At 38.3% G+C, this 576,716-nt stretch overlaps 10 protein-coding genes and 3 long non-coding RNA genes across 57 annotated transcripts in view; 4 read left to right on the forward strand and 9 right to left on the reverse strand.

Annotated features, from left to right (window-relative positions):
- Nucleotides 1-4,655: 4,655 nt before the first annotated feature.
- On the reverse strand, nt 4,656-100,622 carry LOC103559386 (uncharacterized). 5 transcript variants are annotated; one of them, XR_011539993.1, is made up of 12 exons: nt 100,513-100,601; nt 54,614-54,720; nt 47,709-47,826; nt 46,731-47,065; nt 38,015-40,145; nt 22,194-22,285; nt 21,035-21,184; nt 19,271-19,387; nt 10,117-10,242; nt 9,011-9,141; nt 5,248-5,341; nt 4,656-4,835 (listed from the first exon to the last, which is right to left on the reverse strand). It is a non-coding gene; the product is annotated as an uncharacterized lncRNA (long non-coding RNA). The 5 variants fall into 5 exon arrangements; XR_011539994.1 differs by lacking the exons at nt 46,731-47,065; nt 47,709-47,826; nt 54,614-54,720; nt 100,513-100,601 and adding an exon at nt 41,728-43,134; XR_546967.2 differs by lacking the exons at nt 4,656-4,835; nt 5,248-5,341; nt 9,011-9,141; nt 54,614-54,720 and adding an exon at nt 9,414-9,873 and having other exon boundaries at nt 100,589-100,622.
- LOC103559385 (uncharacterized) lies at nt 55,373-60,841 on the reverse strand. Its single transcript, XR_546958.2, has 2 exons — nt 60,724-60,841; nt 55,373-57,049 (listed from the first exon to the last, which is right to left on the reverse strand). It is a non-coding gene; the product is annotated as an uncharacterized lncRNA (long non-coding RNA).
- ATF7IP (activating transcription factor 7 interacting protein) lies at nt 100,499-214,256 on the forward strand. Of its 35 annotated transcripts, none has more exons than XM_070619149.1 (18): nt 100,784-100,931; nt 102,511-102,582; nt 104,516-104,596; nt 146,501-146,600; nt 150,638-152,160; nt 157,502-157,585; nt 158,600-158,745; nt 160,165-160,302; nt 168,822-168,887; nt 184,849-184,922; nt 186,033-186,121; nt 188,452-189,090; nt 193,776-193,840; nt 200,759-200,837; nt 202,892-203,047; nt 204,673-204,855; nt 206,028-206,140; nt 209,616-214,256. In XM_070619149.1, exons 5-18 carry the CDS (start codon nt 150,645-150,647, stop codon nt 210,033-210,035), a joined length of 3,768 nt encoding a protein of 1,255 aa, XP_070475250.1. In that variant the 5' UTR covers nt 100,784-100,931; nt 102,511-102,582; nt 104,516-104,596; nt 146,501-146,600; nt 150,638-150,644; the 3' UTR covers nt 210,036-214,256. The 35 variants fall into 35 exon arrangements, with proteins under 35 accessions (XP_008531161.2, XP_070475261.1, XP_070475256.1 ...); XM_070619162.1 differs by having other exon boundaries at nt 100,790-100,931; nt 102,511-102,657; nt 104,539-104,596; nt 157,505-157,585; XM_070619165.1 differs by having other exon boundaries at nt 100,790-100,931; nt 157,505-157,585.
- A 708-nt stretch (nt 214,257-214,964) lies between these two features.
- Nucleotides 214,965-265,246, reverse strand: PLBD1 (phospholipase B domain containing 1). The gene is made up of 11 exons (XM_070619174.1): nt 264,452-265,246; nt 254,092-254,311; nt 243,168-243,251; nt 241,682-241,820; nt 236,835-236,975; nt 236,263-236,407; nt 222,402-222,602; nt 222,156-222,296; nt 217,971-218,156; nt 217,197-217,303; nt 214,965-215,254 (listed from the first exon to the last, which is right to left on the reverse strand). The coding sequence occupies exons 1-11, from the start codon at nt 264,561-264,563 to the stop codon at nt 215,063-215,065; spliced, it is 1,668 nt and encodes a 555-aa protein (XP_070475275.1). The 5' UTR covers nt 264,564-265,246; the 3' UTR covers nt 214,965-215,062.
- A 121-nt stretch (nt 265,247-265,367) lies between these two features.
- Nucleotides 265,368-278,290, forward strand: LOC139083352 (uncharacterized). The gene is made up of 3 exons (XR_011539997.1): nt 265,368-265,498; nt 276,256-276,341; nt 277,582-278,290. It is a non-coding gene; the product is annotated as an uncharacterized lncRNA (long non-coding RNA).
- A 30,757-nt stretch (nt 278,291-309,047) lies between these two features.
- GUCY2C (guanylate cyclase 2C) lies at nt 309,048-466,300 on the reverse strand. 3 transcript variants are annotated; one of them, XM_070619177.1, is made up of 28 exons: nt 466,060-466,265; nt 383,780-383,940; nt 378,405-378,517; nt 376,974-377,038; nt 373,430-373,645; nt 372,183-372,304; nt 370,710-370,806; nt 368,526-368,643; nt 367,831-367,966; nt 351,993-352,078; nt 349,507-349,618; nt 344,069-344,150; nt 340,994-341,099; nt 337,315-337,377; nt 336,615-336,686; nt 336,051-336,155; nt 332,231-332,317; nt 330,962-331,094; nt 328,749-328,886; nt 327,858-327,946; nt 324,954-325,045; nt 322,402-322,560; nt 318,239-318,431; nt 316,351-316,525; nt 313,746-313,844; nt 312,201-312,295; nt 310,547-310,623; nt 309,048-309,514 (listed from the first exon to the last, which is right to left on the reverse strand). In XM_070619177.1, the coding sequence occupies exons 4-28, from the start codon at nt 377,024-377,026 to the stop codon at nt 309,340-309,342; spliced, it is 2,880 nt and encodes a 959-aa protein (XP_070475278.1). In that variant the 5' UTR covers nt 377,027-377,038; nt 378,405-378,517; nt 383,780-383,940; nt 466,060-466,265; the 3' UTR covers nt 309,048-309,339. The 3 variants fall into 3 exon arrangements, with proteins under 3 accessions (XP_070475278.1, XP_070475276.1, XP_070475277.1); XM_070619175.1 differs by having other exon boundaries at nt 383,560-383,940; XM_070619176.1 differs by lacking the exon at nt 383,780-383,940 and having other exon boundaries at nt 466,060-466,300.
- A 577-nt stretch (nt 466,301-466,877) lies between these two features.
- On the reverse strand, nt 466,878-469,845 carry H4C16 (H4 histone 16). The gene has a single exon (XM_070619178.1). The coding sequence runs from the start codon at nt 467,241-467,243 to the stop codon at nt 466,932-466,934; it is 312 nt and encodes a 103-aa protein (XP_070475279.1). The 5' UTR covers nt 467,244-469,845; the 3' UTR covers nt 466,878-466,931.
- A 590-nt stretch (nt 469,846-470,435) lies between these two features.
- Nucleotides 470,436-471,313, forward strand: H2AJ (H2A.J histone). Its single transcript, XM_008541537.2, has one exon. It carries the CDS (start codon nt 470,754-470,756, stop codon nt 471,141-471,143), a length of 390 nt encoding a protein of 129 aa, XP_008539759.1. The 5' UTR covers nt 470,436-470,753; the 3' UTR covers nt 471,144-471,313.
- Nucleotides 471,314-485,612: 14,299 nt separating this feature from the next.
- Nucleotides 485,613-501,106, reverse strand: WBP11 (WW domain binding protein 11). 2 transcript variants are annotated; one of them, XM_008541545.2, is made up of 12 exons: nt 500,951-501,106; nt 498,911-499,017; nt 498,358-498,389; nt 497,181-497,274; nt 494,377-494,573; nt 493,141-493,274; nt 492,730-492,929; nt 492,012-492,203; nt 489,718-489,819; nt 489,000-489,293; nt 487,812-487,994; nt 485,613-486,633 (listed from the first exon to the last, which is right to left on the reverse strand). In XM_008541545.2, the coding sequence occupies exons 2-12, from the start codon at nt 498,972-498,974 to the stop codon at nt 486,200-486,202; spliced, it is 1,926 nt and encodes a 641-aa protein (XP_008539767.1). In that variant the 5' UTR covers nt 498,975-499,017; nt 500,951-501,106; the 3' UTR covers nt 485,613-486,199. The 2 variants fall into 2 exon arrangements, with proteins under 2 accessions (XP_008539767.1, XP_070475280.1); XM_070619179.1 differs by lacking the exon at nt 498,358-498,389 and having other exon boundaries at nt 500,951-501,088.
- A 1,225-nt stretch (nt 501,107-502,331) lies between these two features.
- SMCO3 (single-pass membrane protein with coiled-coil domains 3) lies at nt 502,332-519,426 on the reverse strand. The gene is made up of 3 exons (XM_008541539.2): nt 519,250-519,426; nt 510,642-510,838; nt 502,332-504,252 (listed from the first exon to the last, which is right to left on the reverse strand). Exon 3 carries the CDS (start codon nt 504,234-504,236, stop codon nt 503,559-503,561), a length of 678 nt encoding a protein of 225 aa, XP_008539761.1. The 5' UTR covers nt 504,237-504,252; nt 510,642-510,838; nt 519,250-519,426; the 3' UTR covers nt 502,332-503,558.
- Nucleotides 514,744-515,663, forward strand: C5H12orf60 (chromosome 5 C12orf60 homolog). The gene has a single exon (XM_008541544.2). It carries the CDS (start codon nt 514,744-514,746, stop codon nt 515,473-515,475), a length of 732 nt encoding a protein of 243 aa, XP_008539766.1. The 3' UTR covers nt 515,476-515,663.
- Nucleotides 519,427-520,447: 1,021 nt separating the features above from the next.
- Nucleotides 520,448-533,325, reverse strand: ART4 (ADP-ribosyltransferase 4 (inactive) (Dombrock blood group)). Of its 2 annotated transcripts, XM_008541547.2 has the most exons (4): nt 532,667-533,253; nt 530,158-530,863; nt 521,237-521,330; nt 520,448-520,536 (listed from the first exon to the last, which is right to left on the reverse strand). In XM_008541547.2, the coding sequence occupies exons 1-3, from the start codon at nt 532,844-532,846 to the stop codon at nt 521,239-521,241; spliced, it is 978 nt and encodes a 325-aa protein (XP_008539769.1). In that variant the 5' UTR covers nt 532,847-533,253; the 3' UTR covers nt 520,448-520,536; nt 521,237-521,238. The 2 variants fall into 2 exon arrangements, with proteins under 2 accessions (XP_008539769.1, XP_008539768.1); XM_008541546.2 differs by having other exon boundaries at nt 520,448-521,330; nt 532,667-533,325.
- A 40,931-nt stretch (nt 533,326-574,256) lies between these two features.
- Nucleotides 574,257-576,716, reverse strand: part of MGP (matrix Gla protein) — a 14,162-nt gene continuing 11,702 nt past the window's right edge. For all 3 annotated transcript variants that reach the window (XM_008541549.2, XM_070619186.1, XM_070619187.1), the window contains 3 exons: nt 575,965-575,997; nt 575,059-575,134; nt 574,257-574,634 (listed from right to left, as the gene is read on the reverse strand). In XM_008541549.2, coding sequence (XP_008539771.1) covers nt 574,493-574,634; nt 575,059-575,134; nt 575,965-575,997 — 251 coding nt within the window. In that variant the 3' untranslated portion in view covers nt 574,257-574,492. The remainder of the gene's footprint in view (nt 574,635-575,058; nt 575,135-575,964; nt 575,998-576,716) is intronic.

A 576,716-nucleotide genomic window follows, 5' to 3' on the forward strand; every position in this document is an offset into this window, starting at 1 on the left:
AGTAAAACTGAGCAGAGAGAAAAGTTGAACAGTGACACAGTCACAACAAAGGCCTCAGCTAATCCTAAAGGGAACTCTAGGGACAGGATGACACTCCAGAGTTACTCCAAACTGGGCAAGAGGATCAGGATTTTATATCCCCACAACAACCAGACATTGGGTATGAGCTACGCCTGGGACGGGGGAGGCCTCCGGCAAGGCAGCACTCTTCAACCAAGGCCGGGTCCTGGAGAAAGGCTCGGCAGAGAACTGTTGGCTGACACCATTCTCAGCAGCTGGGGGACTCGGAGCTTCCGTCCTGCCTTTGGGGGTCTGGGTGGTCCACAGTCCATCCCTGGGCTTCTCGGATCCACTCGCTTCAAATAAGTTCTAAGAGCAGCTCCTCCAGGATTTTAAAGGACCTGTTGGAAGCAGGGAGTTGGGGAAAGAATTGTGAGAGAAAGGTTAGTGAAATGCACTCCAGCACCCACCGTGCAGCTTAGCTCAAGACCATAACTAACACTCATCATCATTGTCCGCTACTACCACTTCTAGATTCCCTTTACCCCTTCTGGCCTACGTGGTTTACCTAGGTGGGGTGACCCAGAACCTCATTCCTGTGGGGTCTAAGACCCTGGTCATCATCCCCTTCTCCAGATGTGCTTATTTTACTTGTTCATTCACAGCCAAAACTGGGGGGCCGGCCCAGTGGCACAGCAGTTAAGTGTACACGTTCCGCTTTGGTGCTTCCGATCCGGGGTGCGGACATAGCACTGCTTGGCAAGCCATGCTGTGGCAGGTGTTCCACATATAAAGTAGAGGAAGATGGTCACAGATGTTAGTTCAGGGCCAGTCTTCCTCAGCAAAAAGAGGAGGATTGGCAGCAGATGTTAGCTCAGGGCTAATCTTCCTCAAAAAAAAAAAATTGGGCAAGGGAGTATCAAGAAGCCAAGTAGATCACATGGTTGCCAAACATATTCTTTCCTGATGATGAGAGTTAATTACTTCTCCCAGGATGGTGAATCCTTTCCTTGACTGCAAGTCTTTTGGCACAATGAGTTTGAAGAAACTGAGTGACAGCTATAGCTTAAGGTTTAATGAAACACTTGCTGTGTCCCCTAGTGTTTCCTCTTTGAGAAGCAGGATCTCAAATCTGCAGAGTTTCAGAGACAGTGAACACAGCTTCCCCAGTGCGTTACTGGGGAGTGATGGTTAGTGGAGCCAATCCTGCACTCATCCATTGGTTCCCAGACCCATATATTTTACTGCAAAGATTTCCCAAGTTCAGAGATTTGAAAGGACTAAGCAGACTCACTTACGGCTTTTATTTAAAGGCAAATAATACGTTGCAGTAAGAGATGGCAAGCTTGAGCATACATTGGAAGTCTCAGAGATATTGCATATATAACTTCCCAGGGTCCTTATTCGAACACAATTGCACTCTGAATCTGGGTCAAACCACCAAATATCTGTGCAAGGAAGCTTAGCTTTGGGAAGTCTAAATGCAGAAGTTCCCAATGGAGTTTTCATGCACTCTTGGCCAGGCTTGTCAAGCCGGTTAGGCCAGTTGAAGACTGTCAGTAAAGAAATTGGCCTTGGGAGTTTCAGGCCTTTGACAGCACATCATAAATCCCACTGCTCTTATCTTGGCTAAGAGTCGAAAACCAGACACCTCCAGAGACAAAGAGACAGTCTTTCCAGTCCAGCTGTAAATGACTCTATCACATCTGCTTACTGGAGACTCAACATTATACAATGCTAGCTGATTTAAGATATATACTGAGGGGCCTGGCTGGTGGCGCAGCAGTTAAGTTCACACGTTCCGCTTCTCGGCAGCCCCGGGTTCGTCGGTTCGGATCCCGGGTACGGACACGGCACGGCTTAGCACGCCATGCGGTGGTAGGGGTCCCACATATAAAGTAAAGGAAGATGGGCACGGATGTTAGCTCAGGGCCAGGCTTCCTCAGCAAAAGAGAGGAGGACTGGCAGTAGTTAGCTCAGGGCTAATCTTCCTCAAAAAAAAAAAAAAGATATATACTGATCCTGGAGACTGGTGCCCACATCCTCTCTGAGTTCTCTCCAAGCTGGCACCTCAATGGGTTTTATTACATCTGTTTTTAATCAAAGCTGTTCCATCACTTTATCAAACCAGCAGCCTCTCTGTGGAATAGTATGTGATAGGGCTAGCGGATCTTAAGATCATGTATGAACTGCTATATCTCCTATGCTGTAACATGGGTCCCCTAGTCCAATGAGATGTCACCCAGGATCCCATGTCAGCAATGAAACACTTTGTATGCTCTCAGATAATGATGCTGGATGAGGTCCTATAGACACGAGTGGTACCCAGAATGTGTGTCAGTTCCAGTCGAGATGAATTGCTGAAATAGATCCAATGTAGTTAACTTGCCACCAAGTGGCATATCAGGGGCCTAGGGTTGGTCTCAGCAGCATTTGGCAGCAACAACAGCTGGATCAGTCCTGGTATGTGGCAACCCATTCTGTAGGACCAGGGCGTGGGCTCTGTCCTTGCTACCATGTCTACCCTGTTCCTGTACGCAGTACCCAGCACTGGGGTGACTGATGACAGAGCCTGGGTGACATAAACAGTCATTGTCTACTTGCTTATTTAGGGAGAGAACTGTCTACTTCCCTGAAGGGAGAGAATTAGCCTTTAACAGAGTGAGCCACGTCTGGAGAGGAATCTGAGGATTTAATACTGTCAAGTGCATCAAGCCAGACATCTCCATCCCCTATCTCAGGAGCCTGCTCCTCCCCAGTCAGAGCCCTGACTTGAGCAGAGCAGACTTGCTGTGGCTGAGAATTTAATTCTCTCTAGAGCTCTGCTACTCTTGTCACCCTCAGCTTTTTGGGGACCTACAGCTGCAGAAGATGAGTCTCTTTTATGCTACCAAGGAGGCCCTCTGGCTTTCGTACTTAGCCTTTAATTGATAACTAATCACCCTTTCATTATGTTTCTTCAGAGATTCCATGGCCCTCAGAAATAACCAACCAATTTCATTGTCCTTGTATTTATTATTTCCTCTGTCATTCTGAAATGAGTGTTACTTTGAATCCATCAGTGCATTCCTTCCGCTGATATACGATCCAAGTTCACCATTGGTGAAAGTTTTAAACATTGTCCTGCTACAGCATGCCATGGACTATTTGCTATTTCTACCAACATGGACGGGGCTCCCGTTGATACTTGGCCCATGAGTGATCCATTTCCAAAGTCCCCTCTTAGAGTCTGCTATCTCAGACACTCAGGCACCAGTTGTTGCGGGATGAATTCACCATGAACCAAATTCTGAGGCAGAGATTTGCCTGCGGGAGCTTTATCGGGGATTACTCTTAGAATCAACTCCTGTGGGGAAATAAAGAAACAAGGTTGTGCAATGAGAAAAGCTGAACTGTGATTCAGACGAAACAAATGCCACAGGCCATCCTATCAGGAGCTCTGGAGTCGGGATGAGTTCTCCAGAGTTGCCCAAGTTGAAACAACAAGGCTAGGTCTGTATATCTCCGCATTCACCAGTTTTTGGACATGAATTGCCTCCCGGAAGGAGGCCTGGCCTTGGACTAGGAAGCACTCTTTAGCCAAGGAAAATTCTGAGAGAGACTCAGCTGAAACACATCAGCTGCCAGTACTCCCAGCGGCTGGAGGAATGAGTTCTTCAGGCTTGGGCTGGGAGAGGGTGTCTGGACTACAAACCACACCATCCACTACACAGACCAAGATAGATCTGTGTCTCTTTCACTAAACAAAGATGGATTCAATATTTTTCTATATTCCAGCAATTGCCCATCTTTTATTCCTTAGTTTAAGTCAGATTTACTCAGATCCATTATATGTGCTAGGGACTAGGAATATAATGATGAATAAGATTTCTATATTCAAAAAGCCAATTATTTCCTGCTTGTCCCCATATCTCCTATAAGAGAACATGCCCATTCTCTTTCTCTAAGAGTTTACTCCCATAATCCCTTTCAACTACTCCATGTCTCCTGTCCTCTTAGCCTCAGCTGATTGGTTCAAGGGTGCTAACCAGACCCAAGCTGCACCAATCTGGCTTTCTCTTCTGAGATTTTGGAATTGGCACATATGGACCCAAATATGTCTTTTTAAATTATTTTCCTAGAAACCCCATCTAAAGGCAAGGATGCAATAGAAACAACTGGCTTCTGTGCCCTGAGAAACAGAAAACAAGTGACAAAGCAGCATAGAGAAGTCTTGCAGAGGGGCCAGCCCCATGGCCAAGTGGATAAGTTTGCACCCTCCGCTTCGGTGGCCCAGGGTTTCACCAGTTCAGATTCTGGGTGGGGACATGGCATTGCTCATCAAGCCATGCTGAGATGGCATCTCACATAGCACAGCCAGAGGGACCTACAGCTAGAATATACAACTATGTACTGTGGGGCTTTGGGGAGGAGAAGACGAAGAAGAAGAAAAAGAAGGCTGGCAACAGATGTTAGCTCCGGTGACAATCTTAAAAAAAAAAAAAGACTTGCAGAAAGGGGCAGGGAAGGAGATCACGAATATCCTGTGTCAAAATGATTCTGGCTGCAAGTAATAGAAAATCTCAACTCAACATTTCTTAAGCAGTGAGAAAATGTATTACCTTATGTATTAGTCTGCTGGGGCTAACGAAACAAAACACCACAAACTGGAGGGCTAAAGCAACAGAAATTTATTCCTCACAGCTCTGGAGGCTGGAAGTCCAAGATCAAGGTGTCAACAGGGCTGGTTTCTCCTGAGGCCTCTCTCCTGGGCTTGCAGATGGTCCCCATCTTCTTGCTGTGTCCTCACATGGCCTTTCATCTGTGCTCATGTATCCCTAGTGTCTCTCTTTCTTCTTACAAGGACAGAAGTCATATTGGATTAGGGCCCACCCTTAGGACTTCATTTAACCTTAATTATCTCCAAATACAGTGCCATTCTAAAGTACTAGGGATCAGGACTTCAACCTACAAATTTGGAGTGAACACAGTTCAGTCCATAACACTCTATATAACAGGAAGTCCTCCTAATGTAGGCTCCAGGTGGAGCTCAACGACATAATCAAGGTCTCAGGTGTCTGTTCCTCTTGGCATAGGGTTCATCCTATGGCTGGTTCCCCTTGTAGTTGAAAGATGACTGCCAAGGGCAACTGGGAGTATAGGCTTCCTTTTTAAGTCTGGCAATAGAAAAGGATAACTTCTCACCAAGCATGGAATATAAGTCCCTCCCTTCAATCTGTTTGGGCAAACTTAGGTCACCATGCTTACCCCTGGACCAATTGTAGCCAGAGGAATGTCATCTGTTGATTGGCTTAAACTAATGACGATCTACCTCCAGAAGTGAGGGTGTGGTTGTCTTCTCCTGAAATTAGAAAGGGGAAAGGATGGTTATCTGAGCATAATCAAGAATCTGTTAGGAAGGAAGAGGGGGGAATGGATGCTGAGTAGCTTTGCTGTCAAGGCTGTAGCTATGAGAGAGAATCCCCTGTGGGGACAGGAAAGGCAGGGAGACTCCTGCGTTACACCATTACCTGTCAGCACTGTCTTTCTTTCCCTTCCTCTCTCTCCATCCACACATCTCAGAAAAAAATCAAATTACACTTTCCACACCTGTTTCTTTCCCCTCTCCTTGCCCGCTCTTCTCCCTGCTAACTTTCCAATGGTCTACAGAGCTCTAACAGGGAAATACAAAGTAACCTTCTCTCCCCATCCACAACAGAATTCAGTTTCAGCTTCTGTTGCAGAAAACAAACTTGATGTTCCAGAACACGTGTTCTTCAGGACTTTTAAAAGCTCTTGCCCAAAATTATAATAAATAACAGGGAAAGCCAGGTTTTGTATCACTGATCCTCAGTTCTTCTGATGGTGAGTTAGGTTCCCTCTTTCCACTTAACCACACTCCTTCTTCTCGTTGGTTGTATGTAGACCGGACTCTTGATTTTAGGGAACAGTTAGCATAAACCCAGCTTTTTCTCTCCTTTAAAGAGACAGCTGTTCAACAATTAGCAGTATGGGGGCTGGCCCGGTGGAACAGCGGTTAGGTTCGCACGTTATACTTCGGCGGCCTGGGGTTTGCCGGTTCGGATCCCAGGTGCAGACCTATGCACTGCTTGTCAGGCCCTGCTGTGGTAGGCACCACACATATAAAGTAGAGGAAGATGGGCACAGATGTTAGCTCAGAGCCAGTCTTCCTCAGCAAAAAAGAGGAGGATTGGCAGCAGATGTTAGTTCAGGGCTAATCTTCCTCAAAAAAACAAAACAAAACAAAACAATTAGCAGTATGTTTACACTGAAAATATTAACATATAAAATTAGGTTTCCCATCTGAGGTCACACATCATTAGATTTAGAAGTTTTTTCTCTTTCTTTCTGGGTGAAAACTTCAATAATCCACGACTTCGTGTACATGCGAGGACTTTCCCACATTGTTTCCAGGTATCGGCTAAAGATTAATTTTTCAGATTACTTTTGAATCCAGACAGACTAAAGGATTTTGTCTTTTCTAAGCATCTGTGGCCATAAAATGTGCACTTTATGTGGTTAATAGGGTGTGAATGGAAGGGGAGCTCTACTGCAGGTGTGAATTTGCAAATATATGCGATTGCATTGCTTTGTGCTGGGAGCATGGGTGTGGATTTGTGGGGAACTGACATGGATATGAATCTGGATACGAATGGAAAAATCAGGGTAGGTGGCTTTAAACTGGGTCAGTACACGTCTTCATTCTGAAGAAGAAGCAAGTTGCTTTTCAGTTTCCCAGTGACCTCAGTGGAGCCTGTTGAAAAGAAGTTTGGCTTCTCGTCCAGCAGCCTCTGACTTCTGTCCCAGGAACTCCTTCCTTTCAGCTTCCTTTGCCTGAGAATTCCCTGCCTATTCCTTTTACGTCCACCTCAGTGAGGCTGAAACTCCGCTCTGCTCCTTACACGGCCCCAGAGCAGGCTTCGCTATTCAGAAACTAATGGGAACAACAGGAAAGAGTAGGGAGGTGGCATACATGACCGATACTTTCCTCCTTGCTCCTGACCCACATCTGCCGTGAACTAAGTCCCCGTTACAGTTCCTTATCACAATACCCCCCACAGTCATACAGGATGCCTGGCTCTGAAATGCCCAGGGGAATGCCTGGGTCTGACTCTCCTCTAAATGCAAATGAGCCTCACCACAGCCCTTTCTTTACCCAAAGCTTCACCATAAAACTCCCCTACTCAACTTAAGTAAAAAGAAGGAAGTGAGAATACAGGAGAAAATGGGTGGGGCGGGGGGGAGAAGGGGTTAACTAACTATTTGTTTTTCATTGTTAGTAGCCTCAAAACAAAATAAAAATAGTGAAAAATTAAAATTAAAAATCCCCAAAGTGCCTCAGGATCAGGTAAGTAGGGAAAAGCTTTTAGATTTTTGGTTTTGGTTCTGTACATTTCTGTGCAGTAGTGAGCAAGTAAAAGATGTAAAACCATCAGAAGAGGAAGCAAGTGGGCCAATCCTGAGGCCTCAGGAGAAAGTCTCAGATGGGACGTTATCACCGCTTACACCAGCAGCTGGCCTAAAATGGACATTGGGATTGACTCCCCAGCAGCCATTATCTATCAGATTATAAATTATGGTAATTCCATGTTCTTTGCTACTGCTTGGTTTAGACATGGACTCATGACCAAATTCTGGTCATTGAGACATGAGGGGAAGTTTGCTGTGGGAATTCTGGGAAATTTTTCCTTTGTCTTGCTACCAGCTTGGAAATGAAGTCAATACTCGGAGCAGCAGAGCATAAAAACTGAGCGTCTTGGTCCTTGTTAAAACAGTTAAGCCACTGGAATAGCCCTTCCCGAGATTTATTGCTATGTGAGTTAACGAAATTTCTCATTATTTAGGAATTCCGACAGCATCCTAACAGATATATGCTCCTCTATTATAATCCCCTGGAGCTCTCCCCACACCCACCCCCTGCCCTGCTACAGGCATGAGAGCTCCCACTAGCAAGTTCGAATTGGACGGTGTCTCCTTACTGTGTCCCCAAAGATGAAGCAGGAGATGAAAGGGAGTCCTAGAGCAACATCAGGGGACACAGTGTTGTACATAAAAGCCAAGTTCAGCTGTAGCAGCAATAGTGAAAGACTATTTGTCAAGCACAATATTAACAAAACAAAGGTTTTTTTATTACTATTATATGACATGGTTTTCATGAAAATGAATTCTCAGTTTGAAACAACTGATTTAGAGAATACAACTTATGGTAAATTTGAGATTGCATTTGTGTTCTAGTTTTAATTGAAATCCTTACGTGAAGAATAACCTGGCTTGACCCAGATGTTTGGAGATTATTGTCCTAACATCAGGGGTTTGAGGAAACAGACGACTCCGTGCCACTTCCTAGGAAGGGCTTGGCTTGGCCCAGTGTGTGCGTGGGAGGGGAGGGGCTGGAAAGGAGGAGAAGCACAGGCCAATCTCATGGTGTCCCCTGACCCTCCAGTGTTGTTATTCAAGCAAAATAAGGTTAAAAGGAACTTTGTGGGCTGTCTTGAATATTAAAGAGTTAGAAAAGACCAATTGTACCCTGTTGAGGGTCCATTTCCTAGTACGAATGTGATAAAAGAGGCACATACAGGCTAAGTGCATGTGCATGAATCTCAGACATAGCTTTAGACCCAGGTAGAAGATCCTTTCTTTCTCTGCCTGTCCCATCTCTACCCCAGGACAGCAGTGCCTATGAGTAGGAGGAATAGTTTGTGTGGCTGACTCAACCAGGTATCATCCTACAAAGAGAGGACCAAGTGGGAAATAACCTAATTTTCCCACAGTCCTCATGACAAAGATTTCCCCCCGACTAAAGTACTAGCCAGTGGAGAATATGTCTTAACAATCTTTGTATTCCTACACCCCTTACCCCACCGTGATATTAATAGCTACCTTTAACTAAACACATGCCAGGCACATTTCTTACATTATCTCATTTAATACGCACACCAATACTGTAACATAGATGTTATTACGCTAGTTTTAATTATGCAGAAATAGAGGGGCAATTTGATGGACTAACTTGATCAAGATCCACACAGCAGCTGGGGCATTGTACTGGCGCAGTGGTTAAGTGTGTACGTTCTGCTTCCGCGGCCGAGGTTTGCCGGTTCAGATCCCGGGTGCAGACATGGCACTGCTTGGCAAGCTATGCTGTGGTAGGTGTCCCACATATAAAGTAGAGGAAGATGGGCACGGATGTTAGCTCAGGGCCAGTCTTCCTCAGCAAAAAGAGGAGGATTGGCAGCAGATGTTAGCTCAGGGCTAATCTTCCTCAAAAAACAAAAAAAAGATCCACACAGCAGTCTTAAACCCATGCAAATAATCTCAAAGTCCATTCCTTTTCTAAGCAGCTGTGACAGGGGTCCTCAAGACCACCCTCAGATTCAATGATTCTCTAGAAGGACTCATATAAAGCAGAAAAGATGTTATACTCATGGTTACCGTTTATTATAGTGAAAGGCTACAGATTAAAATGAGCAAAGGTAGAAAGTCCACAGGGTGGAGTCCAGGGGAGACCAGGAATAAGCTTTTAGTTTTCCTTTCCCATTGGAGTCATATGTGTTACTGAGCAATGGGCTCTGCTCATCGGGATCTGAGCCAATAAATCACCACGAGTGAGGGATGAAGAAAGGAAGCTTTAACTGGATTAGCGGGCAAAATCAGAAGATGGGTGACTAAAGTCTCAAAAAACCCATCTTCAACAATTACCGAATCTTGAGGTAGTTATATAGGGAAAATAGGGATTAAGGAGGAGGTTTGGAAAAGTAAGCCTTCAGGCATGACAGAATCCAGGGTCTTTTATTGTTCCATTCTTCCGTCAGCTGTGATGGATAACTTGTAGGTGTATTTCCCGCCTGTGGTCAGCCTGTTCCTGGAAAGAAACTTGTAGAACAAATTTTTAATTGATCAAGCTATAGGGCAGTACATACGTAAGCAGAGGCCATAAATCAGGAGAGCATGTGAATTATTTTAGAGTACGTGCAGAGCAGTGAGTAGTCACACAGAGTCACATAAAAGATGGCCTCACTTACATTCACTTACAATATAATCAGCACTTACAGACATTTGCTTCCCTCAGCAGCAATGTGTGACAAGTGTGGAATAATGCCAACCAGGGAAGCTCACCTCAGCCTTGGCGTCCATGGTTTCTATTAGAGATTGGTCACAGCAGCATAGAGCACCCACGTGACTGCCTTTATTCAGTCTCCAGTCCCTCCAGAAGTCAAACTGATTCAGCGTGGATCAAGGCTCCTGCCATAAATCACACTGTTAGCATAAACTATCTGGTGTAGTTCAAATGCTTGATGAATAGACTTGAGTATCAATTTGGGATCAGTTTACATTCCCAGGGCAACACTCAACAGGCTAGACTTTCATTATTATATTATATTTCAGGGTCATTGCAGTGCTTTGTCATTCACAAGGCAGAAGGCATAAGTGAATTTTAGAGGAATATTAGAGTCTTATCAGTTCCAAGTAATTGAGAATAAAGTGAGACATTAGATCGAAAACAATAAGAATATATATTTTTTTACACTTTTTTTTTTTTTTTGAGGAAGATTGGCTCTGAGCTAACATCTGCGCCCATCTCCCTCTACTTTATATGTGGGACACCTGCCAGAGCATGGCTTGACAGCAGTGCTAGGTCCATGCCAGGCATCCGAAGTGGAGAGCAGCAACTTAACTGCTGCACCACCGGCCGGCCCCAAAAACAATCAGAATGTTTTAATACAAGGATAATACAAAGAGAAAAGGAAATGTACTTAAATATTCATAAAAACAAATGTGCTTTTTAAAAATTGTAAGGTACTCTGGACCTACAAGTGGTATGACTGGGTTTAAATGAGCTTCAGTTTCCTCATTTATTAAAAAATAATAATAATAGAAACAATATACATCCACATTCACACACCTTGCTCGGTTTTTTGCTGATTAAACCGTGTAATATTTACTGGCTACCTACTACGATCTAATCACTGAACTAGGCTATAAGAATTCAGTAACAAGCTTCCTGCTTTCAGGGAACTCAGTCCTGTGGGAAAGACAGAAACCAATTAATTGATCACACTGATGCTGAGTTACAAATCTAGATAAGTGCCCCGAAGTGAGGGAACATAGTCGTGCAGGAGTGTATACCGATGATTTAAACTGAGGGGAGGGGTGGCAGTTCAGAGAAGGCTCTCCTGGGCTGAGATCTAAAGGATGAGAAAGAGCTAACTAACCAAGGGGAAGAGATGGGCAGGAATGGAACATTCCAGGCGGTGGGAACAGCAGAGACACGACAAACACATGAGGAACTAGAAGAAGGTGAAAGGGGCTGTAGTGGAGAGAATGAAGGAAAGCAGCCTTGTAAGAGATGAACCCAGAGAGGTGAACAGGGCCAGAACATTCAGGTTCTTAGAGGCCGATGGAAGAATTTTGGTCTATATCTTAAGAGCAATAAGAAGTCTTAGGATTTTAAGCAGAGAAGAGACCAATCAGATTTTCATTTTTAAAAGATCATTTTGACTATAGTTTGGAATTAATGGTTGGGGAGAGGACGAGATGTTGCTGGGAAGAATGGATGCAAGGAGATGAGATAACATTGTGAAGGTGCCAGCAGAATTAGTAACACACAATATAAAAAAGAAAATTAAACTATCACTAAGTATTCGCCGTGTACTAAGTGTTTTACATATATTTGCTGGGGCATTAACTCTCAGTCTGACTCTAATACTCACATGCTTTCTATTCTATCATGTACCCTCAGTACACATTATATGAATCCAATTTTTAAAAAATAGAAGCGTCAAGTGCTTAGCATCCTGATCAATAAACTTTTGTAATATACAAACTTTTGACATCACATAGGGAGGGGGCAGAAAAAAAAGGAAACATTATCTAAATGGGGTTTCCTAAAGAAAATGATTCTTAACCCACTTCTATTCAAGTGAGGTAATGGATCAGAAATACTTTGTGGCTCAGTAATAATTATTCATAAATTTTTAATGAATTGCATCCACTTTAAAACGACAGAAAAATTAAATAAAAAATCCCAGCACAGTTTCTCGAATGGAAGTGAAAATGGCCCATCAGAGCTGTCCCACACTGGATTAAAAAGGCCAGGCCTTTATACCCCAACCTCGACCAGTCACTGGAGGTCGGCTGTCCGGGGACAGGCGTGACCTTGGCTGAGGCAGCTCTTTACAGCTGAAGCCATCCCTGAAGACAGCGCCAGCCGAAGCCGTCCGCTGACACCACTCCCAGCAGCTGGGACAACCAGTCCTTCACTGAAGCAGGATCTAGTCAACACATCACCACGGCCACTGTGTTCCCACACAATATCAGTGGATCCTTCGAGATCGCCTTCATGCAGTTCCTCTCTATTTGGAGGAGAGGGAAATGCCTTAAATAGTTTAAAAAGATTTCAGCATAAATTTGAAAGAGAAAGGCAAGCATTTATTGACCATCTACTTGCTACACTGTGCTAGAACCAGATACAAAAGTACCGAAAATACAGAACCAGAGTCAAGCCAGATACATAAACATTTACAACAGAAGGCAGTATGACAATGCTTTGTGAGTGGTACAAACTGAGTACTACAAGAATGGAAAGGTGGAATCAGGGGGGAATCATGGAGGAGGAGGCATACTGGGGAAAGATGAAAGGAACAAATTTTTCCAGGCCTTAATGGTACAATACACATATCCTGCCACCCGCTCCCTCCCCTATACCAACCCTCTTTCAGAAGCCCTTTGCAGGAATACTAGAAATAAGGACTCTGCTGAAGTAAGCTTTGCACAGCTGGGATCTCAAAAAAGCTCCTTCCACTCCAAGTACTCCTAGGGTCTATTTTCCTAAGTCTGTAGCAATAATCTTATTCTATAGAGACCATGCTACCAATTACCGTCACTAAAGGCATATTAGAGTGAAAGAAACCTGGGTTATAAAGTTGAGAGAAACCTGGGGTTCATATTCAGAGTTGGTCACTTGCTGAGGCAAATTACACACTCTACGTGCTGTAAAATTGCCATAATTATACCTATGTCACATCTTAAAGGTATTAAGTAAAAATATGCAATGGCTAAATGTAGGAGCTCAAAACATATTTGCTTCCTGTCTTCCTCTTATCCCCGTTACACCCACTACTGAGGAAGATGAGCCTACAGCTAGAGTCCCCGCAGACCAGTCTTTCCCAATCGTTCATTCATGCAGGTTGTTTTCACGTGCCCTGCGCATGCCAGTTACTGGGTGCTGGGGATACAAAGTAGAATATGACATGGTCCTGATCTCAAGCAGCTCACAGTTTGGTGAGCAGGCAGGCAGGGAGAGGCACAAGTGCCACCCAGGATGTCAGTTATTAGAACCCAGCGTGGTTAGTGTTAGAGAGACGTAAGCCAGGGCGCCAGAGAGGAAGAGGCGCTCCAAGGCCCTAGAGAGCATATAACTCATCACACCTTCTGAACATTGAAAAACTGAAACTATCAGCCCAGTGCTCCCTTCCTGTTTCTACACACCTTCTCCCCCAGACATAAGGGCTGCGGAAGGGTTTTCTCACTTCAGATAACTTGTCTAAGTGTCTAAGACCCTCTCATTTTCAGGAGGTCAAAGCCTTTCCCTGAATTTACCTTCTCCGACAATACCTTGCTTTCATCCTCACTATGAGCACCAGTCAACACACCCAGGTGAGAAAAGCCTAGAAAGGCCCTCTTGAAGAAATCACTTGTTGAAAGTCTTTCTCTTCATTATGCTGAGTGTCAGTAAAATCACTAGGACCCCAGGAATGAGCTATGATTTCCAAGCTAGAATTTTAAAGCCTCAGAAGATAGAGAAAACTCAAGGAAAATATTAAGAAGACAAACAAACAAACATTCATAATCTTTTTTCCTCGTTCTCTAATTAATAGTGGCAGTGCTAAGAGGGGCACTAGGAGTCTAGGCGTGCAGTGGTGACCGAGCATTCACACACCCTCTGCCTCACCACAGCACGACAGGGACAAACCGTCTTCACGTGCAGCACCGTGGTTGATGAAGGCATCACTGAATTGCCTAGTTAGTTTAGTGCCCCATATTTCACACATCATTAACATAGTTTAAGAAGCATTTACAAATGGGCTCCATTCATTAATACTCTTTCACTTGGAAGCCAGAGCTTTTAGAATTCTCTTTGAAAATATATGCATAATAATAAAGACTGGATGTATGTTACTTCAAACATTTAATTAAATCATAAAATAACAATAATGAGCTAATTGAAATTGGTACAGTGATTATGACTCAAATATTTACATCTGCTGAGGTTAGCTCTGGTATCAACTATTCTCAGGATTATTTCATATACCTCATCCAGATAAATTTAGTATTGACTTTAACAGTGATTCTTACAAAAATAAATTAGAGTCTTTTCTGACTGTAAGGGAATACATTTTTACTATAAGTAATGGAAAATATTAAAAAGCACAAAAGTAAAAAGATTACCCAGGGGCTGGCTCCGTGGTCGAGTGGTTAAGTTCATGCGCTCTGCTGCAGCGGCCCAGGGTTCGGATCCTGGGCACGGACATGGCACCACTCATCAGGCCACGTTGAGGTGGCGTCCCACATCCCACAACTAGAAGGATGTGCAATTAAGATATACAACTGTGTACAGGCGGGGTTTGGGGAGATAAAGCAGGGGGAAAAAAAAAAGATTGGCAACAGTTGTTAGCCCAGGTGCCAATCTTTGAAAAAGAAAAAGGAAGATTGGCAACAGTTGTTAGCCCAGGTGCCAATCTTTAAGAAAAAAAAAATTACCCATAATCACACAACCAGGTAATAACCAATTCAACATTGTAATACATATTTGTATATATTTTATACACATATAAACATATATATTTTAATTATTATGCTATACATAAATATTTCTAACTAACTGTTTTTTTAATTACATTTTGAAACTCCTGGGGGAATGTCAGAGAGTTGTGCTACTATCAAAAATCTGAGAGGTTCTAGGATAATGACTCCTATTATATTACTATTTAACTTGCCTTTATGACATATTCAGAAGACTGAAGTATCTTAGAGAATGACTATGGATTATCATAAAATTAATTAGGTGGTGACTTCAACCACAGCTACTATTTCAGATTTGGCTTCTTTCATGGAATGAATTAATATAGCCCCTCCCATCTACTATGAAGTTATTGACACATCCTTTGCTTATTTCAGTATGACAAAGTATAAAAGTAAGCACGAGCAGTTTGCTTTCACCTGGTAGGGTCAGCAATATGCTTTCATTGTTTGCCGCAGTTGTCTATGGCAATTTTCTTGCTCTCTGCCATAATTCAATCCAGCTGTCAGCAAGTGGCAACCTATAGGCCAAAACCAGCCCGCCATTTATTTTCGTATGGCCCACAAGCTAAGAATGATTTTTACATTTTTAAAGGGTTGACAAAAATCCAAAAATGAATAATATGTCATGACACATGAAAATTATATGAAATTCAAATTTCAGCGTTTATTAACAAAGTGTTATTGACACACACTCACATTCATGTGGTAGCTATGTATTACCTACAGCTGTTTTCATGCTACAACCACAGAGGTGAACAGTTGCGACAGAGATCGTATGGCTCACAAAGCCTAAAATATCCACTATTTGGCTCTTTACAGAAAATATCAATCTCTGGTCTGGTTCACAGAGACTCCGATTATCTTGAAATACCACAGAACATCTTGCCAGTCTACAACATGGATGACATCATGCTGAGTCAACCTGATACCCGAGAAATAATAAGCATCCTATTTACCAGAGTGACACACGTAGGTGGCATCGGATGGGAGATAAACCCCACTAAAATCACGGTCCTGCCACCTAAGAGAAGTTTCTAGGGATTGAGTGGTCTGGGTCATGTAGGACAGCTCCTCCAAAATAAGGGACAAGTTGCTGAACAAAGCACTTCTCGAGGAGAAAAGGGATATACTTTTTGGGTCTCTCTTGATTTTGAGGGTGATAAATACATATTTGAGTGTGCTGCCAGTTTGAAGGGGCCCGCAAGCAATAAAAAACTCTGCAACAGGTCCTGGATGTAATGAAGGAAGCTGTTCTGCCACTTAGGCCTTATGGCTGAGCAGAGCCAATGATACCCAGCTTTTGCAGCAGCTTGAGTATTATTCAGATCGAACGCTGGAAAGTAGCAATAGGAGAATTACAGTGTAGCCATCTAAAGTAGTGGGGAAGAGCCATGTTTCCTCCTGCAGCTAACATCTCTGAAGAAATGTGTCCTGGAGTTCTAAGGAGCCTTGGTAAAGATTAAATGCCTAATCATCAGCCTCAAATGACCAAAGGAACTGAGCTGCTCGTCACAAATATTGTGTTGAGCAGACACAACGGCCATCACAGTACATATAATATCAGTCTCAAAAATGTACTGAGCATAAGCTATTGGCTTGAACAGGTGGTGGCAGATTTTCAGAACACCTAGTCCTACTTCATTGCCTTTATCTTCACACATCTTCCCTCCGCACAGATCAGTGTCCAAATTCCCTCTTCTTATAAGGACACAGTCATATTGGACTAGGATGCACCCTAATAACTTCATTTTAACTTAATTACCCCTATAAAGACCCTATCACCAAACACAGTCATATTCTGCAGTACTGGGACCAGGACTTTAACACATGAATTTGAGTGAGGGAGGGCACAATTCAGCCCATAACAGCTGGCTATAATTTTGTGTATGGAATCCTATTTATTTGAGCCCATATTAACATATTATATAATGGAGATGTATGAGCATAAACAAGTAAGGGTAAAAATACACCGTGTAAACTTTTGAGTCTTTTTTCACAACCAAGGATGACGTCCCTGACAAATGGTACATGTCTCTGAAGATTGAAAAAAGGGGGTGCATGACTTCAAATACATGGTTTAGTTCACAAATTACAAGCATTGTGTCATTTTACCAGGTATTTTCTAAAAACATGTTTATAATTTGTTTAATAGATAAGCTTTTACCATCATGGTACAATATACACTGATGACCACAGATAAAATTAAGACTCCCTTAGGAATGCCTATTGTGAAATACAATATTCCAAAAATAGACATCTTTTAATCAAGGAATTCCCTGACACTAAGGAAAGCTGTATTTGGTTATAATCTTGTGTCATCTTTCCCTTAGAATTTTGTAGACCTTAATGTCTTCTGGAATTAAATATTAGTATAAACCAATCTTTTATTTTTCCTCCTCATAGGGGACTCTTTTTTAGGGGGAGCTGGTTGCTTAAAGAATTCTTTCTTTTTCTCATGTCTTATTGTTGATCATCCCAAAGCTGTTTTTCTTGTACAGCGTGAACTTTTCATCTGCCGATTCAGCTACACCTTTATAGCAGGAAATCTTTTTTCTTGTATATCTCTGAATCTTTTCTATAAAGATATTTCAATATAAGTATTCCATTTTGGGGGGCTTCTAACCACTGAAGGATAGCAATTATCTTAGTATTGCAACATCTTTTTCCTCCATCATTATCATTTTCTGTCCCACTGCCTTCATCTTTATCTCTTTTCTCAGCCATTATTTAAGCTCTAGCCAGGTCTTAGTTTATTTAACCCTTATAACACACCTCTGGGTTAACTGCTATTATTATTCCCACTGTTTTGGTCAGTGTCCCAACAGGAAATATACTCAAGCTGGGTGATTTAAGGAATATTTAATGAAAGGATCATTTACAAAGGTATGAGCAGAATGTAGGGAACCACAGGGGATGTGAAGTGTCTAGGTTTCATAACAGCCCTGAAGAATACAAGGAGGAAGTGACTACTACTTCCCTAAGGCAGACTGACCTATTTTGGTAAGGCCCTTGCCGGGAGATATGACCTTCAGTTAAGGGACAGAGCCCTGTGACCTCATATGAGGGACCCAGCTCTACTCCCTTCTCCCCATTTGATTTCCTTTGAATGCTTCTTATGGCCCAGATCCAGTTAGAAGTTGAAAGTCAAGGAATCTTGTTACTATAGTCCATATAGGTCAGCCTCTGCCTCCCAAGACACAAAGCAGAGTAGAAAGCGTGGATAACAGATCCAGAGGGGCAAAATTAAGACGTTTAGCATATCCATTTTACACCCTATACCATTCTGACTTCAGCAGTACATGGTTAGGAAAGTAAGGAGATAGTCAAGTATTTTATGAGGGTAATCGAAAAAATATATATATCCAGGCTTTTTTCAAACTAAAAAAAGAAAAAAGAAAGAAAATGAAAGCTTTTTTTTATCACTACATACACATTACTTTTGGAAACCACTCTGCACTGTCAGCTCCTCTGACTGTTACAGTGCTTAATGGCGTCCAGAAGATGGCAGCATTGGCAAAGTATAGCACTACATAGAAATGTTCAAAGGATTTTTAACAATTATCACCAATAGATAACAAACTTCCTAAATAAAAATACCTTTTTACTTTCTTTTTTTTGAGGAAGATTAGCCCTGAGCTAACATCTGCTGCCAATCCTCCTCTTTTTGCTGAGGAAGATTGGCCCTGAGCCAACATCTGTGCCCATCTTCCTCTATTTCACGTGGGACACCTGCCACAGCATGGCTTGACAAGCATTGTGTAGGTCCACACCCAGGATCTGAACCAGCAAACCCTGGACCACTGAACTGAAACGTGTGAACTTAACCACTGTGCCACAGGGCTGGCCCCTAAAAATACCTTTTTTAAGCATGGTTGGTCCTAAATAACAAAAGGCAGAAATACCAAATTATTGTCAAATAACTGTATGGCTCTGGGAAGGTGGTTATTCAAAAGTACATGTATCCCATGACTTTCCATATAAAATCCTCAAATTGAAAAGAGACATGGATCTAACATACATAGTATTATACAGTATCTTTATAAGATTTACATAAATTGTTTAGTTTTAAAAGCTTGGGTGTAGATATGCAAGACAATCTATAAATTGTATTCAAAAGCAAGTTTAATAATTACAGGCAACTATTCACAAAATATATACGAAGTATCATATTTCAGATGCAATGACAAATTAAAACCTGGATATGATGGACATCACATCAGCTAAGACAAAAAAATTAACTTGCCTTTAAATGTCTTTTCTAAATTGCTTTAACCCAACACTCAAACTTGTAAAGTTTTAAAGATGCACATAGATATTGTTAATATTTTCAGCCAGGTACTTATCAATTAGGTACTGAGGACAAAATGTTAAAACACAGTCTGGCCCTCTAAACCTCGGTCTGATATGGAGATAGGCAAACCAAAAGAATTAGAATACAATTGGACCCTGCTCTAAAGGGCCAGCTCACCGAACTCTCCACCTTGGGAGTTGTGGAAGACTTCACCAAGGAAGCAGGACTGAGCGGAGATGCTGAGAGACGAGCAGGCGTTGTCCAGGATGGTCACAGGCAGACGGTCTCTCCATGCTGAAAGAATAGAAAGGGAGGGCGGACACGACACAGCACGCCTCATCCCAGTGTTTAACCAAAGGCGATTCTGATCCCCAGGGGCTATTTGGCAGTCTGGAAGCATTCTTGGTTGTCACAACTGGGTACGCGCTACCAGTATCTAGTTGGTACAGGTCAGGAATGCACCTAGACATCCTACAACGCACAAGACAGCCTCCACGACAAATAAATTATCTGAGCCAAAATAGTGCTGCTGCTGAGAAACTCGGCTCTGACCACGAATTGCATATCTTGGAATGGCCAGGGTGCAAGGAGGGATAGCAAAGAGGCAAGAGATGAGGCCAAAATGATAAAGAGGGCAAAAAATTAGGGAAGCCTCATTGGTCAAAAAAAAAATTAAAAAGTTTATATTTTATTCTGAAGGGGAGAGAAAGCTGAACAGGATCAGACTTGCATAGTAGAAAAATTGCTGTGGCTGCAGGAGAAGGAGATTGGAGACAGCTGAGTTGAGAAAGGACTAAGAAAATGGAATTTTAACAATTTCACTTCTGATTTCTTTATCAATGGGAATATCTTCAGAATGAAAAAAATGGAAGACTGGTAAAAGGAAATTGAAACCCAAGACTGATGACAAGATTGTGGGAGAGCAAGAAGCTGCTCTGAATGATTGCAAGATTTCTAACTCAGATAAAGTAAACTGCCCGCATCTGCACCTCATTTCCTGAATCCCTCTCTCCCGCAGGCCAGCACTGCTGCCCCTTCCGCCCTCTTGTTGGGCCTGGGGCCTCAAAGCCCTTCCCTTGGCTCCATATCTTGGCTCCCTTTTCTTTATTTATCCTACTAGACTGGCAACCCAGATCTGACTTGCTCTTCCAGTTTTCACTTGGAAACTATGCACTTAATCCTTTGTGCCACCAATGAAGGTTAGAGATACTCCACCCTTCAGCCTCAAGGATAGGGAGACTACTCATCAGGGTGGTGGAGAGAGGGAGGAAGAGGATTTGACAAATTCCCTCCCAAGTGATAAGAGAATTTGCAGAGGAGTTTAGCAAAACAATTTTGTCAGTTCAGAGATCAGAGGAAGAGCCAAAATCCTTTCAATTTCTTATAGTGTCCCGCTTCACTCCCCCCCCCCACCTTTACTTCTCACCTCTGCTTCTACTACCCTGCCACTCAGTCACTCAGCTCCAGCCACACGGGCCTCCTGCCTCAAAGAGTTTGCATTGGCTGTTCCGTCTAGATGAGAAACAGAATTCCCTATGGAGCTTTAACAAAATGCCCAGATCCAACTATTAGATCTTTTTTTCTTTTCTTTTTTGTTGAGGAAGATTAGCCCTGAGCTAACATGTGCTGCCAATCCTCCTCTTTTTGCTGAGGAAGATTGGCCCTGAGCTAACATCTGTGCCCATCTCCCTCTATTTTATAAGTGGGACGCCTGCCACAGCATGGCTTGAATCTTATTTTTCCTTCTGGGTTTGGCTCCTCTTCCTTCTTTCCCTCCCTTTCACCTGTATCAGCACCTCCACCCCATCCCACTTCCACCATAACCCATGTCAACCACCTAGTCAGGATCTGCCATATCTTCTGTATGCTTTTGTAGAATATTTAAGTAAATAAGAAAACACTAAGTAAAATAGAAACATGAGGATGACACCCGAGCCTTACTCTTTTCCTGCCCTCTGATGTCCTTTGGATGCTCCCCCCTGGCCAGATCCAATAGGAAGCCAGAGAGCAAGGAAGCTTGTTGGTACAGTTCATATAGGCCAGCCTCTGCCTCTCAGAGCACACAGCAGTCTAGAGAAGGAGACCTTGAATCTAGAGAGGAAAAATAAAGATATTCAGCACAGGCTATTTTCAGACCATGATATCTGTGCTCTACCACACAACTTAAGAAATGAAGCTTTACAGACGTCACTGATGCTCCCAACAGACTCTGCTGCTGAGATTTCGTTTTCCTTCCTCTCTCTCCAAAGGAAACTAGCTTGAAGTATGTACTTCCCAAAATATTTTTATATTCCCAAAAATATTTTTATATTTCTACTATAAATGCATATATCCAGAAATTTGGATGATGTTGTTTTTCTATATTTGTAAAGTTTATATAAATGGCTGTGTACAATATGAGTTTCTCTGCTACTACTGTTTTTGCTCCACTGGATCACTTTGAGAACTAGCCCTCCATGTTATAGTTACACATGCAGCTCCTGTTCCTTTATTTTCAATGAGGTATATTATCCCCTTGTATAAATCACCACAGTAATAGTTAATTGTTTATAAATTTTTCCTATTACAAACAAGGCTATAATCAATATTCTTATAGATGTCTGCTTATGCACATATGTAAGGTCTCTATGGTTTGGAACCAGGAGTAGAATTGTAAGTATCTCAGCCTGAGTCCTGAGAAAACAGAGCCTAAGGGGGCTGGCCCGGTGGTGCAGAGGTTAAGTTTGCACGATCTGCTTCAGCGGCCCGGGGTTCACCAGTTTGGATCCCAGGTGTGGACCTATGCACCACTTGCCAAGCCATGCTGTGGTAGGTGTCCCACGTATAAAGTAGAGGAAGATGGGCATGGATGTTAGCTCAAGGCCAGTCTTCCTCAGCAAAAAAAGAGGAGGATTGGTGGCAGATGTGAGATCAGGGCTAATCTTCCTCAAAAAAAAATACAATAAAATAAATAAATAAATAAATAAATAAATAACAGAGCCTGAGGCAAGGATTAAGGTACTGCCACTTCATTTAGAAGGTGCAAGACCAGGGCGGTGAGAAAAGGAAACAGGGAAGGGACACAAGAAAAGATACAAAGCAATACAATGCAATTCATTACCATGCTCACCCCTCCATCACAAGAAGCCACAAAAAAATAGTGGATCACTTAGCAGATGTGTTCACACAGATTTGAATCTTTCTCCAGAATATCTGAAAGAGAAAGAGCATCACAGCATAATCTATAGAATCTACCCATCTCTCTCCCCTTCTCCCTCTCCCCATAGGTCAAGGTTCACCCCACAAGGAGTTGACTACCTTTCCTGCCCCTGCATTTCTGGGTTGCATCACCTGGCGTCCTGGAAGTCTCTCTGAAAGCCAAATCCTATAACCTGTGTGTAGCATCATATCCAAGTCTGGAAGTGGAGAGACCACTCCTTGTGAATAGGGCTTGGCATAAGTATGTGGGCCATGTAAGTCTGGGCTTTCAACTCAGACTCCAGCCAGCTCAGGGAGCTTGGCAAGGTCGCCAGCAAAGGCAGTAATATCAGTAAAAACTAGGAGACAGAGGTGCCTTGAGAAAGAAGGATGTGGTCACAGGAATCTGAGGAACTGCACAAGGTTTGGGTCCAATATAGTATGCATATTTTCAGCTTTAGCTTATGTTGCAAAATTGCTCTCCACAGTGACTGTACCAATTTTACTCCCACCAGCAGTCTATAAAAATTCCAGTTGTTCTGCATCCTTGTCAACACTTAGTATTGTCATGCTTCAGAAATTTAGCTAATCTGATGGATATATAATGGTATTTCACATTGTTTTAATTTACACTTAATTTATTAATAGTGATACTAAGTATCTTTTTATTCATTAAATTATCTGTTCAAATCTTTTGCCAGTTTTGCTTTCAGGTTCTTTGTCTTTTACATACTGATTTGTAGAAGTTCTTTAAGTCTTCCAAATAAGAATTCTTTTCCATATTGCAAACTTTTTCTCTAAGTCTGTAGATTATATTTTCACTTTGCATGTGGTATCCTTCAATAGACAGAAGTTTTCATTTTACTATAGTCAAATGTATAAATTCTTTTCTTCTTTAAAAAATTTTTTAATTTTTATTTATTTATTTTTTTTTTGAGGAAGATTAGCCCTAAGCTCACATCTGCCACCAATCTTCCTCTTTTTGCTGAGCAAGACTGGCCCTGAGCTAACACCTGTGCCCATCTTCCTCTACTTTGTAGGTGGGACGCCTGCCACAGCATGGCTTGCCAAGCAGTGCATAGGTCTGCACCTGGGATCCAAACTGGTGAACCCCGGGCCACCAAAGCAGAAGTGTGAACTTAACTGCTACACCACTGGGCCAGCCCCTAAATTCTTTTCTTTACTTCAGAGTTCTATTAGGAATGGCTAATGAAATTTATCAATTATCTCTTCAAAATCTATTGATATGATTTCTTAAAACTTATTAATATAATTACTTATATTGATAGTTTTCCTAATATTGAACTATCACTGTGTTCCTACAATAAACCTGAATTGGGCATTCTTTATTATTAATAGGATATATTGCTGGATTATATTTATTAATATTTTTGTACAATTTTTGCATCTATATTCATAAGTGATAATATTCTCCAGTTTTGTTTATTGTAGTATCCTTATCAAGTACTGTTAAAGTCATCCGAATTTATAAAAATAATCAGAGAGATTTCCAGCTTTTCCATGTTTGCCTGATGCCAAAGGCTTCAGTTAAATTAAGTGTAACTATATAAACCTACCTTCCTAAAATTCTGTTTCCTATAAATTTTCTGTCTCTTTCTTCAAATTGCCCAGCTCCAAAAAATACTCTGTCCAGAACACACGCTGAACACATCTCTTTTGGGGGCCCTCACAAAACATTCCTTTCACTCTAGTGAGAAGACATCCCTTCAACAGCAATCTAAGCAGTGGTATATGGCTAAATGCTTACCTGGCTCTCAAAAACAAAAATCAGAAAAGCATGATTTGTAGCATTTGCCAATAAGCCACCATGACAAATTTCAAGCTACCAGAGTGACATCACTGAACGTGGAATTATGCCCACAGTTGGCTCTTGGGAGCCAGTGGGAACTAGCTCGAGCATCCTGCTGAATCAAGGTCCTTCCACACCTGTTAGAGAACCACGCCAGACTGTGGAAGAATTAAAACATTAAACAAGGAAAGCTGGACTTTACCTTGTAGATAACAGGAAGACCAGTACTGACCTTTGACCCCAGCAAGTGAAGCTTCTCTCCTTGGTCCTAAGCCTTAGGACCTCCCTTCCCCACCCTCCATGCTTGAAGTGTGTTCTCAGACGTTTTCCAAGTCCCCATCTAGTTCCTGGAACCAGCCACGGTTACAGTGCTCTATGCCCATTTCTTGCCTTGAGAGTACTCTCCAATACCCGCCCTGTCATGTCCCCCCTCTTTTCCCCTCCCCTAGCTCGGGTTGCCCAGCTGTCTAAAGGAGTTCTTAGACTCGTGCCTATGGGATTATACAGGAGCCCTCATGGCTGTGCCTATAACCAGCTCAGTTTCTGAAAGGCGCCTGGTGAGAGCTGCATTATTTTCTGGGATCCCAGAAGACTGAGCTGCCAGAATAAGGTGAACATGCTGATTTGGGGTAACTCAAATTGTTTATAGGGACAGGGACTCTTGCATAAAAAACTCTGCCTTTCACAATTAAGCCAAGTATAAAGCCATAGGGTTGGTGCTAGAATAGTGTACAAGAAAGGCAAGATGACTGAAATGAAATGTAGGGCTTAAGGACCAATAGATGCCTGTTAGAGCGGGATGGGGAAGAGACACTGATTTAAATCATCTGTCTAGAAGTAACACGAGAAGCCCTCACAGCAAATAGCCCTCTAAAGAAGCTAGTGTAGAAAAAGGAAAGCAACAGAGCCTCAACCTTAAAGTTTAAACACATTTGGGAAGTGGAACAAAAAGAGAAACTGGGAAAGTGTACAAAGAATGGATAGTCAAAAGGTTAAGAATTGTTAAGGACACGGAGCAATCCTCATCAATTACTGCTTGTTTTATTTTGTTTTAACTAAGTCACGTTTGTGGTATAAAAAAAAAAAAAGAAAAAAGAATTAGTATAAAAGTTTATAAGATAAAATGATGAAAAACTTTTTCTAGAAGCATTGCTTATAAAAATTAAAAACTGAAAGCAATGAAAAAATAAATTGTGGTTACAATGCAAAACTATACAGCAACAACTATGTGAGTACAGGGGCTGGCGCCATGGCTGAGTGGTTAAGTTTGCGTGCTCCGCCTTGGCGTCGCAGGGGGTCACTGGTTCGGATCCTGTACTCAGATCTAGCACCGCTCATCAAGCCATGCTGAGGCAGCGTCCCCATAGCACAACCAGAAGTACTTAGAACTAGAATATACAACCACGTACTGGGGGGCTTTGGGGAGAAGAAAAAAAAGGAAGATTGGCAACAGATGTTAGCTCAGAGCCAATCTTTAAAAAAAAATATGTGGGGCCAGCCCGGTGGCGCAGCGGTTAAGTTCGAACGTTTTGCTTCAGCCGCCTGGGGTTCGCCAGTTCGGATCCCGGGTATGGACATAGCACTGCTTGGCAAGCCATGCTGTGGTAGGCATCCCACGTATAAAGTAGAGGAAGATGGGCATGGATGTTAGCTCAGGACCAGTCTTCCTCAGCAAAAAGAGGATTGGCAGCAGATGTTAGCTCAGGGCTGATCTTCCTCAAAAAAAAAAAAAAATTAAAAAATAAAAACAAAAAAAATGTGAGTGCATACAATAAAATACATCTATTCTCACTAATAGAATGTTGAGTGAAAAACATCAGACACAAGGAATAAAATTCACATAAAGTTCCCAAACAGGCCAATGAATCTAGATAGTACTTTTAATGCTCAGCACGGCTGTTACTTTTTGCAGGGGAGGGAGTATGACCGGGAGGAACACAAGAAGAGCTTGGGGTGCTGTTAATGTGCTATTTTGTGGCTTAGGGATAGTCAAAGGAGTGTGTTCACCTTGTAAAAATTCATAAAATCATTGTCCTGTATACTTAAAATGTGTGTAATCTGTGAATACAAATTATACTTTAATCTGAAAGTTTATTTTTTAATGTAAAAGATACCACCAACTTTCCAGCCACCCTAATCTATTCTTAATCCCCAGAGAGAAACAATATTAACAGGATATTGTCCATTTCTGTCCACAGATTATGCTAAACAAAGTATTAGTTAAGGTGCTGTGCCAAATTTCATTTCTCTTTTTTTTTTTGAGGAAGATTAGCCCTGAGCTAACAACTGCTACTGATCCTCCTCTTTTTTTTTTTTCTGAAGAAGATTGGCCCTGAGCTAACATCCGTGCCCATCTTCCTCTACTTTATATGTGGGACACCTGCCACAGCATGGCTTGCCAAGTGGTGCCATGTCTGCACCTGGGATCTGAACCGGCAAACTCCTGGCAACCGAAGTGGAACGTGCAAACTTAACCGCTGCGTCACCAGGCTGGCCCCCTTTGTTTTTTTTAATTTTTTTTTGATATATTTTTTTTTTTTTTTGAGGAAGATTAGCCCTGAGCTAACTGCTGCCAATCCTCCTCTTTTTTTCCGAGGAAGACTGGCCCTGAGCTAACATCCATGCCCATCATCCTCCACTCTATACGTGGGATGCCTACCACAGCATGGCATGCCAAGTGGTGCAATGTCCACACCTGGGATCTGAACCGGTGAACCCCGGGCCGCCAAAGCGGAATGCAGGCACTTAACTGCTGCGCTAGTGGGCTGGCCCCTAAATGTTTTTTTTTTTTAAACATTTCATTTTTCCTTTTTCTCCCCAAAGCCCCCCAGTACAAAGTTGTATGTTTTTAGTTGTCGGTCCTTCTAGCTGTGGCATGTGGGATGCCACCTCAGCATGGCTTGGTGAGCCGTGCCATGTCGACGCCCAGGATCGGAACTGGCGAAACCCTGTGCCGCCAAAGCACAGCGCGCTAACTTAACCACTCGGCCACAGGGCCGGCCCCAAATTTCATTTCTGTTCACTTGAAGTTAGCCATCCTGTTAGTCAGTACAGATGGAGACAGAAAATAGGAAAAAAATAATCCCCCAAATAATGCTAATTAGTTCCCTAAAGTTTAATTGGGGGGGGGGGGGCATCTCTTGGTGGAGTATATTTTGCTGAAGAGATATATCTCTTATCTTTGGTCATATAGAGAAGAGAAAGGCAGTGACCACACAGAAGTAATGACAAGATTAGAGATTAAACTCACAATTTAGGAAAAGGAGATAACACATGAAACCAACAGCTCACACCAGAGAAAACAAAGTGGGGTATCCGACACTTATAAACTTTTGCCAAAATGTGGAACCTTCCATATAGCCTATAGTCCTCAGAACCATTCCACTTCTATATAATAGCTTATACTAGGGACAACATAAGTGGTAAAAAGAATAACCATATCCTAATGGGACAGTCCCTGGATTTTGATGAATATTGGTGATGTTGCTATGATAATGGGACAGTCCCTGGATTTTGATGAACATTGGTGATGTCGCTATGAACAGAAGGAAAACAAAAGCATCATATAAGAGGGAACAGTTTTGCAAAACAAAGAAGTAGAATAACAAATATCCACAGAATTTGTAACCAGAAGCTGGAACTAAAAAAGAAAATAATAGATTAATATTTACCTGTACTAATGAGCACTGAGATTTTTCAGAAAAACAGAAAAATAATTATTAATAAACTATCTTGAATCCAGAAGACATCCACATCAATATATCCTAATTAATAAATAAGTTCCTTGTTCCCCCTATGTGAAGATTAGTGTTCTGTTTAGGCAGCCATTTGCACGTTTGAAGAAGTCTATTTTTATGGCTACCAGCAGAGGACCATCTTAGAAAACGATCCTTTCTGAACGAGGATTCTTTACAGTGAAGTTCACCTTTGTATTTCTTAAAATGACAGCTGGTGCATGGTTCCTCCGAGGGTCCAATTTAGCATTTTTAGTAGAGGACGTTACTTCAGTACACTTCTGAATTCAAAAGCAATGACACGTTTCCCTTACTCTTCCAAGAATTATGGAAAGAACTCTGAATTTTATAAACAATGCCAGCACTGTCCTATAAAACAGTGGATCTGCATGGTTCAAAAAACCCAGTGACTCAGGATTAAGTCACAGAATATTGGCATTAAAAAAAATTTAGATGTCATGGCATAGCATTTGTTGAACTTTGCCTGCTGTCGTCTATTCCCCATTCTCTTGATAGCAAAGTCTTAATTTTCCTTTGGAGAAATCCCTTCTTCCCTACTCTGAGTTCCTGTGGTTCAAGTTAGGGCACTTCAACCTGACCCTGGGTCCAGGGGTGGGTGTCTGGTCCAGGACTGGACAATCAACACATCCTATTGCCCTGGCTCTAGTGATTGGTCCAAGGAGATGCACATGTCCCATTCAAGGCCAATAGGCAACCACAGAATTTTTTGCTGGAATCATGGAGAAAAAGATGTTATCTTCCCACTGGAGTTATTAAATCATAAGAGCATAATCAAGAGTTGTCAAAGGGCCACCACATGGAGCCCTTCTTGAAGATAAAACCAGCAGAGGAAAAAAGTAAAGGTAAGAATTAGAGAATCTTGATGACCTCATTGTGGCCCTCAATCCAAATGCATGTGAAAATAGTACTGATATAGACTAAATCATGTGTCACCAAATTCATACGTTGAAGCCTTAACCCCCACTGAGACTGTATTTGGAGACAGGGCCTTTAAAGAGGTGATTAAGGTTAAATGAAGTCATAAGGGTGGGCCCTAATCCAACGTAACTCATGTTCTTTTAAGAAGAGGAAGAGACACCAGGGATACATACACACAGAGAAAAGACCCCATGAGGACACAGCGAGAAGATGACCGTCTGCAAGCCCAGGAGAGAGGCCTCAGGAGAAACCAGCCCTGCTGACACCTTGATCTTGGACTTCCAGCCTCCAGAACTATGAGAAATAAATTTCTGTTTTTAAGCTGCCCATTCGGTGGTATTTTGTTACAGTACCCCTAGCAGACTAAGACAAATGCTATCCCTGGACTTTTCACTTACAAGAGTCAATACATTACCTTTTTTTGTGTAACACAATTCGAGTGGATGTTTTGACTCTTATAAGGGAGACAGAATTGCTTCAAATGGTATCAGGTATATGGTATTAAAAACAACAGACCCTAAAATATAGAATTGGTTAATTGAGGTAAGGTGCAGGGTTAGTGACGATTCTGCCATTCCCCAGATAGGAAAGATTATCCATTCTTGCTTTTTGATAGGAAATTAACTGGTTAAATTACTGCCAATTTTATTTTAGGATCCTCCCAGTATCAAACAAACAATGCTGGATGGTTAGAGACTTGATAGAAAATATGTTTAGAGGACTTTACAGAAAATTCATTATGTTGGAATGTTTATTTTTGAGTGAGGTCCAAAAAGGAAGAGCCAAGCTTTCTTTGAAGTTGGTTTGTCTAAAAATAGACAAGACAGAAAATACAATTGTTCCTATGGTTAATAGTCCAAAATGGCCGAGAGTCAGACAGCCTTGGCCTTCCAGGATTAGAATCCAAATTCTATACCCCAAGCTAAAGTGACTACAGATGAAGCCAGGATACTGATCCCCACAGATTACTCCCAGTGACTTCCTGTTATTCATTCCCAGCCTGACAAAGGGGACAATTGTTCTAATTGTAAAGATCTAGTCACTGGAAAGTAGCCAGAAAAGAAGGGGTTGATTAACTCTGTCACCCCACCTCAGATAGGGCCATAATAAAGGTCAACAAGCTATAGGCTAGTGGGGGGCCAAGCACCAATGTTTGTTTCTAAGAGAGAAGAAAAAAAGAATTCTGGTTTTGGTCACCCACTCAGGAAACGTGAATAGAAACAAATGCACCAATGTTATAATGGAGTTGTATTGCCTTAGAAACCTCAGGCCTGGCACACAAAGCACTGGGATCACTCAACCCCTAAGGCAACTAATACTCAAGTCCCTCAGACCTGCCTCACGGGAATCTGACTGCTGAAAAAAAAAAAGGAATCTTCCCTAATGACCACCTCAACCGCGGCCACAAAGGGCAGTGGAGAAGGAAAGGCTTTTCCGATGGCAGAGCCCCGTGACAAAGAGACTAGTTGACCAAGGAACTCACGCCACTGTCAGGGCAAGGATTTCTGCTCCTCCTCCTCTTCAAGATGTTACATACGCCACAGACCAGTAGCCATTATATATTGTCTCCCTTTCTTTTCCTTTGAAAATGGTAGTTTTTAATCCTGATAAGTCTCTTTTCCTTTCATAATTGTGGAAGAAATGTGTCAGAATGGTCAGAAATATTATTTACCTATAGATTCCAAAATCTCGAGGAGACACCTGTAAGTCTAAACAAGAGGAATTTGTGACTTCTAGGTATTGTGAACTTTGAGCTGAATAAGGTTACTAAATGACAGCTTGAGTCATTGTCCCTTGGAAACGACAGTTTGTCTTTGATCTACGCGAATGGCGGCAGGATGTTACATGGGAGAGCTAGGGGAGGAAGATGCTGAGCAGCCAAGGGGTCGAGCGCCTGGTTGGCATCTGTCTGACTGGAACGCATCCCCCGTCCCACTTTCAGCGTGTGTCCTTCAGGTGAGGCCGCCTGTGCTTCCAGTCCTGGCTCCACAGCAGGCCTCTGGCCTAAAACTGGCCAAGTGTACTTTCCATCTCTCAGTCACCATCAGTTCAAGTGTGAGATATGCCTGCACTGGGCTTTGGCTAAAACCAGATGGAAAGTAATGCTCTCCTGCTGCTGTGACTATTTTAAGCTGTTAGGATGTAAGTCTAGAACCGACTGCAAGGGGCCTGCACGTGGAGATAACCTGCTTCAGGATGAAGCCACAAGAAGGAAAACAGAGCCAAGAGTTGGAAGAAGAACTTGAGTGCCAGTGAACTCATTTCAGCTCAAAAACCCAGCTGTGCTTGAGGCAATGCTACTCTTGAACTTTTCAGCTACATTAACCAACATATTCTCTTTTTAAGTCAGTTTGAGGAGTTTCTTTTTTTTTAAATTTTTTTTTTTTTGAGGAAGATTAGCCCTGAGCTAACATCCACTGCCAATCCTCCTCTTTTCCTGAGGAAGATTGGCCCTGAGCTAACATCCATGCCCAGCTTCCTCTATTTCATATGTGGGGCGCCTGCCACAGCATGGCTTGATAAGCAGTGTGTAGGTCTGCACCCAGGATTCGAACCAGCAAACCCTGGACCACCAAAGTGGAGCCCACAAACTCAACTGCTGTGCCACTGGGCTGGCCCTAAGGAGTTTCTGATACTTACAACTAAAAAGAGTTTTGAGGCAAACAGCTTTTAGGTAAAGCTCCCACCCAAGGGAGAACACCTTGCTCTTGTTATATTCTTGTCAGTGCTGCTAACGTGAGGTGGGTCTGCTTTTGCTTCTCAGAAGAAAAGACCATTCAATAAGAAAAAGTGGGGCCGGCCTGGTGGCTCAGAGATTAAGTTCGCATGTTCTGCTTTGGCGGCCCTGGGTTTGCTGGTTTGGATCCTAGGTGCAGATCTACGCACTGTTTGTCAAGCCATGCTGTGGCGGGTGGCCCACATATCAAAAAAAAAGTAGAGGAAGATGGGCACAGATGTTAGCTCAGGGCCAGTCTTCCTCAGCAAAAAGAGGAGGACTGGTGGCAGATGTTAGCTCAGGGCTAATCATCCTCAAAAAAAAAAAAAAAAAAGAAAAAGTAGATAAAACCAATATAATCTCGTTTGCTTTTCACCATTCTAGTGCATTTTTGACCCTACAAAAACTACTATAGTTCTGGTTTCTAACGATATTAAAGCCCTCAGAACCGATTTAAAAAAAAATGTTGTTTGAATTTATTCAAATACAGATTCTGTACTTGGCAGAATTTTGTACCATACCACAAGTGAAGTGAGATTGTAACATCGGAGGAAAAAAAATTAGAAAGTCTGGTATGAAAGTTTACTTTACCCAGACATGAGGAAAGTGACATAGTTATGCTACTTTGAAGATATGCAGCGGGGCTGGTCCGGTGGTGCAGCGGTTAAGTTTGCACGTTCTGCTTCAGCAGCCCAGTGTTCGCTGGTTCAGATCCCAAGTGCGGACATGGCACTGCTTGTCAGGCCATTCTGTGGTAGGCATCCCACATACAAAGTAGAGGAAGATGGGCATGGATGTTAGCTCAGGGCCAGTCTTCCTTAGCAAAAAGGGGAGGATTGATGGCAGATGTTAGCTCAGGGCTAATCTTCCGCAAAAAAAAAAAAAAAAAAAGGAAAGAAGAATTGGAGCAATTCTTTGTGAAAAAGAGATTTTGCAAGGACATGAGAAGTTGCTGCCAGCTTCTTCTCTATTTCTCCAGTCAGAGTAATTCTTCTTATAACTCAGCACTATTAGATACGGTAAGGACAGTGCAGACGAATTAGGGGGAGAGCTATGAAGATGTGACTTATAGATCCAGCCTCATTAAAAATCTAATTATAGAAATGAAGCAGACGTGAACAGATGTGAAGATGAAAAAAGAAAGAGTTTGGGGTCAGCCCCGTGGTATACTGGATAAGTCTGACTGCTTCAGCGGCCAGGTTCATGGGTTCAGATCCCAGGCTGGGACCTGCGCCACTCATCAGCCATGCTTTGCTGGCAACCCACACATAAAGTAGAGGAACATTGGCACAGACGTTAGCTCAGAGCTAATCTTCCTCAGCAGAAAAAAAAAAGAGTTTTGATGGTCTTAATATCCTTTGTCCTATCACACCTTAAGGCCACCTCCATTCCTGCATTTCCTGAGGTTGGGTTATGTGAACCAATAAAAATCCATCTTTCTCTTAAGTTGCTTGGATTTATATCTCTGTCCCTTGTGACCAGAGAACCTTGACTCTTAAAAATGGCTTTCCATTACTCCTGGGATAAACGGGAGAATCCCCGACTGACGGCAAAGCTTTCTCCTCCAATCTTGTTTCAGGGCACTCTCTCTCTTACCTACCAGACTCCAAGCGCTCAGGCATCTTGCAGTTCCCTGAACACCTAGGATTCTTTTCTACCTCAGCACCAATACATGTCATTCCTTTTTCTTAAAATGATCTTAAGTCCCACTTATCCTTCAGATTTCAGCTTAAACATCACATCATAGAAAATGCTTTCCTGACCTCTCAATCTAAATAATATATCTTGTGGGGGAGGAAGACAAATCCTCTACCCCGGGGTCCTTCGGGCTGGGCTACAAATTAAATTGACATGAGACAGAATAAGAGGAGAAAATCAAACAAAGCCCTATAACATGTATGTATGGGAGAAACTCAGGAAAACTGAGCAACTCAGCAAAACGTCCAAGCTGCCACCTTAAACATCATCTTCAGCTAAAATCAAAGGAAGGTGTTGGGAGTAGTAGTTTGGGGCTTCAAAGAGGAGGAAGGCAATTCACATGGAAATGGACAAGCAAATGTCTGGTAGATAGAACTTTGATAAGAATGGGCTTAACAAGGACCCTCACAGTCTAACGACACCCAGAGTTATCTGCAGTGATGGCCTGTCCTGGGGACAGGCCTTTGATCATAAATTCTTTTAGGCAGATAGGGGGAGGTCAAAGTTTCTTTCAGAGCCTTTTGTTCTATCAAGGCAAAGAGACACATTTTTGGGTGGCCAATTCTGATCCCCCACAATCTCTTCTGTGTTGATCTTAGTATTTTGTTGTCATTGGTGGGGGATGTTTTGCTTTGTATTTGCGCCTTCAGAGCACTCCTACCATTTTTAACATATATTTGATCGTTTACTTTTTAATCAGCTGTCTCCCTTTCTAGACTGTAGTCTCCCATCCATATAGTTTGGTTCATCACCACGTTCTCTGGATAAAGCACAGGCACACAACAGAGGCTCAGTAAAGATTTATCGTATGAGCGCCTTACTTTTCCAGAGACTAATTACGCTTGCTGTCTCTCCTTCTTTCACATCTCTCACGGTATCACAGTTCAACCAGAGAAACAGAACCCCTACAAGATATAGATACATATATAGACATACATATATGATACACACAAAATATGGACCTTACACAACTGTGAGATCTAGGCAAACAGTCTCTGTAAGGCTGTTGGTTTCGTGTTTGATGCTGGTGTGTGACAACTGTAGGTCAAGCAATTGGAAAGAGAAGATGGACATAAAGTGGGGAGAGCAAGCTGGAACCCCCAAGCACAAACCAGAAGCCTTGTCAGTTCTTGCTATCTTCAGTCTTGGTGATGTGGGTGTCCTACAACAGAAACCGATACTCTTCATCATGGGCTTAAATACACAAGCGGCCCAGGAATCAGAGAAGCCGAAGGAAGATTCCAGGGAGAGTGGAGCAGCTGCAGGCCCGGCTGGTGCCCCACGCCAAGGAGGTGAGCCAGCAGCTAAGAGACAATTTATGGGAGCTACAAGAGCGCCTGCTCCCATCTTCTGAACATGGCTGCCGTTTCACTTCAGCTGTCCAAATCTTCCACATGAATCTCTCTTGTGGGCCACCCTTCAAGGGAAACATACAGAGAAGGGAAGTCTGAGAAATATACTTCAGCCTAGCCAATTTGACATCACAGAGACAACACACTTGCTTAGTCCAAGCCTTCCGCCTGAAACGGTTCATTAACAGCCTCCTAATACTGACTTCAGTGATCCTTCCACAGTCCTCCTTGTCCTCAGCTTCCACCATATTTGACGCTCGGGGTCACCTTTTCCTTTGTGAAATCACCTTTCCCATTTTCTTTGATCAAACTCCACTCTCCTGGCTTCTCTCTTCCTCTCTTCTCTTCATGGCTTCTTCTCTCTTCCTTGCATCATATGGGATATGGTTCCTTTTCTCTTCCCATCCCTAAATGTAGATATTCATCACTACTCTGTGTTTGCCCTCTCTTCTTCCCCTACATTTTCATTCACCCTACCATCTCTACAGTTTTAAGTAGTAGTCTCTTGTTGCCTCCAGGGACCTCCCCTTGGATACCACGAATAGGCCTTGGGGTACTGGATTCAAACAGCCCTGGATCCACATCCCTGTGGGGCCACTCATTGCTGCATCACCTTGGACAAGTTAAACTTTCTGAGTTTCAGTTTCTGTCTTAGTAAACTAAGATAAACAATGCCTAGCTATCATACAGGGAGGGCACGGACACCCCTCTGGGACAGAACACTATCCAATGACTGTTAGGTCCTTTACACTTCTTCCTTTTGCTTCCCCATTGCATCCTCCAAATGGCTACTAGAGTCATTTTCACGCTAGATGTTACATTCCTGCCTAAAACTGGAGCACCTAACTCATCCGCGTTTTAAAACTGAAAGCTCTTCACCCAGGGACTCCCCCTTAGTCCTGGGCAAACCTAGAACTCTCCAGTGGCTCCACTTTGCCTGCTATAATTACAACACTATGTTAGCCACACCTCTACGGTACTGTGAGGCGGCTTCAGTGGCTTCTGTAAATGAATGTCCTGGAATCCTACAAAATGCCCATTCTTTAGAAGTGTTCTGCCAAAAACCCCAGGCCTAGAGGAAAGCACTCAAACGTCATTGTGTGGCACCAAAGGCCCTTGGTGATCGAGCCTGCGTGCCTCTCCAGCCTTGCTCCCCACTGCTCTCCCCTTTTGATCCCATACTCCACTCACATGGCTTCTCATATTCCCCAGGTGCAACATTCCATTTCAGATCTCTGTGTCTTTAATATTCCGTTCCCTCTGACGAACATGGCCCTCCCCACCTTGTCAATAGTGCAAACTCCTACTTCTCCTTCAATGCCCAGCTCTAGCAATACTTCTGTTAACTCTTCCTCGAGATTGCCTTTCCCCTTCCGCCTTCTCAGCTCCTCATCTCAGATAATCGTTCTCCGCACTGTGACACACTGCAGTCTGAACCTGTCTCTATTACAGCTCTGAGGGCGAGGACCTACAATTTTGGGTCTCCTTCTGTCTCTCTTTGTAGACTATCGGTTCCTAGAAAGGAATCGTGCCTTCTCTGTGAGGGCTCAGGCAATTTGCCTAAGTCTGTTTCCCCATCTTTCAAGTTGTGTATGATGACTATATTTTATAGCATATGAAAAAAAAAATCTGGCACGTTGTAGAAACTCAATAATTTTTTTAACATATTGTTAAAATCAGGAACTTCCACTATCTGGACCTAACCTATATTTTCAAACTTATTTCTCACTAATACTTATCATCATCAAGTAATCCAGCCAGAAGCTCCCTTTATTGCTCTCTTCACTTCGCTAAAAGGCGGGGGGGGGGGGGGGGGGGGGGGGAGGGGGGGGGGCGGGAGAGGAGGAGGAGGAAAAAAAGAAGAAGAAAGAACTCAATTTCTTATTCTGTGATAGTAAAAGCATAAATTTCCTTTGAAATTTATATTTTCTGTGTTGACAGCATAACACTACATGTTGTGGCCTTTTAGAATAGTGCTGTTGAAAGGCTGTAAAGCTTTGTCGCACTTTTGCAACTACAGACATACAGAGTCACGCATCGCTTAATGACAGGGATACGTTCTGAGAAATGCATGGGTAGGTAATTTTGTCATTGTGCGAAAATTATAGAGTGTGCTTGCACAAACCTAGATGGTATAGCCTACTACACACCTAGGCTACGTGATACTAATTTTACGGGGCCACTGTCACATACACGGTCCATCGTTAACTGAAACGTCGTTACGTGGCTCATGACTGTATGTGATACTTAGAATTTTTATTTTAAGCCAAACAAAATAAAGCAAAACATTGTAGTCTCTTGACCTTTGTCACAGTACTTCTTCACGGCCAAGCCAAAATTCCTTGTGATTCTCAGGAAACATAATATTTCAGACAACTCTGAGAAAATTATGGCTAACTCAGACTAAATAAATTATGCAAAGGTGTATTGTGAGAGAATGGCACGATGAAGACAGGAATTCAGGGCTTTCTCTATTGTTCTCAATGGGGGGAAAAGACTACTACAGACAGCTACTCACAACCTAACTTACTACCCCTATTTCTGTCCAGAGTTGAATTTTTATTAGGGTACACACCAGTACTCCTAATCCAGGGAGGGGACTAGAGAGCTGGAACCAGAAACGAGTAGGGAAGAGATCAAGGGGGAAAAGAGCGAGGGAAAATACAGGCGCGAGCTGACTCATTTTCCCCTCTCCTGGCGTTGCCAGTGGCAAACTCCAGCTCGCTCCCTCTGTGTGCTCTGGCAGAGAAGCAGCACATTCCATTTCCTTAAGTCTCCGCTAGTGCGGCCTGTGTTACGGAATTGCAGAAAACTAAGTGGGGGGGAGGAGGGAGATTCATAGAAGGGAGTTTTTTCCTTTTTCTTCAAAAATGGTAGGAGGAAGGAAATAAATAGCACACATCAATATGGAGAACTTAGATTAGTGAGGGGAGTTAAGCCACACAGTGCAAATGGTTCAAGCTTTTTGGACTTCCATTTCCTCATCTGAACAAGCAGGGATGCGTGTTAGTTCTAAATTTCTATGGTTTTGTAGTAAGACACCTTGAGAAAGTAATGACTGCTTTCATGGAAATAAAGGAGGAGATAAGAAACTAACAATTAGCAATATTCATCTTTTGCCAAGTAAATGGGACTAGGGTTTTTTAAAAAATTCTTTTGGGAAGATTAGCTCTGAGCTAACATCTGCCACCAAGCCTTTTTTTTTTTTTTTTTTTGCTGAGGAAGATTGGCCCTGAGCCAACATCTGTGCCAATCTTCCTTACTTTATATATGGGATGCCTGCTACAGCATGATTTGATAAGCCGTACATAGGTCCACACCCAGGATCGGAACTGGCAAACCCAGGGCCACGGAAGCAGAGCATGCAAATTTAACCACTGTGCCACAGGGTCAGCCAGGGACTAGGGTCTTAAAAGCATAGACTTGCAACTCAAACAGCCTGTGTTTGTGTATGTGTTCTGCCATCTACTACCTGTGTTACATTGGGCAACTTACCTAACCTCTCTGTGCCTCCATGTCCTCCACAGTAAAACAAGGACAATAGTACCTATCCCAAAGGGGGCCTGGAATTAAATATACATAAATTTATTTGTATATAAAATCAGATATTTCATATGTGAATATATGACAGTAGTATTATATATATAGAACAGTACCTAGCATAATGTAGTTGCTCTATAAATGCTATATAACGATTATTACAAGTTTGTAAAGTGACAGCCCCTTTTTGTAGAGGAAAAACAAAATGGGTGAGAAAACCAAGACCTTAGAGCTTTGAGTTTTTCTGACCTTCATGTTTAGTCTCTTAACTATTACCCAATACCAGTTAAAAGGAGAGAAAGTCACAGCATTTTGTAGGCAGCTAGGGCAATTCTAACAGTTACATAACCATCAGTCAATCAAAATCTTTCAATGAATACAGAATAAAGCCACATGTCACAAAAGTCCTCCAAACCCTAGCACAACTCTCGGGACAGAGTAATAACAGCTATTTTGCCTAGGTAAAGAAATGCCCCGGAGGGATTACTCTTGTGTTGGGCTTGAAGTCCAAAGAAATGACTGACATCTAGTCTAAAGGTTCTCAGAAATGCAAATCGCCTACTTGAAATTCCAGGGAATTTAAACCTCTGCTTGGAGGAGTCTGTCTCTGGACAGGAGGAAGAGACTTTTCTGAAGAGGGAATCGTACACCTTTCCCCAGTTGGAGGGAAGGTTTTGGTGGGAGGGGAGGGAGCACCATGTGGACAACTCCAGACTCAGAAGTCAAAGCCCAGGGGGACCCCATCTCAGAATAAAATGAAGTACAACAGATGAGAAAACACAGACTGTAAGAATTACAGGATTAGTCTATTTCTCTTTTTTTTTAGGAACCGTGAAGATTCCATTACACTCAGTGGCTCTCGCATTATGGGAAGAGGAATCCTAAAACAAATCAGCTGTTACTGAGAGTTCACAAGAGAAAAAGAACACAGACTAAGTCTTGAAAAAGCTACAAGATATGAAAGAAGAATCCAGAAAGTAGTAAACTGGGGATCGAGATACAGTATCTGAATTTAACTTATCTGTTCAACAAATATTTATTCCTTGTTTACTTTTTGCCAAGTACTATTCCAAAAACTGGTTATACAGTTCTGATCAGACAGCCTATGACCCTTAGGGGATTTAGAAAGCTCGTGAGGGTGAAAGAGAATATACAAGAAAACACACATATATATATAATTGTGAGTCATCGTGGTACTGCAACAGGAAAAGAGGATGCCCTGGAGAAGATAACACAGCGTAAAGAATCTACTTCCGACCAAGTGTTCAGGAAGGCTTCTCTGAGGCGGTGACAGGTAAGGGGAGGTCTGACCAAGGAGTAGGAGGAGCTGGGAGAGGGAGCAGCATTTTCAGCATGTGAAGTGGTAGGTGTGAAGACCCCACAGTGAGAGCTGATCTAACCACGAGAAGGCGGTCTGGGTTACTTGACCTCAACAGAGCAGACACCGCTTTTTCTTCCCACAGTAATTACTGAAGATTTTTAAATCTCATGAAAACAAATTCAATCAATGGCTTCACGTTTTTTACAAACCTTTCAAAGATTATCTTAGCCCAAACCCCCGTCTTTCTCAGATTACGGACTCACTTAGGCAAGGCCAGCCTTCCCCCTCTTGAGAATAAAAATAGCTTTTTTCAGATCTACTGTTATAATTGGCTTTTTTCCAGGGCTTTATGCTCTACTGAAACTAAACACTTAAATGAGCAATTTAACTCTGGCTTTTAACCTAGGAGAAACAACCACCTTTTTGGTTCTGCTTTCAGATTTGGGGGCCAATTTTAAATCGTTAATTTCTAATTAACCCCTTGTAATACTATAGAAGCAAAACATCTGTGGTCCTCTTTCAAACAGCCCTGTACTATGCACATGGGTAAAGCAAATAAAATGCAGAAGAAACAAGGTATTGAGGACGCTTCTTAGGAAAGCAGCCTGGTTTTCGTGCTTCCACGTATAATTGAGACATGCTCTAAAGGCCTTCGGACATGGTGACGCGTTGCTTCATTCGGCCAGCAGAGGGAGACGAGTGAGTCGTCAAGCACCAAACGGAGCCACACCCAGATGATGGTTGCTTATTGTCCAAGTGTCTCCCCTGATTTTTCAAAAACACAAAAAGAAAATGGGAAATTCTTGTCAAGGAACACAACTTTTTAAAATTGAGGCCAAAGTCACATAACATCAAATTAGCCATTTTAAAGTGTACAATTTAGTGGCACACATCCACAAGCTTGTGCAAACATCCCTTTATCTAGTTTCAAAACGTAAGGAATGCTTAAATTGTACAGAAAGAGCACTTCCAAAGGCCCAGCCCCGTTCTATCCTTATTTCGTCACACTCCCCGTTTTGCGTCCACCTGCATCGTGTTAGGAATGGTTCCCGCGCATTCCCCAAACAGACTCCTTCCCTATACAATTTCCAGAATCTGCTCCAGGGTTAAAATTACACGTTCGAAAACCAAAACCATCTCAATTCTTCCGTTCTTTCTCTAGGAATCGCGCAATTGCAATACACAGCCAGTATGGGTGACTGTTGAAAAATTTTATACATATTATGTTTGTCAATTCTTAGCAAAAAAAAACCAAACCCGAATAAATTAATTTAAATATAGCTACAAAACGGAAATTAACAACGTGCTGCACCAACACTCTTCAGCTTTTGATGTGAACCCTTCAGAATGAAAATTTAAGATAGTTCTAGGTTAGAAGGAGAGCCAAAATTTTAAGGGCACCATGTCAATAGGTTAGAGGACAAATTTGAAAAAAGCAGAACTAAATAGTTAATGTAATAAAAGCTGGAGGTTTACAACCTAAATCCACTATTTCATTAAAGAATTTAATCTACTTCATGGGGCCTTGGCCCAGGGAAGAGCAAAAAAATGCCAAAGTGGAGAGGCAGGGGGAGGGGAGTCGCTGGTGGTGACTGGGAAAACGGGGGGAGGGAAGCAGAAGAGCGAATGAGGCCGGATCCGCCCGAACAAAGAGGCAGCAACTCTGTCTCAACAGCCACCAAATCCAGTTCAGGGCGGTTTGAGCCAGTTTCTGAGCTGGATTGAGCACAACAGCCTCGGCTGAGAGTTGCCTAGGGTGAAATAGAAAATACAAAATGGACTTCGCAGAAAGAAGTGGATTCGGCCTGGACTGCAGGAGCCTAAAGCTGTTTCCTGGAGTAGCAAAGTCAGTTCAAATGTAAGGCCTGGAGCCGGAACAGGGGCGTGTTACAGAAGGAAAAAGTACAGAACACTGCCTCTGTGCCGCGATCCAGTCCGCATTTTCTCTCTTACCGCCCCTAATTGTGGCTGGTAAGGGAAAAGGGCCTCAGGGTATCAGTTTTCAGAGAAAGCGGGCTGCAGTGTTGGGGGAGGGGAGGATTATGTGTCTTGGGTAGTTTAATGTGTGTGCGAGGTGGGGGGGCAATGTGTGAGAGGGTCTAAAGGAGAAGGAACCACACTTCACACCCTTCAGTTCACACCACCTTTCCGCACCTTTGCTGCATTATTACACAACCTCAAAATACACTGCACATAGGTGTTGTGGGAGCGCCCAACATACAAATGGCACTTGTACGTGTAATTACCAGGCTTTTTCAGCCCTATGCATTAATGACAATAAATGTACTCAATACTGACAAGATGCCTTTTTCATTCGTGTCCTAAAATACATACAAGCTGTACATACCTTCTCGACCAGGAGACGCAGCAGTATTAGGTAACAGGGGAATGATAATCCTGTCCTCGCCTCCCCTCCCCCCGGGATGCCAGAACCTCCTGACATCTGATCGCTCCCACCGTTAGGTTGCTCCTCTGAGAGTCTCATAGTCTGAACTGTCGTCCGCAGCTGTTGAGGATGTGCACATCCTGCGGCCAGGTTCGGCTCAGAACCTTGAAGGACCAGTTACATCTCCTGACTCCCCAGAACTCCAAAGGCTCCACAGGAATTGTAGACTAAGTCTGGGCGTGCTTGGTAGTGGGGGAGCGGCAAAGCAAATTTGGGGTGGAGAGTCCTAAATTCCCTCTCCCCTGAATGTCCAGAGATGTTTAGAATCTTCCAGAGGCACCAGGGGAGTACCTGCAGACTCCAGGGCTTGTGACTTGGAAGGCAGCCCTGGTGTGGGGAGGCCTGTGCGGGCCTCTGTGGGGCCGGTACAGCTCACATACACACATTCAATTACAACTGGGTCTGTAGGTTTCAGAAATTCCCTAAGAGATTGGGGGAGGAGAAGGGGAAAGGTCAAACTGAAAGAGGTCACAGTGCTATTTTAATCTCTTTCCCATAGATACATGGTGGACAATAGAAACACACTCACTTCGCATTATTCATGTGCAACCATCTACCACAAATGAAGGTTGTTACTGACATGTTCTATTTGACACTCATTACACAAATAACTAACTTACACAGCACTTCTATATTCATTTCATTAACCGTTAGCCCTGGGCTGCTACAGACTCTGCTGGAAGGTTTTTTGTTGTTTGGGATTTTGTTTGTTTTTCAGTAGGGGACAACGTTTCTCCCCACACGAAGGTACAGGAGACTACAGAAGAGATGACGGTAACAGTAGTAATCATAATCAATCCTGAGAGCTCGCTGGAAGTCAGACACGGTACCAAGTGTTTCGTGTATTAAATTATCTGATTCAAGACCCATTGTATACCTCTGAGTTAGATGTTACTGTCCCCATTTTAGAGATGAGGAAAATGAAGCTCAGAAAGTTGAGGTATTTTATCTAAGTAGCAGACCAAGATTCCGGCTCCAGAGTTGATGCTTTTAACCGGCTGCTGAGCTGCCCCCTCACTGGCAAATAGTTATACACCTTTTTCCAGATCCTACTATGTGTCGGCCTACTTAGGGCTGGGGGGGAAGATGGTCACAGTGAGAGGGGAGGAATTGGTTCAGCGACGAGAACGTGGTTCCTGCCTTCAACAAGCTTTCAATCGAATGGCTGTTTTTTCAAGGACAATTCAGGACTGTCTGACAAGGGATTATTTTTTTCTGCCTCTGGGCCTCAGAGGCCATCTGGGAAATACAGTTTGGAATTTCCCTGCCATTTCCGTGCTGTGCGGGAGGAACATTTGAAGTCAGGACTGCCCTGCTACTAGCAGGCAGCACAGGCAGGCAGGCGGGGCGGAAAGGGGCAGGGCCGGGCCGCCGGGAGCGGTAGCCATGGCAACGCAGCTGCTTTCCAGAACAAAGTCTCTAACCAGGAAAACAGCTCCAGAGAGCGCTGTCTTCATAATCCCCGCGGCCAGGCCAGTCGGGCCAGGGAATGCACAAAGGGGATTCTTTTTTTGTAGAGAAATGACTCTTTACAAGACCCAGAACAAAGGAAAACATTTGTTGTATGGGGTCTCTCTTTGTATTTGGCTGGAATAAAAGCAACAAAGCACAGTTACTTAGTTCCTCTCCACTCTTCGCAGGAAATGAACACAGCTTTGTTACGCAAGCTTCCTATTTTTAGATAATATTTGTTTAATTTTTATTTTATCCCCATTTTACAGATGAGAGATTAGTAAGCATGAATGGACTTGCTCTCTGTAAGACTATAATTAAAACACCAGGACATCCTTTCCGAAGGCTTTGTGAAGCTGGCCCTGCCTTTTGCCTATTTTATGATAATCCTACCGGATACTGTGAAGAGGGATCATGCGCACGTGCTCGGGTGGCTTGGGAGCTACCATGGCTCCTTGGCCTCTGATCCTCCCACTCTCTGCTTCCAGCCACTCACCCCTCCCCGCCAGGCATCCATAGCCTGGAGGAGGAGGGGGAAAGGGAAGGGAGGAGGAGAGGGGAGGGGAGGAAGAGGGGGGAGGAGAGGGGAGGGGGGAGGAGGGGGGAGAGGAGAAAAGCCGAGGGGGAGGAGGGAGAGGTGAGGAGGAGGAGGGAGAGGAGGAAGAAGGGGAGAGGGAGGAAAGGAAAGAGGAGGGGGAGGGTAGAAGGAGGATGAGGGGAGGGGGAGGGGGAGGGAAGTGAGAAGAGAAGGAGGAGGAATGCGGAAGGCATTCCAGCCCCACCCCTGCAGTCTCCACTCCAGCAAGTCCGGAAACTCGGGCTAAGAGGGCTAAAAGAAAACAGTGTGCTGAGGGTGACTGTACAACTCCAGGCTTTCAAGTGATCTACCGCCAGACTACACCCTGTGCATTGAAGATTGTCCCTAGCTTTGCTTAGCCAGAGTAAGACCTCCCTAGAGATGACAGCAGGGCCAAGGTTGTTAATCCTCACCCACAATCCAAGAACAAAAGCAGTTACTCTAAGCTGAATAACAAACAATCTTCCATAAATGCCCACACCTATAAGTAGTGTAATTTTTAACAGTTAAAAACCAGGAGGAGTAAGAGCTCAGCCACCTGGTGGGGGGGGGGGCCCTAATCCATCATATCTCCAAGACCAAAATCAAACTGGCCCACACCTTAACATCAGTCCCTTTGCGTGGTGATATGGAGGAAGGAAAATGGATCATATTCTTCTGGGGGTGAATTTGTAGGAATTGCTTGAGGGGCTGCTTCAAACTACACTTTCCACCCCATCCCTAGAGTCTGTTGCCATAGGATTACTTGATGGGAATTGTCACCCCCCATACCAACAAAGTTGAGAAACACTGCCAATGTCACCCTTGTAAGGAGTTAATTGGATGAAATGTTGATATTAAATTAAGGCCTAAATTTGTTGTACTTCCCACAGTTATTCATATTTCAATAGATATGCTTAGCTTACCCTACTTTAGGAAGTAAAAAAATGGATCTTTATAGTGAATTTTAAAAGATTCTGTTAGAGTATTGGAAATTTTTAGAATGCAGGAACATATAATCCCCCTCCTTGGAGTTTGATCTTTTGTAATATTCATTATTCATTCAACATTCATCGAACACTTCCTATAATCAGGCACTATGGTACTATTCACTACACTGGACCTGTGAATTTTAAAAATCACATAAAACATGGAACTTACTTTCAAAGAACTTACAGGCTGGGGTGGAAGATACCCAGGAAATCAGTTTCTGCAGAGTGGTATGATATATGCTTTATAGAGAAAGGAACTAGAAGATGTGCTGTGGGAGAAGAAAGGAGGGACATGAAAAACAGCAAGGCTGGGTGGAGCAGTGAGATGGTGAGCTTCTTGGAAAGAGCTGAAAAATGAGATGGAATTAGCTAGAATGATACTAGAACTAGGAGTCAGAAAAACGGAGCTGTGGTTCCAGATTTATCAATAGGTCAGCTCTCAGACAGACATAAAAGAACTCAAAAGATGAAGGCAAAGCAGAGAACCTGAAGGCCAGTTGGTCAGGAGCTTTGCAGGACTGAAACGGGAAGACTAGCTCAGTAGGAGAATCGATCTGTTTCCTTGGCCAGGAGGCTTCCGTGCAGCTGATTAGCATAATAGCCACTCCACAAGCGCGAAGAATCCTGAGAAAAGGTGAGCCATTGACCTGCAGACTTACACACCGAAGCACTTTAAAATTTCAACATGTTGTTTATAACTTGAGGATGATTAGCAAATTACACATTATTGGACCTGATATCATAGCTGCGAGTAAATACCTGATGCTGAGTCAATACTGTTTTCACTGAAATTTGCAAGCCGTCTGCTAAGACCTGTTCACACATGCTAGGAAAGATCTAGCACCAGCTATTAAGCTAGGATCTCTCCCTGTGCCGGTTCTGCTAACAATATGTGGTACGATACTCTCTCATGATTCTGGGCAATGGCAGCCAGCCACAGCTCCCAGTCAGCCACGTGATCATGAGGGTAAACAACCAATACCCTTACAACCATTCTGCACCCTACACCCATTCTGCTTTTCACTTTCAGTACAGTATTCAATGAGTTACATGAGATATTTGGCACTTTATTATAAAATAGGCTTTGTGTTATATGATTTTGCCCAACTGTAGGCTGAGTAAGGGTTCTGAGCATGTTTGAAGTACACTAGGCTAAGCCATATGTCCAGTAGGTTAGGTGCATTTTTGGCTTACGTTATTTTCAACTTATGTAGGGTTTATGGGGACATAACCCCATCATAAGTTGAGGGAAATCTGTATTCACTGTGGTCAATAAGATAGGAGAGGAGGTGATGGGTGTCACTTCCAGGAAGATGGTTTAGGACCCAGTAAACAATTTGCCGCTTTCCCATCCCACCTTTGAGGAGATCATAGAAGCAAGCGTTGAGCTGAATCCTCTTTCAGTGAGGGTCTCCTTGCCAAACCACATTAGACAGGTTGTATGAGAAAGAAATGAACTTCTGGTGTGTTACACCAATGAGAATTGGTGGATATTTGTTACACAGCACGATCTAGACTATCTTGATGACGTCACCTCCATATCCATTCTTCTACCCTACTTCCTTCCTAACAGAGGTCACTGTCCTCTACACAGTCTTCTATTTCAGAGGAGCTGCCTCCAGCTCCAGCTCCAGGGGGTGGATCTTACTCAGCATAAGCCAATCGTGGGTAATATTCTCTTACCAGTCACTGAGTAAGAAATTGAATGTGACCCAAGTCTGCCCAGTGAAAGGCGAAAAGAAGTCTGCTGGGAAGCCTCAGAAAAAAGAAAGAAGAGAGACAGAGGGAGAAAGAGAGAGGGATTGGTTCCTTCTCCCCCTAGATGTTGTCATATATTGTTATTGCCCTGGTTGTCTAGTGCCATGTTACAAATTACATTGGTTACCTCAACAAACATTTATTACCTCACAGTTTCCATGAGTCAGGAATTCAGGAGCAGCTTAGCTGGGTGGTTCAGGCTCAGAGCCTCTCATGAGATTGCAGTCAAGACATTTGCTATTGCTACAGTCATCTGAAGGCTTGACTAGGGCTGGAGGATTTACTTCCAAGATGGCTCCCTCACATGGCTGTTGGCAGAAGGTCTCAGTTCATTGCTGGCTCTTGGTCAGAGGCTTCAGTTACTTGCCATGGGAACCTCTCCATGAGGTTAACTGAGTGTTCTCAAGACATGGTAACTGGCTTTCCCCAGAGTGAGTGATCCAAGAGAAAGAGTAAGGAGGAAACCCAATGCCTTTGTGTCCTAATTTCAGGAGAAACACACTGTCATTTCTATCACATTCTAATCATTAAAAGTGAATCACTAAATACAGCCCACATTTAAGAGGAGGGAAATTATGCTCCACTTTTGCAAGGAGGAGTATGAAAACATTTGTGGCTATATTTTAAACCAACACAGATGTGACAGCAGGAAGTCCTGTGGCCATATTGAGATTATGAGGGACTCCAGCCTAAGGGTAAATCCTTGCACTAAGGAAAACAGAACAGATACGGAAAGGACCTGGGTGACATTACTAAACCTTCACCCTACCCTGGACTTATGTTGGAAAAAATAAATTTCTTTCCTTACCAGTTCAGCCTCTTTGAGATGAGATTGGCTGATATTTGCAGCCAAGGATGATATTCAACATATTTAACCATCACTGTATATTGTAAATTAATCTATATATCGATATATAAATGTAAAAAAATTTAAATATATTTTCCTTCATTTCTAAATTATGTAAGTTATATATATGTATAAAACTGTTTATTCAATTACATATGTACATATGTAGGTGTGTATAAAGCTGCTTACCATATGATAAAAGCTTGGTGCAAATTGTTCTTCAAATTATACAATATTTCTAAATAATTCGTTGATTTTTAGAAATATTTGATATTACCTTTCTATGCAGCTCTCACTGGCTAAATGATGCTCCAGTATGAGCCATGATTTCATGGAAAGAACTGCATAAAACTCTTCCAACAATATTTCAATTGAATCGATAGTCATTACGTGACCTGTAATATAAACAAGTTTTAAATTTGTCTTACAACCAGCAGTTTTATTCATGGTGCTGATTTCTCAGTTTCCATTGAACTAAAGCAAATCCATTCAAAATTTTTCAGTAAAATTTTTTTCCTAATAATTAGACTTTTATATAATCAATATACATATTATCAACAATCAAATAGAAAATGCCATTTAAAAAATAAGACAAAGATAATCCTTCAGGCCAGAAGAAAGGCAGTTAAATGTGTGCTCATGTGCCAGGTTGCCTGGGTTCATGCTGGCTTGCTAGATAAATTTTAAATAATTTTCTGTACCTCAGTTTTCTCATTTGTAAAATATGGTTGATGATGATTTCTTAAATGAGTTAATATAGTTTTAGAATAGAACCTGACACAGAGAAAATGCTCTGTAAGTATTAGTTAACATATTTATTAATAAAATTAATGTTAATGTCCTTGGTCAGTAGGCATTCAGTGAGTTTTAATGAATTCATCACATCGAGCAGAGGTGAAATTCAACAAGGATATTGAAAACTGGTACCCATACCCCAGGTCACCCTTGGCTCCAAACTTCCCTAAGAGCCTTGTCTTTTCCTGCACCCTCCCTCCTGTTTTGGCAGTATCTGCAATGCCAGCGGAGAATACAGAGCTCTCTCTATCCATGGCTGCATTTGCCTGGACTATGACCTACCCAACTGCGTTTTCTCTCCTTCTTTTGCTCAGAGCCAAAATTCTACAGAAATTGCAGCTTCCAACAACAGTCATATGAGGGCCACTCAGAGGGATCATCAGCAAGGGGTGCCTAGATGGACCCTAAGTCTTTAACGCTGGAGTGCCAGCACCAAATCAGAGGCCCTGTCTTCCTCACTGGGCTTAGGATCTAACTCTCACTAAGGCAGGGGCACCGTAGGACAGGAGACGTGGGCGTCAGAGCCCAGCCCAGTAGTGACTGGCATGGACATCAACCAATCAGAAAGGACAGTGGTCACAATTCTGAAGCAGGGTCATTAACCCTTTAGTTGCTTGACCTTAGGAAGTCTGAGAGGTTCTAGGGAAGAGGCCAGAATAGTCAGGGATGCAAGGATGAGGAGAGACTCATGGGCTTAAGGCAGTGGTTTTTTATTTATTGCCAGAGAAGTGGGTCTTTTGGTTTTTTTAAAAACAACCAGTGCTTCCACACCAGTGCATCACTGGGCTTCATACAGAGAGAAACGTGTTTGAGGATGACAAACGTTACGTTACCTCCACAACTCTTCACCATACCTCCGACTGCTGACCCGGAAAACCTGTATTATGGGAGATATTCTGGAAGATCTCCACATGGGGCTTAGCAAAGAATTTTTTTTAACATTTATTATTTTATTGTTTATATTTTTATATTTATAAACAAAGAGTACTAAAGTATTACAACTGTTATCCTTAAGCAAAGTAGCTCAAGGTCACAGAGTCCTTTCTTGGAATATATTTGCATATTTGCACCAAGAGAGAATGAATAATCTATGCAAATCCACTGCTTGAGGCTCTTTCCCTAAGGCGAATATCTTCCCAAAAAGAGAGAGACAGAAAACTTATCCCTTCAAACCCCAAATAGAACAAAAGAAAGATGCACTGAGATTTCACTATGGGTAGAATTCTAACTGGATGTCACCACTGAGGATCTTTATCATTCAGTATGCAATTAGGAAAACAAAAACCACTCTAGTTATTTCAACCAGAAGAGATTTACATAAAGGAATTGGTTCAAGTTTGTTGAGAAGTCTGAAGAAGGGAAGGTTACTCAATGAGTAGTAAAGGACTACGATTTCTAGGCTGAGGGAACAAAATGGTTAAGCACAGACCAAGGGTATGTGCAGCTAGGGCGTGTTACTAGAATCCAGCTACCTGAGCTGCAGTCCAGGAGCCTGCAAGCCTGGGCTGCTTTTGGAGTCATTGTAGCTTCCTCTGCCCCACACATTGTTACTACTGTTGCCTCTGCCGCCAATGCTATTGCCACCTCCATTCTTTTTATCACGGATGCAGTCTTTGTTGTTTCAACTGCTGTTTGAAACGAAAAGAAGAGTCACATCTGTCCTCCTCCTGTCTTTTAATCTCCCTCCATTGGCAGAATCTGATCAAAAAACCAGCTAGTAAAAGTAGGTTACAGAATCTAAGCACCTTACAACAAACAGCAGAGCACTAAGTGTGAGAACGAGGGTTGAAAACAAATAAATAAATAACCAGCCTAGGAGGTTATAAGGCAGTTACACCACATGGACCCTAACAGGGTTAAGACACTGCTTCACGTCCCCTGGAAGGTTCTGTAAAGAGACACAACAGCAAAGCTGCAGGCAGCCACGTTAGAGTCTTCAGCCCTCAGATGCTGAGGATGCAGGATGATAGGAACTAGGAACTAGGAAACTTCAGACAGTTGAAGATTCCCACCTCAGGCAAAGGATGAGGGACAAATGCAATACTGGTAATGTCTAAATATTGTTTTTGTGAGTGAATTTGATAGGGGGAAAAGGATATGTGAATTCCTATTGCCTTTATCTCTTTGTGTCCTAAAATTGCAGTATTGCTGAGATTAAAGTGCAATCTTATCCAGGGATAGAAAACATCCTTATATTTGGAACTTTAAAACAGCAAGGCATTCATATTAGGACAATGTAGATGGAGAGAATAAGGTATAATTACTAAGGTCAGCACTGTGGAAATAAACAAAGACCAACCAAATGAGAACAAGTGAAGGCTACTTATTCAGAGCTTGCTATAGCAAGGGAGTCAACCACCATTACTGTGTTTTGGCAGTGATGAATAAATGACAAGCAATAGGATGTATTGGACTATATGTGGAGGCCATTTGGTTTAAAACTAATTCGGCCTGACATTTTTTCCCCAGAGAGGCCTGCCATGGCCTGTTGAGCATGCACTGTACATCTGCTTTAAACTTTTACAATGTCCCAAAGCCAAAAATGATGACCTTACAGATAGGGATGTTGCCTCCCCCATATCAGCATTTCTTTAAGGATAAGCATTTTTTTTCCCAGAAACTAAGGATTAATTACTGACCTGCTTTAACTCATCTCCTGACCACTGAGCTGCTGATCACCCACTTGCTGTGCTCACCTCGTGACCACTGAACTGCTGTGCCAGCAAGATAGCTCATGACTGTTGTAAAAAGGATACTCCTGTCATATGTGATGTATGCTCTTTGTTACAAGATAGTATGTAACCACTCTGTATACCCCATTTCTTTGGAGGGCTTCCTTCCTTGGTGAAGGTCGTCTTCAACCTGGCTCATATAATAAACTCACCCCAATTTTGACTTGTAGATTGATTGTGGATTATTTGTATCAACAGCAGAGACTCAAAGGCAGGCAAACAAGTGGAAAACTTCATAGTGGAAAACGGGGAAGGTTTCAAATATACCCTAAATAAAGGCTGTTGGCATGGGGAACCTGTAGGTGGCCTGATTAGAAGTGAGGCAGGTTATGTGATTGGTTAGGGATGCATATATCGCTTTCTCTGGCTGGTTGTAAGTTGGAATTGGGGACAAAAATTAGGGAAGCCTTCAGTTATTAATCAAGTCCTGGCCATTTGAGGCTGGTTGTCACAGGATTAGGTGTTAGTTTCTCGAACTATCAGTAGAGATAGCAGTCTGACTTCCTGCAAGTCTGACTTATAGCATGCCAGCTTTCTGAGCTGGCCATTGTAAATAATAGATCGGTTTCCTGGGCAGTTTGCTTCAGGTTGTTGGCATATAGGAGGACAAACTTTTCCCCTGCCCTCTTATGTTCAGTGACTGGGCCCTGAAAATTAAGCTAACGAAAGACCAAGTAAGAGGAGAAAAGCGTACAAATTGTATTTGATGTGAATATTTTTACGTGCCATGGGGGCTTCATAGTGAAGAACTGAATACCCCAAAGAAGTGGTTAGACTCAGAGCCTGATATACCCTTTTAACCAAGGGCTATAATATGCAGGGAAATGACTAGACAAAGAAAAGGGGTTTAGGTTTCTACGGGCAGTAAATTGTGGGAAAGTGACTCTCTGTCTCTGGTGATAAGAATGTTCTCTTCTTCCTGGTGCCAGGAGGCCACCTTTCTAACGGGAAGTTTGTGACCTGCTTTTAGGCGGAAAGGGAGAGGGCACAGAGTCCTTCCGGCATCACTCTTTCTCAATTGCCTTCAGCTCACAAATATGCCAAATGGCATATTTTGGGTGGCATGTTTTGATCCCCTTCATGGGTCAAAAGATGTGTTTTTATATATGATCTGGCCATTGTCTATCTGTATATTCAGTCTCTCAACTCCAGATTGCAGATGTAGAGTTGAGATCATACTCCTTCATAAACAACTCTATCAAGCCTGCTCCAGAATGAGGCAGTAGGAATTTACTTACATCTTGGTGGTTAATGATTCTTCTGAGCAATACTGAGGCCAGGTTGAATATTAATAAAAGGAAAGCAATGTAACCAACTAATTTTCCCTAAGATATTAAAAAATATAACAGCCACTTTTTAATCCTGCACAGGGTGTTTGAATTTCCCAAGTTAATACTGACACCCCATATGCATTTCCAAGGGGTAGAATTTCAAGCTTGATGAAATGGAGACGTTTAGCCAATTATGTTGGGGCAGCCTCGCAACTGAGCTGCCTTAGGGCAGACTTTTTAGAAGCAGACCCTAAGCAAAAGATTTCAAAGCAAGTAGTTTGAGAGGTGATCCTAGGAAGCGTTCTTAGGAGAGTGGGGAACTGAGATATGCAAGGGAGGAAGCCTAGACCAGTTACATTAATTACCAAGCTACCACTGGGGGAACTGAGGCTCAATCATTTTGGGAGCCTCTGGGAGTTGTCCCACCAGGGGGAGAGAAAGCTGGGGTATTTATCCTCTAATTCTTATCAGTCATTAGCTGAGAGTTGCTCCCAGGGGTAACTCCTCAGCGCTCAGAACCTGCTGTGCACCTGGGCTGAGAGAAAGTCCTCAGTCAGAGTCATGCCCTAGCATAGGACGTTGTCTGTATGTATAGAAACAGTAAGTGTTGTGGGGATACAGGCATGGTACTGACAGTATCTTCCACGCTGGCCAAGAAAATGAGGTGTCTGACTCCCTATAAAGTACTGAGATCTAGAAGATTTCAGAAGTACTTTCTAGCAGCTCTCCAGGTTGCCTACCTTCTTCTTCCCTTCCCTGTGGGTATGTGTGTATAGTATATCCCAAAAATGTCCGACCGGTCTGACTTCCTTTTCCTGTACATCCCAATTTCAGGCTCTGACCTGCTCTTTTGTTCTTTCAGAATTGATTGTGGCTGGGTTTGGGGGGAAAAACTATATGCACCACAGTAGAAAGCAATGGGAATAAAACCAAGTATTAGATAGTATGCCCACCAGCACTGATATCCTGAGAAGGACTCATGACTGGTTATTTTTCAGTCAGAAATGCGTAAACTGAATCAAATCATGAGGAAACATAAGACAAACCCAAATTGAGAAACGTGCTATAAAATAGAATGGATTCTTAAAAAATGTTGATATTATGAAAAGCAAAGAAAGAATAAGGAACTTTTCCAGATTGAAGGAGACGAAAGAGACATGACAACTAAATGTAATATGTGATCCTCAACACTATCCTCAAAGAAAAAAAGTCCCATAAAGGACATTACTGGGACAAAATCAGAATATGAGTCACAGAATAAGGTATCAATGTTAAATTTTTGAATTGGATTAACTGTGCAATCGTTACATAAGACAATATTCTTGTTCCTAGGAAATACACACTAAAATGTTGAGACAAAGGGCTATGAGGTATGCAAATGTGTCTGTTCTCAAGTGTAGCTTCTTTAAAGAGTTAAGTTGTTTTGAAACTCTTGAATTCAGGGTGATTTAATAAAAATTATGAGAATTAATGCTTCTTTTTGTACACACACACACACACACATGCAAGAACTGATTGTGACAACTTAGCCTAAAGTCTCTGCTTCAGTAGGCAGTATGCCAAGGATGTGACATTAATCTTTCCTCCGCTTTTAAATGTTAGTTAAAACCAAAAAATGGACCCTAGCTCTTGCCTTGAGTGGAGCTCTACCTAATCAGGGGTTTTGCTTTTGGGGAGCTGAAGTGGAAATAAACTAACAGACTGTCAATAAAACTGATTCCTTCCCAAGCCATTAACTAAACCTTGGAGACATATTGGCAATCTTTATTGATTGTTGCTCATATAATATGGTTCTCTGCTCAGCATGGTGGACTTTCAAGATAAAAACTCTAAAGCAACAAGGGATAAGAATCAGAGTAGTACTCCTGGACAGTAGGTGTATATGTATCGAGGTATAGAGGTTAAGCCCTCGGGCTCTTGCAGGGAGATTGGGTTACAAACGCGGCTTCACCACTTACTTGCTGCATGACAGTGAGAATGTTACTTAACTTCTCTAAACCTGTTTCCACATCAGTAAAATGGAGATAATAACAGTGCCACCTTCCTATGGTTCTTAGGAAGATTTAATGAGATAATCTAAGTGTCTCCATTCGCGTAAAGGTGGCCTACATATGCTTTAAAACCTAATGTATCAGTCAGGGTTTAGTGAGGGAATAGAGTCACTATGTGTATTATGAGACGACGGACTTATTACAGAATTAGAGCTTATACAACCGTGGGAGGAGCTGAGGAAGTAAAGATCCGGAAGGGGAAGCTGGAGGAACAGTAACTAAGCAATCCTCCCAAAGCTCTTGGGGGTGGGTGGACAAGTTGAAGCTTGAAAGGAAATCAGAGAAGCCAAGCACATCCGTCAGCCAAAATGGGACTGCAAATGGGGAGCTCACTCAGCACTCTGGGAAGCTACGCCTCTCCACAGCTACAATCCCTGTATGTCCACTGCTGGGAATCTGGTGGTTGTTGATCAGCAGGGCCAGCGATTGAGAAAAAGAGCCTGCAACAGAACAGAGGAGAGTGGACAAGCTGAGCCCACTGAGCACCTTGACGTCTGCCCATCATCACTTGGGACAATGAAGGCCTTCAGAGGGGTGGATACTGTTTCACTTCTGCCTCCCAGATTATGAGCAAATTCCTCTGTGGTCAACTCTAACCTGGAATCATAGAGGAAAGGGGATTCTGGGAAACACATTTCCCAGGTTAGCCAAACTGACAACAGAATAATCCAGCATACCCCAAATAATACTGGCTTTAAAAGTATAGTTTATTTCTGTCTCATGTAAAAGAAGCCTAGAGGTAGTCCTTCCATAGTGACAGGGATCTAGCTCTTTAGATCTTTTTGCTCCGCTGTGCACAGCAGGCAGCTTTACTCTATAGTCTAAGATGGGTAATGAAGCTCCAAAAATCATGTCCTCATTCCAGCTAGCAGGAAGGAGAAAAAGTAAGGTAGGGTTTGACCATTCTTTTTAAAAACACTTCCTGGAAAAATTACACAGCTGCAAGGAATGCTGGGAAATGTAGTCTTTATTTCAAGAAACAAAGCAGGAGACAAGTAGCAGTCCTTGCCACAGTCCACTCATCCACACATGCTCTTTCTTTCCACATATAGACCCCCTCCCTGTGAGACATAACTCCAAAGTGTCATCTGGTTACTGCATTAAACTCAAAGCCCAGAATCTCTGGGTGCCAATTCATTCATCCCCATCATGGCAAGATGTAGCCACTCACAGTCCAGAAACCCACAAACTAAAAGTTATTTGCCCTATCCCTTCACTCTTACTCAATATATAATGGTAAAACAGGACTAGGATAACTTTAACTAAAATTCCAGTTGACTAAGGAGAAAACAGGAAACTTTCACACAACCCCGTCGGCACTGGTCCATAGAAATTATTGAACTCTGCTGGGCAGGAATCGCAAAGGCTGCCTGGCCTGGGAATGGAGTTCCTTGATTAGCCTACCAGGCAGCCCTTGGGTCTGCCCTCTATGATGAACTCTTTCACTTACTGTCCTTCATATGTTGACATACTGTCTTTCACATGTTGAAGCCCCAACCCCCAATGTGACTACATTTGGAGATAGGGCCTTTAAGGAAGTAATTAAGGTTAAATGAGGTCAAAATGGTGGTGCCCTAATCCAATATGATGGTAGTCCTTGAAAGAAAAGAGAAAGAGTCATGAGAGGAAAGGCCACATGAGGACACAGTGAGAAGGTGGCTGTCTACACAGCAAGGAGAGAGACCTCAGGAGAAGCCAAATGTGCTGACATCTTCACCCTGGACTTCTAGCTTCCTGAACTGTGAGAAAATACATTTCTGTTGTTTAAGCCCCCCAGTCAGTGGTATTTTTTGATGGCAGCCCCAGAAGACTAATCCAGTCCTCCTGGCCTCTAGCTTTGCTATTTCAGAAGTTCTTCCTTGCAGGCAATATAATTCTTTCAAATAGGAAGGCATTTTTATTTACTTTCTGTCAATTCTCTGTCCTTGTAATCACAGCCAAAGAGCCTGTCGAGACATTGAGTTTTTTGTTTTTAAGCCTGAAGACTTGTCTTTTACTTATCGGTTGTGGTATTCTGCCCATCCGTTTCTCTCTCATCTTAATGGCAGCTACCTCGAAGTTGTTTACAACAGGCTTGAGTGCGAAGAAACAACCCTTAATCTACTCTCTGCCAGCTGGTCGATGCTTTTGTATAATGAGGCACTAGTTTTATCTCCTGCCAAAGCTGTAGGTTTTCAGCCACTGCTTACACCTGGTTGAGCTGGGGTGCAGAAGCTGTTGCTCTTCTCATCCCTGCAAGGGCCCAAATTATCAACTTGGACTGCAGGCCTCTTGTAGCAAAACTGTAGGCCCTTCTGTCTGTTTCTATACTGCCTGTCTTAAGCCTGGAAGGCTTTGCTGAAAGTGTCAAGAAAGAGCCAATACACACAGAAATCATTCATCTTTCCTGTCATTGGCCCTAAAGTTACAGCCTCGGTCAGCACATGGTCTCTTTTCCAAGCCAAAGCAGGGAAATGTTTGCCATCAAATCATCAGGCTGCAATTTGGAGTCTATACCACCTGCTGCCCAGCTTCTAGGCCAGTACCCCGACTTTAGTTCTTGTTAGGTACAGTACCCACTTCCAAGTGCTTAATGGATTCCAAGGATCCGTTTAGTATGAAACACAGAAACCTAAAAACAAGAGACAATTCAATCAGATGCAAGTTCTTCTCTTTCACGCATATTATGCTGGAAGTAAGTGGGGCAGCGGCAGTCCTCAAGGTCCCAGTCTTCTATCTTGTTGCTCTTCCATCCTCACAATCTTCCTGCAAATCTGCTGAAGCTTCTAGCTAGTAGAAAGAACAAAGGTGTAAAGAAGACGATGCCTCCACCCTTTAAAGACAATTTTCCAGAATGCTACCTTTGCTGACACCTGTCAGTTAGAAGTTAGTTCTATGGCAGCACCTAGTGAGAGGGGGTGCTTTCAGCTAAGTGTGGGAACACAGCTGAACGGCCAAACTGCTAGAAAGAAGAGGCCAGAAAAGATACGCTCTCTCCCTTTGGTTCACTGCCCAGAAAAAGTACTCACCAATTCCAGTTGTGCCCTATGGGTAGAAATTTAGTTATTTGGCACACCTACCTGCAAAGGCAGCTAGGAAATAAAGCCTTTATGCTAGGGAGCCAAATGCCCAGCTAAAAACGGAGAGTTTTATTACTAAGTGGAAGACAAGAACAGATATCTGGTGACAAATAGCAGTCGTGCCTATGGCATGTGGCACAGTGTCTATCACATAGTTCAAAACTGAAAAAATGTTAACTATTATTTACATCAAAACGTGACTCAGGGAAGACCCTACACAGGTACCTTGTTTCACTCCTACTCGGATAACTTTTTTTTAAACAGGTTTTTTTTTTTTTTAAATTTTAGAGCAGTTTTAGGCTTACAGCAAAATTTAGCGGCAAGTACAGAGAGTTCCCGTGTACCTCTGCCCCACACATGCATAGCCTCCCCCACCTTCAGTGAATAATCTTTTATGTTCACTATACAGAAGTGAAACCTAACTCCCCATTTCTTGATATCCTTCTATTGTCATCACCAGCACAAAAAACTCAGCTGATATTTTGAGTATGACGCTACTTTACTATCACTTGAAGAAATCTTAGGGTACAAACTATTATATACATAAAGAAAACTGGAGTGGAAGTTTAAGGAATAACATCAATGTTCTCTATACTTTCTCAAGTTTATATTATTAGCATATTTCATGAGTGTTAAAGAATGAAAAGCAAAGCATAGATCAATAGAATATTTATTGTACCTCTGAGGGTATGCGCAGTGTGAATAAGTATATTTTATATTATAATTTTCTATTTGGAGAGCCAATAAAAATTAATATTGCTTTAATAACACACAGAACAGGATGTTAAACTTGATCAAATCTTTGCTAATGGTAAAGCAGAAGATTTAGTGGTTCTCAACTGGGTACAGGGGTCAGATGAGGAACATTTCAGGAGCCATGGGAAAGGTACCCTACTCACTACTCTACTCCTCAAATACTCTTCTTTCTCTCCCTTAACATCTGAAATTCCTTTCAAAAGAGATAAAGCCTTTTACTTCACAAAGGTTTTAAAGAAAAAAAATATATTATTAGAGACCAAAGCTTGAAAGCTCAGTGAAAAAGGTTGCTACCAAGTGGGGAAACCATTTGGACACTCTAAGTAGGCTCTTGGAAATGAGCCCTGAGGGAGGAAAAGTGCGATGGTCTTTGATGTCAAAACATCATAAACTCTATCTTCCCATATTAGAAAAGCAAATTCTCTGATTCCCTGCTTCCTGGGCTTATCAGTTGTGTAAGCACTGAGCTGGCTGGAAGGGATCTACTGTGCATTTGGAGCCCATCTCGGGATTATAGCATCCAACCACCTCTGCTGAGTACATGAGGTCCTCCTTTGGGATTAGAGTGCCTATCTTTCATTTGACATGAATCAGGATTATTTAACTCAGTCAAGTCTGCATCAGGGCCACAGGCTAGGTGTCCAAGTCTGTTAGGTGAAGGTTTATCAAAAGTAAAAGATAAATGCAATTAAGTATGGGAGTGGCAGAATAATGTAAATAGGCTTCAGTCAAGGTATAAATAACTGATAACAGATTCTGTCATATTCTGTTTGGAAAGAAGAAAGGAAAACAAGAACTTAACAAAATTCCAATACTTTATCTATTTATTTATTTATTTTGGTGAGGAAGATTGGCCCTGAGCAAACATCTGTTGCCAATCTTCCTCTTTTTTTTTTCCTCCCCAAAGTCCCAGTACGTAGTTGTATATTCTAGCTGTAAGTCATTCTAGTGCTTCTATGTAGGATGCTGCCACAGGATAGTTTGATGAGCAGTGCGTAGGTCTGTGCCCAGGATCTGAACCTGCAAACACTGGGTTGCTGAAGCAGACACTCAGCCACAGGGCTGGCCCCTCCAACACTTTAAATAGGAGGTGAGCCAATAGCAATTGTAGATGTGTGGCAGTGAGTAAGCAAACTTAAGAAGAAACAAGAAGCAGAAAGGAGGATTGCTCACATATTAGAATATGAGGCATTCAGACAGAATCTCTCCTGCAGGTTGCCATGTTACCTGAATTCCACCACTAGTCTTTCCTTTACCTCTATAAGTGTTTTCATGTTTAAAAATCCACTTTTAAATTACAGTAATGTGCTGCATAACAATGTTTCAATCAAAAACTGACCACATATCCCATTCACAACAACATGGATGGACCTTGAGGGTATTATGTTAAGTGAAATAAGCCAGATGGAGAAAGATGAACTCTGTATGACTCCACTCATAGGTGGAAGTTAAACATAGAGACAAAGTGAACTGATTGGTGGTTACCAGGGGAAAGGGGGTGGGGGGAGGGCACAAAGGGTGAAGTGGTGCAGCTACAACATGACTGACAATAATGTACAACTGGAATTTCACAAGGTTGTAAACTACCATAATCTTAATAAAAAGTTAAAAAAAAAACCTGACCACATATATATGACTGTTGTCCCACAAGATTAGTACCAAATAGTCTAGGTGTGCAGCAGGCTATACCATCTAAGTTCGTGTAAGTACTCTCCATGATGTTCACAAAACAGTGAAACCGCCTGACGACACACTTCTCAGAATGTGCACCTCTTGCCAAGTAACATACAACTGTATTAATAACTTAGGAATAACATTACCAGAAATTAGCTAACTGAGAAGGAATGGAAAATAAAAGATGTTGGACAATAAAGAAACTTGAAGGGGATGAAAGCATCAGAAGGGGAAAGATGTCAAACGTAAGCTTCACCTCCCTCACGGTCCCATCCACAGCTCTCCTGGTAGTTAAGTTGCAGTCTTCAATTACTCAATTTACTTCGCTGCAGAATCACACAAAACATTGTTTGCATGTTGTTCGAGTATCAGGTAGTGCCCCTAATTTAATACCCAGAGTAATTTCTTTAGTCACAGCAGAGCAAGGTCTTTTCTGACTCCAACCCGAGGAGACCCCTTTCTCCCTAAGGGAACTGCTTTTCAGTTAGGTGCCCAGTATTCAACTTCATCTCAGTTTGTAAAGAATTTCTTTCTTTCTTTCTTTCTTTTTTTTTTTTTGAGGAAGATTAGCCCTGAGCTAACTACTGCCAGTCCTCCTCTCTTTTGCTGAGGAAGCCTGGCCCTGGGCTAACATCCGTGCCCATCTTCCTCTACTTTATATGTGGGACGCCTACCACAGCATGGGGTGCCAAGCGATGCCGTGTCCGCACCCGAGATTCAAACCGGCGAACCCTGGGCCGCGGAGAAGCAGAATGTGCGAACTTAACCGCTGCGCCACCGGGCTGGCCCTGTGAAGAATTTCTTAAACGAAATTCTCATATTACTGGGCAAAATTTTCCACAATCAGCATTTTTTAGCTTCTCTTAATTTTAAAGATTTATTTGTCTTTCAAAATTTAAACTACAACTGAGAGTTTTTTCCTCCACTCTTTCCGAAAGGAAGTAACTCACCCACCTGAGATTATATTGGTCTCCCTTTTGCAAGAGGATTCTGCCCGAACAAGGAAAAGTTCCAGGAGTTCTTAAAAATGTAAATGACCACTTGTACCAAAGAGATACCTACTCTTACACCAGGATTTTATCTTCAGGTTTCATTTATATCTAAATGTGGAGTAAGAGGGCAGGGCAGCAGGAAAACTCCACCCTTCCACTCCATTTGAGAAATAAAAGTAGAGGGGAGAAATCCTAAAATTACTTGCCACTTGTCATTTGCTAAGTCGGAAACTAGTCTACCGTAAGAACACTGTAGCTTCCTTTTTTTCTGTCATGGTTTTTCATGCTAATTTAGTTCCTGGTAGTGATTAACAACAAAACTTCTGAAGAGGAAAATCCCTTGTCGTGGGTTTGTCTTCAGAGCCTGAGACAACAGTGTGAGATGGCAGCACCGGAAGGCGAGAAAGAAGGCTACAGCCTCCACAACAAGGAAGAAGGGACAACAGGGGCTGGCACTGAGACAGGGCCCTGTGGCTGAGCAGTCCTAAGACCCATGTGTGTGTTCTCAGCTGGCTGTCATAACATCCTGAATTTGTTATCTATGATCGTCAGTCTTACATTTATCTCCTAGAGCACGCCTAAGCATTCAGGCAGCTGTTGGAGATGGGAGATCCGTGGTCAGTGATTGGTCTCCTCACTCAGACTGGACCAGCTAATCTCTGTGGCCGACATGCTTGCCCAACCCCCACACTCAGCTCCCAGGAAGAACTTCTGTTTTCATTGTCTCATTATTAGCTGGATTTATGTGGGTGCTTAGCAGCCTCCACTATCAGGTCACTATTATCCTTTATCCTTTCATGTTAAATGTGGCTTTACATGGGGCTGGGAGGAGGGATGGGGAAAAGAAAAAAAAAAACGATAGAATTAGCTCATTTTCTCTCTTTTGTGCATGCAAATTCCCAGTTTTAAAGGCTTTTTTCTTTATATATAAAAAATACAACATAAGTGATATTTATTATGTAGTTGTTCATATGCATTATAGAGATTTTTAAATCTTCCTGACATATGATAATAGCAAAGCCTCAAATGCTTGATAGTGAGTTCAGCGGCACACATTTATTAGATCAAAGAATCTTCAGTTTCTGATTATTCCAGATGGCAGGCTAGGGTGTTTATTTTTAGTTTATGTTGTTGTCATTGTTTCAAATCTTTAAACAGTCACAAATTTATTTCAATTTGTTAACTTCGAGCAACCAATTAGCAAATACTGATTTGCTCTAACCTACTTCATTTTGTTTTTAAAGCTTGGCACCTGAGCTAACATCTGTTGCCAGTCTTCTTGTTTTTTTCCTTCTCCCCAAAGCTCCACCAGTACACAGTTCTGTACTCTAGTTGTAGGTCCTTCTGGTTCTGCTATGTGGGACGCCACCTCAGCACGGCTCGATGAGCGGCCCAGGATCTGAACTGGCGAAACCCTGGGCTGCCGAAGTGGAGAGCTCGAACTTAACCACTTGGCCACAGGGCCAGCCCCCTCTAACCTACTTCTTACAACACACTTTGTGAAGGGCAGCTGGGCATCAGGCAAGTTTCCTGTACTTGAGTGGCTAAAATCTGATTGGGGAGATTAGATATAGGGGGCTCTGTTATCCTTTGGTCACCAGGGTTGATTCGGCCTTTGTAACAACAGGAGTGCTTGTGTCCTTGCACAGGTGCAGGCCTTTCAGAAAGAGGCTAACTTTCTCACACAAAGATATGAGAAACACTCTCCTTCATACAGGAAGCATTTGTTTACCAGTATGGGGAAACACTTAAGATGTTGGAATAAGCAAAAGAGATTCCTGGACATACTTTCAATGAAATAAATAAGCAAAAGAAATTACTGTATATACTTCCAATGAAATGCTATAATGCTAAGATTAGCTGATCATATAGAGACATTCACTTTTGTCTTTGACTAGGCTATTTTACAACTTTTTAGAGAACTGAAATTAACTTGTGGAAAACAAGTAATAATGCAAATAATTCTTGCCCAGAGCCATACATATAAATTCCGTCCAGTGGGTGACAACTCTCCCTCTCTCACAAAAGCCAGTTTTGCATCCACTTGCAAATTCATTTCAATATCCCTGATCAATAAATATGTCTGTTTAAATTCTCCTTTGAACATACTTTAACATCTGGTTTCGAAATTTAACTAAAGAGTTCGTAAAATCTTTGATACATGTTATTTTTCTATTTCTATGAGAATCATGATTTTATCATTTAAAAAAATTATTCTTTAACACTAGTAACAAAAATCTGCTGAAACTAACTTGGACAAATGGGGAAATACAATAAGAATACACAAACCCGTTTCAAGGAAAACCAAAGCAGAATGCCTTCGGACCTCACTGGATCTGGAACAGGAAAATCTTCAGCAGCCCAAAGTGGGTCATCTCACTATCTCTCCAGATTCATGTGACCTTTTTGTCTCTGCTTTTCACCTCTTTCAGCAGACTGATTTTCTCTGTTTTTCTATGTACATGAGGAAATCGCCCCCAAGCCCTATAGTTACAGAAACTTCTCATTTATTCATTCAACAAAAATCTATTGAGTACTTACTATGCCAGATACCTCATGCTCCAGCACCACCAACCAACGGATTAACATTTCAGTGTTCCCATACACATTCCTGGAAGACAGAATCTTACTGGTTCAGCTGGGTCATATATCCACTCTGATTAGTTGTACCCAGAGGGAAAAAATCACATAGTCCACTGCCACATAGTTCTCTCCTATAGGAGAGAATTCCTGAGAAGACGGCCAAAGCAGACAAATGGAATAGCATGCTTTCTCCATACATGAAATGTAAGCTATTAACATAATACATTGTTAGAAATACACTCTGTTGCAATCCCAAATGGAGTATACTGCAATACAATTCTGACACTAACCACCCAGAGTTAGTACAGGCTCCACAGGTTTAGAGCTCAGTCCTCCACAGACTGCCCTTATTTCAGTTGCCAACCACAAGTTCCAGAGGTCCTCAGCCCACCTGTACTTCTCACTGACTTGACTATATATTCAGGGGTTCCTGTAACCTCCTCACTTTGATAATTCACTGGAACAACTCAGGCAAGTGCTGTATTTAGGATTAGTTTCATTATAAAGGATACAACTCAGAAACAGTCAAATGAAGACATGTATAGGGTGAAGTCTGGGAGGAAATGCAGAGCTTCTGTGGCCTCTCTTCATGGACTCCAGGTAGCACATCAATGTGTACACCAACTAGGAAACTCCACTTGGTGTCCAGAGTTTTTATTGGGGTTTCATTACACATTATTGAGTAAATCATTGGCCACATGTTTAACTCAATCTCTAGCCCCTCTTGCTTCCCTGGAGGACAGGCTGGCTCAAAGGCCAAAGCATCTAATCCTCTAATCACATGGTCTTTCTGGTTACCTGTCCCCATCCTGAGGCTATCGAGGGGCCTACTGTAAGTTACCCACTAGTATAACAAAGACACTCCTCTCAGGAAGTTCCAAGGGTTTTTGAAGCTTTGTATCAGGAACCAGGGACAAAGACCAGATATATCTTTATTATACCACAATATATCTTTATTCATGTTGTATTAAATGCTATCAGAGTTCAGGCATTTACTTCCCACGGGGGGTTACTAGCTAAGATAAAATAAGCTGGCTTGCAGGAATAGAAGTTTCAAGAGGGGAAGAGGACAGATAAAGCAATTCAGATGAGATTTTTTTAATTTCATTGTTTTACTATGACATATTGGTTAAAAAAAAAAAGGTACTTTATTTTTGTTTGACCGAAATGAGATTTTGTGTGGAAGATAAGGTGCTAAAGACACCTGGAGTTCAAAAGTGAAGGATTGTGTATGCTAGGCTAATGACTTTAGTAAAATTATCCTGTCGATAGGATATTTCATCAAGGAGGGGAGAGTATCATAAGTGGTATTTTAGGTAATCAGATTGACAGCAGTATGTAGTTTGAACTAGAATAGGTAAATTAGAGAAGCTATTAGGGAGTGTCAAAATCTAATTTTAAAAAAGTATAATTTTTTAAAACATGATTTTTTTACAAACATAGAATGAACAAGTGTCAATGATTATTATTTAATTTACCCGTGAGTTGGGTGGTTAGTTAGTTCAAATGAGAATTAAATGAATGGAGGATATATTACAGTCCATCTGAAAAGCATACAGAATTACATTTGCTAGGTTTGAAATAAAACTTTGGATTTATTTTTTTCTTTGGGAAAGAAATCATTTTCCTCTCTCCCTGAAGAAATTTACAACTTAACCTGCAACTTCACAAAGTCTGGGCTCTGATCAACAGTAAATATTAAATCACACAAAAGTATATTCCCTAGAAAATTAAATAATCTGGGGGGCGGGGGAGTTTGTTAGACATTAAGGGACATGCAGTCATTTTTTTGTCTTGTTTCTGAGTTTTGGATAATTTTTCTTACTAGTTCTCCTTATGATTAGAAAAAGTTTCTGAAGATTGGTCTTGATAACATATATTTTTACAAGCTAGACATTGTATTTCAGCCTGATTCATTTATGTGTGTGGTTTCCACAGATTAAGAACCATTCTAGTTCCTTCATTGTAGGCTTGTCACAGCTGATGAAATGAGATTCATTCTCTAAAACGATACTCCAGTACAGCCCTGAAAGAAAAGCTGATTTGTTCAGGTGTATCTTGATAGAGAGTAGGAGAGATTCTTATTGAATGTCTGCAAATTACTATATTGACATGCAAAATAAAGAGATTCAGCAGAAGTATTTGTTCTTGAATGCCCGAGGGGTCAGGGAGAACAAAGTATCATTTAAACAATGTTTCATTTCAGTTAATAAGCATAGTCTACGCCATTCCGGGTTGGAGATAGAATTTGAAGAAAGAGAAAGGGCTTCCTGGTAGGCTCACAGAAAACAGGACATTATGAATAATACAACAATATTCCCCCCAAAATAAAATATTAGGTTTTTCTCATCAGTTCACACAGTACTATGTAGATCTTGTTGCACAGGATCTTGGGTTAGTAGGTTTTCACAGTCATGCCTTCTGATCTAAAAATAATTTGGAAATTACAGTTCAGCCCTCTGGTACAGTCTGACAGGGTGTAAACAGTGCTGGCTCAGAAGCCTGTGCCGATGAGTCTATTCACTGCAGTACTAATAATTAGAGTAGATGGGACAGTCCTGTTCTTGAGGCTCTGAGGCTGAAGACCCAATTTGTACTTGTAGCATATGGCAAAGCCCTTAGGCAAGCAGGAGAGGAAAACAGAAACCACATGTTGATGATAAGACTCAATGGCTCTGATTAATTAATAACACTAGCCAATAATATCAGAATGGAGAATAAAATTTTTTATAGGATAAAATATATAACAATTTCATTAAATATTGCTCAATGTTTTCCTGAAGATAAGAACATATTAGGGGCAGTAAGAACATTGGCAAGTCTTCCAGATAAAGTATACACAGTATCTGAAACAGATTTATATTAATACTTTACCTCTTCAAAATTCATCAAGGTAAAGGTGCTCAGCATCGCTAATCATCAGGGAAATGCAAACCAAAACCACAATGAGATATCACCTCACATCTGTTTGGATGGCTATTATCAAAAAGACAAAAGATAACAAATGTTGGCAAGGATGTGGAGAAAGGAAACTCTTATACACTGTGGGTGGGAATGTAAATTGGTACAGCCATTATGGAAAACAGTATGAAAGTTCCTCAGAAAATTAAAAATATAACTACCATGTGATCTAGCAATCCCTCTTCTGGGTATATACAAAAAGGAAATGAAATCAGTATCTCAAAGAGATATCTGTGGTTTCATGTTTATTGCAGCATTATTCACAATAGCCAAGATACGGAAGCAACCTAAGTATCTGTCAACAGAAGAAAGGATGAAGAAATTGTCATATACATATACTATAGACTATTATTCATCCTTAGAAAAGAAGGAAATCCTGCCATTTTCAACAGGATTGTGACAGTGTGGCTGAACCTGGAGGACATTATGTGAAGACACACAAAGAAACACACTGCGTGATCTCACTGATAGATGAAATCTAGAAATGGCAGATTCATAGAAGCAGAGAGTAGAATGGTGGTTACCAAGGGCAGGGAGGTGGGGGAAATCGGGAGATGTCTGTCAAAGGGTGCGAAGTTTTAGTTATGGAGGATGAATTTTAGTTCTAGAGATAGAATGTGCTACATGGTTACTATAGTTAATAGTACTGTATTGTATACTTGAAATTTGCTAAGAAAGTAGATCTCAGGTATTCTTAACACACACACACACACACACACACACACACACACACACACAACTATGTGAGGAGATAGATATGTTAATTACCTTGACTGTTGCTATCATTTTATTATGTATATCAGAATATAATGTTGTACACCTTAAATATATGCAATTTTTATTTTAAAGTGTAAAAAACAATAAAATTAACCAAGAGAAAGTTACACTTCTGTATTGACAGGGAAGGTCTTCCTAAGCACTTTTTAAGATAGTGTGAAAATAATTACAAAATCTAGAGCATACCAAATAAACTTCAGTTTTAGATTTCTCTTTCAATAAGATAAAAGAACAAATCTTTGTGATTGCCAAGGGGCCCTCTGGGAAACCCCCACCACAGTGTAAATGTGAAAAACATCTTGAGGTTTTTTTCCTGAATTTAGGCTCTAATCTTGGCAGGAAAAAAATAAAAAACTATCAGAGGAGATGTGCTCACTTGATTAAATAGGAGCATATATACCTTAGAACAATAAATGATTAGAGCTTGGCTGCCTATTAATCAAAGTGTCAATACGGTAATTAAAAATAAACACAGCAGAAGGTAACACAATTGGTAGGAACTTTAGCTTTTTCAGAATTGAGACGCTAAAAAACAATTAAGTACAGCACAAACCACAGAACATTATTTTAGTGAGATAACGAATCTCTTCTATCTGGGCAGAAGGTAAAAAATAACATTTTATTTTTGCAGAAATAGAAAAATCCATCCTAAAATTCACATGGAACCTCAAGGGACTTCAAATAGCCAAAACAATCTTGAAAAAGAAAAACAAAGTTGGAGGACTCATACTTCCTTATTTCAAAACTTATTACAAAGCTACAGTAATCAAAACAGTGTGTTACTGTCATAAAGACAGACAGACAGACCAATGGAATAGAATAGAAAGCCCAGAAATAAACCCTCCATATATGCTCAAATGTCTTTTGACAAGGATCCCAAGCCATTCAATGTGAAAAGGACAGTCTTTTCAACAAATGGTGTTGGGATAACTGGATATCCACATGCAAAAGAGTGAAGTTGGGTCTTACCTTACACCATACACAAAGCTTTCATTCCATTGCTTGTTTCCTTTGGTCCACAGAAGTTTAAATTTTGATGTAGTATAATTTATTTATTTATTTATTGTTTTTTTGAGGAAGATTAGAACTGAGCTAACATCTGCCACCAAGCCTCCTCTTTTTGCTGAGGAAGACTGGCCCTGAGCTAATATCCACACTCATCTTCCTCTACTTTATATGTGGGACGCCTGCCACAGCATGGCTTGACAAGCAGTGTGTAGGTCCGCACCACGGATGCAAACCGGCAAACCTCCCCCCCACTGAAGTGGAATGTGTGAACTTAACCGCTGTGCCACTAGGCCAGCCCCCCAATTTAGTTTTTGAGATTTCATGTGAGTTTTAGGAAGGCTTTTTCTATTTCTGCAAAAATAAAATGTTATTTTTTACCTTCTTCTTTTTACTTTCTCCCAGATGTGGGAGAAATACAGGAGAAAAGCTTCATGACATTAGATTTGGCAATAATCTCCTGGATATACACCAAAAGCACAGACAACAAAAGAAAAAATAAATCAGACTACATCAAAATTTAAAACTTCTATGCACCAAAGGAAACAATCAACAGAATGGAAAAGGCAACCAATGGAAGGGAGAAAATATTTTCAAACCATGCATCTGATAAGGGGTAAATATCCAGCACATATAAAGAACTCCTAGAACTCAATAACAGTAACCATAAACAAATAACCCAATTAAAAGATGAGGAAAGGACTTGAATAGACATTTCTCCAAAGAAGATATACAAATGGCCAAGAAGCATATGAAAAGATGATCAACATCCCTGATCATCAGAGAAACGCAAATAAAAAAATGAAAACCACTGAGATATGCCTTACACCCATCAGGATGGCTCCTATGAAAAACAAACTAAAAATGGAAAATAACCAGTCTTGGCAAGGATGTAGAGAAACTGGAATGCTTGTGTACTAGTGATGCGAATGTAAAAAGGTGCAGCTGCTATGGAAAACAGTATGGTGGTTCCTTAAAAAATTAAAAATGGAGTTACCATGTGATCCAGTGATCCCACTTCTGGGTATATATCCAAAAGAACTAAAAGCAAGGTCCTGAAGAGCTATTTGTACAACCATGTTCATAGCAGCATTTTTCACAATAGCCAAAGGGCGGAAGCAACTGAAATGTTTGATAACAGAGAAAGTGATAAACAAAACGTGGTATATACATACGAAGAAATATTATTCAGTCTGAAAAAGGAAGGAAATTCTGACACATGCGACAACATGGATGAATCTTGAGAACATTATGCTAAGCAAAATAAGCCAGTCACAAAACACAAATACTGTATGATTTCACTTAAATGAGGAATGTAGAGTAGTCAAACTCATAAAAACAGTAACTAGAATGGTGATCGCCAGAAGCTGGGGAGAGGAGAGAATGGGGGGTTTTTGAATGGGTATAGAGTTTCAGTTTTGCATAATGAAAAATTCTGGAGCCTGCTTACACAAAAATGTGAATCTATTTAAAACTACTGAACTGTGCACTTAAAAATGTTTAAGATGGTAAATTTTATGTTATATGTATTTTATCACAGTTAGAAATTTTTTTTAATTTAAATAACATTTTACTACCTCTAAATCTGCCAAGACTAAACTTTGGCATTTTAGCAGAAAGAAAACCAAATTCTACTTTCCATTAATATTTAGCAGGAAATGATTCATTACTCCTTATAAAATGTTGCTTTTGAATAAGACCATCAAAACTGAGCAAACTTTGCAGGTTTTTTTTTAACACATTCATCACTGTTTTTCAGATTCATTGCTTCTTTTCAGACATTGCAGGTATTAGAAACTATTGCAAATAAAGTTCACATTCTGCACACCATTTACAATTTTCTGAAACTAAGTTTCATCATTAGATTTCTTCTCACATTCTCTGTCAACCAGGGACATTAGGACAAAACTAATTTCAATTTCCCTTGATAAACAAAACACATCCTATTACCTTGCATACCTGGTTCTATTTCTCTGCCACTATTGTTTCTAGAATAGTGTACTAGTTATTAAGTTACTGTCTTCTAGCTCCAAATCCACCCTTCTATATTTTGCTCTGTGATGCTACAGCTAGGATTCTTCAAATAAGATATCTGCATGCCAGATGGCTCCATTTTAGGCTCTGTCTACAGAACTTGTTAGAAGGAGACGGCAAGGCTAGAAGAAGAAGAAAGGACTCACCACTTCCTGTCTGCTTCCTGTCTCCTTGTGGTTCCTGTGAGCATCACCCCAACAATGCTTCTTCACCCTGGCAGCAGCAGTGCCTGCTTGTAGAAGCAGCTGAATCTAGTTTGCAGACTTCCCAGCAGTAGCAGAATGAACTTAATTTGCCTCCAATACCCTCAGAGACACCAGCAGCAACTGACTGCGGCCCCCTCAGCGCCTATTCCTCAGAAGTCTAGATTTTAGCTCCACATGGAGTTTTCTCTAAACTTTTAAGTTTTAATAATTCCAACCTCTTTCCTTGGTTTCAGCATTAAGGGTGTTAGCTGCTTATTGCAATGCTACTCCTATGATATGCGCAGTGATCCGTCACCGACAGACTTTGAAGAAGTGACGTGATTGGTCACTGATGATGATGTGCGTCTGTTATTTACATAGTGATTTTTGTGCTGAAGACTGTTAAAAGATAAACGGAGGTATATTAAAAATTTTGAGTTTATTTGAACAAAAATCAATTTGAATCGGGCAGCATCCGATCTAACAGACAGAAAGGAGCTCTGAGGAGCGGTACAAAATGAAAGACTTTTATAGGCAGAAGGGAGCAGGAACAAGGAAGTTATACTAGGCAAAAAAGTGAGTTGGTTACAGCAAGGTTACTTTCCTTTGGGAGATGGCAGGGTTCTATCAGCAGATTACTAACTAGTGCTATCAGCTGATCCCTGACTGACTGGTTTAAGATTCCATTTCGGGGAGAGCTGAAACTGTAATTCGGTCAAGTCTCAGCTTGGTGATCTGGGGCTTAGAATAAACAACTCCATTTGGGGCCCGTTGCCTTGTTTTTAACAAAAGCTATCAGCACGGTTTTTACTTTATGCAATTACTCACAGTTAATATACCATGGTAACTGAAATGTGAAACATGTTGTTGGGGGACTGGTGTTATTTAGTGAAACCGTTGTGCTGTGAGTTGAATGGTGATCCTGAAAAATAATTTGAAGTCTTAACCCCTCGTCCTTTAGAATGTGAACTTATTTGGAAACAGAGTTGTTGTAGATGTAATTAGTTCAGATGAGGTCATCCTGGAATAGGATGGGCCATTAATCCAGCATGACTCATGTCCTTGTAAGAAGACAACGTGAAGATGGGTAGGAAGAACATCGTGTGAAGATGGAGGCAGAGATTGGAGTTATGTGGCTATTAACCAAGGAGCACCTGGGGCTGCCAGAAGCTCTAAGGGGCAAGGAATGAGGGCTCTGCCGACACCAGACTTCTACCTCCAGAAAAACTCTAAGAGAATAAATTTCGGTTGTTTTAAGTCACTCAGTTTGTGGCACTTTGTTACAGCAGCACTAGGAAACTAATACACTTGGTGACTGTATTGCAGAAACCTTCAGTTCTCCTCCTGTGCCCTTCTCCTTTACTTTCACACAGGACGCTTTACTGCTGACACTTCCGGCCACCAAACATGTGGGGTTTTTTCCCCACATGAAGCAATTCTGCGACACCAGCTGGGTGTCATCCTACTATTTAATTCTGACACTATTACCTGGAGATAGCATCACATCCCACAGGTTAAGGGCTCAGTCCCACAAGAGTGCCCCTACTTTAGATGTCAATCGCAAGTAGTAGGACCCCAGCTTATCCACAACTTCTGTGTGACTTGGCTACAAATCGACTTTCCCATGACCTCCTGCCCCATGGACTTGATTATTTGCTAGAACAGTTTGCAAGAACTCAGGGAAACACTGACATCTACTAGTTTATTGAAAGATCTGATGAAGAGATACATAGGGTGAGGTCTGGGACGGTCTGGAGCACAGGAGCTTCTGTCCCCGTGGAGTTGATGTGTGTCACCCTCCTTGTACGTGGATGTGTTCACTGACCTGGAAGCTCTCTGGACCCCATACTATTGGGATTTTTATGGAGGCTTCATCATGTAGGAATGATCGATAATTAACTCTATTTTCAGCCCTTCTTCCTTCTCAAGAGAATAGGGGGAGGGGCTGAAAATTCCAAGCATCTAATTATGACTTATTCTTTCCCGTGACCAGCCCTCATGCAGGTGCCCACCCAGAGTTGCCTCATTAGAACGAAAGACACTCCTTTCACTCAGGAAATTACAATGGTTTCAGGAGCCCTGTGCCAGGAACTTGGTGGCAGAGACCAATATATATTTTCTCTTATCTCACAGTAAGTAAAATTATAAAATGTTACACATGGTAAAATAAAATGTGGTAACTAAAATTCATGCATGTCAGAACTGTGCAAAGGAATGACTACCTGTAGTCTTTATTACCATATTATGTATACATTTTAAACAAATATATCTAACTGCTATTTCACAGAGAGAACCAGGAGGTAGAGTATTAAGACCTATTATATGTAAGCATTTTAGCACATCAGTGGAGCATATCTGTGATGACCCTCATGGCCACATACACACATCATTTTAACACTTTCTTAAGGCCGCAGAAGTGAATACTGCCAGCTGTTTAATAACATATAAACATAAGAAGCAAAAGTATATATACTTCATATATAAATATATATTTTATATATAATGACCAATATTCATTATTCTATCATATTCAGAAATTATCCGGGTAAGCAAAGATGAACCATTAATTTACTAATATTAGTGTCGTAAAGTTAACTAAGGGTCTTGGAGATTTTGTTTAAGTCGACATGCTACGGAACATAATTACTATTGATATGAAAAAGTTGTCAGAACTATAATTCAACTTATAATTTAATAATTTAAATTATAATTTAATTCAGAAACAAAAACAAAACAAAGTCAGAAAAAAAAGAGCGAGACGCAGGACAGTCAGTGAAGGCAAGATTACATTGCTGCTTGGAATTCACTCCAAAGATCAAAAAGAGAAATGCCTTAAATAACCCATGAGGTGCACGTCCTGAGCAAGACAGTTTCACCGGCTCTCGTGAGCGGGTGAATCCACTTGGGCCTCTAGGTGGAACAACTTCCGTAACTGCCAAAGTATAATTTTATTTCCAAAAAGTTAAAAATGACTCAAACACACATAGAATGACACCATCAAGAATTTATTTCTTTAAAGAGGGAACTAGCAGGATTGTAAAGTTGATTTAAGGGAAAATTAGAGAAATTAAGGACTATATAATAAATCATCAGGAAAGACATATTGAAATAAATTTGTTAAGTTTAAGACAAAAGTGGTTAAATTCCTACTGGCCAATAATGCTATAACTTATAATGGTATCTTTTCTACAGAACATTAATTATTTCTATCTCTGCCAGGAAAAAAAATCTACAAGGTGATATGTACCTTCACAGTCTTAAACCATAGTAACTAAATAATCCTAGAACTAGAGAGATCCTGTTAACAGGATAAAGTATAACATCGAACGGATATGCAACCATCTTTTGCTTTAATTCCAAGTTCAGGATAATTTTTCTTAACAAGAAAGAGAACCAGAGTAAAGTGTGAAAAAAAATATTAGTTCAAATTTATTTCTTATCTAGACGTTCATTTATTTCTTAGTTACTTCTGCCACATTTTTGCAAATTGCTAGGATCCCAAGCCAGGTGGAGACTGTAGGTCATCTAAAATTGCTTTTGGGGCCGTCCTTGTGGCCGACTAGTTAAGTTCGCACTCTCTGCTTTGGTGGTCCAGGGTTTCGCCAGTTTGGATCCCGGGCGCGGACATGGCACAGCTCATCAAGCCATGCTGAGGCTGTGTCCCACATAGAAGAACTAGAAGAACCTACAACTAGGAGTATATAACCATGTACTGGGGAGTTTTGGGGAGAAAAACAAAACAAAAACGAGCAAGATTGGCAACAGATGTTAGCTCAGGGCCAATCTTTAAAATAAAAATAAATAAATAGATAAATAAATAAATAAATAAATAAAATTGCTTTCACTGAGAATTTTCCCTTAATTTATTAGCAAAGGCAAGAATTCTAACACCTTTAATTTCCTTTTAAGCAGGTAAATACTAATGTTTCTTCAATGGGAATGCTTTTAGCTGAGTTTCTAAAAATGGAGAAATGGAGTTTGAGGCAGATGAGGTTCTAATATAACTCTCACACTCCATACCTCCCCACAAATAAATATGAATAATTTTTTACATTTATTTATACCTGTATCATATGCAAAACTTACTTTTGGTTGTTACAGTCAACTACAACTTAGTTATATGTTTTGTTTTGTTTTTTCCCCAAGGAAGATTAGCCCTGAGCTAACTACTGCCAGTCCTCCTCTTTTTGCTGAGGAAGGCTGGCCCCGAGCTAACATCCATGCCCATCTTCCTCTACTTTATATGTGGGACGCCTACCACAGCATGGCATGCCAAGCAGTGCCATGTCCGCACCCGGGATCAGAACCAGTGAACCCCCGGCCGCTGAGAAGCAGAACATGCACACTTAACCGCTGCGCCACAGGGCTGGCCCAGTTATATGTTTTGAAGTACACATTCTTCGGTCTTCCCAAAGACCCTATCTTTTTCAGCATAGAGCAGTGGTTAAGAGGGCAGCATAACTCCTTCTAGCTCTAACCTAGGTCTGCTAATCTGTGATTAACCCTTTTTTGTCTCACTTTCTTTATCTGGTTTTATGCTGAAAAGGAATACAAATCTTCCCCAAGAAGGAATATTACACTGGTTCTTCACTGCCCCATCAAATTCATAAATCAAGGTTCAATTATTTACCGCTCTCTCTAGCCATTTGGAGTCAAGTGATAAACAGCCGTCCAGGCAGTTGTTCTCATAGTACATGAGGGTCACTAAGAAACTTGTTAAAGTGAGGATTCCTGGCCCTGTATGCAGACACTCTGATTCTATAGAACTGAAATCAGCTCAGGAGTCTGCATTTTTTTACCCAGACTTCCCAAGGAATTCTTAGGCACATGGACCATATAATTTTGAGAATAGGAACAGAAAACTAGTTTTCTATACCAACTGATATGGAGGCAGAAACCAAAATAGGATTATTGGTAACTATATTATTGGGAGGATTTGGGGTTGGCTTGGCCCAAGTGGCAACTTTAAGAAAATAAAACAGGTGTAATGATTCAGGCACAGCAGTTACTGAGGTTAAAAGAAAAGCAGCAGACAATTAGGCACTGTAATATAAGTGCTACCGAAAGATACCTCACTCCAGATAGCAATGGTTTTAGCTTCAGAACAGTGGTATTTACAAGAAAAATTTGACAACTAGCTTGCTAAGATGTTTCTTAATGTGTATTTTAGAAAAACACTGGTCCTAACAAAGAATGCTTTAAATCACCAGAATAGAATGACAGGCACAGACGCAGTTCTCTGATTTAAAGAAGTTTATAAAAGTAGGACATCTGAAGGAATGAGAGATGACGAACCCCACAGAAAAGATGATATAATATCATACACTGGGAGAAGGCAAATAGCAAAACTTTTTATGAAGTTTTGATACTGAATATGACCTAAGATAGTAAGTCCTTAGGACCCAAGACATCACTAATTCCACTGGTCAGAATATGGGCTTGGAGAGATCATATGAGAGTTAGAACTCTGGTATAAATTTGTTGCACAGTTGGCCCAATCAGATTCTGAATTGATCCTGAGGTTTCAGAGAGTCCTTGCCTAAAACATGATGGCTGGTTATTTAGTTGGATGGTATGACCCATATTGTGGTTATCAATCATCCTTGGCCTTGTTGGCCACAGTGATCAGAGAACAATTAGAAGGAAAATAGAGAGAGAGCCCATCCATACTTTAAGGGGAATGCTATCAACCTGATTGTAGGTCAACTTCACTAGGCTCTTCCTGACATGTAGAAGACAATGTTTTGTTCTCACCTAGACTCCCTCTGGTGTGTATTCATTTCCATGGTTATAGTGCCATCATCTATAAATTTATTGGATGCATTATACACCACTATGATATTCTAGCCACATTGCCTCAGACCATTCTTCACGGCAAAAGAAATGAGGCTGAAGCCCAGGGTATTTATCGTTATCATACTTTCTTGTGCCCACAAGTTAGGTATATAAGAAAGTGGAATATTTTATTGAAAATCCAATCAGGTATCAGATTGGGAACCTCATTTTGAAAAGTTAGAGTCCAGTATTGCAGAATGTGATATATGTTCTGAACCAGTGACCCAAAATGATACTTTCTCTCCCATAGTAAGGAATGAGATTCTAGGAGACTAGCAATGTACTAGAGAGTGGCACTGCTCATGATGACATCTAATGATCAAGTTTCAGAATTTTTCTCTCCTGATCTTGAAACAACGGACTTTTCAGCTCTCAAATCTTAGTAACTGAGGAGAAGATGGGATGTGGTAATAGTAGAAATAAGTTTAAAGAAGAAACTGCCATTTGCTCCTTATGCCACCAAAGCAAGAGGCAGAAAAGAAGGTAATGACTTTAGCTAGATGATGGATCATGATTATAAAGGAGAAATGAAAAGTATAGCAAGAATCCTAGGGAACTCCTGAGGTCATCTCTTTTTTACTATTATCTAGTGGTACCAGAGTACCAGAGACATGTACAGGCAGGATCACAAATGATTCATTACCCTCAGAATTGAAGGTGTGAGTCACTCAACTGGGGGTGGGGTGAGTAGGCAAGGGAAGAGAGGAAAGGGAAGAGAAAACAGTGCAAGCTTAAGTGCTGCCAGAAGGCAAGGAACACACAGTGTAGCTAAAGGGAGACGTAAGTCATCAATCATAAATACGAGCTATTGCCTCATGACCAATTACAGACATGAGGGCTTTAGCTATAGTCTCTACATCAGATTGATCGTTATTGCTATTTTGTTTTTTTACTAATTATAATAGAAATTACCAATTGTCCTCCACCATCTCTTCCTCCTGTCCTTTCTTTGTAACAGAATACCCAGTTTTTATCTAGGCTCATGACTTCTCAAAATAAAGACTGCTTTTCCTTATCTCTCTTTAAGCTGGGTATGTCCATGTGAGTAAGTTCTGACCAGTGGAATAGAAGCAGAAATGTTTGTCAAAGTCCTTAAGTGGGGGTAGGGGGGACATATAATTTTCACTTCCTTGTTTTTCTTGTTGACTGAAATAACGTGTTTGCTGTATTATTTGAGAATATTCAATTCTTCCACACATGGTAAGACAAACAAATGAGATATTTGAAACTCATAAGAAGTATTAAGCCTAGATAACAGGTAAGCTAGTAACTTATGAGATACAGGTGAAACTCATAGAATGTGTTAATTACAGATAATGTATAAGCCAGTAGCTTGTGAGACAGGCAGGATTTATAAAAAATGTTAAATATAGATTTTAAGTAAGTTAGTAACTTGTAAGACACATTAAAGTTACAAAATAATAAATGGAGTATGTGACAGGACAAACAAGAATGTTATTTACAGGCAGAAAGAGGTGGAAAGATCAGGTCACGAGGTACAGATGTATCTCCAGACTGACAGCTATGCCATCCTTACGCTGGCTACTGTGGTAGACAGAATTATAAAATGGCCCCCAAATTTCTGGCCCCGGTGTATATATATATCTTCTCTTAGTTATTCATCAAACACTAATTTAGGTGTTGTTGTGAAGGGATTTTTACAGATGTATTTAAGATCCCAAATTAGTTGACCTTAAGATAAGGAGACTATCCAGGTGGGCCTCACCTAACTCCAAGAGCCCTTTATTTTTTATTATTATTATTTAAAGATTTTATTTTTTTCCTTTTTCTCCCCAAAGCCCCCTGGTACATAGTTGTATATTCTTCGTTGTGGGTCCTTCTAGTTGTGGCATGTGGGACGCTGCCTGAGCGTGGTTTGATGAGCAGTGCCATGTCCGCGCCCAGGATTCGAACCAACGAAACACTGGGCTGCCTGCAGCAGAGCGCGCGACCTTAACCACTCGGCCACGGGGCCAGGCTCCAAGAGTCCTTTAAATCTGGGCCTAGACAGCACAGAAGAGAGCCAGAGATTCAAAGCATGAGCAGTTGATGCACCATTCCTGCCTTGAAGATGGAGCGGGTCACATGGCAAGGAATGTGAGCAGCCTCTAGGAGCCAAGAGCAGCCCCTGGTTGACAATCAGTGAGGAAATGGGGACCTCAATCCCGTAGCTTCAAGGAACAGAATTCTGTCAACAAGAAGAATGAGCTTGAAAGTAGATTTTTCCACAGAGCCTCAGATAAGAACTCAGCCCAGCTGAACCTTGATTTCAGACTTGTGATACCTTGAGCAGAGAACCTAGTCATACAGTGCCAGACTTCTGACCTACAGAACTATGACTAGCAGATGGACATTGTTTTAAGCTGCCAAATTTGTGGTAATTTGTCACACAGCAATAGGAAATTAATAGTTACTCATTATTGATATTCTTCATGGTCCCCTTCTGGCCCCACATGTGCTCTACCCTACAAACATGGATAACACTTATAGTTGTTCAGCAAGCTAAATAGGGAGCTACAATTGCATCCAGGCATATTCACCCTTGCCCCTTGCTGATAGAGCAAATGAGTGTGTTGGTTCCAGTTACCTTCTGTGTGCCAAGCTCCCTTGCTCAAATTCCAGTTCTGCTCCTCATAATCACACCATCAAAAGGGAAGACTGATGTTGTAGAGAGAAAGAGAGGATATATGAGCATTGTGTAACCCAGAATACAGGTAGTGTGGTCCTTCCACTCCACTTGCATCCTATCGTAAGTATGTTAACTGTTATCCCCTTTCTCTTTCCTTCTCATTCCGTGTTTTAAGTTTATTTAATAAACCACATAATTTTGAGCATCTTCATGTGGTCTGCAGGCCTTTTTTATACCATGATATCTGTGATAGCTTGCACGGTAGTGTACTTAGAGGCTACTGTTGCATCAAGGTAATTTCCCACAAGACAAACGTGGACATAATGGTTGGCACTCAAGTAGCCATCTTGGACCCATGAGGTGAAAGGTCCATGGTGACGATGGAGTGGCCATAAGACAGAAGGAGGAAGAATTTAGAAGGAGCCTGAGTTCCTTACATAATGGAGGGCTGTAACAGCCCTGGATTGCCTACCTCTGACTACACTAGTCCCCATTATCCACGGGTGACACGCTCCAAGAACCCCAGTGGATGCCTGAAAGTGCAAATAGTACCAACTCTATATATACTACGTTTCCTCCTATGCATAATACCTATGATAAAGCTTAATTTATAAATTAGGCACAGCAAAAGATTAACAACAATAACTAACAATAAAGAAATTATAACAATATACTGTAATAAAAGTCACCATAGATCTTAGCAACCTCAGCACACGATTTTTTTTCTTTCCTTAAGTCGAGAACTTTCACCTTTTCACTTAAAGGAAGCACTCTACAGCTTCTCTTTGGCATGTCTGAATTGTCAGCACCACTACTCTTGCACTTTGGGGTCATTATTAAGTCAAATAAGGGTTACTTGAACACAAGCATTGTAATACTGTGACAGTCCATATCTGATAACCGAGACACCTACTAAGTGACTCACAGGAGGGTAGCGTATACAGCGTGGATACACTGGACAAAGGGATGAGTTATGTTCTAGGTGGGACAGAGTGGGACGGTGAGAGATTTCATCACGCTACTCAGAGTGCTATTTAAAACTTATGAACTGTTTATTTCTGGAATTTTCCACTTAATATTTTCGGACTGCAGTTGACCGTGGGTAATTGAAACCATGGAAAGCAAAACTGTGGATGGAGGGAACTATTGTACATTACATGTGTGAGAGAACTAAACTTCTATCTTTTAAAACTCAGTATTATTGATTTTCTGTCACTCACAGCAGAACCTAACTCTATTTGTACTAATGTTTCATGTTTCCTCCACTATTTTAAATAACTGGTTGTCAAAGTGTGGTCCAAGGCCATCGAAATGATCTGAGCTACTTGTCAAAAATTTAGTTTCTTAGATGCTCCCCTAAGGTTCTGGTGGGGCCCAAGGATTTGCACCAGTGATGAGCCTCCTATTATGCCACTAATATTGGTAAGCCACTGATCAATAGGGAACGACTGTGGTGTTTACATTCAGAATTTAGTCCAAAGACTAAAGAGCGGCTAGGGGTAAAACCTGTATGGGTCCCCAAAGGAATTAGAGGGCTAATATAAACTACCTGGAGATTTTGAATTGAAGGGAATAAACAACTTTGAAAATTACCCCTTGTATTAGTTTAGTGTGGCTGCCATAGCAAATCGCTACAACTTGCTGGCTTAAAACAACATACATTTATTTTCTCACAGTGCTGGAGACTACAAGTACAAAATTAAGGTGTCAGAAGGGCCACACTTCCTGCAGAGGCTCCGGGGGAGAACTGATCCCTTGCCTAGCTGCTGGTGGCTGCCTGCCATTCCTTGGCTGGTGCCCACATCACTGCAAACCCTACCTCTGTCTTCACATTGCCTTCTCCTCTGTGTGTCTTTCTAATCTCCCTCTGCCTCTTTCTTAGAAGGATGCATATGATGGTGTTTAGGACCCACCCGGATAACACAGGGTCAATGCTGCCTCTGAAGGTCCTTAACTTAATCACATCTTTTGCCACACAAGGCAATAGTCACTCTTGGGCCATATAAGGTAGTAGTCACAGGTTCTGGGGATTAGGAAGTAAATATATCTTTTTGTTGGAGGGGGGACATTTTTTTCTCCTACTACATACCTTCATATCACTTTTGGATAGAGAGTTATTCCTGTGTATTAAGGACAGTTCGAATACATTTATAGTTTTTCATATGATAGATCATCTTTGGAATTATAAGGAGACATTCCATGCATTACACCCAAGAAGTGAAATATATTGGACATAAATGCATACTAGCTGCCACACTCACTGTCCTTTTTTAACTCAAGCCCTGCTCAGAGCAGCTGCTTTGAGTTGCATTCCAGTTTTCACTGATTAGATTAGGGTAGAGACATGATTCAAGGGAAGCTACCTTACAACCTATGAGATTACCTCTAGAAATGATTGTAAGTATTCAAGACAAACACATTAGCTTCCTCTGTAATTTGGACTATGGAGTTTGAAATATGGAGAAGAGAGATTTAGATTTAGTGGGACCTAAACTCAGGGTGAGACATAGATTTGGGGTGGGACCGACCTGAGTTCTCTCTTTCTTTTTTTACCCAGCTTTCCACTAGTTCCTATGCACTCCATAATTGGAGATGTCTGTTGTACTGAAAGGATTATGGTATATTGAGTCAAGTATTTAAATCTTGTCCCTACCACCTAATAGCTCTGTGATTGTCACTTGGTCTCTCTGATCTTTAATTTTGTCCACCATGAAGATTATGTTTACCTATCAGGGTTGTGAAGATTACACGACACAATATATTTGAGATACCTAGCACAGTACTAGGCACACTGAAAATCCACAGTAATTGGAATATGGTAAGGGCTTTACTGCCCTTTCTAAAGAGAAATAGGTAGGGTGAGTAAAACTACAAACATAGTCAAGTCACAAAGAAATCTGACAAAGATTTTACAGTCTTTTGTAACTCTTTTTATGAAATGTTATCAAGAACCCATTGGATTGCTACTTTCCAGATTCAGTCTAGTTCAACACATGTAATTTTGTTAAAATTTCTCTTCCTATCAGGTGTGATTATATCATAATAATAAGGAATAACTAACTTTTGTTCAGGCGCCCCCTTATCTCTGAGCAGAAACTGGCATTTCTGACCATCTATAGATTGCAGGCCCTATGTGACTATGTCCTGGTCCTATTGGGGCATTTCTTGGTTATATATGGTAGTGATATTATATTGCAGCCCTAATTGACATTAACAAGACTATTTTTATGTAGTAAAAAAGGGTATTCATATGAGTCCAGCATCATAGATCTCTTCAAAGACAAGCAGAACTAAATCTGGACCAGGAAGCTCTGGATAAGTCCTTACTGCCTCACTAATACTATACTTGGATTTCTGCTATAACTAGAGACATCCATTCTTGAAAAATTTCTCGTTTAGCAAAACTATGCACTAAAAATACTCACTGAAAGCTCATGCAACATTTTAACAAGAGCAGTAGCAAAAAATGCTAATAAAAATAATAGCATAGTTAAAAACATATACTAAATCCCTAACAAATAAATACTACAAAAAATATATGGGGGGAAAAACCATGAGAAGGTAGCATGAAGGAAGAAGGTTAAAAGAAGGATCTTAATAAGGGTTTAAATTATGAAGACGTGCGCAGAGCTACATTATCAGAATTTCCGAGTAGAGAAGCTGTTGCTAACTTTGCACAGAATGTAGTGATGCCAAGACTTTGGCTCATTTTATCGCGTTTGTTTGTTTGCACAGACCCTGGGAAGAATTGCATATTAAGCACTTTCAAGATGGAGTCTGGGCCACATAGAGCTAAACAGAAGAACTTGTGAAGTATGGGCATCTTGCACTCTTACCTTCCCTTGCAGCTTTCTGTGTTCCACAGAGTTTGCGTATTACACATTCAGCTGTTGGTACCTGGTGCCCAAACAAACTGGGGGTGAATCAACCTCTACTTATGGAAACTGAGAGTCTGCCCGGAACAAATGCCTCCCTCATGTCCATATGCAAGTACTAATTGAAGTGAAATATAAATAGGAAGTAATTCAACAAAAGTTATACCAACATTTAAAGAGATATCACTTTTAAAACCATCCCTTGCGTTAGCCACATAGAATGTCGTTCCGGTAACTTGAAACCTAACATTTTTAACCCTAATTTCTCTTTTATGAACCTCTTTAGATCTCTCTTCACCTTTTTGTTCTCAAAGCCTTCATCCTTAAGCAATCTAGCACTTCAGTTCTATCTAATGATAGACATTCATTTTTTTACACATATATTTTATACAAATATGGTTTATGAAATAAAATGAATAGCCATATGCACAGCACTTTCTTTATATTTGATACAGCTGAACTGTGATAAAATCTCATACATAATCTCTTTATTTTCAACTCTAAGCCTGGAGGTATTCTTTGTATCCATGCCAGCTAGCAAGTTTTCTTTACCTCAGTTTACTTTCCTTCTCTCTAACAATCGATGTAAGGTATAGCGATTGAAGGGCTGTTTTGCTAATACACCCATTCAATTAACTATTTGGTTATGTGCCATAAAAAATTAATTTAATGTATTTAAATAAAAATATTTTTCGTATAAGAAAAAGCAAAAGATATATTTAGTACATTGAAAAAATGCATCTTTTAAAAAAATCATATCAAGACACTTTTAAAAGCTCTACGGAAATAAGTAAATATATAAAGTTTTTCATTTACCAAACCAATAAACACTAATAATGTTAGTCAAGGCTCTAAAAATTTAGGCTATAAACGTTGCCTATTATTTTCCCCTTTTCTCTGTTATTGGAATATTTGGAGAAAAAATTGACTCCAATGGAAATGATAGCTTATTTATTTATCTGTGAGCTGCCCTTTAATATTAATTGAATTTTCCAGCTTTTATTTCCCTTAAAACACACATGCACACACACACAATGCACACGCACGGTTCTCCACATACATATGAGTTTTGAAAAGTAAACTCAGACACACAGCAACTGGGAACATGAATGGTTCCATCAAGTTCCTTTTAGTAGGAGACCAAAAATTTTGGTTGGAAATCTCGACCCTTTTTCAAATCAATAGTTTCTATATATTCGTTCTATATATGTGTTATTTTTCTCATTATTTCATTTATTTATTTGTTTGTTTACTTATGGTAAAAACACATAACATAAAATTGACCATCTTAGCCATTAAGTGTACACTAGTGTGAAGTATATTCACATTGTTGTGCAACTGATCTCCAGAACTTTTCATCCTGCAAAACTGAAACTCTATACCCATTGAACAGCTCCCCAGTTTCCTCTTCCCCAGCCCCTGGCAACTACCATTCTACTTTCCATTTCTATGAGTTTGACTACTTTAGATACCTCATATAAGTGAGATCATATAGTGTTTGTCTTTTTGCGACTGGTATATTTCACTTAGCATAATTTTCTCAAAGTTCATCCATGTTGTAGCATGTAACAAAATTTCCTTCTTTTTAAAGGCTGAATAGCATTCCATTGTGTGAGAAAGAAAATCCACATTTTCTTTATCTATTAGTCTATCAATGGACATTTGGGTTGCTTCTACCTCTTGGCTATTGTGAATAATGCTGCAATGAACATGGGTGTGCAAATATCTCTTTGAGATACTCTTTTCAATTCTTTTGGATATATACCCACAAAGTGGGGTTGCTGGATCATATGGTAATTCTATTTTTAATTTTTTGAGGAACCTCCATACTGTTTTCCCTAGTGGACATTACCATTTTACATTTACATTCCCACCAATAGTGCTCAAGTGTTTTGATTTCTCCAAATCCTTGCCAAGACTTGGTTATTTTCTACTTTTTTTTTTTTTTAAGGAAGATTAGCCCTGAGCTAACATCTGCTGCCAATCTTCCTCTTTTTGCTGAGGAAGACTGGCTCTGAGCAAACACTGGTGCCCATATTCCTCTACTTTATATGTGGGATGCCTGTCAGAGTGTGGCTTGACAAGTGGTGCATACTCCACACTCGGGATCTGAACTGGCAAACCTCGGGCTGCCAAAGCAGAACATGTCAACTTAACCGCTGTGCTACCAGGCTGGTCCCTATTTTCTACTTTTTTGTTAGTGGTCATCCTAATGGGTATGAGGTGATATCTGACTCTGGTTTTGATTTACATTTCTTTAAGGATTAGTGATGTTGCATGTCTTTTCATGTTTATCAGCTATTCATCATCTTATTTTAAAAAATCGGTAAAATATGTGTAAGTCAGAAAGCAGGTGTACTCTAACGTCTTTTGTCCTGTCTTCTTGTGAACTCACTTGGCAAAAACATGCAAGAACTCCCTATCCCATTCTCTGTGTTTGCATCTTGGGCAGCTCATTGCTGCAAAATGTACACCTATTGTGTCTTCAAAGAATTGTAAATCTTCTCTGGAGAAAATAACATCATCTGGAGATTTTATAACTTCTAAACATGACTTAGCACCTGATCAAGAATTACTAGGTATGCCAAGAGACAAGACCATAAGATAGATAAGTGAAGACAAAATAGAGGACAGAAATAGATCCATAGCCAATCCAGACATTGAAAACAGCAGACAACAACTTAAAAATAATATGCTCAAGAATATCAAAGTAGAGATGGGCAAAATCAATGAAAGAATGGAGAATTTAATCAGAAAAGTGTAATCTATATGAAGGAATCAAATGGAATTTCTAATTCTAAACTGTAATTGACCTTAGCAATTACAGTTGGCCAACTCAGTAGAAGTCTGGGCCAAACTCAATAGAAGGTCAGATTAGCATAGAAGAGATCACTAGTGAACTGAAAATAGAAAATTCTTTTTGAAGTACAGAAAGAAAAAAAAAGAATGGAAAATACAGAAAAGAACATAAGAGAATTGTTGGTCTAATTAAAAAGTCTAACATACATCTAAATGGTGTTCCAGAAGGAGAAGAGAAAGAGTATGTGGCAGAAAAAATATTTGAAGAGATAATGGCAAGGAATTTTCCAAAATTCTCTCATTGCTCTCTTCTCCTTCTCTTCCTCCCACTCTTCCATCTCTTTTTTCTTCTTTTCTCCATGTTTCACTTTGGATAATATATATTTGCTCTTCTTCAAGTTCTCTGATCCTTTATCTTATGTGCAGTGTGCTCTTAAGACTGTACAATGAATTCTTAATTTCAGTTATTGTATCTTCCAGTTCTAGAATCTCTATTTGCTTTTTGTAGAGATTCATTTTTATTACTTAAATTCTATATATTTGCACCTGTTTTATATATCTTTTCTTTCGTTTTCCTTAATACATTCATAATAGAAATTTAAAAGTCCTTGTCTGCCAATTTCAACATCTGGGTCACTCTGTGAGTCTGCTTCTAATGACTATATTTTCTCTTGATTACAAGTCACATTTTCCTTCATATTTGTATGTCTTGTTTTTTTTTTATTGTATCTGGAACATTGTATATCCAAAAACTTATGGGAACTAAAATATTATTTTGTCCCAGAGAGTGCATGTCTTTTCCACTGTCAGGAAGCTAGAACGAGGGACACTGCCTTGATACAGTCAGGCATTTTGCTCTGCTGGGGTCTGAATTCCAGGTGTATCCTGTTTGAGTTCATCTCAGGTTTCAAACATCTTGAGGGTGAGATTTGGAGTTCTCGCCTGTGTATATAACATACCTATTCCTCTAGCAGGACTCTGAAACTAGTCATTGTGAGACTACCAACATCTTATCTGGAAGCAGAACTCCTGCAATTAACAAATTTATAATCTGTTCATGAAAGACAATTTGAAAAATATCCCAAATAGAAAGAAACAACAATCAAAACACCATCACTTCAATAAAGCTACATCATTATTTTGACGTATTTTTTAATAGAAGTTGTCCTGGGACTAGATAGTTTATAATTGTTTCATTATTTGAGATTCTGAAATTAAGTATGTACTTTGATGAAGGGTGAGGCTACCTAAGAAACATTTTTTTGCCAGATCCTAAAGGAAAATAATATTCATAATGATACTGCTTGCTTTTAAATTTTGTCCAAATTTCACTGAGAAGGAGGCATTCATACTTTTACATTCTTGAAAGATCATTAGTGTGGTAGTTAATCTGGTGTGGCTTGTTGAATTATTAGTCTCAGAATTCTTGTTGGGAGTTGTGTGCTGTGCCTATCAATGGTTCTTTTAAACAACTCTTTTTAATTAATACCCAAATTTTCTGGTTCTGGAGGTATTAATTTTGGTTAATCTCTTAGGTAAGTAGGTCCATAGCTGTTAGTAATTTTTTTAAAAGGGTAGATAGTTCATATATTTTCCGAAGCTTTGAGTATCTAAGAATAAATGTGTTGCTTTTCAACATGAAAGACAATTTAAACATAAATTCTAATGTCCCATCTTTTCCCCCTCAAAACTCTTATGATATTGCTCTATTAAGTATTTGGTATTTAATATAACAGAGGAGAAGTCTGATGTCAATGTGATTTTTGTTTCTTCAAATATAGCATGTTGTATCTCCATCCTTCACCCAACCACCAAATACCCATCCATGGCATATACACCCTTTTAACCCCATCCTCAGCTAAAACTCATAAAGTTTTTCTTTATCTTGCCTATTATTCAAACATGCTAAATATTTTTAAATTTAGGTCTCTTTTTTTTATTAATATCATTTGAAATGTACTTCAGAAGGCCAAAGTGAAGTCCTGGCCATTCCTCTCTGAAGGTCATCTTAATCACATGTGGTGACAGACAAAGAGGTGCTTGGCAAGTTCTGGATTGCCTTCACTCTCCTTCACTTCACCTCAGCTTGTCTTCCTGTCTCCCAAACCTGTTTATGAGCAACAGACACTTGGTTTGGACCCATAGAGGCAATAACAAACAGAGACAATAGCTTTCGCTTTGCAGTCCCAATTAGACAGCTATATATGTTTGACTTTTCAGATTAAATAGTTGGTGACTCCTTCTCTATTCCTCCAACTAGCCTGCTTGGATTACTTCCTCAGCTTCTACTACAGGTGTAGAAGGTTTAAATACTATAACAAATCTGTTATTCCATATGACTCATTATGGTCTCCAGTTCTCTTACTAAACCCTAGCTGATACTGTTATTGGTACTGGAAATTGGTCCAGGGGAACAGAAACATGATGATGGGACTTTAGAATTGATTCTCTGACCTGCCTACATTTAGGATTAATGACACTGTTGTCGGTAGTAAATGGTAGCCCATTGCATGAAGTGGCAAAGTATTACTTAAATTTATAACACATGGTCACCGGCAATCAAGTGCCTATAGAAAGAGCTATTGCGGTAGTTTATGACAGGAGAAAAATAATAGCATTAATGGGTTCATTCTAGGTGCACTGTAGAACTTGAAGAAAGAAAATAATGAGTTCAGAGCTTTAAATTCCTAGCTTTAGATCCAGATAGGGAACCAGAGGGCTTCTTGATTGCCCAAAAACAAACCTTTATCTCTTTCAGTTGTGGAGTGTCAAGATTTCTGAACAAGCTCAAAGGCTGAGATAATGTCCTCCAATTTGTGGCATATGCTCTGATTCAGTGACAAAACTAGGATGCATGAGTCTTAAAATCAAGGGCTGGAAATAAGAGTGCTTCCTTTTGCAATTATGGTTAATGTTCCAAAAGTGAATTCTCTTGTTTCCTATCCCACAACTTTGGGCTTTGCGGGTCTGGAGGTTTTGGCTCCCAAGGGAAGAATGTTCCACCACTGGACACATTGATTCCATTAAACTGGAAATTACCTGGCTTTTTAGGCAACTCATACCAACAGACCTAAAGGTAAAAGGAAATTACTGGACTCTTTGGGGTAATTGACTCTATTAAGGGAAAATAAAGTTATTGCTACATAATGGACATAAAGAGAGGTATCTCTGGAACACAGGAGATACTCTGGAGGTGCCTCTTTGTGCTCCCATATTCTATGATAAAAATTAATGGGACACTACAACAAACCAATAAAGTCAGGACCATTAATGGCTCAGACCCTTCAGAAATAAAGATTTGGACCATTCCATCAGGTAAGGAAACACAACCAGTTGAGGGCAATGGCAACACATACTGAGTAGTAGAACAAGGCAGTTAGAAATACCAAGTGATCAATTGTTATAAATACTGTTTACAAGCATATAACCAATTGTTATCCTATCCTAACACTTATTAGTGATTATTCTCCCTTCACTGAACCCCAAATGATTAACTTCTCTTACCAGAAGGAGGAGGAATGACTGTGGACAAACAAAAACAACTATTGTGAACTACGAAAACTTTCATTAGAAGGGATTATGGACTGGCTCTGTGCTTAATAACTGTAATTCAACCTTACAGTCATAAAGACAGAATCAGGTTACCACTCTTATGCTTAGGATATTTTACCTCAGAAACTGAATGTTTTTATTTTAGATTAGGGATAATATCTACTATGTATTATTAATTATAATTTTTAAAAGCACTCAATGTAGGGCCAGCATATAGTATATTAGTTTTCTTTGTTCCTTCCCCTTCCATAACTACTTCCTTGCTGAATATGTGTATATATATTATCCTCTTTAACATCCTGAAAAACCTTGTTCTTTTTCTTTGGTTTGTTCATTTCTTCCCCTATAAACTTTAAATACAGGTTTTCCTTTTCTTATAAAAAATATTAATTTGGGTCTTGTAGATGGGAGCTTCCTAACTGATGTACCAAGGTACAATGATGAGCCAAGGCCCAGTGATGTGCCATGTATAGGTTACAGGTGTGCAGCTACACGGACCCTCTCAGCTATCAGTGCAGCCAACTTGGGTCTGGGGCAGCTGGAATCCCCATTATTTTTGTTCTCCCCGGACCATGAGCAGCGTCTTTTATTTACCACAATGTTCCATACAAAAGCAGCAGCATCAATTTTTAATTTGTACTATGACCGAAAATATTATAATTCTACAAAAGGGAATTAGGGAGATTGATTCTTGGAATTAATATTATCAAAAGTGATTTGATTGATATAGATTGGATAAGAGCTGGGATATGAAAATTAGTACAAGATGCTTTGATGCCATTTTGACATCGCTCTTTTACTGAGGCCATTTTGGTGTCGTGAACATTTGGACTCTGTATTTTTATTCCAGGAATTTTATACCTTATCCAATTATTCTGTGTTCTTCAGCTCAATACACAGCAGTTAAGCAAAAACCTTGCTTAACATGTGGAAAGGGAAAGAACTAAAAAAGCTCTAAGAAATTCCTCCAACGAAGAGGGTATTTGCTGCCTATGTAATTTAGTGCGGTGCTCTCATTTTACTAGTGATGGTAGAAGCTCTATATTTGTCAATAGCTGAACATTTAATAATTTGATTTCTCTTATCCTATTATGATTTTTATTCTTTTATTTGCTGAAATTATTTCTTAAAATTATTCATTTTATTTTTGCCAAACTAATACATGGATATAGTTTTAAAAACCTAATAGTGCTGAAAGTCTTAGAATAAAAACAGCACTCCACTATCCCTCCCCTCCCTACTCCATCTCTCTTTCCAAAAACAGCTACTTGCAACTTGGAAGCTCTATTTTTCTGTCATTTGGCTAAATATTTCTAAGTGACATTCACATGTCGCTATCACTGTGTTTACCCATTTACTTATTAACTTACTGGTATGGTAGATTATGATTCGTCTCACTTATACTCCATTCCTCCAAAGCACCCGAATCTTTATTCTCTGAATATAGCTAAAGCACTATGAAGTCAACATCAAGTATTTACACTATTAAGACCAGGTAAATATTATTCGCTGTTGAACCAAACAGTACCTTATGATTATATCTCCGTTTTTCTCTAAATTAATTTTTCTTATGGATAGTAATTGGCCTGTTTTTCATTTGTTTGCTGTCCTTTTTATTAAGGATTATATTCCCATCTCCTCAATCATATATCTTGAAAATTTCCTCCCCTCTCTTGGATCTTTTCTTTTCTGAATTATCAGTTGGAGGCAGGACCTCCTGAACTGATCCTCTTTTTAAGAATTCTTTTTCTCCTATTTTCCATTCTTTATCTTTCTTCAATTTGACTGCTTAACATTCCAAAAACTCTTATTTTTTTAAAGATTTTATTTTTCCTTTTTCTCCCTGAAGCCTCCCTGTACATAGTTGTGTATTTTTAGTTGTGGGTCCTTCTAGTTGTGGCATGTCGGACGCCGCCTCAGCATGGCTTGATGAGTGGTGCCAGGTCTGCACCCAGGATTTCAACCGGTGAAACCATGGGCTGCCCAAGCAGAGGGTGCGAACTTAACCACTTGGCCATCGGGTGGCCCCCACATTCCAGAAACTCTTAATTTTTAAAATTTTGATGATGATATTTATAATATTCAAGATCTTATTCTTGTTCTCTGTTCTTTTTTTAATCATGGGAAAATATACATAACCTAAAATTTACCATTTTAACCATTTTTAAGTGTACAATTCAGTGGCATTAAGTACATCCACAATTTTGTGTAACCATCACCACGATCCATTTTCAGAACATTTTCATCATCCCCAAATAAACTCTGTACTCATTAAACAATAACGTTCGATTCCTTATTTCCCCGAGTCCCTAGTAACCTTTATTCTACTTTCTCTCTCCATGAGTTTCCCTACTTTAGGTACTTCATATAAGTGGAATCATACAATATTTGTCCTTTTGTGTCTGGCTTATTTTATTTAGCAGAATGTTTTCAAGGTTTACCCATGTTGTAGCATGTATCAGAGTTTCACTCTTTTTTATGGGTGAATAATATTCCAGTGTATATATATATATATATATATATATATATATATATGTATATATATACATATATATATATACCATGTTTTGCTTATCCATTCACCTGTTGATGGACACTTGGGTTTTTTCCACCTTTTGGTTATTGCAACTAATGCTACTATGAACAGTGGTATATAAGTTTCTCTTTGAGTCCTTGCTATCAGTTTTTTTTGTATATAACCTAGGAATGGAATTGTTGAATCCTATGGTAATTCCATGTTTAACTTTTTGAGGAAATGCCAAACTGTTTTCCATAGAGGCTGTACCATTTTACATACCTACCAGCAATGCATGAGAGTTTCAATTTCTTCAGTTTCTTGCCAACCCTTGTCATTTTCCTTTTTTTGTTGGTGATAGCCCTCCTAATTGGTATGATGTGATATGTTATTGTGATTTTGATTTGCATTTTCCTAATCACTAATGGTGTTGAGTATGTTTTCATGTGCTTATTGGCTATTTGTATATCTTTTTTGGAGATGTAGCTATCTATTCAAATCCTTTGCCCATTTTTGAATTGGGTTTTGTTGTTGTTGTTGTGATATAGGAATTTTTTATATATTCTGGATATTAATTCATATTTTCAAAGGTTGTCCCATTAGGTGGGCTGACTTTTCACTCTCCTGATATTGTCCTTTGATGCACAAAAGTTTTTAATTTTTTAAATTGAGATATAATTGACATATAACATTGTATTAGTTTCAGGTATACAACATAATGATTTGATATTTGTATATATTGCAAAGTAGTTGCCACAATAAGTCTAGTTAACATCCATCACCACATAGTTGCAAATTTTCTTTTATTGTGGTGAGAACTTTTAAGATTTACTCTATTAGCATCTTTCAAATATACATTAACTATAGTCACCACGGTGTACACTACATCCCCATTACTTGTGGCAAGATTTCATTCTTTTTTACGGCTGAGTAATATTCTGTTCTATATATATATATATATATATATATATATATATACACCACAGTTTCTTTATCAATTCACCCACTGATGAACACTTATGTTGTTTCTGTGTGTAGGCTATTGTAAATAATGCCCCAATGAACATAAGGTGCACATATCTTTTTAAGTTAGTGTTTTCATTTCCTTCGATAAATACCCAGAAGTGGAATTGCTGGATCATATGGTAGTTCTATAGCACTTTTTGAGGAAGCTTATACTGTTTTCCACAGTGGCTGCATCAATTTACCTTCCTACCAACCGTGCAAAAGGGTTCCCTTTCCTCCACATCCTTGCCAACACTCGTTATTTCTTATCTTTTTGATAATAGCCATTCCAAAAGGTATGAGGTCATATCTTACTATGGTTAAAAAATTTTTTTTTTCTTATCCCCAAAGCCCCCCAGTATATGGTTGTTTATTCTAGTTGTGAGTGCCTCTGGTTGTGTTATTGTGGTTTTGATTTTTATTTCCCTGGTGATTCGTGATGTTGAGCACCTTTTGGTCATCTGTATGTCTTCTTTGCAAAAATGTCTATTCAGATCCTCTGCTCATTTTTAAATTGGATTGTTTGGAGGGTTTTTTTGCTATTTAATTATATGAGTTCTTTATATATTTTGGATATTAACCTCTTATCAAATATATGATTTGCAAATATTATCTCCCATTCTGTAGATTGCCTTTTGATTTGGTTGATGATTTCCCTTGTTGTGCAGAGGCTTTTTATTTTGATGTAGTCCCATTTGTTTATTGTTGCTTTTGCTTTTGGTATCAAATCCAAAAAATCATCACCAAGATTGATGTCAAAGAGCTTACTGCCTATGTTTTCTTCTAAAAGTTTCATGGTTTCAGGTCTTATGTTCAAGTCTAATCCATTTGAGTTAATTTTTCTGTATGGTGTAAGATAGTGGTCCAGTTTCACTCCTTTGCATGTGGCTGTCCAGATTTCCCAACACTATTTATTGATGAGACTCTCCTTTCCCCATTGTATATTCTTGGCTCCTTTGTCATAAATTAACTGACCATATATGCATGGGTTTATTTCTGGACTGTCTATTCTGTTCCATTGTTCTATGTGTCTGTTTCTATGCCAATACCATACTGTTTTGATTATGATAGCTTTGTAATATAGTTTGAAATCAGGGCACGTGATGCCTCCAGCTTTGTTCTTCTTTCTTAAGATTGGCTATTAGAGTTTTTTTGGTTCCACACAAATTTTAGGATTATTTGTTCTATTTCTGTGAAAAACGTCACTGGAATTTTGATAGGGATTGCACTGAATTTGTAGATTGCTTTGGGGACTATGGACAGTTTAACAATATTAATTCTTCTAATCTTCTAATCCATAAACATAGAATATCTCTCCATTTATTTATGTCTTCTTCAATTTTTTCATCAATGTCTTACAGTTTTCAGTGTACAGATCTTTCACCTCCTTGGTTCAATTTATTCTCTGGTATTTTTATTCTTTTTGATGCAATTTTAAATGAGATTCTGTTCATAATATCTCTTTGTGATACTTTGCTATCAGTGTATACAAATGCAACAGATTTTTGTGTATTGATTTTGTATCCAGCAACTTTACTGAATTTATTAGTTCTAACAGTTTTTTGGTAGAGTCTGTATGCTTTTCTGTATATAATATCATGTCATCTGCAAATAGTGACAGTTCTACTTATTTCCTGATTTGGATAAATTTTATTTCTTTTTCTTGCCTAATTGCTCTGGCTAGGCCTTCCAATACGATGTTGAATAAAACTGGTGAGAGTGGCCATCTTTGTCTTGTTTCTGATCTTAGAGAAGAAGCTTTCAGCTTTTCACCATTGAGGATGATGTTGATTGCTGTCTTGTCATATAGAGGCTTTATTATACTGAGATATGTTCCGTCTATACACACTTTGTTGAGCATTTTTATCATAAAACAACATTGACTTCTGTCAAATACTTTTCTGCATCTATTGAGATGATCACATGATTTTTATCCTTCATTTTCTTAATGTGGTGTAGCACATTGATTGCTTTGCTGATGTTGAACCATCCTTGCATTCCTTGAATAAATCCACTTGATTACGGTATATGATCCTTTTATTGTATTGTTGAATTTGGTTTGCTAATATTTTGTTGAGGATTTTTGCATCTACGTTTATCAGGGATATTGGCCTGTAATTTTCTTTTCTTGTGGCATCCTTGTCTGATTTTGGTATCAGTGTAATGCTGGCCTCCTAACATGAGTTTGGAAGTGGTCCCTCCTCTTCTGTCTTTTGGAAAATTTTGAGAATGATTGGTATTAACTCATCTTTAAATGTTTGGTAGAATTCACCAGCAAAGCTATCTCGTCCTGGACTTTTGTTGTTGGGAGGTTTTTGATGACTAATTCAATCTCCTTACTCATAATCAGTGTGTGTTCAGATTTTCTATTTCTTCAGGCTTTAGTCTTGGTAGGTTGTATGTTTCTGGAAATTTATCCATTTCTTCTAGGTGATCTAACTTCTTGGTTTATAGTTGTTCATATAAGTGTCTTATGATTCTTTGTATTTCTGTGACACTGGTTGTAATGTCTCCTCTTTCATTTCTGATTCTATTTATTTGAGTCTTTTCTCTTTTTTTTTTGGTGAGTCTAGCTAATGGTTTGTCAATTTTGCTCATCTTTCTAAAAAAAACAGCTCTTAGTTTCATTGATGTTTTCTATTTTCTTTTTAATCTCTACCTCATTTACTTTTGCTCTGATCTTTGTTATTTCCTTCCTTCTGCTAACTTTGGGCTTCATTTGTTCATCTCTTTCTAGTTCTTTGAAGTGTAAAGTTAGGTTGTGGAAATTCTTCTTTTTTCTTGATGTAGGCATTTAGTGCAATGAACTTCCCTTTTAGAACTGCTTTTGTTGTATCCCATAAGTTTTGATATGTTGTATTTCCAATTTCATTTGTCTCAGGTATTTTTTTTTGATGAGGAAGATTCGCCCTGAGGTGACATCCACTGTCAATCTTCCTCTTTTTATTTTTTGCTTGAAGAAGAGTAGCTCTGAGCTAACATCTGTGCCAGTCTTCCTCTATTTTGTATGTGGGTAGCCACTTCAGCATGGCTGACAGGCGGTGTAGGTCCATGCCCAGGATCCAAACTCATGAACCCCAGGCCACCAAAATGGTGCATGCCACACTTAATCACTATGCCACAGGGCTGGCCCCTGTCTCAGGTATTTTTAAATTTTGCTTTTGATTTCTTCTTTGACCTATTTTTTCAGAAATGAAATATTTTTATTAAAATGAAATCAGTTACAATTCTAGAACTCAATGCTGTTTAGTTGCTAGCTTAAAAATTGAATATCATGTTTCATTTATGTTATTTGACATCTACATGTATGGCATACAAATAGGAGTAATGTGGATTATTTAATATTTCAAACATTTTCCCAGAAGCTACATACAAATGTTGGGAATGCTGCAATAAGTTCTGAGTACCTACACAACCACAAACTAGAAAATGCAAAAACTCAAGAAAAATGGAGGATTGACATTACTGTCAAATGAGTGTGTTATGCAAAAATCTATTGAATCAGTACTAATAGAGAAGAAGGATCTAATTTGCTGCTCAACTTTTTTACATACTCTAAGCTGTGTGTATGCTCAACCCACTGACCTTCACAGCATCTGATAGATGCCTTTTTTCCTTTTTGAGGACACAATGCAAGAAATATGGAGAAGCATTCTCCTGAGGCCTTGAATAATATTAGGAGAGCAGATGTTTAAGGTTACAGTTCCTATTATGGTAGTGCTGAGTGTCAGATTATGAGTGACAAAGGCACCAGTGTATTCTTTAAATGTGTGTGTATGTTATGATATGTAGGGGCCCTCTAAAATATGGGGATGAGGACTGAGGCCTTCGTTACCCAGGTATAACTACAGTACTGGTTCTATCATTTTACTGAGTGCCAATTAAATATCTTCTAATAGGACCCATTTCACCCACTTAGGTGACGTCACCTATCTACCTTGGAAGATTGCTTAGATAACTTTTCCCTTCTCTGATAACTTCTTGCATTAGTTTTCTATTGCTAAGTAACAAATTACCACAGATTTAGTAACTTAAACCCACATGTTTATTATCTCAGGTTCTGTGGGTCAGGAGTTTGGGTCTGACTTAGATGGATCCTCTGCTCAGAGTCTCAAAAGGCTATAATCAAGCTGTTACTTGAACTCATTTTCATCTGAAAGCTTGATTGGTAAACAATCTGCTTCTGAGCTCAGTTAGTTTACTGGTAGAATTTGTTTCCTTTTGGCTATATAATTGAGGGTCCTGGTTTTTTGCTGGCTTTTTGCTGAAGCCTAACCTCAGGTCCTAGAGGCTACCCACAGATTCTATAGGCCACTTGTAGTAACTGTCCACATGTGCTTCTTCAACATGGTTGCTTACTCCATCAAGGCAGCAAGGAGAATCTCTCTCCTTAGGGAAGGCCCAGTTCCTTTTTAAAGGGCTTCTTTCAGATCAAATAAATCCCATCTAAAATAATCTGTCTTTTGGTTAACTCAAAATCAATTTATTTTGGACTTTAATTACATCTGCAAAATTCATTCACCTTTACAATAAAAATTCTATTTGCTAGAAGCAAGTAATAGGTTCTGCCCACACTCTACTGGAGAGGATTATACAGGGTGTGAACACAAAGGGGTGGAGATTATCTTAGAGTTCTGTTTACCACACTTCCCATTTTTGAGAGTTGTTTCTTGAGTTTTGCCAGGTTTGTCTAATTAACACCACGGTAAACTTCTCTGCAAATTGGTGGACAATAATAAAAATCATCAGGTCGTGGTTAATTCATATTCTTTTTTACTGATAGTGTAGAATGTGCATATAGAAACTGCTCAAGCTCAGCTGTATCTATACTATTACTACTCTGACAAGTACTACCACTACTATTACTACCATGATTACTATTAGCTAACACTTATTGAGATATTACTACAGGCATACCTCAGAGATATTACAGGTTCAGTTCTAGATCATTGCAATAAAGTGAATATTGCAATAAAGTGAGTTACATAAAATTTTTGGTTTTCCAGTGCATATAGGAGTTAGTTTACACTATACCATAGTCTAAGTGTGCAATAACATTATGTGTAAAAAGAATGTACAAACCTTAATTTAAAAATACTTTATTGCTAAAAAATGCCAACCATAATCTGAGCTTTCTACAAGTCATAATCTTTTTGCTGGCGGAGGGTCTTTTAAAAAATGCAGTATCTGAAAAGTGCAATAAAATGAGGTATGCCTGTATATACCCAGTATTGCTCAAAGTGTTTTACCAGAATTTAATCTTTATGAAAACCTTACCAGATAGGGCTATTTTTGTTATCCTCACTTTATATTTCAGGAAAATTTGCATAGAGAAGTTAAGAGCATGTAGCAAGTAAGAAGTAGAGATAAGATTCCAAATCAGGTAGTAAACCACCAGAGCCCATTTTTATAAGCACTGCATTAGTCTGTCTCTTACAGTATTTAGAAACGTCAGTTTTCGTCTTCAGTTGTTCCTTTCGCAAGTTTATGCTATTTTCAAAAATCCTATTTTTCCTTGTTCAGTTGCTGCTCAATTGCTACAACTGAAATTCATTTATTCATGTTTATTATTTTAGGTTTTTTTGCTTTTTGTTCTTTGGATCTTTTCTTCTGTGAGAAGTTCTGTGATCTTGCTTTACTCCAGTATTTTTTTCTAGAAGAATATTCAGTCTGTATGTAAAATAATGCCATAATGGTGGATAAAATATGGAAATCCTTCAGTACTGACTGGTAAGTAGCTGCCATACTCCTGAATACTTCTCCTACCACCCAGTTGGCCTCAGTCCCCAGCTCAAGAACCCCTGGACCTCTGCAGTCCTACAACTAAAGGATTAACATCTAACAAAGTAAGGAGTCTTCAGCCTGCTCCCACTTAATTGGTCAGTGCTTGGTGCCACAGAGATTGATAAACATTTTTTTTTTTTAAGATTTTTAAAAAATTTTTTCCTTTTTCTCCCCAAAGCCCCCCAGTACATAGTCGTATACTCTTCGTTGTGGGTCCTTCTAGTTGTGGCATGTGGGACATTGCCTCAGTGTGGTTTGATGAGCAGTGCCATGTCCGCACCCAGGATTTGAACCAACGAAACACTGGGCCGCCTGCAGCGGAGCACGCGAACTTAACCACTCGGCCACCTGGCCAGCCTGATGCATATTTTGATTATCAACCATCTAGAAGTTGAAGTCACATCTTTTTCATTTTTCAGTGTCTTTGCATTTTTGTTTTAACTAACATGAATTCTCTTTCTTTTGTACCTATTCTGACAGCCAATAAGTTCCACATTATAAGTCAGGTCAAGTATCATCTCCTCTTGAAATTTTTCCCATGTTCTATGAGAAAGATTTAGGTCCTGTTGTTTTATATTTCTTTTATACTTATTGTATGCCTCCGTGACAGAAATGATCTCCTAATTTTATCTGTATATGTGACTCATTAGGGGATGTGTCATTTCCTGTGGTCATCTCCAGTGCCTAGAATAGTGTGTGAGTACATCATAAATACTGTACTTGTTGAATGCAATATGAAATGACTGGTTAGATCAACCAGCAGCTAGAATGGCTAAGGCGGCTGTAGATGAGTGGTTGAGGATATTTGGGGAAATTCAAATACAATAAAACTGTCTAGTTGGAGTCTTAGGGAGGAAAGTCTAGAATATGAGCATATCTAAGAAAATTGATCAGTTGGTGAGTTAATGCTGAATTATTTTTCCCTTTGCCATAAGCCTAGACAATTGAGATTGAGCTATTATAAAAATGATACCTTTTTATTACTTTTTATTTGCTTATAGAAGAAATGCAAAGAGAAACCTAATGGACTCTATTATTCCAATCTCATTTCTCTTATTATTATAGAGTAAAACTTTTAAGATTGATATCAATATTTATAATTTACTGAGCATCTATTTTATAATTGAGCACCTATATACTAAAAAATTTTAATACATAGTTTATTATAATTGAGCCTCCATTTGTAATTTATGGAGCACCTGTGTACTATGTTCTGTGCTAAGTACTTTATAAAGCTCAGCAATTAAGCAATGCAAATCTAATTGTGTTATTTCCTGACTTAGAACCTTTTAAGTGATTTCTCATTGCTCTCACAATAAAGTCCAGCCTTTAGGCAACAAATCTATTAAATCAGTTATCATGTTAGAGATGACCTCTTTTAGGGAGGCATTACTGATTTTCCAAGTCCGAATTAGGCGATCCTCCTAAAAGCCACCCAGCATTTCAACTAAGTTGAAAGGTGCAAACTATAAAAATAAATATCAACCACCCTGTACTAATTTCTTATTACTTACAAAAATTTCCTGTTTACTTTTCTGTCTCCTTCACTATAGTACAGATTTCTTGAGGACAAGACATTTCTTGAGGACAGACCTAATATAGGTCCGGAACACAGTGATTGCTAAATAATACTGAATGAATAGATTAATTTAAGAGAGAAATTACGTTAAAAAACAATAACCAAGCCTTACGATCTGTCAGGCTCTTCTTACTTTGCAAAACACATTTACATTTATCCTATCATTTAGCTCTCTAAACCAATCTGAACTACAGGCATTAACACCATTTTAGAGATGAGAAAACTGAGTAACAAACTTATTCCAAGGAACAGGCAAGTAAGCATGAGCACTTGGACGTGAGCCCAGATCTCCCAACAAATAATGTAGCACCTTCTCCACCACATCCCGTGGCCAGGGTTGGCTCCCAATATAAAACTGAATCACAGGGATACAACTTCTGGTGGAGGGGTATGATTGCTTGCTCCGTGCTTGCTCTGGCTCAGAACTGAAAGAAAAGATGTGTTTTCGCTATGTCCTCCTTACTTATACAGTTTAAAGTATACTTTGTATATTTTTTATAAGTTATAAACAAATCAACATACTCCAGCCTTTTTGCAAACCTCTTCCCCTCTGCTCTTTAACTCTCACCTACCTATTTCCTTCCTTCCTTCTTTCCTAAGACTCATAGAGGGCGCTCACAAAGTGCTACTCACTGGTCGAGCGAAGCTCCACTTATAAACACACCTCACACTGCAACTGAAAGGCGCAGCGCCACCACCTCAGACTTACTTCTCTTTTCCACGGCAGGAGGCGGGGCCAACTCACCTCATTCAAATAAAAAACCGGGAGATTTGCATGGGGAGCGGCCAGTCCGTGAGCCTATTGGCTGACACCACAGTGGGCGTGGTCAATGCTACGACCACTGAGCCCCGCCTACATTAATTTGCATAACGGCCCCGGCGCGTGCAAGGCAGAAGCGGGTTTGTTTTTGAATCTGCGGAGGCGGCGGCGGCGGCAGCGGCGGCGCCGAGACTGAAGCGCGCGAGACTGAGGCGGCAGCGTTGGGGACGGCTGCGCGGCACAGCTCTGTAGGAAGGAACTTGGTTCCTCCCCTCCTCTCCCTCCCCGAAAGGTATATGTGAATCCCAGGGGCTGCAATGATCACATTTTCTTAAATTACTATTGTATTTAGGAAGAGTCAAGACCGCATTATGGCGGCTGCGGGAGTTGTACTTGCGCCTGCGCGGTTGCGGAGCTGCGGGCGGGCGCTGCATGGGAGCACGTGATCTTGCGGGGTCGGGCTCTAGCTGCAGTTGTGCAGCTGGCGGGCGGTGGCTGCGCAAGCGCAATATTCATTTTCGAGATCTAATGTTCTTGTTGGACGCCATTTGGGTTCTAGGTTTAATTTTGCTCATTCTTGATGGGTTTCGTTTTGTTACCCGCAAACTCCCACATTTTTCAAGGAAAACGTTTTTCTCATGTTGTACTCCTGGACCGACCCTGAAACTCTTTTCTTCTATTTCTCCGATTCTCTGAGAAGCTGTGACTTAATTTTCTGTAAAAATGCTTGTCACTTTTGGTTCTTGATTATAATTTCACTTTTAGGGTATTGCTGGATTCCGGTTTGTGTTAGGGAGATAAAGATCAGCGCCTAGTGGTGTTCTCACGGGAAGTGCATTTATTTGAACTGCATATTTGCAAATGCTTTTTTAACCCTGTTTTTGCCAGTTCTTTTATCATGGTTGTGTGGAATGTTTACAAAATAGAAACAATTTGAGTTTTGGAAATATGAGAGGGAAGAGGTGTTGGAAGAACCGATATGATGTTGTTTAAAAAGAAATCTCTGTCTCCTTGGGTATTTACTTATTTTTTAAAATTCTTGCTCCTAAGTCTATGAAGTTTTAATTTTAATCAGTTCGTGTGCCTCTGATCATACTTGCATTTGAGTTGTACATTCTTTCAGTCTCTGATCACTTGTCCGTTGCTGTTTCAGTTAGATAATTTTTGTTACTCTGACGTTTTAAATTAAGTCATTTTCTTGGCATTTTGTTTGCTATAATATGTGAAATGTAACACTTGGGAAGTTTTTCTGAAAAAGAATTCTACAAAGAACTCTCAACTATACTGAGGCCTTTATGAGGAAATCAAGTTAACCATCAATCAAAAACTCAGTTGATTTTTTAAAAAAGAACCTGCCCCATATACATGTGTATAAGTTACGGGTTTTGTGTTTTTTTTTTTTTTTTTAAATTTTGTGTGTTCCTGGTTTTAGTTTCTTAAAGAAGGTAGTTATAAGTATGCTACAGATTATTTTAGTTTAAAATGATAGTCACTATATTTAAGCGTTATGTAACACCCCGGGAGAAGTTTTATACAATTTGATATAATTCTCCCATTGTGCAAATTACTTCTTAGCTAAAAACTTGTAAATGGTCTTCTTAGACTTCGTCTGTGGTTTGTATATACAACAGTTGGTTTCTTGGGTGGTTCTATACCTCTAAGTTTGCATCAGTCACCTGTCAGGTGAAGAAGTGGCTGTTACTTTATAATCTTAATCGGTTTAGGGACATTTTTATTTCCTAAAGCAAGTAGTGTTAAAGTATTAAGTAGATGTAGTTGAAAGGAATTCTTTTGGTTGGTGGATTTTCTTAAATGACATCGCCTATGAGATAGAATGGAATGATAGGAAACATTTTTTTTTTTCTCAACAGAAAATTTGTCGTTGATATAATGGCTGGACCTCTGAAGTCTTCTACACAGAAATATGTTTGGAAGGCAGTTGTGTAATCTCTTCTCTTTTATGCTTCTGGGGTGATTACCCAGCACACCCCTCCCCACCCCCTAAGACATTATTTCAGGTGTTTTCAAGTTGAAAATATGTTGTATTTTCTGTATTTGTGTATGTATGTGTATATATGGATACACATACATATTTAGGTTAAGAAAAGAAGTTTGATCTTAGAGCATGGTACACTTTGCATTTCCAGAAAAGTGAAATATTTTGGTTTGTATATTTATATTCTCACTTGATATACAAATGATTGCCTTTTAGGTTAATGTTGAAGATCCTAAGAGGTATTTGAAAACACTGAAGACCATAATGTAAATATTTATTGATAGGACAATTTTTGTGTCATGTTTTTTAGAAAGGCAAATATAGTTTTATAAACTGAAAACTAAGATTAATGAATTGTCTGAACATCCACTGTTTGTTCATTGGTACACTGTCAATAACAAGAATGTTTTGAAATTTTGGTTTGTTGCTTATGATGACACAAAATTTTGACACGTATACAGCATATATAAATATTAAGACTAGGTTACTCCAGGAATGAATACTAAGTTACTGAGGTCGTTTAAATTCTTTTTAGTTTTGTGAATTTTAAACATGATAAGTTAAGTTTAGGAAAAAAAGGTTTGAATGATTAAGCCATAAACCATTAAAATTGTTTTTTTCTATAAATTATGATTTGAATGTGTGATAAATATATTTAATTTTTTTAACTTGTAGCACATTTGGAAAGTGTTGAAAATAATCAACATTTAGAAATAAACGTTTGGTGATTTTTGTGACTTTTCCGTGGTTGATCAGTTGATCAATATTTGTTGATTAATGATCAATGATCAATATTTATTGATCGATATTTTTTCATTTGGATCATAATTTCATTCCTGCTCTTTTAACGTCGTAGTAACTTGTGGATGTTTTCCTACTTCGTTATTCTTGTAAAATATTTTTTAGTGCTTACATAATATTATATCATGAAAATATCCCAAATTATAAACTCTTCTTCCAATACATTTTTAAATGGCTACATAATATTATCTCTAATAAGAATGCACTGTGACTTATTAAACTTTTTTTTTCTTGTTGGCAATTTTATTTGTTGCCCATTTCTCTATTATAAATAATGTTACCATGCACGTCCTTGTACATGAGTCATGATCTGTGTCTCAATATTTCTTTGAAATTACTGTTTCAAAGGACTTTTAAAGTAATTAACAAAATTGATAAAAACTTAGTTTTCCATCATCAATTTGGTGGTTGAAAAATAGTAGCTCATTAACTTTTTTTGATAACCAAGAGAAGTTGAACTTTTTATGTTTAGTATGTATGCAGTTTTCTCATTTTTTGTGAATTAGCTGTTTGAGGTTTATTTGAGTATTTTTCTGTGGTGGATGTTAATGTTTTTATGTTTTTGTAACAGCTATTTATGGATATTAGCACTTTGCTTTTCATATTTTTTGCAGTAGTTTTTTTTAGTATATTACTTTTTAAATTGCTTATAGATGAGCTTTAGATTCTTTTGGTTAAATTTTTAGAAAGCCAACTATTTGAAGTTTTATTTAGAGTTGCATTATACCTAAACTGGGGTGGGTTTACATCGTTATACTATTTGTTTTCTTTATTAATGAATATGATACACTTCCTTTGGAGCCTACAAAAATGTACTGTTTTTAGGAACTCTGGGAAAATTTGTGATTCCTGTTACTTTTCATTAAGATGTTATTTTACTTGTTTCCTGGTACTCATTTAATGTTAGTAAGGATGAGTTGACAGAGGATATAGGACTACATTTCTATTTTTAATCTGCTGTAGGACATGGTGACATGAAAATAATACAAGTATGAAGTGAGAACTGGGGAAAATAGGTTGCCAAAATAAAGTGTTCTACAGTATTTGAAACCAAAATTTTTCTTCTCTGTTTAACATAGATTTTTTTTTTTAATGGAGGAAGTTTGAAAAGTTATCTAATTCGTTTTCTGGCCAGAATGAAGCCTAATACTATAATAAAGGTAAAAATTTTTTTTTAGTCTCTTTGGTGATATTAAGTTGCTATATTCTCACATAAGGATTTTCCTTAAATTTTAACATAAATTGTTTTTCTCTTAAATCAGTTTTTTGTGCTTATTGTAGTGAAAAGTATTATCTTGATTAATAGTGATATATTTCAGTTGTAATTCTACTTTTTCATAATGGGTACAGCAAAGTAAGTCAGGTTATTGCCAAAGTATTTTTATTGAACTAGTTAAACTTGAAAATTGGTGAAGGCATGAAAAGAAAAAGTCAAGGAAGTGAAGATAGAAATCAAGTGGTAAAATATTATTGGCTTTATGAAAATAAATCTAGGAAATAGGTAGAAATCAAATGTTAAGATATTGGCTTTTCTTAAGTATTTTCTTTTCTTTAATGAAAATTTCCCGTCTTTGGGACTTTTTCCAGCAAATTCGCTTGTAGAAGTTTGCATATTTTACTTTTTTATGTGACCTTTGCCCTTACCTGAGAACTTTTCCTGGTTCTGACTAATTATGATACTTGATTTTTCAGGCTATAACCCATGAGAAGTAGCAAAGTAGGGACGGGAGAAGTGCTGCTAGAGAAATGCATATGGTTCAGGGCAAGAAATGATGGCTAGCATCTTGAAGAGTGAAGGGGTCTGATTTCAAGTGTTAGAAGCAAGAATTTAAAAACTTAGTTTTGAGGTTGGTTAGTTTGGGAATCAGTACTCCTAGAGCTGAATCAGTATTTATAGCATGTTTATTATGGTACTTGATGATCTAATTAATGATTCTGAGTCATAGAGAAATTTAGTTATGTTTAACTTATTCAAGAAGGCAAAGAAGTGTATGACTTAATATAGAAAGATTTCTATTTTTTTTTTAAGTTTCGAGGTATATGGAAAATTCATATGCTGGCATATCTAGTTTTTTCACAGAGTCACATGTAGAAAGAAGTTTGAGGATCAAGTTCCTGCCTTTGAGTTCCTAACAGTTGAGGGGCATATTATAGATAAAAATTAGGCGATGTTTTAATGTTATTTAAACAGTAGATTACAAAAATACCGTTGAGTAGCTCTGGGGAGGGAGCCATAGTCCTTGTCAGTTCCCTAGACCACCTAGAAATTACCTATCCATTAGTGGAGCTTCTGTTTTACAATTGTTGCTCATTTGAACTTTGTTATGTTCTTTAGAGAGCCCAAGACTTTAAAAATTAGTTCAGAGTGTTCTTTCTCAGAGTGTCCTGCAATCTACAAAGTAAATCAGTTGTTTCTCCTGGCATTTTAGTTTGTTCAAAACAGAAAAGTGAATTCCACAAAATTAAACTTTGTTTACATATGTTTCAAGTAGCACAGTGGGAACCATTTTGTACTGGAAGACAGAGCGGGTGAGTGCTGGGCAGGTTTTCAGTCATTTAAGTCCTGCAAAATGAGAAATGCAGGGCACTAGTGCTTATTTATATAATGTGAATGTTTTCAGTTTTGGATTTTGATCATTTGGATCTTTGAGTCTTTAAGAGAATGACTCAGGCATCTCCTTGGCCACCTTCCAAAAAATGTGGCAGCCCTAAGGGTACAGTTGATGGTGCCTCCCTGAGAGTCTTTATAATTGGACCTATATAAACATGAAAGTCTAGGAAATGAAGATGACTTGTTAACTTACCATCAGAAATATTCACTTATTCATGTCTGCAATTTTTTATTGCTCTTAATGTTATAAAATGTGTTATAGTATTTGGAATCTAACAACTAGGAATCACTGTCTATATACCCTTTAGTTTGGGAGAGAGGCCCCCTTTGTATGATGGTGAGGTAAGGTAGTAGTGTCACAATATCTTACTATATAATCCTTTGTCCCTTTCTTTGTTGTCTGTATAGGCCGGTGCTTCTTTGGGGAACTGTTGTCTTGGTGGGTAGCTAGGAACTATGTGTCCGGCCTTCTATGGCACTTTCTCATTCTTAGAAGAAATTTGGATTGTACATTGGAATAGTGACTCTCAGAACTGACAGAGCTGTAAAAGGATCTCTCCTTGTCAGTAATTCTCAAAGATAATGCCTTCCATTTTGTAGAAAGGTGACCCTAGAAGGTGGGAAGAGAATCTGCTGTTCTGAGGGACAGGAGATAAAGGATTTGGTGAAACATTAATGAGTGACTTGAGTGCTTCAGCTAATTCTCAACTAAGGCTTTGGAGCTTAGGAGTCTCTCTGTCCTGTTACCCTTATTAGATTCAGTGTCTTAAGCAGAAATGGGTAAAAGCTGGGAAGAGAAAAAAGACCACCTTTGAACTTTTCTACTGTTCTTATTTCCTTTTAGGCAGTAAATGTTTGGAGCTAGTTGGATTAGAGTTAAGGCTAAGCTGCTGAGATACTATTATTGTTGTTTAAGGGTGGTAAATGTTTATTTCTCCCATATAGCAATACAGAGGAAGACTGGTTAGGGTTTCTAGGTGGCTTTGGCTTCACATACAGTTTCCATGTGTTGAACATTGTTTCTAGGTTGAACATGACCACTCCAGCGTTTCAACAGCAAGGGGCAAGGGAGAAAGGGCTGTGGGAGTGCACACTCATTCTTGTCAGAGCATGATGTGGAAGTGGCATCTATCACTTTGACTCGTATTTTGAGTGAGAATTTAGTCACAGGAACATACTTAGCTGGGAAAGGAGGGTTGGGAAATGTATATCTTGCTAGATAACCTTGTGCTCAGCTAAAATTAGAGTGTTTTATAAAAGGTGAGAGATGGATATTAGAGAGCAACTAGCATTTTCTGCTACAAAAGGGAGCTGGAGAAGTGGTGTCTCAAAGTGATTAATAATTTGATATTAAAAACTGATTTTCTGTTTTGAGAATTAGATCCAGTTATCACTCTGTATATCTTCCTTTGAAATGGAATTTTGAGAGCTTTGTATTCATGATTTGTGGCTGAGGTTGTAGTTATTAGAAATATTTCTCTTTTCTGGTAGAATTCTTCCCCTTTCTGGTTGCCTTTGAAAACATATTAAATCATGATTAGCGTTGCAAGAATTGGAAGTTTAATTCAATTTTTAAACTTTAGCGTACAGTGTTTTAACCTTTCCAGTTAACTTGCTTATTCTAAAAGGATGAAGCACTGCAGGGAAACTGTCAGTGACAGTTGTTTGAACTGCTTCTTTTAGTCTCGGAGTCGAGTTTATGTTTGAATTATCTTATCCAGATTCTATTTTTTTCCACTTATAACTATATGTATAAAATACACATTTTCAAGATGGAAAATGTGACTTTTGAGGGCCTTGAAATATACACAGGTAAAAAGATTGTGGTTGTAAATTCCTTGCGTATAGGTAAAACTTACGTGATTAATAAGTAAGTAATTAAAAGCTTTCTGTAGAATGTGATAAGTTTAACAATAGATATTTGTGTAAGGCACAGAAAGTAGGACTCTATTGAGGGGAGATCAATGAACTCTTAGAGGAGTTTATTTTAAGGGATGCATTAGAAGAATATGCTTAGTAAAGGGAATAAATTGGATGTTCAAAATCTCAGAGGTGGGAAAGAAGGTAGTATGTTAGGAGAACTCTAAATAGCTCCCTGATATAAATCCTTGATCTTTGTAAATAAGAGTCATTGCTGCTAGGTGCCTACATAATATGCCTAATAAAGGATATTGTTACAGCTGGAAGTTCTCTAATTTCTCTTTTTTACTTTGCTATACTTTGTCTCTCTTTTAAAGGCATTTATTTCTCTCTACTTTTATGTTTATAGTTATTTGTGTAGTACTTTATAAGCTTTCTGCAGTTAAGAATTGTATCATACTGACATATCTGACAAATGTCACATTTTAAGGCCGATTCCTTCTAGTTAGGTCTGATAAGACCACTATTAAAAGTATAAGATGGCTTTCTACAATGCCTACCTTAATAGTCAATAAATATTTGCTTATTGAAAGAATAGAACCCCTTTGTTTTAAGTGGAGCTTCAGAAAAAGGGAGTAAGATATTCTAACTCCTTTCTTTCCGTTAACTCATGATTATTCACAAATGTCAGAACTTTATTTTTTTTAATACTTGAACGTGAAATTTGCTTAAAGCACTCTGCATAAATTGTCAAAAGATTCGACAAGCACTTTGCATGTGAAAAATTATAAATAGTAAAACAACTTCTGGAAAAAATTATTTCATCTCTTTCATTAAGAAATAGAAGAAATTTAAGAAAATAAGGAAACACCATTGCTTACCTATTAATAAGAAGTTCCTAAACTATAACTCTGAAGGCCATATGTATGCAGATTAATAAGAGTTTGATGAAAAGATGGAATGATATAATTGTTTTATGTTTTAAGTTTATATAATTCACTCCGTATAAAATTTACTTGAAGTGATTTAAAAGTTGGGAGATAAAAACAAGTCAATGAAGAAAGAAAGAACAGGGGAAAAGGCAAAGGATTTTCCTAAAACCAGTTTGTAATATAGTGAAGTGGAAAGAACCGCAATTTTGTCTTGGGACCTGGGCATTCCTTATCTGTCAAATGGTGATACCACCTGCCTGGTAGGGTTGTTGTGAGGGTTAAATGAGATTAGATATATAAACTGCTTAGCATTTGTTCCTGAGATATTTTTCTTTTCTGGCTTCAATCAATTGGTGAATTCAATTAGTCAGGCATGAATATTTACTAAGAGGCAGCTATGTGCAGCTATAGGGAGCCCCGCAGTGCAAGGAGATTTATAGAAAACGACAGTATTCTTGATTACTAGAGCTAGAATTTAAATGCATTTAAAAAGTAATTTAGAAAAGCAGGTCTGATAATATCACTCACTAGTAGGGAAAATAAGCATTTAGAAAAGCAGTTTATTTGCAAAGGTTTGTGAGAGAGTCCAGGTTTAGGACTGATGGATTAAATTAAAAAAAACCCGAAGTAGGGGCCGGCCCCATGGCCAGTGGTTAAGTGCGCGCGCTCCGCTGCAGGCGGCCCAGTGTTTCGTTGGTTCGAATCCTGGGCGCGGACATGGCACTGCTCATCAAACCACGCTGAGGCAGCATCCCACATGCCACAACTAGAAGGACCCACAACGAAGAATATACAGCTATGTACCGGGGAGCATTGGGAGAAAAAGGAAAAAAATAAAATCTTAAAAAAAAAACCCAAAGTATTTAAAAAATAGAAAACCCTACAAGATTACTAAATTCACGAGGTTTATGGTAAGCCTCTTCATGGTGGAAAAGTGGCCATTTTCTCACATTAATTCTCATATCTTCAAGGTTTGTTAAATTTCTGTAGACAGTCATATTGCCAAAGTTAGAGATGTAGTCATTTGTTTGGGGGACTGGATCTACATACGTTTATCCCATTTTCTTTTTTAAATTTCAGGCGCAGAGTGCTCTCTTCCACTTCACCCCCCAGCTATGGAACTTGCTGGACAGGCTCACTCAAAATTGAGACAAAACAAAGTATCAGTTTTCTTTCATAACCCTTCCTGTGGCCACATTTCTGTCCCTTAAGGCACAGATTTAACTATATAAATTTGTTTAATGATTTTCTAATTCTTTATTTTGTTTGGATCTTTTATTTTATTTCACTGTGTTATTTAGATAGGTGTAATGAGGTGTTGATTAATATAGAAAAACTTCCCTATAGGCTGATTAACAAAACTTTGTCCATTTGACATGAGATTTAAGAGTTAACATCTGTCTAGATGCTTTGTAAAGTATAATAATTTGCTTATTTATTATCTGCTTGATTACAACATCAGGAACCAAGAGCCATCTAATTTATCTCAATGAGTTTTCACCTGCAGTACTTAAAACTGGTTAGGGTATCATGGTTCTTTGAGATTCCCACATTTGTCAGTGTTCTGTGTTTGGCAGGAAGTGATATTCTTTATTCCCTTTAAAGCTGGGAATCCATAAGCTGTAGAAGAGATACTAAATTGATTTCCTGTGAAGACGTAGTAGGCATCATTTCTGCATTTGAGGTGCAGTCCTTGTTTCTTGTCATACCTAATTAAAAGAGTTTTGTTTTTAAATGTCACATTTCTCTTGTGGTCATGGTTACAAATTTGATTTATCCAATTTTATCCTGGTAGGAAGGAAAACAGTTTCTTAATGAAACTATGTAAACTGGTTCATAAAAAATAGACTGTTATGATACTTAATATAATATTAATGTTTGTGCTAAGTAGTTTTTAGACAAGGCCAATCAATATATTCGGTATTTTTCTACAGAATTATTCTTAAAGTGTTCTGGTGGTTTATTAACTTATCACCTATATTAAGATCATTCAGAGGGTAATTTTCCCCTGGAATTCTGAAGGTATTGGATCAAGATATTATTTAAATTACTGCTTTATACAAAATGTATCTTAAATTGAGAGTTAAAGATATATTAAGAAGTTGTTTTTCCTACATGACCATTAAGATAAAATATTAACCACAATGAAATCAATTCATTTAGTCCTAGGTAATTCTTGTTATACTGATCTAGGGTGAAGTAATCTACTTACACAAAGTTGTCTGCACTGGACTAACACAATCATGGAAATTCTAACCTATTCTCTTGATACAGTTATGACAGATGTTGATTCATGAATATAATGTTAACTTATAACAGGATGCCTGCATCCATGAATCTTTTCCATGTAATAGTAATAGTTAAGATGATTTGGTACAGTCCTTTACTTCAGATTTTGATGTTTATTTAGAAGACACTTTTTTTTCCCATCAGGTACAGTGACAGCAAGGATCTTGACTCACTTTTGTTTCTTGAGTCTCATTGCTCTAGTCTGACCTAGTTGCTCTCTATATCTCGTACACCACTGTCATCCTTAGAATTTTATTTACCACTGTGGGGATTTCCTTCACCCCTCTTCTGTGTAGGACCCTTGTTTTCTATGTGTCATGTCTTTTTATTGACTTATTCTGTCATTAGGGGGAGGAGACCATATTCTCTAGTAGCTTTTTGAGAAGATGTGTGTGAGAGGCATATCTTTTGAGACCATGTGTGTCTGAAAATTGTCATTCTGTGTTTTTATGCTTGATTGATAGTTTGGCTAGGTATAGAAATCTAGGTTGGAAATTATTTTTCTTTAGAATTTTAAAGGCACTGCTCCCTGATCTTGCTTCTATTAATACTGAGAAACCTGAAGACATTCTTATTTCTGACTTTCTCCTCCATGGAAGCTTGTAGAATCTGAGATTAGCTCCAGTGTTCTGAAATTTCACTGTAATTCCTTGAAGTAGAACTGTTTATTATTGTTTGCTCACATTCACTGGGCCCTACCAGACTAGCAACTTTTGCCTTTCGGTTTAGGAAGTTTTTCTTAAATGATTTCATTGGTGACACCTTTCTTTTGCCATTCTGTCATTCTAGTATGAATTTTCAGATGGGTACTCCAGTTTTCTTATGTTTTTCCTCCTATTTACAACTTTGTCTTTTTGCTCAGGCAGATTTCATCAGCTTTGTCGTTGAGTCCTTCTGTTGAGTTTTTCATTTTTTTCTATCATGTTCTCAATTTCTTTTTTTTGTTCCTTGCCTATAGTATTCTATTATTGACACATAAATGCAACATCTTTTCTTATCTGTGGATATTAATATTTTTTGAAATTTTCTTCCTGATAGTCTGTTACTTTGTGTTTTTGTTTTGTTTTGCTTTTTTGTTTTCATCTCTATCTTCCATGTTACACTTTTCTTAGTTCCCTACGTCTTCCTTGCCTGACTGTAGAATATATTATGGAAGATTAAAAAGTTGATTAGAATGTCTAAATTTATCAGTTTTGAACTTCACTATAGGCTGATTTGAGTAGGCCATTTTGGGAGAGCTCCCAAGACCTTAAGGTCTTTTGTACTTGTTAAGATACCCCCAGAGAATATCCTTCCATTTTCATCTATGGAGAATAAGGGTTTGATTGTAGCATTCTGGGAGATTATTGGAGGAACAGGACTAGGAGTCTCTACAGTCAGCAATGTTACTCTCTTTTTGGTATGTACTCTCATTTTTAACTGTGGATGTTGTCTTCAGACTTTTGCTAGGATTGTGGTGAGCAGGTATTCAGTGGAATGTATTTGGTGACGGCATCTAGGGTATCTTACTGCTTCACAAACAGCTTTCACTAGTCCCTTTTTTTTTTTTTTTAAAGATTTTATTTTTTTCCTTTTTCTCCCCAAAGCCCCCCGGTACATAGTTGTGTATTCTTCGTTGTGGGTTCTTCTAGTTGTGGCATGTGGGATGCTGCCTCAGCGTGGTCTGATGAGCAGTGCCATGTCCGCGCCCAGGATTCGAACTAACGAAACACTGGGCCACCTGCAGCGGAGCGCGCGAACTTAACCACTCGGCCACGGGGCCAGCCCCTCACTAGTCCCTTTTTTAACCACATCATCCTATTTGCTCCCCTCACTTCAATTTCCAAAGGTACCTAGTTCTTCTATTTCCTATGTCTTTTGAAATTGCTGCCATGTAAATCAAATTGGTTCTTAACTTGTTCCCAGTACAACCTGGAATATGGGTTTTGGGGAGCTGCTAAGTTAGTTACCAGTGGTTCTGCTTATTTTCCAGCTCCCTAAATCTTTGTAGCTATTGTCTCTCTTACTTTTCTCCCTGTTCTTGAGGATTTATGCCTTCAAAAAATACCTTTACTGTAGTTTTTAATATGTATGATGTTGATAATTTGTATAATTAAAGTATATTAACTGGATAAATGAAAAGTATATTTACCTTCTCTCTAGTGCAATGAAACCTTTTGTTTAGGTTCTATGGAATTTTCAATATTTTGCATATGTAAACTTTTCTAATAGTGTGATATATGCTATATAAAAAGTGTAGTTGACTAGAGTTAATCCTCTTCTAGTTCTGTTTCACAATACTTGTGTGACTGCTGGCAAATGATTACATTCTCTGGTCATAAATATCTGAGATTATAGCATTCTTATTTTACGTGGTCATTGTAAGAGTGAAACGAAAAAATTATGTGAAAAGTGCTAGTTTTTATTTAGGAGGAGATAAAATATTGAGTAATCATGGAAATATTTGCCTAATATTAGAAATAGTTTCCAAATGTGTTTACTTTTACATATAAATGGTGATTGGGTTTATTAGACTGACCCTATCTGAAACAAATTTCTTATAATCTATGACATTATATAATCAAGTTATATTCTTTCTTAGTAATATTAAAAAATTTAAATGTAAATAGTATGCTTATGTTCTATAATTTTCTGTAGATTTTCCTCAGAGTTCAGCTGTTCTAAGCATGTAGTAGCTCCTGTATAGTGCCTATAAAAACACTAAAAACTGGAAAATGCTCTACAAAAGGTATTTTTTCCATCCTAGGTTTTGAAGTGCAGAGGTCTGTTAGGCCAAGACCACAAACTTAATTGACTTATTAGTTGACTGCTTCTTCTTCCTAGAAAATAAGGGTTGAGATCCTGAAAATGAAAGTCCTTAAAGATACAGAATTTTCTAAGATTTTTGTGGTAGAAATGAAAATACTGGGAATTAATTTCAACTCAGTATCTATTGAGCAAATAAACATTGTTTCACACTATGGAAGTGAATGGAAATGAATTAAGTTGCAGTTTCTGTCCCTTTGGAACTGATATATAAAGATAGAAGTAATGACGTTTGTTAAGTGTAATGATAACATGCATGAAAGATCTTGAGAGAGAGCACTTGGACCTGGTTTGGGAGATGGACATAGTAAGGAGAAGGGAGAGTAAGGAAAAGATTGTCAGTAAGAAGGAAATTTAGGTTGAATCATGAATAGGATTTATCGGGTGAACTAGGATATTTTTTTTGGGCTAGAGAGTGAAACATGTTGGCAGTGGCACCCGTTTTCCGAATAACAGCCTAAACATTTTCCTTTCCTAAACTGTTTCCATGATGCACAGAAACACAACCAATGTGGAAAGGGGTGGACAGAGTTCCGTGGGCTCAGGCTGAGTGTAGTCTAGGGTACATGGAGGTCTTAGCACTTTTGTGAAGTTGTGTAATCTCTGAGCTTGTTTCCTCAATCACGAATTGGAGAGAAAACCTGCCTTGTAGGGTTAGTGGGAGAATTAATTGAGATAATGTGTATAAAATTTATCTAAAGGCTTGATCCACATTAATGTACCTCTCTAGTCCTTTGTCTTGTAAAGCCCCTTACATATAGTAGACAATCAGCATATTTATTGATTTGACTTACTGTGCCTTGGGATAATACAGAAAATCTAGTAAGTTGGTAGTAAAATGATTATAGTGGCTGGAGGAGGATTGGTATAATGATGAAATTTAGATTGTGTGTCTTATTTTGAAATCTAAATTGGGTGAAAAGTAGATCTTATAGCCAATAATAGTAGCCATCTAGCTGCTTAGCTTACCAAGAAAGCTTAGACTGAGGAAAAAGTAGCCAGGGTTTACATTGGAAAGGTATTTGAGAAGACAGGGGAGGCTTAAAGGGGGGAGGGGGCGGCGCTTTATACATTTCATGATGTGGTACGTAACTTAAATCTTTGTGGAACAGACTTCCAAAAGAATCTGCTTCCTGAATATCAGAATCCGTTCATCAAGCAGCTCTAAGTGTGTTGGCTATTTGTCCCCCATTAACCTTACTCACATTCCGGTGCTACGGTAATTTCTATCCTGTTTGACTCTTACCAAGGTCTTGCTTTCAATGAATAGATTTGAGCCACCGTCAGGGAATCACAGTTACATTTTTGAAGAACTAATGTGGCTTGGATCAGGTACAACCTTTTTTTTTTCCCCCTGAGACAGTACCCGAAGCAGTTTTTATATACATGATCCAGTTTGCCTCATGTAGAATAAATAAGGACCTTATAAAAGCTGATTTTTTTTTTACCTTTATTATGGAAAATTTCAAATATACAGAAATAGAATGAAATAATGAACTCCATGTGCCCATCACTCAGCTTGAACAATTATCAATTTATGGGGCCCTTCTCCTTTTAGTTACACCCCTCCCACTCCCTACACCCTTAACAATTGTTTTAATAAATACCCAGATGTAGTGGTGGATAGAGACCAGATAGCACAGGCCAGCTAAATTTGAGAAAGGTAAACCAAGGGAGAGAGAAGGAAAAGGTGATAGCTCGTGTGACCTGTCAAGCAGATTCTGTCTATGCTTTTGTTCCTCAGGTCTCTTGATGGCTAGGTTACTGCTAAGACAGATTTGTTGGGATCTCTCTCAAATTTGTCTTGTTAATATACCTACTTTCAGACTGAATTATACCCTTTTGGTCTCCTTATTTGTTTTTCCCCAGGAGTGTCCACATTCTTTATTTGCTTTTTACCCATATCAAAATGTTGCGAGGTCTGTGGCAGGGCATGCAATTTAATTTGCCCTGGGACCAAACATTCACCTGGAAATGTCTTTGTGACCATCTGGACTACAGAAGAGAAGAAATTATTTTTATCTTTATGGCAGATTACTCAAAATAACCCTTGTTGCCATCATAGCTCTAATGTCTCTAGTCCCTCCCCAGCAGTTATTTAAAATTATTGTCAAGATTCAAAAATTTGATTGCCAGCTTTAACCATTCTGCTGGATTTGAGCACTTTGGGGCTTAGATTCTGTAGGGAAAATCTTTAATTAGCCTTCTATAAATGGAAATTGACTATCAGGATTTAAACATCTTAATTTCCAGAAATTGTAAAAATTGGCACTCTTTTCATGGTAAAAGTACTATAAAAGATTTTTTAAAAAGGGAGCCTTGAGCAGAGTTTGACTTTTTTTTTCTGGACTGAAATGGAGGCTTTTTTTTCAAGCGAATTCCCTGATGTTTGCTGTGTGTGATTTGGCTCTATCTCTGTAACTGCTAATATGTGGCGTGGACTTCAAGCTGCCTGGGATCTGGATGTGCCCAAAGTCTGTATTGCAAGTCGGGTTTCACAGGCATTATGTTACAAAACTGGCTTGCTGCCTTAGCTGTTTTCTCTGTCCTGAGTAGCTGCATTGTTTGTTGCAGTATATGCATTAGCTGTTGTCTGTGTTCAGTTTCCTGCAGGCTGACAAAGTGGGAGGGGCTTTGTTTGATTCATAGCTGAGTTTTCACTGTGTGAGTTCTTGAGTGCACATTGCAGCCATCTTAATTACACTTTAGTGCAACTGAGACAGTGCAGCTGTCTCAAAATGGCTGCTAACCTAGTCTTTGTAGCTGCTTAGGCAGCAACTATGCCAGTGAGGAGACTTGTCACATGCATCAGGACCAGAGGTAAGAACCAATTACTCTTTATCTTTGAACATTTTAATTAAAAACATTGTAATTTTACTGAGTTTATATAGGAAGATGAACTTAGAGCTTGCTGGCTAAGAACTTGAAATGTTTGCTGATAGAACCTTTAAGCCTCTGTTATGGAAACAGTACATAGGTTGGTGAGGTCAAAGGTTAAATTCCTGTAATTTCTCACCATCTTATGTTCTGTCATTGCCAGAACATTTGATCATCACAGTAGTATTTTTCTGGCTCTAATTAACTTAATATTCCTTTTGTGTTGGATATTTTAGTTTGCTTGATATTTATTTGTAGAAATTAAAAGCAGTATATCATCTGAATAGATTTTTAAAAGAGAAGCCATAAATAAGCCTTGTTTTGCACGAAGAATGCGATTTTCCTGGCTTTTTGTGTGTGTATGTGTGTTTTGGAGGTATTGTTTGGTAGCTTTCTGGAAAGAATGTTAATTCTCTGGATATAAATCATAGTTACAGAAAGAAAAAATTTTTTTAAGACTGTTAGAGTTTTTTTGTACTATAGGTTCCAATTCTTTCTCCTTATGCTGCCTCCTCCCGGCCATCCAATTCTTTCACATTTTTAATGGTGCTAACTTTTTATCCTAATTACTTTTTTCTTAAAGTGGCATTCAGATTCAGATTTTGAATTTAGAAATAAGTTCACACCTTCTAGGTCTGGATACCCCTTTTCTTTATAGCTAATGGATTCTAGTGCAACAGAGCTGAAGCAAATGCTCAATTGTTTCAATTAATTAAGTGATATTAATTGTTGATGTCCACTTTAGTCTTAGTTTAAACCTGTGGTATATTTAAAAGTAATATAACTCAATAATTTTATAAGTTTAGTTTCAAAATTTTCAAAAGGCTTTCTTAACATTGTTCTGAAGTAGAAACGTTTATTGAGATATTGTAAGTTCATAGTGACCCAGAAAGGTGGGAGAATGAAATTTGTATTCACATAATATTTCAGATAGCAGAACAGTTATACTTTAAGCGCTAATATTTAAATTGCAGTACTCATTAAAATTTTTTCTAGGTGGTATAGTACATTCCTCTAGCTTTGTCAATAGAGTGTTTTGAATATATCCCTGACTAATAGGACATAGAACAATAAGTTTTGAACTTTCTAAATGCAACAACTTTTAAAAAACAGCAACTTTTTGCACATTAAATTCTTATGAAGGACCCCAATATATAAAAGGGATACATGTGGTATTTTATCGTTGTATGCTTATTTTATAATGTACATTTATAACCTTTACTTATTATAAGTTTATTTAATAAAATGAGAACAATTAGGTTGATTAAAACAAAATTTTGAAATCAGAACATATATGACAGTTCTAATCTTCTATTAGTGTCAGGATCTAGGTCGTTTATTTGTAGAACTCCAGGCGCTAAGGGACTGTGGAATTCAGTTTGAAAAGTATTCTAGAACGTATATTCTGTTTTGATTTTCATGAAGGTAGAGTATAAGATCTATATTTATAAAGTTTAACAGTTTAAAATTGCTGCCTTGCCAAAAAATTGTGTTTATATTTGTTCTTAGTTTCTTTTAAATAAAGTAATTGTTCATTTGTTCAGTGGCCTTAAATATATTTGACATTACTAGCTCAGTTTCATCAACAGCTTTAGCATGCTTATTTCACTTTCATTAACTTATTACTTTGTAACGTTGTTAGGACTATTTATGTGATATAGTAGATTCTCATAAACGGAACATTACTTTATGTAAATCCAGCCCTATGAACTTGCCCCTAAAAGAGAAAAAGAACACTGAATTCATTATGCGTGAGAGATTCTATCCATCATTCCTTTCAATAAGGTTGTGCCCTGGAGTAAGACATAGGAGAGCGAATGTGCTTAATTACTCTTATTTTCATGCCTCTCATAGTATGCACAGCTCACTGTGTTTCAAAAGTTTCATACAATTCAAGCCAGCTACTTGGTTTGATATTCTTTATTGCTGGAGGAAAACTGGCTAGGTTGAAATTATTGATCAACTTATGTTAATCTTCAGAGTAGGACCTCAGGGAAATTTTAATGATCCACTCTTTTTGCCTTCTGTTAGGGACTATAAAATTTACCTCCACCCTTCACAAGATGACTCCACTGATTATTTTTTGTACATGGGGAAACACCAGCCCTCTGTGGGTACTCAGGATATTGTTGCTAATTCTTTCAGTGCCATGTTACAGTTTTGCAACTATAAGCATAAACTAGACCTCACTGGAATTATTGTTTTTGAGATTGGTGAGTGTTCAGATTTTCTATGCTGAATTTCAGGTTAGCTGTTGTGCTGAACAACTGAGGGCATAATAAATCTGGGACCTAGGTAATTGAGATTGTTTTTCTTTTGAGGAAGATTAGTCCTGAGCTAACTGCTGCCAATCCTCCTCTTTTTGCTGAGGAAGACTGGCCCTGAGCTAACATCCGTGCCCATCTTCCTCTACTTTATATGTGAGACGCCTGCCACAGCGTGGCTTGCCAAGCGGTGCCATGTCCACACCCAGGATCGGAACCGGTGAACTCCAGGCCACTGAAGCGGAACGTGCGCACTTAACCACTGCGCTACTGGGCTGGCCCCGATAATTCAGATTTTATGTTATTATTTTGTCACTTTTTCTTTCCCATTTGTTTACTCTTTTCATAAGCCCTTTCATTAGCGTAAGCCTTTAAGGGAAATGTTGAGATAGAGGAAAGAACATTAATCAAGAGTTCAAACCTAAATTTGAATCCTGTTTTTGCTACCTTTTTCTTGTATTGACCAACTCATTCTATTTTCTGACTCTTGGTTCCTCCTTTATAAAATGGAAAAATTCCTATCTATTTGGCAAGGATATGCTGAGGATCAGTTTACATAATGTTTCTGAATATTACCATGAAATACTCCATAGATATCTAATTTTCCAGTAATATTTGAATGCTTTTCAGTTTCTTTGCTTCCCAGATGTCATACATTTTATCATATGTGATTGGGTCGGGGAATGTGGTATGTTTAAAAAGTATAGGAAATTTTTCATATAACTCATGCTCAGAAGCAAGAAGTGCTAACTAACATCAATATATATTCATATTTGTACCACTGGCTTCTACTCTGTTACATGAAGTACCCATCCTTTGCTGTATTGGAGTAGTAGCAGATGTATTTATTAACTAGAACAAATATGGAATGTTGGCATTACAGAAATAGAGGAGTAGGAGAAATGTTTCAGTTCTAATCTGGGTGAGTCTTCCAAATATACTGAGAAAAAATTATTTCTCTAAAGAGATGATTTGAGTTCAGGGCCTAGAGTTTTATGTGTTTCAGTATAAATGCAATCTTGAGAACAGTACAGTTCTCTTTCAATGGCCATAAACTGGCAGCCAACAAACTTATTTTATACTTTGGCCACTGCCCCATTTCTCTAGTTGTTAAGATTTAAAGCTGTCAGGTTTTACATAAAAATCTGGATGTCTCATCTGTTGGAAAATAGAAGAGTGGGCAGCACTGGGAATGCATTTCTGCTTGAGAAAAATAACCTATAGCTAAGTAGCTACTATCCCTTTCAGATAGGGCCTGCTCATTCTGCTCACATCTGGTCTTCTTCCTTAACTCACATTACCTGCTAGGTCCCTGTAGGCTGTTTCTTTTAAATCTCTGTCCTACTTATTTGACAGATTGTTGGCAGCTGTCTAAAATACAGCTTCTAACCCAGAAGAGAGTAAACATAAGTAAAATCTAGTCTACTTCACTTGGTAGGAGAGACAGCATATGTAAAGTCAGTTCATTCTTTCTTTTTTTTTTTTTTTTGGGTGAGGAAGATTTGCCCTGAGCTATCATCTGTTGCCAGTCCTCCTCTTTTTTTTTTTCACTTGAGGAAGATTATCCCTGAGCTAACATCCGTGCCAGTCTTCCTTTACTTTTTGTATGTAGGATGCCTCCACAGCATGGCTGATGAGTGGAGCAGGTCTGCGCCTGGGGTCCGAACCCACGAACCTGGGCCAGTGAAGTGGAGTGCATGGAACTTTAGCCACTTGGCCAAAGTTTGTTCTTTAGAAGATATAGCATCTTTGCTAACCGTTAGCCTTGTCTTAACTTTTATATTAGAGTACCGTGGTAGCTGAGTGAAGGAGAGCCAGAAACATCAGCAAAAAGTGACGACTGAAAGTGAAGAGATTAAAAAAGTATGAATTAGAAACATATAAGTACTTTGAGGTCTTTTAATGTGGCAAGTTCTCTTTTCTTTAAATGTTATCACTGTGTTAAAGACATGACTATCTATCAACTTGATGTTCTTGATGATATTGAATAGGAAAAAGTTAAATTATATTTAAGATAGGCAGTTTACTAAACAAGTAAATGAAGTACATTTTATAAAAGATTTTTGCCTAAATTGATTGAGCTAAGAAGTTTTCACACTTAAAATGAGTAAGTTCCTAATAGAAAGTTTTCTTATCCACGCTAGACTAGATAGTTTCAGAGGCCGTTGTAAACTTATTTTTGTTGAAAGTTTGCTCCTGTTTGCGTAACTTTCACTGTCTCAACTGTGTGAAGCTCACCTTGATGAGCCGTGAAACGTGGTGGTTTAGAATCATGAGCTGGTGCGAATTTAAATTCCACATTTTCCAGAGTGAAAGCTGGCTTCTCAGCATCTGTGTAATACCACGACGGTGGTAACTCCAAGGAAACGTTAAAGCATGTTATTCCTTTTTAGAAAATGGCTTTCAAGTTAGAAAACTTGACTGAAAATTGAAAAAGCAGGTAACTTGCACAGGAAACACTGACTCCCCCGCTTTCCTACTCCTCATACTCCCAAAAAAGAAAGTGATTTGGGAGAAAACTTAGTCTGTTCAAATGAGGGATTTTTAAAAAATTGCTCAGGTTAGAACTTTCACAAAGTGTTCTCTATTAGTAATTTGTAACAGTCTGTTATTAGTCATTAATGTGTGAATATGAAAATGATGAAAACAGTGCTTATTGACTTAATGAATCTTTGAGTTTAACGAAAGAGGGAGTTTAACCCAGAAAAATCTGAAGAGTTGCTTCCGCATCTGCCTGAGGGCTTCTACCTGCCCTGCTGACGGAAGCCAGAGCCCGCTGCCCAGGAGAACCATCTGACCCGGTGCTTTCCTTTGCTGACACGGGAACATCATGGCATGCAAAGTGGAAAGTATTAGTATAGAAGTCAGGAAATGGATTATTTTTGTTCTGGTACTGCTATTAAGTAATCGTATAGTTTTGGGTAAATTATTTAAGCTCTTAATGCCATCCCTTGACCGTTCAATGACTGTGGGAGGTTGGTTGAGTTACATAAAGGAGTCAGGGAAGAATGCGAACTTTGGAGTCAGAGTCAAGGTAAATTCATGTTCTTCCCTTCACTAGGTAGAAGTTTATATGAGAAGTGTAGATATAGTGCTCAAAGTGTAATGCCTGTTTATGGTGAGTGCTCAATAAGTCTTATGCATTATTTTTTATGGGGTGAGGCCAGTTGCTTACTTTTAGAACCTCAGTTTTTTATCTTTAACATGGGGGAGAGTCTACCATACAGAACTGATGTTGGGATTTAAACGAGCATAACAAATAGAAAGCACCTAGTGCACTGTGTGGCATAAATTAAGTATGAGGAAGTATTGGTTGGCTTTTCCTTACAAGGTTCCCTCCAGCACAGTTTTTCTCTGTTTCTTTTTTTGTCATATGGAATTGGGCTACTGGGTACCTTAGGAAAGGATCTTTAGGGAGAGGGCTGTTAGGGGCCTGGCTGATTTACAATAACAATGCTGGAGAGCAAGGTGTGTGAATCTCAAAGTGGAGCCTTTAAAGAACCCAGAGGGGACAAAGCAAGAATTCTTAGAGCGAAAACAAAAATAGACTGTAAATTGATCAATTGATTCAGCAAATTTAACAAATATTTATTATGTACCTGTTATTTGCCAAGCCCTGTTTTGATGGTTGGCATACAAAACCCTGCCCTCAAGGAGTTTACACTGGGTCAGGGGAAACGGGAAGACAGACAATAAATAGGAGAAGGTTAACATAACGAGAGACGGAGAATGCTGGGGGTTAGGGTGGAATAGGCAGCCCATAGCTAGGTGAACACTATTCAAAATGTGGTCTGTGGATGAGTTCAAGGTTAGTTCAGATTCATTTATCTGTTTGTTCTTGGTCCTCCCTGAGATAAAATTAAAGTGTCTAGATATTTTTATATCAATCCAATAGGGTAACTTTATGTCATTTGGATCAAATAGTATAAGTAATTGAAGCTTATATTTTATATGCCTTTTTTAAATTTAATTTTTCAAGTAATTCATTTTCATTGTATTTTACAAAATTATTGATCTGCGATGGATTAGAAATAAAACATTGGTGCTTTCTTATTGTTAAAGGTGCGCTAAGCTAGATGAATAACTTTGTTGCTGACGCTTCAGTAAGAAGGTTGTAGAGAATTTGAGCTTCTTATATTTTATTAATTCACTGTCAGGTGATTAGTTTAACTTATTTGACTTTAAAAAAGCAGTATGTAAATACTTGTTATTTACATTATATTTTATGCTAGCCTGAATGATTTTCTGTCCTTTGGTTTTCAAGTACTTTTATTCAATGAGTTGGCTGCCTAAATTAGGAAGAGGGAGGGTGGAGGCATCTACCAAAATTAAAACTGGAAGAAATACAATATTTAGATGATTTCCAGCTCTGAGATTTTATGACCAATAGCTCTTTTGGTATAAGACCTTTCCTCCTACCCAGTGTTACTTATACAGTGTATTCTACATGAAATCACACCGTTTTATATATATTTGTCCCTGTCCCTTTGTCTGCTGCTGGTAGAACACAGAATCTGAGAAGAGAATATGGTTGTCTGAGGAAATCTATTATTGCTTATCAAAGATAAGCTAAGTAACACTTAGAATTACCCACATATTAAAAGTCTCCTAATTCCTGTTGATATAGGATAACTTTATCATTCCCCTAATTTAAAGCCGTATTATCTTTATCGTGTAGTAGGGGTAATTTAAGAACTATGTTTTTAAGACAGCTGAAAATAAGATTAAAAATTAAGGCACATATTATGGATAAAGCCTAGCTAGCATATTAAGAACTTCTTTTCATTTTATCATTTTAGATGTGGCACTAAAGTAGTTTCTAGATTGTTATTTGAAAATGAAATTTAATGTATTTATATTCCATAAAATAAGTGGGAAAATAGAAGTAGAGATATAGAATTACTTATTAGTAGATCATAAAGTAACTACTAAAAAAAATTTAGGGGCAGGCCCCGCCACCGAGTGGTTAAGTTTGCGCACTCTGCTTCGGCGGCCCAGGGTTTTGCTGGTTCGGATCCTGGGCACGGACATGGCACCGCTCATCAGGCCACGCTGAGGTGGCGTCCCACATGCCAGGACTAGAAGGACCCACAACTAAAATATACAACTATGTACTGGGGGAATTTGGGGACAAAAAGCAGGGGAAAAAAAAGGAAGATTGGCAACAGTTGTTAGCTCAGGTGCCAATCTTTAAAAAAAAAAAAATTTGAACAAAGGACTTCATAGATAATGACTCAACTCTTACCCAGTCGGTACATGAATAATTTAGGTTCAAAAAGAATGTGCCACTGACAAAATATGTTCTTGTGTAGCTACTTGTAATTTGTCATGCCTGAGTTTTAGTATTGAATGCATGCTTTAGTAATATTAACTAGTGGTAAATATGTTGAATTATTTAACCATCATTAATAGTGGTACCTGAAGATGCGTTTCAGTTTTATTGTTTGGTGAAACAAAGCAGTATGGTTCTAAGAGCAAATCTATTTAATGATCATTTACTATTTAAGTGATTAGTTAAAATTTGAAAGGTAACTGTCTAGTAGAATGAGGGTGGCTAAATTTTAGCTAATGTGAATGATAAAAATAGCAATGATTGGATTTATGTAATCATATTGGTCTATGCCACAGATAAACTAAGGCTTTTGAATATCTCTAGGGGTTAAAAATGTTTATGGTGTGGTGGGGGTAGATTTTCAAAATTATTAGTTGATTTTCTGTTATTACCTGGATTTGAATCATATTAGTAAATAGATAACTAGGTATATTCTAGAACCAGTCAGTGCCTGTTGGGGAACGAATGGGGGAGGGTTTACTCAGCAGTATTCTCCTTTACTTTGGTCATGAAATGAGAACTGCTTTATGTAAATTGTTCTTACTGGCGCCAGCTAGCTGTAACTGCAGTCTGGCTGTGCTAGGGCAGCAAATAATATGTGTCGTGGATTTTCTGTTTGGAATGTATAAGAATTCAGCTCTTTGGACTGAAAAAACAGTTGATGCATTAGAATAGGAGTACTAACACCTCCACAACTGACAGTGGCTATATGGAATAGTGAGAGCTATACGCCTTTGAAGCTTTTAGTCCTGCTTCTATAGATTCATGCCTATTGATACTGTTGGGTAATATGTGGGAGGTACTCAACTGCGCTCAGTTGCTGCAGCCCTAATAGTTGGCAGCATAGAAAGCAGTACAAAAGAATTCTCATTCCAGGCATCTTCACTTTCACCCGTCCTTTGGAAGATGTACTTTGTGTGTTCTGTGAGCTTCATTGACATATTGCCTGACGTTTTTTGGCTTTTGTGGTTAATGGGATGTTTGCTGCACAAACTACACAACAGATGTGAACCACTGTTTGAAAGGAATTTTAATATGTAGCCAATCTACTGTATTCCTCCTTTTTTATGAATATGAACCAAACACGGAATTTAGGCTCGAGAAGGCTGATCTAGAAGTCTGCATTAGCTGGTAATGTTTATACAAATGAACTAAGTAGCAGTGGTTTATAGAAGAGGAGGTCCTTTTCACAATATCAAGCTGCCCACAGGTAAGAGATTCAGGTCCTTTTTCTGATGCTCCCCCACCCCTTCCTCCCCCTCTCAGGCCTCTCTCTCTCTCTCTCACCATTGGGAAGTTTTTTGTTTTAGTTTTAATAAGACCAGGATTGATAGATTGTTTAATGTTAATTATCAGGAGATTTTGAATGCTATATTTGGATTTGGTCTTTTAAAAAATATTATTTTCACCTTTGTTTATTTTCTTCAGGTTTGAATTGAAATGAACCGTGGGCTTCATTTATCAATATTACTCATGCATACACTATCTTCATATTACATAGAAATCAGTTTTAGGTCTCTTTTCATTATAGTCCTGTTACTGTGTTCTCAGTTGTAGTGACACCAACTGGTACATACAGAGAGATGACATTTTGTAACCTTGCTAAACTGTAAAGTTTTAGTGTAAACGTACCATTTTGAATTTATCATGAAAATCACACTGCTTATGTTTTCACAAATGGCTCATTGACATACATTAATGTATGTTCATATATATAGCATGGTCAAGTTTGCCAGTTCCATTGTTATCCTTTCCATTTCCACATATTTACATTTATCTCAATTTTAACAAAGTGAATTTCAGTCTAAAACTAAAATGAATTTATTAACTAGAAATTCCATTGAATTGAATATTTTATTTCTTAAGCTAGGTGAAGAGTTCACAGGCATTTGTTATTTTTTTTGAATGCCTGAAAAATTGCATACAGAAAAACAAAATCTCATTGAAATAAAAATAACTATATGAAATAAAGAATATATAACCATTACTGAAAGATATGAAGATTTGTATTTATAAAGAGATGCAAGTGTGTATGTCTATTAATATCAGTATGGCCAGTGATAAAATATATTACTGATAGATATAATAATTTTGAGGGGATGAGTGTAGGGAGGTGAGTAAGTAGGGTGAAGTGAAGAGTAGTAGTGGGGCTTGCTTAGAAAAGCAGAGGAGGAAAGGAATTCTATTAGGCAGTTCTCTGCTCTTTGCCTCCCTCTCTAGAAGTTAAACAGCAGGCTCTTTCTGCAACATAAAAGTATTAGTTTTAGGTGGGACTGCTAGTTCTCAAGATTCTGAAAGGCAGTTGGTTCTTTACTACTACGTGGATGAATACTTAAAAACTAGAGGCCAGCAGTGATAGAAACCACGCTCATGTTTCAGGGGCACGAACTGTTTCCTCTTGCCTTTTGACATTGTTGCTTGGGCTTTTAAAAATTATTGTTTTAATGTATGTTCTCTTAAAGTATAAAACTTTCTATGTTTGTGTGTGGTTTTATCTCAGTAAATAATTTCACTAGGATTGGAGAATGGCTATGGTAGAAAGATATCAATTTTGATGAATGTGCTTGATGTTGAATGGGGAGAAAGTCATGTTTCTCTTGGTCTGGAGAACACACATATCTAAAACAGTTGGGAAATCTTTTCAGACTTCTCTCCAGCCATTGTTTGTGAGCATCTTGGGCTGGGAAGATAAGTTGAAATGGACTGATTGGTTTTTACATATAGATAAAGAGGCAAGAAGTTGTTAGACCAAAACAGTAGTTTACTGAATGCTATTAGAGTTACGGGTCATAGCAAAGAAAGTGAGGGAAATTAGGACAGAGGAGTATTCTGTATGGAGACAAATAAAGCTAAAAGGAAGCTTGTAAAACAAAGATAAAATCATGAGGATAAAGATGTGTAATATTTGAGACTACTGAAGTTCAGTGTGAATGATCACAGGGATAATCAGATAAAACTTGAGGGGGGATAAAACTTGAGATTTTAGTTCCTGTCTTCCTCTTAGACAACAAAATTTATTTAGCAAACAATGTGGAATCACAAAATGTTCCATGTGAAGTGGAGCTAAGTGGTCCAGTCGTTTGCACGTTGCACAGGAATCTACTATTTGGTATTCCTGATGGGGAATTACCTAATTTTTGCTTCAAAATTTCTAATGACAGAAGGGAGAGTCTCTAATTTCATAAGGGAGTTCCTTCTTTTGTTGGTCATATGAACAAATTAACATTTGTTGATTTTAAGACAAAGTTGGTCTTTCCTTTCTTTTTGTTTCTGCCCCCTGCCTTCTGTCTGTCTTTTTTTCTCTGTGTCTGTATCTCTTTATTTGACAGATCTGCACTATTTAAAGAAAGCCATTAAAATTCCCTTGGGTTTTCTAGGTTAAGTATTCTCCATTTTCTCAACTGTTCCTCATCAACATGTTCTAGGTCGTTTTTAGCCTGGTCGTTCTCTTGTATGTCCTACTGTTTTAAAAGTTCGTCTTTATCCTTGATGCTCAGAACTAAATGTAGTACTAAAAAAATGTCCCCCTTCTCTTTGGCTGTATACCTCTGTTCTGCAGTTTAATTTTGCACTGACGTTTTTGGCATCTACCTACACTGCTGAATTTTGTTGAGTTTGCAATAAATTAAAATACCTCAGTCTTTTTCACATAGTCCATTGGTAACCTTTAATAAACTTGAATATTTGAACCAAGTGTATTACCTTGTGTTTGTAGTTGTCTCCTTCGTAATAGCTAATATTTATTATGCTTTCTTTCAATTCTCCTTGCTGTATTTTCCCCTTGTTAATAGTATTTTCCCCTTGTTAATAGTCTTCAAAGAACTGCCTTTTGGTTTCATTGATTGCTTGCTATTTTGTTGAGTTTTCGCTCATAATTTTCTGCTTTTATTGTAATTCCTTGCTTTGGGTTTATACCTTTCCTCCTTTACTAGTGTTTTTGTCTGTGCTTTCTTATTAATGTGTGAGTTTAATGCCATCAGTTTTCCTTAGAGTATCATTTTAGTTGAATTTCCTAGGTCGTATTCTTTTAATACTTTGTTGTTATTATTATACCACTGATTTCCTCCTTAATCTAAAAGACTTTTTAAAAAAAAATTTATAAGGAGATACTTTTCCTGTCATTTCATTGTTGTTTATCTAACTTTATTATGTTACGGCCAGAGAATGTGGCCTTGTGTGATTTTTGTCTTTGAATTTATTAATATTTTCTTATCACCAGATAACACAATCAATAATAACGTACGTTGGATGTGTTCATGAAAAATGCGTATTCTGGGGTTTTTGGCTATTCAATTCTATTTATTTTTCTTTTTTCTAGCATGTTAATTGAGAAGTGCATTCTTTATATTACTTTTGTTTTCTTCAACTATAGATTTCAGAAAGAGACATGTTTATCTCTGATTGTGGATTTATTAGTTTTTTCCTGAAATTTTTCAACCTGTTTTTGTTTTATGTGATTTGAAGCGATATTATTTAGGTATATCAAAGATAGATGTTTCTAATGCATTGTGGCTTTTATCAATAGGAAATATTTTTTTTTGTCCCATCACTTAAGTTTTAATTTGAATTCTTTTTTATGTGTAATATATAAGTTTTACATGTATACTTACCATTGTTTTTTAGCATTTGCCTAGTGTATCATTTTCCATTCCCTAATTTTCAGCCTTTTTATGCTATTTTATTATAAGGTGTGTCTCTTGTTTATAGTACATATCTGATGATATTTTTGTCATTTTACCCAGCTTGAAACTTGTTATTTTTAGACTGATGGTTTTCTTATTTTTGTACCATATTCTGCAACCCCTAAATCGAGTAGCTTCCATCTTGTAATTATCTGGGATTTTAATTTCAGAATATTTATTTTAAAGACGACGCATCGTCAATTATTTCATCCTGCCTATGAATTTTACTTGTTTTTTAGAGCATTGCTATTTGCTTTATCTGAGTTCCTTCTTAGGGTCTTTTGCTGTCTTGTACCTGTTGTATATCTTCATGTAATTGTTTTACCAAGGGTCTGTTTCCTCAAACTTTGCTGAGAAGTAATATCTTTATTTCTCTATCTTTGTCGATTGCCAGTTTTTCTGGCCATAGAATTCTAGGCTAAAACTAACTTTTCCCCTGAACTTTGAGGATATTGTTAGTTATTTTAACATTCAGTATTGGTGATGACAAGTCTGATGTCAGTTTAATTCTTACTACTTTCTAGTTAAATGATTATTTTACTCTTCCTAAGTTACTAACATTTCCTCATATTGGTTTTAACCAATTAAAATCTTAACACAGGGGCCTGCCTGGTGGCGTAGCAGTTAAGTTTGCATGCTCTGCTTTGGTGGCCTGGAGTTTGCCAATTTGGATCCTGGGCATGGATCTATGCACTGCCTATCAAGCTATGCTGTGGCAGGCATCCCACATATAAAATAGATGAAGATGGGCACAGATGTTAGCTCAGGGCCAGTCTTCCTCAGCAAAAAGAGGAGGATTGGCAGTGGATGTTAGCTCAGGGCTAATTTTCCTCAAAAATAAAAAACACAAACAAAAACCACAATATGTCTAGGTGTTAAAAAAAGTATTTTTTGCTTGTTTAATTATTCTGTTTTGGTAATCAGTAGGCCTTTTCTATGGAAAATGTATATAGTTGTTAGCTCTGTGAATATTTTTTTCTTTTCTTATTTTCTTCTCTCCGTTTTTCCTAAAAGTCTTCTTCAGTGAAAGTTGTTGCTTCTGGGTATGTCCCTCATGTCTCTTTTGACTTTCCTGTTTTTCCTTTGTATAATATTTTAGAGAATATCTGGTTTTCATTCAGATTCAGGTCATGTCAGCTGTATCCATGCCACTCGTATTTTGAATTTCTAAGATTTCAGATTGATTTCTTTTTATATTTGCTTGTTCTTATGGGTGAAATAACATCCCATATACTTTGAAGATATTTAATATGTTATTTTAAAATGTTTTCTGGGGGCTGGGCCCATGGCCGAGTGGTTAGGCTCCGCTTTGGCAGCCCAGGGTTTCGCCAGTTCGAATACTGGGCACGGACATGGCACCACTCATGAGGCCGTACTGAGGTGGCATTCCACATGCCACAACTAGAAGGACCCGCAACTAAAAATGCACAACTATGTACTGGGGGGCTTTGGGGAGAAAAAAGGAAAAGTAAAATCTTAAAAAAAAAATGTTTTGTGTTCATTCTGCTACTGATTAACAAGTTTTTTGTTTGTGAGATTTGGCACCTAACCTTTTTTAAAAAAATTCTTGATTGTACTTATTTTTGTATTTGAGATTTCCTATTTTACTTTGAGTGGATGCTGACTCAAGTGATTGTGAGGGGTGGGGAAGTGGTACTTGCTGCTCATAAGATATGCTGGGAATTTGTCTTTGGGTGGTAGCCTCCTTTCCTTGTCTCTTCTGGAGCTTAGTGTCTGTGTGGATCACTACTCTATCCACATTCATAAATGTCACTGCTGCCCTGGGTTAGCATTAGCATGGAGAGATTGGGGAAAGTCTAATGAGCTTAGCTGTTAAGATACAAATTATGTGAATGTGTTTTTATTGTGAAAATTAAAACTAGCTTAACAAGTCTAAATGAAAGTCTAAATTTATATTCCCTTATCTCTCTCCAAGTGAAGTACTGTAACTGGTTTGGCATTTATCCTTCCCTACTTTAAAATATCACTGGCATCCATATATAAATGTTTAGAAAAATGTTATTTTGTGTTTTAAAACATAATGGCATAAAAAATGGAAACATTTATTGACTACTTCTATATGTAAGTGCTTTCTATCTATTATCTCATTTAATTCACAAAACATTTTTATGAGGACATGCATTGTTGTAGTCTCAGTTTCATAGATGAGGATACTGAGGCAAGGAGAGGATAAATATCTGAGATAGGTCACTTAACTAGGAAATGATAGTACCACTATTCAAATAGGTATGTGTGGCTCCAGCATCTGCAGTATAAGTACTAAGAGTTCTGCAGCTGCTTTGTTGTACACTTTATATTCATGCCCATGAAAGAGATCTACCAGATTCTTCTTAACTTCTTAGTGTTCTTTAGTGTGGATGCTCCAGTATTTTTTTAATCTTTATTATTTTTATTTATTTATTTTTAGGAAGATTAGTCCTGAGCTAACATCTGCTGCCAATCCTCCTCTTTTTGCTGAGGAAGGCTGGCCCTGAACTCATATCCATGCTCATCTTCCTCTACTTTTTATGTGGGACACCTACCATAGCATGGCTTGCCAGCGGTGCCGTGTCTGCACCCGGGATGCAAACTGGAATGTGTGAACTTAACCGCTGCGCCACCGGGCTGACCCCTCCAGTGTTTTTTTTAAACTATGCTGTTGGTGATGGATATTAAATTTGTTTGTTTCTTTGCTATTACTGTACAGCAGTAGGTATCCTGATACATTCCCTTTTTTAGACATGTTAGTGTATCTTAGGATGGGTATCTCAGGTGTCTTTGGTCTGTCAAAGTGATGCACTATTCCTGCCTGTTTGCCCTTAAAAATGGTTATGACAATGAACTCTTCTACCAGCAGTGTATGAGACTACTCACTGCTGTATACTATTGCTAGTCATAAATAATTGTCAATCTGATGTGTAAAAATATATTTTCATTTTGTTTTGTCTTTCCCTAGTTGTTAGTGAACATTTTTTTATATTTGTTGTTTTATTAATTGCCTGTTTAAGTTTCCTTCTTTTTCTTTTGAATTGTCCTTTTTATTCACTAATAGATGTTCTTTTTTATTCTGGATACTAATCCCGTATCACTTTGCTTTTTACTTTTCATATATTTCTCAAAATTTGTGGCTATTTGCAGTACTTTCTATGTCTTTGAAATTTTCTGTTATTACTTCTCTAGTCTATTTGCTATTGTGCTCATATGCTTAACTGCTATTTTGATCCATTCTCAACCATTTATTTCAAAATCCATGTATTCTCTATTAATTTGTGATACTTTTCTATCACACATTATATTCTTTTATTGCTTGTATCTGTCTTTTGGATAATTTATTGCATTCTTTTATTTTATACTTATGATAATTATTGCTTTGTCATATACTCTCACATCTGAGAGGGCGAGCATCATTTTTTATTACTTTTGATTTTCAATTTTCTTCCTATGTTTGCCGTTTTTTCCTTTACAGATTATCTTTTACAAGTTTGTCATGATACAAAAATATCTAGGTGACATTTTGGTTAGAATTACTTTTAATAAGTTTTATCCAAGAAGAATTGTTACTTTTTCTACATTGAGTCTTGTATCCAATATAGCTCTAATATTTCACATATTTTCATACCTCTGTGAATTTTTTCATATATGTTAGTGTTTCTAGGTACTTTTTTGCTATTCTGAAGTAAATATTTTCTTCATTATATCTTCTGACTCTGTTTGAACTCTTACTACTTTGGTCAGGATTTCTAGAACAATATTGAAGATAGTATCACACTTTTTTTCCCTTTAATGGAAATCCCTTTGGTGTTTTACCACTAAATGTGATGTTTCCTGTTGGTTTGAAGTAGCCTTTATCAGCTTAAGGAGCAATCTTTTTGTTCTTTTTATTTTTATCAGTGAATGTGTATTGAAACATATTCAGTGCCTTTTCAATTTCTGTTGAAAATGACTTGATTTTTGCAACCATTTTAGGTTAATAAATTTCTGAATATGCTTAATGTTTTCATTGTTAGAGGTTTAAAATTGAAAAACAGTGCAGTTTGGGGTATAAAGTTGGTGTCTTCTTTAAATAGTTAACCTGACATATGGGGATAAAGGAATTTGAGGAAAATACATCGTTTCTTGTGTGCTGGTCTTAAAGATCCAACAGAGAAAGTCTTGGTCATTTCCCACAGACTGCTCTCCTAGTCTCTTTAAGGTCTGTTCTTTGCACTATGCATTTATTGAGTCCATTGTTATACCGTTAACAGTGATGTGGCTAAGTGGCTAATCTTACGTCCTCTATTCTCTGGTAGAATAGCTTCAGAGTCTTTTTTTCAACATAAAAAAGATGATAAAAAATTTAGGATAGAAATATAATAAATATTTGGAAATACCAAAATAAGGTCCTTGATTTGACTTTGTGAACCCTTGAAAAGAGCTTGGTGGCCTATTGCTTTTATCATTGTATCTTTTTGAGATATTTTTTTCTTTTCTTTTTCCTTTCTTTCCTTTTCTTCTTTTTTAAATTCTGGAGGCTCTAGGCTCAGTTAAATATTTTCATGTGGCAGAGAGCCAGATTTCCAATAGCCCTGAACTCAGCATGCTGCTGTTGCTTAGCAACTACTTGTGAAGTCTTGTGGATATAACTGAATTATGAATAGGATTATGAGCAGAAGATCAGTTGAAATTGCCATTGGAAAGAAAGGCATAGTCGTTTTCCCCCTTCCTATTTGAATTTGAGTAATTTCTTTATGCAGAGTCAGTTTTCAGAAATCTGGCTTATGAAAATTGGGAGTACTAACCCTATCAGGAAGACAATAAGGGCTCTGTAGAGGTCTTGTTTGTAATTACACATTTGAAAGCATGTTTTTGATTATTAGGATTAAACAGTCTATCTTGGAGAGATGTCAGTTAATGGAAAATAGAGAGTCCTAATTTTCATGGTCATTCATGTAGAAAGATATCTATACATTGTATTGCTGCCTATTTCTCTTCCACATTTATATTAAAGTGTACATGCAGTAACACTTTATCTTGGGCTGTATTTTTATATGTTTAATCCCATTGTTTCTTTAGAGTGTCTTAAAAATTGTCCTAGAATGGTGATAGTGATCATGTAGACATTTGATAAATATTGACTATGTGGATAAATCAACCTGTCTTTATCATTCTTAAGTAAAGCAGTGCATTTTGGAGTGGAACTTATTAAAAATTTATTTAAGAATCAAAACTTAAAGAATGTTTTCAGTTCTGATTTAATTTCCTTTTATTGCAGATGGAAAACTTCAGACCTAGAGATAAAAGGATTTTTTTAAGCCAAACCCCCCTGATCTGTGCTTTTTCTTCATCAGTCTCTCTTATGCATATCTAGAAGCTCTTCTTTTTGCACTCATATTTCATCAGTTTACACAGATTAATTGTATTCTGTAATTTATAACAAAAATGTACAACTGAATTGAGTAATAAGCACAACTAATATGAACAGGTTTAGATGAGGGCAGAAGAACACGAGAGATCTCAGTGTATTTGTGGTTATCAGTCAGTATGTTTATAGGCTGGGTAGAGAACATTGGCTCATTTGGTATAATGGTCAGGAAGATGATTCTGAAGTATAGTGTTTTTTGGACAGATCTCTGCAGATTTTTTTAGGTTCTAAAATATGAAACAAAATGATAATTCTTGGTTTTAGAAAAGGAGCTCTGTTTTCTTAAAATACATCATAAACTTTTGATAATAGCTTCCAACAGACTACCCTGTGAAACTAAGCTTCTTAGGAACATTTGCGTGAAAGAAGATTATAGTCTTATGCATTGTTTGACAGGAAAACTTTAGAATGGGAATGTAGTTTTTCTTCTTTTGCTCCCTGGAGATGTGGTGGTCCATTCTGAGTTTTATGCCCAGGAGAGATCTTGCTATCAAAAGCATAACTTTTTTCCTTAAGTTCCAACTGCAGAAAGATACATATTTACAGATAGGATTGACAGAAAAAGTTGTGGTAAATATAATTCTAATTATATCTACAAGGAGGGATAAGATACCAGTAATATTGTTTTGCTACAGAAGAGGAAAGCAATAGGTACCTAGAAGAATTTGAGTTTCCTCCAGGATATGAAAGAAGATTAGAGTTCTTCCTTTAGTTTAGTTATGTTTGTTATTAAAGTTAGACCTCTGTACACATAGGCTAGGGCCACAGAACATCTGGCTCCCAGCTGACATTTTAAACTTCTGTGGGTTCTTGGGAAGGAGGGTGAGAAGAGGAGGAAGAGAATGGAGAGATGGAGAGCGAAATTTCTGGAACTATGTAAATTTTTCCAGGGCATTTTAGTTGCTGCACTAATTGTTAGCACTAAGATGCCATTGATTCTTCAGTCCCTTCAAATTTAGATTGGAATATGATAAGATGTGTGACTACCGTGAATAATGTTCTTCAAACATTGTGCCGTATCTGTTGTATCTGTTCTCTTGACATTAAACTGTCCGGTATAAATAAAAAAAGTATTATAACTATTTTAAATAATACCTAAGAAAATATGAAGTGCTGAGATTTATATTTAAAGTGATATTTGACTTACATATCTGGAATTATCAAATAACTTTTCTCACTTGTAGTGCCTTGTTATCAAAATTTCATCCACTTGTTATATTGTCCCCCATTAATTATAACTCATAGGTTAATGCATCCTGCTTTCCTTTGTGATGAGGATCACAGTTTATTTGTTGAGATAAGTAAACAAGATCTATGTGCCTATTAGATTTAAGTTATTTTGAAGATGTGAATACAATCGTAGTTAGATTCCGTATATCCAAGTCAACATATAAATACAAGAATAAGGAAAATAAATAAGACAGTAAGCTAAATTACTTTTAATCCAGACCAGTGTTTAAAATAACAGTATTTATGTTTTTAAAAGCTTGGTTAAACTTAATTTTAAAATCTGCTATCCTTAAATGTTTAGATTAAAGGGATGTGTTAGTTAATGGATCGCTCCTTTGATTTCCTCCGTCCTTCAGTGGAGCTCCTTTTGTTACTTGAAAATGTTCTGCATTCCTGTGCGTTTTACAGGCATTGTTTCTAAGCTTTATTCATGATTAAAATAAGCCCTTTACATATAATTTTCGTAATTAAATGTTTAGAATTTCCTAGTGTCAAATATATGAATTCATTTTGCATTTTGGATAACAGTGTCCAAAGAAAACATTTTAAAATTAATTCATCATTTCATTAAAACATTGAGGAAGGGTGTGAGGTAAGAAATGCATATAGAACATATACTTTTAACATGACTGTCTAAGCAGCCTTTTATTTCAACAGCTGTAATTTAAATTCTTGAAATTAAAAAGTTGGGTCTTTTTCTCTATTTTTTTGATTTGCTTATTTCTTACTAGCCCATAATCTTCATAGTTATTACATTGTTTGCCATCTTTAGGAATTGAAATCTACTCCAGAGTAAATTTGTAATGCATGGAGAAACATGCATATTAAGCATTATTAGCTTGAAAGTTAGAATGCTGAAATGTATTCTGTTATCTGGGTGATAGAGTGAGAAATATCAAGTATTGTCAACTTTACCCCACTTTAGGCAAAATTGAAAACCCGAAAATAGCAAGTATACGAAAAACCAAATATACAGATTATACTTTTACATGTTTAACTTCTACTTGACATGAACAGTAAGAGTTTGTTTTCCTCACTGACAGGAATTATTTTATTTTGATTGAGAAAACAGTTATTGAATGCCTTCTATGTGGAAGACACTACTGTATGTTGGAACAAGTTTGTGTTAAAAATGAATAAGGCATAATAATCTCCACCCTATTTAGAGATGTGCTTTTATAAGTTATTTAATCTTTGTATTTTTAATACACAGTAAACCGTCTTTTACCCATATCTCAGATTCCCAAATAATTGCGAGGAAAAAGTGCTAGGAAAAAATGCAGTGCTGTTCAGATTATGAGAGATTTTAGAGAGCCTTGAATGTATTAGACTCGTGATTAAAGCGCTTCATTATTCTCCTGAAAAAAGAAAAACACTTAAATATATATGTACATATATATACACACACATATATACATATATATAAATAAAAGCACATGGACAATGAATGGCATGTAACTTGAAAGTGGCCGATTTATTTAGCTTAGCGTTCATTTTTCTTTAATTGCCATGTAGTAAGAAAAGGTGCCAAGTTAATATTTTAGATGATGAAATGCAAGGCATATCTTTTTCCCCAAGAAAATAAACTGGTTTTCGTATTAGTTTGGCTCTCATATTCACTTCTATTCTGGGATTCAGTCTAGCATATTGTTTCTATTTTTAGGCTGTTGCCAGGCAGATTTAAAGTTTCTCCTCTTATGGTTGCCCAATATCTAGCTTTCTGATTGGTTTACATGAGCCTGCTTTCTTTAGCCAACCACAGTGACTATGCAAATTGTATTTCAGTTTCTGTTGCTGTGAGAGAACTGTTAAGATGGCTGCAGGGGGCTCCCTTTAGGGTATGTTTATTATTTTAAAGAAGATTTTCATCATTATATAGTAATAAGCAAAAGTAGACTTCTTTCAAAATGATCTTTAATTTTTTGAAATAGGAAATCTGACATCTAAATAAGTTTTATGAGGCTTGAAAAATGCCTCCTTTGTGTCAGGTTTAATTTTAATGGTACTATGTCTTGCACTGTCAGAGGCAGCACTATGTGTAAGTGGGTATATGTTCCTTTTTGTTAGTAAATAAGATCCTGACTCTCCAAAGCAAGGTTGTCCTCTGTATGTAAACCTGCTATGTGAAGATGTTAGCATATTAGTTTACAATTTTGTCAAAAATATTCTAGATTACTACCTTTGCTTCCTGAAAGAATAATTTGGTTTTCATTTAAAAATTATTTTAGATGTTAGTTATATGTATATAGCACGTCATTCTTTTAGTCTGTATTTATTAAGTGTGTACTATGTGCCAGACACTTTGTTGCTCAATATTATACCAGAATACTTATTTTATTTTTTGTTGGTTTGTTAAATGACCTCTGAAGCACATCATAATGATATCAGCATATTTTAAGGAGACTTAAAATGTATTAATGTTATACTGGATACGTGATGAGACATGCCAAAGTGTTTCATTAAACAATATATAAATATAGGTATTAAAGTCCATTTATAATAATTATTTCTAAAAAGATACATTTAAAGTACTGACAGATAGAGTCAATGGTGGCAAGACAGGTCTTACTGAATAAAGACAGTATTGATAAAATGTGACAAAGCTGTGTGTAACTCCAGATAGTTCAATAAGTATATCTCATTTTAAAACAAATTTACCATCATTAATTACATATAATGCCTTTTGGATATAATGCCAGTTTATAATAGAGGAGAATGCTTCTATTTTACTTAAGACCTTCTAGTTCTTCTGGTAAAAGATAGTTAATTGCGTTTTCCATGTGTAGAAGGCTTTATTAATATATGAACATGGAGTCTTCATTGGCACATGCTCAATACTGTTTTTTTTTTTTTTTTTGGTTGATAAAATTTGTTTTATTTTATGAATTATCTCATGCCCGTTACTACCATCCTGTGAGATAAGCATGCTATAGAATTCTGTCCCATGTAGGACCTGGAAAAAGAGTAACACTTATCTAAGATGAGCACGAAAAAGAACAAGGGTGCTGTTATTTTACGTATACTGCCTTGCATCACCTCTATAGTTACACATAGACTTGTTGGCCTATAAGTGTAAACGCCCTGAAGTGTGAACCAGTATTCAGGTTTCTTGGTATAGTTGTTTGCCCATGTCGGAAGTGTGACCCAGTAAAGGGAGGTTAGATTAAAAGCAAATGAAACACAAAATTTTCAATTGTAGTTCTTCTATTCTTTTTTTTTTTAAATAACAGATTTATTGAGGTGTAATTCACGTACCATACAATTCACCTGTATAAAATGTACAACTCAGTGGTTTTTAAAATATTCACAGAGTTGTGCAACCATCACCACAATCAATTTTAGACCGTTTTTACTACCTCATAAAGAAACCCTGTACCCTTTAGCAGCCACTCCTGACTTCCTCCCAACCTGTCAACCCTGGGTGACAACTAATCTGCTTTTTGTCTTTATAGGCTTGCCTATTCTGACCATTTCATATAAACAGAATCATTCAATCTGTGGCCTTTGTGACGGGCTTCTTTCACTCAGCATATTTTCAGGCATGTTGTAACATTTATCAGTACTTCATTCCTTTTTATGGCTAAATAATATTTCATTGTATGAGTATACCACATTTTATTTATCCACTTATCAGTGGCTGGACGTTTGGGTTGTTTTCCCTTTTGGGCTATTATGAATAGTGCTTCTATGAGCATTTGTGTACAAGTTTTTGCATGGACATCTGTTTTTCTTTCTTTTGGGTATATCCCTAGGACTGGAATCGCTAGTCTCATGGCAACTCTATGTTTAACGTGTTGAGGAACTGCCAGACTGTTTTTCAAAGCATCTGCTCTATTTTACAATCCCACCAGCATTGTATGAGGGTTCCAATTTCTCTACATCCTTGTTAACCACACTTGTTATTTCTTGTTTTTTTGATTATAGTAATCCTGGTCTGTGTGAAGTGTTTCATTGTGGTTTTGATGTGCATTTCCCTGATGACTGATGATATTGAGCATCTTTTCCCGTTTATTGCTTATTGGCTTTTCTTTGGAGAAATATCTAGTCAAGTCCTTTGCTCATTTTTAAATTGGGTTGTTTGTCTTTTCATTATTGTTGTAACAGTTTTTATTTATTCTGGTAGAAACGGGTCTCTTATCAGGTATATTATTTGCAAATATTTACTCTCATTGTGTGAGTTGTCTTTTCACTTTCTTGATGGTGTCCTTTGCAGCACAAAAGTGTTTGATTTTGGTGAAGTGCTGTTAATCTATTTTTTTGTTGTTGTTGCTTGTTCTCTTTGGGTCATACAGGAGAAACCATAAGCATAGTTGATCATAAATGCAAGAGTTATTTCTCACCTGGCAGCTTTGTTTCATTGATCTATGTGTCTCTCCTTTTGCTAGGAGCACCCCGCTGTCAGGATTACTGTGGCTTTGTAGTAAGTTTTGCAAATGAGAAGTGGTGAGTCCTTCAATGTTGTCCTTTTTCAAGATTGTTTTGGCTATTTTGGGTCCCTTGCATTACCATGTGAATTGTAGGATCAGCTTGTCAGTTTCTGCCAAGAAGATAGCTGGAATTTTGGTAGGGACTGCTTTGAATCATTAGATCAATTTTGAGAGTATTGGCATCTTAATATTAAGCCTTTTGATTCAAGAGTGTGGGATGTCTTTCCTGTTATTTAGGTCATCTTTAATTTCTTCAACAATGTTTTGTAGTTTTCAGAGTATTAAGTTTTGTACTTCATTTTGTTAAATTTATTATTTTTGATTCTATTGTAAATGGAATTCTTTTCTTAATTTCATTTTGGATTCTTCATTACAAGTGTATAGAAATAAAATAGATTTTTTATTTATTGATCTTGTATCTTGCAATCTTCCAAACTCATTGACTAGTTCTAGTAAGTTTTTAGTGGATTCCTTATGATTTTCTATATCTAAGATTTTTTCTTCTGCAAATAGAGAATTTTACTTTTTCTTTTCAAGTTGGATGACCTTTATTTCATTTTCTTGCCTAATTGTCCTAGCGAGAACTCTCTAGTCGATGTGGAATAGAAGTGGTAAGAGCAGAGCAGACATTTTGTCTTATTTCTGATCTTAGGTCTAGAGCTTTCTGTTTTTCAGTATCAAGAATGATGTTAGCTATGGGTTTTTCCTAGATGACCTTTATCAGGTTGAGGAAGTTCCCTTCTAGTTTGTTGAATGAGTTCTGTCATTTTTGGCTAAGATGACTTATGGATGTTACTTTTTAAAAGGTAACTGAGTATTTGGGAACCTGGTGGTAATACTGTTCTAGCGAATACAGGAACCAGTCTGCATCCTGGTGAAATGGAGAGTCTCCTGTCAGATCTAACTTATTGCATGGATGAGTCTCAGCAATTATATTAAGTGAATTCTCCATTTTCAAAGAGATAGAGAAGAAAATTGTGGCAAATACCATATAGTTTATTGCTTAACATTCTAGTAAAATAGAACACCCCGTGGTAGCAAATTTAAAGAATGAAGTGCGCAAGAAGGGTGCCTATGCTAGTGAAAATGACTCCGTGCTCAATTGGGTGTCTGGTTGACCTTACCCAGTTAAAGTTATTGTCTGTGTAATGGAATGTATGATAGCAACATGGTTATTGATATATTAATTCAGATCATATGTAAAGTTGAATTTATATAAATTGTCACTTAAATAAATGAGAAAAGAATATTCCTTGGTATTATGTCTGACGTATAATTGCCCCTTGATAAGTGTCGGTTCCTTTTTCTCCCTTTAAGGAGTGTTTAGTTAATGAAAAGGGGAATTCATAATATAGAAAAAGTATAAGGTATGCCTGAGAATGACAAACATCAAATTCAAGATTATGCTTATCTTTGTGTTGAGGAGTTGGGATAGAGAAGGAGGAGCGTACTATCTGGTGGTGTTACACAGATGGCTTTTTTTTTTTTTTTTAAAGATTTTATTTATTTATTTATTTTTTTCCTTTTTCTCCCCAAAGCCCCCTGGTACATAGTTGTATATTCTTCGTTGTGGGTCCTTCTAGTTGTGGCATGTGGGACGCTGCCTGAGCGTGGTTTGATGAGCAGTGCCATGTCCGCGCCCAGGATTCGAATCAACGAAACACTGGGCCACCTGCAGCGGAGCGCGAACTTAACCACTCGGCCACGGGGTCAGTCCCTGAAGCCTTTGTTTTTTATTTCTAAAGTTTTATTGCTCATCCAGGTGACAGATACACACATGTTCATTATGTCAGACTTTATATCTTACTGTGTGTTCACAGTATTTCATAATGAAAAATAAGTTATAAAAGAACATCAGTATAGCTCGACTTAGTAAAATAATACGAAATTTAGGCTGGACTGCAATTTAGCGAGTATTTGGTATAACAGGCTCAGTTTTACAGCTGAGGAACCTGAAATCTAGAGTTGGGTTTATTTATCCTATGTTGACTGTTATGCTAATGTTAGAACATGGAGTAGACCCAGTTTTGTCAGTTTAGAAATCGTTGCTATGCCAAGCTTTTTATAATTATATATTTTTAAAATGTGGAAGATCATATGATACTTCACTGTTATTCTCCCTTCCTGTAAGAAGATTATATAGCCTCACATTTTGCCATGTGACTTAAGTGTTTCCCCATGGGAGCTTTTTACTTCTACACCCTCTTAATGTCTAACTCGGCTTTAGCCAATGAAATGTGAGTGAAAATGATGTATACTATGTCTAAGAAAAAGCTTTACAAGTCATATATTGTATGGTTCTGTCATTGTGGTCTTTTTCCTCTGCCACAAGACCTAGATTTGGGTGTTAGGGGATGCTGTTCCTTCAGCCTATGACCTAGAATGAAGAAGAATGTTACGAGCTAATAAATTTTTTTTTAATTACTTCCATTATTACCTAGTGAAAGCTGACTGATAGAGAAAGTAAGCTCTCCACTCCTTCTCCGTGGGTTGGGTCAGTAAGAAAAGTAAGAGCTATTTTCTGGCATTTGAAGGATTTACATCTTTCAGCTTCTTATAAATTATTCTGGGTGTTTTAATTCACCCAAGCAAAGTGTGAAAAATACTTTTGGACAAGTGGCTTCTTAAATTCCTGAGGAAATAAATACGTGGCTTTCTGTAACTTTACTCATTGCATAAGTAGTAGTAGAGTTTGTGAGTGGGACAAGCTAATGGATAACTGCTCTGATGGATCACTGGCTGATTTTCTAATTGGGGGGGTGTAATTTGATAGATATATTCTGAAATGGCATTTGTTGGGTCAGGTCACTTCGTTTTAATTTTCCTGTATAACAGCATGATCCCAAAAATACACTTGGGGAAGTGATCTTTCAAGCGTCTTGCATTTTTTTCACACACACTACTCTAGAATTTCTCAAAACATAGCAGTGAGCGCAAAAACAAGTTCGATTGTAGTGACCCTTGTGGTTTTGATGTATCCAAAATTTCAAGAGTGTGCTCTGCTCCTGCTTTGTCCAAGGAATTGTTAGTAAAGCGACTCCCTATTTCCTTTGTTGTTGGTTCTTTTTTACAATTTAGTTAGCGAATATGCCATTCCTCATTTTGAAACCCCGGCTAATAGCAGTAGGTTGATGACGAACAAAAGGGATTATTTGTTGAAGTGTCAAATATTATGATCACTCAATCCTTAACTGAATTGTTGAGTATTACATAAGGAACAGATTTTACCAACTAATATATTTTTTAAGATGATAGGATAGCTATTGATAGTGTTTTTATGCAATTGAGAGAAGAACCATAGCATAGTAGAATTGAAAATTGTGAACTATAGCGGGCTCTGGATCCTCAAGTAAATATTACCAGTGCTTTGTGTGTGACTGGGAAAGAGAACTTCTAGAAAGCAAGAGAATAGGGAAACATGATGAAAATCTTTGTGGGATTTTTAACAAAAGTGGTGAAAGTAGTGGTTACGTTTTACTAAAGTTGTAGAAAATAATAACAGAGATGACAGGATATCCAGTATTTAAGATAAAAATTTAGGAAATCTGGGGGCTGGTCTGGTGGTGTAGTGGTTAATTTTGCATGCTCCACATCAGCAGCCCAGAGTTTGCAGGTTTGGATCTGGGGCACGGACCTACACACTGCTCATCAAACTGTGCTGTTGTGGCATCCCACGTACACAACAGAGGAAGATTGGCACAGATGATAGCTCAGGGCCACTCTTCCTCAAGCAAAAAGAGGAAGAGTGGCAATGATGTTAGCTCAGGGCCAATCTTCCTCACCAAGAAAAAAAAAGAAAAAAAACCAATTTAGAAATTTTGTATACTAACTTAGTATCAAAGTGGATGAACTATTGCAGTATCAGTTTCCCCAGTCTCATTAATGAGCAGTACATAGTAAAGCAGATTATTACATTTATTGTGCAATACACTGATGCTTATTTTTTATTTTTTATTTACGATTATCTCAAAATTCTCAAGTAAAATTTAGGAGTGCAAAATAAAATCACACACTTTCAACTGAGAATGGGGTTCTTAAAGAATCCAGTAGCAGAGTTGCATTCCTAAAGAGGCTAGTAATCATCAGTATAAAGTGATTATTTAAGAGTAGGCTGTTATTAGTCAGACCTATTGATTAATATTTATTTAAGCCATTTAACAAAAACTCAAGTTTGAGTAAATTATTTTCAGCATTCCATTATTCAGAATAATGTTATACTAGTGTCAGTTAGCAGCATGAATAAAATTGGAGTGTCTGTGTCAAAGATAGAAATGTCAAGTCCACTGAAATGGCTTTGCTTAACATTTTGTAAGTTTTATTTTTAAGTATACTTCATCAGGTACCCATAACTGTGAATTAATATAGTGTTTGTATGTGCCTGGGGTTTGACCCAACAATCCTGGTACTTTCTGTTGTTTTGTTAGATAAGGCTCTTCTTACCTTGTTTATTTAATCAGAATAACCCTGCTGTAGACCTGTTACTCAAACAAAGAATCTGGGGGTATATTATGAATATATTTCAGTTTCATCGTTCACCTTTGTTTTCACATCGTTTGGATTCTTGGTAGGGCACTTGCCCTCATCTGCTTCCCTTGTTGCTGGGCAAGGTTTGTGATGCTGCTGTGTGATTGGCTTTCGGCGACTGCGGCTTTGAGCCAATCAGACAGTGAATTTCAGTTCTCTCACAGGACTGAAGCAGTGCAGCAGCTGCTGATTTATTTTCCTTGGGGAGAGTATATAAACTAAGAGTATGGCTGCAGCAAGCTCCCTCTTGGGTATGTTGGAAAAATTACAGGGTTTGTCTAACTGAAGGAGAAAAAAATGAGGTTTATTTTTAAAATTTGTTTACTCAGAAAATCTGATTGGGTAATGAATTTGAGAAAAAATATGACAGATTTCCTATTTTTATTTTATAATTTTACATTTAAAAGACTGTAGAATGATGGTCAAATAAAAATTCCCCTTCACCTTACATGAATATTTACTGTGTAATCCACACATTTGCTTGATTGCTTCAAAAGGGGAGAGCTCGTATAACCTTTCTGTAACCTGCTGTGAAAGGCAGTTAAGGAGAAAAGAATGTAGTAATTTTCTTGTAACACTTAATATAAATTGTCAAGAATCAGATGTTTTAATTTTATTGGATGACTCAAACTAAGTCAGTTCAGTGCAGTAGACAAGAAAACACTTTATAATGCTATCCATAGTAGACCTTTGGGTCCGGAATACTATTAATTTTTAGACTTGGAAATCTATAACAATAGTGATAGGTGGGTATGAAAATAATCTTGTTAGTTATTTGGATTAAAGTTTTGCCAGATTTTTAGTTATCAATGTTTTATAAATGTTAAGGACTATGGATTTTTTAAAAGAAATTTCCGCTTGAATTTGGCAGATTCTAACCCATTGTGTAGAAAAGTATGTTCTTTTATGTAGTGTCCATGTTTGACTCATTATCCAGGTAGGAAATTGATTTATTTTTCTGGAAACATGCACGGACATTTAAAGAAAGATAAAATAGCATAAAAGATGTATATCTGACTTGTTTATTTATGTGGTACATGTAATGCATATTATATGGGTTTAGGATTTTATGCAATTATGTTCTAGATTACTTATATCAGACAAAGAACCTCACTGAAGTGTTGCGGATCCAGGTTTTAACTATGTTTCCCTGACCTTATTGTCTGTCTCCTGTTGCTGGGCAGGAATCAGAATGCTGGCAACTGATTGGCTGAGTTTGTGAGCAGCTCTTGAACAGCCACTTAAATTCTTGAGCTTTTTGAGCAGGCAGATTGTAGGCTAAGACGTTACAGCTTTTGGTAATACTTCCCTTTGTTGTTTCATAGCTATGATCTCTTTGCTAGAAAGAAGGGTGGAAGGAGTGGGTGGAGGGGGGTGAAGCAGAGAAGAAAATAATGGTTTCACTTAAAGAAGAAGAGGCTCATTGGGCTTTCCTTAAAAATAATTTAACCAAAATTTGAAAAAAATTTCCAAGCCATAGAGACTTATTTGCAGGTAACACTCTCTTCTTGGTTATTTGAATATAAATTCCTTTGGTAAAGGTGAAACCCTTGTTATTGCCGTAGAAAGATTTTATTAGTGGTGGTATTTCCCTAGAGTTCTTGAATCTGAATATATAGAGTAGGAACTTAAAAAAACAGTTTTTTGAGTATCTTTTTCATGAAAAAATATTTTCAGAAGAAAGTAATCGAATTTTACACATTTACTGTTAGATATGGCAGACATTTTCTGCTGTAAAATATAAGTGCTTTTTCTTGTGAAAATGAATTACAGTCATGTGAGAGCTTCATGATTTTAGTGTCCCCACCTGAAAAAGTATTTCTTTTGTAGAATAGTTTTGTGAATGGCATCTCAGTCCAGATGACGGTATTTAAAATGATTCTTAGAAATGTTTTGTTCCGGTAATACAGCCATGGAGACTTGTTTGCAGGTAACACACCCTTCTCTAATGTGTATCTTTCTTAAATACTGTTTGCTTATGCAAAATAGATTTTTAAAAACTTACTGTTGATTGGTTTGCACAGATATGGCTGAACTAGTTTGAACTGGTTGTTCAAGCTACTTCCTTATTGCTTTGTCTGTTTTTCATTCTACTTAGAACCCATGAAAGATCTGGTAAATGGCTGTAGTGTGCTCCCTTGTGGGTATAGATGGTAGTTATTCTGTAATTCTTTGTACAGTACTTTATTATTACTGAATAGAATGGCCGTTTTGTTGATAAAACCAGCTTGCTTGGGTGATATTTATTTTTATTAAATGTTATTTGGTCGTGGCAGTTTAACATTAGACATGATGTTTGCATGTTGAATTTTCTAATTTATATACAAAATACCAAAAATACTTGAGGGAAATTTGTCCCCAATTCTTTAGTTTATGCCTAAAAAATTTCTGAATAAACATAGACAATTATGATGATAACATTTATTGAGTGCCTACTACATTCTAAGTGCTTAATATATAGAATCTCATTTAATCATTACCACAACCTCTGTGGCAGGTACTGATATTATTTAGTTTCAGGTAGCTGAAACTAAACGTTGAAATGTTAGGTAACTTGCTCTGTGTCATTTATAGTAAGTACATGGGAGAGCTGGAACTCAAATCCGTGTTTCTGTCTACAGAATTCATGTTCTTAATGGGGTTACTAAAAATTATGAAAATATACTTTTTAGAGGAATGTATGCTTTTAATGCAATTGGCAATAATTACCTGCCATCCATATAACAGATGAGAAATGTAGATATTAGGTCAAAATCCAACAGAATTGCAGGTCAGTATTTGAAATTACTTTTTTTTCCAGTATTTGAAAAAAATATGTGTAACCATACTTCTTATATTGTAAATTTAATTATGTGTGTCTGGAGTCAGCAGGGAAAAGTGACTATAACCTTTTCATTCTGTCTTCTTTACAGAAAATTTTTCAGTTTGCATGAGTTTGGATTGGATCATGGGTTGGAAAAAACTTGATGTTTAAATTTTAGACTGCAATTAATAACCTTTAAAATAGTACCTATGGTAATTTTGCATTGAAGTTCTTGTTCAATTGAAAGGTAATTTTTGGAATTAGTTTTTACTCAGTTCCATAATTTAAAAAGCTAGGAAGACTAAGAAATATAGTATAAGTAATTGGCTTAAAGTGAGAGAATGAATGTAGAATGTACCACAACCTAGAAGTACTGTGACGAAGTACTGTGTCAAAGTCGTGGGTTCTCAAACTGTGTTGGTCTGGAGCGAATAGGCCAGGTCATTGTTTTATGCCTTTCAGCCAGAAAAACAATGGGACAGTAGGAATACAGCTGTAATTGAACAAGTTGGGCTTATTATTTGTTGCAGCAAGGGAGAATGCCCATCATGGGGAAACCATGAGGCACATCAGTAAGAGACTGTTGGAAAAAACACCTAGTATATGACTTGGTTATAGTATAGTATAGGTTGGATTATTTTGGGGAGAGTTGGAGGAAGTAGAGCCTCACTCTGGATTGGGTTCTGTCAGAAGGTGGGGGCCGTTCTGTATCTCAGTAAATTTTATCTATAGGGAGGACAGATTACAGTGAGAATAAAGCTGCAGTTGATAAAGAAGTACCCATCACTCATTTGGTCATAGAGGGAGATGTTTGATATTTTACAGGTTGCATAGGGACCTTGTCTAATTTGAATGTTGAAATGGTTTTATGTTGAAAAGGAGAACAGCAGGGTTTCGCTGTAAGCGTCAAATCAGTTTGTAATAACATTGAGGCCTAGCTATGAGCCTCAGATAAATTCTCAGATGTCAGAGGCTGCTTTTTTTCTTCTCCAACCAAAGCAGGTGTAACCTACCATCATTCCCACTGGTAAATGGTGATGATAAGTGGATATCCAATGTGAAAGCAATATTCTTCCTCCTTTATATCTTAGTCCTTAAAGGACTTTTATTCCACTATAGAATGGTGACAATGTCTTTCTCCAGGACCAAATCCTTGCCCTCTTTTGTTTGCCTTACTGCACTGGCTAGATGTTAACATAGAAATGATGACAGAGAGCATCTGAGTCAGTGTTGAGTTTTTGTCAAATGACTATTCTGTATTTGTTGAGATAATCTTTTATTTTCATCCTCTTTCTGTTAACGTGGCGAATTGCATTGCTTGAATTTTTTTTTTCCTAAATTTATGTCTCACAGTTTAGGAGGCTAGAAGTCTGAAATCAAGGTGTTGGCAGGGCCATGCTCCCTCTGAAGCAGCTAAAGAAGGATTCATTCCAGGCCTCTCTCCCAGCTGTGGCTTGTTGCAGCCTAACTTGAATCTTCATATGGTGTTCTCCCTATGTGCGTGTCTGTGTCCACATTTTCCCCTTTTTATAAGGACACCAATCATACTGCATTAGGATTAATAATGACCTTATTTTAATTTGATTACCACTGCAAAGACTGTTGAAATAAGATAACATTCTGAAGTATTGGCGCTTAGGGCTCTAATATATTTTTATTAAGTGGACACTTTGGTTGAGTGTGAAATAAAGCCATAATGCCTCATGACTCATTCATAATCTACGTTGCTTGATTTTTGAATATGAAACCAACTTTGTATTTTTTTAATGAGCTTCATGTGGTCATATTATATTACATTTTTAAGAAACATAATTCTAAATAACTCATAGATGAAAGAAGAAATCACAATGGAAATTACAAAATATTTTAACAGAACAATGATGAAAATAGGATGCAACAAAATGTGAGATGCAGCTAAAGTAGTGCTTGGAGGGAAATTTATAGCTTTACATGTGTACATTACAAATAGGAAAGATCAAACATTGATGATTAATGTTTAACCTGTTGACGAATTGCCAGAGTGTTTTCCACAGCAGCTGCAATATTTTGAAATCCCACCATCATGCGTGAGGATCCCAGTTTGTCCACATCCTTGCCAATACTTGTTATTCTCTCTGATTATAGCCACCCTGGTGTGTGTGAAGTGTTATCTCATTGTGGTTTTGATTTGCATTTCTCTGATAACTAATGATGTTGAGCATCTTTTCATGTTTATTGCCTATTGGCTATTGGCTTGTTGGGTATTTGTATATCTTTTAGGGAAATGACTATTCAAGTCCTTTGCCTGTTTTTTTTTTTGGTGAGGAAGATTGACCCTGAGCTAACGTCTGTTGCCAATCCTCCTCTTTTTGCTTGAGGAAGATTGTCTCTGAGCTAACATCTTTGCCGTTCTTCTATTTTGTACGTGGGATGCTGCCACAGCATGGCTTGATCAGCGGTATGTAGGTCCCAGCACTGGATCCGAACCTGCAAACCCTGGGCTGCCAAAGCAGAATGTGCAAATTTAACCACTACACCACTAGGCCAGCCCCGACCCATTTTTAAATTGAGTTATTTTTATTGTTGTTCTTATTCAGTTGTAACAGTATTTTATATTTTCTAGATGTAAATCTCTTATGAGATACATTATTTGCAAGTATTTCCTTCTGTTGTATGAGTTGTGTTTTCACTTTCTTGATGGTAATTTCTTGTTAATATGTTTACAGTTGTTAGTCTTGATATGCCTGGTTGCAAATGTAGTCTTTCTATACACGTTTCTTAATTCTCCCTTCTCCTTGTCTCTATTCTTTTCCCATTCCCCTACTGCTTTCATTTTCTTGTACTTTTATTTTTCTTTCTCCGTCTACCTTTTTACTTTATCTACTTTTTTAATGCTTACCTATCTTCTCCAGACTCTGAAACCATTAGCTTACTGAAAATGAAAACTAGAAACTAGTCACTTTTTTCGTAATACTTCCTAGTAATTGATCTTCTATGGACTGTACCTATTATCAATTTTATATTACATAAAACCAATAAATATGAAAACACACAGCAAGGATTATTGTCAGTTTTTCAAAATGACTTGAAGTGCTGCTTGGTTATAAGATCAATTTGCAGTAAGGCTGTAATTAGATGGGTTCTGTTTCAGTTATTATAATCTCTCTTTCTCTCTCTCTTTAAAGATTCAAAATGGATGGTATAGAAGAACCTCAGAAAAAAGTCTTTAAGGCTCGAAAAACGATGAGAGTGAGTGATCGTCAACAACTTGAAGCAGTGTACAAGGTCAGAGAAGAACTGTTGAAAACTGATGTCAAGCTGTTAAATGGCAACCATGAAAATGGAGATTTGGACCCAACCTCACCTTTGGAAAATATGGATTATATTAATGACAAGGAAGAGGTGAATGGTATTGAAGAGCTTTGTTTTGACCCTGAAAAAAGTAAATCAGAATGGAAAGAAACACCTTGTACCTTAAATATTAATGTAAAAAACAAGCAAGATGATGATTTAAAGTGTGAATCTTCATCTCCTAATAATGTAACTCCTGAACTAGCCTCTAAACTGACTGCTGAACCAACTTCTGATCCAGCCGCTGGTGATCTGGCTACTGAAGATCTGGTCTCTGGAGATTCAGCCTCTGGAGATGTGGCTTCTGAAGTATTAACCTCTGGTGATCCCACCTCTGGTGATCCTGCCTCTCATAATTTCACCTGTAGTGATCCTGTCTCTAGTGATCCTGCCTCTGGTGAGCCTGTCTCTGGTGAACCCGTTTCTGGTGAATCAGTCTCTGGTGAACTGGTCTCTAGTGAACTGGTCTCTGGTGAACCGGTCCCTGGTGAACTGGTCTCCAGTGAACCAGTCTCCAGTGATCCAGCCTCTGATGATTCATCCTTTGGTGATCCAGCCTCTGGAGCATTGACCTCTGATGATCCAGCCTCTGGTGATCTGGCCTCTGGTGATCCGGCCTCTGATGAACCGACTTCTGATGAACTGACTCCTGAGTCAGCCTTTGATCCCACTTTTGAACCAAGTTCTGTACCAGTTTGTGAATCAGTTCCTGAAACTGACAATAGAGAGTTTAGTAGCAATAAAGGTGATGATTTTCTTGAAAAAAATAGGGATGATGATAAGTTAGATCAAATTTTCTCATTTGATGAGAAAAATAAAGTTGATAGTAATATTGATGCTGATGAAGAAACTCTAGAAACAGATGATACAATTATTTGTTCAGATCTACCTCCTGAAAATGAGAAGAAGGTAGAGGAAGATGCCATTATAGAACCTGCTCTTGGAGAGGAGGCTATATCTAGCAGTATCGAAATTGACCAAAGTGAGAAGAATGAAGATGAAAATTCTGCTGACCTTGCAGAAACCATTAGTGAAAATGTTATGAAAGATGACAAAAATGAGAATATCTTAGAAAACACAGACTCTATGGAGACAGATGAAATCATTCCTATTTTGGAAAAGCTTGCACCTGCTGAAGATGAACTCACCTGCTTTTCTAAAACTTCTATCCTTCCAATTGATGAGACAAATCCAGATTTGGAAGAGAAGATGGAGGGTTCTTTTGGTTCACCATCTAAACAAGAAAGTAGTGAGAGTTTACCAAAAGAAGCTTTTTTGGTCCTCTCAGATGAAGAGGATATTTCGGGTGAAAAAGATGAGTCCGAAGTTATATCACAAAATGAGACATGCTCCGCAGGTTAGCATATTTAAATTTTAAAGATTTTGACTGTTTAATAAAACATTCTTACAAAGTTTTAAATTTCTTTTAGTTGCACAGAAAGTTGAGAATGGTGGTGACTAGAGAGATCTTTTAACTTCATAGATTCTTAGCTTCATAGAATTCAGAATTATAAAGTATCTACTCTGAGGAGTGGTGTGTGAAGTGCTAAGGGAGATAAAATAAGTAGAAAATATGGCTGTTGCCCTTAGGGGCCTTATAGTCTAGGAAGAGAGTTAAAATGGACCAATATAACACTATGAGATTGCAATTTCAAATCAATACATAATTGGTCAAAGTCATAACAATTGTTCTTGCTGTCATTTAGTAACCAAATAACTTAGAATCTAAAAGTCTACTGGTTTAATTTATTTGCTTCAAGTGTAACAAATTAAGTTTTACAGTTTTACCGTTGACATCTGTTTCTTTTAATATTATTTGTCTGGGGAATGACACCACCATTGCCGGAAGCCAGAAACCTTGAAGCCTGATTATCTGTTTGATGAAGACTTCATCCATTTCCTTCCTCAACCCTTGTGTTTACGCAGCCTACTCTCTTCCCCCTCATTTTCTGAATGATCTCGCTATAACCTAAATCTCTTTTATTTGATTGTGTTTCCTGTCTTTAGTTAGATCGCTATTACTTTTAGGTTAATTCCAGACTCCTTATATAAAAGGTATATAAACTTGATTGTTTGTTCAATGCTTGTCTTTCCTACCTCTTTTATTATTCCTAGAGAAAAAAGAAAGAATGAGAAAAATCCTACTTTGCTTTCATGGTCAAACTCAAATATCATTCCTATATGAAACTTTCTCTGTTCTTTCAGATTGGTACAAATATTTTTGTGTTCTCATTGTGTCACATTCTGTTAGAGATAGAGCTCTGTGAGAAGAGTGACCTTACAGCATGAAACATAGCATCTGGTTTCTAGTTTGTTCAAAGAAAAAAAATAAGGCAGGCCTAGGAGAAATAGAGGATTTTTTTTTCTAATATATCATACCAGCTTTTGAAGGTGGAGATTTTTTTATTATTAAAAGATGACTTCCTTTCCAAGAGCCTTTGTTCAATCATTAAACCCATAGAGAGAGACAGGCTAGGCTCTTCCTGGTTCTGGGGATTTAAAGGTAAAATTTAGTACTTGCGCTCGGGATGCAGACAAGAATTAAAACCAGGCCATTAAATAGAAGGCTGTGAATCCGGTAATAATGTTAAATTGGTATTCTGGGAGTTTAGAGGAGGGTGACTTTATAAGACTATAAGATGTGTTAAGGAAAGCACTTGCCTTTCACTATCTGTATAACATAGGGTTTTAATGAAGATAATTTCTCTTAATGGCAGCTCCATCCTACTTGCTCAGGCTAAAAACCATAGAGCCATTGTTTCTTTTCCTTCCAATCCATATCCATCCATCAGGAAATCCTGTTGGCTCTACCTTTATAGTAGATCTAGAATCCAGTCTCTTCTTACCATTCTTCACTGCTTTTTCCCTAGCTCTGAGCCACTATCATCAGGCCAAAATAATGCCTAGATGATAGTAAGTGCTCAGTAAAAATTTGTGGAGTGAATGAATAATTGGTAATATAAGAGAAGTATATCATGGAGGACCTTGGTTACAGTCCTAAAGCATTCTGATAACACTGTGGAGTCACTGAATGATTTCAAGCAGAAGAGAAGGACATGGTGAAATTTATGTTTTGGAAGATAATTAGGTAACAGTGTTTAGGGTGAACTTCATTCATTCATTCATTAAGTATTTATATAGAGAGTGATATTGGTGCAGGTCCTAAAAAAACCTTTTGGTAGTCTGTATAAGAAAGGCATAGCAAATTGCAGCTTATTATTTTGTGAGTTTATACGTTTTACTTTTATGTCTTGTTAATGGAGACCATCCCTCCCACACAGTGCAGTTAAATGCAAAGAAATTAATATTAAGCTATCCATGATTGTATAGGTTGAAAATTCAAAGTTGGCTTTGTCTTTGGTTACTTACTTTTAGACTTTTATCTGATTGTATATTATTAGCATAGTAAGTTTAGTGACATTTAATTTCTTAGCTGGTAACTAAATTTTACTTTCTGTCTCCCTCCTGCCCCACCCCAAAGGAACTTTTGTGTATTGTGGGTTGAAGTATAATTTCTTCATTGGTTCTTAAACTATATTCTGTTCTGTTTATATGGTAGCAGAATCTGTTATGTCATATTTGTTGCTGTGCACCTCCTGAGGTGTTAGTTTCTTCAGATTCTTTATTCATGAATAATTTTTAATGTTTTCCGCATACAGAATTGTACATTAGCAATTCCAAAGTCTGGCTCTTCCCTCTAACTATTAACACTTATGTGCTGTACTAAGAGGAAAATATAAACCTCCATCATTTCAGATGATTGTTTAGCAAATTTGTTTTAAATACAGCAGTTGTGATGGGTATGAGCAGCAACAAAAAATAGTGAAAGATATCAGAAAGCCAGGAGAAAAGCTATTTTAATTTTGCAAAAATAGAAGAAAGACCTAAAAGTGTATTGCAGATATACCTTTGTAGGCCTTAAGACACTATCATATTGTTGGATAGTACTATATAATAACTGATACTCAGTAAATGATTAAAATGATAGTCTAAGAAGGCTAGGAAAATAAAGATTTCTCTGTGGGAAAGTTTGAATACTAGAGGAGGTACACACATTAGATGTACCTTTCATGCACTCTCCATATCGTCTACTCTCCTCTAGCTACTGTTCCATCCCTCTCAGAGCCATCCTTCAAGTAATGTTAATAAAACTAGCATCAATTCTTCTTTTCCGGTTTACTCTTTAACTTAATTGAATTTTGATTTCTACTTGGCTAGGGCCCCTCCTAATTGTCCTCAGTGAAGTGACATTGGTGCTAATGTTGTTAAATCCGGGGCATCTTTTTTTGTCTTTGTGTCTTAGTGAGCTAGTTGTCTGGTTGAAAGGAAAGAATACCATACGTAGAACTATATGTGAAAATGTGCCAACTTGTAATGAGGCTATGCAGTCATGTGCCACATAACAATGTTTTGATCAATGACGGACCACGTGTATGACAGTGATCCCATCAGACGAGTACCATATAGCCTAGGTGTGCGGTAGGCTATACCATCTAGGTTTGTGTCAGTACCCTCTATGGTGTTTGCACAAGATGAAATTGTCTAACAACACATTTCTCAAAACACACCCTCCTTGTTAAGTGGCACATGGCTGTATTCAAGACCAGAATTATAGCAGAAACCGTCTGTGAGTGAAGACAGATTCTAAAAAAGATACCTAAATATTTGGCGGAGTTTCAGGAGTCCCAGGAATTACTTGAAATTATTATATAAAGATGTCTGTGTGCCTGGGCCTTTGATTATTATTCTGAGTTGAAGGAGATCCACTCAGATTCTCTAGAGGCTTTGTGGGGAAAAAAAAAATTAAAGAAATATAGAGCCTTACTCCTTTCTGTAGAATCTGTTAATACCATTTTTCTTATCCCAAGTTCTTTCCATTAAATAAAACTTGAGCATAAATTTTAATTTGTGTGTCTTTTCTAAAATCCTGATGAGTGTTTCGATTTAAGTGTTGAGAATCTAGTCATGTCCCCTAAGCACATCTGGAAAATAGAAATTGGATGGTAAGAGGAGATTTTTGAGTAAAATGAAGGAATTTCAAGCTAAGCTTGACATATCTGAAAGGAGAGGGAGTAACATAAGCATCAAGAGGCAGGCCCGTTTGCTGTGCTGTGTTCTGGATGATGGGGCTTGCAGTTACTCTCATTGGAGCCCTGGCTAATTTTGTTCTTTGGGTGATGTGATGATTTGCTAAATAAAGACTATGTAAACCTTCGTCTCTAGCAACCCAATTACTCTGTGTCTCTGGAAACTCTGGGACTAGGAAACTCAGGAGTCATCACCCTCAGTATTAAAATCAGGAAGAAGTATAGTTATGTATAGAAAAAAATGCTCTGTAATAAGTTTGCTGTCTATAAAGAAGCAAAACAAATTTTCATTTCACTGAAACTGGGTTCAGGGATGAGATCTTAAAACATTTCTAGTGAGCATAGCATGGTAAATGGAAAGTTAATTTTCTAATACTCATGTGTTTTAAAGTTTAAAAATATTTTTAGTAATCTTTACTATAAACTTTTTTGGTTTTTTTACTATAGTAACATTTTACAGCTTTATTGTTTTCATCTTAGTGTGAAAAAACTATTTGTAAGAGCCTTAATAGGTTCATCAATGATCCTTGTCTCTACCCATTTTCACCTAAAAGGTCTTTTAAGTTTTTTTTACCTTGACTTCTACCATCAAGGCTGTTGGGATTAAAACCCTGGCGCTGGAGAAGACATACCATATCAAAGTCTTTGTATAGTGCTCTATTCCTTGTGATTGCTTAGATTTGGTTGCGGAATATGATGAAACAAAGCATGCTCTATTGAAGTCACTGAGGAGCCAGTTGCAGTGATGTAAGGGGAAAAATAGAAACCCAAATATATTCATGATTTATTCTTCTACCCCATTTAATGACTAAGTTAATTGAGGAGTATAGAGTGATTGACCAAAGGCCATTTCTGGTACCACTGAGATTTTATTTGTTATAACAATGTAATTGTATAGACATTTTTAGCAATATTTTTTGGTGGCACTCTTTATTATATTTTGTATGCCTCTTGAGAAAGTTACTTAATCTTCTGAACATTACTCATCTATATGATGGCAAAAATACTGTTTATAGTGTAGGATTATATTGAGGATATGAAGTCATATATGTCAAACGCCTAGCTCAGTTGTTGGCACTAGTATCAAAGGAGCTGTTACTTTTAAGTAAAACTTATATTATCTTTAGGATAACTTTTCCATTCCTGTTTTATGAACTATCCCATAACCATTAAAATGACATAATGGTTTAACCTGACTGGTCAAACTATTAGTTGTTTTGAATTTGCCAGTAATTTGTAATTTTTTATAATTGTCACAACCACTGTTTTAGTTTTAATAATTGAATGTAAAGGAGTCTAAGAGCTTTACAGTAGTTTTCACGTTTTATTAATCTATTGATGACAGTAAATTAGACTTTTTGTTTTAAAATCTGTGCCATTAAGTTTTTTCCCATGTTAAGAGTTCATTACGAATTTGCAGGAACATTTGAAAGTGGACTTAGTTATTCATTTCTACCAATTCATGCTCTCTGTTTATTCCCAGAATTTCACATTTTGAGACTCTCATTTCATAAAAGATTATTAATGCATAGCTACACCAAAAGTATAAATTATAATGAGCTGCTGTGAGTTTTAATGGAAGTAAGATTTCCTTATCTATTTTTGTTATAGCAGAAGAAGAAAGTAATAAAAAGGACAGCAAACCTGAGGAAGAAGAGCAAGTAATACATGAAGATGAAAGGCCTTCTGAGAAAAGTAAGCCCGTACACAAAAACCTGAACTAGTTTAACAGAAGGTCATTCATTGCTTCTGCTTTTAAGGCTGTGGAATATACTTTTCTGTTCATGAGATGATTGTAACATTTTGCAATTTAAGTAAGCCACAGTTAAATCGTTCAGATCTGTGTTTAGAGCATGGGACTATAAGAATTTTGCCTGGGGTGGTATAAGTGAATGGAAGTATATGTCTCAGTCTCCTTAAGGTTCTTATGGTTCATGGGGAAGAGAAATGATGGGACTGAGTAGCCTTAGGTTTATAGGAACATCATCGGACTAGAAGTTAGGAAACCTGGGTTCTGTAACTGCCCCTGTCTTACTACTCTCCACGTATCACTGTGTAAGGTATGATTACGAGAGACGTCATAGGGTAAAACTGGATTTAAAAAATAGGCACATAGATATGGACATAAAATGAAGTGGAGAAGGGTAGGGATGGTCACATAAGGACCACATTTGCCTTTAAAAAGTGTGGAGATTTTAGTGGTTTCCTGTTTTATGTATTGAAAAAGAAATTAGATAAAACTTGCTTATAATCTCATGATTGTTACCATTATTTGAAATTTTCTAAGTGAAGATCTTTCAGTATCTGTTCTTTACTAAATTTACTTTTATAATGACTAATTTTATTATTTTTATATATTTGAAATTCATTAGGATATGTTAAGAATAACTATTGTATTATTATTTTCCTAAGGCTGATGATTAAATAAGAATTTTTCCTACTGAGGAGGAAGAATTAAATAATTAAAGCTATGCACAGTAGTTAGAAATCTGTGACATGAGAATGAACACTGTATTTTGTCAGAGGATTCATGTGCACTATAAAATTTAGCAAAGAGAGTGAATGTGAGATGATTTCTTCTCATCTTTTATTCATATTTTTAGGTGATTTTCTATCTTAAAATGAAGATTTCAAGGAAAGAGGATGGAGAATAGGCATTAAGGTCAGTAACAAAAACACCTGACTGATCATTATGCTTTTTGTTCTCAGGTGAATTTTCCAGAAGAAAACGTTCTAAATCAGAGGACATGGACAATGTACAGTCCAAACGCCGTCGATATATGGAAGAAGAGTATGAGGCAGAATTTCAAGTAAAGATTACAGCCAAAGGAGATATTAACCAGAAGCTACAGAAGGTGTTATAGATTATTTGTTAAAAACTGTTAAATAAAAAGCACTCCCATCTTTATTCTAGGTTTTTGACATTACTCTGTATTTTGCTGATATATTCAGGTTTTTCATGGAAAGAGAAAACTTGAAGTTAGTGGTTAAAGTTATTATCCTTAATAATTTAATTTTAAAATTTCTTCTGACTCTTTTAAAGCTACATATTTTTTTTAGATATGGTAGTAATTATCAAAATGGAAGAGAGAGATGATGACTTCTTTCCTTGCTTTAATAGCAAACCTGAATATCAGTTTTCAGATTTTATTCTTTCTTCTGTTTTGAACGTTATTCTAGTGAAAACATTAGAGTCTTATATGTTAGCATTTTAATCTTTGTGATAAGCTGGTTTCATGGTTATAAGTCCCTACATTTGAAAATCTTTGTTGTGTACTTTAGATTTAGTATTAAAAGCAGTGGGGACAGGGCTTTAGGACTAGAAAAGGGAGTGTTTAAAGTACAGACTTTGGAATCCTTCCCCTATATCTGCCAACCTAGAGACAGAAATACTGAAAATATGCAGTATTTAATATATTTGTCAAAATGTGTTCACAAATGTTTATGACAATTGCCTTCTTAAGAGAAGACTATGAAACTCAGGTGAAACTAGTTTTTCAAAGTCTGATAGATTTAATAATGAAATTATAAATAATCTGGGTTTTAGACCAATGTTCTTCCACTAAGACACTATATGAAATATCTGCACTATGAAAAGGAATAGTGAGGCAGTAAAAAGTGGGGTTTTTCCCCCTCCCAGTTTTTTTTAATTTGTCGTATGGAGATAATAATGCTTATTTAGTCTTTCTTACAGAGGTCTCTGAGAGCTCTATATAGATAGCTATGTGGAAGAATTTTGAAAACTTCTATGTGTACTGTTTACTTCTCTAGAACAGTGTTACTCAAGTATGATCCATGGACATGCACCACGTGTCCTGTTTGTTATGGGTCCATAAGGAGATAAATATGGAAATTGTGAGTAGGCATTTAGAAATGTTTTCTAGAAATTTCATAGTGCAGTGACGTTCTTAGTGTCTCACAAAAATATCATCTCCAACAGATTAGAAACTTTAAAAACTGGTCTTTTCTTTAACTGATTTCCTTTAAATCCTGATAAAGGGTGTGGGAAGAAAATATTAAAAGTTCAATTTCAAATTATTTTTAAAATTTCACTCTGGAAATTTTCTCTTTTTGGTATGTCTTATTCTCTCGTGATGTTATATATGTAGAAGTGGAAGCTTTCAGCAGACAGCGTTGTTTTATGGATGCCAGCATGTTTTCTCATTAAACTTGTTAATACGTTAGTGCTATTTATCAGTACTTAAGAATATTTACTGTTTGCTACTTGCAGACGTGCCTTTTTTGCTGTAACAAAGGAATATATATTTCTTTAGGTTGTACAGTGGTTGCTGGAAGAAAAATTGTGCGCGCTGCAGTGTGCTGTGTTTGATAAGACTTTGGCAGAGTTGAAAACACGAGTGGAAAAGATTGAATGTAACAAGAGGCATAAAACAGTTCTTACTGAACTACAGGTTTGTACACTGACTTGAATTATATACTCAGATGTATCATTTTTATAACTCATCTTTGGGGATACATTTTCAAAGTTGACAATAAAGTACATTTAACCTTTAAAAGTTAGAAGTAAAAGGAGCCTCTATTAGTTTGCTGGGGCTGCCATAAAAATAGTACCATAAACTGGGTGGCATATAGAAAGGTTTTGTCTCATAGTTCTGGAGGCTAAAAGTCTAAGATCAAAGTGTTGGCAGGATTGGTTCTTTCTGAGGGCTGTGAGGAAGAATCTGTTCCATGTGTCTCCTCTCCCTTCTTTTGGTTTGCTGACAGTCTGTTGTTCTTGCCTTGTAGAAGCATCATCCTGATATCTGGCTTCATCTTCACATGGTGGTATACCTGTGTGTCTGTCTGCCCAAATTTCCCCTTTTTACAAGGAAACTGGATTAGAGTGCACCCTACTCCACTATGACCTAATCTTAACTAATTACTTCTACAGCGATCTTGTTTCCAAATAAAGTCAAGTTCTGCGATACTCAGAGTTCAGTTTCCATATATGAACTTTTGAGATACACAGTTCAACCCATAACAGAGCCTCAGAAATTATCTGATTTAGTGCTTCTTAAATATGTTTTAGTCACTGAAGAAAGACTGACATCATTTAGCATGTCCTAAGTAGTAAATGATATTTTTTGTAAGTGATTCTTTTTATATTAATCCACTTCCTTCCATGGATTCTTATGTTTTAAAGACATTAGTTTGTTAATCTATATTTCTTAATAATTACTACTTTTTTTTATTAAATGTGTTTATATGTTAACATATAGTGCCAGAGCTTCTAATCAGCTGAAATGAGCACATGCTGTTGTAACCCATTCTAGTCTAAGACTGAGACACTGGAAGTTTTTATTGGTACGTTCATTCTGTCGTAACTAAATGTGTGGTTTCTATTAGGCTATCTGAAATATGAGCACAGTCTGCAGATGCTGAGTTGCAAACCACTTACAGAGCCTTAGTTTACAAATGAGGGAAAAGTAGTCCATGAAAATAAAGTCACTGTTTCCCAGTTAGAAGCAAATTGCAACCAAATGTGACTAGAATTTATTTGTTTCATTTCTCAACCTAAAATTTATTTTCTTGGTTTCATATTGTTAACTTTTTTTGAGGTGAAACTTTAATTAATAAGCTCTTTGTAGTAATTTTGCATGCACCATTTAGGACAACACTCGTCCCGTTTCTGACCTTTAGCAGGTCTCTCTGTAGTGATAGTGTTGTCTAATTAGTAAACTTTATATTACTGGTATTATTGAGCATTTTGAATAAGAACTTGAAAATGTCTGAAGTTTTAAAGAGTAATTTCATTCATTGTTTCTCATCAGTCCCATGGCTGCAACTAGGATTTTGTGTTTTTAAAACTTGAGATTTTTGAGGGGCTGACCCTGTGGCTGAGTGGTTAAGTTCGCGCACTCTGCTGCAGGTGGCCCAGTGTTTCGTTGGTTCGAATCCTGGGCACGGACGTGGCACTGCTCATCAAACCACGCTGAGGCAGCATCCCATATGCCACAACTAGAAGGACCCACAACAAAGAATATACAACTATGTACCGGGGGGGGGGGCTTTGGGGAGAAAAAGGACAAAAATAAAATCTTTTAAAAAAAATTAAAAAAAAACTTGAGATTTTGACTCCTATAGTCTCACGTAAGGTAGAAGTCCAGAACTCTTAACATTCAATAAACCCTTGCACTTGGATGTTTCTCTGTAGCCTCAGAATCTGAGTCTTTCCAGTACTAACCAGATCTCCTCCGCAAGCAAATCCCCCTTCTCATTATTCCTCTTACAATTCTTGAATTCTTGGAAAAGTCTTCAAAGAATATCTTCCCGTTGTTCCTCTTAGTGACAGTTTTTGAGTTCCTGGAAACTGATTCCTCTCAATCGTTTCACATACGTAGTGAGTTGCAAAATGACAACTTTTTTATTTCTTGTAAAAGACTGTCTTTTACCTCCTCCCACTTGCCACAAGGCCATTGTTACTCAGTTCCTTGATCATAGTAACAGCCTTTTACATGACCACTTTGGTACTACTTTTTAAGTCCTACTGGTCCTTCTCAAGCATTGTACGCGTCTTTCTAAAGTAACTGCTTGTTTCATTCTCCTCAGTGTAGTCCGGGTTCTTCAGCTGTGCACCAGTTTAAACCAGTATTCATTTTTTGCTTTTTTTAGTTTGGATCTGCCAGTTTTCGATACACTTTTCCTAATACCTACCAGTTGTTTCCCTGTCCTGCAGAGTATCAGTGCTCATGGTACTTTTATTTGAGGCTTTCAACCTCATATTGTTTCTCCCATTCACTCACTCTTAATGATCTGCCCTTACCATGCCATTTATTTAAATTTTATTAAGCTCAATTTAGTTGCTGTCTCTGTATTGTTCTGATAGTTAGGTTTTTATGGAAATAAAGTTCAGATAACAAAATAACTTTTGAAGTTTACAGTTTAGTGGCATTTAGTGCATTCACATTGTTGTGTGACCATCATCTCTCTCTGGTTCCAAAATGTTTTCCTCAACACAAAAGAAAACCACCTGCCTTAAAAAACCTTTAACAGTCACTCCCCACTCCCCCCTCTGCCTTACTCCTGGCAACCCCTAATCTGCTTTCTGTCTCTATTGATTTACCTATTCTGCATAATTCGTATGAACTAAATCATAAAATATGTCAGCTTTTGTGTCTGGCTTCTTTTTCTTAGCATAATCTTTTTGAGATTTATATACATTGTTGCATGATTCAGTACTACATTCCTTTTTTAGGCTAATTAATATTTACTTATATCTGTATACTCTTAAAAATATTTGTAAACTATTGAAAATAAGTAGGTATTAATTAAAAATGTTAAGTGTAATCCCCAGAGTAATCACTAAGGAAAAAAAATATACAGATATATAACATAATGGATACACACATGCATTTTGTTTATGCATTATTTTGTTGATGCGTATTTGGGTGGTTTCCACCTTTTGGATACTGTGAATAGTGCTGCTGTGGACATTTGTGTACCGGTCTTTGAATACCTGCTTCCAAATCTTTTGGGCTTATACCTAGGCATGGAATGGCCATATGGTAATTCTTTAACTTATTGAAGAACCACTCAGTTGTTTTTCAGAGCAGCTGCACCATTTTACATTCCTACTGGCAATGTGTGAGGGTTCCGTTTCTCCACATCCTTGCCAACACTTGTTATTTTCTGTTTTGTTTTGTTTTTTTTTTTAAATTATAACATCCTAGGGAGTGTGAAGTGGTATCTCAGTCTGGTTTTCACTTGCATTTCTCTAATGACTAGTGATGGTTGAACATCTTTTCATGTGTGTGTTAAACACTTGTGTATCTTCTTTAGAGAAATATTCAAGTCTTTGCCCATTTTTAATATGGGTTTCTTGTTTTGTTGTCAGTTGTAAAAGTTCTTTACATATTGGATATTAAACACTTTACGAAATAGGAGTTATAAATGTTTTCTCCCATTCTGTAAGTTGTCTTTTCACTTTCTCGATAACGTCCTTTAATGCACAAAATGTTTAAATTTTGATGAAGTCTTGTAGACAGTGCATAGTTGAGTCGTGATTTATTATCCACTCTGCTGAGCTCTACCTTTTAATTGTGGAATTTCGTCTATTAACTTAGATTTAAAGTAACTACTGTTAAGGAAAGACTTAACTCCTGCCATTTTATTTGTTTTCTACCTTTTTTTGTTCCTTAATTCCTCTATTACTGTCTTCTTTTGTGGTTGAATTTTCCTAGTGTATCATTTTGATTGCCTTCTTGTTTCTCTTTCTATGTATTTTTTAGTTCTTTTCTTAATTATTACTCTGGAGATTGTATTTAACATCTTGAATTAATACCTACTTATTTTCAGCAGTATACAAAGCTCTATTCCTTTACGACTCTGTCCTGCTCAAATCTGCTGTTGAACCTCTCTGATGAGTTTTTAAATTTTAACGATTGTACTTTCAGCTCCAGAATTTCTATTTGGCTTTTTAAAAATATAGTTTCTATTTCTTTCTTGATATTCTCTATTTGGTGAGACATCATTTTCCCTAAAGTTCTCTGTGCATTGTTTCCTTTAGCTCTTTGAACAGATTTAAAACCATTTAATTAAAGTCTTTGTCCAGTAAGTCCAATACCTGAGCTGTCTTTCTATTAATTCTTTTTTTCCTGTGAATGAACCATATTTTCTTGTTTCTTTATATGCCTCCTAATTCTTTTTGTTGATTTGTGGGAATTCTGGAAATCAGATGTTTTCCCCCCTACCTGGGGTTTGTTGTTGCTGTCCATTGTGGTTTGTTGTTTGCTTGTTTAGTCAGTTTTGTAAACTGTCTTTGGAAAGTATATATTCTTTGTTGTGTGTGGCCACTGAAGTCTGTGTTTTGTTAGCTTAGTGGTCAGCTGGTGTTTTGACCTTAAATATTTAGAGCCTAAAAAAGCAAAAAGGAGGAAGGAAAAAACCACTCCCTCAGTCTTTGAAGATTGGCTGTGTGTTGGGGCACCCCTTCAATGCTTGTTTAGGCCTTTTACAATCTGCCTTGTGCAACTTGCTGTATCCTTCACTTTCTGCTTACGCAGACCCTGAAGGCCAGTCATAGGTGAAAGCTTTGGATCTATTTAGACCATTTCTCAGCAGGCATTCTGTCCTGGGCATTTGCGTAGTCTTCTGGATTCCCCAGTATGGGCAAGAGCTTTTAAAGCCCCATTTTTGCCGTATGTCACTTTTCCCAACCTTTTCCCTCCCAGGCTTTTCTGTTTATTGCTTCTCAAAATTGTTGTCTTTTGCTCCATTATATTATACTTATACTTCATATCATCATTAATTTTAGTATCAGTGGCTTTTTTTTTAAAACTCCACAATTAAATAAAAGTAGACTTTTAAAGGACTTGTGATCCTTTTATTGTAGTGTAAAAATTTACTGTACAGGCATACCTCGTTTTTGTTGTACTTTGCTTTGTTGCGCTGTGCAGACATTGCATTTTTTTTTACAAATTGAAGATCTGTGGCAATCCTGTGTCTAGCAAGTCTATTGGTGTCAAGTTTACAACAGCGTTTGCTCACTTGAGTACTTGTGTCACATTTTGGTAATTCTCGCATTATTTCAAACTTTTAAATTGTTTTCTGGTATTTGTTAGGGTGACCTTTGATATTACTATTGTTAGTGTTTTAGGGCAACACCAGCCATGCCCATGTGAAATAGCAAACTTAATCGATAAATGTTGTGTGTGTTCTGACCGCTTCACTGATTGGCCCTTCCCCCATTTCTCTCCCTGTCTTTGGGCCTCCCTGTTCCCCAAGGCACAACAATATCAAACTTAGGCCAATTAATATTCCGACAGTGGCCTCTAAGTGTTCAAGTGAAAGAAAGAGTCACGTGTCTCTCACTTTAAATCAAAAGCTGGAAATGATTAAGCTTAGTGAAGAAGGTGTGTTGAAAGCCAAGGTAGGCTTAAAGCTAGGCCACTGGCATCAGACAGTTAGCGAAGTTGTGAATGCAAAGGAAGAGTTCTTGAAGGAAATTAAAATCTGCTCCGATGAACATATGAACGATAGGAAAGCAAAAACAGCTGTATTGCTGATAGGGAGAAAGTTTTAGTGGTCTGGATAGAAGAGCAAATCAACTACGACATTCCCTTAAGCCAAAGCCTAGTCCAGAGCAACGCCATAACTGTCTTTAATTCCTGTGAAGGCTGAGAGGGGTGAGGAAGCTGCAGGAGAAAAGTTGGAAGCTAGCAGAGGTTGCTTCATAAGGTTTAAATAAAGAAGCCATCTCCATAACATAAAAGTGCAAGGTACAGCAGCAAATGCTGATGTAGAAGCTGCAGCAAATTATCCCAAAGATCTAGCTAAGAAAATTCATGAAAGTGGCTACACTAAACAGCAGATTTTCAATGTAGATGAAACAGCCTTCTGTTGGCAGAAGATGCCATCTAGGACTTTCGTAGCTAGAGAGGAGATGTCAATGCCTGGCTTCAACACTTCAAAGGACAGGCTGACTCTCTTGTTGGGGCTGATGTGGCTGTTGACTTTAAGTTGAAGCCGATGCTTATATACCATTCTGAAAATCCTAGGGCCCTTAAGAATTACGCTAAAGCTATTCTGTCTATGCTCTGTAAATGGAATAATAAAGCCTGGATGACAGCACATCTGTTTACAACATGGTTTAATGAATATTTTAAGCCAATTGTTGAGACCTGCTCCTCAGAATGAAAGATTCCTTTCAAAATATGACTGCTCACTGGCACTGCACCTCGTCAGCCAAGAGCTCTGATGGAGCTGTGCAAAAAGATTAATTTGTTTTCGTGACTGCTAACACAGCATCCATTCTGCAGCCCATGGATCAAGGAGTAATTTTGACTTCTGAGTCTTATCATTAAAGAAATATGTTTCATTAGGGTATAGCTGCCGTAGTTGGTGATTCCTCTGATGGATCTGGGCAGAGTCGATTGAAAACCTGAAAAGGATTCACCATTCTAGATGCCATTGAAAACATTCGTGATTCATGGGAAGACGTCAAAATGTCAACATTAACAGGAGTTGGGAAGAAGTTGATTTCAGCCCTCATGGATGACTTTGAGGGGTTCAAGACTCCAGTGGACGAGTAATTGCAGATGTGGTAGAAATAGCAAGAAAACTAGAATTAGAAGTGTAACCTGAACATGTGACTGAATTGCTGCAATCTCATGATATAACTTGAATGATGAGGAGTTGCTTCTTATGGAAGAGCAAAAAAGTGGTTTCTTGAGATGGAATCTACTCCTGGTGAAGATGCTGTGAAGATTGTTGAAATGACAACAGAGAACTAAGAATATTCCATAAACTTAGTTGATAAAGCAGTGACGAGGTTTGAGAGGATTGACTCCAATTTTGAAAGAAGTTCTACAGTGGGTAAAGTGCTATCACTTAGCATCACATGCTACAGAGATATCATTCATGAAAGGAAGAATCAATCAATGCAGCAAATTTCATTGTCTTATTTTAAGAAATTGCCACAGCCACCCAGCCCTCAGCAGTCACCTCCGTGATTAGTCAGCAGCCATCAACATTGAGGCAAGACTCTCCACCAACGAAAAGATTATGACTCGCTGAAGGCTCGGATGATGGTTAGCATTTTTTAGCAATAAAGTCCTTTTTAATTAAAGTATATACATTTTTTTTTAGACATCATCCTATTGCACACTTAATAGACTACAGTGTGGTGTAAACATAATTTTTATAGGCACTGGGAAGCCAAAAAATTTGTGTGACTTTATTGCAATGATTTGCTTTATTGCAGTGGTCTTGAGCTGAATCTGCAGTGTCTCTTGAGGTATGCCTGTACATTAAAAAATTTAGTGAGAGGATAGAATTGAGTAATACAGACTTTAGAGGAAAGTTCATTAAGTTCTCTATTCTGCTGTAACTTTTAAGGTATAAATTTCTTGGTAGAAACAGGAAATTAAACTTTTGTGGATTTTCAAATTAGTTGTCCTTATGTATTTTTAAAATGGGCTAGTTTGGGATTAAAGTCATTTTTAAGTTTTTAATAGTATAATTGGTTCACTGTGCGATATGACTTTTGTCCACATACTCTTATTAAAACCTGTTTTTAATTATTAGCTCCTTCTCTGTGTACTAAATAGATATTTTATAAGAGCTAGAAATAATTGTCAACATTCACATATATGGAGAATTAGTTATATAACAACTTTCTGTATTAGTTTAGGGATTGGTTGCTTTCTGAATCATGAAAAAATTTTATGTATTTTCACTTTTTCAGAGATGTCAAATTGTAAGGCAAATCCCAATGGTTATTTCCATGATTTTTATTATTTTTTAAGTAGAAAGATATATAAGTTTTAGGTTTATATATCTGATGCTTTGTCAGATTAGAACTGTAGTAACTTCTAAGAAAGTCTTAAAATGCTAAGAATTATCATTGTTGTGGATTCAGTAGTAACTGTGTAATAAAATTAGAAATTATCAGCAAATGTTTAGCTTTTCCACTCCTTCCAGACCATACTTCCCCCCAAAACATACTTTTAGATAATTGCAAAGAGAAGTAAAAATGGAATATATCCGCCAGAAAACAGAATATATAAATAATGATTCAGTATATTACACATATAGCCATAAGTAGTATTGATGAGGGATCTTTTATGACTTACAGAGATGCTTACTCATAATTCTCATGGAGAAAAGTGTGGTTACAGCTGCGTTAAAAAATAACAAAAAACACAAGATGAGATAATCTGAAATGTACTGGTTTGTGAGCAAACGTGCATAGTTCTAGGAGGAGAAAGCTAACCTAAAATTAAGGGTGTTTACTTCTGAGTATTGAGTTCGAGTCACTTTAGCTTTCATTGATTTTCTGTATTTTCCAAGGGTATATTTTACAATCAACTTCCCTTATTTGCTGTTAGCTATTTTCTGAGGATCATGTTATCTGTGACTTTCTTATGTATGCGTGGGTTCCTTCTTAACGCCATAAACCACTTGATTTCCGTTTTGTTTTTGCTTTTTTTAGGCCAAGATAGCCAGGTTAACCAAACGCTTTGGAGCAGCCAAAGAAGATCTTAAGAAAAGACAAGAAGTAAGAATTTTTATTCTTGCATAATTAATATTAAGCTCTAAGTGGTAATCTTATGAAAAGCTAAGTTAGATGGAAACTTACCTTATTGTATGTCTGAAATTTGCCTTCATACTGTTCGCTTCCTTTATGTTGTTTCTGGAGCTGCAGCTCTAGAACTAATTATTAATCCTTTTCTAATCCTCAGTTGCTGTTCATATATCAACACTTACATTAATCTATTTTATGTTATAGCATTCTTGAAGCTGTATTTTCTGTCCATCTTTAAAATTATGATTTTGGGATTTGTCTTACCATATTTCTTTTTTTTTTTTTAAATTCTTGCCAGTGTCCTCGTCTAGTCTGTTATCATTTCCTCCAAAGTATTTTAGTCTACTTTCCACTGCCTCGAGTAGCCCTGTTCGCCTCTTTCTTCCCCCATGTAGTTAAGTCCAAACATCGTAGCAGAGCACAAACTCAAGTCTGTAGTCTAACTTTTGCTTTTTATTATTTCCTTAGTTATTCTGTAATATGTAATACATATTTTTTAATACATCAGTTGTATATTGCATTATAGCTTTTATTTGAATTTCTTTCTTTTCTCTCTTTTTTTTTCCACTTGAGCAAGTTACATTTGTTTTTGTCTTGTTAGCTCCATTGTCTGGCATGTAGTAATTGGCAGTAATAATTATTTCAATAGTAGTCCTTATTCATAGAGGATTTTTCTGTTGATTCATTTTCATATCTTCTTGACCTTTAAAAAAATTTATTTTGAAATAATTATAGACACACAGGAGTTGCTACAGTTGTACATAGACTCCTATGAACCCTTTACCCAGCTTCTCCCAGTGGTGAAATCTTACATAACTGCAGTATAGTATCAAAATCAAGAAATTGGCACAATTCTACTAAGTAGTTATAGACCTTACTGGTTTTTGCAGTTTTTACTTGAATTCATTGTGTGTGCGTGTGGATGTTGTCCTACATAATTTGATCCCGTGTATAGGTATATGTAACTCCCACCACAGTCGAGATAAGGAACTGTTCCATCACCATAAAGGGGCGCCCTCATACTGACCTTTTATAATTTCAACCTTAGCCCATCTCCCCATCCCACCCACTCCCTGTCCCCTGGTGACTACTAAACTGTTCTCCATCTCTGTATTTCTATATTGTTTTTACTTAACTTTTTTAAGCTCTGGTTTCTCTCTCTTCCTGAGCAACTGCCAGTTGGTTTTTATCTTTGTTTTACACAGACTGATCTCACCAACCCTCATTTGGCCATACCCAAAGATTTTTTTACTATTATAGTCTTCAGTTATGTAATTAATTCTCTGATTCTAAATTCCACTTTCTCAGCTTTGTTTCTTTGTCATAATGTAAAAACTGAGCTATTTTATTTCTTATGTTGGAAAATTGGTGTAAACCATTTTTTTTGCCTTTTTTATTTGCTATGCCTGAACCAAACAGGACTTTGACATTTTTCTGTTGTTTCATACAGTATGGATTTCCACTTTTTTCCTTTCATCCTTGTGTCTGAACTAAGCGGCATGCTGCCCAGTGTGTACTTTTCCAGTGTTTGTGCATGTCAAATTTCTTCTCAAAATGACTTTCCAATTCTTGTTTATTTAGTCAAAGGACATAGGCAGAGCCTTTAAGGAATAAAGATGAAAGTGTTACCCTCCCTGAAAGGTTTGTGGTGGAGACCTACAAGTAGTAGGGAAGGAAGGAACAAATACTGTGTAATTCCTAAACTTTGGGGAAGCTTAATTTGTACAATTAGGGCATGTGGTGGTTAAAGAAAAACTGCAAGGTAGTCTTCAGTCTTTCAGATTCTCTTCCTTCCTTAGTTAGCCTGTGGGCAAGGCCAATTTTAAGTTCCAAAATTGGACATCTTTTTATCTATTCTTGTTAATATTTTCTTCTTATGAGAGAGGTTTCTAGAAGTTTCAGGAATTTTGTTCTTTCACCTCCTAATTTCCTTTAATCATGCTATTCGCTATAATTTTATATCTGTGTCTTGCTAGGTTTTAAAAACAGGAGAGGGCCAGCCCGGTGGTAGAGTGGTTAAGTTTGCACATTCTGCTTCAGTAGCCTGGGATTCACTGGTTCGGATCCCGGGTGCAGACCTACACACTGCTTATCAAGCCATGCTGTGGCAGGCGTCCTACATATAAAGTAGAGGAAGATGGGCATGGATGTTAGCTCAGGGCCAGTCTTCCTCAGCAAAAGGAGGAGGATTGGTGGCAGATGTGAGCTCAGGGCTAATCTTCCTCAAAAAAAAATATGGACAAAAGAAAAAAAAAACAGGAGAGATATAGAAAGAATGTTCAGAACTTTAGTTCTCTCCCTTATCAAAATTAATAAAAAAACAATAACACTTTAAATACTTTTCTTCTATTTAGATTTGCTCCTTGGTCTTCTGATATTAACCAGTTAAAAACAAATCCCACCATTCAGGTTTGTCTTAAAACATTTTCTATTTTAATTTCTAAAAGAGCAAAAAATGCTCATAAGCTGTTTGCTATTAAGACCACATTCATAATGTGATCTGTTTTACTCCCTTATGATTGGTATCTCTAATTTTCATCCTTTCTAGTTCTTACTATAAAAGAAATGTCAAAATATTTCTCATCCTTAATGAAAATCAATGACCTAGTTGATTCTCAGTCACGTTTTAAATTAAATCTAAATCCTACATTAAAATTGTTTTTCATTTTGTGATGCACATTTTAAAAAATTCTTATTTTAATTGTGGTGAAAATATGTAACAAAATTTACCATTTTTAATTCTACAGTTCAGTAGTTTAGCTCTGTTAACATTTTTGTGTAACAGATCTCTAGAACTTTCACATCTTGTAAAACTGAAACTCTGTATCCATAGAAGAATGCCTCCCATTTCCCCCTCCTTTTAGCCCGTGGCACCCCTCATTGTTTTTTCTGTTTCCATGATTTTGACTACTCTAGATATCTCATAAGTGAAATCATACAGTATTTGTTCTTATGTGACTGGCTTATTTCATTCAGCATAATGTCCTTAAGGTTCATCTATGTTGTAGCATGTGACAGGATAACCTTCTTTTTAAAGGCTGAATAATGTTCCATTGTATGTACATAACACATTGTTTTTATCCATTCATTTATTGATGGATATTTCGGCTGCTTTTATCTCCTGGCTCTTGTGCATAATGCTACAGTGAACATCGGTGTGCAGGTATCTCTTTGAGATCCTGGTTTCAAGTCTTTTGGATAGGTACCCAGAAGTGAAATTGTTATATCATAGGGTAATTCTATTTTTACTTTTTTGAGGAGCCTCCATACTGATTTCTGTCCTGACCATACCATGTTAACTCCCACCAGTGGAGCACAAGTGTTAGAGTTTCTCCATATCATTGTCAACGCTTGTTATTTTCTGTTTTGTGAGTGGCCATCCGAATGGATGTGAGGTTCTATCTCGTTGTAGTTTTGATTTGCATTTCTCTAGTAATTAGTGATGTCGGACATCTTTTCATGTGCTTATCGGCCATTTTGTGTATCTACTTTGGAGAAATGTCTGTGCAGATCCTTTGCCCATTTTTTAATCAGTCTACTTCTTTTCTAGTTTATAAGTTGTAAGACTTCTTTATATATTCTGGATATTAACCCCTTATCAGATATATGATTTGCACTTATCTTCTCCTATTCTACAGATTTTCTTTTCACTCTGTTGTTTCCTTTGATGTGCAGGAGTTTTTAAATTTAATGTAATCCCCTTTGTTTTTGCTTTTGTTGGCTGTGCTTTTGATGTCATATCCAAGAAATCATTGTCAAATCCAATGTAATGAAGCTTCCCCCTATGTTTTCTGCTAGAAATTTTGTAGTTTACACCTTAGATTTAGGTCTTTAATCCATTTTGAATTAATTTTTGTGTATGCTGTGATGGTCCAACTTTGTTATTTTTCATTTGGATACTCAGTTTTCGCACCATTTGTTGCAAGACCATTCTTTCCCCTTTGTTTACCCTTGGCACCTTTGTGGAAGATTCATTTGACCATAGACCTGAGAATTTACTTCTGGGTTCTCTATTCTGTTCCATTGGTTCATGTATCTGTCTTTATGCTGGCACCATACTGTTTTGATTCCTGTAGCTTTGTAACATGTCTTGAAATAAGGAAGTATGAAGCCCGCAAATTTGTTGTTCTTTTTCAAGATTTTTTTGGCAATTTAGGGTCCCTTGAGATTCCATATGAAGTTTAGGATGCTTTTTTCTATTTCTGCAGAAGATGCCTTTGGGATTTTAGGGAATGCATTGAAACTTGATCACTTTGGATAGTATGGACATTTTAACAGTATTACGTATTCCAGTCCATGAACATGGGATGTCTTTGCATTTTTTGTGTCTTTTATTTCTTTCAACACTGTTTTGTAGTTTTTACTGTAAAGGTTTTTTGTCTTCTTGGTTAAGTTTACTCTGAAATATTTTATTCTCTTTGATGATATTCTAATGGGATTATTTTCTTAATTTCTTTCTCAGATTGTTCATTGTTAGTATATAGAAATACAACTGATTTTTGTGTATTGATTTTTCTATCCTACAACATTGTTGAATTCATTTATTAGTCCTAACATTTTTGTGGGTATAGACTCTTTAGGGTTTTCTAAATACAAGATCATTTTATCTCCCAACAGAGATAATTTTACTTCTTCCTTTCCAATTTGGCCACATTTTAGTTCATTTTCCTGCTTCAGTGCTTTGGTGAGGTGTTTCTAGTACAATGCTGAACAGAACTTGGAGAGAATGGGCAACTTTGCCTTGTTCATGGTCTTAGAGGGAAAGCTTTCATTTATTCACCATTTAGTATGATGTTAACTATGGAATTTTGACTATGGTCTTTTTTATGTTGAGGTAGTTTCCTTCCATTCCTAATTTGTTGGGTGTTTTTATCATGAAAAGGTGTTGAATTTTTTCAAATGCTTTTTCTGCAACAATTGAGAAAAAATCATGATTTTTTCACTTCATTATGTTAATGTAGTGTATTATGTTGATTGATTTTCATATGTCGAGCTATTTTTGCATTATAAAGGTAAATCTCACTTAGCCATGTTGTATAATCCTTTTAATATACTGGTGAATTTGGTTTGCTAGTATTTTGTTGAGGACTTTTTCATCTATGTTCATCAGGGATATCAGCCCATAGTTTTATCTTATTGTAGTATCTTTGACTCTGGTATTAGGATAATGCTGGCTTCCTAAAAGGATTTTGGAAGTGTCTCTCTTCAATTTTTGGAAGAGTTGAGAGAGACAGTTGTTAATTCTTCTTTAAATGTCTGATAAAATTCTTCAGTGAAGCCGACTGGTCCTTGGCTCTTTTTGTTGGTAGGATGATTTTGATTACTGATTCCATCTCCCTACTTGTTTAGTTTCATTCACATTTTTATTTCTTCTTGATTCAGTCTTGGTAGGTTGTCTATTTCTAGGAGTTTATCCGTTTCTTCTAGGTTATCAAATTTGTTGTCATGTAATTGTTCATACTAGTCTCCTATTATTTTTATTTCTGTGGGAGCAGTTATAATGACTCCACTTTCCTTTATGATTTTATTTATGTCTTCCCTCCTTTTTCTTAGGTAATCTAGGTAAAGTTTTGGTGATCTTTTAAAACACCAACATTTACTTTCACTGATTTCTTTTTCTATTGATTTTAATTTCTCTATTTCATTTACTTTTGCTGTAATCTTTATTACTTTTTTCCTTCTTCTAACTTTGAGTTTAGTTTGTTTTTCATTTCTAGTTCTTTGAAGTGTAAAGTTAGGTTTTTGATTTGAGATCTTTCTTAAAGGATTTACCATTTAATCTTTCCTCTTAGTTCTACCTTTGTTGCATAAAGTTCTTCGTAAATTTGGTATTTTGTGGTTGTGTTTTCATTTGTCTCAAGATCTTTTCTAATATTTCTTGTGATTTCTTTTGCACATTGGATTTTTAAGTGTTTTTATTGTATTTTTTTTTTCAGTTATTTTATTGTGGTCATAATGGTTTATAACATTGTGTAGTTTCAGGTGTACATTATTATTTATCAGTTTTCGTATAGACAGCATCATGCTCATCACCAATAGTCTAATTTTTATCTGCCATCATACATATGTGCCCCTTTACCTCTTTCACCCACCTTCCAAGCCCCTTCCCCTCTGACAACCACTAATCTGTTCTCTTTATCCACATGTTTGTTTCTTTTCCACATATGAGTGAAATCATGCTGTGTTTGTCTTTCTCTGTGTGGCTTATTTCATTAATATCATACCCTCGAGGTCCATCCACGTTGTTGCAAATGGGATAATTTTATCTTTTTTTATGGCTGAGGGTTTTCCATTGTATATAAGTACCACATTTGCTTTATCAATTCATCCAATGCTTGGGTTGCTTCCATGTCTCAGCTATTATGAATAATGCTGCGATGAACGTAGGGTGCATAAATCTCTTTGAATTGTTCATTTCAACTTTGTTGGATAAATACCCAGTAGTGAGATAGCTGGGTTGCATGGTATTTCTATTTTTAAATTTTTGAGAAATCTTAATACTGTTTTCCATAGTGACTGCACCAGTTTGCATTCTCACCAGCAGTGTATGAGGGTTCCCTTTTCTCCACATCTTCTCTAATGTTTCTTATTTTTTGCCTTGTTAATTGTAACCACTCTGACAGGTGTAAGGTGAAATCTTATTGTAGTTTTGATTTTCATTTCCCTAATAATTAGTAGTGCTGAACATCTTTTCAAGTGCCTGTTGGCTATCTGTATATCTTCTTTGGAAAAATGTGTTTCTGTCCTCTGCTAGTGTTTTGATTGGGTTGTTTGTTTTCTTGTTGTTGAGTTGTATAGGTTCTTTGTATATTTTGGAAATTAACCCCTTGTTGCGTATATGACTTGCAAATATTTTCTCCCAGTTGGTGGCTGGTCTTTTTGTTTTGTTCATGATTTCCATTGCCTTGCAGAAGCTCTTTAGTCTGATATAGTCCCATTTGTTTATTTTTTGTTTTGTTTCCATGCCTGAGTGGACATGGTATTTGAAAAGATGCTGCTAAGACCGATGTCAAAGAGAGTACTGCCTATATTTTCTTCTAGAAGTTTTATGATTTTAGGTCTTACCTTCAAGCCTTTAATGCATTTTGAATTAATTTTTGCGTATGGTGTAAGATAATGGTCTACTTTCATTCTTTTGCATGTGGCTATCCAGTTTTCCCAACACCATTTATTAAAGAGACTTTCCATTCTCCATTGTATGTTCTTGGCTCCTTTATCGAAGATTAGCTGTCCATGGATGTGTGGTTTTGTTTCTGGGTTCTCTGTTCTGTTCCATTGATCTGTATGTCTATTTTTGTGCCAGTACCATGCTGTTTTGATTACTATAGCTTTGTAGTATATTTTGAAGTCAGGGACTGTGATACCTCTAGCTTTGTCCTTTTTCCTCAGGATTGCTTGGCTTGTTCAAAGTCTTCTGTTGTTTCATATAAATTTTAGAATTCTTTGTTTTATTTCCATAAAAAATGTCATTGGGATTCTGATTGGGATTGCGTTGAATCTGTAGATTGATTTAGTTAATAGGGACATTTTAACTATGTTTATTCTTCCAATCCATGTGCATGGAATATCTTTCCATTTCTTTATGTCATTTTTGATTTCTTTCAATAATGTCTTATAGTTTTCTTTGTATAGGTCTTTCACCTCCTTGGTTAAATTTATTCCTGGAAATTTCATTATTTTTGTTGCAGTTGTAAATGGGATTTTACTTTTGACTTCTCTCTGCTAGTTTGTTGTTAGTGTATAGAAATGCAACTGATTTTTGTAAGTTGATTTTGTACTCTTCAACTTTGCTGTAGTTCTTGATTATTTCTAATAGTTTTCTGGTGGATTCTTTAGGGTTTTCTATATGTGGAATCATGTTGTCCACAAAGAGCGAGAGTTTTACTTCCTCTTTTCCAATTTGGATACCTTTTACTTCTTTTACTAGCGTAATTGCTCTGTCCAAAACCTCCAGTACTATTTTCAATAGGAGTTGTAAGAGTGGGCCCCCATGTCTTGTCCCTGTTCTCAGAAGAATGGCTTTCAGTTTCTGACTGGCAACTATGATGTTGGATGTGGGTTTGTTACATATGGCCTTTGTTATGTTGAGGTAGTTTCCTTCTATACCCATTTTAGTGAAAGTTTTTATCATAAATGGATGTTGTCACATGCTTTCTCTGACTCTATTGAGACGATCATATGCTTTTTATTCCTCATTCTGTTAATGTAGTGGATCACATTGATTTGCAGTTGTTGAACCATCCGTGCATCCCTGGTATAAAGCACACTTGATTGTGGACATGATCCTTTTAATGTATTGTGTTTTGTTTGCCAATATTTTGTTGATGATTTTTGCATCTGTGATCATCAGTGATATTGGCCTATAATTTACCTTTTTTGTATTGTCCTTTTCTGGCTTTGGGAATGGAGTGATGTTGGCCTCATAGAATGAGTTAGGAAGTGTTCCATCCTCTTCAATTTTTTGGAATAGTTTCAGGATAGGTAGTAAGTCTTCCTTGAATGGTTGGTAGAATTCTCCAGAGAAGGTATCTGGTCCTGGACTTTTGTTCTTTAGGAGGTTTTTGATTGCTGTTTCGATCTCTTTGTTTCTGATTGGTCTATTCACATTCTGTATTTCTTCTTGATTCAGTTTTGGGAGGTTGTATGAATCTAAGAATTTATCCGTTACTTCTAAGTTATCCAGTTTGTTGGCGTAGAGTTTTTCATAGTATTATCTTATAATCCTTTGTGTTTCTGCGGTGTCTGTTGTAATTTCTCCCTTTCATTTCTAATTTTATTTATTTGGGCCTTCTCTCTTTTTCCTTAGAGAGTCCAGCTAAGGGTTTGTCAATTTTGTTTATCTTCTCAAAGGACTAGTTCTTAGTTTCATTGATCCTTTCTACTGTATTTTTTAGTCTCTATTTCATTTATTTCTGGTCTGAAGGGGGTAACCCTTCTGCTGACTTTGGGCTTTGTTCTTTTTCTAGTTCTGTTAGATGTAGTTTAAGATTACTTATTTAAGCTTTTACTTGTTTGTTGAGTTGGGCCTGAATTGTCATGAGTTTCTCTCTTAGATCTGCTTTTGCTGCATCCCATAAGAGTTGATATGTTGTATTTTCATTTTCTTTTGTTTCCAGTATTTTAAAAATTTGTCCTTTGATTTCTTCATTGATCCAATGGTTGTTCAGTAGCAGCATGTTCTTTAGTCTCCACATATTGTGACTGTCCCAGCTTTTTTCCTTGTAGTTGATTTCTAGTTTCATAGCATTGTGGTTGGAAAAGATGATTGATATAATTTGTCTTCTTAAATTTATTGAGGCTTTGCTTGTTTCCCAACATATGGTCTATCTTTGAGATGTTCCATCTGCACTTGAGAAGCATGTGTATTCTGCTGTTTTTGGATGGAATATTCTATATATATCTGTTAAATCCATCTGATCTAGTGTTTCATTTAAATCCATTAGTAACTTGTTGACTTCCTGTCTGGATGATCTATCTGTTGATATAAGTCGGATGTTGAGGTCCCCTACTATTATTGTATCTTATTACAGCTGAGATGTGTTTCCTGCAGGCAGCAAATTGTTGGGTCTTGATTTTTAATCCATTCATCTACTTTGTGTCTTTTGATAGGAGAATTCAGTCCGTTTAAAATTAGGGTGACTTTTGAAATATGAGGGCTTAGTAGTCCAATTTATTCCTTGTTTTCTGGTTATTCTATATTTCCATTCTTTCTCTTCCCTTATATTTCTGACTGCCATTTCAGTTTGCTGGCTTTCTGTGATGGTTTTCTCTTTATTTATGAATAGTGACTCTCCTCTCGTTTTTTGCTTAGTGCTTACTGTGAGCTTTCTATAAATGATCTCCATTTGCTGGAGATGAGATAGCCCATTCTCTGATAGCCTGTTATGTCCATTAGCTTAGGAACGTTCCATCCCTTTTCTCTTCAACTTCTCGGTTATTGTCATAAATTATTCTCTTTTGTTTTGTGAGTTTGTGACTAAATTGAAGTGTTTATAGTTATTTTTGATACTTTCCTTCCATTTATCATTTATGTTATAATCGTTTGCTCACCTGTTCTGATAGATAGCTTCAATTTTCTGGTTTCGTCTGTCTACTTATCTCCTTGCGCAAAGCTTTGGAAACCTTTGCCTTTTTGTTTCAAGTATGAGGTGTTCCTTCATCATTTCTTGTAACAGATGTCTAGTTGCGATGAACTCCTTTAACTTTTGTTTATCTGGGAAAATTTTTATTTCTCCATCATATCTGAAGGTTAGTTTTGCTGAATAGACTATTCTTGGCTGAAAGTCTTTGTTTTTTATTATTCTGAATATATTATTCCATTCTCTCCTAGTTTGTAAAGTTTGCGGAGAAGTCTGCTGAAAACCTGATAGGGGTTCCTTTGTAGGTTATTTCCTTTTGCCCTGTTGCCCTTAATGTTTTTTCTTTGTCCTTAACTTTTGTCAGTTTTACTGTTGCATGCCTTGTAGAGGTCTTTTTGCATTGACTTAATTAGGAGTTCTATTGGCTTCATGTACTTGTAAGTCAAGTCCTCCCCCAGGTTTGGGAAGTTCTCATATTATTTCTTTGAACAAGCTCTCTTGCTCCTTTCTCCCTCACTTCTCCCTCTGGAATACCTATAGGTCTTAGGTTGTATTTCCTTATTGAGTCAGATATTTCTTGGAGAATTTCTTCATTTACAAAAAATTCTTAGTTCTCTCTCTTCCTCCACCAGAAGCATTTCTATATTTCTGTCCTCTAAATTACTAGTTCTGTCCTCCATAATGTCAGCTCTGTTTTTTAAGGATTCTAGATTATTTTTTATCTCATTTGTTCTGTTTTCATCTGTGGAATTTATGGGGATTTTTGTTCTTTTTTTAGTTTCAATCTTTTTGGTCAAGTATTCCTTCTACTCATTAATTGTATTCCTGCGTTCATTGAACTGTCTTTCTGAGTTTTCTTGTAACGTGTTGAGTTTCTTTATGTCAACTATTTTGAGTTCTCTCTCATTTAGAATGTAAATTTTTGTGAGTTCAGGATTGGTTTCTGAAGAGTTGTCATTTGCCTTCTGCTGTGAAATGTTACTGTGGTTTTTTGTGGTGTTTACTGAATTGATCCTTTGCTGGTGTGTTTGTAGTAGTATCAGGTCACAGATTTCTCCTGCCACCTCTGGAGGGGAAGGAAGCTCTGTTTTCCAAACCTGCAACCTCTGCTGGAATCTTTGCCAGCAGGGCTTGTCTGTGTTTGCCCGCTGGCCGCAGCCTCTTGGCAAATCACATAGAAACTTGCAGGCGCTCTGGTACAGGACTGCTGCCTTCGCAGCAGACCGGCCAACCTAGTGTGCTAAGTGGGAGAGGAGGGGCACTTTCCTGTGTGCATGCAGGCTGCTTTGCACTCATAGGTGCTTTGCCTGAGCTGCTGCACTTGTTGGTGGCTCCTTAGTGGGGGCTGAGTCTCTCTACTCGGTGGAGAGCGATCCCATGTATGGGGGCTACTGTGGCATGGCATGTGCTCCCTTGGCTAGGCTGCATCTCTTTTAAACTGAAAACATTCATGCACAGGCCTCATTGCTCCCTGCCTCCTCTTACAGTCATGCTTGCTACCGTGTGAGGACCTGCCACCTAGATTGCTGCCACTGAGGAAGGGGAGGGATCCACTCACCTCTTTCCACTGCTTCCTGGGGATCCAGTCCCCCCACTTTCAGATGTGTGGCTGCATGGATCTCTCAGACATCCTATTTTGCTTTTGAGGGTATCCTCTATTGGTTAATGAATGTCTGTTTAGTTGCACCTTAGTGGGGAGAGACTAGAAACAACAGATTCTTCCATGATGCTGATGTCACGTCCCTTTTAAGTGAGTTTTTAAATTTCTATGTATTTTTGACTTTTCCCTTTTCTTTCTATTATTGATACCTAGTCCTTTTCCATTGTGGTCAGAAAAGATATTTAGTATAATTTTAATTCATTTAAATTTGTTAATGCTTGTTTTGTGACCTAATATATGTCCTGTCTTGGAGAGTGTTCCATGTACATTTGAAAAAAATGTTTATTCTTTTGTTGTTTGGTGAAAATTACTGTGTGCGTCCATTTTGTCCATTTATTCTATGGTGTTGTTCTGTTCTCCTGTCTCCTTATCATTTTCTGTCTGGATTTACCTAACCGTTATATAGAATGATGTATTGAAGACTACTACTATTATTTTGTTGCCGTCTATTTCTGCTTCTGTTCTGCCAGCTTTTGTGTTGTATATTTGGGGGCCTTGATGTTATGTGCATATTTACTTATAAATGTTATAGCTGGTTTTATTAGTATATAAAGTTCTTCTTTGTCTCTTGTGACAGCTTTTTACTTTAGATCTCTTGTCCTATGTATGTACGGTCACCCCCTACTCTCTTTTGGTTACCATTTGAATGGAATATCTTTTTCCATTCTTGTATTGTCCGCCTGTGTGTCTTTATATCTAAAGTGTGTTTATTGTTTACAGTGTATGACAGCATCCTGTTTTTGTATCTATTAAGCCAGTGTATGGCTTTCCATGCAGAATTTAAACCATTTAGATTTTAAGTAGTTACTGTAGGGAGGGACTTTTTATTGCCATTTTGTTAATTATTTTGTATTCATCTTGGTGGTGTTTTGTTTCTTTTCCTTTTTTGCTTACATTGTGTGTGGGGTTTTTTTTTTTTTACTTAAAATGTGTAATTCTTTTCTCATTTTCTTTTATGTATCTTCTTTAGGTATTTTCTCTGCGGTTACCATGGGGATTACGTAAACTATCCTAAAGTTACCACTGTTTTAAACTGGTAACGACTTCAGTCACATCTAAGAAATCTCCTCTTTACAGCTTCACCCCACTCTATGTTATTGATATCTTACATATCTTTTTATATTGTGTCTTGTTTAGCATAGATTTACAGTTATTTTTAGTGCTTAAATTCTGTTCCAGAACTAACCATGATTTGTGCACCATCTTTACAGTAATCTAGGATTCTGTATTTGTTCATTTATCTTTACCAGAGAATTCCATATTTTTGTGTGTGTTCAACTTGGTATCTAGTGTCCTCTCATTTCCAGTTCAAGTACTCTTTTTTAACATTTCCTGTATGGCAAATCTAATGGTGATAAACTCCCTTCAACTTTTTATTTACCTGAGAAAATCAGTATTTTGCCTTCATTTTTGAGTGAAAGGTTTGCTGGATATAATAATCTTGTTTGGCAGGGGTTTTTCCCCCCAAGCATATTGAATATATCATCCCACTCCCTGAGGCCTGCTAAGATTCCACTCAGAAAATCACTGAGTTTTTGGGGAGCTGCCTTGAGTGTCACTTTTCTCTTGCTACTTTCAAAATTCTTTATTTGTGACTTTTGACAGCTTGAATGTGTTGTTTCTCATTGAAGGTTGCTTTGAGTTATCCTAGCTGGAGGTTTTTGAGCTTCTTGAATTTAAATGTCAGTTTTCTTCCTCAGATTTGGAAAGTTGTTGGCCATTATTCATGGCCATTGTTCAAGCAGACTTTCTGCCTGTTTTCTCTCTTCTTTCATTCTGGGACTTCCATGTTCATGTGTTGGTCCACCCAGTGGTGTCTCATAAATCCATTCAGCTGTTTTCACTTATTTCAGTCCTTTTTCTTTTTGTTCCTGTAACTTGATAATTTTAAATGACTTGTTTTCAAGTTCACTGATTCTTTATTATACTCGATACAGTTTGTTGTTGATCCTCTCTAGTAAATTTTCAATTCACTGATTGTATTCTTCAGTTCCAGAATTCTGTTAGTTCTATTTTATAGTTTCTATCTCTTTATTAATATTCTCATTTTCTTAATGCGTCATTTTCCTAATTTCGTTTAGTTTTCTGTATTCTGTTTTGTCTCATTGAGAACTTCTTGTTGGTTATTTTCAATTCTCTTTTGGATAATTCATAGATCTTTGTTTCTTTAGGGTCAGTTCCTGGAAATAGATTGCTTTGATTGGGCCGTATTTCCATTTTTTTGTAAGTCTAGTTCTCTTTTGTTGAAATTTGCACATTTAAAAAAATTGCCACCTCTCCGTGTCTCTTTGGAATATCTTTGTACAGAGGATGATCTTCATTAGTCAGCCCAAGTAGATACTTTGGGGGCCTCTCAAACCTTTTCAATATCTCATCTTCTGTGAGCTTGTGCCTGTAATCTCCCATCTGAAGCAGTTTTTCTCTTTCTACTTGGGAGCTCCCCCAGCTGTCTTTCATAATTCAGTCTTGGTTTTGCAAGCAGTGGTTTGGGATGTCCCTCTGCTGTCTGTCTGTGTTGCTGTTATTTTTCTGGTGCTGTACCAAGCCAATAGACTTGCCTTTGTTCTTTCCCACCCAAAGACATTCAGCGTGTACTGCTTCCTCCAGGTTAGGTAAGACAGGAACTAATGCCTTGGGTAGTTGCCCCAAAAGCCGGAATGTTGCATGCAAGTTCCACTCTTCTCTTTCCTTCCTGATGTAGAAGCCTCGAGTGGGGAATTTTCTCTTGATTGTGCTGTGATGTGTGGGGAGGATCATGGGGTTTGGCATGTAAGTGCAGCAGAACTTCTTGCCCACTGCAGTGCACTGCTTCTTGGCTGTCTTCTCACTTGGAGTGCTATAACCTTTCAACTGGTTTCTGGAATTCTCACAAAGGAAATTTGATCTGTATGTTATTATATCATTGACTCCGTGAGGGAAGGGGCTGTGGGGATTCCTAGTGTTCTGTCTTTCTGATGTCAGCACACAGTAGTGTTTAAGGTCCTGTATCTTATGACTCCATACCAGGTTCTAAGGCAATTGTATTTATTTCTGTTTTATGCTTTACTCCTCTTTTTTCTGTTTTCTCTTTGAAGTATTTTTTACCTTAACTATTTTGTGTGTACTAATTACTCAAAGACCTATTTGAAGATGCATTCCTTTCCCCAAATACTTTTTTAAAAACTTTTTCCATTGACACTGCACTGTTATTTTGCTTTTCTATTTGTTTCAAATATCTTTGTGTCCACAGATTTTAAGTAGTTAGAGCAGTTTTTCTTAATTCAATCTTTTGTCACCTCTACACATATAACCAGTATAATGCTATTCTTTTTGGTTAAAATTACCCTTTTAGCCTATAAAAATCAGCAAGATCTACTTGTTGTTGAGAAGAGAGGAGTGAATAGTGGCATCTGTTTGATGTGATCCTAAGCACTTATCACCTTCAGTTTAACATGTGGTATTATTACACTTAATTAATTCCTGAGCAGAGTTATTTTATTTATTTTTCTCAATTTATGTAATGAATAATGATAGTGTCATTAATGATAGAGGCCCAAATAATGGTAATTAACATGTAGATGTTAGCATTCATTTCTATATTCCTTGTTTTTGGGGGGAAAAATGTTGAAGTTAGTTGATATTTAAGTTTAGAATTGAGACATCTTTTTATGAAATTATGTGACATGGTGGCAAATAGTTTTTAAACAAAAATCGTAGAAGTAATTTGATTTGAGGCCTAAGACACCACTTAATTGGTAATCAACTACTTCTGGGGAAGAATAAATATGCTCCTTGCTTCTTGAGTTTCTTGTGGTAATCTTGTGCCCTGCTGTGCCTGATACATAGTAGGGATTCATTAGATAATTATTGTGTGAGTGTGTCCAGTTATTCTTTATATTCATATTGTTAGTATTTGTTGAACCCTTAAAGCATGTAAGCCGTTTTTACATTCTTTATTTATTCATCTCAAAAAACTGAGGTGTAGGCATTATTATATTCATCTTTCATGTGATAAGCAGCTGTTTCAATAGAATAAGTAATTTGCTTATAGCATAACTAATAATTGGCAACACCAAGATTCAAATTCTTGTCTCAACTAACAGTATTTTTCACTATATTACAGAAGTAACAGATAGTATATTGAAAGGATTAAAGTTACATCTTCAAAGATTTCTGTGTTTTGAGTTTTATTTTACATTGTATTTTTGTCCCCCAGAATCCACCAAATCCACCTGTCTCACCAGGGAAGTCTGTGGTTGATGTCAACAGCAATAACAGTGTGCCCTACAGGTAAGAATTATGAACAGTCTCTTTGTCACTTCTTTTTCTTTGTTATCTTATCCTCTTTTTCTGCCATTTTTTTTTTGTTTGTTTTTAATTAAATTTACTTAAACTTGAAGAAAAAATAAAAACACTTCACCCATTTCTCCCATCCACCACCTCCTGCCTCTGGCAACTACCAGTCTCTTCTGTGTATCTATGAGCTTGGCCTATTTATTTATTTTTAGATTCCACATTTAAGAGAGATCATATGGTATTTATCTTTTTCTGTCTGACTAATTGCACTTAGCATAATGCCCTTGAGGTCCATCTGTGTTGTTGCAAGTGGAAAGATTTCATTCTTTTTTATGAGTGAATAATATTCCATTTATACACACATACCACAGTTTCTTTATGCATTCATACATTGATGGACATTTATGTTGCTTTCATATCTTTGTTATTGTAAAAAGTGCTGCAGTGAACATGGGAGTGCATATATTGTTTTGAATTAGTGTCCTAATTAGTCCTAATCATCTGGTAATTTTATCTTTAATTTTTTAAGGAATCTCTATACTGTTTTTCATAGTGGTTGTAGCAATTTACCTTCTCACCAACAGTGCACAAGAGTTTTAAATAACAAGTCTGTCAAGTTTTTAAATAACAGGACAAGCTTCTGATTTTTCTTTATTTTCCATAACAATCTTGGAATGTAGTCCTATGTATTTATGTAGAGATATATGTTTTGTATACTGGACTAAGTATGTTTCCTTCTATTTTGCTTTGTCATACTTGTTTATGCATATTGGTTTTGTTAATTATTATAGGCTTTCTTTGGTCATTGCAGGTTTCTTTAACCACTTGTCCTAAATAATATTCTCTCAAATAATGGAGAAATGCTTTGGTCAGGGGTGATAAAAACTAATGTCTGCAGATATTAAGACCTACATGTGGTTTGCAGGTAGAAGTACTGAGGACATTAAAATGTAGGAGGAAGACTCTTCCCTATGCTCTAGTTTAGTGCTACAATACCCACGCCTAACCACTCTTTTTCCTATAAGCCACTGATTTCTCTATACATAAATCAATGTCCCCTAGAATGGCATATCCATTGACTATTTGTGTATGTATATTTCATAGAAATGTAACCACAGTGAGACAGATGCTGGAGTCCAAAAGAAATGTAAGCGAGAGTGCACCACCATCCTTTCAAACCCCTGTGAATACAGGTAATGTTCTTCAACACCGAAATACATTTTCCCAGGAACTGAAGGCATTGGTTCTCTTTTATGACATGCTTTTGAGGTTCAGAGGGACTAAGAAACTGAGCATATTGGTCTAAAATTGAGTGCTAAGTAAAAAATTTTATTAAAATATCAGGATTACAAATATGCCTACAAGTATAGAAATTCAAATCTCCACTATAGTGTTTCTTAAACTTTCTGGTCTCCATATCCCTGTATAAACTTATAAAATGATTAAGAACCCCCAAAAGCTTTTGTTTTTGTGGGTTATATTAATTGATACTTACTGTAGTAAAAATTAAAACAAAAATGTTAAATATTTATTCATTCAAAAATATTAAAAAAGCATTATGTAATTCACATAACATGTTTTAATGAAAAACAACTATTTTCCAAGCTTAAAAATTTAAGGAAAAAGTGTTAGATTTTTATAAATCCTTTTCATACCTTGCTTAAAAACTTAAGAGGGCCTAAGATAGCTGGATTCTTATATGTATGTATGCATTCAGGCTGTTACAATTTGTTGTTTTGATTTATGCAATTTGAAGTATATGAAGAAAATTCAGCTTCATACAAATTTGTAGTTGGAAAAGGGTTAGCCCTTTTAGAGAATTGTGGATATTTTTCTTTGACACAATCAACTTGTTGTTTATTAAAGGTTTGTTGTAAAGTGGAATCTGAAACCATACCAATTAACTTTTCAAATTTTTTTATTAAATTCATTCCTCTGTCTTATAGTTGGATGTATCTTTTATGAATATCATTCCTAGATCATTTGGAAAATATTCACTGATTTATCTAAATCTTCCAAATTTTGAGACATCTCATTAATTTTTTTAAAGAATCACATTCATTTATTTCACTGTTGAGTCTAAAAGTCTAAAGTTTGGGAAACTGTCATGCTCTCAGTGGCAAATAGAAGCTTTTTCCAAAGTTCTAATTTTTCTTTCTAAAACTTTAATTTTACTATTGCCAATAAACATTGTTGGTTGTTTTCTGTGAAGTGACTGCTTTACTTGGTTTATTTTTAAGAGGAGATTTGCTAACTACCCAAGTATGAACGACCACAGTATGTCTGTAAGTCATTCTTTCAAGTATAGATAGTCTTCCATGAAAAAGGCTGTTAGCTCAGATGACAACTCAAACAATCATAGAAGCTCTTTTTCTTTAGCCAGCCGTTCTACTTTGGTGTGCAGCAGTAATGCTGTATGAGTGTGTACTTCCTGTGTCTTCACACAGCATGTTAAGACTTATACTGAAGGGTTGAGATTTAATGAAATAGGTCGTTTTTACTACTTCATCATGGACATTCTTACATGGAACTGGTTTTGTTTGGTTGTTTTTCACTGTGAACATGTGGTGGTAAAGAGTGCAGTGACAGTTTGGTACTGCTACCTTGGTTTTTGTACTGCATCAGAAGCTTTACTCACCATTGCCTTTTCCCTGTCCCTACAAATACATACATGGTGAAAAAGTCAAATGTCTTATTGTTGTTAAGAAAATAGTTTTGACATTGCAAACTCCCTGAAAGGGTCTCCATAACCTCCAGGTATCCCCCTGGACCACACTTTGAGACTCGCTACTCTTAGTAACCATGTTCAAATGAGAATAAACACAAGTAGTTGAACCAAAATTACTTTAAGACTCCAGTGATCAGCAGCTTTATTTTCTCTCATCTTTGGCCTTCTTCCTCATTTCTTAATTCATCTCCCATCTTCATTCTGCTATTTTGCATATCATAAAATGCCAATAGAGTATCAAAGAGGCAGCCTCCTCTCACTAGTTCCTCTCCCAGGCAGTTCAATAAAACTTGATCCTCAAATTCAAGTTTCACATGGTCCAAATGATAAAATACCATGACAAAGCCTATCTGTTATTCATTAATAGTGATGACTGTTAATGGATTTTTTCTTTGAGTATATATATTACCAGTGTCCTAAGGATTTATAGTGTTTTTAGTGTAGTTTCAAAAATATCTATAAAATTTTACTAAGTTTTCAGTGTTTTTTTATTTGTTTTTCCAGTTGGTTACTCTGAAGTGATTATAGTAATTTTCAGACTCTTATGATACTGAGATAGCTGTTCTCCATATTAATCATTAACATGTGATAGTCTCATAATGTACCAAAAATAGCTATGAAAATATTTCTACAGATTTAATTCTAAGAATTTCCAGAATTAGATCTGGAAAAAAATTTCATCATGAAAGACGTTACTATATCTACTGCAATGCATTAAATTTGTATTGTGTCATATTATCCTGCTTATAAATGAAGATAACCATTTAAACTGCAACTTCTTTTTTCTTTCTATAGTATCTTCAACCAATCTTGTCACTCCTCCAGCAGTTGTCACTAGTCAACCTAAATTGCAGACTCCAGTGACTTCGAGTTCTCTGACAGCACCGTCAGTTCTTCCTGCACCTAACACAGCCACAGTAGTTGCTACTACTCAGGTGCCTAGTGGAAATCCCCAACCTACAATCTCTTTACAACCTTTGCCAGTGATTTTGCATGTACCTGTTGCGGTATCCTCCCAGCCTCAGCTCCTACAGAGCCATCCAGGGACTTTAGTGACCAATCAACCATCTGGCAACGTTGAATTCATTTCTGTGCAAAGCCCACCTACAGTGAGTGGTCTTACCAAAAATCCAGTATCCTTGCCGTCCTTGCCAAACCCTACTAAACCAAACAACGTTCCTTCTGTGCCCAGTCCTAGTATTCAAAGGAACTCTCCTGCCAGTGCTGCACCATTAGGAACAACACTTGCTGTACAGGCTGTTCCAACAGCACACTCTATTGTACAAGCCACAAGGACTTCTTTACCCACAGTAGGCCCGTCAGGACTCTATAGTCCATCAAATAATCGAGGTCCTATACAGATGAAAATTCCAATTTCTGCTTTTAGTACTTCATCTTCGGCAGAGCAGACCAGCACTACCACCCCAAGAATTGGTAAGTCACTCTGTAGGTTTAATAATAGAAATGCAAGCATGTTAATGGCCTATAGGTAATTGAACTTGTGTGTGGGTGAGTGTGTGTGGAAGTGGCTAGCATTTTTGAAAGAACAGAGTAAATAGAATATCCTAGAGATTATTTTTAGTAAGTTTTTGGTTTTCAAAGAAATGATGTTGTTAAAATGGGATTTGAAAGAGTTTGAGTGAGAAGTTAGCATTTATAGTTGATCTTTTAGCAATTTTCCTAATCTGGGTGAATTTTTCATTTAGGCTTTGTAGCAAGCATTATGAATTGCTTTTATAATACATTTGTCAGGAATATCTGAATAGAGCAAATTTATTTTAAAGTATCTAGAGGACATAATATGTGTTTATAAAGGGAAAATAAAAACCAGATATCTTCCCTAACCAGTTGGAAAATGCCTTTGTACATTCATGACTCACATCTTCCAAATTTGAACACTTTAAAAATTGTCCCTCTCTAATTTACTACAAAATGTTTGATTGCTTCTGGTTTTCTCTTTTGTATATTTTCCCATATGACATATGATTATGTTTGTATATACTTCGAAGTATTACAAAAAGGAAAACTTGATTGTTCTTGTATTTAAAATCTGTAAAACTGTATCTTCCTTGTTCTTAGAAAGTGTGCATTTTGCTTGCACTCTTGAACTTGCTAGTCTTCGTTTCTGACTCCACATCTATTCCCACTCCTCTTGAAAAGACAGGCAAGAATGGGTAGACATCAAGTGTATAATGAAATTGCTATAGTATCTGTCTTATTGATATAGTAAGTGACCACGAAATATAAGAAACAGATTCTAAAGTACAAAATTACTTTTATAAGTGAGATGTACAAGCCTTTGGTTTTTTTTTCCCTAATTTCTTCATGTAGCCATTAGTCATGTACTTGCCCTGTGAGTTTGTTTTCTCATACAAAGTAGTGATGATATTTCACAGAATTGTTGAGAGAGTAAATGAGTGGCAGATCAAATTTAATATTGGACTGCAGCTGAGAGTCACCTCATACAATTAACATCTGGGATATAAGAGTAAATCTGAAATTTTATATAAAAATGCAATTATTAGTAATATTAGTATTTAAAATGTGTGTTTGCACAATACAATAACAATATTTTTTAGCATTATCTACTACCGTATTATTCCTTAGACACTCTAATTCATGTTTACAACACTAAAAGATGCTTACTTTTTATTGAGGTTAGATGATTAAGATTTTGGGGGATTAGTTCATTTTTCTCTAATTTATTTTTCTAATCCTCAGTATTTTTTAATATGTCAAGGGGAGGATGATTTATCATGGACATTGTTTTATGTGATTTTGGAGCTTTTCCTCTTTAGAAATATTGAGCCTAAGTTGACATTGTTTTTAATTCATAGTCACAAGGTGAGATATATTCTTAAATATAGCACTTTTCCTGAAAGACCATGCCCTGAAAAGAAAGAAATAACTCAAGAGATTTTGTTTAATGTTACGAATGCTAGTACTCTAAATACTTCTACACATATCAAATTATAGTATAATTTCATTACTGTTCTCAAAATTTTTATGAATATTTGTTTACGGAAAGGGTATATTTTCCCCTGTTATCTAGCTAATGCACTTGATTAGTTGTAATGTGTCAGTCTGTTTTGTATTTAATTACTTGATTATTCTTAATTATTTTTGTATATAAAATTAATAGTTTTCACAATCATTATTAAATAGTGCATCATTCTACTTTTCTGATAATATACATTTATACTTACACTTAAAATTTTACATTTTAGCATATTTAACACATTTATATGTACTTTAATATATAAATTATATTAAGGAAATCTTCATTTCAAGCTCTATTTAGAACGCTTATCTTTGAAACGCTTACTTTACATTTGAAAGTAAATTATTAGGTATTAACTATAAATGTAAATGACAGGCTTTGTTTGTGTGTTGTTCATAATATTAATTAGATTGAGATCCTATGAGATGATACTTTCTTTGATCATGTATAATTTCAGGAGTGCCATAAATTATGTTAAAGTAGGCATTTAGCTGTTTAGGCTTCCCGGAAACTAACTGAAGCCAGAGAGCAAATTTTGGCTGAATATGAAGGTTGAAGCTAAACTTTAATACCTCCTTAATATGATAAATTAATTAGTTATATGATTACAATTTTTTGTCTTGTACTTATGTAGGTATTATTGACTTAATGAGAACATATGCTAACTAGATCACTTGTATTTATATATATTTTATTATAGTTCATATATATCCCTTTTAGTAAGTCATTCTTTTCTGTCTGTTGTAAAGTAGAAATCATCCTAGAGACTACTTGGAAATTTAGGGCTTAAATTATGGCTAATTTCATTCATTCCTGAAATATTGAACGCATGTATTGTTCTAAAATTCTGCAGACACAGAAATGTATAAGATAGTCGCATTCTCACCAAGCTCACAATCAAATAGGGATGTGGGCTGTTAAATGAGTAATTCATTATAATGTGATAAGTATTAAGAAGTGCAGGTTTCTGTGAGAGGATATGGGAGATCTGGAAAGGTAAGAGATAATGCATGGGAAGACGTGGGAAGTAAGGTTAAAGGATTTTTGCAGAGGAGTGTGACATTTATGAACACTGGCTACAGGGAGGGGAAGGGTTTGGAGGGGATAAAAATGGAGTTAGCGAGACCAGTTAGGAGGCCCTTGTAGTGATTTAGATGAGAAGTGGTGTGAAAACGGTTTACAAGTTTTGCATTCCATTTTTTTCCGTACAACAGTTGTCCAGCACCTACTAAGGGACACTAATTGGCACTCCTGTAAAACGCTTTGTTGACTCTGGTAAAAATGCAATGTTGGTTAAAAGTGACCGTATCTATTAAGAATAACAAGATAGAGGTGTTTCCCAAATGATAGAAAGATTCCAAGGTACGATTTCTTATTTCACACCCTGATTAGTTTTATTGATACATAGATTGATTTATAACTTTTTACTTTCAGAAGTCATCTAAAGTAGATATTATAGTAAAAGAAAACAAGAAGGATGCAGTGAAACTGTAAAATGTTACATTAAGAACCAAGAAAAATGTCTGTAATAAAGGGGCAGGGGATATTACTTGAAAATCTAGATTAAGGAATATTATTACAGTTCTGTGAATAATTGACTCCTAGCCCTGAGACAGTTAGGTCAAAGAGTGAGTCATACTGGATAACGAAACTCTCATAGTTATTTTAAAAATAAATATATATTTCTGTGTGTGAATATGTATGTATATAAACTTTTATTAAGCAGTCTAAGTCTTTCCTGAATCTTGAGGAATTTTTTGTATGAGAATATGTAAACAAAAGAAAAATGAAGCTCCCTCATCTACTTTTCATCTAAAGTTACCTTTTATTTTCATTTGAAAATGAAAATGAGTTTCAAATCCAAGTGAATATATTCTAGCGTGGTATATAAACAACTTTGGTAGTGGATCGCTGAGGTTTTGGTAATGTCATCAGTGTATTTTAATACTCTGCAATGTAGGATCAGTAACCTAGAGTTAGTTTTTTGTTAGGTAGTATTTCGGGAACTTCACAGTCCAAAACAGATGCTGATTCATTATAAGTGAAGTAATTTTAAGATCTTTTTAAAAAACTAAATAATATCTTACTGTATTCTTCCTACAAAAAGAGCTAAGATAATTCAGATAGGGAGAAATTGTAGGGAAAAATTGTAAGGGCCTCCTTTTTACTTTGCTAGCCTGGAAAAACCATTTTTAAACAGTTAGATGTTTACCCTGATTTTTTTGATGTACAGGTTTATATGTGTATATATGGAAATATATTGTTCTATCTCCTGTTTTTATTTATTTATTTTTAAAATAAATGATTTACACAATATGTGTTCTGAAGATTTGCAAATGAAAGGAATGCCATATTTTGACCAAGAAGGTTTTTATGTACAGAAAGCAAGGATGGGCTATTTCAGTATTAGAAAACTCCTGTTAACGTAATTCGCTGCATTTCCAAAGAGGAAAGGCTAAATAATTACCTTAGTAGATGCTAAAGATATCTGATAAAATTTAATACCTTCTCTTTAGAAACTGAGGCAGAAAAACATAGTTGGTTTATTTTCTCTGCTGTTCCGGAAGTGACTCTCATATGTATGTCTGTACAGTGTGTGTGTGTGTGTGTACCACAAACAATACAATTTAATTGAAAAATGAATAAAAAAAGAAAAATCATCTGTGATTGAACCACCGAGGCTATGCCTGTGTATTTTCTTGGAATCACTGTGTTTGTAACTATTTTTCTAAGGACTTTCTTATATTTTTTGCTATGTCATTGTTTTTTTCTCCAAAGGTGTATAGTATGGAAGAATTATATATTTTTTAACCATTCACTCATGTTAGAACATTTAAGTTATGCACATCTTAAATTGTTCCCTGAGATATTCCTTAGGATAGAGTTAAAGTTTCTGGGTCAATGGGTCTGTCAAGTTTTTTGATCCCTATTGTGAATTCATCCTTCTGAAAGATGTAACAGTGATCTGTGAAAGACTCCGTTTACGTACGTGACATGTTGACAGACAAAAAAATAACTGGAGAAAATTATATGAATTGTTGTATATAAAGCAACACAACCTTTCATATTTTGTAGGTGCTTTTAAAAATGACTCTGACTTTTTTTTTTGACTCCTCAGAAAACCAGACAAACAAAACAATAGATGCTTCTGTTAATAAGAAAGCAGCTGATAGCACATCACAGGTAAGATTTTTCCTTCTATTTCAAAGTAAAATTCTAATTATAGTCCACAGGAGAATGGTTTTCCGTCAGTATTCTTTGAGACAATGAAAATTATTCTATTTTTTACAACTGTCCAAAGATTTTCAAAGAGCTTCTCTGTAATGTTTGACAAGAATTGGATTTCTTTGCTTTGTAATTCTCTCAGAGATAATATTAGTTTATTATATTAACTAGGTACTTAGGTTATATAATTGATGGTCTGGTTATTTGCCTTCACATGGTTTAAAGATTCAGTCTGCACAAGTAGCTTCTCTCTGGCCCATCCTTTTAAGATGGTCTCTCTGTCTTACCCTCTACACCTCAACACATATAGAAAGGCACCATTTTAGCTTCTTCAAAGCTGATTAGAAATAGCTGTTTGGAAAGAAAATCTTAGTCTTTCTGATAGCATATTAGCACTTTGCCAGTCTTGCTACTTTTTCATGTTAAATCTTAATCCCCCAGGAATGGGGTCACTACTTTTTTCCTGTGTTAACAATGTTGTTCCTTCTTCTTTCACTACGTAGCTTTAGAGGGAATAGATGTGTAGGGAAGTCATTAGGTTTTTGACAGTTTTATTGTATTTTCTTCCCTTCCTCTTAATCATTTCAAGAAACTCATATATTTTTCTAAAAAACCAAAAAGAAGTCTTGAATAAGCCAGGCACAAATAAATGACATAAATTTTAAAACAAAAGCATAATGATGTTTAATTATGTCTGTTTTCCTTTAAAATGGATTTTTGACCAAAGCTAGATATACAACATGGTTTATAGATCAAATTAAAGCTATTAGAAATATTTTTAGTTCTTACAAATTATAGCAGTCTTTCTGTATGGTATTAAAGGTCAAATTTGTGATTGTTTCTGAGAATGTCTTGTGGATTATAGCTACATTTTTAATTAAAAGTAATGAGATACTTTACTTTCTGAAAGATGTGATACAGAAAATGTTGATATATTCAGTGGTTTTTGTCTGACATTTATAGGAAGTCTAGCTTTATTTTGTAAAGTCAACCTAAAACTAAACAAAGAATTTACAGACATCTTTATTTCTCTCAGTGATTTTTTTTTTTTTTGGTTTGGACAAGCTAAGTAACATTTACAGGACAGAAAATGGACATTGTAATGACTTGTTTAATCATCTTATTAATGGAGAAAGAGCGATAAAAATGGTGATAGAGTTATGGTATCTAATATGGTAGACACTAGTCATGAGTAGCTATTCAAATTAAAATTAAACTTTACTTCCTCTGCCACAGTAGCCCCATTTCAAAGCTCAATAGCCACATATGGCTAATGACTACCATATTGGAAAAGACAGGTTTTGTCATTGTAAAAGGTTATATTGGATTGCTGAAATGAAATGTATATAATATCATAAACATTTAAGTGAAATTAAAATTGATATAAAAGTTGCTCTACTTTTAAAATTCAGGAAAAATTAAAAAATAAAGTAATATAAATCCCAGTTACACCCAACTGCTTATTATATTCTAGAAAATCTGAAATATCATGTATTACTCCATACTTCATGAGTTTGAGAATCCAGAATATTTTACTTTGCATTGTATTATGTAACTGACATATTTGATGAAACAGCTTATACCAGTCAATCCAAAAGTCAGCTGAATCAGTAACTGCATCAGACAGCAAGAGACAGTACAACCAAATATTAAGCTCTCAGTGGATATTTTATTTGGCGTAGAGGAGGAGGAATTCGATACCATCTTATGAAAAACATGCAAGCAGTTTGACTAGGCAGCCAAGCTGTGCAAGTAATTCCTTGTCAAAAATAGCAGAGTTTCAGCTTTGAATGAGTACTACTTATGAATGTAATAAATGTAATATGCACATTTTATTATATAATGAAAAACCATTATGGAGGTATACAAGTGCTGCCAGTTATAAATCCTTGCTTTGCTGGTTTGACTTTTCTGGTACAAATATAATTTTTGTCATTGTGCTGAGTATCTTCATTAATGAAACACTATTGGTCTTTGGAAGATATATTAAGAAATTACATGTTAGCTTTTTATTAAATATGCCACTTAATAGCAACTAGAAAGTAATGTACACCAAGTAGACTGTGATGTTTTAGAATGTCGCTTTCTAAGTACACATGGCTAACTTCTTTTTTCTGTGCCAAATCTTAGTTGTGCTTCTGAGCACTTTAAAGCTAGTATAGATTAGGAGGAATCTGAGTGGCTGGTATGGAAATGATTATTGTTCAGTCATACCTAATTAGGAAATAATTAAATATGTAAAATGGTCTTTTTTTTGTAGTCCTTGAATGAAGATTTCTCTAATATCCCCCAAATAAGAATTTATTAACATATTTTGTAAAATGAATTATTACTACATATTTTATTCATATATCTCATTTCACATATACCTTATTAATATATTTCATATATTGAAAAGTAAACTTATTATTTAAATTATTAGCATACATTGTCATACTTTCTGCTGCCATTTGTAGTTATATTGCTGTTTTGAGGGATTCAGGCTTACCCTCAAGTTTGCTGATTTGCTTGAAGGACTTAGAAGACCCATATCAGGTTGTACTCTTGGTTATGGTTTACATAGCAAAAAGGTAGAGAGCAAAAACAACAGGAAAAATATATGCACCAAGTGGGGTTCAGAGAGATCAGGCACAGGCTTCTAAATCCTCCCCTGTCCAGCATTGCATGAGATGTGCTTTCTCTCTGTTACTAACTGCAGGGACATGCCCTGAGAATCTCTGCCCAGAGAAACCTGATTGAGTCTCAGAGTCTGAGGTATTTTAGAGGGCTGGTCATATAGGCTTGTCTTTGTATGTTACCAGTCATGGCAGCCACAACTCAGGACCCCAACGGTGAAATCAGGTGTACACCATCAATCTTAATGTTTGTGCGAATCAATCCTGACAAGTCAGTATGACACTGTCCATTATTCAAGGTGGACCTAAGAAAATTACAAATCATTTACGTAAACTTTCCAAGGGCCGCATTCCTAGTAGCTAACCAAGCTTCAGTTATAGTTCCCAGTTCCCGTGGAGAGATGTGCAGGGAGTGAACAACCAGGTCTTCTGTGTTAACTTTCTTCGCAATTGTTGAATTGCTCTACTGTAGCCTTTCAAATATGTTCTTGTTATTTGTTTCATTAAAAAAAAAAAAATCTCTACAAAGCCAACATCTTTGCTCTCTTGAAATTTCCTTAGTGTTCACTTAATGGGAGTTATTGTTGGAGAATAACACATGATTAGATAACTTTTTAATAAAATAGGTTCTTAGTACAGGCATACATCATTTAACGATGATGATACGTTCTAAGAAATGCATTGTTAGGCGTTTACGTTGTTGGGCAAATTTTGTCGTTGTGTGAGCATCATAGAGTGTACTTACACAAAGCTGGTGGTATAGCCTACTATACACCTAGGCTGTATGGTACTAATCTTATGGGACCTCTGTCATATATTGCAGTCTGTCCTTAACTAAAACATTCTTTTGTGGTGCATGACTAGATTAAAACCTATTTGACCCAACTAAGTTTTGTGGGGTTTTTTTGATAGTTTCAAGTTGAGAACTTCAGTAATACATGTAATTACAGATACAAATGTGTGATGTCTCTGATTAGATACGGATTCTTAGAAATGGTGTCAGAAAAAATGTAAAGATACATAGATAGGTATATGTGTCTGTTTATAAATCTATACCTGTTGGCATAGAAATAATAAACTCTAGAGTCAGACAACCAGGCTCCTGTCACTTAATAGTGGGTAACCTTTGGGCAAGTTATTTAACACCTTGGACTCGTATAAAATGTAGCTAATGCTGGTACTCACCTCATAGGATTATTATAAAGATTAAATTTGTTAATGAATGTAAAACAATTAGCACAGAGCCTAATAGGAGTAATGCTGGCTATCATGATTGTCTTATGATTATCTTATAATTGCTATTAATGCCTATTTAAGTAATTTCCAATTCTATTTCTAAAGAAGAAAATACAGGCAGGAAACTACGTGTAGTATATGATAATAGATGAATTGTATCGGTCAGGTTATGATCCAGAAAAATATAATTCAGTAGATTATATCATTGATTGTAAACCATTTTGTCCCATTATAGATTATACATTATAGAAAAATATGCACTTCTATAATAGAACATCAAAACATATGAAGGGAAAACAACAAAATTAATGGGAGAAATAGACAAATTGACCCTTTTATCATTATTAAGTTTCCTTCTTTGTATCTCATCTAATATTAACATGGTCATAGCAGCTTTTTTATGCTTACTTTTTTCAGTCTGTTTGCATCTTTGTATTTAAAGTGAGTATCTAGGAGGAAAAAATAGTTGTTTCTTGATTTCTTGATGTGTTATCCCATCTGACAATCCCCACATTTTGATAGGAAATTTGAGTCCATTTACAGTTAGTATAATTATTAATATGATTGGGTTTAGGTCTGATGTTTTGTAATTTTAAAAACTTGTTTCATCTCTGTTTTTTGTTTGTGTGCTTTTTTCCTGTTTTGTGCCAACCTTTTTCTTTTTTGCTTTCTTTTTAAGTATTCTATCTTAATTCTTCTGTTGCCTTTCTAGCTATATGTGCATTGACTTATTTTTTTTAAGGTTTTTTCTAGGTTTTACAATATGTATCTAAATTTTAAAGTTATTTCTCATTATTCTTAGAGTTAATATTTAATTACTTAGATAAGTTATGGGAACCTTGGCACTGTATATTTATATTTACCCCCTACTGCTTTTGATTTTCATGTATATTACATTCTTGTTTTCTTATGCATTATGGTCTTATTTTCACATATATTGCATTCTGTATTGCATCTACATATGCTACAAATCTATAAATACATTGTTTTTAACTTTTATCTTAGAGTATCGTATATCTTTTAAGGAAATTAAGGAAAGCTATATTGTCTTTAATATTTATCCTCATATTTACTTACTTGGTTCTCTTTATTCTTTTCTATAAATCTGAATTGGCATTTCCTTTCAAACTAAAGAATTTTCTTAAGATTTTTTTACAGTGTAGATGTGTTTGTGATGAGTTCTTGTTTTTTGTATATCTAAAAATGTACTTTTTTGTGTTCAACCTTCTTTTTCTGAGGAGAGCTTTATTGTATATAGAGTTCTTAGTTTATAGATTTTGAAAAAATTGTCAGCCCTTTGAGTATATTGTTTGAGTCTTCTTAATTCCATAGTTTCTGATCAATACTCAGCAATAACTCTTTGCTCCTCTTGGAGCAAACCTCTTGGATTTGCAAATTAATGTTTTTCATCAAATTTGGGAAGGTTTTGGCCATTGTCTCTTCAAATAATTTTTTCAACCCCATTCTTTCTTTCCTTTCTTTTAGAGTTTTACTGAACTGCTTCTTTTTATATTATACAGGTCTCAGGTTCTTTTCATGTTTTCTTGTGTTTTTCTTTCTGTAAAATTTCTACTGATCTAGGATCAATTTCCCTGAGTCTTTTCTGCCATCTACAATCTGCTCTTGAATCTCCCTGGCTAATTTTTATTTAGCAATCGTACTGTCAGCCCTAAAATTTCTATTCTTTTTCAGTTTCTACTTCTGAGATTTCCTATTTGCACATTCATTATTATCATGCTTTCCTTTAATTCTTTAAACATATTTTTAACTGCTGCTTTGAAGTCTTTGCTGAATTAAACATCTGGCTCTGCTTGGAGTCATTTTCTATTGAGTATCTTTTGTCTTTAGTTGACTCCTAGTTTATTGGTCTTTGTATATTTTTCTAGTAATTTTTGATAAATTTAAATTTAGCAAACTTTGAAAAGTGGACCTTATAGATATATTGTAATGAGTGGATTCTGTTTCATTCTTCAAGGATTTGTTAGGACTTTTAGTTTGAATTTTATATATTTGTGGTGTTTGTTAACAGGTTAGTTTCTATGAAGTCATTGTCATATAAAGGTTTATAATTGTAAGATTTAGAATTACATCATTATCTTTGGATTAGGCCTGAATTTTCTGACATCAAGGAATTACTTTCTTTAATTTCACAAAATCTGAGTTTCGCAGAAGGAAACCTTAATCATTGGAGTTAATCTCTTATATCATAAAGTAATTATGATTAGCATTTATTTTAAGCAGTTGCCATGTGTCATGCTGGGTGTTAAGCTCTTTATATACATATTTGGATTAATCCTTGTAACAGACTGCATATTCAGATTTTGGAAATTGAGGAAATTACCTTTCAACATAAATTCACGTAACTAATAGGTGCTGGAACTAAAAGTCTTTTTGTCTCAAAGATCTTGGTTCTTTAGGTCTGTGTTGTACTTCTTTCCTTTTTTGTTGCTATTATATAGTTAAAAAAATTTTTTTTAAATTACATTTCTAATGATTTTGGACAATGGGTTAACTTGGTCAAATTGGGTATTAGTTAACATTGCTGTATACCATATCCTATCCTATCATACCATTCTTTAGGGGAAAAAATAGATTAAGTTATTTTATATAACCTAATTCTAGCTTTAAAGTTGCCTTTAGTGTTTTTCCAAGTTAATATTGACAATTTAGTGTAGGATTGGTCAACATTTTAAATGTTGGAAAATGAATGATGTTTCTCTTTAATCATTTATCACTTAAAGCACTTAACTTCAATATCTCTATGCAATTGACAGCTTAATTTTTAAAAAAATACTGCTAAAATTTCTTGTGAAAATATTTTAAAATTATTTTTGCATCATGGTAGATGTTTAGCTGCTGAGAATCCTGGGGTCATTTATCTGACAAACTGTCTTTCTTTAGGGAAGGCCATTTAGAGGTCCAGATTGAACCAGGCTGCTCATTATCTTCGTTTCCCCTCAGTATTTCATTTTCCTTTATATCTGCCAGAGTTTCCTTTGCAAAATGCACAAGTTTTGTTTTTCAGAGTGGAAAAGCCGCAGGCAGTGATTCAGGTGGTGTCATTGATCTCACAATGGATGATGAGGAGAGTGGAGCTTCACAAGGTACTTAAATATAAGTAATTGTACTAAAGAATGCTTTGATACCATTTTTTCCTCTGAATCTAGTATAATATTTATTCATTGAAGACAGATCTCTACAGCATTACACTTGGTGTATTTGTGTCCCTTTTAGTATGGGAATTTTTTAGATTAGAGTTAAAAAATAGAAATCAAATCTTGAATGAAGATGAACAAGGCATAAAGGAAAACAGAACAGTTAGAATATTTAACTTATGGAGGACCTCTTATTTTGTATCAGTTATTTCACTTGATCCTTGCAATAGCTCTATAATGCCCATTTTAAAGTAGAGGATAAATTCAGAGAGTAGGAGTCACTAAGGGATCTGGGAATCAAATTAAATGTCCTTTCTCTGTGTGTGTGTGTGTGTGTGTGTGTGTGTACTTTAATGTAGATAGTTTTAAGTATGTATACATTTAATTTTGGTTATTTGAAATAATTTCCTTTATTTAGTGTTGTATAAATACAAATGAATGTAATGTTAAAAAGCATGCAAACCCAATATCCTCAATATTATTCTGAGTTAGAATATTTAGAAACTATATTGGATAGATATTAGCCAATTTTCCCAGTTGTTCTTCTGCAGTGTTAATAGGTGTTCTATGAATAAAAAGTTCACTGTTAAATATACTTGGGAAATGCTGAATTAAACAAAATTAGGAGGTTTTTTTTTTTAGTACAGACTTCTCTGAGCCTTTATTATGCTAATTTATAATGTAATTCTTCAAGAACGATTCAAGATACAAAGTATTTCTCAAACTTATTTGCACAAAATAACTGTTCGCAGATATATCTGTAAAACTCTGTGTGATAATTATATAATGCATGTGGAAAATCTAGTAGGGTCAGATGATAAGTTTATTGTCTTAAAGACGTTAAACTTTTTAAAAACCTAAAGATTTAAAGAATTGTATTTTAGAAAATAAGATCGTTCAATTGGTTTTAGGTATACAATTGATTATGTGACAGTAAATCAGCTTTTTTGTATAAAACTCATGTAAAATTAGAAGATTTATGCCATCATTTGTCAGAGTTGAATTCATACTAGTATGGTTATTCTTAAAAAGTTTCAAATCATCTCTCTTGCTTTTACTGTTTTTTAATACATGAATCTAAATATAATGAACGTCTAGAGGACAAAAATACAGGTTTATTTTTCAGAGGACACAGGCAGGCTGATTCTGAATAAAAAAGTAAGTAAGCGAAGTTTGTCATCGGAACTCTTGCCCTTTTCCTTTCTAACATTCTTACCTCGTGGGATCTCTTTCTATTGTCCCACCTGAGTGTACCTTCAATTCTCCCATTCTAGAGTGAGTTCTTCTCCATCAGCACCCAATTAAAGTGACAGTTGCTAAAGCCTTAAATTTTGTTTACATTTTAATGAGGAATTCCATAGGATAGAAATCAGTGGGGATCGTTTTGGTCAGAGAAGGTCTTTTGGCTTACACTTTTTGTATTATGCTATGTAGGGGTTACCTATTTTTAAGGGCTTTTTCTGAGTTGCAAACATTTATTTCATAGGCTGTTGGAGAACTTTTTTGAGATCAGACACTCTGTGTATTTTATTTTAAAAGACTGGATAGTGTAGATAAGCAACCATCTGTGTTATCAAACAAAAGAACCTAAACAACAGTAGATTAATTGGAATACAAGATCATTGGTGAAAACCTCATCAGTTTATAGTTATTTATTTAGGAGAATGGCCTTGATATAGATATGTAGTAATGTAGGAAATGAAAGTATTCTGATTGACATGATATTGTATTGAGTTCACAAGTAGGATTCTTTCAAAACAAACAAAATGGAAAGCTGTGTTTCTGTAAATGGGAATTAGAATATGTGAGAAATCAGCAGTGAATTATTTAAGGTCTGACTTGGTTTTCAAATTGGCAAAAGTACACATAATTAAAATAGAAAGAAATTACTCTCTTAGCAGTGAATGTGACTGAGTGACAAAGTAAAATTCAGAGATGAAGGAAAAACCCATATTTCTAGTTTTCTTATATCAATAATCATAATGTCACTTTTAATTAAACAGACCCTAAGAAGCTAAATCACACTCCTGTATCAACCATGGGATCTTCTCAGCCTGTGTCTCGACCGTTGCAACCCATCCAGCCAGCACCACCTCTTCAGCCATCAGGGGTGCCAACAAGTGGACCATCTCAGACAACCATACATTTACTACCTACAGGTAAACTTGCTGAATTATTGAGCTGAAGCTTTAGTGTTGCCTACAGTGAAATGTGACTATGAAATTGAGAGGAAAAAGTAGACAGAAAATTAAAAATAATTGTCATTGTTATTTAGGAGACAGTATGTCTTTTTGAATGCAATATAACTTAGTTTTGCTGACCCTCTTAAGTGGCAGCATTGATAGAAAATGATTATAAAGAAGACAAATGATATATCTCTTTGTCATCTGCCACTGTAAACAGCAAGAATGAATATAGTTTCTCTGGGAGGGATGGATGAAATGATTCATTCTGATTATAACCAAGAAGTTATAATTGACTAATCAAACAGGAATTTTTAAATGATTCTTAATTTGAACTAGTTTTAACTGGTCTAACACTACCATCAGGAAATATGCACTAATATTTTACATGCTACCCATCAAGAAGCTGTAAATTAGACATTTTTAAGTTGTAGCCTGTATTTCCTAAACCGTTTGGAAGCCAATCAGGACAATTTGTCTTCTTCATAAAATAGGCCACTACTTACAGATTTGTCTGCAAAATTCTTATATAAGTGCTCTTCTCATTAAGGAAAACATTGAGTTCCCATGAAATTTTATCCAGTGAAATTAAAATGACAGTCACTTAAGTTAGGTAATTTAGAAGGAAATATCATTATGCAGACCCATTTGCAGTATAGATAATAAAATGGGTAATAAAGAGATGAAGAGATAAGTATTCCTCCTTGTATAGTTCCCCTTTCTAAAGGTTCACACCAAAAGTTAGAATATGTAAACACTAAGGAGTCTTTAGTAAAGAACCTTTTTATCTTTGTTATAGCCGGTGTTTACCCCTAAATTTATGTTATTATAGAACCCATTTTTCCATATGAAAGTAGGTTTATTATTGTTTTTTATTCCATGGTCAATACGTAGTCATTTGTAAAATGTGATTCTAATTCAGAGTTATTAACAAGTTGTTAACTCTTAAAATCATTATTGTAGTTCCATGCTGTTAGTGAACATGTAGGACTCAATTTTTGATAAATATATACTAACGTCATTCAAGGCATTAATGATCTCTGGAACATAGACTAAGAGGAATGCCAGAAAAGAAAGACGTCTGCATCTTAATGGATTTTTTATTGTTTTGAGTAAGAGATGGTTTGGTTCACCTGAAGAAATAGTCGACTGCGATAGCCAGCCAGTTTCTTGAACTGTGGGAAGGCAGAGTTACTCTTTTGGATTTATACCCGTTGGTAGAAGGCCTGGAGGGCCTAAAATTTCACTCTGCTAAGAACAGTTTAACATTGAGGAGGAAAAATTTAGTCTTTTCAGTCATCTGTAAGATCACACTGTGAAGTCTAAATCCTTGCTTTATCTTCGCATGCTTATTATCTAATCAAAGTAAAGAGCAGGAAGGCATTGGACCTGGTTGAGGTGCTCTTTTCTTCTGAAGTGCGGATTGTAATATTATTAATTTTGTTTGGGCCTATCATTCTTATCTTTCAGGATTACAAGAGGAGAACTGTTGTCTCTGTTTCTCTCTTTATCATAGTTAGATTTTGTGCAAAGTTAATTACCACTTAATATTGTTAAATAGAATTTACTGCATTCTTATATATTTTTCTGCTTTTCGTTAGCTCCAACCACCGTGAATGTAACACATCGTCCAGTAACTCAGGTGACCACAAGACTCCCTGTACCAAGAGCTCCTGCAAACCACCAAGTGGTTTATACAACTCTCCCAGCACCACCAGCTCAGGCTCCCCTGCGGGGAACTGTTATGCAGGCTCCTGCTGTTCGGCAGGTCAATCCCCAAAATAGTAAGAGCCTCTTTTCTTGTATATGGTTCCAACTTACATGTAGTTCTTCAACATTTAGTTGGAGTGGCTTATTATTTAAGAAATAAAGCTTTATCAATATCCTATAAGCCTACTATATGCCTATGCCTACCCTTAATTGCATCCCTATCACTTTCTATCAGAGGTAACCATCGTTCTTACATTCTGCTTTTCAGTATGGTTTTGCCATCTATATAAGTATCACTAAAAATGTTTATTTTTGCAGAATTTAATAGCAAAGGCAAATCTAGCTGTTTAAAGAACTACAATAATGCCATTATTAGGTGATGGTTTCTAGGAAGAGTCTCTCGTTCACAGTCTTGTTTCAACTTTCCCAAGTTTATAAGAGCTTTCCTTGGGGCAATCAGTCAACACGATGATGAATGAGTTCTGGGAAACTGGGCTCACAACAATCAGTGTACCTGGCAGAACTGTACTATGGGCCAGGTATTGAATCTATGGCGGGAATACGGTTGGGGCAGTAGATTGTTCTAAATTTTCTGCTTCTGTTGCCCTGATGTGTGTCAAAACAGTTTTCTGTTGGGTGATGTGAGTATCTTCAGCTGATCACCAGGGCATAGAGAGAAAGAGAGGAACCTCGTTAACACGAGGCGAGGATAACTTAGTTGAGATTTCTCTCCTAGTTAAAAAGATGAGACAGCGGAGATATTTGAGAAGACAGCTTCACTTTGTCTGTCTTTTTAGTCACCCTGCTCCACTCTGGCCTGTTTGCTTTCTACATGTGAAGGCCTATTAGCCTTCTACCACCAGTGTTTCACTCTTCTAGGATGTTTGCACATAGTCCCCTTGGAAGGGATTCCATTTCTTTCTCACTGGTGCTGGATCTCCTGTTCCTTGTATCTCATGTTTTTGTCCTCGTTCTTGATAGAGAACTCTTATATTGGTGGCATATATCCCTTAGTTGCTATGTGAGAAAGAGTTCATGGAGGTAGGATTTTTTTGGTTGCTTGCATATATGAAAATTTATTTATCCTCATGCTTGAATGATATTTTGGCTGAGTGTAGACTTCTAGCTTAGAAATATTTTTCCTTTGAATTTTAAAAATATCACTTTATTGACTTCAAGTGCTTAATTAGTGTTCCACCAAATTTCGAATAGAATTCTGATTTTATCTGTTACCTTTCTTTTGTAGGTGTCACGGTTCGAGTGCCTCAAGCAACTACTTATGTTGTAAACAATGGGCTCACCCTGGGATCAACAGGACCTCAGCTCACAGTGCATCACCGCCCACCACAAGTGCATCCTGTAAGTGCTGAGACCTGGCTTTACAAAATTCTCAACGGTAAAGCTGTCAAATATTAGTGTAGTCAGCAATTTTTCTTTAAACTGGTTATATCGAACAGAAATGATAGATCCTCTCTTTTTCCAGCAGAAGTTTAAGAAAATAGATCTTAGCACTATGAACAAATGTTCCTCGGGATGATGGGCATCGAGGAACATGGCGTTTTCTTTTGGTGGTATACAGTGTACAAAAAGTCCACAGCTGAGCCATGAGAAGTGAAAAAAATGTTTCTAACTTATGGCTAAAAGAGTATTTTTGAGTATTAAAAAGAGTATTTTTAAAAAGTATTTTTTCATATTCTAACTTTATTCTTTTTCTCAAAGCCTTATATCAGTTCTAACTGTTACATTGCTATCACTTTATTGTTTTTAATAATCCAGTGGTATCAGGAATTCATTTTTGAGCTGTAACAGCAAAAAACAAAGATTTTCCCTTAGACTTAGTCTCCAAAACAGTCACATTATCCTGTGACATGATTATAACATTGTTTGGTATGGTATACCATGTAAATGGAAATGCTGGCTCTATGAAGCTGATATCACTTTTTACCAAGCAAAGCATCCTTTTCTTTTTTTTAATTAATTAATTGATTTTTATTTTTTGATATTTATTTATTTTTTTGAGGAAGATTAGCCCTGAGCTAACATCTTCTGCCAATCCTCCTGTTTTTTCGCTTAGGAAGACTGGCCCTGAGCGAACGTCTGTGCCCATCTTTCTCTACTTTATATGTGGGATGCTGTCACAGCATGGCTTGACAAGTGGTGCCTAGATCCGCACTTGGGATCCTAACTGGTGAACCCCAGGCCACCGAAGTGAAACGTGCGAACTTCACTGCTGTGCCACCAGGCTGGCCCCCAAAGCATCCTTTTTTCAGTACTCAGTAATGGCTAGCATTTATGAGCATTTCCTAATGTGCCAGGCACTGTCAGTACACTGGGTCCTCACATAGGAATCCTCTAGGACTCTTGCTCTCCTTTTTCTATCCTTTATTATAGATACGCTAGCTAATGTACGGAGAGGTTGAGTAACAAGCCCACAGTCGTACTTCATAAAAACCCGTGCGTTCCAGCTCCAGAGCCAGTGCTCTTAACAGCTATTTTTTTTTATTGTTCCACTACAATGAAAACATTAATATTAATGGAGTACTTATTATATACCAAGTACTCTATTAAGTACTTTACATGTATTTTTTTATTTAATCCTTAAAACCCTGTGAGGATTATTGTTCTCCTTTTGGTGGAAAGAGAATACAGTGTCACAAAGATCTTATGTGGTTACTTGGTGTCGTTACCCAAAGTAGTGTCAGAGCCATAGCTGTTTTCAAACTTAGCTGTCTGATCCCAGCACCTCCAGAGTCATTTCACAGTGCTTCAGATCTGGCCCTATTAGGGTATGTGGCAAATACACCATTACTGTTACTTGCGTCTATAAATAATTTCTTTCATTCCATAGTCTTTCAAAAAATACATAGCAAAAATCTTTTATACCATAGTTTTACAAATTTGTGCCCATCAGACCTTTTTTTTCAAAAACAGGATTCCATGTGTATTGTCTTAGAATAAACTCTCTCTCAGAGGAGAAACTTATTTTACTGTAATTTTTTAAATGTTTTTAAATGGGAATTTTCAAATATATATAGAAGTAGAGAAATGAGTATCACGATTCTCACATACCCATCACTCGTCTTGAACAGTGGTCAGCACTGGGCCAGTCTTAGTTCATCTGCAGCGCTACAACCCATGTCTACACTGGATTATTTTGAAGCAAATCCCTGATATCATATTATTTTATCTGTAAAATTTCACTGAAAACCTCCATTGCAAAGGCAAAAGGAAAACAAAGCAACAACTCAATTGACTTAACTGGTTTTGGGATATGAGCAGATTCAGAATCCTAGAACTTTAAGAATTAGGAGAGAGATTACAGGCCATTTAAGCTATTGTCAAACTCCTAAAATCCCTGTGCTCTTTCCAGTCAAGTTCATGGCTTCAGGCCTCTTCTCTTAGATCTTGCTGGCTATATGTTTATTTAATGTTATTTACTTAAGTGATTGTCATTTTAGGAAAAAAGATCAGCTGAGGGAGGAAATAGCAGCAGCATGGCCAGTATTCAGATCAGCTCTACTTCTCTAGCTTTCAATGTTATATATATATTTAAATTTGACATTTTTCCCCTCTAACTTTCTTTTAACTTTTTAACTGTGGATTGTACCTTTTTCTGGATGTGTATGTGAAGTTTTTCCACTAGGCATATGAATTTCAGCAGATTTGCATTCCTTGAAATTATTCAGCATATCCTTTTCAGTTCTTACTATATGCAGATTACTGGTACTAAGCTTTGAGAAGGCATGGAAATTAAAAAGATATCAGAACTTCGCAGAAGTCGCTATTTAGTGTATGCAAATTATCCATTTAATGAAATACATATTAAAACAGTTTTTATTAAATGAATTTCAGTTAAGGAAATCTTATTTGTTTCATGATTTCCAATCTAAAGTCAGTGAGCAATGATATGTTTCACTTGGGAAAATAATCACTCATATCCGTATTTCCTGGCTGTCACTTGAATTATTTTTGAAAAAATTATCAGTGTAATCTTAAAGCCAGACGTAATAATAATAATAATAATAATAATATCCATTTGTTAGACAAGTCAGTTTGACTTCCTAAGCTTAGTATTCGTGCTTTTTCATCGTCTGGCCTTAACCTGCCTTTCTGAATTTCTCTTTTCTTCTTCACATACCCTAGGTCTAAGTAAAAGTTATTACTTCTTTTTGCCCATAAGTCCCCTCCTGTTCCTCCCCATGCCTTTGTTCAGGCTTCGCCTTTTGGCAGAAAGGTACATAACTATTTCTGCATTTCTAAATTCTATCTTTCATAGTCCACTTTAAATGTCACCTTTTTTGTGCAGACTGACCAAGAACATAATATACATTCAGCATTAAATGTGCTTATTTGTAAGAATATGCTTCTGTCTTTAGGTGGAAAAACAGCTTAAAAATGAAAGTAGAGTGGAATAATCAAATTGCATATGATAGACTGCCACACATGATATTAAAAAACGTTACGTTATACTAAAATGAGAATCTGTAACATAGGTAGAGAATTAAATCATAAATTATTTTGTTAGAAGTAGATGATTATTTCAGTTTCTGTCAAGATGATGTTCCATCAGCAAGGGCTTTTGTTTTCCAAGGAAAACTCAATATTTTAGATCTAGAAAGTATAGCAAGAGTAACCTCAGCACCATGGTTTGGGATGTGATTGGTTACAAATCACCAAATAAAACTTGCCGTATGTGATACAGTATTTGGTATTTCCCAGATTCTTGACATAAAATGCTCTCTCTCTAAATGATTTCTAAGGTGTTTGAGTACTAGCATTCAGGAACAGTCCTTTCTGTGATTATTGTAAATCGACGTGACTCTTCTTTTGTTAGGAGCCCCCACGCCCTGTGCACCCAGCACCCTTACCGGAAGCCCCACAACCACAGCGTCTTCCCCCAGAAGCTGCCAGCACATCTCTGCCTCAGAAGCCACACTTGAAGTTAGCACGAGTTCAGAGTCAAAATGGCATTGTACTGTCATGGAGTGTCCTGGAGGTGGATCGGAGCTGCGCCACTGTGGACAGCTACCATCTCTATGCTTACCATGAGGAACCCAGTGCCACTGTGCCCTCACAATGGAAAAAGATTGGAGAAGTCAAGGCACTTCCCTTGCCCATGGCATGCACTCTCACCCAGTTTGTGTCTGGCAGCAAGTACTACTTTGCAGTGCGAGCCAAGGACATTTATGGACGCTTTGGACCTTTCTGTGATCCTCAGTCGACGGATGTGATCTCTTCTTCCCAGAGCAGTTAAACCTTGCAGCCTTTATCTCTTCTTCTTTCAGAATTTCCACTTTCGGTCTTGTTTTAATCTTGTGCATGATATCCATTGTAAAATCCACATTGTGCAAGATTTCTTGGACAGATGTGTATATACACTACATTTGTTTATAATCAGAAGTAAAATAAACTCAGCCCATAAAGCAAGAATCTTTTGGACAATTCAAGCTTCAAGGTTTTGAAATGTAAATGTGCACCTTGCTTTAGTTTTGAGGCTGGGAAATATGTGTGGGTGTTTGTGTGTGTTTTTCCCTATTTATATGTTTACTGCAGTGGAATCTCCCATTTTCATTCTCAAATTGACTTCTCTTCCGCTATGAAGTAAGTAGGTCAAAGGATCTGAGGTATGTAACTAGCATGGTTCTCTTCTGAGGGATCTGTAGGTTTACAGGTAAAGGATTTACACTGAATCTAAACAAAACCCAAAGAAAGAAAGAAAAAAAGTGGTAAATAGTTTGAAATAGGTTAATTTGAACACAGGAAATGATCTGTTCATCTTTTCTTTTGTCTCTTCTGGGTTGTTAATTAGGTGAAAAAGTTCTACAACTGCCCCTCCCTTTTCTTACCTGACTTTTACATTTATTTTGTGCCTTACAGATTAACCGCAGATACAAACACAGCCATTTGTGCATGGTCGTTTACTCTTCCCTTTCAGCCTTTCGCCCTTTGTTTCTCCTTCATCTCCACAAAAACAGAGCACATTCCCCTCAAATAAATTTTAAACCAAGTCTTTTATATATATTTTCATCAATGGTATTGCTACGTTTAACTCCAAAAATTTGACTTGCTATTTTTTTTAAGAATATAAATGCTTTTATTTTTGGTCACTATTTAAATTAACTCTGTATAAAGTGGACCAAGAGAAGACCATATTCATATTGTGTAAGAAAAATTTCCTTCAAACATATTTTAGTATGTATGTTGCACACTGTTAGAAATTATGAAAGCGGTTCTATTTCACTTTATCACCCAAAGCATAGTAATCTTTCAAAGGAAGTAAACCATAAAATTCACAAAATACGGTGAGCCAAAATATCAAAGGGAAAATCCATTTCCTCTTTTTTCTCATATCATTCTTTCTGTTTTAACCTTTTAACTTTGTTTTGATGGTGCCAAGTTTTGTCTGATTTACCCTGTGTGAACTTTGGATAGAATTTAAAATAGATCCTCCGTGGTCGTTTTATATAAGAATTAGACATAACGTCTGCGCATCTCTGTTCCTCTTCAAAGTTAATCAAATTCAGCATGGGTCATGGATTTTCACCATGAGTACCAGCTCTGCTGGTGTCAGGTAGGTGTTTGAATGTAGACAGTTTAGGACCAGAGAGCTGGGCTAAGTTTGGGGATGAGAATGTGGTTGGCAATATTTTGAAAGGACTTCATGGAGTTTGTGAAATAATTTTTCAAGTCATCTTTCCTTACCACATTTGAATTTGTGCTCCTACCTTCTCAAAATGAAATAGCCATTAATTTTACCTGGAATTATAGGAGGGAGTTATCCCTTCTGTTAGTGCTGCTTTGTTTGCAACTTTGATGGCTTATAGTAGGGAGCACTCTAGTTGTAAAGGTCAGTGTGCTGTCGCGTTAGGTGTAAAGTTTGACTGATACTCAAGAAAGCCTGTAGATTGCCAAAATGTAAATGCTCCCAAACCTTTCTTTCACTGTCAGAAAATGAGACCGCAATGAGCAAGTTTCCATGAGTCAAATTTGCCAACCAACTGTGTAGATGTTACTCATTCTGGGACTAATGATGATGGTAAAGAAGTTGCCAATGTCATGCCAATGGAAATTTCAAAAGGGAGAACCCTTCTGGATGTGTGTGAACACCTCTCTATATCTGCATGTATGTATGTTTTTACCTGCAGTGGTTGCAGTGTCAGTTATATGTTGAAGATCATTTCTGTCTACAGAATAGAAAGCCCATGTTCAAAATTGTTCTTTATTGGCCGGTTTTATGGTCACGAGACAGCAATTTGCTTACCTAGCCTAGATAAGGTTCCCTTAGTGGATGTTTTTATTAATATTCACTAATCTTTTTTTTTTTTTTTACAAAAGCTTTGATGGCATTATATAATCAGGTGAAAAAAGCCCAGTAGAATGAAAATATTGCATTATTTTAGCCTATATTGTGTGTTTTCTAAGGAAAAAAATCTCAAATATTAACCCTAAAAATAGATTTACTACAGTAAAGTAAAGCTTTTTATTCCAGATGGTGGAAGGAAGGGACAAAAAGAGATTGTAATTATTTGAGGAAAAAGTATATTATAAGATGGTCCCCTCAAATTATGGGACTTTTGGGCAACAGCTATATAGGATTTGCTGAAAGGTGCTGGGCTAGAACTATAGGCTTTTATTTGGGGGAGGTTTTAATGTTGATGAGTGCTGGTTTTTTGTTTGGTTTGTTTCTTTGGGGAGAGAGAATGGAGGACTCAACTAGAAATAGCTACTGATTACAGACTTTTTTCTAGCAGTTCACACCTCATGGTACCTTTTGTATTTCACAGTACCTTTTCACAAAGTATTACACGTGAGCTTGATTATCCCATTTTGGGAATGCAAGTTTGCTACATTTTTAGCCTGACAATACTTGTGTAAGTATTGCCTTATTGGAAATCCTGGAAACTTCTGATATTTCAACCTGAGATGTAGGATGTTTATATGGCATTTAAAGGTAACAGTGATGTTTGTTACTCCCTACTTTGCACTTTGTCAGAGTAATTTTCACCCTGTTTTAAGTGTGAGTAAGCCTCTTTTTAAAATTATGTTCTTGCTAGTAAATTTATAAATTACATACAAAGGCAAAATGTGTTGCTAACAGCTAACTTTATGAGGTAACTATCTCCCTCTATTTCTCTAGAGTTACTTTTTAAAATATGCAGAATACTGTGTACTGTTTAACACAGTAGAAGTTTACGAGAGAAGGGAAGAGTAGAACTTTCTTGCTGAAAAGTGAACATTTATTGGGATACTGTTGGCCTCACAGAGAGGTGTTCCCCTCTCCTCACCCACATTGTCAGATAGTAGATGAAAAGTCTGATTGAAAAAAAGTGACCTAAAGCAGGGAGCTTAGACCCTTAGGGACATCTGTCTGTGGGAGTCTTTAGGCAGGCTGCTCCACGTGGTTCTCTTACTGTCCTGGATAAGTGTTAACTTTGGTTTCGTTGTTTGCTCTTTTGCTTACATTTTCTGAATTATCATTTATGCAGCAAGGTGAGTGCTAATATTGCATGATATGCATTTATCTTGTTCCATGAATTTTCCAGTACTGTACAAGATTAACATGATAATGCCTGTGGTATCCTCTCTCACCTTTGTACACTGTGATCTTGGCAGTGCAGAGTACTGCAGAGACTTTCCAAGTGTTCTCCCCAACTTTCCTTCCTGGGCTACTAGTGTCCTGTGATTTGTTATTTTAACTTTGTCATTGACCAGTCTTTGGCCAGTTTTATTCTAATTTCTGGAAAAACCATGTCCCAGTATTAGAGTAGATAACTCTTGCAGATAACTCTTACATAAAACCACTGTATGATTTTGCCTTCCTTACGATTTTACTGGGCAAATGATGCCCCCTGCCCCCTTTTTAAATTTTGGGACAAAAGAAAAGATTAGAAGAATTCTCAAGTTTTGTTAGTGTGGCAGACTTGTCTAATTCCTACAACTTATTCCCCTTGAGCCAGCCAATGGGGAGGAATAGGAAGATACAAATACCTGGTTTGTCTTCTTGTCTTCAAATAGTTTTATCATGCTAAATATAAGGTTATGTTAATTTGTAGAGTCAACTAAGTACCTATCATTTATATTTAAATGCTGTCTTTTTTTTTTTTTTTTTTTAAGTTTTGTTTGTAAATAAGGTAACTGGGCAATCAAACACCTTTTGGGTATCCTGGCTTTAGTATTTTATCAGCCATTTCAAAATTAAATATAAAAACAAATCCTTTGTAGGATACTTGCATCCTGATTTTTCTTTATGACAGTTGCAAGTGTAAATAATAAGACAATGTAAGACCTTCCTAATGTCTAATATAAACTGGGCTATAGCAGTTTGCCCTATTTTTATTAGGTTTTGAAGGTTTTTGTGGGTTTTTTCTTTTTTAAATGTACAGTAGAGTGGTGTCTGTATAAGTGTTAACTGTAGTGGGATTTTGTCCAGCAAGCCTGAAATTTATACTTTGAAATAAAACTACTGGATTTGTAACATTCTGAGTGCTCGGATTTCTTTGGGATTATTCTCAGCCCTGTGTTTCTTTCTTTTGAAAGTCTCTCAGCTTGTTAAGAATCACCCGTTAGTCTGTACAGTACGGCCGGTCTACCTCCTTGGCAGTACCACGGCACTCACAGCACATCCAGTTCTCCAGCTTTGAGAGAAAAGTTGTCATGCAGTTGCTCCCAGATTGGCTACGCTGCTTTGAACTAAAGGGAGCCAACATTAAGGTTTGCTCTCTTGTGTGCCTGGCCTGCACGACAGAAAGACTCAACGATGCTTGTTAGTACCCAGAAAAACCACTAACTGCATTTCTAGTAGAAGTTCCTTTGAAAAGGCAGCCCCCGCCCCTCTCGCCCAGGGCTTTGTCATTAAGTGTATTCAGTCAGGGGAAGGAGAAGGAGCATGGAGCAGTACAGGTTCTTGGGCCAGGCCTGGAAGTGGCACTCATCTCAGATTCCATTGGCAAGAACTCTGTCACATGGCACAACTGCCTGAGGGAATCTGGGAGATGTGGCCAGGCATAAAAGGAGAATATGGATTTTGTTGAGTGGGGAAGCAGTTTCTGCCATACCCTCTTGTATATGTTTGCGTGCTGAAGCCTGGTATTGTTATTTATCAGATACAATGCTGCTCCTACAGTGCTCCACCCCATAGTGAATGCTTGTTAAAAACTATAGAATCAACAGTGGAAAATGAAAGTGACACAGAATTTAATATATTTTATTCACACTAATTTTGAATGAAAAAACGTAACTAAAATAGTGCCTTTGGTATCTTATTTGCAGCCTTCCATTCCCTCATCTCCTTCCTTTTACGTAAGGTTTCAAGATTGGTTTCATGGTAATAAAATCAAAGTTGTAGGCCTCTGGCATGCCCTCATGGAGAGTTTTGTTGAACCGGTTCCAGTGAAAAACAGGGAGACCACCTTGTACGGTGGGACCACTAATGGCATAGGCTGTGTACTTTGATGCTAGATAGATATCTGCCACCTGGAAAGAGAGGAGAGGAGCATTTTAGAAAACCATGTGGACAAAACTTGACTAAATCCCTGTTTTTCATTGTTTTTTTTCCTGCTCTTTTTCCAAAGTCACAATATTAGCCCCCTTTAAAACAAAATCTTGCAGGCTTCCACGATATGGTCTTCTGTATCTATTTGGTATTCGAATGTGAACCGCCTAGTAGAAGAGTGTTAAACTAACGTAGCCAAAAGTGAGATCTGGAGTCAGATTACTCATATTCGGAATTATAGTTCCAAAACTTACTTCAAAATAAGCCCTATATGACTCAGTTTCCTCAACTGTAAAGTAGGCTAAACACCTTACTTCGTAGAAGAGTTATCATGAGGATTAATGAGAGCAAATGCTTGGAGCAGTGCCTGGAATATATTAATTCCTCAATAAAAGTTATTCGGGGCAGTAACAAGAGTTTTAAAGTAGAAAAGGCTCAATATGAAAAAGTGATATCAAAAAGGGATCCACGGTTCTCAAAAACACCTAGACACCGAGTAGCAGCAGATCTCAGCCTTAGAGGGAATCCCCCCATACTCAAATGGCTCAAGAGAAAGGCAATTTTTTAAGAATATCCTTCAACTTTTTTTGATGAAAAATTGGCAGGCTCTTGTCTCCAGAAGAAGGTAAAATTGGCAAATGGAAGCTTGGCTTGGGTTCTCCCAAGCAAGGCAGCAGCGGTAATTTTCTTCGTGGGTTCTAGAATGGATATAACACTTTTCGCACACTTTACCAAATGTTTGCAAATACCATTAAAAAGAAAGAAATGCCAAAACATTCACTGGGGCGTCATGTGTGCCAGGCTTTCCATCCATCCTCTAAATTTTTTTCTACTTAACACAACATACTGAGAGTCATCAAGGCTAAAGCTTTGCCATCATCGCATAGCTAAAAGTGGGTTGAGTAGGAACTCAGACTACCCTAAAGCATCTCCTGTTTAGGCATTAGGCTGATGGAAAAACTAATGCACAGGGGCTCAGCATTCTTACAGTTTTCAGAGCTGATGATAGAAGAGTTAGCTCCACTTCTAACATTCCAGAATTTAGGACTGGAGATGCAAATGAAAAGACACATGCCCCAGCCCAAAGTGCGAAAGGATGTGCTAGAATGATTATTTCCACCAACTAAATGACTAACTCATACCCTGGAACACCCAAAACCCAGTGGTGTCCAGGTAAATTTTTAACCACCAGCTCTCTAAGGAACGAAGGCCGTAGTTTGTAGTGTTTGCTGATTTTCATGCTATAAATACTCCCACCATTGCTGATTTCAATCAACATGATGTCAACTGATTTTAGCAATTAGTTCTCACAAGTCTATATGAGCTGGCTTCAGCCTACCACTGCAAACCTATATATTACCTATATTATGGGGCATATTACAGCACTTATCAATTCTAACATGGTGAAAACCCTTTAGTGCTTTGGGCATCTGGTCCAATACTTGTTCCTTCAGTTAAATTCAATTCCTGTTTAATGTGAAATCACACTGCTCTCAATAATACGTTCTTTGGACTTTGGGCCAGTCTGGTAAAACTTAAGACCTCAACGTTATCACCATCATGATGATGATGATGATTGTGTACATTTACGAATAACCCACTAAGTATTGTTCTAAACCTTTTATAGATATTATATGTTTATTCTTCATAACAACCCAATGAGGCAAGTACTGCTATTTCCATTTCACAGATGAGGAAACAGAAGCATTACAAGATTATGTGATTTACTAGTAAGTGGCAGAGCAGGGACTAGAAGTTAGGCAGTGGGACCTACCACCAGAATCTCTGAAAAAGCTGACTCCTGAATTGAGTTTATGGTGACAGACTTTGCTGTGCTTTATGCCACAAAAACCTCTACAGCTTTGCCTGTGACTAGGCCTAGGTGCTGGTGGAAATTAAATTCAAAAGCCAGTAGCATATTACCTTCGTATCGTAGCAGCCTCCAGGACTCGGGTTCTGTGAGTTCAGGTCCTCACGGCAGCAGATGGTGTTGCAGGGATCGCCCCTACTGTAAGGATCCTTCTCATAATCTAGGAAACAGTGACGGGGAGAAGAGTGAATACTGGCTATTCTGAGATAACCCTTGTCCCCGCTAAGCTTCTGGGACCAGTTAAAGCCTAGATAATCAGAGAGTATACCCCAGAGACCTCCTGCGCCCAGCCTGCTCCCAGATCAGAGGTCCTCTTGGTCTGTACTAGGAGCTGCTCCAGGCCCAACCTGCTCCCAAGAACCTTGCACAGTGAAGAGTGGATGGAAGAGAGATGATAGAGGATAAATGTGCATTGATTTTTTTTTCAACAAAATAAATACAAATTTGACTTTGATACTGTTCATCAAAAATAAAGTACTGATGAATAATTTTTGTTTTTTTGGCTGCTTTTGTCCTTGGAAGAAAACCTGTGTTTGAGGGGCGGGGTAAAAAAAGTACCCTGTATGAGTTATTTCTTCTGTGTTTTACATAGAATGTTTTCAATTAAAAAAAATCTGTAGAATCTTCTTCCCTGTCATTTTATAAGGGAAGACAAAATTCTATTTGTTGAATATAAATATGTATAGTATTAATTGAATACTAAATACTTAGTTCAATAACTTCTTATAATTCCTTCTAGTACAGAGATGATAAACTTACATGGATTCTTTATCCATGTGGAAGAAAAGGAGTTTTGAAGAATGATTCTTGAGAAATGTGCTACGTACTGTTGTATCGCATGATATATTTCATGGACTCCACATCAGTCACTTTCCCTTGGTCGCGCCGGAAGATTTTGGCTCGTGGAGCCAGATCATAAGAGAAGTCCAAACCCAGCTTCTGAACCAGCATTGGGTAGCCACTCCAGTTGTAGATTTTTTCATGGAAAGGAATGTTGTAGGAGGGCCAATATCCTGATTTGGAACAGAAGGGAAGGAAGGGTGGCATTGACAGGGGGAGAGAGAGAGGAAAAAAGAAAGAAGGAATGAAAGAAATGTTATTAATGACAATTTCTTATGAAAATTGGCACAGGTGTGTCATTACGAAACGATATTATACAGAAAATAAAACTTTGAATGTGAACCCTGGCAGTCAAACCGATCCTTTTAAATCTACAGAATTGGTATACCTCTAGATTATTCCCTTAGGGGAAGAAGAGCATCAGAATTCTTTAGTTTTCACCCAAAATTCTTAAAGCAATCTATTAGCCAGAAAATTATTATTTATGGAGCAAAATGAAGTATAACACAAAGTGGTCCAGGGAGTTCATTTAAGTGGACTTGGTTACTGAAATGCCAAAAGATGGCCACTTCCCAATGTGGCCCTAACAGGGACCTGTGCCGGGTGCTAACCATGGGAGAGCGGAAGAACACAGTACCGGGAATCAGAAAACCTGAATTTTAGACTTGAAGCTGAATAACCAGGTCTTAGGCAGTTAATCTCATTTTTTTTTTTCTTTTTTTCAGCACGGGGAGGGAAGGCGAGAGTCCATAATGGGAAGGATTGGAGACGGACTCTAGGCTCCAGCAGGCTTTTCACTCTGACTCTAAGCATTCGTAACGGCTCAGCCTCATTCAAAGCTTCATAATGTGCCAAGGCCACGAGCCCATTAGTCACTGAGCATGTGACGTAACTCCAGCAGAATCAACATGTCAAGAACATCCCAGACCACAGTGGCCTGGGTTGTTGCCTTCGGACAGTTAGTTAACACAGGGACGTCGCCACCACTTGGGTTGACTTCCCACCCTCATTCTCTTGGCCCTTGTCTGCCTTTTGCTCTTACTGTTTTATAGGATCCTCTACTCAGGGGTGAGGTTACTGAGACAGAACAAATGACAAGACTTCCAACTTTGCTGATTCTGGGACACACAGCCAGCGTCAGGCAGAACTGAGATAAAGACAACACTGGAATTACAGGCTAAAATCACATTTATGGCTACAATATATCTAGGTTACATAGACTTGGGGGTTAGAGGGCCTGGGTCTGAAGCCTAGTTCTGCCATCATTAAGTATGTGACCCTAGGCAAATTACTTAACCTCTCCGTGCCTCAGTTTCTTCACCTATGAAAGTAAACAATGATAGTACTTATCTTTCAAAAGGATTGTTGTGAGCATTAAATGAGTTCAAACAGATAGAATGCTTATAATGGGGTCTAATTCTTGGTAAGCATTAGATAAATTTTTTTTTAATTTAAAAAATATTTTTTTCCTTTTTCTCCCCAAAGCCCCCTGGTACATGGTTGTATATTTTTAGTTGTGGGTCCTTCTAGTTGTGGCATGTGGGACACCACCTCAGCATGGCCTGATGAGCAGTGCCATGTCGGCACCCAGGATTTGAACCAGTGAAACCCTGGGCCACAACAGTGCAGCGCGTGAACTTAACCACTCAGCCATGGGGCTGGCCCCTAGATAAATATTAACTGTTATCTTCATGTGAACAGCACAAATGAATAATAAAAAATGGCTGCTTTAAACAAATTCACATTTTCATAAATCTTCATGATTTACAAAAGCATTTCAAATAGAGTATCTTGTATAGTCTCACAACAACCTGACGATGTATAAGTATTACCATCCCTCCTTACAAAGGAAGAAACAGAGGTTCAGAGAGGTCACATACCTTCCTTCTGACTAAAACACCAAGCGCTTCCATCAACATACCGCAGCAGCTTCCAAATGTCAGGGGGTTTGCAGGACTTTTTTTTTTAATGGCTATATGATATCACAATTATTTGGGCAAATCACATGTTTCTTTCTGAGCCTTTCTTTCCTTACGGTAAAATGGTAACTATACTACTTATTTGGAAGTATGCTATGAAGATCAAACAAGAGATCATAAATAAAAGGCCCAGAAGTGTCTAAATACAGTAAACAGTGAATTTAACACTCTGTTCTTCCCTCTGGAGAAAAAACTACAAATGGATCAGCATCAGCTTCTTTAAGTCTCAGAGGAGTTTTCTTCATGGGATCTAGGAGTGGGATTGCAAAGAACCTGAACCCACCATTCCATAACCAGCGACTGTCCGAAGAAGAAAAGGCCTTGGATAATCTGTCCACTTTCACCAGCATCTCCCTCCTGGGACATGCTATTATTATCAGGCTCTTAGGAGGGGTGTGGACCAGGCTTTAAGGACAGACAACTGGGTCCTCAGCTTCGAACTGCCATGCTAACCAAGTAACCACCTGAGGATGTGATTTCTCAGGTAGATTTTCCTACAAGAGGAGGAGGTGGGTCCGCTGCCTGGTAGTATCTGATCTGCTTGGCAAGTGAACTTCCCACCGTAATTAATTCTGTGTTATGCACCTTAGGTACATTTAATTGGCGTGAGCCATTCCCGCTGAGCTGGCTCACTCTGAGTGTCATTACAAAATCAATCTGAGGACCTGGGAAACCGAGGACCAGGCCCTGACCCCTGAGGTCCACACCCTATGCTGGCTCTGTCCCTACGGATCTATCAGCCGCTCTACTGCGACGGTTTCCTTCCTCTCTCTCACCTCCAGTCCAGTCTCCCTTTTCAAAACCTCCGATTCTCTAAAGTATGAAGGCGAAACTGCTGAGCAGGACACACAAGGCTAATATTCTTCCCTCACTACCCACCTTCCTCTTCACAGTCTCTCTAGCCGTCTTGAGCTAATAGTTTCTCAATCACGCCACAGTCTGCGTGCCTCCACTTATTTGACGTTGTCCCCAGGTCAGACTGGTGAGTCCCTTTTTAGCCTTTAAACCTCCCCTCAGGCATCATCTTCAGCTTCGTTTATTGAACAAATACTCAGTGAGGACTCTGTGTGCCGGGCACTATGTTCGACGCAAGATAATAGTGCTCAAGACTTTCAAGAATTATCTCAATTAACTCTCATGACAACCCTGTGAAATTGTAAAGGTCCACACTCCAACATCCAAAAACTCTTGGGGGGCAGATGTGTTTCAGAATTCAGGGTTTTTCAAATTTTAGAACAGCAATAGAGTCTGTATATTATATACAATATTGCAGTCTCTGTGGGGAGCAATTCATAATCAAAGGTATTGATATTTCTGGGGCCTAATGTATAAACAGTCTCCCTAGAGGAGAGGAAATAAAGACCATAAGTAGACAGTTCAAGTTAGTTTTTGCTACCAAATGAGTTCAGATAAGGTTAGATTTTGCTACCAAGTGAGCTAGGACAAAACAAACAAACAACTTCTGATTTTAGAATTTTGAGATTTCAAAATTATAAATAAGTGACTGTGGACCTGTACCATTACTGTCGAGTTTTACAGATGAAGAAAGTGAGGCTTAGAGAGAGTGGATAATTTGCCCGAGATTGTGAGGAACAGAGATTCAAATCAAGGCAGGGTGACTCCAAAACCTGGGCTTCCAATGTCTGCGCTACGTCCTCGCCCTCTAGAACTGCCTTCTCTGACCCCTCCCACTGACAATGGCGCCCTCTTTAGTTTCACACCGGGCTTGGGACACCAGAACTTATTCCCGCTCTTCACTTTCTGGGTTCCAATGGCTGCTTTACGTGTCTTACTAGACTGTGAGCTCCTAAAGGTCAGAGGTTTTGTCCTGTATCTGTGCTTTTCCAGTCCCTGGGCTACAGCAGCACTCCCAGAAATATTTGCTGAATTGAACTATAAAAGGTTTACTCAGGAACCCAGGAGAGAAGGCAATATTAGAGCCATGAGAAGTCATAAGATGGTCAGTGCCTGGCTTTGTCCCAATCTAGACACTGTCACATAAGACTTTGAGGTGCACGTTTTACACGTTGTGCTGAACCTGGTAATTCTTTCCCAGTGTAACTAGCAAGGGGAATCCCATTCCTTCTTTCCCACTATATAGTCCCCATCATACACTCACACACCACACATTCCCCACCATATACACACACACATACTCCTCAGACTTCCAGACTTCCAGCACGAAGAAAGTACCTTTCCGTAGAACATCAGTTTGTTCAGAAAATTCTACATATGTAGGAATTTGCTCCACAATGTACAGAGTGCCTTTGTCAAGGCTGTGCCTCACGTTTACCTTCTTCAGGTCCAAGATCATGTACTGATTGTTATAGGTGCCTGAAATAGCAGGAAACGTGAGCAGGGCATGAGTATGGCTTTACTGGCTAACTCGAAATCTAAACAGATGCACGTGCTTAAAAGTTGCTCTGCGGGGCCACTTACCAGAGTTGTATTTTGAAAAGATCTCTGCCCACTCCCTGCCACCATTTGCCATCATATTGGCCACACGGACTCTTTGCCAGGCTAGGAGAGACTGGGGTACCACAAGCTTCAGCAGGGTCTTATTATACACACTGTTTGTGGTCTGCAGCAATATCAACCCACTGCTAAGAATGTAAAAGTCATCCAGAGACTCCAAAAACCCTGCAGGAAAGACAAATATATAAATCAGCATGTGAATACACAGAATACTGAACCATCATTAGCACAGAGCTTTACATACACAATGCATTTTGCAAAGAATAGCAGTTATTATCGTCCTTGACCTATAGTAGCTGCTCCCAGCTCTGCCTCACCTTTGTGGCAGTTACTCAGCTGCTGCTTAGGAAGGGGCCAGGTCTTCCATCCCTGGATTCTCTATTGAAATTTTTTGATTTTATGATTTGGGATGACAAAAATAAATTAAATCAGGACTGTTCCCATTTTCCAAAATGATGAACAGAAACAGATCCCCACTTGCTAGGATTTTGCAGACCTTTTAATTAGGGAGGGAGATTAGCAGAATTCATTGCTGGACAGTAAGAATATGGATGCCTTTTTCCTTCTCTTTCTACTTTTCTGTGTTCTCCAAGTTTTACGTGATGAGTTTACATCATTTTTATAAATAGAAAAAAAATCTACATTTATAATGAACATGATTCTGATACTAGGATATTGACACTCTGGGTCTACGCTTTTTATAAATGTTGGAGTCAACACTTGAAAATCAATGAAGCTACAAGTCTTTTTTATTTTTTTAAGTTTTGATTTCTTTACTTTTGGTGAGGAAGATTGGCTCTGAGGTAAGATCTGTTGTCAATCTTCCTCTTTTTGCTTGAGGAAGATTACCCCTGAGCTAACGCCTATGCCAATCTTCCTCTACTTTATATGTAGGATGCCACCATGGCATGGCTTGATGAGCTGTGTGTAGGCCCATGCCCAGGATCTAAACCTGCAAACCCTGGGCCACCAAAGCAGAGTGCATGAACTTAACCATTACACCACTGGGCTGGCCCTAACCACAAGTCTTTTTCAAAAGCCTGCTTTGTGTTTATGCTGCGATGAGTGTGGCAGAGATCAAGGATTATCAGACACAGCTGTAACAATGAGAGGATATATTTCATTGGTAACTAACAGTGATAGACAGACTGGCAGTGCTAAAGAACCATCAGACGGGCCCCAGGGAGAGTCAGAAGGGACCTGAGTAATGAGCTCCTCTGGTGCTTTGCAAACTTTCACCATTTTAATACCATTTTATTATTTTTGCCGCATCTAATTACTACTTGTACTATTATTTGCTTACTATTTTTTGTTGAATTAACTGTCTTCAAACTTAAAATATTTAGCCTTGTCACATACAATAACATCCAAGGAGTTGTGGCTTTAATGTTTTGGGGTTCTTTTCCTCCATGAAACACATTAAAACAAATATGATTCTACTAACATGCAAAAAATACTTGTGCACTAACCACCTAATAGCACCTCACCAGCACTATGCATGTCACGGGTTGAACAACACCCATGTCGTCCTATGCTTTCGTGATTGGGAAGAGCAAGATGAGGCTCAGAGAGGTGAGGGCATCTAACCGAGATGATGCAGCCAGCTCCTGGCACACTTGGGCCTAGAATGCAGGTCCTTGATCTGGTCACTTTCCAGACTTTCCATGAAGTCTGAACAACTAGGCTCAGCCTTCATGGCTCTCCCTCTTCTAGGTTAATGAAAGTTGGAGGAGGAGAGCTTCATGGAGGAAGTGGAGCTGGAACTGAGTCTTGCAGCTTGTATATGCATTGACCAGGTAGAGAGCAGTGAGCATTAAAAGTAGGAATGATAACATAACAAAGGTATACTAGCAGGAAAGATGCAGCATAGGCGGGTGGAAGCTTTGCGAGGCAGGAGCAAAGAAACATTAGAAAATACAGGTGGATAGTCATTCACTCATTCACTCAACAAACAAGCTATTGTGTATCCACTCTAGGCCTGGTAGGGATTGATAAGGTAGGGTCAAATACAGAGATGATCTGAAGCTAAAGATAATTATGAGTTCAGAGCATGCAATGGGAGTCAGGGGGCCTGCATTTTACTTCCCTGCACTGCCACGAATGACTTTGGGAATTCTCATTTGCCTCTCTGTTTCTTATTCCCTTCCTCTGATAACCTGGGACTAAGTGATGTCATTCAGCTCTGACAGTCCAATTCTAATTTCTGGAAATTTCTGAGTAGGAAAGTTACACGATGACAGCAGTGTTCAACTAATGCATAATGAGCCTCCACAAGTCTGCCATCAACCTAGACAGAGGTTTGTATAAATGAAAGAACGTTGCACACTGCAGGTGGTCCAAGGTTTGATGAATGGATAGCATCCTTGAATGAAATTTTAATGGGCAACCCTTCTGGGAAGATACAGCCTGGACATCGGATACAGGGCTTGTCAAGCAAAGTGTGGGATGGATTTCAATGACCATTCATTCATCTTTTGGGCTGGGGTTGTTTTGCAGTGTTCAAACTGTACAACCATACTTGGCAGCCTTGAGCCAGCTCTCTGGTAGAAAATCCCCACAGGGTGGGATGCTGTACTGCCTGCCGGCATGATGAACTTGCTAATTCACTCTTATTGTAGCAACCTCTATGGACACAAGAGGGCAGGCATTCTTTAATATGAGCGAGTGAGTGAATAATACTGACATGTAAGAAGCAGTGTTTCATTCAAGGGCAAGACTGTTTATTAAAGATGGAAAAATGTAGGCCACTCAGAGTTCTGGAACACAGAGGAAGCATTGGGTTGCAAAAACCCTAATCAAGGAGGTTAATTCTAGTTTAGAGATGAAGATTTAAAAAAAAGGAAAAATCCCAGAGAGGGAATAAAGTCTTGAAACATTGCATTATAAGAGAAACACATATTCTTTGACTATGTAAAATTATATTCTTGCTCTAATCTGTCCTTCGCAGCTTCAGAAAGCAGACTATTTTAGATCAAGAGACAGTGAAGGACTCCAGTGTGACAGTCAGCCTGCAAAGAACATTTCATAGCAAGCTTCCTGCTGAATTCAACGAAGAAATAAAAGGGAACCTTTACAGTTAATAAATTGTATTTCAAGACTTAAAAGAAAACACTTGAGTCACAAAAATAAACAGGGACCACTACCCTCTGATGCCATGTAGACCTATTGCTTAGTACAACCTGGAAAAGTTTACCCTTATTTATTTGCATATTGCATGCATTAACTGCTCCAAAGCTCCAAAAACCAGACATGCTCCTTCCTTCCAAAAGAGTAGAATCAGCGTTGACCAAGGACAGAAACAGCGTACAGCTCAGGGTCAGTAGTATGGGTCGTGATTGTACAAATAGCTGTGCTGCATTTCTTCACCCCTCGCTCTACCCATATTCTCTGCAAGGTGACTTTGCAGTCTCACCCACCAAGAGGTGTTGTCTGTTTCCCCATCTTTTAAATCTGGGCTAGCTTTGGAACTTGCTTCAGCTAACAGAATGCGCCAGGTCCGAGTCTAGGCCTCAAGAGAACTTGTGTACTTCTGCTCGCTCTCTTGCAATCCTGATACTGTCTTGTAAACAAGCCCGGTCTCGCCTGGTCTCTAGGATGAGAGACCACGTGGAGGAGAACCAGTCATCCAAGCCAAGGCCAGCCTCAAGCCAGCCAACCCCCAAATGTGCAAGAGAGTTCATCCCAGGTCAGCAGGGCTGCCCACCCAACCCATGGCCAACCAGAGATGCATGAATGTGCCAGCTGAGATATCCAGAAAGAACCACCTCACTGACCTGTGTCGACTCAAAAGCAATAATAATCACATGTTGTTCCTAGCCACAAAGTTTTGGAGGTTATTTCTTTACACAGCAATAGCTAACACACAATAATAGTAATCCAATTATACAACATATTTTGTTGTGAGATGTCTTGCTGCTTTTGATTGTAACACAGATGGATGTGACATGTTAGGAACTCTTTTTCCTTTCTTTCCTTTTTTCATAAAAGAAAAACCAAAGTAACAACTTTGCACCACACTCAGCCTTTCTGCCCAGCTTCTTCCCACTGCTGAGGAGGGACAATATCACTTCTCAGACGTGTGGAAAGTACCAACCTGTGCTGGGCTACCTGATTTCTCTGAGCCAGTCTGATAGTCAATCAATGTTTATTAAACACCTACTATATCCCAAGCACTGAACAATGGCTCCCAGCCCACAGACTGTGTCAGAATTCCCTCAGGAGCTTTCTCAAGAGGAACATGCCCAGACTGCCCTCCTCCCGCCCACCTCTGCTCCCCTCTGAGTCTCCACCAGGACCCCTGCTCGAAGATTGCTGTCTGCAGCACGAGAATCTTCTGCTTCTTCAATCTGAAAAAGGAAGCCTGTGGGTTCCCTGTTATCCCAGGACACACAACCCTACCATCATTTATTTTGCCTACTCCACAATGGATTCAGTCTTCCCATCGTCCAGAATGGCATTTATTTGCTTCTCTTCCTGCCAAGACCCTCACTGGTACCAATCAACCTGCATTTCTTTCAGTGATTATTCTTCAATCAAGTAAGGATTTATTGAGGACGTTTCTGCCTAATCCTGCCGTAGGAATGCGATCAGTGGAGGATCCATACTATCATGTATTATTGAGAAAATAAACAGCATTGTCAGAAATAAATCTAAGACTAAATCCCAATACAAAATGCCTTTCCCATGATACCATATGCCTGACAACTATGATGAGAACAGATATGTAGTCAAGTAAATGGTGACAACACAACACACGCAATGGAACAAATACAGTAGAAGCAATTAAGAAGAGAGTGAGTCACGGGGAGCTGCAAGTTTAGACAGGGTGTAGCTGGGGAAAACACCTTATAACCAGTTAACCAAAAAGAATATGGAAAATAAGGTGAGATTCCTGGAAAGATAGAAGGGAGGAAAGCTTCCTGAGCTAGGTGGGGAAAGATGGTCAAGACAGATATGACCTGGGAGAAGTCATCAGTGTCCTGGGATGCTGCCAAAGAGGAGATAAAGACCAAAGGAAAGGTATTTAAGAAAGCAGAAATGAAGTGCTACAAAATCTGTTTAGAATCCTAGTCCTACTTTCATTTCTTTTCCTCCCTTGGTTCTACTTTTATAGGGGGAAGACATCAAGCTTGGCATGTATTAACTCACAGATTGTGTGTATGTACCTCATTAAGCTTTATGAACAAAGTAGGATAAAAGAGGTAAGGTGAAATTAAAAAAAGTAACTACAATACCTTAAAAATGTTTACAACATACATAGGCAATTTTATAACCCATGAAAGTAATAACATATGGCTGATGATTGAGACTTTGCTAAATTTTCTTGGGGCTTTGAGACTATTCTTTTATCTTCTTGTGCACCGACTTTCAAGTATTTGAACTTCAAACAGGAAAAGGCTGGGCAAGTCTTTGCTACTCAGACCAGGTGGGCTGCCAGAGTCTCAACGGCTGGCTTGGACCCAGTATGTTAGAATCACCTAGGGTGCTTGTTACAAAGACCCCAGCCCAGATCAAGTGGAAAAGAATTTCTTTGGATGGCACTTTGAAATCTGAATTTTTAGCAAGCACAACAGTAAATTTTAAGTTTAAGGGGTGTGTATATGTGTGCGGGGATGTAATGCAGAGTAGCACATGCAAGCTCTGTGAAACACACCAAGTTCATTCCAGAAAGCCTCATTTACTGCTAATTGAGCCTGAAGCCTCAACCTCATAGGGATCATCATTACAGGAACCCACAATTAAAACTCTTTGAATAGGTTCCAGCTTTTGTTCCCACGCAAAAACTCCACCCCCCTGACATGCCAGGAGGCCCTTTGAGTTCACAGCTTTTTTAGTTTTAACCATTTAACTTAAATGCAAACTGAATCATTTCTGAAAAGAAAAAGTGGATATTTATAGTCAGATATTGTGTTTGAACTCCAGTCCCCAACCTCTGAGTGGCATGATTTTGAGCATGCTAGCTAACTTCTCTGAGCCTGTTTCTGTATTTCAAAAATGCAGATATAATATGCTTCTCGTTAGGTTTTTATGAAAATTAAATGACATACTACATCACAGATGTTCAGCCTAGTATCAGTCACTGTGCCAGGCTCATAAGAAGGAACTGAACAAATATTAGTTGTTCTTTTAAGTTTCAAAAACAAGTTGGGCACAAACAAGTTTATAGTAACTTATTTAAAACTGAGTGCTGCCTAATTCCCATAAAACTAGTTAGGTCCTATTCACGTCACTAATCATCAGGGTGGCTACAAAGGATTAGCTTCAAGGTCCAACTTCTGTATTGAACATACAGGTTTGCATCGGAAATGCCTCGATGATAATTCCTGAGCATGTTGGACTCTGGTTTTCAAATCAAGGCTCTAAAAGGGAGCGCAGTACGACTAGAAAACAATGAGATTGTGAGAATAACAATGCTCTCTTGGGCAGCCCTCATCTCCACCTTTCACTTCGTTTCCCCCTCTTTCTCCCTGCAGTTACCATCATGTTCACATCAGGGTGGGGCATCCATATCTGTCTGCCTGTCTCCTTCCTTTCCTTTTTTCTTCCCATTCTTTTTTTCCTTCCTTCTTTTCCTCCCTTTTTTCTTCCTTGCTTCCATAAATATTTAGTCGATGATTACAATGTGCAAAGCTCTGGGCTGGCCCTGGGATGTAGACATAAATACGGAATATGGGCTCTGAAGAAATTACACACAGGCTTCCGGGGGAGCTCAAAGCAGGGGTGGGTTACTCAGCCTGACGGTGAGCAGAGGCTTCTAGGAGGAGCTCTTGTGACACCTTTTGTTAGCATGGAAAGCATTTGGGCAAAATGTATTAAAAGGCAATAAAAATGCTCATACCAATAATGGCAGTACAAAGAAACTGAATGATTTCTCCCACAAATAAAAATGATAAGCCCTATATAAAATTATTTAAAACAACTAGTTTGAAGTTACTAGAAAATGCCCAAAGGCAGGGAGAAACTGCACACTGGTAGCATTAGCTAAGCATATGAATACGTGGCTTCTTCGCTTGAGTGTGCTCCCTACCCACTACCCCCAGCTCTGGTCGGGGAAAACTGCAGCCATAATGACTTGAGATGGCAGGTGTCAGAATTCAGAGCTGTGGAACAGCTGAGAATTTAAGGGGGAAATTTTGGAAGCAAGAGAGAACTACAAAAGAGCAAAGATGCAAAATCTGAATATAAAGTCCGCCGAGTTCCTTGGCGGACCACTAACTACGCAAGAGGGTGAGAGAGGCAGGGAGCCAGGGGCAAAAACAGAGAGAAGTGAGAGATGTACCCTTGTAAGACAGAATTGTTCCCGGTGAGATACGTGAGTTTGCTGCAACTTTGACAGACGGTGTTCCCCAACTCACATACAGCTCAGACTGCTGGGGCTGTCAAAGGGCAAAATTGACAGCTGGGGAACAAATGGAAATTTGGAGGAAAGCTTGGAAACAAGCCAATCACAGAGAGAGTTAGCTTTCAAATCTGAGTTACTCTCTGCCAAAATCCTTGGCTGTCTGCTAAACTACACAGGTGCAGGGAAAATCTCCAGGGGGCCAGGTTGAAAAAGGAGCAGCTAGAAGCAAAAAACACTGAGCAAAGACATCAGCTGCTGCACACTGTGAGGGAGACATATTTTGAAGTTTGAGTACCAGCAAAGTAAGTACCTACTGTAACGAAACACCAACAATTCTCAGAAAAACAAATTCCAGAGTCACTATAATGTACTATATCCTCATGTCCAATTTTCACCCAAAAACTATTAGGCATGAAAAGAAACAGGAAAATGTGACCCATCCTAAAAAAAGTCACTAGAAACTTTCCTTACATAGGCTTAGATACTGGATTTAACAGACAACGACTTCAACTTCAAACAGTTCAGAAAGGGAAAACATAGTATTACAAGTTACCTGAGGGAATATTAATAGAGAAACGGAAACTAAAGAATGAACAAAATGGAAATTCTAGACCCAAAAAGTACAATAATTGAAATGAAAATTTCACTGGATGGATTCAATAGTAAATTTGAGGTGGCAGAAGAAAGAATCAGTAAACTTGAAACAGGTCCATGAAAATTATGCAGTTTGAGGACTAGAGAATAAAATGAAGAAGATGAAGAAAAATGAACAAAATCTTAAAGACCTATGAGATAAGATTAAACATTCTGACATATAAGTAATTGGAGTCCCAGAAAGAGAAGGGAGAGCTAAGGGGATGGAAAAAATGTTTGAAGCCATAACTGTTGAAAAATTCTTGAATTTGATGAAAAACATTAATTTACAGATCTTAAAACTTAACAAACTCCAAATAGAATAATTACAAAGAAAATCAGAGCTAACATATTACAAAACCAAAGATAAAAATCGGAATACAGGGGAAAAATTATATATATATATAATATACATATTACACATATTATATATAATATATATTTTTTAATATTTAAAAGTATGTATATATATATTACTTGTTTTAATTTCTTTAAAAGACATACATGTTTAAATAAAAATTATGACACCACATTGGTGGGTTTATAACATATACATAATATATTACAACACCACCACAAAGAATGGAGGGAACTAAATGGGATTATTACCAATGCAATATTCCCATCCTTTTTTACTTGAAATAATGAAATATTTAATTTATGTAAATTTTGATGAGTTAAAGGTAAATGTTACAATTTTTAGTGCAACTACTGAAAAACAATGCAACAAAATATAGCTAGAAAGCCAACGGGGTGCTAAAATATAAAATATTTTGTTAAAATACTAATGAAATATTTTCAGTACAAAAGAAGACAGGAAAGGAGGAACAGAGAAATAAAACAGAGATGATTATAAAGAAACTAAATAGCAAAATGGCAGACCCAAATCCAAATATTTAAATATTAACATTAAATGTAAATGCACCAAATACTCCCATCAAAAGTCAGTGATTGCCAGGCTTAACAAAGAAAAAAAAGACCCAACTATTTGCTGTCTAGAAAGACATACCTTAAATACAAAGACAAATAGATTGTAAGTAAATGTATAGAAAAAGTACAAGATGCAAACCGTAAGCATAAGAAAACTGGAGTAGATTTATTAATATAAGACATTACAGATTTTAAGACAAAGGGTTTTACTAGAGACAAAGAGGGACATTTAATAATCATAAAAGGGTATGATGATATTATTGTTGGAGGTGTAAATATTCCTCTCTTAGTAATTGGTAGAAAAGTAGACCAAAAAATCAATAAGGATATAGAAGACGTGAACCACACTATCAACTAACTTGACCTAATTGACATTTAGCGAAGGCTACACTCAGGAATACCAGAATTCACATTCTGTTCTATTGCATATGGATCATTCACTGAGATCGACCCCATGCTGGGCCATAAAACAAGTATTAATAAACTTCACAAAAATTTGAAATTGTGCAGAGTATGTTCTCTGATCACAACAGAATTAAAATAAAAAAACCAGAAAGACATCTGGAAAGTCTTCAGATTTTTGGAAACTAAACAATATACTTCTGAATAAGTCACAGATTAAAGAACTCATGTGAAAGATTAGAAAAGATTCTAAATTGAATGAAAATGGAAACAAAATATAGCAAAAATTGTCACATGCACTGAAAAGAGTGCTTAGAGAGAAATTTATAGTTTTATTTCTTATAGTAGAAAGGAAGTAAGATCAAAATCAATTATTTAAGATTCTACCTTAAAAAGCTAGAAAAAAAGCTGATTAAATATACATAGAAGAAAGAAAATGATAAAAGATTAGGAATGGAAATCAATGAGGAAGAAAAATAGACAAATAATAGGAAACAAATCAATGACAACAAAATCTGGTTATTGGGAAATATCAGTAAAACTGATATACCTCTAGCTAGACTGATCAAGAAAAAAGAAGACATATTATTGTGAATAATTAAAGGGCCTTAACTACAGATCCTACAGACACTAAAAGATTAATAAAAATATTATAAATAACTTTACTTCAATAAACATAACAAAAGAAATAGACAAATTCCTTGAAAGACATAAATTTTTAAAAATGACTCAAGAAGAATTAGAAAACTTGAATAGTCCTATATCAATGAGAGAAATTGAATTCATAATTAAAAACTTTCCAATAAATAAAATTCCATGTCTAGATAGCTTAATCAATGAATTCTATTAAACATTTAAGGAAAAAAAAATACCAGTCCTACACAAACACTTGCAGAAAACATAGAAGAAAAAAATAATTCCAAAATCAGATTATAAGGGCAAACCTATCCTAATGCCAAAACTATTAAAAGAAAAGGAAACCACAGACCAATATCTCTCATGAATATAGATGAAAAAATCTTTAACAAAATATTAATAAATTGGATTAAAAAAATAAGAATAACATATTATGGCTAAGTAGGGGTTATCCCAGGAATGCCAAATTGGTTTAACATCTGAAAATCAATCAAGAGAATTCACCATATTAATAAAGAAGAAAAATCATATGATTATTTTAATAGAAGCTGAGAAAGAATTTCACAAAACGCAACACTCATTCATGATAAAAACATTAAGCAAAGTAGAAATAGAAGGGATAAAACCTTAAAAAGGGTATCCACAACTAACGTCATACTTAATGGTGAAAGACTGAATACTCTTCCCTTTAAAAGATTCTGATTTCCTTTCCTTGAACATGGGCTGATCATAATAATGTGCTTCTAATGAATAGAATGTGGTAGAAGTGACAGTGTATGACTTCTGAGACTAGGTCATAATAAGCATTGCTGTTTCTGCTTTATTCTTTTGGACCACTTTGTCTGGGGGTGGGGGACACCAGGCACCTTGTCATAAGGATACTCAAGCAGTCCTGTGGAGGGGCCCAAGTGAAGGGGAACCAATTTGTCAGCACCACCTTGTCAACCATGTGAGTCACCTTGGAAGTGTATCCTCCAGCTGCAGTTAAGCTATCAGAGATTTCAGCCTCTCAGTCTTCCAGCTGATGCCCCACATATAGGGAGGTAGACACATGCCACCCTCACTGTGTCCTATCTAAATTCCTGATCCACAGAAACTATGAGATACTAAACGAATATTGTTATTTCAAGACACGAATTTTGGAGGTGATTTGTTTTGTAGCAATAGATAACTAATGCATATATACAAGCAATGAACTATTGAAAAAGGAATAAAAAACAAATTCTTATTATAGTAGCATCAAAAATTATTTAGGATTCAAATTAATTAAAAGGTATGTAAGACCCATAAACTGAAAACCACAAAACACACTTCATCATTGCTTTTTTGTCTCCATTTTTGCCCAGAAGGCAAATTTTGTTAGAATAGAGATTGTATCTGTCCTGCTCTCCATTGTAAATTGTTTGCCTAGCACAACAATTAACAGAAAATTGTTGATGAATAAATAAATTATATAATGTTTACAGCTTCGTGAATGAAGCATTATATTAGCCTCATTTTACAGATAAGAAAACTGAGTTTCACCAAGGTAAAATAGTCGGATTTCATAAGTGGAGGAAATGTTTAGCAGCTGTCCAAGATCTAACACTTTCCTTTTCAGAAACCTCAAAAAATATGTCATTGTTTATTGAACATTTAGTGTTTTTCATGGTAATCATCTTAGTGGTCACTTCTACAGAATTTGGCAGGAGGGTCGTGATGTATTACAAAAGTATGGATAAGTGCATGTGAGGTCTTCAGAGTTAGCAGTATCTTTAGTGTGATGGTATCTGTACCATCCCAGTCAGCATCATCTTTAACGTGTGCCTCAGCTAAGTCACGAAGGTTTCGTGACTTGATCTGTCTGTTCTGACTCAGAAATTCTTTATATCCTTGTCCATATCCTAAAGAGACTCCAGGTCCTGCCCTCTTTGATACAAAACTAATACCACACTCCTAATCCACTCAATCTACTATGGCGCTCCTCCACCAAAGAAAAATAGACAAGCCGCCCAGCTTTGTTCTGGGATCAACAGCACACATGGCATGAGGTTCATGGCAAAGCATAGTTCCATATCTATTTTATCAAACCAATGTGGCTGATCCCTTAATCAAACAATTCTTTGTAATATAAATAATTCTACATGTTCTTCGTGTTTGCTGTTGAGAACAAAGCTGTCCAGTTAGAGAAAATATGAACCACATTGCACCACTGGTTCTTTTAAAAACACCTTGGGGTAAAAATAAGTCTTTTGTTTTCTCTCAGTTTAATTGTTCTAAAAATCTCTATTATCTATGTATCTATCTATTCTGGAAGGGTATATATGCAAATGTTAACAGCGTCATAAGTTTCACAGGAAATCCCTCCATGTCCTTCCCCATCACTACCTTTGGGATCCAGAAGTATTAAGACTACAGAAGAACAATATTCTCCAGAGATTTCAAAGCCGTGCACGTAACATCTGAATATTGCATTTTCTGGCAAATAAGAGGAAGAGTACGAATATTCGATGGGTCTCAGTTTCTTGCTGTCCTTAAATATTGGTCTAAAGGAGCACAAAAGAATGAAAGCACCATCTAACTTGGAGAGGGGAGTCCCTAGTTACCCTCAATACTAAAACAATTAAGCAAACTACGACAAAGACAAAATCAAAGTGATCTCAAAGGGAGGATCAGGTCACAAGGACAGAAAAACATCGAGTTACACCCCTGGTTGGAATTCCTCATAGGGTGGTGTTAATACTATCAGGAGCAATAATACCAGAAGGGGCAACAACACTCTGAAAAGGAAGATAGATATGACAGATGGTTGGTATAATCATCCTGTAAGTCACAAATATGTAATTAAGGGTCAAAATTGTCCACATCACATCCACGCTGGGCTCTCAGATGTTTGGTAAGAATTTTCCCCTTTTCTTTGCTACTGATGTTTCCTGAAGAGGTTGCAAACCTGCAACTGAGAGAGCAATTCTAGCTAACAGACGTGCTTTGTTGGGTTCCACAGCTGGTTTTGTTTTTTAAATCCATATTTCTATCTTGAGAAGTTGGAGGATCTGGAAGCGTTGATCTCCACATTGCTGGGTGACAACAGTTGTTGGGAGCCGAGCAGTTGGCCCCCTTTCAATGGGTTATGTGTTTGCTACAATTGTTTCCACTTCTATTTTCTCATACCAGCCACCATTTCTTCATTTATATCATCTGCCTGTCTCCTTTAGGCATAGGAGTTTGCAAGCCCTACTCTACAAAGACTGTCCTTCCCATCCATCTCTACCTGGTCAAATTCTAGTCATCCTTCATGGTTCATCTCTGCTGTCAACCTCTCTTCTCTTTCCGCAACAATCAGATGTGAGTTCTCCCCCATTAGAATTGCTCATAACATTTCTTCCACTTCTTTTGTAGTATACATAGTATCTAGTAATACTATTATTGTTATCTGTATTGTACTTATTTTGTTAGTGTAAGATTCATTCATTCGTTCATTCATCCATTCATTCAGCAAAAATTTATTACGTACTAGGTGCCATACTCTAAGTTAAAGTACTGGGGTTATTGCAATGAATAAGAGAAACAGAGAGGCCCTCAAGGAGATACCGAGAGCAGGATCTGCCTTGCTCATCTTTGCTTCACAACATAGACCCTAGGAAAGTGCCTTGTACTTAATAAATACCCAGCTGGCATTTGTTGAAGTGAATTTTCGGCAACTCTATTAACTTAGTTTATACCATTCTATTAAATAAAAGCATTAGAGCTGTATTTCTTCAAAAAGCATTCTGGAAATCAATTTTCATTAATGTATACTTAACTACTAAACATTTCTTCTCCCATTCCAGTTACCCTGAATCACCAAGGTTTTATCCTGAAATAGTACTCAGGTTACTCAAATGTCCCTCTAAATTTATTTACCTGGGTAACTGCTGAAAGAGAGGCGATTACTGATGGTGTCTTTATCTCTGATGTTGAAGTCCCAGTGTTTATATATCCTGAGCATGGCTGCATACGTGTACCAGCTTGAATGAGCAAAAAAGATGTTCTCAAATCCAGGAAGAACCTATAGCCAGAATCATAGTGAATGACACAGAGATACATATACCACTGACTACAAGGGTATGAAATATACAGGGATTGTGTTAATTCAGGTGTTTATTGTGATATTTATTACTGGAAAATATGACCAAAGAATCCAATATTAACCTTTAATGTGTACAAAAAAGACTCTGTGTTAGCATCCCAAATGGAAGACTGTGGAAGCTGGCATGTACAGCACAGGAGAACTGGCGGAAGAAACAGAGGTAAGATCGTTTACTTCCAGTTCCTTCCATCAGTTCCTTTCCGTTCTTAATTTCTACCATAGAGGACCCCATGAGCTGATACATGGCTAGAGCCAGGGGTGAGCTTCATGGTGACATCATGAGATGTTGCCATACACGGGTGGACCAGAACAAGGGTAAAAAGAGAGGCTGCTATGTGTGTCTCACCTTAATAAGAGCAGAGCAATGTCCCATATCCCATCTCTTAAAAAACTTCAAATTGTAGACTTGTGTGGGAGAAAGTGAGGGAATCAGATCCAACAGATCTCCAACAGCATTCAGGAACTGAATCTGGAACATGGTCATGGGCTGGGGAAAGACAAAGACTGCACTTAACATTGATTTGTGACAGTTAGATGTCATTTTCTATTTTTCCTCTTGTTAGGAATCCATTAAATTATTTCTTTATGAAGGGTCCCTAATGTAACAGATACCCTAGATTTTTTTGGAGTGTCTAAAATAATTTTTATTAACTTATAGTTAAGAGATAGTTTAGCATGTTTTGATATCCACAGACTTTGGGAATGGCTCCTAAGAGAGTACAACAATCAGAGCATTCTGTGTGCATCCCTCTAGGCGGGTTTTCTCAATCTCTCCACCAGTGATATTTTGGGCCTAGCAATTCTTTCTTGTGGGGGGCTGTTCATTGTAGGATGTTTAGCAGCATCCCTGGCCTCTAACCACTTAGATATCAGGAGCACCTCCCAATTTTGACAGTCAAAAATGTCTCCAGGCATTGCTAAATATCCTCTGGAGGGAAATCACCCCTAGTTGAGAATCAGTGCTTTGCAGCAAAAACATTCAATTAAGATGCTTAGAGTTTGTGTGTTTAATTAACTAACTTGACAGCATTAACCCTGAAGCCATGATCAGACTTGAACTTCGTGCTAAGTAGAGAGCGCTACTCCGGCAAAATTTAGTCCACCGGAGTAGCCAGGGGTTGGGTATCTACAACCAAACTGGTTTTTAGGCAGAGGTAGTGGGAGGACAAACACACAAGCCATATTAACCAAAATACAAAAACAAAACCAAAAAACTCAACCTGATTATTTATTTATATAAATATTCTCTTTGTTTTGGTTTTTGAAAAAGTAATACATTCATTTTCCAAGATTTTTAAAATTATAAGAAGATCTACAGTGGAAATTCTTCTCCTGCTCCCATTCTCCACTGGCTCAAGTCCCACCCTGTCTCCAGTTTACCACTTCTATTAGTTTCTTGCATATATCTCTAGACTTTTTAAAATGTCTTATAAATACATTTTTAAAACACAAATGGTGATGTATTACATGCACTACTCTTCACCTAGATTTTTTCTCTCAGTATCTTAATATCTTGGGGCTCTTTTGACATTGGATGTAAAAATCTTCCTCATTCTTTTAAACAGTATTCCAATGAATGGATGCATTGCCATATTTTTAACCAGTATTTTATCGACTGACTTCTGGTGGTTTCTAGTCTTTTTCTACTATAAATAATGTGACAATAATCAATCTTGGAAACATCATTTTGTATGTGTGTGAGTCTATGTGTAGGCTAAATTCTTAGAAGTGATTTTGACTTGCGTAGATATTGGCAAATTGTCTCAAAAGCGCTTGTTTCCACTATACTCTTAGAGCCTCAACAGCATATTAAACATGTAGTTTATTTCCAATTTGATAAGTGAAAAATAGTATCTCATTGTAGTTTATATTGGCATTTCTTTTGTTATGAGTAAGGCTGAACCTTTGGATTTGTTTTTTTTGTGAACTGTTCATGTGCTTTATTTTTCTACTAGGTTATTCTTTTTCTGATTGACTTTTAGGAGTTGAATATTAGGGAAATTAGTTCATTGTCTCTGATATGAATTGTAAATTCCTTTGCCTTTATTTTTAAAATTAAAAATGATACCATACATATGAAAGAATAAAGATGTAAATACACAGTTGAAGGAAAAATAATAAGAATAAACACCTATGTAACCACATCACAGTTTAAGAAACAGAATATCACTCTTTCCTTAGAAGTCTTCAGCCTCATCTCCCTCCTTCCCTGCCAGTTAGTAACCACTCTGCTAAATTTTGTGTTGCTCATTACCTGCTTTTCTGTTATTTTATCATCTATGTATGAATCGCTAAACAACATATTCTCTAAAATTTGCTGCTTTTGAATTTGCACAAACAGAATCCTATTGTGTGCCTTCTTTTGCTCAATATCATTTTTTGACATTCATCAATGTTGATAGTGTGGAAACTTCATTCATTTTCATTGCTATATGGCATTCATTACACGAATATATATATATAGTATCACGATATGCTTATGATGAACATTTGGGATATTCCCAGTTTACAGGAAAACAATGGTACTGTGAACTTTTATGTACATGGACCCCACATACAAGAGTGTCTCAAATCTCTGAGTGGATTTACTAAGTTGTAGAATATGTATTATCTTCAAATGTTTCAAGTAATGCCCAATTCTTTTCCAAAGTGGTGGTAGTTATTTACTCATTCCAGCAGAGGTTGAGATTTCCCAATCCTGGTGCATAATAGGATCTCACTGAGGTTTTAATACGCATTTCTTCAAAACAGAGCATTTCTTCACACGTTTTGGGCCATCTGTGTTTTCTTTTCTGTGAAATTCCTGTTGTTTTTTTGCCCTTGCTCATTTTTCTACTATTTTCTTTTTTAAAATTTTTTTGTTGGTGTTCTTTATGTATTTTAGATACAAATCCTTTGTTAGTTAAATGTATTACAAACATTTTCTCTTGGTTTGCAGCTTATCTTTTCACTATCTAGTGTCTTCTGATAAAAAGAAATTCATTCTAATTAGCAGAATTTATCTATCTTTTTCTTCATGGCTAGTGCTTTTCTATCTTGTTTAAGACATGATTGCCTAGCCTAAGTCATATTCTCTTAGGGAAGACTCAATACTCCTGGGTCAATGCTATTGTCATTATTTCTAGACCTTTTCAGGGGACAAAGCAAGGAAATATGTATTTTTTTAAGGAAGCTAAAAGTATTGATTTTCTACCTAAATAACAACTTTAAAAACTACAGTCTTTACTTCATTGATTTTTCTTATGTTAAAAATCTTGATAGCCAACATATCTACTTATTTGCTTTATCTTACGATATCTATTTACTAAACTCCATCAAATCTCAAAATAAAAATACCAATATTCTTACTAAAGTAAGATTACTGAATAGAGCTAAAGGTTGTTTTGTTTTTGTTTTTGTTTTTTTGATGGTTCTTCTTATCCTTAGGTTCTATCCCACTAAGGATATGCAGCAATAACTGTTTTTAAGGTCACTTGAAATAAAAGGTCTCTGTGTGGTTATGCCATGAACTTGATATACAATTAGATATATTTGTGTCAAGTTGTTTTCAGATTTTAGGAATTGTTTTTCTTATATGTAATTAAATTTTGTTTTATTATTAAGAACAGTATTTTCTTGGTTCCAGAGTCAAATGTACAAAGCAAGTTACATTCAGAGAAATGTAGCTTTCATCCCTGTCACCTCCACTCTCTCTTCTTCCTTTTTTATAGATAATCATTTTTAAAAAAAATTTTGGGTTTATTCTTACATTGTTTCTTCTTGGAAAGATAAGCAAATCTGTCTATCTATCATCTTATTTCCATTTCTTACGTAAAAGGTAGCAAATGATACACACTGGTCTTCACCTTACTTTTTTACACTTAACAGATCCTGAAGGTCACTCCATAGCAGTATATGGAGAGCTGCCTCATTCCTGTTTACAGCTACGTCATTTACTCAGCCAGTCTTCTATATATTTGGCTGTTTTCAGTCTTTGGCTATTACAAACTATCTACGATGACTAGACTTGCACATATGCTATATTGTATTTTTGCCAGTGAATCTGTGTGGTAATCCTACAAGTGGGATGACTGGATCAAAGGGTAAATGAGCATGTGATTTGAGTACTGAGTGCCAAATTTCCTGTCCTTAGCAGATATACCATTTTGCATTCCCACTAATATTTTAGGAAAGTGCCTTTTCTCCCCATAGCCTAGACAACAGAGTATGCTTTCACACTTTGGAAGGTTTGCCAAACTGACAAGTGAGAAAGTATTTCTCAGTATGGTTTTAATTTGTAGTTCCAGTCTTATGAGCAAGGCTGAACACACATCGCTAAGAATTTTTGGGGGTCTGACCCTGTGGCTGAGTAGTTAAAGTTCCATGCACTCTGCTTCAGTGGCCTGGGTTCCCTGGTCTGTAGGTTTGGAGCCCAGGTGTGGACCTGCTCTGCTCATCAGCCATGCTGTGGAGGCATCCCACATACAAAGTAGAGGAAGATTGGCACAGATGTTAGTTCATGGCTAATCTTCCTTAAGCAAAAAAAATAAAAAGAGGAGGATTGGCAACAAATGTTAGGCTCATAGCAAATCTTCCTCACACAACACAAATTAATTAAAAAAAAGAATTTGTTGCATCACTTTTCTATGAACAACCTTTTTGTATATTTTGTCCAGTGTATGTGTCTATGTATGTGTGTGTATATAACATATTACCCTCAGGAGCCAAAATTCCCATTAATTTGAAAGTATATTCAATGGTACCTTTGAATCTTCAAAGAGTCAGTAAAGCTTTCCAAACAAATTATGATGTGTGCACACGTGTGTGTGTGTATGTTGTGGAGGATGGGAAGCCTAGAACTTGTACACTTAGACATTTTGCTTTAGCAATCATATTATCTAAAACACTAGCATTATTGGGTTAAACAGCCAGTACATCTATACTAGGCTCTTTAACCTACTCCAGAGCACAAAACTATGAAAGAGATTGAGAAAACTCAGAAAGAAGTTGGTTTATTTGTGTGTTAAGCTTGAATTTTGCGTGAGACAGTGAGTCTGGTGCTAGCAGTATGATAGACAAGACAGTGTGTGTGTGCAAGGAATTTCTACTCTAGTCGAATTTGATCTGCTTCTAAATTGGAAAGCTATTTTAAAGCTAATTTTCAATATTCCTGCTATACTATATAAATTCTGAGTAGCTTCTTAAAAGTCTTACCTTTATCCCTTCTAATGAAGCCCTCTTCATTGCTCCTACATACAGCCCATCTAATTGTGCCATAACATAGCCCATATGTCTCCAAAACGGGTCATCCTTGTAATCTTTGATCTTACTCCGGGTCCACTGATCTTGCTTCCTGAAAGAGAAATTAGAGTTGTACTAGAGGTCTCTATGGTTGCTCATCCAGAGCTAAATTAACCTCAGGCGTTTAGAAATTATGCATTCAGATACTTATGCTAGTATAATTTAATTCTGGATCTTGTAACCTTCCAATCACTCTGAAAGGATATCAGGGCAAATCCTAAATGATTTTTAATTTCTCCCTTGGACTACAACTCTTCCTTCATAGCTTCCTCCATGCTCTAGCTAGAACTGAAATACAGGTGTAATATTTACCCACTTGTGATACTGAGACCTAAGAAAGTCAAGGATAGACCATCCAAACACTTTCATATAAAATCATGTCTCCCTAAATCAGTAAGGATAAGTTGATCGACTTTATTTCTGCATGTAGAAGTGGTAAAGTTAAACAACAGGAAAAAATAAAAACTCTCAACGACAGGGTAATTTGTGTATGTTTATATTTCTCTCAAATCACTTTCATAGTTTATGGTTCATTCTATTTCTGTTGTTGCTAATAACTGCCTCAATGCCTCTGTCCTAGCACGCTTAGCTTTTGTTTGTAGGCTTGTTTTCTATAGTTCTCTCATTCTGTCTCTCCTCTTTGTTGTTCTCTGCAATTCATAGGGGATGCTTTGACATAGCTTTGTATCCTGAAAGCTATTTCTGATTTGTCCAGGCTCTCTCTAGATCAGTCTTAGAATACGATATCATTGCTTCGTGGGATCTAGCCCACTGGTTTTATCTGATGCTCTGTGGGTTCTTAGCATTCGATGAAGAGGGTAGCTAGTGTGTGACTTGGAGAGCCAAACCAAGAGCCTTTCTGTCCCCAAGTCAATCTCATAGTCTGTCATCCCACAAATATCAAAGAAGTTTTCTGAATATTGAGAATTATTAGTCTTTAGAAAACTTCATTAAAATGGAAATATTCTCAGAGGATGTTATGACTTTAGACATTAGCCAACACTCCAGCTAGGATTAGTCATCAGGCCCATGAAAAGGAATTTCTTTAAAGGAGTAGGAGGAGAGAGCTCTGCAAAGAGAGGGGCCCCCAAGTGGAAGTGATCCAGGTGGTTAACTTTGCCTGCCTTACACTCTTGGTGCGTCTTCCTCTAGTTGTGTTAGCAATTAATAGCGTGATCTTCAACCTGACCTCTGAAAGAGCCCAAATTGGGGGACATGTTGTCTGCAACCAGTTTTCATGCCATTACCAAAAAGTGCTATACCTACTACAGGAACAAAGTTCAGAGTCCTGCCTAAGAGACATAAAAGAAATTGGTAAAAGGAAAGCTGCTGTCTGAAATGACAGATTCAGGCCCCTCAGCCTCAATAACAAGGAGAAGAGGAAAGCCATTATACATACGCCATAAAATCCTGCACTTTATTCACGATGGAAGGTGTCTGAATCAGCTGTGGGTAGAGGTTTCTGAAGTGGTCAAACATGTGCCTGAAACGATAGATGAAAACTGTTACATTTCTATTTTTCTTCTTGGATTTCTGCATCACAGTAAATTACCCGTACTTGTGGCTAACTAGGATGTCCCCTATTACAAACTTTCCCTACTGTCTTTTTTTCATAAATCAAATGCACAACTTAAAATTGGGAAATATTTCTAACATATGGAAAAGCACAGAATGTAACAAACACTCAAGTATCCATCACCCAACTTTATTAAGCCATTCTATTTTGCCATGTTTTCTGTTTTAATCTCCACTCCCTCAAGATTATTGGCTATTTAGGATTCTTTATTTTAAAACTTACTTTAAAAAAATTAAATGTGTCTCATATGCTGTTCTGTAAACACTTTTTTATTGAAGTATAATTGACATATAACATTGTGTAAGTTTAAGGTGTACAAACTGTTGATTTGTTACATTTATATATTGCAATGTGATTACCCCCATAGCATTAACTAACATCTGTATCACATCACATAGTTACCATTTCTTTTTTGTGGTGAGAACAATTAAAATCTAATCTCTTAGAAACTTTGAAGTTTATAATACAGCATTGTTGACTGTAATCACTATGCTGTGCAGTGGATCTCCTGAACTTACTTGCAAGTTTATACCCTTAAACAACATCTCCTCAATTAAACTCTTTTTTCGTGTGTGAGGAAGATTGTCACTAGCTAGCATCTGTGCCAATCTTCCTCTATTTTATGTTGGATACCACCACAGCATGGCTTGCATCACTTGACAAGTCATGCTGGGTCCATGTCTGGGATCCGAACCTGCGAACCCCAGGCCACTGAAGCGGAGTGTGTGAACGTTAACAACTATGCCACCAGGCTGGTCCCTTAAACATTTTTTAAATAATGAAAATAATCCATTTACATTTATTGTGATTTTAATATGCTGGGATTTATTTCTACAATCTTTTTTGTTTTCCGTTTACCATCCCTTTCTTTGTCCTCCTTTTATGTTTTCCTTGTTTAGATAACATTTTCATTATCCTTATTTTTACTTCTGCTGTTTTAGAAGCTGTAAAATATATTTCTGTTCTATTAGTGATCCTCGTTAAAAATTTTAAAAAACATTCATAACTATGTATTTTCTTATAAAGTCTAAATAAATTTTGTATTTCTCTCTTCCTCCAAACATGATGCATATTTTAGCAAGCTTCAACTGCTCAATGACAACCCTCCATTATGCTATTGTTCAAAGATTTAATTTTACTTTTTCAATTAAAAAATTATTTCTATTTTAAAATTTTTTATATTTTAACTTTTACAATCAAATTTTATTAACTTCTCTGTTTCTTGTGTTACTTATTGCTCCTTATATCCCAATCTTTCCCTCCTGCTAATCTTGTTAATGTATATCCTATAATAGTGTGCGTCGTAAAGCATTTTAATCTGTACATCCAAAAATATCCTTATTTTGCCCTTGCTCTTGGATGATTTAAATGGTTATAAAATTCTAGTTAGTTATTTTCTCTTGGTACTTTTAAGATATTATCCTCATATCTTCTGGCTCTATCGCTGCTGATGAGAAGTATGCTGTCATTCTGGCTGAGATTCCTGTGTAGTCATGTCTTTTCTTTCTGATAGCTCTTAAGAATATTCTTTCTAACCTCAATTTTCTGTAATTTCACCCACTATGTTGTAGCAATTTAATAGGCTGTGTTTTCCAACTAAGGATTTTGTCTTTTTCAATTCTGATAAATTTTCAACTATTACACTGACAACTATTGCTTATCTGCGATTCCTTTAGTCTCTTTTTCTGAGACTCCTAATAGACATTTGCTGGAGTTTCTTGATTAAACTTCTCTATCTAATAACAGCTCTTTCATCACTTTTACCCCTTTATCTCTTTGGGCTGTATACTATGTAAATCCCTCAATACTAATTTCTGACTCAGATTTTTTCTCTGATTATGTCCAGTCCAGAGTTGCCCATTTATTGATATTTTTTAAAAATTTCCATAATTTTCATTTATAATATTTCAAACAGGTTCTTTAAAAATATCTACTTGTCTTCTTATTTCTTCCTTTTTCTTCTTTTTTGTTTCATAAATTCTTCTTCAAGTTTTGTTCCATTTATAACTTAGAGTGCTTTAAGCATATTTAAAATCTTTGTTAACTCATCCTATAAAATTAATCTGGAGTGTATTATTATTATTGATTTTGTTGACTGTTTTTCTTAACATTCAATTTCTTTGTGGATTTTGCAACTTTGGCGTCCAGGCATTTTTAGTTACTTGTTTTTTTATATTCTCTCTCTCTGCTCTCATTTTTCTCTAAGTGCCTCCATCTGACTCCCTTCCAGGTCTTACAGTGGCTTTCTGGGACTTCTTTCCTATGGAAAATTGGAGATATATCTGTAATTGAACCAGCACATGGATAATTCAGTTCTTGCTGCCCCAGCCGTGCCCCTGCTTCAAGCTCATGGTTTCTTATAAATCTGTACACTAGGATGCACATCAGTAAAAGTTATCCTGCAGCCTCCTCTTTCAATAAACAGTCAAAGCAGCAAGGTTAGTCCTGCTTCCCAGCCTTGACTCAGCTCACTCAGAGCACTGAGGCCTTCACCCGTCACCAGGGGTGGTTGTCTCTGCCTGCTTCATGCCAGCAGCCCGGCAGATCCATACTTCATCACCCTGTTTTCTGGTTCATTTCTGGTTCAAGAGATGTTTAATCTGGCTTTGGGACTCAGCTATATTATTATGAGGTTCTCTTTCTATATAATTTTTCTATCATTTGCTATAAGTTTGGAACAAAGTGGGTCAAACTGTGAGCCCCTTGCACCCTCTGGACTGGAAGTTTACTGAAAGCCCTAGTTGTGGTTTTTATTTGATGCTTTTTACTGACCTAGGGAGGTCAGCATTGTAAGCAGGAGGTGACTCAGATTCCAAGAATGGGAATTTCGTTCCCTATACTTTGGAACTTTAGAGATCCTTTATCTAGAAGTTTCCAGAATTGAAACTAATAAAATGAAAATAGAGTTTTATTGTCAGTTAGGTAAACAACATTGAAATCCTTTGAAATATTTTTTTATATGGTCCTTAAATTCAATAAGCTTCACTTCATGAGAGCTTTTCCTTCAAATTATTTGTAAATATTTTTTAAAAACTGAATTATTGCTTTTAAGTTTTGTTTATATATCTTTTATTCTGACACATCAATTCCACTATCAAGTTGGTCACTTTTCCCTTCCCACCACCTCTAAACCTGGGGGAGAGAACAGCAAAAAAGCTAGACAGGTAGGCAGGTGACAAGAAAGGGACCCTCTGCCCTGGCCTCATACTTCAGGTAAAGGGAATGCAGAAACTCCAGGTGAGTTTGATGACTTGATTTCGCTGCTCAGGAAGGCAATAACCCTACAGTTTCCCTGTCTATGATTCCATGGGGAAGTAGAGATGGCTACCTGGACTGCCTAGGCTCGTAAGCCAAACATAGCACCCCTGTACACCTCAGTGAGTTTTGGGGAGCAGCCAAATGTTTTCTTGTGTGGCCTAGGGTAGAATAAGTGGACACTGAGCTGATAGACCTGCTGGGGACAGGGGACTTCTACTTGTGGTGAATATTGCAAGCTCAGGTGGTATTGATTACACAGTGGAGAACAGGGCGACCACGGAAGCCTCATCAGATGTCGGATGGAGAAATACCCAAACTAAAGACTAAAGGAGATTGTTCCACTGCAGTGGATGCCAGAGAAGGACACAGGACAACCACTGCTTAAACATTTCCTCTCCCTCCAAGATGCCTCTTTAACGCTAATCCATTCTGGGGAAAAGTGTTTGGAAGAGGAGTGGAACATTCTGAATTGACTCCATTTAAATGATAAATTAATAAGTTTACTGAAATGACTATAGTAACGTTTTCTGCCATAAGGAAGAATAGGCTCTTAAAATTAAAATGATTTATATGAAAATAAAGTTCTATTTTTGGAAAAAATAATTTGTGTGCTATTGACTTATAATGCTCACTCAGGTAAAGAAACCAAAAATGCATACTTTTACCTGAAGTTTCTAGCACTGCACCCTGCCCAGCCCATCCAGAGTTCTAGGCCCTCTCAGTTCTTCAGTCCGTTTCAAAACAGGGCTGTGTTTCTCAACTGGAGTGATTTTTCCTTCCGGGGGCATGTGGCAATGTATGGACACTTTTTTGGTTGTCACACCACTAGGGGAGAGAAAGGTGCAGCCAGCCTCTAGAGGGCAGAGGCCAGTGATGCCGCTAAACATCCTACTATGCACAGAACAGCTCCCACAACAAAGACTAATTCAACCCAACATGTCAACAGTGCTGAGGCTGAGAAACCCTGAAACAGAAGAACGTTCATCTTAACTCAGAGGTGGTTGCTGAGGATGTCCACGTAATGGTAGAGAAGACAGGTGGCGGTATAGGCGGGTAACTGGGCTAGAATTATTGAGAATTTTTCTTTCAAAGGGTGAGAGGGGGACTAGATTTTTCGACTCATTCTGACTTTCAGAGCAGGGAAAGACCTTGACATCAGAAGTGGAGGCCTCAACTGATCCTGCCCATTGAGGGGTCCTACACTTTTGGGGGAACCATATAGTATAGCAGTTAAGAGTAGAGGCTTTGAATTCTGAGCTCAGAGCTTGACTCTACTACTGCTAGGCTGTACGACCATAACCAAGATTCCCAACTTCTCCACACTTCTGAGTTCTCCTCCTACAGAGCTAACACTAGTATCCACATCATAAACGCGCTCGATTTAGATTCAGCTCCTTAGTGTGTCAAGTCAGTAACCTTCCTCCTAAGCTGGCGGGGAATTGCTCACCTTCACATCTGCCACACGTGTTCATACGTGAGAATCATGGAGACACATGTACACCCACCTTTTCCTGAATCTTTTTCAATTATGTTAATGCCACATCACTTACCATTTGTCATGTGCTGTCTCCTACTCTTTCCTAATTGTTTTGACTTTCTGGGTCTGAGACCATATCTGGCTCCTTTCATATTTCCCGTAGTGATTAATCCATTTGTGCGTGTATGTGCACACAAACTCTGTAATTAGAGAACCTGGTTTCTAATCCTGGTTCCTGCGTACTAGCTTTGTGATTTTCAGTTTGTTACTTAACTTCTCTGTGCCCAAGTTTTCATGCCAATAATATGGGGATAATAATGATACATACCTCACAGTGTTATTGTGGATTAAATAATTTAACATACATAAAATGCTTTGAACAGTGTCTGGCACATTTTAAATGCTACATAAGTGTTAGTCATCATCATCATGATTGTTTTGTGGTTCATCTTAAGTTCCAAACAATTACTAGCTGACGGGCCATTTGGTATTTTTGAGGGTGGGACTGTGTCTTACTTTGCTCTGCCACAGCCTTGACCTGGAAGCATATTCAATTTCTAGCACCAAAAGGAGCAAGTTGAGGGTGTGGAGGAGATTCTCCTGGTATTTCTTGGTAGGAGGCCAAACACAAAAAAGATACCACCTTTGACTACTTCCCCTACTTGTGCCATAATCTTGTTAGAACCTCTTTTCATCATAGTTTTCGCAACTTTGTGTCAACATCCTAACTTAAGAGGAGTCCTCTGAAGAATGTTCTGAGAAACTAACTCTCCCCCTTATCTTTCTCCCTGTCCCCAGAGACTGGCACAAGTGTTTGTTGCACTGAACTGGCCCACTCAAACTGGGTAATTCTAGAGGAGCTCATTTCAGCAGCTGCCTCAGTAACACAGGAGATCAGCCACTTTACTAAAAACTAGAGCAGACCAGGTCCCCACTTCCTCATCACCAGTCTTTCCAGAAAAGTTTCATGATTCATTTTACTAAAAATCAATCTATGACTATCATCAGCTTTTCCATCATTAGTGAGACATCGGAGACTCTGAATTTGCAACTCTTTGGGACCCACGCCATAGAGTTAAAAAACAAAGGAAGAAACTTCATTTGGCCAAGCTGGCCAGACACTGCATTATGTGAAAATACATACCTTACACTTCTGATTCATCTCTAATAGAATTGAAGTAGCCAAAGAATTCAATTAAACTTAATAAGCATGTAATTACATAGCTGCTGGGGACAGAAGTGCTGTGCCAGGTGTCTGGGTATGGAAAGATGAGTAAGATAGAGACCCTGCCCTCAAAGCATGAACAGATGGTGGAGGGGAGAGATGGAGCTCCAAGCCAGTGGGAATGGGATCAGAAAAAACATCACAAAGACAGCATCTGAGATAGGTCTTCTAGGCTGGGCAACATTTCAACAGGCAGATATGGGAGACGTAGCTCTGGCTCTCAGGACATCATGGTTCTGAGAGTTGGTGGGAAGCGGATGTGTGAGAGGCTGAAGGGGCATCACAGTACAGCTCAAGAGCCCATCTGCAATGCACGCTTGGAGGCAATGTCAACTCCCTGCAGTGGACAACTCCTCAGGATGGGTGGGGGCAGGGACAGTGGAAAAAGATGGAGAAAAGAAGAGAGTGTGAGGAAGGGCAAGACAGGGAGAGAAGACTCTAGAAATATCTAGCACCTACTCCAAGCTGTGGCCTACTCCAGCTGGATCTGGCTGCTGCTGCATATGATAACTCTGCAGGAGGCGCACAGGTAGATGGCCTTAAGCTTCATGATAAGGTACAAAGGGCTGAGCCCAGGACTAAATCGTTACCTGGAGAGTGTTGTAAAAGTTCAAGGAAGCAACAAATTATTGAACTCTTCAAGGGAAATGACGGAGGATTTGAGGATACTTCTTTGTGGGTTTTCATTTGGTCTCTCAAGTATTTCATTGGTTGGAAAGAGCAAACTATGTCATCCAAGGTGATTAAACCAACCTCCTTATCTCGACATCTCAATTGTTCACCCCACAATATCCATCCTCTCACACGCCTCCTCCCCGCACAGTTAGGAACACTACTCCATTTTAAATGTGGCAATGTGGAAAAAAGCAGCAGCCCTACATTTCCCACTGCTCTTGGCAGCTGCCTGAGCAACCCTGCAAGCCGAGAGGAAAACAAGAAAAGACATCTCTTTCTTTTGGCATCTGGCACAAACTCATCTTCTCAGCCCAGGCTCAGACGTCCTTGCTCTTGGCTCTTGAGTCTTGGCAATGCGGGATCACACTTTGCAAAGCATCCCCAAGTAACAGTCCAAGCAAGATAGTTTCAAGTTGGGACAACGATGTTTGTGTATGACGTTGCTTTTGTTTCTCAGACAATTGCTCCTGTTTAGCTGAGAACAAACCAACCAATCTAGCCTGTGACTTGTATTCCTTCTCTACCACCGGTTTGTGGCTACAGTCACAGCTTCCAGATGGCTGACAGTTTACGCTACTCCTCTGCTTTGCTTCAGAGAACGCTGCATGCCTTTGCTCAGAGGGAGCCACACTGCCTCTCAGTGCTCAGCTGAGACAGTGTATGGCGGGCTGTGCAGGGGCGGTGCTGACTTCAGCAGGCCCTGGTGGTGCCTTTGGTCTGGAAGTCACAATTCTGTGAATCCTTCCAGCATCCCTTCTTTTCTGTCTCCCTGTTGGAGCTCTTGACACTGAGAGCCCAGCTTTTCTACTCCATTTGGCATATCTCCTTCCTTCAAAATAAATTCTTGGGCATCAGAATGTGTAATAAACCTTCATCTCCTGGAACATATCAGAAGAGGAGGAAGGAAAGTGATAGCCTCCTCCCTCTCTCCTCTCTTCCCCATCCCATTGCCCAGGGTCTGTTTTCAGCAGGCTGGATCACATCCTATTATTCTGAGCTTTAAGCTAGGCACAGAGCAGGTCCTTTAAATGCATGCTGATTCAGAAATTCCCCTACTTATCTGACTTTTCAGTAATGCAGTTAGAATGACAGCCTCTGAGAAGGAGCTTATGGAAAATACCCTTCTAAAGATAGTTTTGGTTGTAATTCTTCCTCCTCCTCTTCCTCTTTCCTGTTCTCCTCCCTCCCTCCCTCCCTTCCTTCTTTCTTTCTTTCTGTGCTCTCTTCTTTCTCTTTTTCCTTCTTCTTCTTCAAATATACAAATACTGACTTCTCTCTTTAGTTCTTTATCATGCGTCTTCCTGCTCACCAACATCTTCTCCTGTTCAATGAGATGTAGCAAGGTCTCTGCAGAGCGGCGGTCTTCTCAGACTCTTGGTACCACATATACAGGAAGCCCATCTCAAGCAGGTGAGGAGAATTACCACAGTCACGAATATGAGATAGAGATGAACGGAGAAGTTGTCTTTCAATTCAAGAAAACTGAGCACTCTACTCTTGAAATAGAGAATGATAACGGGCGGGCGGACGTCCATTCAAAGCCCTCCACAACATGGCCTTCAGTTGCCTTTTTTCAATTTGTTGTCCTCTGCTTGCTCCATCGGAACCTCCAGTCCTTGCTCACTGTAAATGTGACTTACTCATTTCAGACTCAAGACCTTTTCTCAGTACTCTGTTCTGTTACCTCCAGCTCAGGATGATTTTCTCCCTCTTCCCAGCCAAACCAAAAGGTTCTCATCTAGCAGACGCCAGACCCACAACTCACTTCTTCCGCAAAGCCTTCTGTGACTGCTCTGGCCCACTGGGGTGCCTTCCTCTGGGACTCCTATAGTACTTAGGATTAAAGTATCCTTTTCAAGTAGTTCTCTGCAGCAGACGTGCTGTCAAGTGTTTCCCAACTCTTCCTTAAGGATCAGTATTGACTAAGGTTACTAGACTGGTCTCTCCCTCACTCCTGAACATTCGCTCACAGGCTGCTGCTACTCGTCTGAGGGGAAGGCAGACTCAGTTGCCAGATGCTCAAAGCCTGGGTCTCAAAAATGTGCAGGAAGTGGTTTGTTTGTTTTAATCTTATAAGACTGATTTATATATGTCCAATTTCCTTTGTAAGGACATGGCAAAAAGGCAAAGTAAATAAGAAAAGAGTTACTGAATAGAGGCTGTCTCCTTTAAGAAATAAAATTAAAGTAATTTTCACTCTAATATAGAAGTATAAAAAAGTTATTAATAGAATGGGTTTAATAGAATTAATCTATGGATTTTCTTGAAAAATGGATAAAAGTACTCAAGGAGAGGTCAATGCTTTATGTTAAGAATACAGGTGAAATGGTAAAGTCATTTCCAAGAGTGAGATGTTAAAATGCATGTTTTTCTGTGACGTAAGAATATCAGAAGTGCCACCTTTTTCAGAAGCTTTCTCAATCAAACTCCTTGAGCTTTCCAGTAACCAAGGAAGACATGATTATCCTTACAACATTCTCACAGATTAGAGCTGCTCCTTCTAATCGCACTGTTTCCCTTAATAACCCGTGATGTATATCACCCATGAGTCAATCTATTATATTTATATTCACACCACTTCGGTCTGAATTATTTCTCCAAACTGGCAACTCAATTTAAATAATGCAATCAGAACTCTGTGGATACAGAAATGGATAAAGATTTAGAGAGAAAGATAAAAAGTTCAGATTTTTACATGTGCAATACCATTTTGAACATATTTTTAAAATCTTATTCAGTTTATAAAGTGTTTTTTGTTTTTCCTAAGGAAGACTCGCCCTGAGCTAACATCCATGCTGATCTTCCTCTATTTTTTAGCATCTGGGCCACCAGCATAGTATGGCCACTAACAGAGCAGTGTAGGTCCACGCCTGGGAATCAAACCTGGGCTGCTGAAGCTGAGCACGCTGAACTTAACCACTAGGCCACCAGGGCCGGCCCTATAAAGTTTTATACATCTCAGACTAGTATACTAGGAAGAGGACGTGTGTGGTAAGATAATGAAGGTTTGGTATAAAATTAAAAACAGGAATTTCTAGTTTAAATTAAAAAAGAGAAGTCACAGCCCAATAATAGTCATTCAATATCTGACAGAATCTTGAGGCTGCAGAAACAGATTAAGATCAACAGTGCACTTACCATGACTAAGGTGGTAACAGTGCAATTTAAGGTTTGGTTAAACTGCACTCAACAATCTAGGTCACAGAGAATAAAGAAGAAAGCCAAGTCATCAAGACACTTTTTATCAAAGGAAGGATGAGGCTTGATTCAAGGAATTCCAACTTTCTTTTCCTTAAAGAGCTTTTCTCTAAAAAGGATGTGTCCTGATTGCACTGTGAACTACATTTTTGTTATTTTTTATAAGGGAAGGACACAAGAATCAAGTAACAATAGAATTGGAAAGAATGTTTATATTAGACATTAAAATCTCAATTTAAAAATCTTTGCCCACTTGAAAGTATTGTTTTAAGACTGTTGAAAATAAATGCTCTTACATTTTATTTTTGATTAATCTTCTCTATTTTGTACCTTCATTTGCTTTCTCCCAGATAATCAATAGTAGGATGAAATGGTTTAACTGTCTTTTATTTTTTTATTTTTATTTTTTTTAAAGATTGGCACCTGAGCTAATATCTGTTGCCAATCTTCTTTTTTTTTTCTTCTTCTTCTCCCTAAAGCCCCTCGTACATAGTTGTACATTCTAGTTGTAGGTCCTTCTGGCTGTGCCATGTGGGACATTACCTCAGCGTGGCCTGGCAAGTGGTGCCATGTCCGTGCCCAGGATCCGAACCAGTGAAACCCCGGGCCACCGAAGCAGAGCATGTGAACTTAACCACTCGGCCCTAAGGCCGGCCCCTTAACTGTCTTTTAAAATCGTTTGATGACAAGGAAAGATTTAAAAAGGCAAGTGCCACAACTGGGAGCTTTGTTCCTTCTAGACAGGTAGTGATTACAGGTAGAAATGTAAGTCTGATAACGTTTCCATCCTATGAGAAGGGCTTCAGCTGCTTTGCGCTTCTAATGTACAACGCCAGGAAGACAAGAGCCACTGGTGGACAAAGAAAAGGACAGAGGTTGCCTGGCAGCACTCCACCATGACTTGCGGTACTTACAGGGCAGTGAGGTAACCCTCCAAAAAGCCGGCCACAAACATGGTGATATCATTGCTCAGGGTCTGAGAACCATACCCCGCTCTGATTTCCAGGATGCCCCAGCCTGTGGTTTTCACAGAGTTATTGTAAAAGCCATAGGCATCCCCATTCCTGTCCATTACGTTTTTGACTTGTACTGTCTTTTCCGCAGGCATCCAGTATGCAGTTGCAGAGTAGACCACTGGAAGAAAAGAAAAGGACAGAATGATAGGATGCCATTTAACTGAGTTGCTGATGCATTTCTTTCCTATGTAACCAACAATTCCAACACATTTGCTTTTTTTTTTTTTCTCCCCAAAGCCCCCAAGTACCTAGTTGTATATTCTAGTTGTGAGTGCCTCCGGTTGTGCTATGTGGGACGCCGCCTCAGTGTGGCCAGATGAGTGGTGCCATGCCTGCACCCAGGATCCAAACCGGTGAAACCCTGGGCCATGTGGCCATCCCCTACATTTGCTTTTAAACAGTTCCATTCTCTCAGAATTGGGAAATCTGCCACTGTAGTTTGTCCTTCTTATAAGTGAGACTTGATCAAGGAGGATGAGCCCAGGTCAAAGGTAGGGACATAGTTAGAGCATCCTAGAGGTGGGTCTAAGTGCTTCATCCTTAGAGATGGGATTCTGGGCCAGGCTGGAGTTGGAGCTGTCCCCCACCTCTTTTTTCTTTTTGGTGAGGAAGACTGGCCCTGAGCTAACATCTGTAGCCAATCTTCCTCTTTTTACTTAAGGAAGAGTGGCCCTGAGCTAACATCTGTGCCAACCTCCCTCCATTTTGTCCGTGGGATGCCACCACAGCATGGCTTGATGAGTGGTGCATAGGTCCTCACCTGGAATCCAAAGCCGTGAACCTGGGGCTGCTGAAGCTGAGCCTGCAAACTTAACCACTATGCCACCAGGCCCACTCCTCGCCCACCTCTTGATTAAACCAAGGATACCATTCACATCCCTGGTCAGCAACATCTTCCATTCCTCTCACCAGTTGGGGCAAAGCATCCATATTCTCTGGCTCCTTATCCTATCTCTCCTGCTTAATCCTTCACACATGACATTAATTCCTATTTTTCAGAAAAAATCGAATCTATCACCTGTGACTCCCTCAAGTTCTTGATAATTCTGTGAATTCACCCTCACAAATCCTGTACCCATCTCTCCCTTCTGGTTCACCTCAGTTCCGCTACCCACTTTCCTTATGGAGTTTGCTCCACCTTGTGCCTTCTTGCTCCTGCACCCTACAGCTCTCTCTGCAGTGGCTCCACTTCATCATTTTAACGAAGGCCCACCATTACGGTCATGACTCTACTCTGAATAAACTGACTTTCCCGGTCAGGATCATTCTTTAAGGGTCATAATCAGCATTCGCTTCTAAGTCTGACCAAGTCCTTGCCCCTCACCCAGGCTGCACGGGCCCAGACGCCATGATGCTCTAGCATTAAGTTTAAACTTTAGTGCTCCTTTGAGAGACAACCATTGCAACCAAAAAAATGAAATGCTGAGTTAATTTTAAATGTTGACAACTGGTAACCCTACATAAATATTTAATCTGAGCTTTCTAGTATCTTAACCACTAAAAACTCAGTATGTCCCAAACTAAACTCATATTTCCTCCCAGACCTACTCCCCATCTGCTCCCCCTCTCAGTGAATGATACAACATCCATCCGCTGAGCCTCAACCTAGAACCTGTGTGTCTTTTTGGCCTCCTCCCACCTCTCTGAGGACCTGAATGTAAAGTTTATCTTTAACCCGAGCAGCTGTGCAATAATTTATTAGACAAAAAAATATACTCTATATCATTTCCTTTCTCCCTTTCTTTTTTCCTTTTTTTCTCTCTCCTCCTTCCTTTCACAGATATGTATTGAGTACCTGTTATGAGCCAGGTACTATATCAAGTGCTGAGGAAACAGTCTCTGTCTCGAGTTCATAGGCCAGCAGTAGGGGCAGACATGTCAGTTACAGTGCAATGTGCTAAGACCTAAAGAAGATGTGCATACAAGGTTCATTGAGCTTATAGAGCAAGTCAACCCCTACAAAGGGAGTGTTGCTTCCTGAGTCTTAAATAGCAATTTTGAGATTGTTAGGTGGTTAACGAAATAGAACATCTCAAGCAGAGGAAACAGCATATGCAAAGTCAGAGGGGTTGGACCAGCTCATGGCAGGTTGGAGAGCGGTATGTGATGTTTTCCAGATCACACAGTGCATGGGGTGATGGATGAAGCTGGATAGGTAGGCAGAAACCAGATCATGAAAGCCAAGAATGTAAGCTGAAGAATTTTATTTCTAGGAAATAGAAGCCATTGAGGAATTTTGGTAGTCAAGTCAACAAATCAGTTTTGCACTTTAGAGAGGTCACTCTGGCAGAGTATGCAGAATGGATGAAAGGTCAGAGGGAGCTTGAAAAAGTTCTTGTTTATAGTTAAGGCTAGTTGTGATACCTAAAGTATCATAGAAATGTAGAGCTAAAGAGGTGAAGGTTGGTGGGAGAGATATTCAGAAGGTTGTGATTAAACACGAGTTATGCAAGAGAGAGAGGAGACCTCGATTGACTTGGATTTCAGGCTGACAGATCATGGAGCAAAAAAGCAGAAGATGGAGGATGGTTTGGGAGAGAATATGAGTTTTATTTTGGATACTTTAAATTTCTAGTGCTTATGGAATTATCCAGATGATGTTATCAAGGGTGCTGTTGGGTACACAAGTTAAAGAGGAACCCAGCAGAGGATGAGGAAGAAGGCAGGCAAAGGTGGAGATTCAGGAGAAGGTTGTTCCAGATACGTAGGAGGAAAGAGTTTTAAAAATAAGTGATCACCAGGGTCCAGTGCTTTCAGAAGTTCTTGTGACATCAGCACATTAGCATAAGTAATGACATAAAGAAACATAGGTGGGTGCAGAATACTTGTCAACAGACTCCTGGTGACGAATAGTAGTTTAATTGTTAATAAAGCCAATTGGTCACAATTTGACAATTATGGGCAGCATCTGCAGAAACTGCCCTTCTTCTCCTCCCAAATGTAGTAAATATGTTTTCCAAATTGATTTTGGACCACAAATGCCATTGCCTCAGTTCTTCCCCAGCTTTTTTCACACATTCTCTTCTATCCTCACCTCCAGTGAGCTTTGGAAAGAAATGAGAAAGCAAGGCTCACTAAACAAAAGGCAGCCACAAATTGCCCGGCACGGGGAGGGGTCATAAAGAGGAACTGAAAAAGAAAGCAGGAAGGTGAGCAAGCCTTGTTAGTCTCTTCTCCTTCGCTTCTAACCACATAGCATGATTTTAGCTTTGTCTCCTTCTCCAGAGCCTTGACATTTCTCATCTGGAGCACCTGGCCTTCCCTTCCGTTCACCTTCCATTCCAGAAGCCCCTTTTGCTGTAAACCATGGCTTGCTCTCAATCTATGCACTCAAGCACTGTGTTGTCACTGTTACTGGTACGACCTAATTTCCCGACCACAAATAACAAACTTCTGCAAATCTGGGCCTTTTGACACTAGTATACCTCCGTGCATGAAAAAAAACTTTTACCCAGTCCTCAAGAGAATTCAGTGATAAAAATTTACTGCTAGCAAGCTGACCAATTCAGCCAGTGCTTTGAGAAGTAAGACAAAATCTGAGTTTCGCGCTCTACCCCTAATCGCTGTATTCCATTCTTCAATGTTTTCTCCACACAACTCTTTCTGGTTTTCCCAGTACCATGCTATTTTATGATTTTTCTTAACTCCTTTAGTAGTTCAAGCCATTATACTTTTCTATTTTTTAAAGGCATCTCCATGTTGGGAGGCGGATGGTGTGAAAAGTGTAATAGGGAAAAGGTAGAAAATATTACATAATTCTAATCCTAACCTAGCTTTATACAGGCTCCGTGAAGGCAGGGAGCGCTTCTGTTTACCACTGTGTATCCTGGGAGCACTGTACCTGGCACAATAATAATTCTGTGATGAATCAAGTTTAATCATGCGTGTTCTTGAAATAAAGTGAAGTTTATCAGAACATTCACAGAAGTTAGTCTAAAGTAACTCAAGTCATCATGTCTTCAGGCCTAGGTACGGGGCGCAGAGGATGGTTCAGATGCCCAAGGAGCACAAGCCGTATGTTCATATTTTCTCTCGAGTTGTGAAAATGAAAAACAAGATTTAAACATTTTTAACAGCAACATCTCCAAAACCAATGCACTTGATAAATATTTGTTGAATGAGTAGGAATGTTACTTTATATAAACAGAGTATTTTTCTTCTATAAATAAAGAAGGAAGAAGCGCCATCATTTTTATATCTCTCTCTATGTAAAAACCCAAACACTCAAATTAAATTTCTTTTATTTAATTGTAAGTTCTGACTAAGATTTTCTATGAGTTAACTGTCTTCAGCTGAAAAAAAATTCACAGTCATAAGTGGCCTAAATCACTCTCTCCCATATTCAGAACCGAAGTTTCCTCACACCTCACTTATGAAAGAATAAGTAGTTTACAACACCAAGCAATATGATGTTTTCCTAATATACTCAGTCAGTTAGATAGAGAAAAAAGGAAACACTGAGAGCAGAGGCAGAATATATGAGAGAAAATATTTAAAAATTAAGATTGCAACTTAATCTATTCAGACTGGGTTTAGCTAATAGTTCACTGATTCTGATCCTTGAATTGTTTTTCTCTTCCATGTCCGCTGAGCGTGGTCCCTCGGTACTCTCTGTGTACCCTGGCATTACACTTCTCTTCTTTCCAAGGGCCCTCAGTAAATAGATGGCTGGTTTTTAGATTTGCTTTGACTTTTCATCAGAGTCACTAAGAAAATAACTAATTCATGAATAAACAAATTCCAGGCAACAAAATTATAAGTAGGTGATTTGCTCTCATTCCCAACAGAAATCAGAGCCGAGGACCCTTGCTAAAAGGAGGATTATCTGGGGATGTGCTCCCAGGGAACAGGAATTTGGGACTGGGAGAGTGAAACAGCGAAGGAGGGAAAGCTAATTCAGGGGTGCATTCTGAGACGGTCCAATGAAGCGCACAGAATAAGCCTCTGAAGACCCCATCCCAGGGATGGAAGAGGGAGCATTTACCCGCCTGCTCCCATCCTGCCTAGGTCAAAGGTTGCACTATGAAGTGTTAACCTCATAAATCTCACTCCCAGGTTTGCATGTGCTCCAGTGCTAAATGGTTATTTCAGAGAAGCTCTGAGATGGAAAGCAAGGGATGCTTGCAATGTCATTGAGGTGAGGTGCCTCATTTACACCTGCATGAAGCTAGAGTAAAAGGCAGGTGAGAGGATGTGAGGAGGGATGCAGAATGTGCCTGATACAGCAGGTAAGTAGAAAGGGATACAGCTTTTAAAAAATAGCTTCAAGCAACAGAACACTTACGCAGAAAAATGCTAGAGATTTGCTTAGATGTGGAATGATCCCTTTCCTTCATCTCCTCAAAACGAACTTATTCTTCACTGCTAGCTTCAATCAGATTTCCGGCCAAAAGTCCTATCAACAGGGAGTCAATTTTGCTCCCTTGTGATTTGGCACTCTGAGCTCACTCCTCATCTAGATCTCTCTTTAGTTATGTGTATTTGTATGTATTCGGCCCAATAAACTTAATTACAAGCTCCTTGAGAATCAGGGGTTTCACCTCATATTTCATTGTGTCGACTACTTTGGGTCTAACACAATGCTTTATTGATTATGGGGTCACCCAAGTCCCAAACTTTCACCCTAGCTGGGAAGGGCATAATTGGAGACAGATTCATATGAAGTCTACAGCATATTAATTCTTGATTTCTAATTGTGAATTACAATTTTGGTATCTTAGGTTTGCAAATGCTGGTTTGAATAACTCAACATTACCTTATGTTGGAATAGTAACTGCATTTGCAAGGTTAATGGCAAATTTCAGAGCAAGCCTGTCCCTTTCAATCAAGAAACTTTCACAATTTCCCGCTGAAAGATTATAACATGATATTTCTTGTTCGTATAGACACAGAATTTCAAGTTTTAGACTAAAGTTTCCTCACAATTGCACTACCTCTATTAGTTTCATTTTTTACCACACTGAACAAATTCCTGTTTTGCAGTAGGACAAAGAAATGTCATAATAGCATTATTGATAAAATTTCTAGCCACATCTTAAAGCTAAATTTTCAAAAGATTCTGAAATAGAAGTTGTAGGAGTAACTGGAACCTACTCCATTAAGTAAAAGATGAGGCTTAAATGCACTAAAAAAAAATCCTTAAAATGTTGAACAGAACAAATCCTTTGACATTTATTCTGTTATTGGTGCTGCCACTTCTTTTGCTATCTCAATAGTTAAGGCTTTATAATTTGGAACCCAACAAAACAAAAGATAACAGGTGACAAAAGTAAAAATAATGCCTAAGGAAGTGTCAAAACAAAAATTTCTGTTCTGCATATCAGAACAAAGTCCCAAGGTCACATGATTCATAGTTTATATATTATGAAAAGTAAACTACCATTAAAAAGTTTTAAAAAATGTTCTACCTCAATTTAAAGACTGCAGGAGGATCCTTTTTAATTTTTTTTTCTTCTGGAGAAAGATTTTGATCTTTGTTCTTGGAGTCACATTTCCAGAAGGACTAGGAAACAAAGTTTAATAATAAAAAGGAATGGGCACTTCTCCCAGAAATTCTGGAACCTATCTTGTATACATTCTTTTAAACAAACTATATCAACACAAGAAAATATGTGAGTTTATAGAGAACACTAACTTCCTTTGGGTTTGAAACACCAGGACAAAGGGAATGAGCTGTAGGAAGACTTAGTGAGGCTCAGAAAGACAGAAAAGAGTTGGGAAATTCTAAAGCAGCCACGGTTAATACGCGCTTAGGAAAAATAATCGAGGTGATTTCAGACAGTTATAACCCAGGAAAGCGACCTAGGACACTGCTCTCTGTCTTCTGAAACAGCTGCTTAATGTGCTGATGTGCACCCCAAATCCCCGAAATGTTGGGCCAGGATTAAGGGAAAATCCTGCTATTATAACAAGTTACTACTCCACAGCACCTAATTATCATCTGCAGTCCTGGTGGCCTTATCAAAAGATGTTTAGCAGAGAAAAGCAACTCCAGTGGCCAGTAACAATGGCCACTCAATTATAATGGCCCCTATTGTATGCCAGGCACTATCCCTCACATCTACCTTATGAGGATTGACACTTTTATAATACCCATTTTACAGAAGAGGAAATCGAGGCACAGAGAGGTTAGATAACCGACTGAAGGTCACACAGTCACTAAGTACTGGAGCAGGATTGAAACCGAGGCAGTCTGGCTCCACGGGTTCTATTTCTGGAATTCCACACCACCTCTCTAATACTATCCTTCCAAGAATGAAGAACTGTGATGGAAAGAGTGAACATATGGAGTACCTTCCACAAGTGAATTTGGAAATCAGAATGCCCTCAGAGTTAAAGGATCAATTGAGATTGGCCTCAACCATAGGTCTGCCAAGTCACCTTAAGGAGACTGAACGACTCCCAGCACACTGAACGCCTCCACAACCAAACAAAAGTATTAGCCTGTCTAGGGAGGCAATCTGATATCTCAGGTGGGCCCTGGCGAGCCATGAAAGTGGGGAAAAGGAGTCAGCGCCAGCTGGTCCCAGGGAGCGTTGTCCAATGGAGGGGCACCATGGGCTGACTGAAGCGTCCATCCCAGGCGGAGGCAGTGAAGCAGGCCTCCAGCCTGAGAATCCCTGATACAATTTACCCCGTGTAGTTTGATAACAGCGAGAACGTGCCCAGAGCAGGCAATATAAGTATCCGGTCTGCTAAAAATTAACAACTGGTATTTTGGTAAATAGACTTGTGTGTTTATCAGGGTGAATCAACTTCGTTGTATCTGATCAACTCCGGAGCGCTGCAAAGAATGAATTTCTGGAGTCTAGCCCTGCAAGGCCAAGGGCCAGATTTGGAACCAGTTTTACCAAGTCACATGCCACCTTAGAGTCTCCTGGCAACCAACCCATCTCCTTCTCCAGAGGCAACCTGACTTCGCTATATACACCATTAGAAAAATTGCACAAGACATCCTAAAAACATGTGGGGCTTTTCAGTCTGGAAAGATAAAGGCAACTCTATCATACACCCGAAGTCTACAAGAGTCTGAGAGAGACGGCTAGCATGAACGTGCAGTCATTTGCTGATTTCTGGAATAAGGAAAGTATAAAGTAAACTTTAAAAGTTAAAAAAGTTGTTTTTGGATAAATAGCTGCATATTCGTGGATATAAAATTTATTCCAGGGGGATGAAAATGTAATCCTTTAGGTGTTTACTGGGTACTCACTAAATTTAGAGGACTGAGCTGGGCACTTCCGAGAAAACATGAAAACCAAGAGATAACAAAGGCCCCGTTCTCTGCCTGCAGGTTGCTGGCAGCCTAGTAGAAGGGTAACACCAAGAGCCAGAGCTGCCCTGGAAAACAGGTTCATACGGGCGGAACAAAGGAAACAGAGACCAGTCTTTCGAAACCATCAGCGAGAACATCACCAGCTGTGCTTCCACGCCACGCTGTCAGGATCACCTGCAGCACCAATGCCCTCACTCTCTGCCTTGACTCCTGACCCAGCTAGCACCGTGTCAGCTAATCCTCTGGGGAACTCAGCTTAAGAAACAGTTTCTTTCCAGGTGGTATGTTCTTGAATAAACAGTGTCCCATTTTCAGAAAAACAATGTCTCCATCTCATTCCTCAGGCTGTCCCCTCCACCTACAGAAACATTTAAAATAATCCCAATAATCCAAAAGAAGAACAGAATAGGGAGATAGTTTCAGCCAGCATTCCAGACACAAGAGCCATTTCCACATCTGGGGCGTTCTCTAGCCTGTCCCAGGTGTGTCTGCACGAGCAGTCTCCCAGGGCCAAAAGGTGGCACCAACACCACCTCCATGGTCCAGGGAAGGAACAGAATGTGCAGAGAAATCGAGTCAGGAGCCTGGGAGAGCACCACTTCTGATTCCAGAAGTTCAGGCAGCTTAAAAGACTGGAAAGATTTAAGAATACGTGGGCGACTTTCAAAGCCAAGACCTTGACAAATCTGGTAACTGCACATACTTGTGCAAGTGGTGTAATAAGAATCATTACACCCGTTCCGGAAGGGGCGTGTTCTCCTGAACTCCCCACACCTCCCAACTTCTTGCACAAGGTCAGCACAGAAAAGTAATTACAAAAACATAATTAATCCTCCTCTCTTAATATTACTTTTGAAGTCTTTCAAGTTTCTTTAGTTAATCTTGGTCTTCCTTATGGGGAGTAAAAGTGACAAATCCAAGGCTTTTGTTTGTTTGTTTGTTTTTTTAGGCAAAGGGTAGAGACTAGTGTCAATACCTGCAGGGATAAAATCTACTAAGGGGAGAGTTCATACTTAAGTAAATGCCCTTTGGCATTTCAGGTCTGCCTTCGCTTGCTGTGTATCTTCTCGCAAATTACTGTCGGCCCTCCCTATCCATGGTTCCGCATCTGCGAATTCAACTAACCTCGGACGGAAAGGCCTATGATGGTTGTGTCTGTACTGACGATGTACAGACTTTTTTTTCTTGTCATTATTCCCTAAACAATACAGTACAACTGTTTACATAGCATTTACATTATATTAGGTATTATAAATAATCTGGAGATATTAGATATTATAAATAATCTGGAGATGATTTAAATGAGAGGATGTGGGTAGGTTATATGCAAATACTACGCCATCTTATATAAGGGACTTGAGCGTCCGCGGCTTTTGGTATCCGCAGGGGTTCTGGAACCAATCCCCCCACCCCACCGCGAGGGATGACTGTACTGAGTTTCTCTCAGTCTCAAATTTTCTCATCTGTAGAATGGGGATAATAATCCTATTTAGGATTATAGTGAATATTATATCGAAAAAACCGTAAATCCCTTTAGCATACTGTCTGGCACATATGAAGCTGGCAATACCAGGTTGCACTTCTTAGCCTTTTAAACCAAAGTCATTGTCAATCAACAAGAAAAAAACTCCGGCAGCCTGGAATCATAGCCCTCTATGATGTGAATAAATATATTTAGATGCCCTTTGGCTGGCGCTTTCAGGACCAGCAGAGGCTCAGCAAGCCAAGAATGGTTCAGGAGAGAACGGATCTGCCTGCCCAGAATTCTGGCCCACACTTTTTAAGTTGGCAGAAGCACGCCCCGTGGCCTTCCCGGGGGCCAGCCCCGAGTACAGCAGGGCTGGAGCCAGGCGGGCCAGGCCCCCCGCGGAAGCGCGCTCCTTGGCGTGCACCCAGGACCCAGACAGCCGCTGGAAGTCAACCTGGCCGGCCGCGGGCTGGGGCGGCGGGCGCAGCGGGCTCTACCCCGGGGCGCGCACTGCTCACCTGCCTGGCTCGGCGACACCGCGGCGACCAAGAGCAGCAGCAGCAGCGGGGGGAGCGGCGGGGCGGGCGGCGCGGGCAGCCCGAGGCGCCCGTCCGGGCGGTGGCGGGCCATCGCTGCGGCCGGCGGTGGCGGCTGTTGGCGGAGCGGCTCTCGGGCTGGCAGCCGGCGCCGCGTCTCGGAGGTTGGGCGTCCTAACTTTCCTTTTTCATTCGCCCTGCCTGTCCGGGGCTTTTAGAGAGGAGGAAGCTTCACGTGGCCTTGGGAACAACCTTTGCCCTGCTGGGCCCCCAGCGTGGGAAGGGCGGGTCCTGTCTGACCCTCTGGCTGCCAGTAGGTCGTGCTAGGAAAGTTCCCCAGGGGCACGTCGAGGATCTGTCGGGCCACGTGCCACTTTCTCCGCGCTCGTCGGGCAGTTTTGCGGCTCACGGCTGGAACAGATCAGTTCACATCAACGCCACTAGCCTCTGGCTCCAGGGCCGGCCGGCCTCTCCTCTGTCGCAGCGGGGATGAGGCACCCTGAGCAGTGGTGAAATGCATGCCCCCGCCTACACGCAGCTCTGATTCTTCTGGAGAGATCTTCACAGGTCCTTTACCTCTCAGGGATCAGAGCCCCTCCATCCCAGGCTGTTCAACTTCCATCCGTTTGCTGCAGCTCAAGAATCTGGATCGTTTGCTTTTCTCTTCGTTCGCTGGAGCCACCACTGGAGAGTGATTCAGACGGGGCTGAAACTGGTATATACCCCTGAGCCCCTGTGAAGTCCCCATTTCTGTGCAGGGTCAGTTGAAAGTGACATTGTGATGTAGGCAAAACTATGCCTTGGGTGACATTGTGAAGTTGGCAGAGGGTGCCCTAGGTGACATTGTGAAGTAGGCAAAAGACATTTTATTCATTCAATAAGTTTTCCTTGAGCCCATCTTGTGTGCCAGGGACCAGTGATATGTAGACAATTAAGAGCGTGCCTACCACTGGCAAGAAGGGGCAAAGCCCTATGAATAAATGGGTACTCGGAAGTTGCCACTGGTGCTGTAATAGAGCTACGCTTAAGGTACAGTGAGGGAACCTGGGGTGGGACAAGCCACCACACAGCTGGGGGCCTAGGCACCTTACTCTTCTCCTTGGTCATTGTTCTAAGCCTAACTGAGCTGTTAAGGGGAGACGGGAGGGGAGGACAAGAGGTACCTCTCCTAGAGGGGAAAATACATATGTAATTGTTAGAAAAGACACAGAACAGTGACATCAGATCTCTGTGCAAATTGTTCAACACAAGTCCTAAGTCATAATTTCATTTGGTGACAGGACCTATCACAGTACTTGGATGACAATATCATTTAATGAATTGAAGGAATTGAGGACTTCGTAAAAAATGCACATTTTTCTTAGATCCAGAAAATGAAAATGAAGGCAAATTCTGAAGATTTTGGTTGTGCCACGTTGAAGACAAGTACATTAGGACATTCAAGGCAGCTGTCTCTTGGGAGTATTTTAGTCATGCTACCTCAACCACCCTCCTCCCTGTCACTAACCCTTCCAATCCAAGGAGCCACGTGTTGGGATGTGATCATGTGTATGAGAATGTCTGATGTGAACTAAAAGGCATTCATTCGTCTGTTACTTAGTCATCCAATATTTGCTGACTACCATGCTCCAGGCATAGAGCAGTAAACAAGATGGACAGGGTCCTGCCCTCGCAGAGCTTGCATTCTAGTGGGGGAAGCAAATTATATATATAAACAAACTAATTGGATTAGGGGTTCTCAGCCTCAGCATTGTGACATTTTGGACCATACAGTTCTTTGTTCTGGGGGAGTTGTCCTGTGTATCCCCTGGTCTTTACCCACTGGATGCCAGTATCACTCTCCCCCGCCGCCCCCAAGTTGTGACTATCAAAAACGTCTTCAGACATTGCCAAATGTGTCCCTAGGGGACAAAATTGCCGTCAGTTGAAAATCACTGAATTAGATGATGATGAATCTTGCCTTCCATATCTGGGAAGGAAATGAGCAACAAAACTCCTACCAACGCTGAGGGGAGGATGACCAAAGATGTTTACTGTGAAATGTTTTTATCACTTCTGTAGTAGACATGTGTGGTTTGGGGCTACTTACCATCCATTTCTCTATTCCTGGTAGCAGTTTTTCCTGAATCTGGACTCCACTGGTTTAGAAGTTTCAGTGAACAAGGGAGGAGGTTTGTTTGCACCAAGAGACACAATAATAGTTGCATTGACTCGGAATTATTGCTCCCTGGTCTTTATTGGGCTCCCCTGAAAAAAATGGGTAAGAATAGGATTACAGTTTTGGTTAAAGTGATGGAGGCTGACCCTCAAATGGAAATCGCACTGCTGCACAGCAGGAGACAGGAGCAGAAGGGCTCAGGGGAGTCCCTTGTATCACCACATCCTACTGAAATGGCTAATGAAAGTGCTGTCACCTCACCTGGGCAGCACCACGGGGGACTCAGGCTCCTCACCCAATGGGCAAAGAACCCCAACTACCTGAGATGCTGGCCCAAACCCAGGGGAAACATGGAAAGAAGGTAGAGAAAAGAAGTTATGGGGGCCGGCCCGGTGGCGCAGTGGTTAAGTTCACATGTTCTGCTTCTTGGCGGCCCGGGGTTCGCTGGTTCAGATCCTGGGCGCGGACATGGCACTGCTTGGCAAAAACCATGCTGTGCTAGGCATCCCACATATAAAGTAGAGGAAGATGGACATAGATGTTAGCTCAGGGCCTGTCTTCCTCAGCAAAAAGAGGAGGATTGGCAGTAGTTAGCTCAGTGCTAATCTTCCTCAAAAAAAAAAAAAAAAAAGAAGTCATGAATATCTATAGCCGGGTGACCAGTTGTAGAAACAGAGATAGCAGCCTCTATCTATATTTCTTTCCTGGCTGTAACATATATACAGTGGATTCAAAATTTTACAGTTCCAGAATGAAATATACATAATGGAAATTTGTTTCTTTTCCAAAAGGTATAATTAACTTAGCACTCAAGCACTCATTTACTGACAGTAGAAATTTTAGAATGCCAAATTTAAGGTTACTCAGTCTTATTTGGGCTAAATCCTTAGCATCCTTTGACTCCTCCATATCCTTCCCCTCTTTCCTTCAAGTTGATCTTAGTTTCAGGGGCCTTATGTATTGACCTGGCATTGGATAAGGGACATCTACTCTGTGTGTCATCCTCTTGGCTTGGGGGCCTCCACTAAGATGTAGTTTCTCTCTTCTGGTCCTCATTGTGGTGTGCAGGAATGCACTGCTGGCATCTGTGGCTCTTGGCCTCAGGTCTAGATTCCTACATACTCAGTGTGTTAGTTAGGGTAATGCTAACTACTATGACAAATAGACTCCACAAGTACAGTGAGGTAATGCCACAAAAATTTGTTTTTGGCACATAAACCAATCCAATGTGGGAGTTCTTCCCTGGTAGGTGTCTTTTCTTCCTGTAGAAACTTGGGAACCAGCCTCCTTTAATCCCGTGGTTCCACCATTCTCTAAGGCAGAGGTTCCAAACTTCCTTGGTTCATAGTACTCTTAGATTTTCAGTAATATGTTTTTGGGGCTGCTGACCAAAAGAAACATCTAACGGTTCCTTTTATTAAGTAGTTAGGGCCAAACAATTTAATAGTAGTAATTTGCTCAGCGTCCTGGGATGGTATGGTTTTCCTCAAAATTTTATAATATCCCAACTACCCCCTTTGGTTCATCATGGTATGCTCTGCTAATATTACTATTTCCTGTGATTATTTAATATATCCCAGGTACTCCTTGTGGATTCACTGTGGTCGTCAAACTGTATGCAGGAATCATGACTCTAGGGCCTTGGGGTATTTTCTTCCGGCCAGAAGAAGGGGAAAGAGGACGGGGAAAGCACTCCTGCTTTTTAATCACTTCTGCTTACGTTCCATTGGCAGTAAGTAGACATATTGCCATACCTGTATGCTAAAGAGGCTGGGGAATACTGCCTCCAGCTGGGATGTCACCTCTTAGTATGGAAACAAGAACATACATTTTTGGTAGGTATCCAGACCTTTGTGATCCTCTTGGCAACCTCTCCATCCAGACTTGAATTCTGTAGTGTCCTTTGGCTCTTTCTCAGCCCCCTCTGAGCCCTGGGGAGGGGCAGCAGGAGCTCAAAGATACCCTGATCTAATGTGCAACAGTCAGTGAGCATGCTCTTGGGTTCGTCTCCCCAAACACATCCCTCAGCCACTGCTACTCTACAACTCAGGTGCTGTGTGGAACACCTAACTCTTTTTTGAGGCTTCCAAGTTCATGGGCGACATTCTGGAAAGTTTAAACATAATCTCTTCTGCTGGTAATTCTAGACCTATCTTGAGTTTCTGTTACCAAATATTTCCACACCCGGCCCCACCCGTCAAGTAGGTGACCCATCCCCTAGAGGAAGGGTGGGGCTGGTCCTTGCATCAACCCACTATGTAATTCTCTTATCAGCTCTTCAAACTTCTTGCTTCTTAGGGGCAGGAACTAATTCAACATTATTATACATCCTTAATCCAATTTATTGTTCTTGAATATACTTTATGTCCTTTTATTTCAATCTGTGTCTTGCAATTTTCCAAGTCAAGCTTTGAATGTTTCAAAATCCTTTTGTCTCTCAGATTCATAGATCTTACCTTTCAATAGCTTTGAAAACTATGGTCTCTGTCTACTCAAGACTACAAAAAGCCACAAATTTTACTCTCTGGTCTTTCAATATTTTTGTTTTCTCCTCCCTTGGGCCAAAAGCCTCAGCCTCTTGGGATAAATCTAGTGGTGGAAGATTTGCTGGGTTAAACAAGAATTTCTCAGAACAAAAATGTGTAGGGTAATAATTTAGACTACTATCCAACTAGTCTTCTATATATTTACTTCTGTGCTCATTTTCCCTCTTCTTTTCTGTTCTTTTCCTCCATCACTGTGTCTTGGTTGTCTTGGTAGTTAAACTTCCTGTCTGGTCTATAGGTATTAGAATATTGAGTTCAAATTGCTGCAGAACCAAAGAAAGGAAGAACATTCCTCAGAAATCCCAGGCTCGGGCTGGATGTCTGTGGAGCTTGTTTTGGTCGCTTATAACATAGTTCTGGACTGTCTGCCTATCCTCTCTTCAATTCACTTGTCCACCCTTTATATAATCTGCCATTCATGATAATTTCCAGACTGCAGGTGTCTTGTAAATTGAGTACACAAAAGAGGGGCTGCCTTTGGTCAATGATTGTAAGGCCACTAGCATGTCTTGGCTTTAAAACCATGGGATAAGGGTGAGATATGACTCAGGAATGGGTTGACTACAGCAGGAGAGGCAGAGGTTAAGAGAGAAGTTTCTGTACAAGTGAAATACTGATTAGGTGGTTTAGTTTTTGTTTTTGTTTTTGGTTTTTGAGGAAGATTAGCCCTGAGCTAACATCTGCTGCCCATCCTCCTCTTTTTGCTGAGGAAGATTGGCCCTGAGCTAACATCCATGCCCATCTTCCTCTACTTTATATGTGGGATGTCTGCCACAGCATGGCTTGACAAGCAGTGCATTGGTCTGCACCCGGGATCTGAACTGGCAAACCCTAGACCGCTGAAGCAGAACATGTGAACTTAACCTCTGAGCCACTGGGCTGGCCCTGGTTTAGTATTTTTTTTTCTACAAACAACAAACAGTAACTTTTTATTCTACTGCTAGGCATCTTTGTCCCCATCTTTATCTTCAAAGAGGCTGGAAGACACTCCTGAATACTTTTAGGGCCAAAAGCATTTTCTGCATTGTTTAAGGGATGTAATTTTTTGCCTGACAGTTCTTTTTTTCATAATTTCTCTAAACCTCTTTTTCTACTTCTTTCCTAAATTGAGTGGCTACATCCTGGAGTAGCTGCCACTGACTTCCTCTATTTACTTTTCTTCTCCCACTCTTAATATCCTAGTACCTTCTCTTCATTCTGCAGATAGAAGTACAAATGCCAAAAAAAAAAAAAACCAATTAGAAAAACACAACCCTTTCTTAGTGGTGTTTAACCTTGGCTGTAGATGCAAAATATTACTGTATTCAAGGTCCCCGCTCTGCTTCCAGGTTATAAGGAAAGATTTAAGCCTGAATGATATACAATAATGAATAAATGAAAAGTACTCAATAAATATTTGATGAATCTGGCTGCTACTGATATTCTTAAATGGAGACAATAAGAGGACAAATCTTAGGCAGTTAATTCTTGGAAAGTGGCTAGAAGTTAACATTTAAATATGTCCCCAGGGTCAAAACTCCAGAAAATGTTACTAGAAAATATCTTATTTCAGTCTATTCGAGTAAACTACGTGAGCATCTCTTGGCTACAGGGAATTGAGTTATAAACCACGCATATCAATCTTCCAGACAACTGTGTCTGAGAAGGGAGTTCTGAGGGAGTGATGCCAAGGGAAATTTGAATACTCTCTCTGTTGAGAAACACACAATGTCTGTGAGCTCTTTCAAGTTAAAGATGAGTGATCAGAAATAAGAGCCAGCACAACATGAAGTCTTTGAAAAATATTTTGGAATAAGGGAAAGGGAACATCATCCTAAAATCTCAGGTTTCTAAAAACTACCAAATTTAGGAACCAAAAGAAAATTTTAGAAAATGTTTTAGCATCTCATATCATAGGATATGAAGAAAATATAGCTTCTATTTACTAAGAGAAGAAAGTTTATAAAGAAAAACAGGTTGAGAAGAAAATGAATGAGATGAAAAGGGAGATGGATAGAATAACAAAGCATCGATAAAAAACAAAAAATTTCTGGGGCCAACCAGTGGTGCGGTGGTTAATTCGCAGGCTCCATTCGGCAGCCAGGGGTTCGCCAGTTCGGATCTTGGGCACAGACATGACACCACTTAGCAAGCCATGCTGTGACAGGCATCATACATATAAAGTAGAGGAAGATGGGCACAGATGTTAGCTTAGGGTCAGTCTTCCTCAGCAAAAAGAGGAGGATTGGCGGTGGATGTTAGCCCAGGGCAAATCTTCCAAAAAAAAAAAGACAGAAAAATTTCATAGTAGAATTGACATTTTCATTACTATTAGCCATTCCAGGCTAATAGTAAAGAGCAGAATTTGGCACTGTTGAAAATGAAGTCAGTAATTTGAAGGACAAATTGATGAGACCCTCCCAAAAATAGAAGGAAAAGATAAAAATGAAAAGGAAGGTAAAGGTGAGAGGCACAAAAGACTTTAGAATTCAGCCTAAGAATATAGCCCCCTCTTAGAAGGGCCCCATGCTTGGTTTAATGCTCTGTTGTCACTGTCTTGAAATTCTTACTAATTTCTGAACAAAGGATCCTGCATTTTCATTTTGCACTGGGCCTCACAAATTATGGAGCCATTCCTGAATCTGGTAAATCTGATGCTGGCCCTGATATGAGTTCCCCCATATTAAATCCAGCAAATATGGGGTTAAAACCAAAGTACTCTTTCCCTGCTTACTCCCTGGCTTCCTGGCTCCAGAATCCACTACCTGCCATGGAGACAGACGGCCAAGGACAGCCACCTGCATTCCTTATCATCTCCCCCTCCCTGCAAACAGCCTCTCAAGGCTGAATACAGGCTGGTAGGAAAGCTCTGACCAGCAAGGCCACTGACTCCCCCCTTCCCCCACAAATAGTCACATTCCTCACAAACATTTAAAACCTCTCGCCTCCCATCTTTCAGGGAGACGAGATGAAACAAGACAAATTTGAGAGATCCCTCTCATCTCCTGGCTGATATCAAATAAGTAAAACCCTTTCTTTGCCATAAGCCTAGCGTTCTAGTTTTTATTTTGCCCCCCTTGTGTGGCGAGTAGGGAACCTATGTTTGTAGGAATTAACAAATCCAGATCATGGGACATTCTGTAAGACTACTGGACTATATTATTTTTTTAAATGTCAGTTTCCTAGTAGACGTCCCCTCCTCCCAAAAAACCCATCCACCTCCCAGAAAAAAAATGAAGGAAGTACTCTGCTAGTTAAAGTCAACTGAAGAGACATGACAGCTAAAAACAATGTGTGATCTGTAATCGGATCCTGTAATTGGATCCTGAATGGGGTATGTGTGTGTAGGGGTGTATCTACAAAAGGTATTTTGGGGGAGAATATTTCGAGAAATTTAAGTAAATAAGTACTGTATATGATGGTATTGTATATTTTTAAAATTTGTTGGTTGTGAAAATAGTATTGTGAATATTGTCAACCTTCAAAAACAGAAAACAGTTTAAGATGCAAAATGTTTATTTAAGATTAAAGAATTGCAATTTGGGAGCACAGATTCAGGTAGAAACTCAAATAGTGTCCCACTAGGAAGTGAAAGTCAGGGGCTTTTCAAGGCAAAGAAAGGAAGTTTGTATTACAAAGGATTTTAATTGGAGTTGGAGGCAGAGAGATAATCTTGGCTAAACATTGATTGATTATTGATTCCATCTTCAGAAAATCCGCAATCCTGTCTTTGTGATCAGGATGTCCATTCTCCTGCTGACTTCGCAAACAATTGCCTGTAAAACAATTGCTGTTTGGGCCCAGTCCAATGGTTTGGCCCAGTCCAAGATTTAAGACAGGAAGGCAATTTCTCTGGAAAGGCAGCTTCGACTCCATTTTAAAATGGCTCCACTATAGTCAACGCTGACAATATTCAGAAGGATGTCCCAGTTTTTAGGGGACATACATGCTGTGGTGAAGTGTTATGGTATCTGCAACTTACTTTCAAATGGTCTGGTAAAAATAAATGTATATATGGACAGAAGTAAAATAAATGTGGCAAAAAACCCCACAATCCCTTCAGCAAACCTTTTGTTTAAAAAAAAAAAAAAGAGCTTGGTTTTAATGAGTATTTGTTCATTGGCTTCCTAGCTGGCTTTTTACATTTCCAGAATCTCGCTTTCCAAGCTGCCACCAATACCTAAGCTCTGGCCACCTCTCCCCTCCCCTCTCTCAGCAGCCAGCACATTCTTTTTCTTAGGCACAAATTCTCCCAAGCTTAAATCTGTCAGTCCATTGGCCCTGGGGGCTAAACCTTCATCTTCCAAGATTATCAAAGCCTTCTCTCAACAATGTGGGTCTCTCCCTTGGGTAATAGCATACCAGCTATTAAGAAAATAGTAGGTACGGAATTAATACGTAAACAAAACAGCTACAAAACAAACAAACCCCCCAAACTGTGAACATTTCAATGGAAGGAAAATGGAAAATATTACCTGAAAAGTATTAAAAATTAGTTGGATTTTGACAATGGAGAATCATCTACAGACTTTTTGAGGGAGAAGGTTGTGACCATGAAATTTTGCACAGAGTTAATTTTAGTTCATGTGTCAGGGTAAGATATTTTCAAGGACTCAAAAAATAGAATCGTTTTTGAAAGAATTACTTTGATATCCTTCAACTGACTGAGTGACAAGTCAAAATTTAGGCCCGAAGAGTGGAGAAGTCATAATGTAAAAACTTAGAGGGGAATCTTTCACTCAGTTTAGTAGACTCAGGACCCCAAATTCAGGAATCAAGCTGCTTCTGTATCCTCAGGTGGATTCTGCAACCTGGGGGACATCTTGCCCCTCAGTGTTTCCATTAGCAGGACTGTTGTTTCTTTCTGCTTCTTCTTCTTCCTCACCAGTGACACAAGAGGTATTTCTCAAGCTGTGTTCTTCACAGCACAGTGCAGATTGATTCTTTGCTGTGGTTGATGACCATTTAATGCACTTGCAGGTGTCCTGTTCATCACTTGCTACCAAGCAACTCAGCTGCAACACTATGTCAACAAGAATTACACAACAGAAGCCAAGTTGCACAAAATAATGGCCATTTTGATTGCCAAATAAATTGAGCAATCGTTTTCTACATCCTGACAACTCCTCTTGAACAACAAGTTATGTTTTTAAAAATTGGCTATGAACAACAAATGACTCAGGGGCAATCTACTAACAGTAATGAAGCCCATCCTCTCATTGTTCATCTTCTGGGGAATGATCTTATTGACTGCACTTAGGTAGTGTGGGATCTTTGGCCAAGCTAAACTGGGATTCTTGTTTGGAGATGTCTGATGAATACATGAGTCCACATGTATCCATCTGCCTGTGTTGGTTTGTACCGAGGCAGGGCACTCAAGAAGTAAGTTTGTTTGTGGGCACTTGGGGGAAAAGCAGAGTGGGGAGAAGGAAGAAGGGATGGGGAGAAAAGATGATGTCTCTTCCATAACTTGCCTGCCTTGTTAACTTGGTTTGAGCTCTTGAAAGAGAAAGGGGCTTCAGGCAGTGGCAGAAGCAGCAGATTTCAGGAAGGCGTTGGTGAGACCTGAGGCCATTACAGCATTGTTCTGATGCCAGAGAACAGTATGGGCCATGGATTGTGGAAGAGAAGCATACTTTCCACATCAGCTTGGCTTTCACTCAGTAAAAACTGCAGGGAGGGCCAAATTGCATTGATAACATTAAGATAAAATGCATGTATGTGGTAAAATCCCTGCATAACTCAGCAAAAACACGCACCCCAACATAATGCTATGAGCAGAGTCCAAAAATTAGTTTAGTAGAAGAGACATGCTTTTGCAAGGTTACTGAAAAGAAAATGTGGCTGTGGGGAAGATGGGAATCAATTGCCTATTGTATCATAACTGAATTTGTTTTACTGTGTATATTACATATATGTTGGTATATGCACAAATGGATAGAGTTTTTTTTTTTTTTTTGGTGGGGAAGATTGGTTCTGAGCTAACATCTGTTGCCAATCCTCTTTTTGCTTGAGGAAGGTTTTTACTGAGCTAACATCTGTGCCAATCTTCCTCTATTTTGTATGTGGGACGCTGCCACAGCATGGCTTGACAAGCGGTACATAGGTCCGTACCGGGATCTGAACCAGCAAACCCCGGGCCGCTGAAGCAAAGCATGCAAATTTAACTGCTGCACCACTGGGCCGACCCCATCTTTTCATTCTTTTTCACAGTGCTTTTAAAAAAGCACAAAGTGTTAATTTTGATGAAGTCCAATGTTTTCATCTAGAAGTTTTACACATTTAGGTTTTACTTTTAGGTCTATGATTCATTTTGAATTAATTTTTGTACATATGCAAGATATTGGTGAACATTGTTCCTTCCTTCCTCCCCACCTCCTTCTCCCCCTCCTTGTCCCCCTCTCTCATTTGTCCATGTTTTTTCTTTCCAACCCCTTCAGTGAGGTTATGCCATTTATTTGTAATACATTTAAATTCGCTTGTTACTATTGTTCTTCCAGTTTTAGTCTGTCTTCCCTCCTCAGTCCTGGTTGATTTAAATTATACATATTTTCAGAGTAGGTGAAACATTAACATGGTTTTAAATTTCAGAACACAGAAAGTTATACTCGGAGAAGTGTCACACCTCCCCTCCCATTCATTCTACCTTGCTCCAATTCCCACATTCTTTACACCCCATTCCCATCCACCCACTCTAGATAACTCATCTTATTAGGTTTTGGTTTATCCTTCCTGTTTCTTTTTCACAAATAAGCTGATATACGGATATTTTATTTTTCCTTCTTTTTTACTCAAAGTTATTGTACTAAATACTCTCTCACATTTTGCTTTTTTCGCTTAAAAATATATCTACAGCAGTTCCTAGAGACTATTATTTCTTACAGAATTTTCTGGATTACCACAGTTTATTGAACAGCTTCCAGTGTATGGATATTTAATTTGTTTCCAATATTTCTCAATTACAAATAATGCTGCAATGTGCATATGTATTTTCGTATTGTTGTCTTCAGAGTAAATTCCTAGAAGTCGAAATGCTGGGTCAAAAGGTAAGTATGTGTGTCATTTTGTTATACTAACTTGTTTGCCAAATTCTTCTCCAAAAGGATGCACCAGTTTGTATTTCCACCACCAAAGAAGAGAGTGCCTGCTTCCACAAAGCCTGCCGACGGCATGTGTGCCAATCTGATAGGTGAAAATTGGTATCTCAGTATTGCTTTAACTCACATATCTCTATGAATGAATTTGAACATCTTTTTACTTATTTAAGAGCCATTTTTGTATCTTTTTGTGAATTTTCTCTTCATGTCTTTTTCTCATTTTTCTATCAGGTTTTCCATAATATGTTCCTCAAATTTTGAGAGTTCTTTGTATATTCAGGATATTAGGTCTTTATCTATGATACATGTTACAAATATTTTTTCCCAGTTTGCACCTGTTTTTTGGCTTTGTTTAATGGTGACCTTTTTTGCTGTGCAAAATTTTGTAATTTTGCACAGTCACATCTATAAATCTTAAATTTTATTGGCTTTGGATTTTGACAGTTTAATAATTCTGATAATTTCAAAGCTTTTCCCTATAATGCTAAAGAAGAGTTTACTCATATTTTATTCTGATACTTGTGTGGCTTCCTGTTTTACTTTTATTTTCCTGATTCATTTGAAGTTTACTCTTATGTACAGCGTTAGTCATGGATATGATTTTAATATTTTCCAGCGGCTAAGGAGTTGTCTCAGCATCATTTATTACAAAAGTCCATCTATGTCCCAAATGATTTGAGACATCATCTTTATCATACATTAATTTTCATAAGTACTTGGGTTGATTCTATTCCATTGGTCTATCTATTCGTGTTCCAGTGACCACACTTTTAATTACAGAGGCTTTATAATATATTTTAATGTTTAATTGAGCTAGTCCCCTTTGTTTTTGTTTCTCTTCAGGTTTTCTTATCTATTCTTACATGTTTATTTTTTCATATGAACTTTAGTAAAAACTTATCTAACTCCATAAAACTTTTGTTGGTATTTTATTGAGATTGTGTTAATTTTATAAGTTCCTTTAGGGAGAATTAATATCCTTGTGATATCGAGTCATCTTATCCGAGACCATGGTTTCCATGAATGCTTTTACTATCTCAGTAGCAAGTCATATTGTAACATTCACTCACTAAACACTCACTATACATTTAACATGTGTCAGCTACTGTGCTAGGCACTGGAGATATGGTGGTGAGTAAGATAGTTTTAGATTTTACATAACATCGATAAATGAAAGCACACATATCTCCATAAGAGTTAAAATATACATGTCAAAGTCATTAAGTCTTCAGATCTGTGATGTTTAATCTGGTGACAGTTTGCTATGGTTCTCTTTTACATTCTCACTTTTCTAAACTAACTTCTTTGCATTGCATGCTTTGCTTTGAAAAGGACTGAAATGGTATCATTGAGTTGCTGAAGTTTCAACAGGACCGGCTTGCATCACGGTGGACCTACCGAAGCCATTCTTAATGGCATCACAATTACCAGTTTAATCCAGTTGACAAATAACAGGATGAATCTAGCTATCTGTTTTGTCTGTGCCTCCACTCCACTATCAGAGCTCTAATGGAGAAAACCAACCAGCAGAAAAGTTTGGTGCCATTAAGCGTTCATAAGCCTCAACCTCCAACGGACCCTCAGCTCTACCTGACCATGTTATTGTGTTTCTTTGGTCAGTTTCTTTCTCCCTTCCACAAAGACTACTTCAAACTCTCTTCACTCTCTTTCAGATTTCTCTTATTATTTCACTTCTTCTGAGCAGATGGCCCACCTCCTACTACAAAGAGAAAGTAGAAGTCATAATGTGAGAACTCCCTCATCTTCCCTCTAGCAACCTTACACAAGTACCTGGATTTCCACCCATCTCTTTGTTCCAGCCTGTTACGATAGAGGAGGAATTCTTCCTCGCATCATCTAAGATCAATGTCTCTACCGTCTCTGGTCCACCTATCTTCTGTCCCCTTTTTACTCCTAATTCAACCTAATACTATCAAGTGTTTGTTCTCTCTTCCCTGTCTTTGGCCTCTCTCTTTACTCTTTCCTTTTGCAAAACAAATAAACCTGCTGAAATTTATTGTTAAAAATGAAACAAACAAAACCATTCATCTTATTTTCCCTTCTAGCAATGCCTATATTTCTCTTCTCTCCTTCATAGCTTAATTTCTTAAGTCATAGAATTTTTTGAGGCTGAATGAGACAACTTTCATGGACACAGAAGTGTACAGTCACTGAAAAGAGGAAGAGCTGGAACAAGAGATGGGGAGAGCTGCAGACTACCACAGTGTACCTGGGCTTTGGGGTTAGGTTTGATCCGAGGGGCTGGGTGCCATAGGTGACACAGAAAATATGTTTGCCTGCGGTGAGCTAGTCAATATATGCAACATGGCATAAGTGTGGGTCTGAAATCAGTTTCTTTATTTGAAAATTTAAAATAACAATAGTTACCTTGTAGCATTGTTTTGAGGATTAAATAAGCTAATGGGTATAAAGCTACTTATCATGGTACGTACTCAAAAATATTACCTATTATTATTTTTGTAACTGTAATTATGCTGTCAGATGGGCAGGTTTGCACAACCAAATATGAAAGCATCCATATTCAATGTGGAAATAAATATAAAGTGATACAGCTGTCTTTGACCTACAAGTTTGACTAGTGCTTTGGACATTCACTCATTCATAAAGAAACATATGTATCAGGAACTTTGCTAGGCATTGGGAATTACAAAGAAGAATAAGACAAAATCTCTGCTGTCGGTGAGCTCACAGTCTTAAGGCAGTCAAGGCATAAGCATGTAATTATAATACGGTGTGGTAAGTGCTGTGATTGACAAACACAGGGCATTTGGGGAATTCAAAGAAGGAAGCATATAGCTTGGGTGAGGCACATCAAAGAAATCTTTCTGGTTGAGGTGAAACTGGAGCTGATTCTTAAAGTGAGTAAATGCTATTAGAAGAAAGAAAGAAGGCAGGCGGAGGAAGGGTTTTAAAGTTCCTCTGTCCACACAGTTCAACTCAAAGGCACTGGGATTCCATACTTATTTAATTTAAAAAGTTGTACTGCTAAAAGTTATTTGAAACTCATTGACCTATTTGAATGATATGTAAGGAACAAAGTAGTATATGATAATACAAGGATGAGGGAAAACTTTTGTTTCATTACGAGTGGAACACAGCAGGAATTGCTGTAGGCAGGGTGACACAACGTATTTTAAAGAACCTGGTGGCTGGGAGCCCAGATAGGCTACTACCCGTGGTGAAATTGCCTAGGTGATGTCACCATGGCCCTCAGTTTTGATAGTGCAGGAAGTTTATTGTCAGCTAATAAGAGATAACCAATCTCTTGAGGACTGGTTCAATTTAAAATAGGAGGTGAATATATAAGCTACAATGCATTCACTTATAATAAGAAATATGAAATTCTTGCAAACTAAAATACTTCTGTTGTCATGATTGATAAATTTGCTCCAGATGGGTGTGCTAAATATTCGTCTTGAGATCCTGAAATCAGAACAGAAGGAAGGAGCTAGAGTGGGAAGCTATCTGGTTCAGACAATGGTCTGAGCAACATGGGCTTAATTTCCTGCTCTGATTCTTCAGAACCTTACTCTATGTGATTTCACAGATTTAAAAATTCCCATTGCTGTGGTTATTGGAAAGCTGAGATGTAGAAACAGGGGCAGGTCTTAGACCAATAAGCATCTGATGAGAACGCATTTTGGAATAGGAGCAAGCAGCGCATGCTGAGGCAGCATCATGAGTTGAGGTCATGTTAAGACATCAGGGAAAAGAAATTAGCATGGGAACATACATCTGCCAAATAATTAGTGCAATATTGGCTGTGAAAGTGGGATTATCTCTGAACCTTTGAGAGCTAGATAAACTATAATAACAGGAATTCAGAGTATTATGCATATTATGCATTTATGTAAAGTAATTACATGTATATGCATAGGAAAAGGTATAGAAATGTATATAAAATACTATGAGTGGTTTTCCTATATAAAGAAACATATATGGAAGCATGAGTGTTCCTTATTTTTGTTTTGGTCTATCTGTGATTTCAAAATTATCTACAATAAAGATGTGCTACTCATTCAATAAAGAAGTATAAAGTTAGAAACAATTAGCATAAGGGGAAAAGGACCAAGTGTCTCTGACTTTCACTGGAACAACTACTAGTGATACAGCTTGGATGATGTTAGACCTGAACAAGTTCATAGGAAGCACAGTGAAGGACAGCGGACAGGGAGCTGTTTGAAGGAGTCCAGGAAAGGCGAGGTGCTGCACAAAAAGAATTTCTTTTCAGTTTGGACTAAAAACAGGAAGGGACTATTTTTAGTAGAGGAGTTTTAGATGCTCCTCCCATTGGCACAGCCAGCAACAAAAATATTTTACTTTGTTTTTACTTTTTATTTCTTTCTCATTAATTTATTATATTGTGGTCATAACAGCTTAAAACAGAGAGAGATTTTGGTTATACGCTATTGTTTGTCATACACCATATAAGTATGCCCCTTCACCCCTTGTGCCTACCCTCCACCCTCCTTCCCTCAGTAACCACTCATTTATTCTCTTTGTTCTTAAGTTTGTTTATATTCCACACTTAAGTGAAATCATATGGTGTTTGTCTTTCTCTGTCTGGCTTACTTCGCTTAGCATGATGCCCCAAGGTTCATCCATGCAGTTGCGAATGGGACGATTTTGTCTTTTTTATGGCTGAGCAGTATTCCATTGTATATATATACTACATCATCTTTATCCAATCATCAGTCAATGGGCGCTTGGGTTGCTTCCACATTTTGGCTATTGTAAATAATGCTGCAATGAAGTTAAGGGTGCAGAAGTCTCTTTGAATTGTTGATTTCCAGTTCTTTGGGTAAATACCCAGTAGTGAGACAGCTGAGTCATATGGTATTGCTATTTTTAATTTTTTGAGAAATCTCCATACTGTTTTCCACAGTGGCTGCACCAGTTTGCATTCCTACCAACAGCGGATGAAGGTTCCCTTTTATCCAAAATCTCTCCAACATTTATTGTTTTTTGTTTTGGTGATTATAGCCATTCTAACGGGTGTAAGATGGTATGTAAGTATAGTTTTGACTTGCATTTTCCTGATGATTAATGATGAGCATCTTTTCATGCACCTATTGGCCATCTCTATGTCTTCTTTGGAAAAATATCTGTTTATATCTTCTGCCCACTTTTTGATTGAGTTGTTTGTTTTTTTGTAGTTCATTTGTGTGAGCTCTTTATATATTATGGAGATTAACGCCCTATCAGATGTATGATTTGCAAATATTTTCTCCAAGTTGGTGGGTTGTTTTTTCATTTTGATCTTGGCTTCCTTTGCCTGCCAGAAGCTCTTTAGTCTGATGAAGTCCCACTTGTTTATTTTTTCTTTTGTTTCCCTTGTTTGAGTAGACATGGTATTCAAAAAGATCCTTTTAAGTCTGATGTCAAAGAGTGTACTGCCTATATTCTATTCCAGAAGTTTTATGGTTTCAGGTCTACTTTCAAGTCTTTGGTCCATTTTGAGTCTATTTTTGTACATGGGGACAGATAACGGTCTACTTTCATCCTTTTGCATGTGGCTGTCTGGTTTTCCCAGCACCATTTATTAAAGAGACTTTCCTTACTCCAGTGTATGTTCTTGGCTCCTTTGTCGAAGATTAGCTGTCCTTAGATGTGTGGTTTTATTTCTGGGCTTTCAATTCTGTTTCACTGATCTGTGTGTCTGTTCTTGTACCAGTACCATGCTGTTTTGATTACTATAGCTTCGTAATATATTTTGAAGTCAGAGATTGCAATGCCACCAGCTTTGTTCTTGTTTTTCAGTCTTGCTTTGCCTATTTGGGGTCTTTTGTTGCCCCAGATGAATTTTAAGATTCTTTGTTCTCTTTCTGTGAAGAATGTCCTTGGGATTCTGATTGGGATTGCACTGAATCTGCAGATTGCTTTAGGTTGTATGGACATTTTAACTATGTTCATTCTTCCAATCCATGAGCATGGAATATCTTTCCATTTCTTTATGTCATTATCGATTTCTTTCAGTAATGTCTTATAGTTCCCTATGTATAGGTCTTTCACCTCCTTGGTTAAATTTATTCCAAGATATTTTATTCTTTTTGTTGTGATTGTAAATAGAATTGTATTCTTGAGTTCTTGTTCTGTTAATTCAGTATCTGAGTATAGAAATGCTACTGATTTTTGTAAGTTGACTTTGTACCATGCAACTTTGCTGTAGCTGTTGATTATTTCTAATAGTTTTCTGATGGATTCGTTAGGGTTTTCTGTATATAATGTCATGTCGTCTGCAAAGAGTGAGAATTTCACTTCTTCAGTGCCTATTTGGATTTCTTTTGGTTTAACTGCTCTGGCCAAAACCTCCAGTACAATGTTGAATAAGAGTGGTGAGAGTGGACATCCTCGTCTTGTTCCTCTTCTCAGAGGGATGGCTTTCAGTTTTTCCCCATTGAGTATGATGTTGGCTGTGGGTTAGTCATATATGGCCTTTATCAGGTTGAGGTACTTTCCTTCTATACGCATTTTACTAAGAGTTTTTTATCATGAATGGATGTTGGATCTTGTTAAATGCTTTCTCTGCATCTATGGAGGTTATCATGTGGTTTTTGTTCTTCATTTTGTTAATGTGGTGAATCACATTGATGGATTTGTGGATTTTGAACCATCCTTGTGTCCCTGGTATGAATCCAACTTGATCATGGTGTATGATCTTTTTAACGTATTGCTGTATTCGTTTTGCCAACATTTTGTTCAGGATTTTTGCATCTATGTTCATCAGTGATATTGGGCTGTAATTTTCCTTCTTTGTGTTGTCCTTATCTTGCTTTGGTATCAGGGTGATGTTGGCCTCATAGAATGTGTTAGGGATATTTCCATCTTCCTCAATTTTTGGGAATAGTTTGAGAAGAATGGGTAATAAATCTTCTTTGAATGTTTGGTAGGATTCTCCAGAGAAGCCATCTGGTCCGGGACTTTGATTTTGGGGGAGGTTTTTGATAACTGTTTCTATCTCTTTACTTGGGATTGGTTTATTCAGATTCTCTATTTCTTCTTCATTTAGTCTTGGGAGGTTGGAAGGGTCTAAGAATTATCCATTTCTTCTAGATTGTCCAGTTTGTTGACATCTAGTTTTTCATAATATTCTCTTATAATCTTTTGTATTTCAGTGGTATCTGTTGTAATTTCTCCTCTTTATTCCTAATTTTATTTATGTGAGCCTTCTCTCTTTTTTTCTTAATGAGTCTGGCCAAGGGTTTGTCAATTTTGTTTATCTTCTCAAAGAACCAGCTCCTTGTTTCATTGATACTTTTTACAGTCTTTTTTGTTCCAATTTCATTTATTTCTGCTCTAATTTTTAATATTTCCCTCCTTCTAGTGAGTCTGGGCTTTGTTCTTTTTCTAATTCTGTTAGGTGTAGTTTATGACTGTTTATTTGAGCTTTTTCTTGTTTGTTGACGTGGGCCTGTATTGCTATAAATTGCCCTCTTAAGACTGCTTTTGCTGAATCTCCTATGAGTTGGTATGGTGTGTTTTCATTCTCATTTGTCTCCAAATATTTTTTATTTCTCCTTTTATTTCTTTGACAACCCATTGGTTGTTCAGTAGCATGTTGTTTAGTCTCCACATTTTTGTTCCTTTCCCTGTTTTCTTGTAGTTGATTTCTAGTTTCATAGCATTATGGTCAGAGAAGATAGTAGATATGATGCCAATCTTCTTAAATTTATTGAGGTTTGCCTTGTTTCACAATATATGGTTTATCCTTGCGAAGTTCCATGTGCACTTGAGAAGAATGCGTACTGTGCTGTTTTTGGATGGAGCACTCTATATATATCTATTAAGTCCATCTGGTCTAGTTTTTCATGTAATTCCACTATCTCCTTGTTGACTTTTTGTCTGGATGATCTATCCATTGAAGTAAGTGGGGCGTTGAGGTCCCCTACTATTATTGTGTTGTTGGTAATATCTCCTTTTAGGTTTGCTAATAGTTCCTTTATGTACTTTGGTGCTCCTGTGTTGGGTACATATATATTTATAAGTGTTATGTCTTCTGGCTGGAGAGTCCCTTTTATCATTAAATACTGCCCCTCTATGTCTCTCTTTACCTGTTTTATCTTGAAGTCTACTTCATCTGACATAAGTATGGCAACACCTGCTTCCTTTTGTTTGCCATTAGCTTGGAGTATTGTCTTCCATCCCTTCAGTCTGAGCCTATGTTTATCTTTAGAGCTGAGATGTGTTTCCTGGAAGAAGCATATTTTTGGGTCTTGTTCTTTAATTCACCCTGCCACTCTGTGTCTTTTGATTGGAGAATTCAGTACATTTACATTTAGAGTGATGATTGATATATGAGAGCTGACAACTGCCGTCTTATTGCATGTTTTCCAGTTCTTCTGCATATCCTTTGTTTCTTGTCCCATGTATATTGAGCTACCAATTTAATTAGGTAGTTTTCTATGTTGGTTTTCTTCATTTTCTCCTTGTTTATCACATATGTCTCTGTTCTAATTATTTGTTTAGTGGTTACCATTAGGTTTGTATAAAAGTCTCAAAGATGAGATAGTCCATTTTCTGATTGCCTCTTATTTCCTTAATACTGATTCTATCCCTTTCTTCTTCCCCTTCTAACTTATTTTTGTCATATCTTATTCCATCTTGTGTTGTGAGTTTGTTTTGATGTTTTCCTTTTCTTCATCCTTGATGTAAGAATTAAGTGTTTACCAACCTGATTTGATAGAAAGCTGCCAATTTCTGGTTGTTGCACACCTATTCATCTCCTTGCTCAGGGCTTTGTAGCCCTTTTCCTGTTTTCTTTTTTTTCCTTTCAGGTATGAGGGCCTTCTTGAGGATTTCTTGTAGTGGGGGTCTTGTGGCAATGAAATCCCTTAACGCCCCTCCCCAGCTGAGTTGCTTGTCCAACCGGCCCCTCTCTCACCATGCTGCTCTCCTGGTGAATGTGGGGCTGGCATGCCAGGTGGGAACAGAGTGCCCCTCCCCAGCTAAGCTGCTTGTCTAACTGGCCCCTCTCTCACCATGCCACTCTCCCAGTGAATGTAGGGCTAGAGCACAGGGCTGGAGCACCAGGCAGGAACTGAGTGCCTCTCCCCAGCTGTGCCCCTGTTCTAGCTGTGGGTCTTCTCTCTTTATGGAGCTCCTGTCGAGCAGCTTCACCTTCTTCCAGAGGATCCAGCCTCACTTCCACCTTCAAGTGTATGGCTGCGTGGGTCTCCAAGACGTCTCCTGTGTTGTGTGTTGAATGTCCTTCTAGTTGTATCTTAGAAGGGAGAGTCTGAGGGAGGAGCTCACTCTGCCGTGATGCTGATGTCATTCAATATTTTTCCTCATAAAGAATGCACACATTATTTTTCAAGTACACTAGAATCATTTATGAAAATCTAGCATGTTGTAGGCCATAAAGCAAGTAGCCACAACTTACAGAGTAATAGTATATAGATCACCATGAAATTAAATCAGAATCAATAACAAAAAGATTACAAAATCCTCCCCCAAACATTTTAAAATTTAAGAAATATGCATTTAAATAATTCAGAATGACAGAAGAAATCATAAGCAAACTTGGAAAAGACTTAGAACTCAAAGATACAGAAAATATTAATTCTCACAACTTGTGGGATGCAGCCATTCTTCACTGCTTGTGCGTATGTTTTCCTCAGGGAAGATGTGGATGGGGCTTCCAGCGTGCTCTAGGCATTTTTCTTAAGCCATCTCATTTTTATTTTCTGTGTTATTTATGTTTATATATGAAATGGAGCCTAGTATCTATTACTCTGTAAAATTAAAAATAAATTTTTAAGGGCCAATTACTGATGTTAGTTTTTGATTTCAGTTGGAAGTTCTAAGACAATTATGTGACTGTTGTAGTTTTCCACTGAGAGTCAGGGTGGGTGAGTGCTCTCTTAGGACTCACTTCTAAAGAGTTCAGAAGCCTGGCCAGGGTGAGTGGGTAGGATTGTATTCTGGACATCTCCTTTCTCAACAGGATTCCTTGAGAAAATTGAGCCCTAATGGCCAAAGACATCCTTTGTATGTAAAGTTAACCTCTCTTATGTGTCTAGAACAGAGTTAGCTATGCACCATCTTTTGGAGGATTAAGAAAATAGTCGCTCAAATAATTTTCTGCATTTTGTGGTTCAGAGGAGGAATCCAAGTTGAAGGGGGATGTGAGACACTACCCTGACAGTGGAGTAAATCCTACAGTGGTCCTTCTGGGCTTTATACCTGGGCTCAGCCCAGGGGATCCTCACTCTGGTGAGGAAGTAGGTGACCTCATGATCAAGTGGAGCTATGTGAAGGCCCAGACCCTAGGCTGATGGAGTGCATGCTTGAGAGATGCATCCTTGAGCTTGTGGAGATCAGAATTTGTCATCCCAAAATATGTCTCTTTGGCTTGCTTATTTTTAAAAACAAAAGACTCAAAAAGAAATTTTGACCTTTCCTCTAACCACCTAAAAGAATTTGAGATAGAAGGCCTGTTGCAGGAAGGAGATATCATCAGAGATAACTCTAGGTGTGGTAAACTGGGAGGACCCTTGTGGAGCCCATTTTTATCAAAGTTCTCTCTTGAGTCGCATTGTTGGTAGATGGCCCAGCAAACATTTTGCTTATCAAACATTTGCTTTCCATCTCCATGTCAATTGCCTTCCTCCCCTTTGAAGTCCCAAACCATTACCCTGACATCTTCCTTTATCTTTAACTAAAGATGATATTTAAGGTGGTGTCTTCAGTCATTTTGGTGAATTACTCAGATATCCTGGATTTCTCCCATGTATACATATTATTAAACTTTGTTTGATTTTCTGCTCTTATTCTGTCTCATGTTAATTTGATTCTTAGATCAGCCAGAAGAACCTAGAGGGGAGAGGAATAGTTCTTCCTCCCGTACAAGCTCATGGTTAAGATTTTTCCCTTGGCTTCAGGGCTACCCTGTGTCCTCCCTCAAAATCCTCTCCTTGATTTTGGAGCCAAGTGAAAACAATTCAGTTCTCTTGTATAAAAGAGGACTCTACAGGACAGACATAGTAAAGAATTGTCAGTGGACTAAAATTGGAGCAAGAAAACAGAAACTTAGACACAATTCCGAGGGTATCATCTTAAAAATAATAAACATGAGCAACAAGTTCTGATTGTATCACAAATAGCAGTTCTAACAACCACTAGCATCAGAAACACCTGGAATCCTTATTAAAAAAGCAGAGTCCTCATCTCTATGTCCGAATCTCTACAACAGAGCTTGGGAATATAATTAAAGTTAAAGAACCATTTTGTTGGGCATGTAGCAAAATCCTTTACCCAAACCATGTTACATCTTAATTATGAGGATCCAGAGTGGTTTCTTTGACACATGGAAGACCTCTTTCATTTGTGGATCCAGTAATCATAGTTTAAATTGTCAAAGAGAGGTTCCAAATATCCATGACATGTAGCCTTTAGGGGCTTCCTCTTTCCAATCTTCTGCTGGAGCTCCCCACTGGCAAAACCCAACTGGTAAACAAAACTCAAAGAACCTTATTTGCTGAAGGTCAGATTCCTGGGGACACAGAGTAGAGAAGTGTGCAGAATGGATCCTGGGAGCAGAAAGAATATATCCAGCCCAGATAAATATAGGAAATGTAGAAGATATTTATCTCTATAAACTTCTGTGACTGACTGACAGAAGAGTGAAGGTGGTACAAGACAAATGTCCTGCCTGCAAGAAACTTTTAGAATAGTCAATGATGACTAAATATAGATAGATCTCCGATATGACTAAAGAATAAATACAAATGCCAAATGAGCAGTATTGAGAAGAAAGAATAAATAATAACCCCCAAGTTTCAATCGCATCATTAGCTTTGGTGTCTGGACAACCTATGTCCCAATAAAGGCCCTGAATTTTGGTAGCTGTGTAATGTTAGGCAAATTGCTCATTTTTATTGCTACAGAATCTGTAAAGCAGGGATAATAGTTACTTTAGTAGTTGTTGTGGATTAAATTAAAGGATGTCCATAGCACCTAGTAGGTATTTAATAAACATAGGCGAACAGAGGAAAGCTGGGGACACAGACAGAAATGGATGAGTTGGGAAGTGGTCTTTTTAGTTCTGCAGGATCTTCAGAAAAAGGGAGACAATTATCCCACAGTTTTAGAATTCTTGTGGTAGGAAGTTTTCCTTTACAACAGCATAGATGGCTACTTCTGCTGAGTATGGCCATTTTTCACTGAATGCTGTTCAATTTCCCTGCTGGGCTTGACAGAAAGAATAGAGAATTTGCAGACTGACAGATCTGGTTTCAAATCCTATCTCCACCAGTGAGTAGTGGCAAATTGTTTTAAGTCCTCTGTGCCACAGTTTTCTCAGTTACAAAATGCAGTAATGCTATGAGGATTATGAGATAATGTTGTTCAACTGCCAGAGAGGTGCTCAACTTTCTATCTGATCTGTCACTCATTTTTTTTGTGTGTGTGGAGGATGATTCACCCTGAGCTAACATCTGTGCCAGTCTTCCTCTATTTTGTATGTGGGTCACTGCCACAGCATGGCCACTGACAAGTGGTGTAGGTCCATGTCCCAGATCTGAACCCATAAATCCTGGGCTGCTGAAGTGGAGTGCACTGAAATTAACCATTAGGCCGTGGGGCCGGCCCCTGATCTGCCACTCTTCTTAGTTGAGCTGGATTTAGGAAGCTCAATTTCTTCTAGCCTTCTCCCCTAAAGCCTAAGCAGTTCTTATCTCCAGCAGCCAGCACTGTGGTTCTTTTCTGTGAATTTTATCATTGTTCCCTGGGCCTTCCTGGTCACGGAATTCTGGAGCAAGAGAGTCAAGAAGAGGAAGAAAAGAAGAAGAATCTGCATTCACTTCTCCTGCAGACATGCTCTAGTTCCTCGCTGGCTTTCACCCAGACCTATGTCTAAACTTCCCTGCCTTGGAAATGTGTAATGTTAAAAGGGAAGCCTTGCACCTCCCTTATAAAGTAAAAGGGGAAACCTTGGGCACTCCATTTTGAGATTATGTGAGTAGGGCAGAACGTGTCTGTAGCAAGTTGAATGATGGTCCCCCAAGATATATCCATGTCCTGTGAACGTGACCTTATTTGTCAAAAGAGTCTTTGCAGACGTAATTAAATTAAAGATCTTGAGATGAGATCATTCTGGATTGTCTGGGTGGGTCCTAAATCCAATGACAAATGTCCTTAAAGAGACACACAGAGGATAGACACAGAGGGAAGACAAGGCCATATAAAGATGGAGGCAGAGACTGGAGTCATGGAGTTCACCAGAAGCTGGAAGTGACAAGGAAGGATTCTACCTTAGAGACTTCAGAGGGAGCACAACTCTGCTAGTACCTTGATTTCAGACTTATGTCCTCCAGAACTGTGAGAGAATAAATTCCTGTTTGTTTTTAGCCACCAAATTTGTGGTTATTTGTTACAAGCAGCCCTAGGAATCAATACAGTGTCCAATCAACACTAATTGTAAACAATGAGTATATGTACTATGGCTCCTAATAGCTGCCGTCCACTGAGAGTTGTGTTCAAGACAGCAGTTTCTGGGAGCTGCAAGTTGGCTCCTAATTATTCCTAACCTGTCTACCATCAGCAACCCTGGCTATGGCATAATAAAAATATATTTGCTTTTGTCACCTGTTCCTGCCTGGCACAGAGCTCTAAAAAACCCTGAGAATTTCCTGAGTGATAAGAGTGTGTTTTGTGTGTTAATGAGATGACTCAGGATGAGAGCTGGTTGCCAGAAAAACCAACGATGGGATTAGAGGGGCAGAACTTTCAGCCCTGCCCCTCCATCTCTGGGCAGAGGAGGAAGGCTGGAGATTGAGTTCGATCACCGATGGCTAAGGATTTAATCAATCACGCCTATGTAATGAGACCTCCACGTAGTGAAAAACCCACAACAGAGTTCGAGAGCTACTGAACTGGTGAACACATCAAAATGCTGGGAGGATGACACAACTGGAGAGGGCACGGAATCTCTGTGCATCCCCCACCCCCACCCCGTACCTTACGCTATGACTTGTGGAGATGCAAATAACCCATAATCAATCTAAAACTCAAAATTGGGCTGAGTTTATTAGATGATCCAGTTTGAGGACCTTATCCTGGGAGAACTTTCCCACCAAGCCAGGAAGCTCTCCGAAGAAGAGGGGTGTACAGAGCGGTTGTATACCATCTTGGAACAAAGAGCATACATCACATGTGACAGGAATATCTCTTTTACTACAGTCATGAGATTTTGTTTTTTGTTGGGGCCCAGGGCAGGCCATGCCAAAATATCCCACAATGGCATATTAATTATTTTGAATTAACATTACTTGAAAAGGACAAAGGGCATTCTGATCCTTCTTTCTCTCTTCCCCTGAAAGCAGGAAATAAATCTGCCATGTGATAGGGCCTCTCCCTACATCCTTATCACCAGAGCAGGGGAATTCAGAGCCAAGAAGTCTGCAGAAACAAACTTTGTTCATTTACTGCCTCAAGCCCAAACTCTGCTTAAATTTCTCACTATTTATGTACCCCAAACCTAAGTTTCTTTGCCTGTCAGTTTCTTACAAATTTAGTTTCTTTGTATAAAAGATACATATATTACCTGCTTTGTTCATTCTCTGAGCATCATTTCTTTATGATCTCCAATACATGTGTATTAAACTGAATTTTTCTCCTGTTAATCTGGTCTTGTGTCAATTTTATTACTAGTCCAGTCATAGGAACACAAGAAGGGAACAAAGGGGATTTTCCCCCTCCCTGACAGTTTTGGCGAGCCAGCCAGGAGAATCATGGGCTAGAAAACTGCTTTCTCCCTGAGGCTGCTGCAGATAAGAGATCCTGGGACCTCTGACACAGAAACTGGCAAAAAGGTAAGCCTGCTTATCATGGCAGCCTCCCAGATCTCTTTCTGAAAAGTCTAGCAGGAATGGTGAGTCTCTCTTTCTCCCTCTAAATTTAGATTAGTGGGAGAAAATATTTGTGAAAGTAGTCTCTTGGACTTTAGTGACTTTGGCATCTGGTAATGAGTACTCTTGGTTTTGTTGGTCTTTCCTTTCAGGGAAAGTCTTTGCTTTCCTTTGACTCTCTGCCTGTCGCCTTGTTTGTCATAAGGAAGAAGAACTATAGGGCAGGACAGCAGGTACAGTTCCTTGACAAGCCTGCTGTTTGAGCCAGCCTCACGGACTGGTGAGTTTTATAGTTCTCACAAGACTGGTGTCTATTTAGACAAACTTTGCTTCAGGTTCCCTATTTAAAAACTGGATGAGGTTTTTGTTTCCATCTTGTTCTGTGTCCTGAAAGCTTGGCTTTGTGGCCAATGAAAATATTTTCTCTGGCCTCCACCATCCAGAAGGTGCATTTACCAGGGTACACCTGGCAGCCAGTCGAAAGACTAGGGTTCCAAGACTTGCAGTCACAAGCAGCACTCTTTGTCCAGCTGTACCAGCTCTCAGGGGAGTTTGTCATAAAGGGTCCAGTCCATAAGGGGCTTTGTCATCTCAGCCTTGGTTGCTTGTTAGTGCTGGAAAAATCCCATTCCAGTAGTGCCTGCTATGTGTCACAGACTAGTGGGTCTGTGACTGGAGGTGTCCCATGCTCCTGTGGGAGACCAGAGACATTGTTTTCACTACACCATCCTTATTGCCTGTGCAACAAAGGTCTTTGCTTTCTAGACTATTTTTGAGAGTGAACTTTTACTAAAAAGAAAAAAAAAAAAAATTGACCCCTCATTGCCAGACTTTTGCCATCCTGATGTCCTTGTAACATGGCATGGCAACAGTCTGCCCTAACTCAGAGAAATTAAGATGGGTAAACAATGGCTGTAAATTAAATAAACAGTCTTGGCTATGGGGAACACAAGATGGCTGCTTGGTTCTTCCTGGCTCCTTGGCAAACCCCATTTTTCAGTTTTTACATTCTTCCACCTACTAAAGAAAAAACTATTTCTGTCCCTAGAGGCTTCCGAATTCCTCTCTCTGGGTCCTTTGAACACCAGCACCTGAACTTCATCCAATTGCCACTCAGTATCTAGTTGTCTATATGTTCTTGCTGTTGTATGTATGTTTTCCAGATAGGTTGAAGCCTTCCTTTGCCACGAAGCTGATGCCCTCACAATGGCAAAGAAAACTGTTGGAAAATGTTTTTCCCACTTAGGGTATACCTTTCACAGTCTCCAGTGATCGAGGCTTCCACTTCACTGGGCAAATTATACAAGCCTTCACAAAAACCTTGCAAACTTCTTGGAATTATTACTGTTCATATCACCCTCAATCATTAGACAAAGCCAAGAGAGCCAATGGAAAAACTGGTCTTGTATCAATTTTATTACTAGTCCAGCCATAGGAACACAAGAAGGGAACAAAGGGGATTTTCCCCCTCCCTGACAGTTTTGGCGAGCCAGCCAGGAGAATCATGGGCTAGAAAACTGCTTTCTCCCTGAGGCTGCTGCAGATAAGAGATCCTGGGACCTCTGACACAGAAACTGGCAAAAAGGTAAGCTAAACGAGATTCAATCAAAACGAGAATTAAGTCCATGGGACTAAATGAACTAATGAGGATAATTATCATTTTTATGAATTTTTATCTAAAATATTAGTTTTTTTAATCTTTCGTTTTTCCAGATTTAAGGAAATCTTTTTTTCTCTTAAGCTATCTATGACACAGCAATTTGGTGAATTATACCTTGGTAAGCAGAATTGAAACAGTTACTTTTACTCCCTGTCTGATCCCTCCAGAATTCGGAAACTCTCCATGAGTATTCTCATTTTCATGACAATATATTTATTTGCATATAGTCTATAAGAATCTGTTCTCGCTGTAACAGGACACAATTGGAAACATCGGTTATATTACCAAGGCTTTGACTGGAATGTCATGTTTGAGAGAGACATACAGAAACTCAGATATGACTAAACAACTTTCAGGAATTAACGATGACTCTGTGAAGCCAATAAAGCCCCTTGGAAAAATAGCAGGTTACCTTACCTAGGGGCTTCCTGACAGCCTAACCAGGTGAGTAAAGAATGTCACTTCCTGGCAGGTGCAAAGACCTTAAAATATGTTGGGAGCCTCAAGACAAGAGGAATTCACCCAAATCTATAGGTATTGCAGGTTGAATATTTGGCTTGGCTTCTTAGCCTTCAGAAGCTATTAAAAGTTCAATCTGGAGATTCCTTATAAAACGTTCCAGCAAAACAAATTTAAAAGAGCCTATATGATCAATGGCTATTCTTGCTGCACTTATGTAAATAACTAAGCCAAGTTTATTGAAACTAGAATTATTTTGCAAACAAATTAGTCTTAATTGACTATCTTTGATAAAATGAGAGTGATTTTAGGGAGAAAAAAATATGTTTCAGTAGAAACTATAATACATACTTATGAATTTTAGATTCTAATGCTGTTAATTTTCCTTGAAGTTTTGTCATTTACTAAAAACTGGACTAGATTCTAAATTCTTCTAATTTCCTCAAATATTTGGCTATAACTCTCTAAACTAATGTTTCCAATTTTTCTCCCACTTTTGACTTGGAATCATTAAGAACTAAAGCTGCTCTCTTTCCCTGAAGCCCTACAAACTGAAGCTGAACAACTTGATATAAACTTAAGAGAGATTGCCACAATAACCCATGTTTAAACAACTTTCATGCCTGTTGCTGAGTAAGCCACTCAGGTTTACCTGAGCACCCAATGACATCATCAGAGACATTTCGACCTGCAAAGGATGCTTCAACCCTGACATCTAGAAATCATATTGACTGGCTTCCCTCTAGGCTCAAAGACTGGTTTATAATTTGCTCCAATCATTAACCATTATTTTTCTTTGTTTCCATAGAAATTCCTCTTATTAAATACCTGAATTCTTGCACCTCAGGCCTAACTTTGGGAGCCAACCTGTAGCATTGCCTTCTGAAGTAAGACATAACTGTTTTATTAAACTGACCTCTTTTCAACACTAAAAGATTAATTCAATGAAATAACGGAACAGTCTATCAACTCAACTTTTAATATACGAAACTTCCAGGGAAAGTTTCACAGGAGGGAACAGTTGGGGCCCAGGCTGGGCCACCCCAAAATGTCCCACAATAGCATATTGATTATTTTGAATGAAAGTTACTCGAGAAGCAAAAGTGTCCTGTCTCTGTTCCATTGAAAGCAGGAAATAAATCTCCCATGTGAAAGGAGCTCTCCCTGCATCCTTCTCCCCAGAGCTGGGGATTCAGGGCTGAGGAGCCTGCACAGGCAAACCTTGCTAATTTACTACCTCAAGCCAAAACTCTGCTTAATGTCCTCACTATTTACATACCGCCAACCTAGGTTTCTTTGTCTTGTCAATTCTTCACAAATTTACAATTTCTTTGTATAAAAGATATATATACTGCCCCCTTTGTTCACTCTCTTAGCATCACTTTTTATGATCTCCAAAGTGCATGTATTAAACTGGGTTTTCTTTCTGTTAATCTGGTCTTGTGTCAATTTTATTAGTAGTTCAGCCATAAGAACGCACAAGGTGAGTGGTCAAGCACGTCAGTGGTCATGAGGTAAGTTAAAGCAGGTCAGTAATTAATCCTTAGACTCTGGTAAGAAATGCTTATCCTTAAAGGAATGCTGATATGGGGGAGGAAACATACCTATCTTTAAGGGTATCATTCTTGGCTCTGGGATATTGTAAATGTTTCAAACAGAGGTACAATGCATGCTCAATGGGCCGTGTCAGGTCTTTCTGGAAAAACAAGGTCAGGCTGAATTAGTTTTAAACCAAATGGCTTCCTCATATATGCCAATATATCCCATTGCTTGTCATTTACTCATCACTCACTTCCAGTTGCCTGTTCCTGAGTTGTATCCTTTATAATAAATTGGTAAACCTAAGTGTTTTCCCAAGTTCTGTGCGTTGTTCAGCAAATTATCAATCCTGAAGAGGGGGTCCTGGGAACCCCTTGGTTATAGCTATTCAGTCAGAAGTATGGGTGGCCCTCTGGGACTTGCGACTGGCGCCTGAAGTGGAGGCAGTCTTGGGGGACTGAGCCCTTAACCTGTAGAGTCTGTGCTAACTCTTGGAAGCTGGTGTGAGAATTGGATTGAATTTTTGGTCACCCAGTTGGTGTCAGAGAATTGGTTGCTGGTGTTGGGAAGAAAAACCTCACACACTGACATTTGTGGGAGTGTTTTTGTTTTTCTTTTAGTGCTTTTTACAGAAGCACTGCATCAACTTTTCCAACATATAGATAAATTCTAGGTCCTAGTTTGGCTGGCCTTTCCTAATTTACCACAGAAGTATGCATTCCTTCTTCACTTTAGTTCATCTGCAGGCTTGGATTCTTCTCTCAGGAATTTGTCACTGGAGGGAAATGCTGCTCTATGTCCCTCCCCTGGAAAACCTGAGAGGCGGCAGTGCAAGAGTATGTGCTTTCTAGTTGATTGTTTCTGTGTTTTGACTTTTAATATTGAGGAGGGCAACTCCTGGTTAAAAACCTATGTGTGATTTTTTTTCAGGTGACCAGAGGCAATTAGAAAGGCTCCACCTGGCAGCCCTCACAGGGGAAGCTGCCCCCCACAAAGCAGATTTAGTGCACAGCCTGCGCACTGCAGTCCCTGGAGGGAGGGGCAGTCAAGGTGCCAGGCCAGTCATGCTCTTTGCACATTTGCATTCCTAGCCCCTATGCCTTCATTCCTGGGTCTCTTTATCTGAAGCCTTGGCCAGAGGTCCTCTTCAGGTGCCTCTGCAGAGACCTCCTTATCTGGAGGAGGAGGAGGAAACCTTGAAGACACTTTTCCCTCTCTGACTCAGGACCCAATCCTTTTCCACTTCTAGTCCTTCTCTCACCTTCTCTCAACTCCAGAACCCATAAGACTGCCAGAGCTCTTGGTTTGGGGCTCCCTCAACAGGGAGGCGACCTCTACATCTGTGCTTATCCATCTGACCCTCCACCAGGGGGAAACTGGGACAGGGGAAGGCAGCATTTTCTCTGGTTTCAGACTCTTGCTTAAACCATCACAGTAGGTGATTAGAGGCTTAACTGTCATTTTTGGCTTTTTGCTTTAATCGGCTGCTCTGACAACGGACAGCTCAGCTCTCTCTCCCAGCCCAGCTGAGCTCCTGACAAGTCTCAGGCCCAAATCACCTTAAGCCAAAGGATAGTTAAAAATAAAATCAAGTAACCATAGTTTCATTTCAGAAAACATAAGTGAAGTGCCTGCCGTATTCCGGGCACTGTATCAGGCTCTGTGACATAGATATGAACAAACCATGGTCCCTGCCTTTGAGGAGTTCATGGTCTGAAGGGGCCTAGACGGTCAACAGTTCATTTCAACAGAATGGTAAGTGCTGTGATGGAGGTAAGCACAAGTGCTTTGTGGGCACTAAGCACAGATGGGAAGGGGGAGGTCATGGAAGTCCTGCCAGAGGAGGTGATATCTGAGATAAATCTCAAAGCATCAGTGAAGCATGTGGGAAAGATCCCTAGGTAGTGGAATCAGCATAAGGAAAGCATCATTAATAGCAGCAGCCAAATCCTCAACCTATGTTATTGTTTACCTCCTATACATATAGTGCCATGGGAGGAGTTTTCTGTTTGGGTTTAGTTTTTTGTTTTTAGAACTACATGGCTTCCTTCTCCCTGGGGCACTCACAGACTCGGTGGTGGTGGCGTATGGCAGGTACTCATGAAAATGAAGCTGATCATCTTGGACAACTTGGAGCACTGTGAAGATGGCGTGTCTGGGGAGATTGTGTTTTCGGTGTGCACATGGCAGAGGAGTCTGGTCCTTCGGGGTAACCGTAGTGGGGTTTCTGGCTTACCGTCCCTCATGGCATAGGTGCCGGGCAACACGGCGTTGCGGTGTTTTACTGAAACAGTTCTCTGCTGTGACAGTCCAGGTATCATTTTTGTAGTTTCCTGGTTTTGTGGTCTTTAAGCTCAGTTTTTGTGCTTTTCCAGACACTGGGGAAGCAACCTGGTAAGCTCCTTACTTTTTAACTAGTGTAAACAGACTATTTTTCCCTGCAACTGAGAATGTGACTGGTGAAGAGCTTAGAAGCAAACTGAGGAAGAAGCTTACAAGCAACAAGGCAGAATCAAGACAGAAAACTTCCTCTGGAGGGAACTGGAAGGCCTCCCTGAGGGGACTGGGCTGGGGGATGTGGGACCTCTTGCTCCCGTGGTAACTGTGAGCCATGTGCCCAACTTGCTGATCAGGCCTCACTTTCTCTTCCGCGTGGGACCTGCAAGTGTCCAACAGCAGCCTTTGTTCTGACGTGTTCTTATCGGTTACCACAGGCCTCAGCGAGAGGAACCAAAGATGAGGAGACAGGCCAGCCCAGGCACAATTCCCTCTATGCCCAGTTCCTCAGAAACCTCTTGGCAGTGTAGGGACACACTGTCCACCCTCTTGCTTTATTTAAACCAATGCATCAATGTACAGAATCTTTAAAGTTTAAAGTGCTATAAAGGACACCTCATTCAACTTTCTTTAAGTCAAATTGAAACTGAGGTCTGGAGAGGTTAAGAATAATAACTAATATGAATATAGTTTTCACTGTTCACAAAGCTTTCATTTATAAAACCTCCTTGGGTCCTCACAGCAACCCTGTGAGGTTAAGCGACCGGCCCAAAGGCTCTTCATTTAGCTTGTGGCAAAGCGGAGCCTGAAAGCTATGTTTCTGAACGTGTGGTCCTCCCACCCAGAGCTCAGGGCTCTGCAGACTGGTCCTGGTCTGCAAACTCTGTGCTACCAATTGATGGAAAGGGCCAAGTTCAGAGTAAGCGTTTAGAAACTTGTGGCAGCTGGACATTGCCACAACATCCAAGCATGTGATTTTGTGTTTTATAAAAATATCATTCTGAGATTGATTTGAAATAAAAAACCCCAAAAGTTCCTTCATCACAGATTGAGAAACCCTGCTCTATACTGCTTTTGTTCTTGAGCTGAATGAGTGACTGGGTGATCTGGGATCTCTTAAGAAACTGCAAAAGGCTCTTGTGCAATTCCCACTCTTACAAAACATCTCTCTTTTCAAAACCCATAAAATTTGATTTTTTTTCCAAACAAATATAGAACTGAAAGTGATAACTCATGCTTTTCTTAACAACTGAGAATAGTGACATGAGTCTGTCCAAATATTAGGACACAGCTAGGAGCATGTCGTTGGTTTCTCTCCGTGAGCTCTATCTGCCCTGGAGTTGGTTATTACATTAAACAATCTGATGTTGGAATAATCTACACAATGTCAACTTGCAATTATTTAAAGGTGCAAGATACGGTGCATTTTAACTGGGACTGCAGTGTATGGTGTACGTGTATGAGTAAGCACATGCATTAATTTTATATTCTATGAAAGTACAGAAAAGAGTGGATGGCATTTTTAGCAAGCATGGAAACAATATGCTGTCACTGCAAATACAAAACCATTCTCCACGAGAGTTCTAGACTGGAAATTCTCATATTTCTAGAATGGTCAACTTATTACCACTTAATGGAACAAGGTCATTTTCAGAGCCCATCATCCAACAGCTGGTCTACCATCTGCTGACTGAATAAACATTTAGAGGACTCAGGCACAAAAGGAGCAATTTCCCACATCATTTTTGCTTTTGTTCTTTTTTCGGTTGTAAAAACAAAAGCTATACGATCATTAAAAAGATGCTCTCAGAAAGACAGAGTACTTCACTTTGTGCAATAGCTAAGTTTCTGAAAAAGCTTTGCATGAGTTATTTTTTCCTTCTATAAGTGAATCTCATTTTGTACACATGGGGAACATTTCATTTTAAAGAAATTTTGTTTGGAATCTTTTGAAAACATAGTAGTCCCCAATTTTTATGGAAAAACACATTTTTCTTAAAAATAATCTAGGTAATTCATGCACATGGTTAAAAAAATACAATTAGTGTTCTAACAAGAAGCGAGTCACCTGACCTACCCTCCTCTTCCCCTAGTCCGTTTCTCTGGGGTTGTCCCTTTTTACTATTCCTGCCTTTAGGTCTTCTGAAGGTTGTTGCCATGAATCGAAATGACATGCCTATACTATTGCTTCTTGTTTTACCAACTCAGACATTATCTGACTTTCTGCTAGGATGGGTGAAGAGTCAGCCCACCTACAACCCTCTCTGTCTCCTTCTCTCACCTCCTTCCAATGACAATGGTATCAGTGCCTCTATCGGTCATCTCTGTAACTAAAAAAATAACTCATTTCTTAGTCCTTTAGCCTAAGATAGAGTTAAAAGCTAATTCTCTTAGGGTCTCACTAGTCCCTCTAACTTTTTTCTAAAACTAGTTAAGTATTTTGTGGAAAGTCCCTCAATTTGAGCTTGTCTGATGTTTCCTCACGATTAGTTTGAGTTATGCATTTTAGGGAAGAATATCATAGAGGTGAGAAGACCCTCTCAGGGCATCGTATCAGGGAGTATATGATATTAGTATATCTTATTACTGGTGAAGTTAGGCTTAATCATCCAGTTAAGATGGTGTCTGAGGCTTTACTTTAAATTACTATTTTTATTTTGTAGTAATAAATATTTGAGGGGAAATACTTTGAAACTATGCAAATATCCTGATTCTCTGTAAACTTTCACCCACTAATTTTAGCATTAATTGGTGGATCTTGCCTGTAACAATTATCATTCTGGTGTTCTAATAGTCATTTTCATTTTCCTTTATTTCTTCTACATTTATTAGTTGGATTCTCCTGTAAGAAAGAGCTGTCTCTTATCTATCATTAACTTATATATTTAATCACTTATTTATATCAGTATGGAATCATGGATAGTTACTTTATTCTTGAGTTATAAACTAGTACTCATTATTTCTTCTGTTGCTAAGTTTCTTTTTTTTTTTTTAAAGATTTTATTTTTTCCTTTTTCTCCCCAAAACCCCCTGGTACATAGTTGTGTATTCTTCGTTGTGGGTCCTTCTAGTTGTGGCATGTGGGACGCTGCCTCAGCGTGGTCTGATGAGCAGTGCCATGTCCGCGCCCAGGATTCGAACTAACGAAACACTGGGCCGCCTGCAGCGGAGCGCGCGAACTTAACCACTCGGCCACGGGGCCAGCCCCTGTTGCTAAGTTTCTTCCAGCTTTGACCACTGGGAGTTCTTTCAGGTTGGTTTTTGGGTCATTTTGACATGCCCTCAACTTTTTTTTTTTTAAAGATTTTATTTTTTCCTTTTTCTCCCCAGAGTCCCCCCAGTACATAGTTGTATATTCTTCGTTGTGGGTCCTTCTAGTTGTGGCATATGGAACGCTGCCTCAGCGTGGTCTGACTAGCAGTGCCATGTCCGTGCCAGGATTCGAACCAACGAAACACTGGGCTGCCTGCAGCGGAACGTGCGAACTTAACCACTAGGCCACCGGTGGGGGGGGGGGGTCAGCCCCCAACTTTTTTTTTTGAACACTTTATTACTTTATGGCAACACAAGATGCTCCAGGCTTATTTTGTATTTTCCCTGCCCTAGTCTTGAAATCAACGACTTCTTCACAGAACCCTGGTTCTTTTCGAGAATGGTATTTAGAAACCACTATGTGGACACTAGTTGCGTTCATTGCTATTGGGGTGTCGTTACTTCTTGGTCCTCTCAGTGAGTTAGCATATAGACACATATACATTTATCTATCTAGCTATCATCTATCTGTGTATCTATCTGTCTTGAAAATCAACATGACGCATAGTGATCCCTCTGATCCAATCCAGCTCTTCAAGATTGATTCTAGCATTTTGTCTTTGCTTAAATAGAACTTCTCTCTCTGAATGAGAAACCTGTTGTTCATATCCAAAATATATTTACTTATTTACTCAACCTTAGTATACATTTAAAGTAGTTTCAGAATATCTAATCCACACTCTTCTGAGGAACAAATTGACCAGACTTCAATGTTTTATATAATCTTCTGTTTTAACCTTTATCCACTCAAAATACTGTTCTCCAAAGTTACTTAGGTCAGCTCCTTTCTCCACCACCCACTTCAGTGAAGTTCTGTCATTCTGTATAACACAGTTAGATTTATTTGTCACACTCCATATTCCATCTTGTGTTCCATTTACAACTGGTTGCTTTTTAAAAAACTGCTTACAGCAAAAGTCTTCCGTTGTGGTACACAGTTCTAAGGTTTTGACAAATGTGTAAAGTCATCTATTTACCGCCATAGCACCATACAGGACAGTTACCTCATCCCCGCAATTTATTTGTTTTGTCCCTTTGCAGTCAAATCCTCCCATTACATAACTCTTGGCAGCTACTGATCTGGTTTCCATCCCTATAATTTTTCCTTTGCCAGAATATCATATAAGTGAAATCATATAATAGTCTTTTGGGTCTGGCTTCTTTCACTTAGAAAATTGCATTTAAGATTCACTCATGTTGTCAAGTGAAACAATAGGTCATTATTTTTTATTGCTGAGTAACATTCCACTGTATGGATGCTCCATAATTCTTTTATCAATCTGCCTGTTGAAAAAAATCTCAGTTGTTTCCAGTTTTGGTCCTTATGAATAAAGCTGATAAAAACATCCAGGAACATGTATTTGTGTGAACATAGTTTATATCTCATTTGGATAATTATATGGGATGGGATTGTTGGATCCTCTGGTAAATGTATGTTTAACCTTATAAAAAACTGCCAAGCTACTTTCCAAAGTTTCTGTACCATTTGACATTTCTGCCAACGATGTGTGAGGGTTTCATTTCTTCTTCTGTATCCTCATCAGCACTTGTTAGATTTCTAATTTTAGCCATTTTAATGTGCATAGTATTATTTCATTGCAGCTTTAATTACATTTTACTAATGACTAGCAATGTTGAATATCTTTTTATGTGCTTTTCTTGCATTTATATATCTCCTTTGATAAAGGGTCAAAAAGAAAGCCAAAACAGAGTTGCAATTTTCTAAATCTGTGCTATCCCACAGGAAACTGAAACAAGAAGGTAAACACATGAGTGGTTTTAGAGCAGTTAAAAATAGGAAAACATTTTATTTTGCCTTTATATATTTTATTTGCAGTACTTCTCATTTCTTTGTGAAGATCCAAATTTCTATCTGGTATCATCTATCTTCTGCCGGGAGAACTTCATTTAACATTTATTGTAGAGTAGGTCTGCTGGTAATAAGCTCTTACACTCTTTTTTGGAGAAAGTCTTTATTTTTTCTTCCGTTTTCAAACACATTTTTGCTGAGTATAGAATTCTACTTTTCCCCTTTCAGCTCTTTACAGATGTCATTCCATTGTCTTTTAGTTTGCACAGTTTCATAAGAGGAGTTGGCTGTAATTCTCGATCTTTGCTCCTCTGTGTGCAGTGTATCTTTTTTCCCTGCTCTGGTTGCCTTCATAATTTTGTTTCAAGTTTGAATATAATACACCTAGATATGGTTTTGGGTATTTATCCTGATTGGTGTTCTCTCAGATTACTGGATCTGTGGTTTGATGTCTGTCATTACTTTTGGTAAATTCACAGCCATTATTTTTTCAAATATTTTTTTCTGTTTCACTGTCTCTAATTTCTGGGATTGTGATTACATACATATGAGACCATTTGATATTATCCTGTAGCTCTTAGTAGCTCTCTTTTGTTTTAATAACTTCTTTTTCTCTTTGATTAATTTGCATATTTTCTTTAATTTTTAGAATTTCTTTGCGTAATTAATTTGTTTACTTTGCATAATATTCCTGGAGATAGTGTTATCTTCAAGGACACTAATTCTTTCATTAGCAGTCTGGAGTCTAGTGATGAGCCATTGATGGCATTCTTAATTCTGTTGCTATAATTCTTATCTGTAGTATTTTCATTTGATTTTTTTCCTATAGTTTCCAACTCTAGCTGAATTGCCCATCTCAACTTGCACGTTGTCCATGTTTTCCTTCAGAGCTTTTAACATATTAATTACAGTTGTCTAAAATTCCCAATTAGATAGTTTCAAAATGTATGTCATGTCTGTATCTGGTTGTCTTTGGGAGTGTGAATAGACTCTCTTGCTCTCACACTGTCTTTTCCTTTCTTTGTAAAAAAAAATGTCTCCCAGTTTCTGGCATTCTACAGTGTTGCTTAACAGTTAGTAGTAACTAGCAATATGTGACTATTGAGCACTTTTAATGTGACTAGTTTGGATTGAGGTGTTCTGTAACTGTAAAATATGCACTTCTTTTAAAGACATAAAAATGAAAAATATTCAATAATTTTATTGATTTCATGCTGAAATGATAATACTTTGAAAATACTGGTTTACTTAAATATATTATTAAAGTAATTTGCCTGTTTCTTTTTACATTTTACAAATGTGACTACTAGAACACTTAAATTACATACAAGAAAAGAGACCTAGATAAATGACGAGACCTATTGTGTTCATGGACTGGAAAACTTAACACAGTGAAGATGTCAATTCTCCCCAAATTGATATGTTGGTTTGATATAAATGATATCAAAATCCCATCAAGTTTTATTGTAGCTATAGACAAGCGTGTGCTAAAATTTGTGAGGAAAGGCAAAAGAACTATAATAGCTGAAATGAGTTTACAAAAGAAGAATAAAGTGGGATGAAGCATTCTGCCTGATTTTAAGATTTACTATATAGCTACAATAATCAAGACTATGTGGCACTGGAGGAGGGATGGACACATAGATCAATGGCATAAAGAGAGAACCCAGAAACAGAGTCACTCAAGTATGGTCAACCGATTTTGACAAAGTTGCAAAAACAATTCTGGTGATCTGTTGGTGGTCAAAAAATGCTGGGCCTGGCTTATCTTCTTTTGTTGGGTGGAGGGATCTCTGCTACCATGTTGTTCTGCCCTAACAAGTCTGTCTTCCTCTTTCCATCTTTCTGATTTCTCCTTTAATTGTTTCTTGTGTTATAGCATGAATTTATAGTTATTCGTAGAGGGGAAGATCAGGGAGAAATGAGTCTATGCCATCTTGTCTGGACCAGAAGTCCTCTGTGTACTATTTCTGCAACATCATATGAATCTATTATTTTTCAAAATAAAAGTTAGGAAAGGTACATATATGGCTGACATTATATTTCCATTTGACTGCATTGAATGTGTTCATTGAATGGTTAACGAAACTCATAGCTGAGCCTTTTGAAATCACTAGGGTGATTACTGCCTTCCCCTGCCTCCTTCCTCTGCTTTGCTTCTCGTATCTCCTTCCAGTAGGATATTATGTTGTAGACCTAGAAATACCATGTCAGCACACTTTCTATTTTCTCTGCCATGCTGAGGTTTTCAAAACATTTACAAGTTCATTTCCTGCTTCTTCATGGCCTAACCCATAGGTAACCCACCTAACCCAGAGGTAACCCACCTAACCCAGAGGTAACAGACCAGCCTTTTGGGATAGTGAGATGAACCTTGCAGGTAGTATCTTTTCTGCTTGAGGTCTGAAGAAGGAGGCGCTGGCTCAAGGTTTCCCTCTTATTTTGTTCCACATGTCAGTTTTTGAACAAGTATGAATCATATTTTGCAGTTTAAAACTTTGAGCATTTCTTGTTTCTTCAGAGAGAGAGTTTTGTCCTCTATAGTTTATTTTCATTGTTTTCTAAAGGATTACAGGAAAAGAGAATAGGGCAAAACTCCTTTTCTCATTTTTTTTAAGTCCTGATTCACTTTTTTTATACTGTATGTCTAGTACTAAACAGATAAAACACACAGCTAATTGATTTAGTTGTGTTATTGCTCTAATATTTTTTAAGCCAGACTTGTGTGTTTTAAAGAGGAGTCTATATCCAAAGGAATAAAAAAGTTGATTCTAGGGCCAGCCCTGGTTGCCTAGTGGTTAAGTTTGGCACACTCTGCTTCAGCGGCCTGTGATCTGTTCCTGGGTGCGGACCTACGCCACTTGTCTATCATTGGCCAGGCTGTGATGGTGACTAACATACAAAACAGAGGAAGATTGGCAACAGACGTTAGCTCAGGGGGAATCTTCCTCAGCAAAAAAAAAAAAAAAAAAAAAAAAAAAAAATTGACTCCAGGATTTCCTGTCTTCTTAAATTTATTTCTTGTTTTTACAGAGTACTTCCTTTTGGACTTCTTTTACATAGAATTCACTGTTGATAAACTTTCTGAGCTCTTGCATGTATGAAAATAATTCTTTCTTTATAGGCATATTTCTTCAGAGGTGTGAAGCTATTGATAAATGTTCTTTCTACATTTAGTGTTTTTGGTGAAAAATCTAATGCCCATCTAATTCTTGCCACTTTGTATTTTTTTCTTTGTCTGAAAATTTTTAGAATGTTTCACAGTTTCACTACCTGTGTCTATGTGTGGGTCTGTTTTATTTTTAAATTCACCTCTGGGTGACATTTTTTTTTCAATTCTGAATATTTCTCCTCCTATTTTTTGTCTATTGCCTCTGTTTTCCCCTTCTGGAACACTCCATTTATACAATATTGGAACATCTTGATCTGTCCTACATCTCTTATAAGTTATATATATCTATTCTTCATCTCTGTCCTGGAAACACTCTCAACTTTAATTTTGGCTTCATAACTCTCTCCTCAGCTGGGTTTGCTTTTCTCTTCAATTTATCTACTGCATTAAAAAAATTTCAATGCTTAAAATTTAAATTACCAAAATCACTGCATATCTTTTATTTAATAGATGCAATATCCACTCATATTTATCTTGGAATATTAGATACACATAGTTTAAAGCTCTTTCTATTTGCCTTATTAACTTCTGTTAATTCTCTTTTGAGATTGGTATCTCTCTTTCATTTCCCCCCAAATTAGCTGTTCTTGGTTCTTTGTATTTGAGATTTCTAATTAGCCTGTCTGCGAGTTCTATGTATGTTTTTCTTCATAGCCGAGATTGTGAGGATGGGCAGATAAGTTGCTACATGGGGAATGTCAGTAAATTTCTGGACCTGGAGCTCCCTGATTCTTTCTGAACATGATTAGATATCCAAATGCCTACAGTCATGATTCCCATCTAAGAAGAGATGCCTTTGACATCTTCTGCTGGGAAGGAGAGGGCAGGGGCCAAAACAACTGGCTGCTACAACTGGATCCCAGCTAGTAACCTTGACAGTTACACTAAGATTCTCTCTTGCCCCTTTGTCTACTCTCTCTGGGCTTGGAGCACCTCCAAGAACCTTTTCCATTAGTCCTCTTCCATGATTGTTTTGGGCTACTATTGCGTCATTTAGTCTGATCCCATCTTCTTTCTGTCTTTTAGGTGTTCCTCATAGTTTCTGGCCCACTCAAGTCATTCTTTCCTGTTTCCCAATATTTTATATAATTAATTTTTCTGTCATTCTGGGGGTTTAAGGTGAGAGAGAGAGATTAGAACTTGTGTCAAATGTGGCATCGTAATCTAGTCTCATCATTGATACAATCAGAGCTGGAATTTCAAGTATTATTCTCCACACCTAAATTCTCCTTCAGGAGACTGCCTTTATAAAGTATCTCCAGCAAATATTGAACCTGAATCTAATAATCCTCTAGATCTTACTACCAGATTCCAGGAAATATGGAAAATAGAAGAACAAATGAAACACAACCATAAGTAATCAATCAGCTAAATTCCATGTGTGACTTACCATGTAGGGAAAGTGACAGTTTCTTCAACAAATAAATGTCATGGAAGAAAAAGTGTGTATGTGTAAACTAGTATATGCTAAAAGAGACTAGAGTGATATTTCAACCACATGCAACTGATGGACCTTTTTTATTTGAACAAACTAAATGAGAAAAAAAAACAACCAGAGAAATTTTTAATAAATATGGACTTGTCACTAGTTAATTAAGGAATTATCATTAATTTCATTTGGTGTGATAATGGCATTTTGGTTATGTTTTTAAAAACCCTTATCTGCTAGAGCGAGGGTGAGCAAACTACATCCCACCATCTATTTTTGTAAATAAAGTTTTATTGGGACACAGCACATCCGTTTGCTTAATTATTGTTGATGCTGGTTCATGCACTACAACAGCAGAGGTGAATAGTTGCAACAGAGACAGCCTGACTCCGAAAGCCTAAAATATTTACTATCCAGCCCTTACAGAAAAAGTTTGTCAATCCTGTGTTAAAAAGATGTGTTGAGGTTTCAAAGGTGAAAGACATGATATTTGGAATTTCCTTTAAAATAATCTGGCAAAACAAACAAGGTTGGTGGAAGATAGATGAAACAAGGTTGGGAAAATATTGATCATTCTTGAAACTGGTAATGACTTTATGGGGATTCATGAGCTAGTCCCTCTGCTTTTGTTTACATTTGAAGAATTCTATAATCAATTGTTAAAAATAAGCCATCTTATGTATCCTTCGTGCCCATGGAAGTCCTGGGTTTGCAATCTTTTAGTTCTGATTTATAAAGCAGGTGGAGAGAGAAGGGAAAAGTTGAAGGTTAGAGGATATTTGTTGAGAACTTCTGCGTAACTGACACTCTGCTTGGTGCTTGAAAAATTTCTTTTAAAAAAAAATCTTTGTAACAACTCTTTGACGTGGATATTGTGACTCATGATTTACTGATGAAACACCAGAGGCTTGGAGACATTAACTAATTTATAGCTAGGAAACAGCAGTGCCGGAATTTGACCCTCGCCTGGGTCTCATTCTTAGTCACTGTTATCACTGGGATCACATGTCCACATTGCTAAGTGGGCAAGCTGAGGCCACACGTCTATTTAAAGGTCAATAAATGTTTCACAATCGTGTTGATTCTGTAATTGAAGACAAATCCTGGAGCCTTCAATTGAGAAGTTGTTTCATCAATGCCCCATTAACATTAAAGATGATTTTGAGTTTTTCTAGTCAGTGTTGGAGTTGCTATGTTTGCATGTTGTCAAGAATGCTGCTGGTTCCCAAACCCACTTACCGTTTTACATTTCTCTCCTATAAGATTCAAAACTTGACAGAGACCATGTTTCTATACCTCAAACACCAAATCCAGTTCCTGGAATAAGAGGAGATGCTCAATGTATGTTTACTGAATGAACGACCAAGAACGTTCATGTCACCATCTCATCCCCATGCAGAAAGTCTCCTTGTGCTGGACGTCGAGGCAGAGACAGATTATAAACCTTCAGATTCCAAGTAAGGACTCTTGCTGCATGTTAAGTGCTCAATCTATAAATCAGGACATACTTTACTACTTTTTGATTTTCTGGTTTTCCAGGTGATGGAGAAGACACAATATGTTTCTTAATCTCTGGAGGGGTTTTCACGGCAGTGGCCTTGGAGAGGAGCAATGTGTTTGGGGCAGTTGGTCTAGTTTGGAAGGTTAATGTCAGAAGTGTTATATGTGTATTCTTGCCTTTGTTGATTCTAGTCTACTCACCACCAGTTGACTTGTCATTTTCCTAGAGACTTCAAGCAAATGAGTCATGCTGGGATGATCTAAGAAGGGGCAGGAGATGGCTGCTGGATGGCAGGAGGAGATATTTGAAGAGTTTGAAGTACTGTGTCTTACAGGTAAACAGAATTTGACTTTCTCCCAGACCCAAGACAGCTGCAGGCCCTGCCTCTCACAGGAGAAGGCTAGACACAAAATTCCCTCGTGCAATACAGAAGGTTCTACCCCTGAGTGACAGTGCTAGCTTTGCCTTGCTTCAGTATGGGGAAATTTAATCAGATTTTCAGCGAGCACAAAATGATGGCTGGTGCATTCCAGGAAAATGGGTGGAATAGGTGGAAACACATACACACACTCAGTAAACCTCTAACTTTTATTTCTGCCTAATATATAGCATATTTTCTGCAAAAATTATGAGTTAAATATAATTTAATGGAGATAAGCTACTTAAAATACAATTGTGACAATTTTAAAAAATCTTATCATGAATACAGAATGAAAAAGAGCCAGTAAACACAACAAAACAAAAACAAAACAAATAAGGACAAAATCTCTTCAACTTCGACATGGTACGTTCTTTCCTCTTCTTTCCTGGGTTGAAGCTCCCTGGAGCAACCGTTGAGATCGGATTCCAGAGTGAAAGGGAATTATCGCACTGAGTGTGCACATCTGATTCACAGGAGCGAGTCTCTGTTCCAGGCAGGGCAGCCAAGGCTAAGTGCAATGCATCTACGTCTTCCTCTGGTCCCCCGAGGTCTCAGGGAAACGATGCTTTTAGGACAGTTGAGGCCACTGCCTCAGTGCAGCTGTCCTTCATTTGCCTGAGTCCTTGGACCTCATTTATGTTTAAAAATGGGTGCTCTCCTGGTCTGTCGTGTCCAGTTGCAAGTATTCCAGAGTGCCTTTTTTGTAGCTGGCTATCCGAGTTGGTTTTCGGCTTCTTATCCCTGAGGCCTGTCTTTTCTGTAAAGAGTTGGCAATCATGTCCGAAAACTCTGCTTGCAGGCGTTGTTGATTCTCCCTGGAAAGAGAGTGGGGAGGGAAAATGGGACTTCTCAGCAATCCATACAGAGTATTCCTTGGCTCCAGTACAATCAGTTGATTTTACCAAATACTTATTGAATGCTTATTCTGTGCTCAACACAGGAGGTCCAGAGAATACGAAATGAGCCTTGCCTTTGATGAGCTTAAAGACCTGTCATCCCTGCTCTCTGTAGTTCTAGAAAAAGCAGAATATTTCAAGTAGAAAATTATATTTCAATTTCAAAGTGTAACAGGATGCGGCTAGAATTTGGAGGCGTGTTTAGGTTTACACACGCCACTGCAGGGAGTGAGAAAGAAGCCAGAACAATGCTAGGCTCCTGTAGCACAACCCTGAAAATTTGTTGGTCCCACACATTCCTAGGAGTGTACGCCTTGTGTGTGGAGGGCTCAGAATGGATGGAGGGCTTCAAGAGTTTGGAACAGATCTGGGGCACTCCTAGTAAGGGGCTCGTCACCTGTGCCCCAGAGAAGATCTGGGCTGTTCTGGCATCTCTACAGGCTGGCCATCTGCCTGGGTCCAGTATCTAGGAGTTTGCAAGACAGGGTTTCTCCACCATAGCAAAAGCCACAGCAACAGTCACACGACTGATTGCCGCAACAAATGTGCAACTGTTTGACCATCTAAGTCACCTTGAGGGGAACTGAAACCTGCTAGTTAGACCTGAAACCTTATCTTCCTCTTCTTAGGGAGAACACAAACCCCATGTGGAGACCCAGAACTGTAGTGGCCCTGCCTCCAGCATGCTCTACTCTTGTCGGAACCAGATGTGCAGAAGGTGAGCCCTCAACGACTTTCTGTTCTCCTGAGCATGCCTGGAACACCCAATTGTTAGCAGCCAGAGAAGAGAGGTTTCTAATCTTCTCATGTATGTAGTCCCTGGCCTTGTATTCAGCACATCATTGCCACTAGCAAAGCACTCGCCAACAATTAAATTGACTATATGTAGCACATCTTACAAAGCCAAGACCTCCACTCCCCTGTCCCTTCCGGCCGCACCCAGCATCTTACACAGTAGGAGGAGTTGGCAGGTTGTACTCCTGGTCCTTCACTCCGGTCAGCCAGTAGGTGGTCTCAGTTCCTCTTCCCTAGTGAGACAAGAAATGTGTGTACCATAGAGGCCAAGAAGACAGTTCAGTTCTAGCCCACTGTTCTGACAAGCATATGTTCCCAGGGGACATTTGACCTCTACGTTTCTCATCAGTGCCTGTATTTCAGTAAGCACACGTTGCCAACATGACTTACATTATCTCTAGACAGATCTTTACTTCCAAGTGCCTTTTTAAAAATAAGTCTCTTATTCACTAGACACATTTTTTCCAAGTAGAGTTTTCTTTTTTTCCAAAAGGTATTTCAAAATATCATTATAGCAACATCACAAGAATTCTAAATTAAGAAAAAATTCATCTACAATCCTGCTACACCCACAAATTCAACCAGCTTCCATCACCCACATTTTCTTCTAGCCCTTTGTGCCACAAAATTTTGCCTCAAAACTTTTGCCAGTTTCCCCACGTTAAGTGTGTACATTATAAACACGTGGGCATCATAATAAACATTCATTAACTGACATTTGTTAGGCCCATCTGGAGTCTATAAAATCAATAGAAACTTATTGGAAATCCCGATTTTGCTAGAGCTTGTATTTGAAAAGGAGACTGGATGGTTATATATTTAAAAATCATTCATTTTAAAAAATAGTGGTTTGCTGGCTATGTTTGGGTGACAGTAATCCATAAACCACTTCTATTTGGGGGGAATTGCTCTGTGCAGAAAATGCACTTATGGAGGACTCTGAAAATGAGTGTGATGTTAGGATACTTCCACATAAAAAGAGGCTTTCCCAATTTCAATCCCAGCGTAAAGGCTAGAAGTCCCGCGGCTACTGCAGACAGATAGTCTTATAGTCAATAGTTGGCTTCAGACCAATTGTGAAAAGACTGTAATGATCTTTGAAAAGCAGCCTGAGAGCCAATTGGAGACATTTGGTGGCTCCAGAGGGCAGGTGTTCTAAATATGAGGAACACATGGAGAGTCTAGAGTAGTGATTCTCAAACTTCAGTGTGCAACACGATCACTTCGAATACTTTTCGAAAATATAGATTCCTGATCTACACTCACAGACAGTCTTACTCAGTAGGCCTGGTGGAGTCTAGGCATCTGCTTTTTAACAAGGACCCAGATGATGCTGAGTCAGAAGTCAGAGGCCACATCGTGCGATTCTCTGGTTCAGGGCTTCAGAATGGTAAAGCGAGTGGCAAGGGAGAATAGCAGCATCTTGCAGTAGGAGCAAGGAAGTAAGTGAGGAGATGGAGCTTTGACTTAAGTTAAATATGTCTTGGACCAGACCATAGCTTCTTGAGTTTGGAGGAGGAATTGCAGACAAAACTTGGATCTATGTAGAAGAAATGGTGGCAGCATTTTATAGCATCTTGGTCATAGTTCAAAATATCAAAAGGGCTCTTGGGAGTAAAGGAAAGTTCTGGGTTTACGTTCTTTGGTGGTGGCTTCTCCTAGTGGATGATCATTGTAAGGAGTACAGAAAAGCCTTCTTCATCTCTGTGCTCCTCATCATTATTGACCGTTGGATGTACAGTTTCAAAGACAGCAGCCCGCAGGTGTCACTGAGCGCTATTTCTGGGTAGTTTCTCTGTGGCTCCCTTACCTTTAAGTATGTTTCTCCTCTCACTTCATACAGGAACTGGCACTCAGTTCTCTTGAGGATGGAGATTGTGGAGCCGCTCACATGAATTCTCAAGGCTGGAAGTGGAAAATAGATTAATGAAAATCTCGCCCATTTTTAAATCTATTATATGGCCACATTTGTTTCCCCTGATTCAGGACATTTATTACAGGTGTCCTTGACAGCTTACATATTTTAGTGAAAAAACACTTAAAAATACAATTGGGCAGATAAGAAATATGACCACACATGGGAAGAGGGTCTGGCAGTGTTTTACAGGGTCCTGAGTGAAGGGGCTCCCCAGGGTGTGCCCTATAAATTCTCATCCCAGCTCAGCGTGGTAGGCCCTGGGCCTTGTTTTGGATTTAGTCTGTGGTACTGAGCTTGAGAGTTGGAATTTGGTTTTAGGTCCACGTATAAAAGTTCTAACGAGTAGCTTAAGTGTTGGTGGCAAGGTAGAGATTCAGTAGAGAGTTATAGGGTCCTGATTTTCTCACATTTTACTCTTCTGGGATACTGTTATCCTTGTGACAAACAGGTGGTGAGGCGTTCCCATTCCTAGGTGCATTGCTGTATAGCACCTTTTCCACTATGGGTGCCACAGACAATAACAATAGGAAGAATGATGACAACCCCAAATTGTATGACTACCACGGTCAGAGGATTGCTAAATGCTTAACAAATATCATCTCAAATCCCTCCAGGAACCCTTCCGGCAAGGTTGGTACCCCATTCTCAATTTATATCTTCAACTTTCTAATGCCTAGAAAGATGAAGTAACTTTCGCCCCAACTTATACAGACAACGATTAGCATAGTTATGATTTTGCCCCAAGTCTGTCTGATCCCAACCTTATCCTTTCCTTTGTATCATGATTCTCCAGTATAAACCAGTATCAGGTTGTCAGTAGACCACCAAAATACCATTCCACCACTTGTGTTTTGTAAGCTCCACTCGCTCTACCAATGTTTGCTTTCTCTCTTGTATAGATTTCTATGACTATCACTGTCATCAATACTTACTGAGCATCTGCCACATGTAGCACCTGGAGGCCCTACCTTGTCAGGCAAATGTGTTATAGGCTTTTGCATATAACAAATACTTATACTTTTCTTTACTAAAACTATCCTCAGGAAAACCAAATAAAAGAGGAACAGGAAAGTGAACTAGGGTGTATACTCCATATCTAGGACACTGAGTTGTCTTATAATTTACACGAATCTTTGCTAAATTTCATGACTACCCCAGGTAGAGCACTCCAGAATGCACTGCAAATGAACCCAAACCAATAGAAACAGACTAAAACTTAGCAAAAAAGGAAGCATAAAATAGTGATCAGCAAATGGTAATAAGCAAAGCCAATTTAGCTAGGACAGACTGCCACAGGCTCACGCTCGGTCACTGTGAGGGGCTGTTCTTCATGTCACGGGCACGTTGTGTCTCCTCATTGTACATTTTAGCCTACAGTTCCCCTCTGCTGAAGACACAATTTTTGTCCTCCAGCAGAAAAACAATCTCCCCTCTTACGGAGGCCAGTGGATTCCATCCTCGAGGCTGTGTTGACAGTATCTCCAAACAGGCAATAACGAGGCATCTTGATCCCCACGACCCCAGCCGCACAGGGACCTGAATGGACAGAAAGCAGGAAGTGAAGGTCACAGAAATCGCAGAGTGGAGTTAAGGCGGGGAAACCTCTTCTCAGGGTCACATGCTGAATGCTTCATTTCATGGAGAAGTGACTGAGGACATGAAAAGCAAGCTGTGACTTCCGCGTTTAATGAATGTCTTCAACAAGGGGGTATCATTATTCAATCTCTGCTTTCAGAAAGCATTTTGCTTTAGGACAGAAAAGTACGTTTACATTAAACAAGAACGCCTCCAGAGATCCAGGCTGCAAAGGGGGGAAATCCTTCTCAATATTTTAAAATAAGCTCTCAGGAAGGATAAAGATTATCTCATTGCTTGCTTACAGTGGCAAGCCACACAACCCTGAGCTCTGAACTGCTGAAGGGCACGGTGTACTCAAAGCTCTCCATGGCCCAAGTTCGTTTCATTTTATTTTTATTTTAGTCAGAGTAGCATTTCTGGGATTGGTGGCACAATGATGGAAGACTCAGCAGACAAGGCCTTGGCATAACCCTCTCTGAGTATTTCATGCACCATGTGAAGGCAGTGGGATGGGGGAACTGTGGCACAAGAACATTCTGAGAAGAACAAAAGCCGAAGCAAGACCATGCATCATAGCATATTAGGTCAAGAGGAATGGTTGTTCAATCAGGCATTTGGATGGAATGAATGAACACAAGGAGCTAAAGATTTTAGAAGTTAAAAATTAACTTGGAAACTGTAAAACTGGGTTTTGGATAGAGGCAACTCTCGATTTTCTAGTTGGCTTATTGGGTTTTGATCTATATGAGTTTCTTTACAGGTTTAGCTTACAGATACTCAGAGTTTACGAACATTGAGAACAACTCCAAATACTGGATCTTCCCCTGACTGCCGGGTCCTTCCCTGTTAGGTTTGATGAAGACAGTACATAACAAACAAAGAAATGAACGTCATCAAAATAAAAGCAGAAAAAAACCTATAGAAGGAAAGGAGCAATCAGAAGATCTCTTTCTGTGCCTCAGTTCCGGTAGGTCTAATTACAAGTGACTCTTCACTTCAAAAATGGAATGATAAACCTGGGAAGGGCCGGTAGTGGAAGATCCCTGAACACGTTATGTCATGTTTTCAGCTATCAACATTGAACTGCAACCTTTTGATCTCTTAGGGCTAAACCCCTCCAGGGATGTGTGCCTAATATCTATTGTCATTCCAGCCCAATGTGGTAGCACCCAGGCCCTCGCGATGAGCTAAGGCATTGAGTAGATCACAGGAGACAACAGGTTGGGCCAGGACCCAGAGCTCTGTTCTTCCTGACTTGGCTCAGCCCATCCTGCTGCTGCCCCTTCCTCCAGGCCTGGCAGTTTGCAATAGGTCACAAAAGAGACAGCATGCTGTTGCTGGCTAGGGAGGTGCCCAGGAAGTTCCCTCATGTGTCTCTGGAAACATCTATGACATCTGGCTGTACAAATGATTGGGGAAGGCCACAGCTATGTTCCTCGCTGTCAAAGGTGTGGCAGTTGTTTTTAACTTCTATTTACTGTCACTTTGAGAATCTCACTGATTCATTTCTCAAGCAATACTGATTTACTGTCAGGCTCTGCGCTTGGCCCCGTGGATACAGGATGACTTTTGCGAATGTAGCTATCTGGTCCTTGCCACAAAGACTGGAGTGATCGCTCAGGTTTTCTGTGCTTTGGGGTTTCTGTGAGGCTTTCAGGGCAGAAAAATGAGCAATGAAAAGAAATCATAGGGAGATGTGACTTAATTTAACATAAGGAAAGACTGTCTAACAATTACAACTACTCAATAATGGGGTGAGTTGGCTTTGAAAGTAGTGAGTTTTCATGGGATCCTGGGATTATTCTAAAAGTAGCTACATTATTACTTACCTTGGAACCTATAAAGATAATTTATGCCCTGTAAAGGTTTAATCTGGATGACTTCTGAGTTTCTCTCTAACTATATTTTTCTATAATATTTGTAACTCATCTTCTCAAATCTCTTGTTCAGGCTGTAACTTTCCTGGTCTTTGAAGAGATCCATGCACTTTCTGTACCTCTGAGGGGAGTCGGGGGGACGTAAATGCCCTTTCATTATAGAAATTTGACTAGCTATTGTTTCTCCCTGTAGATAATCTAATCCATTTAAGATACTATAACATTTTAGTGGGTAAAAATATAGAGAAGTTGAAGGTGAGGGAGAAGGAGTGAATGAAGAGGACGCAAGTGAAATAGTAAATAAGATAACTTAAATAGGCAGTCTGGAGCTTGTTACTTTAGTTTGTGGTTGGTGTTTATCATTCCAGGAGTTAAAGGTGCTGTTAAAGGCGTTGGTTCCTAGAACTCTCTAGGCAGTGGGTCTAATTACGTCAGGATGTGTAATAAGAGCTTATATTTGGTAAACAGATTCAAGGGTAAATATCACGTGAAAACTGGTCACACTTGAAGACCCTTTATCCTTTCTGACTTAGTTGGTGCACAGAGGTACATATGGTTCCCATTTGCTTCAGTGCTCAGCTCCATACCAGAGTGAACTCCAATGCGAATCCATATTGGGAGGTCCGGAAGGTGTTCCAGTTCAAAGGTCCCCATAAAGCTGAGGATATCCAAGGCCATCTTGGCAATGTCTACTGCATGCCGATTGCCATTTCTCTTAGGCAAACCACTAGCCACCATGTAGGCATCACCAATGGTTTCCACCTGTGGAAATAGTTTCTCATCAGTGAATCTGCCCCTTCAAAAGGCACAAGAAATTAAACAGAAGCAGTTAATCACACATCCAAAACAAAAGCTTTTGAGAGCTCAGTATGGGCATAGCCTTGTACATTTTTTCTGGGACCAGTTTAAGGTGGGTTTTTTGTTTTTTGTTTTTTGCTGAGGAAGATTAGCCCTGAGCCAACATCTGTTGCCCATCTTCCTCCACTTTATACGTGGGTCACCACCACAGCGTGGCTGATGAGTGGTGCAGGTCTGCACCTGGGATCCAAACCTATGAATCCGGGCTGCCAAAGTGGAGCGCACTGAACTTAACCACTATGCCACGGGGCAAGCCTCCTTCAGAGTTTTTATAGTCTAGTTAAATGGATGATAAAACAGCTGCAAAAGATTTTAACCATATGAAAGTACTTCATAATAATATAAATCATCCAGATGTGGTGACAACTCTATAAATGTTTAAATAATCTGAATGGTTTTATGTAATTTTAGGAATACTTTCAATTACCAGGAAAGTCATCTTTAACACTTATCATTTTTTATGTACTACTTGAGAAAAAATAATTGTAGGCTCCTCAAAGATGTAATACACATTCTTGTGGTATGGTGATTCCAAACACTTTGCTTGTAATAAGTAGCAGACTAATATTAGTCATATCCTATAAACATTATTCTTTGATAAATGTCTTCCTTTCAATTTTACTTATGAAAATAAATTTTTTGCACATTATGAAGTCAGATGCATTGTTAACACTTGTTGGTTAGTTAACTTCTTTTTGCTGACTACTTCTAAATGCATAATCATTTTCTATCCAACAAGGACCACTGTTAAAATGGCTTTCTAACCTACACAGAGTGAGGATTGGGCTAAAACAAATCCTAAATGGGACGTCCTCTCTGGATAATAAACATCATGACAGACTGTTATATCAACGACCTCTAAGCTTTACTTAAGGATACAGTGTTTCAGGCATATTATGTATCTCTATAATCTTTACAATAACCCATTGAGTTAGGTATTATTATCATCCCACTTTACAGATATGTAAACTGAGACTTGAGGAAGTTGAATACATTTTACGAGGTCACACAGTTAGGTAGGGGCAAACTGGGATTTGAACGAAGAGCTCTAATTCTAAAGTTACTTGTTCCATATGCTCTGCTGCTTTTCCAGCATGAAAATACAGGAATTCAATTCCCCTTTACTCCTCTGACTCGGACACGATTAGTCTGGAACTGATCAGCACCGTAGTCAAGTCATAGATCCAGTTCTGAACTTACTGAATGCTCTCCCTGTTCTCTGTTAGTATTCTCTGAATGGTGCTATTTCAACAACGACAAGAAAAGATTCCTATTCTACTTATAACTCAGGTGACTTCTCTTATTTTGCAATCAGCCAAAATACTATCTATTTTTGAAGATAATTTGAGAGTATGACATTTTCTCTAGATTTAGTACCCCACATCCATTCTTGCTGAACTTTACGTTGTTCACTGCTTCTTAAAGTCACAGAGTCATTTTGACTTCTGACCCTTCTTATTCTTCCACTTTCCCTCACTTTTCTCTCAGAGTCAGCCACCAATTCATTAAATCTTAAATTAGAGAAGACAAGACCTGGGTAATAACAGGAGCAACCAATTCCAGCTCTGCTGACCTGGGGCCATATGATCATTTCAGTCTGTTAGGTGAAGCGCTTACCTTGTACACGTCATGGTGATCAAGAATGTGGTCGAAACTCTTATAGATGTCATTGAGCATGTCCACCACTTCCATGGGGGTGCTGTATTTGCAGATGGTGGTGAAACCTACAATGTCACTGAAGTAGATTGTAACTTCCTCATACAGTTCAGGCTCCACAAAACCTTTCTCCTTCAGAGACTTCACCACTAGCCTAGACGAGGAAGGAAAATTAAAATACCTTCAACTTCAGTAAATTTTTTCTTCCCTTATATAAATATTTGAAACAGCAGTAATTGTCCACCAGAAATTCTAAAATTTGGGGTTTCCAGTGAATTGGGTAGCTGGAAAACAAAGATAGACTGCACATGCTATACATATGAACATGTTACATACATATACATATAATACATATATTTGAACTCAGAGGAATATAAGCAGGTTCAGCATTAACTTAGTATCTGATTGTTAATCTTAGAGCATATATATATACATAACTCTAATACCTACATAACCCTAATACATATATACACTTGCCCACTTTTTACCAGTCTATTGATAGTCTCTATTGATGCCCTTTGCCCTATAGGCTGGATACAGCTCTATATCTAGAAGCTGAGAAAGAGAGTTTGTGTCATTAATGCCAGAGCTGGCACCACTATAGCTATCAGATATGACTTTCTCATCAGAGCCAATATTTTCACCTCCTAGGCATATTTAACATGGTATTGTTTAATATCACTGTGAAGGAACAATGCATTTAAAAAATTAATTTTGATGTATTCTGAACCAGAATTTATTTGATATGTTTTGAACCAGATTTGGGTCCTTTAAAAAGCAAAGTCAATTATCATATAAAAAAATTAAAGTTATGCTAAAATTGCAAAAGTCAAATAGAAGTGACTTAGAACATCTTTGTTGCAGAGATACAAGGAGTAGTATATCAGACTCAGAATTAAGAGAGAAGAATCACAAGAAGGGACTCCATACTTCCTTTATGTGCCAAGTTGCCTTTTCATTGATAAAATGGGGTGGGGCTGACATGAGGCTGGATGCTCCCTGTCTGCCTTAGAGATCATTTTGTGAAGGACTTGAGTACGGAACCACTAGAATCCGAATCTGCAAGCTGGCAGGTGCCATAGAGGTCATGGAGAATAAAGCCCTTAGTTTTACAGATGAGAAAGCTGAGGCTTAAAAAGAATATATGACTTTCACAAAGTCCCACAGCCACGAAGGGCAGAGCCAGTACTAGAACTCAGTAACATCACCCCCTTCAGTCTTTTTATTGCACCACACTTCCTCCGCACCCCAGGCCCTGGAGATTCAGGGAGACGGAAAGATCTGGAGGTGTGCTGATCGTATCAAAGGAAGAATGGCTGGCATTCTCCCAGAAAACAGCTAATCGACCACAAGGGTATGCAATACTCATTTAGAGAAGCTCTAGAGCACCGAGGGAAGTCTTTCCAGTTGGCACAGTAGCAAAACTTGCAACCTTTGAAAAATGCCCTTTGGTGTGGCCACTTGGATCCTCGGGGACACTTCTGGGGTGGTTGCTCTTGACATGGCCAGTATAAGGGTGCAGATTATTTTAAAGGCTACATAGATATAATGATAAAATTGGATAGTTCACCACCTTTGCCCTTCATTTTACTGCTTATATCTGAAAAGTCATATGAGCTTGGAAAATAGTGCATTACCCAGGGAGAGAAACCAGTGTTGACAGATAAATGAAGGACAGTGACAAACATGGTGAGCTTTGATAAGAGGCTGTTGCCAAGACAAACAGATTAGTATACATGGTAGATGTCTTAGAAGGGTTTCCCACAGGAAGAAAACACTTCTATTTGAATCTGTCTCAAAGCCCAAAGGGCATTGTTTTTAAATAAGTGTGTAAACAGCATCAGGTTCCTACATGCAATCTTACGTTTATTCACAATTGTGCCGTAAATATTTCTTTTTGATTCTTCTAGTTATTGTTCATGTACGCTTCAGTTTCGTTTTGCAAATATAAATACTTTTTACATAAATTATCAAAGTGAGTTGCATGGGAATTATGGTGTATTGTAACTGTTGGGGCCCAGGGCAGGCCACGCCAAAATATCCCACAACGGTATATTAATTATTTTGAATTGAAGTTACTTGAGAAGGACAAGGGCATTCTCACCCTCCTGTCTCTGTTCCCCTGAAAGCAGGAAAAATCTCCCATGTGACAGGGGCTCTCCCTGCATCCTTATCACCAGAGCTGGGGATTTAGGGATAAGAAGCCACATAAACAAACCTTGTTCATTTACTCCTCAAGCCTAAACTCTGCTTAAATTCCTCCCTAACTACAAACCCTGAATCTGAGCTTCCTTGTCTTGTCAATTCTTCACAAATTCACTGTTTCTTTGTGTAAAAGACACATATATTGCCTGCCTTGTTCACTCCCCAAGTACCATTTCCTTATGATCTCCAATACGTATATATTAAACTGTTTTTTTCTCCTGTTAATCCAGTCTTGTGTCAATTTTATTATTAGTCCAGCCATAGGAACACAAGAAGGGAAGAAAGGGGATTTTTCCCCACCCCGACACAGCTATGGAAAAGATTTGTGTTCTAAAAGCTTTGACAATCCAGTAAAAACATTTACCATCTATTGGTCAAATTGGCACATTGAACCAAGGGTAAAAAAAATCTGAGATGGTAAACCAGCTGTTTCAAACCATTTGAGTGACATTACTCGTGAAGACCATTGATGATGACACCCTGGAAAGAAGACAGATGATCAGGATGTTGTTTTTATCACAACTCAGCATTAAAGGCCAGGCAAAGAATGATGCATTATATGACTAGCATTTATGGAGCTCCGAAAGAAATTGCATTCTCTGAAGTGAATATTAAGGGTTCCAGCCTATTCCCAGGGCAGCATTCCCAGGCTGCTCCTAGACACCCTGAGGGCACATGGGTTCTGCAGGAGGCTTTCTTCAGGCCTGGACAACCGGACAGAGCACATGCATAACTCCTACCTCTTTACCCAGGCTTGTGGAAGACAAACAATTTCTTTATTTAGAAAACAGCTCATATGACCTCAAAACCATTCTTTTATTAATGCAGAGCTGGGTTCAAAATAAAATAATCATCAGCACAAGTTATAGATAAAAGTCATAATTACTGTATATAATAACAACCATGGACATTCCAGATACTGTGCTAAGTACCTTCTATCCTGCACACTATTTCAGGGGATCCTTAGAGCCAGCCTATGAGGTAGGTGGGAAACTGAGGCTTGGAGCAGTTAGGGAACCTGCGCAAGATTGCACATCAGTAGTAGGTGGTGGAACCACAATTTGAAGTCAGGCCTAGCTGACCTCAATTTCCGTGATTTCACCCAATGCTAGACTGCCTAGCTTATCCTTAATCTAATAGGACAGTTTATTATACTTTAACGAGAAAAGAACATTACTTCTCACTTGTGCCAGTTGTGGGCCCATTGGCCCAAGCCTATTTCTTAGCTCTTCATTTCCTGCTTATTTTAACATTCCTTAGTTATTATCTGAGCACCAACACTCACAAAACTTTAAATCGTTTGAGGATTTTAACCTTCCTCCGTTTCCCTTCTGTCATGACTGTAACGTTGCTTCACCGAACAGAGGGCAGCCCACAGATGCCTCCATGATGAGACATCTGACGCGGGGCCTCCACCTCCTCCACTAAAGATGGCTCCTACTTCTTGTAATTTGGCTTCTACTTGGAGGTGGAAAGAAGAAAGCAAAGAAACTAACACTTAGTTCCTGAAAGTGCCTTATAGCTCATCGATTCCACAGGGAAATTTTAATTTCCATTTTGAGACTGAGGAGAGACAGGCAGTGACTTGCCTAAGCTCCCAGACTTAGTGAAAGTGACAAAGAGGTGTTGGAACCCAGGTCTCTCTGACTCCACAGTCCACGCTCCTTCAGTGGCACCACACAGCCACTTGAAAATAACCTCTTTCTTCCCGGTGTTTGGAATACAAACCAGACAAAGGCTTAGCAAGGTGCATGTATTTATAAACTGAATAATCTGTTAAAAACTGTGAAAAGGGAACAATACTAAATAGATACCAGGAAAAGCGGGGCTAGACAAATATGCGGAAGCTTTCAGCTTCAAGGTCTGAGGCTTGGCTGTGGAACCGTGGGAAACCACAGAAGCAGGGACATCTGCCTTACCTTGGGAGCAACATGAAGTTGAGTCTGTCGGCTCTGTCCCTCTCTGCTTTGTACAGCTGTGTCCTCTCCTCCACCAGATGCTCCAGGTTTCGGGAATATAGCTGTAGACGGCGGATCAAGGTGTCCATATAGCTTTCGTTTTTTTGGTCATGAAATAGTCTGTAGGTATTAACAGATAAAGAGCTCTTAAGCATTATTAAGGAAACATGAACATCCAACAAAACGATGGGCAAATACAGGGAACAGGTAATTAAGTGGCCAAGAAATACAGTAAAAAAAGTTTAAACTCAGGAAAAATCAAAGAAATAGAAATAAGATTTTTTTTTAAAAAAGGAAAGAAAAACAAATGTTAGAACAATGGTAATCATTGTAGGTAAGAAGGAGGAAAAATGTACACTATGAGCTTCATGGAGGGCAATGTGGTAGAAGGTCATAGACCTTAAGAACGCACATCCTGACCAGCCCGTCAATTCCACTTTCAAGAATTACACCAAGAAAACAATGTTGAATGGGTTGAAAGTTAACCACAAAGAAAGTCACAGCATTCTTTACAACAGCAACCATTTGAAAATAGCCTAAATGCATCACAAAAAGTAGTTAAGATATTATGATGCAATGAAATATTAATATATCAGTAAATATGTATTAGAATGGTTAAATACACAGATGCCACCTCTATATTGTTCAGTGAGAAAAGTCAGTTTATGAAACAGCAAAAATTATCATCTCATTTTTAATTTTTGAAAACTGGTGGTCATCCATTGACAAACCGGTGATGTTTTTACTTTCTTGTTTGCTTATTCATATTTTCTAAAATTTTAATAATAATTTGCAATAAAGGGAAATTTTTTTTTTAAAAAGGCTCTAGAGGTGATAAATGGAAGTGTAAGAGATGGATCAAGAAAAGCAAAGCTGAGGGGCCGGCTCCGTGGCCGAGTGGTTAAGTTCGCGCACTCCGCTGTGGCGGCCCAGGGTTCGGATCCTGGGCACGGACATGCCACCGCTCGTCAGGCCACGTTGAGGTGGCATCCCACATCCCACAACTAGAAAGACCTGCAACTAAGATATACAACTATGTACCAGGGGGGTTTGGGAAATAAAGCAGTAAAAAAAAAAAGACTGGCAACAGTTGCTAGCCCAGGTGCCAATCTTTAAAAAAAAAAAATATAAGAAAAGCAAAGCTGAGCCTTATGCGGTTTCTTCAGAACACAGAGCCAGGGTTCTAAAGCAGAAAACCTAACTCTGGATTATTTTATTAGACCAAGGAGACTTAGATAAGACGCCAGCTTTTTGCGACACTGGGAAGTGTGACAAGCCATGGTGCAGAGCTCAGTCAGAGGCACACTGAAATCCCGGAGAGTCGCTGTCAGGATCAAAGATAATATTCATAACTTATATGGCACAATTGCAGGAGCTGAACAAATCCTAGCATTTCCTTATTACAACAACAATTAAAAGTTACCACGTCGGCACTCAAGGAGAACATGGCCCACATCAGAATCCCCTGTGATGAGGAGGGACGTTTGTTAAAAATTCAACACATGTCTGAGTCCTAACGCAGACCTATATGACTGGAAACTGCCAAGCTTGGGATTAAGAAACGGAATTTTTTTAAGTTCCCCAGGGGATTCTCACTTGAAACCACCAGCACACAGTCTAGTTGGTAGGAAGGGTGAGGGAGCAGGTGGAAGGGATGGAGATGGATTATCTTACTCCATGATGAATTGATTCAATTAAAATAGTTTTCTCAACCTTGGCTGCATATTTTAATCACCTGAGGAGCTATTAACACTCCTGATGCCAGCCCGCACCCTCAATCAATTACATCAGGCTTTCCGGGGTAGGACTCAGGCATCAGCACTTTTAAAATCTCCCCAGGTGATCTCAACGTGCAGCCAAGTTGAGAACCACCCTTTTAAAGGCGAGATATCGGGAGCCCCGTTTATCTTCCTGAGTCTACATTTCATCTGTTGCACGTACAATCTCACCCACTCTTAGTAACAGGTCTGCGAAGGAATGAAAAATGGGCAAGAATTAAATCGTTTAGTATTTCCTGCTCCTTTCCCACAAAGGACAGTTTGCATCGACCACATCAATGACCACACTTTCATCAACTTCACTCTATGTCATCTCCAGCCTTGGGCATTTTAGCCTCGTTAAGTACCTGAATCTTTGACTTAATGAGAACCACAGAAAGTTAGAGCTGGAAGGAATTGGAGAAATGATCTTGTTCAGCCCAATTTTACTAACAAGAAAATTGACAAGGTAAGCGTTTTGCCCAACGTTTCACAGCAAGCTATTATTAGATCCTATTCTAGAAGCTGGACCTCCTAATTCTTATTCCAGTCTTATTTTTCTCACTCTTCACTGCATCTAACTGAAAACATGGAAAAATCTAGAATTCAATCTTGCTTATTTTAATTTTTTAAGACAGGTGTTGTAGTCTGAATTTTTCATTAGAATAGGCGTTCTTATTCTTAGGTGCCATGGAATGTCAATTATTATTAGAAAAACCTGAAATTAGTGAGGAACAGTAAAAATTTCAGCAATACCCAAATATCTTGGCCAGCGTATTCTCAATTTTCTTGAAATCTGGTCTCTTTTCTGGATCTTCCTCCCAGCAGTTCTTTACAAGTAGATAGACCTGGAAGAAGGAAGGGGTGGGTTAGTTCAGGGGGCCTATTTTATCCTCTCTTCTATGATGGAAGTACTTGAGGCAGGGACTATTTTAAAACATTGCAACTCTGACGATGAAGACGAGCTCGCCCAGTGGTCTGCAGTGTGTCCTGGGCATCGCCACCTGTGCATCCTTGCCTTGCCCTTCCCTTGGGTCCTGAATTAATGAAAAGGTGATACCAATTTGGATGCGGCTGGGTTGATGGGAGAGACAGCATTCTTTACAGACGTTTGCAGGATGTACGTTGAGGAGGGCATAGGAGGGCTCGGTGAGTATGAGGGAAGTGACTCTAAATGAGAGTGAGGCTCTTTGGCAGCAGTTTTCAACCAATGCCAACAGCAGAATCACCTGGGGAGCATTTATAAAATTTCTTATGCCCGGGCCCCACCCCAGGAGACTCTGATTTAATTGGTTTGTGAAGGAGCCTTAGTAGGGTTCTCAGATTTAGCAAATAAAAATACAAGACACACAATTAAACTTGAATTTCAGATAAACAATAATTGCTTTAGCATTAGTAGTTCCCAAATATTGCAGGGCAAAGGACAATATGTACGAAGGGGCATTAGCCACCGTGCCCCTTTAAGACCATGTGTCCTGGAGGCTCCTTGTCTGGGCTATGCACCAGCACTCATGATGATAACAGTCCTGGGATTGGTCCACCCAGTTGTTTTCTCGTGGGATAGTTGGCACAAAGACCCTCAAGGTTTGAAGGAAAACAGACGCCCCTGGCAGGGGGAGCGGGTGGTCTCTGGTCCTTGGAATGCAGGTCATACAGGGACGACCCCCTTGGCAAGCATGCAGCCTTTCTTCCTCTGCCTACTTAAACAAACTTCTTTGGGGGGTAGTGGTGTGCAGATCTATGTACAGCCAGCTGCTCCTGGACTCTCCCTGTACGTAAGTCCCAGTAAATCTATGTCTCACCCATCATCTCTGGGTTGTTTCTTTGGTCTCTCAGCACAATACCCTGCTGCCCTAGCCCAGCCATCCGTGTGGCCTTACAATATAATATATCTACTTTTAAGTTCCTCAGGTGATTATAATGCCCAACTGCAGTGGAGATGAGAAGTGAGGAAAGGGGATACAGAGGAAGGGGGAGACACGAGGAAGCCCATGGACCCATCATCTCATTTGCTACCACTTGTTTGCAGCTTTTGTTGGATCAAAAAGCTTGGTGAAAACTATTTGCTTTAAATAAAGTTTGTTCTTCACTCTGGCCAGAAACAGGATCACAAATGGTATAGATGCAGTCCCTATCTGCGTTCTTTGCCTTAATGAGTCTCTGGAGAGAGGGACCAGACCACAGTGTAGCCTCTGCCTGTGTTCACCACTAGATGATGCTCCTGCCTTCTGGACAATCTGCTGACCGCCTTAGACAGGAATGGACAGAAGCAATCGACAAATGGGCTGACGGAGCACCACAGAGTGAGTCCCGTGTGCTCTTCTGGCATTGCCAAGCCATCTAGCTTCAGCCCCGTATTCTATTGGAACCAGCTACTAGATGTGAAATCTTATTCTTCATTTCCAGTTCCAGAACCATCCAACTACATGAGTGAATTGAGGAGGAGAATGCTTTGGTGAAAAAATTTTAAACATGCATAGATATACTCAGACTAGAAAGGAGGGTTTGAGAAGGGACATGCTGATACGTGGGGAGGAGTCCAGAAAATCCTAGGATCCAGAAAAGCAGGAGGAAAGAAGGAATGAGGAGAGAGCAAGGATGGGAGCAGCTGTAGCTCAGAACCTTGGGTCTCCCATGTGCCTTTAATGCTGACAGGGGAAGAGGAGCAGAGGTAAAGATGGGCCACCGGCCACCACAGAATCGCCCATAAACTCATCTGGCAGCGTGCTTATAAACTGAAGAGAAGTGTTTTTATCTTTATCCCACAAGGAACGAATATTTTCTTTTTTTTAACTTTTTAGGACCATAAATGCTTTTTAAACTGCTTTAGTTACTATCCTCTGGAATTATAAAAGCTCAGATAAAATTCTAAAAAAAAATTAGAATTTTTTTCATAGGCCTTAAAGGTCTCTGTGAGGGATTATAAAAAACTTAAGCAAATGCAGAGAGAAAAGCCCATTTCTTTCAGAGGAAGGATGAAGGAGTGAAAGGACATTTCTTTGTTGTTTCTGGATGTTGGCATATTTATTTTTTAATTAGTAGGTACTATTATAGGCCAATAAGTGTATCACAAGGACATCTTGCCCTTTTAGCTCCTAAAAATTGAGAATGTGATGTGTGCTTAACAAGCCAGCTCTTCCCTGGTTTGGGGGAGACAGACAGGACCTGGGGAGTGTGGCAGGCTGATGACGGCTCCTAAAGCTGATGTCCATGTCCTAAACCCTGGGACCTGTGAATGTGACCTTATTTGAAAAAAGGGTCTTTGCAGATGTGATTAAGTTAAGGACCTTGAGATGGGGGAGATTATTCTGGATTATCTTGGTGGGCCCAAATGCAATCACACGTACCCTTATACGGGAGCGAGGTAGAGGGAGATTAGACAGACAGAAGACAAGAGAATGTGACCACGGAGACAGATATTGGAGTGTGTGACCATGAGCCAAGGTATATCATAGCCACCAGAAGCTTCTGGAAAAAGCAAGGAATGGAATCTCCCCTAGAGCCTCTGGAGGGAGCATGATCTTGCTGACAACTTATTTCAGACTTCTGACCTCCAGAACTGTAAGCAAATACATTTCTGTTGTTTGAATCCACCAGGTTTGTGGCAATTTGTTACAGCAGCCCAAAGAAACTCATACAGGGAGGATGTGATATACTCACTTCCAACTCTTTTTCCTCTGCTGTTTCCAGGAACAGATCTGGGCGGAAGGGTTTTACTCCGTTGGAATTCTCCACTCTGAAAATCTTCTCTAATGGGATAAGAATAATTCAAATTACAAGAAACAACGCAGCGTGAAGAAATTTTAGTGGCGGCCAGATTCTGAATTGGTTCCCCTACCCTGGATGGGTACCCAGTGAGAGAGTGGCAGCGCCTAGGCCAGCTTTCAATAGATGGATGTTGCGTGAATAAATGAGCCCCAAGTGAAGAGGTCTTATACCCTCTTATACCCAGGAGGTTACCTTAAGTTAAGGCTACTAACCCCTTAAAACTCAACTCAGATTCCACTGCCTTCATGAGGCTTCCTTTGAGCAAAACTCTAGCCCAGCCTGATACACCCTTTACTCACCCCCCACTCCCAGACAGTTAACAGCTGGCACACAATAAGTGCTCCATAAGTGAGGACTGGCTGAAAGGAATGAGACATTTCTCCCTGAGAGGACATCTAACAAAAACTGTAGCTCTTCTCTTAGTAAGAATCAAAATATGTTTGTTGTCCCACTGGGGTAATTTAGTTCAGGCGTTAAACAGACACATATCTCTTGTTGGAGTCAAAAGGAAAATGGAAAATTGTAAGGGAAGACTCTTTAATTAGCAATAATACGGACAATAATGTCACCTGGTGGTGGTACATTCATTGTCTTAGGCTTTTCAGAGCACTCTAACGCTCACGCTGTCATTTAATTCTTCCCACACCCCTGAGAAATGTGTAGTGCAGGTATGCCATTCCTTTTGCAGACGAGAGGACTGAGATGTGGTCACAAACAGATTGGGGTCTTGGGGAGCCTAGAACTCGGGCTCCTAGAGGGGGCAGATGAAGGCGTCAGACTTACCATTCTGGTCCCGGCAGCTCGACGTGTAGAAGGTTTCTCTCCGCAGGATGATCTCCTGTGCGATGATCCCATAGCTGTACACATCCCCTTTCTGAGAGAAGCTGGCGTGGCGGAGGTGCTCCGGGGCTGTCCACAGGTCTGCACGTTCAGCATCGAGAGTAGAAAGTTAACGGGATGAGCAGCCCATAGGTCTGCTTTTTTTCTTTAAGTCTCTACACCATGCACCCTAAATATGAGTAGCCTCGAATTTATGTGGTCCCAAACTCTTGAGGAGTTTAGGCTAATGCTGGTGATGGGTTAGAACACATGTACCTTTTAAGCTGGCTGTGTAATGTCAGGACTTGGGCAAGGTCAAATGGCAATAAAGCTGCTAGGATCATAGCCCTGATAACTTTCAAGATCTATCTAGAATAGTGCCTGCTGTACAGGAAGTGCTCAGAAAATATCTGTGGGATGAACGCAGTACAATATGAGAGGCTGATGATTTAATAACTTATGGGACATATGGCATAAACCTATGAAAGCCTTTAGAAATATAAAACATATTTATACATTTTTATATAATATAAATATATTTTAATATAATACACATATATCCATACATTTTAATGCAATATACAAATATATAAAATATAAAAAATATTTTATGCATATATATATTTATGAAAGAAAATAAAGAGCACATTTGAACAGAGACTAACAATGATATTTCCAAGGTATGACGGACTGGCAGCCTCCAAGTCAGCTGTCGCCCATAGCTGTGTTTTCTTTGGTTTCCACAGTATTCTTATGCACATATAATTTACTCACGTTTTACCACTGTGCCTGCTATTCCTAATGCTTTCCATCTAGTCTGCTTCACACAAGTGAAATGCTCCTGTGGCCTGTCTTTGGCTCCTACAGACACTCAGGTTTTGGATCCTATCATATACCCTATTAATAACAGGGGCATACAATTCATTTTCCTTCAACATCCCTTGGAACTTTTCCAGTATCACCTAGCTCTGTGTAAATATTTTGAGATTTCTATCTTTAGCAGCTGCAATTAAAAAATTAATAGATTCATGTTGTTAGGTACAGTGATATGCTTATGATGAGACATTTTTATCATTTGGTTTTCCATCCAAATGTTCATTGCCTTTTTGAATTTATGTCTCATGAATTTATGGGACTTTGATTCATAGACAATTGATTCCAATGTTTTGGGTTTGTAGGAAAGGTGAGAAAATCTACTTATGCTAAAATTTTGAGTAACTGACAGCACAGATAGGTAGGTATAACTGAACTCATGTTCAGGAGGTCAGGATTTGACCTGCAATTCATCTGATTTTGTGTGGTCATGAATCATCTAATGAAGATTTGTTCCCCTAGACGATGAACCACGCTCGGCACACAGCCGGTCTTCAACAAGCACATACTGGATAGAGTCCAGTGTCATGCTATGCCTGGGGTGACTGAAGACATAGGGGCAGAATTGTAATTTTTCTTTTATTAAGGGAAAACTAAAGGGTTGCAAAGTAGAATCAGAAATAGAATTCAGTTTTGGCTTTAGGTAGAATTCTGAGGCATATATGAATTTCTGAGGCTGTTTAACTCTGAGTTATGGCAAAGTGGGTAAGTGTTCAACATGAAAAGCCCTTTATGCTTTACGAGTCATTTTTCTTTGTGTTACTGTTTTGACCCTCATCACAATCCTGGAAGGGATAAGTAAGAATATATTGTATCGATAAGTGTTTTTTTCTTGTCATTATCGTTTCTTATCATTATCATAGATAAATGAGTGATGTCTAGAATTTGGAAATGGGTCTCCTGCCTTGTACTCTATCTTCTTGGGTGAATCTCTCAGCCTCCTTGAGCCTTCATTCTTTTATAAAGGAAGAGGATTAGACCAGATGATTTCTAACATCTCTTATTACTCTAACCTCTACTTTTTATCCCAGGTCTGCTTCCACAAGCCAACAAGTTCTTCATAGTTTCTCACTGATATCAAGAGACAGATAGATGAAGGAAAGCCACAGAGGAAATTTGTTCAACTCAAGAAGCACTTGTTGAAAAGCGACAAGGGTGAAGTGCTGGAAAACGAGCCAGCTGTTGCCTCTTGTGGCTGTTTATTTTCTGCAGTGTCATCATTTTCTGAGCGCCTCGTGTGGGCTTGTGAAAAAATTTTTTTTAAAAAAAGTGAGAAACTAGGACAAATTTCATTCATTACAGACCTTTTCTTGGAGGTAAAATGGAATTGCAGCCAAAATTAGTGATCTTCACCACCATTCTACTGTCCACCACACAGCTAGTGGATTTCAGACGCCCGTGGACTTCTATCTTACTGGAGTGCAGATATGACATCCCCTGTAATTTTTCAGACAACAGGAAAACAAAGAGGTCTGACACTCTTCATCTGCTTATTTTAAAGAAAGAAATGATGTTTTGAAACCATTTCAGCAGAATCACATCATCAGATTTTAAATTTAGTTCCATTAATTTTACTTAAAAAATATTGTTAACGCTCTAATATTTGCCCAAGCACTGCGTCTAGTTTTGAAGTCTTTTTAAGTGACACAGTAAAAGACAATTGTCTAAAGACTCTAGTTGAGTAGTTACATATAATATGAAACAAAGGGATGATTCCTTTTTTTTTCAAGTGTTTCTGCTTACCAGTTATTTGGTCTGTGACCTTGGGTATGTCTCTGGTCTTCTGCTACCTCAATTTAAAAATACGAAGAATAAAGCTTTGCCTTTCTGATGGCGGGGGCTGGGCTAGATTATTTCCTAAAATCTAATCCATTTCATTCTATTTGGAAATAGAACCTTTCGTTCTGTTTTGAAATGGGAAGCCTGCTTTTGGCTGGTGTGCTTCCCCCTGGTGGGCAGAGGTGTCGTAGTAGAAATTGGTTTTCAGACTGGATCACAGGAGTGAAATGTGGCCAATAGGTGTCTTACAACATTTTTTCAAACTGATTCTGATACTATTTGACTTTCTGGTGATTTAAGACTGTATCACAGAGCTCACTCTCAGGACTTACTGTTCCTGCATTTATGAATGAGGCCCTGGTTCCTGGTATCCACTTCCCTTTTCATGTCATGCCGGGGAATATACATGTCCAAATTTATTACTGCCTTGTGCAAGATGTTTGACTGTCCTTAATATTTTCTCTTAAAAAGTTGAAGTTCTAGTTGTCTTTCCTGCAATCTTATATGATTTTGATTTCCAGCAAGTCTATGAAAAATGTGTATCCCAAACCCAGAGTAGAAAAAATATAATAAAAAAAAAAGCCAAATATATTGAACATGTATTTGTCCTGGGCCTTGTACTAAGACATACATTATTTCATAAAATCCTCACAACAACCCTATGAACATAGGTAGTATTATTATTACCACTTTACTGATGAAGAAACCAATGCACACAGAGTTTGAATAGCTTGCTAGCTCTGGTTTCCTATATTTAATTTTCATAAATTCTTTTGTTTTTGTAGGTCTCTTACCTTAGCAATATCATACAAGACAGAGATCTTAAACTCCCAGTCCATGAACGTACCATCAGGGTAGGAAATTGTGTCGTTTAAAACTTCCTGAACAGGAGAAAAAGGAAAGGAACAAGGTGAATTGCCTCAAGGATGGATACTCTGGAGAGACTATTACAGGCAAATAATGAGCTTCTAATCATGAGGCCTTAGGCTCAGGAACAAATTAGAACTCCATTGTCCTGGATTTCCTGAACATGTGTTTCTTTTCTCTCCTACTTTAGGAACATTCGGTGGCTTTCAGCACAAGAAGATGAGCAGGAGATACCCATGGTGTTCCAAATTCCAGGTTCTTCCCCCAGACCCGGGTAAAGGAATGGGCAGACACCTCCCTGGAGAGTGGGCTGGTGAGCCTGCTTCACAAGTGGTTGGGCTGCAGGTTCTGTCTCCTTAAAATCACACTAGTATTTTTAGACAAGGAATTGCTGTAAGGAAATTCATTCACTAGGCTTACGCTTTTACTCACTTGATCAGTTGCATCCATTGGTTTAATAGCTCTAGGTGTTATTTAAGTTTACTAAGTCCTTTGTCAATAGGACAGAGTTCTTGGATTTTGTGTATGAATTATATGACCTGGAATTTTGAACTCACTATTTTAACATGACAATGGTTCTATCAAGATACAGGGTTTTTACCTAAGCTAATATCTATTCTTCACAATAAAACCCTAACTAATAAACTAACAATCGTTTCTTGTTTGGGGAAAAAGCCCAATTTGACCTTTAGTTCTAACTGTACCAGTAATTTGCAACAAATGGTCCAAAGTCATTAATCATTTCAGATAAGGCTGGCTGGGCTGTGGGTACCAGGCCAAGTTAAGCAAGGGCAGTTATGAGCAGACAGACTCTAAAGGAATTCTTTCCCTTAGCACCTGACATACTTTACATTTTTATTTATTTATTGGTTGTCTCTTCTCCTTATGAAAATGTAAACTCTGTGATTTTGTTTTTGAGGAAGATTCGCCCTGAGCTAACATCTGCTACCAATCCTCCTCTTTTTGCTGAGGAAACATCTGTGCTTATCTTCCTCTATTTTATACGTGGGACGCCTGCCTCAGCACGGCTTGATGAGCAGTGCTAGGTCTGCGCCCAGGATCCAAACCAGCGAACCCCAGGCCGCTGAAGCAGAATGTGCGAATTTAGCTGGTACACCACCGGGCCGGCCTTGATAATTTTTGTTCACTGCTGTATCTGCAACATCTAGTTCAGTGTCTGACATGGAATAGATGCTTAATAAATATTTGTTGCGTAAATGAATCGATTGTTCCTAAACAAGGTTAGCCAAGGTTACAGCATATTTATAAGATGGGAAACATATCATCTTTACTCCGTCTAGGGAAAAACTTTATCATTTGTTTCCTCACAAAAGTGGATTCTGATGGGATTTGCCGTGGTCTGAAGCCTAAAGGGATGGCACCAGGGAGGGGGCTGTAGTTTGCCTGGGCATAGCCTTTGCTTTGAGATTCATGGTAGAAAGGAGCAGATAAGCTTCCTGTGGGAGCTCGTGCTGCTGTCTGCTCCGAAGGTGAGTAAGCAACTCCAGAAGGGGGCCCAGGACCACTCAGATGTCTGAAGTTTCCCACCTTAGGGCAGAGAACCAAAAACACTATGGGCACGATGCCTACATGTTGACCGGGCACTTAGGGAGTAAAAGACCATGTGAAACCCTTTGACCAGGCTCTGTTATCTGTATTCTAAAATTTCTGTCTCACTGAAATTAAATGAATCAGAGTATGGTCTAGCCCTCATATGGAAAACATTTCTAATTTTGAAAGACTTGAAATCATTATTATTAAAAATGCTTTATCTGAATGATAAATTTTTTATTTAAATGATCATTTTTAGCATCAATTAGAATGATCATATGGTCCTTCCTCTATGACCTTTTGATATGATGCATTAGAGTAATATTTTTTCCATTGATGGAATTAACCATATCTGATTGAATTATGCTTTTTATGTACAACTGGCTTACAGTTACTAGTATTTTATTTATGATTTTTTCCATCAATATTCATAAATATAGTTAGCCTTTAATCATATTTTAGTATCAGCTTTATGCCAGCCTTACTGAATATTAGATGAATTTAGATGACGTTCATGTTTTTGTTTAACTTTAGAATAGTATTTATTTAGACAATGAGAGCTATTCATTGAAGTTTAGAAGAATTAGCCAAATCTGGTATTGTCTGAAATGGAAATTATGATTTCTTCTATTGTTATTGGCCTACTTAAGTTTTTACTGTTTGAATCACATTTTCATGATTTTATTGCTTCCAAAATTTTACCTTTTTTTAGATTTCATAATTTAACAGTCATGAAGTATTCTTTCACAATCAAAAGCATCTTTTTCGTAGCTTTATTTTTTATTCCCATTTTTGTGTATTTTTATGTCTGTTTTAAAAATTTTAATTAGAAGCATGAGAGGCTTGTATGTTTTATAGTTTTTTCTTAAAAAACAAACAACTCGAGTGCATTGTAAAATTCTACCAATTTATAATGATTGAATTTTGAAAGTTTCCTTTTCTTAGTCCATAATTTTTCTTCTAAATTTTGCATTGAATACTTAGTTTATTATTATTATTATTATCATTTTAAAGAGAGAGTAGCATTTAGGGGTATGATTTTTTTTCTTTGACAATAGATTTGAGTTTATGCCATACATTTTGAAAGTGATTATTCTTTATTTTTGATTGCAGCTTATTGAAAAATTAAACATTTCTAGGTGATTAGTTTAAATTTTTAAAATTGCTTTTAAATTTCATTGAATTACGAATATTTGGACCCCTTTGAAGCTGCTGCTGCCCCCAATCTTAGGATTTTGGCTTTGTTATGGGGTAGACATGGAGGTTATTAAGAGATACTGGGTCTGAAAATAGCCCAAAGGCAGGGGGACCACACCTCCTGGTTTGCTTGAGGCCAGATGCAGTTTATGTCTGATGTTTGAATGTAATTATTACAGCACCCCTTTTCACTCTTAAAGTATCCTGGTAAATTGTATGGTCACCTATACAAAGTTATTTAAAAGGATGAAAGCTCTCATAACACATGCCCGGCAACTGCTTCAGGTGAGCTTCAAATATTTCTATTCTCTTTGAAGCAACTGTCTTCAATTTCTTCCTGCTCCTGCTCTTTCCCCATTCAGTCTTGTTTCTGCTTGACACCTTACTTTGTTTCTAGTATATGAATGTTTCTTGTATATGCCTGCCCTTCTGAACTATTCAGATTTGATATTCCCAGCTTGACGCTTGGTTCTTCCCAAGAACTTGGTTCAGTCCTGTCCTACTTTCTCTTTCTGCTTTGAATTTGCTCAGCCAGAATATCTGACCCCATCTGGCAAGTCCTGTGCATCCTCAATCCCTCAGAAGGGAGAGAAGGGTGGGAATTTAAACAGTCACAGCATCAGGACTTATGAACAAGTCTCCAAATGCTTATTTGGTGCCATCATAATGACCATCCATTTTTCTTTTAATACAAAAGCAAGTATGCAAGTAAAATAAAATGAATTTAGATGTAATCACTCACTTTTCCACATCTGTTCTCTGTTTTTTCAAGTCTACATTCCTGAATAATTTTTGGCTTGTTTTTCTGTAAAAAGTTGTAATAGGATTGATTGGCAAAAGCTGAGTGATCTAGTTGGGTGAGCATATGGACCCACCGACTTTTCCTAATAATTCTCTGATATTATTTCACTGGGTGAACATTTAAAATTTCTCCTAAATATATATTTTTTTCCATATGGTTGACCGGTTAAAAAATTGGAAATGATCATTCTTCCTTACCCGGAGGGATCCTCTCTCACAGTACTCAATCACTCCAAAGATCGTGGTATCAAGCTTCACTGTGCCGTAGAACTTGGTTAGGTTGTAATAGTCAATCTGAAGCAACTGAGATAACATGTTTATTTACAAAGCAAGTCAGCCAGAAAGGAGTGCCAGAGTGGAAATTTACATGCTAAAGAAACATGTCATGGTTTAGATCTTTGGGAAGATGTATTGCTCTTGACACATTGGAATGTCAGTACATTTCTTACTATACATTGCGTTATATCTTTCTTTTGTCAGCAAGGGGACTTGAAGACAAACCTTTGACTACTCTCAAATAGCATCAGGACCATTTTCTAGGACATGCTAGTAGATTTCAAACATGTTTTACACCATCAAATATCACTCTTCAACAACTGTTGGAAGAATTTTCAACAAGAAGTACAGTCACCCATTTCTTGGCCTGAGGGCTTCTCTGTCAGCACCCCCCAATAATGCTTTGCTCCACCAAGGACCTCGTTGCTTAGGGAAAGTGTAGTGAAGCTATTTGTCACTTAAGGGTTTCAAGTAAGGGACACATACCTTGTTCAATTCTATTTTCTGTTTCTCAGTGAAATTGCCATCATTGTGCTTGAGATCCTTTAAAATCACTCGCTGCAAAGATCAATTGAATTAAGGAGATAATGTTGTAGCATGACCACTTAAATACATATTATAATAATTTGTGTGTCTGTCTTCCAACTATACTGTAAGCTCTTGAGAACAGTGACGGTATTTTATTGATGTTTATATCCCTGGTGCCTAGTACTTGGAATATGGGAGGCTCAAGTTTGAATGTTTCTTTAGGAATTACTAAATGAAAAGGAAGGAAGGTAGGTAGGAAGGAAGAAGGGAAGGAAGGAAGGAAGGAGAGAAAGATGGAAGGAAGAAAGATGCAATCCCCTAGTATGGGACTGTCATTTTCCCACTGCAATGAGCCAAAATATAATACTAGGGTTGCGTGGACAGCTCTGAACCTCTTTTGTTTTTCCTTTTCCTTCCTACACTCCACCCCTCTTAAAAATTCTATTTGTCCTTCAATTTCCCCAGGATTGTGAGTTTTGGAACCGCTGAAGCAGAGCCCTGCCCATTCCTGTGAAAGGCTCCAAGAGCAGCCCCTTGGAGCAACCTGCACACCCACCCCAACCTTTGCACTGCCAACCTTGGAAGTTGGGGCAATGATGAGTCAGAAAGCCCAGAACATACCCTGAGAGTTCAGAGAAGCAGGGGAGACTATAGTCACCTTTTTGTCGTATTTGCACTGTTGTAGTCTCTGAATTGTATCTCGTCTCTTGTCATCATCAATCTGGCACAAGAAAAGGCTAATTATTCCAGAAGCTCATATCTTGTCCCATCCACTGCCAGTCCAAAGCTGAGAGGCTCTGCCAGGCGAGCTATATCTGCTATTCACTCACAGGATGCTAGGCAGGCTCCCAGAGAGACTGTTATAACTGACTTGTGTTTCCCTCTGCCTACTGGCCTTTCCTCGCCAACAAAACTTTCTTTCCAGGTATCAATCACTCTCATGCTTAACTCTGGGTTCTCCTCCCTTCCACTTACTGTGCTACTTTTCCACCTTCTTATGGCCTACTTCAGCCAAGGATTTTCTTTGCTTCCTTCTCCCCCTGCCCTCCTCCTATTGGAAATCATTGTCTGTAGCTACATACAGATGGTCTTAGGGGAGCGTCTTGTGCATTTGGGTTGCAAACTCATGCCTAAAGGCCCAAGTAGCAATGTGAGGGAGGACACTGGGCCAGGTGTCTAAGGGGGGCAGCCCCATCAGCTCTAGTCCAGCCTAGAGTGGCTAGATCATCTGACTTGTCAAAAGTAGTTGCTAATATGGATTTTTCTAAGCCATTCTGAGATTTTTATATTTGGCAATTAATTTTAAAATATAGTAAATATTGAACAACACACACACACACACACACACGTACACACACACCCCTGCAGGCTAGACATGGCTCTTGGTCTGCCAGACTTTGGTCTAAAGGCAAAAAAAAGTTAAGAACTATTGCATCTTTCAATTTGATTCTCATAAAAACCTGTGAGGTATTATAATATTTTTAAAAATTTACCTTTACAGGCATTTTGAAATGCTAATGAAATAAACTATATCAAGTCCCAAATATGATGTTTGGCACAGTGCAGATTAATAAATGTCAGTTGTCTTCCCTTCTCCTTTTTCTCACTTTACAAATGATGTGCAAAAGAGTTAAATGACACTAAATGTCACATAAGAATGTATCGGATCTAGTTGTGGTTTTGATTTGCATTTCCCTAATAATTAGTGATGTTGAACATCTTTTCACATGGCTGTTGGCCATTTTATATCTTCTTTGGAAAAATACTTGTGACAACATGCATGGACCTTAAGGGTATTATGCTAAGCAAAATGAGTCAGATGGAGAAAGCCAAATATTGTATGATTTCACTCATATGTGGAATATAAAATGACAACAAATAAACACATAGATACAGAGAACAGATTGGTTACCAGAAGGGAAGGGGGAAGAAGGGAGGGTGAAAGGGGTAAAAGGGCACATGTATATGGTGACGGATGACAGCTAGACTTTTGGTGGTGAACACAATGTAATCTACACAGAAGTCAAAATATAATGATGTAAAACTGAAATTTATATAATGTTGTAAACCAATGTTAGCTCAATAAAAATTTTGAAAATCTTTGTCATAGTAATATGTAAAAAATTTAAAAAATAAAGAGAGAAGAATGTATCAGAACCTGAGCTTACCTTCTTGTCTAGTACTCTTTTCCTATCTCAGGCCTGGATTAGGTCATTTAAACTGTCTGAACCTCAGTACCTTATCTGGGTATCCTAACTCGTAGGGATACTTGGGGATCACAGGAGACAAAGTTTGTGAAGGTTTCTTGCGAATGAAAGCATTTTATCCTCAAATGAGTTATCATCATCTTTCTCACTGTTTTTTCTCTGTTAAGCTTCATCCCTTTGACTTTCCTGACTTCTCTTTTAGTCTAGAGGCTTTGGTTTGGGGACCCTCTCTGTTCCAATAAAGGGATGCTTGACTCTTTATCACTTCGTCCCTTAATCTTACTTCCTTATCTCCGCCTTCCGTGAGCATCCAGAACCATTGCCTGGCTGGTTATGTGTCACTTTCCCTCTTGCTCACTTGGGCTGACCTTCCTGGGCTTTCTCTCTGTTCCACCTGATTCACAGCACCTGAAGACCCTTCTTTACAGCCAATTCCTGGCCCGCCTGCTCCCCAGCCTGTCTGAAACTCAGATTAACAATGATTCCCCATGCTCTGAATTACTTCGAACTTCTTTTCTTCAAGTTTACTGTTCCGAAGATCTATGCCTTAGCCAAGTGAGTGGCTAATCTGATGAATTAACTCATAAAAATTCTGTAATGTCTGACGAGGGATAGATGAGTTATATTTCAAGGAATATTTACATTTTAAGAAAACACACAGAGACACAATGTTTTAGGCTCAACCCCAAAGAACAAGTATAGAATGTAGGGTTTATGAGGCAGTGAGGAAGATGTGTGAGGAGTGGAGCCACACTGGACTTGTGCAGAGGTAGACCACGTGGTCCATCCTGGTGTCATACCAGAGGCAGGGAGCACTCACTCCTTCTAAAAATCTCCTCTCGCCTTTCTAGGGTACTGCCAATTAGTCATTTAGGTCAACAAATTCTCCCTTTGGAAATCCAATAGTCTTACGGTCATTTACACCTTATTGTGAATGACCGTATGATGGATTTCATCCTGACACTTGCCTGAGACAGACTGATCTTTGTGAATACTATTTTTGTGTTTGAGGCTCAGAAAGCAACAGAAGAGTCACTTTAGAGCATTTCCAGAGGAAAGAAAAAACTAGTACATGTACAGCCATGAGAGGATCTGAGCCATTTGAGTGCCGCATGCAGAATTTGGAGTCGAGTGCCAAGAGCTGGTAGAGAAGCTCCAAGGCTGAACCTGACCCATGCTGCAATTTTACTTTTGCTGACATTAGACAGGAAGGCATCTCAAGTCACACTATCCTATCAGCTTGGCCCTACTCTGAAGGACCCCGCTAATTCCTTCATGCGGAGGTTCTGGTTCTCCATCTCCTCTTAGTATACTTTAGTATAAAAACTCTAATAAGAATATGGTGTATGGTAGGCATTAGGATCTTAGGCTTTATAGTTAGATAGACTGGGTTCAAATTATGGCCATGTTCCTGAAATTCTAGCCCTGTTACCACACAGGGCTTGGGGAAGATGAAATGGGTCAACGTATCTGGCACACAAGAAGTGCTCAGTGTTAGCTATGATTGTTTGTAGTACTCTTACTCACTAGCTCTGTGTGACCCTGCCCTGTGTCTTAACCCTTTGTCCTTCAGTTTCTTCATCAGCAAAGTTCAACTCATGAGTTCCTTGTGAGGAGTAGATGAGACAACATAGGTCCAGCATCGGCTACAGTGAATGGAAGTGAGTTGTTATCATTGCCTGCTGTGCTATTTCCTGGCTGAGGGAGAATGTGGGAAAATATCAGCAGAGGCCTCTTTCTTCAGCAATGAGCTAGCTAAGTCATACGTCCTTAGCACAGGCAGATTAATATCCAAAGTTTAGGGGAACTTAGATGCTCTACCCATTCCTAAATCCCTTCCACGACACATTCTCAATATGTGCATTCTCTTCTGTATCAGACGCAAAGAATGAGTAACATACCCTATCTCAGTCTCCATGGAAGTGTTCATTTGATCAACTATCTGACATATAGGACAGTAGAGAATTAAGGGAAAAATGGGAAGCTGAGAATTAGAAAACATCTAAATCTTGGATTCTGAAACAAGTGATCCCTACTTGGAATATTTCCTACCATGCCTCTAAAGTCTTGTCAGATACCTGGCACGTTGCATCAGCTCTAGCCTTCTTGAACAGGTAAGGGACGCCTTACCTTCAGGCTAATATGGTTGGTCTCATTGGTCTCCAGAGGAAAGATCTTTTCAGGAGGAATGTGGGACCATTTTTTCTGACGAAGTTCATTTTCTTTTTTATATTTTCTGGGAAAGGAATAAAGCCAGTCAATAGGTTTTTATTAGTATTTATGCCATTCAGCTTCTGAACACTGGGGAAAATTTAGAACCCTAATATTTTCAGGCAGACATGTCACAAGTGAGGCTAGCCCAATGGTGTAACTCCATGTTCTTCAAATTGGCGAGTGCTGGCCATTAATGGACCAGTAAGGATTTCTGATGGCCTTTTCTATTATTTTTTCCTTTTTGTTTCACATTCTCAGGTCCTTCACTAAGGCATTCCTTCACTATAATAAAGAATCTGAATTGATGACATGGAAAGAGTGAGGAAAGAAAGAGGAGAGAAAAAAATTTTGAGTCTGATAACTTTGAAAGGCAAAAATGTTAATTTTTAAGCCTCCAGAAAATACACCAGATTCTTAAATAAGCCAGTTCCTCTTATGCATCCATGTCTTTAAAAAAATATGTATAAAGAAAATAGAAAGGCACAGAGAAAATATAACATGTATCCCAACATTAAAAATGTCAACATTTTCTAATCGTTTCCCCCAGATAGTATGAATGAAGTAGAATTCTTGGGTTGTAGGAGATGCGCACTTTCAAGTTTACAGATATTGCCAAATTGCTTTGCAAAGTGGTTGTACCAGTTTACCCTCCCATCACGAGAATTCCTGTTTCCTCTATATTCAATGTTTGGTACTGTTAAACTTTTTTTTTAACCTTTATGATGTATGTGAAGTGGTGTTTAATTTCTGCTTTGCACTTTATTTTCTAGATTACTAGACAGATTAAGTATCTTTTCAAATATTTTCTGTCTGGTTTATAGAATATGTAGAATTATATAGAGTTGTCTATTCATAATTTTGCCTGTTTTTTTATTGCTTTGTTTTTTCCTTATTAACTTTCATGGATTCCTTGTGTAGTCTGCGAAACAAATCCTTTGTCCTTTTATGTGTTACAAATACCTCCTTCTAGTTTATTGTTTAACTTTGTTGTATAGAAAGTTTTGATTTTATTATGGCCATGTTTATATATTTTTTCTTCTATGACACTTTTTTTTATCCTGACTGAGAAATACTTTCCTAACCTGTGATCATAAAGTAATTTTCTATTAATTTCTTCTGAGTTTTGAAGTTTGATTTTCATATTTAGGTCCTTAATCCATTTAAAACTCCATATGGAATGGACTCTATCTTGTATAAGGTTTCAAGTAGGGTTTTAATTTCATTTTTTTCCATGTTTAAACCCTACCATCCCAACATCATTTCCCAACTGACTTGTACTGTCACTTCTATCATTTTCCAAGTTCTCGCGCTTGATTGCGTCTGATTCTAGAATCTATATGCTTTTCCATTGACGTATTTATCTGTCCCTGAGTTTGCCCTTGCTTGTAGTCATTTGACAAACTCCTACTCACCTTCTTAAGGTCATTCATGATGCTTTTCTTAATGTGCCCTAAGCAGAAATGATTATTCTCTTCCTGCGCTTCCATCTAACTCTGAGTATTCCTCTATTGAATACATATAAAAAATGTATTTTTTTAATGTTATTGACCAATAATTATGATTCTAAGACCTGGACACAAGTAGGATAACTATCAAGGCCTTGAAGGTTTCCAGGCTGTCATCTCTGTACCCCAGTAAACTCTTGAGACCAACAGAGCCAGCTGTCATTCATATTGAATTAGGGATGCCATAAATCATTTGCTACTTTTCTTGTATAGATTGTTGTAATGGAAAACTGCAAGAGTAACATCCGTCTTCCAGATGTCCTCATGAACACGCTATTACTCTGGCCATTAGGAAGCCCTATCTCTGCCTTTCATGCTTAAAGAAAATGGAAAATGCCTGTTTCACCCATTACTGTCTGTTGCCTCGTGATTTATCCCCATTTTAAGCTGACACCCATTTAGACTTGGTTTCTGAGGGACAACAGACGCATTTGCGACCTTGTTATTGACTGGCTTTACTCTCCCTGAATTTTGGTTTCTGCTCCCCCTCAGCTAAATGGTCACCACACACTGTAGATCACCTCCTATATTTCTGGGCAACATGGAGTTCCAGGAGCCTTCAGACTGAAGAGAATAACTTACTTCCTTTCCTGGGGAAAACTTCCACTGACATGCAACGGGCTGGACTCTCTCATTTTGAAAAAGTATAGTGACACAGACTAAAGCATGTGATACATAGAGAAAAGTGTTCTCTGGTAGTTAGGAAACGGGAGTGATCCTGATAATATAAAAGGATAGAAAGTTTCATGGGTTTAACATACAGAGATTAGGATGTAGTATGGTATTCACTCATTTATTTATATATTCAACAAATATTTCTGAGTATACACTGTGTCTCTGGCACTGTGCTAGGCACTTCATATGTCCAAGTTGAGTAGAATAATTATGCATCCCATGGTCAGAAGGTCTGAGTTCTAGTTTTGTCCCTACACACTACCTAGTGAAATGATTCCAGACAAGCCATTTGGCTTTCTAGGCCTCTCTTTCCCCATGCTAAAATAGGAGGCTTGGAGTAGATGCTTTCTAAAGTCTCTTCCAGTTTGAACATTATGCAATATTGAGACTTTGAAATTTCCCACAAAATATAAATAAAACAGCAAAAATAGCTATTTTCACTTATAAAAAGCTTATTAAATGGTAGTCACTATACATACCTCATTTCAACTCCTTACAACAGTTCAGATGAGGATACTGAGGCTAAGGAACATGTTTAAGTTGTTAAATAATACATTTAAGACCACAGGACTGGTAAATCACAGACCTGGGATTTGAGTTCAGGTGTCTCTGACTCCGAAGCTCTAATCTATCCACTCAGCAATATTCTGCCCTTGATAGAGTCTTTGATTAAGAATGCCATCCTGATCTTAGATCTGTCTGGAGACCTCTTTGTGAGCATACATTATCATCAGTGGACATCAGACCTCCCCCTCTCTCCTTTCCTCCCTCTCTGAGATGAGCACAGCAGGACAGAGCGGGTGGTAGGTACCTCAGCACCAGGAGAGCAATGAGCAGGAGCAAGATGATAGTTCCTGCGAGAGTGAAGACTGCAATCATCAGGATCTGAGGTCCTGTGGCAGAAAAGACAGTGAAAAATGCATTAGTACGGATCTTTGAAAGGAGAATAAAAACATTTCAATTACTCTAATTGCATAATATAATTTGGGGAAAGGGATAGGGGAGCCCTTTTAAAAAAATATTTATCTTTTATTAACCTCTTCATTGGGAATATAGGTCCTGTGTCCTGGGTTTCTGAAGAAAAATGTCTGGAATTAAACCACCCAGGAAAAGTGGTTTAATTTCAGCAATCCTTACAGTCTAGAAATCTCATTTCCTTCTTATGGGAATCTCCAAATGTCACAAGAGCATAAAATAGCTTGCAGCGCACAGATAATTTTGGTGGCGGAAGCCTACCTGGTGTCCTTGAGACCAATATACCTAAGGAGGACTCACAGAGGAAGACAGAAACAACTATTTCTTAATACAGACACAAATTGAAAGAGAAGTAAGTATACATGGAATATTAAATGACAGAGTTGCCCACTGGTCCTTCCCAAGCTCTGCTGGGTCACTGAGGGAAGTCAATGGAGACTGTAAGGAATTTCATTTATTAGAAAACTAGTACGTGGGTGGAGTTGTGTAGATGAAGTAACCTGAGACACTCACAGAAGAGTAAGTGGAATCCAGGAAAACGTGGATCCAACCCAAGGAAACATTGAAGCAGAGTCTGAGTATGCAGAGGAATAAGCCTAGATTGAGAAGGACAACAACAGTAATAAAAGTGTACAAGAAAGTCATGGTTCATATAGGCCACAGAGAGTCCCTGTTAGAATAGGAAGCTAGTTGGTTCAAGGAGAAAAAATGGAATGGATTCCAAGCAACAGACAGAGTGTGTAAGAGGCTGGAAGATAACAGAAATATGGTGAGGAAGACATGTTTCTTCTTGCAGCAAAAATAAAAGAGACCCCATCAGAAACTCTAGGGAAAATTGTTCGAGGAAGCCATAGTCTAAAAATGAAACAAAGTGGGACCGACTGGTGGTATAGTTAAGTTTGTACACTCTGCTTTTGTGGCCTGAGGTTCATGGGTTCGGATCCCAGGTGCGGACCTACATACCACTCATTAAGCTATGCTGTGGTGGCGTCGCACTTACGAAATAGAGGAAGATTGGCAAAAGATGTTAGCTCAGGGCCAATCTTCCTCCCAAAAATAAAAATAAAAATAAAAAAATAGAAATGAAACAAAGTAAAATTTGGCCTGATTTTGAGAATTTGGAATTTTGTCTTTAAAGGCCGTCTTTTTGTGTGTGTGTATGGCACAAGGGGGAGACATTGGAGCTACATAGAAAGAAATATCATTACAGCATGCTATTTGGCTTTACATAAATAGTAATAATAATGAAAATGTTCACTATTTTCAACATACAGAATCAACTTATAGGTAAATGACAGAGGGCTTCATTATGGTTCCCAAAGAAATATTATCAACCCTGACAAATTAAAGAAAAATACAGGAGAATTTAGGATGTGGGAAGGAGGTAGAAGGAAGGATAGTGACACTAACATCTTCATCTTACAAAGTTGGGAAGCAAGAAGTTTTATGTATAGCTGACAGAACAACTCATGCATATTAATTAAAATGACAAAGGCATCCAATAAACGTATTGAGGAAAAAGTGTCCAAATGTTAAAATACACAAATAAGTCCATATTAAAAATTTCTTTTGTGCCATTAGACTTATCTTATGTCACACATATTTTTAAACTGTTTTCATTTCATCACATTATGTCCTTCTAATGAACTAACCGTTTTTTCTGAGGGAGAGGGTTGAGCTCAGGGTTAATACTGCAGGAACTTTCTCTAAGGGCTGACTTTGAAGGATTTACGCTTTCCTAACATATGACTTTGCCTCTGGTTGTTATCTTGTTTTCTGCTAAGGGGAAACTTTTAACAGTGACAATGTGAGTGCTGGATTTCTATTCTCATCAGGGCACAAATAAATTAATACCTTGGAGTTGGATTTGCATTATGGACACATATGACTGGTGAAGTCTGTTCATTACTATAATCACCATTTCTATTACCACCACCACCAATGCCGCTACCATCACTCTGATACCCCAACCCCATGCAAAAACAAAAGGGAGCATGAGAAATACAATTTCAATGGTGCAGGTGATTCTACTCACCAGTACTAAAATTACACATCCCCTAGACTAGAGTATGCGTGGGAGGGAGTATGGGGACCTCCTATCTGCTGGGTCCTCAGCCCACCTCGATTCCTATCTGCTTCCCACAATGTGGACATCTCACTGCATTAAATATAATTATAATATTTAAATATACTATATACTATTTAAATACAGAATTTTTATTTTAACCTACTTTTTAATTTGCTTTGTTAGATAAGTCACAGTATCACATTAGTTCTAAGGTTAAGATGCTGCCGCCTTTTCATGGATGTTGTGGCTATCACATTCTATTTAACTTGATCTACAATGAATGTAGATTGAGTTTATAACCCCAAGGTCATAGGACATGATAGTTGGAAAAAATGCCTTGGGATCAGTTAACAAATCTGATTTAACAGAGGAAGATACTCATACTTAGGGAAGAGAAATAAAGTGACTGAAATTAACACTGTATAGATTAGTGCTGACTAGGAACATAACCATCATTATCTCATATTGTGTGTCCGTCTGTCTGTCCTTCCTTCCAAGGCAGTGTTTTGGGGCAAGGAGATATAAATAAAGAATGGACCCTACACTTACATAGTGTATGGTATTAAAAGATGTGTAAACAAATTAGTGTGATATAAGTACTATGCTGGAAGTCTGGCAGGATAAGGGCAAGAACAATAATCTCCTGAGATGCTAAGAAAAAGCTTAGGAAAGGTGAGATTCAAGTTAAATATTGGGGATGAGCAGTTGTTTACCGGTTGTACAGAGCAGTGATAAATTTTAGTAGAGGGCGTAGCATCAATAAAGACACAGGGGTATGAAGTTGCAAGATGCTTTCTTTAAGGAAGTAGAAGGAAATGGAGAGAGTGGGCAAGAGATTTCAAGTAAGATGAAAAATAAGGCTGGAGACATAGGAAGATAGCAGACATTTTGTGCTATAAGTCGTCATTTGGACTTCATTCTGTAGGTAAAGTGGAGCTGCCAAATGAAGTGTCAGAAGCAATTCAGTAACATGACTGAATTCGTGCCGCCATTCTGGTGGCCGTGTTGGTTGGATTGGAAGTGGACAGGGGGCAGGACTGAGGCAGGAAGTCAGTTGGATGTTATCGTAACCCAGAAGGCAGATGATGAAGGCTTGGGTGAGGAACAGGAACCAAATCTGCGCTGTCCATTCCTGGGTCCCAGATGCTTAGAACATGCCTGGCATTGAGTCTTTATGGAATGAAGGAAAAGATATTTCATTCATGCATGGTGTAATGTCCAGATGAAACATTCTGCTGCTTAGTTGGCAGTTGTGTACACAGATAAAAAGACCAGACATGAATATCTTATTTGTGTACCATTTGGAAGATTGAGTTAATTTATTTGTAAAGTTTAAAACTAAACGTAGTAACAAGTAATGAAAAGCTCTGGCTAACTGAATTTTCTAGTTAACTGAGGATGAAGTGAATTTGCCCAGGATGATGCACTGTCCCTGTCGTACATAATATGAATTCTGGATGTGATTTCTTTTCGGTAAATAATGAGAACTCTCTCAAAAATTTCTTTTTGAGTAGTTTATCACTTTACAAATCACAGACCTTCTATTCCATTACCAAAATATCTAAAACCTCTTAAAGAAATACATTAAAAAAATCTAAACACAACGTCATCACTGAAAGTGATAATTAAGGAGAAAGAAAAACAATTTCAATTCAAAAAGTCATGAAAAGAAGTAGGGAGTTGCAGAAACCCATGAGAAAAGAGATATATTTCAGAAGTCAAGTTTGATTCAAAACCTACGAAGCTTGAAGATGGTTCTAGAGACAATAAAAAAAACTTGCTAAAGAAAAGAAATCAACTTTAAAAAGCAAGATAACAGTAAATCTGAAGTCAGCTCAGGATTGATTATTATTTAGAAAAATGGGCTCTCAACTTCCCACCTCCCTCTTTGCTTTAGCCAATGGTTCATACCTATTGGATTAAAACACAGGGATCATTTTCAACCAAATTTGACTCATGGAACTGAAGAGGACTAGAAACATAGCTATGGCTTTAACACAAGCAAACCCACTGAACCAGAACTGTTCTCTTTAAGTCACATCAACCTTTCAGACCGTTTCTGGCTGTGGGGGGGGGCTGGGATAGAACTATTTCTAGTTTATAATTTTTAATATTTTAAAATATTTAAAAAAATGGTAAATTAATACAGTAATTATGGAAAATTTGGAAAATTAAGAGAAATATAAAAAAGAAAGAAAATTCTTCTAGGATCCTATTACGCAAAGCCTATCACTGTTAACATTTTAGGATATTTTTTAGGACATCTTATTTCTATAAATTATTTTAAAAAGTTAGAGTCTCATCAAATAAAAAGCTGTATTTTTCTGTTACTTTACATCGTAAGTTTTCACGTCATTTAAAATTTTTTGTAAATAAGTATTTCTAATTGGTTGCATGATACTCCAATTATGAATATATCATAATTTTCTAAGTCATTTCACTAATGGTATTACCACTTTTTTTTCATCTTTAGGTGTAAATATTTGTCCAAATTTAAACTTTTTTCCTAAAAATAGATTACTAATCTGAATTACTTTTCATTGTGATAAGCCTTGGCCAAGTCAGTCATGGACAGACTGTCCTGAGACCTGCTTGCCCAGGAGATACCTGGCTGGCCCTGTCTAGTGATGGCCAACGTTAGATAGTTGCATTGCAACTTGTACAGGTGAAGGCCTGGTCCTGTTAGGGCTTTCCATGACATGATAGGACCTCATCTTAAGTAGGTGAGTAACCATCCTTATAAACCAAGAAATATGTCCTATGAGAGAATGGGGGAGACTTTAGAGGCCCTTCTCACCGACCACCTCTCAGCCTGCTGTCATCGAGTATTCTTTGCTGAAATACTTACTCTTTGAGTTTATTCCAGTAAAATGTAAATGGAATAAGAATATATGTCTCTGTGTTCATTTTGCCCGTCAAACCTGGCTTTCTATAGGATAGTTTATGTCAAATGGTAGCTAGGACACATAGTAAAGATCGGTAGAGCTAAATTAGAACAAGAATATTTTCAGTGTTTAATCGGAATTATAATATCATTCATTGTGCAGGGAAGTAGAGTCTAGACTTACAACCCTGGCAAATCTAACTCAGACAATAAACAAAACAAAACAAAGCAAAAAACACAGGCTAACTGAATAAACCACAGAATTTGCTCTCTTTACGAGAAAAACCATTTCAGGACAAGAAAATTCACTAAGGATACTTACCCTGGCCTGGAATATCATTAGGAAGCTTATGGTTCTTCCACATGAATGTGGGGCTCATATCTACTGGTTTAGTTCCATTTATGTGGGTGTCATAGGTCAAAAGAACCTTGTACTGTGCCAGGGCATGGAAAAGAAGGATGAACAAAAAAAGACATTTTAGAACGACTTCTGATGAGATCGACTGTCCTGCCCGATGACATTTGTATTTCATAGTAACGCTTCTCAGTGAAACAAGGTAATTGTTAACCAGCCAGGAGCTTGTTAGGATCCACTTATTGGTTTACAGCATGAACACGGATTTAAGGTCCATGTGGGTCAATTCGTTTTCTGTTTCTTCATGACCCTACGAGCAACCCTGCCCAACATAGATTCTTTGGGTCGTTAGAGAACTAGTTCGTCTTTCGTTTTACAAGTGTTAAAACAGAGGCCAAGAGAAATTAGATAGCCAGCTCCACATCACATGACAGTGAGCACCACTGTTTGCCACAATATTAAGTTGCTGTTGAAAATGATGTCTTGAGAAAATGCATGTCAGATAAAATCCATCATCCATTTTGATACTTGTCAAGGGGCACCGAAATAATTCTACATTTCCTAAATTCTGTCAATTTCATAATTTTTGAATCTCTTCTATCCTTTTGCTCTCACACGCTTTCTTAAACACAATGCTAACTAGGTTTGTAAAATAAAAGGTTTCTTTTTCAAGTAATCTGCCAATGGGAATATTAATATATCCTTAAATCACTGCTGCATATATTGAATCAGCTTTGTTAGAGACATCTGAAAATGACCATCCTTCTAAATTTGCCACCATTCTCTCAGGACATTCTGTACAAAAATTTTACATTCTCAAAAGTGTGTTCAACTTGAAAGCAGAATGTACAATTGCATATAGTGAGGATAGGAAATATTCTATGTATTGGGGTATGGCACATTAAATCTCTATTGAGACCTACTCTGGGTATAGAATAATGTATCTATAGCTTTATATTTTGAGGATTAACCCCTGATCTCCCCATATATACATATTACATAGCACAATTGATGTCATTAAATAATTGAAATATTCAACTAGATTTGCCTTCAGAGAGAGTAAGTGCACAGAACAACATTTTTCATTTTGAAGAGGAGATATGAGGCTGACAGGATCTCACAATATATATCCATCTCTCTCCAAGGGAGGCAAAGGCATCATCCCAGGTGCAAATAACTTAGAGAGGAGCGATCTTTGTAGCTACTACCAGTCACCGATTCAGCGGATCTTATTTTAAGGTATTCACATGGAATGTATGCAAAATATAGCATTATATTAAAGGTTCAAGATAGTAACTAAAAACTATGGATTACCTTTCGGAAATGCTGCCCTTGAATTTCTGGTTTAACTTTCTCAATCTGGACATCTTTTCTCTAGTTTGCCACATTTTCCATTACAAATATCTTTCACCAAGCTAGGTCAATATGTACACGCAATATACGACTTAAGTATGTCATAATGCTCACACTGAAAAACTACGTGACAAAATGAATACTTTTTCTCTTAGATTCCTAGTTATGTCAGGACAAAATGTCTTAAAGAAAAAGCTCTCTACTGACCATTTGGTTTGCTGGAACAGTGGCTTTCTTAATTCGCGATGGGCACAATTTGGGGTGACATAAAGACAGGTATTTTGTTTTTATATTAAATGATAATCAGCCATGAACTATGTGCCACATGAGAAGCTAAGCACTGGAGACATGGAGAGGTAATACCCACTCCCTTTAAAGAACCTACTATGTAGGTGAGGAGAAAAGACATATTTAAAAGCATAACATTACAGGACTGTTTATATGTGCCAGAGGGATTACACAATTGATGATTTTCATGAGAGGTCAGATGGAGAGAATAGGAAATGTTTCATTTACTTTTTTTTTTTTTTGAAAGATTAGCTCTGAACTAACATCCACTGCCAATCCTCCTCTTTTTGCAGAGGAAGACTGGCCCTGAGCTAACATCTGTGCCCATCTTGCTCCACTTTATGTGGGACACCTGCTACAGCATGGCTTGCTAAGCGGTGCATAGGCCTGCACTCGGGATCTGAATCAGCAAACCCCGGGCAGCCAAAGCGGAATGTGTGAAATTAACTGCTGTGCCACCAGGCTGGCCCAAGTTTCATTTAAATTTTTAGCTGTGGAAATGCATAAACAATTCTTAGGCGAGAACTGTCATCCCCTCATTGGTATCCCATCAATAGTCTAGTCTTTATATCAACGTATTCTGGGTGAGTATTTTTTATACAGTAAATAGAGTGGATGTTCTGAAGAAGTTCTATGGGACAAAATGATTAAGGAGTACTACCCTAAGTGGGGCATAATCGTGAACCTGAAATAAGCCACCTTCTAGATTCTAAACATAACTTCTCTAATGCCTTTACTGTTGCTTGCTTTCCAAGTTATCCCTCCTCACTCAGTCACTTCACCCCAAGTTCCTGAGAAGAAATAAGACATACTTTGTTGGTCTCCACAGAGGTATACAGAAGCATCATAGTATTGTCAATGTCCCCACAGTCGTCCAAAGTCACAGGACCCGTATACCCTAGGACAAAATCAGGAAGAATTAGAGGCCATTATTGACTTTTTGACTGAAAGACCAGTTAAATCATGACAAAAGACATAAAATAAGTTCAAATTGCTCCATGTTACTGAAAAATTGTTGACTGATCTGAGGGCATGATGAATGATCTGATCAGAGGGCATCTGGATGGTTCTGGCTCTGAGATCTCTGGGGGGTATTTTTATGAGAAATGTTATTTAGTTGAAAGGAAAAATCTTTTTCATTGCATTTAGGATGGCCCTAAATGTAACCAGTCAATAGAGTCCTTCTGATTATTAGTGCCAAATTTTTGCTAAGAATATTTACCAAACTAATAGCACAGTGTGTAGGTTGCTGCACACTCTAATTTGGACTTTAAGAAGATCAAAATCCCTTCACTATCACTTATTGGCTTAAGATGTGGAGAAAATTACTTGAACTCTCTGAATCTCAGTTTTCTCATCTATGAAATAATAGCAGTATAGGATGAACCTGTGAAATGGCTGTTTATGTAAAAAAAAAGGATCAAATATCAGCAATTTCACATGGTTCAACATAATAGCTAATATTTATTTTGTGTTTACTATACCAGGCTCTGTGCTAAGGGCTTTATATTCATTTATCATTTTATTCTTCCTGACTCTGATACAGAAACTATTATTATCTCCATTTTATTGGTGAAAAACTGAGGTCAGAGATATTAAATAACTTGCTCCAGTTTGTACATCTAGTAGGTGGCTAAATTAGGACATGAACACATGTCTTCTGCTCTAAGTCTATGTTAGTGGCTGTTAAGATGCTTGACTATTATCATGGAGGTGATAAAATTAATTAAGAATGCATATAGAAAGATTCTGGGAAGGTGGGAAAACAGGAAGCACTGGAAATCTGTCTCCTCACATAGATGACAATTGGACTGGCAGAATCTGTCTGATGCAACTGTTTTGTAACTCTGAAGTCTATTGAAGGCTTGAAACTTCCAGGGGAAGGTTTAGATGGTAAATTGTGATTAATTTCAGTCCATTTCAGCAGTTAGCACAGTAGGAGCCACCCATTCCCACCCACCCCTCAGAGCTATGGCAGACAGCTGTGCACATGATCCTGGAGCAGCTTGCACGCAACTTGTGGGAGCCAGGGTGAGCAAAAAAAGAAGATGGCAGCATAGGCAGACTCCGAATTCACCTCCTCTCACAGACACAACAAATTTACAACCTTTAACTGAAAACTGGATAAAAAGAACCCCCGCAACTAGGGACAGTCCCAACTGAGGTGGAAAAGGAAGAAGTTCCTTTCTGGAGAGAAAAAAACCACTTTTGCAAACCATGGCAGTTCATGGCTGGCCAGGAGCAATCCTAAGGTACTCAGCCTTCCCTAGAGAAGTGGAGGACCTGAGCAGGGGAGTGTTACCACTATAAGCATCCTTTGGACTCAGTACAACCGAGACAAGTGTCATAATGTCTGGCTTTTCTGGTTACTAACAACAATGGGAATAGCCTCATAAAAGCTGTCAGACATAAGAGGAAAAAAGCTGTTCTCATAAATAGCCCCTACACAAATTCACTCATTTCAGAAAGCAACCTAAAATCACCAGAAAGAAAAGTGCACAGTCCTTTGGTGAAAAGAAACTCACCTGATAGGCTCTGGGTGCATTTCAGTGATAGGTGAGACATCTCCAGGGACTGAGACATTGGCAGCAGCCATTCCTGTGACCTAGTACAGGCATGCTGACACAGATGCTGGCAAACACCATTGGAGTTCTTCCCCTGGGCTGTTAGCTCAGGGTCTGCCCCACCCAATAGAGCACTGATTTAATCCAGCTCAGCAAGGGCAGGTAGCCTGCCCTATGGACTGGCCTTACCCAACAGCAAGCCCTTGGGCAACTTGTGACCCTGTAGAGTCTGGGTGCCTGGATCCTCTGGAGCCAGGCGAGTGAGTCTGCTTCTGCATGGCAGGGCACGTACAAGGAGCAGGTGGAGTGTGTGGGGCATTGGTAGAGAGTGTGGGGCCTCTGCAGTGGGGCAACCAGGTCTGCTTCAGGGAGTCAGGGTGCATGCACAGGGGAGGACTGTGTTGATGTGCATGTGGCCCTGTAGGTGGTGGGGCTTGTCATCTGCAGAAGACTTGTGCTTCTTAAACAGCCACATAGGGGATGAGACCCATCTTCCAAAGCCTGAAACAATTGGAGCTCCCATGCCTGGGGCCAGATACACTCAGCTGAAATCCTAAGAAAGCTGACAAAAGCAATTGTAAGCCCATGAGCCTAGCAACCAGCCATGTTGGGGGCTTACTCACTTGATGGAAAAACTGCAACAGGAAAGTGATATTAGACCTTGTAGCCAATTGTGCTGGGGCTCCCCACACCCAATAAAGTGACTGAAGCATCCATAGCAGCCATACACAGCTGAACCAGCCAAGGGGACAGACTAGCCTCCCTGGGCACCTGCAGTAAGAGCAACCCTGCCACAACAGAAGGACACATGTAGCCCATACAAGGGTCACTCCTAGAACACATGGAACTGGTGATGAGAGGGAAGCACACTACTGGGCCTCATAAGATCAGCTTTTCAAGATCAGGAGACATACTTGACTCACCTAATACATAGATATAAGCACAGAAAGAGAGGCAAAATGAGGAGGCAAAGGAATACATTCCAAGTAAGGGAAAAGAACAAAACCCCAGAAAAAGAATTAAATGCAACAGAAATAAACAATCTGCCTGACAAAGAGTTCAAGCAAAAAGTCATAAGGATGCTCAGTGATCTTGGGAGAAGAATGGATGAACTCAGTGAGAAAGTCAACACAGAACTGGAAAATATAAAAAAGAACTAATCAGAAATGAAGGATACGATACTGGAAATGAAAAATTCACTAGGGAGACTCAATAGCAGAGTAGATGATACAGAAGAATGGATCAGCGAGCTGGACAAAAGTCTAGTGGAAATCACTCAAGCTGAACAGATAAAAGAAAAAAAATTAAAAAGAACAAGAACAGTCTAAGGGACCTCTGGGACAACATCAAGCACACTAACATTCATATTATGGGTGTCCCAGAAGGAGAAGAGAGAGACAAGGGCTGAGAATCAATCTGAAGAAATAATAGCTGAAAACATTCCAAATCTAAGGAAGGAAACAGACACCCAGGTACAAGAAGCATAGAGAACACCAAACAAGATAAACCCAAAGAGGCCCACACCAAGAGACATTATAATTAAAATGTCAAGAATTAAAGATAGAGAGAATCCTAAAAGCCACAAGAGAAAGTAAAGAAATTACATGCAAAGGAAACCCCATAAGGCTGTCAGCTGACTTCTCAGCAGAAACCTTACAGGCTAGAAGGGAATGGCATGATATATTTAAAGTGCTGGAAGAAGAAAACCTGCTGCCCAGAATACTCTACCCATTCAGAATGGAAGGAGAAATAAAGAGTTTCCAAGACAAGCAAAAATTAAAGGAGTTTATCACCAAGAAAACCGTCTTACAAGAAATGCTAAATGGACTTATTTAAGTGGGAAAGAAAAGACCACAAATAGGAATAAGAAAATTATCAAAAAAAAAAAAGCAATAAAATCACTGGTAAAGGCAAAAATACAGTAGAGGTAGCTGATCAACCACCTATGAAGATAATATGAAGGTCAAAAGACAAAAGTACTAAAATTACCTATTTCCATGATAAGAGGGTAACAGATACACACACACACACACAAAAAGGTTGGATATGATATTGAAAATATAAAATGTGGGAGGAGGGGAGTAAAAGAGTAGAGATTTTAGAAAGATGTCAAACTAAAGAGACCATCAACTTAATATAGACTGTTATATAGGTAGGTTATTATATATGAACCTCATGGTAATCACAAATCCGAAACCTATAATATATACACAAAAAATTAAAGAAAGGAACCCAAACATAATACTAAAGAAAGCCATCAAACCAGAAGGGAAGAGAGCAAGAGAAGAAAGGAACAGAGAAGAACTACTAAAACACACAGAAAAAAAGTAACAAAATGGCAATAAGTACATACTTATCAATAGCTACTTTAAATGTCAATGGACAAAATGATCCAAACAAATGTCATAGGGTGGCAAATTGTATAAAAATAAAGACCCATATATATGCTGCATACAAGAGACACACTTCAGACCTAAAGACACTCACAAACTGAAACTGAAGGGATGGAAATAGATATTCCATGCAAATGGCAATGAAAAGAACTTTGGGGCAGCAATACTTACAGCAGACAAAATAGACTTTAAAACAAAAGCTATAACAAGAGGCAAAGAAGGTCACTACATAATGATAAAGGGAACAATCCAACAAGAGGATATAACACTTGTAGATATCTATGTACCCAACATAGGAGCAACTAAAAATATAAAGCAACTGTTCACAGACATAAAAGGAGAAATGGACAGTAACACAATAATAGTGGGGGACTTTAACACTCCACTTACACCAATGGGTAGATCATCCAAACAGAAGATCAATAAGGAAACATTGGCCTTAAAGGACACATTAGACCAGATGGACTTAGTAGATATATACAGAACATTCCATTCAAAAACTGCAGAATACACATTCTTTTCAAATGCACATGGATCATTCTCCAGGATTGGTCACATATTAGGCCACCAAAAAGCCTCAATAAATTTAAGCAGATTGAAATAACACCAAGCATCTTTTCTGGCCACAATAGTATGAAACTAGAAATCCACTACAGGAAGAAAATCAGAAAAGTCATAAAAATGTGGAGATTAAACAAAATGCTAATGAACAACGATTGGGTTAATGAAGAAATCAAAGGAGAAATCAAAAAATACCTGAAGACAAATGAAAATGAAAATATGACATGCCAAAATCTATGGGATACTGCAAAAGCAGTTCTAAGAGGGAAGTTTATAGCACTACAGGCCTACCTCAACAAACAAGAAAAATCTCAAATAAACCTTCTAACAGCGCACCTAACAGAACTGGAAAAAGAAGAACAGACAAAACCCAAAATCAGTAGAAGGAAGGAAATAATAAAAATCAGAGCAGAAATAAATGAAATAGAGACTAAAAAAAATAGAAAATAGAAAGAAATCAATGAAATCAACAGCTGATTCTTTGAAAAGATAAACAAAATTGACAAGCCTTTAGTTAGACTCACCAAAAAAAGAGAGAAGGGTAAAATAAATAAAATAAGAAATAAAAGAGAAGAAATCACATCAGACACCTCAGAAATACAAAAGATTATCAGAGAATACTACAAAAAGCTATACACCAACATATCAGATAATCTAGAAGAAATGGATAAATTCTTAGAATTACACAAACTTCCAAAACTGAATCAAGAAGAAATAGAGGATTCACCATTGGTCAATAGACTGATTACCGGTAAGGAGATCAAAATAGTAATCAAAATCTCCCTAAAATAGAAGTCCAGGACCAGATGGCTTCCCTGGCAAATTCTACCAAACATTCAAAGAAGACTTAATACCTATCCTTCTCAAACTCTTCCAAAAAATTGAAGAGGAGAAGAAGCTTCCTAACTCATTCAACAAAATCAACATTACTCTGATACCAAAACCAGACAAGGACAACACAAAAGAAGAAAATTACAGGGCAATATCACTGATGAACACTGATGCAAAAATCCTCAACAAAATACTAGAAAATCAAATACAACAATACATTTAAAAGATCACACACCATGATCAGCTAGGATTTATTCCAGGGATGCAGGAATGTTTCAACATCTGCAAATCAATCAATGTGATACACCAAATAACAAAATGAAGAATAAAAATCACATGATCATCTCAATAAATGCAAAGAAAGCACTTGACAAGATACAGCATCCATTTATGATAAAAACTTTGAATAAAATGGGTATAGAAGGAAAGTATCTTATCATAATAAAGGCCATATATGACAAACCCACAGCAAATATCATTCTCAATGGAGCAAAACTGAAAGCTATCCCTCTAAGAACAGGAACCAGACAAGGATGCCCACTTTCACTTCTCTTATTTAACATAATATTGGAAGTCCTAGCCAGAGCAATCAGGCAAGAAAAAGAAATAAATAGGATCCAAATTAGAAAGGAAGAAGTGAAACCGTCACTATTTGCAGATGACACGATTTTATATACAGAAAACCCTAAAGCACCCATGAAAAAGCTTTTAGAAATAATAAATGAATATGGTAAAGTTGCAGGATATAAAATGAGCATACAAAAATCAGTTGCATTTCTATACACTATCAACGAAATAGCAGAAAGAGAAATTAAGAATACAATCCCATTTACAATTGCAACAAAAAGAATAAAATGCCTGGGAGTGAACTTAACCAAAGAGGTGAAAGATCTGTACATTGAAAACTATAAAACGTTGTTGAAATAAATTGAAGAAGACACAAAGAAATGGATAGATATTCTATGCTCTTGGATTGGAAGAATTAACATCGTTAAAATGCCCATACTTCCTAAAGCAACCTACGGATTCAATGCAATCCCTATCAAATTCCATCAACATTTCTTCACTGAAATAGAACAAAGGATCTTAAAATTTATACAGAACAACAAAAGACCCCGAATAGCCAAAGGAATCTTGAGAAAAAAGAACAAAGCAGGAAGTATCACACTCCCTGATTTCAAAATATAATGCAAACCTTTAGTAACCAAAACAGCATGGTACTGGCACAAAAACAGACACACAGATCAATGGAACAGACCTGAGAGCCCAGAAATAAACTCACACATCTATGGACAGCTAATTTTCAACAAGGGAGCCAAGAACATACAATGGAAAAAGGAAAGCCTCTTCAATAAATGGTGTTGGGAAAACTGGACAGCTACATGCAAAAGAAAGACAGCAGATCATTATCTTAACCATACACAAAATTAACTCAAAATGGATTAAAGATTTGAATGTAAGACCTGAAACCATGAAGCTTCTAGAAGAAAACATAGGAAGTACATCAGTCTTAGCAGCATATTTTCAAGTACCATGTCAGACTGGGCAAGGGAAACAATAGAAAAAATAAACAAATGGGACTACATCAAACCAAAAATCTTCTGCACAGCAAAGGAAACCATCAACAAAATGAAAAGACAAACTAACAATTGGGAGAAGATATTTGCAATCCATATATCTGATAAAGGGTTAATATCCAAAATACATAAAGAACACATACATCTCAAAACAAAATAACTAAAAACTCAATTTAAAAATGGGCAAAAGATCTGAACAGACATTTCTCCAAAGAAGATATACAGATGGCCATAGGCACATGAAAATATGTTCAATGTCAGTAACTATCAGGGTAACGCAAATCAAAAGTACAATGAGATATCACCTCACTCCCATCAGAATGGCTATAATTAACAAGACAGGAAACAACAAGCATCAGAAAGGATGTGGACAGAAAGGAACTCTCATATGCTGCTGGTGGGAGTGCAAACTTGTATAGCCACAATGGGAAATAGTATGGATATTCCTCAGAAAATTAAGAATAGAAATACCATACAATCCAGCTATGTATATTGCTGGGTATTTATCCAAAGAACATGGAAACGTGAATGCATAAAGATACATGCACTCCTATGTTCATTGCAGCATTATTCACAATAGCCAAGACTTGCAGGCAACCTAGGTGTCTATCAAGGGACAAATGGATAAAGAAGATGTGGTATATATACACAATGGAATACTACTCAGCCATAAGAAATGATGAAATCTGGCCATTTGTGACAACATAGATGGGCCTTGAGGATATTATACTAAGCAAAATAAGTCAGAGGGAGAAAGTCAAATACCATATGATCTCACTCATAAATAGAAGATTAGAAAAACAACAATCAATCACATAGAGACAGAGACTGGATTGGTGGTTACCAGAGGGGAAAGGGGAAGGTGGAGGGTGAAAGGGGTGATTAAGCATGTATGTGTGGTGATGGATTGTAATCAGTCTTTGGGTGGTGAACATGATGTAATCTACACAGAAAAATTTATATAATGTTATAAACCAATGTTACCTCAATAGAAAAAAAAAAAAAGAAAATGAACAGGTAAGAAGAAAAAAAAGAACTCTGTCTTCCAAATATTGGAGATCTGTGTTCTGATTCCTGGTTATGATCACAGAGGTGCAAACAAAGAGGTGGCGGCCATTGTTGTTGCACCAATCTCCATTCTTGCAAGGCCCTCCCCCTCTGCTGAGATGACATTTGAAGATGTAAAGGGTTGGTAACACTTCCAACCCCTTCACTGTTCTTTTTTTTCCCTTTGAGAGCCAGACATTGAAGACTAGGATATTCAAGCAATTGCACACATGGGAGAAACTAGAAAGTCACCGCACATGCCCAGGGGAAGGCAGAGGCTCAGAAAAGACCTGAGAAGACCTTAAATTTACACCTCAGGCAGGCTGATCCTCAGCAGAGACACAGCCTACAACAATAAAAACAAAAACAAAATCTAGCAAACCCTGTGGAATGGGGAATTCTCTCCATTCCCCACGTGATTCCTGGAAATACTACATTAGATTCAAACACCCAGTTTTCAACAAACAATCACAAGGCTTACAGAGAAACAGGAAAGTATGGTCCATTCAGAAAAAATAGAATAAAATAAACCAACAGAAACTGTCCCTGAAAAAGACCTGATGGTGGATCAAGTTGACAAAAGCTTTAAAACAACTGTCTTAAAGATGCTCAAAGAACTAAAGGAAGACATGGATAAAGTCAAGAAAATTACATATGAACAAAATGGAAATATCAATAAAGAGACAGAAAATCTTAAAAAGGAACCAAAAAGAAATTCTAGAATTGAAAGGTACAATAACAAAATGAAAAAATTCACTAGAGGGATTCAAAGGCAGATTGAGCAGGCAGAAGAAACAATCAGCAAACTTGAAGTTAGGACAATGGAAAATATGTCTGAGAAACAGAAAGAGAAAAAGATTAAAGAAAAGTGAACAGAGCCTAAGGACCTGTGGGACACCATCAAGTAGACCAAGGAAGCATTGTGGAAGTCCCAGAGGACAAGAGAGAGAGGGAGAGGGAGAGGTAGAGAAAATATTTGAAGAAATAATGGCCAAAAACTTCCTGAATTTGATGAAATACATGAATATAAACATCCAAGAAGCTCAATAAACTCCAAGTAGGATGAATTAAATAGATTTCCACTGACACACATAATAATCAAAATGTCAAAAGACAAAGACAAAGAATTTTGAAAACAGCAAGAGGAAAGTGATTTGCCACCTACAAGAGGTACTCAATAAGATTATGAGCAGATTTCTCATTAGAAACTTTGAAAGCTGGAAGACAGTGGGCTGATTATTCAAAATGCTAAAAGAAAAAAACTGCCAACCAAGAATCCTTTGTCTGAAAAAGCTGTTCTTCAAAAGTGAGGGGAAAGTAAGACATTCCAAGATAAACAAGAACAGAAGTAGTTTGTTACCACTAGACCTGCCTTGCAAGAAATGCTCAAGGGAGTCCTGCCAGTTGAAATGAAAGGACACTAGACAGTAACTTGAAGCCATATGAAGAAATAAAGATCTCAGCAAAGGTAAATATGTGGGCAATTATAAAGTCTATTTTATAATTATAAAATTTATAAAATATTTTCTAAAATCATAAGATCATTTTAACAATGGTACATAACTCCACTTTTTGTTTTCTGCATGATTTAAAAGATTGATACAGTAAAAAATTATTAGCCTAAAAGCTAGTATCATTGTAACTTTGGTTTGGAACTCCACATTTTGTTTTTGAACATCTTGTACATTGTGTGTCCAAAAACTTAAACTAATGTATAAGACATAATTTCATAACATCAACATCTGAAAGGGGTGGGGATGGAGCTATGAAAGGAGCACGTTTTTGTATGTTGTTGAAGTTAAGATGGTAAAAATTAAATTGTGTTATAACTTTAGGATGTTAACTGTAATCCCCATAGTAACCACAAAGAAAATAGCTAAAGAATATACACAAAAAAATGAGAAAAATTTTAACATTTCACTACCGATAAATCAATTAACCCCCCAAAGAGACTGCAATGTAGGAAATCAGGGACAACAAAGCTATAAGGCATATAGAAAACAAATAGCAAAGCAACAGAACTAAATCATTCCTTAACAGTAATTACTTTAAATGTAAATGGATTAAATTCTCGAAGCAAAAATATAGATTGGAAAATTGGATTAAAAGATATGACCTAACTATATGATGTCTACAAGAGACTTAGGTTAGATCTAAAAATGCAAATAGATTGAAAGTGAAAAGGTGGAAAAGGGTATTCCATGCAAATAGTAACTAAAAGAGAGTAGGAGAGGCTAATACTACTAATATCAGACAAAGTAGACTTTAAATAAAAAAAGGTGACAAGAGACAAAGAAGGATATTATATATTAATAAAAGTTTCAATACAGCAAAAAGATATTACCGTTGTAAACAACTGTACACTTAAAAACAGACAACCAAAATATATAAAGCAAAAATTGACATAATTTATTGGAGAAATTGACAGTTCTGCAAAAATAATTGGGAGATTTCAATAGTCCATTTCAATAATGGATATAATAACCAGACAGAAGACAGGTAAGGAAATAGAGGGCTTGAACAACATGATAAACCAACTAGATCTAACAGACAAATACAGAACATTCTACACAAAAACAAGAAATTACACATTTTTCTCAAGTGCACATAGGACATTTTCCAGGATAGACTGTGTTTTAGGCCACAAATTAGTTTCAATAGATTTAAAAACACAGATAACATACAAAGTCTCTTCTCTGATCACAACAAAATGAAGTTAGAAGTCAATGATAGAAGAAAAACTGGAAAATTCAGGAGTTAGTGGAAATTAAACATTTAAAACAACCAATGGATCAAAGAATAAAACATGAGAGAAATTAAAAAATACTTAGAGATGAAACAAAATGAGAATACAACATACCAAAACTTATGAAACACAGTGAAAGCACTGCTAAGGAAGAAGTTTATAGCTACAAACAGTTATGTTAAAAAACAAGAAAGATCTGCGGGCTGGCCCTGTGTCCTAGTGGTTACGTTTGTGCACTCCACTTCGGTGGCCTAGGGTTCACCGGTTCGGATCCCGGATGCAGACCTAGCACAATGAGTCAAGCCATGCTGAGGTGGTGTCCCACATAACAGAGCCAGATTGACCTACAACTAGACTATACAACTGTGTACTGGGGAGCTTTGGGGAGAAGAAGAAGAAGAAAAAGAAGATTGGCAACAGGTATTAGCTCAGGTGCCAATCTTAAAAAAACACAAAAACAAAAACAAGAAAGATCTCAAAGCAACAACTTTACTTTACAACTTAAAGAACTAGAAAAAGAAGAATTAAACCCAAAGCTAGCAGAAGGAAGGAACGAACAAAGAGCAGAGATAAATGAAATAAAGGATAGAAAAACAGCACAGAAAATCAATAAAACCAAAAGTTGATTCTTTGAAAAGATCAACAAAATTGATAAACTTTTAAGTAGATGGCCTAAGAAAAGAAACACCCAAATTACTAAAATCAGTGAATGAAAGTGGGGATATTACAACCACTTCTACAGATAGAAAAAGGATTATAAGGGTGTACAATGAGAAATTCTATACCAACAAACTGAATAACCTATATGAAATGGACAAACTCCTAGAAACACAAAACTTACCAATACTAAACTACAAAGAAATAGAAAATCTGAATAAACCTATTACTAGTAAGGAGATAGAATCAGTAACCTAAAATTCTACCAGAAAAAAAAAAACAACCACCCTGGATCCAATGGCTTTACCAGTGAAGTCTACCAAACATTTAATGAATAAATAACACCAATCCTTCTCAAACTTTTCCAGAAAGCTGAAGAGGAGGAAACACTCTCAAACTCATTCTATAAGGTCAGAATTTCTCTGATACCAAAGCCAGACCATGAGACTACAAGAAAAGAAAACTACATACCAATATGCCTTATGAACATCAATGCAAATGTCCCCAACAAAGTACTAGCAAACTGAATTTAGCAGCATATTAAAAGGAATATACGCCATGACCAAGTGAGATTTATTCCTGGAATGCAAGGATGGTTCAACATATGAAAATTAATATAATATACCATATTAACAGAATGAAAGAAGAAAAACACATGATCATCTCAGGTGATGCAGAAAAACTTTTTACAAAATTCAATAGCACTCTTTCACAATAAAACACTCAATGAACTAGGACTAGAAGGAAACTGCCTCAACATAATAAAAGCTGTATGTGAAAAACCCATAGCAAACTTCATGCCCAATGGTAAAAGACTGAAAATTTTTCCTCTAGGATCAGGAACAAGGCCAGGATGACCAATTTCACCACTTCTATTCAAGACAGTACTGGAAGACTTAGCCAGAGTAACTGGACAAGGGGGGAAAAGGCATCCACATTAGAAAGGAAGAAGCAAAATTATCTCTGTTCACAGATGATATGACCTTATATGTAGAAAACTTTCTAGATTCTGCAAAAAAACTGTTAGGACTAATAAGTTATTAGTAACAATAAATGAGCTCAGCAAAGTATCAGGATACAAAGTCAACACTAAAAAATCAGTTGCATTTCTATACACTAGCAATGAACAATCAGAAAAGGAAATTGAAAATATAATTCCATTCAAAATAGCATCAAAAAGAGTAAAATACTTAGGAATTGGCGGCAGCCTGGGCTCATGGGTTCAGATCCCAGGTGTGAATACACACCACTTGTCAGCCATGCTATGGTGGTGACCCAGATATAAAGTAGAGGAAGACTGGCACAGTTGTTAGCTCAGGGCTAATCTTCCTCAAGCAAAAAAAGATGTTGGCTAAGGGCCAACATCTCAGCAGAAATAAAAAGAGTAAAATACTAAGGAATTAACCTAACCAAGGAGGTGAGAGACTTGTATAATAAAAGCTATAAAATATTTCTGAAAAACATTAAAGAAGATATAAATAAATGGAAGCACATGCCATGTTTCATATTGGAAGACTTACTATTGTTACGAAATCAATACTACCCAAAGCAATCCAATGCAGTCCCTATCAAAATCCCAATGATGTTTTTGCAGAAATAAAAAAACCCACTCTAAAATTCATATGAAGTCTCAAGGGACTCTATATAGCCAAAACACCCTGAAAAAGAACAAAGCTAGAGGACCCACATTTCTTGATTTCAAAACTTATTAAAAATTTATTTAATAAGATGAAAAATCTTATTAAAAATCTAATCAAAACAGTACGGTACTGGCAGAAAGTCAGACATACAGATCAATGGAATAGAATAGAGTGTCTAGAAATAAACCCTTGAATAAATGGTCAAATGAGTTTTGACAAGAGTGCCAAGGCTATTTTTCAAATGGGAAACAGACAGTTTTTCAACAAATGGTGATGAGAAAACTGGATATCCATATGCAAAAGAATGAAGTTGGACCCTTACCTAATACGATATACAAAAGTTAACTCAAAATACATCCATAACTTAAACGTAAGGCGTAAAACTATAAAAGCTCAGAAGAAAACACAAAGCAAAAGCTTCATGACATTGGATTTGGCAATGATTTCTTGGATATGACACAAAAGACATAGGCAACAAATGGAAAAATAGACAAATAGCACTTCATGAAAATTAAACAATTTTGTGCAACAAAGATATTACCAACAGAGTGAAAAGGGAGAATGGGAGAAAATATTTGCAAGTCATATAATCTGACAAGGGCTTAATATCCAGAATACACAGAGAACTCCTAAAACTCAACAACAGCAACAAAAAACAACCTAATTCAAAAATAAGCAAAGGTCTTGAACAGAAATTTTTTGAAGAAGATATACAAATGGCCAAGAAGCACATGAAAATGTGCTCAGTGTTAGGGAAATGCAAATCAAAATTACAGTGAGATATCACTTCACACCCATTAGGGCGGCTAATATCAAAAAAAGTGTTGGCAAGAATGTGGAGAAATTGGAACGCTTGTGCACTGTTGGTAGGAATGTAAAATGATACAGCCACTGGGGAAAACAGCGTGATGGTTCCTCAAAAAATTAAAAATAGAATTTCCATGTGATCTGGCAATTCCACTTCGGGGTATGTTCTCAAATGAATTGAAAGCAAGGTCTCAAAGTAATATTTATACACTCATGTTCATAGCAGCATTATTCACAGTAGCTAAAACATGGAAGCAACTCAAGTGTCCATTGACAGTCAAATGCATGAGCAAAATGTGGTACATACATACAATAGAATATTATTCAGCCTTAAAAAGCAAAGAAATTGTGACATATGCGACAACATGGATGGTCCTTGAGGAGATTATGCTAAGTGAAATAAAGCAAACATAAAAAGAAAAATAATCTATGATTTTGCTTAGAGTAGTCAAAATCACAAAGACGAAAAGTAGAACTGTGGTTGCCAGGGGCTAGAGGGAGAAGAGAATGGAGAGTCACTGTTTAATAGGTACAGAACTTCAGTTCTACAAGGTGAAAAGTGCTCTGGAGGTACATGGTGGTGATGGTTGCACACTGGTAAGGATGTACTTAGTGACACTAGACTATACACTTAAAAATAGTTAAGATACAAATTTTATGTTATGTGTATTTTACCGCAGTAAAAATATTGAGAAAAAAAGAGTGCACACAAAGTGGCTGGCAGAACTTGGGACAAAGGGGACAATCAATAAATGATTATCCTTCCCTCCCTCCCTCCTGCTTCTTCAGGAGGAGGAAGAGATCTCTTCCTATCATTGCCATACAGCACAGACATTGGTGCAGCCCTCAGGCTTCAGTGCTAGGCGCCTGCTGCCCTCTGAAGCCAAGAGAAGACTCACTCTGCGGGAGGATAGAGGTTTTCGAGAGTAAAGATTTAAGGCAAGTTAAAGTCAACTATCAATTGTCTTTTACTTAATATACATTAGATCTACAAGGAAATTTATTTGAAGTATCTGGATGCGATGTGGGAAACGAAAGAGGAGAGTTTCAAGAGGGGCTTGTGTCAAGGGGAATGTTGACCCATGTAGTTCAGAGGGACACGTGGTGGGAACATTTGTAGGTATTGTTATGAGAGGTTTTGGTAGTTAGAGGGGTGACATGGGTCCCAGATCCGTGAAGGCTAGAAAGGGAGATGTGGAAGGACCAAAATCAAACTGCAGATATTTCTCTTCTTGCTTGTCTCCAACCACAGGCAGGACATCACTGCCCAAAATGCCCTGTGGTGGCTTGTTCATAAATACAGGACACAGGCAACATGCTTTTTCTTTGATATCCAAAGATTCTCAAGGTCTAAAGCATAAACTGGGGTTCAGTTAATAATAGCATCCCCAAAGTGTATGCATTGATATTTGCCTCCAATTTTTTTTAAGATTGGCACCTGAGCTAACATCTATTGCCAATCTTTTTCGTTTCTTCTTCTCCCCAAAGCCCCCACATAGTTGTATATTCTAGTTGTAGGTCCTTCTGGCTCTGCTGTATGGGACACCACCTCAGCACGGCCTGACTAGCAGTGCTAGGTCTGTGCCCAGGATCCAAACCAGTGAAACCCTAGGCCACTGAAGCAGAGTGTGCAAACTAAACCACTCGGCCACGGGGCAGCCCCGTTTGCTTCCAGTTAAGTTAAAATGTATTTAGCTGTTGATCTTTCTACTGCCACAACCCCTCTTTGCTTCCTTCCTAAAGTCCATCCACAATGCCCACGTTTCTCTGGCTTTCTGTAAAATGTGCCAGGTTTGTTGATGTTGTTTGTTCTTAGGAGACTGGTACCTTCAAAAGTTAGGTTCCTGAAAGCATGAGCAAATTTAGGGGTGGTAACATCTTCTCCACTTTCAAGAAATATCTTCAGCATGTGTCCAAAAAGCAAGACTCCATCCAGGTAGGCGAGAGAAAAGTCATTTTTTGCCTGAATGAGAAAGGAAAATCTTAAAATGAGTTCCAAAAAAGAGATTCTGATCTTGAACCTAAAGCAAAACATTTTTGGGGTCAGCAGGGTAACTGGAAAGATAAGGGAATATTAGAGGAATTGTAGAGTGTTAAAGGAGACTTTTGGAAAATATTTCTTGGGCCAGGGCCCTTTATTATCCCCCTGTACACTTCTGCTTTCTCTCCAGATCAATAAACTGAGAACACTGCCTTTAGGGAAGTAAGTAAAAGCGGTTGGACTTCCTTCCTATGAGGATAAACCATATAATTTCAACCAGGAAGGACAACATACAGCATTTTCATAATTCTTTTAAGATTTTATATAGAAATAACGCTTGCTTATAGTTTAATGCTTTCACTAAAGAGTAAAAGGGAACAAGGATAGAAACAGCCCGTGCCTTTCAGCAGCCTGAATGGGGCAGGACGAGTTTTGATCGGATGATACTGTTGAACCTGCTTCGAAGACAGTTCTGATTGGGTGTTACTTCAGGCCACAGATGTCTGCCCTGGGGAACGTAGAGGTTATATATGAAGCTTACCAGTGAGAAATCCTTAAAGAAAGAGCCATTTGAGGTGGAATTTTCAGGAGGCAGTGTCAGAACAAGGACGTTTTTCATGTAGTCAGGGGCTGTGACATTGTCCGTGAAGTAGTGGTTACTGTAATAAAAAGCACAAGTTCCTCATGAAAAGTACGTTCCTCCAAAAACAGAGATGGAGCTTCTACAATTCACACAAACCATAAGATCAGCCTCGAAATAGTTTAAAACACTTTTTCTCCAGTAACCTGTAAACTTTCCACTTTCCCTGGACAGGCTTATTTTCTTCCACACCTGCTAAGATGAGTAAGAGAACTAAGCTGGCTTTGGTTAACATACACAAATGCAAAGGAAGATCAGAATACAGATGCTTCTTTGAACGAGAATTTTTGGGGCTCTGGATATGTGAGCTAATGTTTGCTTTCAAAGCTTAATGACCCTTGGTTTCTACCTGAAAACTTTCTTTTCTTCAAATGTTCATAAGAATTTAGAGATATCGGGGTATGACAGAGAGAAATTTTATGAGTTAAATTTACTTTCCAGATGATGAAACACAAGCATGAAAAGGCCAAACATTTTCTCTAACACTGTAAGCTTCTTGACATTAGCTTATTGTTCCTTGGCTCCTCAACTCCTAGACAATATTTGGCACATTGTGGACTCTCAATACTGTCTTGGATTGTGCTGCAAACATATGCTTTCTAAGCTTCCTAATCACCTGAATGTTTTAATATACAGAGAATCTAACATGTCTGAACTACTACAACGAGGCTGACCATCATTTAATACTCAAACAGTAAGTGAAACCTTCTATGTACTGAGAACTGTGTTGAATGTTTTGCTCATATTATCACATCCAATCCTAAAAACACCCCTCTAAAGTGGACATTTTTATTCTCATTTTACAAATGAGAAGATTTCATCTCAAGATACTAAGTAATACCCAAGAGTCAAATGAACCAAAAGTGTCAGAAGTGGAATTTGAAACCAAGTTATATCTAGTTCCAAATGAATCTCATGATCTTCCCAAAACATAGCCAGGTGTCCTTTGGGAATAGCGACAAAGAAATGTCAACACTTTGGCAATTGATGGAGGATTTGCTAAAAGTAAAATTATACCAAGCCGGCTACATTGAGGACTCCTTCCAGAGGGCAAAGCAGCTATTGAAAGCAGTTATCAATGTGATTGCAGGAATGAAGTGTTGCTAATTTTGCCTTCTTTCCTGTATTCTGAAACTAAAATGCTAAGTGGATTCATTAAATTATCTTCATGACCAATTAGTGATCAAATAGGACTGTGGTTCCTATGCTTTATTTGCTTTAACACTGTGAAAAGTAAATGACTAGGCAAATATGGGAAAGATGAAGTGCAGCAATAGCTTCAGGTCTGAGTACAGACAGGTAATGATTAATGATCCAGGCAGATAAGTGAAGTCATGTGATCTAGCTTGATGGGGGCAAGGGGCGCAGGTGAAACAGTGACATCTTATTTAAGCTTAGTCTGGCTCAAATATTACCTAGGCCTCGTTTGTTAAAAGGGGCTCCAGCCATATTAGAAGATGAGTGGTAAAAATAGAGGGTGTGATAAAAAGTAGTTTCTGCTCTCCAGAATTTTCTCTCCTTAGTCTCAGAGAAATACAGAGGAAAATACCACCACCCAGTGGCTATGCCACAGAGAGCAAAGAATAATTGTGTAAATCAAATTCAATTATCTGGAAGTTTCCTCTTACCAAAGACAGCTGAGGGAAAAATAATCTAGGACCAAAGGCCATTAGCAACTGAAGGCAAAGATATGGCCCACATTCTCAGAAATAATATTATTGTGATATTAGCTGATTTATCACTGCTGGAAAAAGACCTTAAAATCAGGGTGGAGACCAGGACCCTGTGTTGATCGACCATGCCTCGTGGATACAAGGACATGTGGATTTAATGGGGTTTTCATAAAACTTTTGTATTTAGACATGATAGTGATGTCAAAGGTATACATCTCTGCTAAGGCTACAATTGCTTAAATAAGAATGCCAGTGTGATGAAGAAGGAATAAAACATTGGTTAAAATGGTATCGTTATACTGAACCCATTAAGAGGCTGTGCAGAGCAAGAGAAAAGAGAATGTGTCTTCTGGAAATCCTTGGAGTATTTCCTTTCTGAAAGGAGGAGAGGTCTTCTAAATATTGTACCTACTTGAATAGATCCACTAGAATAATGACAATGTCTTCAGCCACTGCCCGGTCACCCTTGAGGGAGTGGATGACATCTGGTCTACCACACATGAGAATCACTGGAGGAGAGAGAACAAGACAAGGAGAGAAATACACAATGGTCTACACACAAACAGGGAGGGAACCAGGGACCTGAACTGAACCCAATATGTCCATGCTACGTTTATTTTTTAAGATTGACATCAATTCCTCAAATTACCCCCCTCTTTTTTTTCATTTACGGTCATAGAGTCAGAATAGAACTGCATGGGATCTTAAAAAGAATCATCTAGTCCATTCCCTTAATTGTATAGACTTAAGGAGGTTGAACCCACGATGTCAAAGGGTTAAAGAACTAGTAGATGACAGACATAGCTCTAATATTCAAGTTTATAAGTCCTAGTTCATTGCTTATTCCACTACACCAGGCTGGAATAGATACAAAAACTATTTTCATTGATACGTGAATTGCACCTCACCATTTGTAAAGTAGTTGAAAAGATATAGTATAAGTTAATGCGAGAATTTAAGCAACTTTCCTTGGGTTTTGTTTCTAGCTTCTTAACTCAGAACTCAGTCTCATTGATTTCAGTGGTAGCGTCCAAGCTGAGTCTACAAGGTCTACTCCTCATTGCAACCAGATTTCCCAAATGCATGCCTATATGTGTACGAGGAGTTGGGGGACACTTCTTTAGATCCTTTTTAAAACTATGTTGTCCAGTTGAATTGTAAACTCTCCAGTGACATGAATAATTTTATACTTTTTTCCCATATCTTGGTCAATGCTTTACAAATAGTAGCTTGTTAATATGGCAAATGCTTAATAATGACAGTAGGTGGTGATTTGAGCGCTACCAGGATATCCTGCCAAGAAACATCTTCTCTTGTAGGAAATTCCCCCAGTTGATTTCTTTGCTACTGATATGATCTTATTTGTAAAGAGAATTCTGTGGAAAGTGAAACAAATCATCTAATAACTTAGTGACGATGATTTTATCCCATCAGATTTCACACTTGGCCTGTAACTGGGAGATCACTGGGCAGGTGATTCACAGAGAGATCAAATGAAAGCAAGACAATCTTTGCTTACCTTGCTATTTTGCTTAAGGCCAGATATCAATAAATATATCCGCTTGGTCACCAGGGGATCAGAGTTCAGAATGTGTGAGGATTAGTCACAAATCCAATAATATATTGGATTGAGGTAAACTGGATTTTAACATTACCATTTCTTTTATGATGTTAATATAATTTCTCAACACTACTTTTCTAATTTTTATCAGAGGATAAGGTTTTAATCAACAAAAGGAACAATATAATGGAGTTGCATGCAACTACTGATCTCCCAAAATAGACTAAACATATAGAGGTAACAGTGATAGCTCTGTCAAAATAAATAAGGAGGTAGTAGTTGTGAAGAAGAAGCTGGTAAAAAATTATCTTCGTGTCTTCTTACCATTGCTTTTCCTTTTGTGGTTCGATAAGATACCCTGAAACTGGTCATCTCCTCTCAACACATCCTTGAAGATAAGTTCCTGAGAAAAATAGGAAACTCCAGCCTCCAGAGCATTGAGGTACCTAGAACAGAAAAAAGAGAAACTCTAAGAAAGCAGTTTAGTTTGTGCGTGGCCTTCCATGCCATTTGCTTTGCTTCCATGCCATTGTTTTCAGATCTGGCCTGGGTTTGTTCATCTAAAATTCTTTTCTGCTATTAACACAACAGACGATACACACCATGATACCAATGGTTAGGATTGTGGACGTCTAATTTAGTGAAAGCACAGGGGAAGTTTTATGGAATCTTCATGTATATATATAAACAGTAGACATTTGGTGAGTCCCTCATAGTGGCTTCCTACTGCTTGCACATGGAAGGTTCCACTCTGCTCTATAAACCAGCCCCATTATCACAGGTAAGTTAACACCTTTGAACGTATAGTGCAAAAATTCAGAGTTGGTAGGAATAATTTCTCTTCTTGTGTGAAATGGACTTTTGTGTGTCCTAAGTTCACCCCAAAATTTCTAGGATGAGGCCTTAGGGTTGGTTCTTACAGTTCCCAAGATGTGCATTCCTGGTGGTACCCTCTCTTAGTCTTCTGCATGCTTATGCGGAGAGAGGCTGCAGAACTAAGCAGCATCCTGGAGGGACTGACAGTGACCCAACGAAAGGATTCTCTCTGCCACCTTTGCTGGAGTTGAGCGAACCTTGCTATTTTATTTTAGCAAGGATACCCAATATCCTGTTCTCTCCCCACCCCCAGCACCTTATTCCTCTGAAAAGCTGTGAGAGAAATTATTTCTAATTGTAGGTATAGTCAGAATGCACATTCTCTGGTATAGTATCTTGCACAGTAATGTGAAAGCATTAACTTCTGGTTTTCATTTTCCTTATCTGTAAATTGGGGATCATAGTACTTGTTCTCTTTTCTTCAGAGGGCTTACTGTGGAGAAACAATAAAACTAACATGAAAGTACTTTTAAAATTAGAAAGAGTTTTGCAAATGCAATATATGCTGATGATATTGATGATACGCTCTCTCCTTTAGCCCCTTTGCTTTCATTTGTGTGTAAGAATGTGGGCTAGTGTGTATTCCCAATGCTGTTACAGATGGAGGGTGCATCTGATAATAACCAGCTAGCCTGCCATAAGTCTATGGCTTCTCTCCAAGGCAATTGCCACAAAATGTTAATGATCCTGCTTACCAGAAACAGTCCTCAGACTCGGAACCATTCTTGAAAACATATGCAGTGCTCCAGGAAAAAGTTTTGAATGGTAAATTATTGGCCTTCCAAAAATTAACCAAGAAATACATCAACTTCCTAGCTGGAGACATCAGCCTGATTAAAGTTTCTTTGTAGTCACATGACAATCCAAAACTTCCAGCTGAGATCATTGGATAGTTCAAATCTGTGTCAAGGCTATGCCAAGAGGTGAGAAAGAAACCAATATCGGGATTAATTTAAGCAGCACCAATAAGATCCCTCTTTACCCTGCTTCAGCATGTGAGTATAAAAGGTAGGAATGAAATAGTGTCATTCAAGCAGGTTTCTGACCTTATAGGTATCCCTTAAAACATTTATCAAGCATAAGCTGTGTTTTAAGCACATTCTAGGTGTTTTCACGTATACGTGGTTTGGTTACTTTGATTTTATTCTAAAATGAGTTGTCATTTGGGTTGTTATCACATCTAAGCTGGGACACATGGACTTTGGGGAGTAGGGCTAAGAAAATAGAGGATGGACCACTGTAACTACCACAGTTGTTGTAAAGCCCAAAAGATCCCCTCTACACCTTCCCCGCCATGCATTGCCTTGTTTCCGGCTCTTCTATAAACTCTCTTTGAGACAGACATCAGCTGATGATTTTAGAATTTTCCTTCCCCTGCTCAGTACATGAAGCTTCTTGTGGTTCCTTAAACCTATCAAGCGTTATTCTCCATCAGGGCCTTGATGAATGTAAATAATTTTTTTATCAGCTTCTTCCTCACAAGTACTACCTCCTTATTTATTTTGACAAATCTACCACCACAGACCTATCACTATTACGTATGTTTCGTATATTTTAGGAGATCTGTAGTTGCATGCAACTCCATTATATTGTTATATAGATAACAAATTAAAGTACTTTGCACAGTGCCCTTATCAACTTAGGAAAAAAAGCTTCCAATATATTCTAGAATAAAAATATTTCTTTGGCTTTGGGAAAATTGTCATCCTCCCTCTCATTCATTTCACTCAGTGTAATTCTCATCACCACAAAACACTTTGTTCTGCCAGATCACACCTTCCTCCATCAAAATCCCTCCCACGTGCCTTTCTTTCACTGTTCAGTCTTCCCCTGAATCAAAGATCACCCTTCGTCTGCACAGAGAAAACTATGCTGAAGGATCCCTTGCAATGGATTTGGAGAGTAAACATTAGACTTCTGAAATTTCTGTTGGAAAGTCTACATCCAGCACCTCCCACCCAGACGTACAACAGACTCAGACGTTCAGGCTACTGTGTATCATAGACACACCATGGAAGCACTTTGTGAGCTCATCTTCCATACCAAAATGCAGACAAATATGGAATCTTACTTTCCCTCAGGAAAACTTTCCTTGATACCCAAGGCCAGGTTATTATTTGGGTGAGTCTCTGTTTAGTATCTGTCACCTGTAGAATGCAAGCTCCGTGAAGGCAGGGACAAAGCCTGGCTTGCTCTCCTCAGTATCTCCAGTTTGTCTGGTTCATATGTAGGCGCTCAGTATGTATTTGATGAAGGAAGAAAAGCAACACCCTCTTCCAGCTTCAGTGCTCCATTGAAAAGTTTCACAGATGTCCTGCTTGTCTCAAGCTGCCCATGTTCACAGTCAAATTTATCTTTTATTTTTATTTCTCAAAACTTCTCTCTATTCCGTTTCCCATTTCTTTTAGTGATTTGAGATCTCAAAGCCTTCTTGACTACTTTCTAATCCTCATCCCAATATCCAATCAGTTATCAAATGCTATGGATTCTACCTTTAAACATCTTCAAAAGCTGTCCTCCTTTGCCAGGTCAACTGCTTTCATGCTACTTCAGGCCTCCTCTCTGCTCTGCTGAATTTCCTGTCATCAGTCTCCCCTTGTGTGCTCCAGTCCTTCCTACACTCTCTTGTCCATTATTCTTCTGAAAGTTGAGCTGCATTGTATGGCACTTCCCTGCTCAATTAGAGTGGTTTCTGATGCAAATCTAATTAAACACATTTCCCTTACCTGGAACTCATGACCTCCCAAATATGACCCTACTTAATTTTTCCAGTTTTGTTTCTATTATTCCCCTATACCTCTCTAGTACTCCAGACTCACAAATTTTCTACACTTCCCTGCTTCTTTGCTTTTGCACATAATTCTTCCTGTGCCTGGCTAGGAGGCTTATTGCCTCATCTCTGCCCATTAAGATTTTACCCATTCTTCAACACTCAATGCATATATCATCTTCACAAAGTCTTCTTGAAACTTAACTCTCCCAACCAGAGGTGATTGTTTCCTCTATGCATCCCACAGCATCTTGTCTGTACTTCTCTGATGGAACCCGTCCCACTCTGCCTTGTCTTGGTCACCAGTGTCCTTGCTACCTTCTCTATTTTGTAGGACAGGGACTGTGTTTTACTTAATTCTCTCTACTTTGACAAAACCAAAATGCTTCTTTGCACATGGAAGGTCCTCACAAATGGCGATCAATTTTCCTAATCCTCCTTTCCCCTGGGCACCCTCTACAGCAATATCAACAAGTGGTCAGATAAAATGACAATTGGGAATGAGTGCAAGGAAGAGTAAGATTCCATATTTGTCTGCATTTTGGTATGGAAGATGAGCTCACAAAGTGCTTCCATGGTGTGTCTATAATACGCAGTAGCCTGAACATCTGAGTCTGTTGTACATCTGAGTGGGAGGTGCTGGACGTAGACTTTGCAACAGAAATTTCGGAGTCTAATCTTTACTCTCCAAAATCTATTGCAAAGGATCCTTCAGCATAGTTTTCTCTGTGCAGATGAAGGGTGATCTTTGATTCAGGGGAAGATTGAACAGTGAAAGAAAGGTACGTGGGAGGGATTTTGATTGGGCAAGGTGTGATCTGAGAGAGCAAAGTGTTTTGTGGTGATGAGAATTACACTGAGTGAAATGAATGGAAGGGATGAGGACAACTTTCCCAAAGCCAGAGAGATATTTTCACTCTGGAATATATTGGAAGCTTTATTTACCAAGCTGATAAGGGTACTGTGCAAAGTACTTTAATATGTTATTTATATAATCCTCAATAATACTATGCAATAGGTGCCTTGTTCCTTTCCCTGTTCTTTGAGCTCCAGGGATAGAACCGAGTCCTGATAAGGCCCGAGGGGCTGCTCTTCCCTTTGTGTTTCCATACACTGTGCCCAGACCTGTGTGAAGATCTCCTTTATTAAACCTTTCAAATTATCCAAGTTCACTGTCTTCGCTGTTTCCTATCAGGACTCTGACTGTTTACCTGTACCATGTTGCCTCCCAAGCTCTGATGTTAGTAACTGAACCTGAACAGCTACAGTCATTCACCCCACACTGAGCAAAGGTAGAGTTATCTGGATGAGGGAATGACAGTTAGAGAGAGGCAGCAAAATACAAGGCCTCACTCCCCTGACTGTGTTGCCCCGACCAGATGCTGTTTGATAAATCGTTTAAACAGTGACATCATGTCCTGACTTCAAATCACAGTGGCATTAAGATAACAAGAAACCAAACTACTTACTACATCTGGAAGGTGGAATATGTACATGAGGGCCCCATGAGGGCACAGCCCATTCGTTTTTCCCTCTGTAGGAGAAAAAAACCCAAAACTAGTCTTATTTAATCCCTAAAAGTAAAAACATGAATCAATGAACAGGAGAGAAGTGGCAAAGGAAGGCTCCCAGAAGGTTAGAAAATGGGCCTCTTGAGACATTAGCATGTAGAGCAGAAAGGAGCAGCATATGGTGCCTTGGGCTGGGCAAGGGCCAGCTAAGGGGTAAAAAGGACTGAGCAAGAGGAAACGCTGCAGGAGGCGGGGAAATGTACTCCACTGAAGGCGAGCTGACTGACCCTGGACCTCCTCTTTCCCAAGAGGAGGATGTTGAGTTGGGGAGGAAGGACTGGCTGACTGTAACATTAGCAATATCTGTAGGCCAGATTGTGGGGAGACTAGATTTGGAGGTGTTTGGAGGGAGAGGGCAAGTTTCAGAGGGAACAAAATGCAGTGTGAGCTGTTTTGTGATTATAGGTCTTGTTTTCTACTATTTCTCAAGAGGAATGTACTTAGGAACATCCCATCCCTGGTTTTAGAGAACCAGGTTATATCTCCGTCTCTAGAGGTAGAAGGAAGAAGCACACACTCCTAGAAGGGTAAAGTGGAGTTTGTTAAACTCCTCTTGCTCACTCCTCACCCTTGCAAGATTGAGAATGACCGCTGCAATTAGCCGCTCTTCCTGACATGAGTGTGGCCTTTGTGGTTGGCGTGATGTTACTGATTAAAGCTTTGGAGCCATGACTCTATGGCTCTACCAGTGCTCTGCTTCCCAGAGAGCCTTTTCTTAGGTTTCTGTAGTCTCGCACACCTACTTGCCTCTAGAGAGCTTGAAATGCTCTTTAGCTCCATAAAGCCCTGGCTGGGTTTGGGAGTAGAGAGGAGAGACTAGGCAAGAATCTGTCTCTTCCCATTTCTACCCTTTGACATTATAGTTACTACTTTAAAGTTAGGTTTCAGATTCAGCCTTTAAGCAATTAACCTGTGACCACATAGATGGTAATGACTTGAAACAGAGATCTCTGGTTTGGGGCTTTGGAATATATTTTTTAAGCAGACACCTCATGTATTTCTTGAGGGACATAAAGGCAAACCAATTAATACCAACATTTAAATTTTAGAAAAGTTTTAAAAATGATTTAAAACAAAATAATCCCCCTTCATGCAACTGAAAATGTACAGGAAGGACACAGCTAAAGTTTTCTCTGCTTTCCTGGATTCCTGGAGGGCCTTGTCGTTTGGGATACACATGAGTATCAAGGCAGGGTACCCTGTCTCCAAAGCATTCAGCTGCGTGGCTGAGATGACGTGAGAGATGCTCATGGACAGTGTCTAAGTTTCACCCTGGGATCTTCCTGTGCCAAGAGGGTGTGAGCTGTACCTATAAAGGCAGATACTTACTGAAATTATCCTGAGCAGGTCAAGGCCTTCACAGGTGCTGCTCCGACAGTCGCTTGACTTATAAATCAAACCATTCGAATAGATAAAGGTAGCATTCACAGTCACATTTATGCCTGTTATCCAGAAATGAGGGAAAAGAGAAAAGTAATGTTATTTTTTAGTAGTTTATAGAAGTCCTGGGATTTATCTTTTGCCAACTGATCCTAGAAAAAAAGAATATCTATTATATTACCAAGTTTAGGAATATTTGAGTTCTGGGTTTTTATATTAGTCCTGTCACTTCTTTCCCTTCTCTATCTCTGTCAACAGCTTTATTGAAGTATAATTTACCCACCATAAAAATCCCCCATTTTAAGTGTACAATTCAATGATTTTTGGTAAATATATGTATTTGTGCAACCATCCCACAGTCCAGTTGTAGGGCATTTTACGTTCACGACTCTCTTCATCCTCTTTTCTCAATTCTGGACTCAGCGAGTTTCCTATATGAGTCTTGGGAATGTTAGGAAAGCAAAGACATAGGCATTAAGATATTTGTTCTTTCATGTCCCCAAGGTGCTGGTTCTGTTTGTTGCCAGCGTGCACGCTGACACCTTTGTGGTCTGCCCCCAAAGCCAAAGTGAACCGTGCCCATTCTGGCTCAGGGTCTTTGGATAATGGAGAACACTCACCTTCAGACAAAGGCAAGAGCGTTGATGGTTATATTCCTGGGTACTGCTAGGCACCACATTTTGGAAGGGAAATGAAGAGACAGTAAAACCATTTGACTAAGCTCTGTCTCTTACATTTTGATCTCCTTCCAATAAAAAATATTCAGGACAAAAGTCTTATTCCTAAGCAGAGACATACATAACTTTGCCAAACCCTTAGAAAGGAAGTCTGGAAACCTCAGTTGCTAGTCTGGGAGCCTGAGATACTTTCTGTGTGTTCTTGCACAAGCCATTTTAATTTCTCTAACTTGGTTCACTCACCTCTAAAATGAGATTAAAACCAGGTTGGTCAAATGTAATACTTTTAAATATCTTTAAAAGGGTAAAGTATGTCAACAACAGAAGTTATGGTTCTGAAAATAGGGCTGGAGACCGTCTTGGAGGGCAGCAAGAGGAAGTGAAGTGGAGGCCAGGGCACAGTCCCAGGGTGAGAACAGGGTTTCAGGAAGAAGACCACACTTGTAGCCAACAATGTACAAACTAGCTCCTTTCCCTCGACCTCCTGTGCCTATGAGGGCTGTGCTTCCCCTACCACCATGAGGGACACTGAAGATGATCCACATAAAAATCCTAGGGTCCATGCAGCCCATGAAGGGCACAGGAAAACCCAAGTGTAAATCCTGCACAGGGCTGGGAGAAGGGGAACCAGCATCTATTGAGTGTGATCTTAGACAAGTGGCTTCACCTCTGGGGTCTCAGTTCCTTGGCCATTTATTGATAGGATCAAACTGGGTGATCTCTGTGCTTATATGCCTGGCACTGGGCTATGGATTTTTGCATTCATTATTTCACTTCATCTTCCCTTGAACCTATGAAGTTAATTAATATTTTACCTTCCTAATTTAAAAAGGAGAAAATGGAGGTCTAGAGAGGTAGATTAACTTGCTTAGGGTTCCACGGTTGGCAAGAAGTGGAGCTGGGTTTTGAACCTAGGGTAGTCTGATTCTAGAATCTGATATGCTATAGAACAGCAATTCTTGAAGTGTGGGCTATAGACTCCTGAGGTACCTTGAGACCTCAGGAGGTCCAGGAGGTCAAAACTATTCTCAATATTATATTAAGAAATTCTTTGCTTTTTCCACTATCTTTCTCTCACAAGCATATAGTGGAGTTTTTCAGAGGCTACGTAATATATATTACTGCAATAGATTAAATGCAGAAGCAGATATGAAAATCTAGCCATTTTCTATAATGTCTGACATTAAAGATTTGCAAAAATGTAAATCAATACCACTTTTCTCATCTACTGTTATTTTTGGTTTGAGAAATATAGATTTTCTTTAATAAGAGCCTTTATTTGTCAACAGATAAAGTGTTTATAATTATTATTTTAAATGAATCAATAAGCAAATATTTAAAACATTTCTCAGTGTTAATTTCCAAAACAGTAAATGTTGATAAATGTAACTTCATAAACAAAACTCTTCAGAGCCCACAATTGTTTTTAAGAGTGCAAAGAGGTCTTGAGATCAAAAGTTGGAGAGCCACGTCTGTAGAACATACTGTTACAGGCTGCTGCTTCTCAACATTTTATGGTTATGTGAACAGTTTTTGATTTTGTTTTTTAATTTGGTGGGGGGATATCCCTTCCCTTTTGTCTCTCCAAATCCCAAGTGATTTCTCAAGAAAATACTGAAAACTTTTCAGACAATGGAATGACTTCCAATCAAAGCTTAACTTTTAAAATAAGCAGCTCCCCCAAGTCGTGTTTCTCATGCCTGTCCCGCCTGTGCTCCCCGCCCCACCCTGATAGCTCAGTCTTGGAAGGATGAGCGGAATGCTACAGAATATAGAATGATCTCAGAGCCCTCTCTCTCTTATCTAAGGCTTTGAGGATGGAATTGGGCCAAAGTGAATCTGGATATAGGTGCTGGAGTCTAGGAAAGGAACCCACTCAGCACACGAGAGCATGGGGATGATATGGACCGGGTGCACTTAGCCGTGGAACATATATCTTTGAGGAGCTGATGTTGTAAGAATGAATGAATCTCTTTTCCTCATGTTTTCCACCAAATCTTATCTATTCTTCAAAACCCAAAAATGCTTCCTAGGTAGTAGGAAAAAATATTGATCTCCTCCATCTGCACATCACCCACAACATTTGACCTCTTAATTTTCTTCAATTTAGCACTTAAGTATATTGTCTTAGATCTTTTCCCAAATAATAATGCTCAATATGTTCAGAGTATGAACTTATCTTTCCCTCACAACCTGCACTTCTTGAGTTTATTGTACATGAGCATCCATCCAACAAAATGCATCCCCAAATGCAAAAATTTGGGCGTCATCGTTTATTCTTTCATCCCTCAAAATTCTCTGCTCATTTAATCCATTCAACAACTTCACCGTTAATGACTCTATTTTACAAATGAGATGAGTGAAACTTAGAGAGAATAAACAACTCACTCAGTGTCACTCAATTTAGTAAACAATGGAGCAGAAATTCAAATTCAGGTTATATGAATTCAGAGATCAAAATCTTACCAATACACTACACTGCTTATTTTATACACCTGATAACTTGTTCTCCTAACAGCAGCGACAGCACAGCAACAACCACAACATTAACATCCTTAACAAGGCAAACAGTGACAGCAATAAAAACAACTGCCATTTATTGAGTTCTTACTATGTTTCAGTCAGTATATTAGGTACTTTCTATGTATTTCCTCATTTAATTCACATCATATCCACATGAAGTAATTATTATCTACTGTGATGTTATAGGTGAGGGAACTGAAGCTCAGAAAACTTAAGTAACTTGCTGGAGGTCACTGCTCATTATAATGGTTGGATAAAAGGCTGGAATATGAACCAAGATCTGTCTGATTCCAAATCTCTGCTTCTACCACAATGTTCCATTGCCTTATTTTAATGAAAAAGCGGATTCATGGTGGGCAAAGATCTTAGAATGGCAATATGATACACTCTTTGGAATCAGATAGATAGGAGTTTGAATCTCATTTCAAGCAGACAATCTTTATGACTTCAGGAAAGTTATTAAACCTCCACTGTGAAACAGTGTCAACAATGCCAATCTTACAGAGCTGTAGTGATTAAAGAGATTATATATCTTACTTAGCACATAACAGGTACTCAATAAACAAGGAAACCAAGGCTCAGAGACACTGTGGGAAATAGCTCACTCAGGGTCACAAAGAGAGAAAGTTCTAGGGCAGGGACTCCAATCCAGGTCCCCAGACTTTAAATCAAATATTCTTTCCACTATAGCACACTGCCTCGGTAAATAAGGGGGTTTTATTAAATGACCTCCTGGTTCCACTGCAGCTCTAGATCAGATCCACCTATTTACATCTGAATCCAGTCTCAGATTAAAGAAATGTGCATTGCACAGAAGAAAGTAACTACACATATGTGATGTATCATACCTGATGCTATTATTACCACAGAATTTTAAACAGAGGAAATTAAGATATATGCTCCTTAGAACCATAAGGAACCATCAAGAGGTGTAAAATAGTCATTGCCTCAGTAATTCTACTTCTGGCAATCTAGTCTCAAAGAATGAACAAAAAAACTATATGCATGAAGCTGTTTTTTGTAGTATTTTTAAAAAGATCATGAGAAATTTAAAACAAGGGAGCATCCTACAATAGGGAATTATTAGATGATTTGGGAGGATACCTACTTCAAGGAGTATTATATATCTATTCACACTATGCTATGAAGATTATGTGGCTATAGGAAAGTCACTTGTAGAATAATGTGAAGTGAAATCCAAAGAATAGAAAATTGTTTCTATGCCACAGTGATCCCAACCATGTTCTTAAAAACAGGAAACTGAGAAGCATGTGAAAAGACACTGAAAACATCCAGGTGGCTGGAAATTCACAGCAGTGATTTTTTTTCCTTATTCTGCATATTTTATCTAATGCTATAAAATTTTATTTTAATAATTAAAAGATACAATGAACAACTGTAACACTGAATTTGATTGCAAATTTTTTATATTGACTGTGTCTCAATAATAATAGCCACCAGAGATGTGAGGAATGAACAGATGGATTAAAAATCTCCAAGAAAGATTCAGGGTCTGGACGAATTTTACTCTCTTAATTCGAGCTTCTTGACTGATAAGCCTGTAAAAATCTCAGGTCCAGACCAAATCTTGCCTCTGAGCAGCTGCAGAAGGAAACATGGTACCTCCCAGAAACTGAGCAAGAAATCCAGTTTTATCTGGGGCATTTCACTGCCATGAACACCTGGGATTCCCTGGATCGGGGCACATTATGAGTGAACTCACTGCTATAGGGCTCAAATCCTTCTCTCTTAGGATCTACTGCCTTGAAATAGAAAGAGGTTGTGGGACAGACCCATAGAGAAGGTTGGGTGATCAGGCAAAGACTACAAGGTCTTTGCTTAGCAACACTTTGACCCCAAAGGTGGTAACAGGGAGGAGGAGGATTCTGTTACTATATTCTTACCAGCTTCATGCAGGCGCCATCTCACTATATTTATCCCCTCATTCACTGCTTCTTTCAAGTTATCCAGGGACTCTTGGAAGGCCGAGTTGTTCATCATCAGGACACTGATCTCGTAGTAGCCATCGTTGCAGTTCTGACTCACCTGGGAGATGATGCCTCGATAGAAGAGCAGTGACCACAAAGCCAGGCCCAACAGTGGTGTCTTCATGACCTTGCTTACCTCAGAACCATACTCCTTGTGCTCGCTTGCTTTATGCTGGGCTTTTAGGGAGGCAGGAACTCCAGCTGGACAGCCTCTAGCTGAGTCGCTTGGTCCACTCTTCCCCACGCTCCTTTCTGGTCATGCCTCACTGGTCACGTGGACCATAGAATACAGCCTGCCTGCCAGCAATTAACAGCTACATTATGGTAGGAGATAAACCAAAGTTCACTTTGTGTGTTTGCTCACGGAAAGGTAGGAGTTATAAACATGGAGATTACCTGGGCCTCACCCAATACAAATACATCAATTTGTGACACATTACTGGAAAGAGGGAAAAGAGGAAGAGGGCAGCATAGCATATACATAAAAGGCTTTGTAAACTGGAAAATAAAGGTCAAAGGGCTTTAGAAAAGCACAGATACAATGGACTGTTAAGTGTTTATGTTATAGCTGCACATTGAAACCAAACCCTTATCTAGGAGGAGCTGTGTTTCAATCACCCAATCAGCAAGTATTTATTGAGACTTGACTATGTGTTGGGCATTGGCAAGGCACTGGACATAAAGCCAAGAATGATATAGATACAGTAATGTCCTCATGGAACATGCATTCTACTGGGGAAGACAAACATTAAACAATAAATTATGACAACTAAACTCAACAATGAAAAGAAATGCAGAGTGCCGTGGAAGCACATGGCAGATTAACCTATTCTAGAAAGTTAAAGAAGCGTCACTGAGAAAGCGCCCTTTAAGATGAACCCAAAAGGATGAACAGGAGATAGGTGAATGGAAAGAGGGAGGGCATGTGAGGCAGGGAGACAGCTTGTGCAAAGGCCCAGAGGTGGGAAGTGGCATGGATGTTTGAGGAACTGAAAGAGATGCAGCATGGTTGGCATGGAGAGAGCTAGAAGTCAAGTGGCAATAAAAGATGTCAGAGGAGTATGCAAGGGCAGACCATGGGGTTTCCTAAGCCATTAAGGACTTGGAACTTTACTCTAACAGTCAAGAAAGGAACAGGATCAGAGAATTTTTTAAAGATCATTTAGGCTGCCATGGAAGGAATGACCTGAAGAGAGGCAGGAATGGGGACATGGAGCAAATTAGGAAGTTGTTCTGTGGTCCAAGTGAGAGGCAAAGGAGGCCTAGATGAAGATAGTGGCAGTGGAGATGGGTTCAAGAGATATCTAAAAGGTGAAATGTACAAGACATTATATTTTATTGGATTTAGGGAATTAGAGAGGGGGGGAGTCATGGGTGACCCCTGATGTGCTCAGCTTGGAGGAAAGGAAAGCTGTTTATTAAGCTCTGGAATTCTGGTAGAGGAGCAGGTTTGAAGGAGAAGACAACAACTTCTGTTTTGGGACACACTGATTTTAAGGAGACTGTGCAGGTGTGAGAACAGTGTCCAAATAGTTTTTGGAAAAGAACCTGGATTTAGATGAGGGTTTGGAAATAGAGTAAGAGGCATAGTATGATTGATCAAATAATGTTATTTTTTACATCATTGACTTGATGGCCACTTATGGCAAAATTTATGTTTAAAGTTAAAGTGAGAGATATTAATAAAATGGAAGACTAGGAGGTCCCAGCCCTTACCCCTCCACAAAAACAACAAGTTAACAATCACCCACTGATAAAAATATCTCTGCTTTAGAGTATAATGAAGAATCTGCAACAACTCAGTGGAGCAAAAAAACTAAGATGACCACATAGAAAACCATAGGAAGAATTTTTTGTGTGTCACTCCATCCCCCATTCTAGCACAGCTCCACACCAAGAGGGATCTGCTTAACAATGACCTCCGTTTGTGGGGCAAAGGAGAGCAGGAGGACACCAGGGGCCCTCACCACTGCTACAGACACCTGCAGCTTTTGCCACCAAGGATCTCTACAGTCTTTGCCAAAGTTGAGTCTAGCTGACAGAGCTGCCTGGAGTCCATGCTGCTTTGCTTCCTTGGAGAAGGAGCTGCTGCCCTACTTCCCTTGGGGCTTGAGTCACTGCGTCTTCTGTCTCAGTGTTACTATGCCTACTCCCCAGATCCCAACACCAAGAGTAATCTACTTGGTCAAGGCTTCCCCTTTGGGGTAAAAAGAAAGCAGGAAGAGCCCAGCAGCCTTTGCCATTGAGGACTACAGCAGCTCTTGCTGCTGCCATAGACACCTGTAGTCTTGGTGCTAAGGATGCCTGTAGTCTTTGCCAATGCTGACTCAGCTGACAGAGCTGCCTGAAGTACATATCACTGTGCTCCTCCAGAGCCAAAGTCCCTGCATCCCTCCCAGCCAGCACCCTTGCATCCACTTGAGGGGAAGGTTTTCCCACTAAAGTCAATCCATAAAGTCTGGAAGAGGTGACTGCTCCTTCAAATGTGCAGACATCAATGCAAGGTATGAGGAACACGAAAAATCAAGGAAACATGACATCACTAAAGGAGCACACTAAATTTCCAGTGACTGATCCCAAAGAAAGAGAGATCTATAAACTGCCTTCAAAAATTCAAAATAATTGTTTTAAAGAAGCTCAGCAAGTTACAAGAGAACATAGACAACTCAATGACATTAGAAAAACAAGACATGAACAAAAAGAGAAGTTCGACAAACAGATAGAAATAAGAAAAAGAACCAAATAAAAATAGTGGACCTAGGAATACAATGAATAAAATGAAAAATGAAACAGAGAGCTTCAACAGCAGACTTGCTCAAACAGAGAATCTGTGAACTTGAAGATAGGTCATTTGAAATTATCCAAAGGAGAAAAAGAAAATAGGATGAAAAAGAGTGAAGCAAGCCTACAGAATTTGTAGGGTACCATCAAGGAACTGATATATGCATTATGGGAATCCCAGAAGAGAAGAGAGAGAGAGAGGAGCAGAAAGCTTATTTAGAGAAATAATGGCTGAAAACTTTCCAAATCTTGGGAAGGAAATGGACATCTAGATTCATGAAGCTCAAAAGTTTCTCAACAGGATCTACCCAAAGAAGACTACACTGAGACAAATTATAATCAAATTGTCAAAAGTCAAGGAGAAAGAGAGAATTTTGAAAGCAGTAGGAGAAAAATGATTAGTCACATGTAAGGGACCCGTATAAGACTGTCAGCAGATTTCTCACCACAAATCTTGCAGGCTAGGAGACAGTGAAATGATACAGTCAAAGCACTGGAAGAAAAAACTCTGCCAACCAAGAATACTATACTTGGAAAATTATCCTTTAAAAATAAAAGAGAGAAAAAAGTCTTTCCCAGACAAACAAAAACTAAGATAACTCATCATTAGACCTCCCTTCCACAAATGCTTAAGGGAATTCTTCAAACTGAAATGAAAACATGCTAAACAGTAATACAAAAGTATATGAAAGCATGAATCTCACCAGTAAAGATAACTATATAGACAAATACAAAATAAAGTAACACTGCAATGGTGGTGTATAAGTTACATTTAACCCTAATTACAAGTTAAAAGATAAAAATGTGTTAATGGGTACACAATATAAAAAGAAGCACTCTATGAGAACAAAAAGTGTGAGATTAGGGGAGTAAAAGTATAAAATGTTTGTATACAGTTGAAGTTAAGTTGTTATCAACTTAAAATAAATGGGTATAACTAAAAGATATTTTATGCAAGCCTTGAGCTAACCACAAAGAAAAAACTATAACAGATACAAAAAATAAATAAATAAGCCAAAAAAATCACTATAAAAAAGTCATCAAGCAGCAAAGGAAGGCAGCAAAAGAAGAAGAGAGAGACAAAGCAAGAGCAAAATACACAGAAACAATTACCAAAATGGTAATAGTAAATGTTTATATAATAGTTACTTTAAATGTAAATGGATTAAACTCACCAATCAAAGGAATAGAGTGGCTGAATGGATCAAAAAACCCCACAAGGTCTAGTGATATGTTGTCTACAAGAGATTAACTTTACATTTAAAGATACACATAAGCTGAAAGTGGAAGGATAAAAAAAGTTATTCCATGAAAATGGTAACCAAAAGAAAGCAAAGGTGGCTATGCTTATATCAAACAAATAGACTTTAAGTCAAAAATGGTCACAAGAGACAAAGAAAGACATTATATAATAATAAAAGTAGTCAACTCAACAGAAAAATATAAAAATTATAAACATATATGCACCCAACATGAGAGTACCTAAATATATAAAGCAAATACCAAAAAATCTGAAGGAAGAAATTGACAACAATGCATAATAGTAGGGGACTTCAATACTCCACTTACAATAATAGACAGAACATCCAGACAGAAAATCAATAAAGAAACACTTGATTTGAACAACACTATAGACCAAATGGACCTAACAGACGTATATAGAACTTTTCATCCAACAGCAGAAGAACACTTATTTTTCTCAAGTACAAAAAGTCCATTCTCCAGGACATATCACAAGTTATGTCACAAAACAAGCCTTAATTTTAAGGAGATCAAAATCATCCCAAATGTCTTTTCCAACCACAATGAAATAAAACTAGAAATCAGTAACAGCAAGAAAACTGAAAAATTCACAAACATGTGGAAACTAAAAAACACACTCTTGAACAACCAGGGGACCAAAGTGGACATCAAAAGAGAATTTAAAAAGTATCTTGAGACAAACAAAAATGGAAACAAAAGATACCAAAACTTATGGGATGGAGCAAAAGCAGTACCAAGAGAGTTTATAGTGATAAACATCTACATTAAAAAAGAAGAAAGATCTCAAATAAACAATGTAACTTTGTACCTCAAGAAACAAGAAAGAGAAGAAAAACTAAACCAAAATTTAGCAAATGGCAGGAAATACTAAAGATTAAAGCAGAAATAAGTCAAATAGGGGATAGAAAGACAATAGAAATAAGTCAAATAGGCAATAGAAAATACCAACAAAACTAAGAATTGGTTTTTTGAAAAGATAAACAAAATTGACAAACCCCTAGCTAGTCTAACTGAGAAAAAAAAGAGAAGACACAAATAAATAAAATCAGAAATGAAAGAGTAGACATTACAATGGATGTCTCAAAAATAGAAAGAATCATAAGAGATATTATAAAAAAAATTATACACTAAAAAACTGGATAACCTAGAAGAATTGGATAAATTTCTAGAAACAAACAATCTACCAAAACTGAATGAAGAAAAATTAGAAAGCCTGAACAGACCAATAACAAACAAAGAGATTGAATCAGTACTCAAAAACTTCAACAACAAAGCCTAGGACCAGATGTCTTCATGGGTGAATTCTATCAAACATTCAAAGAAGAATTAATACCAATTCTTCTTAAACTCTTTCAAAAAAAATAGGAAGAGGGAACACCTTCAAACTCATTTTATGAGGCCAGCCTTACCGGAATACCAAAGTCAGATAGAGAGATCAAAAAAAGAAAACTACAGGCCAATATCCCTGATAAACATAGATGCAAAAATCGTCTATAAAATACTAGCAAACTGAATTCAACAGCACTGTAAAAGGGTCATACACCATGATCAAATGGAATTTATCTCTCAGATGCACGGATAGATCAACATATTCAAATCAATGTGATATACCACATTAACAAAATGAAAGAAAAAACCCACATGATCTCAATAGATGCAGAAAAAGCATTTAACAATGTTCAACACCTAAATTCTCAACAAAACAGGTATAGAAGGAACTTTACACCATAAAGGCCATCTATGAAATCCCACAGCTAACATCATAATCAATTGGGAAAAACTGAAAGCTTTCCCTCAAAGATCTGGTACAAAGCAAAGATGCTTACTCCTGCCACTTCTCTTAAACATAGTACTGGAAATCCTAGCCAGAGCAATTAGGAAAGAAAAAGAAAAAAAATGCATCTGTAAAAGGAAAATTTCCTTGTGTTTCTTCTTCACTCTCACACTACTACCATACTTCACTTCACTTCAGACACCATATGTGTGTGTTTTCCACACATCAAGCAATTCTCTGACACCAGTAGGGTGTCCTAAAATCTAACTCAATTCTGGCACTATCTACCGGGAGATAGTGTCAGATCCTATAGGTTAAGGGCTCAGTCCTACAAGTCTGCCACCCCCAACTTCAGCTGCCAATGGTAAGTCCCAACTTGTCACCTGTACTCCTGCCCAACCGCCTGTAAATTGGGGTTCTCATAACCCCTTCCTTAGGTTTGATAATTTGCTGGAATGATTCACAGAACTCAAGGAAAAACTTATCTTTACCAATTTATTATATAATGAAGGATATAATAAAGAGTAAACATGAACAGCCAGATGAAAAGATTCATAGGAAGAGGTCTGGAAGGGTCCAGAGGGCAGAAGCTCCTGTCCCCATGGAGTCAGGTGCACCACCCTCTCAGCTTGTAGATGTGTTTACCAACACAGAAGCTCTCTTAACCCTATACTTTTGGGATTTTTATGGAGGCTTCAGCACATGGGCATTAACTCAATCTCCAATCCCACTCCCCTTCCCAGAGAATGGGGGTTGGGACAGAAAGTCCCAAGCTTCTAAGGATGGTTTGGTCTTTCTGGCGACTGGCTCCCGTCCTGAAGCTATTCTGGAGCCACAAACAGTTGTCTCATTAGGACAAAAGGCAGTCCTATCACTCAGGAAATTCCAAGGGATTTAGCTCTGTGTCAGGAACTAGGGTCAAAGAGCAAATGTTAGAACAGAACATGTTCCTAGTGCTCTTATCACTCAGGAAATTATAAGAATTTTGAGAGCTTTGTGCTAGAAACCAGGGCGCAAAGACCTGTATATATTTTTTTCTCTATTATTTCACAGCATCCAAATCAGAAAGGAAGAAGTAAAATGATCTCTGTTTGTAGATGACATGATCATATTTCTAGAAATGGCAAAGACGCAACAAAAAAACTGTTAGAACTAAAAAATGAGTTCAGTAAAGTTGCAGGATACAAAATAAACATACAAAATCAGTTGCATTTCTATACACAAACAATGAACTATCTGAAAAGAAAATTAAGAAATAATCCCATTCACAATAGCAACGAAAAGAATGAAATACTTAGGAATAAACATAACCAAAGAGGTGAAAAATTTGTACATTGAAATTATAAAACGTTAATGAAGGGTCGGCCTGGTGGCACAGCGGTTAAGTGCACACGTTCCACTTTGGTGGCCCAGGGTTCGCTGGTTTGGATCCCAGGTGCGGACATGGCACCACTTGTCAAGCCATGCTGTGGTAGGCGTCCCACATATAAAGTAGAGGAAGATGGGCACAGATGTTAGCTCAGGGCCAGTCTTCCTCAGGAAAAAAGAGGAGGATTGGCAGATGTTAGCTCAGGGCTAATCTTCCTTGAAAAAATAAAAAAAAATAAACCTTTGATGAAGGAAATTAAAGAAGATACGGATAAATGGAAAGACAGGCCATGTTCATAGATTGGAAGAATTGATCTTGTCGTAATGTCCATACTACCCAAAGTGATCTACAAGATTTAATGCAATCCCTATCAAGATCCCAATGGCATTCTTTAAAGAAATAGAAAAACAATCCTAAAATTCATATGGAACCCAAAAAGACTATGAATAGCCAAAGCAATCTTGAGAAAGAACAAAGCTGGAGGCATCACACTTTCTGAATTCAAAATATATTACAAAGCTACAATTATCAAAACAATGTGGTATTGATATCTATAAAATATATTTATAGACAAATGGAACAGAATAGATAGCCCAGAAATAAATCCATGCATTTACAGTCAATTGATCTTTGACAAGGGTGCCAAGAACATACAGTGGGACAAGCATATCTCTTCAATAAATAGTGTTGGGAAATTAGATTTCCACATGCAGAAGAACGAATTTGGACCCTTATCTCACACTATATTTAAAAAACCCCAACAACTCAAAATTGATCAAAGACTTAAATGTAAGACCCCAAATTGTAAAACTACTAGAAGAAAACAAAGGGAAAAAACTCCTTGACATTGCTGTGGACAATGAATTTTTGGATGTGACACCAAAAGCACAAGCCATAAAAGCAAAAATAGACAAGTGAGATTGCATCATGCTAGAAAGCTTCTGCGTAGGTAAGGAAACAGCAGAGTGAAAAGGCAACCTACAGAATGGGAGAAAATATTTGCAAACCATATTATCTGATAAAGCGTTACTATCCAAAATATAAGGAACTCTATAACTCAATAGCAAAAATAAGAATAATAATAATAACGATTAAAACATGGGCAAAGGACCTGAACATACATTTCTCAAAAGAAAACATAAAAATGGCCAAGAGGTATATGAAAAGGTGCTCAACATCACTAATATCAGTGAAATGAAAAGCAAAATTAATGTGTGATATTACTTCGCATCTGTTAGAATGGGTATAATTAAAAATTCAAAACATAACAATTGTTGGCAAGGATGTAAAGAAAAGCAAATCCTTGCACACTGTTGGTAGGGATGGAAATTGGTACAGCCATTATAAAAAACAGTATAGAGGCTTCTCAAAAATTAAAAATAGAAATACTTTATGATCCAGCAATCCTACTTTTGGGTATACAGTCATGCGTTGCTTAATGACAGGGATGTATTCTGAAAAATGTGTTCGGTGATTTTGTCCTTGTATAAACATCATAGAGTATACTTACACAAACCCAAATGGTATAACCTACGACATACCTAGGCTTATGGGACTGCTGTTGTATATGTGGCCTGTCACTGACCAAAACATTGTTATGTGGTGCATACATACTGTATACCCAAAGGAAATGAAATCAGTATCTGGAAGAGATATCTGCACTCCCATGTTCATTGCAGCATTAATGACAATAGCTAAGATACAGAAACAACCTAAATGTTCATCGATGAGTGAATTGATAAAGAAAATGTGGCGCATATATATATATATATATATATATATATATATATATATATATGTATGTATGTATAGTGGAATGTTATTCAGCCACGAGAAAGAAGGAAATCTTGCCATTTGCAACAACATGGATGAACTTAGAGGAGACATTATGCTGAAAGAAATAAGCCAGACACAGAAACACAAATATATGACCTCACTTATATGTGGACTCTAAAATAGTCAACCTCATAAAAGCAGAGAGTAGAATGGTTTGACAGCGGCTGAGGGGAGAGGGAAATGAGCTGTTGGTTAGGGAATACAAAGTTCCTGTTATGCAAGATGGATAAGTTCTGGAGATCTAACGTATACTAATATGACTATTGTTAACAATATTGTTTTGTATACTTGAAATGTGCTAAGAGGGTAAATCATGGGTGTTCTCACCACAAAATAAAAAGAAGGAAAATGATAATTATGTGAGGTGATAGATATGTTAATTAGCTTGATTCACCATGTAGACGTATATCAAAACATCAGGTTTTAAACCTTAAATACATACAATATTTATTTGTCAATTATACCTCGATAAAGCTGGGGGTAAAATCTTAAAATTTTGAAAAAGAAGTGTTAACTAGCACTAAACGTTTTCCTAGAAGTAATTTTATTTACTGTTTAAAACTCACCAAATATAATATGTGAATTGCTGATAAATTCAATCAAAGTGGTGGTGACTCTCCAAAAAAAATTTATTAACTCTGAGCTGTAGCACTTTTCAGGTAACTTGAGTGGTCCTTTACTGACCTTCTATGTGACAACTGATGACACCTTAGTACTGGGAGTTGACTCCTCCCTTGCAGGGCCTACAAGGAGGATGAACGTTCTCAGGACATGACTTGTAGAGATCGTGTGAGTGCTTATGGGAAGTCTGCCTCCAGACCTCCTGGAACAGAACAGGAGTTACCTGGTATTAACACTCTGGTTCCCTTGGCTTAGCCTCCCTGATTCTACTAGTCATCACAGGTAAAAGAAGAAATGCGTTTTGGGTACTCAATGAACCAAACATCAATGGAAGGGATTAGTAGAACTGAATGGTACAGTACTGTGATTATCATCATTTTATAGTAGGCCAGGACCTGAAGAATAGGCTGGTTCTAGAAATCTACTCAGTTACTGAAAACAACCAGAAGTTATGCCTCTCTTACCAGAGGCAGAGGGAAGAGAGAGAGTGATAACCAGAAGGGGAAGTAGGGTTATGGGAGGATTTTTAAGGGTAAAATTTAGTTATTTAAATGTTGATAAGAAGGAGCTAATGGAGAGGAAGAGGTGGCAAATGTGGGAGAGGAGACATAATTAAGTGAGGATGGCTCCAAGAAAATGGGTGGCAACGGGATTCCAAGCACAGTGGAAGGGAACAACTCTTATAAAAGGAAGAAAGTGTTGTAGGATGGTTGTAGATACATGTACATTTCTAGACTTTTGGTCTAGAAGATGAGGTAGTTTGTGTATGATTGTTTAAATTTATTTTCTGAATAAGGAACTGAGTCATCTGCTGAGAATGAAAGAAGAGCTGGGGGTCAGAGGTTTGAGGAGGGGGAGGGACGTGACAAGTTACTGTGATGAGTGAGAGAAGGGACTGGTAAGAGACACATCATAAGGTTGTTTGCAGGATGAGTGGTGAGATCAGTAGATTAGTGACTGAATTTACTGTGGCCCTGCTCATTCCAGTTTTATGATTTTCTCCAGCAATGTTCAGCTGCTCAAGAGCAAGTACAGGAAAGTGAATGATTGGGCTTTTTCAGGTATGGAGTTTTTCCAGGAGGGTACAATGAAAGGACAAATGGGTAAAAAAAGAAAAAAAGGGAAGAGTCAAAAGAGTGGAGAGATGGACTACAGAATCTAAGCTGAACAAGAATGGAAGTAAATACAGGAGGGGAGTGGGAGAAAGGCATAAAGAAGGCCTGAAGGAATGGAAGTCCCAGTCAGGTAGACAAGGTCGACATACAGGTGAATAGAGGACAACTGAGACAGACAAGCATTGGAAGGGTAGTGTTTGAATAAGAGGGTGGATTTTCTGCATTTCTGATTTGAGCAGTTCAGGGTGGCTGAGAGAGGGGGAAGGAATATGTCTGTGAACCAAGGAGCTCAAGGAGCTCGGAGTCCAATCTGCTGGGCAGGTCACCTATTGGATATTAAAATCAACCAGATTGATAGCAGGCCCTTGCTGGAGAGGGAGATTCATTCACGTAACAATAAATGAGGGAGAATAACCAGGACTTGAGCAATTGACAGTGGTTGACGAAAAGGAATAGAGAGTGTCATGGCTAGATGGTATATATCTCAAAGGAACAGAAATTTTTTGTTTGTTTTTTTTGAGGAAGATTAGCCCTGAGCTAACATCTGCTGCCTATCCTCCTCTTTTTGCTGAGGAAGACTGGCTCTGAGCTAACATCTGTGCCCATCTTCCTCTACTTTGTATGTGTGATGCCGCCTGGGCATGGCTTGCGAAGCAGTGCCATGTCCGCACCCGGAATCTGAACCGGCGAGCCCTGAGCCGCCAAAGCAGAACATGCGCATTTAACCGCTGTGCCACTGGGCCAGCCCCCAGAAGTTGTTTTTAAAAAAAATAAATTTAAATGATGAAGTAGATCATGCATATAAAGATGTATCTGCAATGAATGGATAGAAATTAAAAGAATAAGAAAATGAACACTCAAGTACCTACATTATAGCCTAAGATATAAAATATTACTAGGGCCTTTGCACCTCTGTGCACCCCATCCCTAAGACATCATCCCTCCTACTCCAAACATAGCCGGGAGGTGTATGGAACAGTCTAAGAAGAGATAGAGGATATGGAGGCATTTGCAGATCATGGCATAGCAGTATGGAGATGAGAAAATGCTGAACAAGGGCCCATGTTCCAGATAATGGTCGATGTGGAATAGGGTGGGTACAATTCTGCTGTTTCCTGGAGGGAGGCCGTCACAGGATTCAGCTCTGATCCAGAAGGAAGGTTCTGGGGTTGTTTTATGGGGTAGGGTAGGTGGTGGTGAGTGACCGATAGTGGTCAGGAGTGGGTGTTCCCTGGAGACTTTTAGTGGATGTCAGGAAGAATGGAACATCAGGCTGTAGAGAGGCACATGGCCATTGCAAGGGTGGCTAACCGTGCTAGAGGTAATGATTTTGTATGTCGCATATTTGGTCCAAGCTGGGACTCACACTTGGTTTTCTAACTTAACTTGTTGCCGTTCCCACTTTCTCCAGTAGGAAGAAAGAGTAGACTGTTTTTGTTTTTTAAAAATTTAGTCTGGAAATTGCAAATATGAAGGAAGGCCATGTCAGGGTGGGGATGAGGTAGATAACTGCCAGGTGCTTTTAATTCATATTTGAAGACAGGAGGTAGACGCAGTTCTGGGAATCCTCTGATTATGGCATATAACCAGGAAAAGATTTTCAGATGTGAGGGACCAAGAAAACAGTCCTTCCCAGACACATTTATGTGTCTTCTTTATGTTGTAAAACTCCTAGCATGTAGATCATAATGAAAAGGAGGAGAGTTCTGCTGGGAGAGTTTCAAGGGTCAGAAGCAAATAATGAAACATCTGAGTTGGCAGATTTATGAGACACACTCTTCAATAGAACATGAAACCTCTAAAGATAGGAGAAAAGAAGGGAAATTACTCCGCGTGGGAAGGGGCAGCTGAACAAGGCATCTGCATGTGCCACTCGGTTTCTGGCAACACTTTGGGTCTCTTTTGTATGCTTCCTACTAAGAGCCCTTTCTCACTTCAGGCCTGGAGGCACACACCTCGGCTCCACACTCTCAGTCGTCCTCACCTTCTTTAGTCTCGTGATCTCAGTGGAGATGCAAAAATGAGTTTTCCGAAAAGAACTTTACCAACTAATGGAACTAAAACATGAAAGTGTTTTTTACTAAGCACAAAGATAGAGACCCCGATCCGAATTTATGGAGGAAAAATGGCTACAGTAAAGTATTTCTCACCAGATTAACTGAAATACACACTGAATGCCTGCGGCCAGTGGACACATGTACTTCCACTCCCTCCAGTTGTCATTTGTTTACCAATGGTCCTTTGTGTTTGTGCCCAAATTTATTTATTAAATTATATCCTTAATTGTGTGTTATGTCATCTGATAAAATACATATAAAAACCACTGGAAATCTTAAACAAAGGCAAATTACTAAGAAAATCGCTGTGGCAAGACTGCTATGAAACACTGGGGAAAACACAAAAAAATTCTTTTTAAATTCTGCCCTTAGAGAGCTTGTCAATTGCCTTAAAATATCAAACACTAAAAATAGTACAAGATGCGCTAGGGCCGTGGTTTACTCAGGAAAGCTGATTCACAGCTCCAGTCAGGGGACTCGTGCTCAAAGAAAATTCCTTGACCTGACATCAAACAATTGGGGAATAATGAACGTGAGCATGTTTTGAGATAAAATAAATATTGTAAGGTATAAATACATAATTTTCAATGATTCCTGCTTTAGCTGATTTGTTTCTCCTGTGAAGGAAATACTGGTCCTATTCACCTAGGGTAACATAATGCCAGGTGCAGTCAGGTAACTAAAAGGCTACATGGTTTTGCTGAGCACTCAGATGGGTTTGGATATGCAAACCTTCTGAGTCAGGCGTAGAGAAATGCAAATTGCTTTATATAATAAAATGAGGAAAATTTGAAGTTCCCAGGACCAATCCAGGAAGAAAGGAGTGAGGAGGAGAGACGGAAGGAGGAACCAATAAGATGGCAAGAGGCTGGGAGCTACACAGAAAGAAATGGCCAGTGAGAAAGGCCTAGTGGGATGGAGGCCAAAGACTTTTAAGAACACGGATGCATAAAAGAAACATGAGGTTGCTTGTATTTTCCTGAGGAAGCGATACCTTACTTCATCCATACGACAGATATTTATTGAGCACCCTCTAATTGTTCTCAGCATTCGAGTTATAGCATGAATGAATAAATTTCTGCCTTCATGATAATTGTATTCTAGTGGGCATTTAAAACTGGTAAAACTGGTTAACCCTTCCCAAACCTTCCGTCAAGTCTATGCCATATACAACTTGCCTGATTTGTGGGAATTATGGAAAAGTGCTCAGATCTGTGTCTAGGTTGTTGGGGTAAGCACAGGAATGGTGTGGCTAAATAATTCGCAGCAGCAGAAGTCTGAAATCAAAGATGAACACGGTAGCTCAAGACATCAGGGTTTGATGAAATATTAGAGAGAGCTTTGGGACCTTCTACAAGTATACAATGAGATTCAAAGTAATCTTATCTAGATCACAAGCTAGGGTGACCCCACTGACCCCCCAAATCACTACTGCAGACCACGGCTGTAAATAAATCTAGCACCAGTGCTGGGGGCTTCAGGCTGACAAGCTTGTTTCTTTTCCTTACGATGCCTGTTTCCTGGAGTCTTCCCCACCCCTACTCTAAAAGAAACTCTAGTTAATCCCTGAGCAATGTCTTCCTCTCCCTCCTTCGTGAGCCCATTTTGTACAGTATTCCTATGTGCTCGGGAAGAGCTGGCGTAGGTGACTGTTACATACTTGCCAGGGGTGGATGGAATTCTGTTAAATTTCCTAGTGACTCTTGGAGCAGCTCCTCTGGCCAGGTGGCTGTGTTGATATACTACAGGCAGTGTGTGTTGGAGACAGTAGTCATGTGTCTCAGCTGTAATAAAGTTCTCTGTGGTCTGGAAATAGCTTTATTTGTTTTCTCTGACCTCAAACGCAGCAGAAGAAAACAGGCACAGTCCATTCCCTTGGCTGCCAAAGAGTGGTTAGTTGGGCTGATATTTCAGTCTTGACAAACCCTTTATCTTCCTGTAGAGAAGCCAGATATTACTCTTGTTTGTTTTTTTTTCCCCCTTGGAGAGGCTGAAAGATGACTTCCCCATAGGTATATAAATTAAAATGATGGCTTGGGAAGAAAGGAAAGAAGACAGTGATCAGCTCCCTGCAGTGTAAACTCCTCAGAGTCATGGTCAGTGTTGTTTATCGATGCACCCTGCGAAGTTGGTTGGAAAGGGAGGGCAAGCATTTAAAGAACAGAATGATATACCTTGTGATAAAGAGGCCCTTGTCTGAGTTCTAGGATACAGTTTGATATTCTTAAACAAAAAACAAAAAGCCAGAAAACTTGGAGCTGGATTTGAATCCTGTTTCAGCTGTTTGCTGAGCATATGAACTTGGGCAGGTTAACTACCTAAAGTTGTTGATTTTCAGTTTTCTCATTTCTACAATAAATTTAATTTCTCTTCTAGCCAATAAGCCTGAGCGGCAACCCTTGTTGGAGTTTGGATGTGGGTAGGTGTGCCAGACGATTGGTGGGATTTGACCAGACGGCATCCACTTACCTGGGGTTGAAGAGCCACATTGAAGGTATTTGTTCCCAGGGAAACAGCCGAGTATTGAACTGTAAAGCTTCATTGCCATATTAATCAAATGTCTCCACTCTGGCCCATACACGCATGTCTTAGTTCAAGGGAGAAAAAGACCTGGAATGTACTACTGGAAGAACAACCTGATAAAGCACTCAGTAGGATGTTACGTCATGGACATCATTGCGTAGGGGGCCTCTAACAGGGTCCATCACAGAAAGGTGAGGGATGTTGTTCCCTACTTGGTCAAAGATTGACACCCTGCTCTGGCACTTTAAAGGTCCTCCATGGTGGTGTCAGGGCCTGCTGGAGCTGTGGCAGCACCCAGTAGGGGACTTCAGTATATTAGCAAATTGCACCTGCCATGGGACAGAACCCGTTGGAGATCCTCATGCTCAGTGGGTCCCTAGTAGTACCCAGGATAAATAGGCTTATTGGGCAATATTCAAGACACACCTAGAAACATCTAGAACTACTCACAGGAGCAACAACAAGTGAAAATTAAGTTATGATCATTGCTGTGAACTTCAAAAATTCCAGTGTGGGGAAGTTTGTGTTAATTAAGTTAGAAAGTAGTAAGTTCCTGTCACATAGTAGGTGCTCAAAAACTGTTAGTTATTGTTATTCCTTGATGCCATTCTCTAAATAGCAGAATTGATTACTCCTTCCTTTGTGCCAGTTTCGTGCACAGTCAGTATGTATTCTCTAACTGTAATTGAAATTTTATTTAATTGAAATTAATTGAAAAATTTAAGTACATGCCAACTTTATACTAGAAAAGAATGATAGTGGGAAGAAATTTCAGTTGTAGTCAAGAAATGGTGATATGGCTAGATGTGATTAAAAAATTATCCTTAAAACAAATATTTGGAATCTACCACAGGAACAAAAGTTTAAACTACATTTATTTAGATACAGTTCTTTATTGTGTGAAGTATATTTATAGTGAACCAGAAGGATGTATTTGAAAGAAAGAATAGAAGTTCTGAAATGTAGATATTCCTTTTTGTATTATGTATGAGATTAGGAAAACTTAATTTGCTGAATGCTTAAAACTTGGCAAAATTATTTGAAAGATGAACAGATTCCTGATGGAATAAGATTAGATTTAAAGTGATAAGAAGATCAAGGGAGAGAAAAGTCCTCTTAATCCCTCAAGACTGCAAAAATCGGTTGCCCAAAAAAACGTTATATCAAATGTATTAAACGGAACAACATTCCACACATATCATTTTCCTTTTAAAAATTGAAAAGAGTTTTATAGTTTTGCTATTGGAATAACATATTGATTTTGACTTTGCAGTTATCTTTCTGTATTTTGGAGCCAAGACTTTTTTCTTTCAGGTCTCAAACGTCTTTTTAGGGTTTTAAACTCTCAGAGATCTAGATAGTGATGGAATGACCTTGATAAGTAAAGATGTAAAATAGACAGTGAGAAAGAAGCCAGGCCCATTTATAGCTGGCACCTACAACATCCCTGTGAAATAAAAAGTGAGAGTATTTAAATTAAGTCGTTTTCCAGAGAAGCGGAAGCTAAGAGTCAACAAAACAAAGTACAAAGCTGTAAATTTGTCAGGAAAGAAAATATAATTATGCTAAAGATGTGAATGTGGAAGCTAGTGAGAATTCTTAGCAAAACTTTATAGAGAGAAAGCTTTAAGGGTAGATTGAAGCGTAAACACGAGATTAGCAGGAAGGATAATGATGCAGGAAGTTTGGATCTTATCATGAGAAAATAGAGGGAGTTGGATCAAGAAGTTTCTGGTGTCAATCTTCATGTGTATTATCTATTGCTGTATAACTGCCACTCAGGGCGTGTGGTGCTGCTGATGGAGACTCGAATTTAACTTTAAAAAAGGAGGAAGAGCTGACAGCAGCTGAGAGACAAGTTTCAAAATCGCCCTGTTCCAGTTGAAGGGTTCCTGAAATAATATACTCAGACAAAGAGAGAAAAATTCCTAAATGGAACACTTAAAGAGCCTGGTGAAGAAGATTGCTGAGAGGGTGGAGAGGGCTGAGACCTAGCATGGAAGCTCAGGAAAGATGGATAGAGGAAAAGGATGATAACGTGGAGGTCTGAGCCGAGGATAGAGGGCTCGACTTCATCAAACCAGCTATGCCTCCTGCGCTGCTCAGTGCTCACATAACCACATTTACAGGCATCAATGTCTGTATGTGAGGCAGGCAACAAACAAAGAAGATATTTATAGTTAAAATGAAAATTACTGGGTTTGAAGATAAGAGCCTGGAAAAATCATAAAAGTGTCACTAAAACGGAAGTGGGAGAAAGCTCAAATGCCATAAGAATTAACATCTGCCATTTGTTGAGCACCTTCTGGACACTCGGCCCTCTAACAGTTCTCTTCATAGCCACTATTTCGTTTGCTCTCCCCAATTGTACTTTGGAGAGTTTTATTATCTCCATTTCACAGTGGAAGGAAACTCTTTGAGTCCAAGATCACATGGGGGGTAAGTGGTGGAGCCAGAATTTGGATCGGTTTTGCTGATCCAGAAGCAAATCTCTTTCTATTCTGAGTCTATTAACACAGACCGGGGGCTGGGAGCTGGTGAGGTGGGCACAGGGTGAGTCATCTGGAGGGCAAGAAATTAGACCAACTTAGATAACAAAAATAGCTTATGGAAAGAGAATGAGGAAATTTGGAGGGAAATAAGAAAATGTGACATATAAAGGTATAAAAGAACTGTACAAGGATAAAAGACATAAGAGAGCAAAACAGGTGAAGAGAAAACAGCAAAAACTTGAGAGTGCTTAATTTATAAGTATATAATTCTGCACCACACAACCCATCTTGTTTAGCTAGCTTTTATGAAAAAGAAATTATAAAAATGGAGTGTCCCAGTAGCTGCTGTGGCGGGGGCGGAGGGTGGGGGGAGTAATTTTACCTCTACTTTTCTGAGTTCTTAGCTGAGACACCTGTAATAAAAGACAGATTAACAAAAGATAAGTGAGAGAGAATGGTTTTTAGGAAGGACCAATGGGCCCTTAGAAGAGTATATTGGGGATATGATAGTTTTGACAAATTTGTCTGGGTGTGGTATCTGCTTCTAGTTTCCTCTCCTGTGAGAAGAGTCAGTCTTCCTTGGTTGATGAATCTTCCTGGGAGGGGATTTATGACAATTGAATTCCTTTTGGAGGATCTGTCTTCAGGCAGATAAGGCGAGTTCAGAGAAATCCTCTCCTTGCATTTGCTGTTTTCCAAGTGTCCATGGCTGAAAATACTTAACACTCCAAAGCAGCATTTTGGGGGAGGCATGTTCTGCTACGCATCACTGTCTACACTTTCTTCCTGGGAGAGCTCATCCACGGCTTTCTATAATCTCTACATGATGCTTGAACCTAAGTTTACACCTTGAACCCTGATGTCTTCCTGAACTCCAGATTCAAAAACCCAACTCTTGATGTTTCTTTGGGGATGTGGAAGGGAAGTCTCAAACAGAGCATGTCTAGAACAGAACTATGGGTTGCATCCCTCTGTTGTACCTTGCTCCTCTGCTAGTCTTCACTCTCCTGGGAAATGGAATCCTCATCCACCCTATTATTCAATCCCAATCCTAGGAGTGGTTCTTGATTCTGTTCTTTCCCTCATCTTCCACATCCAATAGGGAGGCAACTCCTATCAGCCCTCCTGCTATAACATTTCTAAAAACGGTCCACTCTTTCTGTCTCCATTATTGCCAATCTAGTCCAAACCATATCTCTTGCCTCAGATACTGTCAGAGCCTCCTAACTGGTCTCCTTGCTTCAGATTCTGTCCTCTTACAATTCATTTCCTACACAACAGCCAATAGATTTTTTAAAAATACTAAATCGGATTATGTACTACTCCTTCCTAAAACTCTCAGTGGCTTGCCATTATATTTATTATAATAATGATAATAAACACATAACAGTATTTACCAAAGACATAATTTAAGTGCTTTATACAAATGGACTCAATCATAGTTCAAATCTATGATGAGTTTCATTATTATCCCTTTTTTTCATATGGGGAAACTGAGGCAAGAATGGTTAAATAATTTGAGGTCATACACAAGTTCAGTGTTGGTTCTGGGATTCCAATTTGAGCAATCTGGCTCTAGAGTCTACATTCTTAAGCAGTACACTGTACTGTCTCTCAGTAGAACCTGAATTCATAACTTTACATCAGCAATTCTTTTTTTTAGTTTATTTTTTATTTATTTACTTTTTAAAATTTATTTTATTGTAGTAACATTGGATTATAACATTAGATAGCTTTCAGATGTACATCATAACATATTTCAAATTCTGTGTAGATTATATCATGTTCACCACCCCAAAACTAATTACAGTCCATCACCTCACATGTGAGCCTAATCACTTCTTTTGCCCTCTCGCCTCCCCTTTCCCCCATGGTAACCACCAATCCAATCTACGTTGCTATGTGTTTGTTGGTTGTTGTTTCTATCATCTATTTATGAGTGAGATCATATGGTATTTCACTTTCTCCCTCTGACTTATTTCACTCAGCGTAATACCCTCAAGGTCCATCCATGTTGTCACAAATGGCCAGATTTCATCATGTATTATGGCTGAGTAGTATTCCATTGTGTATAAATACCACATCTTCTTTATCCATTTGTCCCTTGATGGGGACTTAGGTTGCTTCCAAGTCTTGCCTATTGTGAATAATGCTGCAATGAACATAGGGGTGCAGGTATCTTTATGCCTTTGCATTTTCAAGTTCTTTGGATAACTACCCAGCAGTGGGATAGCTGGATCATATGGTAGATCTATCCTTAATTTTATGAGGATACTCCATACTGCTTTCCATAGTGGCTGCACCAGTTTGCACTGCCACCAGCAGTGTAAAAGCGTTCCCTTCTCGCCACATCCTCTCCAACATTTGTTGTTTCCTGTCTTGTTAATTATAGCCATTTTGACTGGAGTGAGGTGATACCTCGTTGTAGTTTTGATTTGCATTTCCCTGATAGCTAATGACATTGAGCATCTTTTCATATGCCTGTTGGACATCTGTATATTTTCCTTGGAGAAATCTCTGTTCAGATCTTTTGCCCATTTTTTAATTGGATTGTTGGTTTTTTTGTTGTTGAGCTGTATGAGTTCTTTGTATATTTTGGATATTAGCCCCTTATCAGATATATGGTTTGCAAATATCTTCTCCCAGTTGTTAGGTTGTCTTTTCATTTTGTTCATGGTTTCCTTTGCTGTGCAGAAGCTCTTTAGTTTGATGTAGCCCCATTTGTTCATTTTTTCTTTTGTTTCCTTTGCCCAGTCAGACATGGTACTTGAAAACATGCTGCTAAGACCAATGTCAAAGAGCATACTGCCTATTTTTTTCCTAGAAGTTTCATGGTTTCGGGTCTTACATTCAAGTTTTCAATCCATTTTGAGTTGATTTTTTTGCATGGTGTAAGATAATGGTCTACTTTCATTCTTTTGCATGTGGCTGTCCAGTTTTCCCAACACCATTTATTGAAGAGACTCTCCTTTCTCCATCATGTGCTCTTGGCTCCCTTGTTGAATATTAGCTGTGTGGGTTTATTTCTGGGCTCTCAATTCTGTTCCATTGATCTGTATGTCTGTTTTTGTGCCAGTACCATGCTGTTTTGGTTACTATGGCTTTGTAGTATATTTTGAAATTCTGGAGTGTGATACCTCCAGCTTTGTTCTTTTTTTCTCAGGAATCCTTTGGCTATTTAGGATCTTTTGTTGTTTCATATAAATTTTAGGATTCTTTGCTCTATTTATGTGAAAAGTGTTGTTGGAACTTTGATAGGGATTGCACTGAATCTGTAGATTGCTTTAGGAAGTATGGACATTTTAACGATGTTAATTCTTCCAATCCAAGAGCATGGAATATCTTTCCATTTCTTTGTGTCTTCTTCGATTTCTTTCAACAATCTTTTATAGTTTTCAGTGTACAGATCTTTCATCTCTTTGGTTAAGTTTATTCCTAGATATTTTATTCTTTGTGTTGCAGTTGTAAATGGGATTGTATTCTTAATTTCTCTTTCTGCTACTTCGTTGTTGGTGTATAGAAATACAACTGATTTTTGTACGTTGATTTTGTATTCTGTGAATTGACTGTATTCCTTTATTGTTTCTAAACGTTTTTTGGTGGATTCTTTAGGGTTTTCTAGATATAAAATCATGTCGTCTGCAAAAAGTGACAGTTTCACTTCTTCTTTTCCAATGTGGATTCCTTTTATTTCTTTTTCTTGCCTGATGGCTCTGGCTAGGACTTCCAATACTATGTTAAATAAGAGTGGTGTCAGTGGGCATCCTTGTCTGGTTCCTGTTCTTAGAGGGATAGCTTTCAGTTTTTCTCCATTGAGAATGATATTTGCTGTGGGTTTGTCATATATGGCCTTTATTATGTTGAGGTATTTTCCTTCTATCCCCATTTTATTTAGAGTTTTTATCATAAATGGATGCTATATCTTGTCAAATGCTTTCTCTGCATCTATTGAGATGATCATGTGATTTTTATTCTTCATTTTGTTAATGTGATGTATCACATCGATAGATTTGTGGGTGTTGAACCATCCCTGCATCCCTGGAATAAAACCCACTTGATCATGATGTATGATATTTTTAATGTATTGTTGTATTCAATTTGCTAGTATTTTGTTGAGGATTTTTGCATCAATGTTCATCAGTGATATTGGCCTGTAATTTTCTTTTTTTGCCTTGTCCTTATCTGGTTTTGGTATCAGGATAATGTTGGCTTCGTAGAATGAGTTAGGAAGCCTCCCCTCCTCTTCAGTTTTTTTGGAAGAGTTTGAGAAGGATAGGTATTAAGTCTTCTTGGAATGTTTGGTAGAATTCACCAGGGAAGCCATCTGGTCCTGAGCTTTTATTTTTTGTGAGGTTTTAGATTACTGTTTTGATCTCCTCACTGGTGATTGGTCTATTCAAATTCTCTACTTCTTCTTGGTCCAGTTTTGGAAGATTGTTTGTTTCTAAGAATTTATCCGTTTTTTTCTAGATTATCCAATTTGTTAGCATATAGCTTTCCATACTATTCTCTTATTATCTTTTGTATTTCTGAGGTGTCCGTTGTAATCTCTCCTCTTTCATTTCTGATTTTATTTATCTGAGCCTTCTCTCTTTTTTTCTTGGTGAGTCTAGCTAAGGGTTTGTCAATTTTGTTTATCTTTTCAAAGAACCAGCTCTTTGTTTCATTAATTTTTTTCTATTGTTTTTTTAGTCTCTATTTCATTTATTTCTGCTCTGCCTTTTATTATTTCCTTCCTTTGGCTGATTTTGGGCTTTGTTTGTTGCTCTTTTTCCAGTACCTTTAGATGCACTTTTAGATTGTCTATTTGGAATTTTTCTTCTTTGTTGAGGTAGGCCTGAATTGCTATAAACTTCCCCCTTAGAACTGCTTTTGCTGTATCCCACAGATTTTGGCATGCCGTATTTTCATTTTCATTTGCCTCCAGGAATTTTTTGATTTCTCCTTTGATTTCTTCATTGACCCAATCGTTGTTCATTAGCATTTTGTTTAATCACATTTTTTGGCTTTTCTGGTTTTCTTCCTGTCGCTGATTTCTCATTTCATACCTTTGTGGTCAGAAAAGATGCATGGTATTATTTTGATCTTCTTAAATTTATTGAGACTTGTTTTGTGGCCTAATATGTGATCAATCCTGGAGAATGATCCATGTGCATTTGAAAAGAATGTGTTTTCCATCAGCAATACTTAAACTTTTTGATCTCAGTGCCTCTTCTTAAAAATTACTGAGGAACCCAAGAGCTTTTGTTTATGTTGGCTTTAACTATTGATATTTACTATGTAAAATATAGCAAACTTAAAATAATATAGATTGAAAGTAAACATTTCCTGTATAATATAGACAATTTAAAAATGTTTGTTAATTCATTTTAAATAATAACATTAAGTGCATTACATATTAACATAAATATATTTTTATTAAAATAACTATTTTCTAAAACAAAAAAACGTTGACAGGAAGAATAGCATTGTTTTACATTTTTGCAAGTCTCCTTGATAACTTTGTAATAAAAGACAGCTATATTCTTATATCTACTTCTGCATCCAATGTTTTAATTTATTATTTTGGTTGAAGTATATGAAGAAAACCTGGTCTAACACAGATATGCAGCTTAAAAAAGGGAGAGCTATTTTAACAGCTTTTTCAGATATTGTCAGATTTTCTTTGCTTCTATACCCAAACTTGACAAGTGGTAGTTCTTCAAGGTTAGTTGCAATTTGAAATATGGAACCATATTAAGGAACTTTCACACTCTGATATACTGAAAAGCTATTGGGCTGTCTTGCACTTTGAATGAGTCTTTCCCACATGCATGATTTCTAACATCAGGCATTGGTTAATTTGGAAAATAGTGTTTCATTGACTTATGCAGATCTTTCAAATGTTAACACGTTTCATTATATAATATCAAAATATCCCATTTGTTATATCATCCTTGATCTCATTAGAAAAGACTTCAAGTATCAAGAAGATGTCAGGCTCATGGTAGCAAATTCAAGTTTTCCCAAGTTTTAATTTTCACCTGTAAGCTTGAATTTTATCATTGGTAACAAACACTGCCAGCTGTATTTCTTGAATTGAAACTTGGTTTACTTTTTGAGAAAATGTCTGCCAGACATCCATGTCTGAATAATCATAATTTGTCTTTCAAGTAAAAATGGTTTCCATAAAGAGGTGACTAGTTCAGTTTGCAACTCAACCAATCATTCAAATGATATGTGATGGGTGAAGAATATAATGACTACTAGTATAGTTCAGGGCCACTCTTTGACTTGTGCTGAGGTTACAGTAGTTTTACCCACTATTGCTTTTAAACTGTTAACACTAATGTCAACAAAGAGAAAAAAGCAAATAATATTTTAGCACTCTTATGAAAAAGAGTTTGACTTTGCTGACCCTCTAAAGTGTCTTGGGGACCCTCACCCAAGGGATCTGTGGACCACTCTTTGAGAACCACTACTCTGCATGATAATTACCTTCCACATTACAGGTCTCATCTCCTATCTCTGCCTTGCTTACAAAGTTCCACCGACTTAAAGGCATTTGCATCAGCTGTTCCCTCTGCCTGCAACTCACTGCCTCTTGGTGTCTTCATTGTTATCAGATTTCAGCTCAAATGTCACCTCCCAGAGGCATTTCTTTTGATCACCCAGTTTAAAGAACATCTCTTTCCCCAGTCATTCTCTGTTATCCTGCCTTATTTTCTTTATAAAATTTATCACCGTTTGATATTATCTTGTTTACTAATTAATTTGCCTTCTCCATTAGAATTTAAGCTCTATGATTTCAAGGAACTGAACTGTCTTACTCATGTATGTATTTTCATATCCTAAAACAGTGCAGTCGAAATTCAATACATATTTATTGAATAAATGGATTTTTATAGTATCTTGAGGAATTAACAGAAAAGGTGGAGGTGGCAGTATTTTGAAAAGTACATGGTCTTATAAGGTGGTTTATTATAGTTTTCAGTATTAATGTCTTGATGACCATTATCCCCTGACAATTTTTTCCCACTTTTTAAATGTTATTATAATCAGACTTTAATATTCTTTCCACACCAAAATAGAACTTATATTCTTATGTTTTCTCCTTCTTATTATTACACTTGGATGAAGTGCAAAATATTTTAGGATATAGGCAAAGAAGTTAGAAAGGAGCTTACTATAATCCTCCTTATTTGTAAAAAAAAGAAAAAAAGGAATTTCTTCTATAGTGTCTTTAGAGAATAGTGTAAAGGTTAAAATCTATGAATGCGATCAATTTGGAGATATTTGACATCTTTAACGTATTGAGTCTTCTTATTCAGGAACATGGTAAGTCCTTTTATTAATGTATCTAAATGAAGTTTTCTAGTGTTTACATAAATGAATTGTGCATTATATATTAGAATTGTTCATAACTACTATATATTGATATGTATACATGTTTGTTGTTATGGTAAGTAAACTACAAGTTGTATTTCTAAAATCTCTTACTGTTTGTGGATAGAAATTTAAAATTTCTTAGGTTGATCTTACATCTGGCAACCTTACTTAACTGTTTTATTACATGCTAATAATTTATAGCTAGATTAAAAAAGTTTTCTGTAAATGAAAACTTATCATTTACTAAATGAGTTTTTTCTATTCTCTTTTTATTGTATTGTTTTGAATAGGAGTGGGGATGTTGTGCCTCTTAGTTTGCCTAGGTGGGGAGGTAAGAAGGTTTTTATGTTCTTATTTCCTTCCTTTCTTATCTACTGTTTTCACCTAACAGTATATATCCTGTTATGTTGGTTATTTTAAAGGTAATGCTTTTTGACATTTCACCATTAAGTATGATATTCACTGTAGGGATTTAGTTTTTATTTTGCTTTATTTTATTTTTATCATGGTAGTGATATTTCCTTGTATTTTTAGTTTTTTAAGTTTTTAATTATAAAACAATGCTTTAATTGTTTTAATTAATTGATAAAATGTTTAATTTTATCATTTCTGTATATATTGAGATGATCAAATGCTTTTTCTACTTTTATTTATTTATTTTGGTCAGGAAGATTGGCCCTGAGCTAACATCTGTGCCAATTTTTCCCTATTTTATATGTGGGACGCTGCCACAGCATGGCCTGATGAGTGGTGAGTAGGTCTGTGCCCAGGATCTGAACCCATGAACCCAGAGCCACTGAAGCGGAGCGCACTAACTTAACCACTATGGCACTGGGCCGGACACTCTACTTTTATTTATTTATTTATTTTTTAAGGAAGTTTATCCCTGAGCTAACATCTGCCACCAATCCTCCTCTTTTTGCTGAGGAAGATTCGCCCTGAGCTAACATCTGTGCCCATCTTCCTCTACTTTATATGTGGGATGCCTGCCACAGCATGACTTGATAAGCAGTGCATAGGTCTGTGCCTGGGATCCGAACCTGCACACCCCAGGATGCCGAAATAGAGTGTGCAAACTTAACTGCTATGCCCCTAGGCTGGCCCCTACTTTTATTTTTTAATAAGCAAATTATATCAGCATAATTTATTACATTGAACGGTTCCTGAATAGTTGCATTCCTGGAATAAACTCCATTTGGTCATGATGTGGTTATTTTCTTATTTAGGTTTGATATGCTAATGTTTCATTTGCATTTTTGCGTCTATGTTTTGAGTGATATTGGTCTGTAATTTACTTTTACAATATGAGAAAGCACTGCCTTTGTCAGGTTTTGGTGTCAAGGTTGTACTAATCTCATAACATGGGTTGGAGAGTATTGTTTCTTTTTCTCTGCTTTGGAAGAGTTTGTATAAGATTAGAATCATCTGTTCCTGAATGGTTAGGGAGGGTATGATTTTTCTGAACAAACAGAAATGTAAAAATCACAAAGAAAGCTAGTTTTCTCCTCCCGCATTAGAATTATGAACTTCCATTCGTCACTTTCTTTCTTAGCTACTGACATCACTTAATGGTAAAAATCCTAGGACTATTTCCATGTCTGTACATAGAGACCTTCTTCATTCCTATTTTTTAATACCTGCAAAGTATTTCATCTGTAGATTTTTTAATGTTTATGTAAGCAGTCTTTTATAAACATGGATTTTTTCCCAGCCTTTGGCTATTACAAACATTGCTACAATGAGTAACCTTGTACATATATTACTTTACAGCTGCATAGGTTCATCTGAGAAATAGATTCCCAAAAGGGGGATGTTTGGGTTAAAGAGTAAACGCGGGCTATAGTTTTAGTGGATACTGCTAGATTGCCCTCTTTGAACTTTCACGTGAGGCACTCCTACCTGTAACGTGTGAGAATACCTGGTTCTTTACAGTCCTTCATGCAAAACATGTTCAAAACGTGTTGTTAAACTTTTAGACTGTTGGTTATTTAGTATATGAGAAATAACATTTCAGTGGAGTTGTAGTTACATTGCTCTTATTAAGAATTATAGTAAGAATCTTTCTATAAGTTTAAAGACAATTTTCACTAACTATACAATTTTAGGGCGACAGTACTTTGAAGGTATATTCTGTGGTCTTCTGGTTTCCAGTGTTCCTGTTAAAGAGTCATCTGTGTAAGCATGATTCCTTTGTATTTTCTTTCTAGCTGTTTTAAAAGTCTTCTTTTTGTCTTTTGGATTCTGCAGTTCTACCACAAAGTTTCTAGGTTGATATTTATTTTTATTTATTCTACTTGGGATTCACTGATGATCCTGATTATGAGCATTGGCTTCTTTCATAGTTTCTCAATAGTGCCGACTACTAGTTCTTCAAATATTGTCCCATTATCATTCTCTCTGTTCTTTCCTTTTGAAAGTTCTATTAGACAGAGGTATACCCTCTCACATTAACTTCTGTATTCTTAATATCTTTCTCATATTGTTTTTTTTTCCCTATCTGTGCTGCATTCTGGATAATTTCTTCAGATTTATCTTCCAACTCTCCAACTTTTTCAGTGAAGTCAAAGAAGGTGCTTAAACTGTTCATTAAGAGTTTAAATTTAGGAGCTATATTCTTCTTTTCTTTGAGGAAGATTAGCTCTGAGCTAACATCCATGCCAATCTTCCTCTGCTTTATATGTGGGATGCCTGCCACAGCATGGCTTGATAAGTGGTGCATAGGTCTGCGCCTGGAATCCAAACTGGTGAACCCCAGGCTGCTGAAGCAGAGCATACAAACTTAACTGCTATAACACTGGGCCAGCCCAAGAGCTGTATTTTTAATTTCTGTAAGTTTTACCTTTTCTTCTAGTCTACTAAACAAGCTTTAGTAGTTTATTTTTTCTTCATCATGTTTTCAAACCTCTCTTTTATTTTTTTAACATTATAAATTCACTTATCACATAATCTGTAACTGGTGAACCCAATATCTGCATACTTTGTGGCCTGATTCTGGCATTTGTTTCTTCTGACACTTGTTTATGTGTTTTTTTGGGGTGTGTGTGTGGTTAGTGATTTTCTATTGGTATCTCACTTCTGGGGGGAAATTTATCTCTGTAACTTTTTTGAGGCTTATATGTAAGGTGTGTTAACCTAGGCATTATTTTGTATTTGTTTGTGTCAGGGGTCTTAGTGGCACTATTAAGCTGGAACATTTTAAAAAATTGTTCTTACTTTATTTTCTTTAATTAGACTTTTGGTTTTGAGATAATTGAAGATTTTGTGGGGGATCAGAATTTGCCACCCCAAAATGTGCCTCTTTGGCTTCATTAATGAATGAATTAATTAATTTGAGGAAGATTAGCCCTGAGCTAATATCTGCTGTCGATCCTCCTCTTTTTTACAGAGGAAGACTGGCCCTGAGCTAACATCTGTGCCCATCTTCCTCTACTTTATATGTGGGATGCCTGCCACAGCATAGCTTGCCAAGAGGTGCAATGTCCGCACCCAGGATCCGAACCAGCAAACCCCAGGCTGCCAAAGTGGAACATGCACACTTAACCATTGCGCCACCAGGCCAGCCCCTGGCTTGATTATTTATTTTTTTTTTTTTTAATCATTTTTTTTTTTTTTTAAAGATTTTATTTTTTTCCTTTTTCTCCCCAAAGCCCCCCGGTACATAGTTGTGTATTCTTCGTTGTGGGTTCTTCTAGTTGTGGCATGTGGGACGCTGCCTCAGCGTGGTCTGATGAGCAGTGCCATGTCCGCACCCAGGATTCGAACCAACGAAACACTGGGCCGCCTGCAGCGGAGCTCACGAACTTAACCACTCGGCCACGGGGCCAGCCCCCCTGGCTTGATTATTTTTAAGAACAAAGACTCTGAAAGAAACTTTGACCTTCCCTCTAACTGCGTAAAAGAATTTAAGATAGAAGGCCTGTTTCAGGAAGGAGCTAATATTATAAGATAACTATAGTATAGTATAAACTAGATGTGGTAGGCAGGAAGACACTAGCAAGCCCACTTTTATCAAAGTTCTCTTTCGGGTCTCATTGTCTATAGATGGCCCAGCAAACTTTGTTTATCAAACATTTGCTTCTCCGTCTCCATGTAAACTGCCTTCTTCCTCTTTGAAGTCCCAAACTACTACCCCTAACATTTTCCTTTGTCCTCAGCTGAAGATGGTATTTAAGGTAATGGCTTCCACCATTTTGGGGAGTTACTCAATTTTCTTGGGTTTCTCCCATCAAACTTTGTTTGATTTTCTCCTGTTATTCTGTCTCATGTCAACTTAGTTCTTAGACCAGCCAGATGGGCCTAGAGGATAGACGAATAGTTCTTCCTCCCCTACAATTCACATGCAGTTGTAAGACACAATATAGAGAGATCCCAAGATATATAACCTTTCTATCACAACAAGGATACCTTATGTTACCTTTTTATAGCCATACCCACTTCCCTCCTGCCACCCAACCCCCACCCCATGCTAACCTCCAGCAAGCATTAATATGTTCTCAATTTCTACATATTTTCTATTTCAAGCATGTTAACGTAAGTGGAAATATACAGTGTGTAATCTGCTGGGATTGGCTTTTTTTTCACTGAGCATAATTCTCTGAAGATTCCTCCAGGTCATCATGTACATTAGTAGTTTATTCTTTTTTGTTGCTGAGTAGTATTCCATGGTATAGAGGTACCATTGTTTGTTTAACCATTTTTCCATTTAAGGACATCTGGGTTGTTCCAATGTTGGACTAACAAATAAAGCTTCTGTGAACAATAGGGTACAGGTTTTCATGTGGATATAAATTTTCATTTTTCTGAGATAAATGCCAATGAGTACAATTGCTGGGCGGCATGGAAGTTTCATATTTAGTTTTTTAAGAAATTGCTAAGCTGTTTCTAGAGTGCCTGTACCATTTTACATTCTCAGCAACAATGTATTAGTGATCCAGTTTCTCTGCATCCTCACCAGCATTTGGTGTTGTCACTATTTTCAATTTTAGCCATTCTAACTAGCGTGTAGTGATAGCTCATTGTGGTTTTAATTTCCATCTCCCTAATAGCTATTGCTGTTGAACATTTTTATGTGCATATTTGCTATTTGCATATCTTCTTTGGTGAAATAATTGTTTGTACCTTTTGACTATGATTTAATTGGATTGTCTATTCTTTTATAGTTGAATTTTGAGAGTTCTTTATACATTTTTATATACTACTCTTCTGTCAAATATGTGGTTTGCAAACATTTTTCCCAGTCTACAGTTTATCTTTTCATCTTCTTAAAAAGTCTTTCACAGAAAAAGTTTTTCAGTTTTGATTAAGTCCAGTTTATAGAATTTTTCTTTTATGGATCTCATTTGATTTCTTTCATCAGAGTTTTGTACTTTTCAGCATACAAGTAATATACATGCTGTTAGATTTACACTTAAGTATTTAATTTTTGAGTGATTATAAATTGTATTGTATTTTAAATTTTGGTGTCTTCATATCTAGTGTTAATATATAGACATACAATTGCTTTTTCTATGTTGATCTTGGATCATGCGACCTTTCTGAACTCACTATAGATAAACCAAAATAGAATTCTACAAAATGTCCAAGTAACCCACAGAAAGACAAGAAAAATAAATTTTTTAAAAAGAGAGAACAAATAGAAAACCAAAAAATGGCAGATTTATGCTCTAACATATCAAGAGTTACATTAAATGTAAATGACCAAATAAACAAATTAAAACTAACCTTGGCCTAATGGATTTGAAAATATGACCCACATCCAGTTGCCAATCTTCCTCTTTTTTTTCCCTCCCCAAAGCCCCAGTATATAGCTGTATATCCTAGATGTAAGTTATTCTAGTTCTTCTATGTGGGATGCTGCCACAGCATGGCTTGATGAGTGGTGTCTAGGTCCACACTCAGGATCTGAACTGGAAAACTCTGGGCTGCCAAAGCAGAGCATGCAAACTTAACCACTATGCCACTGGGCTGGCCCCATCTATAGTGTGTTTGAATGCATCTCTAGGTATACTTTTTAATGGTTGCTCTAGATATTATATACACATAAGTTATCATAGTCTACTGGTGTCATTTGACCAGTTCAAGTGAAGTACAGAAGTCTTACCTCCTTTTTCTCTCCCTCATTTATAATATACTTGTCTTAAAAGTTTCCTCTACATACCTTTAGAACCACATCAGATAGTGTTATAATTTTTGTTTCAACCATCAAACATAATTTAGGAAACCTAAGAGAAGGGAGTCTACTGTATTTACTCATATTTTTTACTATATTTTTTCTTCTTTTGTGATGTTTCATAATTCCTTCTTTTATTGTTTCATTTATGTTTAGATCATTTCTTTGAGCCATTATTTTATATTAGGTCTGTTGGTGACAAATTCTATTAGTTTTTCTTAATTTGAGAATATCTTGATTTCCCCTTTATTCCTGAGGTGTATCTTTTCTATATATAAAATTCTATATTGACTTGTCAGTTCTTTTTTGTTTTCCAGCACTTGAAAATTGTTATGCCACTTCCTTCTGGCTTTCATGGTTTCTGATGAGATATGTGCTGTCACTGGAATTGTTTTTCTCCTGTATGTAAGGTGTTGTTTCTCCTTCAGTGCTTTCAAGATTTTTTGTCTTTAGTGTTTAGAAGTTTTATTACAATGTGTTTTGATAAGGATTTTTTTGGATTTGTCCTTTGTGGAGTTGACTTAGCCTACTGAATCTAAGTTTATGTCCTTTGCCAAACTTGGAAAGTTTTAGGCATTATTTCATTGAACATTTTTTTAGCCCCTCTTTATCTTCTCCTTTTGGGATTCTAATGATGAGAATATATTTTGTTATAGTCCCACAAGTCCCTGAGGCTCTGTTTGTTTTTCTTGGGCAATTTTCTTTCTATTACTCAGAATGGATAATTTCCATTGTTCTATCTTCAAGTTTACTGATTCTTTCTTCTGCCCCCTACATTTTGCTTTCATGCCTATCCACCAAGTTTTTTTATCTAAATTAATGTATTTTTTTAGTTCTAAATTTTACATTTGTTTTTTTAACAGCTGTTATTTTTTAGAGCTGTTTTAGGTTCACAGCAAAATTAAACAGAAAATAATTCCCATATATCCACTGCCTGGACACATGCACAACCTCCTCCACTATCAACATCACACGAGAGTGGTACATTTGTTACAATCGATGAGCCTAATTTGCACATCATTATTATCCAAAGTCTATAGCTTACATTAGGGCTCACTCTAGATGTACATTATATGGGTTTAGACAAATGTATAATGATACGTATCCACCAATATAGTGGTAAACAGATAGTTTCACTGCCCTAAAAATCATCTGTGCAGTTCTTTTTCATATCTTCTATTTCCTTGACAAGATTTTATTTTTTTCTTTGCTTCAAGTGAGTTTATAATTTCTGATTGAAGTATTTTTATGATGGCTGCTTTAAAAGATTTGGCAGATGAGTCTAATATCTACATCATCTCAATGTGGGCATCTATTGATTGTCTTTTTCACTCAGCTTGAGATCTTTCTGGTTCCTGATATAGCGTGATATTCTATTAAAATCTGGACAATTGGGTAATATTCTATGATACTGTGAATTTATTTTAACCTTCTGTTTTGTCTGGCTTTTTTGGACGTGACTCTGGCAGGGAAAAGGAGGGATAGAGCCTCATTACTGCCAGGTGGAGGGAGAAGTCTAGGTTATCCACTCATGCCTCCTTACAGCCTGGCAAGAGTGGAAATCTGGCTCCCCATTCAGTCTTTTATGGTAGGGGTGGAGATAGGGCTACAGGTGTGTGTGTGTGTGTGTGTGTGTGTGTGTGTGTGTGTGTGTGGTATTTGGCCAGAGTAGAGCTGATTGTCTAAAAGTTTTCTGTCTTGCCAGGTTGCCCTTTCCTGGTCCTTTGGCTAGAAAGACCAGACTTTTGGGGCACTTGTTTTATCTGCATCTGTTAGTGTTTCCAGTTTGCCAGCTTCTTCAGTTCTAGGTCTGGGATAGATGAGCCAAAACTCACCAGGGAACTCCCCACCATGTTTTTCATTGATTCCGAGACTCCTCATCGATCTTTTCCTCTCCACCTTTCAGTCTTCTTTTATTTGTTTTATTAAAAATGTCCAGGGTTTTTGGAGTACTTAGCAGGAGGAATAGGGAAATACACCTACCCTATTTTCCTGGAAGTGGAAGTTTACCATTGAATTTTGTCTTCACTTTTCTTCTTTTAACATCATGACTAGGTTGGCTCCAAGATCCTTAGCTCATGGCTTGCCTAGGTAGGAAGGCCAGACAATTTTCATATGGCATTCAATTAACTTAGCAACAAACAGTTAAAGACCTGAGATACCAGGAACTATTGTCCAATTTTGTGAGGGAAAAAGGAATGTCGTTAGTCTTAAGTGACATTATTGTTTGTTATTGCCAGAGAACATCCACCGGGAAACTCTTTCTTGGTGGAGGAATATCATTTTCCTTTATTCCATTTTAACTTAAGTTTTTAGTCTTCTAGATTCCCTCTTCACTTATTCACCTATTCATTCGTTCACTCACTCACTCATCCATGTATTCATTCAATGTACGTTGACACTAAGAAAGATCTTGGTGGTCATTCAAATATCTTAAATAACTCTAAGAATGCTCAACCTCTTCATATTTTCCAAGTGTGGAAAAAAGAACCATGGACACATAAACTTCATTTTATAAAATGACTTCCCTATATTTTTCTCCAAAATTTCTCCAGAAAAGGATATATTTTCCACCTTAAAAGAGAATCTTCCTTTTGTTTTAATGGAATGTCTAACTACTAATTTATCTACATGCAATTGTTCTTGCAAGCTTCCATTATTTAAAGGATTTGCCTGTTTTGGTTGCTGATTACCCTCTGATTGAGCTGTGTTCTTTTGATGGATCTATATTCACATTTCATGTAGCTTAAAAAGAAATACTACTTTAAACCAATATGATACATATTTACAGAAAAGATATTTATATGTAAAAAGTTTATGTTGGTTAACAGAGGAAAATCAAAATCCGCTAGAAAATTGCCATGAAAAGATAAATACCATTAAGATTTCAGTATACATTCTAAGGTCTTTGCATACAGATACACATATAAATATATATTTTTCTACCATCAGAATATCTAAATTCATATACTGTCATGAACCTGCTTTTTCACTTGGTAAATTATAAACATTAAAAAATTTATATACATATACAAATATGTGTATGTGTGTAGATACATATATGTAGATACATATATTTGTTTTATCATTTTCAGTGGCTAAGAAATATTTATTTAATTGATCCCTTGATACTGGAAATTTAGGTTGCTCCCAACTTTTCACTATTGTGTATACTTCAGATCCTATTTATTTTTCTGAACTCATGTGTGCCATTTCTCCCCTTGCTGACTTTTCCTCCATACCCTGTCATTACACGACAAGTAGCATATCTGAAATGCAGCCATTTATATGCTCTATTACCCCACTTCGCTCGACCTTCAAACTACTGCACGAGACTAGGTTGCTTTGACTAACAATAACAGATACTAGTTACTAGCATCACCTACACTACAGTTGCTGATGAGGATTGGTTTTTCTTTTATTTTCCAAGATTTGATTAATTCTTATTTACCTCCCTAGTAAACTTATCTTCAGATAACCTACTAATTATGTGGGAATTATAATTGATATTTTTATTGACTTTAGTATAGTATCAGCTATGTGTTACTCAGCTGCATTGAAATTAGGTATAAATTTTTGAATGACATCCTTTGTCGACTAAAAGTTTAGTGTATATACACAAAGTACAGTAGTCCCCCCTTATCCACGGTTTCACTTTCCATGGTTTCAGCTATCCACAGTCAATCGTGGTCCAAAAATATTAAATGGAAAATTCCAGAAATCAACAATTCATAAGTTTTAAATTGAGCCCTTCTGAGTAGGATGATGAAATCTCTCTCTGTCCCACTCCATCTCACCTGGGATGTGAATCATCCCTTTGTCCAGTGTATCCACGCTGCATACGTTAGTCACTTAGTAGTTGTCTGGGTTAGATCAACAGTCGTGATATCACAGTACTTGTGTTTAAGTAATCCTTATTTTGCTTAATAATGGCCCCAAAGCACAAGGGTAGTGATGCCGGCAATTTGGATATGCCAAAGAGAAGCTATAAAGTGAAAAGGTGAAAGCTCTTGACTTAATAAGGAAAGAAAAAAAATCATACACTAAGGTTGCTAAGCTCTATGGTAACTTTTATTACAGGATATTGTTATAATTGATCTATTTTATTATTAGTTGTTGTTGTTAATCTCTTACTGTGCCTAATTTACAAATCAAACTTTATCATATGTATATATGTATAGGAGAAAATATGTATATAGGATTCAGTCCTACCCACAGTTTCAGGCATCCCCTGGGGGTCTTGGGATGTATCCCCCATGGATAAGAGGACCACTGGAAAGGGGGAAGCAAGGCCTATATTGGTTTTAAGCTTGTAACTTAAATAATTTCACATTAAATATCAATATAATAAAATTAGAATACTTGTAGAAATTGCCTTCATAATTTACATTTGTTCCTTAATTGTATTGATATTTAATGTAAAACTGTTTATGTTACCAATGTAATGTTAAATTAAAATCTGGAATTGAGACCTGGGGTTCAATCTGCCATCTTTCTCAGGTGAGTCTCCAACCAGAATTGTAGACCCATATAGATTTTCCTGGCCACAGTCTGTTCTGTTGGTGATTGAAATATAATTGACAACATATAATGAAGCCAAATCTACCATCTACCATGGATCATCCTCCAACTGTTTGAATGTGAGAACCTTTACTGGAGTCACCTGCCAAAGACCCATCTCAGAGGATCTTGAATCACTGAAGATGTTAGACCGTGAGGCTATTAGTCCTTAGGATAGTAGAAAGGCTGAAAGACAAAATGTGGAATGTAGAGCAAACTGGTCAATAATAGACAATGCAAGCATTTATTAGGAAATGAGCAGGCAGAAAGTTAAAGAAAGACATTGCAAATTGTTATATCAAAGAGGATTCATTAAGCATGCAATATTTAATGGAATGAAGCTTAAAACAAGTTACTTAATATATTTTATCTTAATTTTCTATATTCCAACACTAACTCAATTAAATGCTCTGCTCTCATATCACCAGCAGATGTGTGCACAGGAAGGAACAAGTTCATACCATGGTTATTATATTTATTCTGAGGTCTCAACATATCCTCATATTCATTTGCTTGTAGTACAGGCACTCAGATTTATTGAGCATTAAGAATATTTAATGTCTTATAATGTCACAATTTTGAATTTTCTGAAAGTTTAATGTATCCAACTATACTAAACTTGGAGAAGGCTAGAGATAAAGTTTAATGTGAAATAACAAGTGGAAAAGGTAGGTCATGACCTGCCTCAAAAATATTTCCCTGGAAATATGTATAAAAAACAATGACCATGTCCACAGACAAAAATTTTTCAGCAGGAATTGATTAATTGTCAGCCAATCAGTAGATCAGTTCAGAATCAGCTGTGTTATATGGTTTTCATTAATGTGTGTGTGTGTGTGTGTGTGTGTGTGTATGTGCGTGACAGGGCTAGGTAGTAATTCCAACAAGAAATATTTAGCCCATTTATTAGTAGATTAGTCCACTTGATAATGAAAATTGTAATCCTCCAAGTACAAAGACAATGTTATTAAAAACTAGATAGACATCTCGTGCATATCACACAGATACTGAAGGAGAGGATCAGATCTTGTCAGCAAAAGGAAGTGTGATCTTCTATGCGGCAGGGGGAAAATGAGCTAATTTAAAATTCTATTTTAATTTTGGTAATTTTAAATTAAACATCAGTATATGAATTCATGACTGTTCAGTGCAGCATGTATGGATGACAGAATAAAAATAACTTACCTCTTCCCTAAACCACCAGTCTCCCCAGTGTAACAATGACTAACAGTTGAATTCTTTCAGTTTTTAAAATTTATATGTATGTATTTTTCTTTTTACCTTATTTCCCCTTTCCACCCTTAATTCCCTTTCTATCTAACTGTGCCATGAAACATTTTTCCCAGAAAGAACAATACCATATCCAAAGACTTGATAGCACATTTACAGGGCAAGCAGATGCATTAGATGGAAGTTACCCTTGCATGTATCAATATTCAAGTCAGCCATAGTAGTATAATATGTATATAATAAATTATATTTGTTCAAATCTATTTTAAATCATTTTGAAGTGTACTAGTAAGTTAATTGGCCTGCCAAAATAATGGATCAGTGTTAAAAAAAGAGCATAAAAATGATAGTGACTCAGGGGTAGCTATACTTATATCAGACAAAATAGACTTTAAGTCAAAAACTGTAATCAGAGACAAAGAAGGTTATTATATAATGATAAAGGGGTAATTCATCAAGAGGACTTAACAATTGTAAATATATATGCACCCAACGTTGGAACACCTAAATACACTAAGCAAATACTGATTTGAAGGGAAAAATAAACAATACAATAATAGCAGGGGACTTCAGTACTCTACTTTCCATAATGGATAGATCATCCAGACAGAAAATTAATAAGGAAACATTGGACTTGAACTATACGTTAGACCAAAAGGACCTAACATATATAGAACATTCCATCCAACAGCAGCAGAATACACATTCTTCTCAAGCACACATGAAACATTCTCCAAGATAGATCATATGGTAGGGCACAAAACACATCTTAGCAAATTTAAAAAGACTGAGATCATACCAAGCATCCTTTCTGACCACAATAGTATGAAACTAGAAATAAATAACAGGAGTAAAACTGGAAAATTCATAAATAAATGTAAATTAAACAACACACTCCTGAACAACCAATGGGCCAAAGAAGAAATCAAAAGGGAAATTAAAAAATATCTTGAATCAAACGAAAATGGAAACACAACATACCAAAACCAACAGGATACAGCAAAAGAGTTCTAAGAGCAAAGTTTATACCAATATGCCCACATTAAAAAAGGAGAGATCTCAAATCAACAACATAACTTTACACCTCAAGGAACTAGAAAAAGAAAAAGAAACTAAGGCCAAAGTTAGCAGAAGGAAGAAAATAACAGATCAGAAAAGCAACAGAACAGATCAATGAAACTAAGAGTTGGCTTTTTGAAAAGATAAACAAAATCAATAAACCTTTAGCTAGACTAAATAAGAAAAAAAGAAAAGACTCAAATAATCATAATCAGAAATGAAAAAGGAGATATTACAACTGATACTACAGAAATACAAAGGATCATAAGAGACTACTATAAACATTATACACCAACAAACTGGATAATTTAGAAGAAATGGAAAAATTCCTAGAAACATACAACCTATCAAGAATAAATCATAAAGAAATAGAAAATCTGAGCAAACCACTAACAAGCAAGGGGATTGAATCAGTAACCAAAATCCTCCCAACAAAGAAAAGCCCGGGATTAGATGGTTTCACTGGTGAATCCTACCTAACATTTATATAGGAATTAATACCAATCCTTCTCAGACTCTTCCAAAAAATTTAAGAGAATGGAACAGCCCCAAACTCATATAATGAGGCCAGCATTATCCTGATACCAAAGCCAGATAGGATACTACAAGAAAAGAAAACTATAGGCTAACATCCTCAATGAATATAGAGGCAAAAAGTCTCAATATACTAGCAAATCTAATTCAACAGCATACTAAAAGAAACATACACCATGATCAAGTGGGATTTATCCTTGGGATGCAAAGATGGTTCAACACATGCAAATCAATAAATGTGACATATTATATAAGTAGATTGAAGGATGAAAATCATATGATCATCTCAATAGATGCAGACAAAGCATTAGAGAAAAATCCAACATCCTTTCAAGGTTCAAACTCTCCACAAATTCAGTATAGAAGAAACATACCTCAACATAATAAAGCCCATATATGACAAGCCTATAGCTAACATCATATGCAATGGTAAAGTGTTGAAAACTTTTCTTCTAAGATCAGGAACAAGACAAGGGTGCCTCTTACCACTTTTACTCAACATCATACTGAAAGTCCTAGCCAGAGCAACTAGGCAAGAAAAAGAAATAAAAGTCACCGAAATTGGAAAGCAAGAAGTAAAATTATCTGTTTTCAGATGATATGATCTTTCATATAGAAAATCCTAAAGATTCCACCAAAAAACTGTTAGAACTAATAAATGAATTCAGTAAAGTTGCAGGATACAAAATCAACATACAAAAATCAGTTGTGTTTCTGTACCCTAACAACAAACTATCTGAAAGAGAAATAAAGAATACAATCCCTAGGGCCAGCCAGTGGCGTAGTGGTTAAGTTCGTGTGCTCTGCTTCAGCAGCCCAGGGTTCGCAGATTTGGATCCCAGGCGTGGACCTACATACCGCTCATCAAGCCATGCTGTGAAGGTGTCCCACATACCAGATAAAGGAAGAGTGCCACAAATGTTAGCTCAGCGACAATCTTCCTCATACACACACAAAAGGAATACAATTCCATTTACAACAGCATCAAAAACAATAAAATACTTAGAAATAAATTTAATCAAGGAAGTGAAAGATTTGTACACTGAAACTATAAAACACTGTGAAACAAACTGAAGAAGATACAAATAAATGGAAAGATATTCTGTGTTGATGGATCAGAATAATTAATATTGCTAAAATATGCCTTCTACCCAAAGCCATCTGTAGATTCAGTGCAACCCCTATTAAAATTCCAAAGGCATTTTTCACAGAAATAGAAAACTGATCCTAAAATCCATATGGAACCATAAAAGACCTCAAATAGCCAAGCAATCTTGAGAAAGAACAAAGCTGGAAGCATCACACTTCCTGATTTCAAACTAAGTTACAAAGCTATAGTAATTTAAACAGTACGGTACTGGCGTAAAAACAAATAGACCAATGGAACAGAATTGAGAGCCCAGAAAAGGCTCACACATATATGGTCAACTAATATCTGACAAGGGAACCAAGAATACTTAATGAAGAAAGATTAGTCTCTTCAATAAACAGTGCTGGGAAAACTTGACATTCACAAGCAAAAGAATGGAATTGGCCATATCTTACACCACATGTAAAACTTAACTCAAAATGGATTAAAGACTTAACTGTAAGACCTGATACCGTAAAATGCCTAGAAGAAAACATAGGGGAAAAGCTCCTTGACATTGGTCCGGGCAATGATTTTTGGATGTGACACCAAAGCACAGGCAAAAAAGCAAAAATAAACAAGGGGGAGTACATCAAGTTAAAAAGCTTCTGCACAGCAAAAACAAAAAAACAAAATCAATAAAATGAAAAGGCAACCTCTGAAATTGGAGAAAATATTTGCAAGCCATATTATCTAGTAAGGTCTTAATATCTAAAATACTTAAGGAACTCCTACAATTCAGTAGCAAAAAAACCCCCAAATAATTCATTTGAAAAAGGGGAGAGGACCTGAATAGACATTTTTCCAAAGAAGACATCCAAATGCTCAGCGTCACTAATCATCAGGGAAATGCAAGTCAAAACACAATGAGCTATCACCTCACAGCTGTTAGAACGGCTAATTTCAAAAAGAGATGTGTTAAGGAGGATGTAGAGGAAAAAGAACACCTGTGCTCTGTTGGTCAGAATGTAAATTAGTTCAGCCACTATGGAAAACAGTATAGAGCTTCCTCAAAAATTGAAAATAGAACTACCATATTGTTCTGACTTTATTAAATTAACATTTGTTTAGTAGAGTACCAGAGTGTCAGATGTTAAAACTGTGGTTCAACAGCAGACCACAAGAGCAGTGAAATAGAGAAGTGTGTTACTCACAGGTCCTGGAGGATGCACATGGCATGCCTCGAGGGGCTACATGGGGAGGTCAAGGCCTGGTGCCAGCAGAGACAGTGGCAGGACCTGGGGCACATGCCTTTCTTAGGGTCCCTGGGGTAGGGTGGTTTGGTGAATTCAAACCAAAAGATTGCAGTCTTGGTAAACTTTGTGGGGCTTTCACCTAAGGGGCACACAAGAGGAAGCCCTGGCAGGCAGGGGAGACTATCACAAGGGCCTTGAGGAAGTCATATCAGGAACTTACATTTGATTGTGACTCTGCCAGCTGCTATCTAGGGCAGGTGCTTACAAGAGGGACTATTGTCAGTTGACGGTCCCCACAGGCTGCTGGGCCAAACAAAACGGATGCTGAGGCAGCAACACCATGGAGTAGCTGAGCTAAACTCTGAACACATATCATCCAGCAATTCCACTTCTGGGTATATATCCAAAGGAAACGAAATCACTATCTCGACGAAATATCTGCAGCCCTATGTTCATTGTAGCATTATTCACAATACCCGAGATATAAAAATGACCTAAGTGTTTGCTGATGGATGAATGGATAAAGCAAATACATACAATGGTAAATATACACAAAATGGAATATTGTTCAGCGGTAAAATGAAGAAAATCCTGCCATTTGCGACAACATGGATGGACATTGAGGGCATTATGCTGAGTAAAATAAGTCAGACAGAGAAAGACAAATATCATTTGATTGCACTTATATGTGGAATTTAAAAAAGTCAAGCTCATAGAAATGGAGGTTGCCAGGGGCTGTGGTGAGGGAAATGGGGAGATGTTGGTCAAAGGGTACGATCTTCCAGTTATAGGCTAAATCAGTCCTGAGGTTCTACCGCATGGCTTGGTAACTATAGCACTCAGCACTGTATTATAGACTTGAAAGTTGCTAAGACAATAGATTTTAAATGCTCTCATCACACAAACACACAAAAGGTAATTAGGTGAGGTGATGAATGTGTTAGTTGACCTTATTGTGGCAATCACTTTGCAATATATACGTGTATCAAATCATCACATTGTACACGTTAAACTTACACGATAAGTAAATTCTATCTCAGTAAAGCTGGGTTAAGAAACAAGAAACTGTTAAAAGTCATTGAGTTTGTGATGAATACCAGGAGATCTGGTGTGGGATGGCTACTTATTCTATTGTATACCTTTTTGTATAAATTAGTTTTTAACGTGATCATATATTACATTTATGATAGGTAAAATAATGTTTTGGATAATGCTTTGACTCAAATGGTGAATATAATATTAAAGAAGAAAGTATTATTTAAGCATATGAATAAAAGTTCCTACTATTGCTGACTTTTAAAAAAATGGGTTTAATTAAAAAACTTTCCTTAGATCAACAACAACAAAAAACACATGGATTTGATCATCTTTCAAAAGTAATTTTCCTTCTATCCTTAAAATTTAACTTCTCACGATTACTAGCTGAGTCTCCCATTTGTCATGGTTCTGTTAAGCTCCTCCTGACAGCACTCCCTTAGGTTGATAATCACCACCATTTCCAGCGTACAGAGATCCCAGGTCTACCATCCACCAGGGGTCAGCCTCCAGTCATGTTTGAATATAGGAGCCCTTGTCAAAGTCAGTTTCTAGAGACCCATCCACTGCCTTCTCAGGCCTAAAGGTCTTGTAGTGCTGGACTGGGTGGCTAGCTTCCATTTTGATAGAACCGGATCTGAGAAAAGGAGACAAACAATGTGAGAAGGATGCCATCTAGTCGATATCACGGATTCATTACTCTTAGGCAACTCAGCATTAATGCCAATACACTGTAATACATAACCATGAATGACAGGCGAAACAGTTAACTGGGTCCAACAGATTCTCACAGGGCTCCCTGAATACGGAAGCCCTTTATCCTTATACCTCCTTTTCTTCAGTGGAGAACCAACCAGGAGACGAATTAGAGCACCTAACTGCACTTCATCCTGTCGTAACCTTCAGCAATGCATACGAAACAAAGTCTCTTGATATTTTAAGGTCAGGCCAAACCTAATGTTTTGTAGGTTAAAGAGAATTCTAACAGGATGTGAAGTTCAAGAAAGAAGAGGTAAAAGAGGAAGAATGTAGAGGTCATAAAGGTATGCCAGTAGAGAAGAAATAAGCAAATTTCTATCAAAAATAAAATTCAAATGATATTACCTAACTAATACTGTGTTGAATCTCAAATGTTTGGGAAAATATTGAAGATGAAAATGTTTCAGAGGAAGAAAGCATACAGACCAAAGAACTTTCTTCCCTGTTGGCTTCCTGGGGGAAACTGGCCTCTTTAGATATGGGAACCAAAAAGCTTCCAGCACCTTCTTCCGCTCAATGACTTACACTTCGCAAGAAATCAAAAGCTTTCCTTTCCCTTTAGTGGTCACAGTTATGTTTTGCTCACTCATGATCCTGGAGTAGAAAGTCTTTGTTTTCCCAGGACCCAGGAAAAAACAGTCATGCTTGAAAGGAAAACCATATTATCTTCATGCATAATGCCTAAGTGTCATTCTGATTTAGGCTTCATGATTTTACATGTGAAATAATGGTTGTCTTCTTCTCTTGCTTCTATAAATATCTTTCTTACTTTATTCCAATTCTATTTACTCATGGGCAATAAAGAAAATATTCAGACTTGCTATCAATAATATGAATCAATTCAAAAGGCTATCTTCAAACGTAATTATTGATTGGTCTCTCACAAAGACCGTTGGTCTGTCACATATTTTCCCAAGACAGGTGTACTCATTGGTCACACTCTTTATTCTCACTTCCAATACTGTAAATCCTCTGCTGTGCAAGGCTACACTCATAATCACAAACAATACGATGCTTTCAGTACTTTCTGTCTTATTTATGGTCTTCCAAATTGTATACCTACTACTCATCTAACTTCTAAAATTTTAAATTTCTTCCAACCATATATTTTTCTGCCTCCCTGTACTGCCAGTTTCAGAGAAAGTAGTTACCTAATCTTTCTTTCTAGTATACTTTCAACTTACTGCCATTGTAGTTCTCACATATTGTATATTCTTTTTTTTTTTTTGGTATATTATTTTCTATACTTGAATCTTAAAACCTCAAGGAAAAAAGCTTCCTAGTCAGTGTTAGTCACATCCAAGTGCTAAATCATATCTTTGAGGAAATTACTAATATCTGTTTGAATGGAAGGAAAAGTAACAAAACAGGATTCAAATGTAAAAAAATATTTGAGTAAATTATAATTATGGGAAGCACTCGAAAACACATGTTATTTCATAGGAAAGACATAACTTTCTATTTAAGATCTATTTTAAGAATAAAGTTAGAATCAAACCTGGTATTTTGCTTCCATTTGGTACCAGGTTCTTCTCCAAGCAGAATCGTGGCTCCATTGAGCTCCTCATGACAGCAGTCCCTTCAACTGCTAGTCATCAACATCCCTAGTTTCTATGGATTCCAGAGGCACCAGGAGGCAATCTCTCATAGTGGCTGAATACAGGAATCCTTGACAAAACCAGTTTCTGGAGACCCATCCACTGCTTTCTTAGGGGGATCCCAAGGGACTGTGGGTGCTGAACTGGGTGGCTGATTTCCATTTTGAAAGAACTGGGCATGGGAAAAAGAGACATGGAATGTCAGACTGTAAGATGTACATGAACTCAGTATAACTGCACGATCAAGAGTTCAGTCTATCACAATCTGACACATCCCATGAGAAACTGGGGTGACATTAAACCTAACCCATCCCATTCTTATTTGATTTCCCTAAAAAAGTGAGAGCATTTTACCATTTTTACGTCTTAACCCCGTTCAACAAAAGTTTCCTACAACATATTCCTATTCAATTCTAAACTTCAGGGGCTGGCTCCGTGGCCGAGTGGTTAAGTTCGCGCGCTCCGCTGCAGGCGGCCCAGTGTTTCGTTGGTTTGAGTCCTGGGCGCGGACATGGCACTGCTCATTAAGCCACGCTGAGGCAGCGTCCCACATGCCACAACTAGAAGGACACACAACAAAGAATATACAACTATGTACTGGGGGGCTTTGGGGAGAAAAAGGAAAAAATAAAATCTTTAAAAAAAAATTTCAATTCTAAACTTTAAAAAACATAAAAATTTAACATTTTGGACACAAATGTTCTTGTATAACTTAAGCATAGCTGAGTGAAGGCCAAACTAGCACTCTGAAAATATAAGGCTACATAAAATACTTGCATTTTCACACAATATAAAATTAAATTATACCACCTAAATAACATTGTGGCAAACCTCAGTTACTTTGGAGACAGGAATAAATTGAAAATATTTACACACACATACACAAAGGCATACTGACCAAAGGGACTTCCTTCTCTGGTGGCTCCCTGGGAAAAAAAAATGGTGTTCTCAGAACTAAGTTCCAAAGGGCTTCCAGTACCTTCTTCTGCTGACTTGTACAAAACATCAGAAGCCTTATTCTCCCTTTAACGGTGTGGGGGCCTGGAATTGGTCACCCCAAGATATGTCTCTTTGGCATGATTATTTGCGGCTGGTTACTTTGCAGACAGGAAAGCAACTGAAAAGTAGAATTTACTTACCCTTTGTAAGAGACATTTACATTGCAAAGGAAATCTCCATCTGTAAAGATGTCTCCCTCTCTGCACCAGGAAGGAAGGATGACCTTATATCTAGACAGTCTTAATCAATGGGGAAGGCAAGGACTTAAATCTGCATTCGTTTATTGTGCTTGTCTGATAACCTCCTGTAACTGATCCCCCCACCCCCAACATCCTCCTTTGTCTTTAGCTGGATATGATATTTAAGGTGGGGGGGGGGGGGCTTCAGCCATTTTGGCGAGTTGCTCAGCTTGTCTGAGCCTCTCCCATGTATACATGGTTATAAAGCTTTGTTTAATTTTCTCCTGCTATTCTGTCTCATGTGAATTTAATTCGTTCTCCGGCCAGATGAACCCAGAAAGGGTAGAGGAAATGTCATCCTACCCTACAATGGTCACAGTCACATATTTTCCTTCAATCTCCCACGGTTGAATGCCTGTTTCCCCAGGACCCAGAGAAGAAATGGTTGCACACCTGAAAGCAAAACTGCATTGTCTCCATGGATACTCCCTAAATGGTTATTTTGACCTGGATTATGTGTTTATGCTGTTTGTCAATGTTAGTTAATAATTATATTTTCTCTGCCATTTCAAGTATTATTCTTGTATTTCATTTCAATTTACTTACTAGGCACAATTAAATATTCCCAGCTCATCTGTTAATAATATGGTTCAATTCAGAACATTCTCTTAAAATAATGTTATTGGTTATGTTTTCCTTAATAGGTTCTTCAACTGCCATATATTTTGAAGAAAATTCTACTGCTCCCTAATGCTTTTCTCCCTTACTTATACATTTATAAAGACTTTGCTGTGAAATAACCAGTTCATGGCCAAATAATTACTTAGGAAATTTCTGCATTTTTAATTTTGTTTACGATTTTCCAAAATGCATAGCTATTACTCATTTAGTCCTTAAAAGTTTAACCTGTTTTCAAAGGCAAGCACATATTTTTAAGCTTCTCTGAAAAAGTCAATAACTGACATTATCAGACAAAGTTGTTGCCAAATCTTTCTGCTATATACCATTATAACAGTTCTTATACTTTATATATCCTTTATATTTTACTCATCAACTTTCTGCCATTGACTGGAATCTAGAGAAAAAAATGCTTTATTCAGCTTTATAGCCTCTATTACTAGCACAAACTCTTAAATACAAGAGTTGACTAATATTTTAGATATCTATATGAATGAAATAAAGCATACAAGAACTGATTTTAAATGCAATTTGAAGAAATTTATTTCTATGAATACTCTAAAATTCATGTGGTTTTTGCAGAAACTCAAAATGTTTGAGTACCCTGTTTTCATTTAAGATGAATTTCAAGAACAAAATTTTGTTCTCATGTCTAGCTAAGATTTTCCTCCCCTTTGGTACCAAATGCCCTCCAACCAGAATCACAGTCCCATTGAGCTCCTCCTGAGAACAGTTGCTTCATTTGTTAATCACCACCATTTCCATAGTCTCTGTGGATCCCAGATTCACCAAGTCGCAGGGGTCAATCTCTCACCATGTTTGAATACAAGAACCTTTGTCAAAGTAAGCTTCGGGAGACCTACCCACTGACTTCTCAGGGGATCCTAAGAGACTCTGGTCCTAGACTGAATAACTAATTTGGATTTTGAAAGAACTGGACCTGCGCATATAAAAGATGACAGGAACAAATCACAGTTAAAAATGCAGACTTCATGCTTATACACAGGAGCACAGCTAACAAATGACTGGCCACTACATAGTTAAGACACCAAATTCGATACTCCGGAAACTGTGTCAAAGAGTTGAATAGTACAAGATGGTTAGGACAATTAGGTTGGAGAGGAAAAGACTAAGGGTTGAACTGAAAGTTCTATCCAAATAAATTTAAGGTATTTCTTTCAATAAAACTATGCAAAATCAGTGTGGCAGAATTAATAGAATGAGAAGAAATGTTTTCAATGTACAGATGTGAAAATTTAGGTCACCACAAAGAAAAACTTTTTTTTATAACAAAGAGATCTAGCCCCTAACGACATATGATGCCTCAAAACATTGCAAATTTTCCTTCCCTGGAAATATTCAAATAGAAGCTAGTGACTATTTCTTGGAGATAGGGTAGAAAATATCACTTTCTTAGCATGTCTGTTGAACTGAAGGAACTGTAAGTGTCCATGTAGCTCAAAAATTTGAAGACTATGTATTTTTCGAATTAAATTTTATTTTTTATTTCAATGTTTAAATTTTAAGTTGTTTTCAGTTTCTTGGAAAGTCAGTCATTATGACTATTAAATCATTGTGTTGATCGATTCTTCAATGTGAATTGACACGTTCTTTGATGTGTAATAAAAAAACACAACAAATTCTTTCCTAAATGCAGTTTTGAAAATCTTGAGATTCATACACATTATCTTGCTATTTAAAAGTAGACTAATAAATCTTCAAATCATTTAACAAAAAAAAAATTTGGAGAATTCTTTGATGAGACTTTTTAAAAAATCTTTGATAACTTCTGAACAATACCAGATTTGTTGTAAAAATTTGGTCTGTACACAGATCTGCCTCTCTGTCATTTAACACAATATAAGGCTATAATTAGTAAAATCTGGTTGAATTTGAGAACTCATCAATAAATGTGTGAACTGGTTAGAAACAGGCAGTTACATATTCCATATACAAGATAATGGGTTTTAATCTTGAAACCAGACTGCTTAGTTCAAATCTTGTCTATAGTACATTTATTAGCCAGGTGACCATGGCTAAATTACTGAATCTCTATGTCTCAATGTCATAGACATAAAATAAGTTAATAATATTACCCACCTCATAAGGCTGTGACAAATAGAAATGGCAAGCAATAGGATATACTGGAGTATATGAGGGAGCCATTTGGTGCAAACCTAATTTGGTCTGACCTTGTTTTTCCAAAAGGGCCTGACATGACCATTGAGCATACATTGTATATCTGCTTTAAGCATTTCCTATGCCCCAAAGACAAGAACAAAGGGCCTTAAGATAAAGATGCAACTTCCCTCCACACTGGCATTTCCTTAAGGATAAGCATCTCTCCCTAGACTAGGAACTGATTGCTGCGCTCACCTGTGACCACCCAGTTCAAGACAACAGACCTGCCACCCTGCCGTGTCTACTGAGACAGCAGATCTGCTACCTGCTGTGTCCATCAATCACTGTGCTGACAGAGCAGTCTCCTGACTACTGTAAAGGGGACATTTCAATCATATGTGATACAAGCTCTCTGAGGGCCTATAACCACTCTGTACATCCCATGTCTTTAGTGCCCTTCCTTTCTTAGGGAAGGAAGGCCCCAGGCTAGCTAGTCCTCACATTTTGGCTCAGAATAAACTCACCCCAACTTTCATTTATAGATTGGCTATGGATGATTTGCATTGACAGTTGTAATGAAGATTAAATAAGTTAGTATTTGTAAAGTATTTAGAACAGCATCTTGCACATTGTAAGTATCATGTTAAGTGATTTTTCAATAAAAATACAATTAAAGGGTCCAGCCCTGCGGCCAAGTGGTTCAAGTTCCACGTGTTCCACTTTGGTGGCCTGGGATTCACAGGTTTGGATCCTGGGTGTGAATCTACTCCACTCATCAGCCATGCTGTGGAGGCATCCCACATACATAGTAGAGGAAGACTGGCAAAGATGTTAGTTCAGGGCGAATCTTCCTCACACACACAAAAAACACAATCAAAAAATAAAAACTTCCTGTTTGATAATAATGGGAAATTCGCCAGCAGACATTTTTAATAGAATTGGGTTCAAAGCAATTGTTTTGCTCATTTGGTTCATATTTCATGCTATTTTTATATCACCCTATTAATTAAGAACAGTTAAATAAGAGACCTGCTTCAAAGATAGCTACCAATATGGATGAGCAAAATGCCACAGGATGGTTCTGCTTGAATCAAACTGTTAATTCTATCAAGCAATATGTGTGTTCCCTAAAATAATCATGTTATTTCTTTATAGGAAATCATATGATATATGTTTTTAAGGATTGAATTGCAGAAATTATTAAAACTCTTCAAATTAATTAGTCAAAAATTTCCCCACTTAACTATTCACTTGGTTGAGAATAACCTACTTCCTCTTTAAAGTGGCAGATAATATCTACCTAGTGCAAAGAAACCGTCGAGAGAAAATGTACTTAAGGTCATGATCAATAGCACCAGATTTTAATGTTTAAAAATACTTTCATTGTAATTTTTAAAGGCTATTAATGACTTTTGTGCTCATTGTAGAAAAATTGGAAAATACAGGAAAAGCATAAAGAAGTGAAAGCCTTATCTTAATGTTACTACTTAGAAAAAATAAACTTTAACATTTGGTAGATTTTTATTTTTTCCTCTGCATATTTATCTCTGTTGAGATCATAGTGTACCTAATTTTCCATATGGCCTTTTAAACGTGAAATTATAATTATCTGGTTATAATAATCATAAAATTTTTCATAACTATCATTTAAACTATTGCAATGTAGTCTATTCTATGAATTGCAATAATTTAACAACTTTCCTTAATGTAATATTTAGATTGTCTTTTTTTATTTTTAAAATGTTGCTTCAGAAAAATTATACTTGTGTGGAAAGTTTATTTTTACACGTATTTTGGATTCTTTCCCTACAGTAGATTCCCAAAACTAGAATTTTTAAGGCTTGTGATGTTTACTGCAAATTTTTGTTGTGATTCAGCTAATTAAATTTCCTGTCATGTGATCAATGTTTTTAACTGTATCCAATTAGACCTTAAAATACAGCTAATGGTTTTTACTATGTTATTTCAGCTTTGATATGCGAATTTTGTTTTCTTTGTACTTGAGAATTCAGCTTCTCAGGTTGAAAGTAGGTTATGTTCAAAAGACTAATCAGACTTAATATCTGTTGTTAAATTATGTAGGAGAATCAGATTTAACCTTTCTACAAATTTCAACTGGATTATTCACAGAAAGAGGAAGCCTAAGCCACGCCAGGATATAAAGAGGCAAAGCGAGATGGATGATTTGGGCTCCCAAATGTTTTCATTTGAATTATTTGGATAGATTATGATATTGATAAGGAAGTCAATAATTATAAAGATCATGGCAAGGTTAACAATATCGCCCTTATCCTCATATTCATAATCAACAAAGCATTTCTTAAAGAGCAATGTGTTCCCTTAACTGCAGTAACCAGCTTGGGCTCTGATTACACACATTCATTTTGGCCCTAAAATGGTATTTATGCAAGATTTCATGTTCAATAAGAATGGGAAATGGGAAGAATAATGCATCTTGATCATAAAAATGTAACCATCTGGGTTCCGCTAGATGAGTGTGAAAACAATACAGTAGAACTGGAGAGTTCACTGATGAGATGGTGACAGCTGTCACCATCCATTGCCAAGTGACCAATGTAAGCTTTAGCAATGTGTTTCATTTCCATCTCGGATCCTTCCCCTGAGAGAAGGGTAAGAATTTGATGTGAAACTTACTGGTCAGGCAATTAGTTAACAACTTTCATTAGTTTATATTTAAATAAATTAGCAAAAGGGTGGACATCTCTGACTTGGTCAAAGCTACAGGCTCTTTTGAGCAGAAACCAAAACTCCTGATTAGAAGTTTAAAAAAATATATAAAGAACAAAACAAATTCCTTGAGAATTCAAGAAATTGAGAAAGCAATTGAAATATTTATAAAAGATGGTTCATTTGAAAAATGGAGAGTACAGACTTGCAATGAGTAGTAAATAAGCCCTAGAGATTCTATGCACAGTACAGTGAAGATAGACAACAATCTGGTATTATAATCATCAAACCTGCTAAGAGACTAGAACTTAATTATCCCAACCACTAAAAAGAAGGGATAATTATGAAATGTGATAGAAGTGCTAATTATCACTAAAATGGCAGTCAATTACAATACATAAATGTATCAAATTAATAAGCTGTACTCAAATTTATATTTGACAATATTATGTGTTAAATATATTTCAGTAAAATGCATTTTTGAAAGAAAAACAGAAATAAAAATGGAGAGTAATAATTCCATTAGAAGAAGAAAGCAACAAGTGATAGAGGGAAGAGTAGGGAAGTGGTGTAAGGAAGGAGATTCCTCACCAGCCCCTCCACCAAGAGGATAAGGTTCAAACTCCATCCTTTGGAAATGAGCTTTTGCTGCTTGAAAACGTTTCTAATGAAATCAACCAAAAATTACAAGTCAAAACAACACTTACATGTGAAACATACTGTGGTAAAGTGATTCTGACAACTCACGTTTGAATCACAATGTCAAGCTGCTTTATAAACTTTACGTGTTGTCAAAGGTAAACACAAGAAGTGAGATTGCCATTCCGGCCCAAATTTGCAACAGATATATTTTCTGAGCTCAAACCACCGATCTCAACAGCGTTTGTTTCCTGATCTTGATGCAAGTGCAAAGGACATTTCCATATTTCAAATTCCATCTAACTGTGCAGTTAAGGAGCATCCACCTATGCTTAATTGGAAGTGATTAGTCTGCAATGTAGTGATGTGCTAAAAGGCAAAAAATGCCATCCAAATGATGAAAATGCTCAACTAAAATCCTGTGCTTGTGAATTCATATCAATATTTGGCAGTATGTATGGGAAAAGTAAATTTTCACAATTGAAATAAAATCTTGTAACAGATTAGTTAACAAATGAACATTTGCTATCAATTTTCATGACATTATCAATTTTATACCCTAAATAAGCAAAAGATTATCTTCCTTGCACCCAAATCTCGTTTTTCTCCTTAGTAGACCTGTACGATCCAAATAGTTTACTCAATTAGTATTATTTTATTATCTTTTGAATTTCATTAACAAAAAATTGAAGAAATTTGTTTTCTCTCTTTTTACATAAATATTTACATAATCTTTTTACATAAATAATATCCTTGACTTTGACTCTTATCCATCATAGCCTGAAATATTTATCATTTGGATCCTGACAGAAAAAGTTTGCTAATCTCTGACATAAAATATGATCATTGTATTGCAGTTCTTATATTAAGCGTGTGCATTGATTCTAGTACGAAACATAAACATATTGCCAATTTAGTCATTGTCAAGAGATTGCCAAGATCCTAGTAATTTTTTTATGCATCTTATTTTTATTTGAATATTTTATGCAGAGAGCAGGAGTCACATTGATAGCTATTTAAATCTTATATAACAAATTAAAATATTTATTATTTTAAATAATGATATAATGAAATTATTTTCCTGTTAAACAATAAGTATGAACAAATTTTTACATTTAAAATGAAGGCATTATATTGATACAGGACAGAATAGCAATGCAGAAGCTTAAACAACTAGAATAGTAGAGAATAAAAGCTACCTGAAGAAAATATTGCAAATTTCATGATAAATGGCAATTACATTTTGCTGTGGCAGAGCAAAACCAAAAATCTATCCTTTATGTTAAAAAATTGTTCACAGTATTGAGACATTTTCAATACATAGTGAATATGACAAATTATTTCCTCCCAAAAAAGAAGTGATTTTCAAAAAAGAACTGGTAAAATTTGTCAGGTAGGATTAGAATTAAATGTGCAAAAAAATTTTTTGTAACAATTTTAAAACAAGCTGAGCTTTTAACTTTAGCAAGCTATAAAATATCTTGGCTCTTGCAGAAAAAAAGATAATTTTTAGATGAAGAGATGAGAAAATAAGCTATTTCAATTATGAAAATTTTCTTAGAAAATTATGAGAGAAAGACTTAAAAAAGACGTTTCACAAAAAGTAAAAGATTTCAGTTAAACAACCAAACAATTGCCCACAGAAGGCAAGGCCTTCCTATAACGTCAAAGTTCAATTGATTCAAACATTGAAAAGTTGCAAGAGAACTTGTCTTTAGTTTCTCATCTTTATATGAGTATTGGATATAAAAACCACTGCCAAATTAACATTTGGTGTGTATTTCTCAAAGGACATCGAAATTTTTGAAAAAATATAGTCAATTCATGGCCTAACAAATGGCTCCTTATCCCTCTTATTCATTAATGCATATTTCTTCTGTTTTGTGATATGTCCCATCAATATTTTTTCTCTATATGCCAGTTCAGTTCAGCTCTTTATGACCTCGTGGGCTTTCACACAACAGCCTTTTAGCTGGCTTGCTGAAAAAAATAAACTTCGGTTTGCTTTGTACACAGCTATCTGTATGTACCACTTTTCACGAGTGTAATTAAATTAATCAAAGCAAAATGCATAGTTTACCATATGGCCAATTTGCTGAATTCTGGATATCAAATGTCATTGCTTAAAGAAATATAGTGTGGGAGAAAGATCTGGGGGTAAGGAACTTAGAAAACATGAATTAAAGTCCCTATTTATTACATAACCTTGAACAAATTGCTTAACCTCCCCGCTATACTTTCCTCATTTGTAAACCAAATTTGATTATATGTGTAGGGCCTGGGCCTTGCGTGCTCAGCAAAAGCCCCCAAGCCCATTGCAACCATGCGTCCTTCTGGCTCCCTTTCGGCGGGACACCCAGCTGCTGGGCTTTGTAACAATCCAGGGCCTGGCCAGCCCAGATCTTACCGTAATTTGCTTAAAGCACATCACGTCTTAAAGGGACACAGAGCCCCTCCACGTGAACTACTGTTCCTGGGAACGCTGGTCATACCAGGGACAGCCTTTTGGCAAGCATATAGCTTTTGTGTCCCCTGACTATATAAGAAACCCCCTCCCCCGCTGTGGCAGTGGGGGCATGTTGCTGTCCAGCCAGCTGCCACTGGACCTCGCTGTAAGGAACTCCCAATAAACCCATGTCTCGTTGGCCTACTCAGGTCTTTTCTTCGGTCTCTCTGCAACCTATCCCACACTGCTCACCCTGCTGGGCATGCGGCCAGACAATATGAATCTAAAAGTTCTAAATTCTGATTCAGAACAAGGCCTGACTGGTCCACAGATATTCAGGTCTTTGCGTTGTACTCCACGTTATACTTCCTGAGGCATTTTTTCATTCAACCTTAATCAGTGTTCAAAGGACATTAATCAGGGGCAGACACCGTGTTGGACTGTGGGTATAGCTAAATTCCTTGCCTGGAGAAACAGGAGAGAGCCACCTAACCAAATAGTTGTACTACATAGCACGTAATCAAGGCAGTAATAGAGAGGTTGTACACAGTGTAACAGAAGGGGGAATGATAAAAAAAAAAAAAAACTCTAGCTTTGTCTAGGGAAGCTAAATAGAGATGATGGAAAACTAAAGAAAAAATGATAGTTATAAAAATAGAAGCAGAACCGAAAAACAAAGAGGTCCCTTGACTGAGAAATTCCACCTCTAAGAACATATCTAAGTAAATAATCAGAGATGTTCAGAGTGATTTATATACAACAATATTTATGGTGGCATTATTCATTTCCCAAAAGGAAACAAACAAAATGTCACATGATGAGAAATTGGTTAAATAAATCATGGTATATTTATATGATGTCTAATAAAAGTCATGTTGTGGAAAAATTTTTAATGACATGGGAAATATTCTTGATACGCTGACAAGTTAAAAAAAGCAAATTTTAAAAGAATATGCACACTATCATCCTGATTTTCTGACTGCTTATAAAAATGTTTGAAAGTTCTTCCGAATATAAACAAATATAGATGGGGATAGAAAAGCATATACATGTGAATATAAACAAAGTTACATGTGAATATAAAGTCTGCATATAATGCTATAGTATAAGCTAAAACATTGAGAGTGATGACCTCTGAGTGCAGGATTTAGGAGGTTTATTTTTAATTTTGTGTGTGTGTGTTTTCTATACATTCTATTGTTTCTCTGTTATACAAGCACCACTGTTATGAGAAAAAAAATTACAAAACTGGATTTTTAAAATTAGGTCATTGATAACCTTAGATAGTTTCAGCGTGGTGTGAAGGTGGAAGATATTGAAATTTGGCTGAGCAGCGAATGTGACTTGAGGAAGTGGAGGCAGTGAATAGAGATCACACTTTAGAACGCCTGGCAGTCAAGAGCAGGGGGAGATACAAGGGGAGGTTTAGGGGGAGGTCAGGCTGAGAGAAAAGAAGATGAGAAAATGCATATATCAGTAGGATAAAGAGAAAACGACAGTGGAGAAAAATGTTTGTGCATAGATTAAGGTTATCTATTCATATTACATCTTTTCCTTGTCCATGTAACTCTACACATAGATATAACATAAGAGAAAAAGGAAAATGCAAAATAGTGTTTCTAACACATAATAAAACATGTAAATCTGATGAAGTATTAGAAGGTTATATTAGTCAGGGTTCTCCAGAAAAGAAGAACCAATAGGATATGTGTATATACACATATGTAAAGAGAGATTTATATTTAGGAATTGGCTTGTATGATTATGGAGGCCAGCAAGTTCAAAATCTGCAGGATGGGCCAGCAGACTGGAGACCCAAGAAAAGCAGATGCCAGGAACGTTCAAAACCCTCTGCTGGCAGAATTCATTCTTGCTCAGGGGTGGTCAGTCTTTGTTCTGTCAAGGCCTTCAACTGAGTCTCACCCATATTGTGGAGGGCAATTTGCTTTACTCAAAGTCCACTGACTTAAATGTTAATTTCACCCACAAAATATACCGTCACACAAACATCCAGAATAATGTTTGACCAAACCTCTCAGAACCATGGCCCAGCCAAGTTGACACATAAAATTAACGATCACAAGGGTATTACAGAAAAAACGTAAATAGTTCTGCTGGATAGCAAGACTGGACTTTTTCCTAAACTGTTTCTAATTTTGTTACATTATAGTTTAGGCATAATTTTTTAGCAATTAGTTCAAACATGCTGTTGAAAATTCAGAAAGGTTTCAACTTTTATAATGCTTTGTCTTTAACCATATAAAAGTTATGAGATAATTACACTATACATTATCACTGACTCCTAAAGTTCTTATCAAACATCAGTATATAATTACACTCCGGACCTCACATGAATATGTCTTATCAACACCTGTGCAGTGGAAACATTTAATTACACATATATGGTGTGTATGAGACAGTAGTGTAAATAGATTTATGCCAGGAGAAGGGGGCGGAGCAAAATGGCGGGGTGAGCTGACCCGGGATTCTCTCCCCTCCAAAATACAACAAAAGATTGGAAGAACTGAATTTCAGAGAATAAACATAATGCCAGCTCGTTAGAGACCTACAATACCAAGAAGGCGGAGATCATAAACCTTGCAGACGGCCTCGGAGGCACTGGAACGGTAGGAGAGAACATCGCTCCCTCCCCTAGAGTCTGTGATGACTGTGGCGGGGGGTCAGGAAGGAGCGGGGGAGGGGCCGCGCGACTGGGGGATCATCCAGGACTCCTGCCTCTGATTCAGTGGAGACCCGCTGACGAGGGGAAAGCTTCCGTCTGCGGGGACCCTATAAATCAAGGGCCTTGGGAGACCAGAGAACAGAACTGATCTGAACCCAGACTGGCGCGTGTGAGTAACAGCCCCTCCCCCCGAGCGAAGCCAGTGGGCGCAGCCATCTTGCCCCAAGGCAGAGAGCTAACACGCCGCTCTCGACCCCCATCTAGTGGCGACAGGCTGTAACTGCAACTGAATTCTACCACCATGAGAAAAAACTGCTCCTCTACCATCCAGCAATTTATAAAAGCCCCAGACCAGAAGGAAAACAATAAAAACACAGAATTAAGTCCTGAGGACTTGGAATTAGGTAAACTAAGTGATAATGAATTCAGACCAGCTATAATCAAAAAACTCAATGAGGCAGAGAGAAAGATAGAGAAACAAGCCGAGTTCTGGAGTTACTTCACAAAAGAGATTGAAATCATAAAGAAGAATCAAACAGAATTACTTGAGATGAAAAACACAATGGACCAGATAAAACAGAATACAGATTCCCTGAATGCCCGTGTAGACAATATAGAGGAGCAAATCAGCATAATCGAGGACAGACAGGCTGAATGGCGCCAGACAGAAGAAGAAAGAGAACTAAGAATTTAAAAAAATGAGGAAAATCTCCGAGAGATAATGGATTCAATGAGGAGTAAGAACATGAGGATCATAGGAATTCCCGAGAATATGGAAAAGGAAAATGGAGCAGAAAGTGTGCTTAACGAAATTATTGAAGAGAACTTCCCAAATCTAGGGATCAACGGAGAAATGTGTGTAGAGGAGGGTTTTAGATCTCCTAGATTTGTCAATGTAAAAAGACCTACTGCAAGGCACATAGTAGTAAAGTTGGCAAATAAGAATGATAAGGAGAGAATACTCAGGGAAGTAAGGAAAAAAAAATAACCTATAAAGGAGCCCCTATCAGACTGTCAGCGGATTTCTCTACAGAAACTCTACAAGCTAGGAGAGAATGGAGTGATATATTCAAAGCTTTAAAGGATAAAAACCTTCAGCCAAGAATACTCTATCCAGCAAGAATTTCCTTCAGATATGAGGGAGAAATTAAATCTTTTCCAGACAAGCAAAAGTTAAGGGAATCTGTAACTAAAAACCCTCCATTACAAGAAATCCTCAAGAAGGCTCTCATACTTGAAAAAAGAAAAAAGGGAGAAAGGGGACACAATCCACAGACTAGGGAGACCGATGGATAGAACCAGGAAGGATAGCAAATATTCAACTATAGCATTAGGGTAAAGGTAAGGAAACTACCAAAACAAGGACGATCTTAGCACTCTAACTACCAATTAATAAGACGAGTTGGAATAAAAAATGAAAATAATTATTTAGGAGGGGAAGAGCAAAGGGTCTAAATCAGTATTGGTCAAGTAGGTAAGAGACCACCAGAGAGTAGACTATATTATACACGAGATTCTAAATACAAACTTCAAGGTGGACACTAAAATAAAGTACAGAACAGAGTCACAAATCATAAACAAGGAAAAATCTAAGAAAACCAGCATAAGAAATTGCAGTATTAAATGAGTAGTCTAAAGCACACAGGAAAACAAGATAATGAGCGAAAGATTAACAGCATTAAGTCCACATGCATCAATAATCACTCTCAATGTGAATGGATTGAACTCTCCAATAAAAAGACACAGAGTGGCAAAATGGATTAAAGAACATGATCCAACAATTTGTTGCCTCCAGGAAACACACCTCAGCCCCAAGGACAAACACAGACTCAGGGTGAAGGGGTGGAGGACAATACTTCAAGCAAATAGCAAGGAAAAAAAGGCAGGTGTTGCAATTCTCATATCAGACCAAGTGGATTTCAAAATAAGACAGGTCAAGAGAGACACAGAGGGACAATATATAATGATCAAAGGGACACTTCATCAAGAAGAAATAACGCTTATAAATATCTATGCACCCAACACAGGAGCACCAAGATTCATAAAGCAACTATTAACAGACCTAAAGGAAGATGTTAAAAACAACACAATAATAGTAGGGGACCTCAACACCCCACTCACATCAATGGACAGATCATCCAGACAGAAAATCAACAAGGAAATAGTGGAGCTAAATGAAAAACTAAAACAATTGGACTTAATAGACATATATAGATCACTCCACCCTGAAAGAGCTGAATACACATTCTTCTCAAGTGAACATGGAACATTCTCTAGGATAGACCATATGTTGGGAAACAAGGCAAGCCTCTACAAATTTAAAAAAATTGAAATAATAACAAGCATCTTCTCAGATCATAGTGCTATAAGGCTAGAAATTAATTACAAGAAAAAAGCTGAGAAAGGCACAAAGATGTGGAGACTAAACAACACACTAATGAACAAGCAATGGATCATTGAAGAAATTAAAGAAGAAATAAAAAAATACCTGGAAACAAATGAAAATGATAGCATGCCATACCAACTCATATGGGATACAGCAAAAGCTGTATTAAGAGGAAAATTCATCGCAATACAGGCACATCTTAACAAACAAGAAAAATCCCAAATAAGCAACCTTAAAGCACACCTAACTGAACTAGAGAAAAAAGAACAAATGAAGCCCAAAGTCAGCAGAAGGAGAGAAATAATAAAAATCAGAGCAGAAATAAATACCATTGAAACGAAAAAGGCAGTAGAAAGGATCAATGAGACAAAGAGCTGGTTTTTTGAGAAGATAAATAAAATTGACAAACCACTAGCCAGACTTACAAAGAAAAAAAGGGAGAAAGCTCAAATAAACAAAATCAGAAATGAGCGAGGAGAAATAACAACAGACTCTGCAGAAATACAACAGATTATAAGAGAATACTACAAAAAACTATATGCCAACAGAATGGATAACCTAGAGGAAATGGATAAATTCTTGGACTCCTACAATCTCCCAAAGCTCACTCAAGAAGAGGCAATTTGAACAGACCAATCACAAGGAAAGAGATTGAAACAGCAATCAAAAACATCCGAAAGAATAAAACCCCAGGACCAGATGGCTTTCCTGGGGAATTCTACCAAACTTTCAGAGAGGATTGAATACCTATCCTTTTCAAGCTATTCCAAAAAATTAGGGAAGATGGAACACTTCCTAACACATTCTATGAGGCCAACATCACGCTGATACCAAAACCTGACAAGGACACCACGAAAAAAGAGAACTACAGGCCAATATCACTGATGAACATAGATGCAAAAATTCTAAACAAAATTTTGGCAACCAGAATTCAGCAATTCATCAAAAGAATCATACATCAGGATCAGGTGGGATTCATACCAGGGACACAGGGATGGTTCAACATCCGCAAATCAATCAACGTGATACACCACATCAACAAACTGAGGAATAAAAACCACATGATCATCTCAATAGATGCAGAGAAGGCATTTGACAAGATCCAACAGCCATTTATGATAAAAACTCTGAACAAAATGGGCATAGAAGGAAACTACCTCAACATAATAAAGGCCATATACGACAAACCCATAGTCAACATCATACTCAATGGGCAAAAACTGAACCCCATCCCCCTGAAAACAGGAACAAGACAAGGATGCCCTCTATCACCACTCTTATTTAACATAGTACTGGAGGTCCTGGCCAGAGCAATCAGGCAAGAAAAAGGAATAAAGGAATCCAAATAGGGAGGGAAGAAGTGAAACTCTCGCTGTTTGCAGACGACATGATCTTATATATAGAAAACCCCAAAGAATCCATTGGAAAACTGTTAGAAGTAATCAACAACTACAGCAAAGTTGCAGGGTATAAAATCAATTTGCATAAATCAGTAGCATTTCTATACTCCAGTAATGAACCAACAGAAAAAGAACTCAAGAATACAATACCATTCACAATCGCAACAAAAAGAATAAAATACCTTGGGGTAAATTTAACTAAGGAAGTGAAGGACCTATATAATGAAAATTACAAGGCCTTTCTGAAAGAATTGGATGACGACATAAGGAGATGGAAAGACATTCCATGTACATGGATTGGAAGAACAAACACAGTTAAAATGTCCGTTCTACCTAAAGCAATCTACAGATTCAACACCATCCCAATCAGAATCCCAATAACATTCTTTACAGAATTAGAACAAAGAATCCTAAAATTCATATGGGGCAACAAAAGACCCCGAATTTCTAAAGCAATCCTGAGAAAAAAGAACAAAACGGGAGGCATCACAATCCCTGACTTCAAAACATACTACAAAGCTACAGTCATTAAAACAGCATGGTACTGGTACAAAAACAGGTGCAAAGATCAATGGAACAGAATTGAAAGCCCAGAAATAAAACCACACATCTATGGACAGCTTATCTTTGACAAAGGAGCTGAGGGCATACAATGGAGAAAAGAAAGTCTTTTCAACAAATGGTGCTGGGAAAACTGGAAAGCCACACGTAAAGGAATGAAAATTGACCATTCTTTTTCACCATTCACCAAAATAAACTCAAAATGGATTAAATACCTAAAGGTGAGACCTGAAACCATAAGGCTTCTGGAAGAAAACGTAGGCAGTACACTCTTTGACATCAGTATTAAAAGGATCTTTTCGGACACCATGCCTTCTCAGAGAAGGGAAACAATAGAAAGAATAAACAAATGGGACTTCATCAGATTAAAGAGCTTCTTCAAGGCAAATGAAAACAGGATTGAAACAAAAAAACAACCCACTAACTGGGAAAAAATATTTGCAAGTCATATATCTGACAAAGGCTTAATATACATAATATATAAAGAACTCTCGCAACTCAACAACAAAACATCAAACAACCCAATCAAAAACTGGGCTGGAGACATAAACAGACATTTCTCCAAAGAAGATATACTGATGGCCAATAGGCACATGAAAAGATGCTCATCATCGCTGATCATCAGGGAAATGCAAATCAAAACTACACTAAGATGTCACCTTACACCCGTTAGAATGACAAAAATATCTAAAACTAATAGCAACAAATGTTGGAGAGGTTGTGGAGAAAAAGGAACCCTCATACACTGCTGGTGGGAATGCAAACTGGTGCAGCCACTATGGAAAACAGTATGGAGATTCCTCAAAAAATTAAAAATAGAACTACCATACGATCCAGCCATCCCACTACTGGGTATTTATCCAAAGAGCTTGAAGTCAGCAATCCCAAAAGTCTTATGCACCCGAATGTTTATTGCAGCACTGTTTACAATAGCCAAGACGTGGAAGCAACCTAAGTGTCCAGCAACAGACGAATGGATAAAGAAGATGTGGTACATATATACAATGGAATACTACTCAGCTGCAAAACAGAACAAAATCATTCCATTTGCAATAACATGGATGGACCTTGAGAGAATTATGTTGACTGAAATAAGCCAGCGAGAGAAAGATAATCTGTGTATGACTCCACTCATATGAGGAATTTAAAATTATGGACTAAGAACAGTTTAGTGGATACCAGGGGAAAAGTGGGGTGGGGGGTGGGCACAAAGGGTGAAGTGGTGCACCTACCACATGACTGACAAACATTAATGTACAATTGAAATTTCACAAGATTGTAACCTATCAATAACTCAATAAAAAAAAAAAGTCAGAAAAAAAAAAGAAAGAAAAGAAAACTTCTGAGAACCCAGAAAATAATCATGAACAATTTCACTGCTTTGAATATCCTTTCTTCTTTACTTCTAAAGTCTCAAAGAAAAAGGAGTACCTGAGTGATCTAAAATTTAAGGGAAAAAAAGGCCTACATCTTGTATTTCACGTGGTGGAAACAACAGAGTCTGTCATAAGAGGATCTAGCTCTACAGCTTATCAGCCACAGGACCTGGAGCAAGTCAACTCATGTCATTTAATTTTTTTGGGAGGGCTTCCCCATGTAAGAGTAAAATGGAGATAATAATGTCTACTTCACAAATAAATCAAACCAAATGTTAAAAAAAAAAATAGATTTATGCCATTCATGTCTTTTGGGAAGCAGAAGTCAAGTAGCATGGGTGGTGGCCACAACTTTGCAACTAATTAACTGTGGCAGCTTGACCAATTATTCAAGGGACATCAGTTTGCCAAAATATAAAAAAACAAGAATGAAACCTGCTAAGTAGCCTTAAAGAGTTGTTTAAAGGAAGAGATAACAGATTTTGTTTTGAAAATATAAAGAGGCCAAAATGAAATAATTATTATTTCTGCAGTGAGTTAGAGATAAAGAAAGAGGAATTTTAAAACATATTAAAAAAGAATAGATTTAGGGGCCAGCCTGTTGGTGAAGTGGTTAAATTCGCATGTTCCACTTTGGCAGCTCAGGGTTCGCAGGTTCAGATCCTGGGCGCAGACACAGCACCACTTGTCAGGCCACTCTGTGGCAGTATCCCACATAAAACAGAGGAAGATTGGCACAGATGTTAGCTCAGCAACAATCTTCCTCAAGCAAAAAGAGGAAAACTGGCAACAGATGTTAGCTCAGGGCCAATCTTCCTCACCAAGAAAAAAAAAAGAAAAAAGATTTTACTTTCAGTCTCCCGGTGCTTGAGTAGATCATTAACTAATGAGGACCCCCAAGCTAGAGCTCAGGCCTAAATAGATACAAGCTATTTATACTGGGTTCATCAAACAACCCTAGATACAAAATTTGAATATGAAAGATACCACCATATAGAGACAAGAATATCTTATACACATATTTAAAGATGTAGAATTATGAATAGAAATTACCTATGGATTATAAATTAGTATTTATGAGGATGCAAGATGCTGTGTGAATCTTCTCCTATTGTCCTCGAATCAACAACGAGCGCCCAAATTGTGGATAAAGACAACATGTGCCTCAAATTCCAAAGACATAATTGCGATCAGACCTTGCCCTCCTGGGCTTACTAAAAGGAGGCAGAATCAGCTCTACTAAGAGCCGCTGCTTCAGTGGGGAGACAGAGATGGTTACAGTTTTGATTTGTCAACGCAGAGAGGCATTTTGCAGCTCTTTTCTCCCCGTTCCTTAGAGGAGCCTATAAGAAGAGGAGACTTAATCTCCTATCCTGGCCAGACATTTCCGTAGGCAATAGACTTACTGTTCTGCCTGCACCACCTAAGCAAGGGAAAGAGAATTGAGACAGATAGTAAGGAGGAAAGAGGAGATTGCAGTGGTTCTTGTCTGTGGGCCACGCACTGACATCTGCTTCAGGATGAAATGCAAACCTTAGTATTCTTAGGCATAAAGATCCACTTCTGTCCATAAGATAAAACTTATTTATTTCCTGTAGCTCATAATTGAAAATTCTATAAGATCTGTTTTTTAAATGAAAGGGACCAGAAAAGGTTTTCTTTTTATTCTACAGTAAATGTTGTTAATGTCAAAGGCCATTACTCTACTAAAGGATGATGGAATGTTAAAGAAACATAGGATAGATAGAATGTTAAAGAAAATGGAGAATTCACATGAATTTGGACAGAAGATCTATGTTAATTAACTTGATTGTGGTAATCACTTCACAATGGCTATGTATATTCAATCATCACATCATACAACTTTAAAAAAACTGTACAACCTAAATACAAACAATTTTTACATTTTTTTGTATGCAAATATTCATAGCAGCTTTATTCATATTTTCCAAAAATTGGAAATCAATAGAATGTTCATTAACAGGAGAATGGATAAACAAATTGTGGTAAATTCATACACTGGAATTCATACTCATCATAAGAAGGAATAATGGGCATGGAGTCACAGCCCCACCTGCTGGGGAGAATGTCTCCTGGCTCCATCTGGCCAGAGGGCTGGCGAGAGCACCTGGAAGCTGTGTAGCCCAGCAACATGAGATGAGGGGTGGCTGGGTGGAGCTGATCATCCCCACAGCAAAGCCAGCATTAGACCACTAGACATGGAGGATTTCCTTACTACACCCAGGCAGGGGGGTTAATTCATAGCCAAGGTTGAGGGTAGCTTCTGGCCCCACTCCACGGAAAAGCTTGAAAAAAATTGGGAGTACCCTGGAGCAGCCCCTCCCCATCCTGCCCAGGCTAGTGAGCTGAAACATAGCCCCACCTACTGTGACTCCTGGGCCCCATTGGTCCAGAAGGGCTAGTGAGAGCACCTGGAAGCTGTGAAACCAGCATTGCCCAAGCCAAGAGGTGAGCAGGCAGAGCTGACTGCCCCCAGAGCAAAGCCAATACCGAGTGTGAAGGGTTCCCCTGCTATGCCCAGGCAGGCGGATTAATTCATAGCTGAGGATGAGGGTAGCTCCTTGCCCCTGCTGATTGAAAATCCTGTTTGAGAAAAATGGGGAGAGGCCTGGAGCGGCCCCTCTCCATCCTGCCGAGGCAAGGGAACAGAGACATGGCCCCACCCATTTAGAGAGTGTATCTGGCCCCATCTTACCAGAGGGCCTGGCGAGAACACCTGGAAGCTGCATAAGCCAGCAATGCTCAAGCCGAGTGATGAGCAGACAGAGCTGATAGTTTGCAGAGCAAAGTCAGTGGTCCTGTTCAGCCAGGGAACTTGGGACATGGGTTGGCTTGAGCAAACAAAGAGCTTTATGAGCTTTGGAGCTGCTTCTCTTGCTGCACCTAGGCAGGGAAACTAATTCATAGCCCCACTCATTGCTGAATACAGCCTTCAGCCTGTCTGACCAGGAAACCTAACCAGAGCACACAAGAAGCTGTGTAGCCCATCCAACAGCCTTGCTTACAGTGGCACTTGAACAAAGAGCACAGCCCATGGCTTTTCCCCATCTCCTGAGCAAAACCAGTGGCCTCATCTGGCCAGGGAATTCAGTGCACACTCTTGCCTGACTCAGGTCCCCAAACAATGAGCATACAAGCCCTGGGTCCCATCCTGCAGCCCTTCTAGGGCAGGGAAGTTAATTCACAGCCCCAGGCAACCACGGGGCCCATCTTACAGCCTCACTTGGGTAGGGAACTAAGCCAGCAGTCCAGTCCAGCTGTTCTCAGCCAGTGGCACAGCCCCCATCCCCAACCTCAGAACTCAAACAGTTGCCTCACCCAAAAATAGATTGTAATAGCAGGCCCCACCTGCCTAAGGATATTACCAGCAGACACACTCAGAAACCCAAACTGAGCTGACTGGTGAAGATCTGTCTGCCAAAGCAAACATATAAAGTCTGGAAGAGGAACCCAGTTAGTCAAATGGGCAGATACCAATGTAAGGTATCAAAGATAATGAAAAATTAGGTAAATATCATACCACCAAGAGAAACTAGTATTAATTGTCCCTAAAGTAATGGTGATCCATGAACTGTCAGAGAAAGAATCCAGAATAATCCTCGGAAAAAAGTTTAGCAAACTACAGGAACAGACAGACAGACAACTAAATGAAATTAAGAAAACAATGCATGAACAAAACAAGAAGTTTTACAAAGAAATAGAGAGCATAAAAAAAAAAAAACCCTTTGGACTGACCCAGTGGTGTAGTGGTTAAGTTCAGCATGCTTTGCTTCCACAGCCCAGGGTTTGCAGGTTCAGATCCTGGGCACAGACCTACACTACTAATCAAGGCATGCTGTAGCAGTGACGCACACACAAAATAGAGGAAGATGGGCAGAGATGTTAGCTCAGGGCCTCTCTTCCTCAAGCAAAAACAGGAAGATTGGCAACAGGTGTTAGCTCAGGGCCAATCTTCCTCACCAAAAGAAAAAGAAAAAGAAAAAAAAACCCACACAGAAATCCTAGAGTTGACCTGGAGGATAAGGCATTTGAAATTATCCAATCAGAGGAACAAAAAGGAAAAAGATGAAAAAGAGTTAAGAAAGCCTAAGGGACTTATGAGACAGAATGAAAAGAAAGAAAGTTCCCATTATGGGAATTTCAGAAGGAGAAGAGAAAGAGAAAGGGACAGAAAGTATATTTAAAGTAACAATGGTTGAAAACTTCTAAAACTTGGGAAGAGAAATAGACATCCAGATCCATGAGGTCCAAAGGATCCCAATAGGCTGAACCTGAATAGGGCTACACCTACACCAAAACCCATTATAATTAAATTGTCAAAAGTTAAAGACAAAGAAAAAATTTTAAAAGGAGCAAGAGAAAAGAGAGAAGTTACAGACAAGAGAACCTCCATCAGACGATTGGTGGGTTTCTTAACAGAAACTTTTCAGGCCAAGAGAAAAATGGGATGATATAGTCAAAATATTGAAAGAAAAAAACTGTTAACTAAAAATTCTATACCTGGTGAAGCTGTCCTTCAGAAATGAAGGAGGGATAAAGACTTTCCTGAACAAACAAATGCTGAGAGAGTTCATTACCACTAGACCTGCCTTACAAGAAATGCTAAAGAGAGTTCTTTGAGTAGAAGTAAAAGAATACTAATTAACATCAAGAAAACCATAAAAAGGTAGTATAAAACTCACTGGGAATGATAAATATATAGTCAGACTCTATAATACGGTAATGGTGTTGCATAATATACTTAACAGCTCCAGTTTTAAAAAAATGAATGTAGTAAAAATAACCATAACTACAATAATCTGTTAATTAGTTACATTATATTAAAAAATATGTAAATTGTAACAGCAATTATCTAAAATGTGAGGAGGAGAAGTAAAAGTGTAAAGTTTAAGAATTCTATTGAAGTTAAGTTGTTATCAGCTTAAAATATGGTGTTATAATTTTAAGATATTTTATGTAAACTTCCTGGTAACCACAAGGGAAAAACCTGTAGCAATTACACAAAAGAACATGATAAAGAAGTCAAAGCATACTGATTCCTAAAGATAACAAACCATGAAAAAAGATAGCAGGACAAGAAACAGAAACAATGGATCTACAAAATAACCAGAAAACAATTAATAAATGGCAATAGTAAGTCCTTAGATATCAATAATTACTTTAAATGTAAATAGATTAAATTCTCCAATCAAAAGACACAGAATGGCTGAATGGATGAAAAAAAAAACAAGATACAATGATATTCGGCCTAAATAAGACTCATTTTAGCCATAAAGACACACATATACTGAGAGTGAAAAGATGGAAAAAGCATTTCAAGGAAATCATAACCAAAAAAAAAAAAAAGCAGAAGTAGCTATACTTAGATCAGACAAAACAAGTTATAAACTAAAAATGGTGAAAAAAAAACACCAAGAAGGTCATATAATGATAAAGTGGTCAATCCATCAAGAAGATATAACAGTTGTAAATATCTATGCAGTCAACATTGAAGCACCTAAATATATAAAGCAAAAACTTACAGAGTTAAAAGGAAAAATAAACAGCAACACAATAATAGTTGGGGACTTTAATACCCAACTCTCAAAAATGAATAGATCATCCAGATAGAGAATCAATAAGGAAACGGACGATTTGAATAACACTAAAGAGCAAATGGACCTAACAGACATATACAGAACATTCTATCTAACAACAGTAGAATATACATTTTTCTCAAGCACACATGGAACATTTTATAGGACAGACCATATATTAGGCCACTAAACAAGCCAGCAAATTCAAGAAGACTGAAATCATACCAAGCATCATCTCTGACCACAATGACATGAAACTAGAAATCAATAACAAGAAGAAAAATGGAAAATTCACACATACATAGAAATTAAACGACACTCTCCCAAACAATCAATGGATCAAAGAAGAAATTAAAGCAGAAATTTAAAAGTTTCTTAAGACAAACAAAAATGGAAACACAACAGACCAGAATTTATAGCTTTTAGCAAAAGCAGTCCTAAGAAGGAAGTTCATATCAATAAATGCCTACATTAAGAAGCAAGAAAAATCCCAAATAAACAACCTAACTGTATGCCCTAAAGAACTAGAAGAACAAACTGAGCTCAAAATTAGCAGAAGGAAGCAAATAATAAAGATTATAGCAGAAATAAATGAAACAGAGAAAGGAAAAATAGAAAAGATGAACAAGCTAAGATTTGGTTCTTTGAAGTGATAAACAAAATTGACAAAACCTTAGCTAGACTATTCAAGGAATAAAGAGAGGACCCAAATAAACAAAGTTATAAATGAAAAAGAAGACATTAAAACTGATGCCACAGAAATACAAAGGATCATAAGAGGCTACTATGAACAACTATAAGCCAACAAACTGCATAATCTAGAAGTAACGGAAAAATTCTTAGAAACATTTACAAAGATTAAATCAGGAAGAAATACAAAATCTGAATAGACTAATTACTAGTAAAGAAATTGAATCAGTAATCAAAAATCCCCCAAGAAGAAAAGCCCAGGACCAGATGGCTTCATTGGTGAATTTTACCAAACATTTAAAGAAGCAACACCGGGGGTCAGCCTGGTGGCGCAGCAGTTAAGTGCATACGTTCCGCTTTGGTGGTCCGGGGTTTGCCAGTTCAGATCCTGGGTGCAGACATGGCACCACTTGGCATGCCATGCTGTGGCAGGCGTCCCACATATAAAGTAGAGGAAGATGAGCACGGATGTTAGCTCAGGGCCAGTCTTCCTCAGCAAAAAGAGGAGGATTGGCAGCAGATGTTAGGTCAGGGCTAATCTTCCTCAAGAAAAAAAACACAGAAAAACTAGACTATTGGTGGTGAACACGATGTAGTCTATACAGAAATTGAAATATAATAACATAACCTGAAATTACACAATGTTATAAGCCAATATGACCTCAATAAAATAATTAAAAAAAATAAAGAAGTAACACCAATTCTTCGCAAACTCTTCCAAAAAATCGAAGAGAACTTATTTTATGAGGCCAGCATTATCCTGATACCAAAGCAAGATAAGGACACTACAAGAAAAGAAAACTACAGGCCAGTATCCCTAATGAATATAGAGGCAAAAATTCTCAACAAAATGCAAGAAAACTGAATTCAGCAGCACACTAAAAGGATCATTCACCATGATCAAGTGGGATTTATCTCTGGGATGCAATGATGGTTCAACATATGCAAAGCAACCAATGTGATACATCACATTAATAGAATGCAAGAAAAGAATCATATGATCATTTCAATAGATGCAGAAAAAGCATTTGACAAAATTCAATATCCATTCATTTTGAAAACACTCAATAAATTAGGCATAGAAGGAACGTATCTCATCATAATAAAGGCCATATATGACAAGCCCAAAGCTAACATCATAATCAATGGTGAAAAGTTGAAATCTTTTCTTCTAAGATCAGGACAAGACAAGGGTGCCTACTCTTACTACTCCTATTCAACATAGTACTGGAAATCCTAGCTAGAGCAATCAGGCAAGAAAAAGAAAGAAAAGGCACCAGAATTGGGAAGGAAGAAGTAAAACTGTCTCTATTTAAAGATGACATGGTTTTAAATATAGAAAATTCTAAAGATTCAACCCCAAAACTTTTAGAGCTAACCAATGAATTCAGTAAAGTTGTAGGATACAAAAATCAGTTACATTTCCATGCACTAATAATGAATTTCCTGAAAAAGAAATCAATCCCATTTACAATAGCATCAAAAACAATAAAATGTTAAAGAGTAAATTTAATCAAGGAGGTGAAAGATCTCTACTCTGAAAACTGCATGACATTGATGAAAGAAATCAAAGAAGACACAAATAAATGGAAAGGTATCCTATGTTCATGGATTGGAAGACTTAATGTTATTAAAATGTCAATACTACCAAAAGACATCTATAGAAGCAAGGCAATCCCTATCAAGATTCCAATGGCATTTTTTACAGAAATAGAAAAAACACTCCTAAAATTTATATGGAATCACAAAAGACCCTGAATAGCCAAAGAAATCCTGAGAAAGCAGAAAAGGCAGGAGGCATCACACTTCCTGACTTCAAGCTATACTACAAAGCTATAGTAACTAAAACAGTATGTTACCGGCATAAAACAGACAAATGGAACAGTGGAATAGAATTGAGAGACCAGAAATAAACCCAAGCATTTACAATCAGGTAATATATGACAAAGGAGCCAAAATACTCAATGGAGAAAAGACAGTCTCTTTAATAAATTGTGCTGGGAAAATTAAATATTCACCTGTAAAAGAAGGAAACTTGATGCCTATTTTACACCAATCACAAAAATTAACTTAAAATGAATTAAAGACAAATGTAAGAACTGAAACCATGAAACTCCTAGAAGAAAACACAGGAAGAAAGCTCCCTGACATGAGTCTTCGTAATGATCTTTTTGAAATCACACCTAAAGCATAAGCAAAAAAATAAACAAGTTAAATTATACGAAACTAAAAAGCTCTGCACAGTAAAAGAAACCATCAAAAAAGTGAAAAGACATCTTGTAGAATGGGAAAAAATATTTGCAAACCATATAACTGATAAGGGATTAATGCCCAAAATATATAAAGAACTCATACAACTCAATAGCAAAAAGCAAATAATCCATTGAAAAATGGCAAAGCACTTGAATAGACATTTTTCCAAAGAAGTAGTACAAATGGCCAACAAGTACACAAAAAGATGCTCAACATCTCTAGTCATTAGGGAAATGCAAATTAAAATCACGAGATAGCACTTCACACCTGTTAGAATGGCTATTATCAAAAAGACAAGAGATAACAAATGCTGGCAAGGATGTGGAGAAAAGGGAACCCTTGTGCACTGTTGGTGGGATTGTAAATTGGTACAGCCATTATGGAAAACAGCATGGAGCTTCCTCAAAAAGTTCAAAATAGAACTACCACATGATCCAGCAATTCCATTTCTGGGAATATATCCCAAGGAAATAAAAATACTAGTTCAAAAAGACATCTATAGCCCCACGTTCATAGCAGTATTATTTACAATAGCCAAGACATGGGAATGACCTACGTGTCCACTGACGGATGAGTGGATAAAAACGTTGTGGTGTATTTTAAATATACCACATATATATCTATGTAAGGATGTATATGTGTATAATGTATACATATATGTATATATACATACATATATATGTATATATACACACACATGTATATATATACCACATACACAGAGGAATATTATTCAGCCATGAAAAATGAGGAATTCTTACTATTTGCAACAACTTGGATGGACACTGAAGGCATTAAGCTAAGTGAAATAAGTCAGATGGAGAAAGACAAATAGTGTATGATTTCACTTATATGTGGAATCTAAAATAAAAAACCAAAAACCCACCAAACTCATAGAAAACAAGATCAGATTTGTAGTTACTAGAGGCGGGGAGGGGGAGGGAATTAGAGGAATGTGGTCAAAATGTACAAAGTTCCAGTTATAAGATAAATAAGTACTTGGGATATAATGTACAACATGATGACTATAGTTAACATTGCTGTATGATATAAAGGAACATTTTTAAGAGAATAAATCCTAAGGGTTCTCATCACAAAAATAATTATTTTTCTTTTTATTGTATCTATATGAGACGATAGATGTTAACTAACCCTATTGTAGTAATCATCTCACAATATACGTAAATCAAACCATCATAGTGTACACCTTAAACTTCTAGTGATGTACGTCAATTATTTCTTAATAAAACTGTAAAAAAGATAAATTGACATAACCAAGAACCAAAAAACGCTCAAGAATGATATGGATAAAACCATGCTTTATCATATTACAATATTCCATTATAATTTTTCTCATTTTAAGCATAATACATGTGCACCACAGAAAATTTTTAAATGTTTATATTATACATCATGTTTCATAGTCTTTGCTTTAAGATGGGACAATTTGGAGGTGTCACTCCCACTCCAGGAGGCCCTGTGGATCAGGCCAAGACTAGACTTCACCTGCCTTTGGAGGCAACTTCCTCTCCCTACCTGGCTTCCCTCATGCCCTCGGACTTCTTTCTTGAAGAGAATCCTCTGCACCTGAGTCCCTTTCTCAGGCTCTGCTTCAGGAAAAACAGTTCCCTAAGCTGAAGGATAAGTTGAGCCAGTAGATTGAAAAGAAGGGGTAATAGTGATGGAAAATAAAGGCAAAAAACTCTCAAACATATCCTGGTAAAATGACCGAACTCCAAGGATAAAAATAAAATCTCGCAAATAATAAGCAACTAGCAGAGGCCAAAGAACCAGCATAGGCCTTCTTAGCTGCACAGAGGAAGCTGCAAAACCATGGAACACTAACTAGACTTCTGATGACAAAAAAAAAAAAAAAAAAAAAGAGCTACAACCTAAGAGTCGGAAATATCATTAAGATAACATTTACCAGACAAGGTGAAGGAAAGATATCCACAGAGCCGCAAAATATCATGGACTCTGTTACCTACACACTTCATCTAAGGAAAATTCTTCAAAAAGGACTACCCAATTGAAAAATAAATCAGAGACCTCAACATCAGGGAAGATGAAGAGGAGAACAAATAATAGTGAGCAATGATCCATGCAATGTGTGTAGAATTAAGTTTGAGTAGATAATGACATAGTCACTGGGAATCTGTAAGGTAAATGCTAAATAAAGATTTTTGAAATAAAAGAGGCACCCTGCAAGAGAAATCATAATAACAGTCTAGAATTAAAGTGCTAAATGATCTCATCAAATCTGTGGAGTTGACAGCGGATATAAAGAAAGGAAACAGAAGTATTAAAAAGGCGTTAACATGAGAGTAAGGATAGAGATGGGGAGATATATTCTGAAAGTCTCTACTTTCCGAGGTGGGGGAAGCAATGAGGGGGCTGGATGTGCAAGAGCTAGTATTTTATAAAAGAGTAAAGAAATATGGTTTAATTATGCAAGTCAAGAAAGAGAATGTAACAACCAATGAAACAGAAAAACACAGTATTACTTCTAAATTAACAAAGAAGAAAGGAGAATACATATTCTACCAGTTTGGCGTCACTTTCCAGCAATTAGTAACACAGACCTGAAATAATAGGGGCTTAAACACAATAAGACTTTACTTCTCCCTCACGGAAAATGTTTGAAGGTAGACTACCCAAGGCTGATATAGTAGCCTCATGAGTTCATCACTGTCCAGGCTCCTTTAATCTTCTTGCTCCAGTATCCTTAATATTCAACTTCCATTTTCAATGCCATCTCAGAAGTACTATATGGTAATTATTACTTCTCCAATCCAAGCAGAAAAAAGGAGGAAGAGGGAAATAGAAAGGATCTGTCATCTGAGTTATCTTCCTTTTTAGGCAGGTTTCCCAGCAGCCTCATTCAACAACTTCTGCCCACATACATGGAACTCAGCCACGTGGCCACTCTTCTCAGGACGGGGGCCTTGGAAATACAATTTTTCTACTGAGTGTGTTATCATTCCCAACAAAATTTATGTTCTGATATTAAGAACAAAGGGAAGGGGCCAGCCTGGTGGCGCAGTGGTTAAGTGTGCACCTTCCGCTTTGGTGCCCGGGGTTCGCTGGTTCAGATCCCGGGTAGGGACATGGCACCACTTGGCAAGCCATGCTGTGGCAGGCATCCCACATATAAAGTAGAGGAAGATGGGCACGGATATTAGCTTAGGGCCAGTCTTCCTCAGCAAAAAAAGAGGAGGATTGGCAGCAGATGTTAGCTCAGAGCTAATCTTCCTCAAAAAAAAAAAAAAGAACAAAGGGAAGAGCTAATTATGGATGGGTCACCAGTGATGTCTGTCACAAATAGTGTCATGATAAAACCAGTAAAAATGAGAAAAAGAAACAATAATATAAACATAAACATAAAGTAAGATAGAAGGAAAGAATCATGTTTATAGTTAAACTAAATGTGTATGGACTGAATTCTCCTATTAAAAACTGAGACTGTCAGATTAAATTAAAAATATAAAATATAAGTTGCTTAGAAACATAATTATAACAAAATTATTTTATAAAAAGGTTGAATTTGGGCAGCACCTTCCTCTAGTTTCTTTATCTTATCCTTCAATGAATAAACAGAGTTTAGGGTCAATGATGATAATGAAGATGAGTAAAGAGGATGCAGAAATGTAGATATTTAATTAAAAATATAAAAGTATCTCCTTTTTATATATCTAAAAAGCTTAAGTCAATGGTTTAGCAAATTATAGGATTAATATAAACTTTATCTGTAAGATAATTTGCTTAATCAAATTTTATGTATCCTATAAAAAAGTCTACTACTGAAGCAAATATTTTGTTTTTCCATAGTTAAACCATTAGGTTAACACCATCCCATTGCTCCATAAGTGAAAGATGAGTAATTTCTAGTGGCATATAAAAGAGGCGGTAAAATCTCTAGACAATTCACATTTTTCTTTTTTTTTGAGGAGGATTAGCCCTGAGCTAACATCCGTGCCCATCTTCCTCTGCTTTATATGTGGGACACCTGCCACAGCATGGCTTGCCAAGTGGTGTGTAGGTCCACACCCGGGATCTAGACTGGCGAACCCTGGGCCGCCGAAGTGGGACATGCAAACTTAACCACTGCACCACCAGGCCGTCCCCTCAAATTACATTTTGAAAGAAAAAATATTATTATTTTCTTCATGACCAATCACGCAGCCAGCTAAGAACTTTTAAATATGAGAAAAACATGAATAAACACTTCCTTTACTTTTTCTCTCTCTGGATCACAGAACCAAATAGTCAGAACACTACAAAGTTCTAATCTAAAACATGATTATGTCTGGGAATGACTGCCTACTTGGTTTATAATAGCAACAAAGAAAACAAAATAGCATCAATTATAGTTCAAACTTTTTGTTTCTATGAATGCACATTTTTAAATATTATTAGCCAGGAAATATCCCTCTTTAGCCAAAGTACCTTCACAGGTACCAAGAAGACGTTCCCCCCAATGATAAATGAGAAACCGACTTGTACAGAGCTTTTTAAAAGGTCTCCTATAGTTGCTGTTCTATTTTACCAGTAGGAAGTTCAGCATGATTTTTCACATTGAATTAAAATGGTCACATTATTTGCTAGTAATTCCAACTTGTTCAAGAAAACTACTATTCCTTTATTAATCATTGTAGTTGTTATTCTAGACATCTGAAAAATTCTAGGACTTAAGCTGGACCAAAGAAAGGGATATCCTTTGGCTCCTTCGAGTCACAACCAATCATTCTTTCATTCAGTCATTCACAAAATGTTTATAGAGTGCTTTTTTTTTTTTTTTTAAGATTTTATTTTTTCCTTTTTCTCCCCAAAGCCCCCCAGTACATAGTTGTATATATCTCGTTGTGGATCCTTCTAGTTGTGGTATGTGGGACGCTGCCTGAGCGTGGTTTGATGAGCAGTGCCATGTCCGCGCCCAGGATTCGAACCAACGAAACACTGGGACGCCTGCAGCGGAGCGCGGGAACTTAACCACTCGGCCACGGGGCCAGCCCCTATAGAGTGCTTTTTAAAAGACTGCTCTCTTCACCTGCTACACTTCATCATCTTACACCTAAGGAATAGATATTCGATTTAACACACTCATTTCACGATGGAAAGCGAAAGGGCTGAGACCCAGCTTCCTAGCTTGTAGTTCAGTGTGTCCTACTCCACCACACTACATTTATACTCTGCTATCTTTATAAAAATTTTTCCTTTATAACAAGTCACTTTTTCTTTTGCTAATCTCCCAACCACTAGTTCTGTCCCACTCCTTGAACAACAGTATGCCTGCTTGCCCATGGCAATGAAAGACAAAATTTTTTTCCATTATGCCTTTCCCTCAAGGTTCCAACTCAGTTTATAAACACATTATGGTATCTGATTAATCTATGAAGAAAGTTTTTCACTTTTAGAGTTTCTTTCTCAATTTTTGTCTTTCATAAACTTGACCTGTTTCCCTTCTTTCTCAGAGAATTGAATTTAGGAACTATTGTAAAATTATTTCATTATATATTTAAGCAAGACTACTGCTTGGTAGAATTTAAATGCTGTTAATGATTACCTCCAGCATCCTTATCTTCCTTCTGAGTCTCCCACTAGAATTCAGGGAATTCCTTTCCAAGGGACGGTTGGCATGTTTATTTGAGGAAACTAAGTACTTTTATATTTGAAATATAAGCTAGAGCATATATACAGACAAAGGTATTTTGGTAAGGTGCATATAACCTATAGATAGTATCATATACAGTACAGTACAGTGTAACGTGAGTGACAGAGTCTTCCCACCTGTAATATGACCATGCATGTGTGTGTATCCTTCCCCTATGCACTATATAACCTTCCAATTATCTAATTATCTAATGTTTGTGAAAAATTTATTTCAAATATTGATTTTTAATTATGAAAGTATTCATAGAAAATTTAGAAAACATAGCAAAAAGGATAAAAATTAAAATAACCAGTAAGCCTCTACATACTAATAACTACTATTAACATGTTGGTAAAAAAAGATTGATTATAGTCTTTTGCTGTATCGATATTATGCTATAGGCATAGTTTTACATCCCATCTTGAAATTCTTACTTATACACATATCTGTGCTTACTTATTTGTGTTTACAAATAAAGGACTTGGAAATAAATGTTTCTGAATGTAGAATATTATGGTAATAATAGCTATGGGATTGATAACATACAATGCATAAAAAATAAGACGCTTCCAGATGAAAAAACACCCTATGGGGTGAATTTTAGTTAGGATAAGAAAAATATAATAATTAAAGTCTTTTCATCTATGATTGACTTAACCTTCGACAATAAATGAAAGTATTCCTCCATTATCCCTTAATCATATATTCACTAATTCATTGATTACTTATTGAGTGCTTATTATGTACTATATTGAGTGCTTATTATGTACTATTTCAAATCACAGGATGCTGTGATAGCAGATTTTATAAATTGCCCCACCCCAGGTGTCTGATGTATCAAATACTCTCATGTGAACTAAAGACTCAGATGATGTCCAGTGAAGTAATACTTAACTGAACAATTCTTTATTATCTTGAGAAAGTTACACATATTGGGTAGGAGAAATAAAGTCAAAACTTCACTTCAAATAATTTAAGATTATTTTTCTGATGTTATTTGTATAACATAAAATTTTTCTTACAATTTTATTTCCCCTGAATTATATAATAATAGATGTAGATATTTTATGCATTATCACAAATAACCAAAATAAAGTTGTTAAAATTTGGGGAGATAAACATTGTAATTAGATCATCGGTGTATTAAGGATTGCAGGTGCCTAACACCACCTGAGATAAGGTTAAAAAAGGAGTTAACTAATTGGAATTCAAGTTAATTAATACCCCAGGGACCAAAAAAAAATTGAGTCAAAAAAGAGTTATTCACATTGATAAAAGGTACAACCTATAAAGAAGGTATGACAGTCATGAAGTTTAAATACCAAATCACACACAAGCAAATTATATAAAATAAATGCTATTTAAAATATGAGGATAAACTGAGAGAAACAAAAATATAGCAGGAAACAACACGACACTATTAGATACAATATACACAGAGTAGATAAAAACAGTGATAGGGTTTTTATTTTCAAAATATAATTAACAATATTGAACAGCTATAAATTGAATGTCCTATTTTAAAACATTATACTATGCCTCCTTGGCCAGCATCCATGATATTTTCAAAAAATGATAACAAAACTTCAATAATTTCCAAAAAGAAGAAATTGCAGAGGTCTCATTCCCTAGCCCAAATTTATAACTAAAAATTAATTTTGATAACTAAAACAGGAAAACATTCCAACTCTCTAAATTTTTAACCTCTTTAATAATTGGGTTAAGATGAGATGAAATAATAATAAAATTATGGATGACTTAGGAAATAACACAATGCACTACAATATTTCAAAAGTTTGAGATGCAACCAAAGCTGTAATAGAAATAAATTCAGAGTCATAGATTATACTGTTATTTTGAAAATAAAGAATCTAAAATGAAATGGGGATAACAGGTTTTGGAGAAATGGTAAAAAATCCTACCAAGGAAATTACAGGGTAAGAAACAATAAGAATAAAAATTATTAAAAGATTTTAAAAGGATAAACTGAGTAATTTTTTCTTTGAAGAAACTAATTTATAAACAGATTTCTGAAAAATATAATCAGAAGAAAAGATAACACAAAATTAGAAATGAGAAAGGTGAATTTTTTAACATTAGAAAATATGATGTGTATAAGTTTTTTCTAATTTTTAAAATAAAATATATGGCTTTAAAGGAAAATATAACTTATCGAATTTAACTCAAAAAAAAGTAGGACGTCTAAATAGAAAAAAATAAAGGTGGTGAAAGAATCTGAAAATGTAACCAAAACATTACCTCCAGGGCAGGACTTCAAGGCAAATGGCTTACTAATAAATTTAAGGAGCAGATCATTGTTATGGTATATCATCTTTTCAGAGAATAGAAACATACGGAAAACAACTCTATTTTAGTAAGATATGTTACCATATTATCAAATAAGTGAATAGATAATTTTCTCAGAACATTAATAAGTGCCTATGTGTATTCAAAATTATAGGTCAGAGGTTCAAGGAGTACAGATATGAATCAGATTCTTGCTTGCAAGTTCACAGACTAGTCGGGGAAGACATATAACATCAAATGTTATAGTTGGTGAAACCCACTTTGAGCAGTTTGGCAAACCACACAATCTGAATGAAACTTCTAGCTCAAAGCCTGTATTTCTATGGTCACAAGAAAATAAGGAAAATCCCCAAAGAGCAAAAAATTAAAAATAAAACAGCAGTGAAATAACAACTGAAGGTGATGGGAAAGCAAGCGTCAAATCTAGGGCTGCAATGGAGAATAAGGCTTGGATCTCCTCTAAGGATACAAAGAAGGAGAATGTGAGACTCTTCCATCAAGATGGGACACGGGAAAGGGGCTAAAATCACAAATTGATAGAAGCATCTGGCCCAAAGGAGAAGCAAATGCTAATTTTCTCTGGAGGGCAGTGTGCTCAGTTAGCTCCTCAGCACTCTGCATATGATCGTCAACCATATATTAGTTCAGAATAAACATCTGCCAAACACATGAAGACACAAGTCTTCACGCATGTCAGTAGAAAAACAAAACACTCAATATAGACCACCATAAACTCAAATTGCATTTATGAGTTCATTCTGACTGCCAAATTATATTTCACCACAATTTATTCATCCACTTTCCTGTCAATGTTCATATGGTTTCTTTGTTTTTGCTACTGTGAACAGTTCTATCAAGAACTTTGGTGAACACGTGTCCTGGTACATACATGCTATAATTTCCCTTAGGTAACTATCCAGGAGTGGAATTGCTGGCTCAGCATATATGTGAACCTATCTTCAATTTTACAAGATAATGACGACTTTAAAATTTTTACCAAACTAGTGAGTGCAAAATTGCATTTCATTGTGGTCCTGATTTGCAATTCCCTGATGACTAACCAAGCTGAACACCTCTTCCTATGTTTATTGGCCATGTTTTCCCACTGTCTTTTGCTCATTTTTCTATTGGCTTGTTTGGACTTGATTTCAATTTTTATCCAACTGTTTACCTAGTCCATTGCATTATTCCTGGGCAACTGGACAAATTAAATATCCAACATTAGGAGGCTCCCCAAATACATCCTGCCTGGAAACTACTCTGGCATTTGGTCATGCTGTTTGTTCCCCAAGCTTAGTGTGGCCTTCCCCTTCTCCAAAGGGCCTTTGGCTCAGAGCAAATGTCGCCTGATCTTTGAAGACCCCCTAAGCCTTACACTATTTGTTCTTCTGTACACCAATACCATTTCATTCATACCACTCTATTAGAGCAAACCACACGAGTATAAGTACACGGATGTCTTTCCCTTCCCTCTTCACTTGGAAAATAGAAACTTCTTGATGGCAGGAACTACGCTAATTTTCTCTGATTCTTGAAAAGTTAACAGTTCTTGGAACAAAAGAGGCATTAAATGTTCAAAATTCAGAAGAGATGACTTTGCTACAAGGTCTAATTTCAATAGCATTCTGTTCACATTGTAAGGAAGGCATTACGGAGAAGCTTTACATTAAGTTCTGTATTTAACAAACATTTGTAGTAAGGCATTTTATTAGCCAACTTTAGAAAATCTGTCAGTTCTAATTTCAGATATTCTGTTGTGTTCTCCAATCACGTGACCCAGTTGTGGTTTGGAAAATACGATTACTTCAGGACTGGGTACTACCATGGGACTCATACACATGAAAACAAAGATTTTTGTGCTCAAATAATTTGGTTATATTTCATAAATTATATAAAACATGAACAAAAAAATAGCCATGCTATTAAAGGAAAATATAAGTTCTATTGGACAGGTAGAAAGAATTGGGGCCACTATCAAAAACACAAACAAAAATTAAACTTCCAAGGAATAGATATTTTGAACTGTCAAGCAAGTACTTATTTCCATGCTCCACTGGGCTCCTAACCTTCACCTCCAACAATTTGATTCATGCTAACTTGGGGATTGAAAGGGTGCATCATCCATCCACTCAAATTCACTCATTCACTAAATATAAAGGCACAGAAGTGTGCCACACAATGCCATTTCTTTTAAGTAACTCAGTTTTTCATTCACATTAAAGAAAGTTGAGCTTCCGGGACTCACTGCCCTAGAAATTTCATTTCACACCAGCATCACGGATACTACTGTCTTTATGGAGTAGGAGAAGGTACTGCCTCCATGGCAGAAGCAGTGGTACATAAGGGTTAAGGTCAAAGGGTGCGGGATCCAACGGGGCTGGGTTCAAACGCCGGCTCCAGTTCTTACACCCCAGCATAAGCTTTCTCATCTGTCAAACGGTATTAATAACAAATACTTCATAAATTTCCTGGACAATCAAATGCAATAATAGAACACAAAGTGCCAGCCACTCAAGAGATGGCATAACGCCAGCCTCCGCTAAGGGAATACAATAAATGTTTCCCTGGCCAGAGTATATTTCAGACATAAATCGCTTAAAATGAGACATATCTGCCTATCAAGGCTGGGAAGTTTCCCCAGAGCCGCTCCAGGCAACCACCTCCAGGAAGCTAAGTGACTTCACGATATTGAGACAAGCCAGAGCTGGGGGAGATTAGCTAAGATGCATGGAATCGCACTGTATTTTGGGGTCCTAAGCCCTTTCCCCATTTCCCTCACATAAACAAGTTATGAGTGCCAGAGCCAGGAATAGAGCGAGGCCATCATACTGACTTGGGGTCCCGCCTCGCCTCCCTGGCGGCCCCTGCTGGCCTGCACGTAGGTAGGTCTCCCCATCTCCAGGCCCTACAGTCGCCTGGAGGCTCCCTCCAACAGGCTGCCCCAGGGCCGCACGTTGCTCGAGGTCTCCTGGCCGAACGACAGGATCACTGGGTAGGACTCCGCTACCACCCAGCTCTCGCCCATACCATTTTCACCGAGCTTATTAGAACCCAACCCACCGCCCATCTCCCTTCCAGAGCCCCGGCGGCTCTGAAAAGACCTTTACTCTGCAGCCAGGGCTCCTCTCCCGGCTGCGACCGGGTCACAAGACACTCTTTCCCGAGCAGCAGCAGCGCCAGGATGTTGAGCAGGCCGCTGTCCTGCGTCCCTGGCCGCTCTGCTGGCCACCTCTTGGATTCCCACGGTCAAGGGTTCGAGCACCGCCGCCGGTTTCTCCGGGGTGCGGACGCTCACCTGCTCCGCGCAGCCAACTTTGTGCAGCCGACTCATGGGCCGCACGGGGTCCGCGAGCTTCGGCCTGGTCTTGGCCTTGGCCCGCACTTCACCACCCTACAGTCAGCGTCTGAGCTCGGGGGCCTTACTCAAACCGTCCGCGAAGAAATCACCTATCCACGCCCGGCAGGACACCAGCGCGCCACCCTCGGACGGCATTTCGCACTGACTCGCCGGCAGCGGCGCTTCCCTATTGGGCGCTGGGACAGGCCCAGCCCCGCGCTCTCAGAGGCCGGCCCGGCTGCGGCGCTCCGACGCGGCGCCCTCCTGTCCAATCGGAAGCGGGAATGCCGCTCCCCTGATTTACATAGAAGCCACTACATATAGCTTCAGGGACAGAGGCCTTAGTTGCTTAGAAGCCGTCCACTGCTCATGAGAAATGGGTTTCCTAACGTAGATGCTGTCTTCTCCCAAGCGGAATCCAAAAGCAAGCCAGGAGGCAGGCGTCTGCTTCTATGTAGAGAGAAGTCACTGTTGCCCTGCGCCCCTCTTCCCAAGCTGCGTCCCGAGCGCGTGGTGTTGAGTCCCCCCACAGCTCCACTGTCCACACCTCCCCTCCTCCCAAGCCTAAAGCCTCTAAACCGGAGACAGCGGCCGGAGCAGATGCTTCGAACCGTTTCTTACTAACGGCGTTCAGAGCGCTTCGTCCAAGGCGCGTATTTGCACTTAAAGCCAACATTTATATGGTAATGGCGTTCAGAGCGCCTCATCTAAGGCGCGTATCTGCACTTGAAGTCGGTATTTACACGGTAAGTAGTGTCTGCTCTTTTCTTGACGTCTTGGGGGCCCTAAAAAGGGCCTTTTGAAACCTGGAGAAAAGCCGCAGGACGAGCTCAGCCACCAAAGCCGTAGAGGGTGCGGCCCTGGCGTTTCAACGCATACACCACATCCATGGCCGTCACCGTTTTGCGCTTGGCGTGCTCCGTGTAGGTCACGGCGTCGCGGATCACGTTCTCCAGAAACACTTTCAGCACTCCGCGGGTCTCCTCGTAGATGAGCCCAGAAATGCGCTTGACACCACCGCGGCGGGCCAGACGGCGGATGGCTGGCTTCGTGATGCCCTGGATGTTGTCCCGTAAAACCTTACGGTGGCGCTTGGCGCCTCCTTTTCCCAGCCCTTTGCCACCTTTACCTCGCCCAGACATCGTATCAAGAACTGTGCTTCAAGACCGAAAAGCAGTCGGTAATGAGGAGCTTTAGCCCAGGGTTTATATTCTCTGGTGGCGGACCTGTTTGAAAACCTCAAGAAAGTGGGCGGAGCTCTAGGCCCCAGGAGCCGTTTTTCCTCGTCACAATAGTGAGTCTAGCAAGCAGTAAACAAAACAAGACTGATTTCTTTCTTGGGGGGGGGAAAACCTTTTTAGTTATTTTTCCATAAAATTGAGGACTCAATAGAATTTCTCTTGCGTTTTGTCAGCGCTTCAGTAAAAGTCGGCCAGATCCTATGCGCGCTCGGTTTCTCTCCCTTGTCCCCGCCGGCCCCCTCGTCTCTCCCTCACGCGCTCGTGAATTCTAATTATTTTTCAAACGGAATGCTTACTTTTATAATATTATTCTCAGACTAATGTGACAATCAGTAGGAACCAGGAACGCATTGCATCTTGTTAGATTTGAAGGCAATTGCTTTATAGCTTTCGTTTGTGGATTTTTTTCAGTCACAAGTAGGGGGAGAGGAAAATTTTTAATGGTGCTTTTTTCTCTTTTGTGGCCCCCACAGATAATTAAAATTCTTTCAAAAGTCTAATCTTCCTCCCCTCCTTCCCTCAAGACTTTTCCTTTCAGTTTCTGCGCAATTTGCAGATTTTCCTGCCTCCTCCGCCCCAGCCCCACGCCCGCGCGTATTTGCTTTTCAACCAAGTAAGTGGTTTTCTGTGGTTACTTAGCTGAAATATTGTAGATTTATTTCATTCAAATCTGAGGTTCTCCCATCTTGCACTTAAACATTCAGAGTTCTTATAAAATAATGGGTGCCACGATCATAGCTCTAAAGAGTCATTTCTAGTGCAAATCTTCAATCAGCAAGCTCAATCCGTTGAAGAGAGTCCCTGAATAAAAATAAAACTTTCTGTAGTGTCACCGCTCTAGGGGACAGGACTCCAGACGTTTTACTGCGATAAAAGGCCCCCATATTTAGAGGATGATTCATAACTCGTTGCCAGGCACTTAACATCTGGAGAAAGGAATATTTTAATAAACTGTGTTCCCTATCCCTTGTCTTAAAGAATACACTTTTCCAGCAGGAAAGCTTTATAGTAAATATTAGGTATCTAAACGCTTATAATTTACCCATTTCCATAACACAAAAAGTACTTTTTTTTGGTTAAAGATGAATTAACCTGGGATCACTGTATGGCTAGAAAAAAATCCTAGATACTCAAATTGTACTATATGATTTTAATCCGTCACTCACAGGGAAGAAGAAAAGTCTATCAGATCTTGAAGAGATCAGGATTCTTATAATGGTAAAACAGGTTGATTTGTTTATATTTACTAAGACTAAAAAGTCAAGGTTAGAACATTTTCAAGTTAGAAATCTCTCTTGCTTCTAAGAATAAAAGGATAGCATCCAAAATAATAATTATTAAAAATTTCCCACCATAGGGGCCAGCCTGGTGGCACAGTGGTTAAGTTCGCACATTACCCTTCAGTGGCCTGGGGTTCACTGGTTCCGATCCCGGTTGTGGACCTGCAAACAGATTGTCCGGGCAAGCTGTGGCAGGTGTCTCCCACATATAAAGTAGAGGAAGATGAGCACCAGTGTTCGCTCAGGGCCAGTCTTCCTCAGCAAAGAAGAAGAGGATTGGTAGCAGACGTTAGCTCAGGGCTAATCTTCCTCATAAAAAAGGGGGGGGGGGAATTTCCCACAATGTAGGGCAGAATTTATGCTAAATTGAGAGAACTCATTCCAGGTCAACAACTTGCTACTAAGTGCATCATTCATTCAATTTCTCTAACAATTACTGGATGCTTACTAACATATTTAATCTTCAAAGTAACACTTTGGGACAGGTACGCGGGTTCAATAAGTTCTGGAAGGCCAGCTGGTAAGTGGTACAGCCAGGATTTGGACTGAGGCAGTCTGGCTCCAGGATGACCACCTTCGTCGTGACAATATACTGTTTCTCAGCTCCAGAGACATTTAGTGAGTCCCTACTACAAGTACTTTAATCATTGTTCTAGACAATAAAGACATATACATAAATAGTTGAAAACGTTATTTCAATGAAATCTTTACTAGGGTAGTGAAAGGGTAAATTTGTTTTAAGTGGATATTATAATCCGTATAAAATACTGCTTATTTTAATATGTGTTTACTCTTACATCACATACTAGTGTAATTGTATAATTGTGGAAAATGTTGAGGTAAATGAAATTACCTCAATAAATTAGTAGAAAGTAATTTCTAATTCCAAATAAAAAAAAACCACCCTTATTTTGTTCTGAATGCTATGGCTCCGCAATCTGGGTTTATAAGGGTAGCTGCTGCCGGTCTTCCTTTAGTCTTTTCGTGATCTCTTAGCGCCGCAGAGGGCTGGAAAAGGAGAGCGCCGAGCTCCATGGGAATGTCTTACGAGACCTTATTTACCTCTAGTCTCATCTACAAGGAGACTCTCAGAGTCTTCGTGGAGAACGTGATGCGCGGCCCCAGGACCAATAAGGGGCACGGCAAGGCCAGCAGCCTCAGCAGCCTCGGCACGGAGCTGCGCCTGTGGCTTCTCATGGGCATCCAGACGCTCTCTTCAGGCTCTTATCCTGAAAGGCAAGAGATGTTCAGTTTTGGCTGAGGGAGCGTGTTCCTGTCGTCTGTGAAGACAGTAGTCACGTCTAGTCTAGCACTCTAGTTTCGCAGCCATTCGAAGCGAAGATCGGCAGCGTGTGAGAGGCAGAGCTGTGCGGGGAGTCCAGTGTCATCTAGTGTGATTAAGAAAGTTCTGATGGCCAACTCCGTCCGAAGCCTCTTTTGGAGTCAGCTCCCCACACTGCAGGGTATTAGCAGGCGCCCCTGGGTTTGCATGAGGCAAGGTGTTATTTAAAGGAACAGGCAACGTACCCTGCACTGGGCAGGCAGAATTCGGTAGAGAGGTTGTGATTTCGCTTGAGGAGCCGTGTTGCCCAAAAGCACGGGCTCTGAAGTCAGTTAACTACCTGGCTAGGATGCTGTCGGGCACACCCCACGACCTCCATTGCTAGAGGCATTTCTCGCTTGAGCGCTTCGTAGTATAGACGGAATAGCTCTTCTTCCGGATTTTTGTTTCTAACCATGCTTCCTTACTTCTGTAGACTTTCTTTTCCCGGGAGTGTGCGTGGACGTTGAAATCTCAAGATCCAATAAATTCAACGTAGCCACCAAACGCGTAACAGTCGGGTCTGAGTATTCATAAGAGCGGTTATGTAAATGAGGACTAGGAGTCTGCTCTTTTAATTGGATAGAGCTGGAGAAGGCGGTCCCTCTGCCCGCGCGCTCTTTGGTCGCGGAGCCTGCCTGTCATTGGTCGTCGGAGCCGAGGATGTTGCGGCGCCCAATGGGAGGGCGCTGCCTAGTATCAGCAAAGTGTTGGTAGAGGCGGTTCGGGTGTGGTACGTTGCACTCCCATTCTCCAACCCGGATTGCCGGGGTACTTCTTCGTTGCTGGAGTTTTGGGCGAGAGGCGAACATGTCTGGTCGCGGAAAGCAGGGCGGCAAAGTGCGGGCAAAGGCCAAGTCACGGTCCTCCCGCGCGGGCCTGCAGTTCCCAGTGGGCCGAGTGCACAGACTGCTGCGCAAAGGTAATTACGCGGAGCGAGTAGGCGCTGGGGCGCCGGTGTACCTGGCAGCGGTGTTGGAGTACCTGACGGCGGAGATCCTGGAGTTGGCTGGCAACGCCGCTCGTGACAACAAGAAGACCAGGATAATCCCTCGCCACCTGCAACTCGCCATCCGCAACGACGAGGAGCTAAACAAGCTGCTGGGGAAAGTGACCATCGCTCAGGGCGGCGTCCTGCCCAACATCCAGGCCGTGCTGCTGCCCAAGAAGACGGAGAGTCAGAAGGCGAAGAGCAAGTGACCCTGACGCCGCCACGGGGGAGCGGGCTTCCCCAGCAAGGGCTCTTTTCATAGCTGCCCCGGAATGTTTTTGAATATGCTCCATGTCATCGAGGGCCGGCTAGATCTAGTGGGGAGGTGGGCGGCGAGGAGCCCGCCGGGGTCGGGAGCCAATAAAGTCGGTGAAAATCGTGTGGTTGAGACAGCTATCTAGTCGCGGGGACCTGCTGGATGAACCCTGGGCGGGGGGAGGGGCGACCGAGAGACCTCTGGAGCAGGTACTGGTGTGTTGGCTTGAGCCACTTTCTAGACTGCTTTGGTCCGTACTCTCGAGCTGTTATGGGCGGATGAGGGAGACCAGGGGGGACCCACTGGTCTGGAAGTGGACAGAGTTAGGAGCCCTCCCTGCTCGCCTCTTAAGGCAAAGGAGAGGCAAAGTAGGTGCGGGGGTGGCAGGGGGAATTATTTTTACGGCCCCTTCTCAGGGCCTTTGCTCTCCTGCCTTGGCTGGGCAGTTCAGGACCCAGTTCTAGGAAAGCGATGGTGGGGGCGAGTTGGTCTCGGGCAAGGAGTTGTCTCTCCGGCCATACTTTTCAAAAGATGGAGTAACTTTCCGTCTCGGAAGAATGGCTCTGCTGACTCAGTGTCAACTTAACAGATTTTTCTTAGCCTGATAGTTGTTGTCTTTTCATGTTTGGGGTATCGGGTATTTTTATATATACACTTCTGTTCACATTTCTTTAAAATGAAGGAGACATCCAGTAATATGTGGAATACAGAAGCATGAGTCATGAGGATGGAAATTTGTTCCCCTGACACTTATGTTGCATAACAGTGCAGTGTCTTTAGTCATGAGTTACTTACGATTACAGCTTTTAAAATGCTTTTCTCAAGTTTCTAGCTTCGTAGTGGTCTTGTTTCCATCATATTATGGAAATGTAATTGGTTTAATGGTGCTTTATAACAACAAATAACCTGTTTGACGTCCCTTATATTCTCCCACTGGCCTGAAGTAATGACCACATTCCAACAATGCCTTTAGGGGTTGCATTGCTTAATGGCACAGCAATGCTTTAATAAATATGTGAGATGTGGGAACAGATAAGGACAAATGATTTAAGTGCAGGGAGAAACACGTTTCAGATCATGAATCCGAATTTAAAAGTTACACACCAGCAGTCTATTCTGCCCTTGGTTGACTCTTCCATTTCACCCTTTTTTGCAAACTTCATCTTGGCCCACAAGGCCCGCAGAAAATTCCCGGTTTAGATTTCACATCTGTGGATTCATCTTTCCTGTGAGTCGGAGTTGAAGTCTTCCTGAAAAGGAAAATATGGTATGTCTTCATCCTTAGTGGTGGTTGGCCCATTTTCCCACATGGACTTTATTTCTTCCTCAGTATTTATTGAGTGTCACTATATGCCATGCCCAGCACTAGGTGATGGGAGTAAAGCTGTGAATGAGGCCAACTAGAGTTCTGCTCTCTTGGAGCTCACTTTTCTTCCTTGGTAACTGAAGACAGGACAATGGACAAATGAATAAGTTAATATCAGAGAAAGGTTCTCCTTTGACTTCTGTTAGTACTTCAGTCTCTCTGCGGCCAATGGAATAAATGCTGGGATTACTTTTCCCATGTGGTCACTTTTGAGGTGTACAAAGGTCAGGCCATACACACCTCTGAAGAGGCACACCTCCTAATTCCCGAGGAGAACAGACCCCACGGGTACCGTGGGCCGCTGCCAGGGTGTCCAGCAATTTATTCCACTCCTAACCTTCCATCCAGAAGGCCTCCTCATTTGTGAAATAATCGTAATACCTATTCTGAGGACCGAGATTGTTCATTTCCTACACGTTTTAGCTATATATTAGGCACTCAATAAATTCTGAAAGAAGTACCATTTCCTACAGGATTTGGGCTTACTCTTATAGCTTAAGGTATAGGTAACTGTAACTAATAGGATTTTTTTTGGATTGTTTTTAATGCCCAATTGTTAGGATACTTCTCAGTGTTACCACTTTGGGGGCATAGTGGGCAGTGGAGCAAAAAAAAAACGTATATATCAAGTTTTGGTTTTGACATTTAAGTCTTCATTTTCTAAAAGATTTGAGGCATCTGAAAGCTTATTACCAAAATGGTGAAGAAATAAGGACAAGGGCCACCAAGACATTTATTAAGAAAGAATCAATCTTTTCTTTCCCTCTGAAGATTTACAGGAGTCTGTCTGTCTAACCCTGTTACCTGAAGGGCAAGACAGGCAAGAGGCAAAGTACCCATCCCCATCCCGCCTCCATAGCCACTGCCCCCATTCTTAGGTTCCCCTCAAATACTTCCCCCGCCCTGAGGTTCCATCAGTCCTGCACCATTTTTTTTGACGGTTTTTTTAACCGGAATAATTTATTGGCATAATAAAAATGCATACCTCCTGCAAAATCAATTCAGCCTGTGATCCTTGATGAACAAGTAGTTCTTGCCAACATATGATTGTTGGTTTAAAAGGCCAATATTTCTTCAAGCACAAGACCATACGGAAGAAGACTTAGGACAAAAACTGGTGGGACCTGAATTCTGATTTTTTTATAGATTTATAATCCATAGTTGTATTTATAGACACACGTCTTTCCTGCAGAGATAAGCCATTCAGTGTGGCAGGCTGTGACTTGGCCAGGATTCGTTTGTTCTTTGTTTTTCCTGCAGGGCCAGTCTTGCCTTTGTGTCTCTGAGAACTGGTCTGTTGAGTTTTGTCTGCTTGGCATCAAAAGGTTTAGTCTGGCCCTGTAATTGGTGATGACTGGCATACTACATGCAAACTCCTTACAATTCCCCTCTAATGGTTGAAAGGTCATATACCGTGGTTTGAAGAACTCAGGTTCTCAGGACTAAGACCTAGGTTCGAACCCACTCTGCTCCTTACTAGTTGGGTGATTTTGGAAATGTTAATCTCTTTAAACTTCAGTTTTATCCATTAAGTGCGCATAATAATAGAGTTTACATCAGTGGATTTTGTAGAGGATTCAATGAGATAATGTGAATGAGGGCACTGAGTTTCCCTTATAGAAATGTGTGCAGTGAATAGTAACTATTCATATTTCTATGTGAAACTGACTTTGGAGCAAGCAGCAGTAGTTATGGGACCTATTGAAATAGGGAAACATGGCAATCTATCAATCCTGTGACTTTTCTGATAGCAAACCATAAAAACAAGTTTTGTGACTCTTTATTAGTTCCAGGACATAGACAACTCAGTCAGTAAGAGAAAAGAGTAATAAATGGTTAAAGCTTGTGAACTTTCATTTGCATTTTCCCCCCAGAACAATCTAGTTTGGAATTAATGGCTTGTTAAGTGTATCCACGTGGATTAAAAATGGAACCTGTTGGTTCAACAGCTTATTGAGCTTATATTATGTATTACACCTATGATTGATAACCAGCTGTCAAAAAATGATTATAATACAATAAAAAAGATGATTATAATCTAGCAGCCTACAAGGAAAGAAAGGGAGATTCCCAGGGTGTTACAGTAACAGGGAATAGAGGCTCCTGTGTCCGTCAGCCTAGTGGGGAGAGTGGCACCTGAGACAGGTCTAGGTTTAAGAGCTAGCCTGACAGGACAGGGTGCTCTGGGCAGAGAGGCAGCATGCACAAAGGCACGGGGGTCAAGAGACAATACCTGCATCTGGATATGAGTGAATCTAGGGGAAAAGTTCTGGCCTGGAGATAAGAAATTGGGAGTCATGACTAAAAATGGTCAGAGTAGCTAAAATCATCCAGAGGGAATATATGTATAGATAGATGAATAAGTGAACGTATAGAAAACAGCCACAGCCAACAGGGTATGTGGGGACCTATGAGATCTAACTGACTGGCAGAGGAAGAGGAGTCAGTAGATGAGAGGACATGGCCTGAAGGGCTCCAGGAGAGAGTGTCAAAGGACTGACATTTTTCACGTATGATCACTGCACTCCTTGACACCTGCTAATTTGTTTATACTTTGCCGTATACCTAGAAAACGTTCTTTGAAAGTTATCACATTTTCTCCCACACAGGAAATGCTGACAAGCTGGCTCACTTTACTAATGGCGTTGGAATGGATATGCATTTTTACCCTTTATAGTTTCACGTTGCATGTGCAGAAAGTCAGGGTGTATGTGGTCATAGCAAAAACACTTTTTTAAAAAGCTGAGAAGAGTATTGATAAAGAACTCTTTAAAAATGTATCCTTTATTATCATTTCATTTAGTTGAATACAGTTTTCCACGTTTTAATTTTAATTAAAGTTTTAATTTAAATTTAAATTTTAAAGACGTTATAGAAACAGCGGCAACAATGTAGATTATTTAATTTAATAATTTGTTTTCTTAAAGAAAGATATATGGCTTATAAGTATCATTTGTAGAAAGTTATAGTTTTTATTGAGGTATAATTGACATATAAGATTATATTAGTTTCAGGCATACGACATAATGATTCGGTATTTGTATATATTGCAAAATGATCACCACAATAAGTCTAGTTGACATCCATCACCATATACAGTTATAAAATTTTTTTCCTTGTGATGAGAGCTTGTAAGATTTACTCTATTAGCAACTTTCAAATATACAGTACAGTATTATTAAGTATAATCACCACCATAACTATAGCTAATAATGATAGTGGTGTACATTATATCCTCATGACCTGTTTATTTTATAACTGGAAGTTTGTACCTTTTGACCCCCTTTACGCAATTTGCCCACCCCTCACCCTCCACTTCTGGCAACCACCAATCTATTTTCTGTATCGGTGATCTTGGTGTTTTGGTTTTTGGTTTTTTTTGATTCCACATAGAAGTGAGATCGTATGGTATTTGTCTTTTTCTGTCTGACTTATTTCATTTAGCATAATGCCCTCAAGGTCCATCCATGCTGTCACAAATGGCAAGATTTCTTTCTTTTTTATGGCTGAAGAATATTCCATTGTATATGTATGCCACTGTTTCTTTATCCATTCATCTATTGATAGACACTTAAGTTGTTTCCATATCCTGGCTATTGTAAATAGTGCTGCAATGCACATGGGGGTGCATCTGTCTGTTCGAGTTAGTGTAATGTAAGTATTTTAGTGTAATGTAGGTATTCTCATATTTAAAACATGAGAAATTTGACCTCGACAAGCCAAACCTTTTTTAATCAGTTGATGTTTAGTTTCCCAGGAGAAGGAAATGGAGAATAAGAGGAACAGAAAAAGAAAAAAGGAAACCAGCTGCTCCAGGCAGATATAAAATTAGAACTGTAAAACTTTATTTTGTTTTCTCTACAAGGAGAGGAAAGTAAGTTTAGGTGTTGAAAAACAGATTTTAACATACGCGTAGACAGAAGAGAATGATGGCGCATTTGGATAGTAACTTGGGTCCTTGATGAGTTTATCAAGTCATGTAGTTAAAAAGCCAGCACTGGGGCTGGCTCCATGGCCGAGTGGTTAAGTTCGTGCGCTCCACTGCGGCGGCCCAAGGTTCGGATCCTGGGTGTGGACATGGCACCGCTTGTCAGGCCACGTTGAGGCAGCGTCCCACATCCCACAACTAGAAGGACCTGCAACTAAGATATACAACTGTGTACAGGGCGGGGTTTGGGGAGATAAAGCAGGAAAAAAAAAAGAGATTGGCAACAATTGTTAGCCCAGGTGCCAATCTTTAAAAAAAAAAACCAGCACTGTTAAGTCCAAATTATGGAAATGAAGGAGGGGGGTTAAGCCCCAAGTTAAACAAAATTATCTTTCTTTCACACAAGCCAGGCAAGCAATCTGATCATGAGGGTTTATTTTCTTTCTGTTTTAAAGTACTTCTCCAGTGAACGTGTTCATGTTGAAAGCCCAAGTGGCCACTACAATTTTAAAATATCCCTGATGAAATTGTGCCTGTTAGAGAAGTAGGTGTACAAATCACCCTTAAAATGAGAAAATATGAAGGGAGCAGGTGTTTGGCCGGAAGAGGTCCAGTTTTAGGTTGTGACGACTAGGAGAAAATACAATGGTTTGTAAAGATGGGCAATTTCTAAGCTCCAGAATTTGGCTAATGGCCCACTGATCACGGGTCTAGACAGACAAAATAAAATGGACCAGTTTTCAGGGACACAAAGACAAGAGTGAGCAAGAAGTCGTTATCAGATTTAGACATGGTGAGCTGAAGCAAAGGGTCCTCAGCTCACTGTTATGAGAAGACCTTCTGAACTCAGCCCTCTGGGGTTAGCTTGAAAACAGACTTGTCAGACCCATGTCCACCCTCTCCATATTGACTTTGCCTCTTATAGACAACATTAAATATCAAGGAAGGTAGCAAACAACGAAAGCAGGGAGTAGAAGAGTAAAAACATTTTTACCAAGGAATACTAATCTGATCAGGCAATCAAAAAAATTCCAAGAAATCTTATTCCTAGGGAAACAAAATAAACTCAATACTGAAGTGCTTCAACAAAATATAGGAAATCAATTCAGCATGAACGTAGCTCCTAGTCCTGAGCAGGTGGGACCTCACACAGAGAGAATCTCAAGGGATCTCAGCTGTGCCATAGGTGAATAGCTAAATCTGTATTTTTGTCTATGCCCTTCAGCCAAAGACCACCAGGAACACCTGTAGTTGAACAAGTTTGGTTTATTGCTTTTTGCAGCAAGAGAGAACATGCAAAGTGGGGAGAGGTGGGGGATCTCACTAAGAGGATGTAAGGAAGGATTTATTATAGGTTTTGGGTTTGTGTTCATTGGTTTGCGGGCTTTGCCCAAGATTGCGTGCTGTTGGGAGTAGAGGTAAGCCTGTAATTTGGTAGCTTAATACATCTAATAAGTTGCAAGGAATGAAGTGAGGCTGAAGCTGGAACTGATGAATATGCTAATACATATTGGCCAGCATACGCGGCTGTTTGGTCATTTTTGTGGTTTGGACAACGTTCATGTTTTTGTGTTCAGACATGATTACAGAGTAGTCTTGTTTTTGTTTTGATTTTTCACGGTCATAGGATCGCCTTGTTTGGTGTTGGTGTTCTGTGAAATTGTTTATGCTCAACAGAACACCGCAGTGTTGCTGTGTCAGCCAACTCATAGCAACACCAAGGCCTGGCTGATAGTCCAGGCCAGTTGTGAGCTGTCATAGGCTGCTCTTCTCTTTCTCATTAGCTAAAGAAATAATGTGACACCCAGAAGAGGGGTTGTCAGCAGTAGCAGTAGACAAAGACATCTCGAGGCAAATGTTGGCAGTAACGAAGTTCTGTGCAAGAGAGGGAGCTATTGTCTGTGAGCATTTCAGTCCCACATTTGTGTGCTTTAAACATCCAGATCCCCTAGCAACAGGCCCTTGTTTTCACGTTCATCAGGAACTTTTTATCTTGAATTTATCTTTTTGTTTGTGTCTTCATATAGGGTAAGAATGTTCTAGTTTCTTTAATATGATAATCCGTGTATTTCTAATAATAAATAATGTTTTAAATTTATATATAATTATATATAAATTATATATATTTAAGTCTATATATGAGGTAAATACCATGAACTTACTTTCCTCCCTTCTTCCAATATCCTTCCCATTGCCCAGCCCAAACAGAAACCAATAAATTATTCTAATTTGAACTCATGTCAGAAAAAACATTCAACCCAATAAAAATCTAGGCATTTATTCATAAGCTTGCTAAGCCTTGATTCTCTCATGCATAGAAGCAGGATAATGATGTGTATCCCTTATTATAAAGCCATTAGTGACTAGTGTAGGGTAAGAGCTCAATAAATTACTACCGTTGTTATGATGTATTGCCTTATAATTTCTGCTTCATTTCTCTCTTTCCCTTTTGAATTCATGTCTCTTATTCATTGTTTGTGATATATATCCCCTACCTGCCTCCCCAGCTTCATGCTTCAAATCTTTAAGATTTCCATGAGGTTATCTCACAGGAATTCAACCTCGGCCCGTTGCCTTCATTCTACACCCTTCTCCCCAAGTCTACCGCCTGGGCTTGAATTTCTGCTCCTTTAGTTGTGTGAACCTGGGCAAGTTATTTAATCATTCTGTGCCTCAATTGACACATCTGTAAAATGAAGGAAATGACAGTAGCTACCTCCCAGGGTTGTAGTAAAGATTAAATAAATTAATATATGTAAAGCGCTTCCAAGGATGCCTGGCACACAGGCATGCTGTATACGATCATATAAATGTTAGCTGCTGTTATCACTCTTGTCCTCCTCTTCAGCATCATCACCCTTAATAGACCAGCTTCACAACCTTTATTCCCTGAATAATGACACTACCACGCAACCAAAGCCCTAAGTGAGAGACTCTTATTTCTCTTTCTGCCTCATCCCCTATATCAAATTGATCATCCAGTCCTGTGCTTTTTATCTCTGAAATAAATCTTTCAACACATCTCCTCCACGCCCCTGTGCTAGTCTGGGTACTTTTCATCTTTTACCTGAAGTGCTCTCCTAATGTCTTCCCAACTCTAGTCTTTCACCCTTGAGGCAATCTATCCCCTACATCACAGCCATAGTCTCATTCTGAAATGCAAATGTTATTCTAACAGACACTTACATTGTATTTATCATGTGCCAAACACTGTTCTAAGAGTTTTATATTAACTCATTTGTTATCTGTATTCAGTGACTTCTCCCTCCTTCATATATGATTTATTTATTCAGTAAATCTTATATTTATTCATTCAATATATCAAGTGCTAAATCAGCCAGGATCCTGCCAGGAAACAGATGGCATGTCACCTGTGGTGATTTGAGGCCGGTTAATAATGGGACTATTTACAATGATGTGAGTAGAATGCAGGAAAGCCACAGGAAAGGACTAGTGACAGCTGGGCTCCACTGTCACTCCTAGGCTTGATGGAGTGAAAGGAAGGAGTGGTCACAGACCTGGCGGGAGGTTGTATGGATCGGGCCTGCATGACAGAAGGAGGCAAGGGAAGCTAACCCAAGGCACCCGTGCAGGGAGGGGCCAGGGGAATAATTCCCATGACCTCACTTTCCTCTCTCCCTCCTACATCTTGCTTCTTATTGGCCAGCCCAAAGGAAAGCCCAAAGACAAGAAAGTCCATTGATGCATTAGCTACACTTCAGCCTCCTGGGGGCATAGAGCAGCGTGGAAACGTGTAAAGAGAGGATCTGGACCCCTTAGTTATCTAAATATAGTGTGAGCAGGCACCCACTGCGAAGGGAGAGGAGTGTCGCTGGACCTTTCCTGGCACGACAAAGTTTATTTACTCACAAACCCTTGATATACAGAGCATTCTAGCAAGAGCAAACAGGACAGATGGAATCTGTGTTCCTGAACCTTCCACAAGAGTAGTCGTTAAATGAACTCTATAAAATTTATAGATTCCAGCCTGTTCTTTTGCCAGTTTTTCATGTGTGTACCGTTCACCAGCCACACAAATCTACCTGTTGTTTGTTTCAGCAGCGGGGGTAGGAGCACAGGGAACCCACAGCCACTCTGCTCTGCTTGAGTCCCTTGACCGGAACTGGTCCATGCTTAATGTAAATGCAAAGAAGGCCGGAGATGGAGAGGAGCAGTTGGAAGATTTTAGTGAGCAGCATCGTCTCCATCAGAGTTTCCTGGAGCACTTCTTGCTCGTTTCCTAGTTCTTAGCTTTGTCCTCTTTAACAAACCTCTAAAATGGAGTCTGCCAGTCACTTGGGGTTCTCTCGAGATTTTTTGAAGGACAAAAATGATTAAAAAAAAGTTTTATCATTAACTAGTACACATAAGCTAACAGTGCCTAATCCCCTGCCAGAAGGAGCTTGAGAAATATTCCATTTGTTTTTGTGCAAAGAATTTGTGCTAATAATTTTCTAAGTTGTGGTGGTGGAAGTAAAGAAGACTGAATTTTCTTCATGTTCATGTGGGCCAGTTATGAATTTATTGCCTCTGAGCTCCACATTCAAACTTCAGTACTGGCTGTGAAATAATAGGCGGAACCCTTGAGACATTTCTTCAGTGTTGGCATGTTAAGCTCTCTCAGTAGAGGGCACTGGAGGGACTTGGCAGGAGGAAAGGGCGTCTCCTGCTTGCTCCGGCGGCTGCCTGGTCCTGGTCTGTGAGCAGTGAGGATGTGAGGACACCAGGTGGCGCTCTGCCCCAGCCACGTGCCCGGAATGCACAGTCCCTCCGCCCTTGCCGTGACTCATCCTTGGCCCTCCGGACAGGGAAACTGCACACTGTGGGCCGCCAGCCTTCAGCAGTGCTGACTCCCTGGCATGTCCATCACCCCAGAGTTATCTCCTGCGCCCCTTCCTGCGAAGACACAGACAGGCCACCTGCCTCAGTGAAGGCTTCTCCCTAAGGAGGCAAGGTTGAGTAGTCGTGACGGACTATGTATAGCTTGCAGAGCCCAAAATGTTTACCATCTGGCCCTTTATAGAGTTTGCTGACCCCTGTTCTAGTCTATTAGTGGAAACAAAAATACAAAAACCAAAACAAAACCCCACAAAGCATCTATTTAAATAACGTCTGTTGCTCTACTAGTTTCTAACTAGTCTGTTGTACTCCATAAATGTGGTATTTTCAGGCTGTTCTTTACTTTTTTTATGTTAACCCTTGAGTTTCTTGTGAACATGTATTTTATGAATAAACTGTCAGTATGAATATGGATTTAAAGATCCCTTCTGTGTCTTAGGAGCAGATGTTGGTTTTGTACTCAGCCTGCGTCTTAATTCTCTTGTCACTCAAGCAAGGCAACCGGTATTATTTGAAGGTATGGGTGTTTTTGTGTGGGTATGCATTAAGTTCCTAAATATGGCACCTTTATCAACTCTTAGTCAAGCCTTCATAAAAATGATATGGCTTTTCATCTGTGGGGAGTGTATTTTATAAAACCAAATGAAATTTCAGAGCTATATAAATATCTGGTTTCCCTCCTTCCTGCTTGAACTTTCCCACCTTCCTCTTTTTTTACCTCACTCCTTTTTTTTTTTTGGTGAGGAAAATTCTCCCCGAGCTATCATCTGTTGCCAATCCTCCTCTTTTTTTTTTTTTTTTTGCTTGAGGAAGATTATCCCTGAGCTAACGTTCATTCCAGTCTTCCTCTACTTTGTATGTGGGATGCAGCCACAGAATATCTTATGAGTGGAGTAGGTCCACACCCAGGATCCAAACCTGTGAACCTGGGCCACTGAAGTGGAGCGTGCAGAACTTTAACCACTGGGCCACGGGACCAGCCCCCTCACTCCCCATTTTACTGGGGTCAACGTTGCTGGGTGCAGTGATAATGAATAAGGTAGTTAATTCTGTTCTTCCTTGGACTCTAATTTTTTCTTGAGATTTATGGATATAAACATTGCATTCTAAGTTTCCTCACAGAATATTGTTATTAAGACATCCTTAAAATATAGTTTTTTGCATCTCAGCATTTTTCAAGTGTTAATTCTCCTACATATCAGTTGCTTATCTCCTGCAAATGTGGTATAATTCTTACTAAATATGGACTCACTATGGTAAATTGCAATAGAAAACACTTAGCTTATTTTTAGACTTCAGATGCTTAATGAGGGAAAATACTCTGAATAAGTCAAGGAAAAACGTATTTGGGGATCCATGGTCTTTTCTTTGCAGACTTCTTTTTGTTTTTTTGTTTTTTTTAAAAGATTTTTATTTTTTTCCTTTTTCTCCCCAAAGCCCCCCGGTACATAGTTGTGTATTCTTCGTTGTGGGTTCCTCTAGTTGTGGCATGTGGGACGCTGCCTCAGCGTGGTCTGACGAGCAGTGCCATGTCCACGCCCAGGATTCGAACCGACGAAACACTGGGCCGCCTGCTGCGGAGCGCGCGAACTTAACCACTTGGCCACGGGGCCAGCCCCTTCTTTTTGTTTTTTTAAACAAAATGTTTTCTTTACTTGGTTGTAGCACCATTAAGGTAATCAGCTGATATTTAGTATTTCTAAACTTTCAGAGAAAACATTTCCATTTTTTAATAAAAACTCTCTTTAAAAAAGCTAGCATACAAAAATTATAAAGGTATGATGAATACGTCTTCACTGGCACATGGTGTACACAACCATCAGATTTTTTCTTTTCAAACTGCTCATTACCACAGGTTAAAAAAATTAACATTAATAAATATTGTATTCAAGGTATGAGACAGAAGTGATATAGACGTTGATGTTTATCTCCTGAAATTTCCATAAGGCCCATGAGGGTAGGGGCCTCATCTGATTTCCCTTATTCCCAGCACCCAGCTCACCAGAGACTCTCAGTAACTATCTGGGGAACAATTATACTCTGACTCTCACACTTCCCCAAACCTCAGGTACCTTGTTCCATCAATTTTCCTCTCATTCTCCAACCTCTCCCTCTACTGACTCTCGGCAAAATGAGCATGCCCATTAAGGAAAACCCCTCTGCTCGCCAGACCTCAGCCACTTGCCATCTCACTTCTCTACTTTCCTTCACAGCCAAACTTACAAGGCCTTAGAAACAAACAGTACTGAAGTGGGGAGACAGTTACTTTGGTCTCACAGAAGTCCCAGCTCTGACCTTTGCCAAAAGCCGTTATTTCCGGGGATGCGAAGAAAACAAAACAAAACAAAACAAAAATTCCCCACAGCTAATTTATACTTTCCTGAACCCAGGAGCTGGATGTGTAGAAATTACAGCTCCGTTCAATGACAGCTTTGCGCTCCAGCAGTCCTGCAGTAAAACCTGTCCTCCAAAGTGATTCTGGCTGAGGAACATTTTCAGATAATAGACCTGCTCCACTTTGAGTTCCGGACAAAATACAAGCATGCCGTTCTATACGGGCTGGTGATTATGGCATCTTCTGGGGCCTGAGGAATTACTTGAATGCAATAAAAAATAAATTTAAAAAAATCTCCCAGCTATATATAAGGAGGTATTTTAATTAAGAGCACAAGCTAGAGTTTACAAAATTAAAATTGAAACTACGCAGAAACTTGGATGTTATCCTGGGCCTTATGCTGCTTTCATGCCATGGCAGAGTATTACTCTGGTGATCCCTAATTCATATTTTATAGGACCTTAAAGGCCAGGAAAAACAGTAAATTTCAAAATGACTTTAAGGGGCAATTAATGATAAGGAATGCTATTATTTATCCATATACCTGATTGAAGATTTGTATCAAGCTTACATTTCATAGCAGTGATCTAACTAGAGCAAATATTTTTACGAAACCATAGCATAAATTTTGATCATGACAATATATGCCTCGCAGAATCAGAAATGCTGATTACTCTTCCCTGTAGACGCAGTTAACATATGAAATGTGTCATTTTACCACTAAAAGAATTTTCAGAAAAAAAAAACTAGCAATACTAGGAAGTGACTTTAGGATAAATTGCCAACAGCTTCCTTAATTAACATGAAATAGAAATCTCTCCCAGAAGAAATATAAATTTCAAGTGAGAACACTGAAAATATCGTGGACCAAATATTGAAGGTAATTCTGTTTATGCTGAGATTATTTGATGATATAATTATGTTCCATTCTTGCATCTAAACAAAGATTCAATTCACCAGCTGACCTACATTGATTATACTAAAAAAACCAAACCAAACTAAACACAAAGTGGTCTATAGAGTGCTTTGGCAGGATTTGCTTCAATCTGAAAGAATAAATAACTTCTAAGCAAAGGCACATACACAAAAGATCTTGGAATAAAAATCTAAAAATCCATCCAAGAACTCAGTTGCAAGAAAATAAAAGCCTTACTGTATTGTACTATTTGTTTAGGACATCACTTACCAATTTTCATGGTATAGAATTCACATGAAAGGCATTCAGGATATAATGGAAAGAATAGGTGCCTGGCCTAAAATAATGCACGCTTTGTCTCATTGTGTGTGTGTGTGTCTTGGTGTATGAAATACACAGTCTGGCCCACTGGATAAATCAGGTGAGCCCTTTAGCTTCAATACGCTCCTCTGTAAAATGGGGAAAATATGTGTGAAAGTCATCCCCCAGGATTACTGGGTAGATGAATTACTCATTAAAGCACTTTGTAAAGAAAATGATACCAATGCAAATTAATAGTGTTAAGCATTCTTATTCATTTTATGTGCTTTTAAAAATAAAAGCTTATAAAGTTGAAAATTCAAAAAAAAGTAATCTTTTCCGATTCTCTAGTAGTTTACAAATGGTTTAAAATAATCTTTTGTTATTCAATTAAAATCACTTCATAAAGCTCCAGGGGAAGTAAGTAATCTTCGAGGATAATACATAGCATCTTCTTAGCAATAAATAATACCTCTCAATTTCTCTAAAGCCAATGATATTCCTGAAGGAAAATAATTATTTCTTTTTTGTCTCTTAAAACTCAAAACATAGTTTTAAGCACATTCTTTCCTTTTCTTTTATTGCCTAAGTTTCAGGTGTACAGCTAACCACATTTTCAATAAAATTCTCATTCTGTACCAGAAATGTTATTTCCTTAAAACCCAAGTTTTGAATACTTGCTTCTTTTCTGACCATAAAACAGATGTCATGTTTATACATTATCAGTAACACAGAGGATTCTGGTGTAGAACATTTATTTATTTATTCCATGAAACACTCAAAGTTTAGGTCAGTGGGAAATAATTTTAATCAAAGAATTGTACATTTTCTTCCCACGTATCTTGCTTTGTAATAGGAAATGACATTGAGATTCATTTCACTACAATATTACAAAATATTTACAAGAAAATATTAAAAATAACTCAAACACGAAAGGCAAGATGGGGTGAAATAAACTGGTTTTCAGAAATCTCTACTCTAGTGCCCACAGCACACAAGAAGAGAATCAAAACAAATAAGTAACAAAGAAGCCCCTGATCGCAAGTTTCCAAAGAGCGGGAGAAGAGGAAGGAACGGGATGAGAATGGCGGTGTGAAAGGGACCGGATGTTAGCAGCACTGCTTCAATGACCAATCTATTCTGAATGAAATACCCTCTCTCATATGCAGTAAATGCTGAACAAGGCTAAACTTTAGGATATTCCTTAAACAGAAATTAGAAAATACCCTGACAGCGAAAGCAGCTCTTTCACCTAAGTATAACATGAGCCTCTTTCTCCATGAACCGCTGATGTGAACAGAAGCCCGTTCTGCCATCGAAGGCTGTCACAGTAGCCCTTCCATCTCTTTCATGAAAGCTTCATAAACATCATCCTTAGTTTGTACTGAGACGGGAACAGATGGACCAGACTTGGGGGCTGCTTTGGCAAGAGGTACAGCAGAATCATCCTCTGACTTTCTTTGGGGAGTAGCAGTCGCCCCTTTATTCTCCCGACGTACCCTCAGTGCAGTGGGCACGAATCGAGTAATCTCTGCCTTGGGATTAGTGATCTGTGGCTTGGCACTGATGGTTGCTGTGGCTTTCTTCTCAATGGTGGCCGCGCTTGTATCATCCGCCTTGGGTCGCTGAATCAAATTGGGTGGAGCACTTAAAACCCCGGGGTTCGGCAAGGGAGCTGGCGGGAAAAGCCCAGGTGGGGCAGGTCCAAGTGGAGGCACCAAAGGTGGGCGCATCATGCCAGGACGAGGTGGAGGGATACCTAAATGAAGGAGAAGACAGGCAGATGAACACTACAAGAACTATTAAAATTTAAGTACTACTAAGGATGTTAAAAAACAGGTTGACAATTCTTTAAAAATGGACAATTTACAGAAAACAAGCTGAAATCATGCTGTTTGCTATTTGAAACCCAGAAATATATTCTGATAGTTTGGAATATTTTATTATAAAATGGTATTCACCTTCAGTCTGTACGCTGTACTTAATGTTTTCTTCCTCTCTAAATAATATACTACTTTAAAATATAAAGGAAAATTGAAAACACCACTGGTTTCAAATATGATTTCAAAATGGTCAAATTTCAAATATGGTAGCCCAAGATTCTATTACAGCTGTACAGTGCAGATGCTATCAGGGCCAAGGTTAGGGGCTTGATTCTCATGCATTATTTACTGATTTTCACACCACTCCTCCCCCTAAAAACATAATTCAGTGGGCAAGAAACATAATTTTAACCCTGGAATAAGAGAATGTAACTATTAGAATATGTCCCCATTACTGGAAAAGAATTCACGTCCCATTAACAGTTCAGACATACCATCATCATTTACCAAGAATTGCAGATTTTATTTTCTTCAAATACCACTTTCAAGATGGAATATCAAGTACCAAATTTCATCAACCCTAAGATGCTATTGCTTATATGGACTCATAATTATTCCATACATCACTAAGAGGAAAAAAAATAGTCCAAGCTGGGAAGCTTAAAAGATCTTCACATTAAACTGGGACAGGCAATGTAGTAAACGAGAAATACACTTGCCATACACAATAAGACCACAAGGAAATTTGTATATCTAACCTTGATATTGGGTAGAGAAGGGGAAAAAATTTCCCTTGTGATTTTAAACTTTAAGTTGGTACTCATGCAGATGTATGGAATAACTGTAAAATTTTAAGTGTAACCCTAAAATGAAAAAAATCTCAAATGGAGAATTTAATCCAACGTGGTCTCTAGCAGGGAAAATTCCCTCAGGTGACAGGCAAAATCAAATGCAAATAACTTCTGGAAGAACTCAACTTCAACCCAGGCCAGCAGCAATTTAAAAAGACTATTTTAAGACAGGCCTTGATTTCAGGATATTGAAATGTGAAAATATGTCTTAGAGCAAACGGAAAACATAGGAAAGTTTTTCTTATAGAAATCAAAAGCTTCACCTGGAGGTGCAGGGGGAGGTAGCCTTGGTGGGGGCCCCCGAGGAGGAGGGCCAGGAGGCAGACCCGGAGGTGGACCTGGGGGAGGGCCAGGGGGTCGGCCTGGTGGTGGACCTGGAGGTAAAAGTCGGGGTAAAGGCCCTCGGAGTCCTGGCATTCCAGGTGGTCTCAGGAATGGAGGAGCTCCTGAAAAGAGAAAAATGATACATTAATGTCAAAGAAATATATAGGAAGTAGTAATTGTGGTATAAAGGTTACTCAGATGTGGTTCGACTTATCACTTTAATCTGAAATCACATAACTTCAAAATCAGATCGAAACGTGTGGAAACAGAATTCATTTGACAAATATGTGAGCACCAGAGATAGGATATTGAATTTGTTATGGATCATTTCTCTTTATTTCTCAGCACTGACGAAAAAGAAATTCAATCACAGCTCTGCTGGGCTGGAAATATACAAAGATGGAAGGAATTCTTAAATGGTTCCAATATGAAATGAAAATGGAATATAAAGCAAAGTGCTTTAATGATCTCCTGAAATTCATTAAGATAAAGACAAAGACCACTAAGAACGACATAAGATAGGTAATTTTGCTTTGTACCAATAGGAAAAGGATGAACTCAATTGAAGAAAACTTAATTGGCTGACTGTAGGATGAAGGAATAAAATCATAAATAGCTAAGAAATTCTATACATTGTTTCAAATTATAAATAAACTTTTTATATTTTTAAGCTGAAGACTTGATTAACTCCGATCACTTGTCTTTAACTATAAATATTACACTGACATCCAATAATTCCCAACCAAAGAAAGACATACAATAGTATTCACTATGCCCTAGACCCACTGGCAATCAATTTAGAAGTGAGTCAACCTGTCATATTAAAAGGCAGCACTAAAGAAATTCTTTGTGACATACTCCAGTTTGTCAGTTAGAATCAGAACTAAAGAACCCTGAAAAAGGAAGACCTTTGGAGAAAAAGATGGCTGTTAGAAATACTGTGAGTTGTAAACAACGCTGTAGGAATAAACAAGTTGTATTTATCCTTTGCAAAGCCTTGATTTGTTAGGGAACTGCACTAGGAGGAAACAAGAAAACATCAACACTAATGATGAACATTTTCTGGAATGGCTTCACTCTAACCACATTTAGACTTAATTATTTATTCATAACATGTAAGTACTTACCTGGAGGTGGTCCAGGAGGAAGGCCTGTGGGTGGGCCAGGTGGCCGTAAAGGTGGAGCGGGTGGTGGTCCGAGAGGAGGTGGTCCTGGCATGGGAGGTGCTTGTATCTGAGATGGGGGAACAGACTGTGGGGGAGCTTGCTGCTGTGAAGAAGCAGTAGATGTGCCATCAGAGAGAGATTCCTCTTTATGCTGTTTTTGTGATTGCTTTTCTGCTTCAGAATCATCAGAATCATCTTCATCATCGTCCTCTGAAAATTCCTCTACTTCGCGGCCCTCCTCAGGGATTTCCTGACCTGAAAGAAATTTTAAACCAGGTAAATGGAGTGCTTAACTTTTTATAGCCTGTAAAAGAACGATGCCTGAAGACACATACTCAATGAATGCTTTCTTAAAAAATTAACCAAATAGTCTTCTTCAAAAAAAAGACTTCAGATGTGAAAGCATCAAATAGTACTCTACTCAAGTATGCTAGTGCAGCACAGTGGAAGAAGCCCAGGCCTTAGAACAAGACAGGCCTGGATTTAAATGCCAGTTCAACCACTTACTAGCTGTGTAACTTTGGGCAGCTTACCGTAACGTCTCTAAACCTTAACATTTATGAAACAAGGATTTATTACTTACTTGAGGGTTGCTGGGATACTAAATGTGAAAATGTATGTAAAGCAACTGGCATGAGGAAATACCAAAAGGTGATTAAATATTCCTTTCCTGCCTTACCTGCCATCCGAAGCATCATGGCTTGAAGAGGAGTTAGCTCCTTCATATTCTTCTTCTTCTTCCTTGATTTCCCAGGCATATCTGCAAATCGTACGCTCAGACCTATGGGGCCAGAGGAGGGAGAGAGTAGAGTGGACTGGGAATCAACAACATTCAGTAAATGCATACTATTTAACAAATACTATAAAGTACTAGATATGATTACTGCCTATTTCTTGCCAGAAGATAAGCACCGAAAGAGAGAGCCATTTAAAGATAGTAAATGAAGTGCCAATTGCTGGTAAATACAAGCTGCAGTGATTTAAGTTATAAATGTAAAAAACTTAAAGAACATTATTAACATGTTTATGTCAATAAAATGGAACACTCAGACAAAAATAACAATTTTCTAGAAAAATAAAAATTACTAAAATTGGCCAAAGAAGTGATAAAACCAGAACATACAAACATGAAATGGTAGTCAAAGATCTACTTCATAAAAGGCACCTGGCTGATATAATCTTACAAGAAAATTCAGCCAAATATTAAGTTACAGAAATTTCCTGTGAGAGGGCATAGGAAAAGATGGAACGCTCTCCAGAACTCATGAAGCTAGCAGAACCCTGATACCAAAACTAACCTACTGGCCAACATAAAATCTAAGCACACTGAATCCAATAGTGTTTTACAAGAAAAATACATCATAAACACATAAAGTTGGTCCCAGGAATACAGATGATTTAACATCAGAAAAGCCATCAAGTGGGGCCGGCCTGGTGGCATAGTGGTTAAGTTTCTGTGCTCCACTTCAGTGGCCCGGGGTTCTCAGGTTCAGATCCTGGGCGTGGACCTACACACTGCTCATCAAGCCATGCTGTGGCAGCATGCCACATACAAAAGAGAGGACTGGCACAGATGTTAGCCCAGCCACAATCTTCCTCAAGCAAAAAGAGGAAGATTGGCAACAGATGTTAGCCCAGGGCCAACCTTTCTCATCAAAAAACAGAAAAGAAAAGCCATCAATGTAATTTATTACAACAAACAACTTAAAGAAAAACCATAACATCCAAACAGATGCTTAAGAAGTATTTATGATAAAAACTCTTAGCAAAGTAGGACTAGAAGAGAACTTCCTAACCCGACAAAGGCTATCCACCAGACAGTATTAAACATAAAGCAAAACGGTGCAGTGTCAGGAGCGTTCTTAGTTGGTAAATATTTACAGGATAGAAGTTCCATGTGGGCAGGGCTTTAGCTTTGTTTACTCTGCATCATTAGTGTCTGGAAACTAACGCGTTGCACACAGTAAAAACTGCATCAGTTAGGACAGCCATTTTCAGCATGCGTGCACTGACGAGTATATCTAAGAAAAAACATTTGGCGGAAAATGAGGTAAAGACCACACAGACCCAGAGGAACATGGAGTTGCTGTAGTTCTAAGGGCTTTCTACTTTCTAGTACTAGCTCCTACATACGATTGCTCTGTAATTTTTCATTACCAGCTCTCTCTAGCCACCTTTTTAAATTAGCTTTTTGGTTTGCAACCATGATTCTCAAGAAATACAGCAGAAGAAAAATTTGTCATCATTACAAATACTAATATTAGCAGTATAATTAATACAGAAATACTGTGTTGTAGGCTACAAAAACAACTCCAAAAGAAGCTCCAAGACTACCAGGGTATGCCCAATTATACATTTTATATTGCTCACTTCCTGTTACCGTGCTTAAAAATTTCTTGATGAATGTTATAACTACTTTTTAAAAGTACATGTAACTCAGACTGAATTTATAACAATCAAATAAACACATAACATACATTATGGACATAATGATTCCATTAAATCATGACTCTCACTCACAGGTGTACCTGAATTATAATTATGGTTCTGGTGCAGGTTAGGTACCATGAACACACAAAATTTAAAGTGTTTCAAATGTAGATATTTAGACTTACTGAAAATCAACAGTGTATGTTTTTCTCAATATAGTTACGTGATTATTCTCCTTTCTTTCCTATACATACCCATGATAGTACATCTTTATGCTGTTGAAGAGCTATTATCTTTTTCCCCAAAAGTGGACTTTATTACATAGACATTTTTATTACATACACTGCTGAATTTTTTTCTTTACAAACCACTGCATACTGTGTGTCAAGAACTTGGAGATTTTTGAGACATAAAGATGAACAGAGCTACGATCTCTCCTTTCAAGTAGCTCGCAATTACTTACATAAATGCATTAATAAATCAGGAGATTCAGCTTATGTGCTGTTTATTGACTGATACCATGGAACTTTCCACTGCACATACCTGACTTTTTTTCTTCAGTGGTGTCTCTCTCATTATCATCACGGTGCACAAAGTCATCCCCTTCACTCTCTCCATCTGATCTGTCAGTGTCGCTGTCATCGGTACTGTCATCATGCTTATCTTGATCCATGTCCTCAGGATAGCCGTCATCTTCACTGGTGCTGGAAACATCATCGTCGTGACCCCGTTGAGCTGAAAAGGGAGAGGGAGTAAGGAATAAACTGCACTACACAGTACTCCGAAACACAGAAAATTATGCTAACTCACAATAATTTGTTTTTAAAATTTCTGGATCTGATCTCAGCTATTCATACAGTCTCACAACATTTTCATTTGGCAATAGTTTAAACAGTTCAAATTTGAAAACAAATTCCACTTAGAAACTTGCACACACACACAGTGACTGCATACAATGATGCTCTAGTCTGATGGCAATAAAGATGAAAGGGAAACAGGTGTCCAAGTCTTAAGGAACTGGTAGTTAAGAGGGTGACATATCTGAGAAGAGCCAAATTTAACGCACAATAAACCTTTCCACACGTCCTTATGGATGATGTTTTTACTTGGTAGATCCTATGATTTATCCATCTCTTGGTATGTACATGGTATCCTCATTTATTTCCCAAGTTCTGAGGGTATTGGACAAGACATTTAACAGGGCCAACATAAAAAAGGACAGTGGAAAGGTTGTAAGAGCAAAAGAACAGTCACTCCTTACCAAGTTCAGGACTGTACAACATGTCTTCATCTCGCCTACGAGCAGGAAGATCTAGGGCAAAGCCCACTTTACGGCCATACATTTGCAAGACCTGAGGAGGAGGCGGACCAGGGGGAGGACCAGGAGGTTTTCTGCCAGGGGGCAAACGTGGAACACCATGTCCAAGAAGAGGAAGTATAGAAACTGCCCGAGTTGGAGGTCTGAAAACAAAATTTTACAGCAATCATGTTAAGTGATGAGTTATTTACTTCCTCTTCTAAACAATTTTCAAGGGATTTATTTCATATTTAATCAAATGAAGGACCCCCTACATTCACATTGTCTTTTATTTCCAACTGCATTAATTTTGGCACTGTACTGTCAAGAGGTGATTTTAATAAGTGCTATTTGATTATGCTACTGCTTCCTTACCCATAGGCTGAGGTCTTCTTAAGGATGGAGGGTGGCTGGGCACCAGGAAGTGGAATGTCCTGGATTAAGATGTTGGAAGGAGCATGCGGCATATCTGGTAAAGGGATGCTCTCCACTTCCACGTGCTGAGCATTCTGAAACAGAGAGCATCTTTCAATAGTATGATGAACAATCCACAAACCCAACACTAAAAATTCAATGTCAGCTGTTTCATAACCTGGCTTGCTTTCCATTGAACTAAATATCACGAAAAAACAAGAATAGAAAGGCTTGTCAATACTTCCCAAGAATGTCAATGAATCGAAAAAAATCTTCTCTCCTCTAAAAGAACCAAAACTCAGCTACTGTTCTCCCCTTATTATCAACTAATTCTTTTTGGTTATGGTTTGAAACAGCTGCTGTTTAGAGAAGTCTAACTGTTAAAGCATCCAGTACCAAAGCCACCCTATTTAATATTCTGGATGATAAATACTACTTATCAATTAACTTAAAAAATAGTATACACCCAGTGTTAAAGCTTGGCCTCTAAAGTTAGTCTGCCTTTGTTGAATTTCTGCCACATATTAGCTGTATGACTAAGCAAATCACCTCAGTTTTCCTATCTGTAAAATGGGACCCATCCTAACTAGTAAAATTGTACTAAAATCATACCATTCAGTTTTTTTCCATTTTTATTTTGAGGCAAAATTTACAACGAAATGTATAAATTCATGAGTTTGACAAATACATACACCTGTACCCCTTCACAGTCAATCCCTAACACTATCCCAAGGCAACCACTATTACAAATTTTTCCTCCATAGATTAGTTTTGCCTTTTCTAGAATTTCACACAAATGGACTCATAACTATGAAAGAAGTGTGGCATGTTTTTGAGATTTAGCCATTAAAAAATTTTTTTAACCCCATGTTGTTTTGAAAATCAGTAGATCAGTCCTGCTCATTGCCAAGTAGTATTCAATTTAATAAACACACTAGTTCGTTTACCCATTACGCTATTAATGGACACCTGAGCTGTTTCCAGTTTTTGGCTACTACTGTTTTGGCAGATAGATTAATTTCTCTTGTATAAATACACAGGATTAGACTTGCTGGCTCACAATGGTAGGTATATGTTTAATTTGATAAGAAATTGCCAAGAGGAGGAGGTTCAACATCATCAACTCTCCCATTCACAATTTTAAAAGCAAATCTAAACATAACATTTTAGTTTCTCTCTCAAAAGAAACTTGATTACCTTTACAGCATCAAAATATTGGCTAAGTTGAGCCCTTTTCTGTTCATATTCTACTTCTAGCTTTCTCAATTCTTTGTAAATATCTGGATTCTCTTTTTCATAGAGCCGTAGAATACGTTCAAAGGTTTCACGTAGCTTTTTACGCTTGTCTTTTAGCACCTTCTCATTTAACTGTGGCTGTTGAACTGGGTTAAACTCTGAGAGGAAAGAGCAGAGTATGGAATTAAACACAAAAAGGTCACTTCATTTAGGTATCAATAGGTTCTAGCATTACTAAAAATCTCCTTATATGGTACAACTTAAAAGGGATCTAGACACCAGCTATACTCTTTTCAATTTTATTCAAAAGAACTGCAATAGATCTTTATTACAATTCTACCTTTTCAAGATGGCCATTAATTTTACTTTCTTTCCTAAGACAACTAATTGATATTCATCATCAATGTAATAATAATCAATTTTCGCTCCTCTATGCTAACAACCTGATATAGTGACGCTTCAGACAGACCGACCTGGGTTTATAAATACACTGGCTCTGTCATTTAATTCTGAGATCTTGGGCACTTTACTTGAATTCTCTGATCTTCAGCTTCATCATCTGGAAAACGGGGACATTAACAACTTCACGACAAAGCTCTGATGATTAAATGGGATCACAAAGAAAATATCCACTGGTGTCTGGCTCACCACTTAATTATTATTTTTATAATGGACTGGTGTTCTTTGTCCAGCTACCATATAACCTTTTCTCTTCCCATGTGTTCCACATGGGGCTTAATTTCAGGTCTTTTTCCCTAAAGGGGATTAGCACAAGACTCCCAGGCCTACCTGGTCAGTCATACCTGCTCCCCTCCATCCTTGCCAGTGACTGACTCAGAGATCCACTGGCACATGATCCCAATTGGGACCAGATCCTTCTCTGAGATTTTAAACGTAGGTGTGGGAAGACGGAAGCTCTCACAAGCTGATGTGAAATAAACCTAGAGCTCTCTGTGGCCCTGTCTCTCAAGCACCACTAATTCCACCTCCAATTCTAAGAAGTTCATTAGCAGTATGCTGAATGAAGCTAACAGACAGAAGACCAGAGAGATGAACAGTCTTGATAATGTTACATAGGTTTTCAGGGCTGGCTTCCCTCCGGGATTTCCTAATTATGGGAGTCAATGTATACTTTTTTCTGCTTAACTTGTACTGAGTTTTATAAATGGTAATTAAAGCTGTGATGAACAGTGTTCCCGTCTTCCTTTTCCTTAAATAATAGCAAGTTTAATTATCTACTTCTCTAAATCCTATTAACTATTAACCTTGGTGATTTATTCAAAACCAGAAAAAGGTATAGTCTTACATCATGCTATTCCCAGTGTGATTAATAAAAGTGTTGAATGCCTGAGTATTAATCCCAGCTCTGTCATTTCCTAACAGCACGACCTTGAAAAAAGTATGTAATCTCTCTGTGCCTGCATTTCCTCACCTGTAAAATAGGGACAATACTCCTACCCCCAAAGATGCTGTGAGGACTAACTGATATCATGTAAAAAAATTGGTGCATAGCAAAGAGCTCAATATGCCTCAGTGATTACTATCATCCCCTTGAAAAACCACATAAATTAATTAGGGGTCATTCAATAGGTAATATCCTGACACCCCAGGGATAATAATTTTCCCTAGTGATATTCAGACCAGAGGCAACAAGTGGAGCCAGTTACAGCTGAACTGGGAAAGATGTGGGATCATGCAGCCTGACCCAGAACTTTCGCCCAGGGGAGCTACAAAGGCTGTGCCACATTATTTCAGAAAACTTGTAACATCATAACCCCACATAACTGGATTTGTTTGAACCCCATTAATGAATCACTGAGGAGATCCACTGTATTTCTTTCACTTACTGTCTCTGTTTTTGGGCAAACCAATGAACCTGTGTGGGTACTTTTCTAAACAAAATTTGTAAAGATAACTTTAATATACAATTTAAAAAAAATGTGCCAGGGAGCAGAAGACAGATTTGGCAAAAACTTGACAGCTGAAAAGCACAGAGGAGTTAACTATTTTATTTTTGCATGTTTGAAAGCTTCCACTAAAAAAGCAGAAAACTAAAAATCTCATATCCTAATGTTAAGAGAATGGATGTTTGTGGGTTGGGATAAAATTTCCAGGGACAGCATCACACAGATGATTCTCAAGCAACTTAGATGCAAGGAAGGATAACATGCAGTTATCTCACGTGATTGCAGCTATGACAAAGCAGTGACGTTGCAGATGCACATAAAGAGACAAAACTATTCTATCAACATGTGAAAAACAGAGGAAAATCCTAATACGGTATTTTACAAAATCTGGTTTTAAGGTATTTGATTTCTTCTATATCCTTACTAAGTGGTCAATCGTCTTTGGATCTTCTCATTGGAAAAAAATGGGAAACTGACTTATATTCTTAGTGGCTTAATATTTAGTTGCCAATATTAAAAAACAAAACAAGACAAACAACTCCAAGGTGACTTCAAAGACCAGATTTCACTCTTCTCTCGAAAAATGCGCTGGCCATATTTGGCTATCATTACCTTATAACTGCAATTAGCTCAAGCTAAAGAACGGCTTTCCCCTTATTCTAGATGAGATCTCCAGTTTCCAATAGTCGCTGCCCCCTCTGTCTTCCTGACACTAAAACTAAATCCAAGCATCACAATGCCATCACGCTTTTCCGTGTTTCTTCCGTCTGTGCTGCTTCACTCATTATTTGCTTGCCTCCCTCTGTGTATCAGACTGTTATCCCTGCTGTAAAATCCAACCTTTTTATACATTCTTACCCATTTCATCCAATTTCTCCATGTCCCGGATAATCTGTTTGGGATCCTTCATCTTTAAAACTGCAGCTCGTACCATCATGCGCTGTTTTTTGTTCTTAGAAAAATAAAGAGCAGCATTTCAAGAAGCTGAACATTCGTGAGTTTCCATTTCAATTAGCTTCAAAAATTTAAACTGTAGTTGAACTTCTCCTTGGTTTCTGATCACTTGTTTCAACCACCAGAAACAGACCTATGTAATTTTTCGCTCTCAAAAATGTTTCAACTTTAGGGGGCTGGCCCCGTGGCCGAGCGGTTAAGTTCGCACGCTCCGCTGCAGGCGGCCCAGTGTTTCGTTGGTTCGAATCCTGGGCACGGACATGACACTGCTCATCAAACCACGCTGAGGCAGCGTCCCACATGCCACAACTAGAAGGACCCACAACAAAGAATATACAACTATGTACCAGGGGGCTTTGGGGAGAAAAAGGAAAAAATAAAAAAAAAATCTAAAAAAAAAAAAAAAGTTTCAACTTTAGACAAAAAGATAAATATCTTTATTAAAAGTGTTTTCTTAGGCAAGTATTTCTTTTAACCTTGTGACATCTTTAGCACTTAAAAAAATATTTTAAGTTTTTTTATTAACAAAGTTGCAGGTAAAGTCTAAAATTATATATTAAAGTTTTATAGGATTTAATGCTAAATAATGAAACAACACCACACAACTGAAAACTATTAAAAAATTAAGTTTTCTCAAAGTGCTACGGCATGACACCAAAAAGTAAATCCTTTCTTTTCCTGGGGAAGCTCTCTGCCACAAACTCAACAGCTACACAACGAGGAAAATGGACATACAAAGCTATTTAGCATCACATTTACTTCCACTCACTAATTCAGTAGCATTTAACAAAGCAGTATAATAAATAGCAAAAAAAATTATTTTCAAAAGTATTTAACTTACCGGGAAAGGTAATCAAATAAACAATGTTATAATAACCCATCATGAGCTTATCTGCAAAGTTCTTTCAGTTCAGTTTCCAAGTATAGTATTTTGGCTTAGTAAATTTTATGGTGTGTTCTAAGAAGCATAAGTATCTTCTCTGGCAAATAACTGGAAATGTTATTTTGAAATCCACTAATCTCAACTAATAAGATGTGCCAAACTACACTCTGATCTAATAGGATGCTTCTGAAATCATACCTTCTTTAATTCTCTCTTCCGGGCTTCTTTTCCTGAAGACAGGGAAAGAGAGAATAGAAAACTTTCAAATCTTAAACATTAACATTTTCTACAATTTAATACAGATAATTCTTTACTGTGCAAGGCCTCCCTGTGTGCACTGTAGGATGTTTAGCAGCATCCCTGGCCTCTACCCACTAAATGCCAATAGCATCCTTCTAATTACATCAACTAGAAATGCTCAAGACATTTTTAAGTTTCTTAAAAAATAACTACGAATCTGAAGGAAAAGGGTGCCATAAAATATTAAACAAGAGCTCGCAAAACAATATGTTCACAATTCCAAATACAAAAAGCTTTAAGCCAAGTCAATCAACTTAGAAATACGGGTACTAATCTTTTTTACATTTTAAAGTTTTAATCATGTGCCCACAAGAACACCAGATAACTTTATGCAACTGACTCCTCCTAGCATTGCTGATCTTGTAATTAAGACATAATGAAACAGACTCCTTAAGGTATGCAATTTTTACCACTCCTCTTTCTCCACCATTCCACATTAACAGACACTTACGGGCTTGGTCTGTGGGGTTCATAAATTTTCCACTCTTGGTGGATGATGTAGATCTCCGTCCCATGTTGACAATCTGTATGGTTTACTTGTTCGTTAAAAATAAAAACCTGTGAAAACAACGTAATAGCTTATTTTCCCTAAATTTACAAAATTTATTTTTTTTTGCTGAGGAAGATTCGCCCTGAGCTAAAATCTATTGCCAATGTTCCTTTAGCTTATATGTGAGCCGCAGCCACAGCATGGCCACTAATAGACAAGCGCTATAGGTCCAGGCCTAGCAACACAATCCATGCCACCAGAGTTGGGTAGGCCAAACGTAACCATTTGGCCACTGGAGCTGGCCCTCTTCCTTTTTATATTTATAAAATTCCTTCCCACCAATATTTGAAAAGAAACATTCATTTCATTATTAAGACCTTGTTCTTTCTCTAGTTTTGACTTTAGTGTCCAGGAAAGATGGCCTCAACCTCTCTGACCATGAAAACCTAGATTTGTTATTATTTACAAAAGTAATGGGTCTGAAAACTACTCTGACTATCATTAGGTCATCAATTTAATTTTCTTCTATGGATTACAGTATTGACTCAACAATTGAAACAAATCATCAGAAAGTGCTTCAACAATGTGACAAAACCATGAACAAGAGAGGCCAGCAGTCCTCCTCCCACATCCTCCCTCTATTTGTATGTAGAGTGAAACAGGAATAAAAAGGAAGTGGGGTGATGATTTGCCATCAATGACAAACAGCTCACCCTTGCCTCTCCGCACGGTTTTTCTTAGCATGTTTTCCCAACACCTCTAAGACAGTAAAAACATTATTTAAGCCTATTTAATTCAGATTTAGATTTAATTCTCATATAATTCTTGACTCTCAAGACTCTTGACTCTCAAGCAGCACCTTAAAACATAACTAAAAATGCAAACATTCGAAACGAATATTATATAAGACCTTCCAAAAATGTCAATATTAAGATAAATATTTTTCTTACTAGTACCTACTTGCCTCTTGATTTGTATTTTTCAAGGTAACTGAAAGGAATAATTGTGTTTGAGGGAAAATATTTTGTAAGTCAAAATTTGTATTAACCTAAGACATTATACCATTTCTTCCTCTTATTCCAAATGAATGAGATTGAACTTTTGACTCTCTTTGCAATGATAAAGGTTGACAAATTTTCTTCCCTTTCAAAGCAGACACTTTTAAAGGGTAGGAAAAGGAAGATCATGAGGTAAAAGATCATACAATTATACTTTCCCTTTACAAGATTTTGCCACGCAAATTTATTAGATAATGCCTCTTTCAGCAATTGTTCAATTTCCTTGATTTCTGCTAAATGCTTCAAAGCTGTTCCCGTGGCAACTAATTTACCCTGTCGAAGGTTCCCTTCTAGGAAAAATGGAGTAGTGGAGAAGGGAGGCGGAAACAAGCAAAATTAGTAGAAATAGCAGCTCTTCTATCTTTGATGGCCTGTGTCGTTTTTGCTTTCCTCTCTCAATTACCCTCAGGCTCATGTTTTGATTCTCCCCTCTCACAACTATAACAGAGAACAGATATGGATTGCAGAGAATTTTTACAGAAGACAGTGGAGCCTCAGTCTGCACAAACTACTTTTTTGTCTAAAAGCAGAAGCGATAGGGAAATCGGGCCACTAAACCATGGGAGAACTCTCAACAGCCAAAGAGGTTCCGGCGGGACGGAGCCCATGTCCACCAGAGGCGGCAACAGCAGCCGTAACTGCCGAAACCATAGCGACGGTTGACCGTGACTCGAGGGACAGACAGCAACACCAAGGCAACCGGTCAACGTGCACAGACAGGAGGCGGGGCTAACCGACCCGGCTAAAGTCAGACGCTAAGCCGCTGGACGCCGCGCCGCCCCCGGCTCGGGGACCCCCCTCCTCCCCCAGTCTGCGACCCGGGAGACCCCAACTGCGGAGAGGAAGAGCAGGGCAGAGGGGCCTGGTGTCCCCGAGGCAGCCGCGCGGGCCCTGGAAAGGGGCGGGAAAGATGAAGCGGCGGAGAACAGCCCCGCACACTCACACTTCTGCTGGACTCCTGGGACTGCGAGAAGCGGGGAGGGGACGATTCTCGGCCTCTGTGACTTCGTAGGGGCCTTCACCTCTGCCTCCCGGTCAGCCATTGAGCCACCGCCATCTTGAAACCTCGCGCTCCTCCGCCATCCCTACGTCACTTCCTATTCCTACGGGCCACGGATCTCGTAGCGTTTCTCCGCCCTGCAACCATAGAGAGTAACCAAGAACTCCAGGGCCAGAGTCTCTTCCGCTCCAACACAATGCTGAATTGGTTGGTTGTCGGCTAAAAGCCCGCCCTCATTACGCCGTACGAAGAGTCCACGTTGATTGACACTCCCCTAGCTCAATAGGAATAAGAAAAACGAAGCGGCTCTGATATATGATTGGCTGATGAGATGACTGCCTTGCCTCTCGGGCCTGAGGCATTCTGACCTAATTTCCGGGAGGTCTGTTTATTGCGCCACCCGAGACCGGCTGCTTCAGGATAGGGAGACGTTTTGCGCTGTTTCTGTGTCTTGGAGTTGTTTTAGTTTTTGAGTTTTATTTTTTCTATGATGTAAGCGAGTGCGATCTTTTGGGGGCGTCTATTTGAGTACGAATCCCCAACTAACACTAGCTACTGTGATGCGCTTTGTTAGCGCTGGGTCCACCTGGAAGCTCAGTATATAGTTGTTTACGGACAAACAGAACATTTGTACACCTGCGCAAATCAGTGTCCGTATTAGAGTCCCAGATTACTAATCTACAGGGTTAGTTTTGAAGATTAAGTGTGGGGATACATGTGTAGTCAGTTTTAAATTTACAATGGCCAGGCTGACTTATGTTGGCTCCTTTCCCTTCTGGTCTTTGCACCAGCCCAAGTCCTTTACGATGTCATTATACATACAGTATTATTCCCTTAGCTTTGGTCTTCGTTCTTTCCTTCTCTTCTGTCCACTCTTAGTCTCTAAGACTCCTCCCCTAACTTTTCCCTTCAAAGGTAAGTTTAAATATTTAAAAATTCTACTCCTGAAGGACCTGCTTGGTTATTTCTGATCTTAATCTGAGTATTCCTTACAGGAAAATATGTTAGGTACAGCCCAATTCTTATCTATCAATTATAAAAATTTCAAAATATTGACAGATAAAAATTAATTTTTAGTAGAATATTTAAATGTGTGCTTAACCATATGATATTGATCGCTTACGTAAACTAATCTTGGTCTTACAAAATTCTTGTTTTGGTTTTAGGCTGCATTTTGAGTTCCAGAAAGAGCAATAATAAGATCTTGTAGTTTAAGGCTTATAAGTCGGGTATAATCAAAAAAGAAAATAAGATTTAATTTTGAAGGTGAACTACATTGTGATGTTTTGCAACTATTTTACAAAAGCAATGACAGGAGACAAAATGAAGAGAACATTTGAGAAATTAAAATATTTTATCTAGCTTTTTAATTTTTGAGATAGGCTGAGCCTTTAAAATTTCAAGACATTTCTTGAACTTGGATGCGAGAATCAACTATAACACACACATTCTTACATCAACAGCTCATTAAAAATTTTGTGAGTAGAACCTAAGAGTGTCAGTGGGGAGTTAAAAGTGGGTGAAGGATTTAGAAAACAGACATTTGCATCTTCAGAAGTTTAGCTGAACCATTAGGCCTCCATAGCCTCTGAATTTTTCTCAAATTAGACAATTAGTGAAATGGGCCACCTAAAGCTTTGTATAGCAGGGGCAACTTCCTCCTTTCTGCTAGTATTGAAAATGAAATTTCATTTTTCTGAAAACCCATAAGGTGATCAATTTTGACCCACCTCTAAATGACAAATTCTTAAAAGACTAGCTACTTCCTCTCCCGCATCCTAAATGCATTTTATGCATTTATAGCTAGGATTTGCTTGTTGGTTTTTCAAATGTTCCAGAGTGTTCAAACTTTCACTTAAGGGATATTTAATCACACCACGGTTAGTCAGGGTTGATTGCAACTGTAGAAACAGAACCTAGTTTTAATTTTTATCTTTTACAAATCCATTCAGATTATGGTGTGTAATAGTGGTTTACAGAACCATTGCCTCCTTTCATCATTGAAGTAAATTGTTACAAACCTTATTTCAGTCTCTTCCAGTTTACAGAAAATTTGATTTAAACTGATAGTAAAAATTACAGTAGTAATTCTGTTCCATCTGAAGACCCAGGATTTGTGTCCAGGAAGAATTTACTAAGTATGTCCCCTTTCAACAAAATGATGTCCAAACCTGGTGGTAGAAATGAAAGTCTTTGCATTCAATGTAAATTTTAAGAATTTTGACTGGGAATTAGAAAAGGAAAAGGTACCCCCTACACCTGCTGCTCTACAATAGCATTTACGCTAATTTTCATCTGGTAGAGCAGAGTGAGAAGACGTCCCGACATAGAATCTTTTACACCACAGGGTCCAGCACACACTGATCCAGGCATTCATTGTTAATGGGAAACTGGAGTCGTCTAGTTTTAGCATCTCTAATTTCTATTTCCCAGTTGTTTACTGTATTTATGCCTATGTTGGAAACTTAAGGAAAATGAACCTAATCAAAGAAGCAAAACTATTATTGAGAGAGAAGAAGAAAAATATTCCAGTGGCACATAAAGTGGCTGTTTATTTCATTTGATGTTTCACTGTGTTGGTGACCTCAGTAATGGCTTGATGATATTTTTCTGAGGCTGACTTGAATTCCACCAGGTGCTTCTCGTAACTTTTGATGGCTGCTTGCAGCTGCGTTTTCTCCACTGCTCCCAGGATGGCACGGATGATCATATCTATGCCAAGGCCAAGAACAGCAACTCCTATACTGCCAAGGAGAGAAGCACCAATTTGAGCTAATACAGTGACCAACTTGTTAATTATGCCAGTTGTGACATTTGAGCCCACGAGTTTTACAGCCACTGCACTGGCTGCAGAAGTAGCTTCTCCCAGGATGACTGAAATAACCTTTTGTACTATTGCAATTTTCTCTGTTTCCCGTTCCTTAATATCCTGAAGTTTTCTGTAGAGAGTTGGCTCTAGTTTCTCTTTTAGTGCTTCATCGACCTTTTGCAACTCCTTTTGGATTTTCATCATGGCTTGGATGATGATATCGCAGTTTTCTTTGATGGTCCCATCTCTTTTCATCTCAATGGAGGCCAGACTGCAACCCAAGTGTGTATTTAAGACCTCCGTTAGTTTATTGGTGGCGTGGAAGCTGTCCGATAAGCAGTCAAGGAGCTGCTGGTGAAGACGGTTTACTTCTTGCCGCCTCCTTGGGTTATCTGGGTAGAGGAAGTCACTCTGAGCCATAATTCAGATATGATCTCTGAAAAATAAAATAGTAAACCTCCACTAAAAATCTTGAAAAATATCTGCTGTCTTCATAGTTTTGACCAGATCTTTTACTTCTTGAGTAGCGAAGTAGCAATATGCTGTCTAAGGAGTTCCTTGGAAAACTCAACAGAATCTTCCAAACAGTTATTTTTCTGAAACTTGGAGTCAGTGTATGGAAATGTGGGTTATAGAATACAACCTATTGATGCATTAATTAAGGCATTAGGTTTTGTGGTGGGGGAAATCCTAGAGGGGAAATACTTGTGTTTATCAAGCATCTGGTTGTTAATAAATGTGGTTATTTCCAAGTAATATGTAATAACATATTTGAAACAGACCTCGGTTTGAAACGGTTAGCTCTTGATAACCAGCGCCCCTTAATTTCCCCAACCCCTAGTTACTACATTGAATAGACCACCAGGTTGATTTCTCTAATATTTGAAGTTAAATTAGTCGGGCCAGAAGAATATTAAGATCTCTCAGTTTCCAGGGCTATTAATATCTGATTTTGTTTATATAGTCTGTTACCTTAATTTATAATATTCAAATCACTTTATCTTTACAGGCAAATTATTTGTTTTCTAAACCTAAGGGACATCCAAAGGGAAAACACCTGTAACATTAGAATCTACAAAAAATCTTTGTGATAAGAGGATTGTTTAATTAGATTGATTCTTAGATTAAAATTTTACTTGGGGAGAGAATGGGCATGGTGCAGGGGACAGTGCACTTATCACCCCCCTCTCTGATTCTCCATTTGCAAAGCTTATAAATGAAGTTCTTTAGAATGGTCTGTCTTGCACTTGGCCATTATTAAGATAAGTTAGAGTTAGCCTGAAAAAGAAAAGTCCATTTCACAAAAGCATTAAGGAATAAGCAAGAGTACACCATAGAATATATAAAATAAGTGTGGTAGGAGGCTTCTTGTATCTGTACTTCTGGCTCAGAGTACCGTGCAGAGGGAAAAAGAACAAGCATGTTCTGAGTTTATTTGGGTCAAAGTTTGAGCCAAGTAAGAACAATGTTACCAAATATGCATACTTTGAGTAGGCTTACTGTGTGCCTGGCACTTCTGTTTTTTGTTTAAACTCTTACAAGAAAAGAAAGAAAAATGGAGTACTCTTTATCTGTGTGGCATCTCATACATCCTCTCTTTGAGAAGACAACATCCTGATTAATTGGGACTCTATTCTAGGACCATGTTTTTTAGCCTAGATATGGGGGACCTCAGAAGCATGAGATGAAGGAATGGAGATGTTTTTCTCCAAGAAAGTAAGCATGAAAATAACTTATCCTCTAAGTCATAAGGATATAATTTGGAAATGGAAAGGGAAAATTGTTTAAAAAATATATTAGGAACATAATCATTTATGTTGTTAAATTTAGAAAAATGCGTTGGTACCTCTGGTAGGATAAACTTTATCATGGTCAGAAATTCATTTTTATCCTTGATTCAGATCCAGTATACACACACACACACGCCAGACACACATTTCCACAAAACGGTATTTAGAAAATGTCAATATCATTTAAAGAAATTGTTTGTTGAGGGTCTGTTAAATATTCTGTAAACTCACCATTGGGTTGCAGACTACAAATTTGGACTTTGATTTCTTTTTTCTGCTAGGAATTTTCCATTAAGCTTTTTTCTTTCTTTTTTTTTTCATTCCTAATTTTCAGATCTTTACATGAAGTGAAAACTCTAGTTTCTGACTTTGAATTCAGAAGATCACCAACTACATCCTAACTCAGATATTTAGGTGAGAGGACTCTTTCTTACCCTGAAAAAGTGGAAAATATCTCTAGCAGCTATCATATGCCATTGTATGAAGGCATAGCTTCCAGAAAAGGCTTGTGTTTCTATTACCTCAAGATAAACAAATGGAGAGATGGACCTTCCTCCTGGATGGGAGGTTGAATGCTTCCAAGTGGTCAGTTCCTTCCCAATTAATTTATTGTTTTAATACAACTTTACAAATTAATCATAAAATCTGCCTGAAAGGCTGAGTAGATGAAACTACTTATTTTTTCAGTAGAAGTAATGATGGGACTTTTTCTCCCCAAATATTAAAACACCAAAAAAAATACAATATTAACCAGTATTGTACAGGTGAAAGAGTAGATAGAGTCGCGGAGCAAAATAGTCCCCAAAGCAGACCCTTCTGTACATTTGATTTACTATATGATAAATGTAGAATCTCAAATTGATATTAATTGAAGTTATTATTCCATAAATGGTCCTGGCATATCGGGCTGGTTTCAGGGGGTTAAAAGTTAATAAAAAATGTTAGTGTAATATATGTAAAAAAGTCAAATGATAAATTAGCTAGAAGAAAATGGATAATTTTCAAATGTCTGGAGGAGGACTTTATAAGCTTAAAACCAATGGAAAAAAGTCACACAAAATTTTGACTAACAAAGATGACTATGTAAAAAGAACTGAAAGCAAAGTGGGGAAAATGCAGGAAAAATGAAAAGATCTTAATTTCTATAAAGACCGTTGTTCATAAGGAAAACAGGAATAATCTACTAGCTTCATGAGCAAACAACTCTTAACAGACAGTAAAAGAAGAAATAGTAGCAAACTGATGAGAAAAGCTCAATCTTACCGAAAATCGAAGACATGGAACTTTTTCAACTACAAAAGTAATATTTTCTCTCCTTTATGTACTAAAACCCTTGCACATGCACTTTTATACGCTTCTTCCTAGGATCCAGATATCCGTAATTTTGTGCCAATAACAAGTTTGAGTAAGAGACATCAAGATGTGCTCAGAACTATTTTTCGCATCTAGTAAAAAAAAGACTTTTATTTTTCTGAGTCAGGCTTACCTTCCTAGCTCTTTTTCCTTTGAGGAAGGGAATTGGGAGGGTTTCTTATGCAAACAGATCTTCAGCTGGCCTGCCACCATGCCTGCTCTAGTACTGAATGCAATTCAAGATTATTTCCATCCCAACGGTGAGATAAATGCTAGAGAATTAGGTGGAGGAGAGGTGAGGTTTGAAGGTGAAACCAATGAGTTTCGTTTTGGACAGGTGAAATTTGAAGAGCAAGGAAGCAATTTAATAATTCAGTAGCAATTCATCTAATGGAGTAGTACTTTACTATGTATGAGGTGGTGTGCTGGCCTCTGTAGGGCATACAAAAATGAAAAAAGACGTGGTCCCTGCTTTCATAGAATTTCTAATCTAGTAGGGAAGTTAAGATCGATTTAAGACTACAATGTCAAGTTGAAAATAAATATCATACAAAATTAGAGATACTGCTTGGCTTGTGCAAATTCAAATTTTAAAGAACCCACACTTTAATGTGTATTTACACTGGAGCTTTATGGAGACATTTGATCATCTAGGGAAGGTTAACAATTTGTACTGTTTCAAATTGATACTCTTAAATATGTGCTTGATTTTTAGAGGAGAGGTATACACCACATGGAAAACTGTAGTTGATAATGTCCAGAGTTTCCACTATTGCCCGTGATAATTTAGTTCTGACTCTCAAATTGCTTACTTCACTCAGCAAGACAAAAGCCCTGCAATTAATTGAAGTCCCCTTTATATTATAGTTGTTACTTAGGCAGGCCTCCAGTGGTGTTTCACCAACGTTTTCTAGTACATACCTCAGAGGAGTTCTGGGCCTTATACGTTTCCTTATCTTATTAAATTTTCAAGGATGACCTTTTAAGTATTGAATTTAAAATTCAATCTTTTAAAAGTCATTTTAAAAATGACTTTTAGAGATTAGCATCAGCAGGTGGCTTAGAGTGTACTTAATCCAGCTCTGATTACCTGCACCTTTTGTATGGTAAATACGAATTTTTACAATATTTGTTAGCACGTAATAGTGCTCCTTGTCAGTGGAAAAAATCACTTTGAGAAGTTACCATCCACTTCTGTACAGCAGAGTTTGGGCTGTCCTCTGAGTATTTTACTCTAGTGGTTGGTGAAATTGGTTATATAGAACCTGGGGCAGCCTGGTGTGCAGTTGGTAACCAGCAGGTGGAGCTCCTGGCCTCTGGCGCGCTTGCTTCGCCCCAGCCTTTACTGAGGCAGCTGTGCTTTCTCGTGGGGCTATATTTGGGCCGTGAGTGGGTAAAATTTTGTTGATAAGAGAGTTCTGTTGCTAAAACAAAGTCTAGAAGTCACACATATTTTGACTTGTTCTTTCATAAAAGAGGAACTAAACAAATCTAGGAGTGCTGGTACCAGTGATCAGCATGGCTTAGGAAATTGGAGTGGGAACAGAGACTGGCTTCCGATGGATTCTTATTGAACCTGACCTCATCAGTTTGTTGAATTGAGAAGCAAACGTTCAAGATAAAAGCGTGTATAAGAAATGGTGGAAATGTGTTGATAGTATCTGAAAGTTAATGTTTATGTAGTGATACTGTACAGCCATTTTTGTTTTTCAGGAAAGGAACCACCTTACAAAGTGGAAGTGTGCTGATTATCACATATTCAAATAAAAACTCAGGATACTTTTGTGAATAACAGTAGTGCATTGACTGTCAAGTGCTATTGGAATTTAAAAAGAGAAATTAATATTGAGGCGATTAGAGGAAGCTTTATGGGGAAAGTAATGTGATTATGTGCTTAGATAGATGGAAGAATTATAACATGAAGAAATTCAAAGTAAAATATTGATAAAACAAACTATTTTAAAATGTAAAATCAATAGCACTAATATATAAACATGTTAAAATAGAGGAGGAAAAACACCCATAAACCTGCTATCTTGTGTTTTTGGTTATTCTTTTTTAAAGTTTGTTTAAATGCATAAGTAGTTTTACAAAGTTGTAATAGTGTAAATAACATTTTCATCTTATATTAATTTAAACACTTTCTCATATTTCTAGTTTTATAATCATTTTATTAGTTATATAAATTATTCCATAAGATATCCTTACCATAATTTAATAAATCCTCAATTGTTTCACTATCATAATAGTCTAATGAGCATTTTAATACACATAGCTTTTTGTTTCCTCTTCAACTGTCTGGATTATTTCTTCAGGATAAATTTACAGAAGAACTATATAATCAATAGGAATTAAAGTTTTTATTACTTTTGATATGTATTGTAAATTGTATTCCAAAAACTTTTATACTGTCACCAAAAATAAATTTTTACACCAGGACACTGGGTGTGTTTCAAAGTCAAAGATGATTCTATTACTTATTGTTAATTTGGGGAGCATAAGACCGAATTTGAAAAAGAAGAGTTCTTGTCTTTGTAGAAATACATACTGACAACGTTAAGGATGAAATAACAGTCTCTGAGATTTGCCTCCAAATAATCTGGAAGGGAGAGTGGAGTAGGTTTTAGAGGAAATAAGATAGACTTTGTTTTGATAATTTTTGAAGCTGGATTATGGGTGTGTGGGAGTTCATTTCTATTATTGTCTCCACCTCTGTGTATATTTGAACTTTTCCCATAATAACAATTAAAAAAAGAATGAAAGAAAAAAACCATGACCCTGTCTAAGCCTCTGATGTTTAGTCATTAGTGCTCTCTAAGGTTTTCCTTTTCTCCCTGCTGTGACTTCTCATTGTCTGTACTGGGTCCAGCCATCATGCAAGGTTCACTTATTTGGGAGTGTGGGAATAGGGTATAGGTAAAGTCCGAAGCTTCTCAGGAGAAAATAACAGATACTAACTAGTTCTGAGCCTCCTTCTTTAAATTAAATCAAAACCATTGCTTTCCATTAAAAAATAAAACAAAACAAGTTGATCACCCTGTGATGACGCTCTTTTTCATGTAAATTTTTCTAAAGAATGTTTCTGACCACAAAGCAGATTATCAAAGTCATTCATCAGCATTTAGCAAATGCTTACTTGAGAAATTTCTGTGTGCCTTGAGGCATTAAAAATATAAAGTAGATGATATTTCTTGCCTTCAAGAAGATAGCAGTCTGTTTGGAGCCACACAACAAGTGCCCAATGATATTTAAATGTAATATAGCTTATGAAAGAGCATAAGCACTCTCCATTGACTAGTATTAGATTGCACATTCATTCTTTCACAGGTACTGAGTGCTTATGTTAATGTTAAAGACATAGAAGGAAATGTTACAATCCATGTAAACAATGCACATTTACACAGGTGTCCTTTCATCCTTAATCCTTTCTACAATTGATGTCTTTACTGCTTCAGCTTCCCCTCTGACTTAATCAGTTATATAAACTGTTACTTTTCTTCTTTCTGTGCTGTCTTCAGAGAAATAATCAGAAGGAACATGCCATGGGATCCTCTTAAAACAAAGTTGTTTCGTTACTTTATTTATGGGTGGGATTCAAGACTGACTTGTTATTTCGAATATCCTTTAATATGAAGAAACAGAATATTATAGCAATACTAATAGGAATATCCATATTGCTTACCTTGCTGTGTTTCTGAGTTCAGCAGTCCCAGCAGCTGTTTAGGAATATTGTTGAAGTGCTTTTTCGTCTGGTTTCATCTGGATGTTTCTGATGGAATGTGATGACTTACAGGCTTTGCTAGTCTCTGCTGGGTCCCTCTGCCTGTCCGGTTTTTAGACTATTTCTGCATGGCTTAGTTTTCAGAATTCTTCTATTTCCTATATTAATAGAAAATTAGTATATATTAAGTAATGTAATTTGAAAGACTAATAAAGTGGTAAAACATTCAATTTTCTCTTCTTTAATGGGCTTTTTGTTGTTGAAAGTACTATACAACTGAGCTGATTCAATTCAGTAGAGAAGATGGCTCTTTGATTGCGACTCTCAAATTTTGGAATTCCATCTTGTCACTCTTCCAGATAATAGCTTTCCTTTAGCTTCTGTTGCATTTGTACCTCCATCTGTTGCTGATTGTTTAGGTTGTCAAGAGATATAAATCCAGAAATTTCCAGCCAAATGTGTTTTTTGTACCTGTGTTCTTCTTTCCTGGCTAGGCATTCTTCTCTTTATCACTATCTCTCTTGTTATCTTAGTGAATTGTCTTGACAGTATAAAAACCTTGAAGACCATATTGACTCTTTTCTCTTAAAGCGTAGATCAGAATCTTTCATGTTTCTTCCTCTAGATCCTGTCCTAATCCCTAATGATTCTTCTGCAGTGAGGACACCTCAAAAGCAGGAAATTGCTCAGCTCCAGGGTAATTTAGTAGAAAGTCCATAGGCCTTAGAATCCGACAGTCCTGATTTTGTGTACTGAAACTACCACTTACTAGCCATGTAACCCTGAGAAAGTCACTTAATCTCTCTAAATTTTTTCATTGGTGTAATGTACTAGTTTGTGATTTATGGATTGTCATAAGGATTAAATGAGATAATACAGGTAAAATACTTCGCATAGTGCCTATGTGGCAAAAACGTACTAAATATTCTTCTTATATTAACAAGACCAATTCCTGTTGTTATTGGGTAGGTAGATGATACAGAACGAAAACACCAGATAGGAGACTTGTAAAATCTACAGCTGCTGCCCTGTGGTCCTACAGAATGACTAAGTGGGGTGTTATTGTACTTTTGTCCCAGTGGGTCATTTTGTACTTGATGTATCTTAGGGCCCCACCATGTGGGTGCATGGGGAAAAAAGGAAAAAGTCTGTGTGGCCAGTGAATCTGAAATAGGTAAGGATGGAGGAGTAAGATTTCAGTAGATGTGTAGGGGGTGGGGTATGGAGGAGATAGTGCAGATGGAGCAAATATGATGAACAAAGAAGCCGAACAAAAAATTGTAGAGCGTTTTCAGGGAACAAAATTAAAATTAATCGACTATGCTGGTGGTAAGGGTGTATGTGACAGCAGTGAAGGGAAGGCAAGTAGTGGGAAATGGAGAGCAGTTTGTAGATGGCTTTAAACGCCATGCTAGGAAATTGTGTTTTATTCTCTAGGTGATCCTGAACCATTGAAGGCTTTTATTATAGGATAATATTAGGTTTGACTTTCAGGAAGGTCACTTTCTATTAATTGGATTAGTAGGTATGGACAGTAAAGCATGGGTTACCGCCTCCAGTGCCTACAGTAGCTGGACAAGTTATGTAAGTAATTGAAACGTTTAGTCTAAGACAATAGGGTATAAAGGGCAAGTGTTCAGTTTAAAGGGGACAACTTCAGCTCTAGGAAATTTTTCCAATTCAGAATATGGGCTTAGTGCCACCAGTTAATCTCATTTTTTTCAATAATCAATAGGAATCCAGATTTCTAATCTTTAAATTTGGCAGCTAACACAGATTTTGAAAATACATCATGGTAGGTCAGACAAAACACATCTGCTGGTTGGATTTTGCCTGTGGATTTCCAGTTTGTGACCCCTGGACCAAAAGTATTGAGATCAAATGTGAGACTATAAAACTGTCTGGATGAGAGGTAACTGGAGTAGTAGTTATGGGAATGGAAGGGAGAGGAGAGACGGAAGTAAGTTCAGAGGGAATGAACAAGTCTTAGGGATTGGTTTGACATTGGAAAGTGAAGATAAAAATGGATTTTGAGCCTCAACAATGAGGCAAAAGTTAAGAGGAGAAAGTGTTTTTTGAGGAGATAAGTGCAGTTTTGGATATGTTGTGTGGAATATACTGGTGCAGTCACCATGTGGAGATGACCAATAGATAGTTGGAAATGTAGATCTGGAGATCAGGAGAATTGCTGAGGCTACAGTAGGAGATTTAGGAGTCATCTGCCTGCAGGTGGCATTTGTAGATACAGGGACAGATGAGATCTCGAAGAGAGGAAATGTAGACTATAATGAAGACCAAAGACACAACCTTGCAGAGTTTAGGAGACTGGAGAGCCATTGGTTGTAAGAGGAGGAAGAGAAGCCTGTGAAATAAGTGCTTAGAGAATACAGAAGGACCAGAGTTGTACAACATCATGGAAGCCTCAAGAAAGGGAAATTTTGAAGCAAGACAAGGTATTCAGCAATTTTAAATAATGCAGAGAACTCAACATGGTTAGGATAATTAGAAATTATTGGTGCCCTATAGGAAAATGGTGGAGGACAGAATAAATTACAATGATGTAAAGAATGTCTCTTGAAAATTTGAGAATTGAAGGAATGAGATGGAATCATGATTTGAAGGGAAATCAAGGTAAAAGTTTTTTTTTTTCCCCTGACTAGGAAAGTGTGTATGTATGTAGTTAAAGGAGAAGGAAAAATTAAGAGGCAGACATGGAGGATGCAAGATGTTAGTCAGCGTGGCAACCAGAACAAAACACCACAGACTGGGGGCTTAAACAACAGAAATTTATTTTCTCACAGTTTTGGAGGTCTGAGAAACCTGAGATCAAGGTGCCAGCCCATTCAGGTTTTTTTCCAATTATTTTGTTGAGGTCATAATGGTTGATAACATTGTATAATTTCAGGTTTCCATTATTTATCAGTTTCTGTGTAGACTGCATCGTGCTTACCACCAATAGTCTAATTTGTATCCATCACCATATATATATGTGCCCCTTTGCCTCTTTCGCCCAACCCCTAACCCCCTTCCCCTCTGGTAGTCACTAATCTGTCTTCATACATATGTTTGTTTTTCTTCCACATATGAGTAAAATCACGTGGTATTTGTCTTTTTGTGTCTGGCCATTCAGTTTTTGGTGAGGGCCCTTTTCCTGATTTGTAGGCAGTCACCTTCTCACTGTGTCCTCACATGGTGGAGAGAGTGAGCGAGGGAGCTGTCTGGTGCCTCTTCTTAAAAGGACCTTAATCGTATCATATCAGGGCCCTGCCCTCATGATTTCATTTCACCTTCATTACCTCCCTGTAGGCTTTAAATACAGTCATATTGGGGCTTAGGGCTTCAACATATGAATTTTGGGAGGGCACAGTTCAGTTCACGGCACAAGAGAAAGGGCAAATGACTGATAGAGCAGAATTCTAGAGAGACCAAAAAAAGACCGTGCACATTGGTTAGCGATGTTTACACTCCTCTCTGTAGCAGAAGAGAATGAGTTGTAATCAAAGTGCAGAAACATTTTTAGACTGGACAGACATTTTGGGAGTTTGCATCAGATGGCCTTGGTCCTCTTTGGAAGGCTGCACTCTCTACCGGCCTGGTCTGCTGTTATCCGCCTTTCAGTTATCTCGTAGTTGCTTTATCTATTCTGTCCAGGATTTTCAGTTGTAATCAGTAAGAAAGATTGGGTGGAGTGCTCTTGCTCTCTCTAAACTGGAACCAGAGCCCCTCTATGTAATTTTTAATGCTTTATCCAATCTTCTCCAGTAGATTCGATAGTTATTGAGGATATGCATATATCAGCATATCCACTTCAGGATCTAGCTAAAAATATTTGATATGTGGTTTAAATTCAATGAAACACCCCTATTCTACTCTGTCTTAATTATTTTTGTTAAAGCATAGGCTCATTTCTGCTTTACAGCTTGTGTAGCTTTGCAGTCCTTGACAGGAGTTATCCTGGCATGTAGAGTATACTTTCAGTCTCTTGATGGTTGATAAATATGCTTTTGGTTTTCATTTGGATTACTGCTTTGTTTTGCAGTGCTGAAACAATTTTGTTGGAGAAATGTCTTCAGAGTCAGAAAAGGATAAAGAGAGGCTGTTTCAAGCTGCCAAAACATTCTTCTTTCAAATACAAGATCTTGCTTCCTCCACAAACACACTTACTGAATTGTTTAACAGCAGTATGGATGCCCAGATCATCTTGATGGCTGTGAAAGAAGATGGTCATGTTAAGGATGTCTTTGAACAAATGCTCAACATTTTTAAGGAGATGCAGTCTGCAGTGGATGCCAAGCAGGAAAAAATGCAAAAGGAACCTTTATGTTCAAAGATTGCAGCAGCCGTGTGCTCTGTGGTTGAGAAGAGTACCACTGTAAAGGAGTTGCAGCAGTCTGCTAAAGAAATGTTCAAAAATGTCCCTATACCCATCATGGTCTCTGCGCTGAGTGGTAGTAGCATCCTGGGGAATTTGGAATCTTCTCTTTCATTCTTGATGAAATATCCCATCATGAATCTTCGATTAAGTGACTTCTACAGAAAAGACACCAAACCGCAATCAGATGCCAGTACATCTGAGAAAAGCCCAAGTTCAGGTCTACCCAAAACCACTACAGTGGATACCTTGAAAAAGGTGCAGGATGCATTAAAAACTGAGAATGCTGAGAATACCATTGAGTTAGCTGCAGATCAGTTGGAGAAAATTGTCAGCGCTATGGGACCAATCTTAGAGATCCTCCAAAAAGCCATAAAGACAATGGAAGGCAAGATTTCTGTGTCTAAAAAAGCCGATAACTAGAGGGACTGCAACAGAAGTGCTCGTTTCTGTCAGAAAATCAGTTCAAATCCTGTGTTTTTATAGTACTTTCTAAGACCTTTGATGCCAGACATGTGGTCTGTTGGGACATAAGTGCTAAGAGTAGTCACCTGGCAAACCATTTGCCTCAAGTTTTGCTTTATTCAAATAAAAATAAATAATCAAAGAAACTAGCTTTCCTTCTTTCAAGCCATCTGCTTGAAGTGGCAGATACCAGAAAGAATATATTGTTCAAAAAAATCAAGGTAGCATTACGTTTGAGGATGTTTCCAAACATTATGTTTCATCTTAAATCATAATTAAAATGATCCTAATTTCCAATCTTAGTAATTCTATTTCTGGCTACTACAGTGCGAAGTCAAGGTAAATGTAAACATCATCATTAGATAATCTGGCAGAAAGGACCGTTCAAGCCCAGGAAACATAAAATAACCTCTGCATTTTTGTCACTCACAGACCAATTTCTATATACTTCAGTGCCTTGCCTATCATACACCATCACTAAATACTTTTGATATGATTTTTCCAGAAGTAAATGAGAACAATGAATGAGGAGTAATAGAATTTTCCTGCTTATGTGACTAAGACCAGAGCAGATGATTTGTTCTCGTTTGTCTCCTGCTGAGATTTTATGATTAGGAGATATTAGAGGTTGAAAAATGGAGGTGCTTTAACCTTTCACAAAGCAAAGACCATAACACTAGTAGAAGTAGGATTTCTGAAATGTGCTTGTATTGGAGAAGAAAAGGTAGATAAGTAGTCCATTTGCCTCCCATAAAGTCTTTGGCTCTCATGCATTGTGAATGAGTGTGTGCTCTCCAGATTGGCCTGTTTCACATGATACCTAATAGGAACTTTGTTGTCAGTAAGCATTAATAACTTTAGTTCTTTATTGGAATTTTCCTTCTCAAAATACCTAAGTGTTTTCCTTATTTAAACATTATCTCATTTAAAATTTTAATCCCATTTTCTCCTTTAAAAAGAACCTATTTGCCTACACATGTTAAAAAAAAAAGTCTGAAGCATGAGAAAGTAACAGGAAAGAAATTGAATGTGAGCGTTTGATGGAGAGGGAGGAAGAAAGTACTCTATTTATGTACTTTTTAGTGATTGCCTGAGATGCAATCACTTCCACCAACGTTGCCAGATAACCTCCTTAATCAAGGCTGCTTTGAAGTTGCATTTTTGTTGGCTTCAGCCAAGAGCTCAGCTCTAAAGCCAAGGTTGTCATTGTAATTACCATTGTAATCTTAAATAAGGAATCCCTTCCTTGCTCCCAAATTGTATGACCTTCAGAATGTCCTGTGGTGGGGGCCAAGGGCATTTTGACCATTTCCAGGGCTGAGAGGGCCTGGAAAAAGAATAAATTTCAATACCTTAACTCTGCATTTTCTCTCAGCTGAAACCTGGCTCATTTGCAATAGGGATCCATTAAAAGTTGTTTCATCCTGAGCTGATCTATTTGCTAGCCTCCTCTCAAAAATACACATACATAAAGGGGAGAAGGGAGCTGTGGCTCTCATTTTGCTCCTTTTTCTGGACCTCTACGTGTCCAGGGTTTCACCTGTCTTCTCTTGGTTTTAGCATTGTGTCCTAGGATGTTTCCACAGCTGGGGAATTCACAGGGAAATGAATGGGCAAGGACCAAGAGAAGGCCTGGGACAGAGCCTGTCTGTGAAATGACTGCAAGGAAGATGGGCGGCAGTTGCAGGGAAGTCCTCACCAGATGCCAATGAGAATGGCAGCTAGTGTAGCTCTTTGATGTTAGAGATGGGTGGTGCCTGGTTCAACAAAGATGGGTGGTCCTCAGATGCTACTAGAGCTTGTGATGCTGGTCATCACCCACAGCGTCTCTCATAGACATTTTCCCCCCCGCTAGGTGCCACCAATCTGCCTACTCTGATGACTTCTAGTCTGCTGCTGCTTTCTAGCTTGTGGAAATGTTGGAGAAAAGCTGCATTCTTCTCAAATCTTTTACTCTTATTTAATATTTCTCTCAAATACTTTGGTTTAGGTTTTCTCATTTTCTCTCAATTCCTTCAGGTTTTAAAGAACAAAGTGGGGAAGACGCCCTTGTTTCTATCTTATGCCTGGTTCCACTCCTCCTCTGACGCCATGGGCACAGTATGGTTGAACTGTTTGAAGGAAGCAAATTGGGGAGAAAAAAGTGAATTGCCGTGAAGCAAAACAAAACAAAACACATGGTCATTTACTACAAAAAAATAAAAAGAAAAAAGTCCTGTAATACTTGTAATACCACCCCCCCCCACCCCCCGTTTATCGGCCACCAATGCTTGGTACATCTTGGTGTCTCTGAAAGCATCTACCTCAATAAATGCTTGTTGAATTTTACCAAATCAAGAGCTAGTTTGTTCAGTGTAAGTCAACTTGATTCAGATCATCAGACAACTCAGGCTGAGAATCCTGATTACCCAAGCACATAAAATTCTACAGAAATTTTCTTTCACTAGATTTATTTTTTTTTAAGTAGAAGTAAATAGAGAAAGGCCTGCCCAGGGGCTCAGTGGTTAAGTTCATGCTCTCTGCTTTGGCAGCCCAGGGTTCACAGGTTTGGATCCTGGGCACAGACCTACACATCATTCATCAAGCCATGCTGTGGCAGCATCCCACATACAAAGTAGAGGCAGATTGGCAACAGATGTTAGCTCAGGGCTAATCTTCACCCAAAAAAAAAAAAAAAAAAGTAAAGTAAGAGTAAATAGAGAACTTCAAGATAATCAGATAGGTATATTAGAACATTGAATTACAAAGATAAAAATAAAATGATAAGTGGGGCCACAATATTTTTTTATACACAAAAAGGAGAGATGCATGCATTGCTTTAATAAATTTACTATAGGAGATAAATACTATGCAACCTTATAGTGTAGTCTTTTTTTAACAAATCACATGAATTTATGCACAATTGAGGGCTATTTTATCTTCAGAAGATACCCCACACCAACAGAGGGGCAGAAATGACAGTGAATTTTTTGAAACTGGTCTCTGAAAGTTTCATGAACTTAGACTTTGAATCGATTTAAATCAACGCTCCACTTCACAGACTTCTTACACCAATACTTTGGACTACGGGGAGAGGTTGAAGGAATGCAAATCACATACATTCAGCCTTCACTAAAACCACAAATCTCTATAATTCAAGAGAATAACTTCTATCTCCAGACATTTGTTCTGTAAAGCAGCAGCAGGAGAGGAAGAGCTAAATTATCTTCTTAAAAACTTGTTTATTCCCTTAAGATCATAATCACATAAATCGCAAGCCTGGAGGGCTTATTAAATATAGATTTCTGGGTTTCTAATTCCATAGATTTGGGTTCAGGCCCTGGAATTCACATTTCTAACTTCAGGGATTCTGATGCTGCTGATACTGGGAGCACGCTTTAAGAGTCAGCAATTTACGAGAATTGTCTTACTCAGAAAACTGTGATTTCTCGTGGAGATCAAATGCTTTAGCTGGCTTTTTAGCTTAACTGAGTGGCTTCAACTTTCCTCTCCAGTCCACATTACTCCTTCACTCCGCCAGACCTCTCTGTTTTCTGACCCTTATTTATGCTGATCATTCCTATATCCCACCTCTATTTTCCACTGAGTTCTTTCTTTTCCATCCATCTGTAGCCCCTCCCCTAAGCCTCAACTCTGATAGAAAGCTGGATCCACCTACAGACCAGAGGAATCTCAGTTTTCTCTAAAGCATTTATTTGTACTCATTTTTAGTGCTAAGCACTTGATACGTACCTGTCCTTCCTCTCACCCCTGGCTCCCACCACGATGTTCCAAGGCCTCGCTCAAATGCTGCCTCCTTCTTGAAGCCTTCCTCACTTCTCTTGCTCAGTTAGAAGAAATCTCTCTTCTGAACTCTCACGCGTGGAAGACTTGGTTTTCTCCTTTCTTTTGGTATTTCTTTTGTGACTCGTTTGTGTTCTTTTCTTAATTTTTCCCAAGAGATCATAAACTTATGAAAGATCTGGCCTAGTTTATTCGACTTTTAATCCCCAGAGTGCTTTGTACATAATATGGCTCAATAAATGCATTGACATGGCACAGAAAAAATATATGCAAGACGTGAGGATGATTTCCTAACTCGTTTCACCACTGCCTCACCAAGGCTTGCTGCTCAACTCGTTCCTGGAGCCATGCCCTCAGGACTCTCTACTAGGTAGCCACTAGCCTGCCAAAGTCCCTGTGCAATGAATCACAGAAATTGTTCGTGTGTATGAAAATTTTATGCTTGCTTTATTAGATGTAGAGGCCAATGCAAGCTAGGTGACAGAGGTGCACTTGGCCCTGTTATTCTCAAAATCCCCATGTAAAGAATGATAGCACTAGATGCCTGAATTCTCTACCAGGTGATTTTATATAGTTAATTCCCCGTTGAATCTCTTCTATCATGACCAGGGCCTTCTGGGAGTCCAAGTGGGGTTAAATGAGCCAATTTCCACTTTTGTTTATTCTTATCCAAATTTCAGAGGGGTAAGTAGCATGGATTTCCAGAATTCAAAGGTATAGAGCTAGCCCTCAGCTTCACTCCAGTTAGCCCAATCCTAGGACCTTGAGCTCATGTAAGACAACCCCCCATTGCCCCACCTATGATGTATGCAACCTCAGAGAAGAGTTGGAGAACGTTCCCTGTTGTGAAGTTTGGTGATTATAGTTCTTTTTGCCTAATTGTTTGAACATAATGGGAAGCCAATAGATCTTTGATCTTTTCTTGGTCATCAGATGTTTTTTTTCTCCTGTATCTTTTCTTTTATCTCTATACACATCCACATACTTTCCTAATAAATGTACTTAAATTTACAATGAAGGCTTAAAATCCAGTTTGCCATGAAGTCCTCTGTAAATTAACGTGTGAATTTAAATTTTAACTTTTGTAATATTTTAACAATGTGTGCAGCACCCCGTTACTGGCAGTAAATGAGATTTCACTGACATCTTTCATTAACTTTCCCTTTTATTTCTCAAGTTTCCATGTTTTCTCCCATCTGAGATGTCACTGGTTTGGTCTTGAATGCTGATAAAAATCTGTGAAGAAAATTCATACCTTGGTTATGTCCCTGAAGCTCAAAGCTTTTCCATTTGATGAAGAGTTTGTTCTTTGCTTTCTAACTCAAGCTTCTTTGATTAGTTCCTATTTAGGACCACTAAATAAAAAATAAAGGAAAGTCCTTATGTTCATCATAACTCCTTCGATTGCTTGAGATAGAAACTGAATTTAAATTATTTAAGCAAAAATATGATTTATTAATTTATGTAATGAAAAAGCCCAGGATATCCAGTTTCAGGCACAGTTGGTTCTAGGGTTCATTTACTCTCATCAGGACTCAGTTTCTTTTTATTTCTCAACTCTTCCTTCATTGTGTTAACTTCATTGTCAAGGAGGTAGAGTCTCCCCTCCCGGTGGCAAGACAGCTGCTGGCAGCTGTGGGCTCGTACTCACTCTACTCTCATTAATCTCCACTCACAAAAAGGGCACCTACCCCACTTCCCATCCAAATTCCAAAAAACTACCATGATTGTATCTCACAGGCTCTGATTGGGTCATTTTTTATTCCAGCATGAATCTCCGTGTTCGTGGAGAAGAAATTACTGCGTTACAGGCCCACTCATAGACAATGAACTGAGCTGGCTCTGGGTCAACTGATAGCTGGGCAGAGGGATTCCCAATGGTACTGAGGGTGACTTGACTGAGATAAAGTAAAAGGGTACAGAGAAAGCAAACCACTTTTATGCTCTGTATTTGGAAGAGATGAAGATGCTGGTCAAAAAGGAGAGAGAAGCAATAACTACAGGAGCGGGGATGCACTTTATGCTGGAATCTGTAAAAACAAATAAAAAAAAGAGATGTTTTAGGTAGCAGAGATTTTTTTTACTACCTCATTTCTCCTTTGATTCACTTTTTTGACTTAGATAATTCCTGATAAAGATATTTGAAGTTAGCTATTTTAAAGAAAGTTTTCTCTTAAATTTGTCTAACAAATTCAGCTTGCTTATTTTGCAGATGAGAAATTAGGCACCAAGAGGTTAAGAGACTGACCTCAGGCTGCCCAGCTAGTTGATGGTAGAAATCTCCTGATTTTCCATCTCTATCATCATCAGCATTATTGCGATCACCATTATCTCCTTATTAATTATCATCACCTGCATCACCATTATGAAAACTCACATTAATTAAGTACATATTCTGTCCCAGGATCTTTTTAAGCACTTGCTCTAAATTTACTCATTTAATCCTCACAACAAAACTACCAGGTATTTGCTCTCATTGTCTTCGTTGTTCAGTGGATAAAACTGTGACACAGACATGTGAAGAAACTTACCAAACATTGCACATCTAGTATGTCATGTAGGCAGTGTTCAAATTCAGGCAGTCTGGCTTAACTATATTTTTAACCACTGCATTGTCTCTCCATATATAGTAGCCCATTTATAGAATTATTTTATTACAAGATGGGCAAAAAGTATTCACACAATCCTGCTTGGTATGTGTGTGTGTGTGCGTGTATGTGTGTGCTGCCTACATATACACATGCTTCAAAGGAGGTGTGGGAAAGGTTAGCAGCCAGTTAGGTGTGGCTGATGGAAGCAAAACTGGAATATAAAATTATTTTCAGGTGTAACTACTAGCTACTAATTAAGAACAATGGAATGAGGATATAGAATGAGAGGGAAGACGGAGACCTTTTAAAAATGCTCTAACTAAAGAATGGAATCTCCTTTTCAACTAGCCTTCACTGATTTCTTCTTCTTCTTCTTCTCCTTCTCCCCAAAGGCCCCCAGTACATAGTTGTATATTCTAGTTGTAGGTCCTTCTTGTTGTGGCATGTGGAACGCCGACTCAGCATAGCTTGATGAGCGGTGCCGTGTCCAACCCCAGGATCTGAACTGGTGAAATGCTGGGTGGCCTAAGGGGAGTGCAGGAACTTAATCACTTGGCTATGGGGCCGGCCCATTTCACTGATTATTTAGGGTAGAAAAGATGTTTGGGGTAGGAAGACATTCATCTCTGTGATTGTCTCAATATTTGATCATATTGTTTGATAGGATGACCAAATGATGAAGAAATATTTTTCCATTCTTTTCACATAATATATAAAATTCTTTGAGTTTCTTGGAATTTCTATTTTGAATTCTATATATACCAACAGTAATTTTCAAAACCCCAATTTTCACCAATAAGAGAAGACAAGGAAAATTAATAGTGCATACATATTTCTGAGCTTTTGTCAAAGTTTGTGTTAAAATTGCATTATCTGAATTCTCACACAGACCTAGGAACCGTTAATACCACTTTAGCAGGTCATCTGTTAGAGTGATTCTCAAATGTTTTTTGTTTTGTTTTCTCTTCACAGAGGCTGGAGATCACAAGGACCTCCGACCCCACTCTTTCTCTCTTCTTAACGGGATGAGATTCTAATGGAGTATTAGAAAGTATTAACTGATGGTGAAACAATATAACAGAGAAAGATTATGGGTTTTGGGGGTGATTCGCTTTGGTGTTGAAGCTCTGCCCCTAGCTGTTTGACTTTGACCATGTTAGTTGCTTTCATTGGGCCTCAGTTTTCCCCTCTGTAAAATGAGAGCATCTCGAGGTTTTTGGAAATACTGTGATCACTACCACTGCTCTTCACTTTGCTTCATGGCTATTGCGATGATGCTCAAAGAAGAGACAAACATGTAGGCGTTATTATGTTGTAATTGTACTCATCCTTCAAAACCACCTCTTAAGCCCCCACCCTAATTACCAGGATATTAAAAATAGCTTATTTTAATGTTATTTTCTCAGGTTAAAGTAGCTTTTCTTTCCTCTCTTGTTACTTTTTCTCTACCACTCCTATGGTTGTTATCATTTCTACCTCTAAATATTATTATTTTTTACACAGCCAATATTTTTACTTAGAAGAAGAAATGAAAAACATCTGTGAATTAAATTAATTACAATCTACAAAGTCTTTCATTTGAGGATACCTCATACTAATTTTACTTTTGTATTTGTCTTTTCTTTTCTTCTAGACTATCCACTCAATGCTTTTTATTCCCTCTGTACCCTAGTACAGTATTTTTCAAATTGGAGGTTGTGATCCTTTAATGGTTTGTGACATCAGTTTAATAGGTCATAACCATCCCTCTTTAATAATGGAATAAAATGGGTTAGAATAAAAAACACCAGAGTTACACTGCCTAACTTTAACTATTGTCTTGTTATATATGCATTTGTGTGTGTATATTTGTATATTTATGTGTGTGAAAAGGGAATTGTAATGTAAGTAGTCACCATCGCAGAAGATTGAAACTTATGGTAGCTTCTCCATAATATTTTTGAATGAACAAATACATCTCCTGAAAGCAATCTACAGAGAATTATCCTGGACTTTTTGTCAGAAAACCTGGGAAAGGATCCTACTTTTGTCACTTATAAAGTATTTGAATGATCTTACACAAACCATTTAGCCTCTCTAAACCTCAGATTCACATCAGTATAGTGGAGTCAACAACCCAATGTACAGGGTGGTTGTAAGAATTAAACAGATAATGTATGTGAAAGCCTTTTGTAAACTAAATTGCTTCACAAATATCATTTTAATAGTGTAGTATAACCTAATTTTGATCACTTCAGCTCTAGGGTATATAGTCTGGGGAGAAATACATAATTATTATACTTTTTATTTCATGAAGTCTGAATATGTGAGTTATATCAGGTTGTTCAGAAAAAAATATTCAATCTCTTGAAAAAAAGCAGAAAAAGGTAAAAATGACATGCAGTATATCTAGTCAACATAGTATTTGGAGGCAAAGTCTGTCTCTAGCTTCTTTCTATAAATCTTTTAGAATGTTAATCATTTAGAATGTTATCGAAGAAAAAGTTGGCCCTCAAAAAATGGTAAGCGTTACTTCTTGTCTCTTCTTTCATTTCTATTCTTGTTATCAATATCACTGAAGCACATGCTTGTGCCATTAAACATTATCCAACTTCCATGTGCAAGGTACTTTCCCAGCGTTTTCCAACTGTGTTTGAGAGACTGGACACCAAGTACTATCACAATATTCCCTCTAGGCAAGTCTTGCCCCCATTTTATAAATGAAGAAACAGGCTCAGCAATTGTCATTTACACAAGGCCGTGCAGCTACTAATGTATACCCAGCTCTTACAGACTCCAAAGTCTGTTCACTCTCCACTGTGCAATGTGGTCTCCCAGATTCATTCAGTTACTCATTCTTTCATCTATTCGTCTGAGAGACACTCTACTTCAAGGTGAATGTGACCCACAAATAGGGAAAACTAATTTGAGATAATTGAAGCCCAGAGCAAAAGAAAACAGGAAACAGGAAGTTAATAAAATAAAAAATAATAATGGTAATATTAATAGTAGATAAAAAGTTTGAGTACTTATCTTATGTGTTAGATACTGTTCTAAGAGCTTTTACATTCAGTAATTCATTTTATTCTCACCAGAATCTTATAAGGTAGGTTTTATTAAAAAAAAATTTTTCCTATCTTACATGTAAGGAAACTGAGGCACAGGGGCCGGCCCGGTGGCACAGCGGTTAAGTTCGCACGTTCTGCTTCGTGGCCCGGGGTTCGCTGGTTCAGATCCCGGGTGTGGACATGGCACTGCTTGGCAAGCCATGCTGTGGTAGGCGTCCCACATATAAAGCAGAGGAAGATGGGCACGGGTGTTAGCTCAGGGCCAGTCTCCCTCAGCAGAAGGAAGAGGATTGGCAGCAGTTAGCTCAGGGTTAATCTTCCTCAAAAAAATAAAATAAAATAAAATAAAAAGAAGAAACTGAGGCATAGAGAGATTAAGCCATTTGCCCATGTTCTCACTGCTAGTTACTGGCAAGGTTAACATGTAAAACCAGGCTTACTACAAACAATGGACTATGTTTTTCTAGAAACATGCTTAAGAATTTTGATTATGTGAAACATTTTAACAAATAAATCCCTCTTCTTTGTGACTCCAATGATTCAGAACAGAGCATGTATTTGTGTGTCTACAGATTTTTGGCACAGATTGTTTTGCTGAAACAGGCGACATTTAAGGGCAAATAATTAACATAATGTATTTTGAGTCTTCCAAGGGCATGAAAACATCTGTTTCTATGGTAACCAGTATGGGTCATATGAGGGATGAGAGAAGAACTAGAAGGAAAAGGTGTTAGTTTAGAAAGTCTTAAACAATTTTTCTTTTGCAAATTCACTTCCTTATATGTATTACGCTGCTAATTTGACCGTTTGACTGTCTGAAGGCAACAGATTCCTGGGAAATCTTTGAACTTGAGAACTTCAGTGACAAGTTAACAGAACGAATTTTGAAATAAATTGAAGGACTAGAATGCTCTTTAATCTACTGTCTCTTCACTGGGAGAATTAGTGTCCTAGCTGGCCAGTTCTAAAGGTCTTCATGTTATCTTTCAAATACCACATCTGTCAGATTAAGAGGGAACAGGAGAGGAAACATAAGTTGTCTGCTCATAGGGACTTTCGGGGACACAGAATAGCCTGCAGCTTCTGCTAGTGAAAAAACGGAAAGGATAAGAAACAGTCTCCTGAGATGACTCCAGTTTCATGAGGAATTCGATATTGGTACTCCAGAACACCATCCGTGAGCTCCTAGGCTGAGGTGAGTGGTACAGTCCAGGAGATTGGTTGGGAGAAGTAAAGCGGACACTAGCAGTTATCTAGAAAATCAGGTCTGAGGAGAGTGCCGAAGGGGAGCAGAAGATGCCACTCCAAAATATGCCTCTTTGGCATAAAGATTATTTTGAGCAGAAAGCAATCAAGACCCAGAGACTCAGGAAAAGCTTTCTTCTTCCCAATTAACTGCCTAAAAGAGTGTGGAAAGAGGTCCTGCACCAGGAAGAGAGCTATACCGGAGATGACTTTCTCACCCGAGAGACTTCTCTGTATGGCAGGGAAAACATTTGCTCACCAAACATTTTCTCTTCTCCTCTCCCTGTGAATTGTCTTCCTCCCTTTTGAAGCCCCAGACCTTTATCCCTTTCCTTAGCTCAGGATGGTGTATAAGCCTCAAGTGCCTGGCTGCCTTTGAATCTCATATTTTTACGGGGCTCCCATACATATGAAACTAAATTTTTTTTTCTCTTGTTAATCCTTTTATTACAGGAGGATCTCAGGCAAAGACCTAGAAGGGTAGAGAGAAAACTATTTTTCTTCCCCTACAGTACATTGATCTTAGTCCAAACTAGTGAAAGACTCCTAGATAAGAAAAACGCTCCACTTCCCTCCTCCCATTGTTCGTGTATGGATTAAACCAATACTGCTTCAGGATGTTGGGATAAATAGAGTATTATTTATCAGTTAACAGACATGGCTTAAAGTTTCAGACATAGCTTACTCATTGCAAAAAAACACTGCAGCTAATAGATGAAAGCATTCTGAAGCCTATCAAACTTTTTCTTTTTAATCAGTAGAGTTAGGTGGATATTGGTTTTGTCCATTCCAAGTCTACATAGTCTTTTTATCCTTCACTAAAGTGACTGTGCTAACCATCAGCAAATGGCAGATTAGGCTCAGGTAAGGTGAAACCAGAGGATGGAGCAGCTTTCTCTGCAACCTTCAGTCAGAGCCCAGAGTCAAAGGAAAAATGACATCCCTGCAGCTCGAGCTCATTCCTTTCCCTCTTACACCCTCCCAGATAGCTTTATACCTATGCTGGCTGGGAAGACACTTCAGTTCCAGCTCTTGGCCTATCATCAATGTCTCTGACCAAAATGCCACCCTCTGAGAGCAGTGGTATTTTTATTCTGCCATTTACAATCCCTTTTCCCAAAGCCAACCAAGCTGCTAATTGGTGAATTTCTAGGAAAAATTTAGATATAGTAATTCACATTGAAAGTGACCATATTCCAGGGCATTTACGTTGTGGCTGCAGCTCCTTGCTCTTGACTAGGGGTTGAACCTTCTAGCATATTTTTTCTTTCTAGCAGATATTGGAACTGCTTTTAGTCAAATGAGTTATATGGTCACCTGACCCAAGGCCAGATCACTCAAGAGATGTGAAAGAGAATGCTTCATTTATTCATGCACTTATTCAGTAAATACAGGTTGAGCATCTCTATGTGCCAGGGGACTAAAGTTAATAATAATTAACACTTATTTACCATTTGTTAAATGCTAGGGAATGTAGAAATAACTTATTATTTTATTTTATTTCATTTTATCTTCACAAGAGCCCTGTGAGTCTCTATTCTGATGCTTACTATATAGATAAAGAAACTTAGAGTTTAAGCAACTTGACTGAGTACACAGCTAAAAAGTGGTACGAGTTGGATATGAAACCAGACAGAGTGGATCTGGAGTCAAACTGTCTGGATTCCATGCCAAGCTCTTAAATACTATGTAGTCATGGTCCTGCCCACAAACGGCTTACAGAGCAACACAATGTAATATGCATGGCTACCCCAGCTAAGCCTTAACTCAAAACCCAGTTAAAGCTGCAGTTTAGTAGTTTTGCCACAGGAAACCAAAGATCTTTAGTTTTGCGGGGAGGGTCTTGAGATATTTTTCTTTGAGATGTATAGAGTGGCAGAATGTGGATAAGAGTTTCTGTCATATACTCCTCTCCCTCACTTTCCTACTCCTTGACATAAATGTTTTACAACTTTTCACCTAACAGATTTTACAGGGTTCATTAATCTAGTAGAAAAATTGTCCATCTCAACTTCATGAGGAGAATGAAGCAACAGTGTCCCAGTCAGTCTTGGTTCCAAAGAATCCTGGAACCTAGCTGTGAATGTTCTCACTTGTTATCAAATTCTTAGTTTTCTTCATATTCTACTCTGGTCTTTCATTCTCCTCCGCAAACACTAATCTCTTGGGTCTGTGGAGCAGACACTCGTTTTGCTCACATTGCTGCCTGCCTGGCTGCTGAGGAGAGGAAGGAGGAGATAAAGGTGTTGATAGTCGCCTCTCCCCAGGCCTGTGTTTGCAGATATGGCAGAGGGAGCAGGCCCTAGAACTCAGTGTGGATGCCAGTTTGAGGACCTTTGCAACAATACGACCCTGAAATGTTTGAGAATTGCAGACAGCCTGAATTATGAACAGCACCAATAATGACAGAGTAGAGAAAGCGTCAGAGGTATTTCAAAGGTAGACACTGCAGCTGAGTTGCAGGTAACTGTGAGTATGGACGAATGCATGTGTGGATAAGGACCATCTTTTTCCTTCTGAATCAAACAGGACACAGTATTTGCTACAGAACCACTGCTCTGTGAAACGACTGTGGCTGCCAACAATCAGGATGAAATGGAATCAGTCACACTCTTTTGTTCCTCTTAAGAAGATTTGCCTTGAGCTAACATCTGTTGCCAATCTTCCTCTTGTTTGCTGAGGAAGAGTCACCTCGAGCTAACATCTGTTAGTATTATTCTGGAAATGGCTAACGTCTGTTGCCAATCTTCCTTTTTTTTGTATGTGAGCCACGGCCATAGCACGGCCACTGATGAGTGGTGTATGTCCCGCCCAGGAACTGAACCCAGCCTGCTGAAGTGGAGCATGCCAAACTTAACCACTAGGCCACCGGGGCTGACCCCAGCCACATGTTTTTCTAAAAAAAGAGCTTAACAATTTTTATTTTGTATTGTGATATCTCTAATTGCTTCCACTTCAGTTCATTTTTCACAATATCATCAGAGCTCTCACTAAAGTACTGATCTAATTGATGCTCCATTGCTTAAAAACTTCTAATGACTTCTCCTTACCTACAGCATGAAGTTCAAAAGTCCTTAGCTTGGAATATAGGAGATTTTACAGTTTGGCCCCATCAGAACTCTCCTGGCCCAGTCAATCTCCTCCTCTCTTTTAACTCCTAGCTCTTCCTAGTCTTACACATCCTACATTCCAGCCATCCGTACTGATGGAGATCCCCTGAAAATCCCAGGCTGTTTGAAATCTCTGTGATCCAGCATATACTGTTTTCTGCTTGGCGTAACTTTTCCTCTCTTCTTTCACTGAAAACCCCCATTCCTACTTCAAGTCCCATGTGATCCTCTGTTGTAAAGCCTTCCCCACTTTCCCCAAAGAGAATGAGTAGCTTCCTGCACTGGGCAGCCATATTGCCTAAATATCTGGTGTATTACCTAGTACTTTTGTGTATAAACACCTGTTCATATTTCCATTTCTCATTAGACTAAAGATCCTCCCAGGATAGTTATTTTGCTTTATTTGTTTTATATCACACGGGGCCTCTGTCCTAGTTCCTGGATTATAGAAGAAGGTTAATAGATAAACATGCATAAATAAGTCTTGCCTCCTCCTCTACTTTTAGCACTCCTTCTTCATGAAATGACCATGACAAAAGAAAAACGTTGAGGGAGAAGGTAAAAATGCTAGATTTCATGCGCTATCTTTTTCAGTAGAGGTTTGCGCTCTCTGTCTAGAATGCCCCACACATTAGTGCCGTTGCAGAAACACATTTTCCTAGAGATAGTTGAGGAGAAAGAAGAGAGGGGAAATAGAGAAATAAGGCAACTTTTCTCTACTCTTTCAGTTCTACCATTACTAAAAGCCAATTTTCTTGTTTTTGGCCTTTTTCCACCAAGCCCAGTCAGAAAAATAGCTTTTATAAAAGAATAGTGCTCTGTGATCCTGATAAGAGCGGATTCAGCTTAGATCAATAATAATACCTTTTAGTAGCTGACAGTTATATGTGCTCTGGTTCCCAGTTGACCGCAACTGCAACCAATTTCCTCTTGGGTGGTAGCTCATATTTACAACTTTAAACAACTCATAGGGAGGGACCAGGACCTTCTTGAGAGAGAAGTCTTGTAGAGGTGCACCCAGGCAGGTAAATATGGTAAACAGAGTTTCGTTCCCAAACTTCTGTGCCTCTTCTCTTAGAAGGGAGGTGGAGAGGAATTGGCCAAATCGAATAATGGCGCCTGTGTAGGCTTTCCAGGAGACATTCTTCACCTCATGATGCACCTCATAACACAGAGAGTCATTCTTCCTGACAATGTCTTCCCTCAGCAGCTGGATTGCAGTGGTCAGGTAGTAGTGTAGATATTTGAAACAGAATGAATGTTCATACTGCTCTGGAGACATAGCAGCACTGGCCATGGCTCTAGCAAAGTCCGAGCGAATGTTGTCGTTTGATGAATAAAGCAAAACAGCCACAGCGTGTGTGATATTCATGTTCTTGGGGAGAGCTTTTTCTTGATTCAGCAAGGTTAAGTGGGCTTTCTGCCAGACATTGAAATAATTCCTACTGGCTTTTAGTTCTTTTGTGAAATAATCTCCTTGATTTAGTGCCTCCATGACCTCTTGGCTGCAGCCTTGGTACTGATCATCAAAGGAACCTGGTGCCAAATCAAAGTCGATTTTAATTGCAACCTGTAAGCAAAGAAAAATTTTGATTTTAATTTTTCAGATCAGATGGTGAATGTGGTGGCAGATTTGCTATATTCTATAAGGCCAAGTCTTTTCCTCGAAACCAATATTTGCTGAAGTAAGGTTCAGTCATAGTCATTACACTGCTCTAGTCCTTTCTGCGTCAGTGACCTGTGTTAGAGATTGAATTCAATTAGGTAAATATCACTGAATGTTCAAAAAACTCATCTCCCCAGGGAGGAAGTGACCCTTTTTGTATCACTGAAAACTGTATTTTTGCATATTGGTACTTTGAAGAAAAAAATTAATAACCTTAAAATTTAATTATACTTTCTGTTTCCTCTACTGACCCCCTTCACATTCTCTCACGGGTGTTTTAAGGAATATCTCTTTTATGGATACCTAAACCCTGTATTAAGTCTTTGAACTTTATTTAAGAAAAGACTTAAGTGATGAGTAATGTTGGGTTCTCCAAGAGGGTGCCCAGTAAATAACAACCCTCTCTTCTGCCCAGGTTTTGAAAACAATTAGAAAAAAAAAGAGCAAATATGAAGGCTAAAATATCATTTTTACTACTGAACGAGGCCATGTTGGAGCACACATCTTTAGGTCTGATGGTAAGTGGGCTTGTTAAGAGTAAACCCCAGAACGAGGCAGCCTTGTCTGCTCAGCTGCAGGCACTATTGGATTGTGGCCTCCCCAGGTAAGATCTTTGCCATGGAGGAATGCAGAACTCATGCCCTTTGCCATCAGGCTAACTCCCAGGAGAAAGAAGAGTCAGCTTATTCTTCCTGATGTTACCACCAAGTAAATTTGCCCGCCTCCAGGGGAGCTGTGTGAGGAAAAGGATTGGACAGTGGTCAGGAGTATGCCTAGGAAAGTCCTTCCTCTTAGTAACCAAGAGTTGGAAAAAAAATATTTTCTCACGGGTAGCCAATTGAATATTACTTATTGATGTCTAGTGGGTGTCAAACTGAAGTTAGACGTTTGAATACAAGTTCATTAAGTATTGTCAGTCTATCATGTAGAGCCATATTTTCAGTTTTCTAAATTCCAAGATATTTCCTTCTTGGCAAAGAAATGATGCTTTTCTAACAAACAATATTCATTGAAAGATATTTTAAGAGATAACATTCTATCCAGTCCACGTCAAGGGCGTTGCAGCTGGAACTCAAAAACATACCATTTGATATTTTTTACCATCTTATTTAGGATGAGAAGTCATCCAGTTATGTGCCAACTGGAACGATTTTTTAAGACTGCTTAAATGATTTTAACCAATAACTCTTTACAGCAGGTTTATGAATAGGTCTACAGAATCTATTTAAGCGAAAACAAAACAAAATCAATAACATTATGTCTGTCAAATATAGAAAACTCTAAAACTTTACTATGTTACTAGATCTCAAATCTGTACTCAATCTCTTAACATTAGGTTATTTTTCATTATATAGAACTTTCGGTTACAATACTTCTTTAGAGTCGATCCATATGGTACTGTCTAAAGCCAAATAGACCTCAATTATTTTGCATTATTTGTCCTACAGAGGTAATGTTTTACTTAAGTTTTACGGAAAATCAAGAAAATAATGCCATAAGTCTAGCTCCCATAATACCAAATTTGTAGACTTAAAGAATTCCACAAGTTTTAATAGTTGTTTTCAACACTCTTCACTAGCACTATTTGTTAAAATGCCTGAATGAAATTAGATCCCAAGTGACTGAAGGTCATTTAAAGGTTGTCACCAGCAGAATGCTCGATTGAAGCACTGACCATAAAGAGACACCTCCTCGGTTGCACCCTACCTCAGAACTCCCCGTGGGTCTCTGCAGGCCAGACAACAGCAGCAGGAGAAGCTGCCCTCTAAGGAGCCAGATTCCCATGGCAGGGGCCGCAGAAGTTGGGAGAAGAATCCTCCTGCATCTGTTGGTCAATGGACAGCCTTTGCTTGTGTTAAAAGTACTTCTTCGCTCTTGCAGCTTCATCCTGAAATGAAGTTCTCAGATTTCTCCTTTGGGGTTTTCTTTGGGTGAGTCTCAGCAAAAACTTCCCTTGTTTATGTCTATCTTAAGACTCCTGTGGACCACCACCAACCGGCACTTTTTCCGAGCGAAGAAATCAACTCCAACTTATTTGCAAAACTGAAAGCTCTGTGAAATAGCCAGACGTATACACCAAATAAGAGGTTCTAAAGTGAACTTGAGTTAGTTTCCAATAAAAAAAAAAATCCCCTCTCTAGTCTGTATGTGGAAGAACTCCAAAGGTCTGTTGAAGGTCAGGCTCAGCAGCCCAGCCTTCACTTTGTCAGGAAGGCAGAAGAAGGCATGCGCTGTACAGTGTTTAAGGCCAAGTGGCATTATCTTGAACTGCAGGCTTCCATTGCAAGTGATATGATTGCCTCATGCAGGTCACGGGAAAGATGCTCCCTCCAGTTGGGCCTATGTCTGACTTATCTGATGCTGCTGACAGGCCCTGCCCAGCATGGGTTGTCATGAAGCAGCACACCTTTTAGCGTTACTGTCAAAGAGAAGGCTCTCTCTGCTGCTTTTCCATGGTGCTTTGAAACTCTCCAATCCAAAAATTATACCTGTCGGGGTCATAGCTCTTTACTGTTTTCTCTTCTGAGGGCTTCAGATCCTCTATCCACATTATTCAGTCTATTATGAATTAGATTCATTGACTACTTTTTCAAGATAGCTTCTAGACAGCTGACATCAATCAAAAGTAGGTTCCAGCACGCTAAATTAATCCAGTGCAGGGGTTCTCTTCAACATTCTCTCTTAGGCAGTTCCCTTTCTAGTCTGAACATCCTCCATTTCCAATTCTTGGAATAATTGTTTTTCTTGCAAATCTTTCCCATTTAGACTTCCTGATTTATTATTTAACTATGAAGGGAAACTAAATCCTGTTCTTGGAAATTCTGGTATTTTTTTTTCAGCACCCTAAATATTTTTTAATCTAGATTTTCTGATCATCGCTGCAGTTGTGTCTCATTATAAAAGTTCAGAAATCTAGAAATGTGCAAAGGAGGAAACAAAATTACCCATAATCCGTCACCTGGAGAAAAGTACTCATTAGATGTAGATTTTTTTTTTCTGGGAAAGATTTGCTCTGAGCTAATATCTGTTGCCAGTCTTCTTCCTTTGTTTCCTCCCCAAAGCCACATACATAGTTGTGTTTTAGTTGTAAGTCCTTCTTGTTCTTCTGTGTGAGCCACCGCCGCAGCATGGCTACTGATGGATGACTAGTGTGGTTCTACCACCCAGGGACTAAACCCGGGCCCCTGAAGCAGAACCTGCTGGAATGTGACTGCTAGACCATTAGGACTGGCTCTAAATTTTGGTTTTCTACACACACACACACACACACATTCCAGGACTGAAATAATATAGTATACAATTTTTCATACTTTTTTTTTTTTTGCTGAGGAAGATTAGCCCTAAGCTAACATTTCTTGCCAATCTTCCTCATTTTTTGCTGAGGAAGATTTGCCCTGAGCTAGCATCTGTGCCAATCTTCCCTAACTTTATATGTGGGTTACCGTCACAGCATGGCTGATGAGTGGTGTAGGTCCATGCCTGGATCCAAACCTGTGAACCCGGGCTGCCGAAGTGGAATGTGCTGAACTTAACCACTAGGCCATGGACTTGTGCCATACTGTTTTCTCCTTAATGTTTTCCTGTAAACGTGTCCCAATACAATTTAGTACTTATTGAAAAACCATTTTTTTATGGTTGCACAATATTTTACCACAAGTGCTATCAGCAATGAAATTTGGGGTGAATACATGGACTATACTGTCTCAGAAACAGATTGATTAGTGAATCTTGCATTCTTGAGAAAGACACCTCAGTTTAATTCCTAGCTTTATCACTTCCTTGATGTTTAACCTTGGGTAAGGTACTTAACCTCTCTGTTCTTCAGTTTCCTCATGTGTTAAGTGGAGATAATGGTAGTGCCTTCCTCATTAATGCCTTGATACATTCATATGCTTAAAATAGCACTGGGCACTGAGAAACTGTTCAATAAATGAAAACAATTACCATTATTTGTACCAAAGTTTATTGAATCAATGTCTTATGTTTAGTTTGTTTTCAACTTCGTACTATTATACGTAGTGATTTGTGAACGTGTTTTGGACTTAAATCTTTGCATGCTTCTCTTCTCGTAAGTTTAAGACATGATTCTAGAGATGTGACCACTGATCAATGAAATGCGTATTTTTTGGTCTTAATGGAAAACATGAGTAGTATATGAAAATACCCCTTGAAGACTTTTAAAATTCTTAAGATTCCTCATTATCAGCCGTTAATTTGGGATATTGAGTTGTCATGAAGAGAACTAGAATTAGAGTCTGAAAACTTGGATTATGGGTCCAGTTCTATAGCTTGCTGGCTGAGTTAACTTAAAAAAAAAAGAGCAAGCTGTGCCGATCCTCAGTGTCCTCAACCCTATAAAGTTGCCAAAAGTAGGAAGGTAACAATAATTACCTTTTATTAAGACCCTTATTATGTTATCTCAAGCCACACGACAACTTCCAGAAGGAGATATTTTAATCTCACTTTATGGGTGCGTTTGTGGAGGCCCCGTGAGGTTAAATAACTTGTGAGTGATCACAGGCACTTTCCTTTCACCCCTGTGGCTCCGCTGTCTCCACAAACTCTAAAGGAGTATAAGTGTCTTTTATTATTGTTGTCTGTAAGGGTTTTACTAATTTTCCTAATGTGACTGCCGCTTCCAGGATAAGACCATTAGGGGGCAGCAGGAAACTTTGTAACCTCTTTAAACAACGCCCTTGTAATTTAAAGCCGAAGGAGAGAGAGGAAGAAAGGGAAAGAAGGGAGGAAGGCAGAGACAAAGAGTTAGAGACAGAGATGGAGACAGAGAGAAAAGACAGAAAGAGAGAGGAAGGAAGGGAAGGAGAGAAGAGAGAGAACACCAGCAATAAACTGGGGTAGGGAAAGGCCAGAGGATTGGTGTGTGTGAACGTTTTTGAATTAAAATAAAAGAAAAAGTTTTCTGACAATGTTTACAGTCAGTAAAAAAAAAAAAAACCCATCTTTTGCCTTTAGGGCTAATTTTTTAAGGTTCCCAAGTGATAGCTTAATATTAGTTAAGTTAGAGCTTGATGTTCCCTCAGTTATCATTTTCTTGATGATACCCATTTCTTCAAAATGCAATCTAATTGCATTGTCTTGATGGGTAAAAGGGATATGGATTTTGAAATTACACGGAATTGTGTTGGTATTTTCCTTCACGACTTCCCACCTTTTGTGAATTTCAACAAGTTATGTTAATTCTCAATATTGTTTTCTTCCTATGGAAAAGTGGAGAGGATGACACCACTCTTTCAGGGATGTGTTGACAATGAAACCGAGATACTCTATAGCACAGAGGGAATCCATGAATTATACTGTTTAGGGAGCAGATCGATTAGTGAACCTGACATGTGCTCTGGAGAAAGACACCTCAGTTCAATTCCTAGTTCTATCACTTCCTCAGTGTTTGACCTTGGGCGAGGTGTTTTACTTCTCTGTTCCTCAGTGTCCCAGGTCTCCTAACGCCACTGATACTTAGCAGGTGCTTAAAACCTTTGGGCTTTCTTTACAGTCTTCTCAGATATTTGGACACCAGCAACTCATAGGATGTTCAACAAAGGGAAAGTTAATTTTTATTAATTTTTAAATAAACAGGTGTTTAAGAAAAAGTTTTGCCAATTTTCTAGAATAAATCCTAGACTCATTTTATAAAGCTGCTTTCAGAGCATGGGTTGAAGCAGTCACCAGAGGACCTCGCCTCGGGGGAATCGTATCTTTGCTACTGGCCTCCAGCTTTGGAAACGGCTCTTAGTATTTCCTGTTTGGATCTTGTTGAACTCCTTCCGACCTCGGTCAATTTAATGGAGGTATTTTACTGCCGGAAGTCCTTGTTAACCGAAGAAGAGCAGTTGGATGGAGACCCCAAAACTTGGTAGTCAGAATGGTTTTAACATTTAAAATTTTCAGTTCTCTTTTATCCTCAATACTTTACAGAAGTGAGCAAATTCTCTGAATTGTTTCATATTTTTATAACTTTATTATTTAGAGAAAATTTTAAACCTATGGAAATGATGTAAGTTTCTGTACACGGAACACACATATGTCCAAGGAACTCCCCTACGCCCCATCCATGTTCATCGATTGCTTATATTTTGCCCCATTTGCTCTATTATTCTCTCTCTTTTTTTCCAAACCACTTAAGAGTAAGTTGCACACATCATGCCCCTTGCTAAAAGATAAACTGAGGCATAGTAAAACTTTTAAGAGTTTATTTGAGCAGAAGTCGATTTGAATTGGACAGTGTCAAACTGGAAGTGGAGGAGCTCTCCCTTGAAAGGAGCCAGGGGCAAGACTTTCACAGAGAAGAGCGAAGCAAAGCAAGGACATTATGTGCTTGGCTGTAGCTTACGCATTTGCCTCGTTTGCGAAAGCTTCGTTGGCTGTTTGCGACTGGTTGTCCTTAGGTTTTGGTTTCTTCACCTTCAGGACTTAAAAGACTTAGGTTTTGCTTTGCTTAGGCTGCAAAGGGGTTAGAACCACATCAGTCTAATGGCCTCCTTGTTGAATTAATTTAACACCTTTCACCCTTAAATACCTCAGAATTTATTTCCTAAAAAACAAGGACATTCCTTTACATAACCACAGTGCAATAACCAATATCAAGAAATTTAACATTTATATAATTTTATTATCTAATTGGTAGTCCATATACAGATTTCACTCACTGTTCCTGTAATGTCCTTTATAGCTGTTTTCAGGATCACAATTTGCATTTAGTTGTCAAGTCTCTTTAGTCTCTTTAAACTGGAACATTTCCTCAGTACTGTGTTTATTTTGCTTTTTGACCTTGACATTTTTGGAAATTATAGGCCCATTATTTTATAGAATGTCTCTCAGTTGGGGCTTGTATTATTTCCTGATGATTAGGTTCGGGTTATGCAGTTTCGGAAGAGATGCCACAGAAGTGACGCTGTACCCTTCTCATTAGGAGGCACTTGCATCCATTGCTTCAATATATTTTGTAAGAATAGTTGTTAGATTAATTGCCTCATTATGAAAAATGTTATCTGACCTTTCTCATTTCCACTTTTGTTTTTTTAAAGCACAAGACCTTGGTGTTGGGAAAGAGCTTTGTTTTCGTCATCTTCTACCCACTGTGAACATCCTCCTCAAAATTCTTTTTCTTTCATTTATTTATTTATTCATTTATTTTATTTTATTTTTTTTCTGCTTTATCTCCCCAAATCCCCCCTGGTACATAGTTGTATATCTTAGTTGCAGGTCCTTCTGGTTGTGGCATATGGGATGCCGCCTCAACGTGGCTTGACCAGCGGTGCCATGTCTGCACCCAGGATCCAAACCCTGGGCCGCCGCAGCAGAGTGTGGGAACTCAACCACTCGGCTGCAGGGCCGGCCCTCTTTATTTTTTTTTGAGGAAGCTCAGCCCTGAGCTAACATCCGTGGCTGCCCATCCTCCTCTTTTTGCTGAGAAAGATCGGCCCTGAGCTAACATCTGTGCCTATCTTCCTCTATTTTATATGTGGGACGCCTGCCGCAACATGGCTTGATAAGCAGTGCGTAGGTCCACACCCAGGATCCGAACTGGCAAACCCCAGACTGCTGAAGTGAAACATGCAGACTTAACCACTGCACCACTGGGCATCCTCAGCAATCTTGACAGAGCAACTTCTGCTCTGCGTTCCTGTGATATTGTGACTTATAATAAGTATATATTTGGTCTTGTCCATGGTCCCTGGCACACAGCTGCTAAAACCTTTGTAATTTCCTAAGTGATAAGAGCTATAGGGGCATCTTTTGTTCCCAGTTCGTGAAATAGCTCCAGAGCCATAAAGGTGAAATAAGTGTCTTTTACTATTCTTAACAAGCCCCTTTCAACCAATCCTGCATTTATGTTAATAAGATGACTTTTGGAAGCCCCTACGGATGGTTGCCAGGGAAACCTACTATGATTAGAGGGTTGGAAATTTCAGTTCCACCTCCTCCAGAGAGCGGAGAGGGGCTGGAACCAGCCCAACACTTGGGTGGAACAGAGTGACTGAGAATAGCAGGAAAGGAGTAGCCATCCATCATACATTTGTTTATAACATATTTTCTGAGCTCTGTGTGACACCCTGGGGATTCAGCAGGAACCAGCCAGCTATGGTCTTAGCTCTCAAGGAACTTAGATCTATGCAGTTTTGAAGGTCAGCTCACAGGTAATAGGAGGTTAACTGTTAGGAGGAGATTTAGGCAAAAAACTCCACTTCTCAAAAGGGATATTAAAAAAAAGAATACCAGTCAGATTAGTTGGCTAGAGCATGGGGATTAGAACTGAAGCATGGTCCCAAGACCATCAATTTTTATTAGGGAATGGAAGCCGTAAAGTTTTGAAGACATCACTGGGATTAAGCATACGGGAAGTTAGTTATATTTCTAGGGTGGGGTCCAGATAAGGTCGGGATCCCAGTTAAGTCCTGAGAGCAAGTTCCTGGATGAGGAGGGTAGCAAATGAGATGACCCACATTCAACACTAGCACTGTGGGCCCTGGGTCCCTCTGAGGTGCCCATAGGAGGCCACATGCACAGCCGTCTGGAAACAAGTGGGACTGAGCTTTGCATAAGTGGAATGAGTGGGTTCATCTGTGGGAAACTGAGGACGGCAGAAATGGGAGAGGAAGAAGGAGAGGACAGCCATGAGCAGCCCTGTGGTTTCAGTCTAGTGAGGTTTCTGACATTTCTATTTTGGGGGCTTAAAAAGTGTGTGTGTGTGTGTGTGTGTGTGTGTGTGTGTGTGTGTGTGTGTATGTGTGTGATAATATAGTATTTTGGGGGCAAGTATTCTCCATGATATAGAGTTTTCTATTGAACTGCGTTCCTTCGTGTTTTGTACTTTCCCCATCTTGGCATGTGTGTTGGGTGAAGCCCTGGTTGTTTCTCATGTACTTTGAGCTGGCTGAGTAGACCAAGGTTTCCCACCAACAACAGCATCTCTCTGTGTTCCATGGATTAGTAGCTGTGAATTCAGTTCCACACTTATGTTAGCTCCCAGACTGCTGTGAAATTAAGATTCTTCTGTTTGGTATAATGGTTTTACATTTAATAATCTTCTCTTTCTTTCTTGGTGAGGAAGATTTACCCTGGGCTAACATCTGCTGCCAATCTTCCTCTTTTTGCTTGAGGAAGATTGTCACTGAGCTAACATACGTGCCTATCTTCCTCTATTTTGTATGTGGGATGCTGCCACAGCATGGCTTGATGAGTGGCGCATAGATCTGCACCTGGGAACCAAACCCACGAACCCTGGCCACTGAAGCGGAGTGCCCAAACTCAACCACTATGCCACTGAGCCAGCCCCCAATAATCTTTTCTTTACATATTTCCATTTTGTTCATTAAGGTACAATGAACTGGAGGGCTTTTTACCAGGTTTATATCAGCACCCTGTGGGCTCAGTCGCTGCCTTTTATTCCCTACATGACCTGTCTCTATGGCTCAGGGCAGAGGGTGGAATTCAGGGAGGATGCACTTTACTTTTCTCCTGATGATCGTAGTGAGTAAATGCTTCCTGTGGCTCCAAAGACTGCCTCTTAAAGCTTTCTTAACCTAAAAGATAAAGGCTTTTATCCCATCTCCTGCCTCTCTGGGATCACAAACCACTCCCTAGGACTATAATTAACTTCCAGTACCCTCAAACCTGACTGTGTCTTGAAAAATGTGTAGCTTCTGTCCTCTGCTAAAAATCAGTGGCCTTTCTCCTCCACCTAGGTATTCCCTGAGAAAGGAAGTGAATTCTGGGTTCACTGTCCATTGCTGTTCCTCGAGAGGTGGGAAGAATGAGCTCTCTTTTCATGGATGGTGGTAAGGATAGAGAACAATCCATACTACAGCCATTTTTCTCCTAGGTTCTATGACTATCTGAAGTGAAATCCATTTCACCAATTTAAAGATTAATTTTCTTTGACAAACTTGTTTTCTACTTGAAAAATTAATATTTGAGTCATAAACATACTATTGGTCTTCTATAAAATTCATAACCCTGGCCTTGTGCTAACAGACCTTTTGCTCTCTCCTTGCTCTGAGACACGTTAAAAATCTCCTTAAATTAGCTACAATGAATGATACACACATAAATCACCTTTCTCTAATCATTAGTTTTTTCTGTGCTTTTTTTCACTGACCAGAGGGGAAAATATTTTAGTCTACTTTACCCCGAAGGTAATAACATATCAAATAACACATTACATCAGTTTCATCTAATCCCAATTCATTCACTATCTTTTCGAATAATCTCTGATCTGTGGTGCCTAAATCCCACCCCAATGCCCACTGATTCTTTTCTAATATTTGAAGATGCTGCTCTGTTCTTTCCAGTTCTCCCTTTCACACTCAACATTCCGACTCAATTGTTCCTCAGACTCTCTATCATCCTGGCCATCTTCCTCCTTCTCAATTCCAGTAAGTCAATGACCCTGGTGAATTGTGGCAACAGGACACCACACATGTGTCTAATCAGCGGGACTAAAGTCTTCTTTTGTTCTTCTTCACTGATGCAACCTAAGGTGAAGCAGCTTTTCTGGGCAATTATGTCCTCTTTTGACTCACCAAAACTGCATCTACTAGAAATCATACATCAGTCCCACATGAACTTCTATTATTAAGTCAGACATCAACAATCCTATGCACCTGTAAATCTGAAGTAGATTTAGCAAGCTTACTTTTAGGACCTTACATTTATGCATACTCAGCCTCTTTATTTTAATCTGTCAATGACTTCATGAATCCTGGTTCTGATATGAATTATTATAGCAGTCACTCTTGGTTTAGTTTCATGCAAAAATTAGAATACTATTCTTTTTATATCTTCATCAAAACATTAATTGAAATATTGAAAATAGCACAGGACTAAGTAAAGATTCCTGGGCATGACAATAGGAATTTCCTTTTAAGTTGAAACAGTGCATTTTAAAAGTCCTGTTTAGTTATGCATCAACCAGCTGCTCCACCTGGTTTGAACGCATCTAATTCTGCTGACATCTTAAACAGGGATCACAACTTGTCAGTTGAAATCAAAAGATATTTTTAGTTTAGCGTGCATAATATTTTAAAAAAATTATTGAAATGCCCTTAGGTGGGTTGTGCATTCCCCCTTTAGCCACAATTTACAACTTTGACTCTTAGACTAGTTTAATAACATATGCTATCTATATACCTGGACTTATCAGACATTTGAATTTGCCAGCCCTATCTGAATTTTTCCACTTAGGATGTAGAAACCTTAAGAGAATGTCACCCCGACCCCAAAAATGAGAAGAAAGCCAGATAATCTACAAAATCATCAATTTTCTGGAGTTCATGAAAGAACCAAGGTCACATGACAACCAGATCAACTGAATTTCGAAAGGTGACAGACCCTCTGAAGGGAGATAGGAAACAGGAGTTTCTTCATCTTTGTCAAAGTAGAGGAGAAAGAGGACTGGACAGGGAAAGCTGTCTGGCTCAGGAGCTTGCAATGATACAAAGCAGAGGTCTACTACCATTGGGAAGGGGCAGGAAACTCTGGCCATGCAAGACCCCTCACAGATTCCAAGGCAGAGTTTGGCTGCCCTGGTAGAGGGATGATGGGGGAAGTTAGAGGAGAGGAGAAGAGTGCTAACATAGCCCAATCCCAGAGGCCAGGCCAAGAGTCCTTCATACATTTGAGGTTGTACCAGGAGAATAAAGAACCCGTTCCCTCACCCCACAAAGAGCTTAGTAGCAAGTAGCAAGCAACAGCCAACTACTGCAGGGGGAGGAGCAAGATGGCCCAGACAGCTGATCGCCTAGCCCTGGAAGTGCAGGCATAAAGGACCTGCTGAAAGCAGAGAGTAGAACAGAAACACTGAGGAAATCCCTCAGGTACCTCAGACCCCACACCAGGCACAAGCTTAGAGCAGCCCACCACTGGAGGAGTTTGCAGTCTGTAGTGTACTAAAGGCAACTAGAACAAAATAAAACCCAAATCCAGCTCAACTATCAACTAGGTTGACTTAACTCCCAATACTAATGGCCTGACAGGAGAAGATGTGTGTCTATTCAGGGCACGAATACAACTGACCTCAGTCTTTACTGTTTTTCTACACACAGCATCTGGCACTCAACTACAAATTATGACACACCCACAGGACCAAGAAAAACAATCCATTGTCAAGAGATAAAGCGATCTACAGAAACAAGCATAGAGTGGTCCAGATGTTGGAGCTGTTAGATAGGGACTTAAAACAACTATGATTAGTAGGTTAGAGGCATAATGAAAGTTTGTTTTCCTAAAATCTAGATATAGCATGCTCCAACCCTCTCAATTCAGCTGCCATTTTAAGAGTCTCTAACTGTTGTTGAGTCCATTTTCTCTTTGAACTTCTGGAAATCTGCTTCATTAGTAGGTTTCATCTGGAAACCTACTTCATTTAAATTCATTAAATTTCTTCATGCTAATCATCTTATTTGTTTTGCTTAATTCTCTAATTTTCCTCACCATTTGGTAGAGGTACTCCTCAAATTTTCTATACATATCTTTAAAAAATTTATTGATTTGATTTGATTGTCATCACTTCTGCCTTTTCATCTCTCACCTTCCAAGTCACTTGACATATTGGGTATTTCATGGTTTCCATATTCTTTGGCTTCTTATGCCATGTGTTTACTTAATTTTTTCTCAAGTCTTCCTGAAACTTTCCTAGGCTCTTAAACTTTAATTTTCCTCCAGTTCCTATTACTTTCATTTACGCATTTTGGAGTTACAGCTATGGATCGCACCAATGTAACAATTATACTCCTCATTTTAACAGACTTAATTTGCTCTAGATTTTGACATCATTTTATTGTTAAAACTTAAGTTCCGTGAGGCTGAGTGGGGAGAAGGACTTCTGTTTTACATGAGCCTTTTGAAGTATGTCCAAGAGATTTCTAAATTCCCTATATATCTAGCAGCTAATTGTGTTAAGATCTAACGATATCTTTGTTTAAATGGATATGCTCTGGAAGAAATAGATAGTGTTTTAAGGCTTTGCTATCTTTGTCTTCTCACCTCAGTGGATTTCAATTCAGTATGTTGTTAATGCTCTTCTTAAAGGGTTTTTTTTTTCACTTACAAAAATGATTCTGCTGGTCCACCACCTATTGATAGGTTGTGTACTTTGTGTTCCTAAGGGCTAGGATGACTCTGTGCTGAATCCTCTCTGTCCTGAACAGTGATGAACAATCTTATTTTCTTATCCTTTTTACTTTCACTTTCAGTCTGGTCTACCCATCCGTTTTCTAAGTCAAGGCTTGTAGGGCTGTCATCCTTAGGAAATCATATTACCAGCCTGATTCAATATGCAGTTCAGATCAAACAAATACTTAGGTAGCATTTTCACAATTTAAGCCTCAGGAGGGCAGAAACATAGCTTTCGTTCACTGCTCTGTCACCTATGCTTGTAATAGTGCCTGTCACCTGGATAGGCCCTCAATAAATTTTTGTTGAATACATTTTTGTGTGTGTGTGCATGAATCTATTCTTGCTGAATACTATGCTAAGCATTTTCTAATATATTCTTACTTAATCTTCCCAATAATTTGTGAGTAGGTATTAAAGTCCCTTTGCCCTGCCCAATGTTGCTCAGTTTGTACACAGCAAACAAAAGATTCAAACCAGGTCTTCTGACTCCCTGTCAAGGAGTATTTGCACTAAACTGCACTAGATTAGAAGACGGAAGGAGATCCTCTAAAACAACAAAACCACCAAGGACACATATTGAGTACTTTCTATGTGTCAGATATTGTGCTAAGTACTGTGTATCTCTAATTGACAGCACCCTTTTTGGTAATGGTATTAACATTACTCCAAGTTTACTGATGAACTGGGGTTTAAGGTAACTAAAGTAGCTTTCTGGCTCCTTCCTAGTTTCTGTTCTCTCTTCTTCTCCAGATCCTTTGTGGGGAGAGGGGAGTGGAAAAGTGTTTGGCCCTTTTGCCCTCACTCTCCTGACTTATGTTTATGACTCCTTGTGCTCTGAATCTTACTTTCCTGAAGTGGTGGTACAATCCTGTTTTTTATATCTAGCAGATTTTTCTACGTTTGATTCTTGTCTGTGTGAAACTATAGTAGCTGGTGGCTCCTTTCTGACTCAGCTTACTTCTCTGACCTTGACCAGGATTTGTCAAGTTCACTAACCCTGTGAATTTGGGATTCTCTAATCCAGTCTGGATGAATTCTAGACACAGTTTTAACATCTCTTGGCCAGACTTATAGTCTTGGTGTTTGAGTTCTCAGTAGCATTATCTCTCTCAAGTCCCTGCATGATCAAAGGGCACAGAGTTTAAGAGACTGGCAGAAGAGGGCTTCAGTCCTGATTCTACTTTTTCTAGTCTGATGACGCTGAGCATATTACTTACCCTCTCTAAGTCTCAGCTTATACTTTTGGAAAATGGAGTTAACGTTGTTCATTTCAAATTGTCATTATTAGGACAAAATGAACAAAGTTTGTAAAGTGTTTAGGGCAGTGTCTGTAACATACAAGGTGCTCAATGAATGGCAATCACTACTATAGTTTTTATTACTATGATAATTGTTGTTTAGAAGGAAGTTCGTTAGACCTAAACTGACCTCCTCATTGTTCTTAGCACTATAGGCTAATCATCAATTCAAACCAGTCAAAATCATCTACCTGCACAGTAGTTTCCTGACAAATGGACCTCACCTTTCATATATCCATATTTTTAGTTGTATTCAGTAAGTTGACTGCTTAGCAAAGATCTTGGGAAGGTGGATGGATGGGAAAGAGATTTAAGTATCAGATGGGGGCCTTTACAGTTGTTTTCAATATTAAATTATATAATTCCTTTAAGTTGCAGCTGCTCAACTTTTTATTATTGTTCACTTTTCCTTTTTTTAAGCAGTCATAAATGCTGTGAGGATTATTATAGTTTTCTTATAGAAGAAATATCTGTATATTTTGCAAATAGATGCTTTTTAATTTCAGTATATATTTAATTTGAATAATATTCAATTGTATAATTAATATATTTAATTATAAAACTGTTAATTGATGGACACCACGTTATCATTCAACTATAGACAGTAATAAGAATATTTTAACTAAAATATAATATACATTTTCTGGACCTGGCATACAGTTTCATTGCTTAATTAATAGTATTTTTTCCCTTAATTTTAAAAATATGCCTTTAAATGTTGTTTTAGGCTGAAAGATCTTCAGGTAAAACCCTAATTGCTGTCAAGGAAAACATAATTTTCCGGCCAACTTAATATAAGCACACAGTTCTACATTTATGTAAGCTGCGTACAAAAGCAGAACTGTACTGTAATGTTGAGAAGGAAAGTTTTGGTCAAGCTGGTGCCTCTGGATTTTGACTGTAGTTACATAAAGGTTGACATTTTTGTGACTAATGGCCAGGAAAACATCTACTTATACCAAAAGTTCAACGTTCGCATTGTTCACTTACTGGCCTAGCAGAACAGCTTACTGTAATTCTCTCAGTGGTTTGAATTGTGAGGTTCCAGAGCCAGCTGGGGCAGAAGAGGTGGGCAATTAAGCACATACTCTTCTCTACCTGCTCACTTGTGCCCGATCTTCCCAAAATTAAATAGGGGCTGGCTCTCCGGCTACAGCTAGGGTAAAGCTGAAAAGGCAATTGCCTATAGAAAGGATGATACATTGACTTTCATGTATCAAGGTACATGTGACTGACTGCAGATTAGTTCCCAAGGGGAGATTTTTGATTGGGGTGTGCGTTAAAGGGGCCGACACAGGGTTACCCTTTACCTACAAGTAACTGGTGGTGGTGGATGGAAGGGAAAACAAAAGCAAAATGAGACACTGAAGATAGACAAATGTATTTCAGGATTTCACCTCGAGTTGATCATGATGAAGAGGCTTCCCTTCTCAGATTTAGGTCAGACATATTGAATTATTAGAAGCACAGAGATACATAGATTAGTATATTTTTATATTTTTCTGTATAGCATATAGGAAACTCCTATTTTAAAGACTAGTGTTAGAAATTTTTTTAAAAAGGAAGTGATTTATACTCTGCTAAAAAGTGGTTGACTAGTGTATATTTTTACAAGTTCTATATCTAGAAGTATGTAATAGTGTAGGTAAAAATATCTAACCTAGGTCAAGACTTCTTTTTATGCATGTTTTTCCCCCTCATGTACTAAATATGCACTCAGCAATTTAAAAATCCTCATTATCCAATTTAATCCTAATAATACGACATAAAGTAGATAGAACGGACATTATTAGCCTTACCTTGCAGGGGAGGAAACTGTGGGTCACACAGGCTAAGTGGCTTTGTTAAGTAACATATAACTAGTATGTGTTAGGACTAGGCATAAAGATCCACATCTACTGTCTACTGTTTTTAAACCCAGATTCGTTTCTACTATATCACGTGGACCATAGCAAAATAAAATGTGTAATACATGTTTGTATTAGTTTAATGATATTTACAATTATGAGACACGAGATGTTTAGAGAGTAATAGAAATTCTTTCTTTCCTTCCTTGTCAAGCTCTTACTTGTTACCTGCATTTGACCACATTTAATTCACAACCTAGGGCTATGGTTACAATGAGACCTAAAAAATTAAACCACTCATCCAAAAAATAAAATCCAAGCTCCAAATATACTGATCTCAAATGTATACTGTTTGTGCTATTAACGAAGCATCAAAGGGCCTAAATTCTAAACAGAATGGGGGCTAACAGCTGGTTTTATGGATGTAAGTATTGGCTTCATATATCTCTTCCCTTTGAGCATATATAACAATCATAGAATATTAAGGTTTGAAGGTTCATCTGTTCTAACTAACAATCTACTCCAGGGATCCCCTTTTTTTTGTCGCTATCAAGTGTCGCTACCATGCTTAAACATATCCCGTGATGAGAAACTTACTCCATCGCCCTTTTCAAATTCGAATTTGTCTCATAGATTTTGCATTCATTGAAAAAAATTTTGTCCCTGTCTTTTTCTACCCTTTGTTTATAGTCCTACCCTTAGGATAACATACAAGTTCCCACATGTTACACCTTTGCATGTTTGTACCTAGATGTTATACATATTTTCCCTGCTTCAAAGCAAATAGTATTCATTTCTTTGACCACTGGTCATATAGCTTAGTTTTTTTTTTTTAAGGTTTTATTTTTTCCTTTTTCTCCCCAAAGCCCCCCGGTACATAGCTGTGTATTCTTCGTTGTGGGTTCTTCTAGTTGTGGCATGTGGGATGCTGCCTCAGCGTGGTCTGATGAGCAGTGCCATGTCCGCGCCCAGGATTCGAACCAATGAAACACTGGGCCGCCTGCAGCGGAGCGCGCGAACTTAACCACTCGGCCACGGGGCCAGCCCCACATATAGCTTAGTTTTAAATCCCTTTCCCTTTCATGTTTATTCTCCTCTTGACTTGGTGCCCCTGATCTCCAGAGCCCATCTCTGGGCAGTAAAATAGAGCCATAAAAGGAGCCAGGATAAAGATAGCCGTTCCGATTTAAGGGACACATACACCTGAGCTTTCTGAAGGGGAGGGGTAGCTTACGTAAGATTAGAGCATGAAGAGAGATCAAACACAGGAAGGCGTCTACTCTTCCAGTTTGGGCCCTCTTTGGTTCTAGTGACTGGGACACAAGAAGACACGGAGAGGGATACTAAAAGTAAGCCCCAATTAAGCTTAGAGAGGTATGGTTTGGGTGAAGGTGATGTCGTTTCATGCCCTCATAGGAGGAGTAAGCTTTTCAACCCATCCTTACCAAAGAGTCACATGCCTAGTAAACCATTAGCCAATGATGAATTGTGGAAACAAAGCAGTGTCACCACCAAATGAGAATGTCAGAAGCTTTCATTTTAGTGCATCCACCCATCTCTTGACTTATTGGTGTTTCATTTGGTAGTTGAAGCCAGAAAGAAGGCATTTTGTCAAGTCTCTTTGAAAGCCCAGATTTATGTGTACCAGGATTAATAGAGCCAGGAAATCTTCTTTGGTAGATAAACTAACTATACTATGAGATGGTCTCTCAAAAAAGATCTTGGAAACCTAGGGGCATATAAATATAGTTACTGGAAAAGCTTGGTGGTATATTTAAGGCTAATTCTAGAGGTTGAATATCTAAATACCTAGTTTATCCAGTCAAGATCTTATTTAGCCTTTGCAAGTTTATCTGTTTGTTTTTAATGTGAAGGAAATAAATCACGTCATTGTTTAAAACTGTAAGGTATGTGTGCACCAGGCAGGCACAGACCTGAATCGTGACTTTGAAGCTTTCTAACTGCAACATTTAGAGACTCAGTTCAGGTTGTGAAAACCATAGGCATATTTTGGTTTGGCTCAGAGCCTTCTTTTCATCTTCCAGGTCACTGAGTGCAAAGGGGAGAAAAGAACACTGTAAATATTTTTGAAGCACAGGTTTATTTTTCCTCTTTGCAAAACTAAAATTGAATTATTTGATTTTGTCCAAGGTATCTAGTTTGCTCAAAGACAGAAGACTATCACTGAAAAATGCTTTTTAGGCTGATTTCAAACATGTGATTTGGTGATTCCCAAGGAAGTCTTATCAGTAACTGAAAGATGACTGCACAGGAGTTTTTTATTCTCAACACATTTTCTAGCATTAGGGTTGGGTCTTCTCTCTTCTATGCAGTTGAAAGTCTGGTCAGTTCGCAAACATTGTCCATCCCTAGCTTTGCCTTTGCAACAAGACTCCCAAGCTTCTTACCTGTAGTGGACAGAGGGATATTCCGGTATTAAAAATTGAGTTTCAGTGCTGGTTTTACATTTATCTTACTTGTGACTTCAACCTAGCTAACTCTTGGTTTTCACACCTTTTAATTATGGATAATAATACCTGCTTTGCCTACAACCCATAGATACTGTTAGTACTAGTGGAAATAATGTATGTATGTGAAAGCATTTAAAATAAATCCATTTATAAAAATGGGAAATTAATACCATACATCCAGGGCTGCTAGGGCAGAAGTAAGGGCAGAACTTGTGTGGAGCAGATCTTGAGCTGGGTTTGCACTGAGCTGGGTCAGAGGAAGATTATCTGTACTGAGATTGCTTCTCCTCTCATGCACACACCCGTGAGTGCAACCACAATGTCTATTCCAGGTCTACATCCACAACTGATGTTCTAGAGGTTAGGTCTATGTGCTTCTCCTTCAAACCAATGCTTCTTCTTATAGATACTGGGAAAATGCAGGGGTTCCAGAAACTAGTAATTCCCAGGAGTCCAGAGAAACTTCAGGTTCCCCCTCATCTATAGTATTCCTCAGAGACCAGGTTGATGTGGGCCTCTTTTTCTCTTACACTTGGGGAAAATCTCTCACAGCTTGAGAATCTGTCCAGTTGTTTGGCTGGCAAAGAAGAGCCTCTTGTCGGTAGACTAGACTGCTACTTTATAATATGATTTGAGAAGTACTCTGGGAACCATACCCCCAGATGTCTTGTTCAGGAGCTTGTCTTGCTGCCTTTAAGGTTACTATTTGAGACTAATGTTTTTGTGTCAACATAGTCCTCTCCAAATTTTATTTTTGAAATGCAGACATTTCCTTGAAAGGACAAAGGCAAACTTTGTTTTGGCCAGTAGTGGGGAGGGAGTAGATAGAAAAAGAGAGACTGGAAAGGAAAAGTGTGGATGCTTAAGACAATATTTTCCTTCTTTGTCATAGCTCTGTCTCAGACTGACCTGGTCTCAGGTCTTCCTATGCCAAAGCACGTGTTAGTACCTGCCTAACACGGACTCAAAGCTCTGGGGTCAGGAGGAGTTTGTAAGGCCTGACCTGGGAAATCCTCTAAACAGCACTTCATCCAGGAGACTTCCTCTGATTCACTGTAAACTTTTAAAGACCTTTCTTGGCTGTCTGTCCTCTTGGCCCTGTTACTTGGATTTATATTGGCTTATATATTAGCTAATCATTATGTAGCACCTGATAACTTATCTGGGCATTTTGAATAATAAGGGAATAAAGCAAGTAGGGCCTAGTGACGGACCATAGATAGCACATGTAATGAGCTTATTGGCTTCCTGAATCTGCTTTGGCATCTCTAATACAGCAGGCTAGACTAATGGGAATGCATGTGCCACAGTGGGTGATACAGTTAGCTCTGAAGTGGATTTTAATGCCAAGCACTCCTCCCTAGTTTTGCCTTCTCAGACCTTCCCTCACTCTGCCCCTTTTGCCCTCTTTCCTCCTGATGAATCTGTTGCTAATCCTCATTGGTTAAAATATTTTATTCAAACACTTAGATGAAGCATTCTCATAAAATTTTCGGGTGACTCAAATCTCCAAGAAAGAGCTAATAAAATAAATGAGAAAATTACCTCAACTATTGAATTCAACAAGATGACATTTAAAAAGTGATAAAATATACTTTTCATTGAGATTATAAAATATGCTTACAAGGACAGGATTGGGGAAGATGTGACTTGTCATCAATTTATGTTAAAAATACCTGAAGGTTTTAACAAGCCATGAGAAGCAAACATGAGGAAAACAAATATAGGCTTAGACTCCCCATAGATGCAACAAGGTTTGGGTCATGAGCAGTCACAATTTGTTGCTTTCTGAGACCATTAGACAGTATGTTGTATCTCACATTGAGTCCTACAGGACAAATACCAATGAACTAGAATGTATTCAGAGTAAGATGCATGGGGGAGAAGGTGATGTAAGCAAGATGGTGGAATAGGAAGCCCTGGACCCTCCTTCTCCCCCCACACACACCAATTCAGCAACAATTCACAGACAAATTCCTTTTCTGAGAAATCCAGAAACCAGTTGAAAATCTCCTGAACCTCAGGAAAACACAAAACAAGACTGACTGAAGCTGTTAAGGAGTCTCTGCCCCCAGTACAGCCATATGATCTGGAAGAGACCCCTTAGCTCCCAGGAGGGATTAGTTTGCATGTCCAATACCCCAAATTTTCTGAGGAAGCTATCTAGAAGCTGATTCTGTCTTGCCAGTCTTGGAACTCTGATGGGTCTAGCACAGTATAGCCACATGAGGGTAAAAGAGATGGCAGCCTGGGCTGGTAGGTGCCAGAGATGCTCCTCCCTGCTCTGCACAGAGTGAATAGGTTGAAAAATCCCAGCTCTCAGCTACCTACTGGGAGACAAAGAATTGATCCATGTGTCTACTCTTTCAACTTTTCCAGGGCTGCTCAAAGAACTAACATCTGTCATGCCAGTCTTGGAGTTCTGATGGGTCCAGTAAAATCTAGCTGTCTGGGGTAGAACAAAGATGGTGACTTGGGCTGGTAGATGCCATAGATTCTTTCCCCAACTTAGCACAGAATAAGCAGTTGAAAAATCCCAGCTCTCAGGTTTCTTCAGGAGAGGGAAAGAGTTGATCCATGCATCCAATACCCCAACTTCTCTGGCATCTATCTTGCCAGTCTTGGAACTCTGATGGGTCTAGCACAGTCTAGACATTGAAGAATAGTGGAGATGATGGTTTGAACTGTTAGACACCATAGTCCCCCTGCACCTCCTCCTGCTCCCTGGCTCAGCACAGAGTAAGTGGACAAAAAAACACAGCTGCCTGCTTCTCCCTGGGGAAGGAAAGAGTGGGCAGAGGCCCCCAGAGATTCTACTTGGGCTGATAGCTGGGAGTATACTCCTGTACGAGGTCAGTCCCTGAAGACTTGGAGAGGTGCCTGCTTTGTCTAATGTACAGACACCAATACAAAGAGTCAAGGAAATGAAGAGTCAGGCAGAGATGTTCTAAACAAAGGAACAAGATAAATCTCCAGAAACTGACCCTAATTAAATAGAGTTATAATATTTAAGTGAGATATAATTCAAACTAACTGTCATAAAGATGCTCACTATGGTCAAGAGAACAATGTGTGAACAAAGTGAAAATTTCAACAGAGATAGAAAATATAAAAAAGTACCAAACAGAAATCAAGAAGCTGGGGCTGGCACAGTGGTGCAGTGGTGAAGTGCTCACGTTCCACTTTGGCAGCCTGGGGTTTGCCGGTTCAGATCCCGGCTGTGGACATGGCACCACTTGACAAGCCATGCTGTGGTAGGCGTCCCACACATAAAATGTAGAGGAAGATGGGCACGGATGTTAGCTCAGGGCCAGTCTTCCTTGGCAAAAAGAGGAGGATTGGCAGTAGTTAGCTCAGGGCTAATCTTCCTAAAAAAAAAAAAAAGAAATCACGAAGCTGAAGAACTCAATAATTATAACTGAAAAATTTACTAGAGAGGTTAAACAACAGACTAGATCAAGTAGAAGAAAGAATCAGTAAACTTGAAGACAGGTCATTGGAAATAATTCAGCCAGAGGATCAAAAAAATGCAAAAGAGTGAAGAAAACTTAAAGGATTTATAAGACACTATCAAGAAGATCAATATACACATTATGGGAATCCCAGAAGGAGAAGGGAGAGAGAAAAGACCAGAAAGATTATCCAAAGAAATAATGGTTGAAAATTTCCCAAATCTGAGGAGGGAAATGGCCATCAAGATTCAAGAAGCCCAATAGAATCCCAAATAAGATGAACTCAAAGAAATCTACACTGAGATACATTATAATCAGATTGTCAAAAGTCAAAGACAAGGAGAGATTTTTAAAAGCAGAAGAGAAAAGTGAGTTGTCATATACAAAGGAAACCCCATAAGACTATGAGTGGATTTTTAAGCAGAAACCTTGCAAACAGAAGGGAGTGGGATGATACATTCAAAGTGCTGAAAAAAAACCCTGCCAACTAAGAATACTATATCTGGCAAAATTATCCTTTAAAAATGAAGGCGAGAAAAAGACTTTTCCAGACAAAAGAAAAGCTGAAGGAATCCATCACCACTAGACCTTCCTTACAAGAAACAGTAAAGGGAGTTCTTCAAGTTGAAAGGATGCTAAATAACAATATGATGGTATAAGAAAGTATGAAATTCATTGATAAAGGTAAATATATGGACAAATATAGAGTATTATATTACTGTAATAGTGGTAAGTGAATAACTTTTAGTTCTAACAAAAAAGTTAAAAAAAGTATTAAACATAACTGTAACTAGAAATGTGTTAAAAGATATACAATGTGATTACCTGCAAATTGTGACAACAATAAAATAAAGTGTGTAGAGGGAGAGAAGTTAAAGTGTAGAGTTTTTATATGTGATTGAACTTAAGTTGTTATCAGCTCAAAATAGACTTATAACTATGAGATATTTTATATAAGTCTCAAAGTAATTATAAAAACCTATAAAAGTAACACAAAAAAATAGAGAAAGGAATAAAAACATACCAATACAAGAAAAAATTAGCAAAACACAAAAGAAGACAGCAAGAGAGGAAAAGACAGACAAAAGAACTACAAACCTAACAGAAAATAATTAAAAATAAAAATGACTATCATAAATTCTTCCATATCAATTATTACTTTAAATGTAAATGGATTAAGCTACCTGTCTTTCTCCATTCTGGCTGCTATCATGAAATATCTCAGCCTGGGTAGCTTATGGACAACAGAAATTTATTTCTCACAGTTCTGGAGGCTTAGAAGTCCAGATCAAGTCACCAGTATAATCATGCTCTCATGAAGGCCCTCTTTCTTGTTCATAGCTGGCATTGTCTTGCAGTGTCCTCACATGACAGAAGGGGCGAGGGGTCTCACTGGGGCATCTTTAATAAGGCACTAACCCCATTTATGAAGGCTCTATCCTTGTAAATAAAGCACCTTCAAAAGTCCCCACCTACTAATATCATCACCTTTGGGAGTTAGGATTTCAACATATGAATTTAGAGGGAAGGCATGTTAGATCATAGCATTCTCCAATCAAAAGCAATAGAAAGGCTGGGTGGATTAAAAAAAAAAAGACTCAACTACATACCATCTACGAGAAACTCATTTTAGATTTAAGTACCTACAAAGACTGAAAATCAAGAGATGAAAAATGATATTCTATGCACATAGTAACCAAAGATAACAGTACTGTCTACACTTATAGCAAACAAAATAGACCTTTAGTCAAAAGCTGTCAAAAGAGGCAAAAAAGGTCATTACATAATGATAAAGGGGTCAATTCACAGGAAGATATAACAATTATAAATGTATATGCACACAACATCAGAGCACCTAAATATATAAAGCAAACATTGAGAGAACTGAAGGGAGAAATAACAGCAATGCAATTATAGTAGTAGACCTCAATACCCTACTTTCAATAAAGGATAGAATATCCAGATAAAAGAATATAGACTAAATAAACCTAATCCACATATACACAACATTCTACCTAACAGCAGAATACACATTCTTCTCAAGCACACACGGATCTTTCTGTAGGCTAGATCACACATTAAGTCATAAAACAAGTCTTAAGAAATTTAAGAAGATTGAAACCATACCAAGTATCTATTCTGACCACAACGAAATGAAACTAGAAATCAATAACAGGAGGACAGCTAGAAAATTCACAAATATGGAGAGATTAAACAGTAGATTTTTGAACAATCATTAGGTCAAAGAAAAAATCAAAGAGGAAATTAGAAAATACCTCAAGACAAATGAAAATGAAAACACAACATACCAAAATTTAGAGGGTGAAGTGAAAACAGCACTAAAATGGAAGTCCATAGCAACAAATGCCTTCATTAAAAAAGAAAAAGATCTTAAATAAACAACCTAACTTTACACTGCAAGGAGCTAGAAAAAGAAGAAAAACTAAGCCGAAAGTTAGCTGAAAGAAGGTCATAACAAAGATTAGGATGGAAATAAATGCAATAGAAAATAGGGAAATCAACAGGAAAAAAATAAAGACAACTAGGAGTTAGTTCTTTGAAAACATTAATAAGATAGACAAACACTTGGCTGGACTAACAAAGAAAAAATGAGAAAATACACAAATAAACAAAACAAGAAAGTAAAGAAGAAACATTAAAACCAATGCTGCAGAAATAAAAAAGATCATGAGAAACTACTATCAACAATTATACACCAACAAACTGGATAGCCTAGAAAAATGAATAAATCCTAGAAACATACAACCCACAAGACTAAATCAGGAAGACAGAGAAAGTCTAAACAGGTCTATAAGTAATATGGTTATTGAATCAGTAATTAAAATCCTCCCAACAAAGAAAAGCCCAGGACCAAATGGTTTCACTGGTGAATCCCAACAAACATTTAAAGAAGAATTAATATCAATCCTTCTCAAAGTCTTCCAAAATATTGAAGAGAAGGGAACACTTCCAAACTCATTTTATGAGACCAGCATTACCCTGAAACCAAAGCCAGACAAAGACACCACAAGGAAAGAATACTATAGGCTAATATCCTTAGTGAATATAGGTGCAAACATTCTTAAAATTCTAGCAAACCAAATCTGATAGCACATTAAAAAGATCATACATCACAATCTGAGATATGGGTTTATCCTTGAGATGCAAGAATGACTCAACACACAAAAATCAATTAATATGACATACCACATTAAAAGAATAAAGGGTATAAATCACATGATCTTCTCCACAGATGTAGAAAAAGCATTTGGCAAAATAAAGCACCTTTTCATCATAAGAATTTCTCAATAAACTAGGAACACAAGAAAATACCTCAACTTAGTAAAGACCGTATATGACAATCCCACAACCAACATCATACTCAACAGTGAAAAGCTAAATCTTTTTCTCTAAGATGAGGAAATATCAAGGATGCTCACTCTCAAACTTCTATTCAAACTTCTATTCAACATAGTACCTGAAGAGCTAGCCAGAGCAATTAGCCTGGAAAAACAAATAAAAGGTATCCAAATCATAAAGGAAGAAGAAACATTGTCTTAGTTTGCAGAAAAAATTATCTTATACATAGAAAAATCTTAAGGATTCTATTAAAAACCTGTTAGAACTAATGAACAATTTCTATAAACTTGCAGGATATAAAATGAATGTATAAAACCAGTTACATTTTTACGTACTAACAACAAACTATCTGAAAAAGAAATTAGGAAAACAATCTTATTTACAATAGCACCAAAAATAATAAAATACTTAGGAATAAATTTAATTAAGGAAGTGAAAGACTTCCTTTCAGCATACTGCAAACTATAGAACATTATTGAAAGAAATTGAAAAAGACACAAAAGAAAGACATTCCATGTTCATGGAATGGACGACTTGATATTATTAAAATGTCCATGCTATCCAAAGCAATCTACAGATTCAATACAATCCTTGTCAAATTCCCAATGGAAATTTTTGATAGAAATAGCAAAAACAATTCTAAAATTCATACGGAACCACATATAATCAATAGAATCAATTAAATAGAGCTAAATCAACCCTGAGAAAGAAGAACACAGCTGGCAGAATCACACTTCCTGATTTAAAAATGCATTACAAGTTACAGTAATCAAAACAGTATAGTACTGGCATAAAGACAGATGTATAGACCAATGGAAAAGACTAGAGAGCCCAGAAGTAAATCTACAAATATATGGTCAATTGATCTTCTACAAAGATTCCATGATACACAAGTGGGAAACGACAGTTTCTTCAAAAAATGGTGTAGGGGAAACCGGATATCCATACACAAAGGGACGAAATTGGACCCTTATCTTACACTATACACAAAAATCAATGCAAAATGGGTTCTAGACTTAAACTTAAGACCTAAAATTATAAAAATCCTGGATGAAAACATAGGGGAAAATCTTTATGACATTGGTCTTGGCAATGACTTCATGGATATAACACCAAAAGCACAGGCACTCAAAACAAAAATAAATAATTGGGACAACATCAAACTTACAAGCTTCTATGGAGCAAAGGAAACAATCAACAAAGTGAAAAGACAAACTATGGAATGGGAGAAAATATTCACAAATCATATGTCTGATAAGAGGATAATCTCCAAAATGTATAAGGAACTCCTACAACTCAATAGCAAAAAACCAAATAACCTGATTAAAAAATGGGCAAAGGACTTAAATAGATATTTCTCCAAAGAAGACATACAAATGGCTAACAGATATATGAAAAGATACTTAACATCATTAATCAGAGAAGTGGAAGTAAAAATCACTCTGGGATATTACTTCACAACTGTCAGGATAGCGATTAACAAAAAGACAAGATAAATGTTGGCAAGGTGGTGGAGAAGTTGGAATCCTTGCACACCGATGCTGGGAATGCAAAATGGTGCAACCACTATGAAAAATAGTATGGGTGTTCTTCAAAAATTTAAAAATAGAACCACCATGTGATCCAGCAATCCCACTTCTGGTTATATATCCCAAATAATTGAAATCAGGATTGTGAAGAGATAATTGCACTTCCACGTTCATTGCAGCATTATACACAACATTCAAGATGTAGGAACAACCTAAATGTCCATTGACAGATGAATGGATAAAGAAAATGTGATATATACCTACAATGGAATATTATTCAGCCTCAAAAAGAAGGAAATTCTGCAATATGCATGGATGAATTTTGAGGACATTATGCTAAGTGAAATAAGCCAGTAACAAAGACAAACACTACATTATTTCACTCATATGAGGTGTCTAAAATAGTCAAATTCATAGACTCAAGAGTGGATGATGGTTGCTAGGGTTGGGGGAATGATAAAGACTTCCTAATCAAGGGGCATCAAATTTCAGTTAAGTAAGAAAAATAAGCTCTAGAGATTTGCTGTACAACATTGTACCTATGATCAACAATAATGTACACTTAAAAAATTGTTAGGAGGATGGATCTTATGTTGTATTCTTACCACAACAAAATAAAATAATAAAAACAGAAATTGTATAACTTTGCTGTCTTAGAACATGGCAAATAGAACATATGGCATTTGGTTGTTTTTTGCCTTGATATGAAAGAAATTTGCCTATGGTAAGTGAAATAGACCCCCATTCCTGAGAACTGTGAGCTCCTGGTCACCATGCCCTTCTCAGACCACAGCTGATATACCAGATTACTGTGCTTATGAAAAGAAAATGAGTTTGTTTCACCAGTAAATGGAGTTTGTGTTTCTGTTTGCTAAAAAAGAAAAAAAGAAGAGAGGCATGGGAGGATGAAGGTGTCTGAGCAACATGGCAAATGTGGAAGTTTGAAAAGAAGAGAAATGAAGCAGTAGGAGAGACTCATTCTGTTTTGTTCTAGAGAGAATAATTAAGGCCAAAATATTTAAATTGATTCAATACGAGAAAAATTTCTATCCTAACAATTAACTATCCAAAAATGAACTAGGGCATCATGAGACCCAGAGAACTCCGTGGCACTGGGGTTTTGAGTGAAAACGGGAAGCCCATCTGCTACTGTATAGCCATATTGTATGGTATAGAGTAGCTACATGATAAATTTTTGTTAAATGTTAAATATAGGCATGCTATAGAAAGAGTGAGAGGCTGGGCTTGGCTAGTAATTCTAAAATAATGTTGTGCAAGATGATAATCAATACCCTTGAAAAGAATGTTCTATTGTCAAATTATCTTGTGAACCCCTGTATTAAATAGACTCAAACAGATTTCTTTATTGATGGATCACACAGAGGGTTTAACATATTAAATATGTTTATATCTCCAAGAGGAGATATATAAAGACAGTAGAATTTATTTGGGCATAATAGAACTTTTAGCAAGACACTGAAAGGAATATCATTCCTTAGAGTACTCATTTGGGAAATACTGGTCTAAAGTTGCTCCATTTTTTTCTTCCAACTCTTCATTCCTTTTTATGTTTCCAAAGAGATAGATGCTATTTGTCCATATGCTTGCACTAAATTTTGTAGTTTTAGCCACATTTTCCTGGTGGCTAAAAGAACCATGGCTGTTCTATAGAAATATATTTCCAGTTTAGTGAAAAGTTTATCTCCTTTATCAGCTCTGTCTTCTTTGATATGTTCTCATGTTTGAGGTCTAATTTACCCCAAAGACTAAGTCACAGCACTCATGATTTTTTTGGGGAATACTTTTACAATAGAAAATCATTATCCTTTAGGAACCTTTCCAAGACCTCTTGTAAGGAGGAAAATACTCTCTCAGAATGTTCAAAAACATGTATCCAAATGTATGCAGATTACTTTCCTACTTTATTATAGGTTTTTGGTCAAAAGGAGTGGTAATTATCTTTAGATGAAAAGAGCAGAGGCAAGTTTTGTGTATTGCTCTCTCCAAAGTAAAGGAGTCAGAGTGTTTCTAGGCAAACACCATAAAAATCTGCTGTATTAAATGAGAAAAGAGCATATTTCTTGAACAGTATTTTTCAAAGCTTAACCTCATGTTTTAACAACCCTAGATGACTTATGTTCCTGGCTTTCTTGTTTGTTGGTTAGCTTTCAGTGCCTGAATTCAGAGAAATGAAAGATGGAAAAAACCCCCAAAGGTCACCTTGTTCATTTCTCTAAAGAAATTAACAGATGAATCTCATAATATAGTCCCTGGCATCAACTTACTTGAGGATAGTTGGGAGGTTACATTTTCAAATCAGAACAATTGGGGCCAATTTCTATCATGGGATAAATTTAGAGACCACTGGGAGGTTCTCATATCCTACCTTTACTTTATATATATGTGTGTGTGTGTGTGTGTGTGTGTATGTGTTTCTATGTATAACATATATTCATAAACTGAGCAATTAAGCCATGACACATTCTCGCTTTTTAACACTGAACTGGCAAGGGAAGGGACAATAAGAAAGAAGCAATCATAAGACTGAACAATGCCAGTGTTTGGGAAGCTAGGTCTTTACACCCTACATTGAGTAGTGTGTGTATGTGGGCTGTTTCTGGAGAGAGATGTGTCTTGTGGTAAGTTGCTCTCTTCAGCTAAGGGCAATCTGAGGAGAGGGACTTAGTCAGCTTGAAAGCTGTCAGCAGTCAGTATCTAAGGGAGTGAGTGCCTCAGTATTGAAGAAGGGACCTGGGCAAAGCACCACAGCATCAATTACAGTCCACACTCACACTGTCATATCCACTTGCTTCATACACTATGTTCCAGGAACAACTTCTCCAGAATTCTGGTTGGTCTCTTTTACAGGAAAGAATTACAGTAGATTCTAGCCACACTTTCCTGGATGTTGTGGCTGTCTTACAGATATGTATTTCCCACTTTTAGCATAACAACTATCTCCTCTTTCTCACATCTATAATTTCCCCTTTGGTATATTCTCCTATTTGAAGTCTAGTTTGTGCCTAGGGACAAGTTAGAATATTCATGAAGGTCAGTGGGACAAACTGCCACCTCTGCTGCTGCAGCTGGTTTTAAGGCCACTATTAATACTCATTGTCTCCTTCTTCAACTGCCCGCTCTAGATGGCCTCACTCTTAGCACATCTGGTGGTCTAGGTGTCTAAATTAGTGAGTGAAATAGACCCCCATTCCTGAGAGTTGTGAGCTGGTCACATGCCCTTCTCAGACCATAGCTAATATACTTGTCTATTTACTGTCACAATTGGGCAGAGAAATATCAAGAGATATTGTAATGGATTACCTGGGTATCAAGTGCATTTTTCACTTCTTAGATTCAGAAACCCTACCTTCTCTTGATGAACATGCTCAATTAGCCCCATTAGACAAGATGACTCCTTTACTTGCTAGCTGGTCTCAGCATGAAGAGCCTGAAATGACTGGGTGGCATCTAGAACTTAAATGGAACTCTTTCAACATTCCATGATGGTGTTCTCTCTATAAGAACCAGGATCTCCAGGCCCACAGATATTAGAATTATAAGGATGGAAAATGCAAATTCCTTAGGTGGGATACAAATGATGATAAATAGAGCCACTCCTGCTACCATACTTAAATTCTCAGACACATGTATTCTACCTAGTGGGGACATACCACTATACAAGGCTTGGTAGTTTAGGATGTATAACATCTTGGATAAAGGTCTCTATTCTTGCAGGAAAAGTGGAGTGGATTAATATGTTCTGTTCTGAACTAACTTCAATTGCCAGGGATTCTTACTGGTGGGGGTAGCATGGCAGAAGGTTTATCTGGCAATAGTCAGACAGATAGCAATATTTGGGTGCAGAGGACGGCCATCTAGGATGAAATAGAATCCTAATTCATGAATAGAAAAATGAAGGCAATCTAGGCAATTTTCAGGGTTCCAAATTAAAATGAGTTTAGGATAGAATTTACTCCCATTAGAGTTCTGTATTATGACAAGGAACTGAACCAGAAGCACTGGGATTGAGGAATTGAAAGAAAGGCTACTCATGATGGATAATCAAGGTACTCAAGAACTTGGATGCAGAACAACAAATGACTTGCAGATTTCCTTTTTTGGGAAGCTACAGGTAGGGATGAAAATAGTGCTTGAATGTACTACAACTACCATGTAAGTGTATAACTTTAGCTCTATTTTAATACAGATACTTTTATGACTGCATTAAAATATGGCTGCATGAATTCCAAACCCAGTTAACCATGAAAGCTAAGATCATGAATTTCCCTTAAACAAAAATCAACTTTCCTGACCTAGTCTTCTGAAACTGCAGCCTTCATCAGTATATGCGGATGTAGCATGGTGGAAAAGAGAGGAAGACTGGAGTTGGTATGAGGTAGGCAATGCTATCAATAGTTTTTGCCTATAAATCCTGTTGACTGCTTTAGAAGTATAAGTGTGAATCTCCAAAGTGGAATTGTCTTGCTGTTTCTTAATATCCAGAGTATAATACATTATAATAATTATAAAATACAATAGAAAATGACAGTAGAATTAGTTAACATTTCTTAGGCACTTACCTCATGCCAGGCAGTGTTTTGTGCACTTTACATATATTCATTTATTTAATGTTTACAACAACTCTAAGGTGGTTACTAGAACCATCTTATTTAATAAATAAGGAAAGTGGAGCCCAGAAAGATTAATTAACTTGCCCAAGAATGACACAGTTCTAAGTGGTGAGGCTGGGAGGCCTACTTCCAAAGTCCTTATTCTCAAATACTATGCTAAAATGCTAAATTGCTTTTTATGGGGTGGGAGCAGAGGGAGCATTCTGCCTTTAAACACTTTTTGGTTCCCAGGATGTACTAGTCCATGAAATGCCTGGTGATGAAAGATGGTGAAAGAGGAAGAAGATAAGACGTGTAACATATCACTTCATGTGTCTTAGCTCTGAAAAACCAGAGTATATCAAAAAGAAATAGAACTGAGAAGGTGGGTAGATAATATTTTGACTGAAGTGAAAACTACATTAAAAATACTTTCATCAGATTGGAAGGTGTGACTATTCACAATGGGAGGTTCGTTCAAATATATGGATCATAACCTTTTAAAAAATTGGCTTAAGGAATTAGATTTTATGAGGTCAGTACATGTGAATTTCTTAAGAGAATATAATTACCTGCCCTTGGAACACTTATTTAGTCTCTAAGCTCTCAAATTCCTCAATGTAAAATGAGGGGGTTAAATTAGGTTTTTGCTGGACTCCATGCCAGCTCAAAAACCATGAATCTAGTGTTGTATAATACATAAAACAAGAAGTCTGGTCCCACTATTTACCACCTGAATGACTATCATAGATCTGATTCCCTGGGAAACAGGCTCTAAGACTCAGAGATTTGTGGGGAAGTGGTTTATTGGGACAATACTTTTGGGTGTAACATATGAGAGGGATGCAGGAAGTAGGACTAGGCAGAGTGAACACTTGAGCTGCGCAATTGCAATAAATGCCTCAGCCAATTCTATGGGGAAACTCTGAGGTTGGGATGACCATTCAGAGTAGTCCTGCTTGATTTAACGGGCTTTTAGGCAACGTGGAATCTCAGGGATGGGATTTATCTTCTCTTTGGAAACAACTAGAGAAACAAATATATATGAAACAATGATTTTCAAGACACTGGACATCAAGCAATAAAAGATGGTGATCCCTAAGAGACGAGAAACAAAGTGAGCCCTGTGACTGCCCTAGCTTATTGCCTTAAGAGAGTTTCCAGGCTATGGCTCAGGGAGGGGGAGCCAAGAAGGAGTTCAGTGGATATTTTGAGTTGAGATGGAGTTGAGGGTCCTGGGAGAATGTGGTGTTTATGGTTCACATGGCAAAATACTGGAGAGAAGAGAGCTACAGAGAGAGGGATCTCTGGATATCTGTGGAGGACACTCCTTGTGTATATAGCAGAGAACTGATTGGCACATGTGTGTGAGGAAATGACCATCCAAGGGGAATGGAGGAAACAATGGCTGGCACAAACTCAAAGCTGGAATTATTGCCTGTTCCTACCACCCAGTCATGGGACATTGGGTGCAGTACTCAGAAAATCTTGTCTCAGTATGGGGGAGATAACTGGCCCTAGATTAAATACTGTGTTTGTCTCATTTTAAAAGCAAGACTTAAATGATAAAGCTTTTTCCAAGTGATGTAATTGCATCCCAGAGCAAAACTCAAGAATACTTACAGAAATACAGAAATATCCAGCAGACAAAAAGGTAAAATTTGCAATGCCTGGGATCAAATGAAAGACTACCAGGAATTCAAAGAAGTAGGAAATTAGGATCCATAGCACATAGAATAATCAACCAATCAAAACCAACCTGGAGTGGGGCCAGCCCAGTGGTGTAGGGGTTAAGTTTGTGCATCTGCTTTGGTGGCCTGGGGTTCGCAGGTTTGGACCTGGGTGCAGAACTGGCACTGCTCATCAAGCCATGCTGTGGCAGCATCCTAGATAAAATAGAGGAAGATTGGCACAGATGTGAGCTCAGTGACAATCTTCCTCAAGTGAAAAAAAAAAAAAAGAGGAAGATTTGCAATGGATGTTCACTTAGAGCCAATCTTTCTCACATACACACCAAAAAAACAACCTGGAAGTGAGATAGATATTAGAATTAGCATATAAGGACATTAAAATAGTTATCATAACTGTATCCAAGACGTTTAAGTTGAGACATGGACAATATGAGAACACCCAAATCAAACTTCCATACAGTTCAAAAACTGTAATGTCTGAAATGAAAAATACACTGGATAGGATTAATAGTAAGTTAGATATGGTTGAAGATAATGTTAGTAAACTTGTCAACACATGAAAGTGTGAAAAACGAAACACACAAAGAAAAAACAACTTACAAAGATAAAAATAATATCAAGGAGCTGTAGGACAACTTCAAGTGACCTAATGGGCACATCATCACATTCTCCAAAGGAGAAGAGGAGTGAGAGAGGCAAAATACTTGAAGAAATAATGACTTGAAAAATTTCTAAAATGAATGCAATCCAAGGAGCTCAATAAACCCCAAGAAAAATAAAAATAAGGAAAACCACACCAAAGTACACCATAATCAATTTGGTCAAACCCAATGATAAAGAGAAAAACCTTAGAAGCAGCCAGAGATAAAAGACACAGTACATACAGAGGCATAAGGATAAGAATGACAATAGATTTTACATCAGAAATAATGCAAGCTAGAAGACAGTGGAACACCATCTTAAAAGAATTAAAAGAAAAAACTGGCAACAGAATTTGATGTACGGTGAAAATATCTTTTTGTTTAAAAATTGCAGTAACATTGGTTTATAACATTATACAAATTGCAAGTGTACATTATATTTCTATTTCTGTGTAGATTAAATCATGTTCACCACCCAAAGACAAATTACAATCTATCACCACACACGTGCCTAATCACCCTTTTCACCCTCCTGCCTCCTTTCTTCTCTTCTGGTAACAACTAATCCAATCTCTGTTTCTATGTGTTTGTTTGTTGTTGTTTTTATCTTCTACTTATGAGTGAGATCATATGGTATTTGACTTTCTCCCTCTGACCTATTTCACTTAGGATAATACCCTAAGGTCCATCCATGTTGTCACAAATGGCCAGGTATCATCATTTCTTGTGGCTGAGTAGTATTCCATTGTATATACGTACCACATCTTCTCTATCCATTTGTCCCTTGACGGGCACCTAATTGCTTCCAAGTATTGGCTTTTGTGAATAATGCTGTAATGAACATAGGGGTGCATGTATCTTTATGCCTTCATGTTTCCGTGTTATTTGGATAAATTCCCAGCAGTGCAATAGCTGGATCATGTGGTAGTTCTATTCTTAATTTTTTGAGGAATCTCCATACTGTTTTCCATACTGTCTGCATCAGTTTGCATTCCCACCAGCAGCGTATGAGAGTTCCTTTCTCTCCACATCCTCTCTAATACTTCTTGTTTCCTGTCTTGTTAATTATAGCCATTCTGACAGGAGTGAGGTGGTAGCTCATTGTAGTTTTGATTTGCGTTTCCCTCATAGTTGATGTTGAACATCTTTTCATGTGCCTTTTGGCCATCTGTGTATCTTCTTTGGAGAAATGACTATTCAGATATTTTGCCATTTTTTTAATTGGGTTGTTAGTCTTTTTGTTGCTGAGATGTATGAATTCTTTGTATATTTTGGATATTAATCCCTTACCAGATATGTGGTTTGCAAATATCTTCTCCCAGTTGTTAGGTTGTCTTTTCATTTTGTTGATGGTATCCTTTGCTGTGCAGAAGATTTTTAGTTTGACATAGTCCCATTTATTTATTGTTTCTATTGCTTCCCTTGCCTAGTCAGACATTGTATATGAAAACATGCTAATAAGACAGATGTTGAAGAACGTACTGCCTGTGTTTTCTTCTAGAACTTTCATGGTTTCAGCTCTTACATTCAAGTTTTAATCCATTTTGAGTTAACTTTTGTGTATGGTGCAAGATAATGGTCTACTTTCATTCTTTTGCATGGGGCTGTCCAGTTTTCCCAACATCGTTTATTGAAGAGACTTTCCTTTCTCCATTGTATGTTCTTGGCTCCCTTGTCAAAAATTAGCTGTCCATAGATGTGTGGGTTTATTTCTGGCCTCTTGATTCTGTTCCCCTGATCTGTGTGTCTGTTTTTGTGCCAGTATTATGCTGTTTTGACTATGAGAGCTTTGTAGTATATTTTGAAATCAGGGAGTGTTCTTTTGTTCTTTTTTTCTTGGGATTCCTTTGGCTATTTGGGGTCTTTTGTTGTTCCATATAAATTTTAGGATTCTTTGTTCTATTTCTGTGAAAAATGTTGTTGCAAGTTTGACAGGGATTTCATTGAATCTGTCAATAGCTTAAGGAAGTACGGACATTTTAACTTTGTTTGTTCTTCCAATCCAAGAGCATGGGACATCCTTCCTTTTCTTTGTGTCTTATTCAATTTCTTTCAACAATATTTTATAGTTTTCAGTGTACAGATATTTTACCTCTTTTTTTAAGTTTATTCCTAGGTATTTTATTCTTTTTGTTGCAATTGAAAATGGGATTGTATTCTTAATTTCTCTATCTGCTACTTTATTGTTAGTATATGGGAACACAACTGGTTTTTGTTTGTTGATTTTGTATCCCGCTAATTGGCTGTGTTCATTTATTGTTTCTAGAAGTGTTTTCGTGGATTCTTTAGGGATTTTTATATACAAAATCATGTCATTTGCAAATAGTGACAGTTTCACATCTTCCTTTCCAATTTGGATCCTTTTTATTTCCTTTTCTTGCTGGATTGCTCTGGCTAAGATTTCCAATACTACATTAAATAAGAGTAGTGAAAGTGGACATCCTTGTCTGGTTCCTGTTCTTAGAAGGGTAGCTTTCAGTTTTTCTCCATTGAGACTGATATTAGCTGTGAATATGTCATATATGGCCTTTATTATGTTGAGGTAGTTCCCTTCTATACCCATTTTATTCAAAGGTTTTAATCATAATTGGATGTTGCGTCTTGTCAAATGCTTTCTCTGCATCTATTGAAATGGTCATATGATTTTTATTCTTCATTTTGTTAATGTAGTATATCACGTTGATGGATTTGCAGATGTTGAATGATCCCTGCATCCCTGGAATAAATCCCACTTGATCATGGTGTATGATCTTTTTAATGTATTGTTGTATTTGACTTGCTAGTATTTTGCTGAGGATTTTTGCATCAATGTTCATCAGTGATATTGGCCTGTAATTTTCTTTTTTTCTGTTGTCCCTGTCTGGTTTTGGTATCAGGGTAATGTTGGTATGTAGAGTGAATTAGAAAGCTTCCCCTTCTCTTCAATTTTTTGGAAGAGTTTGAAAAGGATTGGTCTTGGGTCTTCTTTGATTGTTTTGTAGAATTTGCGAGGAAAGTCATCTTGTCCTGGACTTTTATGTTTGGGAGATTTTTGATTACTGTTTCGATCTCCTCATTGGTGATTGGTCTATTTAAATTCTCTATTTCTTCTTGATTCAGCTTTGGAAGGTTGCATGATTCTAAGAATTTATCCATTTCTTCCAGCTTTTCCAATTTGTTGGTGTATAGCTTTTCGTAGTGTTCTCTTATAATCTTTTGTATTTCTGAGGTGTCTGATGTAATTTCTCCTCTTTAATTTCTGATTTTATTTATTTGAGGCTTCTCTTTCTCTCTCTTTTTTGTGGTTAGTCTAGCTAAAGGTTTGTCAACTTTGTTTATCTTTTCAAAGAACCAGCTCTTGGTTTCATTGATTTTTTTCAAGTCTCTATTTCATTTATTTCTGCTCTGATTTTTATTATTTCCTTCCTTCTACTGTTTTGGGGCTTTGCTTGTTCTTTTTCCAGTTCCTTTAGGTGTACTGTTAGATTGTTTATTTGAGATTTTTCTTGTTTGTTGTAGGCCTGTATTGCTATAAACTTACCTCTTAGAACAGCTTTTGCTGTATCTCATACATTTTGGCATGTTGTATTTTCTTTTTCATTTGTCTTCAGGTATTTTTTGATTTCTTCATTGACCCAATCGTTGTTGAGTAGCATTTTGTTTAATCTCCACGTGTTTGTGACTTTTCCAATTTTCTTCCTGTTGTTGATTTCTAGTTTCATACTGTTGCGGTCAGAAAAGATGCTTGATATTATTTCAAACTTCTTAAATTTACTGAGACTTGTTTTGTGGCCTAATATGGATTATTCCTGGAGAATATTCCATGTCCATCCAAAAAGAATGTGTATTCTGTGGTTTTTGGATGGAATGTTCTGTATGTATCTACTAAGTCCATCTGGTCTAATGTGTCATTTAAGGCCAATGTTTCCTTCTTGATCTGTTTGGATGATCTATCTATTGGTGTAAATGGAGTGTTAAAGTTTCCTACTATTATTGTGTTAGGCTATTTCTCCTTTTATGTCTGTTAATTATTGCTTTATATATGTAAGTGTTCCTATGTTGGGTGCATAGACGCTTAAAAGTGTTATATCTTCTTATTGGGTTGTTCCCTTTATGATTATGTAGTGCCCTTCTTTGTCTCTTGTTACAGTTTTTGTTTTAAAGTCTATTTTGTCTGATATAAGTATTGTTTCCCCAGCTTTCTTTTCATTGCCATTTGCGCGGAATATCTTTTTCCAATCCTTCACTTTCAGTTTGTGAGTGTCTTTAGGTGTGAAATGTGCCTCTTGTATACAGCATATGTATATTGGTCTTGTTTTTTTATCCATTCAGCCACCCTGTACCATTTTATTGGCGCATTCAATTCACTGACATTTAAAGTAACTATTGATAAGTATGTACCTATTGTTGTTTTGGTACTTTTTTCCTGTAAATTTTAGTAGTTCTTCTTTGTTTCTTTCTTCTCTTGCTCTCCTCCCTTGTGGTTTGATGGCTTTCTTTAGTATTAAGTGTGGGTTGCTTTCTCTTAATATTTTGTGTTACTTATAGATTTCTTGTTTGCGATTAGCATAAGGTTCATATATAATAACCTGCATATATAGGAATCTATATTAAGTTGATCTCTTTAGTTTGACCTCTTTCTAAAAGCTCTACTCTTTTACTCCCCTCTTCCCACATTTTGTTCTGGATACCATATCTAACCTCTTTGTGTATCCATTATAAGAGTCTCATGGAAACAGCTTATTTTAATACTTTTGTCTTTTGACTTTCACGTTATCATCGTTGTTGTTTGATCTGCTACTTTACTGTATTTTTGCCTTTTCCAGTGATTTTATTGCTTTTTTATGATAATTTTCTTATTCCTACTTGTGATCTTCTCTTTCCCACTTAAATAAGTCCTGTTAGCATTTCTTGTAAAAGCGATATCTTGGTGATAAACTCCTTTAATTTTTGCTTGTCTGGGAAACTGTTTATTTCTCCTTCCATTCTGAATGATATCCTTGCTTGGTAGAGTATTCTTGGCTGTATGTTTTTCCTTTCAGCACTTTAAATATATTGTGCCACTCCCTTGTAGCCTGTATGATTTCTGCTGAGAAGTCAGCTGATAGCCTTATGGCATTTCCTTTGTAGGTAACTTGTTGCCCTTCTCTTGTGGCTTTTAGGTTTCTCTCTTTATCTTTAATTCTTGACATTTTAATTATAATATGTCTTGGTGTGGGTCTCTTTGGTTTTATCTTGTTTGGTACTCTATGTGTTTCCTCTACCTGGATGTCTGTTTCCCTCCTTAGGTTAGGAAAATTTTCAGCTATGATTCCTTCAAATAGATTCTCTTCCCCTTTGCTCTGTCTTCTCCTTCTGGGACACCTATAATACAAATGCCAGTGAGCTTGATGTTGTCCCAGAGGCCCCTTAGGCTGTCCTCATTTTTAAAAATTATTTTTTCTTTTATCTGTTCAGCTTGGGTGATTTCCTCTAGTCTTTTGTCTAGCTTGCTAATATGTTCTTCTGTATCATCAATTCTGCTATTGAGTCCTTCTAGTGAATTTTTCATTTCCAGTATTGTATTCTTCATTTATGATTGATTCTTTTTCATATTTTCCAGTTCTTTGGAAGTTCTCACTGAGTTCATCCAGTCTTCTCCCAAGATTAGTGAGCATCCTTGTGACTTTTTGTTTGAACTCTTTGTCAAGTAGATTGTTTATTTCTGTTTCATTCAGTTCTTTTTCTAGGGTTTTGTCCAGTTCCCTTACTTGGAATGTATTCTTTTGCTTCCTCATTTTGCCTCTTTCTCTGTACTTATATCTATATATTAGATAGGTCAGCTATGTCTCATGATCTTGGAGAGATGGCCTTATGTAAGAAGTGGCTTATGAAGCCCAGCAGTGTGCTTCCCTCTCATTGTCAGTTACAACGGTTCCAGGGGTCTCCTGTGTGGGCTACCTATGTCCTTCTGCTGTGGCAGGGTTGCTCTTGCTGCAGGTGCCCAGGGAAGATAGGCTGTCCCCATGTCTGATTGATTTTAATGCTTAGCTGCGTGTGGCTGCTAGGGACACTTCAGTCAGTTTGTTGGGCATGGGGAGTCCCAGCACAGTTGGTTGCAAGGTTTGATAGCACATTCCTGTTGCAATTTTTCTGTTAAGTGAGTAGGCCACCACCATTCCTTGTTGCTAGGCTTATGGACTTACAATTGCTGTAGGCCTCTGGCCTGAAAGGCTCTTATCAGCTTTCTCAGGATTATAGTTGAGTGTGGCTGGCCCCAGGCATGGAGCACCCAATTGTTTCAGGCTTTGGAAGGTGGGGCTGATCCCCTATATGGCTGTTTGAGAAGCACAAGTCTTTTGCAGCTGATGACCCCCACTGCCTGCAGGGCCACAGACACTGTCAACACAGGCCTGTCCCATGTGCATGCCACAACCCCCTGAAGCAGACCTAGTTTCCCCGCTGCAGAGACTCCACACACTCCACGAATGCCTCAGACACTCCACCCAATCCTCATACATGCCTTGCACCTCAGAGGTGGACCCATGTGCCCAGCTGCAGAAGATCTAGGCACCCAGCCTATGCAGGCCCACAAGTTTCCTGAGGGCTTGCTGTTGGGTAGGGCCAGTCCCTAGGGCAGGCTACCTGCCCTAGCTGAGCTGGATTAAATCAGTGCTACAGTGGGCAGGGGGAGATCCTGGGCTAACAGCCCATGGGAAGACCTCCAATGGCATCTGCCAGTGTCTGCCAGCATGCCTGTACTAGGTCACAATAAAGACTGCTGCCAATGTCTTAGTCCCTGGAGAGGTGCCACCTCTCACTGAGATGTGCTCAGAGACTATCTGGTGAGTCCCTTTTCAAGAAAAGACTGTGAACCTTTCTTTCTGGTGATTTTAGGTTGCTTTCTGTAATGGGTGAATGTGTGTGCTAACCCTTTAAAAGCTGGCTTTTTTCTGTTTATGTTGGTAGCTTTTCTAGGGGTAGTCTCTGTTGTAGTTAATAGCCAGCAAGGTCAGATATTATGACACTCACTCAGTTGTGCTAAGTCCAAAGAGTGCTTATAGTGGTAACGTTCCCATGCTCAGGTCCCTGGCTCCTCCAGGGAAGGCTGCATACCTTGGGATTGCTCCTGGCTGGCCATGAAGCACTATGGTTTGTGGAGGTGGATTTTTTTCTCTCCAGAAAGGAATTTCTGCCTCTTCCACCTGAGTCAGGACTGTCCTTGTTGTGGGGGTTCTTTTTATCCAATTTTTGGTTCTCTCTCGGGGGTAACTGTGTCAAGAATAGCTGTAAATTGGTTGTGTCCATGAGGGTGGGTGTCTTCAGAGTCCACCTACACCGCCATCTTGACACCAATTCCCCAAAATATCTTTTAAATATTAAAGCAAACTTTCAAAACTTAAAGAATCCAGCAGATCTTCACTGCAAGAAATGTTAAAGGAAGTCTTTCAGGCCAAAGGAAAATTACACCAGATGGAAATCTGGATGCACACAAAAGAATGAAGAACATCAAAATGGAAACTACATGGGTAGACGTATGAGATATTTTTTGTATTATCTAAACCTTTTAAAAAATAATTGTTCAAGAAAAATATTAAACAACATACTGTAGGATCTATAACATGTGTAGAAGTAAAAAAATAATTGGACCGTTTATACTATTTACATATAATGAGATTATTGAGATAGGTTTAAGTCTATCACCTTGCCACTTGTTTTCAATTTATCTCTTCTGAGTTTTTTCCCCTTTTCCTCTTTTTGTTTTCCTTTTATCTTCTTTTGAATTGCTTGACAGTGATGCATGAGAGATGGGAGACAAATAAAGTGAGCCCTTTAATTGTCCCAACTTACTTCCTGGAGACTTTTCAGGCCATGGGAAGGAAAATGGAACCCTGACAGAGCTTTTATGGCTCTCCTCAATTGAGGAGACGCAGCTGGGAGTCCAGAGAGGTGGTTAGTAATCAGAGGAAAGAGAACCAGAGAGGAGAGAGATGCTCACAAAGAGTGCTCTAGAGATCTGTAGAGAGATGTACTCAAGTTCTGAGCTGGAAACCATCAGGTCCCAATACCCTGGTGGCCATGGGAATAATTTCTCAGTCTGAGTGGCATACCCCTGCATCTACTGCAACATCTTCAGAAAGTTATTTCTCTGAGTCTCAATTTTACCATCTAAATATTACCCATCTTCTGGGTTGTTGTATTATCTAATGAGTTACTGCATGCAAAAGAGCTCAGAAAATTATACAAATCTCACCATCATATTAACATGATCATGGTTTAAAATATACAACACACATTTTTATGATGAATCTAACCGTTTCAGAATTCGGTGATCACTCCCAGGCATGACTAGGCAGTCTGTTGTTCATTCAGCTTTCACAGAATACTCTTTGTGAACAGAACATGGTACTAAGGTTATAGAGAGGAAAAATTGCAGTTACAGTGCCTGCTCTCAAAGAATTTACCATAATGCTAGACAAGCCAAATATACATGAAAATAAACTTTAATCAAAACACGAACTGAATAATATCGTACTTAGTTCTTTACATCATTCTCAAAAGGCTGAATACTGATACAAGGTGAGTAGTTTTAATCATTACTGATTTCATAAAGTACTTGAGTTTTGAGTAGGATTTTGAAGGAGTGGAAAGACACTCCACTAAAGAGATATACAGTGGACCTACCAGAAGGAATGGATGTAAAAGGTGGGCTTGACAAGTGTACATGGCAGAAAAGAACAAAGTCTGAATTGACACTGAGAAGTGCTGGCTTCTATTCTTAACAACCAAGGAGGGAAGACTTCGGAGCCTCATTTACTCCTCAGCAAATCAGGCCTAAAGGACCTCTAGCATCATGTCTGGCTCCAAAATTCCACGGATGTGTCATTTTAACATCACTGGTGATTATGAAAGCAAATATTTTCTCTGTACAAGTAAGAGTGGAAAGTGTAGCATCTTAGGAACTGATAACTTTCACATGAGGGTGATGAGCCAGGATACAGAGTCACACACGGAAGGAATTTAGGAGCCATTTAAAGTTTGGGAGCAGGAAAATAAAATGGTTAAGTGTCTATGATGTTTGAAAATCCTGGAAAACACATAATAGAAAGCAATCATTTACTGATACCAAGGCAGAGAGAGTCTAGACAAATTAGGGCTGGGTGAATGTCTTCTAAAGTTCATTATTCCTATATAGTTTTGCTTCTGATTGACACTAGAACATGACTGACAGAATCTCCTATTCTGGGTTAGATGGCTGTGATTTAAACATCTCAGCATTTTCCCAGAAGAATCAGACTCACAAAATGAAAGGATCCAACCAGAAGTTTATTGTGTAGTAATTACACATCTTAACTCCCCTTCAACCTTCACTACACTGCACTTTCACTACTCATCAATGCGGGCAGGAAGGACGGGTGCAGCCAGACGAGAACATTTAAGAAACAAGCAATTTGTGTGTGTCTATATAGTTCAGTGATGCTACTGCAAGGGAATACAAAACCAGGCACCAGGCTCTGGAAAGAAAGAGACGTTTCCCAATCTCATTTTTCCCATCGGCGCTGCCGGAAATAGCGATTGTAGGCAGCATCGTATCCGTAAACCATAGCATAGCGTTCGCAAAGTTTGAAGTCCTCACAGGCTTCCCGGTTGAGCTCATGGGCAGGCTTGGTGCTTTCTCGGATCCTAGAAAGAGGAAAACAAGAGACAAACTGAGAAGCAGAAAGAGAGTGGAGAAAATAAGAAAAAGGAAAAGGAAAAAAAGAAAGAATAAGAAAATCGCAGAGAAATAGCCCATTTGCCGCCAATATTAAGAGAGATTTGAAAAGCAGGGAGGAAAGGTGAAACTGGGAATTTTTTTTTTCTATCCTCCTTTCCCTCTTCCCCCTTCTCTTTTCTGAGAATTAAATAATCTCCTAGATTTTCATTAAATAATCTCCTAGAGATTCAGCTGTTTTGTATATTGTTATTAAATTCTTTGATTTTGGGATACAATTAGAAATAATATATATGATGAAAAATCTCTCTCTCACTCCATTCAGATCTGGGATGCTACACTGGGAAAAACTATTTCCCCCCTACCCCGACCCTGTCAAGTTTTGTTACCCACCTTTCTTGGGCTCTAGCTCTCCATCTCTGCTGCGGAGTCATAAAGGTATTAGCATTTCTCCTGTTAAGGAAGGGATCTTAAAACAGAAAATAAAATAGTTGCAGTTTTAGGGAATCAGTAGCTGAAAATATTTCCATGAATATTCCCTAACACAAATATATTTGAAAGCTTGTTAACCCAGGCATTTCATGTAACTAGGAATCTAGAAAAATCAAGGGGAAGATAAAGCAGATTTCATAAACTGCCTGATTGAAAGAAATCAATAACCCACACGTGTGTCTTGGAGACTTTTTGCTTGTTTGTCTTTCCTTTGGGCTATCCCTTTGCCTCTTTCAATTTTGGTATTCCTATTCAGTGTGTTTTTAATTCCTTTGAGGAGAAATTCTCTCTGTCCTGAGGACTTGTAAAGCAAAACTTCAGATTACCAGTAAATGTACAGTGTAAACATTATAAAAATAGTGAAAAAATTAAAAACGAGAGTGATGCGTTATTTTTCTCCAATACCCAGTCTTTATAAATCCAGACAGTCAATAGCATCCAATATAGGACTGGTGTCCGTGGTCTCCCAGTTGACTCGGCCTCCCATTCTGTACTTTACCATGTATTATTCCTCCTTGTTTTCCACCTGTGTAGTTGATGTGGTGCCAACTTAAAATTTCCAATTGAGATTTTATGGATCCTAAGTATGTTGAATGCAGTTTAAATGCCATATTACACTACTTCAAGTTTAAAAAATTGCTCATTTGGCAATTTTTATAGTTATTTGATTTTTAAATTTACTTTAGTTTTCCAAAAGAGGCCCTCTCTATCCTCCCTGTTATATATCTTACCACTTTGTCTGTTTGAGAAGAGGGAGAGAGTCTTTAATACATGAGATTTAAATAAGGAAGCTGAATATTCACTTACTAAGTTCATAGGATTCCAAGCTTTCGTGAGATTCTGAAATTAAAAACAAAGATTCATTTTATTGTTATTTATCACCCACTGCAGTAGTCTAAATATAGGGAAGGAGGGAGAGGGAAGAGTCAAAAAGATGTGAGAAATAGATTTAGCGATGTGGTTATTAAAAATTTCAGGCATTTAGGATTTTTGGGTTGTTTCTCTAGCTCTGTCGTTGTGGTGAATATCTCTGTGCTTTAGTTTTTCCGATGTTGGAGGAGCTGGTGAACAGTCTTGGCAACAGTTTCCCAAGGGCTCTCCTGTTTTCAGGCCAGTGAAATAAGACAATTTAAGCGCTACACGTGAGTCTCTGGAGAGCCTTCTTCTCTGATTAATTTGGGACCCAACTGAAAGCAGGGCTGAGGAAGGGACAGAAGGGTCTAGAAAACAGCTAGATTTTTCCAGGCAGGCTGGGCAGATGCTCAGCTGGGCTTTACCAAGACAAGTTTCTAAGAGCTTCCAAAACCCTCTTCAGAACCTGTGTTAAATTGGCAGCCACAGAAACCACTGGCTCCAGCTGACAACTCAAACTAGACACAAGGCCAGTTCAGAGAAAGAACTGAGATGATGTCAAAGCAAAAGTTTTCTTCTTTCTCCCACTGTCCTGAGCACAGCAGGTAAATTTGGCAATAAGAAGCTTATATTTGCAAGCAAGTGAATTTGCTTGAAAAGTTAAAAAGGCGGTAAAGAAACCAAATCCTCAGATGCAGAAACCTTGT

Source organism: Equus przewalskii, chromosome 5, assembly GCF_037783145.1.
Source record: "Equus przewalskii isolate Varuska chromosome 5, EquPr2, whole genome shotgun sequence".
Taxonomy (NCBI): Eukaryota; Metazoa; Chordata; class Mammalia; order Perissodactyla; family Equidae; genus Equus; species Equus przewalskii.

Bases quoted from the DNA above. Each gene is read 5' to 3' on its own strand.
- ATF7IP (XM_008532937.2), top strand. The intron at 158,746-160,164 runs GTGTTATAGATT...ATATTTCTTTAG, and splicing joins TTAACCAGAAGCTACAGAAG to GTTGTACAGTGGTTGCTGGA. The intron at 193,841-200,758 runs GTAAGATTTTTC...TTTGTTTTTCAG, and splicing joins CAGCTGATAGCACATCACAG to AGTGGAAAAGCCGCAGGCAG.
- PLBD1 (XM_070619174.1), bottom strand. From the start codon at position 264,563: ATGGCCCGCCACCGCCCGGACGGGCGCCTCGGGCTGCCCGCGCCGCCC. The intron at 222,297-222,401 runs GTAAGTGGCCCC...CTGCTATTTCAG, and splicing joins CTTTTCAAAATACAACTCTG to GCACCTATAACAATCAGTAC. The intron at 218,157-222,155 runs GTACTTTCTTCG...GTTCCAAATCAG, and splicing joins AACTGATGTTCTACGGAAAG to GATATTGGCCCTCCTACAAC.
- GUCY2C (XM_070619175.1), bottom strand. From the start codon at position 383,767: ATGAAGACACCACTGTTGGGCCTGGCTTTGTGGTCACTGCTCTTCTAT. The intron at 367,967-368,525 runs GTAAGCTTCATA...TTTCTCATTCAG, and splicing joins TCTTTAAGGATTTCTCACTG to GCAAAAAATGACTTTTCTCT. The intron at 309,515-310,546 runs GTAAGATGCTGG...CTCTCTTTCCAG, and splicing joins CTGCCAACTCCTCCTACTGT to GGAGAATCAACAACGCCTGC.
- H4C16 (XM_070619178.1), bottom strand. From the start codon at position 467,243: ATGTCTGGGCGAGGTAAAGGTGGCAAAGGGCTGGGAAAAGGAGGCGCC.
- H2AJ (XM_008541537.2), top strand. From the start codon at position 470,754: ATGTCTGGTCGCGGAAAGCAGGGCGGCAAAGTGCGGGCAAAGGCCAAG.
- WBP11 (XM_008541545.2), bottom strand. From the start codon at position 498,974: ATGGGACGGAGATCTACATCATCCACCAAGAGTGGAAAATTTATGAAC. The intron at 497,275-498,357 runs GTATGATTTCAG...TATTTTTCTAAG, and splicing joins GGAAGAGAGAATTAAAGAAG to AACAAAAAACAGCGCATGAT. The intron at 489,820-492,011 runs GTATGTGCAGTG...CTGGCCCCATAG, and splicing joins CACTGAAGAAAAAAAGTCAG to GTCTGAGCGTACGATTTGCA.
- SMCO3 (XM_008541539.2), bottom strand. From the start codon at position 504,236: ATGGCTCAGAGTGACTTCCTCTACCCAGATAACCCAAGGAGGCGGCAA.
- C5H12orf60 (XM_008541544.2), top strand. From the start codon at position 514,744: ATGTCTTCAGAGTCAGAAAAGGATAAAGAGAGGCTGTTTCAAGCTGCC.
- ART4 (XM_008541546.2), bottom strand. From the start codon at position 532,846: ATGAAGCTGCAAGAGCGAAGAAGTACTTTTAACACAAGCAAAGGCTGT. The intron at 530,864-532,666 runs GTAGGGTGCAAC...CTTTGCTTACAG, and splicing joins GACCCACGGGGAGTTCTGAG to GTTGCAATTAAAATCGACTT. The intron at 521,331-530,157 runs GTATTATTATTG...TTGTTTTTACAG, and splicing joins TAACTGTCAGCTACTAAAAG to ATTCCAGCATAAAGTGCATC.